This window comes from Macaca fascicularis, chromosome 13, assembly GCF_037993035.2.
Source record: "Macaca fascicularis isolate 582-1 chromosome 13, T2T-MFA8v1.1".
NCBI classification, from domain to species: domain Eukaryota; kingdom Metazoa; phylum Chordata; class Mammalia; order Primates; family Cercopithecidae; genus Macaca; species Macaca fascicularis.
This window is the reverse complement of record NC_088387.1, coordinates 16,601,816-17,178,531: the sequence shown is the minus strand read 5'-3', so window position 1 is coordinate 17,178,531 and position 576,716 is coordinate 16,601,816. Positions and strand designations below refer to the sequence as shown.

At 47.7% G+C, this 576,716-nt stretch overlaps 3 protein-coding genes, 1 long non-coding RNA gene and 2 pseudogenes across 20 annotated transcripts; 3 read left to right on the top strand and 3 right to left on the bottom strand.

The window, feature by feature from the left end:
• Positions 1-62,352: 62,352 nt before the first annotated feature.
• SOWAHC (sosondowah ankyrin repeat domain family member C) lies at positions 62,353-66,945 on the bottom strand. Its single transcript, XM_005575237.4, has one exon. It carries the CDS (start codon positions 66,850-66,852, stop codon positions 65,257-65,259), a length of 1,596 nt encoding a protein of 531 aa, XP_005575294.2. The 5' UTR covers positions 66,853-66,945; the 3' UTR covers positions 62,353-65,256.
• A 513-nt stretch (positions 66,946-67,458) lies between these two features.
• On the top strand, positions 67,459-137,492 carry SEPTIN10 (septin 10). 14 transcript variants are annotated; one of them, XM_065526790.2, is made up of 14 exons: positions 67,459-67,557; positions 80,043-80,162; positions 81,743-81,860; positions 91,616-91,684; positions 98,939-99,056; positions 99,456-99,651; positions 105,114-105,300; positions 112,710-112,871; positions 114,966-115,062; positions 116,274-116,442; positions 127,303-127,435; positions 134,240-134,427; positions 134,935-135,017; positions 136,144-137,492. In XM_065526790.2, the coding sequence occupies exons 3-14, from the start codon at positions 81,819-81,821 to the stop codon at positions 136,347-136,349; spliced, it is 1,650 nt and encodes a 549-aa protein (XP_065382862.1). In that variant the 5' UTR covers positions 67,459-67,557; positions 80,043-80,162; positions 81,743-81,818; the 3' UTR covers positions 136,350-137,492. The 14 variants fall into 14 exon arrangements, with proteins under 14 accessions (XP_065382862.1, XP_065382863.1, XP_005575296.1 ...); XM_065526791.2 differs by lacking the exon at positions 80,043-80,162; XM_005575239.5 differs by lacking the exon at positions 81,743-81,860.
• A 38,818-nt stretch (positions 137,493-176,310) lies between these two features.
• Positions 176,311-550,240, bottom strand: SH3RF3 (SH3 domain containing ring finger 3). 4 transcript variants are annotated; one of them, XM_045368867.2, is made up of 10 exons: positions 548,372-550,240; positions 334,302-334,577; positions 310,039-310,134; positions 282,843-283,196; positions 262,308-262,411; positions 249,445-249,615; positions 244,963-245,216; positions 233,103-233,422; positions 190,784-191,115; positions 176,311-179,446 (listed from the first exon to the last, which is right to left on the bottom strand). In XM_045368867.2, the coding sequence occupies exons 1-10, from the start codon at positions 548,942-548,944 to the stop codon at positions 179,278-179,280; spliced, it is 2,649 nt and encodes an 882-aa protein (XP_045224802.2). In that variant the 5' UTR covers positions 548,945-550,240; the 3' UTR covers positions 176,311-179,277. The 4 variants fall into 4 exon arrangements, with proteins under 4 accessions (XP_045224802.2, XP_065382860.1, XP_045224804.2 ...); XM_065526788.1 differs by lacking the exon at positions 233,103-233,422; XM_045368869.2 differs by lacking the exon at positions 282,843-283,196.
• LOC135966926 (uncharacterized) lies at positions 335,093-338,112 on the top strand (annotated as a pseudogene).
• On the top strand, positions 383,101-390,187 carry LOC141408320 (uncharacterized). The gene is made up of 2 exons (XR_012422037.1): positions 383,101-383,210; positions 388,742-390,187. It is a non-coding gene; the product is annotated as an uncharacterized lncRNA (long non-coding RNA).
• On the bottom strand, positions 427,577-427,963 carry LOC107127045 (small nuclear ribonucleoprotein G pseudogene; annotated as a pseudogene).
• Positions 550,241-576,716: the final 26,476 nt, after the last annotated feature.

The window sequence follows — 576,716 nt, the reverse complement described above, 5'->3', positions numbered from 1 at the left end:
CCTGACCTCGTGAATCCACCCGCCTCAGCCTCCCAAAGTGCTGGGATTACAGGCATGAGCCACCATGCCCAGCCCTATTTTATTTTATTTTATTTTATTTTATTTTCCTCTCTAGGTTACCCAGCTTTAAACGAAACTGCCCACGGTCTTTCACGAAGCATACAACACTTTTGACTGATTTCATCTGCTCACAAGAGGGGCAGGGTGGTCCACACTGGTGATTTGCCTCTTGTCCCAGGTTCAAACAGTGTCAGCCGCTGATTTCTCCAGCTGGCTGGGAACTTATTCACAGTGATTCTCAAACTTGAACTGTGAGCTTTGTAAACCGTGTTAAGTACACATTCACATTCCAAGGCTCCAGCCTTTCCTCCCTTAGATTCTGCTTGAGTAGGTCAGGAATGGAGTTAGGACCCATTTGTAACAAGGTCCCCTGGGAATTGCTGTATAAGCAAGGATGGTCTGATTGAGGCAGGTGGGGTTTGGAAATGTCTACTCCAAGGAGCCTTGAAGCCAAGTGACCAGAGATTGCTGCAGGCAGCTGGAAAAGGCAGCACTGAGGGGAGGCTTAGGGTCGTGCCTCCTCATCCATCCTGGAGCAGGTGGGTGTAAATGCATTTAAGTTTTACTTTTTAAATACATACATATGCACAGAAATGTATGTGTGTACATGTTCAACTTTCATAGACAATGCCATATATGTACACACATACATATGTACATACATATAGTCTATCCACATTAGTCATGGATTCCACATTTGCAAAGTCACCTACTCTCTAAAACGCATTTGTAACCTCAAAACTGAGTACTCATGGTGCTTCTGTGGTCATTTGCAGACATGTGCAAAGCTGTGAAAAACGTGAGTTGCCTGACACGCAGTTCCCTGCCGAGGTCAAACAAGGCAAGGCTCTGCCTCTTGTTCTTTTCTTGGTCCATTTAGTGCCACATCTTTTGCATTTTGTGCTTTCGGGTGGTGATTGTGCTGTTTAACGTGGTCCCCAGGCATAGTGCTGAAGCGTTGTCTAATTGTTCCTAAGTGCAGGAAGGCTGTGATGTGCCTTCCGGAGGAAACACACTTGTTAGAGATCCCTCATTCAAGCATGAGCTACAGTGTTATCCAGTGTTCAAGGTGCATTTATAGGACACAGCTACTGCCAGCTTCCCAGCCAGACTGAGAGCTCAGGGTGTGGGCAGCGCCTCCTTCCTGCATTTGTACCTCCAGTGCTGTTCAGCTTCAGTGGAACCTGGGGAGCACCGCCCTCGGCGGGCTGAGCTTCCAAAGGCTCTACAGCCACATGGGGCCTTCCCTGTACCCACAGAGACTAGCAGGGAGCTCTTCTTCAGCCACTCGTGCAGCCTGGACTCCCCACCGCCTGCGAACCCTCTCCCGTGTAAAAGCTAGTAGGAACCAGAAGGGAAGGAAAAACAGTCACGGAGCTTAAATTCACGTGTGCCTTTTTCAGTGCAAATATTTCAAGGAACTTATGTTCATACGAAGGTTTTCTGCGTTATAGATGGGCAATGAATCCAAATGTTCTTTCTGGGCTAAGCTGGTTAGAGAAACATCAGCCACATTGAGAGAGCACCTCTGTCCTTGGTGACCAGCTGGGCTTTGTGATCCCCGGTAGGGCCAAGCCAGCATGCAGGAGGGATGCAGGGAGCACCCCAGGCCCAGTGGATAGCCGGCTACAGCTAAGTGAAGGGTCCCTGCAGGGAGCAGAAGGCAGGCTGTGAACTCTTGGCAATTCTCCCAGTGTCCCTCTGATACACAGTTAACCTGCTAACAACAAAGTAGGTCTTGGGTGTGAATATCGGGGATCCTCCATGTTTTTTTCCCTTGTGATCCTTTAAAAAATTATGTAATCTGAGCTGAGACAGAAAGATATTTCCTGCTTTTAGCTGAAATAGGTCAAAAGACTCTTGCTGTAAGAATTGTTTGGCGCTGTCCATTCTGAGTGATGGAACAGTGGGGAGGTGTTGCTAAGCAACACTGCACATCCTTCCGAAGCCATCATCTCCTAGCAACAGGCAGCAGGGTGCGACCCCCCTGCTGTGCGAGCCACAGCGGGTGTGCTGCCTGAGGCCCGTTTCACTCCCCTCTGATCACGGGCATTCACTCTTGCGACAGCTGGACTTCTTGAGCGCCTACAAATCCCCTTACCAGGAACCGGGGATACAGAAATTCCAAGTTGAGGTCTCTGCCTTCAGCGGGAGTCCAGCGGGGAAACAAACAAAAAACGGTATCATCTCAACAGTTGACCTCAGAATTCTTCATCAGGAAGGCACTGGCTTTATTTAGGAAAGATCTTGATAAACTTCTGCAGCACGGCAATTTGGTTCACGAGGGCATGGATGTTGTCAGAGACAGGGATTGGTGGTTGGAGTTCCTGAAAGAGAGGGGAAGAGAAGGCAGGACATGCACAGGTGGCCCAGCTGCGAGAAAGCCTGGCTGGAGGGCCGCTTTGAACAGTGATACGGATTTTTAAGTGCTTTGCTTTTAAAAGTACCTCCAGTGACCCATAAAGCTTCAGTAAACATTCTGTGGCTCCCAGCAGAATTCTGTTCACTGTTACCACGGAAGCAATGATCAAAGAGAAGGGGCTCTGTTGGGTGCATGCCGTGGCAGAGGTCAAGGAAAAGCCATGGATAGAGACAAAGAACAGCTTGACCCAGGCTGAAAATTGGCACAAAGGCGACCTTGAGAACACAAGCCTCATACCCCCAAAATTCAGAGAAACGTCGGGCAGGACACTGACTCCAGTCTGAGAAGCTGGGTGGTGGGATCTGAATTGGTCCTATCCAGGTCTGAAGGGTGGGGAGCCCCCACAGACTCCTGGCTGTCTGGTGACAAAAATGGGGGGAGGAGCTTCCAGTTCTGCCTGGGAGGCAGGGAAAGGTGCTCAGAAGAAGCGATGCCAAGCAAACTCCCACAGGATGAGACAGGAGGAGGTGCTGATGAGAGGGCTCCAGCCAAGCAAAGGCAGCAAAGGCCCATCTGCCCATCAGGTGTCAAACCTCTGAACATGGAGAAGTTGTCATTTAGGGAGGTGTGGGGCAAAGGTGGAAAACCTCAGACATGACACCCCAGCTTCGGAAAAAGACTACATTTTTTTCTCAAATTCAAATCTCACACCAGGATGGCCCTGTCTACCTCCAAAAGTGGTGCCGTATCCAGAAATAGATGATGGCTGGATGGATAGACAGACACCAAAGAGAAACCCATTACCCTCTCTCAAGAAGATTGCCTAAGAGCGTGTTCCAGAGCAGCCTCCGATGCTGGGCGTGGCAGAGCTCACAAAGGACTCAACTTTTCAAAATTCACACCGTGCTATCTGGCCTGCTGCGTCAGTTTGCAAAGCACTTGCGTTGTCAGTATCTATCTGGCTTGCCTCCTATTTCAGGGTGACAAAAACCTACTTCTTGTCCCTGGCAGTGCACAACCCCTCCTTCAGTAAGTTTCCTGTCCTGTGGTGGTTGCCCTGTGGTGGTCTGCCAGCTTCCCTGTGTCTGCTCTGCCTCAGTCATCTCAGGGTGCAGGCAAAGCCGACCCTTCTACCTGGCAGTGCTGAACTAGGACAAAGTTTGCTTAACAACACTGAGCAGCCCGCCCCACGGATGGGTGCGTTCAATGTGTCTGCACTTGCCAGGTACATCCGGCTTCTGCTTCAGGACAATTACAGGGCACTCTGCAAAATTACTTACTGAGTTGGAGTGCCTGAGAGCACTTCCATTGTGACAGTGGAGGAGGGCGCTGGGAAAGCGCCTTTAAAGGGCGATGGAGGTGCTAACGGAGAGCCTGGCTCCCAGGCTCTCCCACACCCTCCAGGGCATGTGGGTGGATGTGGAAGTCAGCAAAAAGCAAGAACTTCTCCCAGCGCATGGGTATGGCGCTGGAAGAGGGAAGGGCATGGGGGCCGTCTGGCTCTGGTCCCACCAGCTGGTTGGGAAAGGCTTCTCATGAGCACTTCACACACAAAGCAAGACTGATGGATGCTACGAGGAGCCACCTTGCATGCCGGTGTCTGTTGAAGGAATGGACAGGGCAGGTGCATAGATCCAGTCTTCCTCACTGGCTATGGTGTTCTTGCTGATCCACATGCTCCCTCTGTTCTTACAGGAACCAAACAGTCCATTTCGAGGTGGAACCTCACAACAGCTCTCTGGGCCCTCCCAGACACACCCCGGGGTGGGGACGGGAGTGTGCTCTGGGACCGGGACTGCCTGGGGTTGTTCTGTTCCACAGTTGTCAAACAGACCCACCCTCAGCAGAGAGGCAGGGCGAGGAAGGCAAAGGAAGGAAGGAGGCCTGGGCTACCACTGAGGTTGCCACAGTTTCTTTTTTTCTTTTTCTTTTTTCTTTTTTTTTGAGACAGAGTTTTGCTCTTATTGCCCAGGTTGGAGTGCAATGGTGCGATCGATCTCAGCTCACTGCAACCTCCGCCTCCTGGGTTCAAGCGATTCTCCTGCCTCAGCCTCCCAAGTAGCTGGGATTACAGGCGCCTGCCACCACACCCAGCTAATTTTTGTACTTTTAGTAGAGACGGGGTTTCACTCTGTTGGCCAGGCTGGTCTCCAACTCCTGACCTCAGACAATCCACTTGCCTCAGCCTCCCAAAGTGCTGGGATTACAGGCATGAGCCACCACGCCCGGCCAGTTGCCACAGTTTCCATCTCTGCTAAGGGTTTGGCCTCTGCCTTTGTGGATTTGCTTCAGAAAGTGGTGCTGTTAGTATACCAGGACGGAAGGTGTCTGTGGGAAATTAATTCGCACTCACAGGACTTGTAAGCCAGAAGGCTGGTTTCCTTGTTGACGGTGGGAGGCATAAAGATGACCTCGCCTGTGAGCCCGGTCCGAGAACTTTGCACTTTGCCAAGCTGTCCTTCGAGTATAACGGTGACAGACAAACATTCTCCAAGATCAGAGGGAGACAGCACCCAGGGCCCTTTCAAAATGTAGCTGAACATAGTGAGATCCTGTCTCTACAAAAAGTAAAAATACAAACTTAGCTGGGCATGGTGGCACATGCCTGTGGTCCCAGCTTACCACGAGGCTGAGGTGGGAGGATCCTGTAAATCCAGGAGTTCAAAGCTACGGTGAGCTATGATTGCACCATTGCACTCCAGCCTCGGTGACAGAGACAGACCCCGTCTCTAAAAGAAAAAAAGTAGCTGAAAATGAAGTCTGGCCAACTAAGAGATGAAGCAAAATAAGAAATGAAGTGAGGGAAAGGCCATGGGGAAAAGACTGGTAAGAGAGATGACTCCATGTAAGCAAATAGTTAAATCTAGACTATGGAAGAAATTGTGGTTTCAGAATAAAATGTAAATCTTGACAGTAGAAAGCTAGCAAACTCAGGGGGCTGAGGAGAGGAGGGAAGAGGAAATGTAAGAATGCCAATTTCCTTATTCATAACAAGGAGTTAGTAGCTACTGCCTATAATTAAAACATATAAAATAATTGCTACTTATTAATATTTTTCATAAACCCTTTCCTTAATTTTAGCAAGTTATTTTATAAACTAGTATTTTTTTTCTTTTTTCTTACTTTTGTTGTTTTGACATGGGGTCTCATTCTGTCACCAAGGCTGGAGTGCAGCAGTGCAGTCACAGCTTACTGCAGCCTCACAACCTTCTGGGCTCAAGCAATCCTGCCTCAGCCTCCCAAGTAGCTGAGACTACAGGTACATGCCATCATGCTCGGTTAATTTTTTTTTTCTTTTTTTTGTAGAGACAAGGTCTTGCCATGTTGCCCAGGCCAGTCTTGAACTACTGAGCTCAAGCGATCCTCATGCCTCACCCTCCCAAGTACCTGGGACCACTAGTATATTTTGTGATGAGGAAATAATTTCTTTGAAATTCAGCAATTTCTACCATTTTACTTCATTTGGCAGGGGGGATTGTTAAATTCAAGTACAATTATCCTCAACATTTTTTGTTTAAAGTAGGACATAGACACTAATCATAAAATAAGAAGCTGTCATCAAGAAACAGTTGTCATCAAGAAACAACCATTAAAGGAGTTCAGGGGGAGGCCAATAGGATGTGAAAGGTATTTGCAACATAATACTAACAAAGCAATGAGAAAAAAGGTAAACCTACCCAGTAGAAACAAATTGGGTGAAAGATTTGAACAGGCACTTCACAAAACAGGTAGTATCTTAATTGGCCAATAAATACACGGAAAGGTGCTCAACCTCATTAGTCTTCAGAAAAATGCAAATGAAAACCACAAGAAACTATGGTAGCGCACTCAGAATAGCTAAAATGAAGAGGGGGAAAACCTGACAATATCAAGTGTAGACAATGGAGATCCTTGGAGCTCTCATGCATTGTTGATAACAGGGTAAATGGGTATAGCTAGCTGGGAACACTGTTTGTTCCCCTCCCCACCTCTCCTCCCTCTCTCTTTCTCCTTCTTCCACCCACCACCAGGCCCAGCTAATTTTTGTATTTTTAGAAGAGACAGAGTTTCACCATGTTGGCCAGGCTGGTATTGAACTCCTGACCTCAGGTGATCCACCTGCTTCAGCCTCCCAAAGTGCTGGGACTACAGGCATGAGCCATCACACGCAGCCCCCATCCACAACTTTCTTTAGCTCTCTTTCCCCTACTAATTTCTGATGCTGCCCAAATCAAAAAGGTCAGGTAAAGCAAGGCAAAACAGAACAGAGCCTTAGATTTTGAGAGGGACCTGTCTGCTTACAGCTCTTGGGGTTCCATGAGGAAAACAGAGGTTTCTCCCAAAATGGGGTCTGTGGCACCTTCTGTTTTTCCCAAAGCACCCCAGGTTGTCAGAAATTACCTTAGGTCCTCTCATGTAGGCAGTAAGAGTGGCAACAAGACACACTATGGAAATAATTCAGTCTACTGGGAAGAAAAAGAAACACTTAGTACTGTGCCCATTGTAAAGATGGATAAACTGAGACACCATGCAGTTTAAAAATTCATGTTCACATAGAGTTAGGCTCCACAGCTCACTCTTCACCATCCTGTCATTCTGCTGACTCTATGCCAGGTCACCGAGGCACCTGTATGGTAGCTAATGGCCCCCTTAGAGCTTAGAACCTGGGTTTCATTCTGCTCTACAGCTATGTAATTTAACAATTTTCCTCTGAATTTGTTGGATTCTAACTCTATATATCTCAAATTTTATTATTTCTGAATCTCAAGAGGGGCTGTGATGTCTTTAGTAATATCAAACAACCTATAAACAAAGGACTAAATGAGGTTTAATAGTATTCAAATTTCTATATGCTTTAAAACATTGAGGCAATGTATTGAGAAACACACCTAAGAAACTGCAACCAATCTACCCTGGACAAAAATTTAGACACTATGTCTTCAAAATAAGCTAGCTATTGATACTTATGCATATTTGTATATATATCAACAGTATTTTACATATCATAACCTTAAAATAATTTAAAAGTGTCAAAATTACAGCCCATATACATTTTTGTGGTCTTGAAAGAAATGATACAATATACCTGTTTCTTTAAAGTAGTCAATAAAATGCATAAACTTCTAGAGTAATCACTTAAAAAAAGAGTTCATACCGAAGGTAGTAATACGTAACACTAGGAATAAAAGAGGGCCCAACGCTGCAGGTTCTTAAAGACAAAAGTTACTAAAGTCTTGTTTTTGGTTATTAACTTTGGCCTTAAAACAATTATATACATAATCCTCCCCTTCCTGTTCTTGTTGCAAAGATGTGGTGATGAACCAGGTTTGCTCATGCAGATGACAATACTCTTGAAAATGGTGGCAGAGAAATAAAATGAAGGGGATATGGTTCACTTAATGATCTCATAAAGTGGAACTTATTACCCACTCTGCCTCTTGTGTATCTCCAGACCAATATGTGAGAGAGATGAAATGGCTGTTTGCTACCAATATTTTAGTTGATGCTTCATTTTTTGATTCCTTGAATAACAACTTACAATGCATTAACAGAATCAGGAAAGCATAGCTATTCAAGGAACTAAATAATTCTGCAACTAATTTTTTTCCTCTTCTCTAAAACATGGTAATGGACCGATTATTTTTAAAATGCAACACACTGACAAGTAGTTTATTTTTAACTCAGTTTTGGTTTGTTGTTTGTTAAGGCCATTGCTTGGGGAAAAGAAAACAAAAGAGGAGGAGGAGGAGGAGGAGGAGGAGAAGGCGAAAGTATAGAAACAAGAAATAGAAGCACCAGCATAAGCAAATGAAGAGGAACTAGATGATGGTGATGAGAAAAAGAAAAAACAGACTGGAAGAAAGGAGAAAAAACAGGTGAGGAAATCAGATGGCCTATAAGATTCCATTTTTCCCCTTCCCAATTCATGAAATGTGAAAAAGTCCAAGACCACCAACAAAAAACAAGCAAAAAGATACACCCCCTAAAGAGTCACCCCTTAAATTTTGTTAAGAATGAGATAATGCTCCACTCATGCCTGGTTTGGGTGCCAGCAGGAGGAGGGCACCCTCCAGATTCTCTAGGAGAAGGGGGAGGACTCCTCCTTGTCCTGGCTGCACCTCCACCAAGGCCCATGGTACAACACCCACAGCTTCCTACCTACCCCAGGCCAGCCGGACCCTGAAGTTCCCACTCCCCTTTCCCGGCCCCCAGACTTGCTGTTGCTGCCACCACTGGCAGCGATGCCAATACAACCACCGCTGCTGTCGCCCTCAATGCACTGGCCCTCCCTACAAAGCTCCTACTACATGGCTGCTGCCACAGCCCTGTGGCCACAGCCGGCCACCTCCTACTGCTCCGGCACGCTGCAGTCTCTGTCACCACCACCAACCCATAGCGAGGCAAGCCACGGGGCCATAGGCTCCAGCCTCCAGCCTCCAACATCCGGCAGGTGGATCCTCCTTCTCCTGGCAGAAAGCAGCAGGGCAGGCAAAGCCAGAAAAACCTGGAACAGGATGCAGAAAGTGGTAGCATTAGAGCATCACCCTATCATGCTGTCCACTGGGTGGCAGGAGCCGGTTTCAGTGAAGGCACTCACATTGACCCTCCAAAGTCCGACGTCTCCTTTTGGCCCAAGCTGGCCAGGTACTGGGGCCTGGGGTGGGGACTAGAGACACTATAATGCCCAGCTCCCCACTCTACAGGAACCACTGGGCCCACTGGGGTTGCACTGCTTGGGGAGCAGGAGCAGAAGAAACTCAGACCCAGCCACCCCCAAACTGAAGTGCGGTTGCCATTCCTGATGCCTCAACCCACAGGGCCCCGTCCCCTTATAATCCCCCTGACTCCAGGCCCAGAGCCCCCAGGTGGTCTCTGCAAAACAGAGGAAGAGGGTGTAAGCCCTGGGCCCACAGCAGGTGTGGGGACCCTGTCATGCTCAGGATTCCTGTGGAAACACTGTGCACCCCACTGGCTTCCAGCAGCAGCAGCAGGAGGAGGTCAGCCTCTAGAGTTTGGAGACTGGGGAGAGGACAACAGCTACTGCCTTGGAGGCCACTGCTGTCACTGCTGCCTCTGCCACCCGCCGCCGGCAGGGCAGTCCCCGATAGCGCCCTTAATCCTCATAGCCTCCGATACCGCCCCCAGCCCAACCTCTGCCTTGGGCAGTTATGCCCCAGTTAACACACCCAACCCACTCCCCCATGAGCTGCTGTGGGTACTGCAACCTAGATAGTACTCCCAACTGGCCCCCCCCCAGGGCAGTCCAGTCCCCAATAGCACCCCCAACCAATCCCCACCCCCACCCCGCCACAGGCAGTATAGCCTCCAATAGTGCCCCTAACCTGTCCCCCACCATGGAGCATAGGCCTAGAGGTTTTTGTCTCATCCAATCACAACATGTAGTCCAGGATGCTCATTTGCACATTTTCAGAATGTGAAGGATGCTAAGGGGGCGTCACCCCATTCCAGGCTCTTCTGCGGCTGTAGACCAGCTACTCTGTGCCTGGCTTAGAGGACGAAGAGAAGGAACCATCTGCCACACCCTGGAGGCTGGAGCCTGTGGCATCGCAGCTCGCCTCACTGCAGTTGCTGTCTGCGACAGAGACTGGAGTGTGACCAGAGTGGTAGAAAGGGGGTGGGGTAGGTGCAGGGGGTGGGGTAGGTGCACTATCGGAGGCTGCACTGCCTGTGGTAGGGGGCAACTTGGGGTCGCCTGATGCCTGCAGTGTGGAGCAGGTTGGGGGTGCTATCCAGGGCATGGGAGATGGGGCGGCTCGTTGGGGGTGCTATCTGTGGATGTACTGCCCATGGCAGGGAGCAGGTTAGGTACGCTATCCTGGGTCTCACCTCCCATGGCCCTGAGGGAGGGGTCCAGGCCTAGGCCACCGGCCAGGGAGCCAGAGAGCCAGAGGCGGTGAGGGATGTCAGAACCTTGGAGGTTATCTTGAGGCCTTCTCTGGTTTAGATGTATTTTCTCATTCATGAATGTAGGAACATTGCCTAACAGGCATTCATAGTGGCCGTTCGGAATTCTAGTTGTAGCAGGGGTTAAGAGAGTTCTAGTAGTTCCATGTGTCTTCTTTCAAAAAATGTTTATTCAGATCTTCTGTTCATGTTTAAACCGGATTATTTTTGGTTTTCTGGAGGTTTTCTGGTATTGAGTTGTTTGAGCTTATTATATATTCGGGTTTTGAATCCCTTCAGGGGTGGAGAGTTTGCAAATATTGTTTCCCCTTCTGTGTGTCATCTCCTTTCTTTGTTGTTTCTTTTGCTGTGCTAAAAGATTTTTAGGATGACAGAATTCCATTTGTTTATTTTTGCTTTGGTCTCCTGTGCTTTTGAAAACCAAAAACTTTTGCCTAGACCAGCATCCTGGAGTGTTTCCACAATGTTTTTTTCTAATAGTTTCATGGTTTCTGGTCTTCAGCATAACTGTTTAATCCATTTGATTTTATTTTCATGTATGATGAGAGATAGGGGTCTAGTCTCATTCTTGTGCATGACGTTTCCCCATTGTATGTATTTTGTTGGTGTCTTTGTCAAAGATGAGTTAGCTGTAAGTCTGTGCATGTATATCTGGGTCCTCTATTCCCTTCCACTGATCTCTTTGTCTGTTTTCAGGACATGGCCATGCAGATTTGGTTACTACAGCTTCCCAGTACATTTTGAAGTCAAGTAGTGTGATAACTCCAGCTTTATCCTTCCCATTCATGAATGCAAGATCATTGGCTAAGAAGTGTTTATAATGGCCCTTTCTGATTTCTAGTCCTAGCAATGGACTGGGAGGGTTCCAGTGGTTCCATGTGCCTGCTCTCATTTTGTATCTCCCAGTATCAAATACTTATTTGGTTTCATTTGCGTTGACATTTATTTTCTATATTGTTTGTAACGTTAATAAGCAAAACTGGCCTATAGTCATCAAATTATCTTTAAATTGGATCATTGCCTTCATTTTGCTTTCTGTATGTAAATTGTTGCTTTCTTCTCTTTCCTTAGATTGCATTAGAACGTGACACATCCATTCCGTCTTCATTTCTCATATGTGCACACTGAATGCACAGCCTAGCATCCCACTTTCTCTGGTAGCCCCTCAGCAGCGCTGTACAGTGTTGCCTGCGAGATTTTCATTGCTGTTTCTTTTTTTTTTTTTTTTTTTTTTGAGACGGAGTCTCGCTCTGTCACCCAGGCTGGAGTGCAGTGGCCGGATCTCAGCTCACTGCAAGCTCCGCCTCCCGGGTTCCCGCCATTCTCCTGCCTCAGCCTCCCGAGTAGCTGGGACTACAGGCGCCTGCCACCTCGCCCGGCTAAGTTTTTGTATTTTTAGTAGAGACGGGGTTTCACTGTGTTACCCAGGATGGTCTGGATCTCCTGACCTCGTGATCCGCCCGTCTCGGCCTCCCAAAGTGCTGGGATTACAGGCTTGAGCCACCGCGCCCGGCCTGCTGTTTCTTTACATAGGTGTCATGCCTTCTGTGATGTATTGACTTGAGAATACTTTGTAGTTTTCAATTTTGGAAGCATATATGCTTTGAGGTGATGATTTTACTGCATTTTTCTAGGATAAACAATTATCCACAATCCACTGTCAGGCATTCACCCCTGATGAAACCCACTAAGCTAAAACTAACAGGAAAATGTTTTAATTATATTTTCATAGTACAAAATAATTAAACTGAGGCAGGCAGAAAAAAGTAAGAGAATCCACATAACCATAGTTTACATCACTTTAAATGTTGGCAGCTCCACATGCTGAAAATGAACCCGGGTCCTGCAACTGCAGGCTTCATTTCTCCTCCCAAACACACAGTCTGTATGATGTGTCCAACAAGAACATCTCTTGGGCTCTCGCCCCCTGATTTGTTAGTCACAAACACCGTGATGTTTGAAATCGCCCATTTCTGTAGATCTACGGCCAGTCCTCCCATTCCAAAGGCTCACTGCAATTGTTCCTCAGCCCTCTTCAGACTGGATTTCTGGCTTCTTCTTTCCCTCTGACCCTGAATTCAGAAGAGTTTCTTCTGAGGTCCTCTTACTCCTTCAGCTTCTCCTCCTCCTGCTTGAGGAGTGCTTTGAAGTGCTCTTTATTTTCCAGGTGCCACTGTTTCTTGGCCTTCTTCACCCTCTGACTGTGAACTATACTCAGAGCGTCCAGCAGTGCAAGGACCTGACAGGGACAAAACCTGGTAAGCATCAGAATACTCTCACAGACACCGCACACTCCCATCCAGGCACCTCAGCTGACGGAATCCAAGATAGAGGCAACCAGGGATCCAAATGAATGTTAATGACTTAAAAATGCATCCTGAGCTAGGAAATCATTGTTGGCGTGGAAATACAGGTGTGAGCGTATTTACTTTTACCACAAAACCACTTCTGTTCATCATCACTCTATGGGCTCTGTGTGCCACTAACCAGGACACAAGAGTTCCCCAGCTGTGCCTATGACTCCACATTAAAATGCACAGGGCAGAACAGGGCCAAGCAAAGGACTGGAAGTAGACTCCAGCTCTGCCTCTAACCTATAGTTCTAGTGCCATGAATAACTCTGGCCTTATCCCCTCCTGATCAAAACTGAGTTACAGTAGAAACACAAAGTGTACTGCCAAGAGTGTTATTTTCCTATCTAAATGGCCACAGGACCTTCCTTTCACAAGGCTTGTGTGTGAATGGCTGGTCTCTGCCTGTCCTTCGGCACCTTGCCTGCCTTTGCTTGGGTCTCGGGCTTGTTCTTAATGGTAAGGCTTTCTGCAAGGCTTTTGGAATGTGCAGTGAATTAAAATGTTTCTTATGCCTCAGGATTGGCTGAAAAGTAAAACAAAACAAAAACTGGGACCTATTTAGATTATGATCTATGTGTATTTGAAACCCACAAAACCTTCTCACTGAACTGACTTTTCCATAAGATCATTAACACTTGAGTCAGCTGACTCTCAGAAATCAGGACTGAATCATCCATCAAATATGGACTGCCTCAGTGGACACTCACAATTCTAGGCAGACAGAGGAACAAATACAAATAGCTTATACTTACAACTCTTCCAGAAAACCAACTGTGCCCATTTCTATAGTATAAAACTATGAGGTCTCTACACAGCAGGTGCATAAATCCAGTTTCCTCTAATGGAAAATTCAGACCTTGTCTTTGGGCCAGTGAGGTGATTATTTTTTTTCAGCCTAATGAGTATAATAATCTGGCTTTTCATCTTGACTGTCAACCTCTCTGGATTTAAGGACATAGTTTTTCCTCCAATTAGCAGCCAACGTGTCTTCATCCCTGGTTCTAATTAAGAGCTTTAACTTTATTCTGTTTCTGATGGGAGCCTGGCTTTAAAAAGTGAGATTTGAACAACGGACAAAGGCAAACACTGTACATTGAATTTTCAGATTAATTTAAGTTTTATGTTTCATTAATTAAGATGATCAAAATTCTTAACTGCCTCAGAAACATTATTAATAAGTTGAAAGTTGTGCCCTAGTCATTTCACCAAGGTCAACTATATAGATAATATTTCTCCTACGCCCTTAAATTTATCATTAAGGACATCATCCACAATAATATTCCATATTAACTGTTTAGGAACATATATTGCTTTAGAATTAAAGAATTCAGATAAATTTCCTTCTCACAAAAAAGAAGTGGCACCACAAGCTGGACAATGGGCACCACATCCTAAGTATGTTTTAATAAAAATTCATGTAAGGTGTTCCAAAATTTCATTAACTATTTTATGGAAAGAGTAATGTCTGTGAGGCTTCTGTTTCTAGCAGAAACAGATGTATTTATTTTGCAGTAATTTTTTTTTTAGTTTCTTTTGTTTTGTTTTTTGTGACAGAGTCTGTCTCTTTCGCCAGGCTGGAGTACAATGGCATGATCTTGGCTCACTGCAACCTCCGTTTCCCAGGTTCAAGCAATTCTCCTGCCTCAGCTTCCTGAGTAGCTGGGATTACAGGCACCCACCACCATGCCAGGCCAGTTTTTTTATTTTTAGTAGAGACAGGGTTTCACCATGTTGGCCAGGCTGGTCTCGAACTCCTGACTTCAGGTGATCCACCCGCCTCGGCCTTCCAAAGTACTGGGATTACAGGCATGAGCCACTGTGCCTGGCCTTTCTTAGGTTTTTACTATTTATTTATGACAAATATTTGACATCCGTGATTCTTTCCAGTCAAAAGTTCTTTAATACAGTCTTTTGGGCTTGGCCAATTGGAAAATAGAGTCGTGTGACTCACCCATCCTGCGAATGGCCCCACAGGTAGCATACATTTTAAACTGGCGTTAAACCTGCCTGCGATCAGGCCAGGAGCGGTGGCTCACGCCTGCTATCCCAGCACTTTGGGAGGCTGAGGCGGGAGGATCACCTGAGGTCAGGAGTTCAAGACAAGCCTGACCAACATGGAGAAACCCTGTCTCTACTAAAAATACAAAATTAGCTGGTCATAGTGGTGTGTGCCTGTAATCCCAGCTACTTGGGAGGCTGAGGCAGGAGAATCATTTGAACCCGAAAGCAGAGGTTGCAGTGAGCCAAGATTCCACCATTGCTCTCCAGCCTCGGCAACAAGAGCGAAACTCTGTTTCAAAGAAAAAAAAAAAAACTTGCTTGTGACGTTATCAACCTTGGTCTGGTTGGATTTGTGGTCCTTGGCATCAATGATGCAGCTGCTATCGGACCATTTCCATGGCACATACAGGCACATGAACTCACCACTGTCATTCTGCATCTCAAAGCCACACCTGCTGCCACCACATCGCACACGAGCAGAGAAAGCCATTTTCTGATAATTATTGCATTTGCAATTTCAATTTGTTCCCAAGCTGGTAGTATGTATGTATGCTGTACTTACGTAAAGGTTTTTTGATAAGGTTAAAATTAAAATTTAAAAGTAGAATTGTGATATCTCATTTTGGTATAATTATTTTTTTCTATGTGCAGGTATGCATTGAGTTTTGTTGTTGTTGTTGTTTTGTTTTTGTTTTTGTTTTTGTTTTTAAGACAGAATTTCACTCTTGTTGCCCAGTCTGGAGTGGAATAGCGTGATCTTTGCTCACTGAAACCTCTACCTCCCAGGTTCAAGCAGTTCTCCTGCCTCAGCCTCCCAAGTAGCTGAGATTACAGGTGTCTGCCACCACAACCAGCTAATTTTTGTGTTTTTAGTAGAGGTGGGGTTTCACCAGGTTAGCCAGGCTGGTCTTGAACTCCTGACCTAAGGTGATCTGCCTGCCTTGACCTTCCAAAGTGCTGAGATTAAAGGTGTGAGCCACTGCGCCTGGCCTACATTGAGAGATTTATTTATTTATTTATTTATTTATTTATTTATTTATTTTAATAATAATTAAAATTCTGTCACCCAGGGTGGAGTGCAATGGTGCAGTCTGTGTTCACTGCAAACTCCTTCTCCCTGGTTCAAGTGATTCTCCCACCTCAGCCTCCTGAGTAGCTGGGATTACAGGCGCCTGTCACCATGCCAGGCTAATTTTTTTATTTTTAGTAGAGATGGGGTTTCACTATGTTGGTCAGGCTGGTCTCGAACTCCTGATCTCATGATCCGCCTGCCTCGGCCTCCCAAAATGCTAGGTTTACAGGTATGAGTCACCATTCCTGGTCGAGAGACTTTTATAAGAATCTTTGCTAAATATTCATAAAGGTTCTTTCTGGATGGTAACATTTAAGGTGAGTTTAAATTCATATTGTTGTTTGATTTTCTATAATGTATGCATCTTTTCTACGGAAGTCAGTAGAAATTTTGCTGCAAAGTAAAAAGACCTTTTTCAATGGGAAGGATGGGTGAAAACCATTAGAGATATTAGAAGAGGAGTAAAAGTAATTGGGGCCTGCCCAGCAACAGAACAGAGCAGCCTGCTTCACAGAGGAGTGATCCACTAGCTTTGGAAGTACCCCGGCAGAAGAGGATGAAGGGCTGTCTGCAAAGATTTCACCCCGTGCCTCCAGCCCTGAGTTCATGCGTCTGAAGCTATGACTGTGCTGCAGTTGGCTACTGTCCAGCGACATTTGGGAGGCACTGGTCTCATTACAGCTTTTCACTCAAAGCCAACTGGAGGAGGGGTTATTTCAGGCAATGATTCCTAGACACGTCTGTTCTCTTTGCTGACGTGTGGATTCTTGTTAGCTTCAAACACAGAGGCTGTTCCCTTTAATTTGGTTGTTCTATCAACCTTCCCACCTTTTGCCTCAAGTGTTCCTGGCCTTAATTTAGGCTAAATTCACTTCTGTTTATATGGTTCTTCTGCAGTTTCTGCCAACATTCCAGCTATAATTCCATTTTATCTTCCTAATATAGTTGTGAGTTTCAGCATTGCCATGAACTCTGTATGTGATCAATAGGGGCATTTAAAATGATGATCTCCTTTTCAGTTATTTAGCAAACTGTGAGACACTTGCTCTATGCAAGAGCACAACTCAACATTGGGTATACACTAGAAAGGAGCCAATAGGAGTAGGAATGTTTATCTGTTTTATTAATCTACTTCCAGCACCCAGGACAAGAAGCAGGGCACAGTAGGTGCTCGACAATGGATTGCTGAAATGAATGCACAAATGAATGAAACACCTTCCTTGCCTTCAAATATCCCCAGCTGGCCGGGCGCGGTGGCTCAAGCCTGTAATCCCAGCACTTTGGGAGGCCGAGGCGGGCGGATCACAAGGTCAGGAGATCGAGACCACAGTGAAACCCCGTCTCTACTAAAAATACAAAAAATTAGCCGGGCGCGGTTGTGGGCGCCTGTAGTCCCAGCTACTCAGGAGGCTGAGGCAGGAGAATGGCGGGAACCCGGGAGGCGGAGCTTGCAGTGAGCCGAGATCGCGCCACTGCACTCCAGCCTGGGCAACAGCGTGAGACTCCATCTCAAAAAAAAAAAAAAAAAAAAACAAATATCCCCAGCTAATGGAGGAGATAGACATGCTCTTAAATAGAGATATACAAGGTACAGAGTATGTGCAAAGTGCTGTAAGAGCCCACAAGAGGGAGGAAAAAGGTCTTTGAGGATTAAGGAGGATTTTGAGCTGAGCTCTAATGAATGAATATGAATAGGATATTGATAGAATGAGAAATCATCGGAGCATTTCAGGTAGAGGGAGTAGCCCAAAGTACCTTCAGGCAAAAGCTGGTTGTCCAAGTATGGGAGAGGGAAGGATGCTGGGTGGAGGCAAGGCCAAGGAAAGATTGTGAAGGTTAAATCGAATGATGTTTCAAGCAACTTAGGTGGGGTCCATAGATGGCAGGTGGGAGCAATGGAAGTCTTTTGATCAGCTGAGTGTTAATATCTACTTTGGAAGTGGAGCACTGTGGCAGTACAGATGCTCTGCTTGAGAAGAACCAGATTGGAGGCCAGGGGATCATTAGGGAGCCATGGCAATCACACAAGAGAGAAGGCGGTGGGAATAGAAAAGAGGACAACTTTGAAAACTGCTTTAGTTCACATCCTCTGAGAAGCAGATACCAATGAGGAGTTAGGTTTATTTGCAAGAGATTTATTGAGGGAAACACCTACGAAATACAGAGGGTGAGGCCGGGCATGGTGGCTCACGCCTATAATCCCAGCACTTTGGGCGGCTGAGGTAGGCGGATCACCTGAGGTCGGCGGATCACCTGAGGTCAGGAGTTCAAGACCAGCATAGCCAACATGATGAAACCCTGTCTCTACTAAAAATACAAAAATTAGCCAGGCATGCTTACAGGTGCCTATAGTCCCAGCTACTTGGGAGGCTGAGGCAGGAGAATCCCTTGAACCCAGGAGGCAGAGATTGCAGTGAGCCAAGATCGCCCCATTGTACTCCAGCCTCAGTGACAAGAATGAAACTCCATTTAAGAAAAAAAAAAAGAAAGAAGGAAAGAAAGAAAGAAACATATAGGGTGAACCAGAGAAGGTGGGAGATCTTTTAGACTGCAAGGCAGGTCTGACCTTGGTGAAGGAGAGAAAAGGAAGGAGGACAAAGCAAAAGCTCAGACTCAATACAGACCTAAGAAAGTTCTGCCAGGCGATGGGGCGTTCTTGAGCCAAAGTCTCCCTCGGAAAGAGTCCTGCCTGTGGCAGAAATGGGTGTTTGTGCTCAGTCATGGTCCAGAAAGGGTGGTCTGCAAGCAGATACAGAGACGGACCCTGAAGGGCAGTAGCTGGGGCCTTCAACCAATTACGATCCCTGCAGTGGGAGACATGAACTGTGCATCTTTATGGCCACCACCAAGAGCTTACTGGAAGGTAGATCTAGGGAAGTGGGAGAAGTCAAGCTTACTCAAAGGTTTGTAGCTGGGAATCTGGGTGGATGGTAATACTATTATCAGAGGAAGAAATTGAGTAGGAGGAGCAGGCTTTACTGAGGACATTAATGAGTTAGACTTTGAATAGGTTTAGTTTGAGGTACCTGTAGGGCATCCAAGGCATATATCCTGAAGACAGCTGAAAGTCAAAGATAAATGCAGCAGACTTCCAGCTACTCACTGTGCCCCATGTCTTGCACTTTCTAGGCTCACCCCTGTCTACCTTTTCCAGTATTCCTTGCAGGTAGGTGTGGCCATATGACGGATCTCCATAGTGGAATATAAGCAAAAGCGTGTGACACTCCCATTCCGGCCCATAAAACCTTCTACTTGGCCAGGCATAGTGGCTCATGCCTGTAATCCCAGCACTTTGGGAGGCCAAGGCAAGCAGACCACGAGGTCAGGAGTTTGAGACCAGCCTGGCCAACATAGTGAAGCCCTGTCTCTACTAAAGATACAAAAAATTAGTCGGGCGTGGTGGCATGTGCCTGTAATCCCAGCTATTCTGGAGGCTGAGGCAGGAGAATCACTTGAACCCAGGAGGCAGAGGTTGCAGTGAGCCGAGACCGTGCCATTGCACTCCAGCCTGGGCAACAGGGTGAAACTCTGTCTCAGGAAAAAAAAAAAAAAAAAAAAGCCCTTCTACTAATGTTCCCTCATGCCGCTTCACCTTCCATTAGTCTGCATTGACAGGGCAAACAGGAAGCTTCATGTTGAAGGTGGCAGAGCTTCCATAAACCTGGGTCCCTGAGTGACTTCATGGAAGAGAGTCCCTCTGCCTATAGCCTTGGGCTTTTCAACTGAGCAGGAAATATATTGCCTTTGTGTTCAGGCCATATCTATTTTATCATTTATCTGTTTTAGCAGATAAGCCAACCCTAACTAACCTAAGGATGCCTAATTAGTACATTGAGGTCTGAAACAGAGGCCAAGGCTAGAGCTGTAATGTAACTATAGGAGTAGAGATAATTCAGGAGAAAGCACAAAATGAGAGAAGAGTGCTTAAGACAGACACTCAGCTAGCACCTTCTCTACACCCAAGGGCCAGATGGATCACCAGGAGCTGGGGAAGGAAACCGACACCTTAACCCAGACTGTTAGGAGGAGTTGAAGTTATTATCACTGTTTTTCAGAAAAGGAAAATGAGGTTCCAGGAGATTTGGCTAAGGTCTTGCGTTGGCATAACCAGCACTCTGCAGCTCAGGCTCCTGGCAGCCGTCAGCCCCTCCCTGGGCCACACCAGGCCAACTGGCTACTTACTACTCATCCAGCAATCCCCCATCTGCCTGGGGCATGGGGACTACTTGACCCCTCCCTGTAGGCTCAGCTTTTCCTCCCTTTGGTTTTCTGGTGTTACTGGTAGAGGGTCTTGACTATGAGTCATCCAGGTTCTTGGTGTTTTGAGCAAATTGGACAAAACACACAAAGCAATGAAAGGAAAGTTCATTGAACTTTCCTGAAAAGTTCATTGAACTATTGAAAAGAAAGTACACTCCACAGAGTGGGATCAGGATGCAGCAAGTGGCTCAAGAGAGCTGGTTACAGAGTTTTCTGGGGTTTAAACACCCTCTAGACGTGTCCCATTGGTTACTTGGTTATATCCTATGTAAATGAAGACTTGGCCTGCAATCAGCCTGATTGGTTGCAGGAGGTGACCAATCAGAGGCCGAAGTGAAGTTACAAAGTTACACATGAAGACTTGACCCAACTAGTCTGATTGGTTGCAGGAAGGGAACAATCAGAGGTACGTTCCATTTTTCATCTGTGACACAGTACAAAGGGAGTAGCTTCTGATCCTTTCCTTCCTTGGTGTGGAGAAGTGGGGTTTTCCTTTTGATTCAGTTCTAGGAAATCAGCACAAATTGGCCTTAGTTCTCCGCCTCCAGGCCCTCTTCTCCTGCCTCACCAGGACCAATCCCAGCCTGAGACAACAGCTTAGCACCTGCTGCTCAGCGTGGGCCCCTATCTTGTGCCCCAACTATGCAATCTGGGCATCTGCTTGTGCCTGAGACTGAGCCATAGTTGGTGCCCAACTCTCATACCTGGCCGGGGCCTGGCTGCCTGGACCATCAGCCCTCCCAGATTGGAGATTTGCTTTACTGCTGTTCCCCTTCTAGGAATCGTAGACTGGGGGCCTAGAGACAGCACACTCATTCAGGGCTCCTGGCCCCACGGCCCCCTCAGTTAGAGTCCATACCTCATCCAGAGCCCCCTACTGATTTATGTTTATTTGTTTTATTTTCTAACGTAGGAATTGTTTTTGCTCTGGCCCTGGGCTTTCAGATTTGTCTGCCAGACAAAACCTTCCTTCTGCTGCTGCAGGGGCTGTCCAGCCCCCAGCCTAGCCCACCATCTGTCCCACCCACAGCTGCTCTCACCGTCCTTGCGAACCGCTGACCACCTGCACTGCAGCCCTGGATAAATCACAGTACATCCCCCCTCCAGGAAGACAGGGCTCCAATTGAGATGGAAAGGAGCCTGGGACCACAGGGGTGCTGTTATTTGAGTTAATTTTTTTTTCTGAGATGAAGTCTCTCTGTCGCCCAGGCTGGAGTGCAATGGCATGACCTTGGCTCACTGCAACCTCCGCCTCCCAGGTTCAAGCAAGTCTCCTGCCTCAGCCTCCCGAGTAATTGGGACTACAGGCACGCACCACCATGCCCAGCTAGTTTTTGTACTTTCAGTAGGGATGGGGTTTCGCCATGTTCGCCATGCCAGTCTCGAACTCCTGACCTCATGTAATTCAACCACCTTGGCCTCCCAAAGTGCTGGTATTACAGGCGTGAGCTACCACGCCTGGCTGTGAGTTTATTTGATTTTTTTATTTTATTTTTTTTTGGGGGGGACGGAGTCTCGCCCTGTCACCCAGGCTGGAGTGCAATGGCTCGATCCTGGCTTACTACAATCTCTGCCTCCCAAGTTCAAGCAATTCTCATGCCTCAGACTCCCAAGCAGCTGGGTTTACAGGTACACACCACCATGCCCAGCTAGTTTTTGTATTTTTAGCAGAGACAGGGTTTCACCATGTTGGCCAGGCTGGTCTCTAACTCCTGACCTTGTGATCCACCCATCTCAGTCTCCCAAAGTTCTGGGATTACAGGTGTGAGCCACCACACCCGGCCAATTTTTTGTTTCTTTAGTAGAGACGGGGTTTCCCAATGTTGGCCAGGCTGCTCTGTTCTGAAACTGATTGGTTGCAAGAGGTGACAAATCAGAGGCTCATGATCTGCCCCTCTCAGCCTCCCAAAGTGCTGGGATTACAGACATGAGCTACTGTGCCTGGCCAGAGTTTATTTGATTTTCTTAACTAATTTCCTTCTTGGAATATCACCAATGTCATTTGCCAATCTCTGAATGGTTTTAATAAGATCCTTTCCCACGAGTCAACCTCATTCTGAAAGGATCTTATCGCTAGATATTGCGGTGTCTGTTTATCTGTTTAAATAAAAAGAGAATATTGTGGTTCTGATTTATATCTTTTTTTTTTTTTTTTTTTTGAGATGGAGTCTTGCTCTGTCGCCCAGGCTAGAGTGCAGTGGTATGATCTCAGCTCACTACAACCTCTGCCGCCCGAGTTCAAGCAATTTTCTGCCTCAACCTCTCAAGTAGCTGGGATTACAGGCGCCTGCCACCATGCCCGGCTAATTTTTTGTATTTTTAGTAGACACGGGGTTTCACTATCTTGGCCAGGCTGGTCTCGAACTCCTGATCTCGTGATCTGCTTGCCTTGGCCTCCCAAAGTGCTGGGATTACAGGCGTGAGCCACCGTGCCTGGCCGGTTTATACCTATTAAGAATGAAATCATTATATCGAGGAAAAAAGTGAGAATCAGTTTCTCTACATGAACTCTGATGTAGGCTAATTTCAAAGTTATGAACTTGGGGTGAGACCTCCACATCAAATAACTATTATAATAACAAACTCAGGCCGGGCACAGTGGCTCATGCCTGTAATACCAGCACTTTGGGATGCTGAGGCAGGCGGATCACTTGAAGTCAGAAGTTCAACACCAGCTTGGCCAATATCGTTAAACCCCTTCTCTACTAAAAATACAAAAGTTAGCCAGGCGCGGTGGTGCGTGCCTGTAATAACAGACTGAGAAAGCTGAGGCACAAGAATCACTTGAGCCCGGGAGGAGGTTGCAGTGAGCCGAGGTTGTGCCATCGCACTCCAGCCTGGGCAACAAAGTGAGACTTCGTCTAAAAAAAAAGGAAAAAAACTTCAGCTAATTCATGCCTTTGGAGCTTTCCATCAATTCAGTTCCCTCTGGGAATGTATTGCCTCCTCCCCCTTAAAAGATATCAATCTTATTCCTAGTTAAATGCAACTGAGGAATTTATAGCCAATTTAAACTTCACTCCAACTTAAAATAAATATTACACTTCTATAATTTTCTCTCTATGAGAATATAGAAAACATGGTTGGGAGCATCCTAATTCTGCTTCACAAACAGCCATCTGCCATGTTTTTGCTTTTGTTTGTTTTTTGAGACAGGGTCTCGCTCCGTTGCCCAGGCTGGAGGTTAGTGGCACAATCATGGTTCACTGTAGCCTCAACCTCCTGGGCTCAGGTGATCCACCCACCTCAGCCTCCTGGGTACCTGGACTACAGGCACGCACCACAACATCTGGCTAGTTTTTTACATTTTTTTTTGTAGAAACCAGGTTTCTCCACGTTGTCTGGGCTGGTCTCAAACTCCTGAGCTCAAGCAATCCGTCTGCCTTAGCCACCCAAAGTGTGTCTGGCATGTTGAAATGCTAGGATGTTGGCCTGTCCCCAACAGAGCAGAGTCACAAACCGCTGGGCACTCAGGTGATACCTAGGGCTGGGCCATTCATGAAATTAGGGAATCCAGAGATTGTTTCTAATGGACTGAAATGACTTCATATTTCCAATCATATCATGGATTTTCTTGGCCCAATTGTTGATACGGGCCAGAATATTATCCCCATTCTATAGTTAATTTTTACCATCTGCATTTTTCCCTTTTCCACTGGGGGCTGTTGATTTCTTCTATGAACAGCCCTACTTTTTCTAAGTTATTTTCGTCATCTTAGCAGAATCACAGTAGACCAGGCTTCATCTACTCTCCAGTTATCTCTTTCCATTCTCGAGGCCTTATTCTGCATTCACTGATGTTTTAGTTGAAGAGAACTCAGAATACTCACATGACATTCATTAACGCCAAAGGGCAAATTAATTTTATAATTGCTAACTATCATGTGGGATACATTTCAGAAATAATCATATATGATAAAGCACCTGAGCAAATCAGTCTGCGCTTCCTTTAGAATTTTTAAGAAAAAGGCCAGGTGCGGTGGATCACGCCTATAATCCCAGCACTCTGGGAGGCCGTGGAGGGTGGATCACCTGAAGTCGGAAGTTCAAGACCAGTCTGGCCAACGTGGTGAAACCGTCTCTACTAAAAATACAAAAAAAAATTAAAAACTTAGCTGGACATGGTGGCACATGCCTGTGATCCCAGCTACTCTGGAGGCTGAAGCAGGAGAATTGCTTGAACCTGGAAGGCGGAGGCTGCAGTGAGCCAAGATAGTGCCACTTCACTCCAGCCTGGGTGACAAAGCAAGACCTTGGCTCAAAAAACAAAACAAAACAAACAAAAAAAAACTCACAGAATTTTAAGAAAAGGAGTTGCAAATTAAAAAGAAAGAATGTGGTTCCATTGGATGGTATACGCTTTACTCATTCAGGAAATGTTTATCCAGCACCTCATCTCTGAGAGGCTCTCTGCCGTGCCTGATTGGGATAAGGGGGATTGGCATGGCCCCTGCTGTGGGTCATGGTGCAGTAGCAAAGATACTGCAGATGTGTAAATTCGTGTTCTGTGGGCAGAATAGGATCATCCTGCTGAGGCAGGGAAGAGAGGGGACTCCCCTTAGGGACTTAGGATTTGTGGAGATGTCACTTGAACTAGATTTAGAAGAATGGTTAGCAGTTTACAAATCAAAGCTGACAGGTCTAGAAGGGCATTCCAAATCGAATTATTTTCATTTTACAGTTGAGGAAACTGAGGCAAGGGGAGGTGAAGCTGCCCAAGGCCAGGTTGATAATAAGTGGTAGACCAAGAATTTGAACCCTAACCTGTCTGACTCTGAAAATGAGTTGCTTATTTTGTTACACTTGGGCTTTCCCACAAGCTTCCTCATTTAATGCAATGATGTAGGAGACATGATCTTTTTGTTCCCAGGCCAGAATCTTTTGGCTTTAAGGAAAAGAGACCACACAAACAGTTCAAGTGGAAGGGAGGGTTTTTTGTTGTTACTGTTTCTGCTTTAAAATAAAGATACAGGGGACTCTCAGGGACCCAAGTGAAGGAACAGGGCAGAACCGAATGCACACTGGGTGGGTGCTGACCCTCGATGGAGGTCTCACTGTCTCTGCAGTCACCCCAGTTTCTGCCCCTCCAAGTTTTCTCCCCTCCCATCCTCTTCCTGTGCATGAGTCACCTCTGTTCTTCATCAGCTCATCCATGGTCCCCAAACTTTCCCAAAACCAAGGAGCTTCCAGACCTTGCCCATTTTATTTCTTGTGTGAGAGACTTGATTGGACCAGGTTTTCTATCGGGACACAGCCCTTCAAGGCCAGTCACCTGTCAACTGTGTTCTGACATCCTCCCAGTTCCAAAGAACCGTGGTTGAAAGCAGTGGGAATGGAGACACATGATTCATGGCCACCTGGCAGGACATATCTGGTAAGACAGAGAAATAAGATCACCAGCCGGGTACAGTGGCTCATGCCTGTAATCCCAGCACTTTGGGAGGCTGAGGTGGGTGGATCACAAGGTCAGGAGTTCAATATCAGTCTGGCCAAGATGGTGAAACTCCATCTCTACTAAAAATATAAAAATTAGCCGGGCATGGTGGTGGGTGCCTGTAATCCCAGCTACTCGGGAGGCTGAGGCAGGAGAATAGCTTGAAACCAGGAGGCAGAGGTTGCAATGAGCCGAGACCACACCACTGTGCTCTAGCCTGGGTGACTGAGCAAGACCTATCTCAAAAAAAAAAAAAGAAAAGAAAAGAAAAGAAAAGAAAAAAGAAAAGAAAAATCAGATCACCTCTCTTTACAAATTAGAACACTCTTAAGAGGTCACACCACATTCCAAGGGTTACCCAGCTGGTAAGTCGTCAAGTGCAAACTGTGTGCCCCATTGCTATGCCAGATGTGTCTGTTCAGCCTCAGGTGTATTCCCTGCCCTGATTGATTCCTAACTGGCATAACTCATGATCCCAGAAGCAGTCTGAGGAATTCTGGGATTGCTTAGCTATTTGAGCTTGAAAGCGGTGATGAGCTCTATCAATTCCATGATATCACAATGACTTAAATTGTCATCTTTGCTTTCATTGAAGGGCTAGTAAAAAGCAAGGCTTTGGGACATAAGCAGCTGCTGCACTAGATGGGTGTGGTAGTAATGAGGTGTGTGGTAGTAATGATGGATATGGTAGTAATGAAGAAGGGCTGGCTTCTTCATGTACTAGAGAGCTCATAATGAAAAGGGAAAAAAATGCTAAGCTCAGGGTCTTGAACTCTTAGCTCAAGTGAAGGCATGACCAAAGAAATTGAGAATTTCCATGGTGACCCTAACAACATTTTTTATTTCCATAGCACAAACCTGGTTTTGTAGACTTCCAAATTACAAGATGAGTTCAGCCTTCGGCCTTCTTATGTCTCTTATTTAAGGTTAGGTAGGGGGAGTAGAACCTTGTTAGTGGGGGTAGTGGGACCTGGAGATTGAGATGGGGGCATTTGGATGGATTTGTATGAATCTGAGAGCCTTGAACTCCAAATCCGCCCAGGCTTCCCAACCAGCGGAAATAACCCCTCCCACACTGTCTGAGGACACCATTCGTTGCTCAGGGACCTCACCTGGAGTAATTGCCTTGCAAGGGAATTCCTGTTTTCCTAAAGACTTATTCATCACCTCTGCTCATTACTTCCAGACCCATAGAGTCAGATCCAGGCCTCCCGGGTGTGTTCCTGGAGAACACAGCTTACTACCAAAGCAACTGCAAGACTTTGCTATTGGACTGGACTACATTTATCAATAAGATTCTGGAGATGAGTGCTATCTGAAGAGCTGGAAAAGGCCCTAGCATTCTGTCTGTTTGACTGAAACCTAGGCCTAACAGTGTACAGCATTACACAAAATAGGGAGGCCAGGACTTCCCTGGCATATTGTCAAGGAAGGAATTCAAAGATTTAGGAATATGAGAAAATTGAAAGGAAAGTATTTTGCGTGACCACTTACCCACCACCTATGTCACCCAGGAGGACTCAGAGACACCCTTTACAAAGGCTTTGAGAAATGCTTTGTTGAGGGGAGAGCCAGCAGCCTTGGTCGGCCCTGCAAGAATGACAGTGAGAGATTCCCATAAAATGGGCTCTCTGATCCAGTGGGAAGGATGAGAAGCTACAGCAGTGGCTAGCAGCCAACAGCACTGCCAGCAGACAAGGGCTGCAGCGCCTGTCATGCATGACAAGGGTGAACGACACCCTGTCATGCATGACAAGGGTGAATCACAGTCACCTTTGGGTTTTTTTTAGACAAAATCTAGTTCTGTCACCCAGGCTGGAGTGCAGTGCCGTGATCTCAGCTCACTCCAACCTCCACCTCCCAGGTTCAAGTGATTCTCCTGCCTCAGCCTCTCAAGTAACTGGGATTACAGGTGCCCACCACCACAATCAGCTAATTTTTGTATTTTTAGTAGAGACAGGATTTCACTGTGCTGACCAGGCTGATCTCGAACTCCTGACCTCATGATCTGCCTGCCTTGGCCTCCCAAAGTCTTGGGATTATAAGCATGAGCCACCACACCCAGCCACAGTCATCTTTGAAATGGAACAAATTGGCACCTTCCTAAAGCATTACTTCATTTATAGAAGCAGAGAAATTCTAGGCTGATCAGCAGAAGCTGCCTTGAGTAACCACAAAAGGCAATTATTTCTCTTTCAATTGCCAGACCTTTGCTGGCTCACAGGGGCACTGATCCCATGTTGAAAAGGAGCCCAGGAGCCTTAGGAAGGAAACTTGAGTTCTATCTGAAATAACATCATCTAGAAATCTTCCTCCAAGTCCTCCCCTAAAGGAGGAGGAGCCTCCTTACCAGGTTGACTGTGCATCTAGGAAAGGGAAGCACTAAGACACTGGGGACTTATTGAACACTAAATATATATTGATGCTAATTTCTAGAATGTGAAACATCTCTGTGTTCTGCCAGGGAGAGCAAATCCATAGCTTCTACAGGGAACTATAATTTATGCTTTTGAGAAACTTCTCTGGCTTCCTCCTGGCCTCTGGTAGAGACTGAAGGGTTGGCCATGGGACACTGGATTGGTAGGTAACTCAAGTTGCCATCATGAACTGGGTGCTGTCTGACCCACCCAGTCACATGGCTGTGCACGTGTAGGAGGAATCCATCATCGTGTGAAACGTGCCTTCCTTCTTTTATTGTGTAGGGGTCCCTTGGTTATCGGGGGAACCCACCCCCAATATTTCAGCATAGGTTCTTTTTATTTTCCATAAGTGTTGGCCAGCTGAGAAATAAAGAGAAAGGGTGCAAAGAGAGGAATTTTACAGCTGGGCCTCCAGGGGTGACATCACGTATCGGTAGGACCGTGATGCCCACCTGAGCCTTAAAGCCAGCAAGTTTTATTAAGGATTTCAAAAGGGGAGGGGGTGCAAGAACAGGGAATAGGTCACAAGATCACATGCTTCAAAGGGCAAAAAGGGGAACAAAGATCACACGCTTCTGAGGAAACAGGAAGAGGACAAAACAGAACTACTGATAAAGGTCTGTGTTCAGTTGTGCACATATTGTCTTGATAAACATCTTAAACAAAAGAAAACAGGGTTTGAGAGCAGAGAACCGGTCTGACCTCAAATTTACCAGGGTAGGGTTTCCCAATCTTAGTAAGCCTGAGGGTACTGCAGGAGACCAGGGCATATTTCAGTCCTTATCTCAACCACATAAGACAGATCCTCCCAGAGTGGCCATTTATAGACCTCCCCCCAGGAATGCATTCCTTTCTCAGGGTCTTAATTATTAATATTCCTTGCTAGGAAAAGAATTTAGTGATATCTTCCCTACTTGCACATCTGTTTATAGGCTCTCTGAAAGAAGAAAAATATGGCTCTATTCTACCCGACCCTGCAGGCAGGCAGACATTATGGTTGTCTTCCCTTGTTCCCTGAAATTGCTGTTATTCTGTTTTTTTCAATGTGCACTGATTTCATATTGTTCAAACACACATGTTTTACAATCAATTTGTTCAGTTAACACAATGGTGGTCCTGAGCTGACATACGTCCTCAGCATATGAAGATAACAGGATTAAGAGATTAAAGTAAGACAGGTGTAAGAAATTATAAAAGTATTAATTTTGGGAACTGATAAATGTCCATATTAAAATGAAATCTTCACAGTTTATGTTCAGAGATTGCAGTAGTAAAGACAGGCATAAGAAAATAAAAGTATTAATTTTTGGAACTGATATATGTCCATATTAAAATGAAATCTTCAGAATTTATGTTCCTCTGCCGCGGTTCCAGCCGGTCCCTCTGTTTGGGGTCCCTGACTTCCCACAACACTTGGTCAGCGTGAGGTTTCTCAGGATATGGTGATGAGAGACAAAACCTTTTTTAAGTCCATGGATAGTGGAGTGGGGTTAGCAGAAGCACAGCAGGCAGGAGAAGCAAACCCACAGACAGCGTAGTTGTCTAATGTAGTAAGGACAAACGCTACCGATGATGGAATGGTCTCATGTAAGCAACCCACTACCATGGAGCCGCCACACACCACCTGCTCTCAGGAATGGTACTGTGCTGGGGAGGAAGCACTGGCCCCTGTCACTGCAGGTTGGGCTATCAGCAGGGCTAATAGCTGGGTCAGCCCTGGTGAGAGTGGGGCTGCACTGCTGACACATGTGCAACATTCATCTCATTGCTAGGGCCATTTTGTACGTGGACCATGAAGCAAGCTAGGGCATGGAGCTAGTAGGAATCATCATCGCCATCATCTTGTTCACCCGACTTCTGAAAGCCTCTGTGGTGGATGCATTTGGGAAACAATCATGCAGGACACAAACATTATCATGCTCTACCCATTCTGAAAGTTCTGGCTTCTTCCCAGGCCTCCTTGTCATAAATCTTCCAATTTTGTTCTAAGTCCCCAGCCAGCCACACAAATCATTAGCCAAGGTGTATGAGTCAGCACAGATCCTCACCTCTGGTGACTGCTCCTTTTAGGGAAAGGGCTCAAAGTTTTGTCCATTGGAAATATTTTTCTTCACCACTGTCCTTCAGGGCCACCCTTGAGAAGTGCTTGGTGCAACAGCAGTCTCTTTCTTGTTGGTGCCAATATATCATGTAGACCTAATTGTAAACCAGACCAAGCTTTCATTCTCCTCTTGTATGGTCATAAAGAGCTTCCACTTGTTTGGGAGAGCAATGCAGCAGGAGTAGATGTCATGGAACACTGGGTCACCTGCTCAACACTTGTACCTTCTGAACTTGCTTGAGCCCAGTCTTATATATATTCAGTTATGGAACCATCTGGGAGCCAAGCCCTACAGAATGCCATGAGCCAGGGAGTAATATGTGGTACTGTTTCTTCCACAGAAGACATTTACAGGCCCAGGAATCAAGGGGTGGAAGTGGTAGTGAACCCTCTCATTATTACCTTGCAACTCATTTTGAGATGAGTACAGGGGTTGCTGGGACTTTGCCTCTCCATTTGTGGGGAGAGGATGTATGAAGAAGAAGTTGGTGTATGAAGGAGAAGGTGGTCCTGGCAGGAGTTAAATATGGGTAGAACCACGAGAATCGAAACTGGGCAGCAAGGGCATGCTTGTGCCAGCCATTTACCTCCACTCTTTGCCCTGCACCACTGGGGACTGTCCCTCAAAACCACATTTCCCAGACTCCCCCGCCAGCTTTTTGCTAGGTTGTTGTATTAGTCCGTTTTCACACTGCTGATAAAGACATACTCGAGACTGGGTAATTTATAAAGAAAAAGAGGTTTAATGGACTCACAGGTCCACATGGCTGGGCAGCCTCACAATCATGGCAGAAGGCAAAAGGCACATCTAACATGGTGGCAGACAAGAGAGAATGAAAGCCAAGAGAAAGGGGAAAGCCCTTATAAAATCATCAGATTTCTTGAGACTTCTTCACTACCATGAGAACAGTACGGGGGAAGCTCCGCCCATGATTAAATGATCTCCCACTGGGTCCCTCCCACAACACATGGGAATTATGGGAGCTACAATTCAAGATGAGATTCGGGTGGGGACACAGCCAAACCACATCAGTGGTCCTGTGGGAGGCACTGGTGAAAGATTGGCAAGGAGGGAAGTGGGACCCCTGCCTGGTCTCCCCACTCAAGTAGCATCTCCAGCTGTCTCTTCTCAGTGCTAGAGCTCTGCCTGGGAAGGCCCTCCCCCAGAGTCCTGGCTCACATAGGTGGTCCTGGCTTTTGGACACCTGGCTTCACCTCCGCTTTTTGTCTTTCTGCCTTGGGAGACTAGTGGCTTCTTGCAATGACTAACCTCTGGGATGCCTTACCTTCCATTGTTTGCTCTGCCAGCTGCTAATTTTGTTCCTAATTCCCCAGATTAAATTCCTATCTGTGTGGCATAGGCTCCATTCTCCAAACCTGATTCATGCTGTGTGTGCTGTAGCCTCACCAGAAGGTATGATGATGAGCCTTATGAATTTCCATCATCTCAACGACTTTTGCTTCCCACAAAATACAAAGGAGCACAAATATCTGCGAGTCAATTGAGAAAACAAAGTCACCCATATTACTGTCCCACGAGGGATATCCAAAACTGAGACTGTTCTAAGAAACTTTAGGATCATTGCAGCCTTGCCCTCAGACAAGGTCACAATTGTTTTGCAACAAGCGGTTGCAGCCTAGAATTATCATTTCATTATGTCTAGTAAAACGTGCCAGTAAGGGTGGGGCCGTGGCCTCCAATGAGCTAACGTATTGTTACAATGGCTTTCCAAGATTCATTTGTGCAGAAGTAGCCAACGTTTTTCTTTAAACATATCAGAGGGAATTTTTCTTAAAGAAAATTTGTGTTCTAGAAATCAGGTCTTAAGAAAATGAGATACCAAAAACTTGACACTTTCTCAACAGATAATCAAGGAAGTAATCACATGCTTTACAAAAAAATCTTCACTTTAGGAAGGTATGAAATTCATAATACTGGCTGGGCATGGGGGCACATGCCTGTAACCCCAGCACTTTGGGAGGCCGAGGCAGACAGATCACCTGAGGTCAGGAGTTTGAGACCCATCTGGCCAACATGGTGAAACCCCATCTCTACTAAAAATACAAAAATTAGCCAGGCATGGTGGTGGGTGCCTGTAATCCCAGCTACTTGGGAGGCTGAGGGAGGAGAATCGCTTGAACCCGGGAGGCGGAGGTTGCAGTGAGCTGAGATCACACCACTGCACTCCAGCCTGGGCGACCGAGTGAGACTCTGTCTCAAAAAAAAAAACCCAAAAAAACAAAAATAAAATTAATAATGCCTTTAAATATTAAATCCCTACAATAGATTTAAAGTACCGTTTTCAGGAACACATACCTCACATTAGAAAGCTTCAACTTAAGCTTCCTTCATTTAGTCTCCAGGACTTCAGTCATGGAGCCAATCAAACTACTGTAGTTTTGCAAGCAATTTTTCAGTTCTGCTGTTACCAGCTTTGATGAATCTTGCTTTTTCTCATTCTTTAAATGGTTTGGTAATCAGGTGTTTATTTCCTAGTTCTCAATGAATACTGTAAAATTACGGTTTTTAGTGAGCATTATTTATTACCTTTGTGTCTTTTTAGGGTGAAAATAGTTAGGGAGCACCAGGCCATCAACTGGTCCAGGTGGCCGTTGTTATGCCTGTAGCCACCTACCTGGCTGTCCTACCTTTACATCCAGCCCTCTCACCCGCAACCAGTCCATTCTCCACACAGCAGACACTCCCAGCACTCCACACTCCCAGCACTTTGGGAGGCCAAGACGGGTGGATCACAAGGTCAAGAGTTCAAGACCAGTCTGGCCAAGATGCTGAAACCCCATCTCTACTAAAACTACAAAAATTAGCTAGGTGTGGTGGCACGTGCCTGTAATCCCAGCTAGTCGGGAGACTAAGGCAGGAGAATTGCTTGAACCCAGGCGGCAGAAGTTGAAGTGAGCCGAGATCACACTACCACACTCTAGCCTGGGCAACAGAGCAAGAAGACTCCATCTCAAAAAAAAAAAAAAAAAAAAAAAAAAAAAAGATGTAAATGAGCCAGGCATGGTGGTTCACACCTGTAATCCCAATACTTTGGGAGGCCAAGGCGAGTGGATCACCTGAGGTCAGGAATTCAAGACCAGCCTGGCCAACATAGTGAAATCCCATCTCTACTGAAAATACAAAATTAGCCGGGCATCATGACATATGCCTGTAATCCCAGCTACTTGGGAGGCTGAGGCAGGATAACTGCTTGAACCTGGGAGGCAGAGGTTGCAGTAAGCAGAGATTGTGCCATGAATTCCAGCCTGGGCAACAAGAGTGAAACTCTGTCTCAAAAAAAAAAAAAAAAAAAAAGAAAGAAAAAGAAAAAGAAAAAGATGTAAATCAGATGGTGTCATTCTGCTGCTTAAAATCTTCCAGGGACTCCCACTGCACAGAGAATGTTGTCCACAGATCCCTGCCAGGCTGCGGCCAGCCAAGCCTCCTTCCTGCCTTTGAGTCCTCTGCTGTTGGTTCAGTGGTTCAGTGTTCGCATTCTTCTCCCTTCAGCTCCCAGCCCACGCCAAGCATTGCCACCCCAGGACCCAAGTGGTCACCGTCCCTTCTGTGGGGCTGTGCCTCTCATGCTCTCAGTGAGGCCAGCCTTGGCCACTTGGTTCTTGCACCCTCTCTGTTTCCATCCTGTAACCCCTCCTAATGTGTGATTACTGCTAATTTGCCCACTTGTTTATTTTCTGCCTCCTCCAACATACTTAAGCAGCTCAAGGAAGGGTTAGGGTATGTGATGCATCACCCCAGGGCCAGGCCTCAGTGGGCGCCGAGTGAGGCAGCTAATGAGCATTTGTGGAATGATGCTTGTTCTCAAATTCTTGGTCAGACCAGATTGCCAAAGGCTTTCAAGAAGGAAGGACATACAAGCAAGCCTAGTTTTGCTTCTCTGGCTCTAATGTTGTGGATCTGGGGAGTAGCAAATGTCCTTTTCTCTATGCAAGTGGCTTCAATTTACATGACTACACCCACTGCACAGGCCAGCGCGTGGGAAGCCTCTTCTGTTCTCCCTATTTGGAATTTCTCAGGCGCTCCATTCACAATAAGGTGTAAATGATGATTGACACTGGACCTTAATGATTTCTGTTTCAGCATTCATGCATTCAATTCATCCAGTTAGAGATGTGATATAGGCCAGGTGCAGTGGCTCATGCCTGTAATCCCAGCACTTTGGGAGTCTGAGGTGGATGGATCATTTGAGGTCAGGAGTTTGAGACCAGCCTGGCCAACATGGTGAAACCCCACCTCTACTAAAAATATAAAAATTAGCCTGGCATGGTCATGAGTACCTGTAGTCCCAGCTACTACTCAGGAGGCTGAGGCAGGAGAATCGCTTGAACCTGGAAGGCGGAGGTTGTGGTGAGCCGAGATTGCACCACTGCACTCTATTCTGGGCAACGGAGCGAGACTCCGTCTCAAAAAAAAAAAAAAGAGAGAGAGGTGATGTAGTCTCTGAAGCTGGAGGAGCTGATCCAAACCCTGGCCCTGCTCGGCTCTCCAGTAGAGCTGTTGTAAGGATTAAAATGCTAACTTTGTAAGTGCTTTTAATAGTACTGGCACAGAAAAAGTACTCCTTAAGCACTAGCTGTTTCTATTCAATCTAAAAACAAATATTTATTTGTAATAAATGAGACTCTCTTATAACATGGATTTGTAACTTATAGGATTGCTTTGGGGGTCATGATATTACAGTAAGATACTGTCTTACCCAAAGTATTTGTTAACCTATATTATTAGTAAACTAGTATTTATTAAGCACCTGACATGCCCCCTCTCCCCACTGTCCAGGTCCTGGGGATGGTAAAATTACAAGCAAACAGACACAGATGCCCACCCTCAGGGAGCTTCCATTCTAGCAGAGAAGACAGAAGTTAAAACATTCTTACACTTTTTTTTTTTTTTATTTAAACGGAGGCTGGAGTGCAATGGCACAATCTTGGCTCACTGCAACCTTTGCCTCCTGGGTTCAAGCGATTCTCCTGCCTCAGCCTCCCAAGTACCTGGGATTACAGGCACATGCCACCATGCCTGGCTAAATTTTTGTATTTTTGGTAGAGATGGGGTTTCACCATGTTAGCCAGGCTGGTCTCAAACTCCTGACCTCAGGTGATCCATTCCCTTCAGCCTCTCAAAGTGGATTACAGGCAGGAGCCATCCCTCCCAGCCTTATACATATTTACCTAATTTGGGGGGAACTCACTTCTGTCTGGGGGTCAAGGAAGGATCCCCTGAAGAAGTAGTGTTTAAATTGCAACCTAAGGGTTAGTCCATCAGGCTTTTTGCAGTTGCTTGGAATGGCCACCTCGATACAGCCCTCGTTACTTTATACCTGCAAATCAGTCTATTAGCATCTGCCTTCTCTGACCTTTTGCATACATTGTTGCATACATTGATTCATGTAGAATCTGGTCATTGTCAGTGACAGGCCTACAAGTTGTAGCCCTGCTATTAGGCCACGACTATCCTATTTGACTCACCAAATTTGCCTCAAGGATTTTTTACTCTAAGTAATAGCCGGTGTAAGAAATCTACCCACGCCAGCTGTGCAGCCACCTCGTGAGAAAACAAACAGGACCTAGGAAGTTGTCTCCAGGTTCTGCTCCCGATCCCATGGCCTCATCTCCATTCTCCTCTGCACATCTGCCCCTGTTGTCCTTGAGACTGTTCACACAAGTGGTTACAGCTGTGCCCTTGCTTCCAAGCCAACATGTCTCCAATATGGACTGGCTTCTCTGGTCCCAGTTCCCAATTCTCAAACAAGATCTACTCTGCTTGGAACATCAGAGTTAGAAGTTCAGTCAGATGTCCTCAGTAGGGTTACATCTGCAGATGGGACCTCCAGGGCCACACTGGGATGAAGGAAGGGTGTTTAAGTGAGGAGAGCCGAGCCGGGCGTGGTGGCTTATGCCAGTAATCCCAGCACTTTGGGAGGCTGAGGCGAGTGGATTGCCTGAGGTCAGGAGTTTGAGAACAGCCCGGCCAACATAGTGAAATCCCGTCTCTACCAAATATACAAAAAAATTAGCTGGGTGTGGTGGTGGGCACCTGTAATCCCGGTTACTAGGGAGGCTGGGACAGGAGAATCACTTAAACCTGGGAGGCGGATGTTGCAATGAGCCGAGATCGTGCCATCGCACTATAGCCTGGGTGACACAGCAAGACTCCATCTCAAAAAAAAAATAAAATAAAAAAAAGTGAGGAGAGCCATTGACTGCCTGACACTTCCCGAACGAGTCACGCACAGGAAGGTCTGGGCTGGGAAACTGAGCCCAGCACCCTGCCCTATGGGTCAGGCAAAGCGAAAAACTTCATCTCATCTACAGGTATTTTATGTATTTCTTCCACGATTTTAAAAACTTCCATAGAATGTTGAAGTAGTGAAAAAATACTGAAAATTTGAAAAGCAAGTTTATTAAAACTCCCAGTATTGTTTTCAATGTAAACATTTTGCTTACACCCACAATAGAATTACCATTTTACCTTCCTGGCTTTGACGGAAGCAAATCCTTCACAACAATATTTTCTTAAAATTATTAGCCATTTATGGCCGGGCGCAGTGGCTCACACTTGTAATCCCAGCACTTTTGGAGGCCGAGGCGGGTGGATCATTTGAGGTCAGAAGTTCAAGACCAGCCTGGCCAACATGGTGAAACCTTATCTCTACAAAAAATACAAAAAAAAAAAAAAAAAATTAGCCAGGCATGATGGCAGGCACCTGTAATCCCAGCTACTTGGGAGGCTGAGGCAGGAGAATCACTTGAACCCAGAAGACAGAGGTTGCAGTGAGCCGAGATTGTGCCATTGCACTCCAACCTGGGCAACAGAGTGAGACTCCATCTAAAAAAAAAACATTATTAGCTGTTTACAAATACATGCAAACATGAATACAGGGGAGAGCATTACTCCTTTTGCCTCAGGCTCCAATGTGGTTGGGCATGACGCAGTCAGAGACTGTCTGTATTTAAAATAGTAATATTTTATTTGTGATGGTTTTTAAAAAATTCATTTAATTTTTAAAAATATTGCATCAAAATATCATTTATCTGGATGACTTTTTGCCCCTTTACATTTTGCACCCGAGGTGAGCATCTCACACACCTGACCCTGGTCCTGGTCTGAAGCCACAGCCACTTTCTGGGTGAAGTAGGTCAGCTCTCGCCTTCCAGATAAGGGCCAGTCACCTGGGAAAAGACCAGAAATAAAACCAGCTAACAGAACATAGCCTAGGGTGAGAGTGTGCTAGGTTGCCTCAGAAGGACCAAATGCCAGAGGAGGGAAGGTTGGGGACAGCATTCCAGCCCTAGCTAGTAGAGTTTAGCTGGTGTCAGGCTTCACATTTCCTTTGACTTTATCTCCCTTGAGTTCTCCCTGGTGTCTGTGAAGTTTTCATGAGCATTTCAGCCTTTTTTGGCTGTGTTGAGAGTTCTGTCCACACTCTGAGCATAGAGTTGGAAATGGAAATGGCGCACCTCTGAGAGCCAGTATGTGGGTGGCAGCCATAATCAAAAAACGAACACTCATGCTGGACTTACTGAATATAGACACAGGTCTAGGAGCTTCATCTATGTTCACAAATTCTAACCTCCAAGCAGCTCTAGGAGGTAGGCACTAGTAATAATTATTTTTGACGGATGAGGAAATTGAGGCAGAAAGAGGTTTGTCCACATATTTAAGTGATGGGTCGGGAATTCCAATCTAGACAGGCTGACTCTTGAGTCCAGGCAGGGAACCCTGAGCCTGTCCCACCTCTCAGGAATCCAAGCTTCAGACCCTGTGGCAGCCTGAGCTTGCGGGAACAGCCAGGCTTAGTTTAGCACACCTTCCCCTCCTGCAAAGCCTTCTTTCAGATGCAAACTTAGGAGGACCCGCATTTACTTTTGTAAAGCGTAGTTTCGCTTATTAATGACAGCAACGATTGGCTTTACACAGAGAACAAAATCTCAGGCTGAAAGGGTGAATTTCAGGCATCTCTCGTCAGGGATTTGGCCAGAAGGGGCTGGGTGCCCACTCTGTGCCAATTCTAATACTCCTTGCTGTTCTAGACCAAGGTTGCTGAATTTACATACTAAATGGATGGGTATTTACAACCTCCCTTCACTCTGTAAGCTAATTTACATTTTAACCTTGGTTGCCACTCGCTGGCAACAACAGCCGTCAAGGAATTAAGTTCTGGGGTCCATGAAGGCGTGGCTGAGAAATAAAAGCGCTGCGGAAGAATTTTGCCAACAGACTGAAGAGCAACCTTGCTGCCATGCACACAGACATTTAGGATCCCGCTGGCTTGTGAATCCTGGCATAGTTGCTGGGGGCCACAGTCGGGAGGCAAACAAAGCTGCTCAGTTAGCACTGCAGTGCTTTTCCTAGGAGTGGGAACTGGCAGGAGCAAACCAACTAGGGAAACGTCCCTAAAGTAGACAGCTTCACCAGAGTGGTTATTGCTGACTTCCTCTTCTGTTTGTTTAAAGCGATGGGCCTTGGGGCTTAGGATCTTGTGATCTAGAAAGCAAATATTGACAAGCAGCTGGGGGAGGCAGGGCAGAAAACAAGGTCCAGGTTTAGATGACAGCTCGGCTAAGAAAAGCGGAGGGCAAGCCGCAGGCTGAAATTCCAGTCCCAGTGGCCGCATCCAGGCAGCCTTGCTGTGACTGCCTGGGAAACAGTGTTTCACATGCCCTTGGGGATAAAAGGAACACAGGAACCAGTTCACAGTTCACAGCGGTTACTACAAAAGCCCACTTTCTTTTCTTTTCTTTTCTTTTCTTTTCTTTTCTTTTCTTTTCTCTTTTTGCCTTGGAGCTATTTTGCAGACAGTTTTTAAGCAATTTTTCCTTAGATTCTGAAAAACCCCAACTCTAACACAAACTACTTTTCTTTAACCAAATTCTCTCCCTTAGTGATCTGATAAGAGGTTTCCAATACCATTGTAACTGCCCAAGGCGTTCACCTCGCAAGCTGCCTAGACAGAGTAGATTCATCAACACAGGGAAATTGCAATAGTGAAAGAAAAATTCATGCAGAGTCAGCTGTGCAGGAGACTGGAGTTCTTTTTTTTTTTTTTTGAAGCAGAGTCTCGCTCCGTTGCCCAGGCTGGAGTGCAATGGTGCGATCTCAGCTCACTGCAACCTCCACCTCCTGGGTTCAAGTGATTCTCCTGCCTCAGCCTCCTGAGTAGCTGGGACCACAGGCACGTGCCACCACGCCTGGCTAATTTTTTTGGTATGTTTAGTAGAGACAGGGTTTCACCACATTGGCCAGGCTGGTCTGAAACTCCTGTCCTCAGGTGATCCACCCACCTTGGCCTCCCAAAGTGCTGGGATTACAGGTGTGAGCCACCATGCCCGGCCTTTGGTGGGCTTCTTTACTGCAACCTGCTTTATCAGCAAGGTCTTTAAGACCTGTATCTTGTGCTGATCTCCTATGTCATCCTGTGACTTATAATGCTTAACTGTCTGGGAAAATAGCCTAGTAGGTTTCAGCCTCATTTTACCCAGCCCCTCTTCAAGATGGAGTTGCTCTGATTCAAATGCCTCTGACAATTGAACTAGAGTTTATGTTACGTTTATGGAACATTTATATACTAGTATAGGCTTTTCTAGCCAAGTTAGGAGACGATCTTTTTTTTTCTTTCTTTTGAAAAAAAGTTTTGCTCTGTCGCCCAGGCTAAAATGCTGGAATGCAGTGGCACGATCACAGCTCACTGCAGCCTCAAATTCCTGAGTTCAAGCAATCCTCCCACCTCAGCCTCCTGAGTAGCTGGGACTATAGGTGTGAGCCATCACACCCAATTAATTAAAAAAAAAAAATTTTAGTAGAGACAGGGTCTCACCGTGTTGCCCAGGCTTATCTCAAACTCCTGGGCTCAAGCAGTTCACCTGCCTCAGCCTCCCGGAGTGTTGGGATTATAGGCGTGAGCCACCACACCTGGCCAAGACTATTCTTTATCTTCCAATATGAGATGCAGATTCCAGACTTTGAGTACATACATCGTACTGTCCTATGCTGGAACCAAGCGTTCAGTCATCACATGATTTAGCCTAAGTCTAAGTCATCACATGACTTAGCCTAAGGCGTGAGCCACTGCTCCTGGCCTTGTTCATTACCTTTCTATGTGCATATGACTTTCCTATCCATCTAGGTTATAAATTACCGAGACCAAGAACTTTGGCACTTTTTGGCACACATAGCACTACAGTCCAGAGTAAGTGGTCAATGAATCTGGTTGACTTAAATGTTAATAATCAGTTAAATGCTAGTGGTAGAACTTTGAAAGCATGGAAGGAAAAAGATGATGACACCTGAAAGTAAAGTTAGGAAAAATAAAGCTGAAAGTGGCCAGGCACAGTGGCTCACACTTATAATCCCAGCACTTTGGGAGACCAAGGCAGGTGGATCACATGGTTAGGAGTTCGAGACCAGCCTGGTCAACATGGTCAAACCCTGTCTTTATTAAAATACAAAAAAAAAAAAAAAAAAAAAACGCTCACACCTGCAATCCCAGCACTTTGGGAGGCTTTGGCGGGCAGATCATGAGGTGAGGAGTTCAAGACCAGCCTGGTCAACATAGTGAAACCCCGTCTCTACTAAAAATACAAAAATTAGCCAGACGTAGTGGTGGGCGCCTGTAATCCCAGCTACTCGGGAGGCTGAGGCAGGAGAATCGCTTGAACCTGGGAGGCGGAGGTTGCAGTGAGCTGAGATTGCACCACCGCACTCTAGCCTGGGCGACAGAGTGAGACTCCATCTCAAAAAAAAAAAAAAAACTAAAAACTCAGCGAGGCGTGATGGTGCACGCCTATAGTCCCAGCTACTCTGGAGGCTGAGGCAGGGGAATCACTTGAACCCAGGAGGCAGAGGTTGCAGTGAGCCGAGATCGTTCCACTGCACTCTAGCCTGGGCAGGGCGACAGAGCAAGACTCCATCTCAAACAAACAAACAAACAAACAAACAAACAAAACCAGTTAGCTGGGCGTGGTGGTGTGTACCTGTAGTCCCAGCTACTCGGGAGGCTGAGGCAGGGGAATCACTTGAACCTGGGAGGTGGAGGTTGCAGTGAGCCGAGATCATGACACTGCACTCCAGCCTTGCGACAGCCAGACTCCGTCTCAACAACAACAACAAAAAAAAAAAGAAAAAAAAAAAAAAAGAAGGAAAACTGAAAGCTTAGAAGAATGAAGCATTACCTGGTGACAGCTTTCTGAATACTTTGGGCTTAGCGTGGGAAGATTCTGCCTTATGACCCTAAAGCAGAATCTAACAGATATGAGCAGATTTCCTCCTGGACTCTAAACCAACTGTCATTTCCTGCATATGGAAGGGGCTTTTATTTCCTGCCTGCAGCAGGCATTCTGCGGCCAGTGGTCAGTGGCCCAGCACACCATCTGCTGAAATACCTGAACTGCTTCACTCAGCGGCTTTCTTTTCCTAATCCTAATTCCTGTAATGCGTTTCGAATAGCCAAAGGAGAAAAGGGAACGATTACTGGAGACATGAAGAGCCTATCTCTGCCATTTCCATGACTGGCTAGAATACTGTCCCTTTATTCTCCAATCCACATGGCTTTTTCCAAATGTGATAAAGTATATTTAGCATAACATTTACCCATTTAAACCATTTTTTTTCTTTTCTTTTTTTTTTTTTTTAAATGGAGTTTCACTCCACCAGGCTGGAGAGTATTGGCACGATTTTGGCTCACTGCAACCTCTGCTTCCCAGGTTCAAGTGATTCTCCTGCCTCAGCCTCCTGGGTAGCTGGGATTACAGGAACCTGCCACCACACCCGGCTAATTTTTTTGTATTTTAGTAGAGATGGGGTTTCACTATCTATGTCAGGCTGGTCTAGAACTCCTGATCTCAGGTGATCCACCCGCCTCCGCCTCCCGGGTTCAAGCTATTTTTCTACCTCAGCCTCCTGAGTAGCTGGGATTACAGGTGTGCCACTTCACCTGGCTAATTTTTGTAGCGATAGAGTTTCACCATGTTGGCCAGGCTGGTCTTGAACTCCTGACCTCAGGTAATCTGCCGTCTGCCCACCTCGGCCTCCCAAAGTGCTGAGAATACAGGTGTGAGACACCGCGCCCAGTCTCTTTAACCAGTTTTTTTCTTTTTTTTCCCTTTGAGATGGAGTCTTGCTCCGTCACCCAGGCTAGAGTGCAGTGCCGTGATCTCGGCTCACTGCAACCTCCGCCTCCCAGGTTCAGGAGATTCTCCTACCCCAGCCTCCCAAGTAGCTGGGATTACAGGTGCCCACCACTGCGCTCAGCTAATTTTTGTATTTTTAGTAGAGACGGAGTTTTACCATCTTGGCCAAGCCGGTCTCAAACTCCTGACCTCGTGATCCACCCACTTCGGCCTCCCAAAGTTCTGGGATTACAGGCATGAGCCACCACGCCCAGCCCTCTTTAACCATTTTTAAGTGCACAGTTCAGTGATATAAAATACATTCATGGCCAGGCACAGTGGCTCACGCCTGTAATCTCAGCACTCTGGGAGGCCGAGGAGGGTGGATCACCTGAGGTCAGGAGTTTGAGACCAGCCTGGCCAACATGGTGAAAACCCATTTCTACTAAAAACCCAAAACTTAGCCAGGTGTGGTGGCGGGCACCTGTAATCCCAGCTACTGGGGAGGGTGAGGCAGGAGAGTGGCTTGAACCTGGCAGGCATAAATTGCAGTGAATGGAGATCACGCCATTGTACTCCAGCCTGGGCAACAAGAGCTAAACTTCATATCAAAATAAAATAAAATAAAATACACTCACATTGTGCAACTGTCACAGTACAATGCAAGGTATTAAAAAAAGATGGTGATGGGGTGGAGCAAGAACTATAAATTAAAAGTGATTTAAGAGATACATCAGCCAGATGCAATACAGGAACCTAATTTGGATTCATACATCTGGAGAACTTTTCCACCCTTCCAAATTGAAACTCTTCACTCATTAAAAATAACTCCTTTTGCCCCTTCCTCCCAGCCCCTGGCAACCATCATTGTACTTTCTGTCTCTATGAATTTGACTACTCTAGGCTCCTCGTATAAGTGCAATCAAGCAGTGCTTGCCTTTTTGTGACTGACTTATTCACTCAGCATCATGCCTTCAAGGGTCACTCGTGTTGTGGCATGTGACAGGATTTCCTTCTCTTTTAGGCTGAATAACATTCCATTGTGTGTATGGACCACATTTTGCTTATCCATTCATCCATCCATCTGGGTTGTTTCCATCATTTAGTTACCATGACTAATGCTGCTATGAATGGGCACGCTGGTGCGTGCCTGTAATCCCAGCTACTTGGGAGGCTGAGACAGGAGAATCGTTTGAACCCAGGAGGCAGAGGTTGCAGTGAGCCAAGATCGCACCACTGCACTCCAGCCTGGGCAACAGAGCGATACTCCATCTCAAACAAACAAACAAACAAACAAATAAATAAAACCATTCCTTCTGTTTTCAAAACCCAAGTCTCTGCTTTCAATTATTTTGGTATATACTCAGCCCAGTCTATGTTTGGAGGCCATTATTTGTAGTTATGTACTTTTTAGACATCCCACATATCTCGCTTTTTCCCCACTTTGATTCTCGAAGATCTACCCTCCATTTCTATCCTTTGGTAAGCCCCACCTAAAAGCCACAGCCTCTGAGTGTCAGGAGGTTTTAAGAGTTGATTTGGGAGGAAGGGCTGGGGTTGTGGACAGGCACTCAGTCATAGGATTCAGTCCTTCCTGCTACACCTGGGTCTGACTGAGAACAGCAGATGCTCAGTCTCCAGGCTTAGGGACTTGATATGACTGTTTAGTCAACAGCAGTCAGACAGGAGGAAGACAGAGCCCAAGAATCTGAGCCTTCTACTTTATGACTGAGTGTGGCCAGGACTCCTAAGAGCAGTTGGAAGGCACTGTCCGGAGCTGAGAACAGTGAACCCTGCTGCCATGCTACAGTCCCACAAGGCCCTCGGAGAATGAGCTTCTCCGCCAGGCTTACGTCTGTTCAGAAAAGGGATCCTGAAACACATGCTTACTGGTCAAACTGATTGCGAGGAAAGATGAAATATTAAAGGAGACTTGGGTTTTGAAAACAAAAGGAATGGTTTTATTTATTTATTTAAGATGGAGTATCGCTCTGTTGCTCAGGCTGGAGTGCAGTGGCGCGATCTTGGCTCACTGCAACCTCTGCCTCCTGGGTTCAAACGATTCTCCTGTCTCAGCCTCCCAAGTAGCTGGGATTACAGGCACACACTAGCATGCCTGGCTACTTTTTGTATTTTTAGTAGGGGCGGGGTTTTACCATGTAGGCCCGACTGGTCTCAAACTCCTGACCTCAGGTGATCCGCCTGCCTTGGCCTCCCACAGTGCTGGGATTACAGGCGTGAGCCACCGTGCTGGGCTGGAATCATATAATTTCAAAGCATTCGTGGGACTCCTCTATTCTGCTTAGTGCGTGCTTTCAGAAATAAAAAAATAGAAAGCAGAAGAAGGAAAGAGATATTCACAGCTTCGCAGAGAAGGAAGTTACTTGGGTTCTTTTCTGACCTTAATCTAGTATCGTAGCCAGGTGCGGTGGCTCACGCCTGTAATCCCAACACTCTGGGAGGCCGAGGTGGGTGGATCACCTGAAGTCAGGAGTTCGAGACCAGCCTGACCAGTAGTAGAAGGTGAAACCCCATCTCTACTAAAATTACAAAAATTAGCCAGGCATGGTGGCACGCGCCTGTAATCCCACCTACTCAGGATGCTGAGGCAGGAGACTCGCTTGAACCCAGGAGGTGGAGGTTGCCATGAGCCAAGATCACTACTGCACTCCAGCCTGGGTGACAGAGCAAGACTCCGTCTCAAAAAAAAAAAAAAAATCTAGTATTGTTAGAAAACATAAATGACCTGTTAACAAGCTTTTATAAAAAGCCTTGAGAGTACAGCCAATTTTTTTTTTTTTTAAATGGAGTCTCAGTCTGTTGCCAGGCTAGAGCACGGTGGCACAATCTCGGCTCACTGCAACCAGCGCCTCCTGGGTTCAAGCAATTCTCCTGCCTCAGCCTCCCGAGTAGCTGAGATTACAGGTGTGTGCCACCACACCCAGCTGATTTTTGTATTTTAAGTAGAGACGGGGTTTCACCATATTGGCCAGGATGGTCTAGATCTCTTGACCTCGTGATGTGCCCGCCTCGGCCTCCCAAAATGCTAGGATTACAGGCATGAACCACTGTGCCCGGCTGAGCCAATATTTCTTATATGATTTCTGGGGTCCAATAAACACTTATTAAAGCCTGTAGAAGATTTTAGAGGAATTCTTTTTTCCACACGATCCACTGAGGTACAGAAACACCTGCTTGTTATCTTAGGGTAGATTTGGCCTAATGCTAAATCCATCGCTGATTACTATCAATTTCTCAGTTCAGAAGGAAAAATATGAGTGAATATCTGCAAATGAGTAGGTGCTGGAGATCAAACTACCTTGACATGTGAAAGGAATATACAATGACAAAAATCATTCTAAGTGTTAGTCAACTAGCCCCTTCTGTCAAAGAATATTGGGTAGGAATTCCAGGCGACGTCTCTTAGCAGCAACATCTACTGGGTGCAGGCTTTGTTTTGGAGTAAGGCCAGACCTCTACTGGAGGTAGGAAAAAAGTCTCCAGTCTCTATGTATGCCAAGAAGCATCATCTCAGGGGGTTGGCAAAAGAACCAGAGAGTGTTACAAGAGAGTCACTTCAGCAATGCAATTTCCTAGGCATTTAGAACTATGGGGTTCTTTTTTTCAGTGTTTGCTGCTGAGATCAAGCCCCCATGAATGAGCCATTAAAAGAATCTAAAAGAGAATTGAAAAACAGGCTCCCTATTACTGAAACAATTTTTGTTTTTGTACTACTGTGCAAACCTACTCTTTGGAAATATATTACCTGGGAAATCTGGAATTTATTTTATTGACACATGCTTGAAAGCTAAATCTAACTGATTTTTAAGCTAGTCAATGGGAAGAGGTCATGCAGGAGACCAGCAATTAGATTACTGCTATCTTTTTGTAGATGGCTCAGCTCCACTTTGGAACTCACCTTTAGGAAAAACAAAGAAACCCCACACCCATCCAAACATATAACATGCACACCTGGTGGGGAATTTGGAACTTGAGCTTGCTTTGATGGAACATGAAAACGAAAGTTTCAGGGAGTAGTTATGCCTCATTTGAAACTATTTTCAGAGAGCAAACGTAGTGTTTATCCCTTTCTTTAAATGAACCTCATTTTGCTTCTAATGAGTGCTAGGAATCCTTGAAAAGCCTAACTCTTAACTCTTGTTCTTTTACTTTTTTAAATAGAAGTTCTAATAAGCATACAAAGACCTCCCGTGTTATCTTTCATCTTGCTTCCAAATGTTAACATTTTGCCACATTTACATTATCCTCCTCTATCTCTTGCTTGTATTTTGAAAGTACAGTCATGTATAGTCATGATGCTCTTTAGCCGAGATAGTTAGCATGCATTTCCAGCAGCAAGGACATCCTCTTACACAATCACAGAACAATGATCAGAATAAGGAAACTAGCATCGTCGCAACACTATTTTTTGTTTGTTTGTTTGTTTGTTTGTTTGTTTGTTTTTGAGATGGAGTCTTGCTCTGTCACCCAGACTGGAGTGCAGTGGTGCGATCTCAGCTCACTGCAACCTCCACCTCCCGGGTTCAAGCGATTCTCCCACCTCAGCCTCTTGAGTAGCTGGGATTATAGGTGCGCACCAACACGCTCGGCTAATTTTTATATTTTTAGTAGAGATGGGGTTTCGTCATGTTGGCCAGGCTGGTCTTGAACTTCTGACCTCTGGTGAACTGCCCACCTCAACCTCCCAAAGTGCTGGGATTGCAGGTGTGAGCCACTGTGCCCGGCCAACACTGTTTTAATCTTCAGATCTTATTCAGATTTTGCCATTATCTTAACAATGTCCTTCATAGCAGAAGTCTGAGTCACATGTTGCATTCTGTTGTCATATTTATTGGGTCTCCTTTAATCTGGAAGAGCTCCACAGTCTCTCTGTCCTCTACAATGTTGGCATTTTGAAGACTACATTAGGAATGTCCCTCCATCTGGGTTTGTCAAGTGTTCCTCATTGTCTCCTTTGGGTTATGCACTTTTGGCAAAGATTTCATAGAAGTAGCGTGTTCTTCTTTTCATAGAAGTAATAAGTATCCTATCAGAAGGCATATTATTTTTAATAGAAAAAATATATCCTGGTATGCTCTTCTCAGTGAAAAAAACCATGAGAGTTCTAAACCATCATCAGATTCTTAATGTCCTAGTCCATTTGGGCTGCTAGAACAAATTGTCACAGACTTGGTGGCTTATAGACAACAGACATTTATTTCTCACAGTTTTGAAGGCTGGAAGTCCAAGATCAAGGTGCCAGCAGGTTCAGTGTCTGGTCAGGGCTCACTTCCTGGTTCACAGATGGTGCCTTCTCTCTGTGTCCTCACGTGGAGGAATGGGAGAGGGAGTTCTCGGGGCCTCTTCTGTAGGGGCACTAATTCTAGTCATGAGGGCTCGCTTGTGACCTGATCACCTCCTAAAGCCCCCACCTCCTAACACCATCACGTTAGGGTGAAGATTTCAACATAGGAATTCTGGGGGTACACCAACATTCATGCTATAGCACTTAATAACCATAATACAATTCTGTGTTTACTTACCACTTTCCAGTAGTGAGAAAAGTTAGACAGCATATCTTTTTCATGTTTACAACTTAGCACCCAGCAAAGTGCATGGCATCTAATTGGTATCCAATAATATTTTTCGAGTGAATTCTTTTTGAGGGAGAGAGTACTCTAACTTCATCTGCACAATTCAGCTTTCTGACTTCTGCTCTGTGTCCCCCACCGACCATCTGAGACGAGGTAGGGTCAGACAACCCACTTAGGGCTCAGCTCCCTTTTTGGATGTAGCATCTGGCTCTCCTCATGAATTAGGAAAACGCTCTCACAGTGAGGATCTGCCACTCACTCCAGTACTTGATAGGTGTTGAATTATTGAACAAATGCCTGCTTAAAATACAATATGCTAGGTGCAGTGGCTCACACCTGTAATCCCAGCACTTTGGAGGGCTGAGGCGGGCAGATTACCTGAGGTCAGGAGTTCGAGGCCAGCCTGGCCAACATTGTGAAACCCCGTCTCTACTAAAAATACAATAATTAGTTGGGCATGGTGGCATGCACCTGTAATTCCAGCTACTCATGAGGCTGAGGCAGGAGAATTACTTGAACCTGGGAGGCCGAGGTTGCAGTGAGCCAAGATGGCACCACTGTACTCCAGCCTGGGCAACAGAGTGAGACTCTGTCTCTAAATAAATAAATAAATAATAAATAAAATAAAATAAAATAAAACAAAATAACATATGCCAAGGAATTCTTTCACTTCTGCTGAACACTGGAGTTTCCTTTTTTTTTTTTTTAAACACTGGAGTTTTACAGAGTAGATTAAACACCTAGGTCAGTGACAAAACATTATTTTTGCAATTTACAGAAAATGTTAGAGTATCATTAGTTTCAAGTTTCTCCATGAATGTGTGTTATCACTTAGATTTTTGCCACAGCCTATTTGTGAATGATTGTTGGTAGATGACAAAATAAGTCAACATGCCAGCAAAGGAATATTTAATCATAAAGGGACAATCATAAACAATTGTTTACTTATTCTTTTATTTCTTCATGAATATGCATTTGTGGTTGTGACTTTGTATTATGTGCAAATAATTAGTGTTATAGTGAATACTGGTTATAATCTTTATGCTAATTTAAGCCTCCTTCCCATGTTAGTTCTCTCTTACTTTTTAACATTATGAGTCATTGTTATTATTGTATTACACAGTCAATATTCTTTTGATTTTTCTACATATATGCACCAATATACACATCACCATTTGAATCTCAGGATTTCCATCTGGGATTACTTTAGCTCAGCCCCAGTATAGTTCTTTAATGAGTAACTGTGTTGGAGACAAACTCTCTCCATTTTTATTTGTTTGAAAAATATCTTTATTTTGCCCTCCATCTAGAAAGTCCTGGAAACTCCACCTTCTGCAACAGTTGAGAGCTACTTCTGTGCCTGCTCTGAAGCTCTCATTCCCTGGCCTCCTGGCCCTCAGTGATGTGATTCAGATACTAATTCAGCCTAATCACCCTTTTTTGGAGATAATCTTTTTCTTAATGGCTTATTTTAATGTCTTCTCTTTGTAAATGGCATTTTAACATTTTATTATAATGTGTGTAGGTGTGGGTTTCTATTAGTTTCTATTTATTTATTCTGCTTGCAATTTGTTGGACTTCCTGAACGGTGACTGGTGTTTTTCATCAACTGGGAAACATTCCTGGATATTATATCTTTGAATACATTCAATCAAAGCTACTTTTTTTTTTTTTTTTTTTTTGAGACAGTCTCACTCTGTCACTCAGGCTGGAATGCAGTGGCGCGATCTCAGCTCACTGCAACCTCCGCTTCCTGGGTTCAAGTGATTCTCCTGCCTCAGCCTCCTGAGTAGCTGGGACTACAGGCGCCCGCCACCACACCAGGCTAATTTTTTTATGTTTAGCAGAGATGGGGTTTCACCATATTGACCAGGCTGGTCTCGAACTCCTGACCTCGTGATCCACCCGCCTCGGCCTCCTAAAGTGCTGGGATTACAGGCGTGAGCCACCGCGCCAGGCTGACTTTTTGAACATCAACCCATCTGTGACAGTCCTGGAATCTAGCAGTCTCTTACAGTGACCTATGCTCATTTCAACACTAAATCATTCATTTCCCCCCAGCTTCATCCTCCACCTGGGAGGTGAGTCATCTGGGTTTCCGTTTTATCTTGGCTTTATTTTGGGAGAGGAGAGAAGAGAGGTTGGGGTTGTCCCTTCCCACTTGGCGGTGGCTCTGCAGGGCTGTGTCATTCTGCAATGGCAGGTCCTGCTGGATGGCCCCTTCTTGAGGTCCTCTGCCACCCAGGCACTGATGATACCTCAGGCTTGAGGGTAGTAGCTGCTTCCCTGGGTGCCTCAGCATCATTTCCCGCCTGTTCCCTTCATTCTGTCTGTTGTTTTGTTTTGTTTTGTTTTTTGAGACAGAGCCTCGTTCTGTCACCCAGGCTGGAGGGCAGTGGCACGATCTCAGCTCACTGCAACCTCCGCCTCCTGGGTTCAAGTGATTCTCCTGCCTCAGCCTCCCGAGTAACTGGGACTACGGGTGAGTGCCACCACGCCTGGCTAATCTGTGTATTTTTAGTAGAGATGAGGTTTCACCGTGTCGGCAGGCTAGTCTTGAACTCCTGACCTCAGGTGATTCCACCCGCCTTGGCCTCCCAAAGTGCTGGGATTACAGGTGTGAGCCACCACGACCGTCCCTGTCTGTTCTTTTTAAAATCATGTCTTCATGCAAAACTTAAAAAAAAAAGAAATTCCAGTGGATGTGCATTCTATTTCCCATCAAAACCCTGCCTAACGCAGTTCCCCTTCCCCAAGCCGTGCTGTTCTCCACAGAGCATGAGTACAATACAAAGAAGGCATCACATTTGTGGTAACTCGTAAGAGTTGGGAACTGAAAGAATTTGAAGGGAAACAAATCTAAAATGATTATTGTGTATTTCATCTTAGACATCAAGTTTTTTTTTTTTTTTTTTTTTTTTTTGAGACAGTCTCGCTCTGTTGCCCAGTCTGGGGTGCAGTGGTGTGATCTCGGTTCACTGCAACCTCTGCCTCCCATGTTCAAGCGATTCTCCTGCTTCAGCCTCCTGAGTACTGGGACCACAGGCACCCACCACCACACTCGGATAATTTTTGTATTTTTAGTAGAAACGGGGTTTCACCATATTGGCCAGGCTGGCCTCGAACTTCTGACCTTATGATCCACCTGCCTCGGCTTCCCAAAGTCCTGAGATTATAGGCATGAGCCACCGCGCCCGGCTGGATGTCAAGTTTTAAATGGATAATATGACATTTTGTTTCCACCCAAACTGACCTAACCAGCTGGGTATACAGCAATTCAATTCTGACACTAACTTCCTGGAGCTGGTGCAGATGCCACAGATGAAGGGCAAAGTTCACCACAGATCACCAGTCCCCTTCAGACACCAGCCACAAGTCTCAGAGGGTCATCAGGGCAATTATACTCTGACTGGCTGCAAATTTGGGAGTTCCCATGACCCCCTTAGGTTTGATCATTTGCTAGCACAACTGGCAGACCTAGAAAAGCATGATGCTTATGATTAGTTTCACTGTAAAGCACACGAATATGGGAGGGTCCCAAATGCAGAGCTTCAGTGGCCTTTCCTCGTGGAATCAGGGCACATCACTGTCCTGGCACATCAACATGTTCACCAACCAGGAGGCCCTGGAAGCCTCCGGTTCCAGAGCTTTTACTGGAGTTTTATTTTGTAGGCACAAGTAATTAAACCACCGAACCTGTGATTAATCTCAACCTCCAGACCCCTCCTCTCTTCAAGGTCAGGTGACTCAAATTCCCCAACCCTCTAATCACCAAGCTGGGCTGCTCTTTTGGTAACCAGCACCCATCTTGAGGCTGTCTAGGGGTCCACCATTGCCTCAGTAGCATAACAAAGCACTACCACTCAGAAAACCCCAAGGGTTTTTAGAACTCCATACCAGGAATTTAGGAATTATATCTTTGTTATACAAAAATATAAATTCTTTGTTATGCAAAAATATAAATTCTTTGTTATACAACAGAGATAATGATATTTCTTTTTCTTTCTTTCTTTTTTTTTAAACCTAGTTTCACTCGTTACCCAGGCTGGAGTGCAGAGGCACAATCTCGGTTCACTGCAAACCCCACCCCTTGGGTTCAAGTGATTCTCCTGCCTCAGCCTCCTGAGTAGCTGGGATTACAGGTGCCCGCCATCGTGCCCCACTAATTTTTGTATTTTTCGTAGAGATGGGGTTTCACCATGTTGGCCAGGTTGGTCTCGAACTCCTGACCTCAGTTGATCTGCCCACCTTGGCCTCCCAAAATGCTGGGATTACAGGTGTGAGCCACTGCACCCAGCCAGAATTTGACAAATTATTATAGATGTCATAATTCAACCTGTTAATTGATTTCTATATACTTAACTCACTATCCAAAAAGACTTGGGATTACAAATAAGACTTCTTTTCAAAATATTCCATATGACAAGGAAGTATAATTTGTCCAGTTCATAGGAAATAGTCTACATGGAGGCAGGAATGTAGGGCCGAGCATCCGCAGTTGTAGGTTCAAGTCCTGGCTCTGCCACAAGGTGACTTATCCCTTATCTCGGAGGTGAATGAGATGACGTCTGCAATCCTGTGACTGGCACAGTCAGCATCCAGGTCACATACCAATGATGTCATGTCTGTTTAATCATCAACAGCTAGCCCTTTTTGCTTTTCAAGTTATTAATGTTGGATAGTTTCTTTTTGTTTTCTGTTTGTTCATTGTTTTTGGTTTTTGAGACAGAGTCTCGCTGTCACCCAGGCTGGAGTTCAGTGCTGTGACCTCGGCTCACTGCAACCTCCGCCTCCTGGGTTCAAGTGGTTCTCCTGCCTCAGCCTCCCGAGTAGCTGGGATTACAGGTGCCTGTCTCCATGCCTGGTTAATTTTTGTATTTTCAGTACAGGTGGGATTTCACCATGTTGGCCAGGCTGGTCTCGAACTCCTGACCTCAGGTGATCCGCTTGTCTTGGCCTACCAAACTGATGGGATTGCAGGCATGAGCCACTGCGCCCAGCCTCAATCTTGAAAACTCGTACTATACATCCCTCAAGGTTACCTCCACAGAGCCTTTCCTGATCCTTGTTTTGTACTCTTTTAGGCAACAAAGGAGTGACTAGGGAGAGCAAAGTGCATTATACTCATCGGTCCTAGAGGAAGGACGCATGCCTCGCTACACAGACCACACAGCAGACACCAGGGTGGCCAGGAGGCGGAAGACGGGAGTCAGGGAAGGGTCAGGCCACGGCCTTTATGGTGGTTTCCACAGGAACGGCAAGGCAGGGCAGAGTGGACAGTATAGGATTGGCTAGTGCGGAGATTTCTGGTGGGCTCTGGACTCTAGGGATGGTCCCTGGCTGCCTGGGGTACTACCTGGCCTTGGGATGATTGAGGTAGAGGAGCTGTCTGCTAGGGTTTGCAGGCCAGCTAGAGGAGTGCTGGCTCTGGGTCGTTTGTTTGCGTATCAAAGGCATGCTCCAACCTGAGCCTGTTTCTTATCTCCAAGAATTGGCTGCCCCAGGGAGGGTTTTTTTTTTTTTAAAGATGTCAAAACATCATAATATACATAAATATATATATATATATGCACATATATGTATTCCAGCTAGAGGATTGTAATTATACACACATGCACACACATAATATATGCAGTCCTCCAGCTGGAATTTCTCCTGTCTCCTAAACCTTAGTGTCGCCTTGTCTGTCTAGCCCACATGGATTTTCTTCTCATTCTTTCTTGCACTTCAGTGATGTGTGGGCGTGTTGTGTTTCACTTCTGACTGTGAGTCCCTTCGGGGCAGAGCCTGGGACATCTAGCTCACTGTGTTCTCCACAGCGGAGGCACTGCTGCGCCCAGTATGAGCTCTAGAATTGCTTTCTAATGAATAAATATCAGCAGGATACATAACGTATATGTCTCTTTACCAAGCCATACTCATACACATATTTTCTTTTTTTTATTTTAAACAGAGTCTCGCTCTATTGCCCAGGCTGGAGTGCAGTGGTGTGATCATGGCTCACTGCAACCTCTGCCTCCCAGGTTCAAGCAATTCTTCTGCCTCAGCCTCCTGAGTAGCTGGGACTACAGGCATGCACCACCATGCCTGGCTAAGTTTTGTATTTTTAGTAGAGATGGGGTTTCACCATATTAGCCAGACTGGTCTCGAACTCCTGACCTCATGATCCACCTGCCTCGGCCTCCCAAAGTGCTGGGATTACAGGTGTGAGCCACTGTGCCTGACCTCAGACACACATTTTCATACTTACTATTCAAATTAGTACAGCATGGTGTTGAGATTTAAAAATCAATTCTCAACTTAGTAAATATTTGTAAGTTAATTGTTATATTAAGGTGGAGATTTACCATTTTTCAAGCTTGTGAAAATGAGGCCCAGGAAAATGAAAAAAATATATGTGTATATATATATGTATCTTTAGGCCAAGTGACATTTGTACTTGCTGGCAGCCCTTCAGTATTTAAATGTTAAACATTTTATTTATCTATTTATGAGGCAGAGTCTTGCTCTGTCGCCCAGGCTGGAGTGCAGTGGCAGGATCTCGGCTCACTGCAACCTCTGCCTCCCGGGTTCAAGCGATTCTCCTGCCTCAGCTTGCTGAGTAGCTGGGACTACAGGCATCCGCCACTAAACCCAGCAAATTTTGTAATTTTAGTAGAGACAAGTTTTCACCATATTGGTCAGCTGGTCTCAAACTCCTGAACTCAGGTGATCCACCCACTTCAGCCTCCCAAAGAGCTGGGATTACAGGCGTAAGCCACTGCACCCAGCCTAGTTAGACATTTTAAATGATTACCAACCTGCCTGCCAAGAGCCCGAAATTCCTCAAAAGGGAAGAGAAAAATAACTCTCACTCACTTAAGTATTTTTTGGTGAGGTTAAAAAAAAATCTACTCTATTAAAGTGGATAAACACGCTACCTGGGATGTGCTTTGAAAAACTACCATGTCGTCTTATTGGCGAAGTGCCTTAAAGCACAATCTGGATGGCTTGGAATATATATAGGCAAGCAGAGAACTTTGAGAAAAAGAGGACAAGGTTAGCAGAAAAAAATGTATCCACCTGAGAAAGTATTAGAACATAAATGAGGATATAAATGATGGAGGCTTAAATTCGTATAAACTGAATGTGGCCATACTGGGAATAATGGGAATTTAATTAATTAATTATTTACTTACTTATTTATTGAGACAGTGTCTCACTTTGTCATCCAGGCTGGAGTTCAGTGGCACAATCTCCGCTCACTGCAACCTCCGCCACCTGGGTTCAAGCGATTCTCATGCCTTAGCCTCCGGAGTAGCTGGGACTATAGGCACATGGCTAATTTTTTGTATTTTTAGAAGATACGGGGTTTCACCATGTCTGTCAGGCTGGTCTCTAACTCCAGACCTCAAATGATCCACCCACCTCGACCTCTCAAAGTGCAGAGATTACAGGTGTGAGCCACTGCACCTGGCCCTTCTCAGGGGCATTTGGATGTTATCATCTAGATGTTACTGTCAATGAGTTCAAGAAACAACAAAATAAGGAAGAACAGGAAGGTTATGGCAAGGGAGACCAAGGTCCACCTGTCATTTTAATTCTTTTTTCCCCTTATACCATATTTCTAACACAGAAAAATGTAGTAGACAAATATATACCCTAGGTTTATCATATTTAAACATCTTGCTATGTTTCATTCTAATTTTTTTCTTAAAGGGAACACTGCAGATCTAGTTCAGTTTTCCACTTCACTCCCCTTCTCCCGGAGGTAACCATGTCTTTAATTTGGTCTTTGTGGTCAATACTCTGACTAAGCGTGCTCATATCCCCAGATAAAACAGAATATTGTTTTGTTTTTACATTTTGTATACAGTGTATCCTACCCTACATTTCAGTCTGCAATTTGCTTTTCTTTCCCTTCGTGTTATGATTTTGGATGCAGCCCATGCTGGCATATATGGCTCTACTTCATTTATGTGTATTTTTATTTTATTTTATTTGAGCAACAACTTGCTCTGTTGCCCAGGCTGGAGTGCAGTGGCACGATCTCGGCTCACTGCAACCTCTACCTCCTGAGTTCGAGCGATTCTCCTTCCTCAACCTTCCGAGTAGCTGGAACTACAGGCACGTGCCACCATGCCCAGCTAATTTTTTTTTTTTTGTATTTTTAGTAGAGACGGGGTTTCACCATCTTAGTCAGGGTGGTCTTGATCTCCTGACCTCACGATCCACCTGCCTCGGCCTCCCAAAGTGCTGGGATTACAGGCATGAGCCACTGCGCCCGGCCTACTTCATTTATTTTTAACTGTTTTATGCATGTCATTGTATGACAGCATCACAGTTTATCTGTTCTCCAAATGTTGGCTATTCGGGTTGTTCCCCTTTCCACTGTTATTACAAACAATGCTGCAACAAAGACATATGCACACATATTTGAGATCTCCAGGCCAGTGCCTGGGAGTTCCCAGGGTCTAAAATGCAGATTCCAATTTAGTAGGACTGGGAGGGGCCTGAGATTCTGCCTTGCCTTCCCCTTCCCCTTCCCCTTCCCTCCCCTTCCCCCCCTCCCTCCCCTCCCCTCCCCTTCCCCCCCTCCCTCCCCTCCCCTCCCCTCCCCTTCCCTTCCCCCTTTTTTTTTCGTGTCACCAGAGCTGAAGTGCAGTGGTGCCATCTCCACTCACTACAAGCTCTGCCTCCTGAGTTCAGGCAATTCTCCTGCCTCAGCCTCCCAAGTAGCTGGGATTACAGGCACCCACCACCACTCCAGGCTAATTTTTGTATCTTTAGTAGAGAAGGGGTTTCACCAGGTTGGCAAGGCTGGTCTCGAACTCCTGACCTCAGGTGATCTGCCCGCCTTGGCCTCCCGAAGTGCTGGGATTACAGGCGTGAGCCACCACGCCTGGCTGGATTCTGCATGTCTAAGAAGAGGATGCTGCTGGTCCCAAGGGCACCACTGGTGCAGCATATGTGATGAGAAGTGAAATAGTTGAGTTAAAGGGTATGTGTGTCTTCAACTGCGTTTCCAAGTAGTTTTTCCACATTACTCTCCATGGTGGCACTAATTACACCCTTTCTGCGTATGAGAATTCTCGTTGCACCACATTTTTAGCAGCACTTGGTATGATCAGACCACAATCACAAGATTCTCAGATATCTAGACTATTCATTACCTTTGTACAAGGAAAGAAAAAGCAGAGCAGACCTCCAGCAACATTCCCCAGACAATTCACAGATGGCTGTAGATGGAAACCTGAAGAACAGTCTAGGAGTGAAATCATGTTTGTGAGATGGGCAAGTTCCGTTGAAAGCATGTGTCATGGTTCACAATAATGGTCAGAAAAGTAAAAGCAGTTGATTCTTCTAGATGAATTTCTTAAAATATAATATGCATCATGTTACCTTCCTGCTCAAAAAGCTTCCCAGAGCCTCTTTCTGAATGAATTTCTCAGGCTAGCTTTCAAAGTACTCTTCCAGATGGTCCCTACCTGCTCCACTGTGCTTGCCTCCTGCTACCCCTCCCTGGAGCACCACCTGAGTGAAGGTTATCTCAAAACAATTTTGTAAGATGGGCTGAACTTTGGTGTTTATTTTTGTCTTAGCCTCAGGCCACCCTCCATGCTCCGTTGGCCTCTTTTGAAGAAGTGGGCTTGCAAAGCTCTGAGTCAACAGCAGACCCAGCTCCTTCCCGAGCTGTGCAGTGCACAGAAGGCACCCATCACATTGTTTTAAAATTAAATGGGCACAAAGACGACATAGGGGAAGACCCCTGTGGTTTGCCAAAGACTCCCATGAGCACCTCTTGGCTGTCCAGACCCCATCCTAGACTCTCCTGGGTCCTCTCCCTTCTCCTTTCCTCTCCCCACCCCAAACCTACCAACCTTGTTTTTGGAGTTCTTTTAGGAGACTGACTTTGCTTCCATGAGGGTATCCACCTTCTTGATAAAGGCATCATGGTTTTCTAGAAGTTGATTATGGACCAGAGCATTCTCTTTCCTGGACAGAATTCTCTCACAGCACCCACCTGGGTGTACACCTTAAGCCATGTGCCATTTCAAGGTGTCAGACATTGGGAAGAATAATCAGGGTGGGATAGCTTTTAGGCAAATTCCATCTGACCACACAGAAACTGGAGTTGCCTGCCCACAGCCGTCCATGAGAGTCACTCTGGGTTTTGGTTAGGGGAAGCTCCAGATAGGTCACCCTCTTAGAGATCCAAGAACTGTGGGGCAGAGTCCGGACCGCAGGAGGCCAGCTGGCAAGAAGAGCCATTCATTCTATTAACCCATAAACAGCCCCCTAGTACAAGCCTGCTCAGGATGGCCATGTGGCTGAGACATCCACTCTGGAGAGCAGTTGCACAGTGGACAAGAAAACTGGTGGTGCACCGGAGAGGGACATGCAGGGCCACAGACGAGGACAATGACGAGTGGCTGGGTGTGGGTATGGGCTCAAGGAAGAGGCCACCAGGGATTTACACGCAGGGAAAATACCCTTTGTAATAGATTCCGATAGAACAAACATAACACTCCTGCCTGTGCCAAAATGAACTTTTTTTTTTTTTTTCTTTTTTGAGACAGAGTTTCATCATGCCCAGGCTGGAGTGCAATGGCATCATCTCGGCTCACTGCAAGCTCTGCCTCCCGGGTTCAAGTGATTCTCCTGCCTCAGCCTCCCGAGTAGCTGGGATTACAGGCATGTGCCACCACACCCGGCTAATTTTTGTAGTTTCAGTAGAGACAGGGTTTTACCATGTTGGCCAGCTGGTCTCAAACTCCTGACCTCAGGTGATCTGCCCATCTCAGCCTCCCAAAGTGCTGGGATGACAGGCATGAGCCACCGCGCCCGGTCTCAAAATGAACTATCAAAATTCTTTTAGTGGGCTGCAAATTTATAAATGTATAGAACAGAAACCAGATGCCGTGTTGCTGGTTTTCTTCTACACTGGCCTTTAATCTCATGATTATGTGGAAGTGGGTTAAGCTCTTCCGTTAATGCTTAAGTACTCAGATAAGTGAAAGGGGGCTGAACAGAGGGGAGGTGAGCCTAAAGAAAGAAGTATAACTACACCTCAAATATTTTAGCGGCTCCACCATTCTGAGCTAAAGAAATATTCTTTCCTGACCCAAATATTCTTTCCTGATCCTAGGTGACACCAGAAAATGCAAACTCCTAAAAATCCAGTTCTAACCCTACTGCTGTGCAGTAATAACAGAGTGTTAAAGTCATTATCTGTCTCAATCATTAGTGCTTGTTTCTGGTTCTTAGTTGGCTCTCTTCTGCAATAGTATGAATTTCCTGTATCATTTGTACTTCATTAGGTGCTAGCCCCATAAACTTCAGGCCATTTGACTGTCTCCTATGTTCCCAAAGAAGTGGTATTTCCTATACCACTAGCGTTTCCCACAAACCTTAGAGCCAATCTGCCTGAGCGCAAAGCTGAACTGCTAAGAACTAGCTTTGTGATCTTGGGCAAGTAGCAGTTACTTGGGTTTTTGTACTTCAGTTCTCCATCAATAGAAGTGAGGCTACTAGAATCAGGGAAGGGGTATTATGAGGGCTAAACAGCTTGCTTTTTATAAAGTACTTGAAACCTCATCGGGTATATACAGTAAGCTTCCTGAAAGTCCTTAGCCATCTTAGTCTTGCTGCCAAGTCAGCACTTAGGTGATTCTAAACCTGACTAAGCCAAAGGTGATTCTTTGCTCAATAGTACTGAACTGACTACAACCAAATAATTCCCTATTTATTTGTTTATCTATTTATTTTTTGAGACGGAGTCTCACTCTGTTGACCAGGCTGGAGTGCAGTGGCACGATCTCAGCTCACTGCAACCTCTGCCTCCTGGGTTCAAGCCATTCTCCTGCCTCAGCCTCCCAAGTAGCTGGGATTACACGTGCCCACCACTATGCCTAGCTAATATTTTGTATTTTTAGTAGAGACAGGGTTTCACCATGTTGGCAAGGCTGGTCTCGAACTCCTAACCTTGTGATTTGCCTGCCTTGGCCTCCCAAAGTGCTGGGATTACAGGTGTGGGCCACTGCCCCCTCCATAATTGCCTCTTAAATGCACATTTCAGAGATCCCACATCAATATCAGAAATTTCTGGACAAATCTCCCGAATGCTCATTTACGTTTCTGAACGTATTCAAAGTTTCTTAGAGACCCAGAAGACTATTCTAATGGAGGGCCCCCAGGTTCTTTGATCAGAATAGCGTAAAGTTGAGTTAAAAAAAAAGTGGCTTACGCATGTAATCCCAGCACTTTTAGGAAGCCAAGGCAGGCAGATCACGAGGTCAGGAGATCGAGACCATCCTGGCCAACATGGTGAAACCTGTCCCTATTAAAATACAAAAAATTATCTGGGCATAGTGGCGCGCAACTGTAGTCCCAGCTACTCGGGAGGCTGAGGCAGGGGAATCACTTGACTCCGGGAGGCAGAGGTTTGCAGTGAGCCAAGATCACGCCACTGCACTCCAGCCTGGCAACAGAGCAAGACTCCATCTCAAACAGAAAACAACAACAACAAACCAACAACTTATATGATTATACTTTACACCACTGGCAAAGTACTGGTTAACTTTATCCTAAGTCAGGCTGCTTTTGGCCAAAGTTTTGGTCAGAATGAATATGGTTTAGAGCAGTGTTTCTTGAGACAGAACTAGTCACAAGTGTGCTTTAAAATGATCTATTTTAAATTTTCAGGTGCTCATGCAACCTCTGACACATTATCTCCAAAGGCTGAATGTTCTATCTCACAAGGCAGTCCATGGTATGTTTAAAATGATTATTAGAAAGTTCTCTATGCTAAACTAAACTTCATTTCCCTATTCATTTGCTCTTTGGGATTTCACAGAATAAGTAGTCATTTGTGTAACTGACAGTACTTAGACGATTTAAGGCCAGTTAGAATAGATTCTCCTACAGGTCATGGACCTGAGTCAGCTTGTAAGGAAACTTTTTTTTTTTTTTTTTTTGAGACAGAGTCGCTATGACCCCCAGGCTGGAGGGCAGTGGCGCAATCTCGGCTCACTGCAACCTCTGCCTCCCTGGTACAAGTGATTCTCCTGCCTCAGCCTCCCAAGTAGCTGGGATTACAGGTATGTACCACCATGCTCGGCTAATTTTTGTATTTTTAGTAGAGACGGGGTTTTGCCATGTTGGCCAGGCTGGTCTTGAACTCCTGACCTCAGGCGATGCTCCCACCTCGGCCTCCCAAAGTGCTGAGATTACATGCATGAGCCACCATGTACAGCAAAACTTTCTTATAAGCAAATTTACTCCTGAAAATCTGTTAAGTCGCTCATGAAGTACAATTCTAATACAGTTGATTTTATCTTCAGGATTGGAATAACTTGCTGTTCTTTTGGCTGAGCTGCAGATGAACTGGTAGGCTGGCATTTAAGAGCCATGTTACATAAAAAATAACTTTATTTGCATAGCATGAACGCATGTTATTGAATCATCCATATTATGTAACATTATAAAATATTTAATGTTTTCCATTAAAAGACCCTTACTGAGTACCTTCAACTTTGCCAGGTACTGTGCAAGGGTGGGAACATTTGTCACACATTCCTTACCAATGCATCGATGTGGAAAAATAGGCTATTAGTTAACAGAATAGGAAAGCTACTTACTGAGGTGAAACTGACATTTAAAGAGATCGAGAAAAAAAGTATAGTGCTCTTCAGGGAAAAAGCAGGTAGTTATGTGAACCATATGACTTCCCTATCTTGAGAAACAAGTTCCTGTAGAGTCATCTTCCAACCCTCTAATATTCAGTGATTTATGAAGACTTGGGTCATCATTGAAGGAATGCTGGTTTACAGCAAATTCCAAGTATTTACTACTGGAATTAATCATGTAAGAAACTCCAAATAATGCTACTTACTTAGCAAAATAAAAATAATTTTTACTAGGAAAATTTCAAAAATATCTCTAAGTCAACTGGTTAATACTTTTCAGACACGTACTTCTAAGGAAAGAAGTTATTCAAGAAAAAGAAACTACTTATCTAGTCTTTCACTTATCCTGAAAAATATTTTATGGGTTGTCATAAAACAACAAAAACTCCAGCAGCCATAATAGTGGGATCTCCTGGAGAGAGCAATAGTGGGCGATTACACCAAGGAGTACCACATCCCTTTGCCATTCAACAGAGTTGAATTTTGCTAAAAATACAGATCACAGGCAGCCTTGATGAGGAAATTAACTCTCAATGCTTGACAGAGGTTGAAAAATGAAAAACAGTATTCCTACACCTGTCTTGAAGTCAGCCCTGGGTAGGGAGGGTTTATGGCGGATGGTGTGTGCAAAACCTATACAGCTTTTTTTTAGGTAGTGGTGGAGGTATTACCTTCTCTCCTAGTTGATTCCTCCATCACTGGTGCCAAACTACAGCTGTTTTGCTAAAAATGTGGCAATTCAACGTGCAGAAAAGGTAACGTTGTGGGAAAGCACTGACTCTTAAGATCTTACTTACAGCTTTTTACTGTGTGACCCTGAACAACCATTAACCTTTATTTTCTTATCTGTAAGTCAAGAACATATGGCCCACAATCTTAAGGGATAGGAAAAGGGTCAAATAAATTGAAACTTCAAAAAGCATTTTGTGAACTGTAAAACACAGTATATGTAAAAAGTCTAAAGGACGACAGAAACTTAAACAATTCAGAGAAAAATTCTACTGTGAACATTTTATTTTGACAAAACAAACTTTACAGATTTTACAATCTCCCAAATTTCACTTATTTAAAAAAAGGAGAGACAAGGCAACCTAGACTCCAAGATTTCAGGCATGAAAAAACTAGTACCAGATATTCAAGTTATATATGCGAACTGCATTTTACATACCATGAAAGTGAAATGTGACAAATACTCACTAGTTTCAAGTGTACCTTATAAGAAACACATGGACATACTTGGGTTTTTTAACCACATGGTCTCATATCAATAAACATCTAAGTATCTGACATACATTTTTCCATTAAAGGTAGGCGCAACTCTATGAATGTCAAATTATAATCTTGCTTTTTATAATCTTGACTGGAAACTGAAAAATAAGAGGAATGTAGAGTTAAGTAGCCAAAAATGCTACTTACTGCACAAACAAGCACATCATGAAAAGAAATGCTAGTAGTTCCCCTCAGGAATGGGTTTTTGAAAATTTAAAATATTATTTTATCAGAAAAGTTAAAGCCTTTGGGGGAAAACCACAGTAAATGACATATTGACTCAATCTCTAAAGCCCTAGCAAATTATAGATTTTGTGCAATTAGTGACCAACATATACATTTAAGAGATAATACTGACTGTTCACCAGAACCTTCTGATGGTTCTGAAACATCTACTCTTTAGAGTTATTTCAGCTTTACATGTCTATGAAATTTAAGATTCCTCAATGGGACGTCATCGCTTATTCCGCACTAGATACAGGCAATATGTATAGATTTAGCACAACTGACTACTTCTCACCTTCCAGGAGCCTATTTTTATTTATACAAAATTAGATTGGTTTTTCACCCACGTGTATGCATAAGTGCTTCTCAAATTTACACAGTTCATATCTAAAATCCCACAACAAAAGGCAAACGAATGGATAATAGTTTAGATATTTCATATTTTCATTCATCTTTTTTTTTTTTTTTTTTTGAGACAGAGTCTCCGCTGCCCAGGCTGGAGTGCAGTGGCATGATCTTGGCTCACTGCAACCTTCGCCTCTCAGGTTTAAGTGATTCTCATGCCTCAGCCTCCTAAGTAGCTAGGACTATAGGAACGCACCACCACACCCAGCTAATTTTTGTATTTTTAGAAGAGACACGTTTTTACCATGTTGGCCAGGCTGGTTTCAAACTCCTGGCCTCAAGTGATCCACCTACCTCGGCCTTCCAAAATGCTGGGATCACAGGCGTGAGCCACTATGCCCGGCCTTTCATCCATCTTTAAACAAATTCAATGAGCATCTAGAGACAGACGTGACAAAAGTGTTACAAATTTCTGTGCATTTTCTATGAATTGCTTTGTGCAGTTCACACATGGGTTCATTCACCCTGCAGGCTGTGAACTTCCTTATCCTGTAGTCTGTAGGTACTTAGGTTTCAGCAATTACGTGACCCAAAAGACTAAAGGAGAAGGACTTGTTTAAATTAGTCCCTCTCAAAAATTGTTTCCAATTTTATGACAAACAGATTTCATATGCTTGTGGGTTAAATTTTAAAGTAATTATGAAGCCATTTACTCTAACATAAACGAATGAAATGTAATTAAGAACCACACTTAAGTCCTTAATTTTAATGAATGGTATTTTTCATTTATATACAAAGGAATTTAATAGCCAGCAGCATTTAAATATAGAAATAGTCCCATCTCTTCTCTATTCCCTTTTATAAAGTGCCATTTTAACTGGGTAGATTTACTACCCAGATTTTCAGTAACTACAGGATAGGTATCTAATTGTCAAGAAAAGGTTGGAAAATTAAGTTTAGCATTTTAAACATTTATAAAACATTGCTACAAGTCATAGAGACTACCAATGTAGTAAAATAAAAAGTGTACCTTACGTGAGGATCATTACGTTGGTTTAATAATTACTTCACAGAAACATGGGCTCATGAGCCAATTTGTGCTAATTATTTAAACCAGAAACAGTTTCTGTAGGTAATTCAGCTCTAAGCACCATTAAACAGGGTTATGCCAAGTAGAACAATGGTTATATGATCCTCAGAATAAACACCCCAGCAAATGCAAACTTTTAGAATAGTAACACAAGTTAGTGAGAATCCGAAGGAGAGGCAACATTTTATTTAAAACTATCATAGGCTGCTAAGTGCCCTCTTTAAATAAAATTTTGTGTAGTTATTAATGTACCTTAACACTGGTGTACCTTAATAGTGGTGTTAGAGATAGCTGGAAACCATACTACAGAAGTGAATGTTGCCTGTTTCTTTTGTTCAGTGATTAAAACTGAAATTGCTTTTACAAAAATAATTTAACTGCTACTTACAATACACATAAAATACCAAGAGGATTCCCATTTATTCACATTATTACCTAATTAGTATTTTTGCATTTCAACTTTGATCTGACCTTCAGTAGTACCTTAAAATGCAAATGCAATTAGTAAAAAATGGGGCAGCCTGTCGTTTTCACACTCAGAAATACTACCAGTTTCATTACAATTTGCATTTTTTTGTTGCTCTTGAAAGAGTAACCCCTTATAAAATCAGATACATAAAAAGTGCACTATTCCTTACTTTGCAGACATCCAGGAATGGTTAAAGCAAAGGAACTCTCATTCATTCATTCTGTTCCCCCAATTTAGATACATTTCTAGTCTCCAGAAATGGGCTCCAGGGCAGGGAAGTGGAGGGCAGAAAAGAGGCACAGGTCAAGGTATGATGAATCTCTTAAAAAGAAATCCACTTTCCCCAGAAGGCTAACCTGAAGGGAACTCCGCCCCATCCATTCCAGTCCCTCAAGTAAGAATGCATAATTTAGCTTGTCCTTCTGGTCTCATTTCCTTACAACACCTAGTATTCAATTTCCTAAGACAAATAACCCTTAGCATTTTCTAAAAGAAATAATTTTTACCCAAATACATTGGACTTTGGTCTCAATCTGAAGGAAGACGAGTGGCCTTTAACAGACCGTTCCTCCTCCACTTCCTCCTCCCCGCCACCCTCCAGTGGCTGTTCTGGGTCCCTGAAAGAGGGTGTGGTGTGGACAATCTGGGTTCTGAAGCGGATTTTGTTGAGTCTGGGTTTTATACGTCCACTAGAGCTGCCAGAGGCTTTGCGCCCTGGATCCTTGGCTTTGCCTCCGACCCACCCCTCAGCCAAGTGGTGATGTTGGTGATGGTGATGGTAGTGATGGTCTCCTCCATCATCTAGGACGTGTGAGAGTTTGTAGGTGATGAGATGCGAGGGAAGCACCTTTGAAAGCCTCCAGCGCCCACCGCTGCTACCCGCGGCGCTTTCCCCGTCACCCTCGTCCAGGGCTCCCACCAGGTTCTTGATCTCCTCAGCGATGCTCTGACTCAGGTACTGGGAGGCCTTTTTCCCACTGTAGTCCCTGATGTCCACATCGGCGTCGTAGGCCCCTACCAGCAGCTTCACGACCTCCACGTGCCCGTGCATGGCCGCCAAGTGCAGGGCGGTGTAACCCCCGCTCGTCCTGGCGTTGATGTTCACCGGCAGCTGGTGTTTGTTGGCGAAGTTGACTAGCATGGCCAGAAGCTCCTGCCTTCCGTGCTTGGCGGCCCAATGCAGGCAAGTGAAGCCGGTAATGAAGTCCCGCTTGACCAGCAGGCCGGGCTCGCAGGTGAGCAAGCCCTCCAGGCTGTCCCACTTGCCATCGGAGGCAGAGAGCATCCAGGCGTGCTCCAGGGGGTCTAGCGTCACTGAGCCTCCGCCGCTGCTCTCCTCCTCCGCGGACGACGAGGCCACCGATGCGCTGTCTGAGTCGCCACCGCCTCTGCCGCGTCCTCCCCCGGAGGAGCTGCCCGGGCTGCTGCCTCCGGGACACACGCTCCTCTTCAGCTGCGGGGAACTGCCCATCACCAGGTCGCGGAAGTTCTGGCGGGCCGGCCTCTGTGCGGTGGCCCCCCCAAGGGAGCTGCTCCTGTCCGCCTCCTCGCAGCCATGGGGCGGGGGTTCCAGGTCCTCACTGGGTCCCGGGGCCGGAGTCCGGGGCAGGGGCTGCACTTCGCGCCGCGAGTTCTTCCTGCGAGCCCCGGCGCTCAGGGGCGGCCCGTGAGCGGCGGCGTGGGGCTCTCCCTCGCCCAGCTCGCGGCCCTGTCCAGGGAGCGCCTCCGGGGCCGCTGCGTCGGGGAGCCGATCGCGCACCCCGGGCCCGGCCGGGCAGTCGGGGGCCTCGGGCTCGGCGGTCACCTGGATTCGCGGCGGGTCCCCGGAGGGCTCGGACGGCCCCTCACAGAACCTCTTCTTGAGGTGCACGTACTTGGCGCCGTCGGCGGGATCGACGCGCACCGTGGCCACGGCGTTCACCAGCTCCTTGAAGTGCGCGCGGGCGCGGGCGCGCTGCTCGGGTTCGCCGCCCAGTGCGCCCCTGAAGTGCTGCACCAGCTCGGCATGGAGGGCCCGGCCCCCGCGCTCCGCCAGGAAGCGCAGCACCGCCTCGGGGCCCAGCACCGCCTCGGGGCCCCACTCTGCCGACCCCTCCATCCTAGACCGCGCTGCTCCCCCGCCAGCGGGCGGCTCAGCGCGGTCCCATCGCGGCGGGCTCCCAGCGGCCGTCTCCCGACGACGGCGGAGTCTGGCGGGCTCAGCGTGCTGCCAGCCTAGGCGTCACAGGCCGGAGAACTCGGCCACCGCCTCACTGGGCCGCGCCCGGGGGGACACGCCCCCCGCATCCCCGCCCCGCGCCCACGACAACAGGCCACGCCCACTTCCGCTCCCCGCTGTATCAGCCACACCCACCTAGGGCGGCCTTGCCTCAGGGCCCGCCCACTTCCGGCCTCGCGTGGGCCGCAATCACTGTTCCGCAGTTCCCGCCTGCATTCTTCGCGCCCTCTTCCTGGAGTCCCGGCTCTCCTTCAGCCCGCCCCAACACTGACACTCAGTCCTCAGTCGTCGAGGGCAGCTCCCGCGAGGGGCTCGTTTGGCGAACTCAAAACGCTCAGCGCGCACCACAGGGCGTCCGCCCCGACCCCGCCCCCCGTCCACCGTCCCCGGAGGCCTCCAGCTCGGCCCCGCCCCTGTCCCTTCCCTGTGGCGGAGCCGCTTCGCCTCGCGCCCCGCCCGTTACTGCAGCGCTCCCGCCTTCCCGCCGCCGTTGTCGGGACCAGCCGCTCGGGGCCGGGCTGATACAGCCGCTTCACCGCGCCCCTCCCCGCGACCATGGCCTCCTCCGAGGTGGCGCGGCACCTGGTGAGTCCCGCCGACGCCGGGGCCCCAGCCCCGAGCTCCTCGGCCCCCGCGGGACTTCCCGGACCGCGACCCCGGCCCGCTGGCCCCCTGGTCCGGCCCGGGATTGTGACCCGCGCCCCCTCGGGCCCCGCCCGCCCAGTCCTTCCCGGCTTCCGCGGCGGCCGGGCGCCTGGGGCGGGACAGGAGCCTGGGCGCGGCCGGACCCCGGCTTGCGGGGCACGGGGCGCGGTGCCAGCGTCGGGACGGTGGGGGAGTTCTTCTTGAACGACTTCCCGGTCTTTGCCAAAAGTTAAACCCACAGCGGTGATTGTGGGTCTCTCATGGCTGTAACGGTGTTGAGGGCGGTGTGCGGACTGGTTGAATAGCGGTCATCTTTCACAGCCGTGAGCACTTCCCAGCCTCCCTGCCCCCGGGAGAAAGCCCGGCTTCCCTGGCTTTTCAAAAGCTTTCGCGTTTTACCCAATGGTGTGGTCGTCCAAGTTTTCCTCCGAACCGTTTTTTTTCCCGCCTTGACTCTTTTGTACTCTAAAAGAACGCGTTTGTTCATTGTTTTGAACCTTTCCAGTTACTTTTGTATATTTATTTCGCTTACTAGTAAGCCAGCGGTTTTCAAAGTGTCGTTACAACTATTTTCATGATAGTACCAAGGACCTGTACATCGAGTTTTCCAAAGGCTACATGATATGGAATGATACCACCGTTTGGAGGGCCGATGTCTGTGTATTCTTTTTTTTTTTGAGACGGAGTCTCGCTCTGTCGCCCAGGCTGGAGTGCAGTGGCTGGATCTCAGCTCACTGCAAGCTCCGGTCTGTGTATTCTTAAAAACAAATTCTCCCTTTTAATTTCTGATAGTAAACATTAGTGGTTTTAATCTATGTAAACAAAAGCTCTTTGGAGGCTGGAGACCAAAAAGTTTGAGAACTACTCTCCTAAGCAGCCTCCTACATGAGAAGTTTAAATTGTAGAAAGAGTTCAGATTGTAGGCTGAGAGATTAGAGGATCCGTCCAAAGTGACACCGTTGGTTTGTTTTATAGAACCTGGACAAAGATTTTTCTCCCCGATTCAGCCCAGGTCTCTTTTCATTCTATCGCGTATTTTTAAAAATCTCAAATTTTCTGTTTGGACCCCCCTTGTCTCAGTTGCTGTGTTTGTGCGCATGTGTGAGTGAGGGAGAATTGAGGGGTCCTGGTGAGGAAAATGTGTTTTATAAACTCTTTGATTCGTAGAGTACGTATCCAGACACGCTTGAGCAGAAGGGAGCACTTCATTTAGCTGATGTTAGATTTCTTTTTAATTGTACTTAATTTGCTTTGAGACTAACTTATTTTCGAATTAAACTTTATTTTGCATTAATTGTAGATTCGTATGCAGTTGTAAGAAATAATGCAGTATAGAGAGAACCCTTTACCCAGCTTTCCACAGTAATATCTGGCAAACCCATAGTATGATGTCACAACCAAGATATTGTCATTGATTGCTACGGTGAAGATAAAGGATGTTCCCAGGACCAGGAGGATCCCATAGTGCCTTTTTATAACCACACTCACTTCTTTCCTGCCCTGCCTCCTCCTTAACCCCAGACAATCAGTGTGATTCGTTTTTGTTCCTATAGTTTTGTCATTCCAAGACTTATATAATGGAATCACCCAGTTAGTAACCTTTTGAGGTTGGATTTTTTTTACTCAGCAAAGTTCTGGAGATTCATCCAGGTTGTTGCATGTGTCTGTAGTTTGCTGACGTCGTATTCCATGGTATGATTGTGCCACAGTTTGAAGGACATCTAGGTTGTTTTCAGTTTTTGGCTCTTGGGAATAAAGCTGCTATAAACATTCATGTACAGTAACTCATAATGTAAGCATAAGTCTTCAGTTCTCTGGGATAGATGCCCAGGAATACAATTGTTGGGTCATATGGTAATTGCATGCTTAGTTTTATAAGGAACTGCCAAACTTTCTCAGAATGGCTGTATTATTTTCCATCCCCACCAGAAGAGTAGGAGAGGTCCAGTTTCTGCACATCCTCACCAGCATTTGGTGTTGTCCCTATTTTTAATTTAGCCATTCTTATAGGTGTATGGTGACACCTCATGGTGATTTTAACTTGCATTTCTCACATTGTCACCCAGGCTAGAGTGCTGTGGTGCCAACATGGCTCACTTCAACCTCAGCCTCGACCTCCTGGGCTCAAGCGATCCTCCTGCCTCAGCCACCCCAAGTAGCTAGGACTATAGGTGTGCACCACCACACCCGGCTAATTTTTGTATTTTTTGTAGAGGCAGGGGTGTGACCATGTTGCCCTGGCTGGTCTCAAACTCCTGGGCTCAAGTGATTGTCCCATCTCAGCCTCCCAACATGTTGCCTATTTTCTAGTTTTTTTTTTTTCTGTTGGGTTTAAAGTTTTTCAGGCATACTAAATTCCAGTCCTTTCTCAGATATGTCATCTGCAAATGTTTTCTCTCAGTCTGTAGTTTATCTTTTCATCTTCTAATAGGGTATTTTGCAAAGCAAAATTTTTAAATGTTGTTGAAATTTGTCATTTTTTCCTTTTATGGACTGTGCTTTTGGTGTCAAGTTTAAGAACTCTTTGCCTAACCTTAGATCCCAAAGATTTTCTCGTATTTTTTTCCTAAAAGTTTTATAGTTTATATTTCATATTTATGTTATGACCCATTTTGAGTTAATTTTTCTGTTAGGTGTCAGACTTAAGTTGAGGGCCATTTTTTGGCCTATGGATGTCCAGTTGCTCCAGCACCATTTGTTGAATAGACTCGCTTTCAATTACTGAATTGTTGATGCACTTTTGTCAAAAGTGAGTTGAGCATATTTGTGTGGGTCTATTTCAGTCTGTTTCTGGGTTCTCCATTAGCACACAGTCTTGATTCCTGTAGCTGTGTACATCTGAAATAAGGTAGACTGATTTCTCCCACTTGATTCCCCTCTCCCCCAGATTTTTAGGTACTCTAGTTCTGTGCCTTTTTGTGTAAGTTTTAGAATCATCTTATCTATATTTACAAATAATTTTGCTGGGATTTTGAGAGGAATTACATTAAATGTTTATATCAATTTAGGGAGAATTGATAGCTTTACTGTGTTGAATTTTCTAAATCATGTACACAGTATTTCTCTTCATTTCTCGCTCTCGTTTTTTTGGAGACGGAGTGTTGCTCTGTCACCCAGGCTGGAGTTCAATAGCGTGATCTCAGCTTACTGCAACCTCCACCTCCTGGTTCAAACGATTCTCATACCCCAGCCTCCCGAGTAGCTGGGATTACAGGCATGCGCCACCACACCTGGCTAATTTTTTGTAATTTTAGTAGACACGGGGTTTCTCCATGTTGATCAAGCTGGTCTTGAACTCCCAACCTCAGGTGATCCACCTGTCTCAATCTCCCAAAGTGTTGGGGTTACAGGCATGAGCCACCGTGCCCAGCCCAGACCTTTTATTAGTAGAAGAGGATATTACAACTCAGGGAAGTAGCTGGGCACAGTCGCTCACACCTGTAATCCCAGCACTTTGGGAGACCCAAACAGACGGATCATGAGGTCAAGAGATCAAGACCTCGTGACCTCATGGTGAAACCCCGTCTCTACTAAAAATACAGCAATTAGCTGGGCATGGTTGCGTGCACCTGTAGTCCCAGCTACTCAGGAGGCTGAGGCAGGAGGATCGCTTGAACCTGGGAGGTGGAGGTTGTGGTAAGCCGAGATCGTACTACTGCACTGCAGTCTGGCGACAGAGCGAGACTCTTTCTTAAAAAAAAAAAAAAAAAAAAAAAAAAAAACACCACTTCAGGTAAGTTTAGTGTCTCGCTCAAGGAACCACAGCTAGTGATTGTGAGATTGCTCTGTGTCATATTGTCCCTGCCATTATCTCCACCATGCCCCTTATTAGGGAATTGCATCATTTTATGATTCAGGAGATCCTGACTGTATAATTAGTTATTGCTGACTGAGATAGTGGATCTTGAAACAGTGTTGAGTACAGTCCACTGGCTGCCTTTTCCTCTCTTGAGAAACAGCTGTAATTTTCCACTTCTTCAGTTATCCTTACCTTTTAAGTGGTGTCTAAATCTTTGCAATTCCTGTCCACATTTGTCATTTTCTGTTTTAGCTACAATGCTTCTGAACTTTTTTTCTCATTCCTTCTCAGTTATTCTTCAGTGAGGATAATTTTTGTATCTAAGAGGCTTCTCTCATTTGTTTTACTTTCTGTCTTGAAGTTGTGATTCTTAATTCTTTCCTTTCATGTCTTGTTAATTACCATCTCCGCGCCTTCGGATATTCCCATCTCTTCATCTGGAGATCCTATAATCATTGTAGTATAATGAAAGACTCAGTTCCCATGCTACTTCCTCTGAAGCTTTCCCAGAGAACCCCAGCCCCTGACAGCCAGACTACTTCTCATTTGGCATTTGGTCATATGCTACCTTGCAGTACCTCCTAATTTATGTTTTTGTGTTGTTAACCTTTTGCATCAAGTAAGCTCTGCATTTTTTCGTCCTTAATTAAATGATCTGCCTTCAGGAAGAGCAACCTGTGTTATTCTTTGTATCCTCCATAGCCATACTCATATATCTTTGAGGACAGGTGTTGATTTTTTTTATATGGAAAGTATGTTATCTTGGACAATTTTACTCTTGCTGGATGTTAAATGAATAAATTATAAATGCTTGCAGGCAGCCAGGAGCTGTTTGTTCATCTACATGTATGTTCTAATGAAGCCCCACCTTCCCTAGGCTGTAACACTGATAGTCTCATACTTTTCAGATATTCCCAGACTGATTTTCATTATAACGTCCCAGACTCTGTTTGGATTAATTGATTGATTGATTGATTATATTTTGGTGTGTGGGAAAGAAGGAGAAGGATGCTCTTAAATTTTTATAATCTACTGCAGGATAGATTCCCTCTCTTCAAGAATATGTACAGGACCCTTGTTTTCAACCATATTAATGTAATTTGTCTCTGCTTTAGATTTTGGGCATTCCTAGTATAAAATGCCTGATGCGCAAAGCTTTTGTAATGAGAACTTTAATTCTTACACTTTCTTCTGATTACATCTGGAAGGTTGATTTAGATAATGCTTTATTTAGAAAATTTAATATTTTTCAGGATTTGTATCTACTACTGATTTAAGGATTATGGAGGAGGAATCACGTATCTCATAGTCATAATGACAAAAGTAAAATGTTAAATTCTAATGTTAAACACCGTAAAACAAATAAGATTTAATAGCTTGGGATATAGCACTTATACTTTGTTGGTATTATTTTTAGTAAATAGGCTGCCTGGTCTGTGCCAGGTAGGATGGGGTTCCCAGCTCCTTCATACTAGTTTCAGCCTAACTTCACATAACCAAGGAGCTTATCAAAGATAAGGTGGAAATGTGGCTATTCTCTGATTTCCTTTACGTTCCTCCCTTAAGAATCAGGTCAAGTTTATCCTGCCCTCTGTGTGGTCTGTATTTATGGGGATAGCAAGAAAGTCCTATTGTCTTAGAGTGTCTGTTGCATAGAAAGAGTTCACAAATTGTGAAATATTAGGTAGGGAGTATATTGATGGATACCTTTAATGTTTAGTGAGTGTCCATGAGAAAACTATCCCAGTTTTCTCATAGACAAATAGAAGCTGTGCATGGTGACATTTTCCCTTAGCTGCATATATACTATTTGGCAGGAACATTACCTTGAGCTCTAAGTTAGGCCAGAACTAACTCAAATGATTTTTGAAAATTAAAATGAAAAACTGCTTTTGTTATAAAGGACCTTTAAGAGGAATAGTTGACTAAGGTAATTCTATGTGAATAGATGAGAAATGTTCTCGTTGACAAATTAGTAGCTAGTTCTGCTCACTCTGAATGAGTCACGGCTTCAGAAACAGACATTGAACTTTTCCCCATCTCCAGCATAATCTTCAGTTTTTTTTCCCATTTGCCCTGCATGAAATCTACTTTATAGAAAGTCCTTTTGTCGTCTTATAAAAGTATAGATACCTCCAGGCAGGTTAGTCAGTGGGTGACTTTCCTAATGCCTAGGGAGATCCTGGGAATCAAGGAAGTCAGAGTTTCCCTAGGGGTGAACACAGGTAGGTGGTTTTGATTTAGGGCAAGTTGGGTGAGGAGTCAGGGGAGGGGAGGGCTGCAAAAAGGAAGGTGGGAAAAGACTAAATCTAAACTTTGCCTTTTTCAAGGTTTGTCTAGAACAGTGTTTCTCACCATTTTTTTCATTATTGTCCCCTCAGGAGAAAAATTAAATTTAAATAAAATGTAATTAATAACATTTGATTTTTGTTAAATTAATTCAAGTAATTAAGTTCTCCCTAATGGGAGGAATCCAGTACTAAAGAATATACATTTTTCAGATAAGGTTGAGCTTTGCTGAAGGCCACAGACCATTTATTTATTTATTTATTTTTGTCCTCCCAAGAACCAATTTCTCCTCTCTTTAGGGGGAGAGATAATACAGGTACTGCCCGCATTGAGAATGCATGATCTATAGTTAGCCATCCTAGCAATAGGGCAACATATGTTTTTTCTTCTTAGTCTGCTACTAGATTTGAAAACAGTCTAAGACTAAATACTCTGTACATTATAAGTTAAATGAGGCATTCGAGAACCTACTCAGGACCTTAGAGATGTATTCTTACTCCAAGCAGCTTACTAATATGAATTTTTGGAAAATACAAATTATTTGTGTGATTATGATTTATACTACCTTTAAATAAAGCTTTTTACAAAAGCTCAATATTGAGCTAAATAGTAAAAGAAGAGATGGGCACGTTAGTGGAGAAAATCAGGCTAGACATTTTAGACAGGAAGAATATTCACTGTCTGACACTGTTTATATGCTCAGCCTTAAAATAACATGAGAAGCCTTTCAATTCTTTACTATTCCTGAAAGAAGTAGCTTTGCTGGGCGCAGTGGCTCATGCCTGTAATCCCAGCACTTTGGGAGGCTGAGGTGGGTGGATCACCTCGGGTCAGGAGTTCGAGACCAGCCTGGCCAACATGGTGACACCCTGTCTCTACTAAAAATGCAAAAATTAGCCTGTCGTGGTGGTGCGTGCCTGTTGTCCCAGCTACTCGGGAGGCTGAGGCAGGAGAATCGCTTGAACCTGTGAGACAGAGGTTGCAGTGAGCTGACATCGTGCCACTGCACTCCAGCTTGCGTGACAGAGTGAGACTCCATCTCAAAAAAAAAAAAAAAAAAAGAAATAGCTTTAAAATTTTTAGTGCAATTTTTTTTTTTTTTAATAGAAGGGAACTTTTTAGCTATTTTCAACTTTTAGTGGCCCAGTAATCTCTGAAGATCTTTGCAGGTAATAAAGTAGTTAAGATATATTTTTCTGTGGACTTTGTGGCTATAACTATGTCCATTATGGTAATTGAATGCTACCAGATGCTGAAGTGCATTCACCATGGCAAGTACTTCCCTTGTGTTATCACATTTTATTTTTTATTTTTTGTTTTTTGAGACAGAGTCTCACTTTGTCGCCAGACTGGAGTGCGGTGGTGCAACGTCGGCTTACTGCAACCTCTGCCTCCTGGGTTCAAACGATTCTCCTGCCTCAGCCTCCTGAGTAGCTGGGATTACAGGCATGTGCCACCACACCCAGCTAATTTTTGTAGTTTTAGTAGAGACGGGGTTTCACCATGTTGGCCAGGATAGTCTCAATCTCTTGACTTTGTAATCCACCCTGTTTGGTCTCCTAAAGTGCTGGGATTGCAGGCGTGAGACAGCGCGCCCATCCTGTGTTATCACATTTTATTCTCCCAGCCCATGAGCTGAGTACTGTTATCTCCAGTTTTTTGGATGAGATGCAACTTTCACACATCCTTGCACAAAATGTCTCTTGTTCCTCCATGTTGTCTTTGTACCTCCTTGCCCCAGACCTCATTCCAGGCTTTGGCAGTTCTTAATGATGCAGCATTTTGCATTTGTTGCTACTATAAACAGTTAATTCTAACAGCCTTCTTAACATACATTTATACTGATGTCATGTTAACTCTTCTCCTTTGTGACATGGGTCATTGAGAGAATTTCTAGGGGCTCTCTGTTTTGGTAGAAGATAGGCTGCTTGTCATATAGTAACAGAAATTCTGTTGTATAGAAAAGAATTATAATTTACAGTTTCTATGTAACTCTGAGGACCAAAGAACCTAAGCCAGCATTATAATTTGAACAGTTGGAGAAAATATTTTAATTTTGCTTTGTATTTTCGTATTTTGCTATATATTTTCTTTTTTGTTGATTATGAAATTATACAGATATTATTTAGTTTATCCTCAGATATTCTGATTATTTTAGCTACACTTTGCCATTTACCTACCTTTTAGTCAGAAAATTGTTATACTTTTATGAATTAACTTTGTTATTCAAGTACAATTTATTTATTTATTTATTATTTTTTGAGATGGAGTTTCACTCTTGTGGCTCAGACTAGAGTGCCGTGGTGCGATCTCGGCTCACTTCAACCTCCGTTTCCCAGGTTCAAGCGATTCTCCTGCCTCAGCCTCCTGAGTAGCTGGGATTACAGGCACCCACCACCATGCCCGGCTAATTTTTGTATTTTTAGTAGAGAGAGAGTTTTGCCATGTTGGGCAGGCTGGTCTCAAACTCCTGACCTCAGGTGATCCGCCCGTCTTGGCCTCCCAAAGTGCTGGGATTATAGGCATGAGCCACTGCGCCCGGCCTCAAGTACAATTTATGTACAGTAAATTTACCCTTTTTAGTATAAGGTTCAATGAGTTTTGGTGAAGGCATACAGTTGTGTAACCACCAGCTATTTAAGCTAGTTCCATAACCCCCAAAAATGTCCTTGTGCTGTTGGTAGTCAACCTCTTATCCCACCCTCCTCTGACAACCACTGACCAGTTTTCTGCCTCTATTGTTTTGCCTTCCGCAGTGTCAGTTGTATGGAATTTTCATAGCCTTTGCACTGGCTTCTTTCACTCAATGCCATGCCTTTGAGATTCATGCATGTTTATCACTGAGTCATATTCCATTATATTGATGTGCCGCAATTTAGTCTATTCATCCTTTCTCCATTTAAAGAGCATATGGGCTGTTTCCAGTTTTTGGCAATTATGAATGAGGATACTGTATACCTTTACTTACAGGTTTTTGTGTGAATGTGTTTTTTGTTTTTTTGAGATGGAGTCTCACTCTGTCGCCCAGGCTGGAGTGCAGTGGCATGATTTCAGCTCACTGCAACTTCCGCCTCCTGGGTTCAAGTGATTCTCCTGCCTCAGCCTCCCGAGTAGCTGGGATTAGAGGTGTGGGCCACCATGCCCGGCTGATTTATGTGTTTTTAGTAGAGACAGGGTTTCACCATGTTGGCCAGGCTGGTCTCGAACTCCTGACCTCCAGTTGATGCACCTGCCTTGGCCTCCCAAAGTGCTGAGATTATAGGCATGAGCCACCACACCCAGCTGAATGTAAATTTTCATTTCACTTTGGTCAGTGTCTAGGAGTAGGATTGCTGAGTGGTATAGTAAGTATGAGTTTAACTTAATAAGAAACTGTCATACTGTTTACAAGTTGTTTGTACCATTTTGTATTCCTACTAGTGATGAATGAGAGTGTGTTGCTCTGCATCCTTGCCAGTACTTTATATTGTCAGTTTTTTGGGGTTTTTTTGTTTGTTTGTCAGTCATTCTGATAGGTATGTAGTGATATCTCACTGTGGTTTTAGTTTGCATTTCCCTAATGACTGTCATGTGCTTATTGGCCATCTGTACATCCTTGGTCAAGTGTTCCGTCTTTTCCCAATTTTCAATTGGGTTAGTGTCTAAATATTGAGTTGTACAAGTTTAAAAATATATATACATATATATATTTATTGTATAAGTCCTTTATGAGACAGATGAGTTACAGCTGTTTTATCTCAGTCTGTATCTTGTCTTTCTTGTTTTTTCAGTCCCTTTTTTCTTTTGAGACAGGGTCTCCCTCTATCTCCCAGGCTGAAGTGAGGGCAGGGGGGCATGATCATGGCTCACTGTAGCCTCGACTGTCTCAACTTGGCTGATCCCCTTGCCTCAGTCTTTTGAATAGCTGGGACTATAGGTATGCGTCACCACACCTAGGTAATTTTTTAAATTTTTTGTAGAGACGGGGTTTCACCATGTTGCCCAGCTGGTCTTGAACTCCTGAACTCAAGCCATCCACCTGTTTGGGCCTCCCAAAGTGCTGGGATGACAGTTGTGAGCCACCGTGCCCAGCTCAGTCTCTTTAACTACATCTTTTGAAGAGCAGAATTTTTTTATTTAAGTCCAGTTCATCATTTTTTCTTTTATAGATTGTGCTTCTTGTGTTGTAGCTAAAAAGTATTTGCTTAACCCAAAGTCACAAAGATTTTATACCTTTTCTTCTAGAAGTTTTTAGGTCAGCGCTCCATTTTGCATAAATTTTTATATGTGGTACCAGATATGAATCGAGGTTCTTTTTTCTCATTTTAGCATATGGGTGTCCAATTGTTCCAGCACTGTTTTTTTTGTTGTTGTTGTTTTTGTTTTTTGTTTTTTTTTTAAACTCTACTTTCTCCATTGAGTTGCATTTGGGCCTTTGTGAAAATCTCCTCCCTACTACCACCTCAGTTACACTCTTACCACATTACTTCTTTCTTTCACAGCACTTACACGGTTTGTTTTCTTGTTTAACTCTGTCTCCTCACTATAATATAAGCCCCTTGAGGGGAAGAACCTTTGTGTGGGACAAAGGATGGGAAGGGCATCCAGGTAGAGGGAATGGCATTGCAAAGGGCTGGTGGTGAGTGGAGCTTTGGTGTGTCTGAAACATGCCAGAGGAGGACATCAGGAGCAAGATGAAGCTGGAGACTAGGTGGGGCCAGATCCCGCAGGGCCTGGGTGCAGCCGGAGTAACCAGAGGCTATGACTGGGTTCAAAAGGATTGCCTCTGAGCAGGAACAGGAATCACGTGTTTGTCAGCATAGCTGAAAGAGGGATAATCAGTGACAGTTTTCAATTCGTTATGACCTGTGTCTTGTTCCACAGCTTCCTAGGAAGGTTTGCCCACTGCTATTCTTGGTTAAGGTGGGCCATGCCTTCCTTTATGTATTCGTGATTTTAGTCAGAATACAGAAATATTTGACTAATTTTACGTTGACTGAACTTTTTCCCAGAGGGAATGTCTGGGAACTTTCTGTCATTTATGGATTCACCTTGTACCCTAGAATCTGTAGATGGAATAGTTGATTACCACATTCCTCACATCAATTTCCAGATCCTCCTTCTCCCGGCTGACAGTTCTGACCTCACTCAGCTGTCATACTGTCTGCTAACCACATGCCTTTGTTGCGCTCATATCTGAAACACCACCTCTCCTGGTGCCTGATGGTTTAGCTACTGACTGCCTATAATTCTCTAACATTAGACCTGTCAGAATTCTGGATGATTTCAGCATCTGCATAGATTATCCTTTCAGTCCCCACCTTTTCAGTTTTCTGCCCTTGTCCTTGTGCCCCCCTAAGCGGGTAAACACACAGGGTAGAGGTGCCCATCCCTTGCTCATGCCACCTCCACATTTCCTATCTGCTTTCCCTGCCTTATTTTTCTTTATTTCATTTATCATCCTCTAGCAAAGTGTATGCTTTACTTAGATTTTTGTCTGTCTTTCCCTAACTGGAATAGGAGCCGTGTAAGAGCAGAGATTTTTCTGTTTTTTAACTTATGCATCCCCAGTACTTAAGACAGTTTCTGTAACATAGTAGGCACTCAATACATAGCTGCTGATTAAATGCATTTTTTTTAGATATTTGAGGAAGACCTGTAGTCTTTTTTCTGTATTAGTCTTTGTTAAATTCACCTAAGTAATAATATTAATAGATATCAAAAAGAAAGGGAAATATTTATTCCCCCTCCAAGAATCAGACTTCATAATATTTGTTCATATGCAGAAATCATTTTTACTTTTAACCATGGTGTTAATACAGCACAAACCTGTATTCTTCTACTGCTTAATGTCACATATCCATTTCTCTCAATTTTTTTATTTCTTCTAATCTTTGTAGTAGTAATTGCCCATTGTAGTAATAATTCCCCCATTTCAATATATGCAACTTTTTTCTTCCTTTTGACGATTTTTTTTCTGACTATAAAAATGAGATAATATTTTATAAACTGCTGCCTGATACTAGTAATATGGTATAATTATATTCAGCCTAAAAACTAAGCCTAACTGGCTTGATGAATTAAGCTGAATCTTTAGTGCTCTTATCAGTATAGAACAATTCCAGTCTCAAGGAATCAGTGGAAACTTCAAGAGAAGTGAGAATTACCACTGGGCCACGTATATTTGTTTTGGATAATGTAAAATTTACCCTAATTATATGCTTGACTAAAGATTTGGGTGATTACATAAAAGTTATTTGAGGGATCCAGGGTGCTCATAGGAACCATAAACTCAGTAGTTCCAAAATTGCATCAAACCTGTGCTGATTCCTCTCCTATTCTCTTTCCTGCTTCACAGTGACGTCTCTCCAGTGACCTTAGTTTGAGTCACTTGGACTCAGAATCATGAAGTCACTAAGTCATAAGGGACTCCTGGCCTCTTGCAGCCTCACCTTTTCTGCTGTCCTTGCATTTACATGTAAGCCTCTTTGGATTTCAATGATGAGCTCACTGTGCTTTTCCAACCATACTGGTTATATTTGTACCTTTGGCATATGCTGATTCCACTACTGTCTTGTTCCTCCCCTTCCCTCCCTTCCCCACCCCTCCCCTCCCCTTCCCCATCCCTCCCCTTCCCTCCCCTTCCCCACCCCTTCCCATCCCTCCCCTCCCCTTCCCCACCCCTTCCCATCCCTCCCCTACCCTTCCCCACCCCTTCCCATCCCTCCCCTACCCTTCCCCACCCTTCCCATCCCTCCCCTCCCCACCCCTCCCCTTCTCTTTTATTTTATTTCACAGAGTCTTGCTCTGTTGCCCAAGCTTGGAGAGGCGCAATCTTGGCTCACTGCAAGCTCCGCCTCCTGGGTTCACGCCATTCTGCTGCCTCAGCCTCTCAAGTAGTTGGAACTACAGGTGCCTGCCACCGTGCCTGGCTAATTTTTTATATTTTTAGTAGATTCAGGGTTTCACCATGTTAGCCAGGATGGTCTCGATCTCCTTGACCTCGTGATCCACCTGCCTCGACCTCCCAAAGTGCTGGGATTACAGGCGTGAGCCACTGCGCCCAGCCTCTTTGTTTCTTTCTTTTCTTTCTTTCTTCCTTTTTTTTTTTTTTTAGATGGAGTCCTGCTCTGTCACCCAGGGTGGAGTGCAGTGGCACAATCTCAACCACTGCAACCTCCGCCTCCTAGGTTCAAGCAATTCTTCTGTGTCAGCCTCCCAAGTTGCTGGGATTACAGGCACCCGCCACCACACCCGGCTAACTATTTAAAAAAAATTTTAGCAGAGATGGGGTTTCACCATATTGGCCAGACTGGTCTCGAACTCCTGACCTCAGGACCCACCATGCCCAGCCAGTCTTTATTTGCTAGGAAATTTCCTGTTTCTTCAAGTCTCTGTTCAAGCCTTTTCTTGCCAGTGCCTTCTCTGACTATGCAGATTTCATTATACCCTGAGTGTCTTTTCCATATTTTTAGTTGTATGTATGTCTCCCAATTGTACTAAGATTTAAATTGCAAGAATATTGATTAATACAGCTTTGATCCACAATGCCTGGGGTCTGTTACTCTGTCCTTAAAATGTAAGGCTTTAGAAATAATATTGTGAGGCACTGCGTGGTGACTCACGCCTGTAATCCCAGCACATTGGGAGGCCGAGGTGGGCGGATCACGAGGTCAGGAGATTGAGACCATCTGGGCTAACACGGTGAAACCCCGTCTCTACTAAAAATACACACAAAAAAATTAGCCAGGCGTGGCGGTGTGTGCCTGTAGTCCCAGCTGCTGGGAAGACTGAGGCTGGAGAATGGTGTGAACCCAGGAGGTGGGGCTTGCAGTGAGCCGAGATTGCACCACTGTACTCCAGCCTAGGTGACGGAGTAAGACTCCGTCTCAAAATAATAATAATAATGATAATATTGTATACATTTGTGGAATAAGTGAAAAGCATTGATAGACTTCTCACTGATTCCTAAGTATTCTTTTTTTCCTCAAATGTTCTTTTCCTTTTAATGCTTTTAATGCTTTTTTGTTTTGTTTTTTGTTTTTGTTTTTGAAACAGGGCCGTGGTCTGTTGCCCAGGCCAGAGTATAGTGGCACAGTAACAGCTTACTGCAGCCTTGACCTCCCAGGCTCAGATGATCCTCCTGCCTCAGCCTCCCAAGTATCTGTTTCTACAGGTACGCACCACTGTGCCTGGCTAAATTTTTTTTTTGAGACAGGATCTGCCCGTGTTGTTCAGGCTTTAAGTCCTTTTAATATGTATCTATTTCTCTTCCTTTCCCTTTTCTTCAACTCCTCTCTCATTTGCTTTTCCTGGGCCAAATTAATGCCTTCTCAAATTTCATTGGCTTTTCTGTCACTTAGCCTACATGGAACATGCTCTCTTTTGAAGGAATTCAAGCCATCTAGTAATCCTTTTTTTTTTTTTTATTAATTTGAGACGGAGTTTCGCTTTTGTTGCCCAGACTGGAGTGCAATGGTGTGATCTCGGCTCACTGCAACCTCTGCCTCCCAGGTTCAAGCGATTCTCCTGCCTCAGCCTCCTGAGTAGCTGGGATTATAGACATGCACCACCACACTCGGCTAATTTTGTACTTTTAGTAGAGACGGGGTTTCACCATTTTGGTCAGGCTGGTCTCGAACTCCTAACGTTAGGTGATCCACCGCCTTGGCCTCCCAAAGTGCTGGTATTACAGGCATGAGCTACCGTGCCCGGCCTACTTTTTATTTAAATAAGCCTTGAGATTTAGTTCCACAGGGTCTTTTCACATCAATAAGATGCAATTTTATTGTCTTAATCTTAATTTTATTGTCCAGAATCTCCCTTTCTGTTCATGCAGTTTCTGTAAGTTATTTTCATTCTTCACATCACATACTTTCTCTCATTGCTTGTTCCAAGTTATAGTTATAAAATCTGAGCTGAAAGGGATCTTAGAAAATTGTTACCTTTGTTACCCGCATAGTACAGAAATCAGCTCTGTAGTATTGATAGGGGTTACTGTGCCGCTGTTGGAACCCTTCCAGGGCCTGAGCTCAGTGCTTCCTTGGCAGCTCATTTCTGTTAGACAGCTTGAGTCCTTCAGTCATTTCCCTTCCTTATGTCAAAATCTGCCTCACTAGTCTATTCATGGGTCCTGGTTTTTCCCTTGGGAAGCTCATTTCCATACGACAGACTTTGCTGTCCCTTAATCCTCTTATGCTGCAGTAGGCTAACAATATTGGGAAAAAGTCATGTTTCCTTGACTCATACAGTACTAGAAAGTAACTCGTAGAGTATTATAAAACTTAATCTGTAAGACATCATAAAATAAAATTTAGTTACTTTTTTTAACTTCAGGGTGTAGAAAGATATTTTAAGTTTTATATTTAAGGAAGAAGCCATAAAGAAAAGATTTATAGATTAGACTTTATGAAAACTGGAAAGATCAGTAATAAATCAGGAAAAGATATTTATGATACACATGACAAGCAAAGAGTTACACTACTCATTAGCTCTTACTAGTAAGAGAAACAAAGGAGTACCCTGATAGGCAAGTGGGAAAACATGAATTGGTGATTTATGGAAATATAGTAGAAATGGCCAGTAAGCCAAAAAATGTTTAAAATACCAGAAGTCAAATTAAGATGTCAGTTTTGCCTGTCAAATTTACAAAAATTTAAAAATTAATACCCTGTACTGATTAATATATAATGAAATGGACCCTTTTATACATTTGTGATTATTGTGAAATATGTATTTGGTCTTTGACCCCCTGACATACAACTCCTGAAATCCTTAAAACTTCCAAAGTTACGTCTTTTGTATGCTAATGAGATGACTGATGGCTGGCAGTCCCTAGGTAGCTTCAGGATGGGGCTGGTCACCAGAAAGAACAAGGCAAGATTAGAGTATTGGGACTTTCAGCTTCATCCCCCAGGCTCTAGGAAAGGGAGAGAGGCTGAGAGTTAATTGATCACCAGTGGCCAGTGGTTAATCAACTATGCCTGTATAATGGAGGCTCCTTAAGAACAAAGGACTGGGTTCAGAGAGCTTGCAGATAGCCAAACACGTGGAGGCTTACACACATCGATGTGTTGGGAGGGTAGCACACCCCCCTCCATGGGGACAGAAGCCCCTGGGCTTGGGACTCTTCCAGATCTTGAGCTTTGTATCTCTTTCTCTTTATCTGGCTGTTTATTTGTATCCTTTAAAATATTCTTTGTAATAAACTGGTAAATGGAGCAAATGAGCAAATTAATTGAACCTGAGATGGGGGTTGTGGGAATCCTGATTTCTAACCATTTGTTACTTGTGATGAGCAGAAGTCGAGTGGGGATGGGGCAGAGTCTTGGGGACTAGCCCTCAGTCTGTGGGATCTGACTCTATTGCCAAGTGGACAGTGTCAGAATTAAATCAGAGGGCACCCAGCTAGTGTCCACTACAGAACTGATTCTTGCTTGGTGGGTGGGAAAAACTTCCCACATTTGGTCACAAAATTATCCTGTGTTGTGTGAGGGTAGAGGAAAAACAGTTTGTGTGTTTTTTTTTTTTTTCAACTCATTGCTAGTATTAGAAATATAAGCAGGTCCAGTCTTTTTGAGGGGCAGCTTGGCAGTTTGCTTGGAACAGGAATGATATTCTAGGAATTTATCACGAAGATATTGTCAGATGCACAGAATAATTGATGGTTATACTGGTGAGTTGGGTGGAATTCTGGAAGCAGACATGTAGGAGGAGCTAGCAGTGTAGGAGATTTCTTGGAGATGAGGGGCAGGGGGAATATTGCCTGTGAAAGTTGAAGAGGGAAGAAAGCAGGACATGTGGGTGTTGGGGAGGAAGCCTTCAGACCCTGATCCAGATCTTGATAGCCATGCAAGGAAAGAAGGGAGGAAGCCCAGTTGGGCAGTGAGAGCTGCAGAACGGTGTGGATCTGACAAAGTCTGGGCCAGGCAGCCCTGACATCCTTACTGTGCCCAGTCTTCACCTACCAGCTGCCTAGGGAGAAGGTGGTCTTGGGTCTATACTGCAGCAGATTCCGAAAGCTCTGCAGGTAGACGGTCAGCGAGCTGCAATCTTTGTAGGCACAGGACTAGGTATTGCTTGAAGGGGGAATCGGAAGGGCACACCTCTTTGGCTGCCATGAGAGGAAGTTTGTTGTAGTGTTAGTAAAATAGCACAAATTGGAACATTCATTGCAATGTTACTAATTAGTAACAGCACAAATTAGAAATGATATTTTTTCTATAATAATTTTCTAATTAGGAGGAGTAATTTTAAAATAAAATTGCATTTGTATTTTCAACTGTTATTGTTGTAGTGCAAGCTTTTGTTAAGCTTGAGACTGTTAACTTTTATATGAACTACTTCAAGAATTTCCCCATCCTGATGATCTTTTGAGATTAAAAAGTAGAATTTGCAGTTATCCTTTAACTTTTGATGTATTTGTTGGAGTTTGATGGTATAATGGAGGTGCTATTTTGATGGGATTGGACAACTGTAAGCCTTGCTATACTGACACCCTCCCGGGGATATGCAAACAGGCCACGCACACTGGAGGCCAACTTGCTGCTATCTTATGTTGCTCACTCTTGGTAATTTCACTTGAGTTCTTTTATTTTATTTATTTATTTGTTTATTTTGAGACTGAGTCTTGCTCTGTTGCCTAGGCTGGAGTGCAGTGGCGCAATCTCGGCTCACTGCAACCTCTGCCTCCTGGGTTCAAGCAGTTCTCTTGCCTCAGCCTCCCAAGTAATTGGGATTACAGGCACACACCACCAAGCCTGGCTAATTTTTGTATTTTTAGTAGAGAGAGGGTTTCACCACGTTGGCCAGGCTGGTCTCAAACTCCTGACCTCAAGTGATCTGCCAGTCTTGGCCTCCCAGAGTGCTGGGATTACAGGTGTGAGCCACCGCGCCCGGCCTCCACTTGAGTTCTTTTTTTTTCTGGGCTGTAATTAGCATCCCCTTCTAGCAGTATGGTCTGCATTAACTTGAATAACTTAATGTTACTACTTGTTTTAGGAAAATTTTGGATCACTGTTAATCTGTAACTTTATTTTAACTTGAATTTTCCCGTAACCTGAAGATTTTATAAAATGATTTTAAATAATGAGTCTGTGGAATCTTTCAAAGTATTGTTTCAAGCCAAATACCCCACCCTCCTGAAACTCATAAAATAGGCCCCGATAATAATTTTTCTTTTAATTTTTATTTTTTTTTGAGACCAAGTCTCTCTGTGTTGCCCAGGCTGGAGTGCAGTGGTGTGATCTTGACTCACTGCAACCTCAGCCTTCCGGGTTCAAGCAGTTCTCCTGCCTCCTGGTAAATGGAGCAAATGAGCAAATTAATTGAACCCAGCCTCCTCAGTAGCTGGGATTACAGGCATGCACTGCCACGCCTGGCTAGTTTTTGTATTTTTAGTAGAGATGGGGTTTCACCATGTTGGCCAGGCTGGTCTTGAACTCCTGACCTCAAGTGATCTACCCGCCTCAGCCTCCCAAAGTGCTGAGATTACAAGCGTGAGCCACCACTCCCGGCCTCCAGATGATAATTATTTAGGCCACTTTTTGCTTTTTGTTCTCTCTCTCACTCTTGCTCGTATTGTCCTAAAGAATGCCAAGAAACATCTCATAGAATCCCAAGGGGCGGTTTAAAAACTTTGGTTCTATGTTTTGGACTAACTTTATAATAATAAAACATTTTGGAAAAGTGAAGTTAAAGGGAAGCGATTATAAGGCCAGGCGCGGTGGCTCACGCCTGTAATCACAGCACTTTGGGAGGCTGCGGTGGGCAGATCACCTGAGGTCAGGAGTTCGAGATTAGCCTGACCAACATGGAGAAACCCTGTCTCTAGTAAAAATACAAAAATTAGCTGGGTGTGGTGGTGCATGCCTGTAATCCCAGCTTCTCTACTTGGGAGGCTGAGGCAGACAAATAGCTTGAACCCGGGAGGCAGAGGTTGCAGTGAGCTGAGATCATGCCATTGCACTCCAGCCTGGGCAACAAGAATGAGATTCCATCTCAAAAAAACAAAACAAAACAAAACAAAAACACAGTGAAGCGATTATAAAGCTAAGTTAGGATTCTGTTGCCTGAGCCTCATTGTTCTGCTTAAGGGGCGGCTGTAAGGTATTTTCAGAAATGTTTCCCAGCAGGGTAAGGAAAATTGTTATCTGAGGCCTGTTGTGAAAGAACCATCATAAGTTTATCTGTAATTGGCAGATAGGAAAAGGCCATGTCTCCCAAGGGCCCCAGGATGAATTGTGTGTCTCTCACATTGCCTGTATCCCACAAACTGAGATTTTAAAGAAGGTGGAGCACCTGACCTTCCTCCAGCTGTCTCACGTCTGACACTTCTTTCTAGGACTCATAGATAATACAACTTTTTAAAAAGTATATGGTTGACTTTGCTAGGAGTTAAGTTACTGTATGGGATTTTTCCTTTTGGAAAGTAGGTGTGTAGATTTATATATGGTTTTGTGTGTGTGTGTGATATATGTATCTTTGAAATAGAAGCAAATTGACTATGTAGTCAAAGGTGGGTTGAGATGGTTAGTCTCCTTACCCCCTTGTACGTTGAAACGAGATTGTGGTTGCCTGTTGTGCATTCATGTTTCTCTTGAGACACAGTCACAAGGTCAAGGGCCATATCTTAGTATTGTTGAGACTGCAGAGCCTAGCTGAGTGGTTTACACATACTAAGTAGTGGTCAACGGTAGAGCAGGCCAGAATTCTTCTTGGCAGATTTTTAATTTTTTTCTAATTTAGTGTTTCTTAGCCCTACACAGAGCTCTGTTTGCCATTAGAGGGATTCAGCCAACACTTGTCCTATTGTTATTTTTCCTGCTAATTTATTAAAAACCTTTTCCAGCCGGGCACGGTGGCTCATGCCTATAATCCTAGCACTTTGGGAGGCTGAGGCAGACAAGTTGCTTGAGCTCAGGAGTTCGAGACCAGCCTGGGCAACAGAGTGAGTCCTCGTCTCTACAAAAAATTTAGCCAGGCATACTGGGATGTGCTGGTGGTTCCATCTACTCAGGAGGCTGAGGCAGGAGGATAGCTTGAGCCTGGGAGGTGGAGGATCTCAGCAGTGAGCCAAGATCGTGCCTCTGCACTCCAGCTTGGGTGACAGAGCCAGAACTTGTTTCAAAAATAACTAAGTTAATAAATTAAAAAAAAATTCAAACCTTTTCCAGTATTAAACTTGTTTTGGAAATTTAACTGACCAAGTAGTACTAGTGGAAAATATTTGAAATAATTATTCATATTACTTTAATGTGACTCATTTAAACTTCCTGATCAAAACATTCATCCACTGAGATTTTATGTAGGCTTTTTGGCAGATGTTCAGAAACACAGTAAATCAATAAACAAAAGCAGATATTTGATATGAACTTACATAAATGACAGAAATTTAACCTGTATTTTATTTAAATTTAATGGTAAATGAGTATAAAACCTCTAATTTTTTTCTTTTTTCTTTTTTCTCTTTTTTGTTTTGAGACGGAGTCTCGCTATCTGCCAGGCTGGAGTGCAATGGCGTGATCTCAGCTCACTGCAAGCTCCGCCTCCTGGGTTCACACCATTCTCCTGCGTCAGCCTCCCAAGTAGCTGGGACTACAGGCGCCCACCAGCACACCTGGCTAATTTTTTTGTATTTTTAGTAGAGATGGGGTTTCACATGTTAGCCAGGATGGTCTCAATCTCCTGATCTCGTGATCCATCTGCCTCAGCCTCCCAAAGTGCTGGGATTACGGGCGTGAGCCACAGCGCCCAGCCTAAAGCCTCTAATTTTTTTCTAAGCAAATTTTACTTATCAACACTAAGCAGCATTTTACCAAAACTCATCATATGCTGATCATATAGCATCACTATATTAAAAACTAAAAACCACTTTTTTATCAGTAATTTTTAAAGTTTGATTTTCAGCCGCGTGTGGTGGTGCGTGCCTGTAGTTGCAGCTATTTGGGAGACTGATGTGGAAGGATCCCCTTAGCCCAGGAGGTTGAGGCTGCAGCGAGCTGTGATCGCACCACTGCACTCCAGCTTAAGCAATAGAGGGAGATCTTGTCTCTAAAATAAAATTAAAATTAAACTTTTCCTTAAAGTTCTATACTTGACAAGTCAAAATAATACAGCCTCGGTGAATTATATGTGTAGTACATCACTTATAGTAGAGACAGATGCTGAGAGGCAAGCAGGTAGTATGTTAGGTCCGGAATTAACGACAAGCATGGAATGTTCTACCCTACTCCTCATTGTGTCTAGTGCAGGGCTCTGAACAGGGCCCCTAGCCAAATATTATCTGTGGCACTTCTTAGCCTTTAGCAGAAAGTCAGACTCTAAATGGACACTTCTGGTTTACTCAGTCTGCCATTCAGGTATTGTCCCTAATCTGTTCCTTTTTTCCATCAAATTCTTGCACTTACTGTGTTTTCTTCTAGTACGAAATTCTGCCTTGTGGTATTTAGGGATTTTTTTTTCTACCTTAAATGTCTCATCTAGATCTGTACCTCTTTCCTGACTCACTTCAAAGTCATTTTCTTCTTTGACTCCTGCCTTCAGTGGTCTCTAATTTCTCCAAATTTCTGTAACCACCACTGTTTGTTTCCAGGGGCTCTCACTTTGCTTGTATTCTACAGACTAGAGGGATGTGATACTGCTTAGGTACCACATGGTGACTGGGATTGGGGGGCCTTTCAGAATGGCAGGGTGTAAGTGAAGTATATGTGTAGTTAAAAGCTAAAGCCTGAGGCCAGGTATTAAAATCAGGCTAGTCTCTGATGTGCTTTGTATCATTACATACTTTTCACTTTTCAGATTGTGAAAACACAACCAGGACCATTGTGTCCCTCACTGAGCTTTTGCATGCTTTTCTATAGGAGCATCTTCCAACTGACAAACATCATTTTGTGTTAGAAAAACTTAGTATTTGAAAACACTGTTGGCTGGGTGCGGGGGCTCAGGCCTATAATCCCAACACTTTGGGAGGCCAAGGCGGTAGGATCACTTGGGTCAGGAGTTTGAGACCACCCTGGCCAACGTGGTGAAAACCCCATCTCTACTAAAAATACAAACATAAGCCACGTGTGGTGGCGCTTGCTGGTAATTCCAGCTGCTTGGGAGTCTGAGGCAGGAGGATTGCTTGAACCCGGGAGGCAGAGGTTGCAGTGGCTGAGATTGCGCCACTGCACTCCAGCCTGGGTGACAGAGCGAGACTCTGTCTCAAAACAAAACAAAACAAAACAAAAAAAACACTGTTATTCGGAGTGTTCAGTTACAAGGTCAGCCTATTTTATCAAAATGTACCAGCAAAAGATTGTTGTCAGTCACGATGTGCACTATTTTGTCTGTGTAGGATTCATTCACTGTGTGTGTGCACGCAGAGGATCAGGGTGAGGTGGTGGGAGCACCCAAGTTCTGTCTTTCATTGCAGTGCCATTTGTTGCAGCATGGTTCATTGTAAGTACAGAGGAAAGGACAGTCTCAATGAAGAGCGTCTGTATATATACCACACTGTAGTACACAGAGGAGAACACTATGCTGTAGAAAGAATGAGGTAGATCTAAATAGTACGGCGAAACAGTCTCAGAAAGATTCAGCAAAAAAAACCACAGCACAGAGCAGTAGACAGCTACCATTTATATAAACAAAGGAGGCCTGCTTAGACATGCACAGCCTCTCTCTGGAAGGATGCGTAAGGGTCTGGTGCCTCTCGGGAAGAGCGCTGAGCTACTAGAGAATCAAGAGTGGGAAGGGAGTAATGTGCACTGTATTCTCATTGGTACCATTTGCAATTTTTTTACCAATATTAATACTACTTTTTAAATAATGTGACGTTTCCTCAGTATCTTGTGCTGTATTCAGAAGTAGGATAGCAGTACCTTGGAATTAGTACAGTTTTTCTTGTACCTCTCTTCCCTCATTCTCTACTGTTGGGAACAGTGAATATCCATTTGGTTTACAACTTGGGGCAGCAGAAGGAACACCAGTTTGGCAGTCAAATCAGACCTATGTCTACACCCTACTGGCTTGTATGATTTCGGGTAAATTACTCAACCTTTCAGAATCCGAATTTTTTCATCTAGGCTGTGGGAATAATACTACGTGTAGCTCAGATGTATTGTAAAGATTAAATAAGAAAATGAACTTAACGAGCTAGCATAGTGATATGGATGTGTAATATGAGTTCTATAAATGATTATGTTAGTGACAAAGGTAGTTGTTAAAATTATAAAATCCCTGCTTTCCCCACCACACTGCAATTGTAGCATTCTTGACATTTATGTTTCCTCTGACACGCTACAGTGGAACATACCTAATTTTGAGGGACTTCATGGCTCTTAGAGTATCTTTAAAAATGAAAAGGCAGGGTGTGGTGGCTCACGCCTGTAATCCGAGCAGGGAGTGCTCGGGAGGCCGAGGCGGGCAGATCGTGAAGTCAGAAGTTAGGGACCAGCCTGACCAACATGGTGAAACCCCGTCTCTACTAAAAATACAAAAATTAGCCAGGCATGGTGGCGCATGCATGTAATCCAGCTACTCAGGAGGCTGAGGCAGGAGAATCACTTACACCCAGGAGATGGAGGTTGCAGTGATCTGAGATCACACCACTGCACTCCAGCCTGGGTGACACAGCAAGACACCATCTCAAAAAAAAAAAAAAAGTTGTCTCCCTACTTGTAAATGGAAGTTTACTAATTTCTTACAATTTTTTTGTGTGTAAGTATATTACCATATGTGTTGAATATTATATGTAATTTACTTATGTAGATACCTATCCAGCAAGAAAGCCACAATTTCAAACATGATTCAATAATGTAGACTACACTTCAAAACTTGGTGATAACAACAGTATTATAACACCTTATTCATGTAAATATATTATTTAGATACTGGGTTTTGGGGAGTAATGTTTCTGTTTCCTTTTAAGCCTTTGTATTCCTTTTTTAGCTCTTTCAGTCTCACATGGCAACGAAAACAACTTGTATGTCTTCACAAGGATCTGATGATGAACAGAGAGTGAGTATGTCTTTTAAATAGATACCATATTGTACTGTAAATGCTTCTATGATTTTAAAATAACTACTTGGAGTGCTCATAGACTCTTGTGATAGAGACTTCTGTTTGTACTCACCTCCAACATGAATTAATTTTTCTGTTGATTCAAGTGAAAAGTCGATGATGGATTGAATAATTGAGTATACACAATATTCTGACATTAAGGACATTTTTTTTTCTGTTTTTTTTTAGACGGAGTCTTGCTCTGTCGCCCAGGCTGGAGTGGGGTGGTGTGATCTCGGCTCACTGCAACCTCTGCCTCCTGGGTTCAAGCAATTCTCCTGCCTCAGCCTCCCGAGTAGCTGGGATCACAGGTGACTGCCACCACGTATAGCTAATTTTTTTTGTATTTTAGTAGAGATGGGGTTTACCATGTTGGTAGACTAGTTTTGAACTCCTGACCTTAAGTGATCTGCCCACCTCAGCCTCCCAAAGGGCTAGGATTATAGGCATGAGCCACCACGCCCAGCCCTGTTTCTTTTTTTCATTCATTGTTTGTTTTTCTTTTTTGAGACAGAGCCTTGCTCTCTTGCCCAGGCTGGAATGTGATGGTGCAATCTCAGATTACTGCAACCTCTGCCTCCTGGGTTCAAGAAGTTCTCATGCCTCAGCCTTTCAAGTAGCTGGGATTACAGGTGTGTGCCACCACACCTGGCTGATTTTTGTATTTTTAGTACAGATGGGGTTTTGCCAGTTTGCCCAGTCTGGTCTCGAACTCCTGGCGTCAAGTGATTTGCCTACCTCAGCCTCCCAAAGTGCTGGGATTACAGGCGTAAGCCACCACGCCCAGCTGTTGTTGTTGTTGTTGTTTTTTTGAGCACACTGCAGAATGTGGTGGGTGCATAGAACTCCTGTGAATGGCAGAGTTTAGGGAGCCCTTGGGTGGTCCTGCCAGATGCCTCCCTGATACAAGATTAGACCTGATTCTTCTAAGGATCTCCAGGGAGGGGTTTGATAGAACTCCTGTGAATGGCAGAGTTTAGGGAGCCCTTGGGTGGTCCTGCCAGATGCCTCCCTGATACAAGATTAGACCTGATTCTTCTAAGGATCTCCAGGGAGGGGTTTGGTAATTTATATTGAAATTTGTATTTAAAAATAGGAAGTAAATTTAATTTGGTGAAAGAGGAACATTTTAAACTTTAGCTAGAAAGAAAATTGCAAATACAAACATGGGTAATTCAGTAAGTTGTTTTTTATTTTGTTTGTTTTTGAGACAGAGTCTCGCTCGCTCTGTTGCCCAGTCTGGAGTGCAGTAGTGCAATCTCGGCTCACTCAACCTCCACCTCCCAGGTTCAAGCAATTCTCATGCCTCAGCCCCCCAAATAGCTATAGTTATAGGCATATGCCACCACACTCGGCCAATTTTTGTATTGTTATTAGAGGCGGGGTTTTGCTCACGTTGGCTAGGCTGGTCTCGAATTCCTGGCCTCAAGTGATCCATCTGCCTCTGCCTCCCAAAGCACTTGGATTACAGGCATGAGCCACCACACCTGGCCAGTAATTCAATAAGATTAAATAATTTTCTTTAGTTCTGTGTTCCAATAACTGTAGTCTCTTCTTGTTTTTCCCTCTTTCTCCATATATCAATGGTACTAACAGTCTGTTCCATCTTCCTCACAGACTTTTTGAATGATGTTTAATCCTCCAGAGATTACTGTCAGAGTCACTAGTAATCTTTAGTGACTAGTCCATCCGGTGACTGTTAGCTTAGTTTCTTTTTCCCTGGCCCCTCTTCTGTGTTACATCGTGGGGCATTTTTGAAATACTTCTTTTTTCTGGTGGCATTAAAATCCTGTCATTGTAGAACTAGAAGGAATCCTAGAGGCCATTTAGTTCAACTTGTATGTAATAAGCATATGCCTATCAGATAGCAACTTTAACAAGTTATGAAGTTCTTATCATCTTGAACACTTTCACGAGGAAGAAGCCTAGTGCTTCTTCAGTGCTCTTTAAAAATATATGAGGATAACATGCTTACATGACTAAAAATGATTCAAACGGCACGAAAGAGAATATAGTATACTAGTTTTCTGTTGCTGCATAACAAATTGTCACAAATTTAGCTGCTTAAAACAGCATCTGTTTGTTAGCTCACAGTTCTGTAGGTCAAAGGCCAGATGTGACCCATCTGCCTTCTCTGCTCTGGGTTTCATGCTCACGAGGTCAGCTGCTGGGTTCTTATCTGGAGGCTTTCCTTCCATACTCTTTCCGGTTGTTGGCAGAATTCAGTTCCCTACTGGCTGGGGGTTGTTGTCAGCTCCTAGAGACCATTCCATTCTGAAAGCCAGCAAGGGAGAACTGGCAGGTGGAGTTCCCTTCATGCTTCAAGTCTTTGGCCAGGAAGTGTCCAGGCCCTGTTAAGGATTTACCTCATGGCCGGGCACAGTGGCTCACACATGTAATCCTAACACTTTGGGAGGCCCAGGTGAGTGGATCACCTGAGGTCAAGAGTTCGAGACCTGTCTGACCAACATGGTGAAACCTTGTCTCTACTAAAAATACGAAAATTAGGTGGGCATGGTGGCAAGGACCTATAATCCCAGCTGCTTGAGAGGCTGAGGCAGGAGAATTATTTGAACCCAGGAGGCAGAGGTTGCAGTGAGCTGAGACCACATCATTGTACTCCAGCCTGAGCAACAGAGCAAAAACTCTGTCTCAAAAGAAAAAAAAAACAAAACAAAAAATGATTTACCTCATTAGGTCTGGCCCCCACCCAGGATAATCTCCCTTTCGAAGGCTGACTGACTGGTTTGGGAACTTAATCATTCTGTAAAATCTCTTCTCTGTGACACCTAGATTAGCATTTGATTTAATAACTGGGAGAAAGTTTGTGTGCACCAGGGGCATCAGTGTTAGCGACCATCTCAGAATTTTGCCCACTATGTACAATAAACAGCGATTTCTTCTCACCGCAGTCTGTTAGTCTACTGCTGACTGGTAACCACTCTCAATAGTCTGTCATCACCCTTTGAGACATTTACATCTCTCTGTGTGTGTGTGTGTGTGTGTGTGTGTGTGTGTGTATGTGTATGAATATATGATTATGTGAAAAATGCACATAATGCGTATTTTTAAAAACTCAAACCTCAGTAAATAAATCACTGTCGGGATACCTAGCTCGTCATCCATGTTGTGACATATATCAGTAGTTTAGTATACTACAATTTATCTATTCACCACTTGTTTGATATTTGGGATGTTTCCAGTTTTTGACCATTGGGAATAAAACTGCTGTGAACATTGATGCATAAGTTCTTGTGTGGACATATATTTTCATTATTTTGGATGCCTCCAAGCGGGTTTTTTTTGGCTATATAATAGCATGTTTTTAACTTCATAAGAAACTGCCAAGCTAGTTTCCAAAGCAACTGTACCATTTTGCATTCAGACTAGCAAATTTACCAGCATTCCAGTTCTTCATTATCTCTATCACTTGACATGTTCAGCCTTTTTATTTTAGCTGTTTTGTTGGATATTCAATTTTACTTTTTATTTATTTTTATTTTTATGAATTTTTTTGAGACAGAGTCTTGCTCTGTTGCACAGGCTGGAGCTCAATGGCAGGATCTTGGCTCACTGCAGCCTCCGCCTCAGGTTCAAGCGGTTCTCATGCTGTAGCCTCCTGAGTAGCTGGACTACAGGCATGCACCACCATGCCCAGCTAATTTTTGTATTTTTAGTAGAGATGGGGTTTTGCCATGCTGGTCCGGTTGGTCTCAAACTCCTGACCTCAAGTAACCTGCCTGCCTTGGCCTCCCAAAGTGCTGAGATTATAGGCGTGAGCCACCGCGCCTGACCTGACTGCTTGAACCTGGGAGGTGGAGGTTGCAGTGAGCCGAGATCACACCACTGCACTCTAGCCTGGGTGACAGAGCAAGACTCCATCTCAAAAACAAAAAACAAAAAACAAAACAAACAAACAACAAAAACAAACAAACAAAAAAAACCACGAAAATTACCCAGGCGTGGTGGCACCTATAATCCCAACTACTCGGGAGGCTGAGGTGGGAGGATCACTTAAACTCGGGAGGTGGACATTGTACATTTTCTTGATAACTAGTTTTCTATATGTGCCCTTGTCCTTTCGTTTTCTTCTTTCCTACCTTCTTTTGGATTAATAGAGAATTTTTATGACTCCATTTCATTTCTGCTTTTGGCTTATTAGCTATGCCTCTTTGGCTTTTTTTTTTTTTTTTTTTTTTTTTTTTTTTTTTATAGTAATTGACCTAGGCTCTAACTTACCACACCCAACCTTCAGACAATATAAAATTTTAGCCCAGCACGGTGGTTCAACGCCTGTAATCCTAGCACTTTGAGAAGCTGAAGTGAATGGATCACCTGAGGTCAGGAGTTTTAGACCAGCCTGGCCAACATGGTGAAACCCCATTTCTACTAAAAATACAAAGATTACCCAGGCATGGTGGTGGGCGCCTGTTATTCCAGCTACTCGGGAGGCTGAGGTAGGAGAATCCCTTGAACCTGGTGGTCGGAGGTTGTAGTGAGCCAAGATGACACCACTTCACTCCAGCCTGGGCAAAAGAACAAAACTCCATCTCAAAAAAAAAAATTTATATATGTAACACTTTATGTATACTGTAGAAACCTTATAACAATATTCCTTCAGTCCTCCTCCTGTATTTTGTGTTTCTTATACATTTTACTTGTGCATGTAACCTGTAACACATTGTTTTTGTTATTGCTTTAAACATTTCTATTTTCAAGAAGTAAAAAAAACCTCTCTTACATTTACCCACATATTTACCTTTCTGATGATCTTCATTCCTTTTTGTAGATCTGTTGTCATTTTCCTTTCTCTTGAAGAACTTTTATCATTTCTTATACCGTGGGCCAACTGTCAGTGGATTTTCTCAGATTTTATTTATCTGAAGTTGTCTTCATTTTGCCTTCATTTTTGAAGGATGTTTTTGTTGGCTATAGAATTCTACATTGTCTTTTTTTTTTTTTTCTGGCATTTTATAGGGGTTATTGTTTTGTCTTCTGGTTTGCATTGTTTCTTAAGCAACATCTGTAGCTTACTGCAATGTCTGCCTCCCGAGTTTAAGTGATCCTCCCACCTCAGCATCCCGAGTAGCTGGGATTATAGGCACCACCACGCCTGGGTAATTTTCGTGTTGTTGTTGTTGTTGTTGTTGTTGTTGTTGTTGTTTGAGATGGAGTCTCGCTCTGTCACCCAGGCTGGAGTGCAGTGGTGCAATCTCAGCTCACTGCAACCTCCACCTCTCAGGTTCAAGCGCTTCTCCTGCCTCAGCCTTCTGAGTAGCTGGGACTACAGGTGTGCGCCACCACACCTGGCTAATTTTTTGTATTTTTAGTAGAGACAGGGTTTCACCATGTTAGCCAGGATGGTCTCAATCTCCTGACCTCATGATCCACCTGCCTCGGCCTCCCAAAGTGATGGAATTACAGGCATGAGCCACCGTGCCGGGCCTAAAGTTTTCATTATCTTTGTTTTTTAGCAGTTTGCTGTGATGTCCCTAGATGTGGGTTCCTTTGGATATTTCCTCTTTGTAGTTTGCTAAAATTCTTGTTCTGAGTTCAAGTTTAGAAAATTAGAAAGTTTTCAGTCACTATTACTTAGATTTTTTTTTCCTCCCTCCTACCCCACACTTTCACCTTCTCTCCTCTTTCTCTAACTTTTCTCCTTGTATTCCAATTACTGGTGTGTTAGACCATTTGATACTCTCATGCAAGTTTTTAAGACTGGCATAGTTTTATCTTTTTTCTTTCTGTGAGATTTTTAGCTTGGATAACTATTGAACAAATGTCTCTTCCATTATTTGTTCTGCTGTTAGTACTAAATATATTTTTTACTTCAGATGTTGCATTTTTACATTCTAGAAATTGTCTGCTGCTTTTTGCTGTTGCGAGCTCTTTCATATCTTTCTGTAATTCCCTGTCATGCCACCCATGATAGCCGTCTTTTTTCTGTAGATTCTTTAGCATATTTGTTGTCATTATTTGAAGTTCTTACCTGCTAATTAAACATCTGGTTCATTGTGGATCTCTTTCTGTTGACTTTCTTTCTTGACCATGAATCACATTTTTCTGTTTTTTTCCCCTGTCATAATATTTTTTATTATATAGTAGATACTATGGAGATGCTAGATTCTGTTTTCTTCTGCAGAATGTTGAACTTTGTTCTGACAGATAATTAAATTGCTGACTGATCACATCGATCATGTTGAGCCTTGTTAAAGGCTTTGTTAAGGCACGTCTGCTTCAGCTATGCTTTCTGATTGCTGAGTTATGGACCTTACTCCTAGGGTTTCAGTAGAAGGCTAGGGTGTTTACAGGAGACCGTTTAATTTACAGGCTTAAAATTTAAGCTCTGTTCATCTCCTCAAGATGGCACTTGAAAACTCTGCATAACTCCTCCCAATTCCCATTTTCCCCTTTCTGGGATCTTTGTATTCCCTCTATATGTGTGCAGTTTGGCCATCAGCCATGGATTTGAGTGGAGTGTGTTTGTAGATTTTGGATTCCCTTCTTTCTGGAATTTTCTCCCTGAATTCCCAACCAATCTGCCTGCCCCAATCTCCAATGGACATCTTAACCCATGAAGACTATAACTTCCCTCCTGAACTCTATCTTCCTTTTGCCATAATGACTAGGGAGTGTCTTCAGGGGAAAAGCTAGATAAACTCATCTCACCTGATAAGTTTTCTTCCCTCTAGTCTTATTCTGTCCAGTGTCTATCTGCCTTTGGTTGCACTCTAGTGACTTAAAAAGGTTGCTTGTAATAGTTATCAGTAGGCGGATAAGTTTGACCTAAGTTACTCTGTCATTACCGGGAGCTGAACCTGTATCTGTACTTTTGTTGTGTATTTTTTTTTTCACTTGGCATTTTAATGTAAGAATTTTCTAAGTTGTTAAAAATTTATAAACAAATGGACTTTAACTTTTTATTTTGTAAGTGAATATGCCATAGTTGGATATTTTCCTATTTTGGAAATGTTACACATAGTGCTAGACTCTCGTTGTATGAAAGGGATAAGAAATGTGTGTTTTGAGGATTTGGACACAGGTTTCTTTTCCTGAAAATTTACTTAATCACTTGTATCTTAGGTATAATGATTATAAAATTTTTCATTTATTTGATATATTTATCCTTTCAAGTACACCTACATCCTATTTAAGTCAAAGTTTTTTATTACTGTTATTATTGCTGTTGTTTTTGTTCTTATTTTCCTTCAGAAAAGAGAAAACGTTCGTTCCTTGACTATGTCTGGCCATGTTGGTTTTGAGAGTTTGCCTGATCAGCTGGTGAACAGATCCATTCAGCAAGGTTTCTGTTTTAATATTCTCTGTGTGGGTACGTGCCACCTTATCTTCCTCTAAGTTGTTCCTTCATATTCCTTGTACTCACTTCATTCTTGTCATGGGCAGAACGATGCTTATGTTATCAATTTGAAATCATGATCCCAGGGATTCTCTTCAGTTGTTTAGATTCTGTTAGTTTTGTTTTTGTTAGCTTTAAACTTTTGGCTTGTTCTATAAACATTTCAGTGTTGTTGTCAGAGTCCTGAGTAGCTTAGCACACTTACTCTGTGCTCTGCTAATGACCTGGGGGACCAGCCATAGTGTGTATTTCTTTCATGTGCACCCTGGCCTTTGAAATACTTGGGATCTTTGAAACCACTCTAGGCATTTACAGTTGTATTTCTTTTCAGCCATTCGTACAACCATAAAGATGTACCTTTGTGTGTTTCAGGGGAAACTGGAATTGGAAAATCAACACTGATTGACACATTGTTTAATACTAATTTTGAAGACTATGAATCCTCACATTTTTGCCCAAATGTTAAACTTAAAGCTCAGACATATGAACTCCAGGAAAGTAATGTTCGATTGAAATTGACCATTGTGAATACAGTGGGATTTGGTGACCAAATAAATAAAGAAGAGAGGTACGTGTTTTCTTCTTGTAATAAAACAAGTTTTTCTTATTTCAAGACATTTGCCTTATAGCCCTATGAACTATGATTTGATTTTCTCCTATGGTAATCCATACCTTTCCTTCCATACATTAATTTTTAACAATAAAATAATTAAGCAATATTTTGTTCTTATTAGCACATTGACATTTTTCTATCCATTTGTCTAATTTCTTTAGAATAATTTGAATCACCTTATTAAAATGTGCATTTCAGCAAAAGTAGCTTTAATTATTTCCTGACATGCAAATTAAATGTATATTAATTATACTAATTTTCAGGCAGGGCTTATCTCCTTGAAGAAAAAAAAAATAAGACATGTAAGAACAATTATAGACAATGGCCAAATACCTGATGCGTGAATTTTTTGTAAAATTCTAATCAAATTAGCCAGTTAAATTAATAATCATTGCAGGAAAGTTTTGATAGTGAAATTTTAATTTATATTTTACCTGATGTCTCTATTTCTTTTCATATTTCTCCTAAGCTCATATAAAGATTGAGTAGAGATTCTGTATCAAATTTAAACTATAAAAGGGGGAAAAGGATTGTTAAAGCAATAACTTTTTGTTTCATTTTCTTTTTTGAAATGAATTTCAATTTTTTTTTTTTTTTTTTTTGAGGAGTCTCGCTCTGTCACCCAGTCTGGAGTACAGTGGCGTGATTTCAACTCACTGCAATTTCCACCTCCCCAGTTCAAGCGATTATCCTGCCTCAGCCTTCCAAGTACCTGGGATTACAGGCACCTGGCACCACACCTAATTTTTTTGTGTTTTTAGTAGAGACGGGGGTTTCACCACGTTGACCAGGCTGGTCTCGAACTCCTGACCTCAGGCGATCCACCGGCCTCGGCCTCCCAAAGTGCTGGGATTACAGGCGTGAGCAACTGCTCCCAGTCTTATTTCCATTTTTATAAGTATTTTTTTTTCCTTTTAAAAAACAATTTCAAATTTTCGTTTAGATTTGGGGTACAATTGCAGGTTTGTCACATGGGTATATTGTGTGATGCTGAGGTTTGGGGTACAAGTGATCCAGTTACCCAGGTAGTGAGCATAGTACCAGTAGTTAATTTTTCAGCCTTTACCCCCTTCTCCCTTCCCACTCTAGTAGTCACCAGTGTCTGTTGTTGCCATCTTTATATCCATGTGTACTCAATGTTTAGATCCCACTTTAACCCAATGTTTAGATCCCACTTACTTATAAGTGAGAACATATGGTATTTGGTTTTTTGTTCCTGAGTTAATTTGCTTAGGATAACGGCCTCCAGCTTCATCCATGTTGCTACAAAAGACTTGATTTTGTTCTTTTTTATGGCTGTGTAGGAGTCCATGGTATGTGTGTACCACATTTGCTTTATCCAGTCCACGTTAATGGGCAGCTAGGTTGATTCCATGTCTTTGCTATTGTGAACAGAGCTATGATGAACATACAAGTACATGTGTCTTTTTGGTAGAACGATGTATTTTCTTTTGGATATATTCTAAGTTGGAATAGCGGGGTCGAATCGTAGTTCTGTTTTAAGTTCTTCGAGAAATCTCCAAACTGCTTTCCACAGTGGCTGCATTAATTTACATTCCCACCAACAGGGTACAAGCATTTCCTTTTCTCTACAGTCTCGCCAGTATCTGCTGTGTTTTGACTTTTTAATAATAGCCATTCTGACTGTTGTAAGATGGTATGTCATTGTGGTTTTGATTTGCATTTCTCTGATGAGTTATGTTGAGCATTTTTTCATGTTTGTTGCTGCTTGTATGTCCATGTCTTTTGGCCACTTTTTAATGGGGTTGTTTTTTCCTTGTTTAATTGTTAGTTTCTTACAGATTCTGGCTGCTAGACTATAGTTGGATGTATAGTTTGTAAAAATTTTCTCCCATTGTGTAGGTTGTGTGTTTACTCTGATGATGGTTTGTTTTGCTATGTAGAAGCTCTTTAGTGTAATTAGGTCCCACCCGACAATTTTTGTTTTTGTTGCCTTTGCTTTTGAGGACTTAATCGTAAATTCTTTTCCAAGGCCAGTGTCCAGCATGGTGTTTTCTAGGGTTTCTCCCAGGATTCTTATTGTTTGAGGTCTTACATTTAAGTCTTTAATCCATCTTGAGTTAATTTTTGTTTATGGTAAAACGTAGGGGTCCTGTTCTCTTACACATTATCACATATAATCTTTCACTTAAGGTTGAAGATGAATGTTTATACTTCTCCTTGATAATACAAATAGACAATGAAATTAAATTTAGAACAGTTAAATTTTGTTAATCCCTTCTCCTGATTGCTATTATATACTAACTCTCTCTCTCTCTTTTTATTTTATTTTATTTTTTTGAGACAAAGTCTCACTCCATTACCCAGGCTGAAGTGCAGTGGTGCGATCTCGGCTTACTGTAGCCTCCCCCTCCTGGGTTCAAGTGATTCTTAAGCCTCAGCCTCCTGTGTAGCTGGGACTGCAGGCACACGCCACCCCACCAGCTAATTTTTGTATTTTCAGTGGAGATGGGATTTTGCCATGTTGGCCAGGCTGATTTCAAACTCCTGGCCTCAAGCAATCTTCTTGCCTTGGCCTCCCAAAGTGCTGGGATTGCAGGCATGAGCCACTATCTGACCAAGTTCTCTCTCTCTTTTTCTTTTTTTTTTTTTTTTTTTTAATTTTTGAGGTGGAGTCTCACTCTGTCACCCAGGCTAGAGTACAATGAAGTGATCTTGGCTCACTGCAACTTCTACCTCCTGCACTCCAGCAGTTCTCCTGCCTCAGCCTCCTGAGTACCTGGGATTACAGGCACCCGCCATCATGCTTGGCTAATTTTTGTATTTTTGTAGTGACAGGGTTTCACCATGTTGGCCAGGCTGGTCTTGAACTCCTGACCTCAGGTAATCCTCCAACTTTGGCCTCCCAAAGTGCTAGAGTTACAGTGAGCAACCATGCCTGGCCGAGTTCTCTATTTTTTAACTACACAAGGTATTATTATATGACCAGTATATGTTTATTACCATTTATTAACCAAAAATTTCTGTTTTACTCACATACTTGAAATTTTAGTTGGATATACAATTCTGGGTTGCCAGTTATTTTCTTTCTTGCATTGGAAATATCATTCCACTCTCTCCTGGCTTCCATCTTTGCTATTAAGGAGTCACCCTTAAGGGTTCTCTCCTTTTTTTCCTCCAGTGCTTTTAAGATCTTTGTTTTTATTGTTCTCCAATTTTGCTATGCTGTATCTGGGTTTTTATTATTTCTAATTTACGCTGCTTGTGATATGTTTGAGTTCTTGATTCTGAATAGTGTCCATCAGTTCTTTTTAAAAAATCTCAGACATTTCTTCTGTAAATATTGCCTCTGCCCCTTTTTCTTTGAAAACTTTGATGAAATGTGTGTTAGATCTTCTCATTATATCTTGTGTCTTTTAATCTCTCTGATTCATATTTTTTATCTTTTTGTCCAGATTATGAAAGAATGGCATATTATTTATTTAGCAGAAAATCTTTACAGTTTTCATTCTTGAATAGCATAAGACAAAACATTCAGATAGAGGTACATTTATGGTTATTTATTTAGGTCATATAATAGGTCCTCTTACTGACCTATTTCAGGTCATTAATAAAAGCTTCTTTGGAATGTTTATTTGAAATATATACTTAACAGATTAATTTTTCCCATTTTATTGTTTTGAGAAGTGAATCCTATTGGGTCACATTTAGACCACTTTCTGAAGGATCACTTACTGTTGTTTTAATAATCACTCTGATGATGAATTGAATTCTTGTAATGTTCAAGGTTTTATGCTATTTATTTAATTTATTTACTTGTTAAAAAAATATCATTTTTTGAGGCTGGATGTGGTGGCTCATGCCTGTCATCCCAGTGCTTTAGGAGGCCAAGGCAGGTTGATTGCTTCAGGCTAGGAGTTCAAGACCAGCCCGGGCAACACAGCAAGACCCTGTGTTTAAATGAATTTTTTTAAGAATCTTGCTTTGTCACCTAGGCTGGTGTGCAGTGGCACAATCACAGCTCACTGCAGCTTTGAATTTCTGGGCTTAAGGGATCTCCCGTCTCAGCCTCCCAAGTAGCTAGGACTATAGGCACCTCACAATGCCTGGCTGATTTTTAAAATTTTTTAGGGGGTCTTGCTGTGTTGTTGCCCAGGCTGTTCTTGAACTCCTGGCCTCAAGTGATCCTCCTGCCTTGGTCTCCCAAACCATTGGGATTACAGATGTGAGCCACTGAGCCTAGCCTATGCTAGTTGTAGTGGAAAACACAGATGTATAAGATACTGTCTCAGTCCTCACATTGTTTACCATTTGCATAGGGAGAACAATGTGTATTCTATAATTTTAAAAGAAGTGATGATCCTCAAGGACTAGAAGGTCAGGCAACTTTATAGAAGAATTTAATTCTGTACACATTTATTAAGTACCTCAGCTGCTCAAGGTACTGGTTCATTATAGGGCTAGAAGGATATTACAGAGGTTTCCAGGGAATTTGACATGGGAACTGTTTGCTGTTATTTTCACTTGGAAACCCAGATTTGTTTAATGAGAATAGTTAAGAGTAGAAAAGTAAGTTGCAAAGGCAGTGGTTTAACATATCAGAACTTGGAATGCTCACAGACTCTTCTTGGAACAGCATTAGCACACTGCTCTGCACATGCACTGTGATTTGATTTGCATCTTGAAGGCTGAATAACATGAGACAGCCAGAAGGAAGACTGCATTTCCAGGGAGGAGTTATCTGAGCAGAGGATATAATTGGCCTTTCCTTTATTTATAATCAAATGAAAATAAAAACATGCCAGCATTGCTAGTTAGATACTTTCAGCTGATGTATGCCTTTCTTCTTTACTTATGCTTTTCGTGCCTTATAAATCTAAGAGGCAAAGAGTCATGGACTTTGACTTAAATATCTTTTGAGTATTGATACCTATGCATTTTCTCAATTAGTTAAATAATAAGCCATGTACCAGTTTGATTACAAATTAGACTGCTGCCAGCCTCTTTCAGCAGTCTGGTAAGTGTGGGAAGCTATGTCAGAAAGGGACCCAGCGTGTGAATGACTGTGAGAATGAATCAATGTAAATTCAATACCGTTTCAAGCACAGATTGCCCTAACGGTTTTGGAAGTACAAATGATACTGAATTTAGGAGAGTTTGACTTAATGATTTCTCAACTTTATGATAGGTTTATTCAGATATTAAATGCATTTCAGCTAATATTTTCAGCTTATGTGATGGATTTATCATGATGTAACATCATTGTAAGTTGAGAAGCATTTGTATAGCTTTTGTGCATGTTCTGCACATTTTTTTATCACTACAGTTATCTGTTCAGCATAGATATTAACTGTTTATTAATCAATGAAAATATAGACCTCAAACTTCCAAGAGTTGCACAGATATCTTAAGGTAGCACAAATAATGTTGTATTAAACATTTAAATAATTTTTCAGCTACCAACCAATAGTTGACTACATAGATGCTCAGTTTGAGGCCTATCTCCAAGAAGAGCTGAAGATTAAGCGTTCTCTCTTTACCTACCATGATTCTCGCATCCATGTGTGCCTCTACTTCATTTCACCGACAGGCCACTCTCTGAAGACACTTGATCTCTTAACCATGAAGAACCTTGACAGCAAGGTGGGTTGGGGAAAGGAATCAACTTACCATACTTTCATATTTATTTTGAACTATTAAAATATTTTTACAATATGGGTATGTATTGTAACTTTTATCCTGTGCATCTTTTTTTAATTATTATTTTTTTTAGAGATAGAGTCACTCTGTCACCCAGGCTGGAAGTAGTTGTGAGATCGTGGCTCACTGCAGCCTCAAACTGGTGGGCTCAAATGATCCTCCTGCCTCTGCCTCCCAGGTAGCTGGGACTGTAGGCATGTACTACCACACCAGCTAACTTTTTAATTTTTTTTTTTTATAGAGTTGGGTGTCTTGCTATGTTGCCCAGTTGGTCTCAAACTCCTGGACTTAAGTGATTTTCCTTCCTTGGTCTCTTCAAATGCTAGAACTACAGGCATGAGCCACCATGCCCAGTGCCTGGAAATCTTTAAAACATTTTATATTTCCATCTAGCTTATTTTTTCAGAGAAATTCAATTTGGAAGATGAGATGCAAAGAAGGAATATTGCAATAAAATTGTAGTTCCGTTTTTAGTGATTAAATTGCATGCCAGAACATGGGTATTTTCTACATTTTTATTGCAGAATTTACTTTATGAAACTATTAAGTGAGAAGAACTTCATTAACAAGGATGAAGGTCTAATGTTTCATTAGATATTGTCGTAAAATAGATTTTAATTTGGACCATACAGAGAAAACCTATTTTTGAATTTCCGAGTCAAGGAGCTATATATAAATTTGGGGGAGCTATAGAAAAATTCATAAACTAACTCACTTCAGATTTTTATATTTGTTTAAAAGATGGCTAAAGACAGTAATCTTATATTAAAGAAACATTAGAATTTTCCATAATCTCAAATGGTATGCGAAATGAAGCTTTCATGATCCAGTTACTAACTGTGTAAGTTGAATTCAAAATCCAAGGTTCTGGATGCTGCTGCTTTCTCTGCAGAAACCTGTATGGAAAGCCTGAAGGCCTGCCTAGTGAAGCTTTGGCACATCGGTCGATTTACTTTTGACTAGTCACTTGGTCCCCTGGTTTTAGCAAAAATTGATGTAGCTTATATGACAGTCTGTTCACCTGATCACATGTGATCAGATGTTCTAACCATTTAACCAGTTGTTTTCATAGTTGAGTCTGATTATGTGGAAATTCATATTTGTTAAAGGAACATAAAAACAAGAGTGTGCAGTTTTGTCTTAGCTAGAGTGGAGCAACATGAGGTAGTTTGTATAAAGAGTTGTAGAAGCTGGTGTCAGTGGAGGATGGCTCTAAATATTGGCTCTGTCATTTACTAGCTGTCTGATCTTGCACGTTTCTTTAGCCCTCTGAGCCTCAGTGAACTTAAGTGATTTTCAGTGTCCTCCACTTTTAAATAAAAACTAGGGAGAAGAACTACCTCAAGAGGCAGATATGAAAATTAATTAAATTGATCCATGTAAATAGAGGGTTTAGCAAATAGGCATGCTCAGTAAGAGCCTATCTGCCATAGAAGTTTGCTTTAGTATACTGTGTAAGTATATATTATCTAATCTTTTCCAACTTTGGTGACTTAAATATATTCTTTATTTTTTATGATAAAAGTGTAAACTACCCTGTAAACTATCTGCCTCTTATTTTACATAAGAAGGTTGTTGGGCCGGACATGGTGGCTCATGCCTGTAATCCCAGCACTTTGGGAGGCCAAGGTGGGTGGATCACAAGGTCAGGAGTTCGAGACCAGCCTGGCCAACATAGTGAAACCCTGTCTCTACTAAAAACACAAAAATTAGCCGGGCATGATGGCACACGCCTGTAGCCCTAGCTACTCGGGAGACTGAGGCAGGAGAATCGCTTGAACCTGGGAGGTGGAGGTTGTAGTAAGCCGAGATTACACCACTGCACTCCAGCCTGGGCAACAGAGCAAAACTCCATCTGAAAAAAAAAAAAAAAAGAAGGTTGTCTTAAAAGTTAGCTGAGGTCTCCCCGTCCGGGTATAAAACAGGCAGTCAAGAGGGGTTAGGACATGGCCGTCATGCTGAACTGCCTGGATTCTGCTTCAGCCCCGCCACTTAGCAGCTGTGTGGCCCTGGATGAACTCGGATTCAATTTTTCATGTGTAAAATAGTGCCAGAGGCCAGGCGCGGTGGCTCATGCTTGTAATCCCAGCACTTTGGGAGGCTGAGGCGGGCGAATCACGAGGTTAGGATATCGAGACCATCCTGGCTAACATGGTGAAACCCTGTCTCGCTAAAAATACAAAAAAAAAAATCAGCAGGGTGTGGTGGCGTGCACCTGTAGTTCCAGCTACTCGGGCGGCTGAGGCAGAAGAATGGGGTGAACTCGGAAGGTGGAACTTGCAATGAGCTGAATTCACGCCACTGCACTCCAGCCTGGGCAACAGAGTGAAACTCCATCTCAAAAAAAAAAAAAAGCGCTAGAGAGAGCTCACTCTAAGACTTTTGGGGAGATTAGCTGAGATGAACATTACAAAGCATTTAGCACAATGCCTGGCATATATGAAGGACCTCTGTTATTTATTGTTATTTAAAACTTATTTAAAAATTAACAGGCACAGTTTATTGAGGATATTTACGTATTGGTATTCGAGGTACTGGCCAACCCACCCACCTTTGAGTCATCAGAAGTCTTTAAGAAGTGTTAGCCAGGAGCAATTTATATTGATGTATTCCCTTAGTGGATTTTCAGGAATAAATGGAAGAGCTAATGAGCACTTGTTCAGAGGCAGTGCACCTTGAACCAGCAGTTCAACCTGCAAACTCTTGTAATAACTAATTCTAGATGCTTCCTAGTCATCCCTCGGTATCCAAGGGGGATTGGTTTCAATACCCTGAGGATGCTGAAATTCCTTATATAAAATAGTGTAGGACAGTCTTGCAGTGCAAAACTATATTTTAGTCAGCAAGAGACCAAATATAGAATAATGGTCCCATAAGATTATACCTTATTTTTACTGTACTGTATTATATGTTTCTGTATTTAGATATGTTTAGATATACACATACCATTGTATTATAGTTGCCTACATATACACATACTTACCATTGTATTATAGTTAGTCTACAGTATCCAGTGTAGTTACGTGCTATACAGGCTTCTAGTCTAGAAACAGTGAGCCATACCATACAGCCTAGGTGTGTTATAGGCTATAACATCAAGGTTTGTGTGAGTATACTCTGTGATGTTCACACAGCATCAAAATCACCTAAGGTCATATTCACATTCCTATCAACATGTGTATTAGTCCGTTCTTGCATTGCTATAAAGAACTATCTGAGACTGGGTAATTTATGAAGAAAAGAGGTTTAATTAACTTACAGTTCCTTAGGCTGTACAAGAAGCCTGGCTGGGGAGGCCTCAGGAAACTTAAAACCATGGCGGAAGGTGAAGGGAAAGCAGGTGTATCTTATGTGACCTGAGAAGGAGGAATAGAGAGCAGGGGGAGGTGCTACACACTTTTGAACAACCAGATCTCGTGAGAACTTGCTCACTACCACAAGAACAGCAAGGGGAAACTCTGTCCCCATGATCCAGTCCCCTCTCACCAGACCCCTCCAACACTGGGGGTTACAATTTTACATGAGATTTTGGGCGAAGACACAAATCCAAACCATGTCACCATGGTTAAGTAGCACGTGACTGTATATAACCTACTTGTATCCTTGCATATAGTTTAAATAATCTCTAGATTACTCATTATAATACCTACTACAGGCCAGGTGTGGTGGCCCATGCTTGTAATCCCAGCACTTTGGGAGGCCGAGGCGGGCGGATCATGAGGTCAGGAGATGAGACCATCCTGGCTAACACGGTGAAACCCGGTCTCTACTAAAAATACAGAAAATTAGCCGGGCAAGGTGGCGGGCACCTGTAGTCCCAGCTACTGGGAAGGCTGAGGCAGGAGAATGGCGTGAACCCGGGAGGCGGAGCTTGCAGTGAGCCGGGATCGCGCCACTGCACTCCAGCCTGGGCGACAGAGCGAGACTCCGTCTCAAAAAATAAATAAATAAAAATACAAAAAGTTAGCTGGGCATGGTAGCAGGCACCTGTAATCCCAGCTACTCGGGAGGCTGAGGCAGGAGAATCATTTGAACCTGGGAGGCGGAGGTTGCAGTGAGCCGAGATCACGCGACAGCACTCCAGCCTAGGCTACAGCTAGACTCCATCTTGAAAAAAAAAAAAAAAATCTAATACAATGTAAATGCTATGTGAATAGTTGCTATACTGTATTTTTAAATTTGTATAATTTTTATTGTATTGTCATTTAAAAAAAAATTTCCCCTAATATTTTTGATCCTCGGTTGAATCTGTGGATGCAGAACCCACAGATGATGAGGGGGGCAGCTGTAAAGACATTGATGAGCATTACAATATTACCTTTTGACCAATACCTTATTTCATTCAAACCAAAATGAAATCTTTTATGGTAACAGTAAAGGTCACGGGTATCATGCACTCATTTAAAGATTGTCACTACTCACTTCTGCCTTATTCAGTTGATGAGAGACGAATTCTAAAATTGGGACTCCCTTATCAAAATCCTGTGTTTATCTTTCTATTGTACAAACTAGACAGGAAGTTAACACCTAAGTTTTGTTATAAGTTTAAAGGAAAAACCAGGATATGCTTAAATTACTTGATTTGGCCCATTTTAAATAGCAATACCCAGATTTTTTGTAGGGGCAGCTGGCGGGTGTAGGGAAATTCTAACTTACACAAGGGCACTGCATAAAGATGAGAGGTGTGCTTGCTGACCTCATCTCTCCAACTCCCCAGGCTGCCTCCGGATAGTTGTCTTCTGTTCCTCAAAATCAGAACACTCAACCGCTTGATATGGAAAGTTATCTTCTCTTATGCCATTGGTGGCAAGTGACCCTCTTTGGGCAATATCTGTTACTTTCCCTCCCTCTAATAGTCATGTAAACATTGATGTTTAGTATTCAGTCTACTGCAGTTTATTGTGCAAGCAATTCTAAGTTATTAACTTGGCATAATTCGTTGAATACCTAAGTATATAATATTGAAACTAAGGACCTGGCATCAAAATGTTTATGTACTTTGACTAATTTAACAGGAAAGTTGTTTACTTAGGATTGCTAGAAAGTTTTCTGCCATTAATTTCATAGATAGATAGAAAAAATTTCTCTCCTTTGGAGCATATGGAAGACTGATACATTCAGATATATACTTGGCATCAATGTGAAATTTGAGAAGAGAAAAAATTAAGAATAGAATAGGAATTATAATTTTTTCCTCTTTTTAATTTATTTTTTATTATACTTTAAGTTCTAGGGTACATGTACACAATGTGCAGGTTTGTTACATATGTATACATGTGCCATGTTGGTGTGCTGCACCCATTAACTCGTCATTTGCATTAGATATATCTCCTAATGCTATCCCTCCCCGCTCCCCCACCCCACAACAGGCCCCAGTGTGTGATGTTCCCCTTCCTGTGTCCAAGTGTTCTCATTGATCGATTCCCACCTATAAGTGAGAACATGCGATGTTTGGTTTTCCGTTCTTGTGATAGTTTGCTGAGAATGATGGTTTCCAGCTGCATCTGTGTCCCTACAAAGGACATGAACTCATCCTTTTTTATGGTTGCATAGTATTCCATGGTGTATATGTGCCACATTTTCTTCACTCTTGTTGCCCAGGCTGAAGTGTGGAATGCAATGACGTGATCTCGGCTCACTGCAGCCTCTGCCTCCTGGGTTCAAGCGATTCTCCTGCTGCAGCCTACCAAGTAGCTGGGATTACAGGCATGCACCACCATGCCCACCTACTTTTTTTGGGTTTTTAGTAGAGATGGAGTTTCTCCATGTTGGTCAGGCTGGTCTCGAACTCCCGACCTCAGGTGATCCACCTGCCTCAGTCTCCCAAAGTGCTGGAATTACAGGTGTGAGCCACCATGCCCAGCCAATTTTTTACTTTTAATCTGAAAATTACATTGTGGTTTTACTCTCTTGATACATATGACTGATTAGCCTGAGGTTTTTGATGAAAACCAAACTAAAAAACTTAAGAACCACCAGTCACAAATTTGTGGAGCTATCAGTCTTTTGTGGGGATATTAAATTTACAAGTTATTCGGTCTTCACAGCCCCATATCTCTTCCCCTCTGTCAGTGATAGGACTTTAAATAATATTGAGAAAGTTATTCCTTTGCATCATGAACACTTTTAATTGGTATTAGTACGTACGGTTTCCTTCCTCTGCTGTCTAAGTAAGTCTGTGACAATGGGGCATAGGTAGGCTTGGAGTCAGTCCTGAAACAAGAGGCAGAAAGAGAAGCTTCACCTGTCTTTTAGTTTTGCTGAGGGATCAATCACCCTGGTTACTTAGTGCTTAGATTACTAAAAAATAAAAATTCTTGGCCGGGCGCGGTGGCTCAAGCCTGTAATCCCAGCACTTTGGGAGGCTGAGACGGGCGGATCACGAGGTCAGGAGATCGAGACCATCCTGGCTGACACGGTGAAACCCCGTCTCTACTTTAAAAATACAAAAAACTAGCCGGGCGAGGAGGCGGCGCCTGTAGTCCCAGCTACTTGGGAGGCTGAGGCAGGAGAATGGCGTGAACCCGGGAGGCGGAGCTTGCAGTGAGCTGAGATCCGGCCACTGCACTCCAGCCTGGGCGGCAGAGCAAGACTCTGTCTCAAAAAAAATAAATAAATAAAATAAAAAAATAAATAAAAAAAAAATAAAAATTCTTAGTGAATTAAGGAGCCAGTTCAGTTTACCTTTTATCACATTTTACTTTTTAAGTGTTTGATGAAATTGCAAGATTTTGAGAGAAAAGAAAATGTGAGATTTCTAAACCTAAACTCAAATGAAAGATTAATCTTACAAGAGTTCTGCTTTCTGAAAGCATTGATTGAGGTGCCTGTAATCCCAGCTACTTGGGAGGTTGAGGGAAGAGCATCGCTTGAACCCGGAACGCAGTGGTTGCAGTGAGTTGAGATTGCATCACTGCACACCAGCCTGGATTAGAGCGAGACTCCATCTCAAAAAAAAAAAAAAAAGATTGTGTGGCCAGCATCTGTAGGAATGAGCGTGTAAGGGGTGTATATATACAGGAGAGTGGCCATCTAGGTCCGGGTTGGCATACCTTTTCTGCAGAGGGCCAGGCTGTGAATACGCCGGGCTTCACAGGCCCTATGGTTTCTGGCAGCAGTAACTCATCTCTGCTGTTGTAGTGTGAATGCAACTGTAGACAGTACACAAGTAAATGGATATGGCAGTGTTCCTGTAAATCTTTATGTATAAAAATCAACAGCGAGATGGACCGTAGTTTGCCAGCCCTCCAATCTAGGTTTAGGGAAAAGAATGAATGGTTTTGAGTGAAAAAACAGCTGCAGGATTAAAAAAAAATCCTCAATAAGATTTTGTTTTTCTTTATTCTTAATAGGTAAACATTATACCAGTGATTGCCAAAGCAGATACGGTTTCTAAAACTGAATTACAGAAGTTTAAGATCAAGCTCATGAGTGAATTGGTCAGCAATGGTGTCCAGATATACCAGTTCCCAACGGATGATGACACTATCGCTAAGGTCAATGCTGCGATGAATGTGAGCTCCTGATTGAATGTTAATTGTTTTCCATGTGAAAATAAAACTAATTTGTGAGTAATATTGCTACTAATATACTTTCACTTGTGTCTTCCAAAAAGACTTCAAACAAGGTGAATTTTCAAAAAGTCCAGTATGAGAAATTGTTTTATTTTTTAAATTGGAAAAAGTATAAGGAGAATTTATTTTTAAGCATATTTTTCTTTCACCCTGCTTTCACCAAAATAAAGTGATACATTTGTGAGACTGGGATATACCTTTTGTGGAACCGTATGTAATTGCCTTAGAAAGATGACACCTTCCTACCCTGTCTTTATAAACATGAGAAGACTTTACAGCCTCTCTTTGCATGCTGTAGAATCTAACCCCATCTCTACTAAAAACACACAAAAAAAACTAGCCGGGCGAGGTGGCGGGCGCCTGTAGTCCCAGCTACTCGGGAGGCTGAGGCAGGAGAATGGCGTAAACCCGGGAGGCGGAGCTTGCAGTGAGCCGAGATTGCGCCACTGCACTCCAGCCTGGGGGACAGAGCAAGACTCCGTCTCAAAAAAAAAAAAAAAAAAAAAATCTTTAAGGAGGCCTCTTAAAGCTAGTATTTACGCTCCTTCTCTCTTATGGTGCCAAGTTACATTCACGTAACTTTTAGTTTAATACAATGGAAGGTTACTAAGTTCTTTATTTTACTTTCTTGAAGCTAACACATTTTTAAAACACCTGCTTATATTTTGTAGGATCATGGGTTTTGAAATCCGACAGGCTTGGCCATATGTTCATTGGAGTTACTAACCTCCCTGAGACTTAACATATCTACAAAGTTAGGTTAATACTGCCCATCTTAAGGATGGTTGTGAGGGATGAATGATGTCACCTTTGTTAAGCGCCTACCAGTGACTTTGAATAATTGTTCATTCCATTTCTTCTATTTTCCTTTTCTGATTTTTCATACCACTTTTATATTAATGTACCTAAACTAAGTCTATAAAAAAACTAATGTAAATGAGGTGATCTTAATTCCTGTATGTTAAATTGTCTTTACATCTAATTTTATTTCTTGTGCTCACCTAGAATATTCAGAAAGCCACCATTAAGAAACTAAATATGTCAATTTAAAAATATTAAACATAGTAATTAATACTTTTTACATTAGACTTTTCCCCTGTATTAATCCTCAACTTCAGACAGACCAGTCTGCTCCCTGCCCCTGAACCTAGCTATTATGTTTTGTTCAGAATCTTTTCCTTTTCTAAGCCATTTCTTGCCAATTTGCTCATCCATCTAAATCTTGTTCTTCTTGATCTGGCTTAGCTTGTATCTTCCTGCTCCCAGTGATCTCTCACTCCTCTCAATTTCTAGGACATTTACTATATTGACATTAATTTGGGACTTTGTATACTACTTTATATTAGTATCATATCTATACACACACACTGTACACACAGAATAGGAATACACTATTGTATAGTTACATACACAATATGTATACTGTGGGTGTGTGTATGTGTAATTTCCTCAACATTATCTTTGTCTTTTAGGGGAAAATTGTTTTTTCGGCCAGGTGTGGTGGCTGACACCTATAATCCCAAGACAGGTGGATCACCTGAGGTCAGGAGTTTGAGACAAGCCTGGCCAACATGGTGAAACCCCGTCTCTACTAAAAATACAAAAATTAGCTGGGTGTGGTGGCGAGCAACTGTAATCCCAGCTACTCGGGAGGCTGAGGAAGGAGAATCACTGAAACCCAGGAGGTGGAGGCTGCAGTGAGCTGAGATCATGTCACTGCACTTCAGCTTGGGCGACAGAGCAAGACTGTCTCAAAAAAATAAAAATAAAAATAAATAAGATTTTTTTTTGTTTGTGTGTATTCCCAATAGCATAATGCCTTGCATGTAAATACTTTTCTTTATGGGGCTCAAAGATGACTCTTGTAGAACAGTTAGCACATATTCACTGGCAGGTTTTAAAATCTGAGGCATAGCTGACCATTTGATTTTAATAGGTTTATTTAATAAATTATTCTCTTCTCTCTTACATAAAATGTCTTTTATCTAGTCAGTTATCACACTGGTATGAGATGTGTTTGATATTCTTTTTCAGGGACAGTTGCCATTTGCTGTTGTGGGAAGTATGGATGAGGTGAAAGTTGGAAACAAGATGGTCAAAGCTCGCCAGTACCCTTGGGGTGTTGTACAAGGTACATGAGACAAAGGATGACTAGAAATATGTATCTAGTAATCTCAAAGCTGCCTTTCATGCCACCTTTGGGGTGATGCTTAGTTTGGATGTGATTGGTTGTCAGAGGAGTTGGCTGTGTACTATTTTAGCCAAAGTCTGGAGGCCATGTAGGGCCTCCCCCTTCTCATTATGCCACACACACATTACCTCCCCGCGGTACCCTGTCAGTAGGTGGGAAACAACAGTGGGGCACTCTGATCCAAATGTGAATGTAGAAACTAGTGTTCAGACATAAAACATCACTAATTACCACTTAACTTGAGGACGGTCAACCATCTTATAAATTTATTTATTTTTACTGATCAAAGTATTGCCAGCTATTTCCAGAATAAACCAGTCAGCCAACTTAAAAAGTTAAATCCACTTGACATTTAGATTATTTATCTGACATTATAATGAGTAAGTAAGTAGTACTGTATGGTTCATTAATTAGCACTTATAGTGCTAATTAATGGTGAATAGATTACCCTTACTAGTATAGATTTCCAAATGCTGATTTTTTTTCTTAATTGATAAATTTTATAATTAGTGAAAAATATTGAGAAAATGTAACATTTTTAATTTTATAAAAAATATAAAAGTAATAATTATACCAAAGAGTGTTGGTCACAATAACACATATTTATTTGTAGTCCTCTAGTCACCGTAAACATAGAAGAAGGATCATGTGTGTTCACTAATTTTGAATAGTGTCTAACACAGGATCATAAATGTGTTGTATAAAATGAATTTGATAATTATAGCGTGGATGGATAGTATTCTTGAGTTTGTAGAATTTACTACTTTGAAGTTTTAGTGAACTAATATTATATACTCTTTTTAAACATTATGTGAAATGTCTTCAGGATAGTTTGTAAACTGCTAACAAAATATTCGTGTGAAATAACTAGAACAGTTGGTTAACAATAAGTTGTGTCTTTTTTGCTATTTCCTGGTGGTCCATTGGCTACTAAATTTAAAGTAAATCTCCTGGTCTGTTAATTCACCTTGCCTATGATACAGTGTTTACACTGCAAGAGTTTCTTCCTTAGTTACCTGTATAAAATAATCGTAGCAATTAAACAAACTGATCATTTTGCTATTTGTTATTTCACATTCAGCAAACACTTAATTGTGTGCCAGGAATTAAAATCCAGTGTTGCTCTTTTCTTTTTTTTTTTTTTTGGCTAGTGGAAAATGAAAACCACTGTGACTTTGTAAAGCTGCGGGAAATGCTCATTTGTACAAACATGGAGGACCTGCGAGAGCAGACCCATACCAGGCACTATGAGCTTTACAGGCGCTGCAAACTGGAGGAAATGGGCTTTACAGATGTGGGCCCAGAAAACAAGCCGGTCAGGTAGGGTTGGGTTCTTGGGAAGCCAACCAAAGAGGAAGTTAGAGAGGATTGCATATTTTTATATATCCAGGCTGATGGGGCATGTGTTGTTTAGAATCTCCCAAAACCACGATATAGAATCATTTGGTAATGACTAATTATTGTGCTTCTTGAATCACTTGACTCCTTCTTGCTTTTGAAGAGTCTTGCTTTTTAAGTCCTTGTCTGACTCAGAAAGAGTTAAACATGATGAAGAATGTATGACAGAGGCCCCCTGTTTCAGTTCATGCTGACATGAGTAACTGAAGGAAAGTACCCTCATTATTTGATTTATTTTTGTATTTATCTGAGACAGATGATATATTTAACTGTTTTCATAAAGGTAAGTTGGAACACAAATCATTTTCTTCTTTTTATTTGTTTATTTTTTGTAGAGACAGGGTCTTACTATGCTGCCCAGGCTGGTCTCAAACTCCTGGCCTCAAGTGATCCTCCTACCTCAGCCTCCCAAAGCTTTGGGATTACAAATGTGAGCCTCCATACCAGTCCTCAGGAATCATTTAAAATAAAGTAAAACACTTTCTGTTGGTTTTTCTTCTGTAAAAGTTTTGGAATGAGTGAAGCTTAGCGAAACATATTATAGAGGAAGAATGAGAGTGCTTGTAGGGAGTCGGAGATTAGATTGTTTCTTGCCATATTACAGCGTAGTTATAAGAATTTTAGAATCTGAATACCTCCTTTCTCAGTAATATAAAGCATTAAAAGTTGTAGAAACTTCCTTGGTAATTTCATATGGTGCTGTATCCCAGACTTTATGAAACTCAAATCCTTAGTGTACGGAATCAAATCGATTTGATGTAGCATTCCAGAACAGTGTTTGCATGGAGGAAAGCATGAGATCCTTGGGACAAATGCTATTGTAAACTCTCTTATGAGACTGAGGATTCCTTTTCCATTGCATTGTTTGCATTTGTTATTTCCCTGGTTCTTAGCACCTGCACCAGAGTAAACACAAAAGAAAGAGGGAGGAGTGCATCAAATCAGTGCTGCTGTTGCATATAAGCTTTTGGAAGACTTAATCTTAGATGAAGTTAAAATTTTAAATTTCTTCAGTCTATGGAGTTAATTAATGTTTTCGCTTCTGGTAGCACAGTGAATTAAGAATTGTGTATACTTACGGCCAGGTGTGGTGATTTATGCCTGTAATCCTAGCACTTTGGGAGGCCAAGGCGGGCAGACCACTTGAGGTCAGGAGTTCGAGACCAGCCTGGCCAACATGGTGAAACCCTGTCTCTACTAAAATTACACAAATTAGCTGGGTGTGGTGGCGCACTCCTGTAAAACCAGCTACTCAGGAGGCTGAGGTGGGAGAATCTCTTGAACCTGGGAGGCAGAGTTTACAGTGAACTGAGATCATGCCACTGCACTCCAACCTGGGCGACAGAGCAAGACTCCATCTCAAAGAAAAAAAAAAAGCATTGTATGTACTTAACCCACCCTCACCAAATTCAGGCATAGGATGCTTCTGGTTGTGGGCCATTCTGGTAAACTGACAATTTTCTCATGATACTGTCTTCACTAAAGATTAATCATCTTGAGTTAGCTTCCCTAGTGTTTCTCAGAGGAGGCTCTCTTCTCATTTCTTCCAAGTGTCAGGGTCACTTCAGAGGCCTCTGTGCACTGAGGTGGAAGGGGTCCTGAGTAAGAGCATGCAGGGACAGCTTTGAAGTCCTCTGTGAGGAGATGGGCCTGGGTGTCTGGTGGAGTTATCATCAGTCACCTGTGGATGATTAAGAAATTCAGGGTCAGAATTTCCAAGGATGAAGCCTAGAAATCTGCAGTCAGAATTCTTAGTCATTCAGCAAATAATTAGTTTGTCTGCTGTCTGCTCAGCCAAATGCTAGTCATTGGGTATATGTGCACTGTGGGATCAAACAAGAGACCCTGTCTGTGTAGAGTCTGTATTGTGGGGTGGGAGGAGGACCCCTATGTGAAGAAGAGAGTTGGGGGGAGGCAGGCAGAAGTGGGGAGACCAAGTTAGGAGGTTGCCATGAGAAGATGGAGGCATGAAAGAGAGTGGTAGTGACAGAGGGGTGAGAAGTATGCTTAGGACATGTAATTTTTTTAAATTTAATTTTATTATTATTATTTTTTTTGAGATGGAGTCTCGCTGTGTTGCCTAGGCTGGAGTTCAGTGGTGTGATCTCGGCTCACTGCAACCTCTGCCTCCCAGGTTCAAGCAATTCCCATGCCTCAGCCTCCTGAGTAGCTGGGACTACAGGCATGCACCACCACCCCCGGCTAATTTTTGTGTTTTTAGAAGAGACAGGGTTTCACCATGTTGGCCAGGCTGGTCTTGAATTCGTGGCCTCAGGTGATCTGCCTGCCTTGGGTTCCTGAACTGATGGGATTACAGACGTGAACCACCACACCTGGCTGAGGATATGTAATTTGAAGTTAAAGTCTGTAGGACCCACTGATAAATTATTTTTGGATATGGGATTTGAAGGAAAGAGAGGAGGACCCACTGATAAATTATTTTTGGATGGAAAGAGAGGAGGACCCACTGATAAATTATTTTTGGATATGGGATTTGAAGGAAAGAGAGGAATCAAGGATAACTCAGTCACCATTTTGACCTAGAAAGTGGGGTGACTGGTAGTGATCTTTATTGACCTGAGCAGGATGGAAATCGGAGAGTTTAGGGGTGTAATTGGTAATTCAGAGGTTTTAGAAATGTTACATTTAAGCTGCTTGTTAAATATTCAGTTGAAGAGTTTGAGTAGGTTATTACAAACATGAATCTGGAGCTAGGGAGAAGTTAGGGCTGCCATAGTAATTTGGGAGTCAACAGTGAATAATACTGGGTAAAATCTTAAGTGTTTTTTAAAAGGTTGTGCTAAATGCTAGAGATTACTATTATTTCTCATGGAGTTTACGTTCTCATAGGGGAGTTCAAAAATTAAACACCTAATTGCACAGTACATTGTAGCTGTGATATAAGCACTAAAGGAGAGGTAGACAGTGTAAAATGGGTGGTGTGGGTGGGGGGGGTCCCAAATTTAAGCTGGAAAATTCGGGAAGACTTTCTTGAGGCAGTGACTATTTTGAGCTGTAATAGCTTGGGGAAAACAGAGCAAGACATAGACAAAGGGCTGAAGATGGAGAGAGAATGGCATCTGTAAGACTCTGGAAGAAGATCAGTGCACCGCAGTACAGCAGGACAGATGAGGCAGGCCTGGGCTCGCATGAGATGAGAGAAGAGAACAGGCAGGCAGCAGCTGTGGAGGCCCTGGGGAGGATTTTGATCTTTGTGCTAAGGGGAAGGCAACGTTATTTTAGGAATAGTATTTGCATTTTAAAAATTATTCTTTGCTCTAATGTGAAGGAGGTATTGAAGGGGTGTGCAGAGATGCTTAGGAGAGGCCAGTTAGGAGAGCATTTCTTTGACCAAAGTGAGATCAATGACAATAAAGAGCTGGACATATTTGAGAGACGACTAGAAGGTAAAATTGGAAGAACTTAGTGGTTGTTTGGATACAATAAACTGAGAAAGCAGGAGGCTAGAAGGAGACTCCTAGTCTCCTGAATTTGTGGTTTCATGGTTAGGTGGATGGTTACTGCAATCATCTAGATAGGTATGGCTGAAGGAGGACTAGCTTTTTTGTGTGTGTGAGGCAGCAGTGGTAGGCACAATGGAGGTCACAGTTTTGGACCTGTTGACTTTGAGTTTCCTCTGAACCAGCAAAGTGACAATTACAAGTAAACACTTTGGGGTATCTTTCTGGAGGTCAGAGAAGGGCTGGGCCAAAGAAATACGCTTAAGAGTCATGGGCATTTCAATGATTAATTCTGAGTGTGACCAGGGATAAGACTGCCTGTAGAGAGAAGTACATCTAGAAAGAAAGTTGACTCGGAAACAGCCTTGAGTCACTTTAGTATTTGTCAGCTGGAGGAGCAGATAGGAGAGCATGAGAAGGGAGGAGGAGGAAAACCACCAGTGTCACGTCTTGAAACTTGACAGAGGGGATCAAGAAAGAGAGAGTGTGCTGCTGTGTCAAAGTTGATGGCCAAGTTTATGCTGCACAAGTACAGAGGTACTTCCTTGACAATTCTTGGAGAATAATGAAGACCACTTTGCGTTCAGTTTAAAAAGGCAGTGGTTGGGGCCGGGCGCAGTGGCTCACGCCTGTAATCTCAGCACTTTGGGAGGCTGAGGCAGGCAGATCACAAGGTCAGGAGATCGAGACCATCCTGGCTAACACGGTGAAACCCCATCTCTACTAAAAATACAAAAAATTAGCCGGCATGGTGGCGGGCACATGTAGTCCCAGCTACTCGGGAGGCTGAGGCAGGAGAATGGCGTGAACCCAGAAGGTGGAACTTGCAGTGAGCCGAGATCATGCCACTGCACTCCAGCCTGGGTAACAGCAAGATTCCGTCTCAAAAAAACAAAAAAAGAAAACCGGCAGTGGTTGGAAGGCTCCATAGGTCTGGACTTGCAGATTTGAAGGGAATGCCTACAACACGAAGAAACCATTTTCGTTCTAGCTCTGGGAGTGGAATGAATGAACTGAAACCATGGCCAGCCTTTTTTGTTCACTGCTCACAATTCGTATCCAGGGAAAGAAAGTCCAGTCGGCCCAATGTAGTTCATGTTCCCATCTCTTGTTTAGGAGTGAGTATGAACCTGATTAATTGTCCCACAAGACTGTATCCCATGGGGGACAGGTAACCCCCGAAAAGGTAATGAGGATAATGGTACCAAGAGGAAAGGGCTCAATGATAGGCAGTCAGGAATCATAGATTGCCCATCACATCCATTTACTGAGCATTTCTTCAGATTGGGAAGCATCTGCTCACTGATCACACAAAGAAGGGGAAATTAGAAAGGGAGGTTCTTCTGCTTAGGTCAGGCTATGGACTGGGTGGGAGCAGCGGCTGGAAGAAACTCAGTAAGTTTAGGTCAGGCTACAGAGCTAGTGGGAGCAGTGGCTCAGTATTTTCTTCTGAGAGAGCAGGCCTTTCTATGGTATTTCTGGATCACTTGGGTAAAGTTGAGGCAAAATGTCTCTTCTGGTGCTTTGTCGTATGTGATTAAATGATTTGATAAGGCTTTTATAGCTCATTATAGTCTGATGTATTAGGAAACTTTTATTTTTTATAGTTTCAAGAAGTTATATCTGGCCAGGCGCAGTAGCTTATGCCTGTAATCTCAGTACTTTGGGAGGCCGAGGCAGGTGGATCACCTGAGGTCAGGAGTTCAAGACCAGCCTGGCCAACATGGTGAAACCCTGTCTGTACTAAAAATACAAAAATTAGCTGGGTGTGGTGGCGGACACCTGTAATCCCAGCTATGTGGGATGCTGAGGCAGGAGAATTGCTTGAACCTGGGAGGTGGAGGCTGCAGTGAGCTGAGATCACACCACTGCACTCTAGCCTGGGCAGCAGAGTGAGACTGTATCTCAAAAAAAAAAAAAAAATAAAAGAGAATTTATATCTGTTTTCTGGGGAGTCTTTTCCCATTTAATTTGGTAGTTGTTGTAATTTGGTTGGCATGTAAAATCTGTCCCTCAGTATTACATCTATCTAGCAATAAAGACAAGTGATGCGAACCTGTTGGGTGACCTTTATGTCACTGTACTTCCTGGCCCTCTTTGTTGCCAGAACTTCCGTTTGTTTTTCCACTTACGTTTTATTGAGTGGGTATGCTGAGTCATAGTGGGTATCCTAATCTGCCAGCACCAATTGTAGGCTTGTCACGAGCCCCACGTGAATAGCATTATAGTCTTATAGTTTAATTTACTGATCTTAACATTTTATATTAATTATTTCAACCATTGGAAACATGCCTTTATAAAACTCTTTAAATCCCCAAGTTTAATAAAGATTAACCTAACTAATCTCTTTCCCACAGTTAATCACCTTTAACTTTTTAGCACAAAATCACTGTCATTGAAGTACTGTGGGACCTATAGCTTTGAAAGGAAGATTTATGCGTAGTAGTTTAGAGTTGCTTAAGTGTTTGATGTAATTTTAGTAAAACTTAATGTCTTTGGAACTCTCAAGAACTAAATAGTTCTTCAAGTAGTCCATAGTAGACTTGGAAAAAGTTCACTAGGCTTATTGGAACTGTACTTGAAACACAAACATGTCCCAATTGAAAGAAAGGACTTTTCTTGATGACATGAGCATCTGAGATTTTTTCTTTCTTTCTCTTTGGTTTTCAACTTTAAATCAGTGAGATTTGCAACAATAGTAGTATGTTGGCATTAAATATTCATGACAGGCCAGACGCAGTGGTTTACACCTATAATCCCAACACTTTGGGAGGCCAGACAGGTGCATCACTTAATCTTTGGAGTTTGAGACCAGCCTAGGTAACATGACAAAACTCCATCTCTACAAAGAATACAGAAATTAACCAGCTGTGGTGGCATGCTTATACAGCCCCAGCTACTTGCGTGATAGAGGCAGGATGATTGCCTGAGCCCAGGAGGTAGAGGCTACAGTAAGCTATAATTGCACTGCTGCTCTCCAGCCTGGATGACAGAGTGAGAGCCCATCTCAAAAAAAAAAAAAAAAAAAAGAAAAGAAAAAAATTATGACAGCAAGCTACTTTTATGCTAGAAAAGGGAATAGTATAGCAAGAAAAATGTTTTTATTTTTATTTAATAAATCTATCAGAAACAATGATTGCATTAGTTTTAGAATACTAACTTTATAGACCATTCTCTTCTAGATCTTTCGTTACCACCTTTTGAAAAATAGTACAAGTTTCTTTACTTGAAATTGGCCTTGTAAATTTACATTGTCAGAAGTTGGAAAGCAGCACAATAAGATGCAAAATATGCAGAAGCCGCCCGTCCCTTTCTTCCGCTGAGACATCACGTTGGGACAGTCCGATTTGTGGTAGTTGGGAATAGGAACTTTGGAACAAGTCTAATCTGCTTCAGATCCCAGCCTTTTACTTTTCAGTTGTGTTTCTTTGGGCGGATTACTCTCTGTGCTTTAGTTTTCTTATTTAGAATGTGAGGGCTTGTTCTTCAGGGTTGCTGTGGGAATTAAATAGTCAACATAAAGGAGTCCAGAAGAGTATCCTGCCAGTAGCAGATACTCAGCACATGTTAGATCTCTTCTCTTCACCGGGTAGGTGTATTTTCCTTGTGAACAACTCAAGTGCTTGTATAGATTAATGAAGCCATTGTTTTAAAAAATCTTATGTTTGTTATGAATTCAAGATATTTTTACATCAAGCTTGTCTATAAAGACTATCAGTCATGTTGGACTAGTGAAATGTAGTGAAGTTTCTAAAGATGATGAAAGTAGCTGATAAATATAGGGGCTTCTTTAAAAAAAAGATCAAAACAAACAAGCAAAAAGCCTGGTACTAAGTAAAATGCCTCCTTGGGGTATGAGACATATGATGTCTAGGGTATTTTGCACATTGGTAATCTCTTCTTTTAAAGAGCATGTTTCTGCAAGTGTTTAGGATCTGTTTCTTCTTGGAACCCCTCCTGTGCATGCCTCACACTCACCTCTCAGCCATGGTAGCTGTTGTGTAGTATTTCTTACTCTGTGTTTCTTTGAACTTACAGAATTCTATACTTAAAAGCTTGATGTCTCCAGTTATAAAATTTAAGATTAATAAGATTTCTTAATTCATCATATTTTGAAATTGATTTATTTTTATAAGCAATAGAAATTTCTCACTAATGCAGCTGGAAAGTGAATTTGTGTTCTCTGTCAAACCTTTGGGATATTCTGATAGCAAGCCCAAATGGAAGGGCTCAGCATTTCTGACATATAGGAAGGTTTATTATACTTCCAAAATGCTACACATAGGAAAGGGCAGCTACCGGTAGAGTTCCAGGATAGTCCTTTCTTTGCTGGTTATGCTGGTTCAGTCTGCCTCCCCTCTCCCAGAAATTTGTCATGGAATGAACATTGATAAAGAAACTGAAATGTCTAGAGAGTTCTGCTGGATAGTCAGTCAGAGATGAATAAGGATTCATTTTCTGTTCTCAAGGTTTGTGACCTATGAGAAGGGAGAGGTAGGCAGGATATAAATGCCATGGCAGTGCTTGGAAGGAACAGTTAATTCTAACTGGGGAGTGTGGCAGTCACTACAGGACTGAACGAAGGAGGACAAATGCAGAAATGAAAACTTAAACTGTTTTAAAGGAAGGGGCCAGGGGAAGAAGAGAGCACCCTGCTTCTAGTGGGCAAAGGCAGCCACCCCAATCTTCTTCAGCCCTTCATATTTATTGGGTAGAAAGAACAGGGAGGAAGAGGTAATGATTTGTCAGCTGCCTAATTGATCACAGGTTCATATTATTGCTAACAGGCTTCAGATGTGCCCTGTAGATGGTCACAAGAAACACTTGTGCCTGGGTTGTGACTGCCCTCAGCATTTCTTGTGGATGGCAGACGCAGTTTGTCAGTTTGCTAACATTCTGCATTTGTGAGAACAGTTTGCTCTTTACTTATAAAGCCTCCAGTGGTATACTGAGTTGATCATGACCCTCATTCTTTCAGCCTTCAACAGGGGAGAATGGGGAAGACTTTACAGAGGAAGTTGTATGTGAATTTGCCCTCGAGGGGCAGAGGATTAGCAGGGCAGCATGGGGGTAGAAAGTGGACAGTGGCCACAAATTGAAGCCTGAAATGCCAGGTACATTCTAGGAACAGTGAACTGGTGTGGCTGTTCATTGGTGTGACTGAAACCTGAGGGTGTCAGAATTGTTTGGTGAGAAATCAATCTGGAAAGGTAAAATTAGGCCAGATACAAAGTTTCTTGAGTGCAATTTAAAGGAGGTGGGACCTTATTCTATAGATAACATAACTTTAATGTGGTGAGAAAAGATAATGAGATCTGTGCTTTTGGTGGAAAATCTAGAGAGTGACAAGAAAAAAGTGAAAGAGGAACTAGAAGCTCAGAGATGAATTAGGAGATTGTTGCAGTAGTGAAGGCAGAAAATCACAAAGATCAGGTTCGGCTGTAATCAGATAATCTGTAGAAATGGAAAGAAGGTTATATTAAGAGGCTTAGCTTCAGAAGCTGAACTAATGGACCTTGGTGATAAGATAGGGAGATAGGGTAAGGGAAGAGTGAAAGTTGACTCAGGATTTCCAAGTTTCTACACATAGTGATTCCAGTTCTACTCATAGTGAGATTGAAAGAGGGATGTGTTTAGGCTGAAACGAGGGTATTTCTTGTAAAGGAGTTGCTTAAGCAGAGACTTCAGGACTCTAGGACTCCATATCAGCACTAACACAGGTGACTTCATATTTCATGCTATAGGAAATTTCATGTTTTGGGTTACCATGTGTAAAAAGATATTGGTACCTGTTACATATATGAGGCCGAACATGGGATGTATGGCAGGTTCTTGAATAACAATGTTTTGTTCAATGTCATTTTGTTATAACATTGATAAGAAAAAAAATTGATTCCTGGTGATGGCCACTGTCTGTGTAGAGTTGGCACATTCTCCCTGTATCTACAGGTTTTCTCTGGGTTCTTCATCCCAAAGCTGTCAGCGTTAAGTTCATGGCATGTCTAAATTGTCCCAGTCTGAGTTGGGTGTGGGTGGTGTGAGTGTGCCCTGCAGTGGAATGGCGTGCTGTCCAGGGCTGCTTTCCATTTAGCTTCCAGGATAGGCTCCAGCCATCCATGACCCTGAACTGGAGTAAGCAGGTTGGAGAATGAATGAATGAATACGTATTATTGTAACATAAAAATTTATTAAGTATACAGTACACAAATGTAGGACAGTAAGCAATGTGGTGTGAAAGAACTCAGTGAGCCTGCCATATTTGTTGTTATTTGTTTTTGAATTACATTGTGGTAGGAGATGATCTTTACAGTTTTCCCTTTGCAAACACTTATTCCCTGATTTCGCCTCCACTACGATGACTGCCATCACTCACTGATGCACCAAAAATTGGGTAATTAATTGTCCTACTTGTTTTTAATTTTTCTTAAATGTGTATATAGCTAACATTTATTTCTATGTTTAATATTAGGAAGGTTTTGAGTTTTTACTTACAAGTTTGATAGTGTTTTTGTGACCAGAAATATGCCATAGGAACTTAATTCTTATTTCTATCAATTACCCTACAGTAAAAATTGGTTTAATTATATGTTGCTTCACTTAAAGTTATAGTTTTCAAGAACCTGTTAATGTCATTAGGTGAGCACTTGTATTTTTTAAAGTTTATTATATCACTTTTTTTTTTTGGGGGGGGAGACAGAGTCTCGCTCTGTCGCCCAGGCTGGAATGCAGTGGCAGGATCTTGGCTCACTGCAGCCTCCACCTCCTGGGCTCAAGCAATTCTCCTGCCTCAGCCTCCCATGTAGCTGGGACTACAGGTGCACACCACCATGCCTGACTAATTTTTTGTATTTTTAATAGAGACAGGGTTTCACGATATTGGCCAGGCTGGTCTTGAACTCCTTACCTCAGGTGATCCTCCCACCTCAGCCTCCCAAAGTGCTAGGATTACAGGCATGAGTCACCAGGCACGGCCAATTATATAACTTTTTTTATTTTTGAGACAGAGTCTTGCTCTGTCACCCAGGCTGGAGTGCAATGGCGTGATCTCGGCTCACTGCAGTCTCTGCCTCCTGGGTTCAAGCAATTCTTTCATCTCAGCCTCCCAAGTAGCTGGGATTACAGGCACCTGCCATCATGCCCAGCAAATTTTTGTATTTTTGTAGAGACAGGGTTTCACCGTGTTGGCCAGGCTGGTCTTGAACTCCTGACATTAGGTGATCCACCTGCCTTGGCCTCCCAGAGTATTAGGATTACAGGCGTGAGCCACCATACCCGGCCTATATCACTTTTTAACAGGAGAGTAACACAAATAACTTTTTAGTCTTCAAGAGACCTATGAAGCCAAAAGACATGAGTTCCATGGTGAACGTCAGAGGAAGGAAGAAGAAATGAAGCAGATGTTTGTGCAACGAGTAAAGGAGAAAGAAGCCATATTGAAAGAAGCTGAGAGAGAGGCAAGTATGCTGGTTTGATGTGGTTTGCATTTATTTTTTAGATGTCCTATTAATTTGGAGAATTTATTCCAAGAATTTGCTTGAGATGCTTTTGTAGGCTACTTGTTCTTTAAAGAGTAGTTTTTCCAACACATAGTATTTGAATATTGACTTAAAATCATAGCCTGAAATTAAATGAAAACTTTGGCCTTCTTTTTTTTTTTTTTAAAGTAGTGCATTTATGGAGTGACTAATCGTTGAAATTCTTATAATGAACTGGAAGCTGCAGCAGCTACCCTCTTGGGTGCAAACATTTTTCTTTCATGAGATCCACCATGCCTTGAATCCACAGTATACAATTTTTAGGTGCCTCATTTAACCAGTCTCAGTGGTGGTTTGTCTTTGTTAGTGCCAAGGCTAAAGGAAGAAACACCACTGGATGTTTTCTTGTGCCTGGCAGGGTAAGCCACATTTGCCACAGGCCAACTCCTGAAGGTGGTGGGCCTCACAGCCACAGTGGCAACACAGTGTATGCGTCTTACTGTGATGCTTTCCAAACGATGACCTTCCCTTTGTCATCTCACTCCTTTAACTGAGACCAAAGAGAATTTTGGCCTTTTGAGCAAATATTTTTCCATTTGAAATGGTTTACCAAGGGCTCGTAATGGACTAGGTTACTGAGAAGTGTCTTAACCATGAGCCATAAACATTTTTACTATGGCTTAATAAAGCCTTTTTTGAGTGTTGCTGGGGTGGTTGTTTGCCCTGAAATGGGGATTTGTAAAGGCTGTGAAGTAGCTTTACTTCCCATTTGAACCCAGTCTCTCAGTCTGTCAGGGTGTAGTTAGGTGGTCTAGATCAGTGGTCCCCAACCTTTTTGGCACCAGGGACCAGTTTCCTAAAGACAATTTTTCCACGGACCAGGGGCGATGGTTTCAGGACGAAACTGTTCCACCTCACATCCTCAGGCATTAGATTCTCATACGGAGCGCACAACCTACATCCCTCACATGCGCAGTTTGCAATAGGGTTTGCTCTCCTGTGGGAATCAAATGCCACCACAGATCTAACAGGAGGCAGAGTTCAGGCAATACTGCTTGTTTGCCCGCCACTCACCCCATACTGTGCAGTGGTTCCTAACAGGCCATGGACCAGTACTGGTCCGTGGCCTGGGGACTGGGGACCCCTGGTCTAGATGACCTTGGGGTAGTCCTGGCACCAAAAAAAATCACCAGTGAACTTCCATAGTTTTGTTTGCTTCTAGTTCTCAAGCAGCAGTTTAGGTTTTGAGTAAAGCTATTTTCTTGAAAATACATGATTTCTTGAAGAGTTAATCTGTAATCCAGTTGTGCTAGTTTATTATTTCAAATACACTTATAGTACTTGCTGCGTAAGTGAACTGTGCAGGAAATGGTTTTGTAAAAGTAATAGTTTACTAATTTATTTATAATTCAAATTTTGATGTTGTATTTGGAAAAAGTTCAAACACCAGAAAAGTGAAAGTATAGGATACCTATGTCCTTCCCCTTACCTAGGAAAATAGGAATACCATAATCTCACCCAATCTTCAGTCCTTATTCAGATTTCCCCAGTTGTCCCAAGATTGGCTTTCAAAATCGTTCCTTTTTATTTGGTGATTTTTCTGTTTTTGTTTTTGAACCAGGATGCAATCACAGATTACATATTGTACATGGGTATTATGTTTGTTTAGTTTCTTTTATTCAAGAGTTTCTTATATAGCATGACTCTTAGTTTTACCAATTCACTAATAAAAAGATACCACTCAGAACATTATTTAATTCTATAATAAAGGACTGTTACTTAAATATGTCCTTGCCAATATTGTTGTGAAACAAATATCCCTTATCTTTTGTATAAATCTAGATTTTTATATGTAGGTTAGTAAAATGATGTATGCTTAGATAATAGTGTGTGAACATTAGATGAGTAGAGTGGGGAGATGCACAGAACAAATGATGTCTCCAAATATCGTTGACCTTCTGTCTTCCCTATTCCTTTATTGACAACATTCTAGAAGAACTCATGAGACATGTGTGTGTGACACATCGATTTCTTATATACCCTCTCCACTTTAAGAAAAAGTACCATTTATATTTATCCCTCAGGTTACATGACCATCATTAAGTTATTATTACTACCCAATTTGATATGTCAGTCTATATCTTGGGATAATTTTTTCATTTAACATTTATGCCCCTCATATTTCCAAAAAGTATGCTCAGTAATTTGCAATTTAAAAATGCAGCTACATTACAACCATGAACATGAAGAGAACAGGAGACTTATAATACAGGGTGTGAAGAAGGGGTTTGCACAGAGGGCAGCCGAGAACCCTGGTCGAGGGAATTTTTAAGTGAACACAAAGACTGGGCTCTAAGGCTCTAACTTCTAGGCAGGCGGGGCAGAAGGGACCACACAGAATTTAGATGGAAGTCATCTGCTAGCTCAGCAGAGTGAAATATTTTCCCTAGTATTTATTTCTAATTTCTAAAAATGGGGCCGGGCGTGGTGGCTCATGCCTGTAATCCTAGCACTTTGGGAGGCCAAGGCGGGTGGATCACTTGAGATCAGGAGTTCAAGACCAGCCTGGCCAATATGGTGAAACCCCATCTCTACTAAAAATACAAAAATTAGCCGGGCATGGCGGCGCATGCCTATAGTCCCAGCTACTCGGGAGGCTGAGGCAGGAGAATCGCCTGAACACAAGAGGCAGAGGTTGCGGTGAGCCGAGATTATGCCACTGCTCTCCAGCCTGGGCAACAGAGTGAGACTCTGTCTCAAAAAAAAAAAAGTTACTTTTTTTTTTTTGCAGTGGCGCAACCTCGGCCCACCGCAACCTCTGCCTCTTGTGTTCAGGCGATCCTCCTGCCTCAGCCTCCCGAGTAGCTGGGATTATAGGCATGCGCCGTCATGCCCGGCTAATTTTGTATTTTTAGTAGAGACGGGGTTTCTCCATGTTGGTCAGGCTGGTCTCGAACTCCTGACCTCACATGATCCGCCCACCTTGGCCTCCCAAAGAAAAAAGGTACTTTTAAAAGGATCTTTGAGTGACAGAATGTGTAGTATCCTTAAAAGTAGTGTTTACAAAAGGTATAGCATTGTACAGTAGTCCCCCTTTATCCTCAGTTTGGCTTTCTCAGGTTTCAGTTACCCGTGGTCAACCACGGTCTGAAAATATTACTATAAGATATTTTGAGAGAGAGAGAGAAAGAAACCACATTCGCATAACTTTTATTACATATATTGTTATAATTGTTCTATTGTATTATTAATTGTTATTGTTAGTCTCTTACACTGTGCCTTAACTTTACCATAGGTGTCTATATATAGGAAAAAACATAGGGTATGGTACTACCTGTGGTTTCAGGCATCCTCCTGGAGTCTTGGAACGTATCCCCCATGGAAAAGGGGAGACTGTCGTACCATATTGATGACTTAATCTTAAGAGAATTGGTGACTGTTGGTAGCACAAAAGATCCCTTGTTTTTAATTTTTTGAGAATTTGAAAATGTGTTTGAATTAACTGCCTGTCATAGTGAATAATGGAACCATGCATGCATGCTTCATGTATATGAAATAGTTGTTGATAGCCAGAGCTGGAAATGCCACACAGTGTGAATAATAGTCACATTCACACCTCCCCACCATCTTGTTTAATGTTTCCCTCTTTATAGTTTTCCTAGAAATTTTTAGTCAACCTCATGAATGATGTATGAAGGGCTCTGTGACCTTTCAAGATATTTAGTATGCATATGAGGTACGCAACCTCCATCTGAGTAACCAGAGAGCTATCTCTAGTCACGTGATAGAAACCTGCCCTTGCTGCTTCCTTTCCAGACTTTGCCCCACTACTGCTCCTCTCCCACATCACCGGTGCACACGTGTGCAGAAAACTGTCACTCTCTGTTTGTGCCACCGATTTGAATGACATCTGGGTAGCGTGCCCTTTAAACACACACACATACCTAGCATGTAACTTTTTTAAAAGCAGGAACCATTTAAATAAACAAATACTAAGGAACTGATGCTTCTCTGAAAAGACATCCTCTGGAATAAAAGCATCTTAGGTTAGAAGGGCCTTATTCGATTATCTGTTTTAACCTTGTTTCCCTTGGAATACTTCTCCTGTCAGGTGCTCGCTGGCTCACAGGACAACCTGTTCTGTATTTGGAACATAACACTTTTATTAGACCAGAGTTTAGCTCTCTGGTTTCTTCCCTCAGTCTCTGATTTTCAGTGAAATATTTCCTCAAATGTTATATGTCATCTTTTTTTTTTTTTGAGATGGAGCCTCACTCTGTTGGAGTATAATGGCGCCAGGCTGGAGTATAATGGCGCCATCTTGGCTCACTGCAACCTCAGCCTCCCGGGTTCAAGCATTTCTCCTATCTCAGCCTTCCGAGCAGCTGGGAGTACAGGCGCACACCACCACACCTGGTTAATTTTTTGTATTAGTAGAAACGGGGTTTCACCGTGTTGCCCAGCCTGGTCTTGACCTCTTGAGCTCAGGCAATCCACCCGCCTTGGCCTCCCAAAGGTCTCCCCCTTTCTAGACAACTAGGTGTCTTAGAAAAAGATGACATAGCCAGGTGCGGTGGCTCATGCCTGTAAACCTCCATGAGCCACCACGCCCAGCTATGTCATCTTTTTCTAGACACCAAGTCCTGCTTTGTTTGCATGAATGCTAGGTTTCTACCCAGAACTAAAACGTTAATGTTAGATTTACCTAACCAGATCAGAGGACCAAAAATACGGTTATCTTTTAAAATGTAGATTCTAGACACTGTCTTTGTGTTGTTAGAGGGCACAGCACACAGCTGATTCGTATGGAGCTGGCTTAAGACCCTAGATTTTTTTTTTTTGAGGTAAGCCACAATTAAACCAGGACCACCTACATTCTTCCTTGGACCTTGTCTCTTTGAACTTGCATGCAGAACTTGACATAACTTCCATCTGTATTTCTTCTCATTACTAGTTCTTCTACATCATTTAGAATTCTTTTATGAGCAGCGTTGTGTGCTGTGCTGGGGGTATAAAAATAAAAAAGACATAGCTCCTAAGTAATCCTCAGGGAGACGCTGCTCCACAGTTAGCCCAGCACGTGTGTGCTAAGGGTTTCTCTTTTGCACCTATAACAGAGCACAGGGCACAGAAAGAACTACCCGGGGTGGCAGTTGGAGCAAGATAAGTTTCCTATTTTTTGTTATTAACAATGGGTAATATTTATTGAGTGCTTACTCAGTGCCAGCCATCATGGTAAAAACATTAGATAGAATTTTTCTTTTGGTATATCCCAGTTGTTTTAAAGCTTCCTTTTTATTTGTAAGTTTCCAGAGTTTTATACCCTTCATAGCTTTGAGAAATATAGGGCATTCCTTAAATTGTGGAAAAATATAAAGTAAAAGACAGACCTGCCCCTAAGTTGACATCCAAGGTGACATTGCTCCCTTTATATGGTTTATCAAGTGATTTTCAGCCCCAAGGAGATGCAAAACTACTGAATTTTATTCTTTAAATAATTTTTTCTTCTGCTTTTTTCACTTAAGAGAAATCTCTTGTGGTAATGTTATAAACTTTTGTGAAACTCATTTAACAGTTGTATAGGGGAAGAATAACCCCTATAGGTTCTTAATTGGAATGACCCCTTATTCTCAGATTAACAAAAGAAAAACAAGTTTATTAGCATGTGTATTTCACATATACATGGGTGATACAGTCAATGAGTAGTTCTCAAAGAAGTGACTGCATTCTACCTTCTATAGCATCTTCAACAAAGAACAGTTAATTTTTACAAAAATGACAAGACAAAGGAAAAGGACTTGGAGTCTCTAGGGGCAGCAATTTGGAGGAAGGCACATAGCTGGCAGATGAAGGCTAGCCAGTAAAGCTAGTTAATGTAGAGCTGTCTGGTACCAGTCTCTAGGCCCAAAAGGGTCTGAAGTTGTCTTTGCTGGTTAACCTTTGTTCTCCCTGGTTGGGGAAGGGAGCTGGATACCTTTTGTCTTTGTACATCTATATCCTGCCTTTAGGCACCTAAAGGGAGGTCAGAGAGCTTTCCTGTATCTGCTGCTGCTTAGTTGCCCTCAGCTCAACTGTCCTGCACATTCTGCTCTCCTGCGGCTGCATCAGATGTGTTTAGCATTTATTCTTTGACTTTATCTTTATTGGATAGTGTAAATTCTAACACGATAAATATTTTTATATGTAAAACTTTCTCTGAGTTTAGGATTTTTTAAAGCCTAGATCTCAAGACATTGAAAGACTGGAAAAATAGAATACAGTTTTGACATTCTTGACATAGTTGACAGTTGACACTTGCTTTCCAGTGATGTTTACCAGTACAGTTTTCAATAACTGTTTACTGCACATATTTTACTTAGAAAATAGTGTTGTTGTTTTTTTCCTTTCTGGTGATTTCTTTCTATACTTTGCATCTCTTATTTTTATTGAGCATGGACTTAAGAGACTTTAAGAAGTTTTATGGGGAAAATATACACTGAGAAAATAAAAACTCTAGGAAAAGGTCACAGTGTTTTAAAAACAGTTTTGTTCATAAAGCTGTGATTTTTATTATATTTAGTTTAAGCATTTTTTGCATGGGAACTCATTTAAAATTAAAGTTACCAAGGGAATTCCATATGTAAACTTTTCCTTGAACTGTGAACTTCTGAGACTTCAGGAAGATTTTGACTGTGTAGGTTATTCTGTGTTGTGCTATGGGGTCCGCCTTTGTGTTGCTGAGCTGGAGAGCGTGCCTCTGCTGCCGTGCTGTGTCAGTAGTGGGGATTGCACTTTTGTTTCCAGCTACAGGCCAAATTTGAGCACCTTAAGAGACTTCACCAAGAAGAGAGAATGAAACTTGAAGAAAAGAGAAGACTTTTGGAAGAAGAAATAATTGCTTTCTCTAAAAAGAAAGCTACCTCCGAGATATTTCACGGCCAGTCCTTTCTGGCAACAGGCAGCAACCTGAGGAAGGACAAGGACCGTAAGAAGTAAGAGACCCAGCCACCCTCCTTGGCAGCCCTGCCCGCACTTGTCACATTGCCCTGTCGGATCTTCCTTGCGCTTCTTACTTCTGCTTCCTTATGCTTTGTCTGCCTCCTCCAACTAAATGTCAGCTCTTGGAGAGGAGAGACCTTGTCCCTCTTGTCCACTGCGGTTTCCCCAGCATCCAGAACAGCACCTGGCACATGTTATGTGTTCAGTATTTGCCAAAATGAATGAATGAACAAAATAAAAATACATCACAGTGTAGAAAGGATCAGTTAGCTGGGGGAAAAATGGCTGCTCTTATTTCATAGCCCAGTCGTGACCCTAGTACACAGCTAATGGCTACTGACCTACCATGAGTTATTTTGAATTTCATGTCTAAATGAAGCTGTACCCTTTGTTGGGGAATTATAGACATAGATAGTATTTCATTAAACTAATTCTTAGGTTCATTTTTTTAGAACAAATTCTACTGATACTGATTTTGTGAGAATTTTTATTTTAATAAGGGAACCAAGCTGTGGATTCGAACTCCTGTGCGTTGATGTCAGAACTTGTGAAAACAGTGGTGGACGTAAAGATGCAGAGAAAGGTAGAGAGGGCCACAGTGCAAGGGGGCGGCCATGAGTAGCATGTGGATGATAATCACAAGGCGTGTAGGTTTGGGGTATGTGTTAAAATCAGTTACCCAAGTTTTAGAAAATAAGTTTATTTTTCCTTTTTGATAATTTCCTTCTGTACTTTGTGTCCCTTGTTTTATTTCTCCCACTAAAGATGTCCCTGTTGGTTTAACTATTTGGCTGCTGAGGAAATTCATCACGCCTTGTTCTGTTCAGAATGCTCATTTGGTGGACTCTGCCTCAGTTTACTCTAGCTGCCTCTGTGCTAGCAGCTTTGCATGCTCCCATGTTCCCCACAGAGCAACACATCTGGTTTAATGCTCTCACTGCATCTATGTCAGACCCATTTTCAGAATATTGCAACTCAACTTTAAAATAGTAAAACATAACCTTGGCCCATTGGTGGCTTTCAATTTTTTAAACATGGAGAAGTAAACCACAGGACTTTGGCAGGTTTTATTGGCTTATATATTTTACAGGGTTTTTTTTGGGAAAAGAAGAAGGAATTCGCATGTATGATCTTTTAATGTAAGCTCTGCAAGGGCATGGATCATTATCTTGTTCATTGATATAGCCATCCCCAGAGCCTAGAGCAGTTGTCTGGTACATAGTAGGCATGCAATTACTTTTTAAAGAATAAGTAGTATAAAAGCTGTATTTTATTCAAGCATTGAATTTCAAAAGATAAACTATAAATTTATCACTGCTTTTCAACCTGCTTTGAATTTTAAAGCTTATAGCTCTTTTATTAATACCTTTTTTCCTTTCATCTTAACCCAGTGTTACTAAAATTAGATTTCCCATTTTTTCGCCTATATGAAAGATAATTTACATTTACCTTGTAAAAATTATTTCCCTGCTCCACTTGAGAACCCTGCTGTTGTTTGCAAAATCAGGGCCAAACCCGTATTTTTTGAGAGCTCTCTAGAAGAATTTATCTTCAAGAAAATATGGTTTGGTGTTTTTGGTTTTTTCTTTGCTTTTTCAAAGTCCCATAGCCAGATATCCTATAATATACTAGGTGCATATTTACTAATTTTTACTTCTTGAATGTTTTCTTTCAAAGTGTACCAATCAAAAGGTTCTTTTTCTTTCCAGCTCCAATTTTTTGTAAAACAGAAGTTCCAGAGCACAGAAGGTCATCATCACAAGCAAACTTTATTAAAAAAAAACTAGAAGTGTGCTTTGATTTTGCTGTTTTTATTTGTTTTATCACTTCTATATTTGGTGAACGGCCACAGTTACTGATATTTATGGAAAAGTACTTTCAAGTACAAGGTCAATACATAAGCCAGAGTGAATGATTCTACAAGTTGAGCATCTCTAATTCAAAAATCTGAAATCCAGAAGCTTCAAAATCTGAATCTTTCTGAGCACTGACTTGACCCCACAAGTGGAAAATTCCCCACCTGACACCTTTGCTTTCTGATGGTTCAGTTTAAACGGATTTTGTTTCTTGCACAAAATTATTAAAAATGTTATATAAATTACTTTCAGGCTATATGTATAAGGTGGATGTGAAACCTGAATTATGTAATTAGTCAGGTCCCATTGTATATATGCAGATATTCCAGAATCTGAAATCCAAAACACTTCTGGTCCCTAGCATTTTGGATAAGGGATACTCAGCTTGTACCTACATATTCATATATATTCACTGTTGTTAGAAATTTTTAAGTTGCTGTTTTGTGATGAATCCAAATCTTTTGTCTTGCTACCAAGCTATTGTCACTGCAGTGCATTATACCAAAGAGCAAAGTGTCAGTGCCATTGAAAATACAGAACCCATTAATATCGTGACTATATGATTGCATTTATATTCCAAGGTGAACCTTTTTTATACTAAAAATTTTGGGGAATATGTTTTGGGATGTATTATAGAGCTGAAACTCTAACCTCTTAATAGTTTTATAGAATTTAAAAATTTTTGATACAGTTACCCAATTGGTGATACGATCTTAAGCTTTTATGTCAAATTATTTAATATGACTTCATGCTTTATTATGCCTTATTATGGCTGATGTATTACTGTGGTGGAACAAAATCTCTTTAAAAGTTAAAACATCCAAATATATAAACTCTTTTTTCCTAATGATAAAGTACCTTTGAGTATGAGTGTATCACAGCTTTTATTAGGAAAACTTTTCATTACATGCTTGTTTAAACTCTGTCTTCCAGGGGAAAAATAATAAGGTTGAATCATTTTATTAAAAATACATTTTGAGAAAATAACTAGGAACATCTGAATATTAAAGATATGAAAATGCACATAATTCATATTTCAGGTGGTATTTGCACTCAGTGCCTTACTAGTATTCTCAGAACATTTTAATGATTTCTAACATTTCTTAACAGTCATAGATATATAAATTTTCATTTTTTGTACTTGAGTATTCTAAATAAAACTGACATTTACTCTTGACAAATAAAACATATATTTACTAAAATGTGTTTAATTTTCCTTTTTGAAAACTGTCATTTTCAAAACATTCATTTAATTACTCATTTGAATTATTTTGGAGATGAGGTATTTTATGAGTATTTTCAGACAATAAAACTTATTAGTCTGTGTCAGATTCTGAGCAATCATAAAGTCATCCAAGTTGTAAATAAAACCTTGCATAACACAATTTATCTGGACACTTTAAATTTTATTTTTGCGTTTGAAATTCACAGATATCTCTCAGTCTTAAAAAATTCAGTAAATTATATGTGTCACAGAACAAGCTCAGAAGTTTCTTCGCAAGATCAGTGACACCTGGGTTCTGGTAGGCAGGGAGTCCTGGAGGGTAGGTGACCTGAAGTACAGAGCCAGGCCAGCGCGCCACAGTACTTAGTGCCAGCTGAGCAGACTGTTCACAGAGGGACTCAATGACTCTGCGGGAGTGTTTGTTACATACGTGGCTATATCTGACCACACTGTTTATAAAGCAGCTCTCCTTAACTCTGAAGAAGGTACGTCGAAATGTGAGATGGGTTGTTGGAATGGTAAACAGTTATTCAAGTTTCTAGTTGAAAAGAACGTAATAAACCTGCCTAAGACTCTCTGGACTTAACAGCAGGGCGGTGGTTTTGTACTGCTGATGACTGCTGTGAGAAAGCCTCACTCCTGCTTCAACCACAATGTGAATTTTAAATTTATTTCATATATTTGGGTCTCATGTAAGATTTTATTTTAAAAGAGTTCAACAACAAAGAAAAAAATTTTTAACAATGACTTCTTATTACAAAGCTAATTTATTATCAGGCACATGATTAGAAAATGAATTATCCACTGATGCTTAAATTAATCTCCTGGGAATAAAATAAAGCTACTCATGTTTTGTTAAAAATTTTTCCCATTAAGCTTATGAAACAGCCATTAATCCTGGTACATACTCCCTCCAACTTTTAAAGCTGTTTCACATAGACTAGGATTTGAACTTCAAAGCAACACAAGGAAAAAGCATTACAGGGGTTATTATCACTATATTGTGGATAACCTCAGTGTAGGCCCTATGTTCCTATTGGGCCAGGAAATGGGGACACACACATGATTCAGGCCATCTATGCATCATGGAGCAGCTGGAGCAGGCTGGACAACCAAGTGGGTTTGGAGCAGGGCACTCTCAAAAGGGTGTCTGCCTCTCCTCACAGATCACGAGGAGCCGTCCAAGGAAGTGACTGGTCCTGAAGGACTGGAGCAGTTTGTCCAGAGTATGAAAGAATCAGAGTACCAGCGAGCAGCGGGACTCTGGTAAGGGCCAGGTTTCAGAAGCAGGTAAGGAATGGGTCAGGAAAGAGTTTATAAATCCTGTCCAGCAGGCAGTGGGAGCCATTGAAAGGCTTGGCCTCACAAGGTTAGGTGTTCTCCAGGGTTTATGGGAAGGAGATATTGGCAGGCAGGGGCAGCTGGGCCAGGGGCAGGCCAACCCTTTAGGGAGATACAATAGACTCACGTAAGGTATGTTTAAACAATACTGATGTAGAAAGGAATGTATAGTCATGAAAATGGTAGCTGTATGGATAAATCCAAATGAATAGCCTGTATAAAACAATTACAACGTTTTATGGACTTGAAAATACATAGTGAATTAAAATATGAGAAAATAGTGGCAAGAAAGGAATGGGGTAAATCGAGGGATCTCAGGTTCTTGCATTAACTGGGAAGTGGTTAAGAGTCCCAGTCACACAGGTAAATCAGAATTGCTTCTCGCCATCTCTAAGGTAACCATGAAACATGGTGATGTGTGTAACTTCCAGGCTAATAGGAGGAAAACTGGTTTTAAAATGCTAATACAGGAAAAAAAAAAAAACTACAGGAAATAGCACAGGTGTGACAACCAGAACACATGTAGTAATATGGTAGATTTAGACCCAAATGTATCAGTAAGTACTTGGATTACATGCTCAATTTTTTAAAATAAGTTTCCTAAAAAAGCAGCTATATGTAGTTTACAAGAGAACAGTCTAGAACTTTGTCTTTATAGACAACAGAAAGGTTAAAAGAAGATGGGAAAAGGTACATCATGCAAATTTTAACCAAAAGCTAATGTGTAGCTTTTTTTTTTTTTCTTGACAGGGTCTTGCTCTGTTGCTCAACCTGTTGTGCAGTGGCACAGTCATAGCTCACTGCAGCCTCAAACTCCTGGTCTCCAACAGTCCTCCTGCCTTAGGCACATCACCATGCTTGACTAATTTTTTTTTTTTTTTTCCTTTTTTGGTAGAGACAGAGTCTCACCCAGGCTGGTCTCAAACTCCTGGCCGCAAGTGATCCTCCCACCTCAGCCTCCCAAAGTGTTAGAAATACAGGCATGAGCCATTGTGCCTGGCCATATTTTCAATATATTAAGATAACTTTAAGGCCAAAAGCATTGCCAGAGATGAGAGAAAACTTGTAAAATAAATAGCAGTTCTCAGCTATACATCCCTATGTACAAAATAATAGCTTCAGCATATTTAGAGCAAAGATTGATGGGAATATAGGAAAATACAGATCCCCACTTAGCGATTTAAACATACCGCTTGTGAATGATAGGACAAGCAGACTGAAAATTAGTGCAGATATGGGAGACTTGAAGAAACTATGCAACAGCCTTGCCTTGTGAGCGCAGATAAAACAATGCACCCGGGGAATGCTTCAGGCACACGTGGAACATAGAGTTGACTATGTTTTACTGTAAAGCAAGCCTCAATACCTTTATATTCTTGATCATAATACAGTTAAGGTAGAAATCAATAATAAAAAGTGAAAAAATGTCTCTAAGGGAACTTGTTTTGCTCAGCACCATACAACCCAGCAATCCCAGTCCTAGATGTGTACTCAAGAGGAATGAAGATACCTGTCCCACCAGGACCTGTCTAAAAGTTTGTGGCAGCCTTCATAATCTGCCAAAACCCAAAACAGCCCAAGTGTCCATCAACTGGTGAACACACAAACAAGTTGTGGTTCATCCATACAATGAAAAGGAACAAGCTACTGGTGCGTGGAAAACCACAGATGAATCCCAATCATATTACGCTCTCAAGCCAGACACAGAAGGCTACGTACAGCATGACTTCATTTATGTGACATTTTTTCCAAAGCACAACTACAGGGACAAAACTGGTTGTGCTGGGCGCGGTGGCTCACGCCTGTAATCCCAGCACTTTGGGAGGCAAGGTGGGCGATCACCTGAGGTCGGGTATTCAAGACCAGCCTGGCCAGCGTGATGAAACCCCGTCTCTAGTAAAAATACAAAAATTAGCCCGGCATGGTGGCATGTACTTGTAGTCTTAGCTACCTGGGAGGCTGAGGCCGAAGAATTGCTTGAACCTGGGAGACCAAGGTTGCAGTTAGCCAAGATTGTGCCACTGCACCCCAGCATGGGTGACAGTGAGAATCCGCCTCAAAAAACAAAAAGCTGTGGTTGCCAGTCTTCACAGGTTGATTTCAAAGTGCACATGAAACCTTTTGGGGTGGTAGAACGTTCCATCCCATGTGTTTATTGTGGTGGTCACATGGCTACATATATTTGTAAAGACTCAGAACTGTGCACTCATCTTTTTTTTTTTTTTTTTTTTTTGGACAGAGACCTGCTCTGTCGCCCAGGCTGGAGTGCAGTAGCATCATCTCGGTTCACTGCAACCTCCACCTCCTGGATTCAAGCGATTCTCCTGCCTCAGCCTCCTGAATAGTTGGGGCTACAGGTGCATGCCACCACACCCAGCTGATTTTTGTATTTTTAGTAGAGACGGGGTTTCACCATATTGGACAGGCTGGTCTTGAACTCCTGACCTCGTGATCCGCCTGCCTCGGCCTCCCAAAGTTTTGGGACTACAGGCGTGAGCCACTGCGCCCAGCCAAAATATTGTTTATGCTATGTAAATACCTCAGCAAACCTGTTTTTTTCTTCAAAAGTAAAAAAATGGAGTAAAAAAGAGGATGTCACTACAAATGTGGTAGACATTAAAACCTTGTCAATACATTTGAAAATATAGAGGAAATGACAAATTTGTGTAGAAAATTAATGTGTGAATGTAAGAATTAATAGAAAATCTCACAACAAAGATAATGCAGGCCAGCTGTGGTGGCTCATGCCTGTAATCCCAGCACTTTGGGAGGCTGAGAGGGGTGGTTCACTTCACGCCAGGAATTCGAGACCAGCCTGGCCAACATGGCGAAACCCCATCTCTACTAAAAATATAAAAAATTAACCGGGTGTAATGGTGCATGCCTGTAATCTCAGCTACTCAGAGGCTGAGGTACGAGAATTGCTTGAACCTGGGAGGCAGAGGCCACTGTGGTGAGCCGAGATCATGCCACTGCACTCCAGCCCGGATAACAGAGTGAGACTCTGTCTGAAAAATAAAAGACAAGGTATAATTAAAGTTTCCATGAAGGTCAGGCTGAGATAACTTTAATTACAAATCATTTGAGACATTTAAAGACAGCCCGTCTTTCACAAACTCTCCCTGTGGTCGGCAAATAACGACCCCGAGAGACATCCACAGCCTTATTCTTGGACCTGTGAATATGTTCCCCTTCCTGGCAAACGGAACTTCACAGATGTGGTTAAGGCTGCAGACCTTGAGATAGAAAAATGATCCTGGACTGTCTAGGTGTGGTTGGGTCCTTGAAAGCTCAGAACCTTTTCTGGTTGTGAGCTGGAGGGAGATGTGACAGCTGAAGCCAGGTCAGAGAGTTACAATGCTGCTGGCTTTGAGAGTGGAGGAAGGGCTCCTTCCACAAGCCAAGTAGTGGAGGTTGCCTCTGGAGCTGGGAGGACCAAAGAAAAGGATGCCCCCAGAGCCTCCAGAAAGAGCACAGCCCTGCTGACAACTGGAGCCCAGTGAGGCGTGAGTCAGATTTCTAAATTCCAAAACCGTAAGATAAATATGTGTGTGTGTGTTTTGAGACAGGATCTTGCTCTGTTGCCTGAGCTAGAGTGCAATGGCACAATCATGGCTCACTGCAACCTCTGCCTCCTGGGCTCAAGCAGTCCTCTCACCTCAGCTTCACAAGTAGCTGGAGTCCCAGGTGGAAACCCACACCTAACTGGCTAATTTTTACATATTTTGTAGAGACAGGGTTTCGCCATGTTGCCCAGGCTTGTCTTGAACTCCTGAGTTCAAGCGATCCGCCCGCCCTGGCCTCCCAAAGTGCTGAGATTACAGATGTGAGCCACCATGCCTGGCTGTTCCTAAACATTTGTATTACTTTAAGCCACCAAGTTTATGGTAATTTGTTATGGCAGCAATAGAAAACTAATGCATCCCCAAGAACACGTTAAAAAAAATTCCCAAACTCATAAGGCCAGTATGACTTTTCATTTCAAAGCCTGGTAAGGACATTTGAGAAAGGATATTTATAGTCTGGTCTCACTCATCAGAAATGCAAAAATCCTAAACAAAATGCTAACGAACGGAACCCAAGAATATATAAAAAGGACAGTACCTCATGTCCATGTTGGTTTATTCCAGACATGCTAGGTGGTTTTAATTAACATTAGGAAGTTAATGTAATTCATAGTACGAACTAATGGGGAAAATAATCGTCATCCCCATAGATACAGAAAATATTAATAAAAACTAGCATATTTTTAAGACTTAAAAAATTGGCAAGAAAAATCTCTTAGAACACTGGCTAGAAGGAGACTTTCTGATTTTGATAAAGGATATCTACCCCCAAACACAGTAGCAAGCACCATACTTAATGCTGAAATATTGAAAACCTTTGGGAACAAGGTAAGAATGGCCAGAGTTATGCCCTTACATTCAGCATTTTACTAGAAGTTGTAGCCAGTGCAGGTGTATTAGTCCATTTTTACACTGCTGATAAAGACATACCCGAGACTGGGCAATTTACAAAAGAAAGAGCTTTAATTGGGCTTATAGTTCCATGTGGCTGGGGAAACCTCACACTCATGGTGGAAGGCAAGGAAGAGCAAGTCATGTCTTACATGGATGGCAGCAGGCAGAGAGAGCTTGTGCAGGGGAACTCCTCTTTTTAAAACCATCAGATCTCATGAAACTTATTTACTATCATGAGAACAGCACAGGAAAGACTTGGCCTCGTGATTCAATTACCTCCCACTGGTTCCTCCAACAATATATAGGAATTCAAGATGAGCTTCCAACGGGAACACAGCCAAACCATATCATTCCACCCCTGGCCCCAAATCTCACATCCTCACATTTCAAAACCAATCATGCCTTCCCAACAGCCCCGAAGTCTTAACTCATTTCAGCGTCAACTCAGAAGTCCACAGTCCAAAGTCTCATCCGAGACAAGGCAAGTCTCTTCCACCTATGAGCCTATCAAATCAAAAGCAGGTTACTTACTTCCTAGATATAGTGAGGGTACAGGCATTGGGTAAATAAGCCACTCCAAATGGGAGAAATTGGCCAAAACAAAGGGGCTACAGACCCCCATGCAAGTCTAAAATCCAGTAGGGCAGTCAAATCTTAAAGCTCCAAAATGATGTCCTTTGACTTCACGTCTCACATCCAGGTCATGCGATGCAAGAGGTGGGTTCCCATGGTCTTGGGTAGCTCCACCTCTGTGGTTTTGCAGGGTACATCCTCCCTCCTGGATGCTTTCATGGGCTGGCATTGAGTGTCTGCAGCTTTTCCAGGCACATGGTGCAAGTTGTCAGTGGATCTACCATTCTGGGGTCTGAAGGATGGTGGCCGTCTTCTCACAGCTCCACTAGGCAGTGCCCCAGTAGGGATTCTGTGTGGGGCTCCGACCCCAAATTTCTCTTTCACATTGCCCTAGTAGAGCTTCTCTATGAGAGATACCCCCTACTGCCCCACCTGCAGCAAACTTCCACCTGGACATCCAGGCACTTCCATACATTTTCTGAAATCTAGGCAGACGTTTCCAAACCTCAATTCTTGAGACTTCTGTGCACTTGCAGGTTCAACACCACGTGGAAGCTGCCAGGTTTAAAAGCCCCAAATTCTGTTCTACTCCCAGTGCAAAGACTCTCTTCTCTCTAAATTGTGTCCTTGACTCTTGGCTCCGTCGCACCCACTGCCTTCTGCCTTGATAGCTGCACTGACATTTACTTGTGTGTACTCAGGCTCCTGCTGCCACATGCCTATGCTAATTGTGGTTCAAGGTCAAGGTCTACTTTCAAGGTCCACTCTCTCTTGGGCTCATGCAAATGCCCTTTTGCCTTTGCTGAGGCCCAAGCAGCATCACATAAGGCCCAAACTTTTCTTACATTCCTGGCTGTGCAGAAACCCACCTGTGGACACAGCCCCTACAAGTAGCATCACCCACAAAGTTAAAGCAGCTTGTGCCCTGAACCCTAAGTTTTCTAGCCCAAGTCTAGAAGTTGGAAGCCAACTACACAACTCAAAACAGCCCACTTGGCCTAGTACATTCACAGGACACCAAGCTACAACCCTATCCATGTCAAATGTGTGAAGCCAGAAGTCTGAGGAATGTGCATTCCATGGGAGGCATAGTGACTGGGAGGGAGTTGGGAGGGCTCCGGGGACTGGTGCATTTTTAGGTCTTGGTGTTGGTGACGGTTCTGTGAAGATTCATCAAGCTGGCCATGTACATGTGCACTTTTCTGCCATGTTATACTTCAACAAAATGTTTAGAAATAAGGGAGGGATAAAGGGAGAAGAAAATGCCTGCATACTGAGGTCCACACATGGGGTAGTTCCCTTGGGTCTGCATCGTCCATTCTCTGCGTTCTCTCTCCATGCTTCTGACCAGTGCTCTAAGTGGTAGAATTTTCCAGGGGCCTAATAGCCTCCATCTTCCTCGTCTGGGTTCTGAAAGAAATTAAACAGTGCACCTGGAGGTGAAGTGTCAGCTCAATCACTGATAGAGGCTGAGCAAGTTGAGAGCCAGATGGGCTTACTGAGTGAGTCCACAGTCCTGCAGACACCCGGCACTCACAAGCAGTGCCGGAGGGGAGGGGGCCTTCTCAGGGGTATGTCCACCACCACTCTCCCAAATTACCCAGCTCGAGTCAGGTGAGAAACAAACCATGATGTGATAGCAATACTTAAAACAAAACTTTCATTCCCAGACTTTTTTTCTTTTTTTTTGAGATGGTGTCTCATTCTTGCCTAGGCTAGAGTGCAGTGGCACAATCTTGGCTCACTATAATCTCCACCTCCCAGGTTCAAGCGATTCTCCTGCCTCAGCCTCCTGAATAGCTGGGATTAAAGGCCCGTGCCACCACGCCCAGTTCATTTTTGTGTTTTCAGTAGAGACGGGGTTTCTGTATGTTGGCCAGGCTGGTCTCCAACTCCTAACCTCAAGGGATCCACTCACCTCGGCTTCCCAAAATGCTGGGATTACAGGCATGAGCCACTGTGTCCAGCTGTTCCTAAACATTTCAATAGCATTGGCTGAAATATAAACATTGCTTATTCTGGTATCTTCCCAGCTCTTAGTTGCTTATAAAGAGTTTTGTAATTTTCAGATTGCTCTAATGCCTGTGATCCTACTAGAACCTCAGGATGCAGGTGGATGGGTTAGGGAACTGAGGCCGAGCACCCTAAGGACTTGAGATGGCAGTGGCAGAGCTGGATGGGAATTGCACCTCACCTGTCTCCACACCAGGCTGACAAAACCAGGCATTTCTAGGTCTTTCTGAGGAAACAGGGAAGGTGTTTATCCACATAGCTTGACTCTGACAGTCTTACACACTAGCAGAGGCTCGTCCACAGAAATGAGGTCTCCAAGCAGAAGTGAGCTGAGGGGAATGCCTTTTGGACATCTGGAAGCAGCTAGTACTGTCCCTGAGGCTGGGCGACAGAACGAGAGGGCATGGGGCCGCTCACCTGCTTCTGGCACTGTGCAGCGCTGCCCTGGGCTCCTCCTGACCCGGCCTCACTGACTCTGCCCATTCCCAGTTTCTCCTCCAGGCAGTGTGAGTTTCAGTGCTAGGGGCCACTCCGCATGGCGGGAGACAGTAGCTTTACAAAGACAGGCTTAAAGAGTGAAAAATCTTCAAGACAAATAAATTTGAACTGTGGGAGTTCAGGAATATCAGGAGCTGGAGAAATCTTGAAAGCACCCCACCGGGACCTTTTCAATTATCCCACTCGATCATAGTAAAGGCTGCTTTTCTAACTGTTAGAAATTACACTTGACATGGGTAAGTGGGTTCACAGGCTGTCACTCTCATCCTTAGCTGTTTGTATTCGCTAAGAGCTAATTTTGTCTTTTAAAGCTTTTAAGTTTATTCTGTTAAAAGTTGGCATGACATTGAGTGGATAATATTGTTAGAATATTATGGGAATAGCACCCACGATACTGAACCTTTCCCCATCTGCAGCCTCCTCCTCGGGCCCGTGGTTCTGTCAATATGGCCCGGGGCATTCCGCACCAACGTTTCTGCCAGAAGATAGATGTTCTTTTGTTCTTGACTAGCAGAGAGAAATGAAACGTAACCATGTTTTCTAACAGAAACAAAATGTGTCTGGTACTTCTTTTAAAGATACATAGAAGAGCACACTAACAAAAAAGATAAGCAGATGTCCTGCTGTTCCTCATGGGGTCCCCAGGTCAGCAGTGAGGGCAGCCTGCCCCTCCGTCCGGCAGCAGGGCAAGTGCCCTCCAAGGTCTGTGTTGGCAGTAGCTCATGTGTGGGCATACATTGGTATAAGGATTTTTCAAATGCTTGCTTACCCTCCCTCCCTACTTCCTCCTTCCCTTCCTCTCTTCCTCCCTTCCTCCCTTCCTGCTCTTCCTTCCTTTCTTTCTGTTTCAGAGCTCCTTTGTGCTATCCTGGCCTCCCTCTCAGGTCAGCTCTGTGTCCTGAGGCCTTTGCTCATCACCTGACCTGTCTATTTGTGTCTGTGAGGGTGGTCTCTAGAGTGTGAGCCCCAGGACAGCAGGACCTCCTCTGCCTCGTTCGCTGCTGTATCGCAGGGCCAAGCGCGCACCTGATCAGTGAGTGTTTATTGAATGAATTAACAGAACGAAACAGAAGGAAGCAGGAGATTTTAGGCAGTTGGGGCCAAAGGTGTTGAGAGCGCCTGTGTGAGGTGACCACTGCCCACAGGGTAGAGGGGGCGTCACGGGGCGGAATGACAGCAATTCTGCATCATATATTTAAGTCTAAACTTCCTTACAAGATCCGTCAGGAGCTTATTAGAGCATCGTGGGCTCTCCCCAGGGCTTGGTAAGAGCTCCTTTGTGCTATCCTGGTCTCCTCCCAGGTCGGCTCTCTCTCCCAAGGCCTTTGGGTGTCATCTGATGTGTCCCATCATGCACAGCAGCTTTAGATTATAGACACATTGAGTTCACCTGAGAGAAATAAGGAGCAAGCCCACACCGGGATCAGGGCCCTTCTGTCACAGTGGCTTTCAGGCTGTGCTCCCCATGAGGCCTTAGGGAAGTCACAGGTGGGGGCACCCACGCACTGGGCTTCTAGGCCCCCACTGCTGTTTCAAGAAGAATAACTCCACTCTTACCTGGTTTATAAACCTTACCTGGCTTCTAGATATGATTTAATTTGAACAAAAAGTTCTAGGGCTTTGGAAATATAAAGCCTAAAACGCAGCTCTTTTGCAATTTACTTGGTTGATGCAATGTGAATGTTTTTACTGATGGATAATTCCCAAGTCTGGTAGTGACCAAGTCTGTAATTGAAGAGAGCCCTTCCTCCCTTGCAGGGGATGCTTCTGCCCACATCTCCTGGGAGGGCCCAGAAGCAATTCTAGCCCCTGAGTCCCAAGAGTGTGCTACGTCCTCCCAAGCCTTCTCCAGGATTCATGGCTCTGTGTCCTTTGGTGGCTCCCACATGCTCCCAAGATGTGCCAGCCACCTCATCTGGACTCTCTCTGGGCTGGTGCTGTGGGGTCCCGTGTGTCCACCCATGTAGGCAACTGTGTATTCATTTTTGTCACAGCCACGCCATACTTCTGGAAGAACCCGTCACCTTGAAAATGATCTTTGGCCAAGTGCAATCGATTTCTGGTTTCTATACATGAGGTTTTACAGTTACTTGGGTTGAGCCAGAGCTCACTGATGTTGGTGCACTAATCCCTCCCCTTGAGGTGACCATGACCTCAATTCTGCCACCTGTTGTATCTACCTGTTCTGCTCAGCTTTGGGTAATCAGTAGATGCGATATTTATGCATTGATGTCTTTATCTAAATTATAGAAATATTTGACATGACAGAGCCCTATGGTATGCCACTGGAGACTTCCCTCCAGGCTGGCAATGATTTAACTTGGCCCCATAGAAGATCCTGAAGTCTTTGATTAAAACCTAAGGTCCTTTGATGAGTTATTGAAAAAATATAATCAATCATGATTCCAATGAGCAGCCAAAAAGTCATGCCCAGACTGATTTACATTGATTAGGGCCATGATGCATATCCAAGAGACAGATGAAAGGGCTGAGTTCAGGGTAGAGGATGGATTCACCATGATTTCAGTAACTCAGGAGCCTTGTGGGTCAGCCCCGTCCTTCCCTTTGTAAGTGCGCAGTGCCAGATGGCTGTCATCAGAGAAGAGAGAAGTGGCCAAGGGTGAGACTTTACAGCTGGCACCTCTGCAGTCGCACAGACCACGTCGTGACCCCTGCAAGGGCTGACATCAAATGCAGAGCCGGTCTGTAGAGTGGGATATTTTCACATCAGAAACCAAGTGTCAGAATTGTGCCTTTGAACTTCAAGAAAGAGATGCTCTGATATTCAGGGACAGGCTCTGAGACCAAAGAGAGGGGCGCTTGTGCTAAATTCTCAAAGATCCTGGGTGAAGGGCTAGCCTGGCTCTGTGCTCTACTCTCCTGCTCTGTCCACACCTCCCTGCTGGATGGGAGACAGGGACCCACAAGGCCTGGGTATGGGCTAGAGAGATGCGGGAAGGACATCAAGCCCAACCTCCTCGGGAGCCTCTGATGCTCTTTCCCTCTTTCCCTCTTCCAGAGTCTCTATTTCATTTCCCAAGAAGCTCCTTGTCTTGAGGGTCGGTTCTCCCTTCCCTGTCCCCCTCTCCGTAGATGTGCAGTGGCCACTCCAGGAGCTGCCCAGGAACTGCCCTGGCCTGACCCTTCCTCTTGAATGTCTGGGGTGGGGCAAGACAAATACTCGGTTTAGTGATCCTCAGTAAATACCAAAGAGAGAGAGAGAGCGGGCTATCAGTGGTCAGCTTTGACTTCCAAAATAATTCCATTGTGAGTGTGTAAGATATTAGATGGTTAGAAAGTGAACTGACTAGGACATGGAGACACTGGAACCCTTGTGCATTCCTGGTTGGAATGTAAAATGGTGCAGCTGCTTTGGAGAAAGTTTGGCATTTCCTCAAAAGTTAAACATAGAGTTCCATATGACCCAGAAATTCCACTCCTAGGTGTATATACTCAAGAGTATTGAAAACATATACCCAGGTGAAAACTTGCACACAAATGTTCATAACAGTATCATTCATAACTGCCAAAAAGTAGACACCACTCAGATGTCCATCAACTGATAAATGAATAAGCAAATACGGCATAGCCATACCATGGGTTCAGGTGTAAAAAGCAATGAAGTGATGCAACATGGATGAGTCATACACAAAAGGCCACATATTATATGATTCTATTTATATGAAATGTCCAGAATAGGCAAATCCATACAGACAAAAAATAAATTAGTGGTTGTCAAGAGTTTATGGGGAGGAGTAATGGGGAGTAACTACTACTGGGTATGGGGCTTCTTTTGGGATGCTGAAAATGATCTAAAATTAAATAGTGGTGATGGTTGCACAACTCTGTGAACACACTAAAAACCAGTGAATTGTACACTTTAAGAGGATGAATTCTATGTTGTGTGAATTTAGTCTCAATAAAGTAGTTATTTTTAAAAAGTCAAAAAAAAAAAAAAGTGAACAGCACTTGGAAAGGTACACCCAGAGACAGCACATGTCCCCTTGGCTCTCTCAGCTGGTTTCTTCCTATCCCTTAGCCATTTTTATTAGAACCTTGCATATCATTCCGGTATTTCTTATGCAAAGCCAATGCCAAGATAGATAGATATAGACACACGTTTTCTTATTGCACTACTTTCTTACAAAAGAGCGTACACTATTTTATTGTTCTGTGCCTTGCTTTCTTCATTTAGTAATCTACACAGTGAACTTGGCAAATCCGTCCTCACTTCTGTATTTGTTTGCAGCTGCTTGGACTCCATGGAGTGGAAGCGCCACAGCCTGCTCACATGGCCCCGATCAGTGGACACGTGGCTGTCAGTTGCTTGATGTCACAGCAGTGTTGCCGTGACAGCCTGGCCACATGAATGCTCCTTTGTGCACAGGCAATCTGTGGCTCAGCTCCCCTCCCTGGGCCATGCTTTCTGGGTTCCCACCACGTTGCCACATCCACGGGTTCTGGCCACTCTGAGGGCGAACGCAGTGTCTGGTGTTGTGTGAACTGCATCTGCTGATGAGTGAGGCTGAGCATCTTCTATGAGGGAGAGGGACATTCGTATTTCCTTTTTTAAGAACTGTCTGTTCATTAGACTTATCAGACCCAAAGCAGAAACATCCATCTTAAAAGTCAGGCAACAGCTGTTTATTTTTCTTTTTTTTAAAAGAAAACAGTTGTTATGATTGCTAAGCGGCTTTTGGCCCAAGGGACCTAGCACATGAGACTCATTCTAGAAACAGCAGTGTGGGGAGAACGTGGGATGATTTCAGACAAGTTTCCATGCCTCAAAGGGCAAGAAGGCTCAGCCCAGTGGGGAAGTGAGGGCTAGAGGCAGGGCCCTGGGAAGGGGCTCCACACCCATCATCCCCCTCAGGTTGAGCCCCAGGGTTATGACAGGTGAGGTGACTTCTTATGACCTTCAGAGTCTGTCCCTCCTTCTGAGATTCCCTTCCTGCCCAGCCACCCCTCAACGCCTTCCATAGCTCCCCCTTCCTGGTGACCTGTAGACACGCACAGCTTTCCTTTGCCCTAAGCAAAGCAAAGCAAATGAAACCCAAACACCACTGCTCTCTGCAGCTCTTACCACATGTCCTTGGCACCTCGGGACCTCCTCAGCACCCTATTGCTCTGCTCTCCTGAAACACCTCCCTCTGTGGCCCGGGCTCTGCTACCTGCTTCCCCATGCAGGGGCTGGGCTCCCAGCTTCTCCCCTGCCCCCACCCTCCGGCCTCTCAGGCTCTCCCTCGAGGTCCCATCTGGTCCCGCAGCTTCCATCACCTTTTCAGGACACCACCCGTCACTCCACACTGTAGCCCTTCCTCCTCCTCCGCACTCCTGGCTGGCTGTCCACATTAGCCTGGCTACCCCCACCTTGTCTACGTTCAAACAAACCCACCCACTCCCTTCAGAGGCCCAGGACCAGACTGGGTGCCCCATGTGCCAGGCCCTGCAGGAATCTCCAATCCCTGAGCCCATCCAGGACCCACCACCATCAAGGAAGTGGCGGGGCTCACCTGCAGGGTCCCAGCAGCCTATAGCCACCGGGGCCCTGGATGGAGCCGCAGCCGTGGCCTCTGGGCTTGTTTCCTGTGGCTGCTGTGAAAAATCTCCACCAACTCAGTGCCCGTGACACAGGCTTATCCTCTAGTGGAGGAAGTCGGAGGCCCAGAATGGGTCTGAGCGCCGAGGTCAAGGCATGGGCAGGCCACAGCAGTCATCAGCTCAGCCCCTCCTTGGGGAGTCCTCCTCAGGTCGCGTCAGCCTACACCGACCCTTCTGCACCCATGGTCACTTCCAAGGACCCTGTGACCACATCACCCACCTCCAATAATCCAGGATGGTGTCTCCATCTCAAGATGGGCTGGTTGGCAACCTTAACCCCCTTCGTCATGTGGTGTGACCACAGGGTCTGGGGAGGGAGTAGGACGCTTTGGGGACTGTGGTTCTGTCTGCAAGACGCCTTTGTGCCTATCCCTCCTGTCCCACAGCCCCGCTGCTTTCCCTCCTGTTCTCTGGGCTCTGCCCGTAGCTGCAGCACCACAGCCTCCTGGGCCTGATTCCTTCCCTTTCTTTTCCCACCTCCTCAGAGTTGTCAGAATTACTCTTCTAAGCCGCAGACCCCTCCCATCCCTTCCGGCCGGGTCCTGGGACTGGCCATGGTGGGCATCCTGGTCTTGCGCCATTTGGCTTCAGCCTTCCCAGGAGGGCAGGGCACGGAAGGATTGGGCTCTGATACTTTCCCAGGGGCCATGTTGGCATAGCTTTAAAATGGCAAACCTGTAGACTTGGCACTCATGTTTATTGCGGGCAATTGGAAGAGCAGACCCCCTTGCTCTGCTGGGCCTTGCCCTGGGCTGGGGTCTGTGGGGTGGTCAGGATGGAGCGTGTGCTCAGGGCAGGGCATGGGGGTGGGGGGCACAGGGTATCCCTCCTGCATGCCACTTAGCTGAAACTTTACCTGGTGACATGGGGCATCGAATCTGCCCTGGTTGAAGCCCTGCTGGGCCCAGTCCTCCTCCCAGGATGCTGTGATTCATCTGGGCCTCGAGCTGACCCTGATGACCTCCCTTCAGCTGCTGGGATGCCTCAGCTGCATTCCTGGAAGAGCCCACGCTCAGTCACTCTGGAAACTGCTCATGGGCACAGCCCACAGACCGCCCACCCGTCCTGCCGCCTGGCTGCAGGGGTCTCCACTGGCACATCCTCCTCACCCTCCAGCCCTTGCCTGGCTTCTCCTGCTCTGCCCTGCCTGGCTCCTCGGTCATTATTTCCTTCTTTCCCTGGTGACTCTGACGACGGCTCGAGGGCCTTCAAAGGGAATCAGCTGCAAAGCAAACTTGCTAAGACTGGCGACCTGTCGGCCACATCTATTTATTTTTAACAATCTTTTACTTTGAAATAATTTTAGACCTACAAAACAGTTGCAAAGTTAGTACAGAAATCTCATATGCCTTCCCCACCACTCCCCGTGACATTAACGCCTGACTGATGAAATGATCTACCCTAGAAAATTCACATGATTTGATACTATCGACTCACCTATGGGATTCATCCTAATGTTGCTGTGGGTCCAGTGACATCCGTTCTCATGCCCCGGGTCCCACAGGGCCTGCGTTGTGCCTCTTGGGGCTCCTCCAGTCCATGGCGGCCCCCCAGTCTCTGGAGTGTAGGACCTGTGGGACACGTCACAGGTGTGGGGAAGTGCCTCCAGCACGTCTGTTTCTTTATCTTACTCAAACTCCTTTCCCACTGCAGGGGAAGGAAGCAAACACCATCCTTGTCCAAACATACCATGTTCTGCCTGTGTCAGCTTCCTAGGCAAGCAACTGGTTTTCTAGAGATGGGCTGCCTGGGGCCCAGGCCTCTCTGCTTAGTCTCCAGGACTAGCACAGCAAAGGCGTGCGGCAGCTGATGGATGAACTTCGGCTGAGCTGGGTTCAGGCACACACGTCGGCTTTGTGTGGGTTTGTGCGAGGTGTTGCACATGTAAACATTTGTAGGTATGTGTGTTTGTGCACACGTGTGTGTAGGGTCATCTGGTAGCTGTTATAAAAATCCATTATTTCTATAAGCTAAATTAAGACATTTAATTGTTCAAGCACAATTTGTCAAGCATCAGCTTTGTGGCAAGCACTATCCTGATTAGACACTACACCAAGTCCTGGTGCAGACACAGCCCCCACCCCGGGAAGGCTCGGGCCTCATGCTGGAGCTGAACACGTGCTGGCTGAGGCAGACACCACGTCTCTGAGAGCACATGTGTAGGCCATCAGAGAGGGCCTCCTAGAGGAAGCAGCCCACCAGAGGGTTGAATAGGAATTCACCAGGCTGAGGTGGTCCCAGGCAAGGGTAGAGAGAGGGTGCATCTGGGGACCCGAGAACCAGGGAGAATACCAATTGCAGTTGTCATTGGTGAGACCCCATGCCAGGGTGCGTGGCAGATGCATCCACGCACTTCCTTCCACCCTGTGCCTCCAGAAAGTCGGCTTTCTGATGTCATTTAAAGAGGAGGTGAGCCAGGCATGGTGGTTCACACCTGTAATCCCAGCACTTTGGGAGACCAAGGCAGGTGGATCACCTGAGGTCAGGAGTTCGACACCAGCCTGGCCAACATGGCAAAACCCGGCCTCTACTAAAATCACAAAAATTAGCAAGGCATAGTGGTGCACGCCTGTAGTCCCAGCTAACTACTCGGGAGGCTGAGGCACAAGAATCACTTGAACCCCAGAGGTGGAGGTTGCAGTGACCTGATTCCTGGTCACCTGTGGGTATGTGTCAGGGGCCCTGATGGTGACTGGTTGTGGTGGCTCTGGCACTCGGGATCGTGAGCAGCTCCAGAACCTGAGTGACACCACCTATCTTCCCACTCACCAGGCCACAGTGGGCTGCAGAGACTGTTAACACTGAGGCTTCTGAGCTGAGGAAATTGGCAATAGCAGCACAAAGGAAATTACGCTCCATCTGCTTCCAATGACAATGGTAGGACCAGCGAGATCCCAAAACCCGAACAGAGGAGGGAACTCGGAGCCACATCCAGGACGGGCCTCCAGCAGGTGGGAAGTGCAAGTAGGACACACATCGATGATTTAGAGAGGAGGTTGCTTTTCCTAGTAAGGACAGTGGCCAGACGGCCACCGAGAGCCTCCTCTCTGGCATCTTATGACAGATGGGCACCGAGCAGGTTGTCCTGAGCTACCTGATGGTGACCAAGGTGTTGTCCAGGAACGTTTCCATCCTGTCCTGAGTGCCGGGTGCTGGACCTCCTCATGGCTGCAGCTCCCTGGGGTTCACGTCACCAACCCATCACTTTGTGGCTGGCGTCAGCTCGGGGAGTGCAGGCCTGTGGGGCTGTGGCTGGTAAGGGTGCAAGTAACTAGCACTTTCAGCCCTCAGACATGGTGGCTCATGCCTGTAATCCCAGCACTTTGGGAGGCCAAGGTGGGCAGATCATTTAAGGTCAGGAGTTCGAGACCAGCCTGGCCAAGATGGTGAAACCCTGTCTCTATTTCTCATAAAAATTCAAAAAAATTAGCTGGGCGTGGTGGTGCATGCCTGTAGTCCCAGCTACTCAGGAGGCTGAGGCAGGCGAATCTCTTGAACCCGGGAGGCAGAGGTTGCAGTGAGCCGAGACCGCGTCACTGCACTCCATCCTGGGCAACAGAGGGAGACTCTGTCTCAAAAACCAAACAAACAAAAAAACAAAAACAAAAATGATGTCAAGGGATATTTGCTGAAGCCTCATCCATAACCACAAAAAATGGTAAAAATGGTAAGGAGCCTGAATGCCCACCATGGGGAAGTGTCGAACTAGTCTGTGATGTGGGGACACCAGGTAGCTGCAGAAGCACTGGGTGAAGATGCAGAGGGCAGGGTGAATCCTGACCCGGCAGAGAGGAACATAACCGAAGATCTGCGCCGAGGAGGAACCCGGGGCTTGGGGATTCCATGTGCCAGTCGTTTCCTTCTTGATTCTTTTCCCTTCTTTTCTATATATTCTACAATTAGGACCTTCTCATTTAGAAACCCTTAAAAATTTTAAAAGTAGAAGGCCTTTTTAAATTGTTGTGTTTTTATTTTTATTAATTAATTAATTTTTTTGAGACAGAGTCTTGCTTTGTCACCCAGGCTGGAGTGCAGTGGTGCGATCTCAGCTCACTGCAACCTCCACCTCCCAGGTTCAAGAGATTCTCCTTGCCTCAGCTGGGATTACAGGCGTGCACCACCACGCCTGGATAATTTCTGTATTTTTAGTAGAGACAGGGTTTCACCATGTTGGCCAGGCTGGTCTCGAACTCCTAGCCTCAAGTAATCTGCCTTCCTTGGCCTCCCAAAGTGCTGGGATTGCAGGCGTGACCCATTGCGCCCAGGCTTTTTTTTTTTTTTTTTTGAGACAGGGTCCCACTCTGTCCAAAACAAGATCCCTAGCAAGAGCTGATATTCATAGAGCGTGTCATGGCTGCTGTGCTCCGGCTTTCACACACATGATCTCATTCAAATCCCCATGTCATGAGAAGGTGACAGTGGGCAGCGTGTGACCACTGAGCCGTCCTTATGGTGGATGGAGAACTGCCCTCTGAGCCCCAGGTCCTCCCTACCAGCTAGAGCCTTTGGACAAGCTGTGTGGCTTCTCTGAGCCTCAGTTTTTGTTTGTGCAGTGGAGGGAGTGTCCTACTCTTGGGTCACCAGGCCCTGACCTGATGCATGATGTGCGAAACGGAGGCCCACAGAGTCCTAGCGAGTCTGTGGAGGCGAGACCAGGCAGGCGTGCATGGAACAGCCCCTGCTCCTGTCCCTCGGGGAAAGCAGGAGCTGGCTCAGGACTCCGAAGGATGCAGGTGGGCGGCTGTGATGCAGACAGCTACATGGGGCAAGGCTGTGTACCACAGCCCCTTACAGACGCTGGCTCAATAGGAACCATGCGTCAGAGCAGACAAGCATGGCCCTGAGATGCAAATAGGAAAATCTGAGAGGGGGACCATCCCAGGCTGCATGGTGGTCCATGTCCCAGTCTCTGAGGCATTAGCTGCAATGGATGTCAGGGATGCTCCCCAGCTTTGCTGGGACTGTACCCAGGCAGTTCAGGGAGATGGGGGACAGGGGTGGGCTGGGGCTGGGGGTGGGCAGATAGGGCTTGGGTATGAGGGCTGGGCGAGGTGCCAGCAGCTACTTCTCAGCGGCTCATGTGTCCAGTGGGAATTCCACCTCTCAGGTCCTTCTAAAGAGCTAATGAGTCATGGTTGAAAGGGGTGTGGCTGGAGCAGGGGCACCTACCCATTCTACACATGAGATCAATCAGTGAAAGAGCGCGTGTATCACAGCACACCTTGGGTGACCACCTGTGCACAGCCCAAGTCCCTGTGGGACCGGGGAAAGCAGGTGCAGCATCACCTAGTTACCTGGGCGACCTGACATTTCCATGCAGACCCTGAGCATCCTCGCCAAGTGAGGATGGCACAGCATGGCCACTGGGGTCTTCTAGCCTGGACAGCTCTCCAAGGCCTTCCAGCAACCCATGAGCGGGTCGCTTTCCCTAGGTGTGGCCTCAGCCACTGGCGGCATCTGCAGCCTCTCCGCCACATGATATGCAAAAACTGTGACATGGTGGTCCTGGAGGAAGAGCAGCCCCCAGAGATTGAAGGGCACTGTGAGTCTTGGGGCCCTGCAGGAAGAGCCTGTCGTCAGCCACATCTGCTCTGACTAACCCCAGGCGACCTCTCCAGGACCACAGAGCGCTGCCTGTCAATGGAGCAAGCGAAGACTCCGAGGGGTAGACCGATCACAGCAGGAAATGGAGTGACAGTGCCTGACACGGACTCACAGATTTGTGCCTTTTAGCACTTACTCTTAATGGGGCCATCTGCAATTCATAAGTGGAACTTGAATCTGCACAGCTGTGTCTAAACACACGAGTATTTTGAAGCACTGCTTCTCTCTCCCGGTCATCCTCACTAGTTAAGTCTGGCCGCCACGTGCTTCCACCCTGGGTAGGCACTGCTGACTGCGTGCTGCGTTTTCTTGAAATGAAGATAGTGATGGTTCCGAATCCCAGGAGCATATTAGTGTCACTGGGAAGCTTGTGGGAGATGCTGATGCCAGGGCCTGATCCTGGGCCCGATGCACTGATCCTTCGCGATGGGACTGAACACTTTGGGAGGCCAAGGCGGGAGGATTGCTTGAGCTCAGGAGTTTGAGACCATCTTAGAAAAAAAAAAAAGGCCAGGCACAGTGGCTCATGCCTGTTATCCCAGCACTTAGCACTTTGGGAGGCCGAGGTGGGTGGATCACCTGAGGTCAGGAGGAGTTCTAGACCAGCCTGGCCAACATGGTGAAACCCCGTCTCTACTAAAAGTACAAAAATTAGCCGGGCGTGGTGGCAGGCGCCTATAATCCCAGATACTCGGGAGCGGGGAGGTGCTGAGGCAGGAGAATCGCTTGAAACTGGGAGGCAGAGGTTGCAGTGAGCCAAGATTGCACTATTGCACTCCAGGCTGGGGAACAAGAGCAAGACTTGGTCTCCAAAAAAAAAAAAAAAAAAAAAAAAAAAAAAAAAAAAAAAGAAAAGAGAACCTTTGGGGTGGGGCAGGACACTGGTATTTTCTTCTCAGATGCTAACGTGCAGCTGGGATTGACACAGATCACCGGAAAAACAAAATACCCCACTCAAAGTCCGAAGTTTGAAACTTTGGACTGATCTCAACTGGTAGGAGGCTCAATGTGCATATGTTCATTCAGCAGGTTTTTTTTTTTAATTAAAATTTGAAAAACTGTTTTATCAAAACTTAAAACATTGCAAAGTAAAATGCTGCCATTGTGGAGTGACAGCTGTCCCATGTAAGCCGTGGCTGTCCTGGACCCTCGGTGGGTCTGGGAGCCTGGCTGATCAGCGGGCAGGGCAGCAGCTGCGACCCCTCCCTCCTCATCCCTGCAGAAAACTCATCTTCAAAGACTCAGCTTCAATTAACACCGACTGTAACAGGTCCTAATGAGAGGTACTTAGGTAATGAGCTGATTAAATCTGTAATTAAAGTGTCAAAAGCACAACTCCCAAGGAGATCAGCTGCTGCCAGGGTCTGCTCAGGGGACTCCACCCCGCTTTCTTGGATACACGCCATCTTTCTGTTGGAAAGCAGGCTTCCAGGTGACACGTCCAGCTAGCAATTTCTTTTGATCATCAAAAACATCAAGTGTCAAATAAAAGGGGTGGAAATAAATAGAACAGCGTAGAACAGAATAGACTTCAGTGAAAAGAGTGAAATCTCGGGACAGCGAGCACGCACTGAGTGCCAGCTCCATGTGATCATCCGTTCTGGCACGTGGCTGTCCTAGCTCCACTCGGACACTTCCAAGGGTGTGGGTTTCCTGCCCTACAAGGCAGCCCACGCCCCGGCTCGGCGGTTCTACTGAAGTGGTGAGGGAATCCTGGATTCCAGACTGTGTCTCAGCACCCTGGGGAGCCTGATCATCACTCATGGTGACTTGGCCACCATGCCCTGCACAGCCTGGGACACTGTTGCCAGCCCTGCTGTCCCTGCCCCTCTTGGCTTCATCCGAAGGTCATTCTCCTCCACCTGTCTTCTCTTCAGCATTTTCACCATCATAATTCTTTTTTTTTTTTTTTTTTGTAGATGGAGTCTCGCTCTGTCACCTAGACTAGAATGCAGTGGCGCGATCTCGGCTCACTGTGATGTCTGCCTTCCGGGTTCAAGTGATTCTCCTGCCTCAGCCTCCTTGAGTAGCTGGGATTACAGGCACCCACCACCACGCCTGGCTAATTTTTGTATTTTTAGTAGAAACAGGGTTTCACCATATTGGCCAGGCTGGTCTTGAACTTCTGACTTCAGGTGATCCACCCGCCTTGGCCTCCCAAAGTGCTGGGATTATAGGTGTGAGCCACCGTTCCTGGCCTCAACATCATAACTCTTTTTTTTTTTTTTTTTGAGATGGAGTCTTGCTCTGTCCACAGGCTGGAGTACAGTGGCGCCATCTTGGCTCACTGCAAGATCCGTCTCCCGAGTTCCAGCGATTCTTCTGCCTCAACCTCCCGAGTAGCTGGGACTACAGGCACATGCCACCACGCCCGGCTAATTTTTGTATTTTTAGTAGAGACGGAGTTTCACCATGTTGGCCAGGATGGTCTCGATCTCCTGACCTCATGATCTGCCCACCTTGGCTTCCCAAAGTGCTGGGATTACAGGCATGAGCTACCGTGCCTGGCCAACATCATAATTCTTAAGCAGAGCTCTTATTCCCACCCACCTTTATTATCTTTCTGCTCTGAATTCAGCTCCAACTCCTCCTTCCTTTTAGAAACAATTGTGGATTCACATGCGGTTTTTTTGTGTTTTTTGTTTTTTTTTTTTTGAGACAGAGTCTCGCTCTATCGCCCAGGCTGGAGTGCAGTGGCACAATCTCGACTCACTGCAAGCTCTGCCTCCTGGGTTCACACCATTCTCCTGCCTCAGCCTCCTGAGTAGCTGGGACTACAGGCTCCTGCCACCACGCCCAGCTAATTTTTTGTATTTCTAGTAGAGACGGGGTTTCACTGTGTTAGCCAGGAAGATCTCGATCTCCTGACCTCATGATTCACCTGCCTCAGCCTCCCAAAGTGCTGGGATTATAAGCATGAGCCACAGCCCCTGGCCCACATGCAGTTTTAAGAAATAAATTCAGAGATCCCACATACCCTTCACTAAGTTTTCCCCAATGGCAACATCTAGCAAAACTACACGTAGTACCGTATCACAGGAAATTAGCCTTGTACGATCCATTGACCTTGCTCAGATATGTTAACAAGCATGTGTGTGCATGCACACCAGTATTTAATTCCAGGTAATTTCATCTCATGTATAGATGCATGCAGCCACCTCCTCAGTCAGGACAAAGAATAGCCCGTCCTCACACAGACGCCTCGCTCCACCCTTTTGCAGCCACAGCTATCATTTTCACTTCCATTCTTACTCCACCCCCAGCTCCTGGCAATCACTCATCTGTTCCCCATCTCTATCATTTTGTAATTTCAGGGATGCTACATACATGGAACAGCAACAAGAGCAGGCAATAGAAAGCAATGCCCTCACATGCCCTTGACAAAAGTGTGCTGGATGTCCTGTGTCTTTATTTTTACCCAGGGTCTGGGCATCTCAGTGAAATGCTAACTAGCTGAGTGACATATGTGGTTATCTTTATTTTTAATGACTGTCTGCTCTTCTTTTAAAAGGGTGTAAACAGAATTTTCAAGTCACAACTGACCCTGGAGACCAGTGTGATCTCCCCAGCAACTGTAGGGACACAGTTGGTGCCCGGCCGGGGCTCAGCTTGTGAGACTTCTCTCTCGAGGTGCAGTTCTTTTAACAGTAGGATGACATACAGGTCAATGTTCCTAGAAATACAAGTTTGGGTAAATCGCACAGTAGCAAATATGCATTAAACTTGATAGGGTTTGGATCTGTGTCCCCACCCAAATCTCATGTTGAAATGTAATCCGCAATGCTGGAGGTGGGGCCTGGTGGGAGGTGATTGGATCATGGGGGCAGTTTCTAACAGTTTAGCACCACCCCCCTAGTGCTGTTCTTGTGATAAAGTTCTCAGGAAAGATCTGGTTGTTTAAAAGTGGGTAGCACCAGGCTGGGTTTGGTGGCTCATGCCTGTAATCCCAGCACTTCGGGAGGCTGAGGCAGGCAGATCACCTGAGGTCAGGAGTTCAAGACCAGCCTGACCATCATGGTGAAACCCCATCTCTACTAAAAATACAAAAATTAGCCAGGCATGGTTGCAGGCACCTGTAATCCCAGCTACTTGGGAGGCTGAGGCAGGAGAATCACTTGAACCCAGGAGGCTGAGGATGCAGTGAGCCAAGATTGCATCACTGCACTCCAGACTGGGCAACAGAGCAAGACTCCCTCAAAAAAATAAAAATACAAATAAGGTATGTAGCACCTTCCCCATCTCTCTCTTCCTCCTGCTGGGGCCATGTAAGATATGCCTGCTTCTGCCATGGTTGTAAGTTTCTTGAGGCCTCCCCAGAAGTTGAGCAGATGCTTCCTGTACAGCCTGTGGAACTGTGAGCCAAATAAACCTCTTTTCTTTATAAATTACCCAGTCTTGGGTATTTCTTTACAGGAGTGCAAGAATGGACTCATGCATTAAAAAAAATTACAACAAAGTTCAGTTAGAAATTTTGATTCAGTACTCACATATTTGCTTTACATACAATCTACTGCTGCTAATGGCGGGGATGTCCATCAGAGGCAACAAGGCGATGGTTCTTAGAGCAGACGCCCCCTGTTGGAGTTAGAGACTTGAAGCCGCGGGTATTTGTGGAACTGGGCCATAGGCTCTGGGGTCTGCAGGCGCTGAGTTAAGCTGTAGCTGGCTGTAAGCCCTGGGGGAAGCTACCTAACCTCCCTGAGCCCCTGCTATCCCATTTGTAAAATGACCATGATGAGAGTCCTCATAGGGTGCTTGTAAAGTGAGATGATGGAGTCAAGGGCCCAGCACCCTGCTCAGTTAACACAGCTAATGCCCTCTCTCTGGAGTGCCAGCCTGTGTAGGAGGAGAAACAAGAGGTATGTAGGTACAGCCCTTTTGGAAGGCTTAGAAACAGATTCATGCTGAATAGAAGGAAACCGGAAAAGAAACAATTGCCCACACTTATTTATATTTTACCCTGTGAGTTACTGTTGCAAGATGTGCGCAAGGATTCAAATGCCGCCAATTAGAGAAGCGGACCGTGTAGCTTGTGGCTTCACGGCTGCACACCAGGTAAGCGAGTTGCGGCTCGTGCCTGCAGGGCCTCAGTCCCTTGGCTTAGCCCACTTATTTTCATCCCAGTCTGCTCCTCTGAAGTTCTCAAATGGGACTCGAGCTCCCCTTGGGGGTTATATCCTTTGCAGCTGCACTTTCTGGGACCCTGCGGGCCACACGAAGCTGTAAAGACGTTGGGCGTCGTTATGTAGGCTTCCCAGTCACCTGGGGATGGCATTGTCCTTGTGGAACGCCGGGTCCCATGTTTGTGGGTGTGCTCCAGGCTCTCGACAGCATTGGGTGTCAGCCTGCACTGCACACTGGGCACTTGGGAGACGCAACCAGCCCCGTGGGATCAGAACCTCCAGCCAGAACCCAGCCCAGGACGGAGCAGTAAAGAACCCAGGCAGAGTCGGACAGGCGTGGTGTCCGCAGGCGTGGAGCTCACACCTCTGCTGAGCTGCGGAGGGGCCATGGGAGGAGGGCCTGGGCAGGATCCCGGATGTCAGAGCGCAGCCATTGCTCTAGTGCCATTCCCTGCACGGGGCTGAAGCAAGCACACGGCCAGGCGGGGTTAGCAGGTCTGAACCTGCGGTGTTTGGACTCTGTCCACTCACCCGACCTTCCTTGCTGCAGTGGTTCTGCAGCTTCCAGAAGATTCCAGCAGAGACTCCTGTAAGCCTTAGGTTGACACATGAATGATCAATGAACCTGTCAGGCTTTATTGAGCATGGACCAAGTCCCAGGCACCGCACAGTCCGGGGATAAAGAGGGTGGCTGGTGTGGAGATAAAGGGGCACTGAAGGCACGGGCGGTGGCACGGGAGGAGGTGGGCAATGCTGGCGGCAGGGGAGGACAGCAGCTTCCAGAGGCGGGGCAGGGCCTCTGTGTCCCTTTGCACATTCCGGGTGACCCTTTTTAAGGCTCGGACAGGGACACCAGTCCCCCAGAACTCAGTGTTTCTGGCCGGGTCTAGGCCTGTGGGGTGAGGGGTGGCCAGTGTTCCTGGAAGGCAGTTTGCAGGGGAGAAAAACTCAGTCGTATGTTCCCAGTGGGTACTGCGATCACCCTTACCCGAACTGCACACTTGAGGGCTGGGCTCTGGCTCATTTTGCTAAGGAATTCTGGGGGCCATGCTGCCCACCCTACCTCTGGCATCGAGATCCATTGAGACTGATGAGGAGCAGTGTTTAACCATTTTTCGCATTAAAAACATTGTGGGACAGTAACTGATCTATCAGTTTTGGAAAATGCAGTCATTGTTTAGCAGATTTCATCTGAAGGCAAGAGATAGGAAGTTGCCCTTAATTTGAATTGTTCTGTCGAGGGGATCCCGCTTGCACTGCAGTTACCTGTGCCTCACACGCCAACCCTGCTTGGGGGCTGGGGGCTCCTGTGAGAGACCAGACACGGGCTCACCTCCTTCCCACTTCTTCAGTAAGGAAAGCCTGCCTTGCAGAGCTATCTGTGGCCAGGCCTTGGGGTGGCTGGAGTGGGACCAGCACGCCCTCCAGTGGCGGCCCTCACAGCTGCCTTGCCTGTGCCCTGCCTGCGGAGGGGCGGGCTCTTTGTGAGCCGGTGGCCACAGCCTGGGAGACTGAGTGTCCACATATCAGGCCAGGCCTAAGTGCTCAGCCCCAGCTGTGGGCCCGTGCTGTCTGTGCCGGTGGAACCTCTCCTGCACCAGGCATTTACAAACCCTTAAGCCTCAGAACATGTCCGGTCATGGCCACATTTTCCAGGTGAGGAGACTCTGGCCTAAGACGGCACCATCAGTGACGCTGGTGTTGGAACTTAGGTCCTTCAGGCCCAGCAGGGTCCACACATTAACTGCTCGGGCCCATGTGTTGTAGAGCGCCAGGAGGCCTGGTGGGCTCAGCAGCCCACCTCAGGGTGACTGGGGGCTCCAGGACTCATAGGCTGCTGCCATGCCCCTTGGCCCAGGGAAGAGCCCTGAATCATAACCATTCCACTCAGCTTCCAGCTTAGAGCTGAGCTTGGAGCTGAGTGCTAAGCATTAAGCAGGTGGTTAGCACAGAGAATCCCCGCTGATATTGTCTGGATATTTGCTTGTTTGACCCTTCCAAATCCCCGGTGGAAATGTGATCCCTCGTGCTGGAGGTGGGGCCTGGCAGGCAGTGTTTGGGTCGTGGGGTGGATCCCTCAGGAATGGCTTGGTGCGCTCCTGGCGGTAATGAGTGAGCTCTTGCTCTGTTAGTTCACACAAGATCTGATTGCTTGAAAGAGTCCGCCATGGCCCCCACCCCTCCTATTCCCCCTTCGCCTCCCGAGGCCTCACCAGATGCAAATGCTGGTGTCATGCTTCCTGTACAGCCTGCAGAATCGTGAGCCAAATAAACCTTTTTTCTTGATAAATTATCCAGCCTCAGGTATTCCTTGATAGCAACGCAAAACAGACTAATCCTCCTACCCTGGGAAGAAGCGTCTCTGCAGCCATGGCCGAGTTTGGGGTGCTGGAGATCTGGCTGATGGGATGAGGCGCTCTCCTGAGGTCCTCAGTGGGGAGGTAGGTTTGAGATCTGGGGCCTGGGAAGGGCAGGAAGGGCCTGCACTGCCAATGGCTCTTGTCCTCCGCTCCATCAGGGCTTCGTCCTAGAGCCTGGCCACCCCCAAGATTAAGCGAGTTAGCAACAGGCAGGACATTCCACATCCCCCACGTGGCCGCTCTGCCCCAGCCCGCAGGCCCCCGTCTCTCAGCCACTGCCTGTAGGCCCTCCCTCCTCAACTTCCATTGAATCATCTGGGGCACACTGTTTGGAGTCACGGGGTGTGCCAAGCTTGCCATCGTGGAGTTCTGGGTGCCGCTGAGTTTCCATTTAGTCTGTTCCCGATGCCTGGAGAACCCTCCTGGCCCTGGCCGCCATTGGTCATCCAGGCTGAGTGCGGACCTGGACCCACATCCAGCATGTGCAGTGAACCCTGTGCCCAGCGGGCAGAGGCCACGAGTGATTTCCAAGGCAAAGGCCGTCCCTGGACTTGCATTCAGGCCCCAGGGCAGGGCTCTGGGCGTGAGCATTGGCAGGGGTGGTTGGCTCCCCATCCCGGGCATCTCTGGCTAATGGAAGTCAGGGGCTTGAGGAGAGGGGAGTGTGTGAGGGGCACGGGGAAAGATAAGAGGCAGGGAGGGTGGGAAGTACCACCAGACCAGGGGAAGGAGGAGGCAGTGAGAAAGTGACCACCGTGCCCAGGGCCTGGGGGTAACCCTCTCCCCTGGTGCCCAAACCCCCAAGGGAGTCAAGCTGTGGACCTCAAACCATGGAATAAAGCTGCAAGAAGAGTCCAGAGACCAGTCGGTCCCACAGCAACTGAAAGTGAAACATGAAGGGAAGGAATACTCCAGTCCAGGCTGTGGCCACACCCGAGGCCACTCTGGCAGAGCGCTGCAGGCTCGAGGCCCCTGCGTGACGGTCTGTACACAGGGGAAATAGCCCAACTCTAGGGACAGCCCTGGTCCCACAGCAGGGCTCCCCTGCAGCATCCCGCCTGGCCTGCACACAGGCTGGTTCCAACACGCAGCCGAGTGCCCCACACTGAACTCGTACAGGGCCTGCGAGTCTGCCTTTCATCCATGGAGGTCTGAGCTGTGCACAGTCGTAATTCACTAGCCCTGGGGGAGGCGGGCGGATGGGCCGCAGCTGTGGGCACTCACACACCTGGGGCTGAGTTTTCCTAACAGCCCTGGTCTGTGTTTTATAACGCGGTTTTCTGAGTCCATAGCAGAAACTCCTTATTTACCAGCTCAGAGCCATAACCAAGTTATGAATCATAAGATTCCAGAAACAGCCAGTCCAGCACATGGGAGTTTCCAGGGCGTTACATAAGCTCGGAATCTGGCCCGGCTAGCTGGTTGCTGAGTTTAAGTTTCAACCAAATCTCAGTGCTGCAAGAGCACTTGATGGAGCGACACAAACCAGGCTTACCGCCTTTCTAAGGGCCGTGGGAACATGCTCACATTAAGGCCCTTCTCCGTTCTAGCTTTGAGTGGTGAGGAGAACTCTGACATGGGGCCGCAGACTCGCTGGGGACCAGAAGGCCCCAGGCCCCGGAGGCTGCCCGGGCTCCACAGCGGCTGCTTCCTCTTCTAGGATGTGCTCATGGGCCACCATCACGGTGGGCCCCCTGGGGTGGCTGAGGTGCTTTGTTGGATGCTGAGGTTAGAACGTGGCTGTGGGTGAGGGTTTGGTTTGCTGGTGATACCCAATCCCCTACATCCCTGGCCACGTCCTCCGTGGCCACAGGCTGGCTCTGGAGAGGTGAGGCGGCACAGACTACAGTCTCCATGGGTGCCCTCCTCCCTCCCTCCCTTGTGGCGCTCCTCCTGCAAAGCCTCATCTATGCAGGTGTCCTAGAACTGGGAGAAGGGTGTGTGTACAAATGTGCAAGTGGTGTGTGTGCATGTGTGGTGTGTGCTGGTGGTGTGTGTGCATGTGCATATAGTGTGTGCATGTGTGTTTGCACATGCATATGGCTTGTGTGGTATGTGCATGCAGTGTGTATGTGCATATAGTGTGTGCATGTGTGTATGGTGTGTGTACACGTGGTGTGTGTGTGTGGAGCGTCTATATATGCACATGTGTGTGATGTGTGTGGTGTGCATATAGTGTGTATGCATGTGGAGTATGTGCATGCATGTGTACATGTGTGGGGTGTGTGCATGTGGGATGTGTGCATGTGGGATGTGTGTGCATGCATGTGTACATGTGTGGGGTGTGTGCATGTGGGATGTGTGTGCATGCATGTGTACATGTGTGGGGTGTGTGCATGTGGGATGTGTGTGCATGCACATGAGGTGTGTGTGGTGCGTCAGGTGTGAATCCATGGGGCCTGGGTGCTGAGACAGGTCTACTGTGCAGATGCTTTCTTTTGGGAAGAAATCCCAGGGCATGGGAGTGGAAGGTCAGGGCATTGTGCCAGGGAAGGAGCTGGGGCAGCACAGCATGGGGTGCCTCAGAACTGCCCCAGGAAGGACAGCACATCGGTCCACTGGCTCCTTTGGGCCTTGCACCTTCAGCGCTGTGCAGGGGAAAGGGCTGTGTGGGCTCCTGCAGGCTTCCCTCCCTCAGGTGACTGAGAAGCCACCCCAGGACAGGAAGAGGCTGCCAGGCCCCTCATGTGGAAGATGGTTACCATGGCAATGGCCAAGGTCATGGTGGACCTGAAGAACTGGAGGTGAACAGCAGGCAGCTGCTCCCCTGTTGGCCCAGGAGGGGGTGGGGAAGGGTCAGGGTCAGAGTCACGTGAGGGGTCTTGGGTCTTGGGGCACCCATGGTGAGGCCCTGGGAGACACAGGAGCACCTGGGAGGGGAAAGTCAAAGATGATACCCAAGGACTCTCCAGGGTGCCCAGCCTCCCGGCTTCTCTTTCTTGCTCAGCCTCTGCGGCTGACTTGCCTCCCACGAGGCCCAGCAAGCCGGCTCTAGTCAAGAATGTCCCAGGAAAACCTGGAGTGTAGAAAGAGAGACACAGTGAAGACCAGGAGACCAGGGGGCAGCTGCAGTAGCTCAGGGAGGGTAGTGGGGAGGACTTGTGATGTTAAAATCCCTGGGTGCCCAGTGCGGTATTCAGACCCCAGGCAGCCGGGGACCATCCCTGGGCATACTTGGAGCCTGACTCAGGACGGGGCAGGAGGGTGCGGAGGCCACAGTGAGAGGTGAAATCAGCTGCAGCACATCAGGCAGTTTGCTGGGCATCAGAAGGAGGAAGGACATGCTGAGGGCACCCTGGGAGCAGCAGGGATGCAGGGCAGGGGGGCGGGCTGCGCACAGGGGCTGGCGGAGGAGCCGGGGCACATGGGCCCACACGTCAGTCACTGAGGCACGCACGCAGCAAAGGACAGTGGGGCCAGGGCCCAGCAGGAGGAGGGCCAGGGTCCCAGGCCAGAGCCAGGAGGAAAGTTTCCAGCAGGCTGAGGAGGGCGGAGAAGTCCCCTAAAAGTGTTTGGATGTTGAGACAGATATCACAGCCTCCACTAGAGTTGTAGTGAAAGTTTATAATCACACATGATGGGACTCCTATGTGCCCTGGAGATGCGTCTGGCACCCAGCTCAACTCCCATCTGGGAGGCCCAGAGACTTCTGGGTAGAACGCCACCTAGGGCAACTCTGCAGCACTGTGCATCGGCACCTGCTGTGGGCAGCACCACACTGGGGGCCACCCCCACCTCCTGGCTGTGCCCTCCCAGGACGCAGGACCTCACCTCTCTCTTTGGCCACCCCAATTCCTTATTTGGGGGTGTGAGGCAGCAGCCATGAAAATGGAGGGAGGATGTGGACGAAGACCTTGTGGGGCAATTCCAATTCCATAGAAAAGACTTACAGTAGATGAGACAGCCCTGGCCCTGATCTCACCTTGGGTCACAGAAGCAGGGCTAGAACCTGCCCCTGACCCCAGGGCTTGTGCCCCTCCCTATCCCTCCCTGCAGGCTCCCACCCTCTGCAGGTGATCTGAGCCTTGCCCAGCAGTGGTTGGCCTTAGCTGATTGCCATGTGGTCCAGGCACCTTCAGGTGGGCAGGTTCTCCCAGTCTGACTGCAAGGACACCACCCCTCAGGCCACCAATCACCAGCCTGCAGGCCCAAGCAGAGGCACACTGGATCGGGGGAGGGGGGAACGTTTTGTTCTTTTTGATCAAAGAGTATGTTGTCACCAGGTGGGGGCATGTGGTATACTGGGCCTCCTGGTGCCATCATCAGAGGCCACAGACTACAACTGAGAACTTATTGTGGCTGTGGGACCTCATTCTCCAGTCCTGAGTCAGGCTTCAGGGAGCACTGTCACAGCAAGTCAGACAGGGACAAGTGTCAATGGCCCTGGCATCCACCAGGCCTCCCGAGGCCAAGAACAGGCTGAGGGGTTAGGAGGGTGGCCCTTGGCGCCGGACTGCCTGTGTTGGAATCCCAGCTGCCACACCTCTTTGCCCCTTCCTGAGGCAAGTTGGTTAACTGCTCTCTGCCTCACTTTCCCCATCTGTGAAATTGCATGGTTGTAATTCCTACTTCATAAGCCTGATGTGAGGGCAAAAACGAGGCAATGGATGTAGAGTGCTAAACACGGGGCAGACACAGAGCATGGGCTTAGTACATGCTTAACATGCACTTGCCATCCTCAGTGCCCACGAGGAGGCCAGGAGCTCCTGGGGGTCCCACTCCCCATGGCTCCGGTCACCCGTCCCACCTTTGCTCTCTGCCGCTTCCCCTGCGGGAGAGCCTCTCTCGCTTTGGCTGCAGCCACCCAGCATGGCCCCCACTCTGCTCACCCTGGCTTTAGCTGGAGGAGGCCGGTTCCTTGTCAGACGGGGCCCTTCCCCAGCCCAGGCTGGGCGTGGAGGAGGGGTCACCCCATGGCACACACAAGTGGCTGTTTTGTTGAGAAGGGACTGTGGCTGCTTGGAGCCCCTGGTCCCAGCTAGGAACAGAAATGAAGCCCTGGACCCCGCCAGCCCTCTGGCCTGCAGAGGGTGAGGATGGAACTGGGGTTCCTTAATTCTTGTAGTCACTGCACAAATGTGAGAAGACCTACTTCGGGGTTTCCCTCTAGGACATGTGGAAGGCTTCCCCTTGGCCTCCACATTGGCCCGGCTCGTCGGAGGACCCTCAGGGCTGTTTGCTCCCCCACATGCCTTCGCCGCCCCCTTGGCAGAGATGCCTTGCCTTCTGCCTGGCATCTGCCGTGCCAGCTTCCCACATTCATATGAGTCATTCCCTGTGCCACCAACAGAGGGAGCTCTCAACACAGTTTGCTTCTAAACACCCGCTGAGAGCCCAGGAAACGCTGCCTCCTGCTTCTGGCCTGGAAGGCTCGGAGACCACTCCTGGCCATTCTCACCTCAGACCTCTCCTCCACACCTGCTTCTGGCTCCCTCAGTTTCTTGATCCTTCCAAGCTCTCCCCAGCCTCAGGTATGTGCATGCACACTGTTCCCTCCAACCGAATATTCTTTCCCCTCTCCCTTCCTTGTGAATTTCTACACAAGACTGCAGTGTGAAGGTCCAGATAAGACCGGGACACCCTCTAAGTGGCCCTCCATGCCCCCCACCTCTCCAACTAGATGAGAGTTTCCTGTGATTCCTTAGTACTTTGCCCTAGAGTATTTGCCTAGTAGCCATTGCCTAGTTATTTTGATTAATTTAACTTCCGACTTCATTATGACCTGGTCTCCACAAGCACAGGCACTGTTACGGGCTGAATTATGTTCCCTGAAAATTCATAGGTTGAAGTCCTAGTCCCCAGTGCCTCAGCGTGTGTCTCTGCTTGGAGATTAAGTTAAAAGTTAAAATGAGGCCATTGGGTGGGCCTAATCCGGCCTGACTGGTGTCCTTGTGAGAAGGGTGAGGGTGGAGGGGGTGGACGATGAGAAATTGCTTAAAGGGGACAATGTACGTTATTCGGGTGATGAATACACTACAGGTCTTGACTTGACCACTATGGCATGTAACAAAATTGCACCCCATAAATTTAAACAAATTCATTTTAAAAAGAAGAGGAACATTGGATACAGACACACAGAGATGAATCCAGGTAAGACGACCCGCCACAGCTGCTTGACAGAGTGAGGAGACTGCGGTGTGTGAGTTGAGGAGAGAGGCCTCAGAGGAAACCAACCCTGCTGCAACTTCAACCTTGGACTTCCAGCCTCCAGCACTGCGAGAGAATATATTTCTGTTGTTTCAGCCACCCAGTGCATGGTATTTTGATATGGCAGCCCAAGCGACTGATACAGGCACTGTGGGTTTGCACACTTCTTTCCATAGCACCAAACACAGCATAATCTGACAGGCAGCTGGGCCCCACCAGGCAGACCTCCAGGAAGGCCTGAATACCTGGAGTGGATCCTCTTGCCTGGATTCATCTCCGTGACGCTGGTGCTGGGCCCAGAGTGGAAGTAGCTGTTGAATGAATGAGTACAGGCAAGTCCTGTATGACCCTGGTGGATGGGCACTTCCTTCCATTTCTCCTGGCAGGAATGGGTGAGCTGGTAGTGAGCTCCTTGCCTCATGTGCTGGTGTTGTGCATTCTTGCCGAGAACATCCAGGCAGGAAGCACTCTGGGATCCATCATGGAGTGGACTGCATTCCCCTGTCTCAGGCTTATAGAACCTTTGCTCCTCAGGCACAGACCACCGAGTCCATGACTACCCATGCAGCTTGCCTTCCTCTCCAGATGTGAACTCTGGCTGAGATGGGCAGCTGTGTCTGTCCTTTCATGCCTTGTCTGGGGTGCCCTGTCTGAGCACTTACATTCATCTGTGACTGCTCACTGATCTGATGAGTGACTGGGTGGAGCCAGGCCATCGAGGGGTGTGGTAAGTGGGTGTCCCATGTGACACTTCCTGGCTGTCTCCAGGCTTTCATCTGGTTCCATTTTTTTTAGAACATTACAGAACGTGAGTTCTTCCAAATAAAGAGTTCTTTTTTCACATTTGTAATGATGTCCACGTCTGTTGATGTTTCCTCTGGGACTTCTTTTAGATCCAGTTTTTATATCTCATTTTCCTAAATATGGTATGGTGGCCCTCGGATGCTCTTGCACACTGCCGTGGGGTTCTGGGGCAGTGTCCTAGGGCAGCGGCCCTGGGGAGTGTGCATCTGTAGTTTTTGTCTGCCCAGTCACAAGCTCCTTTTATTTTTGCCAATAGCTCTACATGCATCTTCTCACCCCCACTCCCAATCCATGAAGTCTGGGCAGCACTGACACCTCACGTGCTGTCAATCAGCATATACTTATCCCCTGTCCAAAATGACTGAGTCAGGGAGGGCAGCACGGGCCCAAATGGAGCCAGTGAGAGTCAATGCCAGGGTTTTGGCTGGGCCCATGGAGAAGGAGCAGGCCTGTTTCTGCGGGGATGGGGAAGGTGTCAGATGGCATCCTGAACCTGCTGGTCCTCATTGTGCTGTAAGGTGGGGAAATCCTGCTGAGGAAGGAGTCACAGGGTGGGCAGCAGAGCCCAGCAATACCCTCGAACGTCATGTGAGCACCTGGACCCAGCTATGCCTGAAGCAAACTCACCTAAACCGGTGTCTCTTAGTGAACCCACTCTTGGCATTTGGGACAGGACAGGCTTTGCCATGTGGGACTATTGTACACATTGCAAGATGTCCCACATCCCCAGGTCCAGCAGAATGCCAAGTGTCCTCATGGAACACCAGCCCCATCATTTGCACACGTCTGATTGACTGCCCTTGGCTTTCAGTTGAGTCAAGAAGTCCCCTTTTGATTTATTCCGGTTGGTTTTTGGGGCATGTTCAAATGATGGGCCCCGGACACACACGCTGCTGCCACTTTCTTGGGTGTCTGGGATTTAACCCTTGTTACCATGTGAAACACCAGCCGGCCCTGGTGAGGGATTGGGCCAAGCCCAGGATTTTCACTGAGGGAGGGGTCAAGGTCTGGAACCACAAGGTGGGCAGCACAGGCTCCTATCACTGTGGGAAGATGGAGACCACTGCTTCTGTGCTGGACGAGAGCACAGACAGGACAGTCAGCAGAACACAGCCAGCCTCAGATTCGGGGGCCACAGGTAGACCAGAAGCAGGGTTTCAACAGCTCACAGGCCCCGGATGTGTCCCATGTGGTCAGTTGAATGTGATCTTCTTTGAGAAGTGAAGGGAACCCCCTGGAAGGGTGACATGAAACAGAAGGGAGAAAAGAACTCTGACAGGTTGCTCAACGCTAGAAGGGTCCTGACCGATTGGCTGTGAGGCCCGGCCAGGGGTGGGGCCGGCTCGGGAGTGGGGTGCATCTCGAGCCTCAGCTGGAGTCTTGGGGCAGCACAGGCTTCATGGCGGTGGGCGGGCGCTGTGCTCTGCCTTGGCATTTAGGGCCTCAACACTGGCAAAGGCATTTAGACCTTCCTCCCTGCTCACGTTTTGCACAGGCCATTCTCCCCTAGGTAGAGCTCAGAGCCGACCACTCCTGGCCAGTCTCCACCTGCAGCCTCCAGCCCCCGAGACTGTGGGACTGGCATGGACTCCGCCCAGCTGTCAAGGCCTGCCCGAGCCTGTTCCTCTTCTCCCACTGCTCTGTGTGGGGCGACTGAGCACTGGGGCTGAACCACAGCTTGACCTGGCACGTGGCCTCATACCAAGCATTGGACTGTGGTGCCTCAGTTTCCCCATCTTTGGAATAATACGATAGCAGCCCCACCTTATTAGGTGGTTAGTGCTACCAGCAGAGCCCCTTGTCAGAACCATCATTTTAGTATTTCTGCTGCATTCAAGAAAAGCCAGAGATTGGAAGTCAGAAGTCCTGGCTCTGCCTCTGATTTAATTCAGAGCTAACAACAGAACTTGGAATCAAGTTTCTTTACCTGTAAAACAGGGATGATACGAACCACACTTTGGGGGCTGTTGTAAGGACCCAGTGACATAACATATGTGACAACTCTATGCAGATAAAAGGCTGTGAATGGTCTCCCTTCCCTCCATCTGAGAAGCCCCCACCCAGTCCTGTCCCACCCTCTGCAAGGCCCCAGGGGAGGTCTCCAGGAGCGTGGCTCCCTCTCCCCAGGGTCCTCACAAGGTTGTTTAGGTGCCTCTTCAAGATTAAATGTCTCGTGCCATGGCCACCTGTGTGTTGTCTTCGCAGCTCTGCCGAGAGCTAGTGGTGCTCACTCTCCTGGCTCACCCTGCAGCTCCTGGCATAGGCCTGGCCATGGAGCCTTTCTCCCGGGAAAGGAGACCCAACATCCCTCTGCAGTTCAGGCACACCACTTGTCAGTGTCAGTTACAGGCATGGATACCAACTCCCATAACAAAACCCACAGAGACTGAGGCCTCAACTGAAGGCCCAGTTCACTGGCAGCTAATGAAAAACATCTCAGCTACACAGGCCAAGTGGTAGACTACTGTTCAGATAGCACCCTGACTCCCACTGTTCTCCCTGTGGTTGCTAAATCAGTAAAGGCAAATTACTTGTTTGCTTAGGAGCATGGATTTGGAACACGGGCAGTGGGGTATGTGATTTGAATGTAAAATGGCATCAGACCCTGATGGGTTGCTGTGTAATTTCTATAGGCAGGATACCTCCACCCGGCAAGCTGGCTGGGATGGTCTGCCAGACACCCTCTCCAGACAGACTGTGATGGGCACTGCCTACATTTCCTCTGGCTCTCCTCTTCCTACACTCTTGTGCTTGAGATATCAATTCTACTAAGGAGTACAGGTTTGGCACCCAGCTTTTGAGTTGTGAGGGTAGACTTGACATTGGATAAGTAGACTTGAGTTTGAGTCATGGCTGTCCACTGAGCTATGTGACCTGGGGCAATTCATTTAACCTTTTACAAACTTGATTGCTCACGTAGCAAATGGAGGCAAGAGTGGTGTCCGCACAGCCTTGTCTGGAGAGTGAGTGAGCACACAGCAGATCTCCTTCCCACAGTGCCAGGCCTGCACCAACCTCCCAATGACTGTCCATGCTGTGTTCATTTAAAGTGAACTTGTACAAACAAGTTCAAAAAATTATTTTATTTGCTCATACAAGGATCTCTCTCTATTGCCCAGGCTGGACTTGAACTCCTGGGCTCAAGCAATCCTCCTGCCTTAGCCTCCGGAGTAGCTAGGACTACAGGCATGCACCACTGTGCCTGGCAAGCTCACTTTTTTTTTTTTGAGATGGAGTCTTGCTCTGTTGCCCAGGCTGGAGTGCAGTGGCGTGATCTCGGCTCACTGCAAGCTCTGCCTCCTGAGTTCTCACCATTCTCCTGCCTCAGCCTCCTGAGTAGCTGGGACTACAGGCACCTGCCACAATGCCTGGCTAATATTTTTTGTATTTTTAGTAGACAGGGTTTCACCGTGTTACCCAGGATGGTCTTGATCTCCTGACCTCGTGATCCACCCGCCTTGGCCTCCCAAAGTGCTGGGATTATAGGTGTGAGCCGCCATGCCCGGCCCATTTAATTTTTACAGTAGAGTAAAATGGCTGTTTGCTAAGTGTTCTTCCAGCTTAAATGTATACATGGATGTGTGTCTCAGCTAAGAGAACAGTGAAAGCCTGTTTCAAGAAACATGTGGTTCCAGGCATGGATCAGGCTGGTGGGCCAGCTCTCTGCCAGGTGTCAGGCTGGCTGACTGGAGACAGACGCACCTTTCTAGAGATCAGTGGCCTTCTGGGCCCTTCTGTTGGTGGGATTCCCTGCACCCCCATCCTGTGCTCCAGAGAATGGCTGCCATGGCTCAGGCACCCCAAGGACCACAGAGACAAGGGTAGGACCAGGAGAGTGCTGCTCTCAGAGGTCAATACCAGGCACTTCTGGTTGAGTGGGACTTGAATAATGACAAGAAAAGGAGGCGAGTCATCTACAGCAAGCCACATTGCCTTTCCAGGCACACGAGCCAGTAAAGGGGAACTGGAGACCCTTCCTGCCCAGCCCACTGATGGCTTCTGTGGCTTGGCTCTTACTGCCCAGCTCCTGGGTCTCTGGCGTGTGCTGGGTACAGACAGCTGATGTCACGACTTTCTCATCTCCTTGACCAACACCATCCTGATACAGACTCGCTGCCCGCCCCCGCCCCACCAAGAGCACTGAGGGGCAGGTGCATGAGCCAGCTGGGCTGGTCAGCAGGCATGTGGGCCATGCCTTCAGGTTCTGCTCCTACCCAGGTCCCTCTCGGCCTCTGCTGGACGCTGCTGCTCCCAACATGCAGACACAAGGCTTCTCCATGTTCATTTTTATTTAAAGACTCAGAAACACAGGCATCATGGTTTGTCATCACTGACAAGTCTTCCAAGATCACACGCTGACATTTGTGTCTAACAAAAACACTTGGGGTGGGGTGTGTGTGTGAACTGTGCAAAGTACAAAGGATCTCCCAGTCAGCTGAGCTTGTTTTGAGGTGCCTGGCCTGGCATCACCCCATGAGAATGCCAGGAGAGCGCATGCGGCCACCATCCTCTCTGCCTCCCTCTGGGCAGAGGCCCCTGGTGGCCTGCAGTCCTGTCCCCTCGGTGTCCACTGACTTCAGTCATGGCTGTGGACTCTACCAAGCTCCTCAAAGCCAATCTCTGTGGCCACCCAAGGCCACTGCATGGCTAAGATGTGTACATCATGGGACTAGGATGAAACATAAGGGTTAGTTTCATCTTAACCGCCAAAACATGTGTGCCCTTTGAGGCAAGACGGCCTGAAGAAAGGGCTAATTCTGCTCCTGCTCTTGTCTGCAAGCTACATCATCACGAAGGCTGCAGGGGCTGGACGAGTTTAAAATACTCAGAAATGCACATGGGCCATGCATTCCTCTGCCCTCAGGCAGCCTGGCATTGGCTCCAGAGCCCTGGCCAGACCCACGCATCACTCTCCTTCCTAAGGTGGCACCAATGCCCACCCGACTCTGCCCTGGAAGGGGCCAGCTGACATCTTCCAAGGACATGGCGACACTCGCCCCAGCTCTCTACCGTGTTGCATGTAGTGGGCTGTGGCCTCGCCCCCCATCAGGAGGGCGAAACACATTTCAACCGGAAGCACCATGTGAGCCATGCCTGGGAGAGAAAGAACGTTCAGGTTACTCTATTCTGTTGCTTGGTAGCTGCATGCCTTAAAAAAAAGACTTAAAAAAATTAACCTGGAGACTTGACTTCATCTGGTTTCCCTGGAGAACATCTGCGTCATCCAGGTTGTTGGATCTGTGCACCTCTTTGGTGACAACATGAATCTAAACACGCACAGGATTTTGGTGCTGGATGGGCAACTGATAGTTTGGCAATAATGGTAAATAGACAGCTTTTGGTTGTCATCAAACTGGCACACAGAAGTTCCTATGTTTAAGCCAGACTTTTTCTTCTTTGATTCTAAACAACCTTCCTAAGTCTATTAAATCCATTATCATCTGGAGGGAGGGAAAGGCATGACCCCTGTCGTGTGGCAGCCACCTGGAAGTAACAAGTAGCCAAGACACGTCCCAAAACAGGAACTCTGAAAATAAGCAGCCCGTGTTTCAAAGGCTTCATGCCAGGCAAGAGAATGTATTTCTGGAGTTGGTTACATCCCTGAAAACCAGTGTCACCCTATGTTACCAAAGGCTAGTTTATTCAGCTTAATTTAAGTCTGAATGGTTTTTGTAAAAATATAGGTGGAGAGAGGGGTGATGGATCAAAATTCGGAGGTGATAAAAATGTGTTCCTAAGGTATGAATCTTGAGAACAAAACTGTCTCCCAAAGGACTCCTCATCAGTCTTCCTAGGAGGTGAGCCGTGGTGCTAATGAATGTACATTCATCAGCCCCACTCAGGGAGTTCCCAGCCTCAAAGCTGCACCTCCTCCTCTCTCGCCCTCCCAGCTCCCCGATCTTGCAAGCCTCCAATGGTGCCGCAATCCCCTGATCTCCTCATACCTCTGGTCTCCAGCAGATGAAGGTTTGCACTGCCTGAAACGGGAGCAGTTATTTATTTTTTAAAAAGAAAAATGGTGGTGGTGATCTGAACTGTTGTAGAAACTGCACATTTTGATACCAAGAAATCATCTTCTGAGAATGCTAATGGCAGTTCTCTCTGAGGCAGTAAAGGAAAGATGTTGCCTTCCCGGCTGGGGTTGACCTGCGTGCTCCTTCTACCGCCACACAAAAGGACAATTATAGTGGTCCTTCCTCGAAATGTTTCCAGGTCTTGAATAATAATCATCACCGTCTAGACAGAGCACGGGGTTTTGGTAAGAGTTTAAAGAAACCGGCTGCTTCCAAGCTCCCTCCAACCCCCTCAATGGATCCACCCCGCCAGCTCCCGGAGTACTGGCCGGCACTGAGGTGCGGGATGGGGGCTTCTCGGCGCTCTCCCAAACCCATATGGGAAATATAAAAATTCTGCCCCTTTGATGTCGCCTCAGACATCCTTTCTTTCAAGCTCAACCAAGTCATTACTAGTTTTACAAAAAGGCAGCACCAGATGTATGAAAAATAGGCAATGTCTGACCTATTAGAAATATATAAAGTCTAACAGCTTTACGTTAAAAATATGCCGTAAGAAAGAAGTAACGCAAGGGACAGTGGTGGTGAACAGAAAGTGTTGCTTATACTACTGGCAGGAGACAAGCCCACAGATTCTGCTCCGGTTCCCACAGGGGCGGTGGGGTGGCTTTCCGGGGGATCCCCAGGGCCTCACGTGAGGCCCCCCAGGACCACGAACACCCCTGCTGAGCAGCCGGGCGGCAGGTGACTGAGGTATATAGAATGGTGACAGAGCAACCTAAGCCCCGCGGGAAGCCCAGGGCAGCGCAGAAAGATGATCTCCAGCGCTCTTGGCCCCCATGCCACCCACCTCGCCTGCAGACCTCCTGCAACCTCCAACCCTGCTTAGGTGGTAAATATGAACGCTGCCGTGGCTGCAAACCACAGCCACAGGCCTGCCTGCGCCGGCACCTGCCTCTCTTCCTCAAAGTGCTTTCTTTGCAGTTTCCACAGAGGGAGTGGACATTTCCTTGAAGAACATCCCAGGTGTGCTCTCCGTTGGGGGTTTTGGGAGAAGGCACGACCTCCACAGTCCCTGGCCCCCACCCTGGGCCAGGGCGGCCCCCGCCAGGTGCCTTGGAGACGACCTGGAACCCTTGGAGCGCCGTGGCTCCCTCTCTGTGTGCCGTGGGACTTCCCAGGCAGCCTCCCGCTCTGTGAGCCGGGTGCAGGGAGCACCAGTCCTCAGAAGCTCTCGACGAAGCTGCCCGGGAAGAGGCCCGTGCGGCCGTTCCGCTGCAGGGTTCCCTTGTACCAGCCGTCCTCACGCTTCTTGTGCACGAAGACGATGTCGCCTTCCTTCAGCTCGATCTCCGCCTCGCTCTGGGGTGGGTATGAGACCACCACGCGGTACCTGGGGAAACAGCACAGAGGGTGAGCCCTGCCCAGAGAGTCTCCGTCTGCCGGGTCGTGCTTTCTCTTTCTCTTTCCTCGGTGTGAATTATTGTCGTTTGCTGCTATTTTCCCACTTTATACAATTTATCTTTAAGTTTTTCAAAACTCTTTTGAAATTTTTCATTTTTTTGTAAAAAAAGTTTAAAAGACATTTCCCCCTGCTGTCCTTTTAGACATTGATCTATGCAGAAGCTGGACTGTTCCACCCCCCCCTGAAGATTCTCCACCCAAGCATAGCCCCCCATCTTACATCTGTGCTCCTGCCCTGGTCCACCCACCCAGACTGCAGCCTGCCAGGGGCAGGGGCCGGGGAGGGTCAGGACAAACTGTGTTCCGATATGCCCCATCCCAACGTCAAGACTCTGGGCTCCGGTCCTCATCTGTCCCTCTGTCGGTTCCTCTGAGAAGCGGAGCCCCTCAGCTGTAGCACCGCCCCACAGGCTGGTGCACCATGTGATGTGTGAAAGGTTCTTGGAACATTGTTTTGGTAAGTGGTCCTTGTTTTTTCCAGACAGGGTCTTGCTCTTCCACCCAGGCTGGAGTGCCGTGGTATGATCCTAGCTCACTGCAGCCTTGAGCTCCCAGGTTCAAGTGACCCTCCCACCTCAGCCTCCTGAGTAGCTGGGACCAAGGCACACACCACCATGCCCAGCCAATTTTTAAATTTTTTTTGTAGAGATGGGGTCTTGCTATGTTGCCCAGGCTGGTCTTGAACTCCTAAGTGCAAGTGATCCACTGGCCTCAGGCTCTCCAAGGGCTGGGATTACAAGCATGGGCCACCGTGCCCAACCTGTCCTTATTTTTAGATGTGCTCCAAAAATCGTAAGATTTTTTCCCAGTGCCTTAGCATTGGAACTGGCTGAGGCCACATTATCATCAATAAGGCCCAACTTTCCCCGCGTCTCATTTCCACAACACTCGTGCCCCCTGCAGCCTCTGAGGCCTCACTGGAGTCCCTGTTTTCAGACCAATACGCCATAGTGTAGAAGCAGAGACAGGAGCCTTCCCTGGGGCCTTCCCTGCATGGCCTCCGCTTGCAGGGGCCCAGGGGCATGAGGTGTGCTGCATGGCAGGTGCTGGAGCTCTGAGTGCACTCCAGGGGCTCTCTGGGCTGTGGCAGGTGCTCCTGACAACACTTAGCTGTGACACTGACCAAGAGTTCTCTCCTGGACCACACTCCAGCCTGGCTCCTCTGAACCCTCTTCTTGGCTGGGCCTCACCTCTGCCTATAACAACTTGAACAACCACTAACATAGCTTCCAACAGCTCAAGGTGACATCCCTAGGCTGACCCCAGCCCCCCTTAAAATGCCTGCCTGAGAAACCTCACGGCAGCCAAAAGAATCGACTGTGAGTTCCAGCCACACCTGAGGACAGGGCCTGTCTCCTGACTTCAGTCAGCACGTCAGCGTGTCCAGATGTGTTCGCACAGACCACCCGCTTCCACCATCTGTAACTTTTCACTTCCCTCACTCTCCTGAGCCCCCACTCACTGCCTCCCTGCTCCTCATTCTCTCTTGGAAACCCCCAGTCATTTGTGAGCCAATTGAACCCAAGCTCAGCTCACCCTGGACCCTATTCCTCATTGCAAATGTCCATCATGTTGCTGATTAAAACCTGTCTGACCACTTTCACTAGTGTCCGGCTGTGTTTGTGTTTGACAGGACACACACACACACACACACACACACACACACACACACACACACAGCCCTGCTCTGTCCCACACTCATCCTGCAAGCTGCAGAGGAGGAGGAACAAGGCTGAGAAGCAGCTGTGGTGGCCCCAGGAGAGCCTTCCTCTGAAACACTGCCAAGGACAAACCCGCTGGGCCTTGTGCCCTCGGCCCTCATGCTTGCGGCCCGACAGGCAGGGCCCCGTACTCACTCCCACCAGCTGGGTCTCCCTCTGCCCTGGGGAAACTCCATAGCGGCATGCTTGCCCGATGCCTGGCTGGGCCTCTGCATGCCCCCAGCCCTTGTGTGGGTGAGGAATGTGCAGTAAGGCCTGAGAGGAGACGCCCCTGGGGCACCAGGGTATTGGGCCTCCGGTCTAAAGCCCAGATCCCACATGTGGTGGATTTTGCGGGAGGCAGGGTGCAGCTGTTCTCTCTGCCTAAAAACTCCCCGGCTGACGGTTCCTCCGACACCCACTTTGCTGAGTAGCACTGAGATGGGCCTGGCAGGGCAAAGACACTCAATAACCAGCACTGGACTGCCCGGGTACCCATCTCCACAGACGCTGAGGCTGTCTAGGAGATAGGAGACATGGCCCCTGTGGCTCTGGATGCCTTCCCTGGTGGCCTCTGTGCAGCGCTTCTGTGGGTGGCTCCTGGTCCTGGCAGCTGCCCGCTCTGGGCCTCCTGCTTTCACCCTGCTCGGACTCAGTTGCCTCACAGCTGAGGCTCCTTTTGGGCAGAGGCCCAGAAGGCTCCAGCAGTCCCCATCCCTCTTAGAGGAGGGGCCACAGTCTAAACATCCCAGCATTTCCAGGCCCTCCATGCTGCGCCCCTCCCACTCCTCCAGCTCTGCTCCGCCGTGCCCTGGTGGCCCCAGGTGCACCCACCTCAGGGCTCCTGCGTATGCTGCTCTCTCTGCCCAGAACGCCCTTCCCTGTGTGGCCATGCGGGGCCTGCCCTTTCCCAGCTCTCACCTTCTACCGCCCGACCACTAACCTGTTTACCCAACTCATCCTGCCTCCTGCACCAGCCTGCAAGCCCCATCGCCACAGGGATTACTGCACACGTGCTCCAAGTGTGGCACACATACTTCAGGACCCCCTACAGTTCCCTGGGCCCATCCTGGACCTACTTGATATGACTTACGGGGAATGGACTAGGGAATGCGGATTTTCAGCAACTCTGGGAGGGAATGCGCGCACACTGGTGTCTGAAAATCGAGCTGAGTGCATGCTCAGGGAGGAAGCCTTTGCCCTCCCCCACCCCACATACTCATAGAGACTGGGGCGCAGAAGCCATGGCTTTGGGGCAGTTTGGCTTGGTGCCAGGCGCAGGAAAGATGTGCAGACAGGAGACAAAGGTCCAGCCCTATGGAGCGCACAGCCCATGGGCACATGGGTCCAGCTTGTGTCAGGCTGGTGAGAGGAGGTGGCATGGAGGAGGGGTTCCTGAGGCTGACTTAGGGGTGCAGTGTTCCTAATCCTGGGGAAGAAGAACAGACCAGGTTCTGGGTCCCAGCCCCGAGTACCAGCCAACTCTAAGTGTCTCGGAGTGTCTGCAGGTGCACGAGGGTTGGACTGGTTCCCATGGGCTGTCTGCTGGTGAACCAGACGCTGCTCTCAGGGACGTGCAGGCCGGGAGGAAGGAGGGCAGGCGGAGGCACCTCCTTCCTCCCAGCCCAGTGTCTCCGTGAGGGCTTCCTGCTGGCCCTCCTTGAAGGAGGACAGATGGCTGCTGAGATGCAGCCAGCAGTCTGTGAAATCAGACAGCATTCACACAAACCGAGGCTGCGAGGACCCACAGGACCAGCGCCATCCTACCTGTGGCCTTCTGCTATCTTCTACCTCTTCCGAACACCTGTTCCTCCTCTCTCTTCCCCAAGGAAAGAAAGGAAGGCAAAGGGCGAGATGATTTCTCAGACTCTGAATGCAAGTTTTGGCTTTTGCCTCAACTTCCAGATGTGAAATAAACAAGCAGCTTTAAAAATATAATTTGTTAGAAAGATGTAATTTGGTGCTTCTGAGCAATTCAATGATTTAATGAGCCCAGATGGATGTGGGCTGAATCTATACGAGACAAGCGTTTAACGTTTCTGTCCAGATCATTCCAAGACTCTGAGCTGTTCTTCCTGCTGCAGGAAAGTAATTGATACTCCCCGTTATAGACACAGAGGGCCGTTGTCGTGTCCGTGTGAGCAGCTGAGGATGACAGCTACTCCCAGGTCACAACTGTGCGTCATAAATCAGCAAGCAACTCTGCCCTGCTGAGTATAATTACGGTTATGGCAACCACAGCTAATTTTCAGACACGGGGCTCATGGAATCCAAATGGGCAAAATCAGAATGAATTCTCATTCCATTATTATTACCATTAGCTCTGTGTGTGAGGTTTGGATGTTCTACTTTCCTTGGGGGTCGTCTGTTTCCCTCCCTGACAAGGGGGACTGCAAAGCAGCCCTCCACGTGGTAGCCTTTTCAGAGCACCTGCTTCAACACACGAAGACGAATGAGCCCCTGAGTCCATGGAATGTGCTGGTAACAGAGTGGTGTCTGCTAGGAACTTGGGGATAAGAATACTTCTATACCCTGGACACTAAACTGTAATATCAACACACATATTAGTTGTTTATGGCTGTAACAAATGACCATAAATGTAGAGGCATCACACTCTACAAATTTATTATAGTTCTGTCTGTCAGAACTCCAACACGGTCTACTGGGCCAAAATCAAGGTGTCTGCAAGGCTGGTTCCTCCTGCAGGCTCTAGGGTAGAAGCTGTTTCCTTGCTTTTTCCAGTGGCTAGAAGCTGCCTTCATCTCTTCTCTGGAGGCTTCTTCCTGCATCTTCAAAGGGGAGTGCTCACATTATGCCACTCCGACCTTCTCCTCTGCCTCTCTCTTCTACTCATAAGGACCCTTTGTGATTACACAGGGCCCACCTGGATAATCCCAGGTAAGTTCTTTATTTTAAAGTTAGCTGGTTACCAACTTTATTTCCATCTGCAACCTGACTTCCTCTTTCCCATGTATGGTAACATAGTCATGAGTTTTTAGGGTTCAGGGCACAGACATCTTTGGGGGTCATTATTCCGCTCACCACACACATAATGGATCAGAGCAAGGAACGTTGAAATCCTAACAAAGCCAAATAACTCACAGGCCATCAAGAGCTGAGGATGAGCTGATCCGACGTGAACATCTGGGGAGAAGCCTGTGCAGGTCAAAGGGGTGGCAGTGGGCCAGGCCGTGCTGCAGGTGCCCTCACCATCACCATCTTACTATTATCATAGATGTCACAGCATATATTATTATTAGAGAGGTCATAGTGAAAGGTGAAGCCAGCTGGACTTCCTGGGTCGAGTGGGGACTTGGAGAACTTTTCTTTCTTACAAGAGGATTGTAAAACGGACCAATCAGCACTCAGTAGCTAGGAGAGTAAAATGCACCAATCAGCACTCTGTAGCTAGCAAGGGGATTGTAAAATGCACCAATCAGTACTCTGTAAAATGCACCAATCAGCACTCTGTAGCTAGCAAGAGGACTATAAAATGCACCAATCAGTGCTCTGTAAAATGCACCAGTCAGCAGGATCCTAAAAGTAGCCAATCACAAGGATGACAGAAAAAAGGGCATTCTGATAGGACAAAAACGGAACACGGGAGGGGACAAATAAGGGAATAAAAGCTGGCCACCCCAGGGCAACCTGCTGGGTCCCCTTCCATGCCGTGGAAGCTTTGTCCTTTCGTTCTTCACCACGAAGGTCCATAGCTCCATTCTTGAAGTCAGCGAGACCATGAACCCACCAGGAACCAACTCTGGACACAATAGCATATATTATTATTGTTGTGTTGTTTAGTGTGCACTCATACTTGTTCTGGTGTTAATCTAGGTGATTTACAAGTATTATACCCAGACATGTATTATTATCCCCATTTTATGTATGTGGAAACTAGGACTATAAAAATGAAGAAAGGGGGCCAGGTGCAGTGGCTCATGCTTGTAATCCTAGCACTCTGGGAGGCCGAGGTGGGCGGATCACTTGTGGCCATGAGTTTGAGACCAGCCTGGCTAACATGGCAAAACCCTGTTTCTACTAAAAACACAAAAATCAGCCAGGCACGTTGGTGGATGCCTGTATTCCCAGCTACCTGGGAAGCTGAGGCACAAGAATTGCTTGAATCTGGGAGGTGGAGGTTGCAGTGGGCCGAGACTGCACCACTGCACTCCAGCCTCGGCGACAGAGTGAGACTTTGTCTTAAAAAAAAAAAAGAAAGAAAGAAAGAAAGAAAGAAAGAAAGAAAGAAATGAAAGAACAAAAGATGGATGGAATGGCTGGTAGGTGGCCGGTGTGTTTGTCTACTCAAAGTCTCTCTACGATGCTTGATACTGCCAAGGTTCAGAAGAGCCAGCAGGCAGGCATCCAGTGGGCAGGAGGGGCTGGTCCCAGAACTCAGCTTGCCTGGCCCTGCACCAGAACAGCCTAGGGTTAGTGTAGCCCTGCTGGGAACCGGGGCATTAGACAGTTCTAACCTGATGCCATGTGCATTTGCTGCCTGCATTTCCCATGACCACACCCGTATTATGAGTTCCACAAGCAACTTCTGGAAATTCGGCTCCCTCTGCACATAGTCCGCAGGACAAGAATATACCAGACACGTAAAGATGAGGTCCCCTTGGAAGGAATGGGGCATGGCCTTCTGATTTACTTATACCCCAGGCTTGTGGGTTTGGCTCATAAGTCTACTTGTGAGACTGGCCTGCTGCCTGCCAGCTGCTGGGGCTGGGCTGCTGAGCCTGCAGGCCTGGCTGACTCGGCCCCAGGGAACTGCCCACAGTACACTCCCCTAGTCCTTTCTCAGAGGAGCTCCCTTTGCAGCACCTTCTACCTGAATGTCCTTCCTCTGAGATTGGAGAGGGGAGCAGTGCCCGCTCTCTTTCCAGAGTCTCAAGAGAGAAATGGTTGAGATCTGAAGGAGTCTGGGCATTGGAGAGGCCCAAGAAATGCAGGCAGCAACACTGCCCGTTCCTCCTTGGCATTTCAGGGTGGAAACCTTGACTCTGACAGCCCATACTGCCCTGCTGCCTGCATTCCCACTTTCATGACCACAGGTGAGCCTTGCACACCTCAGGCCCTCCAGGAGTGCTTGGCAGCCGAGGGTCCTGGCCCCATTGCAGGGACTCTCACTTCTGCACATGGCGCAACCCAGCTGCTCCTCCTCCCAAGTAAGCCTGGAAGTAAGTTTTACTCACAAGTCTGCAGGGCCCAAGTCCAAGTGCTCTCTGCTGCTGTCCCAGCCTGAGGAGTCAGCATTTTCCCAGTCATGCCCTCAGCTCTGCCCTGCCAGGGCTCCCCAGGAAACCAGCCAGTCTGTGGCTACCATGTTGAGGGGAGGGGGCATTTCTGGGGCTCATGAGCAGTTTGGTTTCAGGCTCTATGTTGGAAACACTTCTCTTTAACGAGTGCTACAGAGCGCTTTGGTGCAAGGAGGCCACCAAGAGTCTCCGGGTACAATGACCCCTGATTAGATGGAACACTCGGAGAACTGGAGAAAACTCCAGTTTTCTAATTCATCAGAGATGCCCACGGCTTTGTAGAACAGAGACTTTCAAGACCTTTTATGGAGGAGTCGGGAAGTCATGTCTTTGAAGATAAAGTTGAGGGTCTGGGGAAGAAGAATCCTAGGGCAGACATGAGAACAGCTTTGACATATCCCAAAGTCTGTCATTCTCACGGGCTGGCAGACCAACTCCGTGACTCCAGACAAGGGCCGGGACCCATTCGGAAAACACAGGCAGCAGGTGTTGGTCCCATGAAGGGAGGTTCTGATGCGGAGGAGACTCCTTAGGAGGGGATGGGAGGTGGACGAAGTGGGGGAGGAGGAGGTGAGAAGGAAAGAGAAGATGGGTGTGTGTTGTGTGTCTGAATGTGTGTTTGTGTGAGTGTTTGCTTGATGTGCAATTTGTGTATAGTATGTGTATCTGTGTGTTATGTGTGTTTGCCTGGTGTGGTGTGTGCAGTGCATGTTTGTGTGGTGTGCAGTGTGTGTGTCTGCACAATTTACATGGTGTGTGTATGTGGTGTGTATGTATGGTGTGTGATGTGTTTGCACAGTGTGTATGTGTATGGTGTATGTTTGCAGCATGTGTGGTGTGTGTGTGTTTGCAGTGTGTGCGGGGTGAGTGCAGTGTGTGGTGTGTGTATGGTGTATGTGGGGTGTGTGTTTACAGTGTGTGTGGTGTTTGTATGGTGTATGTGTGGGGTGTATGATGTATGTGTGGTGTGTGTGTTTGTATGGTGTATGTGTGGGGTGTGTTTGTATGGTGTATGTCTGGTGTGTGTATGTTTGTATGGTGTATGTGTGGGGTGTGTTTGTATGATGTATGTGGGGTGTGTGTGTTTGTATGGTGTATGTGTGGGGTGTGTTTGTATGATGTATGTGGGGTGTGTGTGTTTGTATGGTGTATGTCTGGTGTGTGTATGTTTGTGTAGTGTGGTGTGTGTGTTTGTATGATGTATGTGGGGTGTGTGTGTTTGTATGGTGTATGTGTGGTGGTGTTTGTATGATGTATGTGGGGTGTGTGTGTTTGTATGGTGTATGTGTGGTGTTTGTATGATGTATGTGGGGTGTGTGTGTTTGTATGGTGTATGTGTGGTGTGTGTATGTTTGTATAGTGTGGTGTGTGTGTTTGTATGATGTATGTGGGGTGTGTGTGTTTGTATGGTGTATGTGTGGGGTGTGTTTGTATGATGTATGTGGGGTGTGTGTGTTTGTATGGTGTATGTCTGGTGTGTGTATGTTTGTATAGTGTGGTGTGTGTTTGTATGGTGTATGTGTGGTGTGTGTATGTTTGTATAGTGTGGTGTGTGTGTTTGTATGGTGTATGTGTGGTGTGTGTATGTTTGTATAGTGTGGTGTGTGTGTTTGTATGGTGTATGTCTGGTGTGTGTATGTTTGTATAGTGTGGTGTGTGTGTTTGTATGGTGTATGTGTGGGGTGTGTTTGTATGATGTATGTGTGGTGTGTGTGTTTGTATGGTGTATGCCTGGTGTGTGTATGTTTGTATAGTGTGGTGTGTGTGTTTGTATGGTGTATGTCTGGTGTGTGTATGTTTGTATAGTGTGGTGTGTGTGTTTGTATGGTGTATGTGTGGGGTGTGTATGTTTGTATAGTGTGGTGTGTGTGTTTGTATGGTGTATGTGTGGTGTGTGTATGTTTGTATAGTGTGGTGTGTGTGTTTGTATGGTGTATGTCTGGTGTGTGTATGTTTGTATAGTGTGGTGTGTGTGTTTGTATGGTGTATGTGTGGGGTGTGTTTGTATGATGTATGTGGGGTGTGTGTGTTTGTATGGTGTATGTGTGGTGTGTGTATGTTTGTATAGTGTGGTGTGTGTGTTTGTATGATGTATGTGTGGTGTGTGAGTTTGTATGGTGTATGTGTGGTGTGTGTATGTTTGTATAGTGTGGTGTGTGTGTTTGTATGGTGTATGTGTGGTGTGTGTTTGTATGATGTATGTGTGGTGTGTGTGTTTGTATGGTGTATGTGTGGTGTGTGTATGTTTGTATAGTGTGGTGTGCAGTGTGAACCCGGTCCCCCAAGGGCCTGGGGCTCCGTGGAGGGGAAGGCAGTTCTCCCTGTGAGTGTGGCTGTTGGGTTGGGACTGGCATGGCAGTGCTGATGGATCTGCAGGACCCAACACTGGTGCTGACCCCTGGCAGGGCTGTGACATGTCCCACACTGTCCACAAGCTGATGATAGGCCCTGTGACTACACAGGACTGGGGGTGCTGCTGACTGCACACCCTACAGTCAGGTAGCTCAGGGCCTGGGCTCTGAGGTCAGAAAGCCCTCAGCTGAATCTCTGGCTTGGCTACTAACTAGCTATGTGATCTTGGGCCAGTTACCTAGCCTGTCACAAAACCTTGGTCTCCTCATCAGTAAAACGAGGATAACTGATTTCGTAGGGTTCTTGGGAGTGTTCACTGAGACCACACACATGTAGCGCTTGGGGAACACTGCAGGCAGCGCCTGGCTGTCCTGGGCACGCATAGCCGGAAATAATGCCCACTGCTGAGTGTTCTGAACGTTGCCCGTGTGCAGAACACCCAGCTCTTGTGAAACGAACAGCAGGTGTACATGTGACTTCCATTGTAACTGGTTAGCAGAAGTCAGTAGCTGTGGGTCCTGTAGACAGCCCTGTCCATTCTGGAGCCCTAGCCCCATAGGCTTGGCACTGGGCATCATCTCTGTCACGGCTGGCAAACTGTGCCTGCGGCTAATATGTGTAGTCTTAGAGCTATGAATGTTGTCACATTTTGAAATGGTTGAAAGAGAAATCAGAAGACTAGTTCATGCCCTACGGAAATTACATGAAACTTAAATTTCAGTGTTCACAAGTAGGGGTTTACTGGGACACCGGCCCATTCATCTACATAAGGTGCGTGGCCATTCTCCCACCGTGAAGGCAGAGGGAGTGGTCACCACAGACCCAGCAGGACTGCAACATCTGCAGTATTTACCATCTGGCTCTTGACGAAGAACTGGAGAAGCTAGAAAACGATACAGAAGAACTTGTGAGGCTAGAAAACTAGACCCTGATCTAGATAGGCCCCGTCTCATTCCCCACGTGGCACTCGGAATGGTGTCTGGGAGGGCAGCAGGTGTTCAGGGCAGAGGCTGCCTTCTCAGGTTGCAGGCACCCGAACAGCCAAGGGAGGAAAGGTTCTGGTGGAAACACCAGGACTGTCTTTTTGGGAGGTTGTTTGTGTTTTATTATTTCAGCAATGTGACAATGTGTAGGCACTCAGTAAGGATCACATCTTCCTGCCATCCTAACCTGACAGCCATTGTATTTCTCCGTGATGCCTTCAGCTTTTATCTGAGAGCCCTTTTAGGATGGATAACTCACACAGGGGGATCCAAGCCAGGTACGCCTCTAGCCCCAGGTGAAACCCAAGAACCTGCAGCCCCACGGCCCACAGCCTTAGTGGGCCATGTTGCCTCAACCAGACTCAGTTTCCAGATCGGTAGAAGCCTAGGCAGAACCATGTGAAGTTGCCATTAAGCATAGAAATGAATGAATATGGGCAATTTCAAAGGGTTCAAACTGACGGACTCTATACCCCCAAAGCCATCATAATTCAAGGGTATCTATAGACTTGAAGCCGTCTTGAGTAACATCATAATTCTAAGATGCCCAGTGGATTGAGGCTCACAAGGGAAGAGCTGCTCCCTGAGCGGGACACATAGGCCCACAGGGGACTCAGCCCAGGGGCCCGCTCCAGGGTCCCCCAGGGTTGAGGGGGCACAGACCACTCACTGCCTAGTCTCCCATTATTTACACTCAGAACCACTCGGTCCTGACGCATTTCCTGGTGGCGCCTTTGCAATCCCAAACTCAGGAACCAGACGGATGCAGAACATGAAATAACACTCCAGGTCCCAGACTCGTTTCATCCAGCGCTCACCACCGAAGCTCAGGACCACGTGGATCTGGGTGTTGAGGGACATCTGGTAAACCTAATCCCAGCAAGGCCACAGTGTCCCTGCTCCCTGAAGGCGGCTCCAGACCTCAGAGGCCAAACCACAGCATGCCACAGAGCAGGCAAGCCTCTCCACTTACCTCTCTCTGGGCAACGGCTTGGGCTCGGGGCGGATGGCAGCCATGGACAGAGGTGCTTGCCGGGAAGGAGATGCGAAGTTCAGATCCAAGGAGCCCGCCTTCCTGTGCAGAGGCTCCATCCCCATGGCACCCTGCATCTCGCTCTCTATGGGGCAGGACCCTGCCCTGCCGTGGGTAGACAGTGAGGACACTTCGGGGCCCACTGCACCTTGGAGCAGGGCGTCCATGGCCACCTGGGGGTCGTGGGTTGGAGACACAGATGGCGGGGAGCGTGACTTCTTCTTGGTGGATGCTCCGGCTAGAAGCTTCAGGAGCCCACTCTTCTTCTCTTTCTGGGGAGACACACAAGATGGAAACCAAACAGGTAAATGTTTCCCAATGCCCTTGCTGTCAGAGAGAGGGAAATGCATCTTCCTATGTGGAATTTTATTTTTTTATTTATTTTTTCAGAGACAAAAGACTTTACCATTCACAGCAACAGCAGTAGCCAGAGTACCAGCATTTTCTTCCACCAGTTCCCTGAACTCCAGTTCCCACATGGTGAACCAGTGAGGGCCAGGTGACGCTCGCAGGCACACCGGGCTGTGTTAAAGCAGAGGGCCCGGAGCTTCGGGAGACCAAATCCTCTCTACTGGACTGTGAGGATGCTGGCCCTCTGCGCTGGAGTCAGGCAGTAAGCATGCCTGCTCTTTGCTTTGACATTATTTCTATTTTCCAAAGCTGGTGCCTACACAGATATCTTGAAAAGACAGGCCAGCAGATGGCATCTCAGTTGTAAGATGGGCAGAAGGGTGAGAGACCCGTGGAGAATGGTTCCATTGGGAAACTTTAAAGATAACCTTGTAAAGTGGCTCAGAGGAGGAAAACAAAACTAAGCCCAAAAGCTCATCCAGGCTGGGAACGGAGGCTCATGCCTGTAATCTCAGCACTTTGGGAGGCCAAGGCGGGCAGATCACTTGAGGTCAGGAGTTCGAGACCAGCCTGGCCAACATGGTGAAACCCCGTCTCTACTAAAAATACAAAAATTAGCTGAGCATGGTGGCACTTGCCTGTAATCCTAGCTACTCAGGAGCCTGAGGTGGGAGAATCACTTGAACCCAGGAGCAGGCTGGGTGATAGTCCGAGACTCTGTGCCCCACACCCTGCCCCCCCAAAAAAACTCGTCCAACGCTTGTTTTCCTTTCTCTTCCAAAATCTAGCAGAAATGTCCAAAATAGGTCCCAAGGCCCCTGGGGCAGGCTGGCGATGCCATTCTCAGAGGAGGAAGCTGCTGACAGGCCATCCCCGACAACACAGCCCTCTCTGTCACGGGACCCTGGCCAAGCCTGGCAACGTCATTGTCTGTGTAGAGGAACCAGCAGTCAACGTCACCTGTTTTTTCCTCCCCCAACCCTTCTAAGTGGACTTTGTAGGACAGGTGACATGGTTCCTGATGGGACCTCCGGTGAGGCCCAAGTCACGCTGGGGTATGGGTCTGGGTCTGGTTGTCTAAGAGCACAACTGCTCCCGCCCCAGCCAAGTCCCCCCAAGCCACACGCCTGGACTATTGTTGCAGCGGCGCCAGAGTCTGGGGGCTGTGGCTGTGGGATACTGCTTAGTGCCTGGTGAAGGGTCTCCACCGGGTAAGGTGTCTAAAGGGACCGTCCCTATCATCCTTGGTGACCAGCATCTGTTCCACCGTATTCATTAATCCCGTTGCATTTAGAGCCTGTGCCCCAGGCCACTGCTGCTTATGCAATAGGGAGGGAAGGAGATATAACAAGGGTGTGCCCTGGGCAAGTGTGGATGGATCTCCTCTCATAGGTTTCAGAGTGAAAACCCAGGCCCGGACTCCACTGCCTGAGTCTCGGCCTTCGCTCCCCGCTTTTCTCAATGTGTTTCCTCCAAGGCTGGATTCATTTTGGAGGTCAGCTGTTTCTGCTTTCAGGCTCTGTCCTGACAGTCCATGGGGGGTTCTGGGCGATTTCAGGAGGAAGAGGCAGCCCAGCTCCGAGCCATGCAGCATGGGGATCCAGATACCTGACTCTGCTACTGGGCTTGCAGCCCCCTGGCCTATCTCCCCCTGCCTCACTCTCCCTCCAATAACTTCCTGAAGGTCTTGTGCATCGTGCCAGGCCCTGGAGGTTGTGGGCAATAGGAAACGGCCTGGTGCAATCAGTTAGACATAGATTTCGTTGCAGCCCTTCACGTGCTGGCATCTCAAAGGGCAGTGTTTCCCTAGTCTAGTTCTCAGAGAACCCTTGTTGGCGGCACAGCTTGAGAGAGTGTTCCCAGGAACACACATTGGGAACTGCTTGGGTAGAACTAGAAAGGAAAAGAAGAAACAGTGAGGCGTTGGGGGCAGAACCCTGGGATCTGACTGGGGTGCCTGGGGGCAGGGAGTGAGGAAGCTTGTTCAGGCCACGATGCAGGCAGGGCATACGGCCTGGGGATGGCAGACCCAGCAGCTGGGCCCGTCAGCCCCTCCGCAGGCCAGGATGGAAAGAACTGCAGTGCCTGGGGTGGGAACTGGCTTCCCAGGGGGCCTGCACCCACAGCAAGAGTTCTTGATGGGAGGGTGACCTTGCCCCCAGGGGACAGGTGGCAATGTCTGAAGACATCTGGGCTGTCACAACTCAGGGGCGCCACTGGCATCTGGTGGGCAGAGCCCAGGGATGTTGGTAAACACTCTCCAATGTGAGGGAAACCCCCACGGCAGGGTTATCCGGCCTCAAATGTCATCAGTGCTAAGGCTGGGATCCCTAGGTCACAAGGACAGCAGTCCAGGATGCAGGGACAGAAGCCAGGCCTGCCCCATGTGTTCCGTTGGGGCCCACTCTGCAGGCTCTGGGGCTGCTGGCCGCTCCTCCCCTCCTGGCACGCAGGAGACCTGGGTGGCCTTGCGTTGCCCAAAGGAAAAGGAATTAGCCTTTCTCTGCCCACCTCTGTTTCCTCTCCCCCGTGAAGGGGCCTGGTGGCTGTTCATCCCCTCCCAGGCTCCCCTCTAGAATCAAAGCTTTGGAAGTACAGGGGTCGTGTTCCTTTTGGTCACTGCAGTATCCCCACCAGCGCCTAGCACAGTGCTGAGGACACAAGAGGCATTCAACTCTTGTTTGCTGAATGGACTGAGTCCAGCTGAGGGCTCACGGGCCCCTCGGGGAGAGCCCTTCTGGCCACTGAGAGGGACTCGGTGGACAGATCCTTGCTCCCAGGGCACCGTGGGCCCTGTGGGCCTCGACATGGGGCACGGTGGAGCTGGAGAGGCTGAGGCCCTGCTGCCTCACCACCCAGCCCCTGAGAGTATCTGCAGTCAGGCCCAGCCTTAGCTGTCTGCTTTGGAAAGGGTGGGGTGCGTAAATGTGATGGATAATTTTCCTGTCTCAATTCTCCAGGATTAAACAAACTGAACACTTAATTAACTTGGAAAAACGCTGATGTCATGGCTAGAAAACCCTCTCCAAAATGTCCGCCTTCCAGGACAGAATTCTGCTAATGCCTTAAGCATCAGCTATTACCAATCACTGTGGAATTCCCCAGCACTAACAATCGTCATGCTCACGGAATCCATGGAATATGGAGGTAGACGATCCAGGCACTTCCCTGGTGGTCGTCTCGTGTGCGGCAAGAAAGAATAGCCAATGGATAGTTTGCACGTGGTGGGGAGAGGCTCATAGATTGACTTTGGGGACAACACTGTGGGAGGAGATGAGGTTTTAGAGGACACAATTTAGGACTGATCTGGGCTGAAAGATTATGTTAAGGAAAGAGGGATTTGCTGGGTTTCTCCTGGGACTGGGAGTAAGTGAGCAAAGTTCATGAGCCCAGTGGGATGGGGATTTGGCATCCCTGTTACGTTTTCCTGACTGCTTTCTTCTGCAGACGTTCCCTCTAGCACTCTGCTGTTTCCATCTGTGGCCTACACTCCTCTCCGTTGGGAGGATCACTTTCCATTCCAATGACCCTTCTGGATGGTCAGGCTCTAATCAGTTCAGCCTCTCAGGGAGAAAACCAAACAGACTGATCTGTTAGGAACAAAATGCCTCGTTTGCTCTGAAACGTCCTGGCCTGGGTGGGAGACAGATCTGCTGAGAAACGTGCACTGGTCTTTCCTCCACGGAAGTGATGGGCTGCTGTCACCCTGCTGGGATGTCCCTCTTCTGGAAGGCTCTCCCCACCACCCAGTGCCCTCAGTCTGCCCACCTTCCCCCTCCCCTTCCTCTATCACATCCTGTGCCAACCACACTGCTGGGTGCAGACTCTGCGGGTGTGGCAAAGGCCCGGCTCCGCGTCCTCTCCACTTGCGTTTTGTTTCTGCACCTTTGGAAGGGTACCAGCTGCCTTGCTGAGCTGCTGAGATGACAGATATAGGAGCACTTTTAAAGGATTAATGCATCTCATCAATATCTGGTGATTAGGTTGCTGTTTTTATGTGTTTACTCATCTCTGAATATTAAATAGTTTACGAAATACCTAGGACCTAGTTAGTTCCCAATATATTTTTGTCAAATAAATAAAATGAGATTCCTATCCAAGACCTCCACATGCCTCGCCTTGGGAGAGCACCCGAACCACTGGGGGTCTCTCAGCTCTCTAACTCTGTATACAAAGATTATCAGGGAGTTCCACAAAATGCAAAATGTGGGCCCCACCCCCAAAGATTCTGCTTCCGTGGGTCTGAAATGAGGACCAAAAAATGATTCTGATACAGAACATAGGAAGTGATCAATTAGAAGCCAGTGGTCGTCGTGCAACTCGGTAAGTGATTTCCAGATGACAAAGAGTAATGTCAAGACACAGAGAAGGGGCCAGCTCCTTGGGAAAGAGATGAAAGAAGGTTACTGAGGGTTTCTGACACCTACTCAGTGCCCCAGCCAGGTACGCACATGGGTTGAAAGCAGGGCCCCACGGTGCTGGACTTCCAGCTGGAGCACACACACTGATTCTGTGGACCTGAACTGTCTGTCTGGCTCCAGGTGAGCCCCCCTTCCCAGACACAAGGTGAGAAGCCAGGAGCTGGTAGGTGTGTAGGAGATCAAGGGCCAGGGAGGGCCAAGGACTGGAGGCCTGCCACGAGGCTGTGCTGCAGCCCTGGCTCTCAAGATCTAGGTGTGAAAGCATCCTTGTGTCCAGGCACAGAATACTGTCATGTTAGACAAGGGAGAGCTTGTGAGTTATATCCAGAAAAAGCCGTATGTGTGTGTGTGCTTACACACTCACACACACAGCCTAAAATCCAGTTGTACTTCACTTTAAAGAATCATCTAGGCCGGGCGCAGTGGCTCAAGCCTGTAATCCCAGCACTTTGGGAGGCCGAGACGGGCGGATCACGAGGTCGGGAGATCGAGACCATCCTGGCTAACACGGTGAAACCCCGTCTCTACTAAAAAGTACAAAAAACTAGCCGGGCGAGGTGACGGGCGCCTGTAGTCCCAGCTACTCGGGAGGCTGAGGCAGGAAAATGGCGTGAACCCGGGAGGCGGAGCTTGCAGTGAGCTGAGATCCGGCCACTGCACTCCAGCCTGGGCGACAGAGTGAGACTCCGTCTCAAAAAAAAAAAAAAAAAAAAAAAAAAAAAAAAAAAAAAAAAGAATCATCTAGAAATCTGATATTTAAAAAGGAGAATTTTGAAGGCATTTATTCATACTACACTCTATACAGGAAAACTATAAAACATTATACAAATGGTAAAGTAATAGATTTTTTTGTTATGATTAAGATGGGGGCTCCTCTAGGGACCTTAACTGTTTAACAGAACATTAGTATAAAATCTTGGCAAAAGCAATTGAAAGCCTAAATTAAGATTCAGTGCCAGTTAAAGGTCAATTACAAGTTATGAAAATTGTCTCTGAAATGTTAAGGAGCCAAAGGGAATCCAATTTGATTTGCAAAAAGCAACATTAAACAGAGATACAAGTCGTTGCATTAAAATGAAGTAAACCTGTACACGTGACCCGTAAGTGCACATTTATCCAGCTGCCTTCTTGATTAAGCCATGTGGAGAGAGAGGTGGCTGTCCCACCACTTCCTTCAAACAGATTCTCACCGTCAATCTCTTTGCCTCAGGCAATATTTAAAATCAGTTTGCGTTGGTTGGGCACACACCAAACGCTGGGTCAGGTACCATGGGAAGCGGGTAGAAAGGGGCTTAATTTGCAAAGTTAGCCATGATAACCCACGAGAACCTCAATCTGCAGAACCTTGCACACACTGCACTGCACACGCTGACGGGTTACGTACTATTTTCAGCACCAGAAGGGGAGCTAAAAACTCGCCAGCTTTGGGGATAAAGAATTGAACACAATCACACACTTTAACTCCACCAGGTGCACTCAAAGATGCTTTTGTGAGCTGAGACTTGGGAGATAGTGGTCACTGGGTAGGGATGTTCAGACACAACTGGATCCGCTGTGTCCTGGGAGCACCTGCAGACAGTCCCAGGAAAGCACAGAAATAAACAGGGCCTGGACTGTTGATACCGGGTCCCAGGGCAGGCAGGGTCAGGGGAGACAGGGCCGTCTTCAGGTTTGTTATACCCTTTTCCGTTACTTGACTGATTGCATCACATGTGAGTTTCTTTTTAAGAGGGGAAAAATAAAAAGGAGAAAGTTGCACCGTTGTTCTGAAACAATGGTACTAGGTAGGATGGACCAGGGAAGCTTTGCTGTTGATTAGCTGATAGGGCAGGAGGCAAGTCCACAGGAGGGGCGGGCCTCAAGAGCTGGGCTGATACAGGGATAATGAAAAGGCTGGGGCTGGTGGGTGGTGTGGCCCAAGGGAGTGGTCAGAGGGTGGAACAGGCAGATCTAGCAAAAAGCAGGTGCAGGCCAGAGTGTGGATGGGCCGAGAGTCGAGGTGCCTGGTGAGGTAAGAAAGGCCGGAGAATGGCCAGGTGCGGTGGCCCACGCCTGTAATCTCAGCACTTTGGGAGGCCAAGGTGGACGGATCACCTGAGGTCAGCAGTTCGAGACCAGCCTGGCCAACATAGTGAAACCCTGTCTCTACTAAAAATACGACAATTAGCTGGGCGTGGTGGCAGGCGCCTGTAATCCCCAGCTACTCAGGAGGCTGCGGCAGGAGAATCGCTTGAACCCAGAAGGCAGAGGTTGCAGTGAGCCAAGATCACGCCACTGCACTCCAGCCTGGGAGACAAGAGCAAGACTCCATCTCAAAAAAAAAAAAAAAAAAAAAAAAGGCCAGAGGATGGCACACCTTGGTGCCTCTAGGGCCAACTGAGGAGCCTGGGGTTGTCTGGTGGATGCTGGGAGCATCCAAGGAGCTGAGATGGAGGTGGAGGCACGGGGATGGCGGGGGTTGGAGGGGACTTAAAGGCCATGCAGTCAGCAGGATGTGGCCCTGGCTGCAGAGGTGCTTCTGAGGAGCTGAGCCAGCTGAGCAGGGGATGGCGGGGCTGCTGATGGGGACAGTCACAGGAGGAGTTTACAGGGAAGGCAACCCCAGTGCCTGCAGCCTGGGGAGGGGACAGGCATGGAGACAGCAAGTTGCGGGACTGTGACCTCATGTGGCACAGCTGGGTGACAGCCACAAAAAAGTGCTCTGTGCCTGCATGGGCGGGGACTCCTTTGTGTGTCCAGCCTTGACTTTGTACCAAACTCTATGCGAATTCCCACCCTCCAGCAATCTGTTGAATAACACCAGTATTTTGGCCGACACAGCAGTTAGGAAGTCAAAGGAAGCAAAGTGAGTTTTAAAAGATGGTCAAATGGTTCTCATATGCACCTCAACCCATAGGCAGTCAGGAAAACAGGCGTCAGGTGCCAAGGTCCTGCAGGGAGGCCTGGCCCACAGAAGGGAGCACCTTTTCTTCCTGGGCACCGGTAGCATAAGCTCCAGCGGGACATCTAACGAGCAGTGGGCGAGGCTGGAACCTGGCCAGAGGCCTGGGACATGTGAGAGGCACTGCTGGGGCTTGCAGGAAACTTTAGACATTCAGAAGAAAGAAACAGGGACTTATCTTTGTTGAGTCTGGCTCTCGGGCTGCAAGTTATACTTGGAAGCTTTTTGATTATTATTTTATGTTTGGAAATTTTCCTGTCAGAGACAGGGAAAAGGTAACTAAAAGCTGTGCTCTGTTAACATTTTAGTGGGGAAAGGGCACCTCTCTGGTTATGCTGAAAACAGTTACTGGAAGAGCACAGGAGGGTTTATAACAGTATAAACATGCAACACATTTTTAGAGAGGGCAGAGGAATAGAAGATCTACAATGAATAAAGAGGAAGAGGTGAACGAGTTAATTAAAAGAAACGGAAAAATTGTGCACCAGCTATTGGGTATTTTAAACATTAACATGTATCTTCAAAAATGCTGCCCTCGCCAAAGACGGAAGATAAAGAAAATTGGTTCATGAAAATAGCAGGGAACGGGAGGCAGCAGTCAGTGAAGTGCTGAGCTATTGTGCTTCTCTAGCTTGTTTTTGCAGGAAGACGTGACCGCCGCATCGTGTTGCTCTCTTGCTGTTATCAGTGGTGAAGCAGTTGTTCCCTGCCCTTCCTCCTGCAGGGGAGGAAGGAGCCGGGGGACCAGCAGGGACAGGGAGCTGAGGGCATCCTTGTTCCTGGAAGCTGAGCCCTGGGCATCAGGATTATTAAAATTTACAGCACTCAAAACCATGGCGAAGAGCAGAACAAACACTCCTCTCCCGCTCTTCAGGATCATGGCCCTGGGCTGGGCACGGGAGTGGGTTTGGATGACCAGCCAAGTTCACCACGGTGCGAAGGAGCTCCTGAAACAAAAGAGACTGACTCCCTGAGGAACTTCAAGAAGAACAGTCATGGCACGGTGTTCTGAGGGAAGTGCGTGAGCGTGACGCGGCGACAGCTTTGGCGACAGATGGAGCTAGGTGTCCCTGGCATTTATTAGTTGGCTGATCTTGAACAAGTTCCTGAACGGCTCTTAGCCCCACTTCCCTCATGTGTAAAATGGACTACATAATTATCTAAATATAATGATAATTATTACTATGCTGGGATCTATTTCTTGACAGCTCACTATGAGCCAGGCACTGTCTAAGTCTTGTCCATACATTCGTTCACTGAATTCTCAAAGCAGCCCTGAAGAAAAAACAAGCTCTGAGATGCTAAACAAGAGACACAGGATAATCAACTCAAAAGCTGCACAAGCCGCCTTCGAACCTGGGACTTGCTGAGGCCAAATGTTAACTGTGGCTCTACTGCCTCATCATGAAAATTAAGCAAGGCACAAAACCCTGGTATGCCATTCAGTAACTGGAAGGCATCCCTAGAATGCACTGTTGAGATCTGCATCTGTTTCAGTCATTTTGTAGGTGAGCACAGAGGCATTTACATTACAATGGCCATTACCAAACTCCAGCAGTGATTCTGTGATGATGAAACAGTGACTTGGCCAATTGCTCATCAACCTTGTGACCTGGGCAGGCACCTTGCTTCTCTGGGTTTCCTCAAGACAGAATTCTCATGGTAGCAGTCATCTCAGTCCGGAGGGGAGGCTGAGGAGTGACATCTGCAGAGCACACAGCAGAGTGTCTGCACTTACTGTGCTCTCTGTAAGTGGCAACTGTTTTGGAGGTGCTGCGAGGCAGGGCCCGCCATCCACGTGTCCAGCCCCTTGGCCGCTTTGGTTTCCTATTAGCACAGCCTGAGTGGAGGGATGAGCGCACGTTTAGCTATCTGCTCAAGAGGGAAGACGCAATGGGACTGGACAGCCAGCTACACATCTACAGCCTTCTGGAAACTTCCCGAGCAATAACAGGCCGAGGAGGTTCTCCAAGTCCTGAAACAGCCTAGCCTTGACCAGTCACTGAGAACATCTCAGAAGCTCTAAACTGGAGGAAACACACCAGTCTCTGGCCTGTGGGCAGGAAAGCCAGAAGCATAGCCGCAATACACGTGTTTTTCCGTATTTTGCTCAAACTCAGTTTGCTGAGTGGAAAGCACAGGTGCACCCTCCAGCTGCCAGCAGACACAGCAGCTGTGGTGAGAGCATGGCGACTGGAGCTTGAGCACAGAGAGACCTGCCTGGGAGGCTCCTCGCCACCCAACCTGACATCTGCAGGGCCCTGGCCTTCCCCTCACCTCCCCATCGAGACGTTCCCCTCTCACGGGTTTCTTGACACGTCTTAGGGTTTCTTCTCCTGCCTTTCTCAACAGCTGTCGGATTTTTTGGCAGCGGCAGGTGAGAAATGCCCCTCAGGCTGCCTGTCCCTGTTTCCCTATCAGTGTCCTCTTGCCTGAAGCGATGACACAGCTTGCCTCTTCAGTTCTCCCTTCTGTGGCTGAAGTATCTCTAACCCAACTGTCCAGTGAGCTCCAGGCCTTTTACCTGCCGCTTCTTCTAGACATTCTTTTAAGACAGAAACCACACAAATCAAACCATCCACAGATGCCCCAAGCTCCAAGCTAGAGAACAGGGAACCACCCTCCACGAGGTCCCACCTAGAGAGAGCCGGAGGTCATAATGTCCCAGGTCAATGTGCCCAGGCAAGCAGCCAGGTGAGCTCAGGAATCGAGGAGGAGAGGAGGGGAGTGAGACCAAGACAGCGGCTAGGAGCCTGTGCCCAGTGTGCTCCACCCCTCCACATGCCAGTACAGCGCTGTTCATCTCCATCCTCCTCCTCCTCCTCCTCCCAGAGGGCAGCAGAGAGCACCCCACGGCTGCTTGGGATGACCTTTGCCCTGCGAGACTTCCTGAGTGACAAGTGTTGGCTGCCCCCTGAGATGCTAATTCAGCTGGTCTGATGTCACCTCCCCATGACCTTGGCACCCTCAGGACTAACAGGGGCTAGCATCTGGACTCCTCTCCTTGTTACTCTCTTTTTCTCAGCCTCCTGGCCATCTTAGCTGGCTTCACTACTCACCAGCTGTGTACCCTCGAACAAATGCCTTACGTCTTCTGTTCAGTGCCCCCATCTGTAAACTGGGGAGAGTGGCAGCACCTGCCACAGAGGGTGGCTATGGGGATCAAATGTGGGGCTCAAGTGCCAGGCACCTGGGAGATGCCGCCTTGCCTGCTCTGGTCATCAACAAGGCTACAGTACAGACGTTTGGTGCCAGGCAGATGTTGGACACAATACCTTCTTTTCTGAAAGCAGATGTCTTAATGTGGGTGATAAGAAAGTATTACTTTCTCACTATGTTGGAAAAGAAAGTATCACCTCTCAGCTAAAGGAGAGTGCCAGGGATAGGGTCTTTTCCTCTAGACAACTGTCCTCAACCCACAGCAGTGCTGAAACCACTGCTTCCCTCAGGCTGAGATGACACGTGGCCTCCGGGGCTGTGTCACCTGCATACCACTGGGCTGCAGAGGGGCTGTCAGCAAAACGGGGCTGGGCTGGAGCAACAGCTCCAGGGAGATCCTCGTGTCTCACGGCTGCAGGTGGGTTAGGTGCTGCCGCATGAAGGCTCTGAGGCAGTGAGTCCCAGGGTCTTCATCAGTGGCCTGTGGATGGTTTTGGGGGTCTGCGAAACCTGTAGAATTGCGAAGTTGAGAGCAGTGTGGATAATTGGCTTTTAGTAGGTTCACAAGGGGGTTCATTCCCTCCTTCCTAACACTAAGAAAATGATCATTTAATTAATTTTGAAAAATGAGGAGACAAGGGTGCCTGTGGGAGCAGAGCCCTGAACCCCGGCCTTGGGCTGCAGAGTCTTGTATGGGCACACCTGGCCCTGCCCCGACCGCTGCTTCCTCTGCCCATGAGGCCAGTGGGAGCTGGACATCCTGACTCCCCAGGGAGAACGGACATGGTGGAACTTATTTTCGCACTTAACTAAAAAGTACCAAACCGAGGCAGCTGTGCCAGACAAGAAATGTTCCTACTGAACTCAAGGAAAGAATGACAGGTCACAGCGCTAAAAGGGAATCTTAGATCTTGTGGCAAATTGTATTTTCTAAATACAGTCACAACACTCTCTCCACTCACCAGCCCCCCTCTACAAAAAGACTTTGGCATTTCCCTAACTAAGTCACAGGACCATGTCGCCATCCTGTGTGCTCAGACCTCTTGTGACATCCTCCACAAGCAGGGGCTCAGGGGAGATGCCACTGCGTGACCGCGAGGCAAGGTCAAGGGCAGGCCATGCACTCACTCTCGGAACCCAGTCGCCATGTTGTGAGGAAGCTCATGCGGTCCACGCGAGAAGCGTGTGCCTGGTGCTCTGACCTGCAGCCCAGCCAAGGTTCCAGCCGGCAGCCAACACCACCCGCCAGACACACAAGCCAGCCCACCTCCAGGAGGCTGCAGCTCCCGCCAGCAAACCTCGAAGCCTGCAGGTCCTCTCAGCTAAGGCCTAAACGAGGTGAAGAGACAGCCTTCTTGTCACGTCCCACCCCAATTCCCAACCCACAGGATCCCTGAGTTTCACAAAGAAACTGTTGTCTTAAGCCACTGAGTTTTGAGATGATTTGTTATGCAGCAAAAGTAACTGGAGTGGGTTTCATTCTGACCCGTCATGAGCTTCCCAGGGCTAGACCCAACCTGTATTTATCATACGGGATAAGCCCGTCACATGGCCTCTGAGTATGACGATCTCACCTACTAGCTCAGACTCTCCCCCTCTCTCCCTTCTCCACCACACTGTATTTTTGATAAACAAGTGTGGGATGGAAAAATGAAAGCACATTCCAACAAACTTCTTAGGAAAAGTTGACAGAAATATTGAAGCATGTATAATTGTAGGGATACCAGACATCCAAATAACAGAGGGGAAGAATTCTGCAAGGAGAAATGCCAAGGACTGAACCTCAGTCTATTTTCACGGAAAGCATGAAGACATCTAGATAACCGAATACAATCAAACCAAATCACAGGGTCTTAAAAGCCAACAAGGTACCATCTCACACTGATGGGGCGTTTAGAAACTGGAATGCCCATCTTGATTTAAAGGCGTAACTGGGGATTGAGGGAGAAGGATTTTACTCAGAGGACACATTTTCAGACAGCCCGGGGAATCCAAACTGTGCATGTTTGAATGTATCATAGAGACAGCTAGACGGCTTTATGGGAACTGAGAGAGAGAAGGAATGAAAAATACAGTGGGAGCCAAAGCTGATGTGTGAAACTTAACAAGGCTGTCAGGTCATAAAACACGCTAGAATCGCCTGCCCCAAAGGCTGCCTCCAATCAGGCAGCTCCTCTCCCACTGCAGAGCTCAAAGCCCTTGGCAGGGCCCCTTCTTCTCTGCGGTGGATGGGACACTCAGGGACCTCCTCCCCAGGGACTCTCTCAGCTTTCTAATCATTCCAGTAATACTTCATGAGCAGAGGGGAGAGGTGAGGAGGAGGCCCTTGCAGGAACCCTCCAGCAAAGGCAGGGCAGGCTCTTTCCTGCAGGTCCACGCCAAGGGTGTGGGGCTGGTGCACTTGAATGCACGTGTTCCCCAAAGTCATGCCAACCCCAACCCCCGGTGTGATAGCCTTAGGAGGTGGGGTCTCTGGCAGACGATTGGGTTATTAGAGCTCCCTTGCCCTACTGACCATGTGAGGACACGGTGAGAAGGCGCTGTCTATGAACCAGGAAGCCAGTCCTCACCAGACACCGAATCTGCGGTGTCTGGATCTCAGACTTCCAGCCCGCAAAACTGTGGGAAATGACTTCCTGTTGCTGACATCCCTCACCAACACACACGCACACAGACACACACACACACACACCCATCTGTGGCATTTGGTTACAGCAGCTCAATGGACTACCACAGGCGCTGTGACCCCAGTCCCTTTAACTGCCCTCTTCCTGTCGGGAGACTCTCCTGGTCTCACCCCAGCATGTGTCTGGCTAGAGGGGGCCTCTCAGCCCACAGCTGGGAGAACTCTATGCCCTTTTCCAGACTTGGAGGTTGGGTTGGGGAGATAAGAATGGAGGAGCCTCCAAAGACAGTGGCTGCGGGGAATGAATGAGTATGGTGGGCCCATATGCCTGTCACTTCTTTCATGGAGGGGAGAGAGCGGCATGGTCTTTGGGCGTGAACGTTACGCCTGTGCAGGAATGGGGAGTGATTTCCCCCGGCTCTGGGCCAGTTCCTGACAGTCACCATATGAGGGTGTGCAACCCGGGGGGGTGCAGTAAGCTTCAAGGATTTCCAGTTCTAGGCCCACAGTCATTCAGGCCAATTGTCAGAGGCGTCTGAACCATAGCAACTCCATCTTGAGTAGGGGCTAGGTAAAATGAGGCTGAGACCTACTGGGCTGCATTCCCAGACAGTTGAGGCATTCTAAGTCACAGAAAGTCAGCACAAGGTACAGGTCATAAAGACCCTGCTGATAAAACAGTTTGGAGTAAAGAAGCTGGCTAAGTCCCACCAAAACCAAGGTGGTGATGAGGGTGACCTCTGGTTGTTCTCACTGCTACACTCCCATTAGCGCCATGACAGTCTACTGATGCCATGGCAATGTCACGAAGTTACCCGATATGATTTAATAAGGGGAGGCGTGAATAATCCACCCCCTGTTTAGCTTATCATCAAGAAACAACCATAAAAATGGGCAACCAGTAGCCCTCAGGGCTGCTGTCTATGGAACAGCCATTCTTTTATTCCTTTACTTTCCTAACAAATCTGCTTTCAGTTTACAGACTCGCCCTGAATTATTTCTTGTGGGAGATCCAAAACCCTCTCTTGGGATCTGGATCAGGACCCCTTTCCTGTAACACAATCACTTCATAACCATGAGCTTGAGGCTCATGGAGAGCCCGAGAGTTTTAGAGGAAAGTCCAGTATCCTTTAGCCTTTGACATGGTAGAGCCAGGCTTCACCTGAAGGTCCAAATATCTTGTGTTCTAGACCTCATCGTATGAACATTGTCCGAAGAGTCTGATGGGATTTGAGTACTACCACCTCCCCTAGGGGCCACCCAGTACCTCACCCAGGGGCTACCCAGTGCCTCACCTTGGGTTAGGCACTGTTATCAAAGGACTGACACATACGTGATCTCATCTGGTCTTCACTTGAGCCCCATGGGCACTGCGCCCACAACCCCACTATGTCTGGAGAACGCTGTGCTGCAGGGTGCTAGCAGGCCTGGTGGGGGCAGGGCTGAGTGGAGGACTCAGGTAATGGCTTATCTCTTGTACAGCCTTCTCCAGCCTTTGCTATGCTAATAAGCAAATTTTAAATAATCTCATCTTATTTTGATAAGAACACTTAACCTGAGATCTGCCCTCTTACAAGTTTCTAAGCATACAGTACCGTATCGCTAACTCTGGGCACAGCCAATCTCCAGGACTTACTGATCCGCAGACACACAGTTGCAGCTAAGCAAGAAGAGCCAGCTCCAATAAGCTTAATTTCACCGCAGAAAGTGCGGCCTTGGCCCTTTTGTTGATGAAGGTGAAGCTTCTGAAGATTTGGAAAGAGAAATGAGTTGCTTAAGGTAATCGATACCAGCATAGCCCAGGGGAGAGCCAGCCGGGCCCCAGGGTGCTGACACTCAGTCACTGTTTCAGAGGAACCAGGAATTCAACCAGGGAGATTCTGCCCCCGAGGAACCATCTGGCAACATTTGGAGATATTTTCAGCTGTCATAGCTGGGGTGCAGCAGCCTGCTACTGGCATCCACAAGGTAGAAATCGGGGTGCTGCTCGACATCCTACAATGCAGAGCACAGTCTTCAAAACAGAGGATTATCTGGCTCTGACAGTGCCAAGGTTGAGAAGCCCTGGCTACAGGGCAGGTGTCAGGCACTGTGGCATGTGTCCCTGTCCCTGCCCACAGCCAAGTGTATGATGCAGAAGTAGGCGGGTGGCTTCAACGCCCCAGGCTGCCTCTAGGCCCATTCCTCTCCCAGCTTTTGCTTTAAGACCCAAGAAGCTGCAGGTACCAAATTCTGAACAGTTCCTGGGAGGCAGGCGGACTGGTAGCCACTTTGCGTGGGTTTGCTTTGGAGCATGAGGTGGTGGAGAAACGAAGAGTCAATCTGGCAGACACAATGGTCCTATAGCCCTTGGAGATTTAAAATAACACTGAGGCCAGGCTCGGTGGCTCACGCCTGTAATCCCAGCACTTTGGGAGACCGAGGCGGGTGGATCACGAGGTCAAGAGATCGAGACCAGCCTGGCCAACATGGTGAAATCCCATCTCTACTAAAAACACAAAAAATTAGCTGGGCGTGGTGGTGTGCACCTGTAGTCCTAGCTACTGGAGAGGCTGAGGCAGAAGGATCGCTCGAACCTGGGAGGTAGCAGATGCAGTGAGCAGAGATTGCACCACTGCACTCCAGCCTGGTGACAGAGCAAGACTCCGTCTCAAAAAAAACACAAAACAAAAAACAAAGTAACACCGAAAGGTGCTATTTTAATGTCTGTGATTCAGGGAGGGGTGCTGCCCTTCCCTGCCGGCTCTGGAGGGTTGCTGGACTATGAGTGAGTGTAGAGTTTGGCGCACTCAGGGTGCTGGCCCTGGGCACTTGTTGTCAGTCCTGCTGTGCTTCCTGTCCCAGGGTGTGCAGGGCCTTGGGTCACTGGAGCCATCCAGCCCTGCCCCACTGTTTCCTGTGACGGTGGTGAAGTATCTGTGATGCTTTGAAGAAAAGCTAGGGGCTGGCCCGATGCTGACCAGGGCAGGCCAGCGGGAAGCTTCTGGAATTTCACCTGTGTTCTCCTCCCCTGCCCGAGCCGGGTAGGTCTGAAGCAGGGACACTGTGCCCATGGCTATAAGCCCCGTTCGGTTTGGACTGTAATCCCAGCCTCAGGCCAACCGAGGGCCTCGCACTGCTGCCACCTGTCCCCAGGGATCATGGCCTGCTCTGGACCGCCTAGGTTCCCATCAGTAGCGAGCTGCATCCATAGTGGAAACAGCTCCTCCCTCTGTTAGAGGAAGAGCACTGTTAGACGCGGCTAGCTCACACTTACAGCCCAAATGGCTCACAGAAACCCACAGGGGTTTCTCTTCTCAAACAGCCTGACACACAACTAACTGTCTGGCTCAAAACTTCAGCTCTTTCTCCCACTGCAAAAGCACTGCCACAGACAAATGTGCCCTCACCCACCTCCCCAGAGAGCCACGGCATGGCTTACACCTGCTCACACACAGGTGTGTGCTCTTGTGCAGGTGCAGCCGAGCTTCCCTGGCCACCTGCGTCTTCCGAACACCTGCCACCTCCCTCAGCCCGGCCCAGTCTGTGCATCAGATGGAAGCTACGAACCCCAAAACCAAAGGTGAGGAGGCCACACAGAGGCACAGAAAGTCTCCAGCACCGAGGCCCATGTCATTACCTCACTGGCCTCCAGCACCTTCCAGGACAGAGCCTGTGAAGCCTTTCTGCCCCTGTGGGAGGGCAGCATTACCCTAGCGGTAACCACAGCACTGCTGATGATCGAGCGGCACAAGGAGAGCGGTTCAGGGACACCCCAAGGAAGACACAGCCCACGGCTAAGGTGGTGGCTGTGCATGGGGGGCTCAGAGGCCTCTCAGGCTCAGTGTTACAGGGAAGGAGGTACCCTGGGGCAGGCAGGAGCAGGTGGGGTGTGTGGCTGAGTGAGCCAGGCAGGGCAGCAGGACATGGCACGCTGCCTCCTCCCTCCACCCGGGACACATGTCCTCCCTCATCCCTCCCCCTTGAACCTTGTTTGTGCTTTAGGTCCCATTCAGAAAGCACCTTCTCTGAATCCTGGATGAGCAGTTAGGGAGGGTTTATTTCTCTCTCCTCTCTGTCGCTCTAACCCTGGCATGGCTCTGTTGCTCAGGCCTTCTTTATCGCCATATCTGCTATTTTACTTCTCCCACAGCCTCCCCAAATACAACAGGGGCTCAGACCTCATTGTATTTGTCCCGATTTGGTGTCAAGTGCTGATGGGGGCCCCCAGAGCACGCCCTATGCTGAACGTGATGTCAACATGTGCTTGGTAAATGGCCACAAGCCCGGGCACAGTTGCCCATGGCCAAGAGGCTCTCGCTCCTCAGGGCCCAGCCCCAGCTCCAGGCTCCCAGTGGTGCCCAGGCATAGAATGGGGCCAGCCCAGGCCTGTGTGAGGCGCTTGTATGTCCAGGCAGGAAGCCGCTTCCCTGGGAAAACCCATCACAGAGCTTTGCAGGAGTTAACTTGGGTTAATGCTGTTAAATGAGGAAGGATTAAATGCTAGGCTCTCAGTTCTCTTCAGATTCTTTGGGACTCAGCATCTGAGAGGCTGCAACACCATGTGACCCTGTCTCCTGGCCATCTCAGCCAACACATTATCTTTTCACTCAGGTAGGAAAGGCCCCACGAGTCGGGTAGAATTTATAGCATCACGTTCATTCATTTAAAATTGCCTTAAAGGAGATTAGGCCAAAGGTAGGACGGACAGAAATAAGAGGCTGGAGCAGCGCTGCCTGCCCTGGGATATGTCTGGGTGTGTCACGGCCCTGTCCATTAGGATAAGTTTGCCTTGTGCTGGATTTCCAACAGGCCTCTGGCTGGCTTTCTGCAGGACAAATACAACACAGCCATAAATTATTAGATCAAATGGAATGCATTCAGATGAAATCTCTGTAAAATCTGGCCTCCTTCTGAAGGATGCCTGGAATGAAACAGGAAAAATTAAACACACTATTATTTAGTCAGGTATGGCAAGCTCACATACTTCCTGAATTTTTTTTTAAAATGAAACAGATGGATGGAAATCGCTTCGTCCAACCAGAAGGCAGCTGCAGGCCGGTTCATCCATTGGATCGGGGTTTCTGAGGCAGCAGCCATAAATCAAAGCTCTTCTTTCCACAAGCCCTTCCTGCTGGCTGCTGGCTGACCAGGCCCTGTTGGGAAGCCCTGCAAGCTCTGCGGCACGGTTTGGATTTCCTCTTTCTGTGCTTCTTAAGGATGACTGCTTCCAGGACACCCTGCGTGCACACTGGCCCGAGACCACCGACAGTGCAGGTGAGGGGGGCCCGGGAGGCCCCTGGCCGGGTCCTCTTCTGCCACCGTCTTGCTGGAGCAGCCCAGACCCTGGCCAGGTGGCACCTCCCTGAATAAGTGTCCTGATTTGGGCTTTCATCCCTATCTGATTTTTAACTGGGGACTGCTCCTACATTTCTCTAGGGAGCTGCCACCATGAGGTCACGGATGGTTGTTAATCACATTAACAACTAATTAATAATAATTAACAATCCAATTAATAATAATTAGAAAAGGATGGGAATTTAAAAGAAGCTGAGATGTCAGAATCCAGGTGCACACTCTGCTACAGGACCACAGAGTACAGGGGGCCCAGGACTCTGCTTCTCCTTGAATTGCCGATATAACCATGGAGGAAAATGGCCTGCTTCAGACCAAGTTACATGAACTGCTGTCCACACAGCCCCTGCCTTCTAGAGAACTGCCAGGTGTCTGCTCTCCCTGTGCCTGCACAGTCTCAGCAAAGAGAGTGTGGAAGAAGTTTAACAAGACGTGCTCCATGCTAAAAGGCAGGACAAGCTATCCAGGGCTGTGCATTAGTCTATCTCCTATGGCTAAGCTCTTGGGACCGTCTTACTGGGTGTGTGAGGCTGAGACAGCAAGGGGGTGAGTGGAAAAGAAAGAGCATGTGTTCTGGAGCAGGTGGCTTGTCAACCTCCTCACCCATGAAATACAACAGTGTCTGGGCCTGCATGAGCTGTTCCAATGATGAATTTTGCCACTGACTGATACGGTTTGGCTCTGTGTTCCCACCCAAATCTCATCTAGAATTGTAATCCCCATGTGTCAAGGAGGGACCTGGAGGGAGGGGACTGGATCATGGGGTCAGTTTCTCCCATGCTGTTCCTGTGATAATGAGTGAGTTCTCATGAGATCCGATGGTTTTATGAGGGGTTCTTCCCCCTTCACTTTCTCTTCTCTCTCCTGCCGCCTTGTGAAGAAGGTGCTTGCTTCCCCTTTGCGTTCCACCATGATTGTAAGTTTCCTGTGGCACCCCCAGCTGAAACTGAGAGTCTATCAAACTTCTTTCCTTTATACATTACCCAGTCTCAGGTATTTCTTTCTTCCTTTTTTTTTTTTTTTCTGAGACAGAGACTGTTGCCTAGGCTGGAGTGCAATGGCACAATCTCAGCTCACTGCAAACTCCACCCCCTGGGTTCAAGCGATTCTCCTGCCTTAGCCTCCCGAATACCTGGGATTAGAGGCACCCACCACCATACCCAACTAATTTTTGTGTTTTTAGTGGAGATGGGGTTTCACCATGTTGGCTAGGCTGGTCTCGAACTCCTGACCTCAAGTGATCTGCCCTCCTTGGCCTCTCAAAGTGCTGGGATTACAGGCATGAGCCACCGCACTCAGCCTAGTCTCTGGTATTTCTTTACAGCAGTGTGAAAATTGACTAGTACACTGACTCTGCCTCAGGCAACAGAAGAGATTTCTTATCAAGAGGAAGAAGGAATGAAATGTCAGCACCCTTTCTTTGCTGTGAGCTGACTTCCCTGTAAAAGGTCTCTCCAAGTTGTGGCCTATGGAACAGGGGTGGCTGAGTCGAGGCCTCTACTTCCTACACATCTGCACCTCTGGCTCTGCTACTTCTGTGATGACCCATCCTCCACTAGCCCGGGATGCAGCAGTTTCCAGGCACCCCATGCATGGCACTGTCAGAGCCAGTCCAGGGAGCGTGGTGTAACTGCCTGTTCTCCTCCAGACCGCCTTGTTCAGCTCTGGACCCAGAGAACTGAGCCAGGGCGTGTCCCAAAGTGGGTGCTCCACAAATATTTTAAGTCAATAGATGAAAAATAAATGAATGACCAGAGGGCAACTATACTCAAGTGGGTGGTGTCTCCCCAGATGCGCAATAAGGAAGGGCAAATTCTGAGAACCAAAGATCGACAAGGTGCTTCCAGGGTCTTGTTGAGATCCAGCAAAACTCTGGAAAAGATGATCTTACAGATGGCACGGGAGTCTACCCGAAAGGCAAGCATGGATTCACATGTGGCTAGAGCTGCAGGGTGCTGTGGGTCATCCTTCTAACTCCTGTGACTTATTGATGAGGAAACAAATCATTCCAAAGTAATCTCATCTCTGTGGTGAGGTCGCGGAGCCTTTGGTGAGGAGACAGGGCCCTGCCACCCCAGAGGGGACAAGGAATCCTCGTGGTTGAGAAGGTGGATTTGTTTTCATTAGCCAGAAGACCGCTCTGTGCTTGCCCACCACCAGAACGGGCTCAGCTAACCCTCAAACAGGATGCACGAAGAATGAAATGATCAACACTAAGTAACTCCAGCTTGCAGGACCAAGCATATCTGCTCATGGGTTTATCTTACAGCGCGCATGTCCTGGAAAGTGCTCTGAGACCCCCACAGAAGAAAGTCTGAGGTTGTGGTTACAGTGGACAAACACCTGGCCCCAAACTGCACACATAGCCAGTGGCTGAAAAAATTCAGATCTACCTTCTGAGGAAAAGCACAGTTTTCTGGCTTTTCTTCATGAGATCTGGGGGATTCTTTTGCTCAGCAAAAACATAATAGTTAAGCTTTTCAGAGTTCCGCCAACCTTATTACTATTTGCTTGTTGGGTTTCTGGAGCTTATGGATTTGTCCTCAATCAGAAGTACACAAGACCAGTGCGGCGATGTCACTCTGAGCGACTGGGGCCCAGCTCCCACTGCCAGCCCTCCTAGGAGAAGTCACACACAGAGGACACATTAACTGTTATTTTCTAGGCAGCCTAAGTTTTGTGCTTTGATGAAATTAGGCCACAGAAGACCATCCCACTGCACACATTAGTGTGGCCCCTGCACAACAGGCGTTATTGTCAAACCCTTCCTCAACAGAGCAGCAGATCCATGCCTGGAAAAGCAGCAGACCAGGCGGGCAGTTCCAGCCCCAAAGCAAAGCACTGGGGCTAGTAAAGGGCCGCAGGGGCCCACCCCTATGCCACACACCCCAGGATGCAGAGTGGAGGACACAGTAAGGTGGTGTCTTTAGGGATTAGTTAGATCTAGGCCCTTCTCTCCTGATAAATTCTCACTCATCCAGGAATATTCTGGGATAATGCCCAATGCACAGAAGGAATATGCTGTGTAAGCACGTGCTGTGGAATGCTGCAGGGGCCTGGATTCTTGGGGTGGAAAAGAAAGGCATGGCTTGGGCTGCAAGGTGCAAAGCCACACTTCAGGCCCTGCACGGCCTGTATTCTCAGCTTACACGCCTGGCCCTGCTCCCATAGCCTCCTGAGCCAAGACCAGTGGCTGGGGCCCTTTAAAAGACCTTGAGGTTGACATGCATCTGGTAGCCCCAGGAGACCACCACTAACTGGGAAGGCAGTTCCAGTATCAAAGCCATAGAGGATTTAAAACGTCACCATGAGAAGTAGCTCTGAATTTAACTTTTTTTTTTTTTTTTTTGAGATAGTCTTGCTTTGTTGCCCAGGCTGGAGTGCATTGGCGCGATCTTGGCTCACTGCAAACTCCGCCTCCCAGGCTCAAGCGATTAACCTGCCTCAGCCTCTTGAGTAGCTGGGATTACAGGTGCCCGCCACCACGCCTGGCTAATTTTTTTATTTTTAGTAGAGATAGCGTTTCACCATGTTGGCCAGGCTGGTTTTGAACTCCTGACCTCAAATGATCCACCCGCCTTGGCCTCCCAAAGTGCTAGGATTACAGGCATGAGCCACCACGCCAGGCCTAACCTCTTTCTTATCCTGACTGGTCATTGTTTGTGCTCGTTTCTTGCCAGGCACATGTAAACATTTTGCTTCCGGACCCCTCTGAGATCCAGTGGGACCAAGTAACATGATGTGTTACATAAGGACGTTTTGGTCAATGACAGACCACAATGGGGGTCTCATAAGATGACAGTGAAACTGAAAAATTCCTGTTGCCTGTTGATGTCGCAGCTGTCGTAACATCACAGTGCAACACATTCCCAGTCCTATGTTTAGCTATGTTTAGACACATGGTACTTGCCGCTGTGTTTAGACACATAGTACTTGCCGCTGTGTTTAGACACACGGTACTTGCCGCTGTGTTACAGTTGCCTATGGTATTCAACACAGTCACATGCTGTGCAGGTTTTAGCCCAGGAGCCAGAAGCTCCACCACACAGCTAGGTGTGTCGTAGGCTGTGCCACCTAGGTTTGCATGAGTCCACTCTGTGATGTTCACAAGACAAAATCACCAAACGACGCATTTCTCAGAACATATCCCCTTTGTTAAACGACACACGACTGTACCTAGCTAGTTTTGATGAATGAGTTGTGGGAACCTTTGTGGGCAAATGTGATGTATGTCACTTCTGGGCTGAAATGTTTCCTGCTCTGAGAGGGTCCTCCAGGGTCTCTCTGCCTCTGCCCCAGCAGCACGCACAAAGGTGAAGCATGTGCGCCCTGGGGCGCTGGTGTGGCTGGCTATGGGCACTGAGGTCTGCGAGGGATGTGAATGAGGGCAGAGGGTGCTCAGCCTGGCTCCGTTCCTCCGTGTGTGCAGCCTGTGCTGACTGCTGCCAGGGGACTGTAGAACGGTCAGATCAGGAGAAAGGTGCCCAGTGGGATTAAATCAGAGGGGAGCTGCTTCAAATGCGTATTCTCAAATAGATATGGAAATCATGCTCGTCCTTTCTTCTGGCTCTAAAATCTATATACTCACAAAAATACATTATGTTCTTTTTAAAAATAAAGTGCTGTCTTAACTTTTAAAAATATGTATTTGACAAGTTTTGACATAGCAGACCCCCCTGCAGCAGCCCCACTATCTGGGCGATGTGCATTCCCGCCGCTCTCACCGTGGGCCCAGGCCCCTCAGTCCTGCCATCCTTCCAGGGCCTCTTCCAGCCCCCAGGAAACCCCTGAGCTGCTTTCTGTCACTAAACATGGGTGTGCATTTTCCAAAGTTTTATAGACATGGGGCCCTCCAGTGGCTATTCTGCTTTCTGTCTGGTTCTTGAATGATTTTGCGCCTCCCTTCCATTGCTGTGTGTATCAGCAGCTGGTTTCTTTTTCTTGCTGGGTGGTGCCCCTTTGCAGGGTTGAGCCACTGTCTGTGCATGCATTCATCGGCTGATTGACATCTGGGCCATTTCCAGTCTGAGGTTGTCACAAATAAAGCTGCTACGGATCCCTCATGCAGGAGCCTTTGTGTAGGCCTGTGTGTCTGCTTCTCCTAAGAGTGGAATGGCTAAGTGATAGGTGGCATGTTTAACTTCTTAAAAAATTGCTGAACTATTTTCTCAAATAGTTGTGCCATTTTACATTTCCACCAGCAGAGCAGGAGGGTTCTCAGCCTAATCCTTTAAATATGCAGCCTTTTCCTCTCTTTCACAGAGTATGGAGACATACACACACACACACACTCACACATATAGACACACACACATGCATATATACACATATAGACATGCATACACACATAGATACACATGTACAGACATGCACACACATATAGATACACACACATATAGACATACATACATATAGATACACACATGCATAAGTATAGACATGCACATATACAGATACACACATACATATATACACAGATATAGACATAAATACATAAACACACATGCACACGTATAGACATGCACACACATATACACACACACACACTCAAAATGAATTGTGGACCTAAACGTAAAATGCAAAACTACAGAACTCCTAGAAGATAACATACGGGAAAATCTAGAGGACCTTAGGCTTAGTGGTGCCTTTTAAGATAAAATGCCAAAGACACAATCGTGAAATAGTTAATAAACTGGACTCCATGAAAATTACTAACTTGTGCTCTGAAAAAGATACTGTCAAGAGAATGAGAAAACAAGTCACAGACTGAGAGAAAATATTTGCAAAGGAAAACTATGGTATATCTAAAATATACAAAGAATTCTTAAAACTTCATAAGAAAAGAAACAACCCAATTACAAACTCAGCAAAGATCTAAACAGACATCTCATTAAAAAAGATGTACAGGCCGGGCGCAGGACTCATGCCTGTAATCCCAGCACTTTGGGAGGCCGAGGCAGGCAGATCACGAGGTCAGGAGATCAAGACCATTCTGGTGAAGATGGTGAAACTCCGTCTCTACTAAATATACAAAAAATTAGCTGGGCATGGTGGTGGGGGCCTGTAGTCCCAGCTACTTGGGAGGCTGAGGCAGGAGAATTGCTTGAACCTCGGAGGTAGAGGTGGCAGTCAGCCAAGATCATGACACTGCACGCCAGCCTCAGCGACAGAGCGAGACTCTGTCTCAAAAAAAAAAAAAAAAAGTACAGGTAGCAAATATGTATATGAGAAGATGCTCAGCATTATATATTGATATGGTTCAGATCTATGTCCCCACCATATCTCATGTTGAATTGTAATCCCCAGTGTTGGAGGTGGGGTCTGGTGGGAGGTGATTGGATCATGGAAGTAGATTTCTCACCAATGATTTAGCACCATCCCCTTGGTGCTCTCCTCGTGACAGTGAGTGAGTTCTCATGAGATCTGATTGTTTAAAGGTGTATGGCACCTCCTCCCTCTCTCTTGCTCCTGCTCCTGCCATGTGAGACTCCTTGCTCCCCCTTTGTCTTCTGCCATGGTTGGAAGCTTCCTGAGGTCTCCCCAGAAGCAAAAGCTGCTATGCTTCCTGTACAGCCTGCAGAACCATAGCCAATTAAACCTCTTTTCTTTATAAACTACCCGGTCTCAGGTATTTCTTTATAGTGGTACAAGAATGGCCTAATACAGATGTCATTAGGGAATTGCAAAGTATAATAACAATGAGAGACCACTACATAACTATTAGGATGGCAAAAATCCAAAACATTGACAACACTGAATGCTGGTGAGGACATGAAGCAATGAGAACTCTCATTCACTGCGGGTAGGAAAGCAAAATGGTGCAGCCACTTTGGAAGACAGTTGGCAGTTTCTTTCAAAACTAAACGTACTTTTACCAATCTCAGCACATACTCTTACATACTTTTAGCAATCTCCCTTCTTGGTATTTATCCAAATTTATGTCTACATAAAAATCCACACAAGATGTTTACAGCGGCTGGATTCATAACTGCCAAAACTGGGAAGCAACTAAGATGTCCTTTGGTAGGTAAATTGATAAATAAACTGTGGTACATCTGGACAATGGAGTATTATTCAGTGCTAAAAAGAATTGAGCTACTAATCTATGAGAAGACACGGAGGAAACGTAAATGCTTATCACTAAATAAAATAAGCCAACGCAAAAAGGCTACAACATTGTGTATGATTCCAGTTGTATAACAATCTGTAAAAGGCCAATCTCTGAAGACAGTAAAAAGGTCAGTGGCTGCCAGGAGTTAGATGGGAAAGAGTGATCAACAGGCACAGCACAGAGGATTTTTAGGGCAGTCAAACTATTCTGTATGATACTATAATGGGGGACACATGTCATTATACATTTGTCAAAACCCATAGATTGAATAACACCAAGAGTGAACCGTAATGTAAACTATGGACATTGGGTAATGATGTGTCAAGGTAGGTTCATTAATCCTGACACACGGACCACTTTGGTGCAGGCCACTGATAGTGGAAGAGGTTGTGTGTGTGTGGGAGCAGGGAGTATACGAGGACTTTCTGCATTTTTTGCTCAATTTTTCTGTGAACCTAAATTTGCTCTAAAAATAAAGTCTCTTCAAAAAAAGTCTTGGAAGGATGACTTCCAATATCAGAAGGGCTATTTTTAGAAGAGGAAATTGATTGTGAGGGAGTAGAGCTGGCAGAAGTGGATCAACTCTGCAGGATGTGTATATATGTGAGGCTATGCATGCATGCATGTTTGTGTATGCATCTGTATATGTGTACACGTTTACATGTGTGCACATGTATTTTACATGCAGGTGAATATGTCTGTGCACATGTAGACATGTTTGTATGTGTATGTATGTTGTGTATTCATGTAGAGGTATGTACATGAATATGCTTATTGCACGTGAATGTTATTTGTATGTGTTCACGTGTATATGTGTATATGTATGTAGGCATGTGTGTGTATCTGTGTGTGGATGTGTATCTATGTGTGTAGACTCTGTAGATTTTGCCCAACAAGAGGATGAATCTTTCAATAGGTCAGTCCAGCCATAAAACAAACCCCCTCATTAAGTGGTGAGCTCTTGTCCCTGGAGGTATTTTAGAAGAACCTGAATGATCCCCTGTAAAAATGCTGCAGCCTGGCCTGCCGGCAGGGTGGGGACTGGCGGGTCTACCAGCACAGATGCCATCTGCTCTCCTTTCTAGAGCTATGTTCTGTGAACTGGGGACCCTCCTGAGCGAGGGTCTCTCCTTCCTCTTCTGGTGACCTCTTGCCAGGCACACTTTGTACAGGTGCCTCTTCCTAAGAGAAGACTCTGGATGTTCACCCCCGCCCTGTCTACACCACCCTCTGGCAATCAAGAGTCCTGAAAGCCCAGCTCAGGGAATCCGTTGTGACAGGGAGAATGGGGCCTCCACTGAGGGACAATTCCCTTGCAACTCTCCATGTCACAGGGGCATCCTTCTCCATGATCTTAGCATGTTCCTAATACAAACATTTGCAGCCAGGTCTCTTCAAGGTGTTAAAAGCTTCAGGTAGCTTGACTGCAGTGGAAACGAACATGAACATCTCCTCTTTTGTGAGCCTGGGGGACTGATGGCTTCTTCCGCATTGCTTCCAGAGTCTCTGTTTGTTACCAAGTTGCACAATACTCAGAAATTGGAAGTAACTATTATTTCCTCCCATCCCAGGAGGGTCCAGAGGACACGCCTTTCACCATGACCATGAGAAACAGATGTGTAAGGGGAGTCCTCACGCCCTTGAAAAGTTCTGGGGTCACACTTCTCCATAAGCCAGACCTTGCAGTGGGAACTACGGCCATGGAGCTGGGAAACCTGGAAGTGACCGGGCCCCAGAGGGAGGGGGCAGGGCCCACATAGAGGCACATAATTACCAAAGACAAGGCCGACCAGGCGGTAATACCACAAGACAAGTTACCAAAACAGACAGCACGGTCAAGGCAGTAATCAGCTGGCAACTGGCAGTCCATTATTTTCCTGGAAGAGAAATAGATGGGCTGTCTACTACATTCTTACTTGAGCTGTATAAACAGAAGAGTTCTAGGTCTAGTGAACAGAAGTATAACTTGAATCACAAAACAGAGTTGCAGCCCTTCAATCAATCCCCAGACTTCAGCTACTTTTCAGACCCAGAATCCCTTGAATTTACAGGTTAGGTCTCTTTGAGGAGAGACCCTAGCGCCATACCAAAAACTTACACTGTTAATCTTTCTCCCAGGCTTCCCCAAAGGGATCTACCCTAACAGGGTGACTGCGCATGAGGGAAAAGAAAATAATCAGACTTTTCAGGGACTGCTGGACACTGGATGTGAATTGACCCTAAGTTCATGTGAGCCAAACGTCACTATGGTCTGCCAGTCAGGGATGGGCTTATGGAGCACAGGTGATCAGTGGAGTTTTATCTCATGTCCTTCTCACAATGGTTCAAGTGTGGCCCTGAACCCATCCTGCGGGTTTTCTCCAGTTCTGAAATGCATCATCAGCCTATACGTACTCAGCAGCAGGCAGAATCCTCACATTGGTTTCCTGACCTGTGGAGCGAGGGCTGTTATGCAAGAAAGGCCAGTGGAAACCACTAACCTGTCTCTATTTCAGAAAACGGTAAAACAAAAGCAATACGCATTCCTAGAGGTACTGCAGAGAATAGTGCCACCATCAAAGACTTGAAGGATACAGGGGTGGTGATTCTCATCACATCCCTGTTCAGCTCTCCTGTTTGGCCTGTGCAAAAGACAGACGGATCATGGAGAATGACAGGATTATCATAAACTTAACCAGGTGGTGACTCCAATTGCAGATGCCAAACAATATTTCATTGTTTAAGCAAATGAACCCACCACACCTCTTGGTATCTGGTATGCAGTGATTAATCTGGCAAATGCTTTTTTTTGTTAGTAAAGACTGAAGCAGTTTGCTTTCAGCAGGCAAGGCCAGCAAAGCACCACAGGGGTAGATCAATTCTCCAACTCTGTGTCACAAAATAGTGTGCAGGGATGGTGATCACCTTTGCCTTCCTCAAGATGTCATAATGGCCCATGACATTGATGGCCTTGTGCTGACTGGACCTAGTGAGCAAGAAGTAGCAACTACTCTAGATTTGCTGGTAAGACGCCTGCATGTCAGAGGATGGGAAATCGATCGAATTAAAATTCAATGGCCTTCTACCTCAGTGAAGTTTGTAGGGGTTTGGTGGTGTGGGGGCACACTGAGACATCCCTTGTAAGGGATGAGAAAAAGTGGTTGCATCTAACCCTTCCTGTAGCCAGAGTAAAAAAACTGAGTGGGGCTCTTGGAATTTTTAGAGACAATATCCTCCTCAGATGGGTATACTAATTTGGCCCATTTATTAAATGACTCCCAAAATTCATAGTTTTGAGTGGAACCCAGAACAAAAAAAAGGCTCTGAAACAGGTCCAGGCTGCTGTGCAAGATGCTCTACCCCTTGGGCCACATGACCCAGCAGCCCCAATGGTGCCTGAGGCACTACTGTGGCAGACAGGGATGCTATGTGAGGCCTTTGGCAGGTGAATCACAGCGCAGGTCTTTAGGATTTTGGAGCAAGCCTTTCTTGTCTTCCAAGGACAACTACGCTCTTTCTGAGAGATAGTTCTTGGTCCGCCACTGGGCCTTGGTGGAGACTAAATGCTTGACCATGAGCCACCAATTACCATGCAACCAGAGCTGCCCACTGTGAACTGGTGTTATCTGACCCACCAAGCATACAGCTGGGTGTGCGCAGCAGCATTCCATGGCCAAATGGCAGGGTGGATACATGATTGGGCTAGAGCAGGTCCTGAAGGCACCAGTAAGTTACATGAGGAAGCAGCCTAAAATGCCCATGGTCCCCACTCCGGCTATGCTGCCTTCCCTCATCCAGCCTGCACCTGTGGCCTCCAGGGCAGTTCCATTGGATCACACAGGAAGATAAGACTTGAGCCTGGTTCACAGATGTTTCTGCACCATAGGCAGGCACCACCTGAAAGTGGACAGCTGCAGCACTGCAGTCCCTCTCTGGGACATCCCTGAGGGACAGCGGTGAAGGGAAAGCCTCTCAGTGGGCAGAACTTTGAGGAGTGCACCTGGTTGTGCACTTTGCTTGGAAGGAGAAGTGGCTAAAAGTGTGATTGTTTAATGATTCGCAGGCTGTGGCCGATGGTTTGGCTGGTTGTTCAGGGATTTGCAAGAAACGTAATTGGAAAACTGGTGACAAGGAAATTAGAAAAGTGCATGTGAAAAGACCTCTCTGAATGGGAAAACATGTGGTGAAATTTGTGTCCCATTTAAATGCTCACCAAAGGGTGACCTCAGCAGAAGAGGACTTTAGTAATTCCGCAGATGGGATTCTGGGGAGTGCAGTCAATGACTGAGCTTCTTTCCTCAGTCATTCCTGTCATTGCCCAGTGGACCCATGAATAGAGTGGCCACTGTGGATGGAGGTGACACATGGGCTCAGCATCATGGATTTCCTCTCACCAAGGCCAACCTGGCTACGGCCACCACTGGATCCAATCCACCAGCAGCAGAGAGCAAGTGAGTCCTCAGCATGGCACCATTTCCTGGGATGGTCAGCATCCACCTGGGGGCAAGGTGACTACCTTGGACCACCTCCATCAAGGAAGGGGTAGTGGTGTTTTGTCCTCACTGGAATAGACACTATTCACTCTAGATATGGATTTGTCTTCTCCTATGGAAGTGAATATCCATGAACTTCAGAATGCCTTAGCCACCATCACGGTATTCTGCACAGCACTGCTTCTGACTGAGGAGCTCACTCCATAGCAAATGAAGTGCAGCGATGGACTCGTGCGCATGGAACTCACTGGCTCTACCATGCTCCCCATCGTGCTGGCAGCTGGCTTGACAGAATGGTGGAATGACCTTTTGAAGACTCAGTTACAGCACCAGCTGGGTGACAGTCCCTTGCAGGGCTGGGGCAATATTCTCCAGAAGGCTCTGTATGCTCTGAATCAGCATCCAATATATGGTGCTATTTCTCCTACAGCCAGGACTCATGGGCCCAGGAATCATGGGGCAGAAAGGGGAGTGGCACCACTCACTATGATCCCCAGGGACCCACTAGCAAAATGTCTGCTTCTTGTTCTCACAACATTATGCTCTACTAGTCTAGAGGTCTTGGTTCCAGGGGGATGAATGCTGCCACCAGGAAACACCACAATGATTCCACTGAGCTGGAAGTCAAGACTGCCACCCAGCCGCTTTGGGATCCATGTGCTTTAGAATCAAAGGCAAAAACGGGAACTGCTGTGCTGGCTGGGGTGACTGATCCTGACCACTGCGGGAAACTGGACGGCCTTCCATAGTGGATGTGGGCAAGAGCACGTCTGGGATACAGGGGATCCCTTGGGGTGTCTCCTAGTGCGCTCTCAATCACAATGCCCCGTGACTGAGGTCAATGGAAAACTGTAACCACCCAATCCAGACAGGATTACAAATGGCCCAGACCCTTCGGGAGTGAAGGTTTGGGTCACCCCATCAGGTAAGGGTCCATGCCTAGCTGAGGCGCTTTCTGAAGGGAAGGGGAATACAGATTGGATAGGAGACAAAGTAATTATAAATACCAGCCATGACCATGTGAACAGTTACAGAAATGAGGATTGTAATTGTTGTAAGTGTTTCCTCCTATTTTGTTATGAATATGTCTGTGTGAATGTGTACATGAAACAGTACCTTTGTTTTCTTCTATCTCACCATGTAATATAAGTTGCACTGACTTTTATATGATATGATTATTATATGATAGTATTTAAGTTACAGGGTATCAAGGAGAAGAGGAAGCATCATTCAAAGACTCTGAATCCTCTTCTGGGAAGGGCGTGTGCAATCTTGGGGTACTCAGGCTTGTTGTATTATCATGTTAGGCAGAAGTAAGACTTTGCTTTTGTCTTTATGTAGAAACTAAGTATAGTTTAGGGAGATGTCAAGTTGACAAAGGGTGGACAGTGATGGTGAGTTTTATGTCAGTGTAGCTAGGCAGGTACCCAGTTGTTTGAGCAAACACTAATCTAGATGTTGCTATGAAGGCATTTTGCAAATGTGTTAATATCTACAGTCAGTTTACCTTAAGTAAAGGAGATTACTGAAAGTACATACCTTGATAATGTGGGTGGGCCTCACCCAATCAGCTGAATGCCTTAAAAGCAATCAGAGGCATCCTGTGGACAATGATTTTCTGCCTCAAGACTGCACAGCAACTCCTGACTGAGGGTCCAGCCTGCTGGGCTGCCCCACAGATTTCAGACTTGCCAGCCTCCACAATCACATAATTCCTTAAAATAAATACATTATCTCTCTCTTAATATCTCTCTCTCTCTCTCTTTCTCTCTCTCTCTCCTGCTGGTTCTGTTTCTCTGGAGACCCCTGACTGATACAAACCAATAACTAATTTTCATAGTATTTCCATTAGTAGAAAAAGACATTATTCCCATCTTAACACTACACAAACTGAAGTCTAGGGGAGTTGTAAGGTGACTTTAAAGTGAAGGAGAGAATAAATAAGAGTTAGAAGACAGATGATGTGTATGTTTATTGCAGCACTATTCACAATAGCAAAGACTTGGAACCAACCCAAATGTCCATCAATGACAGACTCTATTAAGCAAATGTGGCACATATACACCATGGAATACTATGCAGCCATAAAAAAGGATGAGTTCATGTCCTTTGTAGAGACATGGATGCAGCTGGAAACCATCATTCTCAGCAAACTATCGCAAGAACAGAAAACCAAACACCGCATGTTCTCATTCATAGGTGGAAATTGAACAATGAGAACACTTGGACACAGGAAGGGGAACATCACACACCGGGGCTTGTTGTGGGGAGGGGGAGGGAGGAGGGATAGCATTAGGAGATATACCTAATGTAAATGACGAGTTAATGGGTGCAGCACACCAACATGGCACATGTACACATATGTAACAAACCTGCACATTGTGCACATGTACCCTAGAACTTAAGGTATAATAAGAAAGAAAGAAAGAAAGAAAGAGAGAAAGAAAGAAAGAAAGAAAGAAAGAAAGAAAGAAAGAAAGAAAGAAAGAAAGAAAGAAAGAAAGAAAAAGAAAGAAAGAAGGAAGGAAGGAAAGAAAGAAAGAAAGGAAGGAAGGAAGGAAAGAAAGAAAGAAAGAAAGGAAAGAAAGAAAGAAAGAAAGAAAAAGAAAGAAAGAAAGAAAGAAAGAAAGAAAGAAAGAAAAGAAAGCAAGCAAGCAGTTGATGAAGCCATAAATGTAGCCATTTCTGCTGGTCTTACAAAGAAATCCTATAGGAATAACACTTTCATGAAGTTGACCTATTGGTTCTATCTGAGATCCAGATAGAGTGTGAATCCTCTGAAAAGATTAATGAGTTTCATTCTTACGCTATATACAAATGTGTCTCGTAATTTATTAAGATGCGGCCTGGAAGGAATTACCAAGCAAGCACATAACTTATCAGGTGAATAAAAACCAAACTGTCCCAGGAGTGACTTCTTCTAGAAGGAGATGATGGTATGAAGCTGTCTTATTCCCATGAGGTGACAGAGTGCCCTCCCCAGCTCCCTACCACATGGCCTGAGTGCCTGAAAAAAATAAAATAAAATAAAACCACAGTAAACAGAACGCCAAACGCAGCACTCTGTGTTCTTTCTCGGCATTGCCCTCAGTTATGGGACCAAAATGGAGAGCACTGGCAAGTGCTGTGGAATGTTCAGAGATGCCCTGCCTTGCTGACTTTGTTGCCTTCTGGGAGGGACAGATGGCTGGGTCCGATGTGTGGGCATGACCTTCTGATGTAGTTTATGGGACGTGTGCTTGTTTTTCTTTTGAACTGATGCCATCACTGAGTTTTTCTGGGCACGGATGGCTGGAAAAAAATCCTATGTCTTTGAAAGCACTGTGAGAATATATCAGTTGAAAAAGAAGGCAGTCACAGCAGTAGACTTTTGCAGAACAGAATCTAGACTTGACATGGGAATCGAGTTGTGCCAGGGGCTCCTGGCCATGAAGTGTGTGCATTGCCTGCCCCAGCCACATTGTCACACGCATCGCTTGCTTGTCCAGCTCATGTGGCACTAGAGTGTAGGATTTCACAGTAATCCTGATCAGTGATTCGTTACTAGTCGGTGCCCTTTGGGGAGGGTGGCAGAACCCTCACGATTACACGTGACTCACAAATCCTTTTCTTTTTCTAAAGTGTATTACTATTTTAAAGATGGATTTTGATTTAATGCTTTGCAGTTGAAACCCTACTTCTGAATAATAGTTTTCTTGAGTTCCCTTCATTGTTCAGGCTATAGGTCAGGTACAAAACTGCAATCTTAAACATCTTTTTCTATTTGTGTTTCTTGGCGGACATAGGATAAGTGAACCAGGAAATGGAATCTCCAGGGATTGAGGAGATAAATAAATGACATTTCACACACAGCTTGCACCAACCAATTAGGGCTCCCTTCTGAGTAGTCTACATCTCTCCATTTGTTGATGGATAGGAGTGTGTGTATGTGTGTGTATGTATATATGTATATACATATATACACACACACAAGTATATATATTTTTATATGTATATACATCCTTATAAGTATATATATTTATATATACACATACTTATAAGTATATATATTTATGTATACACCTACTTATAAGTATATATATTTTTATATATATATGTAAAAAAAATTAAACCCCCCTTTGATCTTTTAGAGAAGCCTCAGGGATATAAGTTTTATATCTGCATGGATCATATAATTCTTCTGGGATCCAGACTTCGATTAACTATCAAATTCTTAATAATAATTTCTAATATTTTTGTCTGGAATACTATGCTATGCATTCATCAGACTAACTAAATTTACTCTTCCCAACAACTCACGGTGGTAGGTGTTATCATCCCCATTTCACAGATGTGGAAACTGAGGCATGGAAGGTGGAGGAGCTTGCTTGAAGTCACACAGTTAGTAATCAGGAGACCTGATTCACACTAGGCAGCTGACCCCAGGTCCACCCTCCGTGCTGATTAATCCACTGTGTCTTCCTTCTCCAAATTCAAGCTTCACTGGCTGTTGAGATGACTGTGGCTCCTGCTCCTTCCCTCGTCCCTGCCACTTCCTCAAGGCTCAGCAGCAGGACCAGAGGAGAAGCTAACCAGCAGAAGCAGAGAATGGGGAGTGGGCACTTGTGGGTACTATGGAGCCTGGTTTCATTCCCAGTGCCCTACTTGTCATGTGGCCTTGGGCAGGTCACCTTGCCTCTCTGGACCTCATGTCCACATTTGTACCCTGAAAGGGTCACCGGCACTCACAACCACGCTGAGATCCAGAAGCCTCATCCCAATGCAGAGGCCATGGAGTTTCTACAGGAGAACTGGGGACAGCCAGCTTCACTTGCTGTCCTGGGAGGGCGCAGATAACAAGAGAAGCCTCCAGGCCACCACTGACCTCTGCTCAGACCAGGTTGGGCCACTGCCCTGCCCCACTCAGGGCCTATGCTCTGACAGGACATTCCTAACTTAGAGAAAGAGATTGCCACTCTTGTCATCAGGTAAGTGATGCTCCAGCAGTTTACACCTTCCAAAAAAGGCTGTCTGGAAAACTTCAGAATGTTCTTTGGCGGCTGGGATTAATGCTTTCAGGATGGGTTCATTTTCAGCTGCGCACGCTGGCTCCCCTTATCCCTCGGAAGACAGGCTGACAATGGGGGAACAGGAAGAGGACCTGGAGTCACCGGCGCTCCCAGCCACATGGGGCTGACTCTGTGAGCCCTTCTGCCCAGCCAACGCCAGTGCCACTGGCCGGCAGAGCTGCCGGGCATGAGTGGCCAGGGCGGAGGTGGTTTCCATGGCCCATGGCTGACCGTCAGACTCCTCAGTGACTTTGCTGTGGGGCAGACCCAAGGTTCCCAAGCCCCCCATGGACCTGGGAGCCCAGGGATGCATCAGGCTGTAGCTGCACCTGACGCCAGAGCATGGGCTGAGGGGCTCCGTGAGCAAGCTGGGGGGCAGGTCTCCCCTAAGATCCACATGATGGTTCCCACGTGGGTGAGCTCAGTTCTGGGTGAGGTCAGATCCAGCCCCTTCTATCTCTGATGCCAGTGTCTGCAGGTGACAGCAGGTCCCTCCCCACTCTGGCTGGTGGGAGCGTGTGGCCAGCCTGTGCCGGCAGAGTGTCGCTGTCACTTTGGAAGTGAATAGGGCTAGTAACTCTGGAGAAGCTGGCATGAAAGCTGGCGGTGGCTGGCTTCCCATGCTGCCTGTCAGCAGAAGTAGGATAGACGAGTAAGCGTCTACCTATTGCAGGGTGCCTCTACTCGAGAGGAAATACATTTATAAGCCAGCGCTTCTTCACTTTAGGGAGAGCTGCCTGGCTACTCAAAAGAGCTTCATCCTCAAGATTTCTTTGGATTGGATGTTCCTTGGTTTTCATTAAAAATATAATCACATTCCTATGTAATATCATAAGTGTATATGACATATGAAAGACATATATATATGAGATTATACATATATTGAATGGGTGGATGCACATATGTGTCCCACAGCTTCCATGCTCCAGACCAGGCCTTGCTGCCACCATTATGGGTCACTCTGTCAGGTCCTCTGTTCCTTTCACACCAAATTGGGTTTGCAGAGTCTTGATGACATAGATCATGCCGTCCACACGGACTTGGTCAGTGATTCATTGTTGCACGGGTTCTGGCTGTGGTTGGGTCCAATGTGGACCCAGAAGGCAGACACCTAGGGCCCATTCTCCCCCCAAGGCCAATCTCATGGTCTCCTGCCAGCCGCTACCCTGGACAGACGTGGGACTGTCCAGGCCCACTGTCTCACTGTGGGACTCCTGGACAGGCCATGGTCTCCCAGGGACTGGGAGGTCACCACAGTCAGCACTTGGACCCAAACACAGGAGGCGAGAGGCCAGCATTCCTGTGCCAGCTCCCCTGCCGATGCTGTGTGGCCCCAGGCAAGTCTCTCAAGGTCTCTGAGCCTCAGGAACACATGGAAAATGGGGAATTTAATAGAAAACATCTTTAGAGGCCCTTTCAAGTTTCAATATTCTATTACTCACTGAAACTAAAACTACCACACCCATAAAAGGAAAGTTACCTTTTTTTTTTTTTTCTGGCCCACAAAGAATTTCCCATAAGTTGTGAGAGTGAAAACTTAACTGGCAGCAGTTTTTCCAATTCTCTTTAGTCTACAGTCATCACCAGGTGCCTTCTATGGGCAGAGGCTGTCGGCCCAAGGCTTCGAGATGTTTTTGAATTAAGTTTTATGTCAGGACTCGCACACAACAACACAGAAGCTCCCCAGTGTACCGTCCCTACTGTACGCTCAGCATGAAGATCTATGCTACCCTGTTTCATTCTGTTTATCCCGTCCAATCTAAATAAAAATGTGGTCCCAATCCACTGGACTGATCATTTGAAGAATGCTGCTGTGGAGTCCATGGCCGGGCCAGAGCCTCGGGGAACCTCAGCACCAAGGAGAGGGCTCCACAGAAGTCAGGCGGCTGGCAGGAGCGCTCTCACCGTGTGGACTTGGTCAACTGCACAAGGACAGCAAGGGGCTCAGAACCCCGAGGAAGCAAGGGGCACCACTCATGGCCTCATGGCACCCATGGCACCCTCCTGCCCAGTGCCTGGCAGATTTTGCAGTGCTGAGAGGCTGGCAATGAGTCGTCTTAGGGCCACCTGCTACCTCTCCCATCCCTGGCCCTCACCTTTGGGCCGTGTCCTCTGGCTTCTGCTCGGGGTGACCCTCAACCGAGGATCCTCCCACCTGTGCCCCAGGAAGCCTCCCCTGACCTGGGCTGGCCAGGCGCCTTTTTCGGTGACGCTCTGTTCCCACACGCAGGTCCGTCACCCGCCCTCTCCTGCAATCAATCACCTGTGTACCTGTACAGCGACCTGTACTACACTCTGGCTCCTCCAGGCCAGGGTTGATCTTTCCATCACTATGAACCACGTGCCTGCGCTCTGCCAGGTACATCCTCATGCTCCTTGCAATACACAGATTAGTCAGGGATTGGGGCACAAATAAGAGAATGAGTGATGGCCGGCCGGGTGGTTAGGGATGCCGACCGCACGCAGCCCATTGGCAGGCACTGGCACCCTTCTCCTCTGGCTGACTCTCCCCTGGACTTAGGTAACCTGAGGGTTCATATCACCTGGTGCTGATGTGCTCACACAGTTTCAAAACCAGAAAACTGTCACGGATGGATACAATAGGCAGTGTTCCATGGTTGTTTCAAGCATAAAATTCATTTTTAAGTGCAAAAGGATAACTTAAATCCTGAAGATCACCTTTTAAAACCAGATTTGAGCTCTACTGTGTAATTTGTGGGTGTTGGGGACCTGGCCACAGGGCAGCCCCTGCAGGGAGCAATATGATCAGGCAGGTGGGCGGGAAGAGACCTGGGCGGGTAGGCTGGAGAGGTCCCTGCATAGGTTGGCAGATGCCTGGGCCCAGAGAGGAGCTCTGGTTCAGGACTGGGTCTGTAGAAAGAACTGCCACTCTGTCTGCACTTGTATTATCCCTAGAGGCCTCCACACCACATTGGGCCATGCAGGGAGCAGAGTTCAAAGGCCGAATCCCCCTGGATATAGCAGCAGAGCACCAGCCTCCTGGGGACCAGTTTCCCGGGGACCAGCCTCCTGGGATCAGCCTCCTGGCACCAGCCTCCTGTCATTGGCCTCCCGGGACCAGCCTCCCGGCACCAGTCTCCCAAGGACCAGCCTCCTGGGACCAGCCTCCTGTCACCAGCCTCGCGGGACCAGCCTCCTGTCAACAGCCTCCGGGGACCAGCCTTCCGGGGACCAGCCTCCCAGCACCAGCCTCCTGGGACCTCAACCATAGCCACTGACACCATACAACAAAGAGCTGGTTTTGGGGCCTCTTCCTTCTCCACACTCAGGGATATGGTGCATAAATCTCCCATGCTCCTAGGAGAAAATTACTCCCTACTCTACGGTGCCCAGGAGCTGCATCAACCCTGACTTCTCTGTGGTATATGCGTGGAAGGGCCTGGGTGGAATTTAGCAGCACTGGTGCTAGGAAACTGTGCCACACTGAGGTGTGTGTCTCAGTGGACATGGGAGTGAGGAGCTCACTGTCTTTTCCCAAAGAAAATTTAACAGAAACAGACTGGAGAATACCGCCGAATGCTTTAAAAAAACCTTTGCCATAATTAGACATGTGTACATCTATGATCAAGTTGTCCAAAGTTAGGAAGCCTGTTCAGCGTAGTCATGGCGGGCTGGGGCGCAGGAAGCGGCCTGCAGGGAGCGTGCTGGCCCCAGCCCCCTAGCCCAGCCCAGCCTGCTGGTGCAGGTCACACAGGCTCACTTGCTTCTGAGCAGTGGACTAAAATGACCATCATCTCTGCTCTTCTGCTACAAACGGCAGCTGTAGATGCCTTGGGCGTTGCTGCAAATTGGGAGAAATTCAAGTGGGAACACAGACGGGAAAAATGTTCACAGGTGGTTTTATAGACAGTGCTTGTCTTTGTTGGTTACGAGAGGTGGGAATGAAAAGCACACACAATGTGTGCGAGGGCGATGCGCTTCTCCGCTGGGGTTTACTGAACCTCTGGGCACGAGCTCACACGGCCTCACAAAAACCAAAAACCACTTCGCCTCCTGCCTGGAGTGCAGCGTGGACTGCTCCCTGTGTGCCCACAGCATGTGCCCAGCCCCAAGCGTGGCCTGCGCACTTCTGCTGCCCACAGAGGCTCAGGAGCTGCCAGGGGAGGAGGAGGCTGAGCCACTGTATGTGCAGCTTTCCCTGCACGGCAGGGCGTCCCTGCATGGTGCCTTTCATCAAGAGGGATGTTGGGGTGTCCTCTGGACTCAACTGCTCTTTGCTGATATAGGACAACTGTTAGAGGGCGTAAACCGTACGTGAAAGCGAAATAGTTGCAAAGTGTCTAATAGGCAGGCTAGGAACAGACCCAGCTGGTGTTCACTAGCTTCACACTTAGGTGGGTGACGGGGAAGAGCATTATCCTCATGTAGATTCCTACAGGACTCAATGTCATAGAAACCCACTCAGCAATGGTCGTATTGAAGCCGGTCCCATTTGCTTCACAAACTAGAGAGAGGGAATTCTTGTGCAAAGAACCAGAAATGCTGAAGGAACTATTACGGCCCCCACTTTCCAAGTCTGCCCCGGTTGTTCCTGAGCAGCTGGGAAGAAGGAAGAATGTTTAAGTGAGAGGGTAGGACTGTGAATCCCACCTCTCCCTCCTGATGAGACCCAGCCACATAACAAGAGCTGCAGGGCAGAAGTAAACAGATTCAAGACTGAACTGTTCTTCAAATAGACAGACACAAAACACAGAGCAGCTGTGGCCCTTCAAGTCAGGTGCCCTGTCAGGCTGGAGCAGACCTGAGCTTTGCTAGCTGCATGCCTCTGCCACACCAGTCAGCACAGGAACAACCATCGCTCTGGACTGAATAACACAGGAGGTGCTAAGGCCCTGCGGAACTTGGTATGGCCCACGTCTGCTGTGTTCCCGGCTCATGCAGAGGACAGGGGAGCAGGGCCTGCCTCCAGAGTGATGGGCAGAGAGCCCGTCAAGTCAGTGCTGTGTTTGGCAATGGCCTCGAGAAAGAGAGAGAGGCTGTCCCTGCATGGAACTCAATATCTAGTGTCCAGGATGCCCATCTAAGCCCTGGCTAAGACATCCTGATCCAAAGACTGATTTTACATGGAAAGATGTCAAAAGACCCACAGAATCAGTCAAGCCAAGAGAGAACAATCCCTAAACCGTTCAGGCAGCAAGGCCAATACACAGAGTGGCTCCCTGCCCAGGACCCAGTCCAACGCCCTAGGGATACAGTCTCAGGCAGCGCGTGGGCCCTGAGCCCTGGAGAATTGCTTACTGGATCTCACATGGGCGTCCAAAAACTTCATGTAAAAAAAACAGCAAAATATCTCATCAACAATTTTAAAATACAGGTTACATGTTGAAACAGTAATATTGTGGATATTGGGTTTAACGGAATAGGCTATTAAAATGAATTTCACCTTTTAAATTTATTTTTATTTATTTATTTTTTTTTGAGATGGAGTCTCGCTCTGTCACCCAGGCTGGAGTGCAGTGGCCGGATCTCAGCTCACTGCAAGCTCCGCCTCCTGGGTTTATGCCATTCTCCTGCCTCAGCCTCCCGAGTAGCTGGGACTACAGGCGCCTGCCACCTCGCCCGGCTAAGTTTTTTTTGTATTTTTAGTAGAGACGGGGTTTCACTGTGTTAGCCAGGATGGTCTCGATCTCCTGACCTCGTGATCCGCCCGTCTCGGCCTCCCAAAGTGCTGGGATTACAGGCTTGAGCCACCGCGCCCGGCCCTTAAATTTATTTTTAAATTAATTTTACTTTTTAAAAATGTGGCTACTTGAACATTTAAAATTCAATTTGTGGCTTGCATTATGTTTCTGCTGGACAGCACTGATTTGGAAGTCTGGATTCTCATCCTGGTTAATCTAATGTCTAGGTCGGTGGCAACTGGAACAAGTTTCTTGGACTCAGATTTTCTTTCTTTTTCTTTCTTTTTTCTTTTTTTTGAGATGCAGTCTTGCTCTGTTGTCCAGGTTGGAGTGCAGTGGCACAATCTCAGCTCACTGCAGTCTCTGTCCCCCAGTTTCCAGTGATTCTCCTGCCTCAGCCTCCTGGGTAGCTGGGATTACAGGCACATGCCACCATGCCTGGTTAATTTTTATATTTTTAGTAGAGATGGGGTTTTGCCATGTTGGCCAGGCTGGTCTCAAACTCCTGACCTCAGGTGATCCGCCTGCCTCAGCCTCTCAAAGTGCTGGGATTAAAGGCTTGAGCCACCGTGCCTGGCCCAGATTTTCTTTTATGAAATCAGCACTTCATGGCTAAAACAATAGCTAAAAAACACACCAGCTATCAGGTCAGCATTCTCTTGTTCCTTCTCATTGCTACTCAGGAAATAGGCCTGTCCCATATGGTTTAACAGGTTGTGGACTGCACAAGGATGACATATTAAAGGGAGTGGGTGCTGTTCACACTGCACATGTAGATTTATATATTTATCATTACAATATCCCAGCACGTGGCAATAAGTATCTCGTTCTAACAAAATGAGTATATTACAATGATTTTACAACAGATGGAACTAAGGCATTTTCAAGAGGGGACACCTTTTTCCAATTTGCATGAGAAATGTAGCTGGACTTGCACTGGCCCTGCCAGCACCCAAGGCCTGCCTGATTCCTCTCCAACCAGCTGCTGTGGTGGTTCGGCTCCCTCTCTGTCACACGCCTGGTTCATCTAGGGGCAGGCATTTGGTGCCCACATTCAAGCTTCCATTGCACAAATGCCACTGCCATCTAGTGCCAAAGAGTTACAGTAAGCAGCTGGCCTCGAGCTCAGGGCTCGTCCAGGACGGGCCTCTTACCTTTTCACTTTTCTTCTCGTCTAGTTTGCATCCTGTGTTGGTGGGGCTGGATGTGGACAGAACACCGATGGGCCCCCCTCCAGCCTCCCCGTTGAGGTTGGCGGCACTGACGTTGGGAGGTGTGATGGCTGATGCTGCTGATGTGAGGGGGATGGCCGGCCGTGGGCACATCTGCACTGGGGGCTGGTGGCTGTGCTGCGGGGACACCACCGAGTGGGGCCTGAGGCTGGTGGCAGGCAGGCGGGATGGAGAGTTCTGAGTGCGCAGGGGTGACACGGTGGCAGTTGGCCGGTCCTGAGCCTGGGCTGCAGAGTGGGCAGCTGGAGACGTGGTTGGAGAGAGAGCAGGATGAAAGGTTAGTTTGCAACCTGCCAGGCCTGCCAGGCAGCTGCAGTGCACACTCTTCTCAGGCTCCCTCCTCGAGCCCTCACAGCCTCTCTCTCACGTTTCTCCAGACCTGGCCACTTCACAGATGGAAAAATACGCCAAGAAACCCTGAAAATTCATTCCTATCTTCCAAAGCCCAAGGGATCAGGGGGCCCTGCCATGGCTCAAAACACCCCTTTCCTCAGGTGGAGCTAAAACAGCTTTGCCAAGGTTGCCATGAATATGGGCACGTGCCCAGTTCTATGAAGTCCTTTAACTCAGCGATCCCCAACCATTTTGGCACCAAGGACCCGTTTCGTGGAAGTCAATTTTTCCACAGACTGGGGCAGGAGAGGGTTTCGGGATGATTCAAGTGCATTACATTTATTATGTACTTTATTTCTATTATTACTACATTGTAATACATAGTGAAATAATTATACAGCTCACCATAATATAGAATCAGTGGGACCCCTGCGCTTGTTTTCCTGCAACTAGACAGCCTCATCTAGAGATGATGGGAGACAGTGACAGATCATCAGGCATTAGATTCTCATAAGGAGCGTGCAACCTAGATACCGCATATGTGCAGCAGGGTTTGCACTCCTGTGAGCATCTAATGCTGCTGCTAATCTGACAGGTGGTGGAGCTCAGGTGGTAATGCAAGCATTGAGGAGGGGCTGTAAATACAGATGAAGCTTTACTTGCTCACCCACCACTCACAACCTGCTGTGCGGCCCAGTTCCTAACAGGCCATGGACCGGAACTGGTCTGTGGCTTGGAGGTTGCGGACTCCTGCTCTAACTAATTTTCTCTGCTGTGATGAGCTAAAGCACTCAGAAAAATTTTGAAAATACGGTTTTGAAATATGCTTGTAAAAATGCTCATAAAAGTAAAGCCTGTGAAAGCATCTCAGTGAGGCCTCAAGATGTCCCCTGAATTATTAAGCACCACTGCATGTAAACCGATCAAGCTTGACTCCAGTTACTCTTGACCCCTGAACCGGCCCGGCTGGTCCTTGGTTTCCACACTGGGTATGTGATCTTGCTGAGTGAGGGCTGAGCCTACGAGAGCTGCCTTGGCCGGAGACAACCGCAGGAAGAAAGCAGCGGACATTTCTCCCAGCAGCAGCCTGGAGGAGAAGCCGCCCACCACCCTGCTGCCATCTGTCTGTATCTGCTGCTGTGCCTGCATGTCGAAGTCCCGGGCTTCCAGGTTTACAAAACTGGAACCTTACAACTGTGGATCCACCACCTTGCTGCCAGCAAAAACAATTCTTAAAGATGTTAGGGATTGAAAGTGGTAACATTTGTAAAAACCTCCCATATGAAAAGATACAGCTCCCTTTACACACAGCACCACCTTCATAGTAATTCTGCTACTATGTGTGTTAGTAATTTCAGGGAATCGTCTCCTTAATAAATATGGATGAAACAAATGTTGGGAGAGAATGAACGTCCCCGGGGGAATGGTGACTTTTGTCCTGGGTTGTTCTGGCCCAAGTGGAGACCTGGGCTGAGCATCAGACACTGCTTTATACCAAGTGGCCCAGGCAGCACCACGCAGCTCACATCCAGCTGCTGTGCATTCTTAAGGCAGAGAAAAATTATGTCATACTGTAATCATTTTCTACCAGCAGACTTTGTGGCATTCATGGCTTCAGAGCATGAAAGAAAATCCATGCAATAAAAACAATCTTCTCAGCCCCCAACTATGCACTCGTTAATCCTAACAGCGTTTGGAGGCCACGGGAAGTAGCACTGCGAGGCGTACAAAGCTCTCCATCTGGGAGTCGGGCCTTCTTCTGACACAGCCGTGTGTGAAGCGCTGGTGAGATCTAATTATGTGATCCCGGATTCTCCGGGACTTGGGCAGCTTGCTGCTTCTACGAGATGAAATACAGAAGGGCTGATTTATGCGTGGTTTTTTTTTCCCTTTTTTTTCTTTTCTTTTTTTCTTTTTTTTTTTTTTTTTTTAATATTCAGGGCTTCAGCTGGGTTGGAAACTTGAAATATTTGATCCTCACCCAACACAGCTCCATATTTACAAGGAAAGCAGGTCAGGCAATCACACAGATCCAGGGGCCTCAGGTCATTTAATCACCCTGAAAACACTGACTCGGAGGCTACTCCTGGAGATTTATTCATCTCTCCCCTCAACTGGCTGACTCCCCTTCCCTCGGCCCAGAGTCCCTGGAATGGGGTGACAGCCTGCCAGGGAAGCGCTGTGGCCCTTGGCCTTGGGACTGCACCAGGGTCTGCGCCCCTGGGCTGTGCATGGCTGGCCTCTACCTCCTGGCTGGCTTCCCCTTGCCTGCCACACTACTTTGCTCATCCAGGCACCAAAGAAGAGACAGAGTGTGTTCCAGCAACCTCCAACCTCACCTCCTAATACCCTCCCCTCAGCCACACTGGCCTCCTGGCCACTGCCAGTACGACTGGCTCCTGGTCACTTCAGAGGCACAGTGCCAGCACCCCTGCCCACAGACCTCACCTCCCTCAGAGCTGCAAGGCGGGACCCTCAGGTGCCTCAGAGGGTACCTTCTAGAGACCTGCCTACTGCCTTCACGGTGCTGCCTGCCCTCTGCAGCCTCAGCCTCCCCTGCTCCTGCTCTAGCTCCAGCTTTCTTTTGCCCGCAAGGTGCTTAGCTCCTCACAGTTGTGTAATTTACATGTTCACTGGAGGCTGATTGTTCATTGCCTGTCCCCACTGCAATGGAGCTCCATGAGGTAGGGACATGGCTGCTTAATTCACGGATAACCCCCGCAATGGTGCCTGGCATGTAGAAGGTGCTCTGTACATTTTTTGAATAAAAGAGTGAGTCTCTGAGAAAAAAGAACCCCAGCCACGTCACTTCCGATTTCACAGAATGGAACCACTGGAGAAGAAAAACTGTAGTGTGAGAAAGCAAGGCAAAGCTCAGGTCATGATACTGGCTGGTGAAGAGTGTGCTCATCTCTGGTAGGATTTACCCTTATTTTCACCCACCCCGGGTGCTCCCACCCTGAGCTGGCTGGGACTACTCGTTAGTGATGCCAAAGTAGCCCACACCTTCTTTGAAGTCAGGCTGACAGATGAAGGCTGTTTATGAAAGCACCAACCATGCTCCCTGCTTTTCCCTTTCCTCTCCTCTTTAAACCTTTGGTGTGTTTCAGTCCCATTACAGCTGCCCCAAGGACTGAGTCCTCACTCAGTTCACTGTATGTCCCTAGTATCTGTAGGTGCTTTATAAATGATAGGGGAATGAATAAATGACCTACTGCATCACCAGCTTTGTCCTTTCCTTATTTTCAGGGGTATTGCTTCCCACTTCAGGGATGAAATGGAACTCCCACAACTCCAGGCCAACCCCCCTCTCCACTTCCCCACACCCCTCCCTTCCAGTCACAAGGACTCTGGGTCCCACCAGGTCAACACCTTCACCCACATCCTTGATACCTTCGCTGGCTCATCCCTTCTCTCCTATATTTAGCCTCTTTATTAGCTTTTCCCCCATAATTTATTAACCAGTTGTCTCTCCCATTTAATAAATAATATTCCTTCTATACTTTGTCCTCTTTTAGCTAGTACCTCCTTTTCCCATTTTTCTTTACATTTAATATTTTTGAAATAGTGCGTACACTGGCTCTTTCTTATATTTTTATTCATTTCTATGTAAGTAATCTGTATCTGCCCTCTGGCAGCTTTTATAGTATTTTCTTTATCCTTTGATGCCTGAAGTTTAAGTTCAGCATGTTTAGACTTGGATTTTTGGTTATTTTTCCTACTCAGCACTCTTTGTGCTTTCTGTGTGAGAACCTGAGCCCCTCTTCAATTTTGGAGAATTCTCAGGGACTACTCCTTTAAATCTTCTCTTTGTCGCACCTCTTCTGTTTTCTAGTTATGAAAATCCTGTTAGAAGTAGTTTGGAGCTCCTCAATATATCCTCGATGTTTATACATCTCTTTCATATTTTTCGTCTCTGCTCTGTATTCTGGATAAATTCCTTTGTATGGTTTTTCAATTTCACTAATTCTACTTTCAATTGTGTCTACAGTTTATGCTACCTACAGAGGTTTTGTATTTAAACATATATTTTTCCTCTCCAAAATTTCAAATTGGTTCTTTTTCACATCCAGTTGTTTCTGATTCATAGCCATCCACCTATTTTTTCATAGCTTCCTGTTTTTATTTTTTTGTGTATGTTATTCCTTCTTTTCCTCTTAGATCTTAAACATACTGATTGCAAAGATGCTCTCAGATTTCTCCCGTATTTTCCTCCCATCTCTTGAGTTTATTGGCTAACTTATGTGTGAGTTTCCCTTTTGTGCTTTGAAATCTTAGTGTGCCAGCTCACCCTGAGCTTGCAGCTTTTTGTCTACTTTTCTGGGCCTGGCAGTTCTGTTGTTAGTGCTGCTTGGCCTCTGGGACCCTCCCTCAGAACTAGGTTTAATGGGCTTCTGGGAGTTCTGGTCCTGCAGGGAGGGTGCTGAGCTAGTCCTAGTCCTCAGGCCAGAGCCATCTTCAGCACCATGACCAGTGTTGGGGCTCTCTCTTCTCTCTTTCACACCCCAGGTGGAGGCTTAGTATGGCCCATCCCCTGGAAAATGATGGAGCTGTTAGAACTGGCACACCTGGCTCTGGTCCCCTGATTCTCACAGGACCTTCCTGTCCATATTCTCCTGCAGGAGTTGAAAATCAGCCAACAAGGCCTGCTTTTTATCCTAGAGCCAGTAGGTCAGTGCTTCAACACTTGGCTATTGTGTGTTCCATTTTACATAGATCATAGAGTTGACTTTTTCAATATTAAAAACAAACATCTTTACAATAAAATCACATAAACTTAATTATAGTAGTTTTATAAGAAGTCTCTAAATCAGTGTTAGCCCTCCCACGTTCACTGTTCTTTTTCATTTCATTCAGCTCAAAATGCTTTATAACACCCCTTTTGATTTGTTCTTTAATATATGGGTTATTTTGAAGTATGTTATTTAGTTTTCAAATATTTGAGCATATCAAATATGTTATTATTTGTATTACTGATTTCTAATTCAATGCCACTGTGGTCAGGGAATGTAGTTTCCATGACTTGAATCCCTTTAAATGTGCTGAAACTTAAAAATATCATGGCCCAGTATATAATCTATCTCAGTAAATGTTCCTTGTGCACTTGAAAAGAAGATGCATTTTGCTGTTGTTGGGTAGAATGTTCCACAAATGTCAACTAAGTCAAGTTGATTATACTGTTGTTCTAATGTTTTAAATTTTTACCATTTTATGTCTAACTGTTCTATCAAATATTGAGAGAGAGATGAAAGTCTCTGACCATAATTGTAGATTTGTTTATTTCTCCTTGTACCTTTATCCATAATTGCTTATGTATTTTGAGGTTCTGTTACTTGGTGTATAAATATTTAGAACTGTTATGTCCTTTTAATGAACTGACCCCTTTATTGTTACGAAATTGCCTTTTTATCTCTAATAATATAATTGTTATAAATTCTGCTCTGATTAAGATAACCACTCCAGCTTTCTTTTGATTAATATTAGTGTGGTATAATCTATTCTCATTATTGGCAGATTCTGTATTTGCAAATTCTTCTACTAGTGAAAAATGATTTATAACCCCCAAGTCATTATCTGTGGTGCTTTCAGTTATTTTCAGACATTCATGGAATGGTAAAAAATTTGAGTTGCCTGACACCCATATTCCCAGCTGAGGTTGAACAAGGCGACATTCTGTCTTTTTGTTTCAGCATCACACAGAGGTGACAGGAGGATAGATCCGATAGGTGGCAACACAGTACAGTGCAGGAAGTTTTGGCTCTGAGGCCAGTTGGACAGTATTTGAATCCCAGCTCTGGCACCTGTTAATAGAGCAGCCGCAGGTCAGCCACTTAATCCTTCTGAACCTCATTTTCTCTTTTGTCAAATAAATAAAATAGAATCTACTAGAACAAGATGATAATTTATGTGAGATATGTGTACACACCCATGCACGCACGCCACACACAATTTCACCTAGAAACAATAGTTAAGTATTCACAAATTCAGTGTTCATGATAATTTTATAGAATGTAACTACTATGAATAATGTGTATAACTTGTTCCATCCCTTCACTTTTAGCTTATTTGTGTCTTTAGACTTGAAGTATTAAAGTATGTTTCCTATTCACAGCATACCATTGGTTTTTTGTTTCTTTCTAGTAATATGTGAAAATCTCTGCATTTAGGGTTATTTAGACCATTTACATTTAGTGTGATTACTTACATGATTTATGTTTAAACCTACCATCCTACTATGTTTTCTCTTTGACCCATGTATTCATTGTTTCTTTTCCCTTCTGTTAATGCTTTCTTTTGGATTGATAGGATGTTTTCATGATTCCTTTTTATTCCCTTTTAGCTTATTTGCTGTAACTCTTTGTTTCATATTTAGTGACTGCTTACATCTTTACTTTATTATAGACATTTACAAATAATTTTATAACATAAAGATTCTTACAGTAGTATACCAAACTTCCACTTCTCCCTTCCTAAACTTTGTTTTTGTTTATTGTACATTTTACTTTTGAGTTTTAAATCCCAAACTAGATTGTTTTGACTTTTGTTTAAACAGTCAATTATATTTTAACGATATTCAAATAATAAGAAAACATCTCATATATTTATCTATGTAGTTACCATTTCCAATGCTTTTCATTCCTTTGTATAGATCTTCATTTTTACCTAGTATCATTTGCCTTCTTTCTAAATAATTTTATTTTTACATTTCTAATAGTGTGGATTTATTAGTGACAAAATCTTATAGTTCTACTATTTCTGAATAATTTTTTATTTTGCTTTTTTTGAAAGATATTTTTGCTTGGAGTAGATTGACAGGTATATTATTTTCAGTACTTTTTTTGGTTATTCTGTCGTCTCACTTGAACTGTTCTTGACATCATCCTTATCCTTATCATTTTTTCTATTTCATGTAATGTATCTTTTTTCTTCCAGCTATTTTCAGTGTTTTGTCAGAGATTTTGAACAATTTGGTTGTGATTTGCTTTGTTATAATTTTCTTCATGTTTCTTGTGCTTGGTGTTCACCAACTGTCTTTGAACTGTGTTTGTGGTTTTCATCAAATTTGGAACAATTTTGGTCATTATTTCTTCAAATCATTTTTCTGTCCTACCTCTCTCCTTTACATTGGAGGCTCCAATTACACATATATTAGGCCACTTAAAGTTGTCCCATTGCTCACTGATTCTGTTCATTTTTCAAAATTGTCTTTTATCTCTGTGTTTCACTTTCCATGGCTTCTATTATTATGTCTTCAAGTTTACTAATATTTTTTCTTCAGCAATGTTTAATTTGCCATTAATTCCATCTAGTATATTCTTGATCTCACATACTGTAGTTTTTACTTCTAGAAGTTTGATTTGGGTGTCTTATGTCTCTACTTAACTTTCTGAGTATGTGAAAGGCAACTGTAATATCATTTTTAAATGTCTTTGCAACATCTACGTCAATTTGAGGTCAGTTTTGATTGATTGACGGATCCCTTCATTATAAGTCATATTTTCTTGCTCCTTTGCATGCCTCATAATTTTTTATTGAACATGACACATTGTGATTTTTATGTTGTTGAGAGCTGGATTTTTTTTTTTTTTTTTTGTATCCCTATAAATATTCTTAAGCTTTGTTCTGGGACAAAGTTAAATTAATCAGAAATAGCTTGACTCTTGAGTGTTGCTTTTGAGCTGTTGGGTGAAACTGGAACAGTGCTCAGTCTGAAGAGAACATTCCCCACTACAGAGGCAAGGTCCTGTGTAGATTACTCAATGCTTGGTGATTTCTGCAATTTTTCCAGTCTGGCTGGTGGGAACAGGCACTATTTCCAGCTGGTGTGTATTCTGGGCACTGTGAGCACTAATCCTTTCTTTCTTTGATTCTTTTCCTGGCTTTGGGCATGTTTCTCATGTTCATATGCAGATTAGTTGTCGGCTGAAGATCTGAGGGCATGCTCTGCAGCCTCTCTGTGCTGCTCTCTCCTCTCTGATCACTGCCCTGGAAGCTCCAGACCTCTCTGTCACAGACTCTAATCTCCAGGTCCTCACTGCAGAGAGCCTGTGGGGCTCCTCCACCTGGTTACCTGCTCCCCTTTGCCAGTGCCTACAACGTCTCTCGTGAATCAGTCCTTGGTTGTCTGGTATCTTGAAAACTGTTGTTTTATATATTTGGCTTTTTAAATTTGTTTCATGTGGGAGGGTAACTCCCATCCTCATCACTTCAGATTGGCCATAAGCAGAAGTCTAGCTCAATCTTTTAAACACAAAAATATGACTATGTCTATTATTCAACACCCTTTAATGGGCCCCACTGCCCTTAGGATAAACATCTAAATTCCTGACATGGTCTAGAAGAACCTCCATGCTCTGTCCTGCTTAGCTTTTCAGCTTCACTGCGGGTCTTTCTTTGCTCCTGCACCCTACCCATATTCCAGTGTCCAGGGGCCCCTGGCTTCGGCAGGCCAGGAGCTCCCCATGCTTCCCCTTCCTGAGTGCTTCCCACACTCTCCTACTGTTGCATGCTGAGCTCTACCCACCTTTCAGATTTAAAGGACAGTGTGCCTCTGCAGGGAACTGTCATCTACACACTGGACTTCTCCTTCTTCCATACCTTTGCTTTAGTCATGTCACAGCTAAATAAAGTTTCCCAAAACAAAGAGTTATGCTCTTCCTCATTGCCAGGCCGTTGCTCATGCTGGTTCCTCTGCTCAGAATCTCTTTTCTGTTTTGTCTCAGACACTTCCTATTTGTCCTTTAAGATTCAAGTCATTATCACCTCCTCTTGAAAACTTTCCATATGCCTTACCCCTAATCCTCCTCCTATTTTCCTCCCCAGTTGGAATGAATTCCCTCCTTCATGCTCTCCTAATACCTAAGCAGGCCTCCTTTGCTGCGCTTTACCAAACCCACCACAGAACTTTGTTTTCCAGTCATTCTCTCTAACTGGGGTGGAAATGGGGCTTGTCCGGTTCTCCTCCATTTCCAGACCCCTGCAGGGTGCCTTGCCTGTATCTAGCTCCTTCTCAGTGCTTCTTTGCTGATGAATTCATGGCTCTGCTGGGCTCTTGCTCCTACTAAGCATAGACAGGAGTGTGCAAGGAACACTGGCACTTTACAGGGGGTGCTCTGCCCTTGGGAAAGGAGTTACATTAATCAAGGAGAACAAATCATATTGGATGCTATGGCCAGTGCAATTAAGCCTTTGTCAAACTGCCTGACTTTGGCTCGAGATGAGAACATTGATGAAATGCCTCCCACCCGCCAGGGTTGGGGTCTGCTGAAATGGGCAATTACTGCGGGGAACAATCCATTACTTGGACTGTCAACAGTGTTTTTTCTCTCTCTAAATGCAGAATGAAGTGGAAAATGCCGCGGGAACTCAGTGGCATTTAATTTACTGATATGGCTCGGTAGGAGCCATTCTTTAACCTGGCTGTGACAGCAATAGCGCGTGGGGACAAGTGCTGGGCTGGGATGCATGGGGGAGCCGTTTAACCATCCCGTGCCTTGCTCTCCCCGTGTGTAACATTAAACTGATGGAAGAGAATGCTCATGGCACCCTCGTGGTTACTATGGTGATGGAGGACTGAGACACAATGTTGCACGGCCCCACAGCCTTGCCAATTTCTTTTGATACTGCTTGTTATTCCACAGAGGGAGAAGTGACTGGCAGGGCTCCATTTCTTCTTTGAATTGGGAACGTTTCTAGCAAGGCTTGGTGTGGAAAGACCATTATACTGGCTATTCTGGGCAGACAACTCAGGGTCACTGCACTGGGATGCTGACTCACCGTGATGAGTAAGGCCACTCACCCTTTCTAGTGCTGGTGCATGTGGAAACATTTGTACAGCACGCCCGGCTGATTGGATGAGATGTTTAAAACCAGAAGGGACCTGGCCTGGGACTTTTGCTCCCCTGGTCCTGCCTGGGTGCTCCAGGGGCCAAACAGATAAGCATATTGGCTGCCTCTGACCAGTCAGGGAGCACGACTTCAGATCACCAGATCACTTGCCAACTGCAATGACTGTATCCCCAGCTACAGGCTACCAGAAAACACAGATCCCCGTAACCCATGCTGAAGGATGGCTGATCAGAAGGTCACGGGTTGCAGGGTGCGCTCGGGCACCTGGTAATATTGCTGCAGATTCTTTCCCAGGGCCCTGGAGCCAGGGTTGCGAAAACAAAGCATCATTCTTGGCTAATTTAAGTAAAAAAGATACTAGTAGAGACTTACAGATTCTCTGCGATGGCAGAGTAGGTCTTGAAGGCTCTGACACCAGGGTAGTGCTCAGGCCACCCATGAATCTTTCCTGGTGCTAAATTACCCACTGCTTGACAGGTACACCACCAGCACTGGGCACCTGAAGTCTCCCTGCACCCACTGATGGTGCCAGACACCAGGCATCCAAAGTCCACCTGAACCCAGTGATGACGCTGGGCACTGGGTACCTGAAGTCCGCCCTGCACCCACTTGGGTGGGCAAGTAGATGACAGACATTTACCCCTTGTCCCATCAGCTAAGCCAAAGAAGGAAATATGGCCTCTGCTGTGCTAAGTGTTGTCTCCTCTTTCCACACTTGAGAAGCTGCTTCTTCCTGGACACTTCGAATGGGTCATTGTGTTGGTTGGTTGAAGAAATAGTACATTTTATTGCTTCCATGAATTTACATTATTTTTGCCCTTTAAGCCTCACTGTGAGAAAAAGAGATGATTTCTGAGGACAGAGTTGGGGTGGGAAGAGAGATTCTGGGTTACGCCCTCCTGTCCCAGGGTAGTCGGCATCATGCCAGCGTCACTGGCTCCACCGTGGTGGAAAATGCCGTGGCATGGGCTCCCAGATCAGCCTGCGAATCCGGCATCAGCTGTTCTTACTAGCTCAACACTAAGCCACCAACCAAGATGTGCTTACCTTCTTTATGCCCTTAAGGTCCACCCCGTAATTTCTTTTCATCTCACAACATCCCGGGGCCAAACTGGTTTTCCTTAACTTTCTCCAGCTGCCATGAAGGCGAAGGATCAACAGCTGTCATTCCTCCTGCCTCAGAGCACTTCAGAAAGGGAAGAGTCTGGACCCGAGTGTACCCCAGCCCTGTCCTGTGAGATGCCGCCTAGCTGGGAAGCCCTGCAGGGCGGCAGATGGAAGACCCATGTGGCTGGCTCGCAGTCATTCACGGGGGAGGCATCTGAAAGTGCCGGTGTTAAATCTTATTAGCCCACGAGGCCCTCTTGCCACAGTGAAATGTGTAAATATTTGTAAATTAACTTCAGCTGCCAGGATGGGTAACATGATAAGGCAAGTGAACTTCCCAGAGATCAGACGTTCACGAGCATGACAAGCACATACCACCAGCCGCACACGCACTGCTGGAGCCTTGGGCCATGATGTGTCTCACAAGCATGTCCCAGGAAGCCCCACTGTTGATGCCCTGCAGGGTGAGGCCCCTGTGAGTCTGGGAACGTACCTGTTGAAATGGTGCTCCGGGCTTGGCTGGCCACTGGCTGGGCTGAGTGCCGCAGACAGCTGCCTGTTGGAGGCGAGGCTGTGGGGTGCTGGGCATGGGCCTGGGGAGTGGTGATGGGCAGGGAAGGCCTGGTGGCGGTGGCCAGGCTGCTCAGACTCCCACTGCCTGGGTGCATGGTTGTGGTTATTCCTTTGGCCAGTGGAGACCCTCCGACCACATTATTCCGGGGCGGCCCTGCCCCTCCTGCAGGCACCCTGTGGAGAGAAAGCAGAAGGAATTCTGATGAGAGGCTCAGAGGTAATGGCGCCACGTGGGCCTCTGGCAGAGCCTCGCTCTGACCTGCTGGCTCTGAGAGATGAAGGCCAACTCTTCTGGGGACAAAGTCCTAAAACAGTGCTCATCACTGGCACAAGGGCCCCCTTTACAAGAACTTCATGGGCTGCAAACTGTCAGTGTGAAATATTTAACAAACAGCAACGCCACCCTGAGAAACAGAGGAATGAGCCGAATCAAATCTTTTATACCAGAGCTACTGCCTCAGTTTGTTCTTACAAACAGCTGTGTGTCTCCAGATACACCCAGAAAGAACAGATGACTCAGTCATGTCCCGCGAGGCCTTGACGCATCCAGCACGTTGGGGAAAGGATGGCAAGGATGCTGGCCCCCTCTGGGCACGACTGCCACCTCACACCTGCTGGCTGCTGGGAAAGGGCACACACAGCACGACGTCCTTCTGAATGTCTGGGAGCTTGCAGTTCCATACCAGAAATAGATGGCCTTTCACTCCGAAGTTTCCAGATGAAATCAGCTTCCACAAGACGAACACAGCCACTCTGGAAATTGGGCTTTTCACGCTTTCCCTCTGTGTATTTGTACTTAACCCATGTCCTGGAGGTAGCGATGTGAAATATGGCAGAGTTAGGGGCTTGGAAGCTTCTGTGGATTCAGTTTCAGGGGACTTAAATGTCTTCCATTTGTCCAAGAGCTGGGTAAATTCCCGTTTCCGTCCCTTCAGGATCTTATTCCAAGACACACCAAAAGCCACAGGTGGGAGAACAGGCTGCCTGCCCCTGTCTACTGGGCCTGGTCCAGCCATCTCCCTGTGGCTGGTACCACTGGGCATGACCTCTAGCAGGGAAGCTCCCGGCAACACAGAGGGCTTTCCGCACAGCAGCTGACAGGAGAGGGGCCTCTTGGAAAAGGACTCACCTGCTAAGAGAACCTGGTGGTGTCCTCCTTCCCCAGCCCTCAGAGCTGTGCTGAACTTCACCCCAGCAATCAAGCTTGTTAGCAGGTCAGCCAAAACCATGAATTTAAAAATCCCATTTGCTATCCGTTGAGCTCACTTTTCCCCGAGGAAATCATTTTTAAAAACTAAATAAAGTGAGCTCACAAATGAGTCACTAATTTGCAAGGTGATATTGACAAGTCTGAACACAACAGACACAGACACGCATCTGCCTCTCATGACAGCAGAAAACCCTCTCCCTCTGCCCTCATGGCAGGATGGCAGGGATACCCTGGGCTAGTCCTACTTCCTTAGTGCGTGCCGTCACGGAAAGAGCCACACACCGGCTCCCGCACCAGGTTTTTAAATGAACTCAGAATGCTCAACTCTGGGCACTATACTCGCAGCCCTGAGAGCCCACCAGCACTCCAGGGCCTCCCAGCACGATGAGGGCAAGCACAGCTGGTGAATCCAGGTCTATGCAGGAAGGGGTAGGCCTTCGCCCGCCCTCCAATCACTGCCAGATAAGGCATCGCCTTCTGCTGGGTGGCTTTGGCAATTGTCCTGAACCCAGTAGGGATCATGAAAGTTTTAAGTCCTGGGGGCACAGCCTTGGAGGGGGACAGCTGTCTTCCATTTCCGGGGATAAAGACCAAGGCCAGATTTCCTGTTTTGTGCTGAGCTATGGATTGCAGTGAGGGACCCATGGCCTCTAACATACTGACCTGGGGGCAGCCCACCCGGGGGCGGTTCGTTCTGTAAGGAACCAGAGAGGACACTCAATGACCTCCCAACACTGCTGTTACCGGGGCTCGATCTGGAGTGGCTTTTGCTTAATGTTTATTCCTGGCTCTGCCATTCTTTGGAAAACACACACCAAGAGGGCTTGAGGAGAGTGAGCAACCATGAGGTGCACAGCAGAGGTGGAGGGAGGGGCCCGGGCCCCGATACGAGTTCCAGTGTCAGGAGATGGAGGATCTTCCCATAACAAACTCCCTGGCAGCAGGAGAAGACAGTTCTTGAGGAGACATTTTGATCAGAACAACTAGATTTCATGTATTGATTCGATCAGCATTTATTGAGCACCTCGTATATGAACATGGTATGCAAGAAGCCAGGGAAACAAAGCTGGAGATGGCTACTGTGGCGCAGGGGCTGGCCTGTGAGGGGGGATCCTGCATGCCTGTAGATGACCCTAACAGGCAGAACTTGTCAGTGGGCTGCTTGGGATGACAAGGTGGGTAGAGCTGTCCATCCTGACTATGGCACAGGCAAGGATGAAGGCCTCCAGGCAAGGCTTCATATAGCAAGTGGACTTAGGACCCAGCTCTTGAAGGATATTCAGTGATTTAATTCAGAAGCAGGAAGAGGGTGGAAGGCATTCCAGTATTGTGGGGGTGAGGGCCGCCTAAGAGAGCTCCCCGTGGTGACGCTGACTGATGCACGTCAGGAGTTGCCCGGCCAGGTGGTGGAGGGCCCCAGTGCCACGCAAAGAAGCTGGAGTTAAACCGCAGGCTTTACATCTCTGAAGGTCTGTGGAAGTTCTCAGGTAAAGATAAAGGAAGAATCAGAGGAGAGAAACTGGAAACTGGGAAGCCGATGGCCTCCCTCAGAAGCTGCCGCTGTAACCTGCTGCGTGGAGGAAGAACCGCCTCCTCATACAAGAGTAGGGCGTGTGACAGAGTGATGCCCCCCAGCAGGGCGGGCGAGCCCGGAGGTGTGGACACGTACCATCTCAGGCTGTGCCTTCCTGGAGGGTGCCAGCTGGTCAGTGAGTCCCCTAATCTAGAGGGGTGACCTGTGCTTTCCTGCAAGGGCTATCTGATGACACGACAGGTGAGCCCAACTCCAGGTCAAGCGCTTCAAGCACAGGCCGGTTGCCAGCTGAGAGACACAACCCGTAGCTACTGGTGTGGGAAATCCAGACCAGAGACCTTCGGGGTTGCGCACGCTGGGCAAGTCGCCCCACACCACTGATGAAGCCCCAGAAGGCTGTGGGCAGCTCACCCCCTAAGCAGCCACCCCTCTGACCAGGTGGCTGGGTTTGAGGGGGTGCATTTCCTGAAGCCTCGCTGCAGTTTGCTTCTCAAGCTTTTCCCTGCTGAGCATCACCTGAGCAAAGGATTTCTAACTGCCCCTTTAGCCCTGTGCCTGCAGACCTTTCAGGCTTTGGGCAACTCCATCAATCCCTAGGCCCTTTCTGGGCACCTCGAGAGAGGCCCTGGCTGAAGATTGCCTTAGGAACTAGAGCTGCTCATATCAACACCACATGTGTCCCGAGAACACTCTGCAAGTAGGAATCAGCCCAGCAATCAATGCAGGGTCTACGGGTTATTTAATTGTTTCCACTGTAGCCCTGTTCCAAAGACAGGAGAAACCCAAGGCCACGTCTTTCACTTGTGTGTGTGTGCTGCAGTGTCAACACAGGGCCATGCCCAGTGAGGCTGACCGATGTCACCAAGCTGTGGACCCTCATCTCAGTGAAAAATTCCCAGACAACCCCCTTGTCTCTTCAGTGACGCTAAAATTACATATTCTATTTTATAAAAGCAGTAGAACAAAGAACTTATTAAACACTGACAACACAAAGAAAAAACAATCTATTACCACGATGCGACCACTCAACAACTGTTAACCTTTGGGAATATATCATTTTTCCTTTGCATATATGTATATAGTGTTTTACATATCACACATCTGTATGTGATGACACACAAGCATACATACTGCACACACAAGCATACATACTGCGTACACACATGCTGTACCTACATTATGCACACGTGCACATAAATTGTGCTTACAGTATGCATACGCACAGGCATGCACACTGCACATACACTGCACACATGTACAAATACCATACACGCAAGCACACAGAAGCGTGCACACACTCTGCACATGCATACACACTGAATATTACTGTATATATGTGCACACACTGTCCTCACATAAACACACACTCACACTTGAGACCTCACTCTGGTGACTTTCCTGTTCCTGCTCCTCCTGTTCCCGTTCTTCTCCCCTTGGTGGCCAATGTCTGCTGAGGACAGTCAAGGAGTTGAGTGCCAACCCAGCTCAGAAGGTGAAATGCGGGTCTGGGGACACCAGCGGGGGCTGAACCCTGGGCACTGGAGGCCTTGCTGCCTTCTGGGCCCGGCTCACAGAGTGGCCTCCGTCAGTAACAACAGCGGTAAGGCACGTAGGTCCTTGCCCTCTCCTTGCCCAGGCTGCCACCACCATGCCCTCACCTGGAAACGGGTGTCACGTAGTTTCCGGGGAACACCCCAGAGACCCCGGTCCTCAGGGACGCCCCCTTGAACCAGCCATCCTGACACTTCTCGAGGACCCGGTACATCTCTCCCTTGTGCAGCTCCAGCTCGTCACTCTTCTGGGGCTTGTAGGCATAGAGCGCCAGGTACCTGCGGGCAAAGCATGGGGCCAGTGTCAGTGGCAGCCCTCCTGGGGAACAGGGGACTGGCCGGCATTCCCGGGGGGAGGTTGTCTTTGGAGGAACCCAACCTAAAAAGACCCACAAGTCTCTATGGGGGCTCTGCAGTTTACAGAGGCCCCACACACCCTCCCCGGCTCACTCCTCACAACGAACCCACGAGGCAGGGGAGGGAGGGGGCCTGCAGGGAGCTGCCTGCAGGGGAGGGCTGTGCCTGTCACCCACAGCCTTAGGAGGATTCCACCTGTCCATCTGACAAGGTGGGAAGGCAGCTCAGTAAGGCACAGTGACCCCAAAGCCCTCGAGGACCTCCGAACTGCATCCCAGGGCCAGGTCTTTGGACTTTCCGGTGGTTTCCTCTTCTTCACACTGTCTCAAGTCTGATGCTCTGAGCAAGGGAAACCTTAGGGAAAACTGAGGGTGAGCTAAGCTAGTCTTGGGCTGGGTTTTCCTCACTTGATCTAACCTGGACTGGTTTTCCCGCCTGGCTTATCCAATCAAGCAGAGCTGGAAGAGACCCCAGAGGTCCTTATTAAGGGAAAGGTGGTTAAGTTAGAAAACTGTGGTTGCACACTTCTTTGCAGTAATTGTGCCATGATTAATTATTTGACCTTTTTTTATTTTCGAGACAGCATCTCACCCTGTCACCTAGGCTGGAGTGCAGTGGTGCAAACATGGCTCACTGCAGCCTCAACCGCCTGGGCTCCAGTGATCCTCCCACCTCAGCCTCCCAAGTAGCTGGGACCACAGGTGTGTGCCACCGTGCTGGCTAAGTTTTTTATTTTTTGTAAAGATGGGGTCCCCCTATGTTGCCCAGACTGGTCTTGAGCTCCTAGTCTCAAGCAATCCTCCCATTTCAGCCTCCCCAAAACGCTGGGATTACCCCGGCCTTAATTTTAAGTCTTATTTGCAAACAAGAAAAGATTAAATTTAGTGGTGAAAATCCTAGTTTAGGGTTTAGATGCTGTGCCTCCAACTCAGCCCACGGGCCAAGCTACTCTCATAAAATACTTAACTATACCCTCTATCTTTTCCTTACAAGGACTGGATAATACTTACAAAAGTGCTCTGCTACTTTTGGGATTTGGGGAAGGTTGGTTTTGAATGGATGGAGAGAATCAATCAGATTATTTTTATTTGCTCACAAGATTCAGCCACGGAAGCTGGTGGAGGCCTCAGTTCAATAAGAGACCAAAGATGAATGTTAATGAAGAGTCATCTGGTGGATCTCACACCAGTGTAGGCTGCTGGGTGGGGATGTTGACCCTCTCCAGTGGCTTGTGTACACAGTATGTCTCTGGGGATGTGAGGGAAGCTCACAGATCCCCCACTGCACCCTCCTGATGCTGGAGGAAGCTTCTACAGTGAAAACAGAAACAGAATGCAGCTCACGAGGGCTCAAGAAGGAAAAAAGGAGGACCAGTGTGGAATATTCTGGAACAGCATGAGAACCTTGTAGAGATTAAAAGTTTCTTGGCCTTAACATGAAATCTGCCACCCTTTTTGAACATCCTAATCCTACATAGCAAGTCCCTCTGCCCTCATTCAATGACCTTGGCTATTTCCTTTGTTTACAGGTGTCCCTCATGCCCTCCCCCTAGGGACATCCTGTGGGCTTCAACTGTGGCTGGCATCTTTGCTTCTTTCCCTGTTTGAAATGGTGAACACTGACAGTGAAGTCAGGACCAACTCTCGGCTTCAGGAGGATACACAAAGCCATCAGGAGAGGAACTCCACCTGCCCCCCAACTGTGTTCACAGTTTCAATGCTATGTCCAGGTGACAAATGGAGAGAACCCAGGGTGTGATTCTGTTTTGATCACCATAGAGGAAATACACTAAGGGAAAAGTGCAGTGAAAATGATAAACAACTGCAGCCAACATGTGCCTATGTACTGTGCAGAGAAGCTGGAGGGGAGGAGAGGAGAACTGGGAGGGATGGAGAAGGAGAGGGGATGAGAGAGATGGAGTGAGGGGGAGGTAGGAGGAGGGGGAGGAAGGAGGAGGAGATGGGGAGGGGATGGGAGAGGATGGGGAGAGGATAGAGGAGGAAAGAGAAGGGGAGGGGGGAGGAGGAAAGAGAAGGGGAGGGGGGAGGAGGAAAGAGAAGGGGAGCGGAGGGGACAGTGGCTTCCACACAGCCTGGGCTGAGGCAAAGGAAGGCAGACGAGGAGAGGAAGAGTGCAGAGACGGCTTGGATCCCTGGAAGGCTTGTGAATCAGTAACAATGATGCACAAAGTGATGTGCCTGCTCTCAAAGAAATACAGTTGAGTGTAAATCCTGCTTAAGTTAGCCTCATCTGTTGCTTTATGATGTCAGAACAGTTTGCTTCAGTGGCCACACGCAGAATATGCAGCCGGGCTGGCTCCTGGCCAGGGGCAGGTGGTATGCGACTCAGGCCGCACCAACAACTCCTTTTAGTTGGTTCTGGGGTCCGGGGCTGCCTTTGCTCTGGAGTGTGGACTTCATCAGCTGCCAAGGCAGGCTCAGAACACGCCCAAGCTGCTGACCACAGCTTATGGACTCCTCTCCCTCCTGCTCCTGGGCTGGGCTGGTAGGCAAGGTGCAGAGCTGGGGGCTCAGTGGCCTGTGCTCCGTGGAGGCCTCATTCCACGGATTGGCTGTGGCTACACGCCGACTGGGGCTGGGCCACTTCTCCCTCCAGACCACTGCTCCCGCACAACATGGAGCTCGGTGACCTGGGAGCATGGAACCCCTCGCAGGGCTATCCCTGCTCAGGAGGCCCCGTGCAACATGCTTCCTCCCCAGGGCTGTCTGTGGCCTTCTTGCAGAGGTTTCACGGCTGCGGACACAAAAGTTCGAGGGGATGGAGCTTCTGTCCATGGTCACGCATGTTCAGGGGTAGGGCCAGGGCTGGGCTGCTGGAGCTGTCGGTGCGGCCTGGGGCACAGCTGGGGCAGGGCTTGGGCAAGGTGAGAGCGGCAGTCGCACTGAGGTGTGACTCGGGGAGGCTGGGGTCCTGAATGGGGTATGCCGACCCCTCGCTCCAAGCACAGGCCCGGTGTGGCCCACCCATAGGGAGATGCTGCCCTGACGTGCACCACGGCACTAGTGCACTGGGCCTCTTTGTCTTATTTTAAGTTTGTTCTGTCGATGAGTAATCCTTCACTCTGGTCTCTATTTAAAGTTCGGCCTCTAGGTGCAGGTTGCTGGGGGAAGCGGAATGTAAATAAGCCTGGCTTCACTTTGGAAAATCTCTTCTCGGCCTACTTTTTTTTCCCTCTGGGCACCTCGTAGGGGACACCAAAAGCAGATGGATGTGCTGGCTCCGTTTTCTGGCATGCGGCTCGTGTTGGGGGGGCCCTGGCCCAGGCGGGGGTCACCTGCATCTGCTGTCCTCCCTGAGGTACTCAAGAGGAGGCCTTGGAAGGGCCACACTGAAGAGCAATTTGTGCTGAGAAGGGCCCTTCCCAACCTGCCTCCCTCCCACCTCTCAGGGTCTCTGCCGCTGTCCCCTGCAGCCACAGTGGCATCGCCTGTTACCCTGTTTCCCACCAACGTCTGTGAGTTGTGTCCTGTCAGGACTGCCAGTCCAGAGTCTCCTGGCTGAGCTGGACAGCGTCCCCTGCACTCAGTGGCGAGCCAGTCCTCACAGACACAAGCACCTGCGCCTGGCATGCAGGGAGAACCGGGCGGCACCTGTAGGTAGCAGGGCTCACATCATCCTAGCTCCTGGGCCCAACTCTCACCTTCCATTTGCTTCAAAACACCTTGGCAGCTCAACACAGGCCCTGCGGAGTGCTCAGGGCATCTCATTAACACTCAAGACCACCCCGCATGCTCAGACATCACCTCTGCAGATTCTCACAGGTTGGTACTTCAAGTACTTATTTAAGGCAATCATGGGATTTTAGGATCAGAGAGCCTTCCTCACCACTGCCTGGTAGCGTATATAGGGCTTTCACGCCAATTAGAAAAAGCACCTCTTGAGGGCAGGTTGCTGAGGACAAGTACAGCCTCCTCCAGGCATGGTGTGCAGTCAGGCACGGGGACTAGGGGCTCACTGCACCTGGGACAGTGCACAGACAGGATAGGCTGGCGGCTGGGCCGACTCGGCTGACCCAGCTGGGCATGGCATGTGTCTGCTTTCACGTGCAGCCTGTTGAAACTAACAGCACAGCCTTCGCTTACCCATACCACTTCCTTATTTCTATAGCAAGATCTTCACTTGCTGCTAATTGTCTGCAGATTTCTCTTCTGCTCTAATCAGAGTAAACCGAAGTATTTTAGTGCCTCCGCTAATTTCATCCCCTTTCTCCTCTAGATGGTGGCTTGCTCATGCTTCTTCTAAAATAAGTAAACAATTCCCAGTTCTCCTACCAGAAGTCCCACTTCTGCTCTTCTCCCAGGGCCATGCTGGCTCGAGTTAGGGAGGTGTGTGCTTCCTCCTCACCTCTTCCATCCAGGTGCAGCACCCACTCTGCAGGGAAGACCCACAGCAGGAGTGCTGTCAGGGGCTGCACTGGAGGCCAGGAGGCTGGGGAGGGCTGGGTAAGTCCTGCGGAAGGGCTGAAGCAGGCTCAGGAGCTCAGAGACGACCAGGAGCTGCAGGCAGGGCGAGGATGAGTGCAGATGCTCAGAGGAGCGTGCGGGACACCTATTTGTATACAATAGGCTACTGTATAGTATAAACATACTATGCGATAGCATTATGTCTAAAAAAATGTAAATACCTTAATTAACAAATATTTTATTTGGCCGGGCGCGGTGGCTCATGCCTGTAATCCCAGCACTTTGGGAGGCCGAGGTGGGCAGATCATGAAGTCAGGAGATCAAGACCATCCTGGCTAACACAGTGAAACCGCGTCTCTACTAAAAATACAAAAACGTAGCCAGGCGTGGTGGCAGGTGCCTGTAGTCCCAGCTACTCGGGAGGCTGAGGCAGGAGAATGGCATGAACCGGGTGAAGCTTGCAGTGAGCTGAGATTGTGCCACTGCGCTCCAGCCTGGGTGACAGAGCGAGACTCCATCTCAAAAAAAAAAAAAAATTTATTTGTCCAGCACAGTGACTCACGCCTGTAATCCCAGCACTTTGGTAGCCTGAGGCAGGTGGTTCACCTGAGGTCACGAGTTTGAGAGCAGCCAGGCCAAAATGGTGAAACCCTGTCTCTACTAAAAAGACGAAAATTAGCCTAGTGTGGTGGCGAGTACCTGCAATCCCAGCTACTAGGGAGGCTGGGGCTGGAGAATCACTTGAACCCAGGAGGCAGAGGTTCCAGTGAGCTGAGATCAAGCCACTGCACTCCAGCCTAGGCGACAGAGCGAGACTCGTAAAAAATAAAAAGAAAAAAAAGAGAAAGAAAGACTTTATTGCCCCAAAATGTTAATGATCATCTGAGCCTTCAGGGAGTTATAATTTATTTGCTGGTGGAGGGTCTTGTCTTGATGTGAACAGCTGCTGACTAATCAGGATGGTGGTGGCTGAAGGCAGGGATGGCTGTGGCAATTTCTTAAAATAAGACAGCAATGAGGTTTGCTACATTGACTCTTCCTTTCATGATAGATTTCTCTATAGCATTTGATGCTGTCTGACAGCATTTTACCCACAGTAGAATTTCTTTCAAAATTGGAGTCAATCCTCTTAAACCCTACTACTGCTTTATCAACTGTTTATGAGCTATTCTAAACCCTTTGTTGTCATTTCAATGATGTGCCCGCCATTTTCACCAGGAGTAGATTTTATCTCAAGAAACCACTTTCTTGCCCATCCATGAGGAGCAACTCCTCCTCTGTTCAGGTTTTCTCATGAGATTGCAGCAATTCAGTTATGTCTTCAGGTTCAATTTCTAATTCTAGTTCTCTTGCTGTTTCTCCACATCTGCAGTGACCTCCTCCACTGAAGTCTTGAACCAACCACTCAAAGTCATCCATGAGGATTGGAAGAACCTTCTTCAAAACTCCTATTAATGTTGATATTTTGACCTCCCCATGAATCACAAATGTTGTGATTTGTGAATGCTGAATCCTTTCCAAAAGGTTTTCAATTTACTTTGCCCAGATCCATGAGAGAAATCACCATCTATGGCAGCTATAGCCTATGAAAGGTACTTCTTGGCCGGGCACGCTGGCTCACGATTGTAATCCCAGCACTTTGGGAGGCCAAGGCAGGCGGATCACTTGAGGCCAGGAGTTAGAGACCAGCCTGTCCAACATGGCGAAAACCTGTCTCTAGTAAAAAAGAAAAAAAAAAAAAAAAATTGGCCAGCCGTGGTGGCACGCGCCTGTAATTCCAGCTACTTGGAAGGCTGAGGCAGGAGAATGGCTTGAACCTAGGAGGCGGAGGTTGCAGTGAGCTGAGATCATGCCACTGCACTCCAGCCTGGACAACAGAGTGAAACTCCATCTCAAAAAAAAACAATTAAAAAAATGTACTTTTTAAATAAGAACACTTGACAATCTAAACTATTCCTTGATGCATGAGCTGAGGAATGAATGCTGTGTCAGCAGACATGAAAACAACATTCATCTCCTTGTACATCTCCATCAGAGCTCTCGGATAACCAAGTACACTGTCAATGAGCAGTAATATTTTAAAAGGAATCATTTTTCTGAGCAGTAGGTCTTGACAATGGACTTAAAATATTCAGGAAACCATGCTGTAAACACGTGTGCTATCATCCAGGCTTGGTTGTCCCATTTACAGAGTACAGGCAGAGTAGATTTAGCATAATTCTTAAGAGCCCTAGGGTTCTCGGAATGGTAAATGAACACTGGCTTCACTTAAAGTCACCAGCTGCATTAGCCCCTAAAAAGAGAGTCAGCCTGTCCTCTAAAGCTTTGAAGCCAGGCCTTGGTGTCTCCTCTCTAGCTATGAAAGTCCTAGATGACATCATTGTCCAATATACGGCTGTTTTGTCTACACTGAAAATCTGTTGTTTAGTGTCACCACCTTCATCAGTGATTTTAGCTACATCCTCTGGATAACTTGCTTCAGCTTTTCCATCAGCACTTGCTGCTTTACCTTGTACTTTTATGTTACAGAGATGGCTTCTTTCTTTAAACCTCATGAACCAACCTCTGCTAGCTTCAAACTTTTCTCCTTTAGCTTCCTCACCTCTCTCAGGATTCATGGAGTTGAAGAGAGTTAGGGCTTCAACTCCATGGGCTTGTTAGGGCTTGCTCTGGATTAGGCTTTGACTCAAGGGAATGTTGCAGTTGGTCTGATCTTCTATCCAGGTCACTCAAACATTCTCCATATCAGCAATCAGGCTGTTTCACTTTCTTATAATTCATGTGTTCCCTGGAGCAGCACTTATAATTTCCTTCAATAACTTCTCTTTTCATTGACAACTTAGATAACTGTTTGGCACAAGTTTCAGCCTATCTCAGCTTTTAACATGACTTCCTCGCCAAGCTTAATCATTTCTAACTTTTGACCGAAAGTGAGAGATGTTCAACTCTAGCTTTTGCTTGACCACTTAGAGGTCATGTAGGGTTACTAAATGGCCTGATTTCAATGTCGTTGTATCTCAGGGAAAAGGTAGGCCTGAGGAGAGAAAGAGAGATGGGGGAACGGTGGGTCCGTGCAGCCGTCAGAACACACACATCACTTATTGAGCAAGTTTGCTGTCTTATATGGGCATGGTCCATGGTGTCCCAAACAATTCCAACAGTAACACCAAAAATCACTGATCATGTCACCATAAAGATATAATGAAAAAGTCTGAAATATTATGAGAATTAGCAAAATGGGACACAGAGCCTCGAAGTGAGCACATGCTGTTGGAAAAATGGCACCACTAGACTTGGTGGATGTTGGGTTGCCCCAACGCTTACATTTGTAAAAAAAAAAAAAAATGTAGTCTCTGTGAGGCACAACAAAATGAAGTGCAATGAAATGAGGTTTGCCTGTGTTTCAGATGCATTCTGAGGCTGAAGCCCCACCACTGGACAGGGCCCAGGGATGCCCAGCCTCGGGCCTCTGAAGGGCGATGAGTGGCTGATCACTCACTGTGGTGGCTGTGCTGGGAATTTCCCTCAGAGTGCATCATCACCCATGACTACCTCTTCAAAGGGCAGCCTGAAGCCAGCACTGGCTCACTTCCAATGGGGAAACTCCGCAGGGCTGTCTCGGCTCCAGAGCCCTGAGGATCAACGAGGCTTCCCTTCAGCCACAGCTCAGGTGTGTCCTGAGAGCACTCCCCAAAAACCTCCCCATCTCAGGGTCTGCCTCCAGGAAACCCAACCTGGAGGTAGACAATGCTGGTATCGCTGGGGATGTGCTGCTACCACCTGGGCCTGCATCTCCTTCCTTCCACTGCAACTGGCCCTGCAGCAGCCCCAGACATCTCTGACCTTTGCTCGCCAGGCTCTATGTCATCCAGAGACTCTCTCAATAAAAATCTCTGCTCTTCCCACTTGCATCTCCTCCACTTCTCCACCTGCTTGGGGTCCCAGCTCTGCCCTCTCTCTAGAGGTGCAGGCGGCAGGGGTGTGGATGAAGAGCACTCACCCCTCCAGTGGTTCTCAGGCTCACTCTCATATTCTTGGTCGCATCTATCTGTAATATCCTGAGGATGGTGCCGCCAATGCCTGGAAGGGCTGACCATGGGGCCAGGCTGACCACAAGGCTGGGCACTGTCAGAGGAGGCTAGATGGCTGACCTCTAAGACACCTCTTGGGAGCAGTACCCAGTGATTTTGCTGCTCCAGGCCTTCGTTCCAAGCCTGGCAGGGACTTATTTTACCGAGTCTGTTGTCTTGAACTCACGCTGATCCAGTCCATTGCAGGCTGAGTGCAGCACCAGCCTGTTCTCTGAACTGGCAGTGGAAGGTGCCCCTGTCTTGTGTTGGCATGGTTTGGTCAGCAGTCCTTTTCCTGTGTCCTAGAATGTGGGGACTGTTGTTATTGAGGCTGGTTTGGTGGCCTTTTGACCACATGCACAAATGGCAGTGGGAGGTCATGAGGAGGCCACTCCGGATCACATCAAGGCCTGCGAGGTCATCCCTGCCATGACAGAGAGCATGTCTCACATGACCAATGTCAACCACCAGATCCAGGGACCCTGGTCTGCACCCTAGCAGGGGAGGATGAAAACTGCTGGCCGCCATTCCCCTGGGCTTCCCTTTCCCTCTTGCAGGCCAACCCCCTCCTCTCCCTAAATCTTCCTCTGGGCTCCTGGATAGGACTCCCAGGCCCCTCAGGTGCCATCTGGGTGGTCATGCACCTCACAGGGCACCTGGTTTTCCCTGCAGGTGATGAACTGCACCCATCGACTGTGGAAGTTTCCTTCTCTGATGGCAGGCTGACATGCAGTCCTAGACCAAGGCTCTGTGCCAAGAGTTACGTTGCTCTCGGATTGCAGGCACGCAGATCAAGCCAGACCCAGGCATGTCTGTCTGATGCATGTTTCTTCCTCCTCCTCCACCTCCTCCATTGCTGTAGGTGATGACGGGACATCTTGGATGGCTCCTGCAGGGTAGCCCTATGCCCTCTCCCTGCCTCCTCTGGTTCTTCACATCAGGCAGTGGCTCTAAGATGCCCATGAAGAAGTGGAGGTGAGAATCAACCCTTCCGAATCAGGGGCAACTTACTCACAGCGTTTCATCAACCTTGAGACCCTCTGGGTGGGTTGGCCGTGCCCAGGAGCATGGCCTCTAGGAGCAGACACTCAGATTTCTGCTTCCCCAAATCACAGCAGGTCTGTCAGAGGAATAGCGGACAAGCCCCAGGGCCAGACAGTGGAATTCTCAACACAGTAGGGGGTGGAAAGGGGGTGCAGGAATGGGAGATGTCTCTGCAGACTCACAGTCGCCTCCATGCACTGGGTGAGCAAACTGAGACCCTTCTTGTGTTTCCAGGCAACTGAGCCCTTAGGGAATCCATGCCGTGGAAGCCTTTCACATGCTGGAAGAAGGGGCAAGAACATCATCCAGCCATCGACATGCTAACCGTGCGGGATCAGGCCTCTTAATCTCAAGGGCTCATGTTTCAGCGCACATGATGTGGCCTGGAGAGGTCAAAGCTATGCAATTACGAAGATCAGGAACGAGGTCTCCTGAAGTCACTGCATGGCTGACTTTCACATCAGCCCCATCTGGGCCCTGGCTGGAGTCCCCAAGCCATCATTCTCCGGGCAGCAGCGCACTGTTGTTTGCTGTGGTTGTTTTTGCAACGACAGCACATCTCATGTTCAATTTCAGACTTCTGAACGTGACTTACAGATACTATTTTGGGAACAATGGTTAGATCAGACCCCCACCCCAGGTACCTGCCACAGGTAAGGTACGTGTGGGAATACCAACGTCTTACAGCGGAAGAGGACAGGTGAGCAGTCAGGCTAATTCCCCTCCCTCATAAACTGATGTGGTCAGTCTGATCTTTTCCTCTCTGGGGATAAAATAAAGGATGTCATGTTTGCAGAACGCATCATGCATGCTGCTGTAACATATGTAATGTTACCCGGCGTGTGACTGCTACTCAGTATCTCAGTATAACAGCCACGAACACACATGGAACGGACCATCACCAGTCACAGGTCATGCTGCCCATGATCCAGCTGCTGCATGGAGGGCCGCTGTGTCACCTGCAGACACATTCCTACCTAAATCCTTGTCATCCTTAGAAGGATGTTGTCCGACACGTAAGTTTCCCTTCCCTCTTACCCAAATCTCAAGTTGAGTGGAAGGTACCCTTCCCTGGGGGAGAAGCCCAGAGGGAGACGGTGGAGGGCTAGAGGTCACAGCAACCTTGTCCCCCAGGGCAGGGGAACTGGGTGAAGAGGTCCCTCCACACCTGCACCAAATTCAGAAGCCATCCGGGACCTGGAGGTTTGTCCACGGTTGAGGCCTCCAGAATATTCACAACTCTTGAGGGGCGACATGCCTGGAACTGTTACCTTTTGGGTCTCCGGGACAGAGCAGCCTTCTCGGATGGCTAATCCTTGAGCTCGCCTCACGCTGGGGAGCCCTCTGCACCCAGGAAGGGGAGGCCTTTGCTCTCATAGAACAAGTGGCAGCTGCTGAGAGCCTGTGTACAGGCATTCAGCTGGTCATGGGGACTCCAAAACAAACCCATCTGGGCTTTGCCCTTGAAGCACTCATGGCCTCAGCAACCTGACGTGTGTCTTGCCTCTTGTTTGGGAAACTCCATCAGGGCCATCCCCTGTGGGCACAGGTTTCTTTCCTCAGATAGCATTCTGCATCCAATTCTTCAAGAGGAGCGAACCCATCACCCCCCACCCTCCCATGTGCCTCCTTGGCACCAGCTTTGCCTGAAGCTGCCAGGACTGAGCTAGGAGCATGGCAGGAGATGGAGGGAGTGTTTTATTTTGTCCAGTGCTGGTGAAAACTTGAATATCAGTCTCAAGGCATCCGGAAGTAGCCTGCTCAGGAAGCTAGGTAAAAAATAGGCACCTTTCAAATTCCTTTCATTACATTGCTTAATCACAGTGGGAGGATACTGGAAGCTTTCTTGCCGACCACTGGAGAAAGGCTGGCGTTTCCACTGGGCTTAGAGGTGGCTGAGCGTGTGCCAGCAGCTGAGCTACTTCTAGACCTTTTGAAGCTTGGCAAGTTGCTCTTCAAAATACTTTTTTGCTTGAAATACATCCTGTTCGGCCGGGCGCAGTGCCTCACGCCGGTAATCCCAGAATTTTGGGAGGCCGAGTCAGGCAGATCACGAGATCAGGAGATCGAGACCATCCTGGCTAATATGGTGAAACCCTGTCTCTACTAAAAATACAAAAAATTAGCCAGGCATGGTGGCAGGCGCCTGTAGTCCCAGCTACTTGGGAGGCTAAGGGAGGACAATGGTGTGAACCTGGGGTACGGAGCTTGCAGTGAGCCGAGATTGCACCACTGCACTCCAGCCTGGGAGACAGAGCAAGACTCCATCTCAAAAAAAAAAAAAAAAAAAAAGAAATACATCCTGTTCTGCAACAACACAGGTTCTGAGTGTCCCTCTGACCTCTGACCCAGCCTGCATTGACAGAGCTTTCTGTATTTGTCATATTGTTTGCCAAGTTCATAGACTTCACCTTAACATAGTCATTCCAGTGACTGAGCTCTGCCAAACACAAGAGCAAAAGGGAGTCTAATTCTTCAGAGCATGATTTAAATGGGGAATTTTAAAATTGCACTTATCTGTTAAGAGCTGTAATTTAACTGGGCAGATGTTCTAAACAAGATAAGTATCTCACTTCCTAGCACTGATTCATCTGGTTCTATTTGGGGATGAGATGCAGCTGGCATGCGCTGGTGTGGCCCTGGGATGGAGGCTGAAACACAGAACCACTTCCAAGCAGTTGGTGACTACTGGCTGCCCAAGCTCCTAGACTACCCGCTGCTCTGCGCACCTGCTTCCCTCCTGCCTCTCCCCGCCAATCTCGGACTTTCCATGCTATGGAGAGCCTGCTCCACGCTACGGCTGGCTCCTCTCCTGTTGACTGGGACCTGCATTGTGAATACTCTGAATATCCTCCCTGCTTAGAAGAAATGTCCTAGAAACATCAACATCAAAAGGAACTGCTAGACTTTTGTCTTCCACACTCTTCTTTCAGTGGTGTTATTAGATGCACATAACTATACTGGTCAACCAGTAACACATGGGAAAACCCCGCGGAAACCACACGTGGACAGGCCAGCCCAGGCAGGAGGGAGGGCTGCAGGCACGGGACCCCGACAGACACAAAGGGCAGCTCACACGTTGAGGGGCAGCTGGACCTTGGGAGGCGTGCCCTGCTCTCCAGACACCGAGGCAGCTCGCGGGACAGCTGTGGGGGTAGATCCTGCCGAGGAGGAGGCATCCTGGAAACAGACAAGAGGGGACAGGAGTGAGGAGACAGAGACCCCATCCAAGGGAAAGAGAAATGCAAGGTGAGGCTGCATCGACAGGTGCCTGTGCTTCCCCAGCTGCCGGGCTGTTTGGCCTCCAAAGTGCCGTGCCTACCTGGACTGTCAAAATGGTTCTCCAATCATGGGAGGGAGCCTGGCAGCCCAGGACCCCTGCCCTGAGGTGGTTTTCGAGAGCCCCTTCCCAGCAGCTCAGGGAGCCTTCTACGGCCTGCGTCCAGGCTGGTCAGCGTCACGCTATAGTCAGGACGCGGAGAGGCCGTGTTCCAGACCTCGCTTTGTTCTTAGACCTTGAATTAATTATTATTGTGTTTGTTTAAAAAAATCCACACGAAATCTTTCATGCTAGGAAACAGAGCTTATTTAAAAAGAGCATCCCCAGGAACTGGAGATTAATCCTTAAAGAAAATTAGTCCCATGACATTAGACAGAGCAGCAGGCCAAGAGGACCGGGAGTCACAGGGCGCCCCCCTCCCCCCAAGACCCCAAAGTGTTCCAAGCTTCAAGGGTTTTTTAAGCGAGGAGATGACCCGAGGAATGGTCAGCATCAGTGGTGCGCTGTGCTCTCCAGGGGCAGTGGAGGGGCTGAGGGAGGAATCTGGGTGGCACCATGGTCTTGCCAAGGGAATTCCTACATGGAGAATCCTCAGCCCCAGCCCGGGTAGGGCAGAGCTGCCCCCAGGTCCCCCTACCACCCAGCTTGCTCGCCCTGCCCCGGCCTTCCCTAGGACAGTGTCCTGTCTTCCTGTTCAGAGGCATTTGATGGCAGAGGGGTCTGACCTGTGTCCCTCTCAAACATCTGTCCGAGTCCCAGCCCTGGCACCAGTGCTTGTGGTCTTATCTGGAATAGGGGTCTTTGCAGATATGAGGTAAGGAGCCTGAGAATAGATCATCCTTGATTAGAGTGGGCCCCAAATCCAGTGATGAGTATCCTTACAAGACAGAGGAGGAGGAGCGGGATGTGGAGGGGAAGGAAGCCCATACGAGGACGGAGCAGAGATGGGAGTGATGCATCCACAAGCCAAGGGGTGCTGAGGATGCCAGCAGCCACCAAAGCCAGGAGGGAGCCCCGGAACAGACTCCCCTCAGCCTCGGGAGGAACTAGACCTGCCCACACCTTGACTTGGGGCTTCCGACCTCCAGAGCTGTGAGAGAACAACTTTCTGTTGCTTTTAGCCACCTAAGTTTGTGGTACTGCTCTGGAAGCCCCAGGATACCCCATCAGAGGGGCTGTCGGGGAGCCTGGAGGAGGAAGGGGTCCATCTCCCTTCAAGGAGAGAGCCATAGGTCTCCTCCCTTCCTCGAGGATCCCATTTAGGCCTGACAAGGGGCAGAATAGCAGTCCCGGCAGAAACTGGAGCAGAGGATGTGGCCAGGTTGCAGGTACCTTGGACAAAGACAGGTTTGGCGGGGTGCGGGGGCTGCCTGGCTCTGAATGGGGAAGGTGCCTGTGTCCCCAGTGTGTGTCCTCAGGTGAGTGAAAGGCACTAGAAGCAGAGACCATACAGATGGAGGGAGAGCCACCTGGAAGTTGCCCCAGGCAGGCAGCCAGCCCTGTACCCTGACTGGCCTCACACCACCTTCCTAGCTTAGGAGCAAGAAGCTTCTCAGCTTTCTCATCACTCACTGACCAGGTCTGGCCTTGCTTAATTGATAACCTCTGCATGCTGCCGGCCACCTACCTGCCCCTCCCTGGCTGGTCACAGCCCTCCCTGACCAGTGATCATGAGCAGAGCCTAAAACCATGCTACGCGGGCAGCGTCTACAAAGTCAGAAACGATTTCTTCCTCCTGTTTAAACCCAGTGCGCCTGGCAGAATGAGCAGGTGCAACTGAGAGACTCCCCTTGTGTCTCTAGGGTAACTCCAAGTCTCAAATGACTTCCATTGCAATGCAGACACTGTGAGAGAAACCTTTGATTTTCAAAGGCTCCTGAGAGAGCCAGGTGTCCAGAGGGCAGCCCCTCACGGACCTCATCCCTCGGCTACATGAAGAAGCAGGAAAGGCTGAGCACCATGTGGGAACAGGGCTGGAAGGGGGCATTCCTTCCCATGGATGGATTCCAGGGTCTTCTGTCTGCCCGGGACACCTGCCCTCTCCATGAAGGGAGACAGGGACCAGGAGGTCCCAACGATGCCAGGATCACTTTCCTTCTAGAAAACTCCCCAGAGCCGGTCCAGATCATGGGTCACCATCCATGGAGGTATAGGTGGGGGCTGGAGAGCGAGTATGAGGGCAGAGACACCCCAAGGGAGGGAGAAGGAGAAGCTGCCACCTCACTCTCCACCAGGCCCTCCCTGCCACAGGCATCTGTGCAGAGGAGAGGGTGTCCCCGTGCTGCTTTCTCCAGTGTCCACTGAAGAAACGTGTGGGAAGGATCTTAGGGTCATTCACTCACCCACTCAAATAGTTACCAAGCAGGTCCAGCACAGGGACAACAGGCTACACACGGACACTCGAGAAACCTGGTGTTCCCTCCCCCATGGGGAACACCATGGCCTGTGACTGTGTGGGACTTGCAATCCAGGTGGCCAAACACTGGACATATTTTTTTTTGAGATGAAGTCTCACTCTGTCGCCCAGGCTGGAGTGCAGTGGCGAGATCTCGCCTCACTGGAACCTCTGCTTCCGGGCTCAAGCGATTCTCCTGCCTCAGCCTCCTGAGTAGCTGGGATTACAGGTGCACACTAGCACGCCCGGCTATTATTTTGTTTGCTGTTGTTGTTTTGAGACAAGAGTCTTGCTCTGTCACCCAGGCTGGAGTGCAATGGCACAATATCGAGTGCAGTGGCTCAGACCTGTAATCACAGCATTTTGGGAGGCTGAGGCGGGAAGATCATGAGGTCAGGAGTTCGAGACCAGCCTGGCCAATATGGTGAAACCCCCATCTCTACTAAAAATACAACAATTAGCCAGGCGTGATGGCGCATGCCTGTAATCCCAGCTACTGGGGAGGCTGAGGCAGGAAAATTGCTTGAACCCAGGAGACGGAGGTTGCAGTGAGCTGAGCTATTTTGTATTTTTAATAGAAAAAGGGTTTCACCATTTTGGCCAGGCTAGTCTTGAACTCCTGACCTCAGGTGATCTGCCCTCATTAGCCTCCCAAAGTGCTGGGATTACAGGCGTGAGCCACTGTGCCTGGATTGGACATGTAATTCTAAGCATGCAGGAGCCCCGGGAAGTTCAGCGTGCACAGGCCCCTTACACAGGTACCCAACCTGGGCTGGGCGTGGCTGGGAGGGCTTCGAAAGGCATGAGGCAGGCTTGTCAGGGAATGTCTTAGTCTGTTTAGTGTTGCTCACGATAGAATACTTAAAACTGGGTAATTTATAACGAAAAGGAATTTATTTCTTATAGTTCTGGAGACTTGAAAAGTGCAGTGCCGCACGGCCACTTCTGGTGACAGCCTTCTTGCTGGTGGGGACTCCGCAGAGCATTGCATGACGAGGGAGCTGAGCGTGCTGGCTCAGGTCCTGCTCCTTCTTCTTAGAAAGCCACCAGCCCCGCTCCCATGAGTCTAGGGATCCACGAGTGATGATTCAGCCTTGCCCTCATGACCTAACTGCCTTTTAAAGGCTCCACCTCTCAGCGCTGCGTCTGGGGGATTAAATTTCAACATGAATTTCAGAGGGGACACTCAAGCCACGGCAGGGAGGTGGTGAGGGTGGGTGGTGGGCCTAGAGGAGCCCAGGCCAGCTCATGTGGGAGGCCAGATGAAGTGAGGGTTTGGAGGCAAAGGGGGCAGTATCCCCATGGGATGAGGACAGGCTGTGCGGGGCCTCCGGAGAGGGCCTTCACTCTGAGGGCACGGAATCCCTGCAAGACGGGCAGGGAGAAGGCAGCCACACGCCAGGACCTGCCAGCTTTGCAGGGAACCCATCAGGAAGTGCGAGGGAGCCCAGCCTGCACCGGCAGACGGCAAGGGAGCCAGGAGGGGACCTGGACGCGCTCAGGGGGCTGTTAGTAGGAATAGCAGCCGCGACTGTAGCACCTGTGACTGAAGCACTCGCCCTGTGCAGAGCCTACCATGGCTGGGCCCAGCTCTGGGCACTTCCCCGGAACAATGCTTTCAACCTTCGCAAGCCTGCGATGGGTATTTCGAACTCAGCCCATGCAGAGGCCACGTGCTCAGCCACCACACCGTGGTGTAAGTTCCTCACAGCTGCTGAAACCAACAGAGACTCAGGGGCTTACAATCACACAGAAGGTCTTTAAGTCAGAAGTTCTAAAATCAAGGTGTGGCATGGCTGTGTTCCCTCTGCGAGTCTAGAGGAGACTCCACTCCCTGCCCTTGTAGCTTCTAGAGGCTTCCAACGTTCCTTGGCCCCCTCCACGTTAAGGCCAGCAGTGGCGCGTCTTCCTCTCTCTCGCCTCTGCTTCCACCACCCCATCCCCTTCCCTGACTCTGGCCTCTGCTTCCCTCTCGGGAGGGCCTTTGTGGCTGAGGTGGCCCAGGTGATCCAGGAGCATCTCCATCTCAGGGTCTTTTCCCGTCTGCCACGTCAGATGACACATTCTCAGGTTCCGGGATCAGCACTTGGATATGTGTGGGGGCCATCATTCCCTTCTCCACCAACAAGATTAGGTCTGAGGGACGTTGAGGGAGGAGCATGGGCTGAGTTTCCAGCCTTGGCCAGATGGAGATGCTGTTGGAGAGACAGGAGCAAGAGACCAGAGAGGCCATGAGCTCGCTGCTGGACACGCAGTATTTGGTGTGCCTGGAAATGTCTCAGTGTGGATGATGAGGGTGCTGGTGCCGCCAACCAGGAACTCAGAGGGGATTGGCCTGGGCAGCAGATCTGGGGTCATGTATGTATAGCTGATCTACGAGGCAATGCAGTCTCGTGGCAAAGCCCTTAGCTCCCAGGTGCGTGACCTGTGTTTGTGACCATAGCCAAGATGGCACCTGTGAGCCTCCGATCTATCATCGTGTCCATTGAGGGTCATGAACTTCTGCTCTGACCGTAATGGTAACGGGCCAGGTTTACCCTCCTGCCTAAAAAACTGAAAAACCAGATGAAACCTGAATCAAAGCTCCCAAGACTATAGAAATGAAGCAGTGGAGGACAGAGCCCCCAAGACATGAGAAGATGGGGTGGTGGAGGCTCGTATGGTCTACAGAGCTGTGGTACCAAGTAAGACAATCCATAGTCTATAAAGCAGTCACTCTAAGTCCACAGAATAGGCCCTCAACAAAGCTCGTGATAATGGTCCTGAAGCCAACAGGGTAGATGGTGCAGTGGCCTGGGAGACAGTGAGGAGGGAGGACGCCCTGGCCCCGCCTGCGGGACGCCACCCAGAAGAGGGCCCTGACGGAGGCCACGATGGGGCAGCCTGAGAAACAGCAGGAGACCCGCAGTCCAGGGGAGACGGTGCTTCAGAGGGGATGTCATTGTTCATTGAGCTGCACGCTGTGGAATGGCCAAGGAAGCCGAGGACCTAGACGGACCCAGCCGTCTTGGCTTTGCTGACATGCACGGGTGATTCCTGGGGCAGGTGACTACCCCTACGGGACCACTGGAGGGGAGTTACACCTCTTGATCCCACTCACAGGACACGGAGGACCCCAGTGTGCTTCGTGCAGGGAAAGCCCTCACTCCTGGCTTGGGCTAGTGGACCCACAGTCCCCTGGTTTCTGTCCCGTTCTGCCATAGTTAGTACCAGAGAAGCCTGAAAACTCAGGTCCCGCAGGGCATGGCCCTCGTGACATGCCCGTGCTGTGTGGAGGGCTGGTGGGGGCAGGGCCCCAGTGCACAGAATAGGGAGGCGAATGGGGGGCCGGAGAAGTTCTCACACAGTCGGCCCCACGTCTTGGTGATTTGGGCTTGTAGACAAAGCTGTTCTCCATTCTAGAGGGGGAGAGACAGACAGACAGAGACAGAGACCCAGAGAGAGACAGAGGTAGACAGACAGAAATAGAAAGAGACAGACAGACAGACAGAGAAGGAAAAAAAGCCTGTAGCCCCAGCAGTTTCCTGTTAAGAATGAATCCTAAAATAATCAGACAGGCCAGGCATGGTGGCTCACGCCTGTAATCCCGGCACTTTGGGAGGCCAAGGCAGGCAGATCACTTGAGGGCTGGAGTTTGAGACCAGCCTAGCCAACATGGTGAAACCTTGTCTCTACTAAAAATACAAAATGTAGCTGGGCATGATGGTGGGCACCTGTAATCCCAGTTATTGGGAGGCTGAGGCAGGAGAATTGCTTGAACCTAGGAGGTGGAGGTTGCAGTGAGCCGAGATCATGCCACTGCACTCCAGCCTGGGCGACAGAGCAAGACTCTGTCTCAAAAGTACATATATATATATATATACACACACATACATACATACATACATACATAAAATAATGATAATCAGACAAGTCAGAATGGAGGTACAAGTAAGGATTTCGCAGCAGCACTGTTTATGATATGAAAAACCTGCACTCCTGATGCAAGCTAAAATGTCCCATGGTGTTGGGCTGGCAGGCTGATGAGGAAAGAGAATGTCCCACTGCCGCCTGTGCCGTGGTCTCCATGGCCAGGCCTGAAGGGCCATGTAAGGTATGCAGAGTGGAAATGGAGGTGAGAGCCTTGCATATGAAGGCTTATCTAATTTTTGACAGTGATACATGTATTTTCATGGCAAAAAGTCAGGAAACTTACATACCAAACCACAACTTTGCTCCCCTGGGGAGCTGCCTTTTGGGATAATTGCATTGTTTTTTAATCTACACTTTAATATCAAGTGACAATGGTTTCCTGAAACATTTCCACAGTGGTATGAGAAGAATAACAGAGTTAACACTTGAGGTCTGGCTGATGGTAAACCTGTGTCTGTCTCAATCCCCCATGTGCCATCTTTGTCAGGGGATCCTGGGAGCTGACAAAGGGCAGGGGTGACCCTGTAGCACCAGCAGGGGCTGGGCCGGCAGTTCTGTGCTCCCAGGCACTGGGCACTCAGCTCTGTAGCAGCGGGAAGAGTGGGTATGTAAGATGATAGGCACGCACTGGTCCTGCTCTTGTTACCATGCCTGCTGTCCTGTTCCGATAAATGCTCCACAAGCAGCCAAGCTGTCCCAAACCAGCACAGCACAAGCAAAGTGCAGCCAGAGCCACGGTGGGGCCACACTGGGAGGGTGGCCTGCCTGGAGCCTGCCCCAGCACATAGATCTCCACCTCCCAATGTCCTGGAGCTGCTCAAGCCATACTCCAGTGAAAGGGGGGCAATGTGTCTGGCCAGGAGAGACCGAGGAGAATGTGTTTTGTCTGCTGGGCAGAGGCTGAAGGCTGGGCTGAGAGTGCACACCGTGCAGAGCACATGCACGTGCACCACGGCGGCCGAAGGCTCACCATCCCATCTGTGCCGGCCTCCACCGACTGCCCTGTGTGAGTCCAGCGTAAAGCAACCCACAGGGCTGGGTGTCAGGAGGCTCGGGAGGGCTCAGCCAAGGAGCCTGGGGCATGGACAGTGGGAGCTGCCACAGGGCCCATTCGGGGGGCTGGGGCCTTGGCTACCCTGACACAGGCTGTCCCTAAAGACAGCAGGAGGGAGACATTCCGGCGGCTTCACTGGAATCCTGGCCTTCAGCTGACACTTGATACAGCGAAAGCTCCTAGCAAATATGTGGGATTTAACAACAAGCTATTACTTAGAGCTGGAACGAGGAGCGGAGAGAGAGGTCAGATGTGTGGAAATGCTTTTTCCCAAAGGTCAAGATGAAGAATGCCTAAAACTGACATGGCTGAGCGTGGCTTTCGTGTGGCCGGCCCTCCTAGCATGGATGTCTGGTGTGGTGCCCAGAGCGAGAGGTGCCATAGGACATCCTGTTGTGTAGGAGGCAACGCTGGGTTGGGCTCTGCCCTCAGGGATATAGAAACTAAAAGTACAAAGAAGTGGCGGGCACACTGGTCGTGGCTTCCTGATGCTGACGGGGTCAGTCTGTCCTCTGAATCTGGTCTCTGTTGCTACGGATGCAAACAAGCAGCAGCTTCCTGGTGGCCACAGCGGGAGGGGGTCAGCGGTCCTCCCACTGACGGGCTCAGCAGCACCACACTGGGGGCCACAGGCCCAGCTGTACACAATGTGACTCCCAAGAACACGAGGCCTGCTGAGGGGCAGAGATGAGCAGCCACTGCTAACCCTGGCAGGAACCAACTGCAGGGCAAGGCACCTCTCCTTTAAATGACTGTAACCAGGAACTCCTGAGTAAAGGCACGGGCTTCCCCATGGCCAGCACCCTGCAAGGCCTGCGCTGGATGCGTTTCCAGCCCCCAACCAATGGCTCCTCTCCCCTGAAGTACTCACAACGAGGCTGAGAGTTGCTGACTGTGACACTGGGGACTTGAGGGCTCCTTGCCTCCAGCTCCAACCGTGGCACTTGGCCCTGGACGCAGGCCTGGCTTCCTCCTAACCATGAGCCACCTTTCTGATGCTGCTTTGATTTTTAATGGCTTGATTTTAAACGATTCCAGGCCTTAAGGGATAAGTAAAGACTTGGCAGGAGTGAGGGAGTCAGCCCGTGATAAAAACAAGAAAAGAGAAGGAGTTCCAGGTGCCTTTGAGTAAAAAGAACTGGGGACACGGCCCTCAGACAGATGTTCATCCTATCTCCAAGATCACCCGATGGAAATCTCTGCTCCGACTTCAAAGCTAAGTGCAGCCCTGTCTGCCACGAAGTCGCGCCCAGCAGCCCATGCCCAGGAAAAGGCTCTGACTAGAATAAAGTAGGTTTGCACCATGCTTTTTTTAAATGGCTCCATAATGGACATCCGCCAGGATTTGGCCTGGGCAAGTGGACACACGTGTTCCGAAGGAGCTGGCCGACCATGCAGCGGCCCAGTTCTCTGACGCACTGACCCTACAGAACACTCCAGCATTCCCTCCCCTGGGCAGGATGCTCAACAACACAGCCTGTGAGCATTTCACACGAGCGCAGTAGTGCAGGGTCAGCTGACAGGGCTATAGGTAGGAGAGGTTGGCCTCGTCTGATGGAAGTTAGCACAAGCAAACGGTAAAGTGACAGCGTGTGCGCTGATGGTGCGTGGAGCTGTGGGGGCCCTCCGCACCGAGGTCAGTGCTGGAGCTTAGCCTGACTGTGCAGTGCCCTGGATCCAGGCAAGCTCCACTGCTCCTGCATCTCTCTCCCTATCACAGAGCTCACAGGTGAATGGCACACAGCCCTGGAGCTGCTAGTCAGTAAAGACTGGGCTGTCATTTGTGACGGCAATATGTTTCATCAAATTCCAGCCTCCCCTGGTTGGAAGCCTGGTGTCAGCTCTGGCGGAAGTGCTGTGGCCACGGTTCCCCGATTCTAAACCGCCCGGTTGTAACCAGACACTAGAGACTCCTCCGCTGCGTTGTAATGGGGCCCCTAAGCAGTGGCTGGGAACCAGGCCATAGTAGTTTCCTACTGGGATTACTAAAAGGGAAAAAAGGGGGTCTGGGGGTTGGCAGGCTGTACGGGGGCTCTGAGTCTCTTTCAGTGACACTATGGAACAGACGAAGACCCCGAGAAGAAACATCTCGTTTAAACTTTTAATATGACTCCAGAAAACACTGTTATCACCCCCAAGGAGCAGTGAAACGGGCATGCATTATTCATCACTTGCTCCCACTCCATTACACGGGGTGTAAATCAGACCCTCATGAACTTGCTTCCCAAAGAAAACTCTAGAATAAAACATTTATGGCCTGATTCTTCTGCCTGGTTCTGCAAAGAGGAGCAAGCAGCTTGTGCAGCCAGAGGCCCCGCGTGCCTCTCGATCTCCCTCTCGGGGAGGGCAGCGGCCAGGAAGCCCCAGCGAGGGGGGTCTGTCCTGGGAGAGGCAGCGGCCATGCCTTCTGCCCACATAACTTCAGCACTCTCAGCTGGTGAGGGGAACTGCTTGCTCGCCGCTGAAGATGGAGGCCAGAACTCACCTCCGCTGCTGCCCACAGGCCACCTGCCCCCGCAGGAGTTCCAAATTTGCTGCTGGATATTTGATCCTCACCCACAGGTTGGATCTGGCCCAGCATTCTGCTTTTGTGAATAAAGTTTTATTGGCAGCCAGCCACGCCCACCATTCACTGCGGTCTCCAGCTGCTCTGACACTGCAGGGTGGAGCTGAGTCACTGCGGCAGACACCACCTGGCTGCAAAGTCTAGATTATTCACTATCTGGCTGTTTCCTTTAGAAAGTTTGTGCCCCTGCTCCAGGTGTCTATGATGAGAAGATGAACCTCCTCCCCTTTCTGCCCTTGTCTTACTGGGCCAATAACTGGAACCAAAAAGTGAAAGTTGTGATCAAAAGGTTAACAAGAAATTCCCACAATATCACTAAGGAGAATGGATTAAAACAGTGGAATACAGGAGGAGCACATCCACAACCCGACTCCAGTTTGGGGAATGAAAATCTCAAAACACTAAGAGGAAAGGGGAGGTCTGTCAAGGAAGTTATAGGACCCCTTTCTCACCTACCCGGGGCTTCCCAAGCCTCAGCTAAGAAGCAACCTATCTTGCCCTAGAGCCTTTCTTCTATCAGGAAGAGACGTGGATGGCCTCCGCTCATGGCCTTCCTCACAGATCTCGCTTGCCTGTTGCCTCTGATGGTAGCAAGGCCCTGGACCCTCCTCCCTGTGCACACCCATCAGGCCAGAGGCATCTCCGTCCTGCTTTGCATAAAAGGCACAATATTCATCCACATCCAACTGTGCATCCGTTCTGCCTTCAAACAGAAAGTGCCTCCTTTACAGGCAGTGGCTGCAGGAGGGGTGGACTTTGAAATATCCTTTTGTTCAACTCTAATTCACTGTGTCTGTCTATCCGTCCTTCTGTCTGAGAGTGCCAGTGCCAGGCACTGCCTATACAGAGAGGGAAAGCACTGTCTACCACAGCAAAGCTCACGGGCTGGTAGAGGGGACAGTGATGGGGGGACGAGGTCCTGAGAGCAAACCCTGCCTGGGCGTGAGGGCATGTGGGACCCCGTTTTTCTCGCCCCCCAAACCCACACTGCATCCAGATAATGCCTGTGGATAGGCAGGCGGTTTAGCCTGGAGCGAGAGGGCAGATGAGCTCTGGCAGAGGGAGGCCGAGGCAGTCAGGAGAACTGGGTGGAGAAGGTTCTTAGCTCCTCACAGTCCTCCCGTCTAGGGCCATCATGGGCCTTCACATTATAGCCCTGAGGACACGGACCTCAGTGGCCTGGTTTCCTCCTGCTTTACCTGTGCTGATCGAGGCCCTTCCTTCTTTCCACCCTCTGAGGCATGGACTGTATGCTAGTCTCCTGGTGGGCTCCATGGGGCCTACAGGTGGCCATTCATGAAAAACCTTCTGTAGATCCCTGCAGGATATGGCTTCAACAGCTGCTAGGACAAGGGAGTGGCTCTCCTATGCTGCCAGCCGATAAGTGCCCACCCAGAGCTCCCGGATGCTCTCCAAATGCCAAGAAGACCCAAGGATCTTTCCTGACACTGTCCAAGGATGGCCTGGAGGCACAGGCAGAAACCCGTGGATCCGGTTCCTAGCTTGTCATAGCAGCAAAAGAAACGCTGCCGGCACCCTGCACCGTGTTTGGCAAGCTTTGCAATTGACAAAAATCATCAGGACGCCAGGTCGCAGGCAGCCACGGTGTCCTCTGTTCCCACTTAAAGACCAGGATTGGTAAGTCACGGAGGTACAGCTATTTCCAGATTTGTAGAAGAAAGTTTTCTTGTGTAAGATTCTCACAATGGGATTTTTAAAAAATTCATCCCAGGCTCCCTTACTTTTTGTTTTGCCTCCTTATAAGGCACGTAATTAAATTCATAACTTTCTGAAAATGCTAAAAATAAGCCCAGGTGCTCCGCTATGCAGGCAGTTCGTGCTCTGCAGGTGAGAGCCAGAGCCGGAGCCAGAGGCTGCATAGGTTATAAGCAGTAAGTCTGGGGGCTGCCAGGCCTGAGGCAGGAAGGTCCTGCTTCAGCTCCTTCAGCTTTTCCCCAGCACTTCCTCCTGCTTGAAGCATCTGTCTGTCTGTCCTGTGGCAAAGATAAGACCCAGCCAACACAGGAAGCTGCATAGGAGACAAATAGCAGCTGGTGATGCATTTTAAAGTTGCCCAGAAGCTTCCATAAGGAACTCTCCTCATTTACTTCTCAGACACGAAGAGACTTGACAAATGTTCTCTTTTGATGTTCTCCCGGCTGAATTTCAAACACTTCCCCTTCCATTGATTTTAAAGGGTATGTTCCTAATCTCCAAGGGTTGCTTATTTGGAGGTAATTTGTAAGTCATGATGCTCTCTAGAGCAGGGAAGTTGGCAAGAGCCAGTGAAGGTGCTGGTCCTGGCTGGATGGCGAGTCAGCCTGCGTCTGACCACACTCTGGAGCCACCAAGAGCCCCTGCCCAGAGGCAGGACACTCATGGGCAGTATTAGTGGGTGCCACGGCAGTGCAAGCATAACGTCAGAGCCACACCAGCCTTACTTTGGAAAGGTGTCGGCTCTTCCTTTGAAGCTTCCCAACCTCTGTGCTCAGAAATGCAAACTTGCTGAGTTGCAGGGAAGTGACACCTGGAGACGGTTCTCCTCAAGGCCCTGCTGGACTCCATGTGCCCACCCCCTCAACAGGGCGGGGCTGTAGGATTGGTTTTGGCCACTGAAAAGAGCATGAGCAGAGGCTTCCTTGTGGAAACCTCATTTCTAGTTGCCTCATTTCTGCCCCTGCTACGGTCCTGGAGACATTCTACACCAGGAGTCAGCAGGCGTTTTCTGTAATGGGCTCCGTAATAAACATCTCAGGCTGTGTGGGTCTTACGAATCTCTGCCACAACTCCTCAATATCTCTGTTATGGCCTAAAAACAGCTGCGGATGATACACAAATGGGCGTGTGTGACCCTGTTCCAGCAAAGCTTTCATTTACCAAAAGAAGCAGTGGCTGGACTCAGCCTGTGGCTGTTTGCTGGTGTCCCAGGTGAGGATGGTAGAGCCAAGCCCTCTTCTGCCGGTGACTCACAGTATGAGTGAGAAGCAAGCGTCCGCAGCTTGGTGCCCTGGAGAACGTGGGCTGCTTATCACGTGATGTGGCCACTCTCAGTGATGGACGCAGGCACTCCAGAGCTGACTGCCCATAGAGGGTCCTCGGGCACCTGCTTGATTTCATACTTGGTTTATGAGGAAATTTTTCTAAAATGTAATCAATCATTTCCCAATTTGATCCAATAACTTAAAAGCAAATGTGTCATAGTAGAGGTGGCCTGAATGGCTTCTTTCCCCCTCCTCTGATTATCCTTCCTCCTCCACCAGAGCGCTGACATGTGAATGATACTCCATTACGCCTGAAGCACCAGCTGAGCCTCTGACCTCTCCCAATCGCAAAGGAAGAATCCCTAGGGGTGCAAACATGAGCAGGACGGGCCAGCTGAGGCTCAGCCAGCTGTATGCCCTGGACACCTTCAGCCAGGGCCCCACAGCTGTGTCCTCTCCCCAGCCATCGACGTGCAGCCAGGCCTGTGAGGGTTGGGGAAGGTCACACAGCCTCTTAGCTACCACGCTGCTTTACGTACAAGACCATCCAATGAGGAATGCTGCTGGTGCTGTTTTGTGGCCCACCCAAGAAGGAAGCTAGCGTGTGAGAGCCCCACCTGTGGGCCACTGGCACCTAGCTCCTGCCTTCAAGGACCTAAAAGCCCAGGGAGGAAGCGGGGACAGCCATACACACAAATAATGTTCCATCATGGGCACATGGGAAGTCCTGCAGGCAAAGAGATAGTGGGGGAACTGATTTGGCGGTGGAAAGGTGACATGGGGCCACAGAAAGCTGCCAAAGGAGGTGAACATGTCAGATGGCCTGAAGAGTGGGCAGGCGCCTTTCTGCACAGGTATGTGTCTGTGGTTGCCTGGTGGGTAGAATGCCATGCTGAGGGGCAGCAAAAGGGACATGGGCAGGTGGGAAGGGATTAGCTGCGGCAGTCTGGGGGAGAAACGAGCCAAGGCCAGAGCAGTGTGGGTCGCAGGCCGCAGATTGGCACGGGCTCTCGGGAGTGGAGAGTGCTGCCGGGAGCTGGAGAGGCAACCAAGGGCCAGTCTGAAGGCTCCCCAGAACCTTCCAAGGGACTCAGCAGGGAACTCAGGGGCAGGGAGTCAGCGTTGGGGAAGACGAAGAGTGTTAGCTCAGGGCACCTAAGGACGGTGGTGACTCCTTGAAGAGCAGATGGAACACAGAAGGGGAAGCAGGTTTGCGGAAAGAGGGGTGTCATCGGTTGCTCCTGGCATGCACTGAAGTCGAGGCGTCTCTCCAGGAAGCCAGCAGGTAGTTGGAGAAGAGAATCTGTAGTTTGAAAGAGGTGCCGGCAGGCAGAGTTTAGGGACGTTGGCTGGGGTTCTGGAAAGGGTGAGCCCCCATGGGTGAGTGTGCCCAGGATGGGAAGAGAAGGCGGGGGGCACTGGTATCTGTGTAGATGTAGGAGCTAGAAAGAAGGTCTGGCAGGAGGGGCCGGGACAGGGCTGCACTGGAAAGAAGAGTCACAGATCAAAGGGGACAGGCTCAGGAAGGGGTGCTGTCCACAGCGCCGACTGCTGTCAAGAGGTCAAGATGGTGGATGAGGAAGGAGGACACTGGGCAGGGCACTGGTAACTGTGGCTGGGTCAGCTTCAGCAGCAGGGGTGGTGGACAAGATCAGACTGCAGAGAGTCGAGCACATCCAGGGGAAAGAGGAAGCAGTAGGTCAGTGAGAGAAGAATGGGACTGGGCCTTCCACAGAGGTGCTGGGAGGGCACCCAGTGGGAGAAAGGTCAGCTCTGCTTGGCCGCCAGCCTGGGCCGCACCCCACCTGCGCAGGCCCCGTGTTCCCGTGGCAGCTTCTGGGAGGCGCCCAGCGGCAGCCCCAGCAGCTCCTTGGCCACCGTGACTGTGCCTGTGGCCGGCCTAGGCCTGGCAAAGCTTCCTTCTAGGCCCCACTCCCGCATCCTTCTGTCCCCCGTCCCTGCCCCTGCAGAGTAGCCGCTGAGACTCCCAGTCTCCAGCCTGTAGCATTTCCCACATGGCTACTCCGAACCCAGGCGCTGGCCTGTTCTGCATCGGCACCTCCCTCCCCGCCGGGTCTCGAGCTCACCTTACACAGCTCCCAGCTCTCTCCTCTGTTTCACAGCTCTTCTTTTTCAGCATTCTCATCAACAAAGCCTCAGCCTAAAGCCCTTTCCGGCAAAGAGCTGGACAGTGGATATTTCAGGCTGTGTGGGTGTCAGAGTCTCTGACGCTTTTTCTTCTCCTTCCTTTACTTCTTCCCCTCCTTCCCATCCTGCAGTGGTCTCGGCCACACCCACTCCTTACCCACCGCCAGCCTTCCAAAACCTCCAAGACCCAGCACAGCACCAAGCCAGAGACGGGCTCTTGGAGCAGACAACAGTGACTAGAGATGATGTGTCTGGTGTCTGGCGTCTTGGGCTGGTGATTCATTCCCCGATTCCCTGAGCAGCAGAAACAGCCACCACAGCCAACGCTCAAGGTACACCTACCGAGGAGGGCGGCCCGCACGCACCCCCTCACTCCACCCTCGCAACGACCATGAGGGTGTGGGGGGGCACAGCTTGGCTCTATTTAACAGACAGGAAGCGGAGTTTCTGGGAAGTCAGGCAGCTTTCCCACGGTTGCAGGTACAAGGATAAGTGCTCAACCTGGCCGTCTGGCTCTGGAGGCTGGCTCTTAACTGCAGGGCTCCAAGAGGTTCAGCAACTCTCCTGGGGTGACACAGTTAGAGAGAGGGAGCCCACACCTCCACCCCAGCACCCTGTCCTGTGCGCTGCACTGAGCCTGGCCTCAGCCTAAAAGAAAAGCAAAGCAGGGGCACTTTACGGAACACTGCAGGGACCTGCTGGCATTCTCCTGCGCGTCTCCTTTGGCTTGAGGTCAGCCCTGTGCATTTTACAGAGCAAACTGGAAAGTTAAGTGATATCCGTGTCCTGACAGCACTCCTAACAGCCAGGGTGGGGCCCTGGAAGGCCAGGGAGGGCTGGCACGGAAGCACGGCCCTGAGGCGTCACCTCCACCCGGGGGGGCCTCAGCTTCCTCATCTCTGAAGTAGAAATAATGAACGACTGGCTCACTGTGGGGTGAGGTGGGCCATACAACCGGGGAAGCTGAGAAGTGATGCAAGCCAGGACAGAGAAAGTGAGATCAGCAGAGGAAGCCAAAGGAGAGATGGGGACAGGCAAACCACAGATGCATCCCCGACAGCCGCAGGGAGGAAGCCAGCCTCGGCCAGCACGGGGCTCTCAGGCTGTGCGCCCAGGCTTCACGGTGCTCAGGCACTTTGAGAAGCAGGGAAGTGTCCTCTATGCTTCAGACTCATTTCTGAAGCATTCTTCCTTTCTATTTTAAGACAACACCAAAGAAAGAGCAAAACCAGTCCATTACAGCGAGAGCCCCTTAATTCGGCCAGCTGAGGGGCTTCCTCATCCACATCCCCCCACCAACCCTGACTGTGGATCAACTGCAGTCGATGCATTGGACAGCACAGTGCCCAGCAAATGGCTCATCTCTACTCCAGCTGGCTGCGTTTCCAGGGCAGACACCTGCTGTTTGGACCTTTCTACAGAACCCAGTGCAGTGTTCAATGAGGATTCAATAACTGTCGGGGACCATACCATGCTCACCCCAAAAGTAAACGCACTGGGACACACAACGCACGATCTGAAATCCTCTGCTCCCCATGGCCCAAAAGTCCTGGTCCAGATGACCAGCCTCGCACACTTCACCAGCCGGTCTTCCCCTACGGCCCCAGTCGCCAGGTGCCAAGAATTCATCCTGTCAGTCAAGATATTCTTTATCACAGCCTGAATGGACACGCTGGGTCCTGAGGGGACTATGAGAGGCAGGGGACTGGCTGCTGCAGTGGCCCTTGCTGGGGCCAGCATTGCCCCATGCTGTGGGCACCAAGGAGCCTGGGGTTGCAGGCCTTCCTGCTCTGTCCGCTCCACGTTTCCCAAGATGGCAGTGCTGGCACGCGAGAGGCCTCCGTTTGTGGATGAGCGCATGCACATAGCAATGCTGAATTTCTCCAGGCCAATGATCAAAGCCGACGTGCCATGCCACCCACTAACCACAGAATCCTGGGTCTGGGCTCCCTCTCCCGGGGTGTGGCCAGCATGGTGGGGAAGAGAGTCCCTGCAGCACTGTGGTCACAGAAGGACCTGAGTCTGGCTCGCCTTGGCTGCCACGGGCCAGTCCTCAGGCCAGGCACTTCCCGGTCAGACACACATGGCCAGCAAGGTGGTAGGAACCAGGAAGGCAGTGCAGAGCAGCGGCAGACCGGGAGGGCTTGGTCTCTGGGCACATCCAGACCATAGCAGGACACTGGAGCCCGCAAGGGCAGCACGCACAGCTCACACCTGCACCAGGTGCCCCTTCTGTCTCCCAGCAGCTCAATTAAATCAGGACAAGGAGACAGGCGGCATCTGCTTTATTTGACCTCCTGCCCTTTGAGGTGACCCAAACTAAAGTCAGGAGCCTGGCCATGACTTTCACTTCAAGTCGAACTGCTGGTAAATGGATCCCAGGATCCCAGTCCCACTAATCCCTAATTCCAATCCCTGTGGAGCCAGGTAGTATGCAAATTAATAGAAACATCTGTTCCCTTCCTGCCCCAGTAGACATCAGACTGCAGACGGCTTAGAAAGGTTCCCTCTGCTTGTTTTAACACAGAGGCCATGGCAACATGAGACGCTGGTGCAGGTGAGGATGCGGGAAGGAGAGGAAACCAGATCCTGCACCTGCGTGTGCTGAGCCCACATCTCAGGGGCCTGCGGGAAAGTGGTGGAGAAGATGCCCCAGGCCCTCTTGGGACACAGCAGCAGCTTTGCAAAGCTCATGGGCCCTGTGGGCTCCTTTTTTTAGAACTCCAAGGAACACCAAGGGCAGCTTTGGACATATTACCCACAAACTACAGGACACAGGCCGACCCTTGTGGGGGTAGGTGCTGGCCTGGCAGTTCCAGGGCCACCTCTGGCTGGTGATCAGGAAGAAGGGCCCTCCCTCTGGTTGATGGGGGTCCCCGACTACAGTGAGAGTGGCCTTTGCTCTTCTAGGAGGAAGGAGACAAAAGACCTACCCAAGTGGTACACAAGGGCCAGGCCGCTGCTCAGTCCTCTCCTTAGGGGCACCCCTCAAACCTGCCGCAACTTCCCTTTGAGCCAAATTTGTTTCACAACACAACTTTCGACTGTTCACATCGCCAGTAGCTGCTCAGGTTGCCAAGGAGGGACTCCAGCTCTGGGCCAGAGTTACCACAATTTGTCGTTGGTGACAAACACGGTGAGCTCCCCGAGTCTTAGCACCACCATGACAACCTGCCTGGTGTCCAGGATGTTTGAGCAAAGAATAAGCAAGACTCTTCCAAGAGCCACTGCTTGTGGCTTTACCCCCAAGATGTGCACACACGCACGGAGCACAGCCATGCTGGCCCGACACTGAGTTACCATGCCCCTCCCAGGCATTTCCAAATAGGAGGTGCTCAAGAAGAATTTAGCCCAGGTCAGGAGTGGAGTTAGGGTTGAGACCAAGGTTGTGCTTTTCCCCATAAGGAAAATGCACCAGCAGCCCCAGCTGGCTGTTCCTTGGGGAACGTTCCCAGGCACAGGCTGTGGAAGCTTCCAGGCAGTGGGGTAACCATGGGGGCAGATGACTGCACGGTTACGGCTCCAGATACTACAGCACCCATTTCAGACCACAGTCTCAGCCGCCGATGAGAGCTAGCATTTGTGTGTGTGTGCACACCTATGCGTGCAGGTGAGTGTGTATCCACCAATATGTGTGTGCATGTATAAATGTCTACATGTGTGCACGGGTGTTATGTGTGGGTGTTTATGTGGAAGGGAAGCATATAAGTTCACAAGTGTGTGCATGTGTGCACAGGTGCATATGTGTATATGTATGTGTGTGTGCATGTGTATGTGCGGGTGTGCACCTGGAGCGGTGTGTGTGTAAATGCACGTGTATGCATGTGTATGCATGTGGAGGGGGTGCATATAAGTGCACATGTGTGCACAGGTGTATATGTGTATACGTGTGTGTATGTGTAGGTGTGCATGTGGATGGTGGTGTATGTAAGTGCACGTGTGTGTGTGTGCAGGTATACGTGTGTGCCATGTGTATGTGTGAGTGCACATGTGCATGGGAGTGCATATGTGCGCACATGTGTGCATGTGTGTGTAGGCTGATGTGGCACATCTAGATCACACGGCTCTTCTCCAGAAGCTCAGCAATTTTTAAGACAATTCTCTGTGTGAAGTTGTCTGAGTTATCTGTGATTTTGAACAAGACAGTTCTTCTCAACCAGTTGCTTATGGGTGTCTGCCCCAGGATTCCCCGCACATCAGTGCCCTTGCTCTGAGGCGTGTCCAGGGCAGCCAGAGGGACTCTGGAGGGAATGTGGAGTGTGGCGGTGGGTGGGCCACTGGGTGGGAAGCAGCAGCGCAGGGAGAAATGGCGTGGGTACCATCGTGTGGGCACCTTGGGCTCACCCATGCACACCTGCCACAGTCCAGAGGAGGTCTGAGGACAATGGCACAGGAGTGTGACTGCAGGGTCGCCCTGTCGGGCACTTGGAGAGCCCCTTCCATCTCCGGCTGCAGTCTCTGCATTCATAAAAGGGAAACTTGCCCAATTCCTGCCCTGTGCATGGCACTGTGAAGGGTCTTGTCAGAGTTACAGGCAAGTACTTACTAAATATTGTTCATTATTTTTAAATTTTTAAAATCAATTTATTTTATTTTATTGACTGGTTGATTGTAGAGACAGAGTCTTGCCCAAGCTGATCTTGAACTCTTGGCCTCAAGCAATCCTCCTGCCTTGGCCTCCCAAAGCACCAGGATTACAGGCATGAGCCACTGTGCCCAGCCTTTAAATGCTTTGCTTTGGTTACTTCAATTTACAAAAAAAAACTAGTGGAAATGGAGTCTAGAAATAGAAGGTATCTGTAGAAACAATAGTAATGAAAGTACTCAACAATAGTTTATTCTGGTTCTGAGCTCTGGCTCTTTCTTTCTCTTGAAAGGGAAATTAGCAAACATTGCAGAGATGCTAAAAATATGCTAGCACTAAGCTAGCACTCTTCCAGGACATAATCAGACATTCAGAAGCCAAATGACATGGGAAAGAAAAACCTTGTCATGAGGTGGGTGGGTATTACTCAGACATTCCCTGGACCACTGAGAATCAGCTCACACACCACTAGGCCATCTTCTGAACCAGGTAGGGCACACTCACCATTCTCTACGCTTCTGATGGAGGGCGGGACCCAGTGCCAGGTAGCAAGGGGCAAACCCCGCTCAACCCCAAAGGGCAGTTCTGGCTGGCCTTCATGCTAGTTGAGGAACAGGGAGCACTGAACGTGGAGCTGAGGATAGAACCCCAGAGAACCCAGGGATGCCTGCCCTGGCCCGCGGATGTTACCTGGGTGGGAGCAGCGCATGACAGATGAGCAAGGTCTCCAATCCTGGCCGCGGCTCGGGGATCGCTGGAGCTGATCAACACTGGAGCGCTAATTTCCATGGAATGCCTGTGGCTGGCAGCCTGGGAGGATCTGTGTGTCACACTGAGCGCGGTGAAGGAGTGGCGTTTCTTGGTGTTCTTCTTGCCATCGACACGCCGCTGAAAGGCACTGACCGCCCCTGAGCTGCTTAAAGTGGGACTTGGGGCCATGCTGGCCACAGCGCCGGAGTCAGAGGGCAGGGAGGCATTGCAGCTGGATGCAGCGGCTGGGCACGGCTTGTCCATCTCAATGAGCTGCTTGGCGGAGTCGTTGAGCTGAGTGAGAAAGGGGAGAGCGGGGGCTTCATTAAATCATGGTCACGTGCCACACCAGCCCTCTGCACTCTCCAGGCCACGTTCCCATTCACAACCTGGCAATGTGTTCAAATCGGTCAGACGGCAGGGAAAACACAGCAGAGGCTGGTGGGGTGGCATAGGTTTTATTGACAAGGTTTTTGGAGCAGCTCAAAAACCCCAGGAGCCATGACGGAGAGAGGGGACTCAGAGAGAGGGAAGTGTTTTCCAAGGGCCACTACCTTGTCTCCCCAATCTTTTCAACTGTTGGCCATTTCTGGCATGCACGGTGCAGCCCTGTAGACAGTCAGGGACCAGGGACAAGACGGGAAGGAAGCCCCGCATGAGAAGACATGGGCTGGCCCTGCATGCTCCACAACAGCAGGTTCCCGGCCTGCCCTGAGCACTGCAGATCCCCGGAGGAGATTTCAAAGCATGTGACTGGAATGTACTTTCTAATGGCTGGTGACCAGCTGTGGCAGGGGAGTCTGCTCTGGTCAGCATGAACCAGGGAAGCTCTTTTCAGTAACCGCCTCCCCTCAGGCAGTCAAGCCCCAGAAGCTGGCCTTGAGTGCACCCCAGAAGTGTCAATCATCTGTCATCTTGAGTGATTTGGCGAGTCTCAGGACATGAATCCTTCCCACATCTCCCACCTGTTCTACAAGACAGCAGGCATTTTGTGCAGCGAAGAGTTTGACGAAACTCTGATCCTGGGTGGTGCTTATCAGGAAAGGTGACATGAAGATTCAAGTCCATGAGCAACTGGGGAAGAAACCCTCCTGGCCGGCTAAGCCACATCCTTCCTCTCAGGGCTGCAGCATCGCCTGGAGGGGCTGGGAGGGGCAGCCCAGGCACACCCACTGGGGGAAGGTCGGTGAATTACACAGCCTGGGGAGGTACCAGCTGTGAGAAAAGGCTCCCTGGGCTGGTGCTTGGGGCCTGGTAGGTCAGTTCACCACCTGTGAGTGACAGCGTCCCCTGGCCCTACACCTGGAGGAAGTTTCCCACTCGGTTGCCCAATGGAGCACCTTCCTCCTTAGGCTGTACTCGGCTCAACCTAAGTGCATACCTATATGGGGAGCTGGCAGTGATTTGAAAGAATAAAGCAGAGGGAACTCTTTACTGTGTACACAGAGGTGGCTGAGAAGAAAATATGATACTAGAATCAGCATGGGATGATTGCTACAAGCTGGGTTAAGCAAATGCCATCAGGCTGGGTAAATGCCTGTGAGCTTCCACTCTTTCTCCCTCACCTTTCCAGAAGTAGCAGAAGGAACTGAGTAAATGCCAGCTGCCCTCTGGGCAGAGCTCCCTGGAGGAGCACAGAGCTCGGGGCAGGAGGAAGCGGGAGCCGTCTCTGAGTTTTCTCCTCACCAAGCAGAAACTGTGCAGGGGCTGGCACATTCTGTCTGCCAGGGTACTGTTTTGGGTTTGGGGCCCACAGGGTCTCTGCAGCAGCATGACTGGGCTGTGTGCTGTAGGGCACCACAGAGGCACCTAGGCCAGTGGCCAGAGGGCTTTCCAAAAGCTGCAGGTAGGCCACTGCAGGTGGGGGGCAGTTTGAAGCCTTCATGGGAAAAACGGGACTCGGCAGTTGTCGGAAAGTAGTTACAGGATTCAGAAAGGAAGAGGAGAGAGGCAGTGAGTCAGTGAAATCCATGAAGGTGGGAAGACCATAGCAGGCAAGTGAAGGACCACGTGAGCCGCTGTGGACGTGCAGGCTACCTGGGGCAGTCACGTCCGCTCTGTGGCCAGCCATGGGTGTACACTTGGCATAGGCTAAGGATATAGGCTAAGCCCTGGCATGGGAGGCCAGCAGGTGCCAGGAGGGGCCTGTCCCCTACACCTACCAGGAGTTGAGTCTGACGTCAGCCTCGTCTAGGAGACTCCCCTCAATGCTGTGAACCAGTGAAGGGAGACGCCAGGTCTCACCCAGATACAGAGCTAGCATTTGCAGCTGGTAGCACCTTGATGAGTTAAAAAAACAAAAACAAAAAACCCAGAAGCCCTGCTGAGTTTAAGTGGCATGAGAAAGGGCGGCTCCATCACAGGGCTGCTCTGGGCAGGCCGAGCAGATCACAGGAGCAGATCACAGGAGCAGGGGAGCAGGGTAGCAGGACGGCTGCAAGTTCCAGCTGCCTTCAGACCCAGCCCAGGCACATGGCTGTCAGCGTTTCCACTACAAATATCTGCCTTTCAGAGGAAGGTTACGAAAAACCTCACTCCGGGCTCCAACATGTGTGATCTAAATCCAGGATTATTTCCTTTGAAATGTTTCCTCCAACCAGGCTCAGCTGTTTTGCTCAATTTTATGGCTGTATTCATTTGCTTCCTCCTAAGCGCTACTCAGAGAACAAACCAGTGCCTGTTCCCTCCCACAGCCCTCCGTGGGGCTCTCCAAATACCTGAGAGCCAGCTTCCTGGACCCCAGTGTTCTCTGCCCACTTGACAGGGTCTAGAGGAAGACAGAACAGCAGGGCACAGTGAGCTCGGTCCTCCATTCATCTCACTCACTGGCATGGGAGCACGTTCTAAACACACCTGCCACGCGCCTGCATTTGGGACATCATTACACAGCAATCATGGCAGCAATAATGCTGAGGCCAGGCTCAAATGATTCCCTTTTCCCCAAAGGAACAGGCCTGGAGTGTTTCACTTAGTCCCCCTGTGACTGTTGAGTTGGTACTGAAAACTGTTTTCAAAATCAGGAAATCCAAGCACCAACAGGTTGTTGTACACACGTCCAGAAGAGATGGGGCCCTGATCTGAATGTCAGCGTAGATTTCCAGGATCCCTATTCTCATCAGGGGCCACAGCAGCCAGGAGCATGGTGCCTGGCCCCTCAGCAGTGCCACATGTCACTGAGCACTGGGCGGCCACCAGCACGTGTCCCTGAGAGGCTGCTCACAAGTGACCGCACCATGCCCCCTTCACGGCCGAGACGGAGACTGAGGGTGGGGAGGCAGCATGCATCCCTCATGCCTTAGCAACCCCAGCCCAAGGCCGGTGCTGAAAGTGAAGGCAAAAAGCTTCCATCAAGATAGGCAGCTTCAACAGATGGCAAGAGAAGTAAGAACTCCTGACTCAAAGAAGAAAGTCCTCAATGCTTCATCCAAAGCTTCAGCATCCCCAGCAACCCTGCAGCCGCCAGGCAGGCAAACCGCTGCCAAGGGGTCTCCGAGGAAGAGGAGTGGTTAGGCTGTATCCTGTTGACTCATCTCTGCTTCTGAGCCAAGGGGCTTCTCCATGGGCCTGTTTCCTCCTGCCCTGTGCAGTCTTCGTTCTGGAAGTACAGAGTGGACTAACCCGGAGGGCCTCAACACGCTGATGCATCTCTACATGCATGGGACTGAGGTGTCATTTTCCACCCACCACTGGGGACCAGGTTTGCCAGACTCACACAGGCCATGGAGTCCCAGGCACTGCTACAGATCTGTGACTTGATCCTGGGACAAAACTCACCATCTGGGGAAGTTTTCATTGTCTGCACAACAAGCTCCAATTAGTCACGTCATAAAGCTGGGCCTAGATTTGGCACCAGTGCCATCCCAATCAGAAGGCCCCTCACCAGCCACACACATCCTTGTGGGCCCATGGTCACAGGACACCCTCGCCTGCCTGTACCTGTGCGGGACGGCAGCTCTCGTGCACCCATTAGGAGCAGCCGCGCTTTCCCAGCTCCTCACTATGCAAGTTGGTGCAGACTTGTCTCGCACACAGGCCTCCATGCTGCAGGGAAGCCCGGCGGCTCTGCCCTCCCGTGTGGTATGGATTCGGCCCGAGGGTGCACCCCCTTCCCAGCAAGGTGCCATCTGGAAAGGAAAGGACTCCAGTGGCTCTATCTGCATGTGGGGTCACCTTGTTTGTTCATCAGGTGGACACCGCCCTCCTACATGGATGTGCACACACATAACCAATGCACCCAATAACTACACTTTTCACGTTTTTTAATGGAAAGAGAACACATTTTCATCTTCCATACAAAATGGAAACAAAATGATAACTCAATATTTTAAACGTCTTGGCAACTTTATCCATTCATCACGAGGACTGCTGCTGGTACCTGGGCAGGAGTTTGCCCATCCCAGGGCCTGCCCCCGTTCTGGGGCCCCTCTGCAGGGGCTGATACTCCTGGGAACATGAAACTGGATGGGGTGGGAGATTAGCTCAAGTGAGCGGTGCAGTCTTGTCCATGGGACAGTGAAGACTGGGCCAGGGATCACCATCCCACAGGGGACCCCGCTCATCACCCTATGGCCTCTGTGACATCGAGTGGCTGCCTCCTGGCTCAGCAAAGCCCCTCCGAACACTTTGTCTCCCCAGCTTTCTTAGGTTAGATGTGATTTTCTTCCACAACCACTTTCTAACCACAGAACTGTCTAGAAAGGTAAGAAAAGCTGAAGAGTTTCTTCCATCCATCCTTTAAACAGTTCTACAGAATGGGCTCTTGGTTTAGAGTGTGCTGTAGCCTTGTGGCTGCATCCGAGGGTGGGGCTGGGTTGAATGAGAAGACTCTCTCCCCGCAGCTCCTGGAGCCATGGGTCTCCTAACTCTGGTGGGGAGGTGTGGCCAACCCGCGGATTTCAGCACTGGGTCCATGACAGCGCCAGAGTATAGTAACCCCAAATCCCTGGGTCTGGTTGAGGAGACTTTAAACTGAATGTATGCAGGGGGATTTTTTTTTTTTCTTATAAAGGAGTAAGATTGGCAAGCCAGTCATGAGGGAGGGCAGCAGCTGTAACATCAAAAGAAGAGCGGTGGTGTGGGAGGCGCCCAGCTACATAAGAAAACCGGCGCAAAATAGCTGTGTCCCCTCGGGCCCCTGCCCTGACCCAGAGTGGAGGAAGAGCAACCTTAGCACCGAGCGACGGGGCTTGTGAGCGCAATACAAGGGAGGGAACGTGTCCTGAAACCCATGTCTTGGTGGAAATCCAGGAAGCCAAGGGTGCAAGCAGGAGGGCAAGTGCTCACAGTTTAACAAGAAGGCAACACATGACTCTTTTCATGGATGTGCTATTCAGAAAACAAAACGGACTGAGCACTCACCATGTCCTGGGCTCTGCTCAAAGGCCTGCTCTAAAAGAGTTTCTATTTCAGTGCACACTGAACAACCTGGGGATCCTTCGCAGAGGCCAACTCTGGCTCAATAGGTGTGGGCTCGTGCCAAGTTTGTGCATTTCTTCTAGCTCCCAAGAGACGACGCTGCTGTTCTTTGCAGATGCCATCGCAGTAGCAAGCTTCTAGAACGCTGTTTGCAAGCTCAGGTTCCCAATGGCAGCACCCTCCCTGAGAACTCTCTATGGATCAGACTCTCGTGTTTGAGAGACTCCTGTGGGGCATTTGCCTTCCTCTGAAGCTTCCACTCTCATGGCTGAGTGTGGCAGAGGCCACCACGGCTGGCTGCTGGCCTGAGAGCTTCACAAACTCAGCAGCAGATGAAGAATGGCCTTTGCCTGCCTGACGCTTTTGTTGGGAGACATCTCGGGAGCTTCCCCTCACTGAGACGGGCAGGCAAGATGGTTGGGCTGGGCTTCGATCAGCACTTGCCAGTTGTAAAACACGTCATTCTTCAGGAGACTAAGCAGGAGCGGTGGAGAGGGAAGGATTCCCTTTAACACTAGGTTCCTTCACCCTCCTCATAGGCACCCCTCATCCTGAAGGGTTGTGTGTGGAACACTCCCAGAGCCTTTAAGGAGAAAGGCTGCCAAAACTGGGGACTCTTGGCCAGTGACTAAGCTGGTAAGAAGCTAGGGAGCCGGGTGCAGTGGCTCACGCCTGTAATCCCAGCACTTTGAGAGGCCGAGTGGGCGGATTGTGAGGTCAGGAGATCGAGACCATCCTGGTTAACATGGTGAAACCTCATCTCTACTAAAAAAACAAAAAACAAAACAAAACAAAACAAAAAAAATTAGCCAGGCATGGTGGCGGGCACCTGTAGTCCCAGCTACTTGGGAGGCTGAGGCAGGAGAATAGCTGGCGTGAACCCGGGAGGCAGAGCTTGCAGGGAGCCGAGATCACGCCACCGCACTCAGCCTGGGCGACAGAGCGAGAGTCCATCTCAAAAAAAAAAAAAAAAAAAAGGAAGAATCAAGGGGCCTGGTGACCACCCCTGGCCAAACCGACTTGACCTTCATCCCCACATGTGCCCATCAGACCCTCATATCAACCATCTGAGGTGCAGCAATGTGGCCATTTCACAGATGAGGAAACTGAGGCTCAGAGAGGTTAAGTGACCTGTTCCAAGTCACACGGTGAACAAGCAGCACCATTGCCACTGCTCACTCCTTTTCTGAGATGTCTCATTGACTCTGCTGCCATCCCCTCGTCACTGCATAGCATGAGGAGGCCCCTTCCCTCTCACTACATCTTGATGTAAAAAACAGAATATATTCACTGAGGTATACCTATGCCCTTGACTATTGGAATGGGTTGGGTACGTTTTAGAGATTCAAATGTGGGTCTTTAAAAATCAGGCCCTTTTGGGCTGGGTACAGTGGCTCATGTTTGTAAACTCAGCACTTTGGGAGCCCGAGGCAGGCAGACTGCTTGAGTCCAGGAGATTGAGACCAGACTGGGTAACATAGTCAGACCCAGTCTCTGTAAAAAATAAAAATTAGCTGGGCATGGTAGCATGCGCCTGTGGTCCTGGCGACTCAGGAGGCTGAGGTGGGAGGATCGCTTGAGCCTGAGAGATCATGCCACTGCACTTCAGCCTGGGTGACAGAGCAAGACCCTGTCTTAATTAAAACAAAAATCAGACCATTTTTTGGGAGGTTAAAGATGACATGAGAAGTAGGTCAGGCCAATTCTCATATGGGACAGATGCCAGCTATAGTTACCAAGGGTGGGTAGCTGTTCTGTTCCTTTCCCTTTGTTCACAGAAGTAGTGGCCTCAGAGGCCTGTGGACAATGCCAAACTCTTATTTCCTGGGGACATTGAACCCCAGGCATCTGTAGAATGCTGGTGCCAGCACTCTGGACTGATGCTCCCTGCCCAGCCACAAGCCATGGCCACGCACCTGCTATGGGAGAAGCTTCTACCCTGGAGGAGATTCCCTCCTTGGAATTACAGTTGGACGGAGGCTGAGCAACACTAGAGCACTGCAGGAGTGTGCTGGAGGCCTGCGTGAGGCCGCCGGTCCCGTCAGAGCGAGGCCCCGAGCCCGTGGGTGACCCGCATCTCTCCAGCACACGGCAGATGTGCCTTTCCCATCCTGTCCTCTTAGTGTTTGCATTTTAGCCCTGGTCCTCGTCCTGTGATGGCTGAAGCATACAGGTCAGGCTGCTGTCAGGCTGCCCAATGGGCCGGCAAGTTGAGGTGACTATTTGGATAACTGAAGTTTAAAACGCAGGTGCAGGCAGACCTGCACTGCACAAATGGCTGCCTAGTTTTACATGTAAAGCCTGAGTACAGGCAAGGCTTTTGGAAGAGCTGATGTCTAAAAAGCTTGAGGAGGGAGTCGGAGCGAATGATTTTCATTTCAGCCCCCTCTTATCATGGACTGGACAAAGCCCTGTCCCTGTCAGAGTGGTCCCATGAGAGGCAGGTGGCACCCATCCACCTCATCTGCCTTGGGGTGCTAGCTACTTGGGGGGTAGTTGGCCAAGCTGCAGACCGGTTTGTGGAGCCTGTCCGCCTACCCCAGCTGTCACGCAGCCCACAGTGGCATTCATGTCGGGACCCTCCAGAGAATTCAGCGGCCGCCCTCTGCCAGCACCCTATGACATGGCACGTGAATCTGCATACCCTGGGCCAGGCTCATCTCATAATGGGGCGCCCAGGAAGCAACCACCCCTGTGGTCCCCCAAGCAGGCCCTCAAAACCAAGGTCTGCCAAAGAATCTTCAGCGGCCCTGCGGCTAACAGTCAGTGCCTCCTTCCTCATCCGAGAGTCCATGGGTCTCTCCAGCACAACCAGAAATGCTGACCGCACCCCTACTTGCACCTCTGTCATAGTTACGTCACCCTCCCTGGATTCCCCCCCTAGTCCTCACAGGGAAATGAGGCTCCACCTGCTTTGAGTCTAACCTCTTGATATTGGGTGATGTATCCCTCCTGCACTGGCAACCACACTGTCATTTCAGTATTAAGACCTGCCAGAAGGAAGATTCCAGGACTAAGTAAGAAAACAGAAAACTTTATGCATTTGCTAGGAATGTGTGAAAGTCCATAAGAGGCCCAGGAGCAGCAGAACAACCTGATGAGCCCCTCAGCAGGGGTGCCCTGTGAGCAGAGGGACCGCTGATTAGAAGTTTCCAGACTGGGATAAGGACCCTGTGATAATTTTACCTCAAGATGAACTTAAAAGGAGATAAACTGGTAGTTTATGGGCAAAGAAGTGTGTGAAGGGCACCATTTATTCTCCACTTTCTCCAAGAACTGCTGCAATGAAAGTCTCTCTGTTGGGACAGTGAAGAGACCTAGACCCCTAGCAGCATGTGGCGACCCACATGGCCTCCGGTAGACACTTAAATCCTGGGTGAGCACCTCCATGGGGTGTGTGCTACACATGGATTTCTGGCCATTTTTAACCTGAGGACCAAAGTGATTAATTTTCCAGGGCCCTTCTGCCTTAGAAGTCACAGATCTCAGGTGGGTGAGGAGGAACAAGGGGAGCAAGAGGTGTGGCTGGCACAGATTCAGGAGAAGGCAGATGGCTGCTCCACCCAAAGGGCTCCTAGGGCTGGGCCAGCCACAGCCCAGGCAGGTGGGCTCTGACCTGTTCTCTGACAGTGCACCCCCATCAGGGAAGCTTTTCTGCACATTTATATTCTAATGCACCAAGACTCGTTCGCATTATACGTATGTAATGTGTATCTTTTGGTGTCTTTATCTAGTGGACCAAATAATATATTTGATTACCAAAAATATATAAAATAAGCATATACACAATAGAAATTAAAGCTAACAAGTTAAAGTTTGCAACAAGTTTGAATAGTAGTTCTCACATTTTCTTTGCACAGAGTGGCGCGCACCCCACCTTGGAGATCTTTGGCTTAGAGCAGTGGTTTTCAAACGATCCACTGATTGGGTCCTGACCAGCCTTTTTAAGAAACGGAACAGAATACATATTGGCATGTGTCCATGTGGTATGGAAGTAGCTTCACAGACCATTTTTCTAGGCTCACACACTCATGCAGTGTGCCCTCAGTCAAGATGTCAAATGCAGTGTCACTGTGGGTCACACCCACAAAGACAGAAAGCCGTTGGCACCCAGGGGAGATGACGGACATTTCCTCCAGCAGACATAAAAGGCCCTCTTCTCTCTGTTGGCACAGGGTGTGAACCTGATGCTCAAGGAGGGGGGCCTGGCCCGTGCTTGGCGCTCTTGCTGAGGACCAGGAGGGGCCCAGCAGCTGACTGAAAACCCGCAGGCACCTGAGGCTGGGACCGGATGTCCGTGTGTCTGCAGGTGCGCCCACCTGTGTTCTATGTGCAGCTTCTCTGGGACAGGAAACCAGCTTCCAAGGTTGGTGAGTGACACCTGAACTTATCCCGGCCTGTGTGGCCTTGGACCTATGATGCTGCATGCGGTGGGCTCCTGGTGTAGCTGGAGGGATGGTGCACTGGGCTGTGGTTTACAGGACACCAGCCAGACTATCATGGTGGCTGTGCACTGCAGCCCTCATGTTCTCACCTGCTACCTCCTCAACACTAATCTCTATTGCCTAGAGAGCCTCCAGGTGGCAAGCATTTCCTCCTTCCCTCCCCCTGTCTCTATACCCCCTTCTCTCCTCTAGTCTCTCTCTGACATCCCAGAGCAACCCCAGGAGCAACAAAGCCAAAGCGATCAGATCAAGATGTCACAGCTGATCCTGGGAGTTCTGAGGATCAGAGCCTACTTCATCCTCTTGCAGGAGTCTCATTTCACAGATGCTTCAAATTTTAGCGCTAGAGGCAAAGTACATGCTTGATAAACACCTATTCCATGCATAGGTGTTTGAATGACTGCAGCTAGCATTTGCATGTGCATGCAGCAATGTCTGTTTGTTGAGTATACTCTAAGCACTGCTCAGCACTTCTCACCCATCTACAGAGCTGTAACTCACATCGCACTTCACACACAGGGTCAGCAGTTGAGAGCACTTGGGGGACCTGGCTGGGGAGGGTGGTGGATCTTGCATGAGTCTGAGCCTCACTCAGCTCTCACTGAGTACCTGCTGCTGGTTGTGAGCTCTGCCAGGCAATCTGTGGCAGGTGGAGCTTTTTCACAGCAAGAACTTTTCTTTAGGATGTGTTCCACGTTCACAAAGGAGCTTAAGAATATGGCATGCTGCAACTAACTCATCAATGATAAATGGGATGAAAGCGCTACTAGAGAAAGGCTGGTCTGAGGGGGGAAGGCAACTCAGTTTCTATGGTTACAAACAGGACATAACCATAGAAAGTGACAAAGTATTTCAACCAAAAGTGACATAAGTGACCTAAGTATTTCAAGGTCGTGGACAGGCGTGGGCAGGAGTAGGACGGTGCATGTGTGTGCGCATGCATGTGCACAGGGGTCTACAGCTGTCTAAAGGGGCTCAGGTTGTGAGGGCTGAACAGGAGTCAGGATGGACACAAAGCCTCTGTCGACTCCTGAACAGGGATCGAGGAGTCCCCAGAATTGGTGTGGGGAGCCCCAGGGTGGTTGGAAGTCTGGGCCGGCGTGGGAGCAGTGGAATGAGTCAGGAAGTGCCGTGTGCAGGTAGATGGGCCACGGGGAGGAGACCCCCCAACCATCTGGGGCTGGTGGTTTGGAAGGAGAAGGTGGAATTGGGCACCTACTGCAGGCCAGGGGCTCGGCTTGGTACTGTGAAATGAATACAGACAAAACCCCCACTCTCACAGATACCCAGACAAGGAATAAGTGAATATTTCATTACATAGAGGACGTTGAATGGAAACTGACCTGTGAGCCAAGACGTTGAGATGTGGGAAGGAGCTGGCCCCATCGCATCTGGGGAAGGGTGTTGGGCAGGTGGGAATAGCATGTGCAAAGGCTCTGTGGCAGCAGCTGGCTGGAGTGTCTGAGGAAGAGCAAGAAGGCCAGTGTGGCTGGAGCAGACATGTGGGCAGAAATGAGGTGGGGTGATGGGGCCAACTAGTGCTGGAGCTTCTGGGCCCCGGGGAGGTCCTGGCTCTCCCCTGAGTGAGATGGGGGACTGGAGGGCTCTACAGCAGCACAGGGACACAACAGGATCCCCTGGCCGTGGCGCTGAGAAAAGGCTGCAGAGATGAGGCGCCTGGAAGCTACTACAATAATGTTATGAGAATATTCTCACAATTTAATGAGAAAAGCCAGGCAGAAATACTGATACAACACAATCTCAAATTTGTCCAAAATATATGTAAATTTATACATAGAAAAGAATAAAGGAAACAGAATACTATGCTAACACTTCGTTCTTTCCCTAAACGTATATTCATATTTGCTGGTAGGATTACGGGTGATTTTAATTTTCTTCTTTACACTTTTCTGAATTTTCCTATTTTGAGCAATAGCCAGGAATGATTTTTATAATCAGAAAAAGTCATTAAAAACAAAAGAGCAGATTAGGCTGGAGTCTCCATCGACCTGTGGGGAGACCTCCTGAGCTGTGGCAGTGACAGATTTTCTTTGATTTTGTACAAAGTGCGAGGTGCCCTAAAGAGCCTTTGGTGTCTTCGGTTTTGTGAGAACGCGGTCATTTTTTAAGAGCATGACGTTTCAGGCAAAGTGTAGCAAAAGTTTCCTCTTCCTTGGGCAGTTTGGTTTCCAGCCCTAGGTGACAGCCACCAGCTGAGGGGGACACAGACCTGGACTGACTCCTGAGGGAGATGCCAGGATCCTGGGGCTGCCCCTAGGAGAAGCTCTAAGAGCTCAGGAAGTGGTAGGGATTAGCCAGGCCCACACGGAAGGGAAGCAGAAAGCCAAAGAGGTGGGCAGAGGACTCACACTCAAGGGCCGCAAACCAAGGCCCAAGATCCAGCTGATGCCGGTTTTTGTAAATAACGTTGTTTGAGGCACAGCCCGTCTGCTGAGCTACTGTTTTTGACTGCACTCGCCACACAAGTCGCCACAGTTTTGTTTTGTTTTTTTAAACTTCTTGTAACAGTCATAGCGGCCCCCTGGTGTTTGGTCCTTTTGGCTTCATGTGTGGCCTGCCCTTCCCTGCTGCTTCCAGCAAATTGCAGACGACACACAATGTCACCTGTACATGCTCATATTAGGTGTACCTGTACACCTAATATGCGTCTCCAATGGATAGGGAGATCCACAGGGGCTAGGCCATCCTCAGGGACTGGGGAGAAGGCTGGAAGCCTGGGTCACTTCCTCCTTCCATCCCTAGCTCTGTTCAAAGGAGCAATTCTAGGCAAGGCGGTCGGCTTTGCAGCCTTGATCCTCTCTTCCGAGGTCTATGCACGTTCCTTAGTTTCCAGATCCAATCTACATTCTTCTGAGATTTTCCAGTCCTAAAGCTAGCACTTCCATTCCAGCTCACCCTCAGCTGGATCCAAGAACAGGGTATGCAAAATTGCCACAACTAAAACCCCAACTCAACCCAAAGGAACATGTTTAATAACAGGTGAACAGATGAACCGTGTTGCAAATTTACCAGTAACAAATATGAAGAAGAGCAGAGTTTCAAGCAAACGTTCATCAAAAGACTTTACGGAGGTGTAAATTTGGCCTCCTGTGTTTATTTTTCTGTTTCTGGTGCCAGGCCCTACCTCAGTCCAGTGGCTTCAGGATAAATCTGCAGCCATAACACAGTCCTCCCTGGCTGGCTGGGACACAGGGGCTTCGGCCTGGCCAGCCCCTTGAGGTCTGAGTGCTTGTGTGGGCTGCTCCCTGCCTCTGATGCTCAAGCAGCTGACCTCAGGCTCTGCCTACAATACACTGGCTGTCCCTTTCCCAAAAGCACTGATTATTTCAGACAGGTTCCTTTGCCCCCGATGGTTCAAGGAAACTCATTCTCTAAGTGATTGTTTCCTTTCATTGAATGAAACCTAAGACTATTCCAAACTGTATTTTCAAGAGGACTGGATATTCATATTGCAGCCTCAAAAACAACAAATGCAATTTTGCAACAGGACATGGGGGCTTCTTCCTGCTCTCTGCAGTGACATGGGAGGTGACACTGGGGTTGTGCAGGGCCCCCAAACTACAATTAAGGTAACAATCATTTCTAACACATAGTTCTCCCTTTGTGTACTGTTTTGTGCACTTCACTATGTCTCTAATTTAATCCTCCTAAGAACCTTTGGAGGTAGGTGAAGTTATTACCCCCATTACACAGATGAGGAACCTGAGGCACAGGGAGTGACAGAGCTGTGCCAGAGCCTCTTCTTGACTGTCTGATGCCAATGTGGGCAGGGGCCTGGCCTGTCAGAGGGACAGAAGGGACAGAGGAAGGCCAGCATGCCGGGACCGTGATCAAGGCCAGGCATGCAGGGAGGGTGTGAGGTTGGGTGGACCCACAGGGTGGACTGCAATGAGGAGTCTGGATTTATTCTAAGAGCAATGGGCCCCACTGGTGGCTTTAAGCAACAGTGAAGTACCCTCCTTAACTTTGCAGAAATGGTGCCTGGTTCCACTGCTGTGTGAGAATGAACTGTGGGGTAGGTGGGACTCTCAGAAGCCACATAGGAACCATGGGCCTGGAGTTGTCCTGAGGCCTTCTGCCCACATCCCCAGGGGCCCAAGACCCTGTGGGTTCCCTACGACCAGAGCTCAAAACCTTTAGTCTAGAAGGCTCTCTCCACATGCATTTTACACTATCAAAGTTCACCTCAGCAAAGCAGGAGTGGGCTTAGGAATGAAAAGGACGTGGTCAGGAGGAGTCTATGGACACAGGCACAAGGTCTCGAGCACTGGGCAGAGAAGGGGCCTTGAAGAGAGACCCCAGACTCAAACGCTGAGCAGATGCCAATGTCCTCAGAGTGACCTGCGGAACCCCCGAAGCCCGTTTCCCACTCCCGCGCTGGCCCCAACCCCTCTCCTCCCACCTGCCTGCTTGGTCACCCTGGCTTAGAGTCCCTCGGCCAGCTCAGGCCACCCCTGGACCTGCTCTTTCCCTGCCCCTCCCCGAAGGCTGCTTCCCCAGCCACGTTCCAGAACGCTGACATGAAGACTGCAGTTCCCTCCTCCCAGGCCCTTCCTCCTCTCCTGGTGTTACTTTCTCCGTGGAGAGTAGAAACCCCTCCAGACTTGCTTTTCTTCACTGTTGTGTCCTCCCTGGTGGATGTGGTCGCCAGGGTTCTCTTCTGCTTCATTCAGGCTTCATCCCCAGGGCCTGGCCCACAGCTGGTGCTTAAGGACTGGATGAACGTGGGACCCCAGGTGGCCTGGAAGGAACTGTGGGGAGGGCACTGCCCAGCAGTGGGACCTGCTCTTTCCACCAAAGGCTAAGCCACCAACAGAAACCTAAGGTGGAAGGAACAAGTGGCTGCTCACATCTGGCAGGTGACGATGGCCCTGATGTATCTCTGATTTATGATGAAGTCCAGAGCACAAATATCCCAGAACGCTGATCCCTCTGATGGAGGCAGAGTTGGAAAGGACGGGCTGCCTTCATTTGTAAGGGCCCTGAAGGAACTGTTTGTGGCAGCCAGGAAGCCTCTCGACTCTCATCAGAACCTTCTCCCTAACAAACACTGGAGACTCAGCAGGGTGGTAGGATGGAAGGGGCTGAGGGATGAGAAATTACTTAAAGGGTACAAGGACACACTGATCACTGAAAGCAGGACACCTGGAAAATGCGGCTGATGTCCCAAGAGCTTCAAACTAAGACTCTTAATTGCTCTCACTTTCAAGGATTTGGGAGGTGTTTGTAAAATCAACAGAGTAGCTCCGAGCTCCTCTGAGGCGGCTGAGCAGAAACGAGATGAAGCTGGAGTCACTGCTGTTTCTCATTCTGCATCACAGGTGGAATTCAGGTGGTTACAGAAAGTCCCCCCCATAGGGCACACACACAGTTCGAGCATTTCCCTGGACCTGAATCTTAAATATGCCTCAGTCCGCAGCACCCTGCACCCTCTCCATTGGAAACAGAAAGTATTGACAAAAGGTACCATGGAGGAGAAGCATGAAGACAAGAGAAGAACGTTTCCAACTGGCCCGAAGTGTCAAGCTTGGTCATAATTCATTGCCAAGTCCTAGAACTAAGGGTGAGGCAACAACCGAGACCTGCAGGCTAGAGCTCCCTGCAAAGATGGGCTGGTCTGGAATAGAGATGTTTGGGGTCCCCCAGGACCTCCCAGTGACTCCACACGGGTGTGCTTGGTTCCAGCTGAAAAATCAGACGTGGTTTCTTCTGCACCAAACATAGCCCTGGATCTCAGCCAAGAAGTGCTGCTGTCATCCTATAGGCACCCAGTGCCAAATCTCTCCACAGCTAAGTATGCTGTCACCTGAAAAACTGCAACCACTCACAAGGTCTGCCTAGGGACAAGTGCCTCGGAGCCAGGGCCCAACCTCAGGACTGCATGGAATCTGACACCGTTTTCCTCCCAACTTCTTTAAATGTGGGTGGTACTTCATGAGGCCCATCTCCAGGTTCAGGCACACTCTCCAGTCCTGAGTGTTGTGATCAGAACACTCAGGAAAGAAGTGAGCATGGGCCTGGAAGAGTGTGGTCCACACATTAATCCACAGAACGAGATGGTGGGAGGAGAAGCTGCAGGTCAGACTGGGGCAGGGTTCATAACCCAACAGCCAACTGTTTCTGCACTAGCAATCCTGAGAGCAGAGAACGTTGGGGGTGCTAACTTCAAATTCTGGCATGGAACTGCTCATCGGCTGCAGGCCCTGGATGGGGCTTGGCTGGTCCATCTCGCCAGGAGAATGCAGCCTTCCTCTTCCCCTAAGGCTGTTCTGAAGATTCAACGGCAGATGGATGTTAGAATGCACCAAAAGGATGTGAGGATGTGACAGGGCTGGGTGTTCCAAAGGAAGGTCCTGGAGACGACTGGGGTGCTGTGTGTGGGGTGACAGAGCGGCTGTTTTAAGATTGCTGAGGCCTGGGGACACAGCTGCAAGACGGAAGGGCATGTGCTGAGTGTAGAGAGTTCATGCAGATGAGGACTGAGGAAAGGCCAACCATGTTGGGGGTCAGGAGGTGGGCTGCTGAGGAAGGTGGGCTGCTGAGGGAGGTGGGCTGGCCAGTGGGCTGGGCGCAGGTGGGCCTGGTGCAGGCAGCCTCCGCCCCAGGCTCTGAGTCAGTCCCACTGCAGCAGGCTCTCCCCGGGGCTGGGCCTGCAGCTTTCCCAATGACTTGTGTGATCGGCAACCAAAACAGATGTCCCTTTAGCAACCAAGATAGACCCTATGGTTAAGGAAACAAAGTTACCTATGGGTTGGCATGGCAACTTCCTAAATTCCTGGGCTACAAGGAAAGCCACACTCTTGCTAAACTCCCTAACAATAGGTACTACCCAGACCACTGCAGCTCTGATGGGACAGAGGACAGACCTTACAAACACCCTTTCTGATAAACAACTGCAGACCTCAAGCCAGTTTCAGCAGCTTATGGAGGCTGTGCACAGGCTGTGTGTGTCCTATAGTTCACCTGTTGATGGAAAGAGCCAAATTCCACCTCATTTCAATGCTGAAACCCTACCCTAAAGTGATGTGAGATGTGTGTTACGTACATGTTTGCCCATTCCACACACGCTCAGCTCCCCTTATAAATATGCATAGCTTTCCCACAAACCTGCTAAATATGTATGATTCTACTGTGTAACACAGACCCTGCAAGCCATGAAACCCAACTGCCCTTCCCTTCTGTGAAGGGAGAGCAGCTTCGTTCCATGTCAGAGACTATCTATTCCTGGTTTGCAAACTGATGTCACCAGTTAAGCTGTCCTTTCTACTATTTAGCCATCCTGGGGGCCTTTCTGACAACACTCGAATGCTCACTGAAGTTTGCGAGCCACAGCCTAACTTACTCAGGCGGGAAAGGTAGACATGAAAGGGAAGACAAGAACATGGAAGCCTGGGAGGTGGGGGAAGCTGAGTCAGGGCACCGTGATGGCCACGCTGAAGGGAGGGCAGGTGGATGTGGACAGCCCAAGATGCCCTGCAGAGGGCAAGTGTGAGAACTCCGTCTCCTTAGGATTGGGTGGGTGCGCATGCTGAGGCCAGCAGGGCCCGGCAAGGAGCTAAAGTTAAGTGTAAAAGTAACCCTGCCATTGACCTGCTCAGTGGGAAGTGTACTGCCCACATGAGTGACAGGAGAAGCAGAAAGACAGCTGGAGCCTGAGGGAGAAGCAGTCTGGACACAAGGTTGGAGCTCGGTTACTTCCACCGGCCGCAGGCCAGACGCTCCAGCAGCTGCCCCAGGGCCACCTGGGTGTTCAGCTGCCCCTAAGCTGACACACTTCCAGTCCTGAGCAGTCCCTTGAGAAGGTGACTCACTTAAGCCTTCTATCATCGCTTCCAGATCAGGACAAGGCTCTGAACTCAGCAAGTGGTAGACCACTTGGTAGACTCATGGAGGAAGCCCTCTTCCTAACACACAATTTCACAACTACTGCTTAAAGCCAACACAGGTAGTCCACTTTAGTGACCAAAACAGTCAGCAATCAGCAACGACTCCTGCTGGTCAACATGCATGCAGCTTCTTTCCGGCAAGGCTGAGTGCACAGGTGCTGAGGACCACTGCATGCCCTGCTGGGGCCTCCAAAGGCCCTGAATTAGTGTCTGGCTCTCCAGCATCAACGTCTTGGGAGAAACCTAAAAGGTATGATGTCTGCCTATGCAGGTGGTGGGGAGCATCCAGTGGGCAGGGATTGCCTGGCTAAGGTGGGTAGCGTGAGATCAAACCTCAGGAACTATGGCACGAGGCTCCATTTGCCCCTTGGCCAGGCCGTGACAACATTTAAGGTGGGCTGCGGTCCCAGTGGTGACTGAGCCACTCAGGCTGCAGTCAGGGCTACTCACTGTCCCCAAAGAAGCTCCCAGGGAGGCTGGCAGTGAGGACAAGGGGCTTCACGAAAACTTACTAAGCTGTCTTGCCATGGATGTACAAGAATTGCTGCAAGCTTCCCAGCTTAGACCCGTTTAGAGATGGTCAGTGGGGCATTCCTCATGTTTCATGAGCTCTGTAAAACACTGAACCACAACCCAACAACACTGCACAGGTGCACAGGGTAGCACCTGGGCTCCACACTGTGCTAGGACCTAGAAGGGAAACAATTGTGCGTTACAGGTCTGGCCTCAAAGGGGCTTAGGGAGACAAAACAAACACAGCAACAAGACTCCCAGCAGCTATGGAATAGCTATGGAATGTGAGATATTCTAAGATGTTAATTTCACAAAAAGCTCAAAAAGACTTAAGAAGAGAGAAATCAGGGCAAGCTGGTACCTAGGCACCCACCTATTTTTGCTGGAGATAAACAAAGCCAAACTACAATTAACAGCCATGTATGTGTGGATCACACCTTGGGGGTCAGATAACAGCAAGAAAATGTACAGACCCCAACCATGAATGCAAGTGGAGTCTCCCTCTTATGTAGTCTTGTCTCATTTCTTTACACTCTTTTACTTCTTTATGTCGTTAATCCGATTGAAGGGTAAGGGGAACCAGTGGGTTGTTGGTGAAGGCAAGACCACTGCTTATTCTCCCTGATAGGTCTAAGGATTTGCCTCCTGGACCACTCTGTTCAGACACAGACACAACATCACCCTCCAGCAGACACCCAACTTGGTGCTTGCCTAGTCCCTGCCTTCTGGTCCCCGCCTCTGGCTTTCCTGCCCAGTGTTCTTGGCAGTGACTGGGCTTCACCTGCGGGAGGTCTTTACAAAGTATTCCTGGAGGCACAGTCCACACTGACACAGAAATGCAAGCAGGACTGGCATCCACACTAAGGCTGGGGGATCCCTTCCACAGGCTGTCGCTGCTGCAGGAGCTTGTAAAAACAGAGGATGACAAAAAGCAAGAAAAATAAAATGAAACTTCAAACAAAATTGCACCTTCCCCAACCTTCTTCGGAAGACATTCCTGAGTATTTTTCCTTCATACTTTCACATCCCTTCTGATGTGACATCATCAGGGTGTCCTGACTGTTAGAAGCAGCGGCCACATCTGTCAGAAGAAGTGTAGGGAACACCAGCAGTGAGAAAACATGCAAGGGGCTCGCCTGGAGAGTGGGACCATGGGATGGGCTTTGGAGCTTGGCTGTAACCCATCTCCATGGTAAACAACGACTTCAAAGGCATTTGCCAGTTCCTCATCTAAGGAAAAGTCCTGGATTATTACTTTCGCACTGAAACTGGGGAGATTCAGCCCTGGGGAACCTCTGACCCTTATTTCAAAATTCCTAAAGCATCACTGGCTAACATCTGCTTAGCCAAGATGAAATGATGGGAATCATTTTTACCCTCCTGCTCCAGACACTGAAACAAATCTATGAAACAAGATTTGCAGACATGGGACAGCAGAACGCACAGGACAGCAATCGCCAAGAGTGGAGGAGCCCATGACATGGGCTCTGTTACTGTCTCTGGGTTCTCCAGCCTCTCCCTGCATTGAGAAGACAGAGTTCTGGGTCTGGGGAGCCACAGTGGCTACAGGATGCAGGCTAGAGTTCTGGAGAGGAGGGAGCGGCAGAGAGAGACAGTCCTGGAGATCTGTAGAAAGTCCCCCGGAGTCTTCAGCTGACAGCTGATCAGGGCATTCATTTGAGGGAACTATCCAGCACTGGGGAAAGAACCGCCCATGAGGAAAAGGCAGAGCAATCTCTGGGCTCATATAAAGCCAGGAATAGTTTTCATTCCCAGCTTCCAGAGTGGAAGCCTCATAAATCACGGGGCATGGAGTAGAGAAGGTTATAGCCTCAGAAGTAGAGAAATTAGCCCCATATGAAAGGCTTTCCTGGCCCTGCCTAACAAAGCCTCAAAGCGAGCCTCAAAAGCACCAAACTGAATCTAAGCAACTCAACAAAAAACAAAGCTCAAGAACATTTGTAGGAATGCCAGGATGTCCAGTACACCAAACAGTAAAATTCACAAAGTCAGTAACCAGCTGAAAATTACCAGGCATGCAAAGAACCAGGAGGGTGCCTCAGAAGCATCACACAGCTCCATAAGCCTACGCGGCCTCCAGTTCACAGGCAAGACCAAGAGTCGGAGGCGTTCCAATCCCATCTCAGGTGGGGATGCATAAGGTCAACTGGGAGCTGAGAACTAGAGCCCCCATCCCTCCATCCCTCTCCCACTGCCTGTGTGGTTCTTGGCATGCTGGGTTTCTCTTTGAGAAGCTGAGGGGGTCTTTGAAAGGGGTGGGGAAGGCAGAGACCAGGACAGTGAATATGAGCCAGCTCCCTGACCCAGAGTGCAAGCTGGTGGGTGAACCCACCCAGACCACAGGATCAGATAGGTCTGGAGGCGCTGAGGAGGAGAGAGGAGACTCAGTTCAGCACCTGAAATACTTCCCTCGCGGCTCTCATTAGAAGTCACATCCTTCCTCTCTTTCTCTCTGAACACATCCCGCCTGGCCCAGGCAAGGGCTGAAAACCTTCAAGACCAAGGTGAAATGGCAAATCCAACCACGGCAGAGCTGCTCACTACTTTGAGGTGGTGCAGAACGCAGAGTGTGCACAATTAACAACAATGCCAGAGCTATCCACTCCCAATGAGAGCTGTGGTGCCTTTGAGTCATCACCACACGTCTCAACAGCATACTTAAGAGGCAGAGGTTCAAAATAGCCTCTCTTTGTAAAAGATAAAGTGACAAGGAGGCACCTGTGCTACAGGAGCAGGAGGAACTGAGGAGCTTGATGTTGCTGCATCCACCGAGGCTTAGAACCCAGTGGTCTGATGATGCATGCTATCATCATTGTGCTGAAGATAAGCACTCTCAAATGGGAAACGGCCATCAGCGGGAACTCCTGCTGTTTTTCTGGGTATTATATTATTTCGCTAAATAAGGATTTTCATTTTGGCTGCCATTATTTTTTCCAGGATCTATAAATAGCATTCCATCCACAATTTTCTCGAACACCACACCATATTCATTCAACACCCAACTAAGGCACAAGCATGCTGACATCAGACCAAGGCATGGGTCTGGCGTCACAGAATCTGAACCTTCTGCCCCCTGCAGCTCTGCTTCTTCCCCAGATCCTGGGGTTATCTTACCACAGCCACTGCTGCCATGGCCTTTATCTGAGTTAGCAGACACTGGGACGACCAGGAGGCTCATCATCATCAGCTGGGCCCCACCGCCACCTCTCATCTGTGACCCATTGCTCACCACGTGCTCCAGCATCTCCCGACATAGACCAACTCCCTGCTGGTCCACAGAGGTCCAACACCCTCAGGCTTCACACTTCTTATTAGCCAAGTGGAGAGGAGTATGCACCCATCACATGCTCCTGAAAATCTGCTCAAATAGAAGCAGACAATCAATGGAAAATGCCAAGAATAAACAGTTACAGCTCTAATCAAATTCTAGACCTTCCCCCGGGGAAAGGCACCTACTTTTTCATCCTAAGCCAAATCCAAAGGCCGTAAAATAGCCGGGACACTGAGCGGTTCTCTGTTCCTTCCGGAGCAGACCTGTCTGGGATGTGTGCCGGCTGCTGGGACAGGTGCTCCGCACCCACCCTGTGTCTGTCCTCACGTTGCAGACTCGGGTCTGTCTAGGCACAGGATGGTCACTGTTCACCACGGAAACTTGGAGGAACATAGGAAGGGGTCCCTCCTCCCCCGTTTACTGTCAGAAATGCCGAGATGCTGGCTGTCTCTAAGGATCCTTGGGATGCCACCATGTGCGTGTGTGGGGTGGGGGCATGAAGGTCTATCTAGGTGACCACTCACACATACACCAGCAACGCTTGGAGCAGCCAATTTCTGAATATCGTATTCAGGATAAATAAAGCACTACTTCTGGGGGGTCTTTTTCAGTTGGTTCCTTGAGATCCGGGTCTCCCCATTACTCTACCTGGACAACTGATGTTGTCAACGTGGAGGCAGAGCTTGACACTTGTGTCTGCTGCCTTTCATCATTTTTTGAACTACCTTTGGATCAGGATTCTGGCCCCATGGGGAGGTTTTCCCTGCAGACACGAGTCACTGGTGTATTTGCTAACATGCCTTCTAAGTCTCCACGCAAGCCGCCCACCCAGGCTCTGTGTGAGCAGCCAGAGGCAGCCTATGTCCCGCCCCCAAGTCTCTCCAACCCAAGCTGATTTCTGACAACGCTCCTTAACGACAGCTTCCAAGAGGGCTGCCTCTCCTAAGCGTCCACACCCTGGACCTGTGTCCTGGTTTTGTTGACATTATCCAGCTGCAAACCTCACTCAGGCAGGAAACTGCCCTGCCTTCAAACCCATTCAGCTACATCAGGCCAAATGTGTTCAGTGCTCAGGAATGACACGGAGATCTTCAACGAATACAGGAATGGACTGAGGAGCAGCTTTCACTCCACAAACATTTATACCACCACCACCACCGGCACACAACAGTGCTCTCCGCCTGCCCCGGCCAGCCCGGCCTATGTGTTCTTATCTTCTCTACGCCTCATGGCTAGCCCAAGACGTCTGCCACTGCCCTTGTTTGAGGGGGGAAACTGAGGCTCAGGAGGTTAAGGGGCTGACCACAGGCTATGCCCCCAATGTGCAGGTGATGTAGGACAAGCTGGGCCTAGTCAGGTCTGCTCTGAAGCCTACATCACCCTGAACTGCTCATGGTCCTGTCATCAGGGCCTATGAGGAATGGGCCCTGTTCTCAGGGAACAGCCGGGGGCTGGGCTGAGGCCTGACCCCAGGCAGGTCGGCTTGGACCCTGTGCAAAAAGAGAGGGGGGCTGTAAGGGTACTCAGCCCCGGCACTCATGCTACAGAGAGGGCAGAACTCTGGACGACAGAGTCCCTCACCTGCCATCCTCCTGCGAGTTCACCCCACTCTGGCCCACTGGGGAGGAGGAATTCCTTGGGTTGGCTCATCCTCACTCCCCTTAGAACAAGCGCCTTCTGAAATTCTGAAAAACCTCAAGGACTAAAGACCCAGAAGAAAGGCCCTGTGGAGTGTCTGGATTTAATTCTTGTCCCCATCCGCTGGACTAGAGTTCCAGAGGGTGAGAGGCCCGGCCCGCTCCTCTCTGTGCCCGAGTGGACACCGGGGCAGGGTCAGCCTAGGCTCCTGGCAAGGGGTGCTGCCCAGCTGGCATCTGATGAACAGGTGTCAGGGAGATGTGTCCTGGATCATGGCGTGGGGACGGCCACAGGAGAGTTTCTCACATCCTTTTGCAAAACAATGGGAGAAAAAGGACAAGAAGGCAGGTTCCAGGGCATGGGACGGTGGCTGCAGCCGTGGGCAGAAGAGCTGGGCAGGGAGTGAGGCATCTCTGGTGAGCACAGCACAAATGGGGTCAGTGCCCAGGGGCAGCAGGCCCAGTTCATGGGTGAATGAATGCCGGTGGCAGGTGGGCGCCAGGGGATGTGGAGACAGGATTATTTCTACAGAACAGCAGAGGGAAATGTAGGTATGTCCAGGGCGGGGTCCACCTCCTCCAAAAGCAGCCGCAGCAGTGCAAGGCCAGGCTGGCTCCAGGCCAGGTGTGTGCCCTTCAGCTCACGGTGCCACTGGCAGGTCCAGGCGGAGACACAGCCACGGAGGGAGAGCACTGTGCAGGGCACACTCACATTTACTTTGTAAGATCCACCATGGGCTTAGCATCATGGCCTGCACCGCGCTGACGGCAGGCTGAGGCCAGGTGAGGCCAGGCGAGGTGGGAGTCCCTCGGTGAAGCCCACAGGGCAGCTGTGTGCTGGGCAGAACCCTGCCGGGTGCCCGCGGATCCCAGCTGGAGCGGCTGTGGAGGGGACCTTCGTGCAATCCAAGCTTAGTGAGCATGAAAGAAGATACCCTCTAGTGTGAGGCGACGGGTCTGCTGCATTCCTTCATGCACCAGGGGACAAGCATCACTCGGACGGTGCCAGCTGCCTGCGCAGTAGCCCAGAACAGAGGCTCCAGGCTCCCTCCTGGCAGGTGGGTCTGACTCTCTCAGGAACCCTGTCAAACCCCCAAGCTCCCACCTCAAATGCCTGTGCGGCCTCCCAGAGGGAAGCAGTTTGGGCCGAACCAGGACTTTCTGATCCATCAGGATCCATGCGGTGTGTGGGGTGCATGCAGTAACTACAAAAGGAATGAAAAGTCCCAGGAAACAGCTGTTCAGGCTGGTCTTCAGTGGCTGCTGAGAGCCCCAGGGCCTGTGTCAGAGCCGAGGCCGCCAGGTTATGGGTGTGTGACGTGGGGCCAGCACTGCATGGGCAGCCATCTCAGGAAGGGGCAGGAGGGGCAGTGGGGCCCCTGCCCACGGATGCTCAGGGAGAGGTCTGCATCTCTGATCCTCAAGGACAGTCCAGGGCTTCCTATCCAGGTGGGTGGAACGGGCTGTGCTCAAGAGTGGAGGCAGAAGCTGTGAGTGGGTGCGGGCACAGGTGGGGCTGTGGAGCCCTCCTCACGGCCCTGAGGGAGGAGGGCTTTAAGGTGGCTTTCAGACCCACAGGCAGTCATGCCTCAGGCAGGCACAGATGCAACTGACTCCTCCGTTTGTCTCTGAGTGTGCCTGTGGAACCAGGAAGAGATGACAGCCTGCTGGACTGAGTCTCAGGCCTGAACCCGCTTGTGGACTCCCAGTGGCGCCTGACAGCTTCTTCCAGAGGAGGGGCTGAGGGGCCCAACGCAGGCTTCAGCCACCTCTGCTGCTGTCAGCTGCCTTGGCAAGATCTTACCTGCCCTGTAAGATTTGCTGTTAGCTTTTGAAATTGCAGTTAGAAGTGCACAAACCTTAACGGGACACCATTTCACAGCTGCATAATCTGTGCAGCCGTCCCGAGATCGGGACATGAAACCCTTCTGCAGCCCAGAACCTCCTTACCTCTTCCGGTCAGAATCCTCAAGGTCACCACTGCTCTGACTTCTGTCACAACAGAGGAGCTCTGCCTGCTTTTGAACCTCCTGAAAAACCCATACGGCATATACTTTTATGTCTAACTTCTTTCAAAAATTTGTCTTGGAGATTTGTTTATGCCCTTAAATGCTCTTTCATTCACACCCACGGTGGGCTAGCATTGCATTGTATGGATATACTGCATTTTCCTCAGCCATCCCACTGTTGATGGACACTTGAGTGGTGTGCTGTTTGGGGCCATCGTAATGAAGTTTCTGTGAACATTCATGTATATGATGGGCATCCCAGTAAGATTTTGCCTGGAGAAAATTCGCCAGATAAAAAATGCCCAAGAACTCAAATTTCTGACTTCTGGACAGCACTGTAAGTGGTATTCAGGCATTAAGTTCTTTGGTCTTAAGCACCAGGACAGAAAAGCTGAAGCAAATGTGCAAATACATGGAAACTCACAAAGTGTTGAGGGCAGATGTGAATCTTACAGGACAGCGTGTGTGTGTGAATCATCTGCCATGGCTGTGGGAGGGCCTCAGATGGCTTGGGCAGCACATTCAAACTAAATGTGCAAGAACTACTGGTCCCGAATATTTGGGGAAGAGGGTAAGAAATGAGAGAGACAAGGCTGCAAAATAGACTACGGCCTAACTGCAAAGGGCTTTGAATGCCACCCTAAAGCACTTGGACTTTATCCTGCAGGCAACGGGGAATTGACAGATGTTTTAAACGAACATCTTTAAGTATCTGCACACTGCTTGGTAGGTATGGCAAAGTTGGCCGTGTCACCTGTGGGCTTTCGGTGCCAACTCTGAAGCCCTTAAGTGTGTTAGGCAGGGGGGACACATGGAGCCCAGCACTGAGCTGAGTAAACTGCAGTTCATCAGCCAGAGACAGTGGAGAGGCAGGAGATGGTGTGAGGGCAGGAGAGCGAAGGGCCGGCTGAGTCTAGGGCCAAGAAGCCTACGGTCCAACCCTGGTTCTGCCACTCCTCGGCTGTAGGACCTTGAGAATGCTACATAAACTTCCTGCACCTCTGCTCATCTGTAAAGCAGGGCCATTCACAGTTTTCATATGCCATTGTCGCTGAGAAGGTTAAATGACCTAGTACTTACAAGTGTCTGGCACACAACAAGCACTCAGGAAGCATCCACTGAAGCCCCTCTTATGGGATGACACTGGTGGTTACAGGAATGAAAGCATGCGGTCAGCTCACCAATGTGCACGTGTGGCCTTGCACTGACAAATGGCAGGCATACACGCCATAGGCAAATACTCCTACACACACACACACACACACAGACCGACGCTAGCAGGTGTTTTAAAGACACATGTGCTAAGATGCTCCCCGCGCAGCAGCTACTCTAAACATACTCACTAGAAACCTGGTGCTTTAGTTACAGAAAAGGGAAAAGAAATTAGTAGGTCTGGAATTAGCCTCAAAGCACCTTTGCTGTGGTGCCTCTTAGGCAGGGAAGTTACCCAATAACCCAGAGTCCAAGGAGGACTTTGCAGACGGCCAGCAACGGTTCCTTCCAATCCGTGTGCAGTGGGAAGGGAAAATGCTGCCTTGGGACAGGTTCTTCCCCTCTGGAGCTCATGAGAAAAGAGCAGCTGCACTTGTGGGGGTTTCAGAAACATGGGTGCCAGGCGCATGGGTCCCTTGAGAAAACGGGGAAGGCGCACAAGGGGGCCCTGCTGTCACTGCCCACATGGCGAGACGATTTGCAGCCGGTCCTGGGACAGAACACTGAAAACTGGCCAAGGCAGTGCTCACAGCACCGACCCCGTGAGGTGAATCAAAGCCCACACCCAGCAGCTCTCTGGCTACAGGCTATTGTGGAGGATCCTCTTTCTCTCTCAGAAAACGGGTTTCAACGTCAGGTGACCCCACTGTAGTGAAACAAGGGTGGGCAAGAAGGAGCCAAACGCAGGGGGGCGGCACAGTCTTACCTCCACGTACAGGAGCGGGAAGATCCCGACCTTGTCTCCCAGCATGCCTTCCGCCCAGTTCTCATCCACTCTCCTGAGCACCGTCAGAATCTCGTCCTGCAGTTCCGGGTCCAACGTGGACACAAGCACATGGACATACACACAATGCGAAAGGAAACAAGACACTGGTTAGTACTGTGGAGGCTCGGAAGAGATTCTGAGGAATGTGTCCAAGAAGAGTGCATCATCCATGCAGGTATCTGACATCTTCACCCAGCAGCACCCTCTCTTTCTTTCTTTTTTTTTTGGAGGGAGGGGCGGAGTCTCGCTCTGCTACCCAGGCTGGAGTGCACTGGCACAATCTCAGCTCACTGAAGCCTCCGCCTCCCGGGTTCAAGCAATTCTCCTGTCTCAGCCTCCCGATTAGCTGGGATTACAGGCATGTGCCACCAAACCCAGCTAATTTTTGTATTTTTTGGTGGAAACGATGTTTCGCCATGTTGCCCAGGCTGATTTTGAACTCCTGAGCTCAGGCAATCTGCCCGCCTTGGCCTCCCAAAGTGCTGGGATTACAGGTGTGAGCCATTGCACCCGGCCAGAACCCTCTCTTTCTGACACTACTGATAATAGCTGCAAAAAGCCCCAAATGGGAAAGCCTGGCAATGTACCATACAGTTAGGACTTTAAAATGGAACTTCTATTATTTATTTAATGAAAAAAAATATTTGGAATAAAAATAAATTCAGCTAAACAGAAAAGGCTTTAAGATTCTGGCTCCATCCAAGAACAAAAAAAAACCCCAATCCAACTACATTTATTTAGAGTCGTGGGCACATAAAGCTTTCAATAACCCTCTTAAATTCTTTGGAATATTGAACAATACCAAGTACAAATGCACAAAGTGGAAACAGATGGAAGGAGAAAGGAAGAGGCAGGGAGCAAGGAGGAAAGGCAGGCTTTCCGGGGAGTTGAGACTGGGAGATGGGAAGCCATCGAGGAAGGAAATACTCAGGACATTGTCACAGGTGCCAGGAGACACAGAGACAAAGGGCAGGGCAGTGTGGGAAGGAGGGAGGGAGGGAGAGGAAAAGGACAGAGGAGAGATGGGGACTCACAGGGGGATGTGACCAGAGAGGAGCCCTGGGGGAGGGAGATAACAGCTGCAGCAAGTGTCATGAGAGACAGACGGGCAGGTGTGGTGGCTCACACCTGTAATCACAGCACTTTGGGAGGCCACGGGCACGGTGGCTCACGCCTGTAATCACAGCACTTTGGGAGGCCAAGGTGGGTGGATCACCTGAGATCAGCAGTTTGAGACCAGCCTGACCAATATGGTGAAACTCAGTCTCTACTAAAAACACAAAAATTAGCCGGGCATGGTGGTGCGCGCCTATAGTCCCAGCTACTTGCGAGGCTGAGGCAGGAGAATCTCTTGAACCCCGGAGGCAGAGGTTGCAGTGAGCCAAGATCGCACCTTTGCACTCCAGCCAGGGTGACAGAGCGAGACTCCATCTTAAAAAAAAAAAAAAAAAAAGAGAAAGAGAGAGAGACCACCACAGCAATGGCCTGGGCAAGATGGGTGTCACTCCAAGAGCCTTTGGTAAACCTCTGTTCCCTCCTCCAGAACCATCCTTCCTTCGGCAGCCAGGTGCATCATGGAACGCCCCAAGGCCTGTCAGCTACACTGCCCCCGTTATTTGTTCTCTGCTAGACCAGCTGGCCCATGTGTGACTTTAACAGGCTAAGGAGGAGATGGCCAAGAGTGGCCTCATGGAGAAGCCCGTCAGAGCTGAGTGTGCCACCTGCCTTTTCAAGGAGCCTCTAATGCTCTAATGCAAAGCAGCAATTCGGGACTTACAGGCCTCTTTTGGGGTCAGAGGAAGAGATGTTTTAGGCTGGTGGGGTCCATGAAATCATCAGAGAAAACTGCTTCACCGGGAGCCGAGGGGGCCATAGGGTTTGGTGTCCATTCGAGGTGAGGCAGCATTGATCTAACAGAGCTGGACAGCCCATCTGGGATCACACAGAAAGAGGGCAGGCCTGGCTCTGTGCTGGGAAGCTCCTCCCACGCCTCTTCCAAACCGCTCTCTCCCAGGAGAACAAGTAGAGCATGGGGGCCACCAGAGGCAGTCACCGCCTTCACTTTCCCCATCCTCTCCCCCAAACCCCAGCTTCAAAAACACCCAGACCAAAAAGATTTATGGCTTTACAATGCCACTTTTTCCAACTGACATTATAGGCCAGAAAACGTAAAAAGCATTCTAAGAGCATCATATCACTTCACATGGCCCAAAAGTCAGCCTCACGTCTGGGGGCATTTAGCAGAGCATCCCTCCAGCAACGCTCAGCTGTGAGTGTGGGGGCGCTTTTCTTTGTTTTCTTTTCTTTTCTTTTTTTTTTTTTTGTTTTTTAGATGGAGTCTCGCTCTGTCGCCAGACTGGAGTGCAATGGCCCAATCTCGGCTCACTGCAACCTCCGCCTCCTGAGTTCAAGCGATCCCCCTGTCTCAGCCTCCCGAGTAGCTGGGACTACAGGTGTGCACCAACACGCCCGGCTAATTTTTTTTTTTTTGTATTATAGTAGAGACGGGGTTTCACCATGTTGGCCAGGATGGTCTCGATCTCCTGACCTCATGATCTGCCTACCTCGGCCTCCCAAAGTGCTGGGATTATAGGCGTGAGCCACCGCGCCCGGCAGAGTGTGGCGGGGGGGCTTTTCTAATCACCACGAGGGCACTAGAATGGAGCCCTGGCTTGGGGGAGGCACTCACAGAATGCTCCAGAACTCTTGTGACTGACCTGCCTCTCAAGTTCACCACCAGCAGAGGCCCAAGACATGATTGGCCCAGCTCAGATCAGCCTAAGAGCCTGAGGCTTCGCTGATCACATAAAGGGAGAGGTAACCAAAGGCTTCCCACATGTCAGAGCAGTCAGAACAGCAAAATATCATGAGATAGAAATTTAATTTTATAGAAGTTAAAAACAAAAAGAAGAAAATACCAGATTAATTTTGTTTCTTTCTTTCTTTCTTTCTTTTTTTTTTTTTTAAAGAAAATACCATGCTATCCACACTGGTATCTAACACTGGTCTAGAAATTAGAGCCAAATAAATAGAAAAATAAGACAAGAAGTATACATATTAGAAAGAAGGGTATATAATTCGACCTAGAAAAATACAGAAGCAAGTGAATATTAGAATAAGAATTTAAGAAAGGCTGCCAATTTTAGGATAAATACATAAAAACCATTGACTTTTTCATATACCGGTAATAATCAGTTAGAAAATGTGACTACAATTGGCTAATCATTAAAAAAATACAATTAGTTCTCTAATCCACTGTATATGCCAAAATTCATTCCATAAGATTTAAACTTGAATGTCCAAGAAGAAAATATGAATAGATGTTTAATCTTGAACGGGGGAATGTATTTCAAGGTATGATAACAAAGATTTGGCTATAGCAAAACTAAATACTTGATGTTAAAAATAGCAGAAACAAAGCAAAAAGGCAAATAAACTAGAAAAGTACTTGCAGGATACATGAGAGACAAAGGCTTAACGTCTTTACTATATAAAGACTTTAACAAACAGTGGAAAGGCAGACAAATACCTCAGGAGAAAAACAGGCCAAGGCCAAAAATCAGGGAACTCTTGAAAAAAGAAAAACAAATTTCCATTCAACATATTTTAAAATGGCATACCTGGCCATTAATCAAAGAAACACAGTTTTAAACACAGGAAGAGTCCCCTTTTGTTCCTTTTGCCTGTCAAATTAGCAATGAGAAACATAAAGCCAACTCACAGTGTTGGCCAGTATGCACGGAACAGGCATTTTCCCATTTCTGGTGGGGATATAAATGTAGGGCAGGCACTTTGGTGATTCCTATCAAATATCAAAGCCTTGGAAGCCTGTGCAACCTCTGAGCTAACAATACCACTTCTAGGAACTGTATTCTAAGAAAAATCAAGTGTGCAGAAAGATTTGTCACTGAAGACATTCATTATAGTGTTTGTTAAACTAGAGAAAAACTAAAGACAAATGCAAAGCAAAAAGGGACGGGTTAAATAAATTACAGTATTGTGCATTTGATGGAATACACTCAGTCATTAAAAATGATATAGGAGAGAAATAATGGAAATTAAAAGAGAAATGTTAATATTAAATTCAAAAAACAGGCCAGGCACGGTGGCTCATGCCTGTAATCCCAGTACTTCGGGAGGCCGAGGTGGGTGGATCACCTGAGGTCAGGAGTTCAAGACCAGCCTGGCCGATATGGTGAAACCCCGTTTCTACTAAAAATACAAAAATTAGCCAGGCATGGTGCCACGTGCCTGTAGTCCCAGCTACTTGGGAGGCTGAGACAAGAGAATTGCTTGAATCCGGGAGGCAGAGGTTGCAGTGAGCTGAGATTTTACCACTGTACTCCAGCTTGGGTGACAAGAGCAAGACTCCATCTCAAAAAAAAAAAATAATAATAATAAATAAAAAATCCAAAAAGCAGGATGGGCACAGTAGCTCAGACCTGTAATTCCAGTACTTTGGTAGGCCAGGTTAGGCAGATCACTTGGGGCCAGGAGTTCGAGATCAGTCTGGCCAACATGGCAAAACCCTGTCTCTATTAAAAAAAAAAAAAAATAGCAGGGCACAGTGGCATGTGCCTGTAATCCCAGCTGCTCTAGAGGGTGAGGCATGAGAATCTCTTGAACCGGGAGACGAAGGTTGCAGTGAACCAAGATCGTGCCACTCCACTCCAGCTTGGGTGAGAGTGAGACACTGTCCCAAAAAATAAAATAAAATAAAATAAAATAAAATAAAATAAATTTTAAAAACGAATCCCAGTCCTGATCTCTGGTATTTAAGCTTACCTTCCACAAAGCAATCATTAATAAGTTTCTTTTTGTTTACTTATTTATATATTTTTGAGATGAGGTCTTGCTCTGTTGCCCAGGCTGGAGTGCAGTGGAACGATCACAGCTCACTGCAGCTTTGACCTTCCAGGCTCAAGTGATCCTTGCCACTCAGCCTCCTGAGTAGCTGGGACCACAGGCGTGTGCCACCACACACAGCTAATTTTGTTTATTATTATTTGTAGAGACAAGGTCTCACTATGCTGCTCAAGCTGGTCTCAAACTCCTGGGCTCAAGTGATCCTCCCACCTCAGCCTCCTAAAGTGCTGGGATTACAGGCATGAACCACCATGCCCAGCCAGAAAGTTTCTTGTAGAGCCTTCCAGAAGTACAGAGATATTCTCCTCAAGTACGTATATATATACATGCACAAACATACATATCTTTTAGAAAGATATAAATGGTAGCGAACTCACCACACTTTTCTGTATCTTGCCTTTTTCCACTTAATTTAGTCTAAAGGTCATTTAGTGACAGTACATACAGATCTCCCTCACTAACTACACAGTGAAATTCCATTATATGAATGTACTGTAATTTACTTAGCGGACTTAATAGTTATTTTTAAATGAAAAAAGCAAAGTAAGATACAAACCCATTTGCACGGTGTCCATAAAGTGGAATGTCATCATTAATTTTACTATTTTTGGTTAAAATATTTTAAATATATATATATATATATACATACACTTAGAAAAAGTCTGAAAATATATATGCCAAAATTTAAAGAATGGATAATTCTAGGAGATAGAAGAGGTAGAATACTTTTATATTTATTTTTTTCTTTCCTATTTTTCAAATAATCTCAGTGAATACCAAGTATTTAACAGTTTCATAAGAGAACTGTCTTATGAGCATGCAATTTTCTTGTGCTTCTAAACGACACGTATATTTCCACTCTGAAATTTTTTTAAATGTTGAAAAACCAAATATCAAAAAAACCAAATATCAATATACTTTTCTTTTGTAAAGAAAGTTGATTTCCAGGCAATGCAACAGTGAAAGGGACGGATACCTGCGATGGCAGGATCATAGTTTACAAGTACAGTCGACAGCCGGGACCATGGATACATGCAAATTGTAAATTTCTACATTTAGGCTAAAAAAATTAAATAACATAAATGTTCCTTGATACGAAGACGAATGAAATAAAACAGTGTCTGGGGCTCTTTAGTTAAATACAACCACCACAGTAACTGTCATTTAGTCCAGCTCCCAGTCTAGAATGTAAGAAGCTGAAAGTCACCACTCCATCTTAACGAGTAAAAAAGCTGAACAAACTGAAAAAGCAACTCCTCTTCTTCGATCTGTAAGAGAGAACTGAGGTCACAGGGCAAACTGCTGCCCCCCAAATTGAAGAGATCAATAGGGAAATACCAGAAATCCCCGAGCAGCAGCCTCCGTGGGAAGCAGTGCTGGGTTAGGAGAGCCTGAACTGTAAATGATGCGTGCTGGAGGTTCAGTGTGGACAGCCTGACAGGTAAGAACTGCAGGGGCCCAGTCACTGGGGGGCCCCACACCTTTGTGAATTGTGCCTCAAGGAGCAGCTCCACTAAGTCTTCATAGTGAGTATCAGAGAAAAATCCACTCATGCTTCTGGCAGGGGGAGGGGAAGAGGAACCACTGTGAAACATGCCAGAGCATTCTGTGCTCAATAAGCTCCACATACAGGATAAACCAGTTAACCAGAGCCTCACCCATTGGGGTGTTGTGCGTGTGTGTGTGTGTGTGTGTTTTGAGACAGAGTCTCACGATCCTTCTGCCTCAGCCTCCTAAGTAGCTGAGATTACAAGTGTGTGCCACTACACCCAGTTCATTTTTGCATTTTTAGCAGAGACAAGGTTTCACCATGTTGGCCAGGCTGGTCTTGAGTTCCTGACCTCAAGTCATCTGCCTGCCTTGGCCTCCCAAAATGCTGAGATTACAGGCATGAGCCACCACATCTGGCCCCCATTGGGGTTTTATGAGAGCCTTACCTACTGGGGCAAGGGAAATACCCAACTTCAGCCCACTGTAGCCATCCTGTCTCACCTACAGAGGAGTGGGTGAAACTGAGAAGCACTGGGGAACTTCACAGGCCAGGGGCACAGCCTAGATGAAAGACTGAGACCTGATCCCAGGACTATAGAATATTTGTGGCCGCATGGCCCCCACAGCATCAAAGGCCCCCACAGCACCAAAGGCCTATTTACAGCAGTTCTGTTTACCAGTCCATCAGTCCTTCATGTCTGAAAATATCACAGGACATACTGAAAGTCAAAAAAACGCCACACTTTGAAGAGACAGAGCAAGCATCAGAACCAGATTGAGATGTGGCAACTGATGTTAGATTTGTAAGACCAGGGATACAAAACAACCATGATCCACATGCTAAGGGCTTCAATGTATGAACTAGACAGCATGTAAGAACAGATGGGCGATATAAGCAAAGATAAAGAGCCAGAAGAGAAATGTTAGCAATCAAAAACACTGTAGCAGAAATGAAGAATGCCTTTGATGTTCTTACTAGGAGACTGGCCACAGCTGAGGAAAGACAGTCTCTGAGCTTGAGGATGTCTCAATAGAAACCTCCACCACGGAAAAGCAAACAGGAAAAAAAAAAAAAAAAAAAAAACCATAATGGAACATCCATGAACTGTAGGACAACTTCAAAGCAAGAATTGTGGGGCGATGATACATATGTAATAGGAATACTAGAAGGAGAAGAAAGAAAGGAACAGAAGGAATATTTGAAACAATAATAACTGAGAATTTCTCCAAATTATTCTCAGACACCAAACCACAGATGCAGGAAGCTCAGAAAACAACAAGCAGGATAGATGCCAGAAAAATGACACTGAGGTATAGCACTTTCAAACTACATAAAATAAAAGATAAAGAAAAAATCCTGAAAGAAGCCAAAGGGGAAAAAACACGTTACCTATAAAGGAGCAAAGGAAAAGAGTTACATTTGAATTTTCAAAAGAAAACGCAAGCAAGAGAGTGAAGTGAAATATTTAAGGTGTTGACAGAAGAAAAAATCTAACAACCTAGAATTCTGTACCCTGTGAAATTATCCTTCGAAAGTGAAGCATAAATAAAGATTTCTAAAACAAACAAGAATTGAGTGAATGTGTTGCCAGTAGATGTGCCTTGCAAGAAATGTTTTTAAAAAGTTCTTTGGAGAGAAGGAAAATAATATAGATCAGAAATTCAGTCTACAGAAAGAAAGGCAATGCATCAGAGAAGGAATGGCAGTAAACTTAAAACTATTATTTTTGCTATTCTTAATTGATTTAACAAATAACTATTTAAAATAAAAACAACGTATTTGATCATTTTATGCTTTTGTGTGTGTGTGTGTGTTACATATACTTACAATGCTCATGTACAACAGAAATGAATGACAGCAATGATACAAGGAACAGGAGAGAGAAATAAATATTATTTTGTTATTACAAGTACTCATACTGCTTGCGAAGCAGCACAGAGTTATTTGAAAGTGGGCTTGAATTCATTGCAAATGAATATTGCAGACTCCAATGCAACCATTTAAAAAAGTAAAAAAAAAGGTACAACTGATAGGCTAAGAAAAGAGAGAAAATAGAAAATTAAAAATGCTCAATAAAAACCACAAAAGACAGAAAAAGAGTGAAAGATAGGAAATGTAACAAAAAACAAGGGCAACAAATATAATAAAATAATGCAAATATGGTAGAATTTAACCTGACTCTATCACACATCACTTTGAAAATACACAAATTAAATATACAAATTAAAAATTGTAAGTTGATAGACACAACTATAAGTTGTTTAAGAAACCCACTTTAAATATACACACACAAGTAGATTAATAGCAAATGAAGAAAGAGGTAACATGCTAACACTAATCAAAATATATTCATATTAATTTCAGACAAAACAGACTTCAGAGTGAGAAAAGTTATCAGAATAAATAGGGGCATTACATAATGACAAAGGGGTCAATTCTCCAAGAAGACATAATAATCCTTACATTACATGCACCTAACAACAGTGTCAAAATACATGATGCAAAAACTGACAAAAGGAGAAGTAGTTGAATCCAATACTACAGCTGGAGACTTTAACAATCAGAAATGGACAGAGACAGCAAGCAGAAAATCAGTAAGGATATAACTGAACTTAATAGCACTTAATGGCACCATCAACCTACTGGATACAATTGACATCCACAGACTATTTCATCCAACAACAGGAGATTACACATTCTTCTCAAGCCCACAGGGAACATCCACCAAGATAGACCATATTCTGGTCCACAAAACACACCTTAACAAATTTAAACAAATAGAAATCATACAATGTCTACTCTCAGACCACAATGGCTTTAAATTAGAAATCCATAATAGAGAGCAGCTGTAAATCCCAAAATACTTGGAGATTTAACAACATACTTCCAAATAACACTTGGGTCTTAGAAAAACTCTCAAGAGAAATTTAAAAAAATATTTTGAACTGAATAAAAATGAAGATGTAATTTACCAACATTTGTGAGATGCTGCAAAAGTAGTGCTTAGAGGGAAATTTATAGCACTGAATGCACTGATTAGAAAAGAAGGAAGATCTAAAATAAATAATCTAAATCTCCACTTTAGGATACTAGGAAAAAAAAGAGCAAATTAAATAAAAAGAAGAAATAAAAGAAGAAATCAATGAAATTAAAAACAGATAAGCAATAGAGAAAAATCAATGAAACAAAAAAGATCAATAAAAATCATATGCTTCTAGCCAGCAAACTACAAAACACAGAGGACACAAATTACTAATATCAGAAATAAAAGAGGGGGCATCCCTCTATGTCCCATGGATGTTAAAAAAAAAAAAAAAAAAGGAATATTATGAATAATGCTATGCCCACAGATTTGATAACCCAGATTGTTGGGAGCAGGTCCCCCCAAATCTGGCCATAAACTGGCCCCAAGACTGGATATAAACAAAATCTCTGCAGCACTGTGACATGTTCATAATGGCCCTAACGCCCGCACTGGAAAGTTGTCGGTTTACGGGAATGAGGGCAAGGAACATCTGGCCCGCCCAGGGCGGAAAACCACTTAAAGGCATTCCTAAGCCACAAACAATGGCACGAGCGATCCGTGCCTAAGCATGTTCCTGCTGCAGTTAACTAGCCCAACCTATTCCTTTAATTTGGCCCATCCCTTCATTTCCCATAAGGGATACTTTTAGTTAATCTAATATCTATAGAAACAATGCTAATGACGGGTTTGCTGTTAAAAAATATGTGGGTAAATGTCTGATCAGAGTTCTCAGCTCTGAAGGCTGTGAGACCTCTGATTTCCCACTTCACATCTCTATATTTCTGTGTGTGTGTCTTTAAATCCTCTAGCGCTGCTGGGTTAAGGTCTCCCCGACCAAGCTGGTCTCAGCACCAGATGAAATGGAACAATTCCTTAAACGACAATCTGCTAAAATTCATACAAGAAGAAACAGATAATTCAATAGGCTTTTATCTATTAAAGAAACTGAGTAACACTTTGGGAAGCTTAGGTGGGCGGATCATTTGAAGTCAGGAGATCAAGACCAGCCTGACCAACATGGTGAAACCCCATCTCTGCTAAAAATAAAAAAAAATTAGCCAGGCATGGTGGTGCATGCCTGCAGACCCAGCGACTTGGGAGGCTGAGGCAGGAGAATCACTTGAACCAGGCAGGCAGAGGTTGCAGTGAGCTGAGATCATGGCACTGCACTCCCGCCTGGGCAACAGAGCGAGACTCTATTTTAAAAAAAGAAACTGAATAAATAACTAATAAACTTTCAAAACAGAAAGCACCAGGCCCAGATAAGTTCACTAGTGAGTTCTACCAAACATATAAATGAAGAAATTATACAAATTCTCTACAATCTCTTTCACTTCTGAAAGAAATGAAAAGAATACCTCACAGAAAGAATACTTCCTAACTTCTATGAGATTAACGTTACCCTAATACCAAAGCAGACAAAGCCATTGCAAGAAAATAAAATTACAAACCTATATATCTCATAAACATAAATGCAAATATCCTCAACAAAATATTAGAAAATTTAATCCAACAAGGTATAAGACAAATTACATACCACAGCCAAGTAGAATTTATCCCCGGTATGCAAGGCTGGCTCAACATTTTTTTTTTTTTTGAGACGGAGTCTTGCTTTATTGCCTAGGCTGGAGTGCAGTGGCACAATCTCAGCTCACTGCAACCTCCGCCTCCTGGGTTCACGCCATTCTCCTGCCTCAGCCTCCCGAGTATCTGGGACTATAGGCGCTCGCCACTACACCCAGCTAATTTTTTGTATTCTTTAGTAGAGACGGGGATTCACTGTATTAGCCAGGATGGTCTCGATCTCCTGACCTCGTGATCCACCCACCTTGGCCTCCCAAAGTGCTGGGATTACAGGTGTGAGCCACTGCGCCCGGCCGCTGGCTCAACATTTAAAAATCAATAAATGTAATCTATCATATCCACAGGCTAAAGAAGAAAAATCACATGCTCATATTAATAAATAAAGAAAAAGCTTTTAACAAAATCCAATACACTTTCATAATAAAAACTCTCAGTAAACTAGAAATAGGAACTTCTTCAATTTGATAAGGAATATCTACAAATAACCTACAGTTCACCTTAATTATGAGAAGCTTAATGGTGAGAAACTTTAAACTTTCCCACTAAGATCAAGAACGAGGTAAGAATGTACTCTCTGCCCCTGCTTTTTAACATCATACTAAAAATACTTGATAATACAATAAGACAAGAAAAGGAAATAAAAAGTGTACAGATTGGAGGGGAAGAAATAAAACTGCCTTTGTTTACAGATGACCATCTATTTAGAAAATCTGGAAGAACCAACTGAAGAACTTCTAGAACTAATACTTGATTATAGCAAGGTTGCAGGATACAAGGTTAATATGCAAAAGTCAATTGCTTTCCTATATACAGGCTGAGTATCTTTTATTTGAAATGCTTGAGATACAAATGTGTTTTGGACTTCAGATGTTTTCAGATTTTGGAATATTTGCATATATATAATGAGATATCTTGGGTATGGGACCCAAGTCTAAACACAAAATTCATTTGTGTTTTATATATACCTTATACACATAACCTGAAGGTAATTTTATATAACATTTTAATAATTTTGTGCATGAAACAAAGTTTGTGTACATTGAGCCTACAGAAAGCAAAGGGTGTCACCCATGTGGACCATCTGTGGTGGTTGTGGCATCAGCCTCACTTCTGACTCTGGATTTATATGCTACCAATAAGCAATCACATTCTTACAATTATTCACACATACATATTTAGCAGTAAAAAAATATGACATATTAATACAGTAAAAAAATTACATGTTCAGAATAACTAAGCAGCACAGTAGCCCCTCCAGAATACCTGTATCAGCTGTTAAACAATGGAACAACAAACAATGGCAGGCTTTCATCTCTACCTATGATGCTGTACTTTGATTAAAAGGTAAGTGTATACTTTATTTTATTTTATTTATTTATTTTTTTTGGTGCAAGGAAACATCAGAAGTGGTTAAGGGACCAGGAAGTGGGTCCTCTGTGGATGGGGAGACATTCTGCTGGATGGCTTTTAAAAATATTTTTTTCCAGAATCATCTGCCTCATCAACAATGGTCATAGAAATCTCTCCTTGCACGTGGAGAACCTGCCATTGGCATATGTAGCTACACATGTGTCATTTTATGACCCTTGATGGTTGTGCTTGCATGGGGGAATCCGGGCATGTGTGGAAAATAAATATCACAGCTGAAGGGGCCTGGGAGGGTCTTTTTTCCCTTGAGGATGCTGAAGAAACTGTGTGTTGTGTGCCTTCATTTTGACTACAACCCATTACATAAGGTCAGGTGTGGAATATTTCACTTGCAGCATCATGTTGGTGCTCAAAAAATTTTGGATTGTGGAGCATCCTGGATTTCAAATTTCCAGATTAGTGATGCTCAACCTGTACCACGAATGGACAAATGAAATTTAAAAGTTAAAACATGATACAATTTACATTAGACACAAATGTAAACGGTATCATGAAATACTTAGGTACAAATGAAATACTTAAGTATAAATGTAACAAAACATGTGCAAGATGTATATAGGGAAAACTAAAAGTCTCAGACGGAAGAAATCAAAGGAGAACTAAACAAATAGCTATTTCATGTTCATGGATTGGAAGTCTCAATATTGTCAAGATGTCAGTTCTTTTCAACTTGTTGTATAGATTTAACACAATCTCAATCAAAATACCAGCAAGTTCTTTTGTGAATATTGACAAACTGATTCTAAAGTTTATATGGAGAGGCAAGAGACCTAGAATAGCCAACAAATACTGAAGGAAAAGAACGAGGGCCAACATTACATGACTTCAAGATTGAAAATAAAGTTACAGTAATGAAGACGGTTATTGGCAATACAATAGACAACTAGATCAATGGAATGGAAGAGAGCACCCCATAAACAGACCCACATAAATACAGTCAGCTGATCTTTGACAAGGGAACAAAGACAATACAATGGAGAAAAGATAGTTTTTAAAATAAACCGTGGCAGGAAAACTAGACAACCACATGCAAAAAAATCTAGAAATAAACATTCCACCCCTCATAAAAATGAACTCAAAATAGATCACAGACCTAAATGTAAAATATAAAACTACAAAACTCCTAGAATATAATGTAGGAGAAAATCTAGATGACCTTGGGTTTGGCAATGACTTTTTGGATATACCACCAAAAGCATGATCCACAAAAGAAATAATTGGTAAGTTATACTTCATTAAAATTAGTAATTTGAACTCTGCAAAAGATATTGTCAAGATTATGAGAAGACAAGCTACAGACTGGGAGAAAATATTATCAAAAGACAACTACGATAAAGGATTATTATGTAAAATACACAAAAAACTCTTAAAGCTCAACAATAAGAAAACAGTCTGATTGAATGGTGAGTCAAAGACTTTCACCAAAGAAGATACACAAGTAGTAAACAGGAATGTGAAAATATGCTGCACATCATATGTCATCAGGGAAACGCAAATTAAAACTACAATGAGATACACAGTGAGATATACAGAGAGTATAGTGTGTAGTGTGTTGATGAGGATGTGGAGCAACAGGAACGCTCATTCACGGCTGGCAGAAATGCAAAATGGCACAGCAATTTTGGAACACGGTTTGGAAATTTCTTACAAAACTAGGCATGCTTTTACTATGCAAACTAGTAATCACACTCCTTGGTATTTATCCAAAGGAGCTGAAAGCTTATGTCCACACAAAAACCTGCATATGGATGTTTAGAGTGGCTTTATTAGTAATTACCCAAACATGGAAGTAACCAAGATGTCGTTTAGTAGGTGAAGGGATAAACCAACTGTGGTACATCCAGATAATGACATATTACTCAATGATAAAAAAGGAAATGAGCTATTAAGCTATGAAAAGACATGGAAGGACCTTAAATGCAAATTGCTAAGTGAAGGCAACCGTTATGAAAAGGCTATGTATTGTATGATTTCAACCGTATGACATTCTGGGAAAGGAACAAATATGAAGGCAGTACAAAGGTCAGTGGTTGCCAGGGGTGGTGGAGGAGGGAGGGATGGATAGGCAGGTCAGAGGATTTTCAGGGCAGTGAACCTACTTTGAGCCTATAACGGCAGATACATGACATTGTGCATTTGTCCACATCAGTAGACCCTGCACCAAGAGTGATTATAGGCTTAGAGTAATAACGATGTGTCAATATAGGCTCATTGATTGTAATAAATGCACCACTCTGGTGGGTGATGTTGACAATGGGGGAGGCTGTGCATGTGGGGGCAGGGGTTTATGGGAAATCTCTGTATCTTCTGCTCAATTTTGCTGTGAACTTAAAACTGCTCTAAAAATGTAACACCTATTTTTTAAAAAACCTAAAATAGCACCATACAGCAATGAAAATGAGCAAACTACAGTGCCCTACAACAACATGGGTATAGCTCACAAATATAAAACTGAGAGAAAGCAAAGTTGGACACAAAAATAAATCCTGCATGATTCCTTGATCTGAAGTTCAAGAGCAAACACAACTCATCTGCAATGTTGGTAGACATGTGGTGAGGGTGGGCTGGTAACTGTCAGAGGCACAGGAGCCCCAGTATCCATCATTTCATCACTAGGTAAGAATATATTCTGTTTGTGACAATCATCAAGCTGCATAATTATGATTAGTGAACTTTCTGGTATGTTATATATAATTATTAAATATATATTTTATATAACATAATTTAAAAAAAATTTTTTTAAAGGTAACAGTCTATCCGGTATGGACAAGTAACAGCATGCCTTGAATGTTGCATCCAGTGCTAGCATGTCTCTACAGGACATCTGTGCTGCAGAAGTGGACCATCGCGGGAACAGTCCAGAACCGAGTCATGGCAAGCCAGGGAAGGAGGTGGGATGGCTCAGCCTGGGAAGCGACAGTGCTGTGGGGGCCATGATCAGTCTTTAAGCTCTGACATCATTACCATGCTGAAGAACCAGGCTTATTTTCAGTCACCCAGGAGGGTGGGATTTGCACCAAGGACCCCATGTTACTGCGATGTGGGCAGGCTCCCTGTGAGGCAGGGCTGTCCAAAGATGGGTGTGCGTCACAGGCCAGGAGATGGCCATCACTCCTAGTGTTCAGCAGGGTCAGGTTGCTCCTCATCACGCCACCAATATATTCGAGCATCTCCTAAGTGCCAAGCCCTGGGAGGGGTCTTTGGCTGAGGAAGAAACTATCCTCTCCCAAGGAGGAGGAGGGGTCCTGCTGGTAAAGAGAAGGTCAGCATCTGGTATTGCGAAAGCACATGAAAACCCCACCAGGCTGTAACATGTGGCGTCTAAAACCCAAGCATGTCAAGTGTTGTGCTACTGTGAGATTAGTGAATGAGCAATGGCCCCTGCCACGGCTTCATCTGGCTAGAGAGACAAGTCCAACATAGACCTAGCTGCAGTATGGTGGCACCTGGCAGCAGGTGTCTGTTCTGGCTCAAATATCAATGGGGGAAATTCTGGTTTCTGTGGCTGTCTGGGACCTCAGGAGGGCGATGGGATCCAGAATGTCCCTATTTAGTTGGCACTCATTACGGTGTAGAGGCTGGGCTGGGAGAATACTGGGGTGCAGGGAGTCAGCCACTCCCTGTACCTAAAAATCCTTAATTAACAATGTCAAGGAAGGTTTCCCCAGCTTTGCCTCTAACCCAAACTTCCACAATAATTACAACCCCCAAAGAGGAATGGTTGAGTGCCGGGCAATGAAAACATTCACTGTAGCATGTTAGGGCTACCAGCATAAATCTGGTGTGTTCTGGAAACAATAATGATTCTCCACCCCCAATGCAGGACCAGGGAACCAATGGCAACTTTTCATGGCTAGATCACAACAGCTCTCTGATTTGTCCTCATGTTACAAAAACCTGGAGCCATTGCTTTCGGAAGGACAAGGAAGGAGGAAATACCTGCTTCACAGACTCATTAGTATAAGGAGAAATATCCCTCCTCAAAACACCAAATGGGCTTTGTATATGAAGATGGCAAGACTGATCCGCATGGGCTGGACCTGAGTGTTAAGTTGCTGCTTCACAGAGGATGGTGTCCCCAGGCTCTCCACTCACTGTCTCCCAACAGATGCACACTGAATACCAGAGGCTCCCAATGTCCGAAGAGGAAAGCCACGCTGAAGGGAGCACACAGGGACAACACCTGTGTCCTTGGCCCTGATAGTACTGTGCTCTGTCACAGGTCAGGAACATTTTCTACAAAGAGCCAGAGACTATTTCAGGAGTTGTAGGTCAATTACTCAACCCTCCTTTGTAGCATGACAGCAGTTACAGACAACACATACATGAATTATGGCTGTGTAGCAATAAAACTTTATTTACAAAAACAGTTGGCAGGCAGGATTTGGCCAGAGAGTCCTAGTCCACCAACCCTTGCTTGATGCAGATGAGTGAACTAAACCAAACCGGAAACCACGGGCATCACCGAGAGTCAGATGAGGCAGACAAGTTTCTGGGCCAATATGGCAGCATTCAAGAATTTTATGAATGAAACTTGTTTCCACGACATGGTTTCTCTTTCAGATACAAAGCTCAATTTCATTTACAGGTTTCATGCCAAGTGCTCATTACTCACTGTGGGCCCGTAGACTTCCATATGCTGTTTTCCCTATTCCCTGGTATTTCCAACTTTTGAAAATACACCAAATGCTGTTACCATACAGCAGTGGCTCTCCTTTGTATCCAGGTGGTCTCAGGGTGGTCCTAAATGATTGTAAGTCTGAGCTATGAACATAAAGTGGTTATTAAAAACCGGTATTGCCTTTCTTCCTAAGGCTTGGTAAATAATACATTCGCAAAGGATTCAGGTGACATGGTAGGACCTGCCATCTACAAGGGGTCTTTAAAGTGCATTTTAAACTCATTTACCAGCCTCTTCCAAAGTCTGTTTTCACTTCCACCTGGGGAGAAGGAAAGCCACGGACACAGATGGGCCTTTGTGAAGAACAGAGGCCGCGGGGCAGGGTGCCAGCGCTCGCCTTCCCTGTCCCTCGAGGATGCCACTGGAGGTGGCTGGCGGAGCACACTGCCCTTTGACACCACTTTAAAGGCACATCTTGGCAAATATCGCAGCTCACATATCAGGCATTTGGGAGCTCAGCATGAAATACCATGATCACTGAAAACCTTGGAGAGTTCCCTCAGCAGCTCTGGATAAACCCACATCCAGCACCTAAGATTTCCCTCTCCTAAGTAAACTGTGTGAAATAATCACATGTAAATGCCAGAAGCAATCCCTGAATGGCCATGAGTGGCCACAGCCCTGCTCTCCTGGAGGCCACAGGAACGCCCCCACTTTTCCCGCTCACGTGCAGTTGAGTGGTTTCCTAGAAGCAGTAACAAGCTGGAGCCCAGAGAAGCCCCCTGACCCTGTCGGGCCCCCCTCAGCCTCTGGGCCTGCAGGGGCGTGGGCTGCCTGCTCCACAAGGCCACCCCACGGCAGTGACCCAGCCTGACGCAGACAGAGTCCATTGGCAGCACACAGGCCAGCCACACACAGAGGGCCCAACCCGCTCTGTGTCACAGGGAGAAGGGCAAATTAAAAACGGAATAGTTCAGAAACTCCCTCAGCCTTTTGGTGCAGAAATAACCCACAACTGTGCCTCCGACAGCTGACTGCCATCTATGGTGGGGCACTTATGGAACTGTGAGCCACCATCAGCTCCCCCACCTAGCAGGCTGGCCCTGCATCCTTGTCCTGCTGTCACTGAGACTTCAGGGGGTTCTGACTTTCCAGAGCATCTAGGGTCTTCCTCTGGTGTTCCCATCGTGTTCATGTATCTGAACTCCAGAGGGAGGTAGGGGCAGACCCCTCACGGGGTCTCAGGGCTGCGGGTAACCTGCAGCCACAGGTGGAAGAGGAGACGTCAGAGGTCACACCCTCTCACTGCTGGCAGCCCCCACTGTGCACGGACACATGCATGCACACACTGGCAGGGGACACTCTCTCGTCTTGTCTCCACGTCTTTGGGTTGTAAGTGCCTAAGGGTAGTGCCCTCCTCAGTATCCCTGGCATTGGGCACACAGTCCAGGGTTGATAAACGTCTGAAAAGTGAAGACATGGACCAAGCAGGCTGGGCGAGGAGACAGAGGCACTCTCACCAGTAGGCCTGCCAGCCCTGGCCAGGGGACACAGGGCACCCCACTCCACTGTTAGGGCTTCCTTCCACGTCCCTCCAGGTGCCCCTTGCTGCTCTATGTTGGGGCCAGGCAGTGGAGGGGTCTCAACCCACCCTCAGGCAGGTGGTGTCACGTGACTATGAACACCTGCCTCACAGGAGAAGGCGTGTGGACAGGGAGTCTGGGTGTGGGGTGCTCCCTCCCACAGTGGGAGAGGGTAGCCCCCATCTCCAGCAGAAATTTGCTGAGGAGGGTCGAGCTATAAATGAGTGGGGGCACCCAGGCTAGGGGAGGCAACCACACAGGATGAGGGAGGTGGTGGGCTTGGCTACAGGGAGAACCCGCCAGGAGGCCAGTGCAGCTGGGCAGGCAATGAGCCAGGGGCCGGAAGTGGATCAGGCCCTTGAGGGAGCAAGGACTGGGTAAGGTGGGGTCTTGTGGGCAGCACCAACTTTTCCATGACTCCGGGACAGGTGGGTAGCCATTGAGGACTCTGAGCAGAGGCTCCATGTGGCGCAGATACGAGGGGTGGGTCTGGCACCCAGTGGACAGCAGGCGAGGCAGCTGCAGTGGCCAGGGCCAGGACCGCTCCCAGGAGCCAGGCGTGTCCATGGAGAGGAGCCCACATTCTGTGTAGGTTCTGAAAATTTCTGGCAAAGCTTCAGATACAGCCCAAGCTTTGCCTGCAAATCAAAACTGTTATCTGTGCAGTTCCTCCAAACTCCCTTTGCTGTCAGAAGACGCTGGGTGCGGGTGGTCTGCAGGGGCTGCGAGGGTGCTCTGCTCCCCTCTGCCCCATGCCCTGAGAGTTGAGCCTCCTTCATAGGAGTTATCATTGTGCACAGAGGTGGCTGCAGGTGCACTGAGCCTGGGAGGAGAAATCCATGAAGCAAGGAGTCAAAAGGAGAACTGGTTCCCTGAGTTTCCTGGATGACTTCAGGGTAAAGTAGCCCAAGAGGGTGCCCAGGAAGGCAGAGAATGACGTGGAGCCCCCAGCTCTGCACCAGCTTATCTCATGATATGAAAAGATGTAAAGCTAAAGTTTCCTCATCTTCTCAACCCCCAAAGCAATGTCAATTCTCAGTCAGGAAGAAGCAGAGATGACACTGCAAATTTGGAAGCTTGCCCATCGCCTGGCTCTGCTGGGAATATGGCCTCGACACAAAAGGGCTGAGCCCCACTAACCCCAGGCAATCCGCTCTGAAATTCAGCCACCAGGAAAGTAAAAGCATAGCAGACCAGTCCTGCAAGTTCTCATTCTCCATGCAGTCTGTCTTTAGGAGGGAGGCTTACTTTCCTGCAAATATTCTGGGCGAACATAAAAAGTGATACGTACCATCTGACAGAAGTGCAACTTTTCCTGAGACAGGAAGAAAGCAGAGGGCAGACAGCAAATATTTATTGGAATGCCTATTTTGAGCTCGGGTTTTAAAATGCCTTTGCTCATGTAATCCTAATATCAACTCCATTTGTAGTTAAAAAAAGCAACTCAAAGACTAAGTAAATGTTCGAGTCACCATGCATTACTCAAGAAAAGTGCCATGATCTGCATCTGTGTCTACTTCATGTTAGAGCCCGAACTCTCTCTATATTTGATTTTTATCCATCTACGTCTGTCCCTAGGATCAGAAGAGCAGAGTTTGGAATTAATGCTAGGTTAATTCACAAAGGTAAGACTTCCCATACTTTTGAGAAATGATTAAATGTTCAGTAGCATATGAAGGTCACATGGAAGAGTCTTAAGGTCTGACCAGATCAGGACAAATTGAGGGTGAGATGAGGGTCAGGACAGCGCAGTGGCTGCAGCCACCAAGCCCTGTGGCTCCTTCACATGGCACACCTGGTGGGGATTAGGGCAGACATGGCAAGCCTGGGGGCCCCGCTGCAGTCATGCGCAAAAGTGATTCCATGATCAGCGGGCACTCTCTAAGAAAACGCACGGCCTCTGAGGATGCCTGAGCATCCCAGCTGGAACTCACGAAAATCAGCACAGGCCCCGCACAGCAAACGCAGCTGCTTGGCAAGGCGACCACAATGTTCCCATTAACTGAAAGCTACAGAGTAGAGGCTCAATAAACCCTTGCCAAATCTGGCAGGTGAACTGAGTAAGACAATATAGAATTAGCCACTCAAAGAAAAGAGTAGTTCACATTCCCCTCCTGTGCTCCAAGCCCTAGGCTCAGCAATTTATTCGTATCACCCCAGAGTGCACACTGGCATCCTGACTGGGAAGACAAGGTGCTCCTGGCCCAGCAAGGTTATATGTCACCCTAAGTCACAGAGCTGGCATGGGGCCCTCACTGCAAGGCCCTGCCAAGGCCAGCCCCTCCCGGGTGACTGGCCCAGCACGTGTGGAGGCTCCTCAGAAACCAGCTGGCAGAGCTGGGCCCACAGCTCTTCCTACCTGTCATCTTTTTATTTGCATATGCCCAGCTTTCTGGAGTGGGACTACTAAGAAGTAATAAAATGTCATTTTTTAAAGCTGCTTTACAAAAACTGATTATTCATTCTCTTCTGAAATAAAGCAAAGACTAGATTTTAGAAGGACTTTAATTAATGCCCCTTTAACAGGACTATTCAAAAGCACACACCAAAGGTAAAAATCTTGCTTTGATCCACCTACTTTAAACTCCATCAGTCTGCCACAGTGATGCTGTATAAAGGCAGGTTACACCATCGTAGCTTTCAGAGACCCTTCTTTCCTCCCTGACTCTGGGACAGAACATATCCAAAGAATAAAAACATTTCCCAGAGGGGAGACCAAGCTGGCTTGAACCAGCACCTACGCTGCAGCACAGGAACCATTTGGTTCCTGGAGGTCTGATTCACAGGGAGACTGTCAGAGCCAGTGTGTCACCTCGGCCGCATGCCAGGCACGGGGGAAGTGAGGTGGGTCAGACCCACCGCGGGGGAAAACAGGAACTGAGCAGAGAGTCATGTGGAGTTGCCCATGTCTCTTGGAGCCTTTATTTGCGGACACTGGGGAGTGAGAGATGCAACAGGACAGGACAGGTAGCAGGGGTGGCCATTTGCTACCCGACCTCGCCCCGTGGAGGTCAGAGGGTGAAAGTGGGCACAGGGGCGTGGCAGGAAGGTTGTGTCACAGCACAGGTCCCTCTGGGGATCACACCCAAAGGCCTCTAATTCTCCCCATTAACCCACAGGATTCAAGTAAAGAAAGTCCTTGAACAAAGAATCTGTGATCTGACACTTTCCCCTCGCCTCCTGTGGGAGCCGTCACAGATCCTGTAACAGGAGACGCTGGGCCTCCCGTGGCTGGTGCCTCTGCCCTCAGTTCAACCCAGAGGTCACCTTCCAGAGAGCCTGGGCAGCCACGCCCACCTTGATGGTGACATTGGCCACCTGGGAACACACGGACCCCTGCTCGGCTACCCCCACTCCACATGCCAACCACAGAATGAGTCTAAGCCTGACGGCTCTAATTTCACTGTTTCTTGCGAATTATGGAACATGGAATTCCATCACTGACTACTCAGGAGCCCACACTAAATGCCTGGCCTACCCCTGGTGATCCGATGCAGCTCATGAGCCTCTGGCCTGTCTTCTGCACATTCTCCACTGGCCTGTCTCCCGCACCTGACTCTGGGCCCCAGAGGGCAGCACAGCAGCTCTAGTACCCGACACGGAGTCAGGGCCCAGTATGTTTCTGTGGAATAATGGGCAGGTGCCCTTTGTCCTCTTGTCCAGTGGGCTCTAGCCTTCAGCCTGGGGTTGCACATCCGGGGCAGAGGCCCGTGGAATGCAGCACGTTATATGGTGATGACAGGAAAGGCAGGCAGTTGCTCCCGCCCAGAGAAGCTGGGCCTGCCCACAGGCTCCAGGGCCCTGCGACAGCCCCTTCACAGCGGGCTCTCCTGTGAGGCCCCTGGAGGAGGGCCTGGGCTCTGCAGCTGGAGCCTGCCAAGCCTGGAGGAGCCTGGAGCCATTACGGGGTCTGTCTCCTTAGCAAGGCCGTGACCGGACCCTGAGAGTTCAGAGGTCCCTGCTCTTGATCATGAGTGACCATCTGGGCCACCAGTGGCCCCAGGTCTTCTCTTGGGGAAGAAGAGTCCACTGGGCAGAGAAGCAAGGTGGGTTTCTGTGTGCCTAAAAATAGCCCAAGGAGGCTGCTCCTCTCGCCCTCCGACTGAGCTGGGAGGGAGGGAGGCACCGGTGCAGTTTCCTGGGAAGCTGTGCAGCCAGATGACAATCGGAATTAGCATCAGAACACCTTGATAAAAGGAAGGGAGAAGGAGTTGAATCCCTGAATGAAAAATAGATTATTCACTGTCAGGCTGAACAATAGAACAAGACATAAATAGCAGCCACGCGCAGGACATGCCAATTTTGCTCAAAAACAGCGTGCATGGCTCTCCTACCGCCCTCCAGAGCGTGCCACCGCCGAGCTCTGCACTCAGCAGATGGGGGAGAGAGCAGTGGCCTCTCGGAGGCAGGAAGGACGTGGGCTTTAGAAGCAGAGATTTGAGTTAGAATTCTAGTTCTGTTATTTACAACTCTGTGTGTGTGTGTGTGTGTGTGTGTGTGTGTCAGAGAGAAAAGAGAGAGAGAGAGAAAGAGAAACACTGACACAGAGAGACACAGGCAAGACAGAACGAGTGAGGAGAGAGAACACAATGACTTCTTGGCATCTAAAATACCGTGAGGCTGACATAAGGGAAGAATTGCCTGTGTAGGGAGGTGGGAAGAATGTTGAGTGTTAACATTAGAGATCTGCATTAGGATTCTGGCTTTGTCATTTACATCTGGGGGCCGCAGGGAGCAGGTGTAGGAGGGGCAGGGGATGGAGGAGACACAGGAGACAGGACATGAAGATGAAAAGGAGGAAGGGGAAGCAGGAGGGAGAGAGGACCTAGCAACCAGCCTGGATAAGTTACAAAGCCTCTCAGAGCTTTGGTTTGCACATGGAGAAAACAAGGTTCCAACTATTTCCCCTGGAACCTGGGACAGCTGTAAAGACCAAGTGTGAGCTTGTTGGTTGAGCACTTGGTGCAGATAATTATTCAACAGCAACTGCCAGGACAGCCAGAACCAGTCTCCTCTGCACCTCACCCAGCCCTCGTACTCAACTTCACCTGTCAGTACTATTTCATTTGCTCCCAAATGTTTGCTTCACAGGGCTCCCTATGCACCTGGTTGGCCCTGCCTCAGGTGCCCTACAGGACAGGGCTGTGATGCACGGATGTGAGGCCCCAGCTGTCACCCCCCGTGAGCTGACCAGGGTCTCTGTAGCAGCTTCCCCTGATAAGCCCCTCTCGCGGGACCTCAAGAGTCCTGGAGAGGCGTCATTCCGCCACACCTGCGTCAGCGCTTAGACCCATGACTCAGGTTAACTGCGGGTTCTGCTCTTGGTGCTGATGGAGGCTCATATTATCTCAAGTTCTCATGTAGCTCTGAGCTGGAGCTGTGTGTCAGGCTGCTGCCCTCCATAGCATTCAACCAAAAAAACTACCACCCCATTCACGGAGGCACAGGGAGGGAGGCTGGGTCATTTGCTCAGGGTTCTGGGAGGAGCCAGGATTCAGAATCTGAGGAAAGGCACTGTCTGGCTGCAGGCCTGTGGCTGGGAAGAGCCCTGAGTGGCACAGAGGCTGCACGGGCTGGCGGGGCCCACCCCAGAGCCCACCTTACCTTGGTGAAGGTCAGACAGTCCTTGTCTTGGTCTTTGTCCTTCATCTCGAAATCATAAAGTGCTTTTCCCTGGGGCGGGGCGTGTGGCAAGGGCTGGATGCACTGGATATAGCTGGCTGGGAGGAAGCCCTGTGTGCCGTGCAGCTCGCCATGGTACCACTGTTCATCCACTTTGCGCCGCAGGACGATGATGTCCCCCTTATTGAACTTGAGGTCGCCGGGTTCCTTCCCCTCGTAGCTGTAGAGGGCCTTGCCATAGGGAAGCAGGCAGGGATTCTGCAAGCAAGAGACAGCGTGTGGTCAACGGGCAGGCTCCTTCCCAGTGCCCAGAGTGGATCTGCCGGGGCAGGCCGGGGCTTCCCGGGGGCTTTCTGTGTCCTGGGGGTGCGTACAAAGTGCCCCACAAGTGGAAAATATTTTAAAGAAACAGCCTGTCACAGGAACACGCACATACCGAGGCCCCACCGAGATAAGAGGGTCCCCATCATAGCCATTTCTCCTAAATAGGATACTGTCTGGGGCCTTCCACACAGACCACCTCATTCTGTGCAGAAAGGACTCTGAAGTAGGTGCTGGCTGATCTTCATGTACAGATGGGGACACTGAGGCACACAGAGGGAAGGTGACTTTCCCAAGGCGCACACCTAGGAGCAGTAGGTGGAATCTGAACCCAGGGGGTCTGGGCTCAGAATTTCTTACCCAATACTCCGCTGAATCACTTTCCATTGGTTCCTATTTCTCAGGCATTTTAGTCTAAGAAGCTGCCAGATTTCTAGCAAGTATCCAACAATTTTTTTTTTCTTTACTTCTTCTACGTAATAGTCACAGCAACTCAGAGCATGCTCCAGGGGTTGAAGCTGAGCAGCAGGCATGCATGGCATCCGTCGTGCTAAGCGTCCCACTCAGCAGACTCATGGCCAGCAGCACACACACGAGGACGATGACAAACAGCCTGTGTAGAGCACAAGAGCTGTGCCCAGGCACAGGGGTCCTAACAAGCAGTCCCCGGCCATCACAGACCCTCAACCATGACACACAACTTTCTGCTGCGTGTACCTGTAGCAGTCTGTTCCAGAAGTACATTTTCAAGGGCATAAGACTGTATCCTCCTAACACGAGCGACGTTCTTGTATCCGTTGGAGGAAAACCAATCTGTCTGCACCTGTTCTGTCATCCTCGGTCTCAAACCATGACTAGCTCTGAAATCCAAACAAGATTCTCGGCTGCTTCTGCTTGTCAGCGATAAGGAGCCTGTCAAAGAATCCCGAAACTGATGTGATGTCTTCGTCCACTTCCTGGGCTTCTCTTAACTGGCCCTGTCTCATCATGACCATCTGGCCACACGGGCCTCTCTCCCTTTCCTTTATGGGTGGCCAATACCCGCTCAACTGTGGGAGCTTTGTCAGAGGTCAATCCTGTGCCAGAGGAAAACCAAAGGAAAGCCTTGCATTGTCCGAGTGTCAATACCCAACGATTTTCCTACCAGAAGCCGCATTTTCTCACCAGGGCTGCCTATGCCAAGGAGTTCTTCAGTATTCGAATCAATCAATAGAAGCACAAAAGCCTGAAGCAGTAGTACATCGAAAAACTCTTTGTGGAGGACTTAATAGCATGTTGGCAACTCAATCATTCTACATTTATGTTTCAGCAACGTCAAACGACAGCAGTTAAGAGAGAGCCTGCTGGCAAATTGACAAACAGCCACCACTGACCAATTAAACAGTAACACCAGAGGATTTTTCATTGCAGAACTCGAAGAGAAAAAAAAATCCGTTTGCTTCCAATAATACTCATTCTGGATAGCTTTGTAGTGCGAGCACAATAGTGTGTAACGAGCCCCAATTTTAGAGAGTGGAGGCAAGGGGTAATTTGCAAGACAAGCACTGTGATCAGAAAAAAACTGGAAGGGGCAGTTGGCTGCAAGCCATCAGAATAATTCCACTGCCACACAGGGGCCACTCAGCCGCCAGCCAGGGAATCTCAATTTGGGACAATTCTGTCTGAAGATATTTTTGGCTATCACAACCAGAAGGTGGGGTGCTACCAACATGTAACAAGTAAAAGCCAGGGACATTGCCAAACATCCCACAATGCCCAGGACAGTCCCTGCTACAAAGAAAGACCCGGCCCAGAGCATCAGCAGGTTAAGAAACCCTGGTCCAGCCTGTTTGGTTAAGTTTACAAAAAAAGACAGAGTAAGGTTCCTTGTTCTAATAGAACTTAGTCTACGAACACTTTAAAAGTTAAATATAACATGTATTTTCATGATGGGAGTATTTTCACTATTGGCTACATGGAGACACTTAGATATCCATCAAGGTAAGCGGTTTTAAAGGGATGGTAAGAAAAAAAAACATGCTGTGAAGTTGAAAAACCAGCCTCAACAAGATGCACACAAAAAAAGCTTTGCTTTGTCAGGGAATGACTCCATTTCCTTTCATTCTCAAATCACAGGGGTAAGGCTTAAAAGCCGTGTTATAAGAGCTATAGACTTGGTGGCTGTTTGGTGACTTTTGCTACCATTGGTAACAACTGCGGGCAGGAAGGGCCAGCTTTGCACCTGCCTCCATGCGGCACTCCCTTCTGCAGCCAGCTCGTGCTATCTGAGCACACACACCTCCCTGCAATGCCCCTGTGAGAAGGGGACACTGTGTTTCCTCCCCGGCCTCCCCACCATCGGCCTTCTCTAGACTGGTTGACATAAAGGCCCCCTGAAGACACCACTCACACCCACACTGTGTAACTGCGGCCCCGACTTAGGTAGTGTGGCAGGGAAAGCTGGGGTGTAGGGCCAGAGAAACTGAGGCACCTTCCACCAGGCAGCCTGGGGCTGTAGGCCACCGCCCAGGACAGAGGCACTCTGTGAGGCACACACTCCTGAATCACAGGGGGATTCTGCCTTTCATGAATTCTCCAGAGGGACCATGGCCTCACTGGCATCAGCACTGTGGCCTGCAGGTCTCCTTGATGCCCCCCCTTCACTGTCGCAGACCCCAGCTTGACCTGCCTCTGTGCCAGTGGCCCTCAAATCAACCTGTGCCTGTGACGTCCCTTCTGATTAGCGGACTTGATGTGAACCCAGATGCCTGCCTGACGGCTCTGCTGGACATCCACAAGCTCCTAGAGGCCGTCGTCTGTCCCTCCAGCCCTGCCTCCTGTGGCCATGGAATCCCCACTCAGCTGCTGGGCAGGGACCTTCAGTCACCCCTGTGCCCACCCTTTCCCTTGGCCTGGGCACTCCTCCTGCCAACTCCACTTCAGAGCTCTCACCCAGAGGGCCGTGCACCCTCCCCCTCCCGCTGCCTTGCCTGCCATCTATCCTGCGCCCAGTGCAAACCTCCTCCAGTGGTCTCCTGGCTCATCAGCTTGTCATGGGCTGGATGCCCAAATGCAGGGCCAAGCTCACACAACTGCTACTTATGAGCTTCAATGGCTGCCTGCTGACCTCAGGGGATCCGAGCTCCTCGGCACAGCAGCCGAGGTCCCCTAAGCTGGCCTCAGCACACCTGCCCAGCCACAGCAGACAGCGTCCTCAGTCACAAGAAGTCTGTGCTTCTGGAACCTAGAACCTGCAGGGTTTTGCAGACAGAGCTCCATGCTACTTCCTCTGCCCTTCTCACTCCCTCTGAAACCCATACTGCTCCCCCGTTACCAACTGTGCCCTCCTAATTCCATCAGCCACTCACCAGCCATCCTAACTCTATCAGCCACCTTCCTAATTCCTTCGCTTCTATGCCACCAAGGCCCCCAGGACGAGGCTGTGCTGTTCACCCTGATGACCTCAGGCCCCAGGAGTGTTCTCCCTGCATAGCAGGTCCCCTCTATGTGCTGTTAATTCAAAGGCACTCAGGTTAGTCCTGAGTCAGGCCTGGATGGGGATGCAGAAGGTAAAGTTAGAAAAGAAGTATCTGGGACCGGGTATGGTGGCTCACGCCTATCATCTTAGCACTCTGGAAGGCTGAGGATGGAAAATCACTTGAGGCCAGGGGTTTAAGGCTAGCCTGGGCAACATACTGAGACCCTATCGCTAAAAAAAAAAAAGAAAGAATTTTTTTTTTTTAAAATAGCCAGACATTGTGGCAAGTACTTGTAGTCTCAGCTATTGGGAGGTTGAGGCAAGATGACTGAGTGAGCCTGGGAGTTCGAGGCTGCAGTGAGCAACGATCGAACCACTGCACTCCAGCCCGGGTGACAGAGCAAGACCCTGTGTCTAAGGAAAAAAAAGGAAACCAGGGCAGGAGTAGGGCAGAAGCAGGGACAGACTAGAGACTGTACTCCTGGCCACCACTCCACAGGCGGTGACCCACCTGCTGGCCCCAACCCGCCTGCTGGCCTCGAGGCTGGGACTGAGAGCATGACTCTCGGAGCAAGCAAGCTGTGAGAGCATGCGGGCTGCAGGTGGGGCCTGTTTGCCTTGCTGGCTGGTGAGCCAGGAGAAGTGGAGAAGCGTAGGGGAGAGAGAAGGCAGGAGAGAGAAGGCAAGAGAGCCCCCTGTATCCCCATCTCAGACTGCCAGACTCAGATTTGACAGAGCAAAACCAAGAGGGGGAATGAATCTTTTTAAGATGCAGGACACATTTCTGAGGGAAAGAAAAAAAAAAGAGTTAAGGAAGGTGCCGAGAGGCAGTTTACTTGGAGGAGCAGCAGCAGCCAGAAACTGGATCTCATCAGGAAATACTCATATGGGTGACACCCGGCACCTCCAGAGTCTTTCATCTTCAAAGCTCTTTATAAGATTAACTAATTAGTGCATGGAAGGGGCCTAGGGCAGGCAGTGCTATTATAGGGGAGAAAAGATTTCTGCAGATTTCGCAGCAGCAACCCGGAGGCCTCTATGTCCCAGCCTCCACACCCACCCAGGAGGGTGGCCAGCTGCTCCAGAGCCTGTTTGCTTTCTGCCCACAGACGCGTTTGCAAGAACTTCTCACACTGTGGCGTGCTCCCCTTTAGAGGAATTTCATTCAAACATTGTCACTAAGCCGCCATTATTTGGGCTCAAGACATTAAGAAAAAGAAACAAAAGGAAAAGGGAAAACCCATCTGGGATGCCTACAGGACAATTAACACCAGCCACCCCTGCAAGGCATTAATAATAATTAAAACTTATAATGTCAATTTCATGGCTCATTACTCAGATGTGGCACACACATCTTCCTCTGGGCTTAATGTCCTACCCGTGGAGACGGCGCTCACGTGGGCACAATGGCGCCATCTCTGGCTTCTACTGGAATCAGGCACGTGGCAGCAGGCTCTAATGAATGTGCTCCTGACAGCCCTGGGTGGGACTCTCAGGCAAGCCATACCCCTGAGCAAGGGCGGGTGCCAAAGCCGGCCTGCAGCGTGGGGAGGGCACGACCCCGACTGGCCTATTCCAGACCTCCCGGCAAGCTGAGGTGGAGAGCGTGGAGCACCGGCTCCCTGTGTTTAAGACCCTAAGGATGCAATCTTTCCAGGAGAGCACTTGCCACGGCTCTCGCTACCTGCTTTCAATGGAGGGCCCCCTCCACGGTTAGCCCATCGGGACAGATTCCCGCCTGTTTTGCTCACTGGTGGATCCCCCGCTGCTGGCCTGACACAGATCACACGCTCGATATATCTTCGGAACGAATTAACACACAGACTAGCAAACCAGTCCCCTGGGACGGGGGCCTTGGCTCACACCTTCTATCTGGCCCATTATTTTTCCCAAAATATGAGATTCACGGTCCAGGTGACCCAAGATCCTGTTGCTAACAGCAGCTGGGCCTGGAGGAATGGGGAAAATCCCAGGGATGGCTGATGGGGAGTGGGGCATTCCAGCCAGAGGTTCAGCCCATGCAAAGGCCCGGAGTTCCAGATGGACACAGGGCCTGCCCACGGGCAGTCTCCAGACCTGTATAGCACAGCATGTGGCCAGCCGAAAAGTGTCAGGAAGATGAACACGTTCGTCCACAGGCCCTGAAGGGTGAGACCCTAATCGTACACACACCAAGCACTGCAAGATCGGATAATGCGGCAGAGACAGTTAATGACCCCCTGATACCCACTCTCTGCTTCTTTTGTCTGGGAGAATACTCCAAATTTCAACTGAGGTCAAGCTTCCAGCAGAAGCCTTCATTTTCCAGCCTTGCCTGCAGGCAGCCGTGGGTAGGTGTCCACGTCTCTGTCCACAGAATGCAAGTCAAAGTGATTCCTGCACATTCTGGAGCATGTTTTATAATGACTCGCATAAGGAAATCTGTCTTCCCACGGGCTGCATGGTAGATATGGTAGGGTGGGCCAGTTTTTCCATCAAACATTATGCTCAGAGCAAAGGGGGAAGAAACCTGGGTCTTGGGGTGACCTTGCAGAACATACCCCCGGACCATGAAGTAAGAAAAAGGAAACTCGATCTTATCTGAGCCATCACGTTTTGGGATCTTATTCACAGCTTAGCCTATATTCTGACTCATTCAGGAAGTCTCAGGTGTATTTACAATTTCTTCAGCTCGTAAGCATTTTTCAAGCCAAGGCATTGACTTTCATAGCACTGCTGAGGGTTATCATTTATGTGCTGTCATCTTTAAATAGCACTTTCAACTCAGAGACTCTCAGATTTAGAAAAGGCACGACTCTTGGCCTTACCTTATTTTAAATAATGTATTTACCAGAGTGTACCCCATCTTTCAGTTCATAGATTTAATCTGCGATGAAGAAGTTTGTTACTGTATCACACTGCAACCAGAGGTTCCCAGGTTTTCGTTTTACAGATAATTAGATTTCGAGTTCCTTTGTCCCTTTTTCTCATTCAAAGCTGCTTGTTGGGTCCTTTTTCTTTCGTCCTCTCTTTTCTTCTGACAGTTTCTTCTTTTCCCGTATTTGCACACTCATTCGTCCAAGAATTGATGAAGAATTGATGAAATAAGACAAAGGAGGAAAACACAACTTGCCCTTCACATACAGGGTGACGAGGCCACTGCTAAGCTGCTGTGTGGGATGCAACTGTGAAGACATAAATTGTCTACAGCCAAGAGCTAGCTGCCTGTAGCAGTTTCATGTTGCAGCCAGATTAGAGACGATTTAAAAGCAAATTTACTTTTCTTTTTTTCTTCCTTTTTTTACTTTTCCCAGACTTTGTTGTGGCCTGTTTCCCTGTTGCATCAAAGCAGCGGTTAGGTCATCTGCGGTGGCCTTAGGCAGCACCTTTTGACAAAGTACCTTGGGCTTAGTTTTCCCATAAACCGGAGATACTCAAATCTGCCCTTCCATGCTTCTTAGTATGTCGAGAACAAAACTGATGATACGTAAAGAACTTTGTGTCTCCTAATGAAGAAGGAGTTATAAAGAAAAATGATCACTGACTACTTGCTGAGGGAAACAGATGTTCCAGGACATGGGTGCCCGGGCCAGGAAAGGCAGATGCTTCAAAGTGTAGAAAGCGGCCAGTGGTGATCCCTCCTCGTGCACTGCAGCAGAAGTCAGATGGGAGAACTGAGGACCACCCCTCCAGCATCTGCACACATTTGTTGAATAAGTGAATTCAGCAAAGAACCGATGCACAGTCCTTGGGTGTAGACCCTCTCTTGCCCTCAGGGTTGAGGTATGTGCTTCTCTGGGTTCCAGCAGTACTGGGGCTCTCATCCCGACCTCGCCCCTTCCTGTCCTGAGCACCTCCTGTGTGCCCGCTGCTCCTACCTCTACCTGTGAGACCCACAGGATCCTTACAGCAACCCTGTGAGCTTGGCCTTATATTATCTGCACTTTACAGATAGGAAATTGGGACACAGTGAGGTCCAGTAACTTGCCCAAGGTCCAAGAGGCAGGACTGGACCCAGGTGGTCTGACCTCTCAGCCTGTGCACTGCTGGCTACACACATCACCTCCTCAAAGTAACACAGCCATTATTTAGCTGCTGCTCCCCACCAGACACCCCTGATAGCTGATTACTGCTCACAGGACTCCTGTGAAATAGGAATTATGGTCCTTTTATAAGTGAGAAAAAATGCAGCAAGGTGGGCAAATTCCTTAGCATCACAGAGCATGTAATCGGGCAACCAGCTTCCAACCACCTGCCTCCTCCTCCCTCCCCCAGAAGGCGAGGGAGGCCTCTGTGGAGCCCTGATAATTGTTTAATTATGGAAGGAAAAGGGCAGCTGTGGGTCGGTCATCCATTAGGCCAGGAGGGTCCAGATCTGTTTACATTTACCCAGTTCGGAGATGCACTGCTCACTTCCTCACTTTCTGGGAAGACAGCTCCCATGCTGTGAGCTGGTATTTGCAGCGTTCTAGGCATGTTCTGATAATGTGTACTTACAGGAGCACTTGAGCAAGTCCCCAGCAACCACCAGGCACCTTGAAAAGTGCTCCTGTGATCCCTCCCAGGGAACAAAGGCCTCGCTACCTGCAACCCCTGCAGCCCCACCCAGGCCCTCCAGGACCTGCATCCAGCTGATTCCTGGCCGGCCCCATCTCTCACCTTTCAACTGGCCCTTTGGGCAGCACACTCACCAGGGCCTCCTTCATGGGTGGCCTCGGGTCAGCGGGGCCTTGCACTGGGGACCTGGATCTCCAGCCACCTCAGAAGACCAAGAGGACAGGAGGGAAACAAAAGAGGGGACTAAAGGCAGAGGATTCCTTGTAGGTCCTTATTTCAACCCAAACCAACCACCACATCATCTTAATATATACACATTTTTCACATCATTATTTTCATGTTACCCCTCACCCCCCCCCAAAAAAAGTTGACCCTTGAACCAACATGGGTTTAAACTGCAAGGGTCTACTGATATGTGGATTTTTTTCAATAAGTTATACTGAGTGTGCCCCCGTCCTCTGCCTCCCCGTCCACCTCCTCTACCTTTTCTCTGCCTGAGACAGCAAAGCCAACCCCTCCTCCTCCTCAGCCTACACAACGTGAAGATGATGAAAATGAAGACCTTTATGATGATTCACTTCCACTTAATGAATAGTAAATATATTTTCTCTTCCTTACAGTTTTTTAAATAACAATTTCTTTTCTCTAGCTCGCTTTATTATAAGAACACAGTATATAATGTATAGTTCTTCCAAGATATGTGTCTATCAACTGTGTGTGTTATCAGTAAGGCTTCTGGTCAACAGTAAACTCTTAGGGGTTGAGTTTGGGGGAGTCAAAAGTTACATGCAAGACTGGGCGCGGAGGCTCAGGCACTTTGGGCCTGAGGCGGGTGGATCACGTGAGGTCAGGAGTTCGAGACCAGCCTGGCCAACATGGTGAAACTCCATCTCTACTAAAAATACAAAAATTAGTTGGGCATGATGGCACATGCCCATAATCCCAGCTACTTTCGAGGCTGAAGCAGGAGAATTGCCTGAACCCGGGAGACAGAGGATGCAGTGAGCCAAGATTGTACCACTGCACTCCAGCCTGGGCGACAGAGTGAGGCTGTCTCAAAAAAAAAAAAAAAAAAAAGTTATACACAGGTTTTTGACTGTGCTGGGGGTTGTTGCCCTAACTCCCACATTGTTCAAGGGTCAAGTGTAATACAAAAAGGTAAGAAAAAATAAAGTATCTGTGAGCATCTGTGTAAAAAAATAAGTTTCCCTAAGAATCTGGCTCGAATGACAAAGGAAGGAGACCTGTGTTAGAACTGGGTCCCCAGCGCTCGAGGAGTTTTGAGGGTGGCCATGAAGCTTCTTGCTGAAGAGCTCAATTCTGCCACATCCTGCCTGCTCTGTGGGTCAGTTTTCGTACCTCCAAAAAGAGCGTGCTAATTATCTGTCTCACAGGTATCCTAAATGTGAGATCAAATGAGTTAATACAGATGAGTTACTCGTAACAGAGACTGGCACACCGTAAGTACCAAAGGATGGTCTCCTGTTAGTAGCAAATAACTTGCAACTGGGGAAGCCACGAGACGGCAGCACACAGCGTGTTTACTGAAGTTCTCCACATCACATGACACACAGACTGGCAAGCTCCATCAAAAACAGAAGGAGGCCAGGTACGGTCGGTCGCTCATGCCCATAATCCCAACACTTTGGGAGGCCACAGCAGGCAGATCACTTGAACTCAGGAGTTCCAGACCAGCCAGGGTAACATGGCGAAATCCCATCGCTACAAAAAAAAAAAAAAAAAATAGACAGGCGTGGTGGTGCATGCCGGTAGTCCCAGCTACTCAGGAGGCTGAGGTGGGAGGATCACTTGAGCCCAGCAGGTTGAAGCTGCAGTGAGCAAGCTATGATTATGCCACTGCACTCCAGTTTGGGTGACAGAGTGAGACCCTGTCCCCCCCCCCCAAAAAAAAAAAAAAAAAAAAAAAAAGGAGGCCTTAGCAAAACAAACTTGACCACCAAGATAACCCAGCTGGTAGCATACGGCATATGCTGATAGCATATGGCACAGCCATTCAAGAAGGTCCTAGGAAAGACGGTTCTTCCACCAACAGATGACGGACTTTCCTAGCAAACGTGCTAAAGGCTCAGGGAAGCTCCACAGACCTCTTGGGCAGGGTGGAAACGCTGAGGGTGATCCCGTGACCAGGGGTGCCTCCAGGACACCCGCCCTCGCCTGTACAGTCCCTTATCACCATCTGAGGAAAACATTTTGCCATATGTGAGGGGATGGCCACGGTGCAAGGCGCTGGGGACACCACATACAGGAGGACCTAGCCTTGGGTGCAGAGAAGTTATATGACAGATGGGAGCAGGGCCACAATGGGGCCAGCAGCCCCAAGCGCCCTGCACCCAGGGCTCCTGGAAGCCCTGCTGTGGGGAGAGAGGAGAGGGTCCCAGGACCAAGGGAGCCCAAGCTCTTACCTCTCAATACAGATAGGTCCAGAGGCTTTTACAAATCTTTAAATCATGTGGCCAATCTCAGGAAAAAAATCACCCAATGAGTCAGTTCGTACCTCCCTCTCTAGGAAGGCATTTAAGATACATAACATAAAAATGTGAAAACTATAAGTCCTGAATTTACATTTAGGATACTCAATAGGATTTGCTATCATGTTAAAAAATGTTAAGCCTGAATCAAAGCATACCTAATGGTTTGGGCTTATTTCACATAGATACTGCATTTGCCTGCTTTACACTGATTCTGTAATTTGCTGCCCACAGAGGATGAGGTCCGGCTGTCAGGGATGCAGACTGTCCTTGGCCCTGGGACAGGAGGAACTCAGCAGAATTCTTCACTGCACCAGGCGCTGATGGATACAGTTGGAGCAGGAGAGGGTCCCTTAGCATCCCATTTCCATGTTGATTTATAGAAATCCTTAACTCCAGATATTTAGTTACAAAACGCTTTGTCAACTTTGTAATGGAAATCTCCACAAAATTGGATGTTGCAGTTGCTTTTATAGACTTAAGGTGAACTTCATAAATAAGTTATTAATGCAAATAGTCTTAATGCAGAGAAACAAACAAACGCTCTCCCAAGTTGCTGCAAAGAGCATGTGCCTCAACGTGCTTAAATCATCATCCTCCCTTGGAAATTGGTTCCTTCGAGAGCAGCCTGCAGGGTACACGAGGCCTCACAGTGAGCTCTCAGCACGTGCTAGCCGTGGGCACGCCAGGACATTTGTTTGTACTCAAGGGAGAATCTTACTGGTAGCAGCATCCCTTCCAAATGTATTTTGCATGCTAGTGAGTCAATCTGGTCATTTTCTGTTCTATCTGTGAGAAATTTGTTCTTGAAGACTTCACACTTTAATGTGACTTTGTAAACTCATTTTAAAGTAAAAATGGGTCTTTGGTTGTTGTTTTACCTAGTCTAGAGAACAAGACGGCCTTCCCAGCATGGCACTTCTTCCCCAGTGAGGGAGAATCCTTCTCCTGCAGGCCAGCTTCTGGGCAAGTGGTGATTTTTGAACTTCCTAAAGTAGTAAGTATTTTTGACCTTCTTAAGATATTAAATATTTTTGAACTTCCTAAAATATTAAAGAGCTTACTAGGCCTGCCTGAATTTTCAAAACGTAGGGAGAGGAATATCTTCTACGCTAAAGCTTTTCCTGATGGGTTCCAGATGTTGCCAGTCACTTAAATCAACCCGAATGTCTTAACAACATTGTGCTCTGAGTCTCACCCACATATCCCACTCCCAGCCCCCAAGTGCCTTTTTATGTTGAGTTGCTTCATTCATAAATACATCTTTCACATTCCTTTTATGCTTTCAGGTTTTCTAAGCATTTTCATAGGCTTTATTTAACTTTCACTCTTATCCTCTCTACAGCCGCGTAAGGTGGGAAGTGGTTTTGGGACATTTATGCAGTTAGTCAGCAAATCGGAATGAGTGCCCGTTACTTGCGGGGTGTGGTTCTGGCATGGGGTTTGGGAGTGAACAAAACGCTCAGAGGTCCCCACCCGGGTGGAGTTTATGTTCCAGTCAGGGGGCAGCAACAAAACATAGAAATAAGTAAAATCTAGAGAATATCAGAAAGTGGTTAAGTGTTAAGGGGACACATAAACCAGAGGAGGGGACATGAACGCTGGGATGGGGATAGGGTGAAATCTTAGAACGTCGTCACCAAGAAGGTAACTCAGCGACACGTGGACGAGCGAGGGCTAGTGGATGAGCATGTCCCAGCCCTGAAGGGCACGGGGGGCACTAGAGGAGCAGAGAGGAGGCGGCGTGTGGAGGAGGCACGGGCTTCCCAGGGTTGGCGCTGTGGAAGGGCTGGAACAGCCCAGCAGAGACTCAGAAGGAAATAATTGTCATTGAGAGTTTTCAATGTGGAAACTGAGGCATGGGGAGAGGATAAAGAAACACCTGAGAAAACATGCTAAAAAGAGCCGTCCTCGTGTGGGACGGGTGATCGGCTGTGCCCCACAGTCCCCACAGCTGCTCCTCTGAGGTGTGTAGGCCTGAGAACTCCAGATCAGGAGCAAGGAATGGGTAACACCCAAGGATGCTGCAAAACGTCCTGACGAATCTGCTCCAAGAACAGGAAATGTTTGGTTTTGAAGCAGGGAGTGGTATTACCACGATGATCCTAGGCAGAAACCAAACCGTGTCTTCAGTGATCAGGGAGGACGTGTGAGTCACCAACACGGTGATGTAAATGGCGTTCTCAGAGCCTCGCACCAGGACGCATGGCCTGGGAAGGCACGCAAAGAGTTAAAAGCAGAACCTTTCCAGGAAGGTCAGCCTAAAAAGCAAAGAGAAAGGGACTCAGGGGCTTCTCAACAAAAATGCTGGGTTCCGCAAATATGCAGTCCACCTGTCTCAGAAGTGCTATTGAGGGGAGCAAGTGGCACCTAACATTCTAGTTGGAGAAGGAGAGAGAAACAGAGGCAGGAACAAACTCTTTCAGCAGCCTCCGCGACCCGTCACCTCCTGTTCTCACGAGTTGAAGAGGCACATTTTGCAGCTTTTTCTCCGCATCTACGTGTCACTTTCCCCTCACATCTGCATTATTACGAAGTGTGACTTCCTGTCACCATGCCGCCATCCCCCATTGGAATCAGCGCAGGGGACACCGTGGCTGCCTCACTGCATCCCTGGCATCCCCAGAGTGGGTGGGGGTTCCCCTGCTGGCTGGCACCACTGGCACCCTTCCTTTAGCCAGCCCACTCTGTGCGCTTATTGCCAGAAAAGTCAGCAGGGCTCTGGACCAACAGGAAGCCAAGGCACCCACACGGCTTTGTTTCCTATGGGAGGTACCCTGATGATGAGGCGGTCTTTATTTTTTTTAAATATATATATATTTTTTGAGGCAAGGTCCCACTCTGTCACCCAGGCTGAAGTGCAGTGGTATGATCATGGCTCACTCAGCCTCGACTTCCTGGGCTCAAGCAATCCTCCCACCTCAGCCCCTCAGCTGAGACTGCAGGTGCATGCCACCACACCTGGCTAATTTTTTTCTATTTTTTTGTAGGGATGGGATCTCACTATGTTATAGCCCAGGCTGAACTTCTGGGCTCAAGCAATCCTCCCACCTTGGCCTCCCAAAATGCTGGAATTATAGGCGTGAGCCACTGAACCTGGTTTTGAGGTGGTCTTTAAATGCAGAATTGTCTGTGATTTGAGGAAGCAACTGGACTTTCCTAAAGTCTTGGAAACTCGCCTGCCACCTTAAAAATTTAACACATTACTACTTGTCAGCAAGTACTCTGAACATGTCCCCATTATTAATTCTTATGAACTTCATAGCAACCTTAGGAGACAAGTATTATTTTTGGTGATATCATTGTTATATCATCATAATTATAATTATTAACATTATTATAATGGAGACATTATCTCCATATTATCTCCATTTTACAGTGGAGGAAACTAAGTCACAGAGCGGTTAATTAACGTGCTCAAAGTCATGCTGCCAATACGTGGCAGAGCTGGGATTTAAACCCTAGCAGTTTGGTTTCAGAGTTTGTGCCCTTATCTTCTATGCCAGCAGTCGGCAAACTTTGTCTCTAGTGGAGCGAGGCAGCTTTGCACGCCGTCACTGTTAGCTGTAACTATTCAGCTCTGCCACTGTAGCAGCCAGAGCTCCATAGATTCCATGTAAATTAGTGGGTGCGATTGTGTTCCAATAGAACTTTACTTACAAAAACAGGTGAGGGGATGCTATGTGTGAAACCTCACTTTGTATACTGTAAAATGTGATCTCAAGTCCAGGATGACTGACCAAGGTTAGGCTTGTTCTATTGTGTGTTTTTAAAAGCAAGAATCTCAATAGATTCACTTTCTTAACATCTGATGCTGAAACCAATACATCACATTGATCACATTCAGTTTCTCGTGCATTGCAGCAATGAATGTATCCAGCAAGGATAGGCTAGGGCTTTTTTAAAAGGTGAAACTCATCACCCTGAACTTGAATTCTCAACCGCAGGCAGGAGAATGCCTGAACCTGACAGATACAGATAAGTCCATCATTCCTTTCCAAGGTGCAGGCCTGGTGCTGTCACGAGCAATATCAACCCTGGGACTTGAACTAGGGCTGGAAACTGAGGTCTCTCCTGGAACGCACTGAGGCAGCACTGGAGCTGCAGGGCACCAGGCAGTGAGCAGCTCTGCACTCACGCACATTCTCCATCCCAGGCTGCTGGAGAGGAATGCATGACCCAGCAGGCTAGGCTGTCTTCTGCATCCTGCTGATGTCGGGACCACCAAGGTCTCACTGTCACAGTTTATTTCCTCCCGTCAAAACAGCTCAAAGGAATCCATTGGTTTCTGATCATTCATTCTATAAGGCAATAAACACTTCAACACTTTGGTGAGGACACAATTGACATGCCGTGCACATTAAAAAGGGTGATTCCAAGTCTTATTTCTTACCACCCACACTAGCACCTGTGCCTCTCTACACACTAACCCTGGAGGTGGGGTGGCTGCTCCTGGATATGCTCTGTAGGAATCGCTCAGAAGGGTGACTCATCGCCCCATCCTTTCCCGCCTGGCAAATTAGAGGATGTTCCACCCACGGGGCAGCCCCGGCTTCCTTAGCACAGCACGGTGAGCTAAGAAAGGCAGAACTGTCTAGTCCAGGGAAGGCTGAACCGCGGGGAGCTCGGGACAGGAGTAAGCTCTGTTCCTTACACATCCTGGGACCCCTTAGGGGCACAGGCAGAAAAGGAGCCTTGTGCTGCTCCTGCTGCACTCAGCCTCAAGCTCATCCAGGAAGACCTGCGCCCAGCTCGGGGTGCTGGAGGAGTCGCGGGAGCGTCAGAGCTGAGCTACAGGTTGAGAAGGAAGGAGCAAGTGCAGCACCCCTGGGTGCAATTCTCAGAACACAGAATCAGGAGGAGGAGCTCTCCCAGGAGAGTTGGGGTGCCAGAGGGAAACAGGCGGATCAGCAGGTTGCTTCTACCCTGAACTCAGAGAGGCAAGACGGTCTGTTAGGGGTCCCACGGGGCAGCTTGCAGAGGGCTCCAGGCCGCAGACGCTTCCCTCTCATGGGTAAAGCACCTCTCTGCTGCTGTTTACCAGTAGCCTTGGCCAGTGTCTATGCTAAAGAGAAGCACCCAAAAGACTGGCAAATACATGCAGTCTTTTCTCTTTAGCTAAAGCAGAAAGGCACAGATTTCCGGTAACCGCTGCTCCCGGGCTCAGCGGGCATCCACGACTAGTCACAGTCACAGCACCAGGAAGATGCACCAGAGGATCCGCCAGGAGCTGAGGGTGCAGGCAAACTCCTCCAGAGAGGCAGGGGTCTCTCCTCAGGGGAGACCCCAGGGGCATTACACGGTGCCCCCGGCAAAGATCTGAACACGAGCCTTTTAAAAAATGATATTCATATTATATTCATTCAATCAGTCACCAAGTATTTATTGGCCACCTAATATGTGCCAGACATGGTTCTAGGAACTAATAAAATAGATAAAGAAAACAGAAACAAAATAGATAAAAACATCTCCACCTTAAGGGAGCATACACTTTAGAAGGGGACAGAGACATACACAAACTATTAAAAATACGCAGTATAGTGAAGACCGTAAGTACTCCAGAGAAAATACATCCAGAAGGGGACTGGAAGTGGGGTGGTGGTTGCAACTTTAAATTCAGGAGGGTGAGAAAGAGCCTGAAGGAGGAGAATGGGGAGCCCTGAGGTTTTGGGAGAAAGTGCTCCTGGCATAGAGAAGTTGCAAACCTGGTTAAGGCCCCAGTTCTCACACTCCAATCAGTTCATGATGCAGAACAAGGGGAGGGAGAGAAGCGGAGAGGAGGGAGACAGGAAAACAGGCCAGGTGGCTGTTAATTGATTGCAAATGAGGAACTCATTTGATGGCCAATTCCTGAATCTTGCTCTGGCACCCAGCCCTGCGGGACAGGCGGGTGGGGGTCTGTACACAATAATCAGGAAATTTCAGCTTCAAGAAATAAGACACCCAGCATTCCCCATGCTCCAGGAAACAGATCCAAAAGTGAAGGATGGGGAAGAATGAAACTGCCTTTGGGTTTATCTCCTGGCCATCTTGGAAAGAACTTCTGCTATGCCGGAAGGAAAAGCTGAGAAGTCCTTTTTAGATTTTGGGTGAAAGTCAACAGATACTACAATAACTCCAAACACCTGGCTTTTCATATGGACTAAGACCATGAACTAATGCATGACACAACCTTTATTCAACACACACTTCCTGGGGACCTCCACTGCACACACTGTGCAAGGTGCCAGACACAGATGAGTGACTCGTAGACCCTTACCAGAGGAATCAGTCCCTTAAGAGGGATCCTGCTTATTGAAGAAACCCAGGGTGAGAGGACACGCGCCTCTTTAGGACAGCGTGGGGAATGATGGTGTCCAGTTGTGTATCTGTGTATGTATCTGAAGAATATTTATCTACCCATCTCTCCATTTATTTGTTTATTCATCCATCCATCCATCCACCCATCACCCCTCAATCTATCATGTCTCCCTTCCGACTCTCCCTCCATCCATCCACCACACCTCTATTGATCCACTATGCATCCATCCATCCACTCATGCAAACAGTGACCATCTTGTCTGTGCCAGGCCTGTGTGAGGTACCAGAGATCTAACAATACAAGAAGGGACAACACCTTCCTCACAAAGTTCGTAAGGAAGATGGGATGTTTATTTAGAGTCATAATATATAGAATATACATGACTAAAGAATAATCAACAGGATAAAAGTCTTGGATAATTCTGAGATATGCCAAGAAGAGAAAAAAAAGAAGAAGAAGTAAGAGACAGAGACAGATAGGCACAAGAGAATTTTGCCATTTTTCTTTAGTTTCGCAATAATATCTGAAATGCAAACCAAAATTCAGGAAAAGGCAACATTCTTCTTTCTGCAACCCACAGAGTTGGGGAGACTTACCACACATTCCAGTGGGACAGACACTGGGCAGAAGACATTCCTTCCAGCACGTTCCCTCCGAGTATCTCCCAGCTGCCCCAGAGTGGGAGCAAACGGAATGTATGCCTGTACTACATATATTTCATTACACGTTTCAAACTTTTAAACCATTTGCTCCACTTAGATGAAATTCAGTGTTTTTTAAGGGCCAGGAACGTTGACTTTTTCTGCTCAACATTCTCTCAACGCTAGTCAAACTGTCACCATGACTAGTGGTCCAAGAACCCACTGAAGAAAGTTGCAGTTTCTGCACCTAAAGTTAAGAGGTTCTGCAGAGAGACTTTTGGAAACCATTCACATTCACATAACTTTTATTTCTCTCCTGTGCAGTTCCAAACCTTACAAAACTGGCTGTAGCTGGGTTGAAGGTGGGCTGAAGGTGAGGCTGGGCCTCTGTAAGAAAAGGCATCTCCAGCCTCGTTTGTGTCACACTCCTGCAATTCATTTCACCTTCCGCCTGCTTTCTTACTTCTTGGCTCTAAATCAGGCTGAGCACTGCCCTCTTGCAGCCTCTGAAACTGTGCAAATCTCTCTGCTAAAGTGTCCTCCCCTGAGGGAGGCCTGTCTGCTCCAGACTTATCATCAGCCTTCCACCTCTGAAACTTGCTGCAGGAAGGCTGCACCCCAAGGCAGGGAAGGGAGAACAGGGGGATGTGTTCAATTGTTCTCCAGCCAGCACAGAGGGAAAGGCACCGCTCCAGCCATGGCCTCTGGAACCATTTGAAGCCACTGATTTACATCTCATTGAAAAAGTCTTGGTGAATAACCCCACCTGCAGGTCCATTTGATTCTTTGGGGCCTGACGTATTCCTCATGAGGATTTGCTCTCAATGCAAAAGTCCTTTCCTCTCATGAGTTGTGTTTTTTTCCAAATCTCCAGGACGTTTCTCAGATGGAGAGATTTAGAAGCAATCAACCAGGCCTCATGGGGTCTGGTCAGAGACCAGGCCTGGTAACTGGGAAAACCAGGAGAAGACTGAGCGTAGAGGGAACACCAAACAAATGCACAGAGAAACCACGTTAGAGAAACCACTGTAGGAGACAGGAGGACATATAGACATGAAAGAGTAAGAAAAGGAAGAGATAGGTATTCTGAGAAGAAATGTGAGAGGATTCCAGGCCACTGGACTAAGATGACTGCCTCTGTGGACACATGGCCAATTCCTCAAGAAGACCACAGAGCAGCCACCAGGATGTGGGAGGAAGGACGTGGCCAAGCTTGTCATGACTACCCCGTTAACAACCCCAGGGAAGCCTCAGCTCTCAGCCCTGCTCAGAGCCTGGAGAAGGGAACCAGGAGTCCAGGGACACATTTGACACTCAGTCATTCCACCTCTGGATAACACTGTGTTCAGGTGAAATATTGTCATGTCCCTGCCACCAAAGTGGTCATGAACTGCTATGGTTCACACACACATATTTGGGGGTGAGGAGGACCATACTGACAGATCACAGGTCATGGTGATGACCAGGAGCCTACAATGGTGAATGGCATCATCCCACACTGCTTCTGGAATTCCCTTCCTATATCAGTACCATGACCTAGGCATCCTGGATCACCCGAAACGCTAGATTACAAAGTACAAAGATGATTCTGAATGCACTGCTGAAATCAGAGGCTCACAGCCCCACCTAGAAAGTGTTCTTGGAAAAACAAACATACGTGTAAACGAATGAATCTAGCCAAGTCCTCAGAGGTAACTACCAGTCTACAGGAAATACAGGGAATGGAGGAACAGGTGAGACAGCACCACGAGAATGCAGCCCACACAGTCCAGGGCGGGGCAGCTCTGCAGGGCAAGGGACTAGGTTCTTCAACAAATTAATGGAATGAAGAAAATAGGTGGAAAAGAGTAGGAACTACCAGAAATAGAAAGAAGTAAGAGAGATGGAATCCTATGCCATGGGTGGACCTTATTTGAATCCAGGTTTGAACAAAACCACCATAAAAAGACATTTTAGAGACTATGAAATCCACACATGGACTAATATTAGGTAACTACTGTTAATTCTGACAATGTGACAATGGTTTGGATGGGTTTTTTTTGTTTTAAGACTACATCTGTTGGTAATACATACTGAAATATTTAAGGATAAAATAATATGATGTATGGGATTTTCTTTGAAAGAGTCCCCAAAAAACAAAAAAAGTGGAGGGACACATGGAATAAGCTTGGCACCATGTTGACAGCTGCTGATGCTGGCTATCGCCCAACACAGGGTCATTGTCCTAGACCCTCCATGATTGTGTAAGTTTGAAGGTATCCATAATAACAAGAAAAAGAAATGAATTGCTAAACTGACACCAAAGGAAGGTTTATGCAAAGGGCAAACATGAAAACAGGAACACTGAGAAATGGTATATGTAAAAGTCAACTGCTTTTCTATCTACCATGCACAAGTAGTTAAAATATATAATTAAAAATACTTTATATTTTTGTTGCTATTTTAAGTGGTACTAGATAGAAATTTAACCAAACATGTACATTCCCTTTATGGAGGATATTATGCAATTTTACTAAGAGACATTAAAGATGGCCTAAATACATTGCAAGAAGTATGATGTTCTTGAGTAAGAGGATTCAGAAAAGCTGTAATTTTCTCCCAACTTGATGTATAGTTCAAATGCATTTCCAATTTAAATCTCGACGGGATTTTGAAGTACTTGACAAAGTACCTGACAAATTGATTTAAAATGTATGTGGAAGAGTGAAAGTCCTTGCCCTGCTAGATATCAAGGCTTTAAATAAAGTACAGTAATTACAAAAGTATAGCTGAATCAAGAATAGACAAATAGACCGACGGAACTGAAGGGAGGATCCAGACACAAAAACACGTGCAGACGATGTGATTCACCAGCAGCAGGGAAAGGCTGGCTGTTGAATCAATGGTGTTGGCAAGTTACGTTATCTACCTGGAAAAAGAAATTGTCCTCCACCTCATCCTATATACAATATTATTTCTAGCTGAATTAATGTCTTAAATGTGAAAAGCAAAACTGTAAAACTTTTAGAAGTTAATAAAAAGCTCCAGGGCAGGAAATGATTTTTAAATAAGACACAAAACACTGACCATAAAAGAAAATTTGTTCAGTTGAACAACATTTAAATGTTTTTTAAACCTTCTATTTATCATAGGACATTAAATACAAAGGAAAAAGACAATCCATAAACAGAAGATATTAACAACACATTTCAGAAACAAGGTATTAGCATCCAAAATAGGTCAATAACCCAGCAGTTGAATTGGAACCGAATGGTAGAGCCAGCGTGCTCAGGTGTGAGCCCCTGCTCTGCCCTCACCTGCTGGGGAACACGGGGCCAGTGGCTGCGTGCACTTACGGATACTCACCCGTGAGACAGGCATCCGCATCCCCCTAAGAAAACCTACTTTATTGGGAAGGACTGAAACAGTTACTATATCCAGAACCACTTAGAACAGTGACAGTAAACACCAGGTAAGTACTACCCATCTATCTTCAAGAACACATAGATCTTTCAAGAAAAAGATAAGTTAACTCAAACAGGCATTATAGAAAAGGCTATGAACACAAATGGTCCCCAAAGACCTGAAAAGTGACTCAACAGCATTGGTAATCAGAGAACTGCAAATTAAACCACAATGAGATGCCATTTCACACCCACCAGATTGGCAAAATTTTAAAAGTCTGGCAAGAGCAAGTGTCGGCAAGGGTGCAGAAGGAAACGTCTCTCACCACTGCTGGTAGGAGTGCAAAGTGCTGCCTGATCGCCAAGCTATCCTGTTCCAAAGAACATAGTATTCTCCAGGGTAAGGATGTACTTCTACATGAACATTAAAAAAAAAGAAGAACTGAAATACCCATTAACTGTGAAGTAGATAGTGTGTGATATACTCAGATCATGAAAAACTGTACGTTATATAAAAAAACAAATGAGTGACATCTATGGACATCAACATGGCTGATTCCTTGTTGGGTGGAAGAAGCAAGTTACAGAAAGACACATTCTGAGGCTAAATCTGTAATATTCAGCACCAAGCACAGGTAGGTAAAATCAAATAAACAATGTAGAGACACATTATGTATGTGTCCTTAAATGTTTTACCACTGTGGAGAAAAGGTGGCGTACGCTCAAGATACCACCTGGAGGGCCTCTAGGTCTCCATATGTGTTAGGCTGATGGTAGATATACTAATGTTTGTTGTATTTGTTCTTCTTTAAACATGGCATACACTTTACGGTTCACAGTGAAAATATCATTAAAAATGAAGCAGAAAGACTATTCATTTTTAATGGAAACACCAGGTATACTTTCAACCCTCTCTGAACTTTTTCCCAGGAGTGATTTGGAACAAAGGGAGGTGTAGTCCCTACACTGGCCAGCATCTTTGCCCTGCAGTAAAACAAGGAGGGTGCAGCAGGCACCTGAACCCCTACACACTACTCCAGGCTGGCAGAGTCTGCAGGACATTCCAAGAAACATGTAGGGATGCCTGGTTTGGAAACCAAGAGATGAGTGGGCATATAGAAAAGAACCTTCTAGTGATCAGTGCTGAGAATGGAACAGGCTGCTTTGGGAAGGTGGTGAGTTCTGTAACTGTTTTGGATTAAAGTAGACTCAGAGAAGCCATATTGAGGAATGCTGTAAAGGGGCTGATTGCACTGAGGGAAGTGGAAAACCAAGAAATGAAATGATATGCTGCGCATGGTGGCACATGCCTGTAGTCCCAGCTACTCAGGAGGCTGAAGTGGGAGGACTGCTAGAGCCCAGGAGTTTGAGGTTACAGTAAGCCATGATCACACCACTGAACTCCAGCCTGAGTGACAGAGCAAGACTTGGTCTCAAAAAAAAAAAGAAGAAAAAGAAAAAAGAAATTAAATGGCAGTCTCTGAAATCCACTGCACTCCTGGGATTCTATGATTTCTTGGCTTGCTCTGTGTAAACCGACTCACCTTGACTCCAGCCATGCCAGCTGGAGGGATGAAGTAAGACACTGATCTTCCTAGAAAATTAAAGACCAGTGAGTTGTTTCCGAGCACTGCAGAGGAAATGTGGCCAAGGGACCCCTCCCTGACCTCTTGGGCCTTGTCAGAGCCATGGCATCCTCCCTTCTAGCCTCTAGGAAAAACAAGACACAAAAACCACACACATTTTAAAAACATCTCTTATGCAAGCCAAAGGCCTGTCCCAGAACAGACCTTTCCTTGCCAAAACTGTGTGATTACATTTGTTGATACTAGTCATTACTGTATAGGAATGGGAAGAGGAGAGGGTTTGGGGAAGCGACAGCTCCCCTGTTCCTTCCAGGAGACAGTGTGCCAATGTGCGTGCTTGCACACACCTCAAGGAGACTCAAATGCTCTGCACAGTGAGGGGCAGAGAGTACTGTCCTTGGAGACTGAGGCAGATTTATAGTTGGTCTCTATCCCCGTTTGGACATTTACACTCTCCTTCAAGTCATTTAGTGCTTATGCAGCAATTCTAATTTCATCTACTTTACTACCAGCAGGGATCCACAGCTTCTGGATCCAGGAGAAAGGAGTTCCAGGAGAAAGTATCAACTTTGCCTTCTTCAAACACTGTCTTCAAAGGGCTTATTAGCACTTTGCAAATATTAGTCAACAGATCATCAACCTGGTTTTCCTCCCATTGAGATGACAACTGTAACTTTCATTATTATTTTAAAATCTAAAAGATTAATCAAAATCACTTCACATCCACTAGGACGGCTACAATCACAAAGACTGGCAATAATAAGTGTTGACAAAGATGTGGAGAAACTGGAACATCATACATTGCTGGTGGGAATGGAAAATGGTGCAGCCACTTGGAACAACTGCCTGGCAGCCCCTCAGAAGGTTAAAGAGTACCATGTGACCCAGTACCCCCACTCCTGGAGCAATGGAAACCTGTCCACAAAAAATCTTGTACGTGAATAGTCACAGGGCACTACCTGTGATGGTGAAAAAGTGAGAACACCCCAGATGTCCATCCACTGATTCATGGTATAAGCAAAACGTGGTCTAGCCACACAATGGATTATTATTCAGCTGTAAAAACACGAAGCAGTGATACATGCTACAACCAAGACGAACCTTGAAAATATGCTAAGTGAAAGAAGTAAGACACAAAAGGCCACATACTATCTGCTTCCATTCATAGAAATGTCCAGAAAGAAAGATCCACAGGGACAGAAATTACATTAGTGTTTTCCAGGGGCTAGGGGAAGGGGCACAGAGAGTGACTACTGATGGGTATGGTGTTTCTTTTTACGGTGATGGAAAGTTTGTGAAATTAGACAGTGGTGGTGGTTGCACAGCTGTCAGTATACTACAAATCACTTTTAAAAAGATAAAAACACAACAAAAGCTAAAAGATTAGCACTCTGAGATATATGGAGACCTAAAATAACAAAAATAATTAACATCTATAAAACATGTCGACAGCTTAGAGCAGCATCTTCATGCCCACTCTTGCAGGAGGGTGGAAGAGCAGGCCACCTTCACCTTATCTCCTCTGGGCACAGGCTCAGGGAGCTTGGAGGACACACAGCTCAACCTCACCAAAACCCCATGCACACCAGGAGTCTCCAGCCCTAGCATAGATGTACATTCAGTTCAGGTCAAGCTTCGCTGGGGGCTTAGACTTATGCCCTATCTACCACCACCTACAGTGTTCTTCCTGGAGACGGACAGCACGTTACCAATCACTAATAGAGAATACACTTGGGTTGGTTGTTTTTTATAATCTCACTGAATATTCTTTGGGATAGTATGTGCGTATGTGTGTTTGGGATACTTCATTTACACAAATACCCACTGTGGTGAAAATGTGGATCCTATAGCTGGAGTCATACAGGTCTCTTCTTCAGCTGGTCTTCCTCTGTGTCACCTGCTTCACAGACACCTGCCCCTGTGCCAGTCAGTGCCTGCTATACACCCGATGACTCCCAGCCCAAGACCTGATGAGCCAGAGGGTCCGGATGGCCCCAGCCCTCCTTCCCACTCCAGAAATACACACCTCCCCTTCCAACCCATTGCATTGTCCCTGGAAGCCAAGGCCTCTCTCTGGAGCATATGCTGGGAGCCCAGGCACAGTGGCAAAAGCAGAAGCCCCACAAAGTCTGCGAGCTCCCCCCTGTCTCTGATATAACATTTCAGTGAGACCACCTAGGGGTATAAGAACATCCCTCTGCAACAAGGCTGTGAGCAGCCTTGCCCACAGCCAGACTTGGCCTCTTTATATTGTCCGCCCACTCTCATTAAATTCCAATCTAGCCAGGGAAAAGCCACCTCTTGGCCTCATCTTAACATTACAAGGTTTGTGCATGGAACTTTAATTGATAGCAATAAAGCTGTCTGCCCATATCCTGACGTGGGGAGATTTGCAGGCACCAGAAGCCTGATTTCTGAGTTGGAGAAGGGTTCTTATTTGAATTCTTATCTGCTGGAAAAGCAAAATATGAGCCGATCACCTACCTCTTAATGAATTAGAAATCACTTATATGGATGCCCTGTGTGCTCAGCTAATGAGTCCTTTTTAAAAGGTTATTTCTGCTGGAGACCAGCCTTTGACATTTGACTGGTGACTATTGCAGATTTATTCACTCAGCAAATTCATTCTTGCAGTAACTCTCAAAATCAGTGCGCACTATTACACAGCACAGGCCCTATTTGTGAAATTATTTATAGGCTTATTTAGAAATTTCAGCTTCCTTAAGACTGACAATTTTATTGACTGATTTAAGCTCAACTCTCAGGCAAAGACAACTCACCCGCCTCCTGGTTCAGGATCCTGGATTCCTGCCACCCCAACTGCCTAGTCTGCCTGTGGGAACATTTCGGCACATGTTGAAATGTTCTGCCTCTGCCGGCCCTGGCTGCCCTCAGACTCCATGGGTTTACAGAGCAGGATCTGGATTTATGACTTCAACAGGAAATGCAAAATACACAAAGTTCCAGCAAAAAGGGAGAAGGAGTGGTGATTATTTGGGGGATTCCAGGATGTTTGAAGGGACGCTGAGTCTCCTGTCTGTCCGTCTCTTGTCTCTCTCTTCCTCCCCCTTACTCCTTACCCTTCTATTTCCCTTTCCTCATTCTTTCCTCTCCCCGCTTCTCTCCCTTACCCTTTCTCATTCCTTGCTGTGCCTTCCAGTTGTCAAGGTGACTTATTTTAAAAAGAGCCATCCACTTCTTGAAATGTGGTATTTGCTTTTGTACTGAATTACCAGGACCAATCATCTTCAGAGCTCTGATCCTCCACAAAAGGGCTCCATCTCCCCTTCAGAGAAGTCCTGAAGTCCTGACCACACTGGGACTTGAAGCAAACAGTGGGAATCCACTGGAATTTGGCAGAACCTTGGGATTTTCATGGCCAGCCTCTGATGTCCATATGTGACCAATCCCTTGTGAACACATCTCTCCAGCAGAATGACAGTAGTTGGAAGTAGATCTCCCCTCCAAAAATCAGTCTATCCTTGAGTTGCACGGGAGGGGGCCAGGGTTGACACCTATTACAATTTTATTGATATTTGCCAGATCCCTTCTGCCACAAGAGGGTTTTATCTAGACAAGGCTCCTAAATTGGCTTTATAAAATGTAATCCCCTATGGATTGTCTCATCTGTAATCCATGCAGTTATTGGAGAATGTTTGTTAAATTTCTATTTTAATAAAAACATCGACTACAACATTTATCTTCTTTGTTAAATGGAAACAAAGCATAATCTAATTTTAAAAATACTATAAGCTGATAATCAAAATTCAACAGCTGTACGCCCTGAACTCAACTAATTTCCACTTCAAATGCTCCTAATCCACACAGGCTTTGGCAATGAATGATGACGTGCCGGTATGGAAGAGGCAATTTGCATGCCACATTTGCTCTACCAATTTACTAAATTAAGTGGTGAGATAATAAAGGAATGGCGTTTTGATGAGAACAATCTAATTAAAAGTGAATCCGAGGATATAAGGTTTGAGTTCTATTACTGCCTACACACCTCAAAGAATGTGAAGAGCTGCAAAGAAGTGTTTGAGAGATGCATCCATGCACATGGCGTCTTGTGCGTCCGTGAGTCTTTCTTCCATGAATACTACTTATCACTAATCATTATCAGTAGTAATCATTACTTACATGTCTGTAAGTTATCAGTAAGAGCAGCCATTTTTGAGCTTCCATGGAATAATCTTAGATGCCTTACATACACTCTAATCCATATCCTAAAACCCTGCAAGGTGGCGATATTACCATTACTTTACAGATGAAGTGTTTGTGGTTCAGAAGGTTAACCCAGGTGATGAGTATTGTAGGGCAGGGATTTGAATCTTGGTCTGGTGCCCGAGTCCACGGCCATTCCCTCTGTTCCATCTGACTACTCTGCCTGTCCATGTACAGCAAGCAAAGCAATGTGTCTCGAGTTTTATTTTCTCCCAGCAAGAAGAAGTTCATCTGCCTGACATTGTTTACTGGTCTGTTCATCTGCTGGGCTGATATCTTTACAGAAGACGAATGCCAGTAATTTTACAAGAACAACAGTGGTGCATATTGAGTGTTATAGAGCTGGAATCCAGCACCGATTTTGGTGACCCAGTAAGCAGAGGATTTAGACATTCTGATTAGGTGGGGGAGAAGCTTAAACTTCTCCCAGATAACAAACATGTATCCAGCAGGTAGGACAGCCTCCCTTTGAGCATGAAAGGGTATAACTGGCCTTGGATAAGACGCGAGGAGGAAGTCGTGGTTCACTGCTGAGGACGTGCGCCTGCAGTGGTTCCAGCAGGAAAGATGGCTTTGCGCTCACTGTGGTGAGAACAAACGTTGTACCTGCTGCTCAGGTGGGCTTGGGAAAGGGTGAGAGCCTGTACTTCCCTCTCTAGTCCAGGTGGCCACTGGCCACTGTGCGGAGAACAGGAAGGAAACCTCTGCTCTCATTCCCACCACCCTCCTCTGCCTGGAAAGCAGCCCTTGAAAATGGAATTAGAGTCAACGAGCCAAGCAGAGGCAAGCCCAGGGCTGTGGTGGCCATGAGAACTGGGCTGAGGGAAGAGTTGTGTTGCTTCTACAGGCTTTACAGGAGCACTAGTAGGACTTGGCTCCAGACCTAAGGAAGGGACCATAAAAGGCCACTCCCAGCTTCAAGGAAGAAGCTCCGTGAAGACCTAGAATGGAAACAGCTCCAGCTGGGAACCTCCAGAATAGCACCCCCAACTCCCCATCATCCACTCTGACCTCTCCTACTTCTCACAGCAAGTCGTTCACCTTGCCCCTGCAAGGAGGGACTCCAGATGTAACCATGAGGGGATTTCTAGATCCCAAATGAAGGGCAAACGGGATGATATTCCTATTGGCTCTCTCTCCTGTAAGCAGACACAGGTGCCTTTGGCTGGAAAAAAGCTCCAGATTGGACTGGGCAGTGAAGGGAAACAGCCACACATGGCCTGGACAGGCTGGGGGCACCTGCCCACACCATTTGGCTCCAGCACGGCACTCTTCAAGATCGCACACTTTAAAAAGAGAGAAGGAGATGATAAGGGGAATGTTTAAAAACAACAGGGGTGATAAGAGAAGATGGGGGAGTGTGGGCCTTTCTGCTCTGGAACGAGCCCTCCTGGGCTTGTTTTCTGCCCTGTGAGCCCTGTCTCACTCAGAATACACATCTGTACTAATATGTGTTTCTCTTGACCATCACCACCCCAGCAAAAGTGCAAGAGTGAGAAAACAAATCACTTATAAATCCAAACTTTCAGCCCAGAGGCTGAAAAGGATACCCTGGGTGATCCCCGGGACCCCACTGAGCCCACAGGCAGACATAGTGTGCACAGGACATTGTCTCTTTGCAGCCAACTGACCTGCACTGGCTTAGGAAGAGGGGAAATCAATGTAGAGTTCATATCACAATGCCAGGAACCGACTCTTTCTCAACTCCAAAAAATGCAGCAAGCTCAACACTTGGTCCTGCAAAACCATGCCATTGTCACTATCTAGCATATATAGGGTGACAGCCAAAAACTGGATACTGGAGAGGTACCAAGCCATGCCCACATCTAGGCAGAGATGGGAGTGCCTCTTCTGCAGACACCTACAAGCAGTTGCAGTCCCTAAAGTGAGCTGTTCCAGTCAGGATACAAACACCAGGATCGATGGAGAGACACTCCTTTCCCATCTGTAATCCCAGTTAGCAGAGGGCTTTGATCTGTTCCGGGACAGACACTTGAAATACGGATGTTCTCAGGGAAGTTATGAAGTAGTTTCATTGCATATTGAATCCACTTGGCTCACCTACCAGAGGCAAGGAATTCCAGTTGGCTTTGGATCCAGAAGTTCATCCCTCTTTTCTTCTCCAAGCCAATGTCTGCCTCTGAGTGGAGGGGTGGCCTCAGGCCAGAGCTCATCAGGGCTGGGCTTTCATGCTTTGTCTTTAGATTGGATACCAACAGAAGGGTCAGTGTCTGGCAGCTGGCCAGGGCAGCCCTAGCTTCTGGCCAGAGCGTGACCTGAGAGACCATTCTGGCTTCCCTAGGACCCTGATCTCACAGCCGACAAGTCACAAATCCTGCCCCCAGTGGGAGCATGAGACAATCCCCTCAGGAGTTGGCTCTACTCACATGACTTTGAACCAACACACCCACAAGGGCAAACCACAGTTCTCTCACACAGTTTATCCCATGGTTGCCAAAATGATTGTGCTATGATTCAGTCACTGAGATAAATGCGTATTCTGAGAGCCATCCTGGCTTTGAGAGCAGGCCTCACACAATTCCCTCCTAATCTTCTGGCACTCGGCGGCGTTTCTTCCTCACCCCAGGCCCTTGCAGCGAGTGGGCAGAGGACAAGCACTGGGGACCGGGCTGGGGGCCGGGAGGCACCAGCCAGTCACGCTAGGAGGAGCAGCCGCATGGAAACGCTCCCGAACATCTGGGGCTATGCTTCGGATTTCAAAGTGATTCTTCTGCTTGCACAACTTTACAATCTCGGCATCTGCCAAATGCTTATGTTTTGCTTAATCTGAAATTAGGCAAGGATTTCTAGTCTCTCAATATCTCTAGAATGGTTTTTCTGCTTAAAGGGGGCTTTTTCCGCCTACTGAAATTCAGCCTGCTCACGGCTTAGAAAATCAGAGGAGAGAAAGGATCACGATGATTCTCCACGCCCTCTGCTTTTTCATGCCTGGCCTTCCGTTCAGATGCAGGCTGTCCCCGGCCTTTGCCACAGAATCCATCAGGACAGACGGCAGAGTTGTCTGAGTCCCCTCAGTGGTGCAGCCAGCGAGCTGCTCCTGACCACATACATCTTTCCTCTTGGCTGGGACTCCAGTTATGCGCCTTCCTGAGAAACCTGACCCAAGACGGATGCGCTAGTTCTTAAAGTCCTAGGATACACCCCCAGTGAGCACCAGGATACCACAAAGGCACTCACGAGCAGAAGCCTGTTCACAGGGAGGCACCCTCGCACTCTGCACCGACCTCACTGTGATACCGTGGTAGAGAAACCACAGCAACTGATATTTATGTACCTGAAGTCATTTTAAACTCAAGCCAGTTCTCTTTTTCCAGACCCAGCAAGTCACAGAAACCAAGGTGGATTTTGACTGTTCTGTACCTCAGAAGGAGCAAGGAGAGAGATGAGACAGGCCTGGCAGAACGAGACCTAGAACCAAGTCCCTGCTATGAGCGGGGCTGCTACCAAAACTATGCCTCCCAGACCCAGGGGAAGGGCAGGGTAGGGGGTTGGGCCTCCCCGGCATGGAGTAGACAGTGTCCCTTCTGAGGGCTAACAGGGGAAAAAGAGTCCCACACCTCTGGACTCTCCTCCACTCCCCGGGGCTGGGGCGGCACCTGCCCACCTGCCCACAGACGCCCCCTCAGGGACAGGAATTGCTGTCGCCCTGTCGCCATGGGCAAGACTTGACACTGTCTGTGCACAAGCAGGAAATGCTACACTAGGAGACTCCATCTGGGTGGGAGGTGAGCTGGGGTCCCGAAAACCCCAACACCATGAAAACAGAGGATGAAAACTTACATCCACACGGAAACCCACTCGTGAAAGTTTAGAGCAGCTTTATTCGTAACTGCCTGAATGCGGAAGCCACCAAGATAGCCTCAGGAGGTGAGTGGATGACCAAACGGGTCCACCCAGACAACGGAGTGTTATTCAGCGATAAAAAGAAATCAACTATGAAGCCATGAAAAGACATGGAGGAAGCTCAAACATGAATTACTAAGTGAGAGAAGCCAGTCTGAAAAGGCTACACACTGTGTGCTTCCAACTGTAAGATGTTCTGGAGAACGCAGAACTATGGAGACACTACAAAGACCCACGGCAGCCAGAGGGTGGGGCAGGGAGGGATGACCAGGTAGAGCACGTGGATTGTTCAGGGCAGGGAAAGTACTGAGTGTGAAACTCTAATGGTGGATACATGGCATTATAGATGTGTCCAAACCCATGGAATGTCCAACACCAAGAGTAAACCCTAATGTGACACCACTCTGGTGGCGGATGCTGATGGAAAGGCTGCACATGGGCGGGCAGGAGGTCTATGGGAATTCTCTGTACGTTCTGCTCCACCTTACTGGGAACCTAAAACTGCTCTAAAACAGAAAGTCTATTTAAGACAGAAAAGTAGAGGAAATCTCTAAGAGGAGTGACAAGTTATCTTCATGTCATGGGCCACCTTGTTAAAGGCTGTGTGTAGTGAGGATCACACTGACATCACACCTGTGTTCCTCCTGTGATAGACAGGAAGCCAGAGCCAGGGAGAAACATGACACCCGGGGCCTCTCTAGGGACAGGGGTATGCAGAGCCAGCCACCATCACCTGGCAACATGCCTTCCCTCCATCCCCTTCCCAGCAACCACCCAGCCTCCTGGACCAAGGCCCACAGCACTGATAGCCCAGTTGGAGCTATGCAGATCTGTGCAGATGAAGCCGAAGAGCCAGGACACCGGTGGAACCCTCCCCAGGCCCAAAAGTTCAACAAAACCAGCTCTGAACACTTCCTCCAGCCTGCCTTGCCCTCTCTTTTTGAAAGCTTTAAGTTTTTCCTGCTTTACAATTGCATACTGGAAATTCACTTTCCTAACCACATCAAATCCCTAAATACTAGGAATCTTTGCAATTTGGGTGAAAAAAGCCCCTGATACGTACATACGTAATCTCACACAGTCAGACCACAAAGACTTCTGCTAATACATCTCAAAAGGCTCCCTATTCTCCAAAGTAACACAGAGACAGAGACCTACTCTGGTCACAGGTGATGTTCTGGGAACTGGTGGCTTTGATGCCTAGATCACGTCCTGACAGGTAAGATCACAGGTCATTCCAGGGTGGAAAAGTGACAATGTCCCTTCCACACCAAGGCAGCAACCAGCAATCACCTGAATGCTCTAAATGTCACAAGAACCAGACCTAATGAGATGAAAGAGCCCCAGAGGAACTCTGGTTGGGAAAGTCTGGACTGAGACAGAGCTCACCCCTTTACAGGCTGCCAGGAAAGCCTGCACAGGCCTCTCTTCTCTGGACACACACGTCCTGGTGCATCACCGACAGTTTCTGACAGTTCTGCACAGACAGTGCACAACAGGTACACATGGTCCCCTTTGCTAACACCAAAAACCGATGGTCATTCTGTATATGCACATTTTCATACTGAGATAGTTCCTTACTGCCTCTTAGTAAAAGCAAGTGCATTCTACAGACATAAACTATTGTTTCCCTGCAACTATCCTACAGAAAAAGGGACAGAGGTTTACTTTGCTTTGTTTTGAATCATTAATGGAGTTGCAAGACTCAATGAACAAAGCATTTTGCCTGGCTTGGTATTAGTTAAGAGCCCCAAGTTGGTGTTGGACCCAGGGCCCTATTAAATTGCTGGGTGTTGCCCAGTAGGCACTTCATTCTGCCTTATTATGGACAGACTATCGCCCTCTCCACTCAGAGGACTCACACGTGACAAGGGGGCCCCAGAGAAAAGTCAACAAATAAGACCTTCTGCTAATTATACTTAGTAAAGTAAAACAGGTCTCCTTTTTCTTCCTTATTCTGGAGCAGTGCTATCCAGTGGAACTTTCTGCACTGACGGAAACGTGTCGTATTTGGGCTCTTCAATGTGGTAGCTGTTCACTGAGTGTGGTCAGTGGCTACCTTATGGGACAGTGCAGCTCTGGAATGCCTACTAGGGGTTCTCAAACTGCGGGCTTCGCCAAGAATGAGATTCACATGGGGAGACTAAGTTTCTTATGGTCATCAGCGAGGGCTTAGCTCTGCTTCAATCTCTACCAACTCAGAGGGTCTCCTCTAATATTTTGGTGGTCTGATTCTCCTATCCACTAGACAGAAATTTGATGCCAGTACTGTCACACCCCAAATTAAACAAAATCAAAATGGCAAAATAATTTATAGAATAAGAAACTGGCTGGTGGATATTATGCACTTGTAAAAAGATTCATCAACAAGGGTTTCATCAAGGAGCTGGTTTGCCTTATGCATGTAAAGGAGGACTAATTTACAGATTTATACAAACCTTTAAAGACCATGGAGAGTGACAGACACATGCAAATTAAGATGGAGACACTATTTATGAAGTGGCAGGAATAATAAAAATGTATTAGTTGATGGTGTTACTCATATGGTAAAGAAATTCATTCCCGCAGGGAGGTGACATCAAAGGTCATGCCGTTTCAGGCTGACCCGCTTTCCCCAGGGGAATCTGGTTCCTACCCTCCATCTCTGCTCCCTGGCTATACCAAGGCAGGGTTACAATCACTCTTCTAAGATCTACGCGATTTACTCTTCAACTGAGCCATTTTCTGGAATCCTGAGCCTTTGGGATAACTGAGGATTTATGAGTTCAACCATTTCAAGAAATAAAACTTTCTTCAAAAACATATGCCAAGCCCCTGCTTTCTCAAACCGGCAGCATTAAATACACAGGACCCACATGGCTGTGGTGCCCGTATCTCTGGACACCCACCCCCTGGTCTCCTGGGACACAGACCACTATCTTGGCACTAGCAGTTAGGTGACTGCCCATGCCTGCTGCTTTTCACTACTGTGCCCCCCAAGTCCACACTTGCCCCAGGTCTCATGGCCCCTCTTTTCCCCCATAGCCTCTTCCCTTTCTCAATGTCCAGTGTCCCATGGCCTGGCACTCCTTCTTGTCACTTTCCTCCCAGTTCCAAAGCCTTCAACTGTCTTGTGCCCTACAAAACAAAGTCCAAACATGGCACCCTGCATACAGGTCCCAACACACCTTTCCAAATATCTCCTCCACTGTCACTCTTCAAACCCCTCTGCTCTGGCTGAGCCCACCTCTCTCCTCTCCCCCACATGCACTGGAATAAGCTCCTCTGCCTCACTCATGATGCCACAGGTGCCTGGAGCAGCTGACCCCACTGCTACAAAGAAACCGGAAGCACCTTTCAGCTCAAGGCACACGCCATCACCTACAGAGAATCAGTCTCTCTCCAATCATCTCCCAGAATGTTTTCTTCCCATCCCCCCGGGGATGTTCAACCTGAGAGGCAGTGAGCCCCACTACTGGCCACAACCCCTACTCAAGGCTAGGAGGCCTTGGCCAAGGACAGTCCCTATCTGGGCCTCAATGTCCTCCTCTACCACAGGGTGATGACAGTGATGCTTCAGACCATTGCGATGACCAACTGGTACAGCACCCACCCAGCAAGGACGGCAGGGCCTGGCGCATGGCAAGTACCCAAATGTCAGCCACGGAGGCCTGGCCTTGTATCCATGCCTCTTATGAGCACATCTTAAAATCTGACACTTCGCCTGCAGTCTCATCCCGGGCTGTGCATTAGGGCTGAACTACATTTAAATAAAAGCAGCAAGAAACACAGATGCCAGCCTCTGCCCTTGGGATGGATGTGCAGCAGGTTTGGGGTAAGGCCTGGGCCTCATGAAGAAGAATAAGGATCCTGATATCATGCCAGTGATGCTGGCATGGACAAGATCCCTAACCCCTTTCCAGGTCCCCTGGTTCTTTCCAGCTCAGCCCATGCACACGGATGAGGCTGACAGGCACAGGGCAAACATTACCTACAGTGTGAGCCAGGAGCACCACCTGCCTCTGAAGGTGTGTGGATTGCATGGCGTTCCTTGCCTCCTGCCTCTTCTTAACACTGCAGATTTGCCCACCTGTCACAAATTGACCCCCTTCTTCCACTTTACTGTCAATAAAAGTGCAATCCAAGGGCTGCTGTGGAAAACATCGGGCAGCTCTTCAGTAACATACACCGAGCATGGCCACGTGACCCAGCAAGTCCATTCCTAGGTATATACCCAAAATCTAAGACAGGTGTTCAAACAAATGCTTGTACCCAAATGTTAAGTGCAGTTCTACCCACAAGAGTCAAAAGGTGGAAACAGCCCAGTCCATCAGCAGATGAATGGATAAACAAAATGTGGAAACACCATACAGTGGGATATTCTTCAGCTAGAAAGGGGAATGGAATTCTGATACACGCTATGATCCTGGATGAACTTCAAAAATACGAAGTCAAAGAAGCTAGACCAAAGGGCCATGTATTGGATGATTCCATTTATATCATATCTCCAGAGTAGGCAAATTCATAGAGAAAGAAAGCAGGTTGTGGTGGCCTGGGGCCAGGAAGAAGGGGCCCAGGGGGGTGGCTGCTGACGGGGTAGAGTTTCCCTTTGGGGAGATGAAAACTTCAGACAGTGCTGATGGTCACAACACACCATGAATGAGATAAATGCCACTGGTACACTTTATAATGACTTTCAGGTTATGGGCACTGCACCACAATAAAGAACCCACTAAACTTGTTAGAATTATTAGAAAGAGGCGCAAGCCAACCTCGCGTGGGAAACTCATTCACAAGAAAAGTGGGCAGGACTCAGAGCTCCAGTTCTGAGGTACATTTGTCCCTCTGGCCTTTTGTGTTTTGCTTACTAAACTGTGTAAGATTGTGTAAGATTTTTATTAGACTTTGTAAGATTTGGAGTTCCGAAATAACCAAATAACCAGTTCTGAATGGGTGACATATATTTGAACTAACAATGCTAAAAGAAACCATAAAAACACATATACCAAGGTTCCCCTAGTCTACGTCTGACAGCTGGACCAGCCACCACAATGCTCAAGTCAGTTCAAAACTGGACAGCACCAGTAGCAGCCGACCTCACCACCAAACAGCTGCGACTCATAGAAGACACCAGCTCCAAAACCTGTGTGACCCCATCCCATCCACTGGCAGGGCACGGAAGAAAATGTGGGCCTGAGAAAATGAGAAAACAACTTCAAAGCTGTAATTAAAAAAATAACAAGAAAGAAAGGGACAAATCACCATTTTAGTAAAGTCTGCTGACTGTGCCACGTAGGTAGCCTCGATATGACTCGCCCATCGCTTGAAATTACTGCCGTTTTCAGAGTGAAGTCAGACAAGGGAAAACAAAACCACCTCCAGGATACATCAGTCAGAAGGGCATGTCCACAGACTGGGTCTCCTCTCAAGTGCTCAGCAGTCCTTTAGTCTTGCCATCAAGGGCCACTGCTTTTAGGAAGCTGGAATAAAAGCGCATCTTATCTGTTCCAAGCTGCAGCCCAGAGCATGGACACAGCTTCCTGCTTGCCCACAAACTGTCCCCTTCCTAACTCTGGCCGAGTGCTCCTGCAAGCACCCTATCAGAACATCTTCAATATCATATATTACAACGCAAATTTCAGAATTAAATCAATGTGGCTACCCACAAGTCCAATCTGCAAAAAGGTAATTATGAATATTCAATTTTCAAATGTGCACCTCCCAGCAATGGAAACTCAATGTGAATGTTACCTGATGAAGAGTACAAGAGGCACATTTTCTCTTTTAAATTTCAAGCCACTGTAAGAGAGAAATAAAGAATGTCTGTTGATTACACAAAGAATCAACAAAGACACAAAAGCCTCACATTTATAAGCTGAAACTGCACTGCAATAACAGCACGTGCCCTCAATTATGTTACCTGTGTTGTTCATGCCAAGTGGCAAGCAACTGAGCAAAAAGACCTCCACAGCACACCGTCAGCCATCCACACGGGCCTGCATGCCGCGGCCCTGCCGTGCACCGCACACCTGCTGAACCAAGCTTCGGCTCTCCTGTGGCTTACTCAACATATACATCAACCACAGCAACCTAGAAAATACGTAATCAACCAGTCTATCAAACGGCCCTGTAGTTTTTTTTTTCTTTGTTTGTTTGTTTTGTTTTTTGTTTTTTTTGAGACGGAGTTTCACTCTGTCGCCCAGGCTGGAGTGCGGTGGCACGATCTGAGCTCACTGCAAGCTCCACCTCCCAGGTTCATGCCTCAGCCTCCCGAGTAGCTGGGACCACAGGCGCCCACCACCACACCCGGCTAATTTTTTGAATTTTTTAGTAGAGACGGGGTTTCACTGTGTTAGCCAGGATGGTCTCTATCTCCTGACCTCGTGATCTGCCCGTCTCGGCCTCCCAAAGTGCTGGGATTACAGGCTTGAGCCACCGCGCCCGGCCGGGGCCCTGTAGTTTTTAGTTTCTTCCTGCACCATGCCCTAGTGGAATCACCAAGCAACAGGAAATGTGATTCTGCCATCCAGGTTGGAGTTGTATTAAGTAACATGCTAGGTCACAGGGCATTTAGAGTCCACCAACAGCTAACAGCATTAAATCATTCTGATACTTGCATAACAGTGGGTTGCAGTCATGGCATGTCGCTTCCTGCCTGGAGAACACCACCAGCCACTATACAGTCAGAGAAACAGCATCCACAAGGGCAGGTTGGAGATGTAGGGACAGAGAGGCCCTGCCCTGCCCCTCCATGGCACCTGCTCAGCTCTCATACCTTCTGTGATATGTGCAGCCTGCCTGCAAGGGCAGCAGCAGGATGGAATCGGAAGCCCTGGGAAGCCTCCAGGAAGAATCTCCAAGCACTTGGCAGGTGCTGCTGGAGTACGTGCAGGGTTTGGAGGCCGGGTCAGAACAACGTTGCAGGGTGGACTGCAAATGCACACGTGGCACCCCTCTATCTGCCCCTCGTCCAGGCCCCACCACTGACACTTCCTGGGGTCTGCATCTGGCAGACTCTGCATCTCTCCTGAAAGACGGTCTGCTCTGATCATTTTAGTGGATTTTCTCTATAAGCGATGTGTTGACAATATGGTATCTGTTTCCTGCTGATTTTGAATGAAGCAACCATGGCGTGAGGTAGGACAAAAGCAGTATCCCAAGCGCATCCAACTGTCGCTGCCAGTAAGAGCCTAGCAGAAGGCAGCAAACCACTCCGGAAGTCACCTTTAACTCTGTAATGCCCAGATCTACTGACCTCACTAAATACTGGGCTGAATGAGCAAGGAACAGGCAGCCGGAGGAGCAGCCCGAAGGGCAGAGCTCAAGGGAACTCCCAGTGTGGGAAAGGGCTCTGCGTGGATTGCTTTCTTCTCTGTCACCTGCTCTTTCTCAGTGAGAGATGCCGAGTAGCCCCAGCCTCTGAGACGACCTCCAGCAAGTTTTGTGGCATCCGTCCGTCTTAGGGAGCCGCAGACAGTGCTGCCTGGAACGTGCGTCCTCCCACATTGTGGCCACACACCGCACATGAAGGAGTGTACAGTGACAGGCATGCACTGGGACTGAGCGAATGCTGCATGCAGATGAGGCCCACAGTCAAGAGGACCTGCCAGAGCTTTGCATTCTCGTCTCCCTTAGCTTAGCTGAGACTGTCTACTGCTTGTACGGAGCTCCCTGGTGCATAATTTTCACACAATACTTCGGTACCCAGAGTGCGAAATAAGGTGGGGAGACCAGAGGGAAACTAGCAGGTGCTCCTTGAGCCTCCAGGGGCCAGAACCGGGCTGGGGACAGGGAAAATAGGAAGCACAATGATCCCCTAAGAAGGGGCCTTGGATTGCCCCGAGACACCTGTACGGGTCTCCATGGCCACACCTGCCATTAAAGGTAACCACAGAAGAGGTACTTTATCCTCTCAGGGGAGTTCATGACAGTCCTCAGTCAAAAAGCCTCCAGTCTGGAATGAATCACTGAGTTTCCCAGGAGGAAACCGTCAGCAGGTTAAAGCCAGCTGAGAAAAAGATATATTAGAACATCACAACCCTGGCAACTAATCCAGAAGATCAACATACCTCCCCCCGCTGTGGACCCCTTTCTAAGAGATTAATATTATCAGAATAATCAGAAGTCTCTTACAAGGCAATCTTACAGCATGGACCCAAATAACATTCGGGGAACCGCACCAAACCCAGGCTGGGGAAGTACCAGTGAAACCAGATATCCAGACAAATCAGGCACTCAACACATATTAAACACTCCTACTCAAAGCTGACACTGATTTTACAGACAGGACAGAAACCAGCTGAGCGGTTTTCACTCTGGTTCTTGACCTCAGCAGTGTCACCCCATGTCTTCTAAGGTGGTTCTCTGAACTCCTACTTCCCCCTGAAGTGGCTCTCACGAGATCTAATCTAGCAATTCACAGCTGTCCCCAGCAGGGCTGAGCCTGGCCCCTGCTCCTTTCCTCCATGGGCCATACCTCTCCTTAGCTTAGCTCCCATATGCTATGGTCACTAGCACCAAGCACTGAGCAGTGGCTAGTGAGACTGAGAAACCAAATGTTTATTTTTCTCTAATTTTAATTCATTTAAATTCAAACTCCAATATATCTAAATAATCTGAACTCAAAGATAGAGGGTGAGGGCAGTGCCAGTGGGTACAGCGGAGTTAATCACTCTTATGCAGTCAGAACCAACATCACACTGACACCCTGGGGTTGGAGACAGGAGACTCAGGAAGCAGGTCCAGAGACAGGGAACAAGGAACACCTAGCAGACAACATGGGGCAATTCAGCCTTAGAAAAGAAGGAAGTCCTGTCACTTGTGACAACATGGGTGAACTTGGAGGACAGTATGTTAAATGAAATAAGCCAGTCACAGAAAAATAAGCATCACATGATCTCACTTATATGTTGGAGCTAAACAGTCAAACTCCTAGAAGCAGGGAGTAGAATGGTGGTTACCAGGGGCTGGAGTTGGAATGGGGAGGTGTTGGTCCAAGACTATAGTTTAGTTCTGCAAGATGAGTAAGTTCTGGAGATCTATTGTACAGCAGTGTGACTCCAGCTAACAATACTGTACTGTCTCCTTAAAACTGCTAGCAGGGTAGATCTTTTTTTTTTTTTTTTTTTTTTTGAAACGGAATTTCACTCTTGGTGCCCAGGCTGGAGTGCAATGGCACAATCTCGGCTCACTGCAACTTCTGCTTTCCAAGTTCAAGCAATTCTCCTGCCTCAGCCTCCCAAGTGTAGCTGGGATTACAGGCATGTGCCACCATGCCTGGCTAATTTTGTATTTTTAGTAGAGACAGGGTTAGATCTTATAGTAAGGATTCTTTCCAAAAATAATAACAATGTTAATAACTAAGGGGGCAGGAGGTGACGTACAACTCAGAGGTGACGAACTTGTTCATGGTCTTGATGGTGGTGATGGCTTCACAGATTCACCCCCAGACTCATTGAGACATAGAAATTAAATATGTAAAATATGCCCAGCTTTTTATATGCCAACCAGGCCTCAATAAAGTGGTTTTTAAAAAACTAAAAAACCAAGCAAAACAAAACCTGAACATGGGCAGTCTCCTGCACCTGCCAGCTGGCTCTGTCGCCTCCCTGACTTTGTCTCGCCAGCCTGTGTAGCGGCCCTCTCCTGTCCCTCGGGCATCATTGGGCGGGTTTCTTTCCTCAAGGCCCAGAAGGAAACAGACCACTGAAGGGTCACCACCCTTACTGGCTACCTAGGCCTGGAAATATTTTCACTTAAAAAAGTCTCATCTTCTCAGTGTTCTGCCATCTACCACTCTACACAAAGATCATCCTATATTAAAAATACAGTGTGGGCCGGGCGCGGTGGCTCACGCCTGTAATCCCAGCACTTTGGGAGGCCGAGGCGGGCGGATCACAAGGTCAGGAGATCGAGACCACGGTGAAACCCCGTCTCTACTAAAAATACAAAAAATTAGCCGGGCGCGGTTGTGGGCGCCTGTAGTCCCAGCTACTCGGGAGGCTGAGGCAGGAGAATGGCGTGAACCCGGGAGGCGGAGCTTGCAGTGAGCCGAGATCGCGCCACTGCACTCCAGCCTGGGCGACAGAGCGAGACTCCGTCTCAAAAAAAAAAAAAAAAAAATACAGTGTGACAGAAGGAGAAGAGTCTGGTCCTCAAAGTGGGGAGTGCCCACCCTCATTCATCTGAGTACACGCCTTGTCTTAACCCTGCCAGAGGCAAACTCTTTCCTCACACGGATGGACGTTCCAAATTCACTGGGAAGCACATGTGAGGGAGATGGTTCTCAGACCCTGTTGGGGCCAAGTCAATCTTTCCCAAAGTTCCTTGGCTACGATGGAGTTTAAAAACTAAGGAAATGGCCGGGCGCGGTGGCTCAAGCCTGTAATCCCAGCACTTTGGGAGGCCGAGACGGGCGGATCACGAGGTCAGGAGATCGAGACCATCCTGGCTAACATGGTGAAACCCCGTCTCTACTGAAAATACGAAAAAACTAGCCGGGCGAGGTGGCGGGCGCCTGTAGTCCCAGCTACTCGGGAGGCTGAGGCAGGAGAATGGCGTGAACCCGGGAGGTGGAGCTTGCAGTGAGCTGCGATCCGGTCACTGCACTGCAGCCTGGGCGACAGAGCGAGACTCAGTCTCAAAAAAAAAAAAAAAAAAAAAACAACAACAACAACAACAAAAAAAAAAAACTAAGGAAATCGGCTGGGCACAGTGGCTCATGCCTGTAATCCCGGCACTTTGGGAGGCTGAGGCGAATGGATCACCTGAGGTTGGGAGTTGGAGACCAGCCTGGCCAACATGATGAAACCCAGCCTAAAAATATGAAATTTTGAATGAAATATGAAACCCTACTAAAAATACAAAATTAGCTGGGCATGATGGTACGCGCCTGGATTCCCAGCTACTAGGGAAGCTGAAGCAGGAGAATGTTAATAACAATGTTAATAACAAAACGGGGCAGGAGATGAATCCAGGAGGCGAGGTTGCAGTGAGCTAAGATCGTGCCACTGCACTCCAGCCTGGGCGACAGAGCAACACTCTGCCTCAACAAACAAACAAACAAACAAACAAACAAACAAAGAAAATCTAAGGAGATCAGATAATCTGGTTTCATGTTCAGATGCAGAGATCACGCTTTCCTCCAGCACACCCCTATTTAACTGATTTCAGCCTCTGAGGGGCAAGTGAAATGTCATGTCTGAAAATAGGAAGAACGTAGGAGCACTGTGGTGCCTTGTCTCCCGGGACCACTTCTAACGGCAGGAATGTGGGGAACTCCAGAGGCCACGCCATCCTGAGCCAGCCGTGGCACGCCACACTGGCTGATCCCCTACGCAGCAATGACATTTAGCACTGTCAAGATTTAATACCGTCAGCAGCACAGCACAGGGTCTCTGGCCTGGTCTCCAAGCTCCTAGACGGTCGTGGAGCATCTTTGCCCCCACTGTGGGGGCCCTAAGAGGAGGCACACGCTGTCTCTGGTTATTCCTGGCTCTCTGCCTCCACGGCATGGCAGGATTGCCCCCAGTTTTGTGTTTGGGTATAGTCAGCATGAACAGAAGCGGCAAGCATTTCTCCTCGCTGTTCCTGCAGCCAAACCTTTCCCACCCTGACTGAGCCATCACAGATAAACTGTTATTGATGATTACAGTCACAAAAAAATGCCCCAGGGTTCAGGTATGTCAAACGGACACTTAGAGCAACCCAAAAGCGTCACACACCATCAATTGCATGCGTCCCAGCACTGGCTGTAGGAGCACCAAGGCCAACTTTGCAGAAACGTGCTCAAGGGAGCCGTCTGAAAAAATGACCAGCCACTCCATTCTCTGGTATTGATTGGGGTGGGAGGAGAGAAGACACAGTGGGCGGAATTCTTCAAATGCTGAAAGCTCTAGAAAGAAAAACACACGATGCCGCACCTCCATGGCTTCCTGAGGAGCACTGAGTCACACAACGAAGATGGTGAAATCAGTGCAGCTCCAGGAAGACATGCAGAAGAGGCTGCGGGAAGGAGGGCAGGAAATGGACCCCGTCCCGCACAGGGGGAGCTACTTAGGCCAACGCCCTTGAGAGCAGACTTCTCTCCATTTGTCCGAACTTCTCAAACATTCTAAAGAGGCAAGACAGGGCCAGGATCAAGACAAGAAGGATGGTACTTGTGGGTCACCCACCTGAAATGGATGGGTAGCAAAGTGCAAGGCCAGCTTAGCAAATACATGTAAATCAAAGGCCTTTGAGATATCACTTGTCTCCTCAAAACAACAAAATACAGCTCAAATTTCTATGCAGAGGAGCCTAGTGGTCTTGGCATGGCCTGAGGTGGGGAGAATGCTCTGAGCCCACACGGGCCCTGAGGATGGTGGTAGCATAGACACTAGGCTGTGGTTTACGGGCTCTGGGCACCCCAGTGTCCTGGCATGCCCTGTGCTGTCACTCTGCGACACTGCCCTCTCCATCCTCAGACACCTGCTATCAAAGAGCGAAGGGGCCAGCAACCCCCAGAAGAAAGGAATGCAGGGGAGACTACACGAGCTCATACCCAGAGACACAAGGTCCCCCGCACCACACACAAAACACACACACACGCACGTATCACACAGATACACTGCCCGCCCCCCGCCACACACACACAGACAGACACCACACACAGCAAGTGTGGTCACGTGGGAGAAAGTCTGAGTCCTGGTGCACAGAGATCAGCAAACCCCTGACATCAGCCTGCACTGAGCAACCAGGGCAATTCCCCTCTCGTCTCTGCTGTATTTGGACAAATCTAAAGCTTGCAGCAAGTGAGCTGGCCTTCTATTCCCACAGTATTAAAATAGTAATGATTATTTATTGAGAATTTACTGTACTGGGCACTTCATACACAACTGGATTGAAGTCTCCCAACTTTAACGTGAGACACCCTGCCCCTCTGCAGATGAGGAAGCCAGACTCAGGCAAGGCTAGTTGGCACCAGATTCTGCAGCTGGTAGCCAACGGCAGTGCTGTGGCCCTCACCCTCTAACCAGGGTCCAGCTGCCTCCAAGGCAGCACAGAGGGCACTCTGTTTGCTTTGTAAGTTGTTCTGATTTAGCAGGAGCCTTGGGAGCCAAGGACTATCGTAATGACGCTCTAGGTGATGACACTCACTTCTGAGAAAGGAGCTGGAGCCCAGCCCACATGAAGTCTGTTCCAGCTGGTGGGCGCTGAAGAGTGTGCTCAGTCTGATGTTGGAAGGTGGTGACGGAGGAAGAGGAAGGTGGATTGATGGAGGAGGAAGAAGAAGATGGATGGAGGAGGAGTGGTTTTTTACCACCAGGAAGAACTTGAAGTCCCAGTACATATTTGCTAATCATACCCCTAACTATCCCCTGTGGAAAAGGATGACTGTTATCTCTGGAGCATGGATTCATGTCTTTTCCTCACTCAAAGGCTTACCTGGTATAAAAACTCAAGGTGCGGTAGGCACGGTGGCTCACACCTATAATCCCAGCACTTTGGGATGCCGAGATGGGTGGATCACTTGAAGTCAGGAGTTGGAGACCAGCCTGACCAACATGGTGAAACCCTGTCTCTACTAAAAATACAATAATTAGCCAGACATGGTGGCGTGTGACTATATATAGTCCCAGCTACTCAGGAGGCTGAGACAGGAGAACTGCTTGAACCCTGGAGGTGAAGGTTCACGGCACTGTAGCCTGGGCGACACAGTGAGACTCCATCTCAAAAAAAAAAAAACAAAAAAAAAACATCTCAGGATGCCCTCTCGAGAGCATATCTCGGGGCCATTATTCTCCCCATCCCTCTGTGGGCAGCGACACATGCACCTAGCTATCACCAAATGTCCACCTCTCTTATCCTTGCTGCTCACCCAACACTGTGCAAGCTTCGTTCATTCACTCACCCACACAATGACTGCGCACTGTGGAGTGCAGTGCCTTCCAGTTTCCAAATTCTAGAAGAAAGAGCGAAATAAATAAATAGAACAAATCCTTCCCTGCTTAAAGCTTTATCATCTTATTCCTTTGCTGAGAGCTGGCTCTGCACATCCTACTTGTCATTCAGGAGTTCTGAATTTTCATTTTGGGCTTTTTAATTGAATGTTCAGCCTGGCTGTACATGCTGGGTTTTGTAAGCATTTTAATCAATAAATAAATGAGCCCACACCACGGCCACATCCACCATCTGGTGCTGCCAACTGAGCAGAGAGTGAAAGAAAAGCCTTGCTTGTGGATTCTCTTTCTTTATCCCCCTGATTATTTCGAATATTCTGGGCAGAACCGGCTTTTAGGTTCAGCAAATATAGGGCAAAAGAACGGCCTTACAATTCAAGGTTTCCTGTGAGCTCGTGCGAGGAAACTTTAGGAAATGGAAGGAAATGTCACCCCATGATGATGCTTGGCGACTCCCCTCGGAGTGCAGTCCCCGTCCTGGGGCTCAAGGATAAAGCCTGGGGGTACATCATGGGAGGTCTCCCTGCTTCAAAAGGCCCTGGTGGCTGGCAGACTGTCCTAAGGGTGATCTTAAGGATGGCCACTCAAGGATGTGTCAAGGACTCTGACGTGCCAAGCACTCTCTGGAATATGTGGTCACCGCAGTGACCCAAATGGGAAAATATCCCTGCCCCCGTGAGCTTCAAATTCTCATCTGAAATAACAAAATAAAATCTATAAACAAAATCCCAAGAAGGCTAAAGAGTGAGAAGTCCTTTGGAGAAAGCAGCAGGCAGTCCTTGGGGAGGCAGGGTTGCAGTTTTAAGTGGAGTGGTCAGAAAAGGCCCCGCGAGCAGGTGGCATGGAGGCAACACCCAAGGGGGAGTGCAAATGCCCTGGGGGAGCCTGCCCAGTGGCTTGTGGGGAAGGCAGGGCTGGTGTGGCTGGAGCAGGTGACCCAGAGGGCACTGCAGGGACACATCACCAGGGAGGCAGTGGGTGGGGGTTGGTGCAGGCCCACATGGGCCGTGTCATAGCGCCTGGCTTTTTCTCTGACAGTGATGGGAGGCACTGGGGGATTCTGAGCTGAGGACTGGCATGATCTGCCTTCCCTTTCAACAGGATCACTCTGGCCGCTGTTTGACAATAGATGCCAGGACAAGGGCAGAAACAGGACCCTCTGGTGGCAGCTCCGTCATCCTGGGGCGAGACACAGAGGGACCAGACCAGGGGTGGGAGGTTAAATCAGGGATATTTCGCAGGGTGAGCTGAGGGGGTATGTGAATGGGGGGCAAGGGACCCACAGGAACCAGGGAAGGCCTGGCCAGAGGGAGCACGGAATGGGTGTGCTCCAAGGAGCATTTGACTGACACCCCTTTTAGCTGGGACTCCTTGAGGACCCTGGGGCTGGTCCTCCCGCAGGGCTGGCAGAGCACAGTTGGCCAAAGTCAAGGTCAGGGTGGGGCTCACCACCTGGAGAAAAGTGACCTAAATCATCCCCCACCCAGCCTGGGCTCAGAAATGGTTTTTCCCTGAGCTGTGGGAGACCCTCCTTCAACGACTCACAGACCATGGGAACTAGGGCAGCCATCGCTCTGCTCTGAGGTACTTCTACCCTGGCAGAAACTGAACCAGGTTCCAGAACTGCATGGACAAGGATGACAGACACAGACGCGCTTCCCTTCCCGCCTGTCTAGCCAGCCACGGAGTTCTCTCTGCTCCTCGGGGACATAGCTGAGATTGTGTCCTGCCTGCTTTCCGTGCCTCTCCTTCTCTTCTCTCCATCTATTTGGTGACTTCTCTACCCCCAGCTACTTCCACCAGCTGGGCCGTCCACCCGCCCTTGGCTGCTGCCCCAAAGCCCTGTCCACCTCTGCATCCCCCTGAGAAGCAGGTCTGGGTGAGACAGATCCCCACCTCCAGTGCACAACATCCCACAGGGTACATTCCCACACCGTACCACACACCACTCTCAGCTGGCACCAGCTCAGGCGCAAACCCAAGGCTGCCTGGGGTACTGGTCTGGTTGAGGGGCACTAGTCTGGTGGGCGGGGAGCAGTGACATGACTGTGGGCACTGACCCATGTGGGGAGTATTGGCTTGGGTGGGAGGAACTGGCCCACGACCGGGGCCCTGTCCTGGTGAGGAGCACTGACCTAGTGGGGACAGCTGACCTAGTTGGGAGCAATGACTGGGTGGGAGGCACTGACTGGATAGGGGACACTGTCCTGGTGGGAGGCACGGACCCAGGAGGGGGGCACTGGCAGAATGGGGGGCATTGGCCCAGTGGAAGGCACTGACCAGAGTGGGGGACACTGACCTGGTGGGGTGGGGCTGGCCTGGGTAGAGGGTACTGACCCAGGTTGGTTGGAGGCACTGGCGTGGGTGGAAGGCATTGACTTGGGTTGGGGGCATGGTCTGGTGGGGAGCACTGACCCACACCAGGCACCCCTCTGGCTCTGGAGGAGGTATGCCCGGGGTGGGTACACAGGCCTCTCACAGGCGGCTATGTGGGCTGCTCCCCTGGGGGGCAGAACCTCTCCTCCTTCCCTTCCCCTCTTTAGTGCGTTTTCTCTCAACTGGGCAAACGGTCTCATGAAAGATGGAAGCAGAAGTCAGTCTTCTCTGTTACGTACAGCATTTGTATTAACAGTGATGATGATGATGATGTCAATGAAAAACAGATGACTGAATCGCAGGGTCTTCCTGGGGAACTCGCCCCCGTGCAGAGGCCCCGCTCCCTCTGCTGTCCTTCCTGGCTCACTGCCGCCCCCTACCCCCCCGCAGCTTTCTTACTCTCTGCGGAGCTGTATTGGACTTCCCATTCTGATCACCTCCCACCTGGACCAACAGCTGCGGTCTATTTGGCCCCACCAACTATCCAGGGCCAGGCACACAGCAGGTTCTCAGTAAGAGAATGCTACAGGAATGGAGGAAATAGGTAAATCACGAGCTCCTCGGGGTAGGTCCCAAGCCTAGTTAATCCACACTGTAGCCCAATCCACACTCCTGGGTTTAAAACTCAAAATAAGATCTGGCAATGCTATAGCAGTGCTGTCAGGAGGTGAGATGCCTTGGGGCCATTGGCAGCAGCTCTGCTGGTGTGGCCAGTGTCCCCAGCTGACCCTTGCCTGTTCCCACATGCCATGGCAAGTCCTGGGCCACGCGAACCCTCGGCACTCCCCCCACCTCAAAGGGGACTCTGCAGAACCTCTGCTACCCATGACACCTGCCTCCACCCACAGGAGCAAAGGCAGCAAGAGCGGATGGTGCAGGGCCCAGCTCACTTACCCTGAGTCCCTGAGAAGCCACAGGTGGGTGTTAAGGAGGGGCAGGAATCGTGCCCTGATGACCTTTAAAAGGTCATTCTGAAGGCCGGGAGCAGAGGCTCACACCTGTAATCCCAGCACTTTGGGAAACTGAGGCGGGTGGATCAGTTGAGATCAGGAGTTTGAGACCAGCCTGACCAACATGGTGAAACCCTGTCCCTACCAGCAATACAAAAAAAAAAAAAAGCTGGGCGTGGTGGTGCACACCTGTAATCCCAACTACTTGGGAGGCTGAGGCAGGAGAATCACTTGAACCTGGGAGGCAGGGGTTGCAGTGAGCCAAGATCATGCCACTGCACTCCAGCCTGGGCAACAAGAGTGAAACTCCATCTCAAATAATAATAATAATAATAATAATAATAATAATAATAATAATAAAAGGTCATTCTGTTTAGAGTGGAAACCAGGAGATGGGAGGAGGCTCTGGGCCCTGGGGGATAATGCTGACATGGGCGGGGTTGGGGGCTGTGCACGGATATAGAGAACAGTGAATGGACCCGGCAGCCTCCCAGGGGGCCAACCTGGCTGGGGCAGGAAAGGGATCTTGGGGAGGAAACTTCATTACAGCACCTTCAGAGCCTCCCATCAACCCTTTACCGATGTGTCAGTCTCCAGCCAAGCTACAGTGAAGGGCTGCAGTGTCTCTCACAGTCACGGAGGGAGCAGTGTTGGGACAGGCAGGAGGCTGGGTTCTATCCCCAAGCCCCACCTCTAAGGAGCTCCCACTTACACCTGAGAGAGAGTCCAGCTTCAAGCTACACAGAGATGCCTGTGCAGGGAGCGCCGATTGCAGCCATCCGTAAAGCCGGCCAGAGTCCACCACAGACATGCCCACAAGATCTCACGACCACGGGAGATTCAGGTGAGCCTCCCCAGGTAAACCTCCCCTTCCCTGATCTTCATGTCCCCAAATGCCGGCCTCCCGACACCAACCAGGCAGCAGGCCCCTGTCCTGGGGGGCTGCAGTGATTCTCCAGCGTGCCTGGGCACCTGCAGGTGGCTGCCAGCGTGTGGCTGGGATCACAACCTGGCCTTCTACAGTGAGACTTTCTCTCAATATGAAGCTCCCTTCTTCAAAAGAAGGACAAAGCTGTTAGGGTCCAGCCCTGCTTCCCTTCCCAGCCTCACCTGCCTGGGTCCTCTCCTTGCCCTGCATGCCCCTTGGCTTCCGCCCTGGGTTCTTTAGACTCGAAGGACTTCAGAGCCAGGCGGCCTGGGGTACAGCCTGGCTGGTGCTCACCAGCTGTGTGACTTGGGCAATTGTTTAACCTCTCTGAGCTGTGGTTTCATCTACAAATCGGGGATGACAAGAGCACCTGCTTCCTGGAGCCACTGCAGGCTTGAGCGAGGGAGTGTGTGCAGAGGAGCCCAGGGTGCCTGCATGCCAGCCATGAGCTCGTTCATCACTGGACAGGGGTGGGGAAGGACAGGCACCTGCAGGCCAGGCGTGGAAGACGCTCCGTACCACACCACTTGCGTGCCACTGGGCAAGATACTCTAAGTCTGCATCTTAATTTTCTCATCTGTGACATGGACAACAGTGGTATTTCTCGCAGGGATCCTGAGAATTCATAGGGATGGCTAATCCATGGAATAGCTTGGAAAAGGCCTGGCTGCCATGAGTCCTGAATGAACAATGGCTGAAAGAACAACTGGGAAAGTGCTCTTTCCACTGCCACACACTTCCTTCCCTCCCTGCTTCTCTTCTCACTAAGTCTTTCTCACTCATGCAGCGCCTCCTCTGCACCTCAAGGTGCCTGGCTCTGGGGCAGAGGCTTGGCTAAGCCTGGGCTGAGTTGGTGCCTCCTCGCTTGGAACCATCCTCCCACTCGGGTCGTGACTGCCCCGTTCTTGGGTGTGGTCCTAGCCCCCGCTCTGGGGCTGTGTCTGTCTTCCTCCAAGCTGAGCCTGGCCCCGTCACCACATCACGCAGCAGGGTGCTCAAGCTTGTGATGATCAGATGGAAGAATGCAAGGATGGCTCTCACAGAATTTTTTTTTTTTTTTTTTTTTTTGAGATTGAGTCTCCCTCTATCACACAAGCTGGAGTGCAGTGGTGTGATCTTGGCTCACTGCAACCTCCACCTCCTGGGTTCAGGTGATTCTTGTGCCTCAGCCTCCCGAGTAGCTGGGACTATAGGCACCCACAACCATGCCCAGCTAATTTTTGTATTTTTAGTAGAGACGAGGTTTCACCATGTTGACCAAGCTGGTCTCAAGCTCCTGGCCTCAAGCAATCCACCCACCTTGGCCGCCCAAAGTGCTGGAATTACAGGCATGAGCCACCACACCCGGCAAAATGATTCTTTATACCGCCAGGACACTATCTTCAGAGTAGCTCCCCATGCCTTGAGCAAAATCCCCCACCAAGGAGCTGTATGTGACACACAGATTCCTCCTTTGAAACAGTGGAAGAAAGACTTCTGGGCAAAGTAAACTGATCACATGGAGCGGCCCAAGGAGCAATGAGAAACCACAACAGAGCTCCGTCCCACAAGTCAGAAGGAAGAATCCAGGTCACTTTTCAGGCAGAGAAAAGACCATTCCAGGAAGGGATGCAACACAACCAGCTGCCTGGCCAAGCACTGCCCCCCGGATGCTAGACCCCCCACCCAGGGAAGCTCGTGGAGAACATAGAGGAGGGCGCCGGCCGTTGGTAAAGAGTCAGGGCTACTCGGCAACAAGCCTCAGGCTGTTTCACAGGAGGGAAATGTGAGGTAGAGGAGCAAGGCGCCTAGGCTGTGGCTTCCAGCACTCCTGACTCCTGATCTGTAACAAAGCTCTAGCGTTCACCCACAGCTGGGAGAGGGTGTACCCTGTTCACACGGCTTTGAGCAGGTGATTCAGGGAAGGCTGACAGCCAACACGGACGTTGCTAGGACAGGACACTCACTTTCTGATATAACTCATCCCCGCTTTGAGAGGGCCCTGCCCAAAGACAAATGAAGGAGTCGGAAACTTGACTTACTTTCAGGAAGCGGCTTCTCAGGTTGGTGTGGGCTTCGCACCCTTTGTTTTCTAGTGGTCAGTGCACGCAGGGGACAGAGGATGACTGCCTGACACGGGGGCGGACCCACCACTGGCAGTGGAAAGAGAGGGGGGCAGGATACGGCAGGCAGCCCGGTTACCTTTGGGGTAGCCTGGGCCATCAGGGGCTCAGGGTCCAGATCAGTCCAGACAAGAGAACAGGCAGCCCCCTTTCTCAGATTTTGCTGGCCTGTGATGACGCACAAATGGATACTTCTATGTCCTACAAGTTGTAACCCAAACCCCACGGGAAGGAGGAGACCCCCGGTTAGCTGTGTGGCCCTGCTTGTTTGCAGTGCAGTGCTGGGTATTTTTAGCAGAAGGCTTTCCCTCCACTGTTCCTGTGTCCTCCCTCCTGCGGTTGCCCTAAGACAGGTGAGTCTGTCTGCAGGGCCCCACAGGGCACCATCCGAGACCCAGGGCACTGCCTGTGGAGCTCTGCCCCGGCGTCCCATTCCTCCTAGTGTGTCCCCTGCAGTGTCATGATGAGACAGTCCTTTCTGCTTGTGCAGGGACCCTCCCTGAACTGCAGACGACAGCTGCCACTTAAATGTCAAATTGGGGTGTGGTGCCTCACACCTGTAATCCCAGAACTTTGGGAGGCTGAAATGGGTGGATCACCTGAGGTTAGGAGTTTGAGACAAGTCTGACCAACATGGTGAAACCCTGTCTCTACTAAAAATACAAAATTAGCCGGGCATGGTGGCGCATGCCTGTAATCTCAGCTACTGGGGAGGCTGAGGCAAGAGAATCGCTTTAACCTGGGAGGCAGAGGTTGCAGTGAGCCAAGATCATGCCACTGCACTCCAGCCTGGGCAACAAGAGTGAAACTCCATCTCAATAAAAAATGAATAAATAAATGTCAAATTGCTGTTACATGGACCAGGCAGGTTCGTGCTCCTCTCAGCACCATCCCGACAAGACGCTTTTCCAGGAAGAGTCTATAGATAGAAAACTGGCAAAAGAGGAAAGAAAAATGCCCAAAATAGAAATCAGGGAATGCAATGTGAAACTAGGGGATGACGTCATTTAAAGTAGAGAAAAACTGGAACAAGCTAAACATCGGATAGGTGAACAGTTACAGAAATTATGGGAAATATGTGCAATGATTTCTTCCACAGCTATGAAATATGCTATTTTGAGAACATTTTAGTGTAGTAAAAATATTCCAATTAAATATAGCATTAAGTGAAAAGACCAGGATACAAAACTTCATGTTTACATGATCCCAGTCATGTTTGGAAAACAAACACATATGTGGAACCCCAATACACCAACAAGGCGACTCTCTGGCTTCTGAAAAGGGCAAGTCTTCTTTCCTGTTTAAAAATATTATGTTTATACATTTATACGTTACAATTTTTCTGTAGAGAACATAAATGATGCTTTTAATTAGAAGGAAACATTTAAAAATACATATTGGGGCCAGGCGTGGTAGCTCACGCCTATAATCCCAGCACTTTGGGAGGCTGAGGCAGGCAGATCACAAAGTCTGGAGATGGAGACCATCCTGGCCAACACGGTGAAACCCCGTCTCTACTAAAAATATAAAAAATTAGCCAGGTGTGGTGGCGGGCACCTGTAGTCCCAGCTACTCGAGAGGCTGAGGCAGGAGAATGGCGTGAACCCGGGAGGCGGAGCTTGCAGTGAGCCGAGATTGTGCCACTGCACTCCAGCCTGGCAACAGAGTGAGACTCCGTCTCAAAAAAAAAAAAAAAAAGTGTATATATATAATCTTTCACTGAGGAGGCATGAAATATGGCTCAGTTTGGAGCTGTTCCCTGACAGAGCTGAGACACAACAGTCACCTGAAACTGGAGACCTTACTAAGTTCAGGTTCCCCACTTTGAAACCTGCGAATAAGCCCGGCCTGGGAGACAACGAGGAGCAAAGAGGAGCAATTTAAGGCCAGAGGACCTCACATCCCACTGGAACAATATCCAGTCTTCCAAAATTCCTCCACACATTTCCCCACCACGAGGGGCTGCCTGGGCTCAGCAGATCACAGGGACAGTAGCAGGAGCTTCTTCCAAGGGCATCACCGGGTACAGACATGGCGTGTGCATCTCACAAGCGCCTCTCCACAGCACGTGCCCGAAGGCCCCTGGCCCCGAGCCCGGTCCTCCCGGCCCTACCATCTGACTCCTGCACGGCAGCCAGGCGAGACTGCAGGAACTGAGACACATAATCCCCACTCACTTTTTGGGCAGATGGGCCTGGTCCAACCAAAAGCAATAGAGGCAGCTGCATCTAGAACACTGAAGCGCAAACAACCTCCCTCCCCTTCAAGCATAACGCAAAAAAAAAAAAAAAAAAAAAAAAAAAAAAGAGATTACTCTGTTTCTTTTTCTCCCAACAGCCTTCTGTTGTTGCTTTCTGGCATTTCTCCATAATATCCTGACAGCATTTTCAAAGGAATCATGTGAGATGGTGCCCTCCCACTCTCCCCACGTTCGTGAGACAAGTGCCCCAAATCAGGGTCCATTTGAGCTGTTCAGTGACTGGTTCTGGACACCTCTGGGGTCAAGGAAGCTATGGGATTATTTGTCGTGATAGGCATTACCCCAGCACATGAGAATGTATGACTCAGTGCTGCTCCAAGCAGTCAGCTCATCATTTAATGTGCACCTACTATGCACACCCGGCATATTGCCGGGCACCCCAGGAAAACAGTAAAAAGTAGCTATTGTCAACGAATTTACCATCTGGCAAAACAGGAAGAGAATATATACATGAAGAATAAAATCGTATTTAAGCCTTAAATTAGGGATGGAAAAGATGTTTCAGGCAGTTGTTAGAAGCCATCAAGAGTACTGTGTTGTAAAGAATCTGAAACAGACCTAAGCCCAGGAAAGGTATGTGTGCAACAGCAGTGCCTCCCTTGAGTGCAGCTGGGCAGGTGCAGCGGTCAGGTCTGGGTCTGCATCCTTGCTCTGGAAGACCATGGATACAACAGGGAGGGAGGGCATTCAGGTTGGAGGAATCCAGAGGCTTCAAGGAACACTTAGGACTTGCACTGATCTAAAAGATGACAGGCATTGGGTGCGCCAAAGGATAGTCAGAGGACATAGTGTATCTAGGCATAATATGTGTAGGAGACAGTGAGGAAAATAGAAGTTGGGTGCTATAGAATACGAACATGAGGATTCCAGGTAATGAAATCTAGTGCATGCATATATGTGTGTGTTCGTGTGTGGCAGGTTGGAGGGACTCTGACTATGTATGGTACAGTCCCTGATCACACTAATTTCTCTTATCACTCATTTACTGTAATAGGTATGTACTGTGTGCCTGGGAGCAATGTGTTATACTACTGGAATGAGAAGTTCTCACTTCATTCTCCTTGTCTGTCTTTATTGACAAACAGATGGAATGATGTGATGTGTCTGAAGATGTGAAGGAGCCACCCAGACCTAAGCCACCTGGACAAAGAAGGGATCTGGCTCATCCAGGACCATGCAACTTGGGCCATCTATATCTGTGGTAATCAAAGTGTGGTCCCTGGACCAGCAGCACTGGCAGCACAAGAGAGTTTCCTTAGTTAGTCCTGAATTCCAGGCATCCCCCTGTACCCATAGAATCAGAATCTGCATTTTAACAAGGTCCCCCCAGTGGTCTGTTTGAAACTTAAAGATTAGAAGCCTTGAGCTACTCCAAGAGCCCTATAGGCTTTGGATTTAAGAACTAGAAGCAGAGCTGGGAGGAACCTCAGCAATCCTCTGGTTCAAGCCCACGATGCGATACACAATATGAGGAAACCAAGATCTGAGAAAGTTAGCTGATTTCCCAATTTCCCCAGTTTTTAAGATTTCACCCAGTTTCCGGCCAAAAAAAAAAAAGTGTATTTTCATGACCACACATCTTCCCTCAGCACGCATTCCTGAAGTCATATCATGTTTCATCTTCCATGCTATGAAGTGCAGCCTCCCAACACCAGAGAGCCGTGGAACAGGATGAAAACCAACATAGCTTTCCACGTGATGTCTCAAAACCAAAAGCAGAGACATCTAAGTGCAAAGTAAGACATCCCAGCGCTATACCACGGTCCCCATAATTACTGAGATCCTTACACAGATTTCCATCACACATAATGTCTGACCAAGAGTGCACAGCTGTTCAGTGACTGGTTCTGGACACCTCTGGGGTCAAGGAAGCTATGGGATTATTTGTTGTGATAGGCATTACCCCAGCACATGAGAATGTATGACTCAGTGCTGCTCCAGGCAGTCAGCTCATCATTTAATGTGCACCTACTGTGCACCCGGCAGCACCACCCAGATCATTTCTTGCCAATCTGTGACATGTAGCATCAAGAAATCCAAGCTCATGTTCCAACAACAGGTTGTCTGCAGAAGAGTACCTAAAACTCTGATGCAAGGAATTATCTGAAATGGTTGTTTCTAAGATTCCTTTGTATGGGAGCATGGGAGGTGAAATCCTGTTCCCGTTGGAAATAAAAAACAAGAAGGCTCACCCCAGCCAGTGGGTGATAATGTGGCATTCATTACACCGTGTGCACATAGAGCGTGCAGTCCAAGTCATATGACAGCAGAGAAAGGGGCCTTTTTCTGTAGAGAGAGAGAGGGGGGATGGAGGAGGAGATAGTTAATAATTTTCTTTTCATATGACAGCTTGGAAAATCCCAGTTCAGCTTTATAACGCCAGCTCCTCAGTTATAATTTAACACCTATTCCAAGAACAGTTGACAAACGAATGTTAGTGAGCAACACAATGCCATTTTCATTTGCCAGCCAGAATGATTTTTTTATGTCCTTGATAAGCCCACAAATAAATTTGTCAATTTATTCATAGCTATGGGTTGGAGTCAAGATGCAATCTCTCATGCTCTGCAGACACTGGTACCGCTTTCTTTACGGAACGCCCATCTGTTTTTCTACCACATGGGCATAAAGATTTCCAGAAGCTACTAAATAAGAAAGTGATTTGAGTCCTCCTGTAGTAGCTTTCTAGCCATCTGCTGTCCCAGCCATGTGTCCTCCACCATGACAACTTTCACCCATGTTCCAAAGGCGGGGGTCAGGTATAGCAATCTCCCAGGCTCCTGGCAAGGAGAAAAAAACGTAATGGAGTGAAAAGAAGTCAGTCTCCTTGGGTGACGATGCCTTGCCTTGCAAAAATCCCAGTGTGCTGTCAGGAAACAGAACAATCCTCAACAGAAAGGGAATGGAGGTGACTCCAGACCGACATGACAAAAATTCTGTTTTGGGAGGTCACCTGGGGTGCCTCTATTTTGGGAGGAAATAATTTCCTTAATGACATCTCTGCGGGCTCTCATACTTTCTGGCTTTATCCGGTTTTAAAGCTGGCATATTCACATTCAAATGCCTCCTTTGTGAACTGGTCTTTAGATTAGAATACCTCTGAGTGTTCCTGTTCCCTAATACATTAAAAACTATGGGCAACTCCCCGGACTCCATGCCTGCAATAACTCTGAAAGGAGTTATGCAAAAGCAATTACAGTTAATGACAGTCATCCTGATTTTTAACTTTCTTTGTTCATGAGGCCCAGGGATTTGGATCCTTGCACCTATTCTGAATGACTGCAAGCACAATGCATCTAGGTTTCTGAGTTCTTCTTGGAAACCAAGGTTCACAGCATTTTCCTGGTAGCCTCATCTTTTGGGCAAACAAGACAACTTCAGGGCATGAGACTGGTGTGACTATATTAAGGCCAGTGATGTGACAATGGGACAGCTCAACCATGCTGGTGGCAGTCATGCCAGGGCTCAATCTGCCTTTCAAATAAGAACTTGAACCTTTCTCTGGCTTGCTGATTTGAACAGGCAGGTCCTGGATGTAGAGAGGTGGCACACTTAATCCGGTCACTAAGGGTAGGAGTTAGCAAAAGAAAAACGATGGGACTATGAGTGAGATTAAGAAATTGCACACAGGAGAGTGAAGCACCCTACAACTGGCAACAGGGCGCAGCTTTAATATCTGAGGCCTGAAAGGGAAGGGCCTCAGATGGGAAGGGCCTGCAGAGGCTACAGAGAAAAGCTCTGTGCAGAGGGCCTCTGATGGGAGGATCTGAGGCCTCTGATAGGACCCGAGGGAGGGCCCAGAAGGGGAACACCCTGATCTCACAGTTCCCCTCTTGCCTCGCATTGGACAAAACCAACCACCTGCGCCTGAGTATATGGTGGAGATGGTGCAGCCCGCAGCACGAACAGGGTCAAGGGGGAGGGTGACTCTGCAGGGTGCATGGAAGTCACCTGAGCATGGTGTCCCAACCTGGTGCTCTCAGAAGACAGGTATCTCTCTTAGGTCTCTTGGGCAGCCTGGAGATAACCTAAAGCACCTCCAGAAAAGATTTTTTATGTCTCTGTAAGCCCACAAATAAACATGTCAATTTATTTACAGCTGTGGTTCGGAGTCAAGATGCAGTTTCTCATGGTCTGCGGACAGTGGTATCACCTCTCCACCAGGGCGTCGGGAATCCAGGGTGACTGTGATCACGAACCACCACACAGGAGAGACCAAGGGGCCATTCGCTGGACGCAAGCAGGAAAAAGTCCCTTGGAATAATTTAAAATGCAAATTTTAGATCAAAATTCTGTGGCATGTAATCACTGGGTCTTTTTTATCTCTGGACAACCCCCCATGAGGCCAATACCATGGCTGTCATCTGCACGTCACAGATGAGATCACAGAAACACGGAGAGCAAGCACGGATGCAAAATCAGGAGGCTGCTGAGCAGCGCAGAGCTGAGCACGGGGACAGTTGCACGTCCCATTTCAGTGCTGCCAGTCTGTGGAAGATGGCGGAACCACCTGGGCAGGGTCCACAAATGCTCACTGTCTTTTCAGATGCAGACTCACAGCACTGACCGCTACCCCTGGGGATGGACCAGCTGAGTAATTTGGAGTTGGAGAAGTTTGGATTTGGGAAAGGTAGAATGGCTATGGGCCCTGTGAGATGTCACTCCTCCCAGGATGTATGGGGCAGCGTCTGCTCTGCACCGCGTCTCTGCAGGGAAACCCAACCCTCCCAAAGGCACTGGGGCTCCTGGTAGCTCAAAGCAGGTTTTGCTATCAGATGAGCTGTGCCAAACAGGGGAAAAGATTCTTGCTTCAGAGCTCCTGGGATTTAGAATCATGGGCGTGGAAGCTCCCCTCACCATGTGCCAATCCAGAATGGGCCTTGGTCACAGCAGTGGGCCAGCCATCAGCTCAGCATGGTGCCTTGATGGCCTGTTGGGGGCTGAGCTGAGAGTCCAGGCCCACCTGGAGCAAACCCCTGACTCTGGGGTTTTAGTGACTTGGTCTTCTGCACCCAGGTGATAAGCATAGATGGCCTTGTGCGGGACTGTGGTGCAGCTGAGAGAACACGTGCTGAGTGACCACAGGACCTGAGCCCTGCACTCTTTGCCCCTCTGGGCCTCCAGGTTCCTGTTTGCCTTCGAATTGCAACCAAGGGCCCCCTGGAGTGACCACTGCACGGGCAGCACGCCTTCATGTTTCTTACAGGAGGGTCAAACACATCCCTCGACCACACTTTTCCATCATCACAAGGAAATCTGCGGACGGCAGAGCATCACCTCCCTCAGAGAAACACAGAATGCTGCCTATCCCTTTGCCAGGCCCTTACTTAAAGAACTGGAAGTGAAATGAAATCCTTGAATAAAGTGACTTGGAAAACCCACAGGTACAAAGCACCAGGACCCTGTAGGGTCCAAGCACCTTCCTACTGCCATGTAACGACAGGCGCCTGAATGGCCACCTCTCCATGTCAGAAATACTATTTGATACTAAGCAGGAGATCAGGCTTCCACCAGCCCCTGATGTGTAATGGCTTATCCTAGGCAAACTGTCCTGCAGGCCATGGACCCTCAGAACCCAGGGCAGCAAAGAGGAAAACTGGGTGAGTGGACAAAAATCTGAATGCAGTAGAAGGAGGCACTCTGGGGGCACGGGGGGAAGGAAGCGGTCAGGCTTGGCGCCACGCAGAGGCAGTGAAGCCAACAAGGCCAGGACTGGAAGGAGGATGCTCTCCAAGGCGCAGACTCACACCCTGCCGGGTCCGGATCCAGGCTCCACAAGGCGTCAGCTTGCTCACACTGGACCAGGCTTATGGACAGATGCAAAAGCAAGCTTTCATGAGCCCCAAGTGAACCTTTTCCCCACAGGACTCTCAGAGAGGACTGACACAGATGATAGATTAGGCTCCCCTCAGAGCGCACACACACTCCGTGGCTTGACCGTGGCCAGAACAGGATGCACCCCCCCAGCCTCTGGGCTCCCACCGCGAGGCAAGCGATTGCCCTGCAGTCCAAGTGCCCCAGCATGCACTGTTAATATATGATTACCACGTCCAGACACGCTAACAAAAAAGCACTGCACAGCAGGCACACTGCACTGGAGAATCAGCGGTTTGCGCCTCAAGTCTAATTAAGACAAAAGTTTTAGTGCGTTGGCTGTGGAAAGGCATGCTAATGATTCACAAGCTGGCTTAACGCCGCCATGAACACCTGTATTTCAGCAGCTTCCCAGGAGGTGATGGGGTGATGTGGAAAGGGGAACCTGTCCTTCCCTTCACACTGAGTGGATCTGCAAGCACAGGGCAGGGCAACTCAGTCTCCAAAACCAACAGGGCCAGTGCCAGGCTCAATTTGTTCTTTCTTTAAAGTAGCTTCCATAGAAAGCGTCACTGTCACCCCTACTCCAGACCCTGGGCTCTTTCCAAACCGGGTGAAGGGGTGACAGCTGCCTGGGACTCTTCCAGGACAGGGCTGTGTGGCCGGCCATGGAGCAGAGGCCCCGTGGCACAGTGCACAGACAGCGTCCTCCCAGAGGCAGCTGTTCCCCACACTGACTTCAATTCTGATGGCACAAGGCCAGAATGTCTTTCATTAGTTCCCCAAACTCTGTCATCAGGGAAGCAGACGAGCCCAGTGTGGATTTTTTAAAGTCAGCACATTCAAAAGCATCACCCGACATGAGGCCACACATCCTAAAACACACACACTCCACACACATGTGCTTAGCCATGCAGGGACTTCACCCTCAGAGGTGTGCCCAGAAGATGATCTGCCTGGCCTAGACTGGGAAGGGTCTCAAAAAAATCACCAAAGCCTCAAAAACATGGTTTCCCATGACATTGGCAGTGGCCTCCCACTCATTTCTAGATACCACTCTATGCCCTTCGTCCAGCCAAAGCCACCCTGTGACTGCTTCTCACATCACTCAAACACAGGATTTCCTGCAGCAGATGTGACTCCAGTGGCTTCCAAGGCTGGATGAGAGGAGAGTGATGGGAGCGGTATGTCCCCTTCCTCATGCCCACCTCCCGGTCCACACGCCCTAGACCAGCCGCCTTCGAGAATAAGGTCCTGTCCCACAATCCCCAAATTCCACTGATTTCATCTCCTGCAGCTTCTCTTATAATTTTGGTTGCTATCAGTCCCTGAATGCTTTAAGAATAAAAATGCCTTTCAGTAATACTCATGGCTACTAATATAAGGACGATGTTCAAGGAAACTAACACCCACCAAAATGACAAGATCACCAAAAAGAAATCCCTGAGGGGCACACCACACGTGAGAAAACTGCAGGCCCCAACCCCCTTCCCCTGGGGCCGCCCCTCGGTAAGACCCTGGGCTCAGCGCCTGAGGGATCGTGTTCTTTCAAGGTCCTTCATTACAGTGGATCTGGGAAGGCCCAGGGAGCAGGACAAGGGAGGTGACAGCAAGTAAGAAGGCAGCCCAATACCACCCTCCCCCGCTGGCTTTCCTACCCAGGGAAAGTTCTCCTGGAAAAGCACCCACAGGCAGAGGTGTGGGGACAGGAGGGAGCCGGAAACACGGCCTCCCCAGGTGAGATGGAAACGGGGGTTATTTGACAAGCGCTTCACCAGCTGATGCACACGGAATGCTCGCTCCCCAGCGCCCCCGGTGGCTTAGCAGCAAGGCTGGCTGATCCTCCCAAGGAGCGGAGAGAACAAACACAAGCTTAGGAGCCAGGCATGGCCAAGTTCAAGTCCCAAATCCACCACGTAGCACCTCTGTGGCTCAGGCCAGCCATTTAGCATCCCCACTTCTCAAATTTCCTGACCACAAAAGGGGGCTACTGTCCCCTGCTTCCAGGTCCCCACGCACACTGGATCACAGTGCAGCACAGCTCCCTGCAGCGCACTCCCTCAGCCCCAGCTTTTAGGAAGGGCGGAAGTGTGCCCCCATCCTCCTCACCAGGGTTCTGCCTCAGCTCTGGATGGCCCACCCCTCCCCTACTCTCTTCTGGAGACCTCTGTGGACAACACCAGGGGTCTCTGGTTACCAGCATTTCTGAGTGCTCCTCCACAGGGGAGCAAAGCTCCACTCCCTCTGTGAACTCAATGCTGGCCACCAGAACACTCCATTTCAACGCACTGAGGTGAGGCCTGGCGGAGACTGGCAATGGGGCGGCAAGGAAGGAGCAGGGGAGCAGGTGTCCAGCAGGCCCACAAGCAGGGAGGGGGAACAGAGGCCTTCAGTAGAAGGAAGGCTGTGGCCACGGCCCAAGCACCCAGGCATGGAGACCGCCAGGCTGGGGCCTGGAGGCAGCGAACAGAGGCATGCTCCAGGCACGTTTGGGACTGTCACAGCCATTTCTGGGCTGTACCCTGGGCATTTTTATTATCTTTCAGGACTTATCATCTGCCATCATCACCGCTGCAGCCCACGACTCTGGCCCTGGCCAAGCCCGGACTTACCTTCTGTCTGCATACACAGTTCATGCAGTCCTCGTCCACCCACGCCAAGCAGTCACCCGTTCCTCCACGTGAGGGAGGAGGACCCCGGGAGAGTAATGAGCCAGCCCCAATGCCACCATTGCTACACTGAGTTTCTCCTCCTCACTGTCACCTGAGTCCACAGGGGCCACCAGACTCCCCAGCCATGGCTCCTCTCCTCACAGGAGGACCATTACCCCTCTGCCTCCTCCTGCCTGCCAGCCCTGGAGGATGCAGACACGGTTCTACCTCCTGGTGAGCTCTTCCGCGGCTTTCTCCTTTGGCCGTTCCGAGGACTAAACTATGAAACAAAGACACAAAGCTGGGAAGTACAAGAAGATGACCAGCCAGACCCACTTTAAGTGAAGTACTCCAAGCAAATGAAGGTGCCCAGACGTCTCCCACCATGGAGGCGAGAGGTGGAGTGCGTGCAGTGGCTCCCTGCACCGTTCTCCTGGCCAGTGTCCCCAGGCCCTGCAGCCAGCTGAGGCCCAGGGCAGTACCACCCCTCCCCTGTCCTCCCACCGCAGGGCAGGCCAGCATCTCGGTGACCCTCGGGACTTCCTGCCATGCTCATGACTTGGCAGGTGGCAGAGCAGGACCGGAAGATTCCTAGAGCTCTCCTACGTACTTCACACCCATGTTTTGGTATCTCAGCAAAACCGGAGTCCACTTTTTCCCTGGGGTACATTCTTTTGGTTAAGAAAATGCAGACAACTTGTACCAATTATGAACATGTTAGACTAAATAATCAATCTAATCTACACCCATTTGTCAAAGCCAATATCTCCCTACATTAATGTGTAAAGGAAAGATGCAGGTTTAACCCCAATAAACACTCATGGCAATAAGATAAAAAGAAAAATAGCTGCTATTCATCACCAATCAGAAACTGCTCCTTAGGAAGGAAGCAAGCCCACCTTCCCTGAGCCAGAATGCAACTAGAGACAGGCTCCGCCATGCAGCCCCCACTCATTTCCCACCAGCATCCCCTCTGACACCAAGCAGAGATGTAGCATCTTGAACCTGCGCCCTGAAGCATCCCGAAGGCCTGGCCCAGGGCTCGGCCATGGGGCTCCTAGTCCACAAACCACAGAGCCAGGCAGGCCTTTCAGCCCTGCCACGTGGCCATCTCTACATTCTGCCTCCCTCCCAGTGGGAACCGTCAGCTCTAGACCCCGGGGGTCTGTGTGCTCCCCAGCACCCTCCCGTGGTCAGTGTGCCCCCTACAGTCAGTGTGCCCATTGGCACAGAACTTCTGCACAGGCTTGCTCTTGCTCTCTGGGCCGGCACTCACTCCACCATCATGGAAATCAGAGACGGACTCTTCTGATTTCCTCTACCCTGAATCTAAAGAGCTGTGGGAAATTCGGAAGCTGCTCACTCTAAACGCTTACACTCAAATTAAGTAAAGCACTTTCCCAGCCAGCAGACCTGGAGCTTGATCTCAGAGGCTCCCGTCTTTAACTCCCCCACAATGAATCACCCTCCCTCATCCCCTTGCATGCTCTGCTGAGGCCCAGCAGGTAAAAGGCACCCCCAGAGTCAGAACCAGAAGAGCTGCCTCCAGTCTAAGTGCTGTACGTGTGCTGGATGCAGGACACCAGAGGGACGTCCTGTTCTGAGACTGTCACATCAGGAGAGCTAGTCCTTCCCTCTCCTCACTTTCCAAGTCCCAGGGTAGAATTCCTGATGGAGAATGGAGGGGGCCAGGGCAAGGAAAAGGCAAGAGGGGTCTGAGGGTGCTCCACCCCAACAAAATTCACAACCTGTTGTCAGGTGTGTTCATGCCCCAAAGTGTGCCCTCCAGCAGCCCAGGCAGCAGCCCAGGGCAGAAGCTGGGGTTGCAGGAGGAACAGGGAGAACCATGACTCACTGCATTGTGCAGGTGGCACTCCATTTCCTATGGCATAGGTGACAACTGTGCCCATTCCTGTCTCTTAGGGTGTGCAGTAAGTAACCAGTCCTCTCTCTAGCCCTGTCATGACATACAAGGACGGCTCTGGGGACAGCACGGCTCAGTTGTCAGGAGTCTGAGGCTTTGAGGTCTGCAGATTTGTGTGTGTTCTACATCACCATTGCCACCTGGGGAACCCGATGCAAGTTCCTAGCACAGAGCTTTAGTTTCCACACTTGCAGTGAGGATAATGCACCCACTTCTACAGGCTTATTAGACACGGTATGCAATAATGTGCAATGGACATAAAACAGCTGACCACTGTTATCCAACAGGTGCTCGATACATGGAGAGAGAAATGAAATGAACCCTGCAGCACCCTCGAGGCTCACGCTCACGGCCCTCATCGGGTGAGCGCAATTTCCAACTTCTCCAGATTCTCACTGCTGGGTGCTACGATGCAGGAGGGTTGTTTACATCACCTGAATGGTCTCAAAATAATCTTTTGATGAGCAGAGCTATCAGTGTAGATTGCTTTTAGCTTAGAGACTCCTTACGCAGGGTTTTTAAGGATTGGGAGACTGAAGCCCCCTATTTCGATGACTGCTAGGACTGGATTGGACCATGGCTGCAGTGGAGCCCCAGTCTGGTAGACCAGCACCCGGGAACAGGAAGAGATTCGCCACTGCTCCCCTTCCTATTGCTGAGCATCCACCAGACTGGGCCCCCATCAGCCTGCCCAACCAAGAGCGTACTCAGGTGGGGTGCTGCTGTCCAGAGCCCACTGTCACTGGCTGGCTGTGGGGCCCCCTCTCTGGGCCTCAGTTTCCTTGCATGTAAAATGAGGAGATTAAACCAAGGGGCCTCTGTGTTTCCTTCCAGTGCCAACACGCTAGGTCCTGCTGCTGCTTCTCCACAGCCAGGTATTCTGTGTGCCACAGGCACGCACGAGTGCAGACCACTGAAATTAATTATAGATGTCAGCTCTTTATGATTCTGATAGCATTGCAGCAAGAAAGGAGGAGTCCCCAAAAAACACGCAGAAAAAAGAACTCTGTTGTTTCTGGGATAGAAAAAAAATAAGAGGGGAGCCTGGCTGGCATTCTGAAGTCCAGAATCTTCTCTATTCCCACCCTGGGGCAGTGCAGCCTAAGATAAACCATGGCCAAGGGGGTGTGTTTTGGGGGCCCTCTCACCCCTCACCCTCCACCTCTTACCGCCCCCCCATTACCTCCCAACTCTCATCCCTTGTCTTCCCTCACCCCCCAGGGGCCCGCACCCTAAGTCTTGCTACAGGGCAGGCACCACCAGCACCCCACACGCCTGATAGATCCTCCCGGACTTCTTCTTGCCCGGCCTGGCTCTGTCAGCAAGGTCAGCGTCTGTGACAGTTTCGCGTCACTGCTCCCAAGGGTACTGAATTTCAAAAGAAACGCAAGCTGACAAGAGCTGCAAAAGCAGGAAATTCCAGCGACAGAATTCCAAAAGGAAACAGTGATGAGAGCATTTCTGGGAAAAGGTGAAGGGGTGGGGAAGGAAGGTATCCCGTTTCCTTGAAATCCCATCCACTAGGCAACCACAAGTGCTCCTCGTTCCAGCTTGACCTGCAGGACATGGGTGATGGAGGAGGCAGTGGCGACTTTCCCAGTTAAAGCCTGAGTTCACATTAGCAGCACAGCAGCATTAAAGAGAGGTGGAGGAAGACCCCGTAGACAGGAGGAGATCAAGGGACAGTCACTCCAGCAGGTTGATGCAACTTCCATGCAAGAACCTACCACTGCCGATTTAGCCTAATTGTCAGTGTGCTTGAATCTTCACTAGCCCTCCAATGGCCACTGAAATCCCTTTGCAGTGGTTAGCCTTGGAAGAACAAAGGACATGGCTGGAGCTAAGCCACATTCAGAAGTGAGCAGGGCTCTCAACAAGCTAACAGCACACTTCAGGTCAGCCTCTTCCCAAAATGTATGCATGGAATCCGGACCACAGCTCTTGGTCCGCTACTCAATACCCCATGGATGGTTTTCCAGGTGATACATGGATTTGCCATAAAATTAATGGGCACAGCAGTTCTCAAGATCCTCTTACTTTCATGCTCTCCCCTCACCCTGGAAGAAAGATCACTTCAAAGTCAAGCACAAGCACACCAACTTTGGAATGAGGAAACCTGCAAGCCTAAAATCTGTGTCTTCTCTTGACTACCAAAAGTAGACATTCTCACGGAGCCTCGGGTATACTACTGCCCAGCAAACACTCATCCCCACCCTCCACTTCTGCAGAGTGCACATCCCCACCCTCGACCCTGGGCTCAGTCACAAGATTTGCCTTGGCCGATGCAATACCCACCAACAAGATACAGGAGAAGGATAACATGGGTTTCAGTTGGGTACAGATGGGCTTGCATCCCTGGGGACCTGCCTTTCACCATGAAAACACGGCTCTGGAAGCTGCTGGTCCAAAGAAGGTAAAATGCAACAGACCTGGACCTAATCAAAGCTTGAAGCCAAGCCAAGCAGATGTTCACAAGTGACTGTGAACAGTAGGTGCTTATCCTATATGCCGCTGACTCCTGGGATATATCGCTATGCAGTGACATTGGGGCCCTGGCTGCCACACAGAGTGCCTGACATTCCAGTAACCCCAGGGTTGGCCGTCCCTTCTATTGAATCCTTGTGCCTCATCATCAGCCATGAGTCTTTGTTCATCAGGCACGTTTATTTTAGTTGAACAGAGAGCACTGAACACCAAGTTAGATGAAATTCTCCCATTCCTTCAGAAGTGTCATCACCACTGAAGACTAGCAAGCCCCACTGGGACGCCCCTGGGCCCACCCCCATTACGGGCACCAGCCTGCTGCTACGTGTGCACCTGGGTGGCTGAAGCACAGGGCCCTGCCAATAAAGTGCCCACCGTGGGCTCCGGGAAACATCCTCCACAGAGGAGTGCAGAGAAAACAGTCCCAGTGAATTTACTGAAATGGATTTTTTTTAAAGACAGGGTCTTGCTCTATTAGTCAAGCTGAACTGCAGTGGCATGATTATGGCTCACTGCAGCCTTGACCTCCTGGGCTCAAGCCATCCTCCCACCTCAGCCTTCTGAGTAGCTGGGACTATAGGTGCATGCCGCTATGCCTGGCCTTTTTTTTTTTTTTTCAGAGACAGGGTCTCCTTGTTGCCCAGGCTGGTCTCTAACTCCTGGCCTCAACTGATCCTCTCGCCTCAGCCTCCCAACATGTTGGGATTACAGGAATGAACCACCACACCTGGCCTGAAATTTTTTCAGCAGAAGAAATGCCCTTATAATTCACAGCAAGGTCTACCTGGCCACTGTTTCTCCACTTTTAAGAGGTGAGACTGCCAGGTATAAGAATGTAATTTTCCAAGTGATCATTTCCCAAAACCTACACATTCACCCACAGCCACGCTTGTGGTAATGATCTTGTTGTCACACAATACACTTGGGGCTCCTCATGAATGGGAGGCACGCTGAGTGGGAGAGGCCATCCAAACCCAAGCACTGCCTGTTTAATTCAGAGTCAGTTCTGAGCTACGCACGCGGAGGAGTGCAGGGTGATGCATAATGACAATGTACACGTCGGTCTCAGGGAGGCACTTTCAACAGACCCGCGCCTGTCACTTGGTATTCCACCGACTGCTCGGAGATGCGGCAGCTGCCTGATGTCCTAGCAGAAGTAGGACTCTTCACAGGAGATACTAAATCTTATGAAATTATACAGTCGTAGTAATTGAGAACACCAAGTAGATTTCCATCACCAAGGCCACGGTCACGTAAAGAGCCGTAAATGAAATGACACTGTAATCATTTCAAAATCCAGTCAAACCATCATCTGCAAACCTCAGTGATCCTGATTCCAGAGTCACATCCAGGTTCCTGTACAGTGAGGGAGGGGCCGAGCGTGACACACCCGAAATGCAGGGCACACCTGGCACAGATGTGGCTGAAATTCTAGGAACTGTTTCTAACTACATACTGAAGACACAGAAGGTTGACCTGCCACCCTATGCCCCCTCCTCCAGCCCTGCGGGCTCTGGACAGTTGCGGGACCACCAGCGTTCTTCAGCTTTATCCTAGCACAGAGCACGGTGCCCACCATTTGACAGGTGCTCAAGGGAAGTCTGTTGACTTCTGTCCATTTGCCCACCACTCCTTTCAGGGAGAAGCTGAGTCCTCCAGCTCAGGACTCCCCCTCTTACATCCTCCCCCAAGCATGAACCTTGGTCATCTCTACTCTCTTCACCTCACTTTTTTCCATGTGAATTTAGGTTATTTTATCTTGCTTAACTATATTGTTTGTATAAGGCCCCTTAGATCCTTTTAGGAAAAAGGTAGTATATATGTATGTAAATCAAAACTGATTTCTCTAGAAGCGAACAACAGAGAAGGCTGAGGTATCACAAAAGCTGGAATAATGTGATTTAAAACAAGCCAAAAAAGGTCTCCATCCAACTTAGAATATTTGTCTGGTAAGAGTTCAGATTTCTCCAGTGCCTCAGCCCAAAGCACCATGGCAAAACAATAACAACCATGCCATTTAGTTTCACAATATACAACTGAAACACAAGTTTTCTCCAGTTACTATTACGTCTACTTTCCAGGTGAGAAAATACATCACTAAGTGGCTTGAACAAGGCCTTCCATGCAGCAACACCTGGGCTAAGGCTTCTTGCCCTCCCTAGGTCCTGGAGGACAGTCACAGCCTTCAGATGGGCCTGGACTCTGACAGTCAGTCTCAGACCATCACCCAGTGACAGCTGCTACATCTACTACAGGACACGTATTTGCCATCAATGGCATTCCTAGCTCAAAGGACAAATCCCATATCCATCTAATCATGATCCTTTTCTAGAGCAAATAACTTTTTCTTCTTCTAAGACATGAGCGTATGCCACCTCCAGGGATGTTCAAACTCACACATATGGTGATGTGGGAGAACGCTGGTGTTTTCTCAGGTCTTAAGTCGAATGCCTGCTCCTAACTCGAACCCTTGTGGGTTCAGCCAAAGAATGCCTTCTACCATCTCTGGGTCTGAATCCCCCTTCCTGGGAAGAGCACTGCCCCCTGAATGAAGGGTTGCTGGGTTCCTCTCTGCCAACTAAACCATGAAATCCTCTCTGGGATGGGAGGCCAAATGGGGGCATGTTCATCTCCCCTCACCCCGTTAAACATGATGTCAGCTATAAATCCATTCCATGTTCATAGCCAAATAATGTCAGATTATAATGAATTTTCCTCTCCATAAACTTAGAGCGGACTCAAAAAACCAACCGACCTTGAAGGAAAAAGCCTAGATCCTATTACCAGCTCCCCGCGAACCCTTCAGATCCTTCTCACTGTGCCTCGCTTCATAAACTGTCATTAGCACAGGGAAGCAGGTGTGGCTGTCCGGGAGAGGAAGGGTACGCCGGCAAACAGCGAGATGGGGAATGAACCTTTTAAAAGGACGCGCTAATCAAGCATCCAGACAACCTCGGCTAATCCTTGAACTTGAAAGTGCAACCGTCCCCCAGGCAGGGCAGGAAAAGCAGGAAAAAGGCAGAAGCACGGTGGGTGCAGGGCGCTCTTTGAGTGCTCGTCAACCGACTTGCACATTTCCTGTGATGCTTTCTAGTCAGCTAGGTCATCGGGAACAGCCTACAACCCAGAATAAACAAATAAGGCCCTGATTCAGCTGCTGCCTTGGCCTACAGCAGACTTCCAGTGTCTGTCCTACTGAATGGAGGGTCACGGGACCCTGCTCAGGCCACATCGCACTCACCAACAGGCATGGCTCTGAGCAACTTACCAACATTATCACAAACGTAAAGTGAAGCCTGGTGATCTGATTTCCCCTGGCGTGCCTCTAGGCTCTCCTACTTCTCTGGATCACGAGAGAGGGTAGGGTGAATATCAGTCTCACGTGGCAGCCTCTGTGGGCCTCACCGTATGCAGCAAAGTACGAGAAACCACTTTTCACGATGATTGTGCAAAGCTTCGTGAAAGGTCAATCTCAGGCTCTTGCTGTGGTGGTGATAAGGCAGACAAGCATGGAACACATTTTCTTTTTTTAAAGGTGGAAGCTGTTCTAAGTCAGATGTTCTAAGGGGACAATTTTACATTATGGTAATCTACAAATATTACAGTATAAATGGTGCTTACAACTAGCTTTTTTATTGATGCAAAATTCATATAACATGAAATTAACCATTTTAAAGTGAACAATTCAGTGGCATTTACTACATTCACAATGTTGTGCAGCCACCACATCTATCGGAACATTTTTATCACCCCAAAATAAAGCCCTACCCCTGTGAGGCAATTCTACTCCATAGCCGCCTCCTCTCAGCCCATGGCAACCACCAATCTGCTTTCTGTTTCCATGGATTTACCTATTCTGGATACTTCATACCAATGAAATCATACAATATGTGACCTTTTGTGGCTGGCTTTTTTTTGAGCATAATGTTTTCCAGGTTCACACAAGTTGCAGCATATATGACAATTTCATTTCCTTTGATGGCTGAATAAAAGTCCACTGTAGGCACAGGCCACATTTTGTTTATCCACTCATCCATTGATAGACACTTGGGCTGGTTCCACCTTTTGGCTACTGTGTAAATAGGGCTACTATGAACATTTGTATACTTGTTTGACCACCTGTTTTTCAATTGTTTTGGGCACACACCTGGGAGTGAAATTACTATAATTCACTTTTGATATACAAAAAAGAAATGGTAATATATTTAGGACCAATGAACTTGAAATCTCAAATCTCCATAATGTGTGTTCCAAGGAATAATGACTTTTTAACTTTCTAAGAAATCCAGATCCTGGAAGATTTCCAAAACTACAAGTTGCCTTTGACATATTACCACAAATGATTTTCCTTGCCATGACAATAAAGATAATAAAATGGCAGTAATGTTAATAATAATCACACAGAGAAGGTAATATGACTGACATTCTCTTATAAGCCCAGAACTATGGTATTATCCTTGCCAGCATAATTAATATTCCATTTTCCATGGAGAAAATCACATAGCCCTAAAGCAAGCACCAAACCCAGTCCTATCACACCAGAGCCCACATTCTTCATCTGCTAGCCTACTTGTTTCCCTTCACATCAAGCAGCCCGTTTATAAGCAACCAGTATTTACGCTGAGCCTGGTCTCAAGCAGCGTATCTGGACTTCAGTCACAACTTGCATACCCTGTCACCATATAAAAGGGACATCTATGACCTTCTAAATGTGATTCCTACCCTGCAATGTGATAGATCTCATGCGTCCCTGACAACCTGTGTCCCCATCAGCAGTTGCGCATGTTTAACGCCTGTCGTCAGATGAAGCCATAACATAAGCTCTAGCAGAGGAGGGCTCTGAGTCTGTCCCACCACAAAACTCCCCACCTGTGCATGACACCTGGCACTTTACATGCATTCACTAAACACGTGCCCAGTGAGTGGGGTCTGCATTCACCTGGTCCTCCACTGGCACATCCTTCAGGCTCTCAGTTCTCCCTTCTCCCCATCTCCATCCATCCCTGTATACCTCCTGGGGGTAGGAATGGGTCTCAGGGTCCCCTTGGAGACCTGCCTCCCCTCATCCATGGGTTAAGGCTCAGTGGAGCTTGGGATGCCCAAGGGAAGCACTCCTCCCAGACAGGTTCAGGAATACTCTGCCTCCAGGGCCCTCAGCGCCCCACAGATACATCCACAGAAACACATGTGCCTTCCCAGCCTGGCAGGCAGCACTGAACAGACGACTGTGCAATCATTCTCAGGACAGGCCTAGGATCTTCCTAGTTAATGAGCACTGCCTTAATTTCTTATACAGCAGATTTTAAAATGCATCCTAAATCATCCAGATGGTCATCAAGAACCAGTATCTCTTCAACCCAAAATACTCAGTAAACAACTTCTATTTGACTCCTGGTCTCTCTCCCACTGGTAACATTAAAGCCAACTTTTAAAGGTAACCATTTTCTTTCCCTGTTTTAATTTCTTACAGTAGCTTAACAGGGAAAAAATATGGGTCCTTTGTGATTCCTTTCATGATTAAGGCTGCTAGGAAACTGTCTTGGCATTACTAGGGAGACGAGTCGGGATGTTAGAGAGTTTGCCGACAGAACCCCAGGCCAGGCACCCAGACACACCAAGCCTGACGTCCTGTGTGCGCGGCAGCACTGGGGGCTGTTTAACTGAGATGCATTGATGCTGGTTCATAATCCTCTCGCACACCCATCCAGCTGGGCCAGTGCCCCTCTGCTGACCACACACAGCCCAGCCTGTATCGTCTCCATGACAGCTCAGCGCTGGTCTGGAGGAGGACTGTTGGCAGCTGTGTCTGTGCAAAGCACGTGCTCACCATTCGCCCGCTGAGGGGTGTCCAAAGGAACGAGCACTCTGAGCCTTCAGCCCAAGTAGACATCCTCACCAAAAGAAACAGGCACTACTCGGCCCCTGTGAGTGCAGCATAGTTAGAGGCGAAGGGGGCTCCCTGCGTCCCGCACACCAGGAAAGCGGTGTGGAGCTGCGGGATGCTGATGCGTCTGTGCAGATGGCTGGCTTCATGCTTGCCCTCATGGTGCCTGCACGGTTCTGCTTCCACACCGGCTCTTCAGGGTTCCAGCCTTGAAAAGGTCTTGCTTTTCAGAGGTACCCTCAGGGGATGCGTAGCCATCAGCTCTAAGTCCCAGTTTTTGGTTGAGCAATTGCTAGAGATTTCACCTAGACAAGCAGGCAGCAGCTTACTAGGAAAAAGGCTGTCAGACAGTCATTGCAGAGGGCTGTGGGAGATTCTGACCCAAGGGTACATCTTATTCTTCAGACCAGGGAGAGGTAAGTCCAGCCCCGACAGCTGGCCAAAGACAGAGGGGCTGCGCTGAGTGGTGGGGGCAGGAGGCCCGGTGATGACACAGGGATGGGACAGGGCAGCACCCCAATGTCACTCAGTGTCAAGACAGGGCTTACCCATGCCAGATGCACCCAAAGACCCCATGATCTGAAAATTATCCATCACCATGCTGAAAGAACACACACAAAGGAGGATCCAGGGCTGTGAATGTGTGTGCGTAGTGGTTAGAATCTCAATTCCGCCTCGGGATGATCTGGCCACAGTCAATACTCAAGTTACAGGATACTCATATTCAATTCAGATTTGTACAGCACTTTAAAGGTGGTCAGATACATTGTGGGCCTCAATACTGATACCACAGAAGTCCAATATTGAGGACACATGACTTGCTGTGCAAACAGGCAGTGAATTGGCAGAGGGAGGCTCTTGGTCCTAAACGACAATGCAGCACCCACCACGTATCTCGACACGGGGCTTCCGGCATTCTGGGAACCACGCGTGGCCTCACGCCATTGTTGGTCCCCACTCCAGAAGGTCCTGGCTGGGATGCCATAGTTACAACTTGACGATCTTGAGTCTGAGGGTCCCCTGGGCTCTGTTCACTGCTGTCATGTTGGCTGACAGCAAAGTCTCACGTTGATTTATGGGAAAGTGAATAGCAATATGGTCTGCATCCACTGTTTAAAACTCTTACTCCAAAAGTCAAATGCTAAATGTTTTTACTCTACATGTATTTTGAGCTTTTGAGTTAAGATTTTCTTTGCACATCCCTCTAGGTTCCTCCCGGGAGGAGCTGTGTCTCTGAGGAAGGAGATGTCTACAGATTTCACACCAAACAAGGTAGGAGACTCCTGGGTGCAGAGCCAGGGCTTTTCTGGAGCAGTTCATTCCTGGTTTCCTGTTGCTTTTCCATTTCGAGCTGGCAAACCTTGTTTTGCTCATTAGCAAACGCTCCAGGAAGCCGAGCGCATGCCCTCATTGCTTCTGGCTCTCTGCCTGCACTTCGCCCCGTTCGCTGGCTGGGTGCTTGAGCTGGGGAGGAATGGATCAACATTGACTCTGCCTTAGATTAATGTATACTCAGGACATCGCCAGGCACAAAGTAAATGTTCAATGAGGCGTGACCCAGGAAATGGAATAAACATATAAAAGAAATTGCAATCCAGAAGCAGAAGCCACTTAGCCACAGAGGGCCCAGCCGGTGTCTCCCTCCTGATGCTGTGCGAGGTGGGCAGTGTCAGTACAGGCTCCTCTCACAGGTTCCCTGACCACTCCGTCCTACCAACGCTCTGTCTCTGTGACTTCTGTCTGTAATGGTTTTGGTTTTCCATGGGCAGGTATGCCTGGCCCAGCATCCCCAGCTAGAGAAAGGTCAATCTATGTAAGAGGAGTAACAGTCCAGGAATGGTCTCCGAAGGATGCTCCAGACACCACCTGCGTGGTCCAGATACGGGGCCGAGACACCTACGTCGTACCTCTGCTTAGCACCCAGTATCTCTGGGTCATGCCCTGCACCCATGGCCTCCTGGGATGATGTCCGCTTTGACTGCTTTTCACTGCCCCAGGCTGTCACTGCTGATCACAGAGGAATGGATGGATTCTACTCACCCTCCTGTCCAGCTAAGTCCAGTGGCTCAGAGCCCCGGCTCAGGCAGTGGAAACAAGAAGAAACGCGTCCTTCCCTGTGGCAGCTGCAGGCACCCTCCGCCGGTCCTACAGCAGGATTTACGACCACTCTGTGAGCTTGCCTGTCCCGCTAGGCAGCTTTCTGCCTCTGAATGGCAATCCTCCCCATGCCCGGCATTCCAACAGGGCCGCTTGTCACCTCAGGCGACCACAGGCTTGCCTCAAGGAGGTTATGCTTCAGGTTTCCCAGCCTAACCAGCACCTCCGCTCCCCAGATCTTCCTTGTGACAGGCCACATGCTGCCCCAATTTGCTGATCATCAATCCAAACCCTCCTCCAACACCCCCAGGTGAGGGCTGAGACTGCTGGGAGGAGGGTGGTAGGGTAGAGAAGAGGGACTGGTGCCCCTGCCCCGTGGCAGCCGAGCTCCTTCCTCCTTCAGCTTCAGACAGTGGCTTCAATCCGTAATCTATTAAGTATTTCATCACATTCTCTTTCCTAGGGCTTCATTAATTTCTGTACAGCCAGGAATTCTCTGTACAACCAGCTTATTAGTAGTAGTTACATTTTGCTTTCCTGGGAGGGGATGAGGGGATGCTGGGACTGAGGCTGATGTAATTAACAAATGCCTAAGCACATGAGCATTCTGCAGTCTTGGTCCCAATTCCTAAAATGCACAGTATCTTGGCAACTATCTTCAGTACCCCTCACCCCTCCCCGCCGCTGTCACCCAGGCTGGAGTGCAGTGGCACGATCTCACCTCACTGCAATCCCCACCACCTCCTTGGTTCAAGTGAATCTCCTGCCTCAGCCTCCTGAGTAGCTGGGACTACAGGCACATGCCACCATGCCCAGCTAATTTATTTATTTTTAATAGAGATGGGGTTTCACCGTGTTGGCCAGGCTGGTCTCCAACTCCTGCGCTCAAGTGATCCACCAGCCTTGGCCTCCCAAAGTGCTGGGATTACAGGCGTGAGCCACCACGCCTGGCTTGGCAACTATCTTTTAAGCACGACCTGGTGCTTAAAGTCAGAAGAAAGAGGGGCTGGATTCTTAAAGGGTTAGGAGGACGTGGTCGGCCGGCAGAGCCATGGAGAAGCACCGGTGTTTTCCAGAAATTACACGGTGTATGGGGAGGCTTCCTCTGTTCTCCGGGGGGGAAGGCGAGGCTTTCCCATCTTGGCTGCGGCTATCCTGCCTTGTTTGGTGTCAGTCTCTTTATGTCATTTCAAAATACCATGAACGAGAACTTGGGAATCTGGCTCTATCACAGTAGCCACTCCCAGGGCGAAGGTTGGAGAGGAACCTCAGCCTCTGGTCCCTCTCCCAAGGAGCCTGCCTATGATGCCATGCTTCTAACGCCACTCAGCACAAAATCCACATGCGGCCCTTGTGCCTCGTGGCTCCATGCACAGTGTGGGCCAAGAGAAAGGGCTGTGCCTGGGAGGAGCTGTCCTCAAGTCTCATCACCTGGGCATGTCTTAGGGCTCGGAAAGTCCTCCTCAGACATTTGTGTCGCCCAGAAAAGGGAAAAAGATACTGATGCTTCCTGACTTATAATGGGGTTACATTTTGATAAATCCAATATAAATTGGAAATATCATTAGGTCTAAAATTCATTGAATACACCCAACCTGCCAAACCTCACAGCATAGCCTGGCTCACTGTAAACATGCTCAGAACACACACATTAGCCTACAGTAGGCGACATCATCGGACTCAAAGCCTTATTTTATAATAAAGTATTAAATAACTTATGCAGTTTATTGAACACTGCCCTGAAAGTGAAAAACAGAGTGGTTGTGTGGGAACTCAAAAGTACAGATTCTATTGAATGTGTATCACTTCTGCACCATCTTGAAGTTAAAAATCGTTAAGTGGAACCACGGTAAGTGGGGGACCACCTGCACCTCACTTCAGCAGGCAGGGCTCAGGGTTTTCAATTCCACACAGAAACCACTGGGGGAGATAAACCTATTCCAGCCTGCCCGTCTCCTCCCATCTCTTTTAACATCATAAACATCAGCAAAAGTGACAACCAAAGGAGGTGAGTGGAGCCACCCAGCCCCTTCCTCCTCATCGGCCCTTTCTCTGGGCTCCAGGTGGGATTGCGGGACAGGCCGGAAGACCCCCTCACCCACAAGGACTGGAGACAGAGCCCAAGGACCCTTAGTGGGGATGTCCGGTTCCCCCACACAACTGCAGCAGGGCTGAGAGCTGGGGCGCTCTGTTCTCTCCCATCTCGTCCTGTCCAGGGGCCCAGGAGTGTGGCTGCAGCAGCTCTGTTCTCCCCTCAGTGGCCTCCCAAGCAACCTCTGTCCAGCAGGAGCCTGGCCCCATTGCCTGACCACAGGGCCTGACTCTCCCCCCAACAGAGCCTGACTCGGTCTCGCTCCAGGGACTGTGTTCCGTCTGATGCTTCCCTGACATGCACTGAGAAACAGGGAAGGGAGAGTAAAAGAAGGGAAAGGGGATTATGCATGGGGCTCCTGCCTCCCAGACCTCAGGGGTGGCAGCTGGGAGAGGCTCCCCTGGCTCCTGGCCCTCCCTCAGCCTGGTCCACCCATCACAGCCGGCACTCAGGGGCCCTCATTAGGATAGGCTCTGTTGGAAGGGAGCAGGTCTGATCAAAGAAGTAAGCACAAAGACTTTCCACCTGTGTCTCAGAAACACTGCCTCTGTCTTTATGAAAAGCAGCCCAGGAGCCAGGCTTCCTCGGTGTTGCTTCTCTTTTGCGTTTCTTTCTTTCTTTGGGCAAGCTCAGCACTTGTACAGAGCACACAGGGATCATCTTCAGGGTCTGTTTGGGTTTTCTTCCCCTGGTCGTGCTTGTGTTTGGATCCTGCCCTTTTGCCAGCCATGACCTCCCACAGACCTAACAGGAAGCTCTGTCTGGTTCCATTGTTTGCCTTGACATGTACTTCCTATTCAGAGGAAGGGAGATTCCTAAAAAATATTACGCAACCTAAGCACACATGGGGAAATCACCGATCGGAAGCAACTCCCATCCTGTTTGACCACCTCCCCGGCTGATTACTGAGCGATCCCCAACAGAGACCAGAGGCATTCAGGGTGCCTTCACTGATAATATATCTCAGTACTGAGCAATGCTTTTATCCACCTCTGTCTGCAGATATTATTGTTTCTTCTTCAAGTCTTATAAAGACGTAGATTTGCAAATTAAGAACTGCCACTTACACGAATTTGTGAATAAGCCAGCTCGCTGACATCCTCTCCTGCTCAGGGACATACGTCAGCTTGTCCTTAGTGGGAGGCGGTCTGCAGCAGTGGTCTCCAGCTCTGAATAGTTGGAGGGTGATTAAATAACATGAGGTGACTTTCTCCCTGACTCTCACATGCACGTGCGAGTGGGCACACGCTCACCCCTGTCTCGTTAGACTGTTAATGAAGAAGCGTGGGCCATGTCACTGCCCACTGACCATGGCTTGGAAGCCTTCCCAATCCGTGGCTGAGCACTGGCTCCTGAGCTGCCCTTTGTGCTGAGGACTCTGCTGAGCTGAGCCCTGAGGGGAGCCCTGCTCTGCACTCCGAGTCTTAGTGATAGGTGTCAGGCACAAAACATCCCTGGTGTCCCCAGTGGTTTAAGGATTTCGCTGTATTTGAACAGTGAGAGTTGAAGGCATTGAAGAGGCAGATGAAGGATGCCGTTGGGACACTCCCAAACGTAGGTGTCCCTCGTCAAGTCCTCAGACTTACTCCTGCGAGTCTTGTTGTATCGGAGGATGCTCCTGCTTGGGGCAGCCTCTTGTCAGATGCAGAGTGGATCCTGTGTATATACACACATACAACACACACACCATACAACACACACACAACACATACAACACAAACATGCAAACACCACGCATGCACACAACAGACACGTGCACAACACACACATGCACGCACAACACACATACCACACAACACACAGCATATGTGCACACAAAACACACTGAATACATGCAAATACACACATGTGTGAAACATACAACACACATATGCATGCACAACACACATACCATACACAACACACACAGCACACATGCACATACAACACACTGAATACACATACACACAACACACACGTGCACAACACACACACCACACACAAAGCAAACACATATACCATACACAACACACACAGCACACATGCACACACAACACACTGGATACACATACACACAACACACACATGCACACAACACACACATGCATGCACACATACCATACACAAAGCAAACACATACCATACACAGCACACACATGCACACACAACACACTGAATACACATACACACAACACACACATGCACACAACACACACATGCACAACACATACCATACACAACACACAGCACACATGCACATACAACACACCAAATACACATATACACATAATACACACACATGCACATATGACACACATGCACACATAAGCAAACATCTGGGCTCTTAAGGATTTCTCCAGGATTTGGTGGGTAATTTGAAGTTTCCTTCAATCTCTGAAACTTCAGACTGGGCACAGCTGGTGCTGGCAGGGTCTCAACGCCCCAGGTCAGTGGTGTGCACCCCTTGACCCACCCGGGACCTCTCATTATTTCTCTCTGTCCTTGCAACCCTGCATACTAAAAGCTTTTATGTGCCAATCACTTTTTTTACATTAAACATTTTTTATTGCTAAAAACCCTGTAACTTCCCTTCAGAGCTTCTGACTATAATCAGATGACCTGTGGCTGTAACTTCAACCCAAATCAAAGACACATTCTGTTTCAGCATTGGCCACCTGGCAGGACCCATGCAGGCCCCTGGGGGGCTTTCTGAGTCATCGGGGAGAGGAAGAGCCACACCTGCCCTGAAGGAGACCTGGGCTTGCAGGGACCCCAGCCTACACTGGCCTACAGCAGCCTAAGTGTGGGCAGCAGGGTGCCACTGCCCTGAGTGGCTTATTTCCACACTGGGAGGTGGGGGCTCACTGTCAGGATGGGGCTTATTTCTAGAATTATAGTGTTTCCTTCCACCATCTGATAAACTGTGAGGAGAAAGGGTAACAGGAAAGGTCAGTTTTTCTTCCATTTTGCAGTATGTTGCTTGTTTTCCGCATCTCACCCATCTCCAGCATTGGCGAACACAGCCCACGAGCTGCCCTCCAAGCTCCCTTGGCCTTGTCCTGCCTTGGCCCTTTAATCCTAATGGGTAGCTGTTCTTCTCCCTGCCTTCCTTTCCACTAGGAACCCTCCTGGCTCTCTTCAATGTTCCTTCTTAAGTAACAAGGAAAAAAACAACAACAAAATAAAACACCATCCAATCTGGCAAAGCCTCAGGGGGCAGAGTCTAAGCAGCCCACTCACTCTGCAGGGAGCAGGTCAATTAGACTGCGGTCCACAAGAGCCTGCCAGGTTCCCCAGGCAGATGATGCCTCTAAGACAGAGCATGGGGCTATCCCTGATGCATGTTCTCTAGTCCCCCCACCACCACAAAATCCTACATTTCTTACAAGAACAATTGTGCTAGGAAGGCAGACTGAGATGTCTGGAAAACATGAGGATGTTTAAGATGTCTGTCCAACAGCAAGTGGAAAATAGCACACTCCAGAATGCCTCAGGAGGGTCCGGCATGCACGATATGTGATGCCCAGGCTCTGCGGCCCTCAGGAGAATGAGATGCCCACCTGGTGGGCCTGGGAATGGCACTGGCTAAGGATACAGAGAAAGCCTTTACGGAAACATCTGGCATCTACTGGGCTCAGTGGGAGGGGCTGTTATTATCTCTGTTGTAAAATTCACTTCCACCTAGACTCCTTACCTCCCGACTTCCAACTGTCAGCTCATGCACATGGTTTTAAATCGTGCCTTGAGATCTTACAAAAAGTGTGGTTTTGGCCCTGAGACTTGATTCATTCTGCCACCTTCTATCTACCGAGCACCTCTAAGGGTAAGAAACCTAGCAGGACATACAGGGAGGTGGACAGGGGGCACACACAGACTCGGGGTGGATCCTGTGGACGTGGATGGGGGGCACCCCCAGACTCGAGGTGGATCCTGTGGACGTGGATGGGGGGCACCCACAGACTCGAGGTGGATCCTGGGGAGGTGGACAGGTAACACCCACAGACTGAGATCTGCAGCTTAAAGACAGGGAGGAGCTGAAACATCCCAGATGGCTTTGCAAACCATGTAGGGCTTCTGGAGTGTCCTGACCAGGGACTGACATGTCCAGCTCACATTCCTTTCTATTAATAGCACAGTCTCTCCACTGATGGGCTGTCCTGGCAGAATACGCTAAGTTCATCTATTGGCTTTGCTCAAGGAATGAAAATCCACCTCCTAGAAGCAAATTCTCTACCTGGCTCCCTAGGAATAAAACTGAGAGAATCAATCTTGCTATGCATCAGCCCCCTAATCCACAGAGGGCATTTTAAAGTCTCCATATTCTAGCTACTACTTCATGACTTATTTGGTTCAAGGCTGTCAACCAAGAATTTTACAACCAGGAAAGCTAGCTATCAAAAACAAAGACAAAATAAACACATTCCAGATATACAAAAACTGGGAAAATTTGATGCTACTGATCTATCCACCTTATAGAAAGTATCAAGGAAAGCTTTTTTGGGCTGAAATCAAGTGAACACAGATAATAATTTAAATCAACATAAAATGACAAAGAGCACTGGTAAAGGTAACTGGGTCATTATAAAAGATAGTACGAATGCACATGTCTCTGACCCCCTCTTTTTTTTTTGGAGACGAGTCTCTGTCGCCCAGGCTGGAGTGCAGTGGTGCAATCTCGGCTCACTGCAAGCTCCGCCTCCCGGGTTCACGTCAGTCTCCTGCCTCAGCCTCCCGTGTAGCTGGGACTACAGGCACCCGCCACCACGCTCGGCTAATTTTTTTGTATTTTTAGTAGAGACGGGGTTTCACCGTGTTAGCCAGGTGTTAGCCAGGATTGTCTCGATCTTCTGATCTCATGATCTGCCCACCTCGGCCTCCCAAAGGGCTGGGGTTATAGGTGTGAGCCACCACACCCGGCCGTCTCTGCGTCTCTTAACTCATTTAACAAAGTGATTGCGGCTGGGCACTGTGGCTCACGCCTACAACCCCAGCCCTTTGGGAGGCCGAAGTGGGTGAATTACCTAAGATCAGGAGTTCAAGACCAGCCTGGCCAACATGGTGAAACCCCGTCTCCACTAAAAATACAAAAAACGAGCCGGATGTGGTGGTGGGCACCTGTAATCCCAGCTACATGGGAGGCTGAGACAGAAGAATTGCTGGAACCCGGGAGGCGGAGGTTGCAGTGAGCCAAGATGATGCTACTGCACTCCAGCCTGGGCGACTGAGTGAGACTCTGTCTCACAAAAATAAATAAATAAATAAGAAAGTACTGTATACAAATGTAAATATAATTGTATCATTGGGCCCAATACATACATAAATGTAATATATTTTCAAATAATGGAACCAAGGAGGTGAGTGAGAACAAAGCTGTTTGGAGGTAAAGAATTATCTCTTGATAATGACTTGAATACACCAACACAAATGAGGAAAACCAGAAATTCAAAATAAGGTTAATATCACAAAAACTGAAGACATATAATTGCTCTTTCATTTCTCAGCTTCTTTAAAGGAAACACAGTTACACAAAATAATAAAACAAGAAAACCTTTGAAGGATGAGGCCGCAAGGAAAGGGTCTGGGTAGGTTTACCTGGCTGTAGAGAGTGGGGCCTCCAGACACTGTCCTATGGGCTCTCGGGTACCCCACAGGTGCCATGAGAGGCTCCCAGGGCATCAAAAGCAGGGTTTGAAGGCAGTAACCCCAAAGCTCCTGCAGTCAGCATGGCCGCCCCCGGGTACAGTGAAAGCACCACCCTTCTGGTGTTTTCCATTGTGGTTACTCGAAACATTTCTCTCTCCCATTTACAAAACCACTTAGACAACTGGTTTCTCTCTGAGCTTTCAAGCCTCAGATGGCTATATGCAGAATCATGATGCTGGTCTTCTTTAAATAAGACTGTTAGACAAACACAACTGTAACCATAACAGGAAAGACCCCAGCAGTGTCATAATAAGCATTTCCCAGGGCTTTCCTGCCCCGAGGCCGAGGGGCACCTGTGGGCTTGCTCATGCTTGCTGGCACCGTCGGGGCTCATGCATCAGCAGCTGGGCCACCGACCTGTCTCCTGCTCTGGCCACTCTTGGGCACCTGGTTTTAAAGAGCTCTGTGGCCCTTCCTCTGATGTAATGAAGTGGAATGCTACACATCCAGTAAAGATCTTAATACACACCACACTTAATGCATCAAAATGTCTCGTATCAGCAGACAGCCCAATTAATAAAATACAAAGGCAAGCCTCAGTTTCCCTACTGTAAGTGAAGGGGTGGGGAGGCTGACCAGTAGGGTGACCCACCTCCCAAACACTGTATAAATCCATGATAAAGGCCTGAAATGCCCGCCGATGACACTGATTCTCAATGAGCCAAATTTTAAATACACACCCAATTCAACAAGAGCCAATTCAACAAGAGTCCTAAGCTTTACCTGTCATCACGGGGGGCCTGGCCAGCACACAGCCATCAGAGTCTCAATGAACCCTGAACACCACCTGCAGCCCCATGCCACTTCTTTCTGGGCACACCCTTCCCTTCAAATGCACTTGTTTGTGTTTGTCCCTGGGAGATGGGAGGTGCCTGGCTGCTGCACACACAGGTGGGAGGCATGCACATATGTGTGCATGGGTCAGCTGAGCATATTTCACACACGCCTGACACCTCCAAAGCCAAGACGCAAACATTCTTGACCTCTGCCTGTCCAGCTTCACAGACTGCACATTTTACTGCTCTGCTGTAATTACAATGAAAACAAACAAAATGCAGTCTTCGTGATTAACTAGAGCTCCTGCTGTGTGCCATTCAGCACAGTGTGAGGATCAAGGCTTCCTGGAGCCCTGGGGAGAGGACAATCACCTCCACATCATTGCTTTGTTCTGCATGACAGGAAGAGCCATCAACCAGGGCTCTCGCTTTACACCTATGCAACTACAAAGGGCCCTGACCATATATGTGTGACAGAGCCAGAAATGTTGATGTGTCCACACAACAGAAGGCTAGCTCACGGCCCCCGCTGTTGGGCCCCCACTGGGCGTCTTGGTAGAAAGGGACCCATGTAAGCCACTTCAGGTCAAGTCTTCATGCTACTGACCTCCTTCCTGCAGACACAGCCTCCTCTAAAGGGAGGGAAAGGCTCTCCATCCAGAGAAGGGCACACGGGGCTGAGAACACCTCAAACAGACCAGCCTCACTGGCTTGTAAACAGAGTGGCCTTCCTCTCACAGCAGAGGCAGGATGGGGTTCCGAAGTCACCTGCCTGCCTGGCTTGGTCCATTTACCTTCCATTCCTCTCTATAGGGGAGGAAGAAGTCCCTCCCCTGGAAACATGCACTTAGGAACTTGGTTCAGACACACGCTAGGGTCACCGGAAGCTTCGGTGCGTTCTGTCCCTGGATTGCCCGTGCACAGTATCAGGCCATAAGCTTGCAAGTCTTCTCTTCACCCTCTGCAGGCCGCTTCTCCCATGGGCATCTGTTGGCCCTGGACAGCCTCTCAGTTCTCAGCCATGGGCCACCTGCCCAGTCAGATCCTGCATCAGGCACTCCACATACAAGATCGGGAGCCCTCTTGCCTATGACCAAGGTGTCCCTGTGGCCACCCTATAAGCAAAAGTGCCAAGTTCCACAGAGGGTAAGTATGGAGCTGGAATTAAAACCCAGATACAGCCACTGGGAGGCAGATGCTTTCTAGATGCTTTCTCCACCTTTCTCTGGCCCAGAACCCACTCAAGCCAACTGCAGCTACTCTCCCGCTTTGGTGGTTCCGGGTAGGGCACATGCAGCTCCCTGACCCTGGGTCACAGGTACCCCTCACTCACCTCACCTGGGCCTTGCCTAGCACTTGAGGTCAGCAGTGACTGTGCATGGCACCTTGGGTTTAGGCGTCAGTTTGCATGGTTTCCCACTAGGGAGAGGAAAGTAAATCACAGGGCTGCCAAATGTCACTAGCACACTGCAGGCTTATCAACAACCGCCAGGAAAGTCTCAGGAATGCATTTATTCCCTAAATGCACTGAGAATTTAGAAAATGAAAAGATCCCAGAGAGCCTCTCTGCTCTCAAAAAGGTATTCCCAGGGTTGAGATAAATATCACAAATAGCCCTCCACCAAGAAAAATTACAATTACTACTTGGAAAAGATCTCTCTGGCCAGGGGAGAAAAGAGAACCTAAGCAGAGAAAGCCCCTGGGCACCTGAGGACATGGACGTCGTCTGCAGAGCCCCTGTTGTGCACGGCGTAGCACACGCATGACTGACAGTTTCTAGAGCCATCCCCACAGTGCCTGGCCCAGAGGCTGTCCAAACACCAGACGCTCTTGAAGCCGGGCAAACAGAGAGCTCCCAGAGACGTCAAGGAAACTTGTCTGAATAAAGCTCCCTCCACATGCATCTATGTTAAGCCTCCATGAAGCAAAAGTAGTGAAAGGAACCAAATCAAGAAAAACAAATTCTTCCTCCGTAGGACGTGAGAGCAAGTATAGACATTATCACAATTCAAGTTACATCGCGGTCTCCCTGTCACCAACGTCTCCATAAATAACACACCACCCAAACATGGTAACTGCAGGACATTGTGGAAGAAAATAACAAAACAAGCTCCTTGGGATGTTAAGGCATGAAGGGCCCCGGAGAGCCCTGACTTTGCACAGAAGGAAAATCAAGGACTCTAGTCCACCAATAGGCCCACAACAGCCCATGCCTCACTGTCACACAACCCAGGAGAAATCACAACAGAGTAGCCTGGAGTTCCAGCCTCCCCTTGCAGGCAGGTATGTAGGATGCCCCAGCTCTGGATGTTAGTCTCAGGGGGGCCTTGGGTAGGCTCAGCTGTCAGAGCCAGCCCTCTGCACACTTAAGAGCCAGCTGCTCAGGAGCCAGCAGCAGCTGCAGGTCTGGGTGCTCCTCACGGCCAGGAAACCCCTTCATCAGACCCATGAAGGCCAGAGAAGCCTACACTTTATGGATTCCCCAACCTGGCTTTTGTAAGGAACTTCAGCCGCAAGCCGCGCAGCGTGTTACGGCTATTACACAGGATCTGGCAGTAGGTACGTGTCAGAAAGTCTCTGATGAAGCCAAATGGAAACGAGTGCCCCGCCAGCACAAGGCTCTCCCTCCTTCCCCAGGCAGCCTACATGGTGAGCTGACCCCACACAGCTCACCCAGGTAGAGAGCACATGGGGATGCCCTGTGGGCAGAATCTGGGGAAACAGCAGGACAGAGAGGGTCTCTCTGCAGCTCGAGCTGAAAGGCAAAACCCCTGACCGCAGAGCGTTCTGGTCAAATCCAGCACAGCCAAGGAGCTCGGCACAGGTCACTGCCCCTGGATGGGTCCTGCTCTGACCTTTCACTATTAGAAAGGACAACAGCAGTGCAGCCCACTGTCCTCAAAGCAGCACGTCTTGCATGTCTGAATTACAAACCAGAACTTTCTGGCAGTCAGGCTCCCAGAGGTACTGGTGCAGGGATGTTAGGAGCACAGCCAGCTGTGGCCTAGCCTGGGGAATTGCGGAATGACCGATTGGATTCCTGGTGAGGACAAGGACTGGTGGCACCACCCACACATTGTTCAGAGGCTCACCGCCCTGGCCAGCCTACATGGTTGGATTGGCCCTGGCAGGTGTGGGCTGTGCTGAGGGCCCAAGGAAGGCTCCAATACACAGGAGGTGATAAGGCCTAGAGGCTCTGAGCTACAGAGACCCCTGCAGAAACCCCGGCTGCACAAGGGTTTGTGGTCCTCTCAGCTCTGCAGTTTATTGCTCTTTAAAATGGGGACAAGACCCCCTGACTGGCTGTCACAGTGGCCACTGCATCAGGATCCCCTCAGTAAACATTTCCTTCAGCCCCTACAAACAGCCCCAGGCTGTCCCCCACTCCTGGAAACCTTGCCACTAGGCATTATTAAGGTAAGTCTATTATTTCGTAAGCCTCGGTTGATGGGGTAAGTCTTACCGGCCGCCAGTTGCTTGGTGTTTCCAATGTCTGGGCCGGATAAGCTCCAGATCAGAAAATCTGCCTGGCAGCCCAGGGATGGCAGGGCTGCCAGGGTCAGCAAATAAGAAAGTGTACATGTGTGCAAAGGCATGTGGATATGTGTGTGCACATGTGGTGCCAACCAAGCAGGGAAAGAAACGCTAGAATGGCGAACACAAAAGCCAAGCTGGTCTAATTCACTCTGAGCCCAGGACAGCCCTGGCCCTGGTGACAGGGAAGCAGTGTGCTGTCTGTGTTTACTGTGACTCACTGGGAAAGTGGGATTTCCAAAAAAGCCTCCACTCAAACAGGCTGGCTGTCTCCTGTCTGTAAAACACACATTCTTAGCCCTGGTTTCTGCATTTGGGGACCCTTGGTTTTCTCGGACACTGAGACAGGGAGCTCTAGCTGTGTAATTCAGGAAAACAGGCAATGAAGGTGTCAGTGGCTTCCCTGAAGCGCAAACCAAGGCACTGAGAAGGAAAGTCTTCTTCCTGGGACGCGTGGCAGGCAGAGTCCGTCCTGCTCCAGTGGTCAAGGAGAGAAAGTAACTCCTCACTCACCACGAACTTGGGCCACAGTTTCCGGGCTGACAACTTTCCAGCCAGACTCTTGGTGTGCCCTTCACAGACATCAGGGCAGCTGCCATTTACAGGAAAGCCATGGGGCTTCCTCCTCCCTCCCTCCCCTTCCTCTCCCTCCTTCCCTTCCTCCCTTCCTCCCTTCCTCTCCCTTCTTCCCTTCCTCTCCCTTCTTCCCTTTCTCTCCCTCTCTTTCTCCCTCCTCCCTTCCCTTCCTCTCCCTTCTTCCCTTTCTCTCCCTCTCTTCCTCCCTCCTTCCCTTCCTCTCCCTCCTTCCCTTCCTCTCCCTTCTTCCCTTTCTCTCCCTCTCTTCCTCCCTCCTTCCCTTCCTCTCCCTCCTTCCCTTCCTCTCCCTTCTTCCCTTTCTCTCCCTCTCTTCCTCTCTCCTTCCCTTCCTCTCCCTCCTTCCCTTCCTCTCCCTTCTTCCCTTTCTCTCCCTCTCTTCCTCCCTCCTTCCCTTCCTCTCCCTCCTTCCCTTCCTCTCCCTCTTTCCCTTCCTCTCCCGCCTTCCCTTCCTCTCCCTTCTTCCCTTCCTCTCCCTCTTTCCCTTCCTCTCCCGCCTTCCCTTCCTCTCCCTTCTTCCCTTTCTCTCCCTCTCTTCCTCCCTCCTTCCCTTCCTCTCCCTCCTTCCCTTCCTCTCCCTTCCTTTTCTCTCCCTCTCTTCCTCCCTCCTTCCCTTCCTCTCCCTCTTTCCCTTTCTCTCCCTCTTTCCCTTCCTCTCCCTCCTTCCCTTCCTCTCCCTTCTTCCATTTCTCTCCCTCCCTTCTCCCTCCCTCTCCTTCTTTCATTCCCTCCTCACTTCCTTTCTTTCCATCATTCCTCCCTCCCTCTTCCTTAAGCCCACATCATTTAAAAGCAGGAACAGCTGACTCAATACCTCCTGGCCACAGAACGAACAGCATGATTTGATGCTGCCTGTCCAAGAAGGACTTACCTTCATGTCCACATGAGCAAGAGAAGCTCCTGCCCCAATGGGCACTTTTCCAGGATGCTGAGTGAATGTCGGCTGCAGAGTGGACAAGAGGGATTCGGTGGCTTTTGGGCTGCCTAGACACAGCCACTGAAATACACAGCGCTGCTACATGACATTCAAATACCATAGAGGGCAAGTCCTGGGCAGCAATGTGACCCGTGCCTGGTCATAGGCTGTCTGAGGGCAGAGGTGGAATAACTCCCTCCAGCATGAAGAGCTGCTAGTCCCCCACCCATCTCCATCCACCACTGTTCATGAAAAACACATAAAAATGCTGTTTGATTAGGCAGAGGCTGATGTCAGTCTCTGGGACAATGGAAGACAAGGGACACCCCCACCTGTTGCCCACCCGGCACTGCCACCTAAGACACCCTGAAATAAAAATCCCACTTCACTGTTTTCTCCAGTGATTCATTCATCAATAGCTTGATGTATTCCCTTTCCCTGATTAAAAGTTAACTCCACACAAAGATGAGAAAAGAAAGATGAAAACAAAACTTAGACCATGAGGACTAGGGAAAAAGTAATAAAGATTGTGGCCCAATCCCATTGGCAAATCCCCTTGAAGCTCTCAGGCCAGTGCACCTAGCAAAGGGGCTCCTGTACCCTTTACACACTAGACCCTCAAAGGTCCAGGAGTGGACTGAACCTGGGCCTTGGTGTTAGTGACTGATCCCGAATCTGCCCTGTTTCCAGGAGAGAGCACTTGTCTCCCTGTTTCAGTCAACGGTAAGTCTGAAACATCTCCTTCCTTGCAAGCAGGACATCGCATTGCCGCCCATATCCCTAAGGACACACTGTCAACTGACAAGCCCAGAGCACCTTCCAAGCTTGCCCCAGGACTACGTCACAGCATCAGCTTCCCCCACCTCCCAGGAAAACGCTGAACCAGACCCAGGTGAAACAATGGGCGACCTGTCCATGGCAGGCTCTCCAACTGTGGGGTCTTCCTTGTCTACCACCTTTCACCTCCACTCAGGGGACAGGGCTCAGTGAGGGGCCTCCACCAGGTCCTCAGTCACAGCGGCCAGGAGCACGGGCCTGGCCTCTCCCTCCAGACTTCGCAGTCTCATGGAAAGGCCAGGTATTAATACGAAGCACACACAGGTTTACATTTGTGAGGAGGAAAAAGAGGACAGTAAGAGAGTATGTACATTTACATACAAGCACACACAGGGAATCTTCCTCAGGGGAAAGGTGCGTCCTACTCACTAAGCAAGGAAACATTTCCTCTTCCCCTTCCTTTCAAAGGCCTCAATCTGCAGGACGGAAGCAGCAAAAATGAAAGGGGCAAAAACGAAAGCCAATTTAACTGTCTTCTCTTTCTGAAAACTCTGCCTATTAAAAGCACAAACAGTCGGCAGGATGGTTTCATTTCCTTGTCTTCATTAAATCAGGAAGCTGAGATTCAGCAGAGATTCTGGCCCCAGAAGTAGCTTATCGGAAATGACCATGAGTTATCACCCCAGTGTCCTCCACATGTTTTCTGGTAAGTAGTTTCTTTACTTAACTGAGAAGGTTGTTCCAACAGTTCTTAAAAGGTGTCCAGATTCCCAAGCCTACCTCATACCACATTTTCATAATTATAGAGGTGATAGCAACCTTGGTGAGAACAACTGTCAGGATGATTTTGATGGGGTTATTTGCTAATTTGGCCTCTTCTGTGAATAAACATACCCAGTTGGCTCACTAATATGAACCCCCGTCCAACCCTGAATGTGTCCACAACCCCACAAACCTTCATACTGATCCTTAAAATGAGAACAACTCAGACATTCACTGGTGGTGGTGAAGTTAACTGAATAAAGCACTGCTCCTACGCTCTGTATTCTTAGAGCTTTGCTCAAGTTTCACCAGTGGGTGGTATGGGGTCTGCTGCAAGCCCAGTGTGACCCACTCCCTGTGAGATACTCCCAACCTAGATACACTATTCTGAAGCCCCAACAGGTTGCCTAAATTTGATTAGGAAAGAGAAATGCCACACACACAAAGCAAGCGTTGCACACCTGCACATGTACACACAGACACACACACACAAACACTAATCTTTAGACTGCCACCACCATGACACGGGTACCACCTTGTGTCTTTTAGCCTTAGGAGGACTGCAGGCTTGTACAGTGTTGGAGCCATCTCTGCTCTTTCCAGAGAGAAATGACCTAAAGGAGTAACCTAACCTGAACCACAGAGCCCCACACAGGTGTTCAATATCCTTCCAGAGCATTTCTCTAGCTTTTGAGACCAGAGCGGGGCACGTGGAGAGCACTGCCTCACTGAGCCCACCCGCAAGAATTCGGACATCCACAGAGGGCAGATACTGCCCTGGAGAGGCAGTGCCTCCAGCCTCGAAGTACCCATCTGTTGGCTTAACTGGAGCGCTCATGGGGCACCGCCCTGAGCCACTAAAGTCCCGGCAATGAGGGGCTCCTCTCATGGGAGCGGCTGGCACAGAAAGAGACAACCGCACACCAACGTTAAGGGGTGCAGTTGAGACAGCAGGAAGTGAAACCCGGCAGAAGACAATGAAATTATCTGCCCAGTCTTCTCACAGGGTCATGGGAATAGTCATGGTTTCTTCATGTGTCTCAAGTTTTAATCAGCATCTCCGATGCCGTGTTGCCAGACCCAAGGGAGCATCAGCCCAGTGTCAGAGGCAAAGCTGAACGAGGCTGGTAACATTTACATACAATGCGTCAGGCCCCATTCTAAGTACTTTACAGTATTAACCCATTTAACCTCCCCAACAGCCCAATGAGGAAGGTGCTGCCCCCACTTTACAGATGGGGAAACTGAGGCACAGAGCGGCAACTCGCCCAGGATTATACAGCTAGAAAATTATAGTACTGACTCCTCAGTCTGCACTCTAAGCCACTATGCTGCTGCGTGTTAAAAACTCTAGAAAAACGTATCGATTGTCCTCAGGTCAGACATCCAAAGGTCTGATGTGAAGAAGTCTAGAAAATGTTAGGAGAAGAAAAATGTGATTTCCTTCATGTTTTCCTCTAAGTGTCCTTGCTAGAGGGGTTGGCGAGGCAGTCATGCTGGCTGCCACTAGCCCGGGGAAATTCTCATGTGGGTTAGGAAAAGCACCCCTTCAAGACAAATCTAGGATAAATGTGACGTGAATGGTGCCTGGCCCCTGAGTTGTATGGTGTATAACCTACGCATCTCAGGGCCCAGGCACCATTCCCACTACATCTGACAGCCTTAAGAGCTGTGGGAGGGGAATTAAAGAGTTCCATGCTTTTAGAAAGAAGAAAATGCAGTTCAAGACAAAATACTCATATATTACTTTCTGGTTTCTGCTCCCTGAACAATTATTTTCTTAAATTACAAATTACAAATCTTTGTGTGTCAACCTCTATAGTAGTCTTTGCATCTAAATCAAAGAGAAGTCATGGTCTCCACTTGGCCTGGTGGTTTAATAACCACCTGTTCTATTATATGGTCTATTTTCCAGACAGCCTAATTCCTTTCCAAATGACCCAGATACAACCATTTTTATCAAAATTCTAAGCACAGCCCCAAGCACAGGCTAAACCGAAAGACTGTTAAATTAGTCAGAATAAGAATTTGCTGCCTCAACATCTTAGATCCAGCATGAAAATCATGGACACAAGTGGTGTTTCTGCTGCCTGGATTAGAAAACAAGTAGCAAGCCTGGGAAACCTGAGAGCTGGGCAGCAAAAAAATGCCCTCGCCAGCCCACCCAGAGAGCGGTGCCCACGTCCTGAAACCACATGGACACAGCCTATCCTGGGGCCCCTTTCTTTGTAAACACTTCTGCCTCCCAAGGAAATGAACTAATCAAAGCACCTTAATCAAATTTAAAGGGTAGGCCGGGCAAGGTGGCTCATGCCTGCAATCCCAGCACTTTGGAAGGCTGAGGCAGGCGGATCACTTCAGGTCAGCAGTTCCAGACCAGCCTTGTGAAACCCCACCTCTACTAAAAATACAAAAACTAGCCAGACGTGGTGGCGCAAGGCTGTAGTCCCAACTACTCGGAAGCCTGAGGCAGGAGAATCACTTGAACCCGGGAGGTGGAGGTTGCAGTGAGCTGAGATTGCACCACTGCACTCCAGCCTGGGCAACAGAGCAAGACTTCAGCTCCAAAAAAAAAAAAAAGAAAGAAAAGAAAGAAAGAAAAGAAATTAAAGGCTAGACATGTGGGTCTAAATTCAAACTGATGGATTTTGCTTTTTGAGGTTCAAGAAGACTAGGGTGATTGACTACAGTCAGTCTTCTACTTCAGTCCCCTACTTACGATGGGCTGACTTAGGACTTTTCCACTTTATTATGGTACAATACAATACACAAACCATACTTCACATAGCTACATAGCCACTGTTTTTCACTTTCAAGACAGTATTTGGTAAATGACACAGATATTCAACACTTCATTATACAACAGGCTTTGTGTTAGATGATTCAGCCCAACTGTAGGCTGATTACATTAGCCAGCCTAATGTATATTGTTCTGAGTACATTTCAAGTAGGCTAGGCTGAGCGATGAGGTTCTGTAGGTTTGGTGTATTACATGCATTTTCAACTTATGATACTTCCAACGACTGATGGGTTTATCGGGACATGACCCATCTTAACTCATTCTTTCATTCTAGTTTGCCTGAAATATCCCTAGTTTTAGCACTGAGAGTCCCACATCCCAAGAAACTCCTCAGTCCCAGGAACACCAGGACAGCTGATCAACCCATGACAAAGCTAAAACTGAAGGCCTGTAAAAAGACAAAGCTTATAAAACGAACCTGAGGAAGCAGTTTCAGAAGTAAACATTAAGTTCAGAAAATTTTGACAGTTTGCACCCAAATATTCCTCTGAAAATAAACTCTGCTTCTGTTGAACGATGTAAACTTCTAAATTAAGCCTAAAACATCTTTTTAAATTATAATGTTGAAAGTTTGGGGTTTTTTTTTCCTCCTCTGAGACAGGGTCTGTCTCACTCTGTCACCCGGGCTGAAGTGCAGTGGTGCAATCTTGGTTCACTGCAACCTCTGCCTCCCAGGCTTAAGCAATCCATCCTCCAACCTCAGCCTCCTGAATAGCTCAGAATACAGGCCTGTGACACCTCACCCAGCTAATTTTTGTATTTTTTGTAGAGATGGCATCTCACTATGTTGCCCAGGCTGATCTCTAACTCTTTGGCTCAAGTGATCCTCCTGCCTTGGCCTCCCAAAGTGGTGGGACTATAGGCAAGATCCATTGTGTTCGGTCAAAGTTTTATCTTGTTTTATTTGGGGGGTACTTTTGCCAATTTAAGAACATAAGGTTGAGAACTCAAAGTCTAGAACCCTGGAACCCATTCTCTTAAAACTCACTATGTATTTTAAAGGGATTAGAAAACTGGTATTAAAAATATTAAATATTTGGTATTTTTTAGTATATCTAATTTTTTTTGACTATTACAAAAGTTTAACAAAAAGTATAATATGAAAATGTACACGACCTAATTTTTACATCATAGTAAAATAGACCCTATGAAGAGACGACATGGGTTTCTCTGCAAAACAGCCATTATTTATACTCGTTCCAATGCTTCTAACATGATGATACTATTTCCTCATATTACCACCATTCCAATATTGTTCTGTTGCTCACCAGTCGCCATCTCCATGCATTCATCCACCACAAGACTCATAAAGGGATCAAATGCCTGCAATATTCCTTGGACATGCCTGCCACCATTTAATTTCAATGACAACTTCTTGTCCATAAACTTTTTCAACTCGGGAGGGTGAGCTTTGCTCATGGTGTCTACTCCATGGGTTCACAGATGCCTTGGAACATAATGCACGGCCTCCCTCATGCTCCCGCAGTAGGCCCGGTGTCTTGTGTCTCTCTAATTCTTTATTAAAGATAATTTGGGCAGGGCATGGTGGCTCACGCCTGTAATTAATCCCAGCACTTTGGGAGGCTGAGGCGGGTGGATAACCCAAGGTAAGGAGTTCGAGACCAGCCTGGCCAACATGGTGAAACCCCGTCTCTACTAAAAATAAAAAAATTAGCCAGGCATGGTGGCAGATGCCCGTAATCCCAGCTACTTGGGAGGCTGAGGCAGGGGAATCACGTGAACTTGGGAGGCAGAGGTTGCCATGAGCCAAGATCACGCCACTGCACTCCAGTCTGGGCGACAGAGTGAGACTCAATCTCAAAAAAAAAACAAAAATAATAATAATTTGAAAAAAAAAAGCTATGCAGAATACAATGTATATGCCTAAATAACGTTAATTTAGAAATTTTAAAAAGGTAATTTTTAAAATGGTTTCACTTTTTTGGATTTACTCCAGGTAAGTGATTTGACTTTTTTGTTCTACCTAAATAGCATTGGATGTAATTATTTCCCAGGGCTTCAAAATCCTGAAAATCTTAATTCCCTATTGAAGCACTTTTTTTTTTTTTTCTAAAATAGCTAATTACTAAACTACAACAAACATAGAAGTTGAATTTGGCAAGTTTTAGTAGTGTGCTTCTAGGTCCTCCTTTGATATAAATATGTTTTCCATATTTGCTCATACTCAAAAGTTTTCTAAATTTAGCCCAGGAAACATACCATCATCATTATTATTATTATTATTACTACTGTTATTATTTTGTTAAAGGTTTTTCTGTATTTATCATGTTTTGAAAAACAAATTCTAGATCCTTTAAAATCCAGTCCATTATTACTCCATTCATTTTATTAATATTAATAAATATTTAAGCCTGCTAAGTTTTCCGAGTACATCAAAATTACAATGATCGTTTCATGAAGAAACGAAGTCGTATATAATACAAGCTTACATTGCTAAGCTCAGAGGTGAATTCAGAGCTGATGGAGACTGTTAGTTCATGCATGTTTAGAAGCCCCCACGTTGGCTCTGTCCGACCGGCAATGGGTGAGACGTCTTCCCCAGGGCTTCCAATGTTCTAAAAATTCTTATAACTTGGTTCAGGTGCCTTTCCCTAAATACAAATTCCTGAATTATATCAAAACCTTAGGGAACATTCCTAGGAGTGGAGAAAAACCTTAAGGACAGAAAAAAACAAGAATTCTAATTAGACAAAAAAGAAAAAAAAGAAACACTGTTTTACCCTCAAAAACACTGATGTCAGTCATGGTAAATATACTAAGTTTTCATTTATATTTCACTGACTTAAAATTTTGTAGAAAGAGATCTGGTGCAGGCCGGGCACGGTGGTTCACACCTGTATCCCAGCACTTTGGGAGGCCGAAGCGGGTGGATGACAAGGTCAGGAGATCAAGACCATCCTGGCTAACACGGTGAAACCCCATCTCTACTTTAAAAAAAAAAAAAAAAAATACAAAAAATTAGCCAGGCATGGTGGCAGGTGCCTGTAGTCCCAGCTACTCCGGAGGCTGAGGCAGGAGAATAGCGTGAACCTGGGAGGTGGAGCTTGCAGTGAGCCGAGATGGCGCCACTGCACTGTAGCCCGGGCAACAGAGCAAACTTCTGTCAGACAGAAAGACAGAAAGAAAGACAGGAAAGAAGGAAAGAGAAAGGAAAGAGAAAGGAAAGAGGAAAGAGAAAGGGAAAGGGAAAGGGAAAGGGAAAGGGAAAGGAAAGGAAAGGGAAAAGAAGGAATAAAGGAAGAAAGATCTCATGCAGGAGGGAACGGTTCCTTACTCAACGATTCTCCAGATACCCAACGAAAACAGGCGGATACCACAGAAGCTCAGTCTGATCTGGCTGGAACACCAACCACCCAATCCCCTCGGACAAGTCTCTGGCAGCCTCCTGTGAGCTCTGGTTTTCTTATGGAGCCATGGCAATAATACCAACTTGCTCGGGGATTTTTGCGAAGATTATGTATTAGGTTTCCTTCCCTCTATCTTAAAAATCACTGCTCAGGCCCTCTTCTTTTACCAAGTAACTTTTCAACAGAAACCTGAAGAAAGTACCGGATAGGAGTGGGGGGTTTGCTTAGCTGAAGTTAACGAATGTAGTTCTTGGCCAGGCGCCATGGCCCACACCTGTAATCAATCCTTTTGAGAGGCCAAGACAGGGAAATTGCTTGAAGCCAGGAGTTTAAGACCAGGCTAGGCAACATAGTGAGCTGTGGTCTCCACAAAAAATTAAAAATTAGCCAGGCATGGTGGCATGCACCTATAGTCCCAGCTACTCAGGAGGCTGAGCTGGGAGGATCACTTAAGCCCAGGAGTTAGAGGCTGCATCTCAGCCTGGGTGACACAGCAAGACAAGGAAGGAAGGAAAGAAGGAACGAAGGAAGGAACGAAGGAAGGGAGGGAGGGAGGGAGGGAGGGGAGAGAAAGAGAAAAAGGAAAAGAAAGGAAAGAGAAAGAGAGAGAAAGAGAGAAAGAAGGAAAGAGAAAGAGAGAAAGAAGGAAAGAGAGAAGGAAGGAAAGAAGGAAAAGAAGGAAAGGAAGAAAGAAAGGAAAGAAGTGCAGTACTTCATTTTTCTCTTCACTCACAAAATGTACTAATTATTTGCTTGCACTTGAATATTCAAACCTATTTAAAATACATGTTTGGTCGATTAATGTCTCAAGGTTTCTGTCTGCATTGCAATTGTCTTAGACTGGAATTAACTACAGGGTAGTAACATCCATTTAATTCCACGTGGAAAATGCCACTTGCAGAGCAGGCCTGCATAAACGACTTGGATGCGGTGAGAAAATGGAGCTTACCTAATAAAAACACTTCTCAATTATCCTACCAAAAGGAAAAGAATGAGAGAGAGAACACATCACCACAAGAGGCAAAACCATAAAACTTTCAGGAAACAATATAGAAGAATATCTGTATGGCTTTAAGGTTGGGGAAGATTTTTAAAACAATAACCAAAATGAGCACATCAGAAAAGAAAAAGATTGAGAGAAGTGACCTTGTTTATTAAAATTAAGAACTCCTATTCATCTGAAACCAACATATATAGCAATGAAATAATTAGTATCCAGAATATATAAAAAACTCCTCCTAATATAAAAGATTAACAATCAAAAGAAAACAGGCAATGGACGTTGTGGTGGATCGTACAGTAACAGCCTCCAATTGATTCATGTTCCCCGGATCCAGGCCCTTGGAATATTCCATCCAAGGTTGCCTCTAGATTTGACAGCCCTGTGACTTCCTTTGGCTAATGAGACAACAACAATTACGATGCAGATGGAGGTTTAAAAAGTGCTTGCACATTGGAGTCTGCCTTTTCTTGTTGCTTACTGGGACCCTCAGTCCACCACATGAAGACGCCCAGGCTAGCCTTTGGGGGATAAGAGACCATGTGGAAAGGAACCCAGGCCATCCTTGCTGCCCCAGTAATCCCAGCCAACACACAGAACTGTGAGCTACATAAACGGGTATTGTTTTAAGCCTCTAAGTTTTGGGTTGTCTGTTATACAGCAAATCCTGATTGATATAGGATTCTCCTTCACTGGCCATCAGAAACTAACAAAGGAAGAGCTAACGCAGCCAAAGGTATTAAGGACACTCACACCTTTGTTTATAAAGAGAAGCTACCAAGTGTAACCAGGCAAGAGTTTCTGCACAGAAAGAGCACAGCGGGCTGGACTGACACGTGGCCACCCATGCCTGTCTAAGGTGGGAAGAAGAATGGTTTTGCACAAAAACTCCCAGGAAGTGTCCTCAGAGGAAGGGTCAGGAGCTGTGATGTGCGGGCCTCATCTGGGAAGCTCAGCTGGTCTTGCAAGTTTGCTAAGTTACTTAGGAAGTAAACTGATCTGGAGACTAACGGGAGTTCAGGGAGGAGACTGCGGAGATTTGGAGAAATGGCTCAAGAAAGCTCTTGAAAGCCATCCTTGATGTGTCACTGATTGCAGGACATTAAGAACTCACTGCAGCACAAAATCTGTGGGCATCTGTGTGGGGTGTGACTTCATTCTGCTCTCCCATATCTCATAGCTTCCTTGTCCTCTGCAAATCCAAACTCCATGTTTCATGTCTCTGGACAATATCCATACACCCATGGGATTATAGTCCCCCAAACATGGGAAAATGAAAAATTAAAATGGTTTTACAGTTGAATGTAGTTGTGATTACAGGAAAGATGCCACATCAACTCAAAAAGTGAAGGTCTGACCAGAAAGAAACTAACCAGCATCCTCCAACATGAGTCCTCCTCATGCTCTGGGAACTCTTCCTCAAGGCTGAGCTGCAGCACTGGCCTGGAGCCCTAAGTCAGAGGGACCCTGGCATTCAGTCTGTGTCAAATACACTCACGGAATGGAAGGAAGACACCCCCAGCATCGCTGTCAGATCAGAAGCACATGGACGAGCCAGGGCGTGTGACTGCAGTTCAACTCAGAGCAAGCGAGGCTCTCCAGGCTCAGGTATCATCTCTACCCCTGCATCCCCACTGCCTCCCAGTCCATCTGAGCTGAGACATCCAGCCTTAGGATGAGCCAGGGCAATTCCACCAGGCACGTTAACTCCACAGGTCAAATGAGACACTTGCAGGGAGATACTCTGGCTGTGTGTGGAAGGGAAGGCTGGAGGGGACTACAGTGGTGGAACATCTACACTTTCCAGCCATCCTGTTAGGCATGATATTCCTTGGAGTATGCAATGGACTGAATGTATGTGTCATCCCAAAAGTCATATGTTAAATCCTAACCTCCAAGGCAATGCTATCAGGAGCTGAGGCCTTTGGGGAGGTGACTGGGTCCTGAGGATGGAGCCCTCGTGAATGGGATTATTGTCTCACTACAGAGGCCTCGGAGAGTTGCCTTGCCCCCTCTACCACAGGAGGACACAGTGAGAAGGCACCATCTGTGAACCAGGAGGCCAGTCTCCACCAGACATCGAATCTGCCAGTGCCTTGATCTTGGACTTCCAGCCTCTAGAACTGTGGGAAATAAATTACTGCTGCTCATAAGTCACTGCGTTTATGGCATTTTGTTACAGTAGCCTGAAGAGCCTAAGACAGCCTCTGTCAACCTCACAACCACCCTGCCAAGCAGGCATCCTCCCACTTCACAAATGAAGAAACGGAAGTCAAAGAAGCTAAGTAATTTGCCCAATGTTACCACAGTCCTAGGTGTAAAACTGAAGTATGAATCCAGGTGTCCTGATTTCAAAAATTCACGCTCTTTTTTGCTTCACCACACTGGATTTTTGTGAATAAGCCAGCTTAGAGACTTTCATTATAGCAGTAATATTTTTGTTCCCTCAAAGGATTTCCTGAGACCAGTAAATGATGCCCAGGATTGTGTTAAGTACTCTTGATTTCAAATGTTAAGTACTCTAGATTCAATCTCTCATAATGGATTTACAAACTCTATAAGAGATCTGAGGGTCCCCTGAGGCAACTTTAAGCAGAAAAACTTGAAGGTCCAGGAATTATAGCAAAAATGATGACTTAGAATGAATTTCCTGAATTTGTTAAGATATTTATTGTGGCCAACGTCAGAGAGAAATCTTAACAAATATGGTCTCAGTTCAAGGGATAGGAAGCAAATATGAAAATTCATAAAGTTATTTTATATACAGATTTAAATTTGTCTCCTCAAAGCCCAAGTTCCTACAATAATATGTCAGGCTAGAGATGCAGTTTGTCCAATGAAAATAAAAAATTAATTTACTTTTTATTTCTAGTTGACTCTTAGAAAGGAAAATAATCACCCTGCATAGGAAGAACTAATGTGCAAATTATTCTGCCAGACTCTGAGGGTCTGAATATCCAGAGGAAAACCACAAAGAAACAAAAATTACATGAAAGCACCAAGAGGGAAGTCCAGTTACAGCAGAGGTTGACACTGTCCCCAGGTTGGGGACCGAAGGAATAACCACAGGCATCGGCCTCACCTTGACCATGGCAGTAGACAGCTTTTCTCCTGTCTCAGTGGTCTGAAAACCTCAGAGCAGCCAGTAAGATGACCCTAGAGAGACAGAAGCTATACATTCACCAGGAGCATGGAGGCCACATGGCAAGAACCCACTGGGCCCCGGCAGGGGAGCTTCCCATGAGATGGTGCAGGGGCTCTCATTCCATCTGCTGAGAGCTGGGCAGACTGTGCTCAGCAATGGGTCCCTCAGCACGAGGTTGCCCAGACAACAGGACTGAACATTTAAAGACAGCAAGAACTGTACTCACAGCCCTCCATAGAGATACTGGCACCGGATCAGGTCTGAAACCCAAGGGCAAGCTCAGGGCCAGCCACTTTTGTCTTGCTTCTAACTTGTGTCCACACCCTGCAGAATACGACGATGGTGCAGGCTGCAGTGGGAAAGGTGTGTAAAATCTCCCCTGGTGTAGGCAGGGAGGGCTGTTCTCAGGCCACCCCTCCAAGGCCAGCAGCAGAAGGGGCACCTGCCCTGGGCCACAGGCTGCCTGAAGGGCCTGGGTATTGAGGTTTTGAGTGACTCTGACTCCTGTCTCTGGAGGCTGTGATTCTCAGTGCCGCAGACAATACAATCTCCGTATTTCCTCCCTGTGTTTGCCTAACAGAAACTCCGGTATCTTCTCCTGCTAACTGGCATTCTTGGGTTTTCCTCATCCTGCCAGCTTATTCCTATAGCAACTATTAGGTGGAACAGCTCTCATCTTAAAAACAGTTCCAAACAGCTTAGGGCCCTGTACATTTAATTTTCAATCTCACATTTGGCATTTGTTTGGGGGCAGTTCCAACATATCAGCAAGACAGAATTGCATTCATGGGTGGAAACCAGCACTGATGGCTGTGCCTAAAGACTGAATATAGTATTTACTTTCATAATACTACCTGAGGTTTATATATTAGGACAATTCTGCTCTGTGTCACTTTTCTCAGCTGCTCCCAGATGCAAAATGTGCACATTTTCCTGAAGAAGCTGTTGCATAATGCTTTGTTGTGCCTCATGTGTGCTTCTTAAATGTTTTATGCCCCCGTCATGTTTTATCTCCAACTCAGATTAGAATCTATTGTTTTGCAGTCCATAAATAGTACATCCTTCAAACAGTACAAAAAAATAGCTACAGAGGATTTGCTGAATTTTAAGTTCAAGGAAAACTATTCTTTCTATCAGGATTCTAGGCAGTCTAGGACCAACAAAAAAATACCCTCGCTACAATTACCCATCTCACTGTTTAATGATCACTGCTGACAGCAAAAACTTCACCTATGAGCACATGAGCTGGGCGGGGCAAACAGAACCACCAAGTGCCCGTGACTGTCGTGCTGCATGTGGGGTGGCACCAGCTGTTCTGGTGTCTAAGCCTCTCTCACTCACCACTCACTCATTTATTTACTCACTCAAGATCTTTCTAAAGCAAACCAGATCCCGTATTGTCCTGATTACAGCCTTTCAATGGCTTCCCAATGCACAGAGAACAGGTACCAAACTCCTTTCCTGGATTGCAAAACCATTTGGGCCACGCCAGGGTTCTCTGAAAACACCACGCTCAATCTTTCCTTAGTCTCCCTGCACCAGGCGGTCCTCCCCGACCTTTGCCTCCCCGGCCCCATCTCACTACTCACATCTCAGCTCTCAACTTAGACAACATCTCTTTAAAAATGTTCTCCAGCCACCAAACATAAAAGTCATTCTCTGTCATTCTCCATTATACGATCCCATGGTGTTAATTACCTGTATGTCACCTGCCCCATCTGACTTTTTTCATGAGCATTTCCTGTTCATTGGCCTCCCTGGCTGGAACGCACACTAGGAGAATATGAAAATCCCTTCCTCATTTGCCACCACACATTCGATGTAAGAAGAAAGGACAGGCACCCCAGCATGTGTCCTGGGAATATCTGGTAAGGGGTGAACAGAAGGAGACTAAGCACACGGAGTCTCAGGGCTGTGAAAGCACACAGGGGTCTCAGGATTCATGCGGCGTACAGCTGACACCATGTCTGGCCCAGGAATGGCAGCTGCTGATGGGTCCCTCTCCCAATGGGGGTGTGCAGGCCTCTCGACTACTGCCCAGACCTCAAGAAGCTTTCCTCAGCCCTTACAAGACATCTGTGCAAGGCAATATGCAAAATGCTCCCAATTGTCTGCCCGAAAGACAACACCTCCCATCTCATCCGCTGCTGATGCTACAGGAATATGAATGGCCTATTTCATTGTTCTCACAAATCACGACCCTCTAAATTCAATTTCCTTAATAGTCTCAAACTCTCAGAATAACAGAACCATGAGTCATGGAAGTCCGACTTAGCCTCACACAGAGGACAAGAGTCCCTTTGGCTGCAATCCCTGATTTCCTAATGCTACTCTGTGAGGTTTTTGGATGCTTGTTCCCTTTGTGAGAATAGATATTCTGAAGCAGAAGAAAAAGGCCCTGTTGCTCTATTTGGGACACACAGTAAGGGTCCCCATCCTCTCCGAGCTTGTCACACCCCAGCCTGAGGATGCCACTGGGGAAAGAAGATCAAGGTCCAGCTGCGGCCTCCAAACCTCTGATCCCAGACCAGGACTCGGGAAACATGTCCAAACTGTCTGGCCAAGCAGCCACTGGATTAATTTTACTGGGGTTTTCACAAGGTAGGCATAGTCGAGTACAGAAAGTCAAAGCAGGAGGTCTCTTTGGACTAGACCGGCCTGGGGCACGGTGGTCAGCGCAGACACAGGCTTCTCACTTGGCCTTGTTGCCATTCACTCCCGCTTCTCCAGAGGCCAATCAGTGCCTGTGGCACTGGGGTCGCTCAGCAGGTAGGCCTGGCCCCATTCCTGAGCCCCAAGGCCCAGGACTCTAGGCACGGGCTGCTGTATGTGTGTGACCATCTACAACGAGGCATGACACAGACAGGAGACAAGGTCCTCAGTGTGGCTGCCGGCAGACTCAGCAGGGAGCTTCCAGACTCCCAGGCCTGGCTTCCACCCAATCGATGACCTTAAAACTGCTAGGGGCAACCCATGCCTCAGGACTACGAAGCTCCCCAGATGGTGCCAAGGTGCTACCAAAGTTGAGAACAGCAGGAAAAGGGGCCACCTAAGCTAGGACACCAACACAGACGAGAGGAGAAGTGATTCCTCAGGGACCCTGCCATGACCAGGGAAAACAGGAGGGGAACGGAGAAGGAGCCAACCTGTGTGGCAGGCTACCTATGACAGCCCCGTCTACACCAGAGCCAGTCACTTGCAGGAGGAAGGACAGGGAAATGGAATCCTCTTTCCCAGTCTGATACTCACAGGTGTCAGGCCAGGAAAAGCACCACAAGCGCAGCACTCTGGGGAACATCGTGTCTCAGGTCCAAGCAGAGTAAAAAAATTCTTCAAGAGACTAGGGAAACACGAAGGGTGGGAACAGAAAACTGGCCGATACAGAAGCCAGAGAAGAGGGACTGCAGGGGCTGGGGGAGAGAACTGCCGAACCCTCACCGTGGCGAGGCCAGGAGACAGAGGGTCCCAGAGGCCCTCCCAGCAGACCTGACCGAACAAAGCCAAAGGTCAATGCCTGAGGCCAAGTGGGAGGGAAGAAGGTTGCGTGGGAGGGAAGAAGGATGGTTATAAATCTTATTTTCTGCCAACAAAATGTAATACGAGCTCATGTAGGAAATTGCAAAAGATACAAAGAAAAAAAAAAGGATATTCCTAAAGTATTCCTTCCAGGCATTTTTTTCCCCAATGCATCTATACCCATATGACCCTGGAAAAGGAAAGAGGGTCCCACCACAAGATGAATTTCGTATCCCTTTTTTTCCACTTCAAATGCTCCAATATCCTTCCATCTTTTATAATGGCCATTATTACAAATGCATTTGTCTTTTCTGTTGTTGTTGTTGTTGTTGTTGTTGTTGTTGTTGTTGTTATATGCTTAGGCTGAAAGTGTTAGTTCAAGAGACAAACTGCTTTTTCAGAGTTTTTGTTTTGAGGTATAGAAGTACAAACTTGTCTCACACTCTCTTCTTGTCACATTGACTTCAACTAATTTGTATTAACTTATTAGACAGCGAGTCTTCTCATTCTCAGAGCTTACTACTAAGGCCACTTATTTTAAACATATATTTTTAGTAATTATTCTTCTGATGCTCTATAGAGTTCTTTTTGGCCAAAAGGGAGGCATGGGGTTTTTGGGGAGACGTGGACTTGTCTGGATGTGGATTATAAGGAGGTGAGGGAGAAAGAAGATGGAACATGAGAAAAGAAGCGGGGAGCAAGACAGAGAGAGAGAGAGAAATAGAGAGAAAAAGAGAGAGAGAGAGGTGGAATCAAGTTCCCAAGGGTAGGGGTGGGGGTGGGGGTGTCAGGAGTCCAGTAGGAAGAAGTAGTCTTAGAAGAGAAGAGAAACCCTTCAGGGTCTAGAGAGGAGAAGGACGACAGGAGGAAATAGGAAGAAGCTCAGAAGGAAACAAAAGGGCGCTCAGAAGTGGGAGGGAGGGAAGATGAAGGCATTCTCACCTAATGGCCTCTCTGGTTCGTGTGAAATAATCGTCAGTGGCAGGGGATATAGAGAAGCTGAAGGTTTGAAACTGCAGCAATGAAAAACCTATTTATCCACAAGTCAAAGTGCCACACCAGGGGACTCTGCTACTGATAGGGACCATCAAGCTCAACCCTGACTCTGGTTTTAGTTGTTGTTTGTTTGTTTTGAGACGGAGTCTCACTCTGTCGCCCAGGCTGGAGTGCAGTGGTGCGATCTGGGTCTCTGCAAGCTCCGCCTCCCAGTTTAAGCAATTCTCCTGCCTCAGCCTCCCAAGTAGCTGGGATTACAGGCATGAGCCACCACACCTGACTAATTTTTTTGTATTTTTAGTAGAGATGAAGTTTCAACCATGTTGGATTCCTGACCTCAAGTGATCTGCACTCCTGGGCCTCCCAAAGGGCTGAAATTACAGGCATGAGCCACCGTGCCTGGCTTCAATCCTGATTTTGCATGTGAGAAAACTGAGGCCCGGAGATGGTAAATGGGTGACCCATGGTTCCACAAGAAGAGAGGGCAGGGCCAAGTCTAGAATCCCCAGGTGTGGTTCACCCACTATGCAATGCAACAGCCTTCACTCACATAAGAAAACAGAGAAGGATCTGGGCCACAGCCCTGGCCACCACTACAGACAAGTGACTCATCTATCATGAGCCAGCAAGCCCTCCACAGAGGATACCCGCCTGCAAGCCCCACTGCAACTAGAGCACATTTTGCCCATCAGTCACCTCCGCCTGGCTGCCAGTGATTGAGTGACTCCTCACCTTCAGCACACATTTCTCCAAGTCTCCAAGGAGAGCGTCGGAAATTCGGTAAGTTGCTGTGAGCTGTGGGGATGAAAGGCAGGTGGCCGTGAAACACCCCCTCCCGAAGACAAGGGACTCCCAGAGCAGTGCCGCCAGCTCCTCTCCACAGTTGGCTCCATTTAAGCTGAAGCACTTGGCAGAGCAGCCCCCTCCTAAAATCTATTACTCCAGCAAGAAAGCTCTTAAAAATCAGTGCCTTCATCGGCCTCTATTTCCTCCTTGTTTTCCAGGATGATCATGCCTGGCTCCGTACCCAGTCTCGTGTGTGCAAACAAGGGTGTCTGCCCACGAACCCTGTTTTCCCTCATCAGACTACAGAGTCAAATACAAGGCCAAATTCAAAATTACTTCAGAATAGTGTAGTCCATTTGTTCTAAAACTTTTACTTGATTGGAGGCTGGGAGCAGGGAAGGCCACAATTTCCACTAGAAAACTGTATCCTTATTCGTTCATTTTTGTGTGAGGAGAAAGAAATGACTACTTTGGAAATGACCCATTGAATCTTAACAACAATACTCTTATAGACCCCTAGGAGTGGGTAAAAGCTTCCTTACAGAGGCCCCCAAGGAAAGAAATCCACGTGAGAAACCCAGGTGAGCTGTTTGCCATCCGTATTTACGGACCCCAGCTCTCTGCGGAGCACTGTGCAGGGCTCACACCCAGGGAAGAAAGAGGTCTGGGAGAACCTCAAAGTGCTCACACAGTTCTGAGCTCTGGGACACTTGGAGGAGACGTGTCTTGGACATCTTCTCCTGTATACAACCATCATGACATCTGGCACTGCATAAACCCAGGGAACTTGCTTATTTTTATTACATTTAGCATTGTTCTATCTACCACTAGCTTTTCCTCTCATGAATAGAAAGAACTGGAGGCAGAAAAGTCAACTGAAGGGCCCTCTCATCTGTTGTCTCTCGATGGATGCACCTACTCGCATAGAGCCAGTGACCACCGTGGAGCTGTGTCCTCCCTTGGGACAGAGAGAAGGGACTGCCCCCCACACTGGCTGCTGTCCTCCAGGACAGACCACCCCTTGCTGGGTTTCATCTGGGGCCTCCCCTCTGTATCGCAAGAGCCACGGAGGACGCAAGCACGTAGCAGCTGCCTGGGGGAAGGAAGGCTTGAGCAACAAGGGCATCTTCTGTGGAGTGAGGCCATCCTGTGAGCGCTCTCCTCCTCCATCCATCACACTCTGGGTTTAAGAAACTCTGAAACAGTAGCATCCATAACGCTAAAAAGAATTCCTGAAAAAATATCCCCTCCAAAGTTTCCAGTTTCCAGCCGAGATCGCGCCACTGCACTCCAGCCTGGGCAACAGGGTGAGGCTCTGTCTCACACACACACACAAAAGTATACATAACAAACAAGAAATGTATAAATTAAAGAGAAAGAGAAAATTTTTTTCAAGCACTCACAATCTAGCTGTCATGCTCTGGTAGTTGTCTTCCAGCCTCGTCTCCGTGCATAGATTTACAAGGTTTTTAAAAATACAGTGATATTAGTGTTCACGCCATCTGGTATCCTGCTTCATTTTAAGAGCCAACACTTTTCTATTAAATTAAGTCTTCATAAAAACCTTTTTATTTTACTTTTTTTTTAAGAGGCAGGCTTCACTCTGTCACCCAAGCTAGAGTGCACCCGCATGATCATGGTTCACTGCAGCCTCCAACTCTGAGGCTCAAGCAATGCTCCTGCTTCAGCCTCACCTGGGATTACAGGCAGATACACCATGCTTGGCTAATTTTTTAATATTTTGTAGAGATGGGGCCTCATCATGTTTCCCAGGCTGGTCTTGAACTCCTGACCTCAAGCACTCCTCCCTCCTTGGTCTCCCAAAGTGCTAGGATTACAAGCATGAGCCACCACATGATCATAAAAACCATTTTAATTTGGCTGCATAACCCTAAGCTAATTTATACACCATAGCTTATTTAGCAATCTCCACACTATTAATATATCCAAGTCGTTCTTCATTTTTTGCTTTATTTAAAATGAAAACTTTGTATAGAAAGTATTTGTTTTTTGTGTTTGTTTTGAGGATGATTTTCTTTTGGAAGATCCCCAGATGTCATCGCTAAATCAAAGACATGGGCATTTTAAGGCAGGAGTGTCCAATCTTTTGGCTTCCCTGGGCCACACTGGAAAAATTGTCTTGAGCCTCACATACAATACACTAACACTAACAACAGCTGATGAGCTTTAAAAAAATTCACACAAAAAAAATCTCATAATGTTTTAAGAACGTTTGCAAATTTGTGTTGGGTCACATTCAAAGACATGCCCTGGGCCACATGCAGCCTGCAGACCGTGGGCTGGACAAGCTTGTCTTAAAGACTTCTAATCCATCATGCTGGTTCCCAAAAGCATTATCTGACCAGCCTTCCACCAACTTTCTCCATAGACTTGTTAAGACTGTGCACTTTTTTATACTCTTTGTTAATTTGAAAGCTGAGAACTAACATTTTTATTCAATGTGTACCTCTTTGATTACCAAGATCAAACATTTCTCCATGTTTTCAGATAAAGATAATGTCTTCCAACATTAATTACTGTCAGTTCCTTTATTATGACTTCTTTCTTTACGTTCTTTGCTGGTGGTCTGGTTTTAGAACTTTTAAACAAACACTTTTAACAGAGTGTTCATATATTACAAATATTAACTCTTTAAAATCTATTCCGTGAATATCTTTCCTCCATGTGTATTTTGTCTTTGGGCCTGACAGTATTGTTTATTTCTTATTTTAACATTGTTTGCAGTGAGATGATGTCACTGCTTTCATTTGTGTTGGCTTCTCTACCTCCTAAGTTTAGCTTCCCCTGATCCTTCTGTGTCCGGGGTATTTAATATTAAACCCTTAGGGCAGTTGAAATTTCTCTAGGGACTGCCTCTCCCTGTCCTATATTTATGCCTTGTCCCCTGAGCTGTAAGCACAGGTCACCTCAGCGTTTCACGGCCTGGGACTGTACCTGCAATTCTGATCTCTGAGGAGAGTCCTCTTAAATGTACAGACTGTTTCCTGGCTAAGGAGGCTCACCCCTCATTTCAGGACAGCTCCAGTTTGCAAACAGGAAACAGTCCATGCATGTCAGGCTGTAAGAATAAAGCAAGGGGCAGTGTCACCTGGGATTTCCTTTCTTCGACCTTGGTCATTAATAAGAGGTCCAAAGGCAAGTATATTACACTGTTGTTGGTAGGCAGTTTTCACTTCCGGAAAGTTTTCTTTCTTTTGGCAGTGATTAAGAGCTCTAAAAATGTCCCCCAGAAATAAACTATTTATCTTGGAGAGGTTCCAAGTGTGAATAACTTAATGCATATTACAATAGGTCAAGGTGAAACCAACCCCACAGCCTCTTACAGTAAGGGCAGTGAGCTTAGAAGACCCTCTCCTGTGCAATCTGGCTTAGCAGGGTTAAGCGGTTTTATCGGTCAAGCACATAGGACAGGAGGCCCACTCGGTGCCGAGTGCATGTGAAGATGAAACAACAACAGGCAGAGAGGGGCTCAGTAGAGAGTCTAACAAGTGTTGTCATCAGAGCTCACACTTCCCTCAGGGATGCCTCGACTGCACACCTTCAGTCTTTATGTTGGTAGACATGTACACTCTCCCACTCTCCCTCTCTCCCTCTAATGACACCAAAAAACAGCAAAAGCAAAACAAACGAACAACAGCCTTCAAGGCCCATGCCATGGCATCTCTCAAACCCAGCAGGGCCATCTTACCAGTCACTTCTAGCAGCACCTGCTTCTTGCTGTCCAGGTGACCAGATGGCCCCATGTGCCACCACACCTGTTGTCCTGGTATGAGGGTTAATAGGGCCACTTGCTCTCAAAAGTAACCTGATTTGTATGGTACCTAGTCACCCTCCTCTGCTAACACACACAAAGGCTTTGAAAAGATTAGGGTCTCTCAAACTGGTCTCTTTGGTGGCCCTCAGAGATCCCTGGGGTGGATGAGGAGGAGGCAGGAAGGGAGAGAGGGAGAAGAAAGACCCTGCAGTGAGAATTCTTGACCTACCAACCAGTTCTCTCAGAACCATTCAGAGTTATCTATTTTATATGCTCACTGTCCTTGTAAACCTTCATTAGAAGACAGGTTCCTCCCGCTCTGAAGTGTTTAGAAACCATGGGCCAGACAGTCTCCCAGGGCCCCCCTCCTAACTCTAAAACCATATTGCTTATTGCTCTGTGGTCTGGTTCTAAAGCTCTGCCTCACCATAAACGAGAACATGATGGCCTACTGGGCTGAAGGGACCAGAGCAGCTTTTAAAGACGTCAGATAAAGATATGTGATAGTCAAACTTTGGGATCTGGTGACAACAGGTGCTGAGGTTAGGACACTCATATAACAAGTCAGATACACAGAAACACAAAATGGAACAAACTACTTTGCCCTGAATCCTTTAGAATCTGAGGTGGTAACTAGAACTGTTCAACATTCCATTTCTCTTTTTCTCAGGAACGTATCATGGTTGAATTTCCCCAGGAAGTCAGGTGTGAAGATGCAACTTGTTTCAGCAAATAAACATGGAGTGTGCTGCTCCCACACAGAAGACTCCAAGAGCCTATGTGCTATCAGCCTCATTCTCACTTCATCAGCCCGCACCCCTGTGAGATCAACAAGAAGCAGAGCTCTTTGCCTGCTGAGATAATCTAACAGCGCGAATGAGAAACAAACATTTATTGTTTTAAACAGCTGTCAATGAGGGCAGCCTGTTACTGCAGCACAACAGAGCCTATCCTGACCAATACAGAGATGTTTCAGATAAAATACAAGCTACTTGCTGAGAAGAATGTGTGTTCTCTAGCCCAATGTCCTCCAAAATTGGTTCCAAAGAACACTAGCTCCATGAGACATTCATGGTCAAAAAAATTTAGAGAAATTGCCTGTTTCATTTTTCCCCTTAAGGGTTGTATATTTTAGGCATGAAGTATCCTGCAATAAAGAAATCGTTTCACTTTGTCTTACCTAAAGTTTTCCTACATGAACTGTCCATGGAAGGTGCATTTACTGGCATCCTTACTAACAGTTGCAGAATCTAGTCCATTCAGAAAAGTATACATGAATATCAAGATACAGGCATATTCTTAACTAAGTGATTAATAACAAATTCAGAGATTCCGATGGCCTATTATTGGTTAAAATATTATTAATTTCATGGTATAGCTCTTTTGAAAAACAATCTGGCAATTTCTTATAAGGAAATTAAATGCACATTCACCATATGATCCAGCAATTCTACTCCTAAATGTTAATATTTATCCAAGAGAAATGGAAACATATTAACACAAAAACCTTCAAGTGAATGTTTAGTATGGCTTTATCAATGACTGCCAAAAACTGGAAACAATCCAAATATCCTTCAGTGTTAAATGGATATGCAAACTGTGGTACCTCCATATGATGGAATATTATGCAGCAATAAAAAGGAACACACTACTGATAGACAAAACAATGCAGACCAATCACAAATGTGCTACATAAGTGAGAGAAGCCAGACTCAAGAGCTACATACTCCATGATCCTATTTATATGGCATTCTTGAAATGCAAAACTGCAGGAACAGAAAGCTGATGTGGGACTGCAAGGGTGGCCACAGCTGATGAATGTTCTGAGCCAAAAGGATGGAGCTCTGCATCTTGACTGTGGTGGTGATATGAACAGGAGGCAGGGAAGTACTGGGTAGAAGAGGGTGGTTCCCCGGCAAAGGCCCCACCCTCAAACCTGGACACCGTGGCCCTAAATGATAACAGTTATCCCCGTTTTCCCAATCAAATGTTGCTTTTTCCAAAACCACCCTGGCCCACCACACCCTCATCTTGTACCTATAAAAACCCCAAACTCTACTGGCAGAGAAGTAGTAGAGCAGTAGAGCAGAGGAGGGAAGAGAGGAGGTGTCTGAACATTCAGAGGAATTCAGCTGGGGATGGTCAGAGAGGAGTTCAACTGGCGACAGCTGAACTCCAGGGGAAGATTATCTTCCCACTCTCTCCCCTTTCCAGCTCCCCATCCCACTGGGAGCCACCTCCATCACTCAATACAACCTCTGCATTCACCATTCTTCAAGTCCCTGAGACCTGATTCTTCCAGGATGCTGGACAAGAACCTGGGTACCAAGAGGATAAGGTGTAAAAAGCTGTCACCCTGACTCTCCACTGAGCCAGTTAACAGTTAGCCATCCATGGACAGCACCTGCTAAAGGAGCATTAATTGCAACACACCCCTAAACACTGCCATCCGTGGATGGCAACTGCTAATGGAGCACTAATTGTAACACACCCCTAGACACTGCTGTGGGGATGGAGCCCAAAAGCACTAGCTCCAGCCCTAGCACCCGGTCGCCTGCATGCTTCCCATCCTGCAAGGAGTTTGAGCACCGTGGTGGCCAAGTAAGCAAGCCACACCCCTACTGCAAGTCTTGCAAAGGGGTAAGGGAACTCTCCTGTCTCAGTGGCACTCACTCAACTGCAGCTGTTTGTCAAAATGCACAGAACTGTAAACCAAAAAGTATGAATTCTACTGTATATAAATTGAACCTCAATAAAATTTTGCATTAAAATTTAGTTTTCAAGTATAAAATGGAAGTCTCAGCTGTGTTTAGGGGACCCTTTAAGTATCATCAGGGAATATCCAGAAACAGCTCATAGAACTCCTGGTTCCGTCACCATGATGCTTCCTATCCACTCATCTTTGCTTTGGATGATCCCACACTTCTCTAAAACATATTGTTAGTTAATCACCCCTTTCCAGAAAAGGGATGGACAGGGTAGAAGGAGGGGCAGAGACTCACAGTTGGTCTCCTCTCAGGCATGATGAGAAAGGTCCACACTTACTGAACATTATGGATGGGAGATGCTGTGCTGTTTCATTTCGCCCACAGTCAGTGCTCACAAGCACCCTACGGGACAGGTGTAACCATCTCCTGTTTACAGATAGATAGGCAGACCAGGGCTCAGAGAAATTAAGCAACTCAGCCAGGTAACACAGTTAGTAAGTGATAAGTACTAACCTGAACCACATTTATACTTTCAGCAACTACTCTCTCCCATTTTCCAACTCTGAAAAAATGATCCTTCTAGGATGGCTACAGTCAACAAGACAGTTCATAAACATGTGTTGACAAGGATATGGAGAACTGTAATTCTCCTATGTTGTTGGGTGGTAGTGATGCAGCCACTTTAGTAAATAGTCTGGAAGTTCCTTAAATGGTTAAACAGAGTTACCACATGATCCGGCCATTCCACTACCAGAGAAATGTAAACGTAAGTCCAAACAGACACTTACACATAAATACTTGTAGCGGCATTGTTCATAATAGCCCCAAAGTGAAAACTACCCAAATGTCCATCATCTAATGAATGGGTAAATAAAATATGGCAGATTCATACACATCAGTACTAAAAAGGATAAAATATTCTACAACGTATTGTGGTGATGGATACAACTCTGTGAATACACTGCAAGCCACTAGATTGAACACTTTAAAAGGGCAAATTATATGGCATGTGAATTACATCTCAATAAAGCTGGTTTTTTTAATGGCAAATACCTAATCCAGCTAGAGTAAATTCTACATTACTAAAAATGAATAAGAGGAGAACAAGGAATAGAAGATTCAACACAACAAATAAATCCCAAATGCTCTGTAGCCGCCTTTAGCATGCACGGTAAGATTTAATTTGGAAGCAGACTAAAAATACTAATTATATTTTTACTTAGGCTAATGTTAGAATTAGTATGAAGTTCTCAGCCACATGTCATCTGAGAGCAGAGGGAAGCAGCCTACTTAACTAGTAGGTGGAAAGAAGTAGCTTATCATGCAGTAAAGAAATATAGGAAAAGCCCAAGTGGAAAAATCTATGAGCAGAGCACAATCTTCGCTCTTCATAGATGTTTCTGGAAAAAAAAAATTTAAGCACTATCCATTAGAATGTGGGTAAGACTTGGTCTGCACAAGAAAAGCAAAGCATCCTGCCCCAACCAGGCACAGATCTAAGGCTGCCAACATGAACGTGGTAATAACTGCATTAACCTTCTCCCAGGGGAGTTATTTTTTATTGTAACACACTTGTCAAAATGTCATCACATTAGCTCGCCTCTCCCACATCCGCCCACCAATTCCTCTCAGCTGTAGAAGAAAGAGCAGTAATTAGAGCAGGAAACAGCCCCTGGATGAAGAACTGCTCCAGCCTGACAGTTCATCCGAGACTTCGGCAAAGCCACTCTGGCCTGGCTCCGGGAGGGGAGGAGGTGGGGTCACTAAGCCCACGCTAGGCAAGCCACCTAAGCCTCCTTCCAGGCAGGGACAGCAGATGGAAATTGTGTCCCAGAAGCCAACTCTGCTGCTCTATCCATGCTGACATTCGGGAACTGTGACAATTAATCACACTTAACAAAGTACACTTTTGTCTTACACAATCCACCCAACTCCTACTGCAAACGAGTTTGACCTATCCTGCCTTCCTGTTTCAGCTGTCCCTTAGCCGAGATGGGAGAAGCCCCCAAAGCCCCCAAAAGGAGTTCTATTGGCCAGTGAACTCCTAGGGGATTTAGAAATGAAGTGGAATTTTTTGTCTTCTCTAGAAACAAATACAGATGCTCCAGCACTTATGATGGGGTCATGTCCAGACAAACCCATTGTAAGTCAACCATATCCTAAGTCAAAATATGTACTTAATGCTGGTGACATAGCAGATAATCCCTGACTTACGAATTTCTGACATTACAATGGGTTTATCAGGACATAACCCCACCATAAGTGGAAGACTGACTTACAATGGGGTTACAGTTTCTTTTCTTTCCTTTTTTTTTTTTTTAATTTTTTATTTTTTAGATGGTCTGTCTCTGTTGCCCAGGCTGGAATGCAGTGGTACTATCTCAGCTCACTTCAACTTCCACCTACAAGGTTCAAGCAATTCTCCTGCCTCAGCACCCCCGCCACCCTCCCCGAATAGCTGGGATTACAGGCATGCACCACCATGCCCAGCTAAGTTTTGTATTTTTTTAGTAAAGATGGGGTTTCACCATGTTGGCCAGGCTGGTCTCAAACTCCTGGCCTCAAGAGAGTCCCCCACCTTGGCCTCCCAAAGTGCTGGGTTTACAGGCGTGAGGCACTATGCCTGGCCAGGGTTACGGATTTCTACTAGAAGTACATGGCTTTTGCACCATCATAAAGTCAAAAACTCTTAAGTCAAACCATCCCAAGTTGAGGAATGTCCGTATTTGAACGGATAAATAACATATAGTATATCCATACAATGGAATATTAGTCAGCCTTAAAAAGAAAAAAAATCGGCTGGGCGCAGTGGCTCACGCCTGTAATCCCAGCACTTTGGGAGGCTGAGGCAGGAAGATCACAAAGTCCGGAGATGGAGACCATCCTGGCTAACATGGTGAAACCCCGTCTCTACTAAATATACAAAAAATTAGACGGACGTGGTGGCAGGTGCCTGTAGTCCCAACTACTCAGGAGGCTGAGGCAGGAGAATGGTGTGAACCTGGGAGGTGGAGCTTGCAGTGAGCCGAGACTGTGCCACTGCACTCCAGCCTGAGCAACAGAGCGAGACTCCATCTCAAAAAAAAAAAATCTAAACACATACCAAAACATGGATGAGCCTGGATGATGTTAAGTGAAATATGCCAGACACAAAGGACAAATATTCTATGATTCCAGTTATACGAGGTACCTAGATGTAGTCACCGTGTCTTATTTTCTGTATGCTGATGCTTTCACATCTGGGGCCTTCCTGACCCTGGAGGGCTGCCAATTCCTAGAGACAGCGAGCAGCTTGCCCATGAGTGTGCCTTTTTAATGCAAACCAACCAATTCAGAGCCCACATCCCAAAGAGCTCCCATATCGGGCTCTCAAGCTCCAGGTCACTATCCACCTGCCATGGCACCCCCAGGGCCAGTCTGAGAAGCTGTCATAGCCAGAGGAGCCCATGGAGACATGACAACTGTGATGCAGTGTGGGATCCTGGGACAAAGGACGGTAGGGAAAAAGTACAGCTTTCCAAATGGAGAATTGTCACTGTTAACGTATGAAAAGTACCATGCTAATGACAGATGTTAACAACAGAGGAAGTGGGATGTGTGAATGTGAGAATTCCTCATACTCTATTCACCACTGCTCTAAATAACAAGTATACTAAAAGGAGGGAAGGGAACGGCTGTGTGACATAATAAAAATACATATTTGGTCTCTGTCCCTAGTTCCTGGCATGGAGCTCCTAAACCCCTGGTAATTTTCTTAGTGATAGTGGGGCTAGGAGTATCTTTTGTTCTGATATTTGGTCTTTGACTGGGGTTCCTAACATAGAGCTCCTAATCCCTTGGAATTTGCTGGGTGATGAAAGCCTTTTTTGTGGGCTGATGAGGTGACTCTGGTGGCTCCTGGATGAAGGCTGGTCACCAGAAAGACCTAGCCATGACGAGAAATTGGAGTTTTCAGCCCCATACCCCATCCTCCAAAGAAGGTAGAGGAGCTGGAGACTGTGTCGATAACCAATCATGCCCATGTGACGAAGCCTCCATAAAAATCCCTACAAGTTGGGGTTTGGGGAGATTCTGGTTGGTGAATGCATCCACGCACCTGGAGAGGGTACACCTAACTCCACAGAGACAGAAGCCCCTGTGTTCAGGATCCTTCCAGACCTCGCCCCATGTACTTCTCCATCTGGCTGCTTGCCTGTATCTTTTATCATGCCCTCCATTAATATAATAAATCAGATTTGCAGCCACGCCACACAGCAGTTCCAGGTAACCTGGAGACACCTCTTGCTACTGGCCTCTGAAGTGAGGGCAGCCTAGTGAGACTCAGCCCGTAACCTGCAGGGTCCATACTAGCTCCACGTGGAAGGGGTCAGAACTGAACCGAATACCCAGTTGGCATCTGCAAACAACTGGAAAATTGCTTGGTGTGGGAGAACCCCACACACACATCTGGTATCAGAAGTGTTCTGGGCACAGTGTGAGTATTGAGGAAAACAGTTGCTTTTCCTGTACAGGGTGACATGTGGAGATAGAACACACATCCCAAACATCTTCAGACTAACAAAGATGCTATCTACAACACATTTATTGCACCTGCTCATTAATGAGACAATAAAAGGCTTTGGGGGATAGACACGCACAGCTAACACCTGCCACCAAGCACATTCCTGGGGACTAGGAGGGCCGCTGATTGAATTTCTGACAATATTATAAGCAAGTGGCGCAATGTTTGCCAAACATTGCAAGTACATCATTTGTAGCATGAAAACGCAGCCATTAGAGACCACCTATGTGTCAGGAGAGAGCAAAAGTATCAAACCAGACACTCGTACCTGTGTCTGGGCATCACTTTCTTACAAATAAAGGAAAACACTGAGCTGTTCCCCACTCTTTCCTACCCACAGCAAATGTAAATCCCACGCCCTTGAGCCAGAAAAGCACCAATGCACGTTCATTTGGGAAACATCAGGAATGACGGTCACCATCATGGAGCCTACAGGGAACTGGGGTTGCAGACAAACCGATGAAAGACAGAGCGACCGAAGGGCCAAGGGAGATTGCCAGAGCGAGCGGGAATTCAGGGAAGGAAGTGTTGACTCCAGCTGGCTAGGGGGTTACCTACCCAGAAAAAGAACTTGCGTTGGACCTGAAAGGACTGTGCAAGACTCTGGCACGCGCAGAGAAGTGGACCCTGTGACCTGGAGGGGAGCTGCCGTGTATCCCATGAAGCCAGTGGGCATGGCCAGGCCAGATCCAGGGGAATCTCCCATACACAGACAATCCCAAGAGCCAGGGATCCCCCATAGAAGCAGACAGGGATGAAGGGCAGGGCCCAGGCAGACCCAGGAGCCCATACAAAGAACCCAACATGAAGCAGTCCCCAATAGCTCCAATGTCGCCATCCTCAGAACTCCAATCACATTTAGTTTTTACTTGCCTGTGACTCTCGTGAAGTCCTTTAGTATTGCGACTTTCTGGCATGGATGTATAGCACTGTGTACCTGACATTCACAGATCTTCTTCTAGCTACAGGCATCAGTTTTCTCTTAGCCCCCTCCCCCAGCTTTCAGCCCCTAGGGCCTGGGTGGGATCCTTTCAATTTCAGGAGAAAACACACACCCTAGGTCTGAGTCAACTGCTGCCATTGCCATCAGTTCACTCAGCCAGAGTGAATCTCGTGAGTTCTGCAGATGTTCCAGCAAAGACCCCAGAAACATGACAAAGACCCCTACAGCCCTCTTGCACCTGTCAAGAGGACAGTGGAGCTGCTAGGCCACCACGGAAAGTCTTGGTGGGACTCAAAGCTAGAAAGAGGCCAAGTCCTGATGGCATCATCTGAGTCATGAACCCAGCCATGGTGGATGCATCTACCTCAGGATCCTTGGTTATCTGGGCCACCACACAGCTTTCCTTCTCTCTGTGTTTTGGCTGACTCCGGTTAGTTCCTCTCCTGCAGCTAAAGGGGTCCTGGTTCATTTCTGTAACCAGCTGTTCTTGCTAAGCCACAAGCTCCTTAATGGCACAAAGCATGTCTACATCTGAATGTCCCCCAAAGATCCAGCACCACGCCTTCTGCATGGAGGTCCTGCAAAAACCTAGGAGCGAACCGAGCCACAAAGGGAGCAGATACATGGCCCCGGGAGGAGTCAAGATGGCCGACCAAGAAACACTCAGGAAAGGGGAGTGATTCAAGAAGCAATGAGAAAAAGCTAAGAGTCACCCTAAGAACAGTAAAAATCTAAAACTTTAAAGGGACTTAAAAAGAGGTGGTTGCTACAGTTTGTTTTTGGTTTACATCTTAAGAGGTCAGTAGGGTACTTACTTAATGATGGGGACTGCACATGGGCCACATGTGTCATTCGACCTCACATGACTCCAGTTCCTCCATGGACCACAGACACTGCAGATGAAACAGCTGATGTTCCTGAGTCAATGTGACTTTAGCTTTGAAACAGTTGGCAGGGTCATGTTCAAAATGAGCTTAATGATCTGTTTACGCAACTGCTCTTACATTAACTATTATAACAAAAAAAATGTACAAGGAGCTAGGCTTTCTCTAAGTTCCTTCTTCAGATGTTGACAAGCAGAGCTGTGTATTGCGTTCATAAACCTGGGAAACAGAAAATAACTGCTATTTGGGAACAACCTCCTCTGACATTTCCTCCTAAAATTAACAAGTGATTTAGCCTGAGTTAAAAATGACAATATTACAGCTATGCAGATAAGTTGTTCAGGGTCAGGCCTATTTTTTCCTGACAAAATACTACTCTAATATTAAAATGGTATTTTGGTAATTCATTGTGGAGAGCTCCAACAACAGATTAGAATAGGGACTCTTTGAAAGCAAACTTTTAACTGGCATGGTGGCACGCGACTATAGAGTTCCAGCCACTTGGGAGGCTGAGGGGGGAGGATCACTTGATCCCTGGAGGTCAAGGCTACAGTGAGCCGGGATCGCACCTCTGCACTGCAGCCTGGGCAACACAGCGAGACCCTATCTCAATTTTAAGAACGAAAGAAAGCAAACTTGAAACTAACTTATAAAAATAAATATTAAAATTAAGTCTAGGACAAATACCCACCTGCTCTTCTCTCTGTTCATGATATTTACAGGAAAGAAGAGGGTCATCTTTCGATTTTCTAAATTCAAACATGAAAGTGACTTAAGCCATTGCAACTGGCAAGCCCCAGAGGAGAACGTGGAGCACCCCGCATTAGAAATCATTCCCTGGCCTAACTCCACATGGTGAGTGTGAGCGGGCCAGGTGGGTCAGCCCACCCAGTCCCCAGTGGGGAGTCGGCCTGGCCTATATCTTTAAAGGGAGATGTTGGTGTAAGAATCGCTGTGAAACCTGTTGACATGCAGATTTCCAGTCCCTGCAATGGGTCTAAGTGGAGCACAGAAACCCACATTTTGAAACTGTCCTTGGTTACTTTCAGGTCTCTCCACTCAGCTGAGTACAATGGTTTGAGGACTATTCAGCCGGACCCCCACTGTTTAATAAGCCTTCTTTATTATTATTATTATTAAAACAGTTCTTCAAAACCCAATTGCCCAGAATGGGGCAAGACAGAATCTCAGAACTAGCAGAAACCACAGAACCTCATTTTACATGAGAGGAAACTGAGGCTAGGGAATTTAAGGGACTATGCTGGTGTAATCCAGCTTAGTCGGTTGGTCTAAAGGAAAACGCTCCAGGCCAGGTGTCAAAAAGTCATGTCTCAGTCACTTCCTTCTTCCAGATAATCTTTCCTTCGAACCCACAAAATTATTTTTAAAATAAGATTTTTAAAAAGATAAGGTTATGCTGCAGTTCTCTAGCTGTCCATTAGAGTAGCCAGTAGCCACAGGTAATTATTTAAATTTCAGCTTTAATTGACTAGAATTAAATGAAAAAAAAAATTTTGAGACAGTCTTGCTCTGTCACCCAGGCTGGAGTGCAGTGGCATGATCTCAGCCCACTGCAACCTCCCTCTCCTGGTTTCAAGCAATTCTCCTGCCTCAGTCTCCCAAGTAGCTGAGATTACAGGTGCCCACCACCATGCCTGGCTAATTTTTGTATTTTAGTAGAGACAGAGTTTCACCATGTTAGCCAGGTTGGTCACGAACTCCTGATCTCAAGTGATCTGCCCACCTCGGCCTCCCAAAGTGCCGCAATTACAGGTGTGAGCCACTGCACCCGGCAAAATGAAATTTAAAAAGCCGGTTCCTGAGCCACGCTGGCCACATTCATGAGCTCAGTAGTCACCTGTGGCTGGTCACTACCGTACTGAACAGAGCAGACACAGGACATATCCACCACTTTTGCTATGCACATGACCTCAAAAACTGCTTCAAGTCCCTTTTACATCAGAACAAAATGCAGATTTAATCTTGGACTAAACCCAGCATGCAATCAAAATCCCACATGCGTATCTGAATATGTGCTTATTTGTCCAATATGTGACATATAGTTTTAGCATCACTAATAATACCAAACAAGTCTTATTTTGCTATGCTTGGTAAAAACCTAATTTTGATAGATTTGATTAGCTATTCAAGCCAAGTTTAAACTCCCAATGCCCACACCCCCTCCATTTGCACATGCACCCACACTTTCTAGGTCTGCCAAGCAGGCACAGAAGTGGGAGACCAGGCCTCAGTTTCTTTTTGTGTAAAACTAGGGGTTAGGCTAGGTAAACTCTGAGGCTATTCCAGCTCTAACATTCTATCTGTTTATGAGCCATGTGGACAGATTTTATTGACTGAATTTTTTTTTTTTGAGACAGAGTCTTACTCTGTCACCTAGGCTGGAGTGCAGTGGCACAATCATGGCTCACTGCAACCCACACCTCCCAGGCTCCAGTGATCTGATCCTCCTACCTCAGCCTCCTGAGTAGCTGGAACAACAGATGTGTGCCACCACATTCAGCTACCAAGTGGACAGATTTTCATTTCACTTTCTGCACAAACATGTATTGAACACTTTCATGTGCCAGGAGCAGAGACTAGCAGGGGCGGCTCAGACGCTGTCCTCCAGGGCTCTGCCAGGAGAGACAATGACACATCCCGGATCTCCACGTCAGGGCAGCATCACGCGGGGGGCAGAGATCAGGGCAGAGCCATGGAAAGGTGTGGGGCCGCCCAGGGGGCACTGAGGAGCTCCAGGTGTCTGCATGATGCTACTGCCCGCCACTGACGCTTGAATGGAGCCCGCAGCTGAAGCACGTGCTCACACCCCTCAGCCCTTCCTGCGGCTCCATTCTGCTCATTTCCAGCCACTGACCTAGGACTGACGTGGGCAGGTCATGCCTACTCCCAAAGGGAGACAACGCCTGAAACAACTGAGGAATTAAAGCACTTCAGCAACTCCATCACAGCGAGTCCACGGCAGCTCCAGTGGCCACTCTTGCTTCTCCAGGCTTCAGAGCGTCCCTCTCAGCTCTGTCAGCTCTGGGAAACACACCAGGTAGGCTGATCACGCGGCCCTTGAGGGATCTGGATCTGGAGACAGGCAGGTCCTGGTTATAAGGGCACCTGACTGCATGGGATGGCAGCAAAGGGGGACAAAGCGTTCATGATCTGTGGCAGCAGCACCCACACTGGTTTTAGGAGAAGGTGGCAACCTCATCTTCCCACCTCTCTCCAACCACCTGCTTCCCCGTCTGGGATGGAGAAGCATCAGGGTGTGGTGCCAGCCTCTGCCAAGAGGTGGGATCATGCCATCTGATGGCCACAGGGGAGGACAGTGCCCGCCCTCTTCACACTGAGGGGTGCAGTGAGCGCAGACCTGTTGACAGAAGAGCATGGGGACCCCAGCCCCAGGCAAGGGCAGGTCCATCCCTCTCACAGCTGGCCAAGTCCCCATGTGGGATACACACAGATGCCTGTGGGGATGCCATGTGGTCACAGAGGACCTGAGCTGCTGGCTGACAACTAGAAAATGTGCTTTATTTCCTGTGTTTAGTTTTGTCTTTTAGCAAACCAAAAAGTCCTTAGGCAGACCACCTAATTTAACAGAAACACTGGATGTCAGTGGTAGAAGAAAGGAACCCACGCCATCTCAGGGTTTTAGGGAGGAGGTGCAGGGAGGCCCTGGCCAGGTTCCGCAGGGCTAGCATAGGCCACCAGGGCACCCCCCTTCCCAGGCCCAGTCCAGGGCACATGTGTGCTGTGGATGCTGGAGGCCAAGCCCAGGGCCTGCTCTCCCGACTCTCACCCTTGCCTTCCAACAATGCACTCCCTCTTGTTGGACTCTTTTTTTTTTTTTTGGAGGAACTTTTATTGATAGATAATAATTGTACATATGTATGGGGTACATATAATATTTTGATACAATGAGTAATGATCAAATCAGGATAATTAGCATATCCATCACCTCAAATCTTTATAATTTGTGTTGGGAACATATTCAAATCTCTTTTAGTTATTCTAAAATATACAATAAATTATTGTTAACTAGTCACCCTGCTGTACTATGGAACATGAGAATTCATTCCTTCTGACTGTATGTTTATACCCTTAACCAAACTTTTTTCATCTCCCTACCTCCAACGCATCCTTCCCAGACAGTGGGATCTGGCACTCTACTCTCTACCTTCATGCGAGCACCTTTTTCAGACTCCACATATGAGTTAGATTGTGCAATATTTGCCTTTCTGTGCCTGGCTTGTTTCACTTACCATAACAACCTGCAGTTTCATCCATGTTGCTGCAAATGACATGATTTCATTCTTTTGAAAGGCTGAATAGTATCCCCTGTTTTTTTTTAATACACTCATCAGTTGATGGACACATTGGCTGATTCACATCTTTGCTATTGTGACCACTGCTGCAATAAATGCAGGGGTGCAGGTATCCCTTTGATATAGTGATTTCTTTTCCTTTGGATAAATACCCAGCAGTGGGACTATTGGATCATATGGTAGTTCTAGTTTTAGTTTTCTGAGAAACCTTCCTACCGGTTTCCATAGTGGCTGCCTTACTTATGTTCCCACCAATAGTCTATACGCGAGTTTCCTTTTCTCCACATCCTTAATCCCATTAAATAATGGGGAAGGACAAGAAGAGACATTTCTCAAAAGACACAGGAATGGCCAACAGATTTATGAAAAAATGCTCAACATTACTAACCATCAGGAAGATGTATACTTTTTTTTTTTTTTTTGAGATCAAGTCTCACCCTGTCACCCAGGCTGGAGTGCACTGGCACGATTGCAGCTCACTGCAGTCTCTGCTTCCCAGGTTTAAGCAATTCTCTGCCTCAGCCTCCCGAGTAGCTGGGATTACAGGCATGCACCACCACACTTGGCTAATTTTTGTATTTGTAGTAGAGACAGGGTTTTGCCATGTTGGCTAGGCTGGTCTCGAACTCCCGAGCTCAAGTGATCTGCCTGTCTCAGCCTCCCAAACTGCTGGGATTACAGCCATGAGTCACCTCACTCAGCCAGGAAGATGCACATTAAAACCACAATAAAATATCACCTCCACCCAGTTAGAATGGCTGTTGTTGAAAAGAAAAAAATTAAGAGAGGCTGACTAGGATGTGGAAGACTGACTTTTTATTCCAGGTCCATGGTTCCTCTGTGCCTGACTTGTGTGCACCTCACTTATTTCACTTAGCATAATGACTTCAAAGTTCATCTATGCAGCATGTGCCAGAACTTCGTTTCTTTCTACGGCTGAATACTCCTCCACTGTGTGTACATACCACCTTTTGTTCATCCCATCATCTGTCAGTGGACATTTGGCTATTATGAATAATGCAATTATGAACATTGGTGTACACATGTCTGTTTCAGTCCCGGTTTACAATTCATCTGGGTGTAAGCCTAGGAATAGAACTGCTGGATTATATAGTAATTCTGTGTTCAAATTATACAGTAATTGTATGTTCAAATTCCTTTCACGCTGTTTTGCACGGCAGCTGCACCATTTTATATGCCCACTGGCAATGCACTAGGATTACAATTTCTCCACATCCTAACCCTTGTTATTTTCTACTTTTTGGAAAATGCCCCTTCTAACAGGTGGGAATGGTTTCTCATTGTGGTTCTGATTTGCATTCCTCTAGTAACTAATGACGTGGAGCATCTTTCCATGTGCTTACTGGCCACTTGCATATCTTTGGGAAAGTGTTTACTCAAAACCTTGACCCATTTTTGAATTGGGTTTTTTTATTATTGAGTTATAGAAATTCTTTATACATTCCAGATATTGATCATTTACCAAACAATGATTTGCAAATATTTTCTCCCATTCTTTAGGTTATCTTTTCACTCTCTTGATAGTATCCTTTGAAGCACAAAACTTCTGAATTCTGATGAAATCCAAATTATCTATTTTTTTCTTGTATTGCCTGTGCTTTTGGTGTCACACTCAAGAAATCACTGCCTAATTCCAGGCCATGAAGGTTTTAACCTGTGTATTGTTATAATAGTTTTATAATTTTAGCTCTTATGTTGGGATCTTTAACTCATTTTGAGTTAATTTTCTAGGCCGTGTTAAAGGTTTGACTTCATTGTTTTGCATAGGAATATCCAGTTTTCCCAGCACCATTTGTTAAAAAGGCTGCCCATTCCTCATTGACTGATCTTGGCTTCTTTGTTGAAAAATCAGTGGACCATACATGTGACAGTTCGTTTACGGGATCTCTGTTCTATTCCATTGGTTTATAGATCTCCCCCTTACGCTAATAACATACTGTTTTGATTTAATATTGCTTACAGTACATTTTGAAATCAGGAAGTGTGAGTCTTCCAATTTTGCTCCTCCTTTTCAAGATTGTTTTGGTTATTTGGGGTCCCTTGAGATTCCATGTAAATTTTAGAGTGCTTTTTTTCTATTTCTCTAAAAAACGCCACTGGGGTTCTGATGGAGACTGCGCTGAATCTGTAGATCACTTCGAGTAGCAGTGTCATCTCAACAATATTAAGTCTTCCAATCCATGAACAAAAGATGCACTTCCATTTATTCGTATCAAAAACACTTTGTAGTTTTCAGTGTACTGATCTTTCGCCTCTTTGGTTAAGTTTATTCCCAAGTCTTTTATTCTTTTTGATGAGAATGTAAATTGAATTTTTTATTTCCTTTTCAGATTGTTCATTTCGAGTCTATAGAAATACAACTGAACTGTGAGCTTTAATTTTATATTTTGCAACTTTGCCTAATTCATTTGTTAGCTCTGAAAACTTTGAGAACTCCTTAGAGTTTTCTATGCATAAGATCGTGTCAGCCAATAATTTCTTTTCCTTGCCTAATTTCTCTGTCCAGAGCTTCCAATTCTATGTTGGATAAAAATAGCTGTCCTTCCTACTTCTGCAATACTAAAATGTTCCTTATTTTATCAACTGATGGTGAAAAAACTGTAACGTTTTACTTGGCAAATTAAAGAAGTAAAAACCTTATGTAGTTACACAAAATGTTCTGGAAACAATACTAAGCCCCCCAAAAAAGTGTTGAGCAAAAACAGCAGTCTGAGAACAACTCAAATACATGCCCTCATGGAAGCTCCCAAGTTCAGGATCCTCTCATGCTCCAGGCGGTGGCCCCTCTATCCCCATTGTGAATGGGGTGTGAGCGAGAGAGGTGGAACTCCACGAAGTCAGTTATGTGCAATGCCAGTTGAGGGAAAGTTGGGAACAATCCAAATTAAGGTCAGCTAAATGAGGACGGAGCCCCAAACGGCACTGCAGCCAAGAAAGAGAGGTCAGTGCCCAAAACAGGCATTATCCCAGAACAGAAACAGTGAGGAAGAGAGACACACCACTCTACAAGCCTGGTCCCTGCAGGGAAGGCAGGGCTCTCACTTGGTTCTTGTTTTTCTCCACCTATATATTTTTAATCGCATTGACTGTGTGTTTGTGTGTGTGCCTGATTTATCACCTCGAATTTATTTTTATCAAGGAAGAGAAGCAGTAAATAAATAGCAAATATAGCCAGAGCCCAAGTCAGCGGCTATTTTTGTTTTCACTTAGAGAACAAAGTGCCAAAGTCCAGCCATGATGAAAGGGCAAGAAAACACCAGCCCCCTCACTCCCGCTGGCCGGCAGGACCTGCTCCTATGCCCAAACTGTGCATTTCTGTGTTGCTTTTTGGCTGAGAGGAGCGGTGATGAGGCTGTATTTTGACCGAGAGATGAAAAGGTCTATTGTTTGATTTTGTGGTCAGAAGGCGTCCGTACCACACACCCTTCCATCTGCTCTTCTATTTCTGCCTAATAAGCAGCACCACATAGGTTTGTAGAGCAGAAAGGAAGTGGAAACTGAAGCTCGTTTTGTTAAGCATAACATTTTCACTCAAAGACTGTTTCTAGAACATTTTATCCAGCAACTCAGAAGCCCATATTTTGAATTAAAAGGACAATTCTGGTGAAGGAGAAGAAATCCACACCTTCCTGTAAGCCACAAAAACGAGGGCAAGAGAGCCAAGAAAGTTTCAAATAAATACTGAAATGTCCTTTTTTGTGCCATGCCACATGAAGGACCCTGATGAAAACTAAACTTTGTCACATGCCTCAGAAACTGGTGAGGCCAGCCAGGATTTGTTTTTAATAGAACAGAAAAGGAGAGGAAAATGGTTTTCTGTCTCTACTCAGTTTCCAAAAACCTCTATTGACTACTCTCACCACCACACAGCAGCCCTCCCCGCAGCTGTCTGCAGCCCGCTTCACTTGTGGCACCTGGTTCCATCCAAGCACGCTCAAGAGTCTGCACAACTGTGGGAAGGCAACCAGAAGCAGCAAGGCAGAGCCCTCGAGGGAAAGGTCCTGGCTGAGGTGTCTTGCAAGGCATCCCACAGCCAGGCCGGCTCCTTTGTGCCAGGCCACAACAGAGATCCCCCTGTATGGGGGAGACAGGGGCTCCCCTGCCTGGGGGAAGCTGGTGGTGTGCAGCCTGCCCAGCACCACAGCCAGGCCAGCAATCAGACGCAGGCGGGAGAAGAATGATCTGTTAGTTGAGTGACCATAGTTATTTGGTGTTAGGCAACACGCCACTTCCCCCAAAAAGGTCTTGGGACATCTGGTCTCCTAGTCAGTAAGACAGCTTCCTCATCTCATTCCCATCACTGGCAGGTTGTTCTCATTCTGGTGGACTGATTTTGTTTATAACACATGCAGGATGTGGTAGGTCCTGGTAGAGAAAAATCTGCCGGACGCTCAACATTCTAAAGATACTTGAGGTCTGGGGAAGCCCGGGATGACTTCTTCCTATTACTAAGATGTGGGGTGAGTCTATTTACCAATTGTGGCCATAAACCTGGAGCTGGGAGAAACAATCTGGTGAGCAGACTAAGGTCAAGACCGGGGTGACGGCTGCAACTAGGCCCAGGGGACGTGGGGGACCCCAGAAGAGGAAACTAAGAGACATCAACAGGTAATGTTCAGGTGGGAATTTGACCTGTAGCCTCATTCACGATATGGTAACTGCAGTTCCAACTATGTATCTGCAAAGAGAACCACCAAGGTTCTCCAAGGACTCTGTATTTCAAAAACCGTAATAAAAGATACCCGAAAGGTTCAATGGAAGACAGAATTGTATTAAAAGAGTGATTGTTCCCAAATATTGTCTACAGAAAACAACCCCAAGTGTCCATGAGCAGATGAATGGACAAACAAGATGTGGATGACCGTTCGATGGAAAAGGATTCAACCTTAAAGAGGAACGAGATTTTGACACACACTGCAGCATGGATGAGCCTGGAGGACACTGTGCTGAGTGAAAGAAGCCAACACAGAAAGATAAATACTGTGTGACTCCACTTAAATCCAGCCAAATTCATAGCAACAAAGTAGAAGAGTGGGTGCCAGGGTCTGGAGGGTGGAGGAATGGGGAGTTAGTGTTTATGGGGACAGAGTTTCAGTTTGGGACGGCGGAAAGAGTTCTGAAGATGGATGGTGGTGATGGTTTCACAACAATGAGAATGTGCTTAACGCCACTGAACTGTTCGCTTACAAATGGCTAAAATGGTAAATTTTAATGTTATGTATATTTTTCCACAATTTAAAAAATATATTTGTATGCCAATTTAAATCAGGTCCTAGCAGATGATCAGACAAGCATGTGACCCCACAGTTTCACCCTGCCTTGGGCACTGGCTAGAGCGGGCAGGAGGTCCCAGCGAGCATGCAGGGTGGGTTTTGGTGGCATGGTGCCAGCCCCAGGGCACCCATCAGCCTACAGAGCACGGCTGGCCATCTCTCCTTCAGGAAACGCTCTGCCCTACCTCCAGCTTCAGGCTGTGTGTTCTCTGATGACTTTCTGTATCACAGAAGCGAGGCACTTAAGCTTTGCATCCAGGTGGGCGTGCACTGCCACTTCTCCACGGACAAGCCCTGCACCACCCTCAAGTGACCAACTCCCCCAGACTCAGGTTCCTCCTCTACAAAGTGGAACTCACCATTTTAACACAGAAGGTGGTTTTGGAGCTAAATAAATGATATGCTGTGAGGTGTGGAAACACCGTCCTCAAGTTGGGATCACTAAGCTGGGAATGCTATTTCCTTAAATTCCCCTCCCTTTAAGTCAGGGCTAGAGCTGGCCAGAGAGAAAGTAGTCAGGACCTGGAAGCAGGCAGGGAGCCAGCAGTGGATGCAATGATGGGCAGGTGCCTAGTGAATCCCAGTTCACTCTCTCTCCCAACTCACTCCCCACTGATGCTGAGCTGGGAACCAGACCCCACGATGCCCTCCGGGTTCCCTCCTCCAGCAGCTGACAGACTCCGTTCTTCAGATTCACTGCTTGGTTTCTTACCTGTTCCTGCCCCAGCTCCCCCACGAATGGGTGTAGTCATGGCCAAGGGAAAATTCGAGACTCGGAAGTTAGTAAGCCATGGGACGTGGGCACCAAGCTCACGTGGCTGCTGGCACGGTAGAAGCCCAGTTCCACATTCGCAGCTCTGTGTGGACCCCTCTGTGCGCTGGTTCCTCGGCACTCCTAACATCTGCTTCCACGTCAGAAGAAAGAAAAGGAACAAACTCGTGCGACCTGAACACAGGGCAAATCCCAGCTCACCCCTCCATCCTTAGATGCACAACTGTGCAGCGATGTCCCCTGTTAGATGTCCTAGCAGCTTCTCAGTAAAATCATAGGTGAGAGCCCAGCACCCTTCCTGGCATCCGGAATCACTGAGGAAGAATTCTACCCAGAGAGGCACATCACAGGCAAAGAACTACATTAGACAGGGTCTCTCCCGAGAGGAAACCACACAGAAGCAGGAGTGCACTCCGAGTACACACTGCTGAAATCGGGGCCCGGCTGCCTCCCACCGCTGTTCTGATGGTGGAAAGTGGCTTGAGGAGGGGTCAGCTGAGTATTTTACAAAGCATCTGGGTTCACTGATCTTTATCTACATACCTTCTCCAGATTGCAACCTCCCTTCTCGGGTGTTAAATCGACTCTCCTAATTTTAATCACAAAACAATTGTATAATGAAGACTCATTCTCTCTTTGCCCATGGCCCAACGTGGCCTTCTCCCCTACCCTCCAGCTTCCTCTGCTCCTGACATTATCAAGGGGGCAGAGACCATGAGGGAAGGTTACAGACGTCTTATTCTAGAATCGAGCAATGCTCAGAGAGAGAGACAGAAACACAGAAAGACACATAGATGCTTAACATGGTCAATTGTGATGTGTGTGGAGGTTAATTGTCCCACTGAAGGTTTAACACTGCTCATTTTTTCCAAGGACAGCTTTACTGGTTAGAAGTACAAAAGCTGTTTTCCCAGATTATTTGAGATCTCACTCTGCCTCCACCAAGATGTGCGAGCTCAGTGACGTGCCCCTTCTCTCCTCAGCTCACTGCATCTGGTACAGAGCTCCTGGGCAGTGGTGTCAGTGCCTACCGCCCTCCAAGTATCAGATCTCCCAAAACACTGTTGTCCGCGTCACCCCCAGCAGTGCTTGGAGCTCAGTCTCTGATGTGCATAGATCTTGCTCCCTTTTAGGGGTGAGGACACAAGCCCAGAGGGGTGAAGCCATGGGCTCAAGGCCACACAGCTAATCATCACCAGAGCTGCAGCTGGAGCAGAGCCCGTCCGTCTTCTGACTGTCCTCTCCATGGGACGGAGAGAGCCCGCAGATGCCAGCAAGAGTATCCGGCAGAGACGTTCTTCCAGGGCTGTTCAGATGTCCTCCTCAAAAAGGATTCCTGTTTGGCTGTCTTTCAATTAGCCCCGTTTTGTTTCATGTCAATGAAATTTATTAGTCCTTGTCTCACAGATCTTCTCTGCGGGGCCTGGCTGGCCTGGGCTTCACTCCTTTCTAGAAGTCTCTACTCAGCACACGTGGCCCTGGCCCACTGCTGCCCCCACAGCCCCAAGGCCCCTCCTCGGCCAGGGCAGCAATGCTCCTGGGAGAATGAGGCAAGTCCTTCTGCCCCAGCTCCTGGAGCCACTCCCTTTGGGTGATCTTATCTCTTGTGGTTTTACCCATAAACCGCATGCTGACAGCTTTATTTCCAGTCATTTCCAGTCTGCGTCATAGCCTCACCTCCAACAGCCTGCTGAGGCCCCAACCTAGACACAGCATGGAGGCACCTGGCACAGCCAAGACAACTGGCAGAAATACCCCTCCTCGCTGTCCAATGACCACTGCCTGCCCTCCACTTCCTCCAACCAGAACTCTTCCTCCTCGCTGTCCAATGACCACTGCCTGCCCTCCACTTCCTCCAACCAGAACTCTTCCTCCTCGCTGTCCAATGACCACTGCCTGCCCTCCACATCCTCCAACCAGAACTCTTCCTCCTCGCTGTCCAATGACCACTGCCTGCCCTCCACTTCCTCCAACCAGAACTCTTCCTCCTCGCTGTCCAATGACCACTGCCTGCCCTCCACTTCCTCCAACCAGAACTCTTCCTCCTCGCTGTCCAATGACCACTGCCTGCCCTCCACTTCCTCCAACCAGAACTCTTCCTCCTCGCTGTCCAATGACCACTGCCTGCCCTCCACTTCCTCCAACCAGAACTGCAGGGCTGCTCTCAGAGCTTCTCCCTCCCCTGCTCTCCATGGCGCCCCAGTCCACAGGTCCTTTGCAGAGACTGCTCCAGGCCTCTAAGGGCAGTCACTGAGTCAGCTTCCTCCACACTCTGCCACCAGGGTCCTGGGAGGCTTTGCCTCACGGGCCTGGGTTACTTCAGTGACCTCAGAACAACCCACGGGCTATACCCTGCCCTTCCAGCCCATCCACTACACCACACCACAGACAGACCATGTCACGTTCCTATTTAAAACCATCCCCATGTTCCCCACTCAAGGTAAAGGATAAAGGCTAGGCTCTGACACGTGACAGATGAAGCCACCTTGACCTGACCTTAGCATGCCTATGTAGACACACAGTCTGCCACCCTGACATGGCTCAAAGGTGCCTGCTGTGTTGGACACAGCTGATGTCCACGCAATGCCCCCCATCTTCCTTGCTCTAAGAGGCCAGCCCCCTGTTAGGTGATGGAGGCTGCAGATGGCAGATACGCCCTTCTCCAGGCTCCCTGCAGATCCTGCGGCCACGTCCTCACCAATGAGATATTAGGGGAAGTGTCCTGGCTGCTTTTGGGAACACTTTCTTCCCTAATAAAATGAGGGAGGTATAAGGAGCCCTGGCCCGTCCCTCCTGTCACCCAGCCATTATCACTGGAGGACAAGATGCCCGGGCTGCGTGTGGCATACACATAGCCCTATGCTATGAACACGCCAGGGTGTGGAAGGGCAGAAAGAGAGGAAGAGCCGTGTCCTGAATACATCACTGAGCTCAGAAGCAGCCCTGAGACCACCTACTCCCAGAGTTCTTGCCAAGGAAGATAATGAGCAACCGCGCCCGTGTGGTTTAAACCACTTTCAGCTGGGTGTTCATGACTTGCAGCCAAGAGCACCCAAAGTGACACATCTGCTTGACAGTGCTTTCAGATTCCTCCAACCCTTCCCAGGACTGCATCCTCCACCTGCTCAGAGTGCACTCCTACCCCGCTGCTGACACCTGCATACCACTCAGCACGGGGCTTCCCCGCGATGTGTGGGCAGAGTCTGTCTTCTCATCATCCATTATATTCCAATCATCTTTCTCCTAGACCCAACAGAAGCTCCCTAAAGGCCAAGACTGTGTCTGATCCACCCTTGTTCTTCCAGTGCCCAGCCTGGTATGGCACCTACCTCACACCAGCTCACCAGCAGGTCTAACTCCTCCAGCGGGGAGACAGTAGGGGCAGAGGGAACTGACGGGTGGGGGAGAAGGCCGCTTTGGGCCATGGGCAAAGAGAGAATGGGTCTTTATTATATACAACAATTGGTTTGTGATTAAAATCAGGTGAGTCGATTTAAGACAAGAAAAGGGAGGTTGCTATCTGGAGAAGAAACATTGACAAAGATCAATGAACCCAAAAGATCTGTAAAATGTGCGGTCAGCCGACTTCTCCTCAAGCCACTCCACCTGATCTCATTTCTCCGGCCACCTGGGCAAAGCTACCTCAAGCCAACCTCCCTGGAGCTGTCGGGAAGCCTCACAGTGCAGTCCGGATGGCTACTAACCATTTCATTTTGAGACTTTTGTATTGTTTTTCCTTGTCAGGATTCTAAATGAAATACTGTCCAAGTTGGGATTTGTCATCACATATAACCAGCCAAAGCAGTCCCCTACTTTTCCAACAACGTGATCAGACTCTAATTGAAAACTGCCCCTCCTCCATAGCGAGCCAACTGACTTCCTTCAGCCTTGTCTGGGCAGCCTCATTTCATGAAGTTGGAGGGAAGTGAGGAGTCGACAAAAAGAGGAAGAAAATCCCAGACCAGACACCAGTGGCTGGTACCCTGACAAGTCATCCAGAAGCCAAACAAAACCACAGCCAGCCACCCAGAGGCTCGATTCGGACCATTGCCTGGCAAGCCGCACCAACCACCCATTCACCAGCTCTTGCTCCAAGTTTCAGTATCTCCCTGGAATTCCGCAAAGCCCACCCGCTGCACCAACGCAGGTGCTCGGTCATTGATTGAATTCAGTGGCATTCACATTCAGGTTTCTAGAAAGAGGTAACAGAAATGTGGGAAGGGGCCAGGCGCGGTGACTCACACCTGTAATCCCAGCACTTTGGGAGGCTGAGGAGGGCGGATCGCCAGTGGTCCAGAGTTTGAAACTAGCCTGGCCAACATGGCAAAACTCCGTCTCTCCTAAAAAGACAAAAATTAGCTGGGCATGGTGAACGCCTGTAATCCCAGCTACTCAGGAGGCTGAGGCAGGAGAACTGCTTAAACCCAGGAGACGGAGGTTGAAGTGAGCCAAGATCGTGTTACTGCACTCCAGCTTGGGCAACAGAGCGAGACTCCATCTCAAAAAAAAAAAAGAAAAGAAAAGAAAAGAAATGCGGGAAGGGCCAAAGGGCTCATGTGCATCAGTTGGTCTAACACTCCCCAGTGCTGTGCTTTTCAGCGTGTAGCCGCCTGTTCTGTGACAGCCCTGGAGCTTGCTGATCCGCTCCTCCCAGATACCTGGCAGACTGGGCTCCCCCTCCACCCACAGCTGCGCCCATCTACATTCTTCTCAGACAAGGCCCATCCTCCTTCCTCTCCATGCTTCCCACCTCCCCAGGGCGTCCCTGCTGTTTATAACACCTTCTGATTTAGCATCTTCTGTGAATTTCATTACATTGCTGTTTACTGTTGCCTCCAGCATTATTAATAAAGATGTTAAACAGAACCCAGGCTTGTAACCAATGCCTTGCTGCAAATGGCAGGACATCACCTCCCCACCTAGCCAGCTGCCATTTATCAGGGTCGTCTCCTTGCCTTTTATCCCAGCTAAGGAGCAGCCCCCACCTGCTTTCAGGTCAGCAGGGTTCACCTCTCCTTTAATTGAGGTTATTCTGCAAGTAACGTTTTCTCCAGAGGCCCCACAGACATGCATAAACGGGTGTATTAACCAAATAGGTGCGCTCCCTACCAGACAGAGCAAAACAGACTCAACTCAAGGGCTGTCATCAACCCCTGTGTGCCAGCAGGAAGGAGGAACTGAGCAGCGCGGGCACGCACCCCACTCCTTCCCAAACCCAGCCCACTGGGAGGCTCTGACGGGAAAGGACAGCAGCAATTCCACCGTGTGTCAAGTGGGGTTGTATTTTCCTTCACAATTAAAATAAAGATTTCTCACCTAGGTTGTCAACAGATTTTTAAATTTAAAAAGCTACATTTTGTAGTGACTCATGCTTTAGAAACAGGTCGTGCTTGCCAGAGAAGCAGTTGACTAATTCACAGTGTTTCTCCCTTTCCTCCCTGCCTACACCCGGAGAGAACCCCGGGAGGAAAACCCAGCGTCCTTCCTTGGCCTCCCACCTGCAGTAAGCTCCTCAGACCCCACCGCTCCCCTTTCTCCAGGCCCTGCCAGGCCCGGACACTTCCCTGAGCTGGGCACAACCCACACCTGCAGGGCCACCTGCTTAGGCCATTTGCCCTGAACTCTTTAAAGCCCCAGATGTCCCATCTGATGGTCTGGTTGGTGTCTCCCCGGCATGCAGCTCCAGCAGTCCCCAGCCACCCACTAGCTGGGCAACTCTGAACACACCACATAGCCTCACTGTGCTCCATGCCTACAGACAGAACGAGGGGGTGCAGAAAAGACCAGCTTTTCCCGCTTTGGACTTCACAGACTGTCTACATTAAAAATCCTGAAATATCACTGCTAGGTCTATACTCAAAAAAACGCAAAGCAAGGACTCAAACAGATGTTTGTACACCTACGTGCATAGTGACGTTATTCACAATAGTCAAAAGACAGAAACACCCAAATGTCTGTGAACAGATAAATGAATACACAAAATGTGATCTATCCATACAATGGAATATTATTCAGCATGAAAGAGGAAGAAGATTGTGACGCATGCAGCTATGTGGAGGAACCTTGAGGATCCTGCGCTCAGTGAAATAAGCCAGACACAAAAGGACAAATACTGTTTGACTCCACTTATATAAGGTCCCTAGAACAGTCATTCACAGAGACAGAACATAGAACAGAGGTTACTGGGGGGCTGAGGGTGGAGAAGTTCGTGTTTAATGGGGACACAGTTTGGAAAGGTGTTGCTCGGAAATAGTGACAGTGGGTACAAAACAGTGTGGATGTACTTAATGCCACTGAACTATAGACTTAAAAATGGTAAAATTTATGTGATGTATGTTTTGTCACAATAATAAATCTTGGAATACCGCAGTGTCCAATTTGTCATTCTACCAAGTAAGCACAGGAGCTGAACAAACCATCTACTCTCACCTAGGGTTTGTAAATAGATTTTTCCATTTAAAAAGCCACATTTTGCAGTGACTCATGCTTTAGAAATGGGTCCTGCTTGCCAGAGGAGCAGCCGACTGATTCACAGCGTTTCTCCCTTTCCTCCCCACCTACACAGCAGGAAGTGGATAGAAAACTCAAAAGGAAGGAAAATCTTCCCCATGAGAGCTGGGAACTTTCCTCAGATAACACACTGCACAGTTCTCGCCTCCCTTGCTATACCCGGGGCCTGCTCTCCCAGCTCAGGAGTGTTTGCAGCTCTCCCAACCCATGGCATCACATAAGCAGCTTGGAATTGGCCAGGGGGGAGTGTTTACACCCTGGAAATGGACGAACACTATCATTCGGAGCATCTTCCCAGAAATCCAACTGTTAAACGTTTGCCAGCACACCGCTGGAGCCAAGAAAACTCAGTCATGGTCACTAAAATCACCCGCACAGGACCTGGCACAGGGGGATCTCTGAATCTGATGACCTCTCGGTTTTCCTACTGCCCAGAAACAGGTGATGACGCTGCAGCATATGAGACCACCAGCCTCAGGTACACAACTATGATGCCCAGGCAGACCACAGCACAGAGGGTTTGGACCCACTCCCCAGCTGCAGCAGTAGAAAAAGTTGGGCGATATTTGTGGGATTTATTGAAGGTACCGACTGCCATGGAAAGCTGGTGTTGATCTACAGGTGCTGGGGCCAGGACTGCTCACTCTGGGTCCGTATGTCCCTGTTATGTTGGGCTTCTGTGTGAACATGAACCCTGCCTGCCCATGGTCAAAGGCACCTCTGTCTGATGGCCTGGATCCTACAGCCCTTCTCCAGACGCCCACACTGTCCCTTTTTAAGGATCTTCTCTAGCAGGCCTGTAAGACAAAACGATCCTGAATTTGCCTTTTCCTGGAGATGCTTATGTATCTCATGCTTGAGATACCTGCTCAACATATGCATTTCTAGGGCAGGATTCCCTTGACCTCACTTCCTCTGACAAGGAAATTAGACACTGGCATATTCCCACTGCAACAGTACAGGATTACAGAAAAAAAACTGAGTATTCTGGTTATCTATTGCTACATAACAAACTTGCTCCAAACTTAGTGTATTAAAACAGTAACAGTCAAGTGACTGCTTACAAACATGCAACCTGAACAGAGCTTGGTGGGAACAGCTCATCTCTGCTGCAGGTGGGTCGGCTGGTGTTGGTGGTTCTACTTCCAAGAAAGTTCAATCACATAGAGCTTAGCTGTAAATGTTACTGGGAGCCTTTGCCCTTCTCCACAGGGCTGCTTGGGCTTCCTCGCATGATGGCTGGGCTCCTAGAGAGCGAGTGTTCCCAGATACAGAAGGCATAAGCTGCCCATCCCTGAAGACCCAGCGTGGGAAACTTCTGCTGTATTTGATTGGTCAAAGCAGCCATGGAGCCCAGGTTTAAGGAAAGGGATATGCCCCACCTGCAGGTGGCAGGAGTGTCTGTGGATCCGCAATTTTGCAACCATATCGAATCCATCACATGAAGATGTGAACTAAAACCTCAGCTCTGCTCTGCCAGCAGAGCCACGTAGGTGCCACAGAGCAGTTGCATGCTGTCTCCACAGAGCTCGAGCTCAGACTCGGAGCCCATGGGGACAGGAGCATGTGTGTCTGAGGGCTCAGCACTGCCCAGCACAGGCATTCCATAAATATTTGCAGAATTGTTAAATTTAACAAGTCGCATGCTAAAGTTTCTTCTTTTAAATCTCACCAGAATTTAAAAATGGGGGAGAGGGAATGCTCAACTGCATAACAGTAAAAGAAAGAATTCCAGATTAGAGCAAAATTAAGCCAAGATCCCTGGGAAAATGATGATACAGGGAAACTGCCATAGGCCAATTTGTTAAATTGGTCCCCAAACAATATGAGGTATAGTTTAATTTTTTTAAAAAAAAAGAAAACGGTGCCACTTAAACTGATCAAAATCAGTTATTAACCTGAATGCAGTTGATTTTAGCAATTTACAACATAAAATAATTCAGTCTCAGCTAAGTCTTCCTATACAAATGTTTTGTTTCCATGTGAAAATAGCTTTCCAAATTCTATAGGTGGCGCATTACATCATACAGCAATTGCACCCCTGGAAACAATCTTAGGGCTCCATCGCATCTTTATTGTCCACAATTTAAATATCTTAATAGCACACAAAGAACATTTTGTTCCTAAGAGAAACACTGTTTTACCGTGAAATTCCAGGACACACATCTCTCCAAAGGTAGACGGTTCTGCAGCATAACATTATTACATATATAATTACCTACATCACAAAATATTTTCAAAATCGAAACTGCTAAGCCTTCTTGCCTGTCACTTTTTCTTATGTTGTCTCCATAGCAACCTGCTTCCCTCCCCCAGAGACAAACAGAATACAGAAGACATCTTTAAATTGGCATAAATTAGAGACAAATTCTTTATTGAATCAGACACATGGTTTACTCTAATGATTACCATACACCAAAATTATCCAGAAATAATCATTGTAACTCATAAAAATGAACTGCTGTAAACAGACCTGTTTGCACACGATGACAGCACAGTTCTAAAATGTGGCACTGTGTCATCATTGCACACTCACCCTCAGTTTATCATCCTCGATAGCACACAGGGCCCTATCTGCCTTCTTCTTGAGTCCACTCAGTTCCCCAGGCCCTCTCCCCCAAATAAGCATAGTCCGGTTCTGCCTCAGGCCCTGAGTGGTCATTCACAGTTCTCACCTCCGGCAAACACAGCACTCAGCCAAACAGAGGTGCTAAGTTCATTCCAGGCAACCGTAACAAGCCACACATGACACAGGGACATGCTAACCCAAACACAAGCTTGTGGCCCATGACTGGGCAGAAGGGGCACTGAGAATGCTGAGTTAACTTTGACAACTAGTACAGAAATAGCAAATGCCAGAGTTGAGTAACTAATAGTGTCTCTCTCTGTCACCCAGGCTGGAGTGCAGTGGCACAATCATAGCGTTGAACCCCTGGGCTTAAGCAATTCTTTGGCCTCAGTCTCCTGTGTAGCTGGAATTATAAGCATACGCTAACATGCCCAGCTAATTTTTAGAAATTATTTTTTGGTAGAGACAGGGTCTTGCTTACATTTCCCAGGCTGGTCTTGAACTCCAGCCTCAAGCTATCCTCCCTCCTTGACCTCCCAAAGTGCTGGGATTACAGGTGTGAGCTACCACACCCAGCCTCCTCTAATTCTTTGTTTGTTTGTTTTGAGACGGAGTCTTGCTCTGTCGCCCAGGATGGAGTGTGGTTCACTGCAAGCTCCACCTCCCAGGTTCACGCCATTCTTCTGCCTCAGCCTCCCGAGTAGCTGGGACTACAGGCACCCGCCAACATGCCCGGCTAATTTTTGGTATTTTTTAGTAGAGACGGGGTTTCACCGCGTTAGCCAGGATGGTCTCAGTCTCCTGACCATATTCCATCCACTTCGGCCTCTCAAAGTGCTGGGATTACAGGCATGAGCCACCATGCCTGGCCCAGCCTCCTCTAATCTTGACCATAGTTAAACATACGGTGCCATGTCCCCAGAATAACATTCTACACCAAGCAAAACCTCCAGGGAGAGAGGGCTGGCTTGGGTCACCCATCCATGCACGTTCAGGTCATACAATGCCCAGCACAGTGGCTGGAATGGCATCTCAGGGTACAAGTGACAGTTCACCAAGTTAGTCTCCAACTACTACTTGGCCTTGAAACATTTTTGGAGTAAACATGGTACATCTCAATGTGACACGGAGCTCAGAAAAACACACACCTACTTTTTTCAGCCAACAAATAACTCATAACCCTTCAGTTGGTTTCTTTTTTTTTTTTTTTTTTTTTTTTTTTTTGAGACGGAGTCTCGCTCTGTCGCCCAGGCTGGAGTGCAGTGGCCGGATCTCAGCTCACTGCAAGTTCCGCCTTCTGGGTTCATGCCATTCTCCTGCCTCAGCCTCCCGAGTAGCTGGGACTACAGGCGCCCGCCACCTCGCCCAGCTAGTTTTTTTTGTATTTTTTTAGTAGAGACGGGGTTTCACCGTGTTAGCCAGGATGGTCTCGATCTCCTGACCTCGTGATCCACCCGTCTCGGCCCCTTCAGTTGGTTTCTATGAAAAAACAGGAAGCGGAAAGGAGAAAACTCCAACTTTAGGCTCAGGAGTGTTTTACACACACAGCGTGCTTCCCTGTCTCTGATCCCCCCGCTGCTTCAGGGAGGCTGCTGAGGAAGGCTACACAGAGCGGGGCTGCCTTCCTGCTAGCGAGCGAGGTGCACCGCCCCGAAACAATACCTTCGCCCAGAGCTCTGGGGCAGACAGGGTGGAGGGGCCTGACACCAGCAGACTGAGGCATGTGATTCTCACCGAGGCCTTCTCCCATCTGATGAATATACCCTTCTCCACCCCTAGAATGTACTTTCTGTGTGAGCATAAAGAGTCCCATAAGTTAGGTGGAGCACAGTGGCTCACACCTGTCATCCCAGCACTTTGGGAGGCAGAGGCAGGTGGATCACTTGAGGTCAGGAGTTCGAGACCAGCCTGGCCAACATGGTGAAACCCTGTCTCTACTAGAAATACAAAAAACAAAAACAAAAAATTATCCGGGCATGGTGGCGCATGCCTGTAGTCCCAGCTACTCAGGAGGCTGAGGCAGGAGAATCACTTGAGCTGAGATTGAGCCACTGCACTCCAACCTGGACGACAGAGCAAGACTCAGTCTCAAAAAAAAAAAAAAAAAAAAAGTCACATAAGTAGCCGTAATTTTTTTTATCTTATTTTATTATTTATTTATTTTTAGAGACAAAGTCTCTTTCTGTTGCCCAGGCTGGAGTGCGGTGGCATAAACACAGCTCACTGCAGCCTCAATCTCTTGTACTCAAGCCATCCTCCTGCCTCGGCCTCCCAAGTAGCTGAGACTACAGGCATGTACTTCTACGCCCAGTTAATATTTTTAGTTTTGTAGAGACAGGGTATCACTATATTGACCAGGCTGGGCTCAGCCTCGTGGCCTCAAGTGATCCTCCTGCCTCAGCCTCCTGGAGCACAAGGATTACGGGTAAGCCACCCTGCCCACGCAGCTGCTCTACTTTAAAAGTCAGACTTCTGAAATTATTTCCCTGGAACATAAGAAAGCCTTTAGTTTAGCCCCCACTTCCACGCTACAGAAAATAACAGGGAATCAAGCAACAAGTTCAATGGCACCACCCAGAAATGACCCAATAAATCCACAATGCAGGACATTTGACAAAATAATCGGCTTGGTCTCTTCAAAGGGTCAATACCTTGAAAAGCAAAGTAGGAGACTGCTAGAACAGTTCTCCAATGGGGCATCCAGCAGGGCCCTGGCAATGTGTGGGTTGTTACACCTGGTGGTGGGGTAGGTGGTGCTGCTGGCACCTGGAGGATGGAGGCCGGGGACGCTGCTGAACATACACATTTATATGTACATTGTACATTATACACAAATGTATGTACAATGTTGAGAAACTGATCTAGAATAAGGGAGACTGAAGGGGCATAACAAAAGCCGCAAGTGAACCCAGTTTTAACAAAAACGACAGAAGATTTTTTAGGGACAATCAGGAAACCTGAATGTGAACTGGTATTGACATTGATTTAAGAGATAAGATAAGGAAATTCCTGCTAACTCTCTTAGGTGAGTCAACAGGATCACAGAAGAGTGCCCTTATTCTGCAGAGGTGTCTGCTAAATTATCTAGGAATGAAGCAACAGGGCATAAGCAAAGTAAGTTTCATGGTTCGCCCCAGACAGACAGACAGACATATAGACAGATAAAAGGAAAGACCAGATGTGGCAGAGTTACTGGCTGAATCTAAATGGAGAAGAGACAGGCCTTCGCTGGATCCTCCTTCCCCTCTTCGTCTTGTCTGAGACTGTTCATGACGGCCAGTGGGCAGGAGGTGCAAATCCAGGCACTTTTCGAATGGCCTCCTGACGTTTCACAGGTGTAGACTGCTCGGGTTTTTGCACTCAGAGCCCCTTCAAGCCTGCGAACACGTCACACTGGAGCCCCGTGCGGAAGCTCTGCTGGGAGGCCTTGGGGCCACAACAGCACACACCCCAGCCCTGCCATCGAGCGCTGACAGGACGCACAGGGAACAAGAAGGGCCCCGGGGTAGGTAGCGAGGCACCCACACAAGAGAGCGAACACTTCAGAGTCGAGGCGTGCACGAGACCAAGGGCAGGAATGGATGGACCGAGGGTGTGGCGGGTATGTGGGTTCTGTGGGCTGGGCAGAGCACACCCATGGAGAGAAGATGGGGCTCCAGGCCCAGGGGTGGAAGTGCAGGGTGCACAGAGACACGGGGCCAGGATACTTGTCATGCAAAGGGAAAGTGGGGAACAGTGTTCCAGAGGGCTGGGTGAACCACACAGAGCAGTCCCAGAGGGCTCCAAATGTAGGCCCTGGGACCACAGTAACTGCATTCAGGAGGCAATGGGGAGCTGTGGGACTTCGGAACCAAGATGCGACTTAAAGAACATGTCATGGCCGGGGATACAGAGATCACCTGACCACAGCTGATGCGCTCGCAGGGACGCGGAAACACCCTCCCAAGGCCATCCGTCTCACAACAGGGCAGTATAAGGACTAGCAAGCTCCTCTGCATCTGCACCACTGTCTGCTGCATCCACCCGAGAGAGCCACTTGTAGCCTCTTAATGACAGCCACACAGCCTGCCTCATCCCATTGCTGCCCTGGGGCTCTCTGAAGGGGCTCCCGGCTCTCTGCGGGGTCCTTCTTGTGGGCAAGGCATCCTCAATGAGTGGGCAGTGCTCCTTGACTACTGAGGACGAGGATAGGCCCAGGGCACCATGCAGGGCCACCACAGTGTTCCAGGCTCGACAGAGCTTCTGCAGCCCTGGGAGCCTCTTCCCCTCCAATCACTGCAGGACCATGGCCAGGCCACTATCCTCAGGGACAAGTGTTAGCACAAGACCAGCTCCCATTGTGTTTGCATTCCTTCCATGACACCTACACTCTGAAACGTTACTATCAGGATACAACTGCGCTCATCAGCGAAGCAGTTGCTCAGTTCATAAATTCTGCAACACTTAAAGTTGGGCCCATTCCCGGGAATGGTGCTCTCAACCCCCTTCACTTAAATGTGTGTATGATCCCAAGAGCTCCATAGTATGGGAAGGGCTGTCGACGGCCCCAGGGGAAGGGCCGTGGCGTTTCCAGATAGGGAAACTGAGGCTCAGGGACAGAAGATGCTCACCCAAGGCTGTGCGCTGGCTGTTTGCCCAGGAACCAGGTTCCTGGGGCCAGGCCGATGCTTCACCCTCTATGCTCTGAAAAAGGAATTCTCCATTTTTAAAGAAGAATCACTGCTGACTGCTGGGAGGGGGAGGGGAAAGCAGCCATGCTGACCAGCCACCAGCTACCCAGACATGTGAGGAACAGGAATGCACCCCAGGGACAAAGAAAAAAAGTACCGTGCAATTGTAATTGTACTACATTTAGTAATTGTGCTACAAAGTATAATTAAGTTCAGGCAATTAAGATGTCCCTTTACAAAATCTCAAACAGAGAGTGGAAAGCCCAGAGCAGCTGAGACACACTCCTAGGGAGTTTCATCATCCATCGCTCCCTCCGAAGGGGTCCGGACGCTGCCGAGATGGACCTGGGAGGCAGCACCGGAGGCAAGGTGGGGGCCACGTCCTCGCTCTGCAGTCTGCAGGCGGCTCGGAAAACGAGGGAGGGAGGAGGAGGGCTGTTTTTTTCCCTGTGTTCATCTACAAGCTGTTTAAGTGCGTCCATTTGCTGATCTGTCAAGGTGAGAAAGTGGCCGAGATCGCCTCGAGGGGAGGCTGTGTGCCTCCTCCCTGCTGTGCTGTCACCAGACCCAGCCAGGCTCCAAGGCAAATACAATGTGGCCTGCGTTCTGTACCTGTGTCCCGTTTCCTTTGAACATATTATAGGTCACTTTAATTAAAACATCTGCTTCTCAACCAGTTTTTTTATGTTGCCACGGGTCCTTGTATTGATTTCAGATGTGTCAGACACATTGGTAGGAGGCTGAGCAACAGAGGATGTAATTCTCCCTGGAGGGAGGGCACTATGTCCCACTTAAAGAACCCAAGAGATCAGCTGAGCAGTATTTACTCCCATGTCCCATGTTCCTACCAATGCTCCTTTCACTGCTTGGCTGTGTCCCTGGGCTGTGCACGGCTCCCTGTGCAAGGTGCAGCGCTTCCCATGCTGCTGGACGGGCTGGAGACCTCAAAACTGAAAGAGGAGGAAAGCAACTTCCAAACCAGGGAGGGGAGACTCTAGCAGGAGACAGCAAGGGTGGCCTGGGGTGGCCAGGGGGAGAGAGAGATAAGAGAGAGAGAGGTGGGACTGCTGGCCTGTGGCGGTTGAGATACCTGGATGCGTGCCTGGAGGCAGAGAGAGCCGAGAAACAGCTTGCACACAGGCAAGGGGTCGAGGCCCAAAGCCCAGGCCATGTCCCTGTGGGTTCCAGGTCGCAGATCAGAGAGGCCTGTGGGAGAGCAGGGCTGGGGTCTGCCTGTGAAAGGCTTCAAACCCAAGGCCAGCAAAATTTTCATTTTGCAAAATGAGTTTTTAAATGCAGAAGAGGCAAAACTAAAGCATCATTTCAGGACCGTGCATCTTGCAGCCACGCAGAGGACGGGCTGGAAGGAAGACGTGTGAAGCCAGCGCCGTATCTGGTATAAAATAAGGGCTGCGCTGAGGGACAGGGGAGAGAACTGAGAGTCCCTGAGCATGGCTGCTTCGGTCTGGAGCTCCAGCTCACAGGTTCCCACCCAGGTCCCCACAGCCACTTAGCTGCTGCTGCCGCCCCACTGTCCCCAGCAGCATCCCGGATGCCAGTGTGGGTGGGTCCGAGGCCACTGTGAGGTCTGCACTCTCCCAACAGCACCCAGAGCCCAAGGAGGAGTGACATGAAACAGCACACAGGAAACCCCATTACAGGCTGAGAGGCCGCACCTAGGGGAAAGGCTTTTCTCTTGTCCTGTGAACTCAGGGCCCTGTGTTCTCCTTCTGTGCTCGGCCGGCCCTAAAGGACCTGGTCATGGAGTGGGCATGAGGGGTGAGGAGGGGCAGCAAGAAATAGAACCTGTGAACCGGTGAACCAACCGGAGTGTGGGGACACCAGGAGAAAAGAGGCCTCCAGCTTGGCCAGGTGGGGGTCGGGCAGGCACCTGGGACAAGCTCCCTTGAAGAGGCTGTGGCAGCTCCAGGTGGAAAAGGTCGGGGGTGCCTAGAAGAGCAAGGCTGGAGGCTGGGAGCCTGGAGGCTCTGCACACAGGGCAGAGTGGGAGGCTTGGATCCCCCAACTGAGCAGGACACAGGGGACTACAAAGGAAATGAAGGTCACAGCCACACTCGGGGACCAGGCAGGACACAGGAGACATCAGAGATGGAGGGAAGAAAGAAAGGCAAGTTGGGAAAACTACAGGCAACCCCACGAAGGAGCCTATGGAAAGGAGGACGCTGGGGAGTTCTGCGGCAGGGTCTGGGAAGGGTCTGGGTCTGGGAAGGCCTCTGAGCAGACAGACACCCACTGAGAACACCTTGCTGAAAGCCCCAACTACAGGTGCAGGATAGGGTCCCTCTGGCAACTCTGCGGATGGGGCGTTCTGGAGTTTCTTACTATGTTCTCTTGTAAACTAGAAATGTTCCGTACCAACAGAGTCACCCTAGGAGCACGTGGGGCACATCTGCAACATTTCCTCCACATCACGAGGGCTTGGAAGGAAAATGTCGGTTTCTTGTCCTGGCCACTGGTGACATTTCTCTGTGGGAGGCTGTCCCATGCATCACGGCATGCTCAGCAGCATCCACCCCACCTTAGTTGTGACAACCAAAACTGTCCCCAGACACTGCAAACGTCCCTGGGGACACGTGCTGTACGGCTGGTGCTATGGACTGAAGGTTCTGTACGCTTCAGCTTTCTACATCTAAGCCCCAATCCCCAAGACAATTTTGTTTTATTTTATTTTTATTTTTATTTTTTGAGATGGAGTGTCACTCTGTTACCTAGGCTGGAGTGCAGTGGCGCCATCTCGGCTCACTGCAAGCTCTGTCTGCCGGGTTCATGCCATTCTCCTGCCTCAGCCTCCCATAGCTGGGACTACAGACTCCTGCCACCGCGCCCAGCTGGGTTTTTTTTTTTGTATTTTTAGTAGAGACAGGGTTTCACCGTGTTAGCCAGGATGGTCCCGATCTCCTGACCTCGTGATCCACCCGCCTCAGCCTCCCAAAGTGCCGAGATTACAGGTATCAACCACCACGCCTGGTCCCCCAAGACAATTTTTAAAATGGCACTGTGTAGAAAAACTCAAGACAGTACTTAAGGCCACCATGTAAATACAGTCACACACCATGTGAAGACCTGTGGTCCATGATGACTGCATACACCATGGGGCCCCATAAGATTGTATTTTTACTGTACCTTTTCTGCATTTAGCTACACAAACATTTGCCACTATGTCTCAACGGCCTACGGTGTTCAGCACAGTCACATACTGCACTGGTCTGTAGCCAGGGAACACAGGCTGTGCCAGGTAGCCTAGGAGTGTCAAAGGCTGTACTTCCTAGGTTTGGTGTCAGGAGGCGAGGCCTCTGGAAGGCGATTAGGTCATGAGGGTGGAGCCTTCATGAATAGGATTAGTCCCCTTTTAAGAGACACGAAAAATTTTCTGTCTCCACCATGTGAGGAGCAAGACACTGGCTGTCTACAAACCAGGGTGAGAGCCTGCACTGGGAATGAGGCCTGCTGGCAGCTTGACCTTGAACTTCCCACCTCCAGGACTGTGAGAAACAAACATCTCACAGAAATCGATGTCTGTTGTTTAAGCCATGCAGTGTATGGTATTTTGTTATAGCAGCCTGAGAAACTCAGACAGCTGGCATCCTCCAGTCTGCGCTGGGCAGGGTACCCGAGAGGTAGCCCACTGTGCCCCTCCGCCTCTTGCACACACCCCTTGCTCACTGAGTTTTATGTTTAAGTTGCCACAGGGGTGTCTGAAGTGATCCTGTCTTGCACTGTTGATAATTTATTCCTCAGGGTCATAAATTGCTGCCATTTAGAGACGACACTGCAGCTGTGATCTCACAGGGCTTAGATCACAGGCTGGTTGGCTGGTTTGCTTCCATTTACAACCTACGCAGGCCATGTCTTGCGGGGTCCAGAAGGTCCCTGCTGTGGCCATCCCTGCACTGGGCAGGACTAGGACTTCTATGTGTTCTGCACAGGGCACTGAGAGACTTCGAGCATCACAGCAGGCTCCACACTCCCAAGCACCCCCGACTGACACACGGCATGGGGACTGCGCTTAGCCACAACTCTGCTGGAAACCTGCCCATTACTTAACTACAGGTCCAACTCCGTGAAAAACCTCAACCCCTCCGACCTCTTGGGCCTCACCCAGATGACAAATAACCAAGGCTGCCCATGGGGCAGGCTACATACTCTGTGGGATTTGATGCAAAAGGCAAGTGGGGAGTCTTCTGTGCAAAAAGTAAGAGTAAGGCTGTTTCCTTTCTCCTAGAGTCCCTCCCCGACCCACCATAGCGTTTTTTAATTTGCTATTTCATGCCAGGCTTCCTCAGGCAGGGCCAGCACACAGCCTCATAGGGGCCAGGGCCACCCTTCTACTCCAGCAGGGCACACACCCAGCCCTACTGGGCCCCGGCAGGCTTACTGTCCCAACACACCTCACAAAACACAAATGCAAAGGTAAATAACCAAGAATCTCAAGATAGCAACTGCAGAGCATTAAACCCCAAGCACAGGTCCCCCTAAAAGGGCCTTCCACCCCTCCCCGGCCACCAGCATCAAGGATGCCTGTGGGAATATGGGCATCCGAGTCCTGAGTAGCCTTCACAAACAGGGTCTCGTTTGCTGGGGCTGGGGAGAGCCTCATCCCCATTTACTGATGAAGAAACAAGACGAGAGAAATCAAGCCACCCGTCCGAGGACAAACAGCTTACAAGTGGCAGAGGAAAGACTGAAGTCCAAGTGGGTCTGGCTCTTCCCTTCCCTTCTTAACCCCTCCTGTGTCAGGCAGAACAGCAGCCCTCCCGGAATGAGGCCAAGTGCATCCCGGCATCCCTAACGACCAATGAGTTACCCTGGCAGCCCCTCGACCTGGTGGTCCCTGAGATTCTGCAGTGGGCTGGCAGGAAGGGCAACAAGACTACTGCCTTCCTGGGCTGCAGGGCTGCAGCAGGAGCTCAGGAGCCATCTGCATAGGTTCAAACCCAACCTCTGCCTCTACTAGCTGTGTGGCCTTGGGCCAGTTCTTCCACCTCTCTGTGCCTCAGTGTACTCTCGTGCAGAAAAGGGAAAACAGTGGCACCCACTCACAGGGCTATGGTGAGGGCTAAGGGAAATCAAACTAAGCACCTGTTCCCAGTGCCCAGCACAGGGGAGCACTGTGTAGGGGGAGCCTTCGCACTACTCAGCAAGTAGTGCCAGCCTCTATGATGTGCCGGGGTCCTCAAAGGAAGTCCATCGAGGCCCACCTCTGCCTCTCGACAGCATCTCCCCGTGAGTTGTGTGCCAAAGATCAGCAGTCACACTGTATGCTGTTGGCGCCTGATCTCATTTGGCCACAAGTAGACCCAGAAAGCCGCAGGGCATGTGGTGCAGCTCCCTCCTACTGGAGGAGGCACACTTCATACCAGGATTCACACGGCCAGCCCCTCACTGCAAGCAGACCTCAGCCAGCCAGGCCAGGTACAGCTGCAACCACAGCGCAGCAGCATTCGGAGTTTCAAGGCCAACTCCACATCCAGCCACACGATGTGGGGCCACTCTTGCAGGAGGATAAACCACAGACTTCTCAGCGTAGGTGCTAAGTAGCTGGTCCCAGACACTCTACAAACAGACTGGAGGGGAGTCACCTGTGTCTTTCTCCCTTGCAGGGCTGCCCAGGATGGAGGAAGGGCTGTGGGAGCCATGTCACAGCAGAAGGCTGCCCGCCACGGGATTAAATGATAGTAAGGACCAGTGGCAGGACCGAGCCAGGCCTGAAAGCCACAGCCTAAGGCCAGGCCTTGGGGCCAGGAGAGCTGCACTGATCCAGGGCTACTGGCCTCGAGCAGCCCAGGGACCCAGGAGAGCAGCGGGTACAGGAGAGTGCAAAGTCTCTGCCACCCCAAACACCCCCGACATGGCCTCAAGGGTGGACAAGGCCTCCAGGCTGCAGCTCTGCCATGGCGAACCAGCCATGTGACCCTGCGTGGGACGTATGCCTGTCGGCCTCTGTCCCTCGTCCCATCAAAGGCGGCTTAGAGCCAGGTGGTCTGCGTTCCCTCTGGGGCCCTTCAACATCACCTGGGTTCCCACTTTGGAAAAACAGGTGTGCGTACAGATTTGCTACAGCAAATGGGAGTTTCTGGTGGTGTCTCCAGAAGGCCCGCAAGATGGACAAGGTACCCGGCCCTTCTCACCGCAGGGCGGGGTGCTCAGTAATGAGGCAATGCAACCCTGAGAGGTGGAAGGGAAATTCGAGAGACCTTCTAAACGCACAGCCAGACTCCATGCCGGGATCAGGCGACACAAATCAGCAGGTATTTAAAAGTAGAGGGGAGATTTTCAGAAGTCCAATTACCCACAGGAAGTCCAAAGGCTATTTTTAAACGCCTTATCGGAAGCCCAGGTCAAATGAGTACCAAAAAAATAAAAATAGCAAGTGCTCAGAAAAATAAGATGCAAACGCGGAGCTCTCTGGCACACGGTCAGAGGCTGCCTGCGGGGAAAAAGGCATCCTTCCAGAAAGCGATGCAAAAATAGCTCCAACAAGGGAAGCCCATCAAGCATGCCAGGGTTAGGTGCAAATGGGAAACTTAATTAAGCAGGCCTCTAAAGAACGTGGGTTTCCAAAATAAAGCACACAGCTCTTTATGTGGCAAAGCCAAGAAGGGGTGGGGATACTTGACAGCTGACACTCAGGCCTGAGTGGCAGGTGCTGGTGTCCGCAGGCCAGGGCCTGCCTGCTCCCGGAGGGCAGGGAAGCTTGGCAGCAGCTCCTCACTTGCCCCTTGTCCTGGCCGTCACCCCTCCTTCCTCCCAGGAATTGCCTGCCACATGACCCCAGCTATGGGACCCTCCTGTCACCTCCCTGTTCCCATGGACTGCAGTCCTCGTGTGGGCAGTCCTAGTCCTCGTCCTATCACTCTCCTAGCCCCGTCTCCCATGAGCTTTTTACTTCAGAGAGAACCAAATTGTCCTTTTTTTTCCTATTAGTTTTTATCCATCTGCCAGCTACAAATATATTTGCAAAATGCTCTTCTTTTCAAAGAACCAAGGTATTAGGATTCCTTTTAAAAACCATCTTCCCTTTCCATTTTTGTTTCCCTCGCTTCAAAAAAGGAGTGTGTTCTCAAAATCCACAAACGAGGATCCTAGAGTTGAGGTTCCCTTCCCAGCTCTTCTACTTTCTCCCTTCCTTGGATTTTTTCTTTTTCTTTTTTCTTTTTCAAGGAGCATTTTTAAAAAACTGAGTTTGTAGCAAGCTAGGGGTTCTCTATGTGGCATGTCAAGCACTGTAAGCTTCTGGATCTTTTCGTCCTGTGAATTTTGGTTGCCCTGACAACCACATTCTGGGCAGAGCTGGAGCATTCAGGATTGGAAGCATCCCCGGCCTGCAGGGCAGTGTTTAGGGCGGAGGAAATGAAGCTCAGCACCTGCCCTGATGAAACCTAAGTTCTGATGATCACCAAACCCGTCTCTTCCTGTATATGCAGAAGATACAGAGTGCTCGTCGTGTGTGCATGTGTGCCTGCCCTCCCTACCCAGCCCACCTGCCGGGCCCTGAAAGTGGGGGTGCTCCTCGCCCTTCAGTGCTGCTGGAGTAAATGCCCCTCCTCCTCAGATGTGCACCACCCACCTGTCAGAGGACTTCTCCACTCTACAGAGCCCCAACACGGCTGCCATCAGCCAGCTGAGAGCGTGGCTAAAGACTGGGACGGCAGGGGTTGAGGCCCAGCCCACTGGGAAGCAGCGGTGGTAGCAGAGACACACAGATCAGGGAAACAGGGCACAGCTGGGGACATCGCAGCACAAGCTTCTGAAAGTCTCCCGCAGGTGAGAAACACAAGACCGGCATCTGTGTTATGAATCCACCTGTGTTACGAGGCTGACGGATGCTAAGTTCCTGAAACGTGGTCTGCAGGGGAAGTGCCTGCGCCTGTTTCAGGGATTCCTACCAGTGCTGGGAAGGGTGTGGACACATGTGAGGCAGTGAGTCCATCAACAGCCAACTGCCCATGCATCCAGCGTCTTGGGGAGTTTTTATCAGAATATCCTGACCTGGAGATTTGGCACACTGTGTACACACACAGGCAGAACAGACTGTTCTAAAACTTTCAAAAGTTTATTTTCAGCAGTCAGTCGCTCACTCTGGTGCCCCAGAAGGAGCATGGCAGCTGGACTCCAACTGATCTCACTCTTTCCCTGCCAGGAGACCTGGGGCAAGGTTCGCAGACTGCCAAACCCTGTAAACTGAGATTATCAGAAAACCCATCCCCGGGGCTAGATGAGGACTTAAATCAGGTGCTGGGTAGGAAACACCTTTCTAAGGCACTAAGCGCTACACAAATGTTCTTTTCCCTTTAATTGCAAGAAAAATAATGCTTTGGGTCAGAATGTTTACTATATACTGATCTTTCTAGACCATCATTAAACATAGAGGTAGAAACAACTCAAATGTCCATCAGCTGACGAACGGAGAAAGAAATGTGGTGCATCCATACAACAGAATATTACGCAGCATTAAAAAAACGAATGGCACATACTACGCAGGTGAGCTTCGGAAACATCATGGCGTATGAAAGAAGCCAGATATAAAAAGGCCACAAACTGTATGATTCCATTCATACGAAAAGTCCAGAATAGGGAGACCCACAGAGTTGCCCAGGGCTCAGGTAACAGTAAGGAGGACAGTTTCTTTAGAGGTGATAAAAATGTTCTATGATTGACTGTGGCAATGGCTACACATATCTGTTGAATGTACTAAAACAACCACTGAACTGTACACTTTGAATGGATGAATTCACAGTATGTGAATTCTGTCTCAAAAAGCCTTAAAAGAAAAAAATGTAAATGGTGGCTAAATGACAGGAACCTATTTCTCTCTCACTCACTCAGCTCATCTTCCCAGGAAGGGCAGACAATCTGCCCTGATTCCAGTTCTCTTAAAATGTGAGACCTCTGGCATTTCCTCTGGGATCCAAAATCCAACTGCTATGAGTTAAGAATGTTCCTTCACAATTTTGACTTCTATGTACTCACCTTTGAACCACACTAAGTGATTTCTTTGCACGTTGACATCTGTTGATGGATCTGTATTATAACTTTTCCAACCTGCAGGTTTCCAAGTCACAAAAGGTTCATCACAATACCTCTCCTTTTTGCAAAACGCCCTTAATTTAACCACAGCTATGATGATAGCAACTGGCATCTTACTGGAATGTCATAAATTGAAAACTCATAAAATCAGGGCACAGAAACGGGTGCTGGAGAACTATACGGTGAATCAAAGCCATCCCAGTGACCATTCATATTTGTCAAAGTCTGAACTTGTCTGTCATTGCTGTGACCTCCATGGGTGGCTGCACTGGAGGCTCCAGGGACTGAAATAAGTTTCCAGATTTTAAAATTAAAGTCCTTGAAAAACGCAGTCCTCTATAAGAGTCTTCCTCTGCAGGTGGAAGGCCTATTGTCATTACCTTCTGTATATTTACTTCCAGCTTCTGTCTTCATCTCACAGACTATTCCATGCCGTTTCAAGACAGAAATTCCACACGAGGACCATGCTGGCACAGGCATATAAATTACCAAATCTTTATATGAAAGGCTTACTCTGATCCAACACAAATGTATACTAGGCTAATACAAGTTAAATTTCTAATAATAAAAGTGCATTTCTTCTTAATAATTGGGAAGTTAATGTCTCCTATGAGTAACATATGCTATAAATACTCTACATTTTCAGAATGAGGCCTGCTCAAAGAAGAGATTTTTTAAAACTCATTTTCTGCTTTTCGTATCGAAGCATCTCAAATCACTTTCCAATAAGCCATGATTTCTCCAAACATCCCATGAGATGCAGTGCCAGGGACAGGCTCCCTCTTTAGATACAGACAGAACCATAAAGAGGTGAAGTAGCCTGTGGAGTGGACGAGTCAGTGCCATGTGTCGAGTCACTCTCAAAGAACCAATATTGGGCACCGTGAAGAACTCTGAGTCCAAAATTAACCAGTGTTGACTTCTGTCGCTCAGTTTGCAAAGTGAAGGCGCAGGTAGACAAACTCAATGCTTTTCAAACTGTGTCTGCCAAAATGACTGTGGGGGTTGAGGGGGAGGGGGAGGGTTTGTAGGGGCTGGAGTATGAGGCCCTTTTTATCAATCCGAGAAGTACCACTTTCAACTGTTTTTGTTAAGCAGAAGGGTCTTTTGTTGAAAATAATAATAGTAAAGGTTTCAAAAACGCTGGTCTCAGTGACCTTAACGGGTTATTGTTTTTATAACCACAGAGAAGAGGAATCCTCGGTCCCAACCTGGGGACTTTGCCTAACAGGTGACTGTGACTGCGATCCCTGTGACTTCTGGAGCCTGGCTCAGGGCTTCCCCTCGCATCAGTACCTCGAGGAGAAACGCGCTGGTCCTCACTGTCACACCACCCAGCTACACGACCACAGGCAAGTGGCTCCAATTATTGGGACTGCCCTTGCCGTAACTCCACTTTCTTCATGTGAAAGGGTGGGAAATGCCTGCCCAAGTCACATAATGCGGGAGGCAGCGTCAAGCCTGAGCAGACCCTCAGGAGGGGCACCCTACCCCTCTCCCAGGCTGTGAGAATGAGGATGGGAGATGAATCACTCAACAATACGGCCTGGCCACATCCAAACACATTGATTTGTAACTCACCCCACTTTCTGCTAAATAGCATTCATAATAGGTATGCAAGAGAGTAAGCTGACCAGCACTTCCGCTGGGACTGCAAGGCCCCTCCAGCGTCCTCACGGAGACCCCAGTGATTCTCCAGGGCATTGCACACTTCCTTTCCATTTGCAACAGCTCCCTTTCCTCTCGGTGTCAGAAACAAGCTTCCTGTCCACTTTTTTAAGCATGTGTCCTACACAACACCCATCCCATTGGCATCACTGCATCCTTCCTCCTACCCGGTTGATAGCACGTGGGAACCCTCTACTCTCATTGGCAATCTCTCCCTCTGGATCTCTCTCCATTCATTTATATGTTGTCTACAGCTACTCTCCCAATACAACTGAAGAGGTTAGACTCTATGTGGCCCAAGAAGCCTGAAATATTTACTCTCTGGCCCTTTACAGAAAGGATGTGCTAACTCCTCGCCTGACGCAATTATTAAAATGAATTAGAATTATCTCCCCCGGCCGGGCGCGGTGGCTCAAGCCTGTAATCCCAGCACTTTGGGAGGCCAAGACGGGTGGATCATGAGGTCAGGAGATCGAGACCATCCTGGCTAACACAGTGAAACCCCGTCTCTACTAAAAAATACAAAAAACTAGCCGGGTGAGTTGGCGGGCGCCTGTAATCCCAGCTACTCGGGAGGCTGAGGCAGGAGAATGGCGTAAACCCGGGAGGCGGAGCTTGCAGTGAGCTGAGATCCGGCCACTGCACTCCAGCCTGGGCGACAGAGCGAGACTCCGTCTCAAAAAAAAAAAAAGAATTATCTCCCCCACAAAAATATTGGCATCTAGCGGGCAAAGTATCACAATACTCTTCATATTTTCTGATTAGGTACAGCATAGTGCTTTACATACAGTAAGTGCTTAACCAGATGTTTTCTGAATTGAACAGTCCCTTAAGATGATTAATTTGAGCCTAGGTCTATGCAACACCTACGGGTGATCCCATTCTAAGGGTGTGAGTCACATGACTGGAAAAAGAAGGGAGACACCCAACACCTAGCGAATTTTTTAAAAGACAATTTGCAGGTGATTTTAAATGCACATAGACGTAGAAATGAAACAATAAGAAAGATTTTCACCAAGTCGCTGCAACATAATTAGGTGAAATGGGAGTTTGGTAATTTACCCATCTCCATTAACAATCTGTTCACTCAGGTGTTACACAATTCCACAGGAAACACAATCAACATTTTGGAAGATTACAACGCATCAGAAACAATCTACAAAAATAGGATGTCGACCAGGTGCGGTGGCTCACGCCTATAATCCCAGCACTTTGGGAGGCCAACGCGGGTGGATCACCAGAGGTCAGGAGTTCGAGACCAGGCTGGCCAACATGGCGACACTCCACATCTACTACAAGTACAAAACTTAGCCAGGCATGGTAGTGGGCGCCTGTAATCCCAGCTACTCAGGAGGCTGAGGCAGGAGAATCACTTGAACCCACGAGGCGGAGGTTGCAGTGGGCCAAGATGACGCCACTGCACTCCAGCCTGGGCAACAAGAGCGAGACTCCGTCTCAAAAAAAAAAATAGGATGTCAAGGTGATTGTAATAGAGGGAAAGATTCTTATCACAGTGTTTATTAAAATTCACCTACACAGAATCATCCCACACGATTACAGGCAAAGTTGAAAGCAACGACAATTACAACATCAAAGAGCACCTGGAAGTTTCCTCTTCTTTTTAGTTCTGTCGACTTCTTCCATGATAAACCACGAACAGATCTGTTAGAGAAACACCAAGGGAACATCCCACACAAACAGAGTTTGCATCCAACCTCCTGGAGGCATCCATTATGCAATCAAGTGCAGAAAGTAACATCGCTCCAACCTTACGCCAACCACTAGATGTGCCTAAGACCATGATCTCTGACCACTGTCAGCTTGAGAACTCTGACCAGTGTTGAGAAGTGGGTCTCACTGTTGCGGAATTTCTAAAAGATCTGCTTGAAGCTCCAGACAGTGCAGATAATGATGCAAACCTAAAAGCTATCTTTACTGGGCTTTTACATTCAACTTTGATTATTACACAATTGATTAAATTGATAGGGAGTAAATTTTTAAAGTAGAGAATATGGACTCACTTTGGGAGGCCAAGGTGGGCAGATCATGAGGTCAGGAGTTCGAGACCAGCCTTTCCAACACAGTGAAACCCTGTCTCTACTAAAAATACAAAAATTAGCTGGGTGTGGTGGTGTGTGCCTGTAGTCCCAGCTACTCGGGAGGCTGAGGCAGAAGAATTGCTTGAACCCGGGAGGCAGAGGTTGCAGCGAGCCGAGATAGCGCCACTGCACTCCAGCCTGGGTGACAGAGGGAGACTCCGTCTCAAAAAAAAAAAAAAAAGTCAAAGGACTGAACACATAAATACCCTTCCTGTCTGCCTGGTAGATGGAGGGGTGTCAGGTGGAGCCTGACGATCAGAATGCCAAGGCTGGGTAACTCCAGATCAAGCTTGGCCAGACCTCACGCCACCTCCTTCTTAACACACCAGAGCCTCCTCTATCTCGGGGGTATCAGAAGCAGCATTTTCCATCCCCGAAGAAACACGACACTGTCAGCGAGGTCACAGCCTGGGGACGCCTCTGCTAGCAGGGCAGTGGAGGCATCTCTCTCAGAGAGTGGCTTCAGGGGGGATGAGCGGGTTTCCACTGGAGGGACTCCTATGGGAGGGTGGAAGGGGCTGGTGAAGACAGACGCTGCCTGCTTCCCTCAGAAGCAGCTTCCATTTCACAAGATGAAAAGAGCACTTCACAAACATTTTCAGTTTTTTTTTTTTAATTAAACAAAGAAAAAGGTGTGAGACTAAATGCCAGCTGCTACACAATGCCCCAGCAAAGTGAACACGTTCCCCCTGGCAACTGCACAGAGAGAAGCACCCTAGAAAGCAGGAACAGTTTTTAATCTGTTCATGGATGTCAATAACCAAACTGTAATGCTTGCCTTCTGCAATGGTGTCTCTCAGAGTCTCAAAGCACACACTGACAGCAAGCACCATGTGGTGGGAGGTGGTCTTGCAAAGTCAGGAGCAAACCCAAGCACTTTGCATTCCAGACCTCAGCACCCGGCCCAGGTGGATGACTGCACCCTCACCATAGGCAAACTGCTGCCAGAGAGGGGACGGGACCCCTGCCCCTCCATAGGGATGCAGTCACATTGACTGGGGATGTCGCTTCTCTGCACGTGGTCTCTTTCATTCAGACCAAGAGCCAAACCCAGGGACAGCACAAACCCCAGGGGGAACCAATGTGCATGCTTCATCCACACCTGCTGTGTGGATGGCTGGGCCCACGGGGTCCCAGCCCCCGCTGAGCAGCAGCACCCCCCACATGGAACCCTGGAGGTGGTGATCACTGTGAGGAAGACAGGACCAAGAGACCAGGCTCCAGGCCAGACAGCTTCCATTTTCTGTATCCCAGATCCCACAGAAAGATTGGCACAGTTGTCTGCTGGGGTGGCAGTGGGGTGTTCAGAGGCACCCCTGCTACATGGCAAAGCTGCAGCAGGGAAGCCCTTCGGGCCCAGGGAGCAAGGTCTGGTTCTCGGGAAGTTAATACACCGCTGTCAGTCATGTCCTGTTTCCCAGGCTCATTAGATGTCCGAGAGCACCGCACAGAGCACACATCTGCAGTTGGGAACCACTCACTGCACTCACGGGGTGGGCCGCAAGCCGGTGCAGACTCCACCCAAGCAGGTGAGATGGTGCAGAGGCAACCCCTGCTGTGCACCCCTTCCTTACAATCCCTACTGCCCTCCAAAGACAGGCTGCTCTGAGAGGGTCCTGAGAGTCCTGACAGGCACAACACAGGCAGGCTTAACACCCACGGTGAGAGCAGCAGGAAAAGAGCACCCAGTCCGTGCTGATGAGCTGAGAATGGGGTCCTGGTCACAATGGCAGAAGATGGTGTCAGAGGGAAGTCTGAAGCAAGGCCACCTGTGTGCGTGTGTGGACATACAGACGTATATACACGGTCATGTACCACTTAACAATGGGAATACATTCTGAAACGTGAGTCCTTAGGTGACATCATTGTGTGAACATCAGAGTGTACACACACAACTCCAGATGGCACAGCCTAAGACATACCTAGGCTATGTGGCCCAGCCTATGCTCCTAGCCTACAAGGCTGTGCAGCATGGACTGTACTGAACACCTCAGGCATTGGAACACAATGGTAAATGTTTGTATCTAAACACATGAAAGGTACAGTAAAGATATAATCTTATCACACGGTATATGCAGCTGTCAACAACAGCAACGTCTTCATGCAGTACATGACCGTATTTACGTGTGTGTGGCCTTAAGCACCATCTTAGCTTTTTCTAAACAATGCCTTAAAAAAAAAAAGAAGAAGAAGTCGTCGTCGTCTTTGGTTGTCTTTTGTACTCTGGAGAAAACAGCTTTCCTAATTCAGACTAAACAGAAAAGACTAAACAGGTCATGTCAGATCAAAGGTTTTTTAAATTGCACAATTACAGGAATTCAAGTAGATTTTAAAACTCAACCTAAGATAACAAGTAAACTGATGCCTTTGGGAATAATTTCTTGTAATGACAAATAAGTGGTCGGCACCTTGGGGAGAGAGTCCTTGTCCCTCACCTTGTGGCTCCGGAGGCAGCACAGAGTGTGGCCATGATGCTAGAGAAATATGCTTAAATGATCCGTGACAGGTGGGGCCAGCACTTACGGGGTCAGGTGCCAGGGCTGGGCCCAGCTCTGCCTCTGGGAGACAAGCAAACTTCCTAGGGGCACAGGCTGGGGAGGCAGCATTGTGGCTTCTACGTCTCCAGTTAGTTCCACCACGCTTTTTTGCTATAAACTGGGTGAATATGTGGACCCACAGAATCACACATTTACTGAAAATGAAACTGAACTCTGACCCCACAGCTGGGGAGGTGAGACCGGTGCTGGCGCTGTAGGTGGAACCTATGGCAGCGATATTCACTGAAGCCTCTGCATTCCCACATGCTGCCCAGTCTTCAGAGTACCCCAAGAAAAATGATCACCTCAAAGCTGTGTGTGTGGCTCCTTTGAGAAAAGCTAGTAAGACGCATTTCCGGCAGAGTCTTCCTAGGATGCTCTATCCCAACCTCAAACCCCATTCCAATAGGATCTGTCTTTTAATAAACTGGGGGCAGGAGGGTATTTGTTTGCTTTACTGGTTGCTGGAAATGTCAAAAACAGAAGTAACTTTCTAAATCAAGGTCTGGGTAATTGGCCCTACATGCTTTTATTTTACACACACCTTACTGGACTCCCACGGGAGGTCCAGCACGGCGGTGAAGTGTTTGCACTCGAAAGCCTCACTCCCCAGGTTCATATCCAGGCTCTGCCTCTTAATGCTATGTGACCTCACACAAGATACTCAACTTCTCTGTGCCTCAGCATTCTCATCTGCAGGATGGGGATAATCGCAGCACCTGCCGCTAGGGCTGCAGTCAGCATTATAGGAATTCATCTGGGCAAATGCGAAGGCGAGCATCTCGTACACGGGAAGCACTTCAGTTCTCTTCATCTTCTTTTCAGTGAGGCAAAAACAGAAGTCTCAGTAATGACGTTTTCAAACGCTGGGAAAATTAATAAAAGGAGCATTTCAAGGACGCAGAGACAGGGCCTGCCCTCTCCTGAAGTTAAAATCACCCTGGGAATGTACAACACAAGTGAAGACACTAGGTTAGGTACAAAACAGGATCCCAGTGACTAAGGGAATAAAAACGGTTCAGAGAACGGTATGAAATGGGCTCGTGACAGCCAAAGCCAGGCCTGTGCTGGCCAAGCATGGGGCACGGGGCACGGGCCACAGGGCCAGCCGTCTCAGGAGCCAGGGGAAGATGCATCCACACCACCCGACTTGGCCCCTTTGACAGGCACAAGAATGTCCCTAATTACAAGACACTGTCGCCTCACTTCTCCTACCATGCTATAGAAGATTAATAACTGAAGTATTAGTGTGCCAAGTTAATTTGAAATCACAATATAAAATCCTGGGTAAGTTTTGTCTGTCTCAAGTCTCCCACTTCCTCTCCAGAAATCGTCTTTTCCACCAAGAGCCATGTGCCTAGTGAACTAAGGTGAACCAGCGGTGTCTGAGGGCTGTCCTGTCCAGGGACTTGGCTCCGGCTTCTCTGCCATCCTCAGGGGCAGGAAAACCAACGCCTGGCCAAAGACACAGAGACTCCACCCCCAGCATTCTGTGAAATCCTTTGATGCCTTGTGATGTCTGCACCTTTCAACATGCTCTGTGACTCAAGTAAATGTGATGTGTCCGGAGTTTACTTTGTTAAATTAATTCGCCTCTTTGGATCAAGGATTTAAAGTAAGAATTTTTCTTTAGGCTTCCTGCAATAAAAAGCACAGCTGTCTTCACTCTTCTCAGACGTTCTAACAATCCAATCTTTTATTGTTTAAAAAAATATGCAAACACACTGAGCTTCTCTTACATGGGATTTTATTCACAACAATTAGGAAAGATGCCTTATCTGATAATATGTCCCTGTCAAATTATTCTTCCACCTGATCAATATATGAGAAAATGACCACCCTTTAAATCCCAATGGGAGAGAAATTCTAACAATCAGGAAAATATCTCAGATGCAATTCGAACTGTCTACGAATGAATATATCCCACTCTAATCACATTTTACTATCTCCATGGTATAACAGCCCCAACAAAAGAAATCGAAATACACAAACAGATAAGCAGGTTCCATATTTTAATCAGGTGGGTGGTGCTACAATATGGGCACATTCACAGACACCTACAATTCTTTTCCTATTTTTCAGGTGGAAATAAATGGAAAATGTATGTATTTTCTTACACTCTTTGTTGTTTGAAGAGGCCTTTGTCGCTGAGGGACCAGCTTCAATGACCATCATTGCCCAGTTTTCTGGACAACCACGTAACTGCCTCATTGGGCTTGGCAAATACTTTCTTGAACGTGGCACAACTCTCTGAACTCTGCAAACCCAACCAGAAAGTTCTGGTAGAACAGGAGGCTGCACATTCACAGGAGGAACCTGGAGAGGCTGCTTCCTGGTGGCAGGGGAAGCAGGCAGCCCAGTGTGGGGTGGGGCCTCTGGGGGGATCAGCTCACTCTCTCTGGGAAGCCCATACAGGCACAGGAGCACCCCAGCACTGGATGGGGGAAGCCAACAACCTGGATCAAAGGGACTCAAAGCTGAGCAACAGTTCAGCCTCCAAGCGCAGCTCTATCCCCACAGGACTCTGAGCAGACCCATGGCTAGGACAGGAGGGGGACCAGAGCTCTCCCAGGGCCCCGCCATAACAGTAGCAAAGACCACATCTGATATATCTGCTTTCATCACCTGAAAAGCTGCCTTTATTTCATCCTGCTAGGAAACTCCTGGCCTTTGTGCGATAAACATCTTATTTTTATCAACGAGGATATGAACTTGATCATTTGAAGTAAGGCAGAAGGAACAGAGTTGAACACTGCTTTAACCAGTCACCTATACAAGCCCCTAGAACTCCCAGTGGAGAGTGTAGAAATTCAGACCACCTGGAAGGAGAGATGGATCTACCCAAACATCACAGGGCCAGCCAAGGCAACTGGGACAGCACCTTGAAGCACATGCAGGAGACTTGCAAGCACATGGAACCATTGCGTGGGCTCAACACCCCACATCCACAGAGAGATCGTGATACGCTGGACAGCACCCAGCACTCAACACACACCATGTCACTCAACCCCACTGAGGACCACAGGGCTCCACTCTACAGAAGAGAACAACTGAGGCTTTGAGGAGCAACTGGTAGGTGCAGGGGCACCAGTGTCTGGGATTCCAGAGCCCACTTTCCTTGGGACAATGCCCTAGAGAGAATGGCCCAGGGACAACACAGTGGCCTGGTATGGGCCCCTGGACAGGTAACTTAACCCTCTTGGCCTTACCTCCTTATATGTAAATAGTATAAATAATTCCTGACCCGACCGAGTTGCTGGTAGGATCAAATGCTCCAAGTAGGAAAGTGCTGAGAGACTCATTAGTTTTGTTTTTGCTTTCAGGAACGAACTGTACATTTTCAGAATCAAAGAGTGAGTGGACAGGCAGGATAAAAGAAGTTAATTTCTCATTTTTTGATTTAAAAAATAAAAGTTAAGGCTGAATTGTGAAGAGCTGGGGTAAGACTCAAATGTTCCAGTCCTGGTTTATACACAAAAGGCACTACTTTCAAAAGGCCACTGAAACCTCTCCCTCTCCAGGCTTCAATTTCCAGATCTTTACTGTGTGGGAGTTGAACTACTATATGCATCTAGATATAAGGTAGAGCTTTGTTTCCAAAATCCCCAGCAGCAAGGGAGAGGTCACCATCTCTTTGGTTCCCTGTGTAGACTCTCACCTTGCAAAGCACTCTACCAGATACTTTATTAAGAACACAAAAGTAGTATACGGAGAAAATACACAAGCCTGAAACTGACTCAACTGGTAGTCATCTCAGGACGTGCTTTTTGAGAATCAGTATACAAGAAGGCAAGTTAACACAGACTCCGTAATTAACCCAAAAGGAGTGACTCACAATTCGGGGTCAGTTTTGGACAGTGCTGGACAGTTTTGTACACAATCTTCTAAAGATTACTTTTAAAAAGTTAATTTTTAGTGCTGAATAAATTAGTCATTGTGGCTTGGGATAAAAATGACTAGAAAATACATCTCACAACACAGTCATGTGGAAGCACGATGAGCTCTGAAGCCTGTTAGGAGACCCCAAATGGGGTCCTGTGATGAGGAAGACACCAATGTCAAACATTCGTGGGAAATTTTTAAATTACTTTATGAAATATGAGAGTGAAAACCAATATAATTTTATATGGAAATATGCATATGGAAATAAACTAAATATTAGAAACAGGCAGTTAAGCATTCTATTTCCTAGAAATTCAAATATTTGAGTTGGCCTGACACATTAATTTTAAAATGAAAATTAAAAACAAGAAATCATTTAAATTGAGAATTACTTTATATGTAGACCACTGCGACAGCTGACACCAAGGAAATACCAGCCTAGCCTCAAAGCATTACAATGTAACTGGAGCCATTACCTATCCACTCGTTCATTCCTTTAGTCACCAATTCACGCAACATCAATTCATTCTTGCAATTAATGCAAAATATCTCTTCTGCAAGTTCCACATGGCTTCTATGTCCCAAGCACATCCAGGAAGAAAAACACCTGACTATGCGAGATTATCCTATGCAGACACCTTTCTGGGACACTATGGCTTGAGTGTGTACCCCAAAGTTTATGTGTTGGAAATTTGATCCCGGATGCAGAGGATTTGGACCTTTAAGAGGTGATCAGGTCATGAGGGCTTCACCCTCATAAATGGATTAATGCCGTTGACATGGGAGTGGGCTAGTTACAAGAGCAGGGAGTTCAGCCCCATTCTCTCACGTGCACACATACTCTCTCGCCATGCGATGCCTTCTGCCGTGGGATGACTCTCACCAAATGGGATGACTTCTGCCATGGGATGACTCTCACCATGGGATGACTCTCACCATGCATGACTCTCACCATGCTCTCAGACTTCCCAGCCTTCAAAATCATGAGTCCAATACACTTCTATTGTTTATAAGTTACCCAGTTTGTGTTATTCTTTTATAGCAGCAGAAAACTAAGACAAACCTCTTCATGCTTCAACAGGTGAAGCAATTACCCACTTTTAAAAAATTATTCAGGTTTACAACATACATGTTTATCACACAATTTTTTTAAAGTTCAAAATCAGGCTCCTCCTCCCCTGAGCAATGGGCAAACATCGTTAAACTGGCCTTTGGTTGCTCATTCAAGGTCCTTACAGCCATGACAACATAATTACAGTAAAACCTAAAAGGAAAACCAGAGAATATACTAACAACATAAACCCAATTCCCGCCAGGATGGAAAAAAAAGGTGTAGGTCATGGAAAAATGGCATGGATGAAGCATGCTTAGAGATGTCAACAAAAAGTCAGAGAGACAGATGGAACCCAGCATCCACTGCCATGGCTGGAGAAGAAAGAGGAGGCAGGAGAGCGGACTCAGAGAATAGGAGTGCCCTGTGGCTGGGAGGGAAATTTGGATTTTGGTGTGTTCAGCAACACACATCTACTGTAGGTCCTTAGGCCAGAGGGGAAGGTAAAAACCTAACTTTTAATAGAGAGGAATCTGGTGAAAGTAGTAGTGTGGTATGGACTGGAGGATAAAGAAACTTTTAGGGACTTTTCTGCTGTGGTTGTTAGTATGTGTGTGTATGTATGTGTGTTAACCAGTGGAATCCTTTCTTCACACAAACCCTTACACAGCTAGATGAAATGTGCCATTCTCTACTGGATCCTGGAACAGAAAAAGGACATGAGTAGCAAGACTGCTGAAACCCTTGTGAAGTCTGTAATTTAGTGAACAGTAATGTGCCCACGTTAATTTCTTAGTTTTGACAAATGTACCATTGTAGCATAAGATGTCAACATTAGTGGAGACTGCGCAAAGGGTATATAGGAATCCTTTGTGCTGTTTTTTCAACTTTTCCATAAATCTAAAATCATTCCCAAATAACAGGTTTATTTGAAAACCTGTGACACAGAAGTCCAACACTGAACACAGACTAGCTGGAAGAGCCTGGCTGCACCATCACTTCTCCTCACCACCTCCACATGCTCATGCTGACAAGCGGCCCTGAGTTCAGTGTGCGCACAGCAGGCTGGCCCCTCAGAAGGCTTTGTCAAGAAGGGGAAAATTGGTAAGCAGGATTGGAACGTTACCAATCTGAGGAAGCTTGCTCAGGGTAAACATATTGCATGGAGAAATCTGCTGACAAATCCCACTGTAGAGCTCTCTACATGGGGTGGTCCCTTCCAACTAAACTTGCCCTGGACTCAGCCCCAGAAGCCCCTGTGACCACACTCTTAGCCGATTGGGTATATTAGTCTGTTTCCACACTGCTGATAAAGACATACCCAAGACTAGCCAATTTACAAAATAAAGAGGTTTAATGGACTTACAGTTCCACATGGCTGGGGAAGCCTCACAATCATGGCAGAAAGCAAGGAGGAGCAAGTCACATCTTACATAGAGGGCAGAAGGCAAAGAGAGCCAAGCAAAAAGGGTTTCTCCCTTATAAAACCATCAGACCTCATGAGACTTATTTACTACCACAAGAACAGTATGGGAGAAACCGCCCCCATGATTCAATTATCTCCCACCAGGTCCCTCCCACAACACGTGGGAATAATGAGAGTACAATTCAAGATGAAATTTGGATGGGGACACAAACCATATCACTGAGCCAGGGGAAGTCACCTGACCCCTGAGGAGCCAAATCATTGGCTCTGTGGACCTGCTGTGAAATAATTCCCTGAGCCAATGAGATGGTCCCTTTTGGGGAATGGAATCAGGAAACAGACAAGAAGTCATCAATAGCATCTGCCAAATCAGAAAGGCAGCAGAGCTGGAGTCAGAGAGAAGCAGAGATCGTGGGCAAAGGAAGGAGTCCGAAGCTCTGACTGGTGGGGAACACTGGTGGAGGGCAGTGGTTCAGCAGCAGCACAGGTAGAGAGGGAAGCAGACAGAGAACAGGGCACAGCTGTGTGGCTGGCAGACTAGAAAAAAAATGACTTCTCCTGTGGTTCCTAACCCCACTGAGGCCCAGTTGTTCAGCTGTGCCCGGGTCCCCACAGAAGGGAAACCTTACAGGAAGATCCCACTACTTGAGGTAATTTGAGTGGGTCTGATTCTTGCAAATACCTTTGGGCCCAAATGATCCAGCCTCTGTCTTGTTTAATAGCTCTAGTTCTTTCATCAGTGACTTTTCTGGTCCCTGTATTTTCCTGCGATAAGGAACACTTTGAGGTGTAACAGACAGCGTGGTTTAGCCAAGAGGGCTATGGTTTGAATGTGTCCCCCAGATCTCATGTGTTGAAAACACAATCTCCAAATTCCTATGTTGATGGCATCTGGAGGTAGGGTCTTTGGAGGTAATTAGGATTACACAAAGTCATCAGGGTAGAGCCCTCATGATGAGACTTGTGGCTTTAGAAGAACAGGAAGAGAGACCTTAGCTAGCACATTCTTGCCCTCTCACCACGTGATGCCCTCCACGATATTACAACACAGCAGAAAGGATCTCGTCAGACACCAGTACCATGCTCTTGGACTTCCCAGTCTCCAGAACTGTGAGCTCATGAAACTTGTTTTCTTTATAAGTTACCCAGTCTTTGGTATTACATTAGAGCAACAGAAAACACACTAAGACAAGGACACCAGGCTGGGCAGCAGTTAGGAGATCTCTGGGCTACCCCCCAGCTCCGAGCCACAACTGTGAGCAAGTCATGTCCTCTCACATTCTGCTTTTTCATCTAACACAAGAAGAGTCTGGACTCACTGTCAGCAGCTCCAAAAATCTACAGACTGCCTTTCTTTATATCATTCTCTTATCCTCTTACTCCTTAGCCATCACCTCCAGAATCAGAGGATAAAAAGGACCACATGTCAGAACAGGAAGTAGAACCTAATTTTGATTATCTCCATTTCCACGCAGCTGCAAGATATGTGTTTCTCTGGTCAGGGACATTGCACATCCTACTCGCTTCCTTTCAGCTGCCATGACATTTCACAGACTCTTATGAGGCTCCATTAAAGAATGTGAATCTCAGTTTACTTACAGACTCTCATTCTGGTTTAAAAATACACACACACACACACACACACATTATTATACTTTAAAAGAAAAAAAAGTATTTCCCCCAACACCTTCACACAAACACAAAAAGTCAATTTGAATATCTTACATGGGGAAGATTGTCCCTAACTACTTTCTCAGGAGGTTTCCATGAAGTCATCACTTAATTCATTTATTAATTCAGTGAATATGTCCATATTCATTTCACTGTAACACAATTATTTTGCGCATTAAACATTTTGTGCTGCCAGAGACACCTGTGAAATTTAATAAGCAGTTTCCAGAACTACATGACACACCAATCAAAAATGTTAATTAGATCTAAGTGGACAACACAAGAACTTTAACAAAGTGAATTCCTGGGAGGACAGGAAGAGGAGCATGATCCGTAAATAAGCCAACTGCCCTGCCTTGCTGTCTCACTACAGACTCTTTTGGTTCTGAAAAACACCGCATTTGAGTCCAAAGGCTTTGGGTTAAAGAGTTGACATAAATAATACATAGCAATGTTGGGAATAATCTCTGACAAATACAGTTAGAGAATATAAACTACCCAAGTATAACATCTCTGGAGGACCTGCTACAGGAGACCCTCTAGAGCTCACAAAACAATAAAAAAAAGCAAATTAAAGCAGACCACCAATATTCCTCCACCACATTGAGCATATATCTTTTCCAGCAGAAGCAGTATTATTCATGGGGGCTCAATGAATTGCAATAGAGAACATTCAAAAAAGAGCTCTAAAAATTAAAGCAAAGAGGCAGATAAAAAAGTGACAACTATGTTCCCAAAATGTATAGAAGATGACTCTGCAATGCATGAAATACACAGGAAAATATTCTGCTGGGTACATTGGCGCCTCATATTTTTTCCTTACTCAAAGAAGGGGTAGATTTGTTGTATAGCAGCACAGATTGATATGGATATAGAAAGAGAAAGTACTTTTAGTTTTAGGGTAGGCTTGTTTGTTTGCTTATACCTTAGCACAGAAACATACTTGAACTATTGGGAGAAAAGATTTAGGCCTTTTGTTTAGGTCTAATTTTCTGATTATGTTAGATGATTTGGGAGATGTGTTGGCAAATCAAATGAGACTCCTGCTAAAAACTTCCAATTTAATAGAGAAATCCTACCTCAAAGGAGAAGGGTGAATTAAACAAACAACTAACTTTACTTGCTCTTGACCTACAAGCCATCTGGCAGTTGGCCAGAATAAATTAAACAAATTGCCCTGTCTAACAGGCTTTAATATTTCTTACATCTGAAAATCTACTAGATGATCAAGTTGAAGGGGGTTCTTAGTATTTTCCTGGGGAGTCTACATGTCCTAAGTTACTCAAAGAGTTTTTAGATTACTACACATGCAGGATCTCCGCGTGGTCTAGACACTATCATTTCTCCCCTCACCCTCACCCTCACCTCAACACCCTGTGTGGCCTTGTTCTTTCTCTGGACCACTGATGCTAACTTTGTGGGAATGGTGCACCCCAGGGCAGGTGACAGTCACACTCCCCAGAGAGATTAAACAGCGGCTTCACATACAGTTCCAAGGAGTCATGGAGCTGCCAAGTCCATGCATGAACGCTCTGGTAGATCACAGGCCCCAAATCTAAAAAATCTCTGCCCCAGACTACTTCATGTCCAACTTATTCATGCTATGATGGCAAAGCCTGGTTAGTTACAGTCCCTTGTACCACTCTAAGTATCTTTCGTAGTAGATATAAAAGAAAATCACCATGCATTGGGCTCCTTCTCTACACCAGCCCCAGGTTTGGCATTTAATATTCCTGCTTCACGATCCTGCACAGGAGCTATCATCGTCCCTGGTTTTGCATCTGAAAACACAGTCCCCCTTATCCTGACTCTGGGCTGAGTGTGTCTGTAAAGAAAAGATAAAGGCAGATGGCTAATCTTAGCACCACACAAGTGACTTTTCCAGTAAACAGAGCTTATTGTCTCAGATTCTGGAACATTTAAATGTAACTCCCACCAGGTCACACAGCAAGTGGCTGACAAAGCTGGGGAGAAGCCTGCTCACCCCAGTGCAGGGCTCTCCTGAGGCCATCATACCTCACCTAAAATATCAAATCTCCTAAGTGATCGATCTCTTTTCCACCAGTCTAACCCTGACAAATGCATCCTTATCCTTCAGCTACTGATCTTTCTCCCCTAAATACACATCATGGGCTGAAAAACGTTCAACAGTGCTGTGTCACCTGTAACATAAGGTTCATGGCTGAGCCTAACTTCTGCCAGTGGAACAGCCTCTATTCCTGTGACCACGCCCTTATGCCTTTTTTTTTATACAGGGTCTGTGACCCAGGCTAGAGTGTGGTGGTGCCATCATAGCTCACTGAAGTCTGAAACTCCCAGGTTCAAGTGATTCTCCTGCCTCAACCTTCTGGGTTGCTGGGACTACACGCATGCGCCACCATACCTGGCTAATTTTTTTTATTTTAATTTTTTGTAGAGATAGAATCTCATTATGTTGCCAAGGCTGATCTCGAACCCCTGGACTCAAGTGATCCTCCCGCCTTGGCCTCACAAAGTGTTAGCATTAGAGGCATGAGCCACCATGGCTGGCCCCTATGCCTTTGATCAAGAAATTGTGAGCAACTACTGGGCTCCTAAAAACAAAGCATTCCTTTGCACATGGTGATCTCTCAGAGTATCTCATTGCTGTTCAGCTGCCTTCTCTCAAAACACCTCCTTCCAGCCCTCAATGAAATAACCTTTCAATTAATTGGCTTCCCCCTCTGTACCCTTTTCTATTTTATGAAACTCCACAATTGCTACTTGACTCAAGAATCACAAAATAATCATTGCATAAGTCTGCTTTTCCCCCACGAGTTGTATGTTGGTTATCACCCTTTGAATGTTCAAGATTTAGCACTGTGCCAAGTAAAGAGCAGACACCCAGGAAATGGCAGGTGGACGGAATGAGGCTTTCCAGGGTGCTGACCAAAACCCAAAGGAGCTAGGCCCCAGTGAAGACAGAGTCTCAAGGATATAACATGCAGAATATCACTTAGACCACGTGGATCTTTTCTGCTTGCTCTCTGATTTGCTTCAACACAAGTGATCCAGAAAAATAAAGTATTACTATAAAATATTCAAAGAACTCCCTGGAAAAAAATTAATTAGTGCCTACCCAATAAATAATTAAGATGCAAAACTAAAAGACATGTTTAAAAATCTATTACTGGCATGGCAGCTTATAGCTGTTAAAAGATGAATTACTCCTTACTCTATCTAGACTGTCTTTGAAGCCAGTAGATTACACTGTTCAAAGTTACTCACTTCACTTTCATGTACACTCTACCTAGAAAAGTCCCTTAGTTGAGGCAACCCAAAATGTATCCTATTACTGATTCTGGAGATCCTTAAAAATAAGGTTTCCACTGAGACTGCACTTTTAAGCCAAAGCAATAACCTAAGATTTCAGATTTGCAGCTCCTGCACCTGAGCAGCCACAGTGCTGGTCTCATTCAGGGGAGCTACAAGCTCACCCTTGTTTGCTCTCAGTTAATACTTGTTGAGTAAAGGAACAAACAGATGCAAAACCACCTGCCAACTCATGAAGCTTCCTGGTTACACAGATGACTGCCAAACAGTCTGCATTTATTTCCAAGCGTGCCTGAATTCACCAGTGTTTGCTTTTCAATGAGCTAACCTTTGTTTCTGTGCTGCAGGATGAAATACAAACCCCTCAGACATCTCATCAAGATAAAACCATGCAAAGATTAGTGTGCCAACAGGGGAAAGGATGAAGTACAAGTGTCAGGCAAAGAAAACAGGAAGCACCACAGGCCATGGTACCAAACTGACCTCACCACTGACTCTGAAATGATGGACTCCGATTTCTAGTCTGGACCGGGACTAGGCCCCAGGCTTTAGTGAGACTGATGATGACGAGGACTACTAGCAGGCATGAATGCACTTCTTAGCAGCATCTCAAAATCATTTAAATATGGGATTTTGCTGTGCAACTCAAATAAAGACTACTCAAGGAAGCTGAAAGACAGCTGAGCAATATATTGTTTTGGAAAAAGGTATAAATCACTCTTTAAATATGCCCTATTTAAGGGAAATGCAAAGACTCTCCCCATTAGATGGCATCAGTGCTGGACAAGCCTAAAAGAGAATCTGAAATATGTTGACAGAAGGGCAGAAAGAAACTGCCTGTGCTCCTGCTATCCTATCTCTGAAACGTGTGCGCTAAGCCTCTGCCCTCGTGGGTTTGCCAACAGGGCTCCAGCAAGTGAGCCACACAAGGCATCATTTCCAACTTTTCCTCCAAAGACGCTGTTAAAATCTCCCACCTCAATGCATGTGCCCTATCCTGAAAAGATTATCTTCCAAATAAATTACATTTATTAACCACTTATCTTCCCATTCCTTATCAAACATAGCAAGGCTTCAGCCACCTAGAAATGAACACCATAGCCACCATGGAGGGAATTCCAGACACCACAGGTTGTTGTAGAAAGACCACAGGCTTTGATTCCAGGACTGCCTGTTACCCTGGCTGGGCCTGGCAGCAGCCGAGTGAGTGTGGCCTGGTGCCTACTCTGATCAGGGCACCACTCTGGCCCCACCCACACCTCAGCTGTGGAGTATTGGCTGCCAACTGCATGAGGTAGGGTAAAGAAAAAAAAACGAAAGGAGGCCAAAAACCCAGCACCCAGTCTGGTACACAGGAAGCATCCCCACACGTCTGTTCCCTCTCCCCTCTTTCCAAAACTAAAGCAACTTAGTTCTTCTCTCTGCCTGTGTTTCCCAGTCATAGATAACTATGATGTCCACCTTACTCTTTGAAACAGTAAAATGGCCAGGGACATCCATGGCTACCTTTGTGAACTCCACAGCATCCTGGAGCCTCTGGCTGGGAGGCTCTGCTCTATGGCACAGCCCCGCTGTCCTGAGGCCACTGCACAGGCAGGGAAGGCTGTGGGGACACTGTGGGAGCAGCCACCAGACCGCACTGCCGTGCGTTCTCTGAATCAAGGACTTGAGCCCAGTGCTGTCCGCCACCAATGTCAGTCTCAGGACTCAGTGCCCACAGCCTGAACCCGACATCTGCTTTAAAGGGCATAAGAACTGGCCCACACCGGATTTCACATTCCTAACAAGAACATTCCAGATGAAGCAACAGCAAAAGAGCTGAGTCTGAACATCCAATTCCAAGAACGACGGCAGTGTTCCAGCCCCATTGCATGCCTTTGGTCAGGGGCCGACGCTGAGCTCACGGCACACACCACAGGCAGGCTACCGCAGTCCCTGCTCCCCCTAGACATTGCCCCTCCAGACAGCGGATTTCCCATCTTACGTTCACCATCTTTGCCGTGGGTCTCCTGCTCACATCCCACTGTCTAATGAGTCTCAGGAGGGGTCCGTGAAAGGTCCAGAGGGGAACCACTGCAGGCCGCGGGGTCTGTGTGGTCTTCCCCGCAGCCACCAGCTCTGTTGTTAGAGTTCTGTTGTTAGGCAGCCACAGACAATACATAGCCTGCAGGCAGTGTGCCAACCTTGGTCTTAAATCTGCCTGTGGGTAAGGCACAGTTAACTGGAGAGGCAATGAAGAACTATGTCACTTATCCAAAGTCTTCCAAACCAAGACAACCCGCCTTTATCTGAAACAGTCACACGACAGACAACCCAGGCAGGGACGACTCGATTGATAACGGACAGAGCACAGGAAGGAGCCGAGGAGAATAGCCAAGTGCAGGCTCAGGCGGCTCTCATCTCAATCACAGGTTGTGAGCCAGACAATTCTTAAGGTTCTTTTCAACTTGATAATTACAGAATTCTAAGAACCGTGACTCAGTCTGTGTTCGATTTCCATGAAGAAAAAAAGATTTCAAAGCCCTAGAAGTTACAAATTTATAAAATTTGAGTTAACAAGATGTTCATTTATTGAAACTTAAATAGACCAGAAAATATGAAGAAGAAAGTAAAATTTTCCCTTAAATCCCACCACCCAGGGATGACTAACACAGGCTTTGGAAGTCTTGCTGACATCTGTGTGAAGACAAGCGCAAGGTCAAACATGACACTCACTATGTTCCCACAGCTACCAGTCACACAACAGTTATACCCACAGACAAGTAATCGCTTTGATCATGCACGTTTATTTTGGAAGAGAAATACTGGACTCAGCTAAGGCAGTGCTCTTCTACAATACTCACCAGTCGAGGCTTTGTGCTGGAACTGGGAAACTTAGACCACTTCCGTAACCCACATGCAGTTTGGTTTCTTAGCTAGGACAAAAAGTCCAGCATCCCTGCCAGAGCTCAACATGGGCAGACATGTGTCCCCATTTCCAAGACAAGGAAAATGAGGGCCCAGCAGTATCAGATTCCATACAATTGCTTCCTGCTATGGGCTCCGGAGAGGGGATGCTGCTGATTAAAAACACCAGCCTGGGAGGCCAGGTGCAGCCCAGTAATCCACACTGTTTGGAATAACAGAGCTAGGATGGGACAAGCGGAGGGAGGGAAGACGGGAAAATTACACCATTAAGGACTATTTTCACTCCAAAGACCATGAGAACAAAAGTTTGCTATCTCAATAAATGTATTTTAATGTTTTTAGGTTACAGTCACAGAAAAAGGAAGACCTCCAGGAGCAGGGAGAGGGCGGCTGAGCTCCGTGCATGGTGAAGAGGGGTTTGACCGCTGGCTCGCTCGTTTCCACGCCATTTGCGAGGTCCTTGTCAGGAAAGAAACGGCACAGGCCACACGCGGTTGTTGTCCGCAGATCCCTGTGGCAGCTGACACCTAGACGCTGTGCTCAGAGGCTTGGCTGCTAGAGGACCCTGGTCTGAGAGCTAATGCACAGCTCACTCATCGGCATATTCCAGATGGCTCTGAGACCCGCTCCCCACCCGCTCTGCCTCGGGTCATTGCCTGGAACTGGGAAATGACGTGCATATCAAGTTTTCCCTCGTGCTCCAAACCAAGCAACCAAGCAGGCCCTCGTGGAGCCCACAGCGCTGGGCGCTGCCTTTTATTGGGAAACAGGGGCGACTCAGCTGAGAATCACGCTGAAAATAAACAAGCTCACCGCAGCCAAAGGAGGGAGTCGGGGCTGGGCTCGGCACATGCATGCCCTTTATGGGAACACAGAATGATCATTTCAAAGTGAATCCATATAAAACACAATTAGAACGTCTTCATTCCTGGATGACAGGCCAGCTCGGGGCAGGCAGCCACTCTCCGCTGCAAGCGAGCGTGGCCCGGACGCGCGCAGGGAGCCAGCCGGGGCGGGCACCAGGAGGGCAGCGCCAGGCGCGGGGACTGGGCCTCTGGAAGGCATTAGCTGCACCGAACTCCCAAAGGCCCAGACTAAACAGCCCTGGAGCCCTGGATTCATTCCCACACAGGAAGTGTCTCAGAGGCAGCTCTGCACAGACCGCGGGTGGCGAGAAGGAAATAGCTCCGTGTGCTCCGTGTTCTAATGTGCTTCTCTGGCCCACCACGGGCGAAGCCAGGGCGCTGACCATGCCCGCGAGCCCAGCAGCAGCAAGGGGTCGGGGTAGGGGGACAAGCCTGGAGGAGGAGGGAAGCATTTTTGGTAGGAAGAGTATTTCAAGTCAATATGCAGATAATTTTCTCCGAATATTCATAGTAACTAACAGCAAATTGCCATCATTTTGTATGGAGATGACAAAAACTTTGAATTCTTAACAGGCTATAGATAAGAAATAAATATGAGGAAATAAAAGGACATTCAACTCTACGTATATAACCAAAACAACCAAAAACAATCTATGTAAGCAAATACAGCCATAATATGGTTATATTTGGTGATGCATTTATTTTATACACATAAATAAACCAAAAATGTACACATATATAAAAAACAAAACAAAACCTGAATGGTCTAGGTGCTGTAGATTACTGAGGAAGAGATAAGTCACACAGCAAATAGGCTACATAAAACCAGGATGCCCATGAACCAAACCAGGACACAGAGTCCCCCAGCCCACAGCACCTGGCACGCAGGTGTGCCTCCCAGGCTGGGTTCCTGGGAGGAGCGCCCCGTGTGCCTGTGTGCCTCAGCACCCAGCCTGGTGTGGGCCACCTGCAGGCAACAGCTGCTTAGTGAGGTGATTTATCAGTCCTCTTTGAACAGAGGAAGGTGACGCAAGGTAGCTTACTGAGGGGAGAAAAGTACCCTCTCTGTTCACAGGTAAACTATGCCCTGTGCACCCGGATGTCAGCTTCCTGAGACAAGCAGATGGGTCATCCGTACCCCTTGAGTCCCAGTGCTTGGCACATGGTCAATGCCCAACAAATATTTGTTTAATTAACAAATAACAAACTCAGACTGTGGAGCAGGATGAACCCTTAGGAAATATCCTGTTTGACTAGGCGCGGTGGCTCACGCCTATGATCCCAGCACTTTGGGAGGCCGAGGCGGGTGGATCAGGAGGTCGAGGTCAGGAGATCAAGATGATCCTGGCCAACATGGTGAAACCCCGTCTCTACTAAAAATACAAAAATTAGCCGGGCGTGGTGGCATGTGCCTGTAGTCCCAGCTACTCAGGAGGCTGAGGCAGGAGAATCACTTGAACCCAGGAGGCAGAGGTTGTGGTGAGCCGAGATTGCGCCATTGCACTCCAGCCTAGGTGACAGAGCGAGAGGACAGGAGAGGAGAGGGGCGAGGAGACCGGAAGAGATGGGAGGGGAGGGAAAGGGAGGGGAGGGGAGGGGAGGGGAAGAGAGGGAAGGGAGGGGAGGGCAGGGGAGGGGAGGGGAGGGGAGGGCAGGGGAAGGGAGGGGAAGGGAGGGGAAGGGAGGGGAGGGGAGGGGAGGGGAGGGGAAGGGAAGGGAGGGGAGGGGAGGGGAGGGGGAAAGAAAACATCCCGTTCATCTGCAGATAAGGAAACAAGAGTCAATGATGGTATTAGGTGTATGTAAAATTATGATCCTCTGAAACACCTTCATAGCCTAAGGAAACTTGTAAAGATGTGGGAATTATAGTTTCTGGCAAAGTGTTTTAGCCAAAATGCCATGATTATCAAAACTATAACAGTTATGGGCCATATGAAGATAAAAGACTATTCAGGAAAATAGGATGTGATGCTTCTTTTGTTATCCATTAAAACATTAAAGTCTCTTGAAGATTTAAAACTCATATACTTTTGCTCTTAAATATAAAGCACCTGCCAGGCATGCCAGGTGCCAGTGGGAGGGAGCATCTGCGTTCATGGAAGTTCTGGTTTTATATAGCCCACTTGCTATGTGACTTATCTTTTTCTGAGTAATCTACAAAATTTAACAGCCTATTTGATCTTGGGAGGTCATATATATATATGGTTTTTTTATACATATGTATTTTGGTTATATATATGTGTGTATAGATATATAAAATGAAACAATGAAAAGAATTAAACACATGCTATGTTCATATACATTGCCCAACCCTATTAAACTTATGGAGAGCTATCCTACTTGCTAAAGCTAGGTCAGTTTGTTCAGCATAAAGCAATTTTATGCCTTTAGCCTGGACCCCTTAGAAGCTACAGAAATGAAAATGGACTCATGCACAAGAGAGCACAGAGCAAGAGATAAGAAACTCCCTCCAGCTTCCTCCCTGACAATTCAACACCCTCCTCCACCACAGGAAGCTGAGCTGTGTTCTTCACCAGTACAGCATCATCATCCACATCATCACCATCATAGCACGGAGCAAGGGACCCTTCCTGAAACTTCGGTGGGCTCAGAAATTAATTTCATACCACCAATGGATGGTACTATGAACTTGGGAAAAATAATATACCCGCCTCTCAGCAAGTACGAACACATTCCAAATGATTTTAAATGCTTAGAGACAAACCAGCACTGTTCGTCCCACAGCTCGTTTTCTAACCACAAATAAAGTCACAATTCAGTATTATTAAATAGTACATGTGCCGAGATCTGGGCTTTACAACTAACAAATCGACCAGCAATCCTGCTCCAGAGAATTCTGGCTCCTCCACAGTCTGCCTCGGTGGTGGTTCCTAGTGCCACTTCTCAGCCCTCAGTGACCAATGGAGAGTCCTGTTAGGCAAACTCATGAGCTGCCTTTCATCCAGGCCACACACCACAGGTGACAGCTCAATGCGTACCGAGCCCTCGAGAAGACGATGAAATCAGGTTTGGCTCAGGAGTCCTGAAGATACAGCAAAGAACAGACCAGCGTGCAATGTTCCATTCGTTTCCAAAGACAACTCTCACTGAGGTCTTAAAAAAACACAGTTGCCCACTGGGAAGACAGAGATCTACCGTTCAGGCCTAATTCCTACTGTGAAGAAGGCAATGAGAAGGGCCAACAGTGCTGATGGCCTCTCACAAGCCAGTGCCAGAAGGCATCACAACAGACCTAAGAGACGGGAACTCCTGAACTGAAAGGTTTTCAGTTTGAGCAGCTGCCAGTTCATGGCATGGATTTGTAAGATCCTTACCACCTATGGCCAGATCAGTCAGTCTGGGCAACATCACAGTCTGAGGATTAGAAGTAGGGGGAGACTAAGGTCAAGTGTAAGGATCTGTTGCAAAAGGTCCCCGTCTGAACAGGGAAGCCCTCTCCCTCCTGCCAAGAGCCCATCTCGCCCTCTCCCTCCTGCCAAGAGCCCATCTCGCAAGCGCAGGCATCTAGCTAGTATTAGCAAGGCTTTTGAAGTCATCATATTTTTCCATTCATCTCACTCCTGATAGCCGGGTTCCAAATGAAGGCAGCACTGCACTCTGAGATCACTCAACAAATGACCAGAATTAATGCAAGAACAGGAATGTCATTTCCCAACAGTCACACCCAGACCCCCATCAGGTGGTGAAATGTATAGTTTTGATCTCTCCAGAAAAGCTCTCAATTTGTAACCCAATGATGAAATGTTTGCAAATCACAGTCTTCATTGCTGTTTTGGCTCCCTGAAAGCGCATAATTTAAGCCTAACAAGGAGGCACTCAACGCATCATAAAAGCCCTGTCTTAATTGGGTTTGTAGGATGATTTCATTTTTGAAAATGAAAGTCCCACAGAGACTTTGCACAGAACAGACTTCCCTCCCATGCCACATTTAGAGTGATCACCTTGTATCCTATGTTCAACATTTAATAAATGTTTCTCTGCTACATGTCTCCACTCTGAAAGGTGCCACAGCTCTCCAGTGAGGCTCACCAAGGTATGTATCTACAGAATGAGCAGCAAATTGGGGGAAAAGGAAAAAATGAATGAATAGTGCAAGAGCAGCAGGAAAAAGAGGAAAGGAAGACAGAGCTAAAGTCAGATACTAAAACATAAAACTAGTGACCATCCATGTCACAAACAACATGGTCTTGCACAGGCACCCGGCCTGGGCACACATGAGAGCACTGAATGTCTAGGGTGAGTCACAGATGCACTGAGATGTGCTAAAATAAACTCATTTAACTCACTCATGCTATATGATGATTTTTAAGTAACTAAAAAAAGAACGATCTGAGTGGGGAGGGTAGGGGCAGCAGAAAGCCTCCCCACCCGTCCATACCACCAGGCCATGGGGGACCCGCTATGTGGGCTCCAAGTATGGCCTTTTCACTCCTATAGTTAGTGCGGCATGCTGCTCTAAGGCAGAGTTGGCAATGTCTGTCAAGGGCCAAAATGTTCTGGGTTTTGCTGGCCACACAGTCCCCTGCAGACAAGGCATCTGTGAGCATGTGTAGCTGGGTCCCAACTACTGCTGGTCATCGTTTGCCAGCTCTTATCTTAAGGCTTTTCCCTATTCCCCTTCCATCCAAACATAATTTTCCTTCTAGGAGGAGTGGTGGGGTCTCTGAGCACGCCATTCTCATTTCTCCAGCCACTGTGTCAAGGGACAGCATCTGCCAACATCTCCTGTTTGCAGCAGGAAGGAGGAGGGAGGGAATGAGGAAACACAAGCAGTGGCCCTGCTGGTTGCACCAGCAGTTACTCCTTCCTCCAAAATGACTCTGAACCTTCTTGATACACCTAGTGAAGACTTCTTTGCAGGATTACCACAGTCTTCCCTCAGCTTTTGAGGGTGATGATTTAATGTGGCTTGGGGAGCAAGTGGATGACCTAAGTTCATTTGTCCTTACCAAAGGAGGGGGAAAGCCTGGAACAACTAACCCTGGGAATGAGAACACAGAATTCTGTCCAGGCCCACTGCTAACAGAGATGGAAAACGATTCCGCGAAGGAAACTGGCCTTCCTCATTCATGTTCCAAGGAAGACTGCCTGAGAAGAGGCTTTAAAAGGAAAAACAATTACAACCTCCCCACTGTCTTTTTTTTTTTTTTTTTTTTTTTTTTTTTGGTAGGGGGAACAGAATCTTGCTCTGTAGCCCAGGCTGGAGTGCAGTGGCACGATCTCGGCTCACTGCAAGCTCCACCTCCTGGGTTCACGCCATTCTCCTGCCTCAGCCTCCTGAGTAGCTGGGACTACAGGCACCCACCACCCACATCCAGCTAATTTTGTTTTTTGTTGTTGTTGTTTTGTATTTTTAGTAGAGATGGGGTTTCACCATGTTAGCCAGGATGGTCTCGATTTCCTGACCCTCGTGATCCACCGACCTTGGCCTCCCAAAGTGCTGGGATTATAGGCATGAGCCACTGCACCCGGTCCCCATTGTCATTTTTATTTGCAATGGTCCAGTTGTAGTGTCGTGACCATCATCCATAGGTGCCTTTGAAACCCTAAAGGAACCTGCAGCATTGATTAGAAACAGGAAGAAAAGGGGAAGTTAGAAACTCACTTCCTGGATCAATAGGGTGCCAGTGGCAGTTTTTGCCAGCTTGCCAGGGCTGACTATTACATTGCAGAGGTTCTGCAAGCCAGGTGATATCACATTGGTAGCTTGATTGATCATGATAGGAGTATTTACACCTCGGATATTGGCAGATAATACAAGTCAGTGCTCTTTTTTCCTCCTCCCAAAGATCCAATTTTTACACCTTTACCATCACATTGCTGCCTGGCTGAGTTCTAGAAAAGGTGAAAGTTTGAATGGGTAGAAGAGTAAATACTAGCTGCAAACTGGGAAACAGCCAGGCTAGGCCAAAGAGTCTACAGAAAAATAAAATTAAAAAGGGCAGCTGAGCGCGGTGGCTCACACCTGTAATCCCAGCACTTTGGGAGGCTGAGGCGGGCAGATCGCAAGGTCAGGAGATCGAGACCATCCTGGCTAACACGGTGAAACCCCGTCTCTACTAAAAATACAAAAAAATTAGCCAGGCCTGGTGGCGAGCACCTGTAGTCCCAGCTACTCAGGAGGCTGAGGCAGGAGAATGGCGTGAACCCAGGAGGCGGAGCTTGCAGTGAGCAGAGATCGTGCCACTGCACTCCAGCCTGGGCGACAGGGCGAGACTCCACCTCAAAAAAAGAAAAAGGAAGGAAGGAAGGAAGGAAGGAAGGAAGGAAGGAAGGAAGGAAGGAAGGAAGGAGGGAGGGAGGGAGGGAGGGAGGGAGGGAAGGACGGAAGGAAGGGAGAAAGAAAAAGGGGCCAAGTACTGTGGCTCACAGCTACAGCCCCAGCTACTCAGGAAGCTGAGGCAGGAGGAGTGCTTGAGGCCAAGAGTTTGGAACCAGCCTGAGCAACACAGCAAGACCCCATCTCTAACAAAATTTTTAAAAATTAGCCAGGGGTTGCAGCCTGTGCTGTAGTCCTAGCTACTCAAGGAGGCTGAGGTGGGAGGATCACTTGCGCCCAGGAGGTCGAGGCAGCAGTGAGTTATGATCAATTGTGTTACTGCACTTCAGCCTGGGCAACAGAGCAAGGCCATAACTCTTTTTAAAAAAAGTAAAAGAAAAAAAAAAACAGAGAGGCATGAGAGTTTTCCTGGACCAAAAATAATTCCTTAAGGATTTAACAGACATAAGAGAAGAGTAGGGCCCCCTCATCCCCCACAGCCAGTGGGGTTCACCTTAGAAGCAAATTTATAAATACAAAAGTCATGTAGCATCTCATTGTACCAAACAAACTAAAGCCCTGGAGAGGAGGTAGGGGGAAGGGAAGGACGTTAAGAAGCAAAAACATATCCAGATCACAAAACTGAAATCAGTCCTAGCCCATCTATCAAACTCTAAGTGCATTCTTTCATTCATACTTGGTCCAACCACAAATAGTTGGTAATAGACCAGAGAGATCATGGAAAACACATTGTTTGGAGAGAAAGCAGGGCCATTATTAAGAAGTTTCATTCTTATCCTGAGCTGCCGACTGCACACAGGATGGCGATTCCAGTTACTCACTGTGGAATCGTAAAGTCTCCAAGCGTAAGAATATTTCTCTTGGTGAATCTACTGAGAACTCCAGTCTGCCCTTTGATGGCCCTTAAACTTGCACTTGCAATTTCCTTTCTTTCAACACGGTAATCACCTGTTTCATTAGAGAGGAAATGAATGACAGAGCCCTACGGTCAACACACCACACACCAAAAATAGTTCTGGGCTTGTGCCAAAGCTGCCCACAAGTTCCTATTCCTGCCTCGGAGGTGAGCTCTGTTCTCAGATTCTGTGGGATCTCCTTGCTGGGTCCTGCAATTCCACTGTGGAAAAGCTGCCAAGGTCAACAAGGCTCTATTATTCTCAACTTCGGCCTCCTATTTGGCGGGATCCGTGCCCTAGCCATCACTATATAGACTTTGGGGGACTTTTCCCTCCAAATCAAAGGAGTCCCTCAGTCAAAGAGGGTGCAAATCCCTTGGAGAGGTGACAATTTCAGCTATCTTGAAAGGCATCAGCCAAGAGACTCTTACCACCAAGCCATGCTAAGGAAGAGGTGGCTTTTCTAGTAATCATCTGTACCTCTAACCCTGTGATATCAAGGTGAGAAAAGGACCCAGTCAAGGGGCTAAACATTCTTCTCATTGCTAAAAGGCTGAGGAGTCCTAAGAGGGAACAAATGAGAGAGGCCCGGCTCTCTGACGGCTTACGTGTCAGAGCAACTTCTCGCAGTAGCTGTATTTACGCCAGCGCCTAGCAAGAATTTTAACAGCTCCACTGAGATGTTCCACCATCACTTGTCTTCAGCAAGACTTTCTAAGGAGATCAAGTCTAGGCACACATAAAGTGAGGTCCATGGTATCTGTCCTGGCGTCCTTCGATCTTTCCAGGTCGATGTTAGAGCCAAAGCATTTGTAAAGGAAAGCAAGCAGGTATCCATCCTCAGCTCCTGTCTCTGCCAGCCAGCAGAATTCCCAAATCAGCATCCATAAACTCCCTCTAGATCCTGAGGACACATCCCAAGGAGGGGGCTGGAGGAGGGGAGGTGCTTTCTGACACCATCTACACTTTAGACACCTGCGACATATGAGATACACAGCCGCCAACCCTCCCCAGGAGGCACCACTGAGTGGTGACAGGCTATAGTTTGGATATTTGTGCCCCAAACCTTGTATTAAAATGTGATCTCCAGTGTTGGAGGGGGCCCGATGGGAGGTATTTGCATCCCCTATGAATAGACTAATGCCCTCCCAGGGGGTGGTGGTGAATGAGCTCTTGTTCTACTAGTTCCCCTGAGAGCTGGTTATTACAAAGAGCCTGGCACGCCCTGCCACCCACTTCCTCTCTCACTGTATGATCCCTGCACACCAGCTCCCCTTCGCCTTCCACAAGCGGAAGTAGCCTGAGACCCTCACCAGTTGTCCAATCTTCCAGCCAGCACAATTGTGACACAAATAAACCTTTTTTTCTTTATAACTTCCCCAGATTTAGGTAGGTGCTGGACTATAAGACACCTTCCCCTCCCCAGGAAACATCGCCTTTTGATATGCAATGCATGGCACCCAACCATGCCCCAGGGAGGGTGTCCAGAGGAAGAACAGACCATCAAGAAGCATCACACTTTCACTGGACAGAAAGGAAATGAAGGCTCAGGAGGCTTCCCCTCCTCCTGGAGTCACCCAGCTGGTGGGTGGGAGAGAGGAATCTGTGCACACCACACTTAGCCCCACCTTGTCTTCCTACACACTCCTAACTCTGCTGCACCCTGAACTAAACTCAACTCATCACTGCAGACTCGTGCCTCACTTACAAGGTGGGGATTCCCCACCTCTCACCTGCCCCCAGGATTTAACTATTGTTCCGGAAGAACCAGTCTCGCTGGCATTGCCCATGCTTTATGCCTAGTAACAAGGATACATCAGGAAGCCTCAAACCGCTTCTCTTCTAAATAAACAGTCGATTGCTTTGTGATCACAAGCACCCTCGCCTACTTCTGCCTATCCATCTCTCTCTAAGTTCACAGCCTTCACATCCAAGCTAGCACCAGGCTCAGTTCTCCCAGCGATCCCCCACCTCTCTGAGCCCCTGCCCCGCCCCCCCTCAGCCACAACCTTGGCTGAGGCTCTAATCCTGTAATCTCCAGACACTCAAACAACTCCTGCCACAGGGGCCCACCTGCAGCTATGACTGTCCCCAAATGAACCTCTTCTAGCATCACACCTCAACCCCGGGGGATGTTCACATTTCTCAGCCAGTCCTCAAACCCTTCCAGACCAGCTCCCAGAGTAGGAGCAGATACAGACTGAGAGCATAGCCTCTGCAGTCAGAGAGGCTTTGAACCCTAGCCCTATCGTTGTTGAGTTCTGGGACCTGGTGGGCCTCATGTAGCTTTTCCATTGGAAAACAGGACTCACAAATATCCTTGCATCTTGGCGTTACTGCTAGAATCAGACAAGATGAAGCCAGAGAGGCACGGCCCAGAGCCCATCACAGAGTCCTCAGATGTTCTCCCTGTCAGAGGGTCTTTCAGCTGTGTCCTCTTGGGACCAAGTGTCCACCCTGTTGCTTGAAAGCACAAGGCCGCATGACTACCTGCTCCTTTACTTCCGTTTCCAACTTTAGCCCTGCCCTGCTTTGGGCACACAAATGTGTTTCTTGCCTTCTCACCCAACAAAGTATGGGCTGCGCCCCACGAAAGCCCTCTCTGGCCTCCTCTGTCTTGGGCAGCAACCTCATGCCTGTGTGTCACTCCATGTCACACACATGGGTCACCCTGCTCAGCAGACACCAACTGACCTGGCTGTTCATCTCACAAGACCCTCAGCTTCCTGAGGGCAGAGATGTGACTTCCTGGTGACACCTGACCCACGCAGATCCTGTCCCACGTCTGACACTCTGGGTCCATAAATCGACTGATAATGTCATAAATCAATGGTCTCCAACCTTTTTGGCACCAAGGACTGGTTTCATGGAAGACGACTTTTCCACGGACCTGGTGGATGGTTTTGGGATGATTCAAGCACATCACATTTATTGTGCATTTTATTTCTATTATTATTACATTGTAATATAGAATGAAATAATTATACAACTCACCATAACGTAGAATCAGTTGGAGCCATTAGTTTGTTTTTCTGCAAGGAGACAGTCTCATCTGAAGGTGACGGGAGACAGTGACAGATCATCAGGCATTAGATTCTCATAAGGAGCGTGAAACCTAGATCCCCCACATGTGCAGTTCACAATAGGGTTCGTGCTCCTGTGAGAATCTGATCAGACAAAATGTGGAAATCAGCGGTAACGTGAGTGATGGGAGCTTCTGTAAATAGAGATATAGCTTTCCTTGCTCTCCCACCACTCACCTCCTGCTGTGCAACCCAGTTCCTAACAGGGCACAGACTGGTATCAGTCCATGGCCCAGGGGCTGGTGACCCCTGTCATAAATAACAGCCAGATTTCTCAATTGTACTCAGTACACGGGCAGTAAGCTGTGAGCAGGAGTCCTGTGTTAACAAGGAAACCTGACTTGTTAAAACAAGCCAATTCTTCCCCCACTAAAATCCACAGGAACGCAGGCGGCCTCCGTTACAGAAATGCCACCGTCTCATGCCCGCCCTGGTTCCCAAGTCCCTTCTGCATGCATACACCCTCGCCCTGGGGCTGGGCAGGGCAGGCAGCACCCTCTCGGCAGGATGAGGAAACCGAGGTACAGCAATGGTCCTAAGGGACTGGCAGCTGAGCCAGGATACAGCTCATGCAGGAAGGCCAGCAGCAGAGCACAGGGAGGGCAAGCTCAAAGCAGAGTCTGGCACCACAGCTCAAACCCTGCTCTGCACCTGAGTCCCCTTCTCATGGGTGAACAGTGTGTAAGGGCACCTTTTTGTTTGTTTCTTTGTTTTGAGACCAAGTCTCGCTCTGTCGCCCAGGCTGGAGTGCAGTGGTGCGATCTCGGTTCACTGCAACTTCTGCCTCCTGGGTTCAAGCAATTCCCCTGCCTCAGCCTCCCAAGTAGCTGGGATTACAGGCACATGCCACCACACCCAGCTAATTTTTTAGTATTTTTAGTAGAAACGGGGTTTCACCATGTTTGCCAAGCTGATCTTGAACTCCTGACCTCAGGTGATCCACCCGCCTTGACCTCACAGCTGACTGACTTGTCGTAAGGACACACTGAACTTTTCACACATAAAGCATGTAGAGCAGGGCTGGTCCAGAGTGCACACTCGGGAATCAGCCATTGCTACTTGCTTTGAAAGGAACACTTAGCAACTTCCAGAATATGTGTTAAAACATTCATCCATGATGTGGAATAATTACATCTGATTCTCAGAAGTCCTCAAACCTCTGATCAGAAGAAACAAGGATGCTCTCATGACTAAGATCCCTCAAGCCTCAAAGTCCTGAGCCACAAGCCTCATCATTCCAGGTGGTGAGGTGAACACCCTCTGTCTGCAAGTCAGACAGCCCTGGGCGCCTCCGGACATAACACCATTCAGGTCCCCCAGCCGAGGCATCTTTCAGTGTGAAGGATGAAGTGGCTGAGCCTTGGGGAATTGAACCTGCCCCCAGCTGAACCTGCCCCCAAGGTTGGTGCCCAATGACCCACGAAGGCAAGCCATGGAGACTCCTGCACATACACAGTGGATTCTCCTCGGGATGAGAGGAGAGGACGCCCAAGGGTTGAGGGAGTCCCCAAAGCCATCCTTGATTCACCTGTACCAGAAAGAGCCAAGTGGCAACCGGGAGCCTGGAGGTGGCCCTGGACTTCCTGTCAGTCATCCACAGGAGCCTGAGGACAGTGTCCTCCCCAGAGCGACCATTTTCCGGCACAGTGTGCAGTCGTGTGTTTTGAAGTCTGACACGCCTGGGTCACAGTCCTGTCTTGGCATCTCACTAGCTATGGGACCCTCTTGCCACTTCTGTTTGCTTGTCTGTAAAATGGGAGTCCAGTTCCAGGCTTGGGAGCCAAAGAGGCTCAGATGACACCATGCAATTGAAGCACACAGCCCAGAACTGGAGCATACCACGGGCTCAAGGAGGTTCACTTACTAGCAAGGCAAGTACTCCCTTGTCACTAAACAGTGGATTTGTATTAGCAGCCTATAAATCAAACACCAGCAGCTGCCACAGAGAAAAGCCATCCTGAGGGTCTCCTAGGAGAGCTGCGTGGCCTTGATCCTGGACATGCTTTGCAGTGCTCCTCCCGTACAATCCTCAGTCATGATAAAGGCGTCCTTTTACACTCCGGATGATGAGGGCAAAGTCCCTGTTGATGACATCAAGAACTTTGTATGTCACCCTAGGATGATTCATGCTATTAAATTCAATTGTAGGTGATAAAACAGGCAGCTCAGTAACCAACTGAATCACATCTTCACATTCCTTTCAGGTGGCTGTGAAGCACATTAGACTGGGATTCAGGAAGCCCAAGTTCCAATCTCCTTTTAACAGTCAGATGAGACCAAGGAAGTCTTTTTCCTCATTTGTTCTTGAAGACCCAATGAGATTGTCTGTAAGGCCTGCTTCAGATCCAGAGGATGTCCAGACAGTATGGAAATGTAGATATTTTATTTTTACAGACCGAAAATATCACTTATATTCAAGGCAACATTATATATATTCACCTTTTTAAATGATTTTTATGGATGGCACGTAAGAGTCTATAAAATAGAGTGAACGCAATATTTGTAATGCAGTGTTGAATTTTAAGTTTTTAAAAAGGTGCTGTGAAGGGTCATTGTGGAAGGAGATAGGAATGTGGGCTCTCTGCTGGCCTGATTGCAAGTTTAAAACTAGACCTACTGGCAGAGCCGAGGAGTAGAAGAGACAGTGAATATCCCCAGTCAATACTATGATCCCCTCTGATAACATTCTAACACTCTCGGACATCAAATTCAAGTGCTCTCATCCTAAAACCTAAGAAGGTCCTGGGGGTGCTATGAGCCTGGAGCCACCTGTGTTTACCAAAGAGAGCCCTTCCCAGGGTCAGATGATGCAAATCCTTTGATGGAAAAACGACCTGGAGTAATATGTAATCTATGTGTTATTTCAGAGGGAAATAAAAGCCTTTATTAACTTATTGGTAGTCTTTAAATAAGAGATAGTATTTGAACTGGAAAAAGAGCATTAACTGCCTCCATTAGCCATTAGCAATAAATCACAAGCTGCCTCCTCTACTCCTCAGCTCTGTGAGTAGGTCTAGTTTTAAACAGGGAATCAGGTCAGCAGAGAGCCTACATTTCTATCTCCTAAAGCAACACTTCCCATCCCTTTTTTAAAAACTTAAAAGTCAGGCCGGGCACAGTGGCTTATGCCTGTAATCCCAGCACTTTGGGAGGCAAAGGCGAGCAGATCACCTGAGGTCAGGTGTTCATGACCAGCCTGGCCAACATGGTAAAACCCCATACCTACTACAAATACAAAAATTAGCCGGGTATAGTGGTGGACACCTGTAATCTAAGCTACTCGGGAGGCTGAGGCAGAAGAATCGCTTGAACTCAGGAGGTGAAGGCTACAGTGAGTCAAGATTGAGCCATTGCACTCCAGCCTGGGCAACAAGAGCAAAACTCCATCTCAAAAAAAAAACACTTAAAATTCATCTCTTAGTGTATCCTCTCCCCTGAATCCCTCAAAAGTTCAGAAACGGCCAGGCGCAGTGGCTCACACCTGTAATCCCAGCACTTTGGGAGGCCGAGGCAGGCGGATCACCAGGTCAGGAGATCGAGACCATCCTGGCTAACACGGTGAAACCCTGTCTCTATTTAAAAACAAAAAATTAGCAGGGCGTGGTGGCAGGCACCTGTAGTCCCAGCTACTCGGGAGGCTGAGGCAGGAGAATGGCGTGAACGTGGGAGGCGGAGCTTGCAGTGAGCTGAGATCACACCACTGCACTCCAGCCTGGGCGACAGAGCGAGACTCCGTCTCAAAAAAAAAAAAAAGTTCAGAAACAAACACACGAGTGGATACTTCCTTCTCCTGCAAGATCAACATCTAGGAGAGAAAGCACAGTCCCAGCAGGGGAAGATGCAAGCGACAGAGAAAACACTGAAGATGAGATAGGAACTCGATCTCCGGTGGTCGGACTGCATGTGAGCCAAGGCAGCACTGCCAACACCCCCACCCACAACTCAACCCCCAGCGCTAATTTACTGAGTTAAGAAGCTGAGCTCCAAACTGCTAAGATGGACTGCAAATCAGACAGTGCAGAAACTGGGAGGATGACTAGCAAGCAGGCAGCATCCTGAAAGGCCAAAGAGGAGAGGACCCAGCTTCCCAAAGTAAGGGTGATTTCAGACAGGGACAAAATGACCCCAATGGAAATGTGGGGCTCTGGGGCCCCACATAATCCCTGCAGAGCTCAGTGACAGCATGCAGAATGATCCTGAGTTGCCAAGGAAACGTTAGCCCGATTCAATATAGTACTTGTTACAATACGCATGACCATCTTAGAAAGACAGCTACCAAAATAGTCATAACAAAGCTTCAGCAGTTTGAAGGGTGACCACCTAGTTCTGGAATATCTTCCTTTCTACGTTATTCACACACACCAGCACGTGTGCTATGATCCACATTGGCGGGGCTCCCTTTTTGTTCTCAAGTACTGCTAGAAACCCTATCGAAGTTCCCATGGGAACAATGTTATAATTCAGGATGGAGTTACAGGCCAGGCTCTGCTTGAAATAAATCATAAATAGCCAAAATTGTGTCATCAAAACAAAGATCCAGCCGGGTGCGGTGGCTCACGCCTGTAATCCCAGCACTTCGGGAGGCCCAGGCGGGCGGATCACGAGGGCAGGAGATCAAGGCCATCCTGGCTAACATGGTGAAACCCCATCTCTGCTAAAAATACAAAAATTTAGCCAGGCATCGTGGTGGGCGCCTGTAGTCCCAGCTACTCGAGAGGCTGAGGCAGGAGTATGGTGGGTGAACCCATGAGGCAGAGCTTGCAGTGAGCCGAGATCGCGCCACTGCACTCCAGCCTGGGTGACAGAGCAAGACTCCGTCTCTTTAAAAAAAAAAAAAAAATCCAACTTCAAAACTCTATAATCACTTGAAATAGGAAAATTATTCCACATATACTATAAAATAGGCATAGATGCAAGGTGCTCATGAATGAGAACACCACTGACCATCAGCATAGCAAGTTGCAGGTTGCAAAACGCCTTTAGATGGCTCATGGGACCCTTGCCCTGGCCCGGAGGGAGGCCAGAGCCCCAGCTTCCGTGAGCACACCAGAACACACTCGACTCTATTTTATGAACCCAACAGAAAAACGACTCCTACGAAGGCTGGTTATCAATCCAACATGCCCTGATATCTGGAAAGCCTCTTTTGACAAGTCGTGATTTGGAAAGCCAATGCTCTCCAAAGGCCACCTGAGGAAGCTGGAGCTCACTCTGCTCCCAAAGAATTTCCTTAGGGCAATCCAGGGCCACAGCAGAAAGTGGGGCTTCGGAAGGCTATATGCAGCAGGTTGGCGTCCCCACAGGTCTCCAAAAACACATACGCTCTGAGACTTCTAAGGGATGGCCCAAAGTCCCTACCACCACTCCCCACAGACCTTGTCCAAACCCTGGTACCACCTGACCTTGTCCAAACCCTGGCCAGCACTACAGCAAGGCCAAAAGTATTCGTTTGGAGGCCAGGAGGGCCAGGACAAAGAGAAAGACAGACCCCAGGGCATGGCGACCTTCAGTGGGCTTCTGGCCATTAGCTAGGGCCAATTCAAATTTAGGGAGCCTTGGTTTCTTGGCCAGTGAAGAATTCAAGCAAGTTAAGGAAGCCTCAAGGCCCGAACCCTCAAAAAGGCTGGTGGTCCCTTCCCAGGAGCCGTGCCCATGATGCCGCAGTTTCAACACTGGCAGGCAATGGCAGCAGGGCTGGGGGCCTTCTGTGTATCTGTACTCCCTACCCAGAAGCTTCCCCAAAACCACTCCACGATAACCCCAATCATCTTCCCAAGCTGGGAAACGGGGGCTCCCTTCCTTGGTCCCTCCATTTCCCAGCTTCCATCCAATGTGGTCACCCAAGTGAGGCCAGAAATGACAGAAAGCACCACACGGATGCTAGGCCTGATTAGACCCACCGGCCGAGCCCCATGCAGGGATGACATTTTCAACCCTAACCAAGACGAAGCTCTGGAAACCAGTTTTAAACACACGAGATAAAAGTCTGGTAACCACAGCATATTGACAGTGTTTATACTTTGACAGCATCAACACAGAAGGTTCTCGTCTGCAGTTCCATGTCCACCAACCAGAATCACTGACCAGGTCACTTGGCTACCGCCCAAATTTGGCTTAATGCTCTGTGGTCACATAATGAAATTCTTCATAATTTTATAATTGCACTTCATTTTGTCCCCGGCCCTGCAACTGGTGTAGCAAGTTCCGACTGCTAATGTCCCAGAGCAGTGGGAGACCGGGAGCCAGCCCTGAGGAAGCAGGTCTGCAGGAAATCCCAGCTCCATCAAGATGGTGGCGTCGGGGAGGGGGGTTAATGTGGCTTGAGCCAAAATGCACAAGAACCCAGCTCAGCACAAAATGCACAGCAGAGAAGTACACACCCTGCAGACTGGATCCAGATTCATTCCCAATGTGTCAGAAATAAAATACCTGGGGTGATCTCATGTTTTACTATGCCACACTCTTCCACAGCGGCACCTTCCACACACAGAGGGCGTCTGTCGCGCATGCCTCCTGGGGCAGATGACCCAGGGATCAGGCATTGCACACAGCCAAGCCCGTGCTTCCTCTGCTTTGGACCTTAATATTTCTCCTGGCAAGTCTCAGTTATTTTATGCCCTTTCATACCTTCGTTACTTCTTTCTCAGCAGAACTAATCTGTCCAAATTTTGGGCAAAAGCAGCATAATTGCCTTTCCAAGCCTCAGCAAAAATACAGACTTTTAAAAATCACTAAGAAGAAGCAAGACAAAAAAAAAAAACACACACACAATTTTAGCTTCTTCTCAGAAATGGGTTTCCAGTGACAGCTTAAACACCTACATTCCCTTCAAGAATAAATGTAATTTCTTTTATTAGAAATGAATGCACTCATTCAGCCTCACCCACAGCAGGGTTTAGTGGAACGCTGCAGTGTGTAAGTTTAGACACTAGTTCTGTTCCATTGAAATATTTGCCCCACTGCTTCCTTCCTCCCCATTGGGAATGGGTTTTCTGACAAAAGCTTCACAATGACTGTCTTGTCTTTGCAGATGGTCCCTTGTCTGCAGATTGGGTCCATTTCTGCCCATCAAAACGTGCTTCTAAGACAGGCTCAAGCTCAGCTGCATCATAACAGCGATGACTTCAGGCTAAAGTGCTGCCTTTCCCAGAAGTGTTCAACCCAGAGATTAAAGCTTTCAACTGGGTGACTCCATCGAGAATGAGGAGCAAGTACTAAGATTTACTCTTCGAGTCTGAAAGACAGGAGATATTCACTGTGAGAGTGCCCATGTGGGAGGCAATGATGGGCACCCCGCCATCAGTCCTGGGAGGGGACACTGGGTCCCCCCGCCCCTCTGCCCATGCCTACTGAACCCGTTAATTGAATTTCCAATGATGAGCTGGGTTCAGCAGTCTTGAAACCATGAAATCCTTACTCTTTATTAAATAATGCCGTTTAAAGAGAATGATAATCCCCACAGCTTTAAATATAAATCTGATAATACACAATGTAAATAATAAAAGGCAAAAATCCAATTTCCATGCAGTGAACTTTCAAACACTCGTTGTTTCCAGTAAATGAGCTTTCGCTCTGAATGCTGTAATACCACTGTAGGCCCATCAGGCACCCGGAACAAGACTATCATGCTCTCGTTCTCAACTTGAGATCGAAGCCCAGAATTATTTATTTGATTTGTTGTACACGTGAGCTAACAAAAGCACCGTACGAGGGATTTGCCAAATGCACCAGGGAAAGTGCAGGCCACCCACCCACATTACCCAGAACTATAAAGACACACCACAACGACAAGGGGAACATGCCCACACCCGTGATTATAGGTACTGCCTGTCACCTCGGAAAATGAACCACCTGACAGGTGACAGTTTCGCGATAATTTATTTTTAAGATGCTGAGCACTTTTCCTAGGAAGAAACGTAAATCCAGACACCAAATTTCATCCCCACCAAAAAGACGCTAGGAGAAAAACAAAATTAGACTCCGTGTCCATCAAGACCACTGAAAATAGACTGCTGATGAGACTTGTCAGAGAAGTAATAACTTCCCGTTGGGAAATTTAAATAATCAGCTGGGTATGAAAAATATGCTCATTCTGGATTTCAGACCAATTTCTCAGCATGTATTTTATAAGCCCTCCAGGCTGTTATTATATTAACTTCAAACCGAAAATTCCTGCAGTCCTCTGCAGATTCTATCATGATGACAATTCGGAAATCATGGGAAACGTCATACTGTTGCCTATAAACCACCACAATTTGCAGGTGCAAATCTATTAGAGTCATAAAAAGTGCATTGGCGCCACAACTTTATTATGATATCTGAAGTGGTCTGATCTGTCAGAGCTGAGCCTTTCTACACAGCCGCCACCCATGGGCACCACGTGCCTACTGGGCCCTGGAAACCAAGGAGTGTGACCTCAGAGGTGCTGCAGAGGTGAAAAACACATGGGCTTCAGGCTCGGCATGGATGAAAGGATGCAAAGTAGCTCATTAATAAGTTTTCATAGTAATTACATGCTGACATATTTTGGATACAGTGGGTTAAATATATTCTTAAAATTAATTTCACCAATTTCTTTTTACCATGTGTGATGTGGCTACTAGAAATTTTTAAATTACATATGTGGCTCAAATTCTATTTGTATTGGACGGTGCTGCTTTGGAGCATAAAATTAGGAATTTGAACCATCAAAGGATGGTTTATTTGAACACCTGTTAAACCATTAGCTTTTCATAAATGTTTCTGAGACGTGTAGGCACGGATTTCCAGGAAGGAAAAAATTCTGTATTCGGTCTGTTTCCATGGCCACAAACATGGAGCCCCACAAACACTGGGGCTGATTTTGACACTCGCTCCTGAGGAGAGCAGACCCGGATGGCAAGGAGAAGTACCTATGTGAAAAAGCCTCGGACAAAAAGATAGCATGGATACGTCAGTGTCCTGGGCCACTGGACACATATTTTCAATATATTCATTGCACTGTGGGAATCAAGAACACATCAAATATAAGCAAGAGCCCAAGGACCACCGCCCCTCACCAAATGCAGGGCAAATACATTGGTGTGGCTATTGGCTTTTGTGCAATGATGCAATATTATCCATAAAAGCCTCTCCATGGCACTCCATAAGCAGGGTCGACCTTCATCAGCGTTTCAGCAATGGGCAAGGTACCACCTGACTTTCCCCATCGGTACCTTGAAATAACTAGCTTCTTTATCTGTATGCTCCTTATGTTCTGCCATGAAGCTCTCCCACTGACTTACATGTCCATATTTTTTTTTCACATTTATAGAATGGTAAAAGACAGCACAAAATTTTTTTTAATCTCTCCCCAAGTCTGAACAGCCTGATAAGGAGGTAATAGTGTGAGATTTGAGGAGGTCAGAACAGAATTCTAACCTCAACCCACACCTCCACTTCCTGCTCTGTGAAATGAGGCTCATCGCGCCAATCCCACAGAAACGTAGAGCCAGACTGGAGCCAGAGGCAGCCTGAGCTCAGATCCCAGCTCCACGATTCACCAGCTGTGTGATAAGCTACTAAACTTCTCTCGGCCTCACTTTCCCCATCTGCACAATAGGGGTAATCATAGTACCTACCTGTACCTATCCCACTGTGTTGTGTTTAAAAGACTAAGTGAATTAATAAGTTGAATTCCTTGTTTTCGTAAAAAACTATTTTTCTAAGAAATTGTTTTTTAAGTGAAATAATGAGCAGAGCAGTGACAGGCTCATAAATAAAATGGCTTCAACTACGATCAGGTTATGGACAAAAATCCGTAGTGTGGTCTTGCACCACCTGCCTCGGCCATCCTCTCTATCCTCATGCTCCCTCCCCTGACCCTTCCTCTCCTTTCATTTGCTCCAAGCTCCTTAGGACCCTAGGCTTCCATGCTTGCCATTCCCTCCACTGAACACTCTTCCTCTCTCTTCACCTGGCCATGTCCAACTCATCTTGCAGGTGCAGATCTGGCAGAGTTCTCCAGGTGTTGACTCTCACAACCACTTCCTCTACACCACCTTTTGCTGGCCTTCCGCAGTTTAGATCAGTGCTGCTCACCCCAGCGCTGGCATCACCTGGGGACCTTTGAACCTGATGCCAGGCTGCACCCAGACCCATCACAGGGCCCCGGACTGAGACAGACTTCAGTGTTTGGGGAGGTTCCCCAGGGGACTTCAACATGCAGTCCAAGTCAAGAACCACTAGTTTAATAAAAGAACACAGCTGCAATTAAAAAGTGATTTCAACGTTCCACTGGGACAAAAAATATCCACGAGTAGAAAAAGAACCCCCGATACTTTAATCTTAATTAAGTCCAACTGGAGTACAAAAATACCTGCATTACAAAGCATCTCCATTGTAGTTAAGGTTTTCCAATTGTCTTTTACTCACAACATCTTGACAGAGCCCCCATGGCACCGACTAGAATGTAAGCACCACAAGGCCAGACTGTATCTTGCTCTCTGCAATGTTGCTGCTGCCACAGAGAGCCAAAGGACATGTGGGTGCTGAATGGACAGGTGCAGGGAGATGCTCAGCCGTCCTCCTGCTGGACCCTGCATGCCAGGTCACAGGCGCAGCGCGTCCTACAAGACCCAGGCACGGCTGCCTTAATGCACTTGCTCTGTCAAACAAGCAAATTCCCCCGGGTCCTCATGATAGAGAGCCCTGTGCCTTCCTTTGAAGCCATTCATCTGAGGTCCATGAAATGCTGTGGTAACCTCTGAGATGAAAGAGGTTTAGAAGTGCAAATGACTGTCAATGTGAATATTAATAGCTACGTTATTAACAACTGAAGTCTCTGCCAGACACTTGACTCTTGATTAAATGGAGTGGAGGAGCTCAAGTCAAGCCAGAGACTTCTCAGGTCTAAGCCAACGGATCTCCTAGAGAACCGGTCCCAGAGGGACCATAGAACCTTCTTAGTGTCTGCTAGAGAAGTCCGAATAAGAGTGGTGGGTGTGGACCAAGGACAGCAATGTGGTCCTTCCCTGAACCTGCCTGCTCCATCAATGTGAGGTCCCTCGGCCAGTCTCAGCTTGGCCCCCTGCTCCTTCCTAGAGCCCAGAACAGTGTCTGGCCTGCGTGAAGCACTCAATTGAAGCCTCTGAAGGCAGAAAAGAACAAATGAATACATGAGAAGAGGAAGAGGGATCTGCAGTTGAAAGCCAGAAGTACAAACAGGGAAACAAAAATTCCCAAAGCTTGCCTGGGCTCTGTCTGCTCCGCAAAGAATAAAGTCTAGAACTTGATTTTTTGGGTAAAACCACCAATCAGAATTGTTCCACAAGCCACGAATTCACCTAAAATACTTTAAAAAAAAAAAAAAAACAAACAAACACTGCCATGATTGCTGTCCCTACACATTTTTAAGACCTAAAAATAAAAGAACACCAGCTGCCCTGCTAAACAAGCATCTGTCTATGACCGAGCCCCAGTAACTTCAGAACTCAATGCACTACACATTATGCTCTGCTTCTTCAGCCATGAATGCACTTTTCAGCATTAGAAATTATCCCTTTCACATTTTTAAATGCTGTGGCTTCTGCCTGACTAATGCCATCTTTAATTATACATAATCGAGTATTTCACTGTGATCTAATGGGGTCTATTACTCATCAAAATGGCACCAGTCAGCAGTAATATTCCCCAGAGCCAATTACTCAACCCTTCTTTCATTCTTCCCAAGTATCAGCCCACACGTGCAAAAATTTGTACACAGTTTGAGCTACAGCATCTTACCAATTTGTCCATAAAGGAAAAAAAAGAACGCCTTTAAGAAGCCCTCCCTATGATGGCTGGCTCACGAGCTCTGCCACAGTGACAGGAAGAACCACGGATGGCGCTCTGGCCTGGGCTGGCTGCTGCACACCGTCCCGGTGGATCCCCTCCCATGCTCTGCTCATGTGGCATGATCAGGGCCCATCTCACAAGAGGAAACAGATATTGCAGAAGGTACCCAATTTGCCTAAGTCCTAGGGCAGGCAGGTGGGAGAAGCAGGTTTCCACTGTCGGTGAGAACACACTGCATACCGGTTGCATGAGACCAAAAGACCACATAAAGGGGGCTGTCTAGGACCCAGCTGGCAGCCCAGCCAGATGGGCCCTTCCCTGAACTTGAATTCCACAGTCACCATGCAGCAAACCACCCGACTGACCTTGTCCATGATACAATGGATTTTGAGGCGCCCACAGATCTTGAGCAAACCTGTGAAGATCAGACTAGAAATGAGCTAGTCCCCAAAACTCTTCATTCAAAGAGATGAACAGCCAATCAATTAATAATTACAAATGCAGAGTTCATAAAAGGTCTAACTGTATACATTATATATGGAAATACATATGCATACTCATCTGCATGAGTTATTGAATGAAAGATGAAAGGGCTAGGCTCCAATTCGGGACATTTTAGCTAAAGCAACTGCTTGTTAACTTCTTAATACTTACAAGAGAAATTAAAATTACAAAACCAAAGTGCCCTAAGACCCAGAAGCAGGAAAATATACTAGAAAGGTCACTTGATGGGCAATTGACAAATAAATCATTTTCAAGAGAACTGGGAATCAATAATGCACTATGAGACCTTGATATGCCCCTCTTGAATAATTGACTAGGCCTCTTTTTGGACCATTTACAGTACTATGTTTAGCATTCCATTTAGCACTAATTCCCTCAAGTGTGGGCTTCTTATCAGCTCTGTTGACCAAGCGGTAGATGGAAAATAATAAATACGCACAGATACGATGTTTCTCTAACATACAAACAGCACACTGAAGCTGCAACTCGACAACTACCTTTCCTCTGGCCCCAGCAACAGCAAGGTGCTCGTCAGCGCAGAGACAGTCTCGTCCACAAAAGCATTTGAGGTTCCCCGATGTGCCTCTGATAGGGAGAGAGGAGCACCACCTGCCCCCACCCCCGTATTTACGTCTGTCTTTTGAGCAAACCTCTCAGTAGCAGTGGACAGCTGTAATTCCAAGAAAGACCAGGCATCCTGGTCTTTTCTCCCAGGCACCTTGAGGAAGTGCCAGTCAACACCTCTGTATTTTGGACAAAAAGAAACCCATCCTCTGACTCACTCCAGGGTCACCAAGAGGGGGAAAACGAATACACACGAGACAGGGAAGAAGAGAACTTGTTTGGACAGTTGTTGGGGAGGGGAGAGCCTCTGCTTAGGAGAAAGCCTGAGAGGTCATCAGGTTGGGAGATGAGCCCCAGGGAAGGCCCCAGGAGGAAAGATGGGAACAGTTACTGCCAGAAGTGTTTTCTATCAGGACTCTTGAGGATTTCATAGGATATGGGGTGGGGGGGGTGTCGGGGAGGGAAAAAATAAGAGAAGAGGGGAAGAGAGGGAGGGGAGGGGAGTGGAGGGTAAGGAAGGGGAGGGCGGAGGAAAAACAGAAGGAAAGGGGACACTAAAGAAAGGAGAGAGACACAATTTTTCGAAGGAAGGATTGTAAAAAAGATACTCAGATGTAGACTCTATGGGGCCCCCCATCCAGGTCCTTTCTCAGGGTCCCAGCCTGACTTTGGGGACCAAAGCAGCCTCAAGCAGAGGGAGATGGTCAGTTGGCCACCCACGGTGCTGACCCATGGTGGAGGAAGGACTGGGCCTGAAGGTGACGGTGGGGAAAGTGTGCCTTCAGAGGTAGGCTTCTCGGCTCCTAAACAGAAACAAGAAAGTGCTAGGAAGTGTCCATCCTCCTGCCATTGGGCGTTCACGGGACCCATGAGCTTCTCCACCACACTGGAGGCCTCTTGGCATGGAATTAATGCAAGAAGACTCCACAGACTCCACAGAAACGGGCCAGCAATACAGAGGAGGGATTAGTCACTACTATTGTTTTGCACTTGAGGCCCTGGCCACCTTTGGCAATTTGTCCCAGTGACATTTCAGTGACCTTTACTGATGCCCTTTGCCTGGCCCTTAATCTGGCTGTAAGAGCAGCCAGCACTAAGTGACCAACAAGTGTGAGCTCCAATAATAATGGCCATTATTATTGTACCATGCATTCTAATATGTAGTCTAATGAAAATTTAAGACTCAAGAACAGTAATGGTGGTGACACCTCACCTTTACCAAAGCTAACGGTTCAGCTGGTACTTCTCTTGGCGCTTTTCCTGCATGGACTCCCTCAGCCCACACAGACAAGGACACTGCAGCCTGGAGGTCACACTGCCAAGGCCCTTGACTTGCTCAGGCGTACACAGCAAACATGTGTGGGGAGGGGGACGTGAACCCAGGCATTCGCGCTCCAGGGCTCCACGCACACCCACAGCCCTACGCAGCCTCCCCAGCTCTGCTGCTCCGTCCTGCCTTTCAGCCTAGTGATGTGGAAGCATTGCCACTGGCCACTACGCTCCTGAGCCCATGCCAATCAACAAACCAATATTGCTCTTGGGTTCCCGCCCTTTCACAGATGGGGAGGCTCAATGGATGGTGTGGTCCTGACCTGTGAGAACACCCAAGACCTGTAAAACAACCAGAAGACGAATTCTAGAACAGTGCTCCAAGAAGTCCATGAGAATCTAGAAACGCATGGCGAGAGCAGTGCCAAGGGTCACTCGACCATGCGTGGAGCAGTGAGGCCCCCAGGACAGCCTAGCGGTAGAGGATGTGTGAGGAAGCAGCCGCTTTCATGAGGGCTTCTCTGCAGCCTCCCACAGATGAGAAAGGAGGCGGCAGTCCCTCACGGACAGACAGACCAGTGGTGAAGGCGACCGGTCTTCCATAAGCAAACAGCCAACAGCAGGAATGGACGCACAGTGCAGGAATAAGAGAGGGGCAGGGCTCCCAGGGTCACGGGGAGCAGGGCCGTGGGACCTCGAGCCTGGCATGAAGTCAGGCCAAAAGGGGGCTGAGTGGGCTTGTAACCACCAAACAGCATTTTAAGACAATCACCAGGGCCATGGGCACAGATGGACCAGGGAGACCGTGGTCAGGAAGCACCCAGCCAGGACACGGCTCTGTCTCAGAAGCAGCAGAAAGGCAGGAGTGAACCGCCCTTTTCAAGAGAAAGAAAGAAATGACCAAACCTGGAGACACAGACAGAGCCAGTGAGGGAAGAAGACTCAAAGATGACTCTAGGTCCTATAAGAGGGCCCTTAATATTCTGCTTATGAGCTTCTCCAAAGGGCCCTTCCTGACACGGAGCCCTGAGTTTCTTATGCTACATCTGTTAGAGCCCAGGGGCCGGGTGTGAGCCTGCTGCCCTGAGACTGGCACTGAACATGCTCACCTCACAGTGTGCACTGTCCACACTGCCCCAGCACCCCAGCTCTGGGAACAAAGCTTGCTGAGCGAGGCCTACTCCCACCATGCCTTCTGCCCCCTGCCCATCTCTTGGTTCTCAACCCCGGGTCAGTGCTCTGCTGTGGCTCAGGCTCCAGCCTGGTGCCTGACTGATGCAGACAGGTGTGAGGCGGCTCCGTGCCAGGCATGCTTCACTGGCTGCAGGTGGGCCTGGGAGGGGCCCAACCTGGACCCAGTGCAGTGGCACAAGGATTTGGGGAACGCATGTCACACTTCTTGCCCCACTGATAGTTTCAGCCCAAAATAAATCCCAAAGGCTGGGTTTGCTATTTAGGTTTAAAAATCAAACAAAGCAGCCGGGCGCAGTGGTTCACGCCTGTAATCCTAGCACTTTGGGAGGCCAAGGCGGGTGGATCACGAAGTCAGGAGATCGAGACCATCCTGGATAACACGGTGAAACCCCATTTTTACTAAAAATACAAAAAATTAGCTGGGCGAGGTGGCGGGCGCCTGTAGTCCCAGCTACTTGGGAGGCTGAGGCAGGAGAATGGCATGAACCCGGGAGGCAGAGCTTGCAGTGAGCCAAGATCGTGCCACTGCACTCCAGCCTGGGCGACAGAGTGAGACTCCATCTCAAAAAAAAATAGAAATCAAACAAAGCAATTTTCCCAATGCTGCTTGTAAGCGTAAAATTGCCCTGTTCCTCATATTCACCTCGTTCAACCTCTCCCCTCATACAAACCCTTAGCACATCCATAGCTGGGCTCCAGCTTTCAGACACGCAGGAAACCAGGGCTGAAAGGACAAACCTGGAGACGCCGTGGCGAAAGCTAGGTCTGCTTGTTCTATTACTCGAGGCAGTTTTATGTATTTTTTTAAATACCTTTCATTATCATGTAAAATTTGTATTTCCCTAGCTTTACTGAGGTATAATAGACAAATAACAATGGTATATATTTAAGGTATACAAATGATAATTTGATATACGTATACATTCCAGTTAATGTATCTATCACCTCACATAGTTGCCTTTGTGGTGTCCTGAAAATACTTAAAATCTACTAGCAAATTTCAAGTATATAATCGAGTATTGTTAACCATGGTCACCATGCTGCACAGTAGAACTCCAGAATTCATTCATCTTATAACTGAAAGTGTTACCCTATTTTTTTTTATTTTTATTTTTTTTGAGACAGAGTCTCGCTTTGTCGCCCAGGCTGGAGTGCAGTGGCGCAATCTCAGCTCACTGCAAGCTCCGCCTCCCAGGTTCAAGCCATTCTCCTGCCTCACCCTCCCGAGTAGCTAGGACTACAGGCACCTGCCACCATGCCCGGCTAATTTTTGTAGTTTTTTGTTTTGTTTTGTTTTGTTTTGTTTTCAGTAGAGACAGGGTTTCACCACGTTAGCCAGGATGGTCTCGATCTCCCAACCTCGTGATCTGCCCGCCTCAGCCTCCCAAAGTGCTGGGATTGCAAGTGTGAGCCACCATGCCTGGCCCAAAAGTGTTACCCTTTGACCAGTATCTCCTCTTCCTACACCTCCAACGCCTCATAACCACCTTTCTACTCTCTGCTTCTATGAATTCAATGTTTTTAGATTCCAGATATGAATGAGATCACACAGTATTTGCCTTTCTGTGTCTGTGGCTTGTTTCACTTCGCATAATATCCTCTAGGCTCATCCACGTTGTCACAAATGGGAAGAGTTCCTTCTTTTTTAAGATTGAATAATATTCCATTATTTGTGTATATACGTGTGTGTGTGTGTGTGTGTGTGTGTGTGTATACAGCACAGGCTGCCTTTTTTTTTTTTTTTTTTTTTGAGACAGGGTGTCATTCTGTTGCCTAGGCTGGAGTGCAGTGGTGCGGTCATGGCTCACTGCAGTCTCAACCTCCTGGGCTTGAGAAATCCTCCCACCTCAGCCTCTTAAGTATTTAGGACTACAGGCATGTGCACCACCATGCCCAGCTAATTCTTTTTTATTCTTTGTAGAGACGGGGACTTGCTATGTTGCCCAGGCTGGTCTCGAGCTCAATTTCCTTTTTTTTTTTTTTTTTTGAGACAGAGTCTCGCTCTGCCACCCAGGCTGGAGTGCAGTGACACAATCTCGGCTCACTGCAAGTTCCGCCTCCCGGGTTCACGCCATTCTCCTGCCTCAACCTCCTGAGTAGCTGGGACTACAGGCACCTGCCACCATGCCTGGCTAATTTTTTACATTTTTTTTTAGTAGAGATGGGGTTTCACCTTGTTAGCCAGGATGGTCTCGATCTCCTGACCTCGTGATCCACAAGCCTCGGCCTCCCAAAGTGCTGGGATTACAGGCGTGAGCCACCGCTCCCGGCCTGCAATTTCTTTATCCATTCATCTGTTGATGGACATCTGGGATGCTTTCAGATCCTGGCTCTGTGAATAATGCTGCAATGAACGTGAGAGTGCACATCTCACGCTGAGGTTCTGATTTCGCTTCAGCTCAAGGCAGTTTTTATCCAAACTACTGTCCTCCAAGCCTCACTTTCACAAGACTAGCTTAATGACTTCCTTCAAATTGACTCATTTTTTCATTTAAATTTGTTTCCAAATGAAATTCCACGCAACTACCACAGTTTTTCTATATGCACCACTTGACATAAATAGAAAGGACTATTAAACGGAAACTTTAATATAAAACATGTTTCCCAGGTTCCTCCTGAGGTCACCTTGTGGCCACCATGGCAGGTCCCCCACACTGGGTTCCCTGGGCTCAGGGCCACCACCAGGAATGCCAGCATCCCAGGGGCGCTTTCCCTTTCCTCATCTCTAGTGTCAAATCACACTCCAGCAGCCAGGACGCCAGCCCCAAGCCCCCGGCACTCCATTACCACCCGCGTGCTGTATCTGTCAGCAGGACAATTGTCACCTTGAAAGTCGACATCCTTGACAATTCCTCAACCCGGCAGAAATTTCCCACTTAAGTTTATAGAGTGAAAGCGTCCCGCAATGACAGTCACCTTTCCCCACATTTGCTGACGAGCCTATAGCACTTCCGTCACTCAACAACAATCCTCCATGCCTTGGCAGGTGAAACCAGAGGACACCAACGATCAGAAAATAAACCCTGGCCCGACAGCCCATGCTCCGCTCAGCCGACCTCACAGATGACTCCAGGATGGAGGGCTCCGAGGTGCAGCCCAGCAGAGGTGTTCGGCCCCCAGAGAACCAAGAGAAGCTTCTGGTGACAAGATTAGAATCCTCCTCCCTCAGCCACTGGGAAGAGCAGAGTGCCCCGCTGTCCCTGGGGAGCCCGAGAGGCAGCCCCTCCCTCACTCTCAGCCACTGTGCCTGCAAGTTGGGTGTCTGTGTGGGTGCTGGGGGCCAGGGAATGGGAAGAAGTCACGGGACATATTTTTGATTCCAAGTTTGTGGAGCTAACCCCATAGGGTGCTTTAGGGGTTCTATTAAAATCAGAGGAAGCACATTTTGGAGTAGAATATAACATGCACGGGAATTTTTAAGAAAAAATTAAGACCATAAACACCTATTCCTAAGAACACCAGTGGAAGGAATGTGGGTAGGGAGGTGGGGCAGCTGGCAAAGAACTGGTAGCGCACAGCTCGCCCAGTCACAAAGGCACGAGAGTCTGCCCAGGGGGACTGGACCGTGGGAAGCATTCCCTTGCTGCTTTCCAGGGGCTCAGGGACCCCCTCCTGGCAGGTGGCTTGGGGTGGGGCCCAGGGGACAAGCCAGGTGCTGTGGCAAAAATTCTAGGCACATACCTGAGACCCCCACCCCCCCAAGAGACTCAAGGACCCCAGAAGAGGACTGGGGAGGTTGGGAAATGATGGCCACACACCAGAGGAGGTTTCCTTGAGACTTCTGTGAGTATAGAAAGGGCCCTGCCGCCTGCGGAGCTTGCAGGGGGTGGCAGAAGTGGGCAGCTGACAGCAGACTGGGCACACCTGGGGGGGTCCCATGCATGAAAGGAGGCGAGGACCTGGCTTTGCTGAGCTGGACACGACCATCACCCTGACCTCCTTCTCCAACCAGTACCCTCTCCCGTTGATACTGTCAGGAGACTTGTTCCCCGGGGTCTAGAAAATGAGTATTTTGCTTTCTCCTGGGAGATGCTGGCTTTGGGTCCTAACTCTTCTGTCAAGACGCAGGCGTCATCGTTCTTCCTGAGACCTGCACCCTAAATTCACATCCTATTTCATGATAGAGAAAGATGCAGTGGGTTGGAGCTTCAGCCTACACCTGTAAAGAACTGGTCAGCCTGGGGACTGGTGATCTCTGCAGCTGTGGGCTCAGCTCTGGGCTGGACCTGGTCACTGGGAAAGGCAGGCATGTGCCCAGGGACTGCAGAGGTCTCAAGCCCCTCCCATGAGCTTGGCATGGTGCCGAGGACAGCCTGTGATTGAGGATCTGAGCCCCACTCATCACTGAGCAAGTTGGAGGAAGAGGGACCCAGGCAGAGATGAGAGGCTGCCTCCGGAAAGCCAGCCGGTGGCAACAACACAGGCTGACAGAGCAGTGGTTGCCAGGAATGCGCACAGTCCACAGAAGGGAAGAGTGAGGAAGAGTCACTGAAAACAGCCTGAAGAAATAAAAACAGAGACAGAAACTGCGCAGAAGGGAGACAAAAGAGAGGAATCCGCAGAAACCTGGGCTCTGGGGGTGTGGTTACATCTGTCCACCTGGATAAAGTTGACTAAAATGGGGTCACCAAGGGTGGATCCCAGCATAGCACTGATCCCTTCAATACAGCTGATATAAATGGCTCACACCAGCCAGAGACCACCCAACAGGGGTCTGGTTGTCAGGGTGCTTCAGGGATGTCCAGTTCACAGCAGCCCCAGACGGAAGGTGGGGGGTGACGAAAGCAAGGGCTTCTCAGCCCATGAAGATGTTTACAGCAACGATAGCACCGAGTGGAAAATCGATACCCCTGGGGCCAGACTGTGTAGGTGTTGACACTCAAAGATGGGGCATTTAGTTTGGGAACGCAGAGGAGATGTTACCTTTAACATCAATCACATTGCACAGACTGGCTATTAACCGCGTGTAGAGCACACAGGCCTTTTGCAGAAGGGGAAAAAAAATTCTATTTCCTATAAATTTAAAAAGCAAGAAATTGCTGAAGTCTGGGAAAAATAGAAAAAGAACATCAGTATGTAAAGGCATTGTAAGCAGATTTATGATTTGCAAAGAACCAGCGAAAGAGAGGGTCCATGGCTGGATGCAGCTGATCTCAGGAACAGAGAGAGAGAAGTCCAAACACGTGCGTCAACCACACGCAACCACACGCATCAATCGACCACATGCACCAACCACGTGCATCAATGCAGCCTTCAGAAAAGAAGCAACAGTGATGGTGCTGGAGGGGACGGTGGATAGAGGAAAAAGGGGCCTCCCAGGACTAAGCGGAAAGCCTTCTGCAGACCTGTCCTCTTCACCCCAGCCTTGTCATGTGAGTTATGTAGGCACAGTTTCAGTATGTCATGAGTCACTACCTCTGATCAATAAACCATTCTGTTTCTTTAAAGCAGCTATATTTGAGACAAACAGCCTCCATCTGCCTAGGAACACAAATTTGAACAAATTAAGCCCCAGGGGCGCTGCCCTTCGGATGCAGACCCCTGTCCACACAACTCCAGATGTCAAACTGCCAAGCAATGGACACAATGGTCTTTGGCAAACAGGTGATTGAAAAGCTCAAAAACTGCAAGTTTTAAACTCCATTGTTCAATGGGCTGCTGACCCACAGCAGGCGCCCTTCTGCACTGTGAGGCCCAACCACAGAATCTGACATACGTCACCTCATTTGGTATGCTGGGGACAACGACTTTAAATCCAGGAAAACTCCTACTGTGCACAAGTGAGAGCTTAGTTTGTCAAACCGAGACAGCAGACACACTCCCAATTCCATAAAGATCACATTTTTAAAATTAATTTTTAAAACCCAGATTTCTAGCATTGGAAGTCTCCCCCCTGCTGTAGTCCACAACACAAATTCAGCCACAGAAGGCACAAGAGGGCTGCTGCTCAGGATACAAGAGGATTATCTTTCTATTAGGAGTGTGACTGTGTGAGAGCATTCACCTTTCACACTGCACATGTTTAGACTACAAACTTGGTCCGGACAATGACTGTTAGTGACAAAATTAACCCATCGGCATCATGTACGTAATTTAAAAAAAAGGTTAGTCTCATTGGCTATCTTTGTTGAGGTGACATTAATTTAGCACCATCTACATTCTTGATGCTCTGCACGCATTATCTCATGCAAACACATCTGGTTTTAATTACCTTTGGCTGTGCTTGGGAAGAGAAAATAGGATGCAATTTTTAAGTTATGCAGATTTGGGATATGATTATAAAGAGTTAAGGAATTCAGTGGCTTATCCATAAAAAAGTAAATACGTGGATACATTTTGATAAATAAAATAAGCTGCATAATTAAATCCACAGACACCACCCATGACTCCACGTTCCCTGCCATCACCAGGCTGTGCCCCTTGCCTTCACGTCTCTTATTACCACATGTCAAGAGATACCTATTGGCTATTTGTTTACAGTATCCTCTGAATGGTCAGTTGCAGAAAGGCCTGGATCACTTCTGGTTTTGTGACCAATGTATATCCCAGTGCCTAACACAGTGTTTGCAACAGGGTGGATAGTCAGTACATATGTGTGGACTGAATTAATTCCTAACATCACTCATTATGGGCCAGACTTCAAGAGCAGCACTCACAGAGGGCCATGGTGACAGCTCCACAGCCCCAGCACCTGGGCCACCATTCATTCTGTGTGTTCCCTACAGCTGCAGCCTTCTGGAAGGGTGTGCAGACCCAGAGGAAGAGTGACCCACTTCCCCGCTGCAGATGAAGGGGAAGACTAGAATGAACCACCAGCAGCGGGCTGCCCAGGGGCTGCCCTGACCCCTCTCTGAAAGACCCAGTTCAATACAATACATGAAGTCCAGAATATTACTCAAAATTTGCTTGCCACCTCGCCAGCAAATGCGGCACCAAGCTAATTTTTAAAACAGCCTCGAAGTCCCAGCAACAGCAGCAACTGTCCATTCTTTCACAGTTAAACTCCCAAGCCTTTTTTTCTCACAGCAAAACTGAAGCCCCATTACTTTCTCCCTACATATTTTTTAGAAATTTCTATCTGAGAGGCCGGCCACAGTGGCTCATACCTGTAATCCCAGCACTCTGGGAGGCCAAGGTGGGCGGATCACAAGGTCAGGAGTTCGAGACCAGCCTGGCCAATATGGTGAAAACCTGTCTCTACTAAAAACATAAAAAAATTAGCCGGGCATTAGCCGGGCGTGGTGGCGCTTGCCTGTAGTCCCAGCCACTTGGGAGGCTGAGGCAGAAAAATCGCTTGAACCCGGGAGGCAGAGGTAGCAGTGAGCCAAGATCGTGCCACTGCACTCCAGCTAGGGTAACAGAGCGAGACTCCATCTCAAAAAAAAAGAAAAGAAATTTCTATCTGAGAAATAAACGTACGTGTCTGCCATTGCATTTATGGGCAAAGGCACTCCACACAGGCAAGACGTCCAGAAGACGGCCTGGCCCGAGATTCAGCTGGCCCAGCCCCAGCAGTACTTTCCTCAACCCACATGGGTGAGCACTCCAAGTGTTCAGTAATCATCTGAAGGATTCCTTGACCCTTCAAATCAAACAGCAACACTGGCAGGCAAAGCTTGGAGGATTAACCGATTAGTCTTTGAACGCAAAAACAACGGCTGATCAGGACGGGTGGTGTCTGATGAGATTAGTTAACCTGCAACTATTTACTGAAACGTGCCTAAGCCTCCCTCATCTTTCTTCTTTCTCTCCAGTATCTCTGGGTCCATCCTGAAGCAACAAACGGCATGCAGTCGCCCATGAATGTGTCTTAGATCCTAAATGATAACTCCAAATAATTCTCACCTAAGGTGGTGTGCTTTGATGGCCAACAAAAATCAAAAGAAGCTTCAGAAAACGTGCTGGACACTCCTGACCTTCATCGTTCTAGCCACAGCAGTAAGTTCTCTTGTTTCCTGAGCATGTGGCACTTCCAGAGCATCTGCTCAAGAGCCAGCAACCGGGAGACACCTCTGAAAGGTGCTGCCCGCAACACCAAGCTGCTCTCAGAAAGCCTCCAGCTGTGGGATGGACCCACCTCACCATCGTCACTCCCCACCACAAAGTCAGCAAGATTCAGAAAGCGGAAGTGCAAAGTCCTCCTTTGGCAAATCTAGACTATGGAAGAAGAAACGAAAAGAGGTGAGAATCCACTGCAAACTCACAAAGCCCCAAATCGCACCGATGCCACTTTCCTCATTAGAAATTCCTGTCAGATAAACAGAGAATACAAAGATATAGACACATGTTTTCCTCTGCAGCATATCACCTAACTAAATGGGAAAAAAAATACATTTCATTATAAATAGAGACCAATGCAACTGCTGTCCCTGGAGCCCCCAGTGCCCACTGTGGTGCCTGGTACACAGCAGGTACTTAAATATGTGTGCAGTGAAGCCAGAGAGAAAAGCATCAGCGTCCCATTCCTTGAACCAGGGTAAACACAGTTCCCTGCGAACTCCCCGATTCTCTGGTGAGGTCTTGCTCTCAGTGAGCCCGGCCCCAGCACATTTACAGGTGCTCGGTGCAAGCAGGCTTCTAAATTCTCTCACGCCTCCTCCTGACCCGAATTCCTGTGGTCAATCCTAATTCATTTAAACTCACATAAATTCATGTGAGCCTTATGCACACATTCCATTAAGTGGAAATGCAAATACCATCCTATCTTCATTTTTGTTATCAGTTAAAAAATGTAAACACGTGCTACCCAAGAGAGCGGTGACTCTTCTCAGGCCTCCTTCAGGTCTCCCAAAGGACAGCTGCAGCTGTAAATGCCCTCCAAGGATGTGCAGAGCCATCAAGGGCCAGAGGAGCCTAAAGAAGGCAGAATCCAAATCGTGCTGCAACTTTATACACTTTTTCATCCCAATTTCACTCAATGGGAAAAGTGAGGCCCACATTACAGGGTGCCTGCATGATCTGTAAACCATTCACTGTTGCCAATACCTTTAGCTTGACACCCTGTTCTTTCAAAGTTAATTAAAATTCCCATAGGATACCCATCAAGCATGCATTTCACATTCATCAAATCTGAAGATCTCCCAAGCAAGGCAAATCTGATAAAAATTGACCTTGGCCTCTTCAACTGGTGCTATCAAGAGCATTTTCCTCAGCAAATGCTTGCTGATGTGTGTTTTTTTTAAATGCACCTCAAAAAAGATCATGTTAACTGTAAAAGATAGAGATTAAATACAGATTGAACTGAAATGCACACTAGAAACAATTGCGAAACTGAGCCCCGAATTTGTCATGCTCCAGCAAGCAGGCAGGCTCTCAAAAGCCAGGAGGAAGAAACAATTGGATAGAATTCTGCTCAGCTCAATCACAGCAAGCAGCCTGATTCTAGGCAGCTGTAGACAAGCTATTGTGTCCTGCGGATGACAGAGGTGGGCTCGTTTTCAGGACAGCCTGCCAACAGGCTGGATCAGCAACTGAGCAGGATTATTTTCCCCTGCTGTTTTTTTTAAAGCAGATTATGGCTTAGACATTTCTTCCCTTTTAATGAAGTTTGTAAGAATCAGAAACACTGCCTCTGATAATAAAGATAAACTTGGAGCAAATTAAAAAAGGAAACCAACAGATTCAAGCAACTACTCAGCATAGATGCCCAGTAATGCTTGACAATCCAGTTTGCACAACATGGGCTGACTGAATCTAGAGGCAAAGCGTGGTATCAGACTCACAACACACACACACACACACCCATGCACATCCACACATATACACACACACATCCTTAACTTAGAATACTAAATACCACAAATCCACCAGCAGCCAGGCAGGCACTCTGAGGTGTGCCTCACGCTTGATAAGAGACTTTAAGATTGTCGTATTAGGAATAGGCACTGAAACGACAGCCAATCATGTGTGCCAGGCACTGTATGTACGTCATCCTATTTATCCAAAGAAGCAGATAGGGCCAGGCGCAGTGGCTCCCACCTGTAATCCCAGCACTTTGGGAGGCCCAGGCGGGCGGATCACGAGGTCAGGAGATCGAGACCATCCTGGCTAACACGGTGACACCCCGTCTCTACTAAAAATACAAAATATTTAGCCGAGTGTGGTGGCGCATGCCTGTAGTCCCAGCTACTTGGGAGGCTGAGGCAGGAGAATGGCGTGAACCCGGGAGGCGGAGCTTGCAGTGAGCCAAGATCGCGCCACTGCACTCCAGCCTGGGCCACAGAGCAAGACTCCATCTCAAAAAAAAAAAAAAAAAAAAAAAATACGAAGCAGACAGTATTCCTAATTCACTGATAAGAAGTCTCAGGAAAGCTAGCCCAGGGCACATAGTGAGAAAGTGTGGAAGCCAGGATTAAAACCACTTTCAGTGGGATTCCCACCAGTCCTTCCCCTCCTTCCACGTGTCCTGGGGGAGGTGGCAGGATATTGCCTCAAGAGAAAAGGTAGTCCTGTGTGCAGGCTTCAGATACCAGCCTGGAAGGCAACATTGTCCCCAAGAGTGTGATGGGAAACATGGGGTTGGGGCTGGGTACCATTTGCTCACCGACTGGGAGACCAAGTACAAGGGGAAGAAACCCTACTGTCTCCACTACTGGGTGTTGTCATGGGACTGTGACACCTGAAGCCACGGCCTCTCTTTGAGACCTACGGGGTAGGGATGAAAGTGAAGCCAACACAAGAGCAGAGCAGAAGGACACACCAAGTATGGATCAGTGGGGAGAGGGCAGAGCTGCTGCGTTAGCCAGCTCGGCCACTCAGGCTAATGTCCTGTTCATGTCACTTACATATTAATAGAGCTGCCTGGCACCTGTGGCCAAAGCCACAACAGATTTGATGCTGTTTCCTGTGGGCCACGCCGCTCTGCACACTCTGTGGGTTTACAAGACAGCAGCCTTGCACAGAAGAGCATCTGCAGCCCTGAGGCGTGGTGAATGGAAGGGGTGGCCACTGCTTATGTTTAGAATCTTGCCACTAACAAGCTGAGCCTGTGGTAGAGTAAGAGGACTCCTCTAACCAAGGCCAAAGTTAATCTTCCAAGAAACACCCCTATTAACTGCGTGCCGCTCAGCAATGAAATTCTGGAGCCTTAATTTGCCTACCTATATAACTAGCAACCTCACCAAGTTGTAGTAAGGGCCAGATAAGCCACACTTCAACACCGCTCAACCCTTAGCCCACAGCAGAGGCTTCATCCACGCCTGGTCCCAGTGGGTCCTCAATGAATAATAATTTAGATTATCCACTCGCTGGCTACAAACTGCTGTTTCCACGCTCAGGCGCCTTCTGAAAAGGACTTTGCTGTAACTCAGCTGTCATATCAACCACTTGTCTACTCTCTTGTGAGCTGTCTGGTTTTCTGTGAGGCCCCCCAAGTGCTGGTCTTTTCCTCTGGAGTCCTTATGACATCCAAGACCAAACCACGACAACACCCCAACCATCCAGCCAAACTGGACAGAAGGGCAGAGGAACGGAATCCTAACTCAATCACCTCCTAGCTCTCTGACTTGCCCAAATATCTCTCTGGGCCTCAAAATAATAATTAGACCAGCCACTTGGCAGGATTATTGTCAACTTTCCATAAGGTGATATAAGTCAAAGTGCCCAGCATGCAGCAGGTACTTAGTAAACGTTCAACACAAAATCTCGGGTACATAAGCAGTTCAACTGTTGAGAGCCAAAGAACATGGTAACTAGCTTCCAGATACCATAGACACCCTCTCTATCCCGGCCTCCACTAGCCGACCAGCTGGACTAATCAACTTTCTACGTCCTCTGTAACACAGCCAAAGTCACCCACACCCACCGGAGACTACAGCCTGGCAAGGCTGGGCCAGCCACTCCTGCCTGGGGAGGCCTGTGCTTATCAGGGATCTGTTGTCCTTATTCCCAACTATGCTAATGCAACTTGTACTTATAATGCTAAATATGCACCATAATTCAATAGTTTGTAACAGGGGAAGAAGTTTGAATGCAAAAAAAAAAAAAAAAAAAAAAGGCCCCTTGGGAAATCAAGATGACCATGTAGGAAAGACTCAAACACTGATAAAATGGTCAAATCAGGTGTAAATGAGAACATCAAACATTATCAGGGAGGACCTATATAAAATCTAAAAGCTGCTCTACACAGAATCCTTTGAAAGTCTTAGTCTTCACTCTATTTGAAAGAAACAAATAGAAAATCATAAAAGGTGACTGTGGTTTCAGCTAAAAAGACAATCTGGAACTGAAAGAAAGGTCCTCAGCCCTGTACTCAAAAAATGGTGGAAGCATCACACATGTGTGTGCTTATAAAATATTTAACATATATAATTTTATGATTCTCCAACTTAAAATATTTTTTCCATTAAGTCCCAGTCACATTGTCAAAGAGACATGGAAGAGACTTTCAAACAGACCCAATGTGAACATATACCATTGTACCTCAAGATACAAAATGCAGATAAACTAATTAGGCTCTAATGCCTACCTTTGTATCATCAAACGCACTGCTTAAGCTTTCTAGAGTTCTTTAATTTGTGACAATGTCCTTCCTTATAACCCTCACAGAATTCTGGAGTGACACCAGCCACTCCTGTAATCCCAGCACTTTGGGAGGCCAAGATGGGCGGATCACGAGGTCAGGAGATGAGACCATCCTGGCTAACACGGTGAAACCCCGTCTCTACTAAAAATACAAAAATTAGCAGGGCGCGGTGGCGGGCGCCTGTAGTCCCAGCTACTTGGGAGGCTGAGGCAGGAGAATGGCGTGAACCTGGGAGGCGGAGCTTGCAGTGAGTGGAGATCGCGCCACTGCACTCCAGCCTGGGTGACAGAGCGAGACTCCATCTCAAAAAAAAAAAAAAAAAAAAGAAAGCCCAAGCCAGTCTTGTTCACCTATAATAGTGCCTAGTACAGTCCAGGTGAACTGCAGAAGATGTTCTGTATAGGCTCAAATATAAGTCAAGGATTTTTTTAAAAAATTCAAAAAAAAAAAAAAGGAATTGTCTTATATTCCAGTCCTTATTAAATCACTTACATTAAAAAGCATGCTTTGAATTAGTCAATGTGGAACCACAAAACCCTTTTAGCAAGATTCTCACTGCACTGAAACAATTTGATTGATGCTAGCTTGGGATGTTAAAGGGATTTTCTTGCAAAATAGTGAAAACAAAACAATAAACAAACAAGTTGGCCTGAGAAATTTAGCATACATTAGCAACTGCAAGGGTTGGATAGTACCATTAAAACAGGACTGTTTAAAGGTCATTTTAAGGAGTAACAAAGAAGCAACACACATACAGTATTTGCCAACAGGCATATAAAAACACCAACAAGTCCCGATCTAAGGCTATGGGTACTCGTCACTGGGTATATGATTTCCGGGGCAGCAGCGTTAACTGACTCCAAAAACGTGCTTTATCTCAAACGGCTCAGGTGAAAGCACAGCTGAGAGGTTCTGCTAACCACGTCAGGGGACTCCAAGTACTCTGGCGATCACCAAAGCCGATGAAAAAGACGCAGGTAAAGAGTTCAGGAAAACACTGTTTCGTGCCCTGCCAGTAAAAGCAAATAGAAACTAAAACTTTTTTGAAAATAATGTTGTCACAAGGTCTAACTGTAACAAAATTAATAAAATAAGCTACACAAATACTTACCTTCTTACCTAAAAAAGTATACATATCCTAATTGACATCTAAAAGAAGATGTGAGGAGCTTCTAATTGGGAAATGATGGGACTGTCATATTTATGGTTACCTATCATGGCACATTAGTTAAGTAAGTGTCCCTCTATTAAACAACATGCAGCAACACCCAGCATTCAACTTTCCTGGGAGGAGTCAAGCAATTCCAATGGACAGTAAAGTATCTAAAGTAATTTTCAGCTGAAATCTTTGTCAACCAAATGTATAGGGTTGCTCAATGCCCCATACGGTATTACAATCCTTCCCACCCCTGAAGCATGTGCTGGACCTAATGCTATTATCCCAACATGGTAGAACAGTGCTAGTGTAGTGTGAATACAGCATGCAGGACTCCTGGTTATTAGTTAAATAAGTGCTCGTCTATTAAACAACATCCAGAAACATCCCAAACACAAAAAGTCATGAACATGACTATGTACCCATAAGGAAAGTCAACCAAGGGTCTCAAAATATGGTAAGTAAAACATCAATTTCCTGCTACTACTAAATGTTACTACTAAAAAGTTCCAATCTTCAACCCCTTTGATAAGTTCTAAAAGGTACTACAAATGCCACAGAATTCCCAGAGTGGCATCAAAGCTTCAGCCTGTTTCATTTCAGAGGTTACCTCCTAACCTCCTGGTCAAACACAAGTCCCCCAAGATAAACTAGGAGGACATCTGTAAAGAGATGGTCATCAGAATGTCCCAGCGTTTTACCAGAAGCAGGGCTCCAAATACCATATATCAGAACAGAAGAAGGTAATCCGCCTATTCAGCAAATAAAGATATTTAATTATAAATACCTTAGAACAAAAACAGCAACAAGGCCAGGAAGGAAGAGTTTGAAAATTTCTAACGCAAGCATTTAGCTAGATTTAATCACAATTAAAACCAAAGAAAAAAAATTCCCCTTCGGCAGGCAGCGCCCCCAGGTGACCCCCAGTGACTACCCCTGACTGTCGCCATTATTCCTGATCCATAGGAAAAAAAGCCCATTGCAGCAAAGAATGGCATTTAACTCAAGGTCAACATCCAAAAGTTCTTTTTTTTTTTTTTTTACCTTTTTTTTTATTATTATACTTTTAAGTTCTAGGATACATGTGCACAACGTGCAGGTTTGTTACATACGTAGACACGTGCCATGTTGGTGTGCTGTACCCATTAATTCGTCATTTACATTAGGCATATCTCCTAATGCTATCCCTCGCCCCGGCCCCTCCCCAAAATAGGCCCGGGTGGGTGATGTTCCCCTTCCTGTGTCCAAGTGATCTCATTGTCCAATTCCCACCTTAACCTTAGAGATTGGCAGTACTGCCTAAACCAGGTGCTAGAATGTTCCCAGCATTTCAGGATTACACATGGTGGAAGGACTAGGCATCACCAACTCCTTAAATAGTCAAAAGTAGAGGAATAAAGTTGTGTTTCTAAAGCAAATGATTATTCCAATAGACGACATGTTTTGTTTTGTTTTGTTCTTTTAACATTTAAGAGCTTTTCTCCTTTTAAACAAATTAACAAAACCCGGGTCCTTTTGTTCCCACTTAAACCAGCATCCCATGCCCTCTTCCCTGATGACAGTTCACAAGGTGGCAAGGGTGTGTAAAGACAAGCTGTAAGACGCTTTTAAAACCAAATCACTGAAGCCATCCAGAGAAGGTCCTTCGTCTAAAACAGAAGCAGTGAAGGCCCTAAAATGCGGCTGTACCAAAAATAAAAATAATAATAAAAATAAATAACCCCCGTGGGAATGCAACCCTGCCTGGGAGCCCAGGAGACGACCTTGGCTTCTGGTCAGACACTGCCAAGTCCAAAAAGGGCTGGGTCAAAAGGCTCCTGGAGCCTCCAGATCAACTCCTTCTAGACTACAAGGAGTTTGCGATCAGCATTCTTCCAAACCCCAGTCCTACTCTGCCTTCTGCCCTCCCCTCCTTAGCCAGACCGCAGGCAGGAGGCCCGCCGGCTTCCCAATGCAGCCATCAGAGCCCGGTCACAAACGTTAAGCTCTAACTTTTCTCCCGGCAGGCCCAGAGTGTGCAGAGGGAGTGCCTGGGGATCCAGAGGAAGAAGGTCCCGTTTCTAGAGAGATGCAAGGATGATGCTAAGTTGAAGACGCAGGGTAACAAGTCCGGCCAAGGAATCGGGGGTGAGCGGCGGGACAGGAAGGCGTGCCCACACCGCAGAGGACGGGACGCACGTGAACAAGCGACGAGGTGCCCTGGGACCGGATGCCGCCACCGAGCAAGGGAAGTTGGAGGAAGAGCAACAGCGGAGTGGGCCAACACCAGGCCACGCTTGGTCTCTTCCACACCTCATCATTGCCCCCACGCTGAAGCACCCACACACTCCCACGTGCCGTGGCCACTTCCGCGGAGACAGATACCCACCTTTGCCACCGGTGCGCTCCTGCTGGTCGCCAGGTCCCGCAGACTGCCGGTAGCGCTGCCCGCGGCTGCGGAGAGGAAAATCGGGGAACCCGGGGCGCTGCCTGTCGCGCCGCCCCCGCCGCCCGCGAGCGTGGGGGCCGCACTCTGGCCGGGGACGGGACGCGCGGGCGGGCTGCCGCCGGGGCTGGTGCCCGCGCGGGGCCGCTGACGGATGCCGTCCAGCAGGCGCACCAGCAAGATGTTGGCGGGGAGCTCGTCCACGCCGCAGCCCACCAGGATGCGGCACTCGGGGCAGCGCAGCTCGTGGCGCGAGCACACGATGCTCTCCAGGCAGCGGCGGCAGAAAGTGTGTTGGCATGGCAGCACCTTGGCCGTGGTGTCCAGGCGCTCCAGGCACACGGAGCACTCCAGCAAGTCCAGCAGCGACGACTCGTCCATGTCCTCGCCCGCCCCCGCGGCGGTGGCCGCCGCCCGCCGCCGCCGCCGCTCGCCTGGCCTGTCCTCGTCGCCCTCGCTCTGCGCAGCAGCGGCGGCCGCCTTGGATGCGCACAGCCAGGACGCTCCGAGCAGCATGGGGGAGGCGCCCGCAGCGGTCTCGCGCGGCTGCCTAGGTCCCAGGGCCGGCGGGGAGCCCGCCACCGGCAGCCGGCATCAGAACCGGGGAGCCGGGCTCCGCCGTGACTTTCTTCACCCCGGCTGGTGGCCCGAGGCTAGGGCTGTGGCGGTGTGAAGTGGCTCGCCGACCGGCCTGCGTGGCGGGGACCTGAGTTCCGCGCGCAGCGAGCTAACTCCCTGCCAGCCGAGCCCGCCCAGTCCTGCGCGCAGCGCCAGCGGCTGCCGGCTACACCTGTCCCGCCGCGCGTCCGCCCCGCGCGGGGACCGGGGGTGCTGCCGGGCCCGAAGCTCAATGGGTTCTGTGCTGTAAGCGGTGGCTCGCGCCTGGGAGACCAGCGGCAGGAAGTGCGGGAAGCGGCCGGCCAGGTCCCCGGGGAGGCCGGGGCGCGGCGTGCGCGCTCCCCCGCGCAGCTGGCGAGCCGCACCGCCCCCGCGACACCTCCATGCGCCCCTGGCCTGCTCGCAAGTCGCTGTTCTCCAGAGGGTTTAGCCGGACCGTTCCTCTTCCTCGGCCGCGAGCACGTGCGCGGGGGTGCGCGCGGAGGTCACGGTCACTGCGGGGCGCAGGGAAGGAGGCGCCGCGCCTGCAGGACCTCCCTTCGCCTCGGCGCACGCCGCGCACGCAGGCGATTAGCCTCGTCCCCTAGGACATTGCCAGGGCTCTAGGGAACCCCTCCTGCGCAGGCTTGGCCCTGCCTCCTCCAGGCTTCCGAGTCTTTTTCGGCTTTTCGTGAGCCTCAGAGAGGGACGTTTCCTGCCAACGCTGCTGCGAAGGAAAGTTTGGGCGGCGTTATCCCGACTGCCTTCCTCGCCAGCGCCGGCGAGCAGCTTGGGGACACGGCCGACGCCCGGGCATCCTCCCCGACGACTCCCCGGAGCGCTCCCGGTGCTGACTCCTTTCCGAGCGGCGTGCAGAAGTGACAGCCCCGGAGCTTCGTTCGGGTGTAGGTGTGGGGATGTCCCTCAAGGCAGGAGGGGAAGGCGCTCCGGTTGAAGGGGGTACCCCAGGGCCCGCGCCGACTCCTCCCGGTGCAGCCTTGGCTCTCTGGAGTCACGGGTCGTAGGTTGGCGCCGCTGCCCGCCGACCAGCACCCTGGCGCCAGGCGCCCGGCCTCGCGCCGCACCCTTGGCGGTGCTGTACGAGGGGCTCCACCGCCCGCTGCGGCGCAGTCTCGTGAACCCCGCTCCAATTTTTTCCTACGGAGACGCAGAGGAGGGGAAATTCGCGCTCTCCTTCCCGACGCCCCGGCTTCTGGGAGCGTCAGAGCAACGGAAGTACGTACAGGAGAACCGAGAGCAGCAGGGAAGTTTGGCGGTGGGCTGGGGTCGGCGGCGAAGATTCCCTGCCGTGCGCTGCCCCCTCGTGGCCGCTTTGCGTTTCCGTCGGGAACGGCTGGGTTCCCGTCAGGGGCCCAGCACAAACCAGGACTGGCTGGACGCTCCACAGCGGGTTCAGCCACGGCTAACATCAGAAGAGTCGCGGAGGGCCCGCCTACCGGCCAGCCTGTCCTTGTGGTTTGTGAAGTTGTATGATCTTTCTGTTATTCGGGAAAAAAGTAGTATTTATTGAGGCTGAAAGACCAAAAGTGTGCTATATATATTATTTAATCCTCTAAACAGCTCTGCGAGATAATTATTTTATTTATTTATATTTACTTACATAGCTTTAGACAGGATCTCGTTCTATCAGGCAGGCTAGAGCGCAGGGTGCGATCACGGCTCACTGCAGCCTCGAACTCTTGGGCTCAAGCCATCCTTTCACCTCAGCCTCCTGAATAGTTGAAACTACAGGTGCGCCACTACGCCTGGCTGAATTTTAAATTTAAATTTTTTTTTAATTTAAATTTTCAGAGTCTCCTTTTGTTGCCTAGGCTAGTCTCAAACTCCTGGGCTCAAGAGATCCTCCAACCTCGTCCTCACAAAGTGCTGGGAGTACAGGGGCCAGCCACCATGCCCAACCTATGATAATTATTTTAAACTCATTTTACAGATGAGGAAAGTGATATTCATACTTGTAAAGCCATTGGGGCTGAATTTTCATTTTTGTATCCCCAGAACTAACACATAAAGCTGACATGCCATTACAGTGTAAGCTCTCTGTAAGCTACAGATCGTTTCCACTATAATACCCTTAGTGCCTAGGGCAGTGCCTAGCATATAGTAGGTGCTCAACAAATACTTGGAGAATGAATGAAAGGACACCTCTCTCTCTCTCTCTCTCTCTCTCTCTCTCTCTCTCTCTCTCTCTCTCTCTTTCTGTCTCTCTCTCCACCTTCTCGTGATTTGAAGGCAGATCTTAGTATCTCAATTACACATACCCTGTGCTTATATCAGGATGCTAGTCCCGGAAGCTTTGCTTCTGATAGCAGCAGGTGGCTTTCCTAACCCAGATGTCTCTCAGCAGTGTGGAGTTCCATCTGTATGATTTACATCAGCGCCAACAACAGGGTGAGATGGAAGGCATCCCAGAGCTGCCTGGCTTCCCTTGAGGGCTGAAGGAAGGGCACACACCTTGCAGTGCATGGAAACATATTCACATGAACCACCTTTCACGCTTACCCTTGCTCAGGAATAAGGGGAATTTTTGAGAGGACCCAGGATACTTGATCCAAGAGCAGATGGTAGACACAGCATCCAAGGGGGAGCATAAAGAGGGGACCCGTCAGGCACTGGGAGGGCTCACAGAGAGCAAGGACTGCCTGTAATGACATCCCCGGGTGATTTTGGTTGCAAGCAACAGAAACCAACTCTAGGTAGATTTTAAAGGAAGCAGAATATACACTAATAGTAAGAGGCATCTCATAGGATCCCAGGCTAAGAGCTGGGCCAGATTAACACAGATAGAGAGCCTGCATTGTGTGTTGCTGACCCTGTCTCTAGTTGATGACTCGACCCTTCACTTTCTTGCACCAGCTGCCTCTGCTTCCCAACCCACGTGACAGAAAACATGGTCAAAGCTCCATAAGCCTTTCTTGCAACCACATGAGCCACTCCTGGAAGTTCTAAAACTCTTATCACTAGCATGGACCAGTGGTCATTCTTTGGACCCGTGTGCCTTGGCCACAGGAGCAGGATCATCTGCAACCTGGCAGCACTCTCTGTAGTCACACAGGAGAAGCAAGAATTTCCAGAAGAATTGCTATGCTGGGCAGTCAGAACAACAGATGCCCGTGCCAGAAGCTCACCGCCACATCTCTGCCCTCAGTACATCTTTATCTTGCACAACCTAAGACAAGAGCAAGAGAGGGCTACTGAAGCCCACCTTTCCCAGCTTTCTTCTGCCTCCACTTTACCCCTTTTGCCCCTGCCATAACCAGCACCCACAGGACACACAGACTGTGCACCCAGATGTCCACAGTGACTGGGCAGGGCATGAAATTAATGAAGCAGGGTGAACCCCAGGCAGTAGGGCCTGGTGGGGACTGCAGTGAGCTTCGTCTGCACCTTTCAGAGGAAGTAGCTGCTGCCCAGCTCCAGCCCTGGGGAAATGATGACCAAATGTTGCTAGATCTTCATACCTTTCAAGAGAAGTTGGAAGTGCTGCTTTTTGCATGACATCTCCTGATGTTCAACAGTTGGCAACCGATTCAGTTCTCAAAAACCACCATATTAGCCAAACAAAATAAATGTGTGGTCAGATTGGCCCATAGACCGCCAGTTTCCAATTTCTGGTTGAAGTCGCCAAGTACACTACGCTACAGTGTGAGGGAATTTAAGGGTGTGAACTAAATAGTTGAAGTATTACAAATACGGTCTTATGTTACTCGGTTACATTTGCACATGTTCAATAAGCCAATTATATAAGTAAATAATTGAGAAGACCTGGCTTTACAGCCATTCCTAAAAAGATCTGGGGATTTCAGTTGACCACAAGCATCCCGTGAGCCAACATGAGTCATCTATGTAGTACGGCTGACTAGAGAAGTAATGAAATCTTCAGATGCCTTCATGAAAGTTAAGGTGAGGGGTGGTCAGGGTTTGGAAAAAAATAATCCCATTGTCCCTCAGACTTGTGAGATTACTTCCAATTCTGGGTACCAAAAATTAATGACAATGTGGTAAGGGATCCGGAGGCCTCATCCATGAGTTTTAGTTGAAGGAACACAGGGCGTCTGTCCAGAGGAGAAAAAGCTCAGAGGAAACAGGACTGGACGGCTATATGTCAGGTTTTTGGCTGCCCAAAATTTGAACTTCTTTTTAGATTTGGAAGATGCTCCACGTGGTGATAGTCAGATAATTCTAACTCCCACCCCACTCTGCTAAGGTGTGGGAATGTGACAGGCTCAGCCAGTCAAAAGCTTCCCCTCCCCAACAACACTCTGAGAAGTAGAGGGACCTGAGCAGAGGAAGCACCGAGAGTTCAGCCACTGTGGGGCAGGTGGCCAGCAGCAGCAGTGCCTGCAACCTGGTGCCCGCCTGGTGGGCAGAGTGGCCTGTAGCATCTCAGAGCGGGGTAACGCCTTGGCAACAGGCCAACCCTGGACGTGACCGTCTGGTAAGCCTGGGCTGTAGCCTTCACTGCTTTCCTGGTCTTGCTGTTGATCCTATGGATTTCCCAATTTCATTTCCTTAGTTTCTTTTTTGTTAAATCAACCAGAGTCCATTTTTGTTGTTTTCAACTGGGAAACCAAATTCATACACATTATTTACGACCAACGAAGCCCCTCTATATGAGACAGGCGTCACTGCACTGAGCAGCAGCTCCATTTGCAGAACCCTGGAGGATCTCTACCAGGCATTGCACCATGTGGGGTTGAAGCAGGTTTAGTCAGGCAACCCTAAATGTGCTCATTTGGGGCAAGAAAAAATCTGATGCAGGGAGACACAAAATTGGAAGTTACTGGTTAAAAACTAACACAGGATGACAACAAAGCAAATTCACTTAATGCCACTGAACTATACACTTTAAAATGGGTAAAATGGTCACTTTTATGTTATGTATTTTCCCACAATTTTAAAAATAAAACTGCAGCCGGGCAAGGTGGCTCATGCCTGTAATCCCAGCATTTTGGGCGGCTGAGACGGGCGGATCACCTGAGGTCAGGAGTTCGAGACCAACCTGGCCAACATAGTGAAACCCTGTCTTTACTAAAAATAAAAATAAAAAAAATTAGCCCGGGCACAGTGGCTCACGCCTGTAATCCCAGAACTTTGGGAGGCCGAGGCGGGCAGATCACATGAGGTCAGGAGTTCGAGACCATCCTGACTAACATGGTGAAACCCTGTCTCTACTAAAATACAAAAATTTGCCAGATGTGGTGGTGGGCACCTGTAACCTCAGCTATTTGGGAGGTTGAGGCAGGAGAATCGCTTGAACCCAGAAGGTAGAGGTTGCAATGAGCTGAGATCATGCCATTGCACTCCAGCCTGGGCAACAAGAGCGAGACTCTGTCTCCAAAAAAAAAAAAAAATTAACTAGATGTGGTGGCATGCACCTGTAATCCCAGTTACTCGGGAGACTAAGGCATGAGACTCACTTGAACCCGGGAGGTGGAGGCTGCAGCATGTTTAGAGTGCACCACCACACTCTAACCTGGGCGACACAGCTAGACCGTCTCAAAAATATAATAAATAAATGGCCAGGCGCGGTGGCTCACGCCTGTAATCCCACCACTTTGGGAGGCCAAGGCGGGTGGATCACAAGGTCAGGAGAATGAGACCATCCTGGCCAACACGGTGAAACCTCGTCTCTACTAAAAATAAAAAATACCAAAAATTAGCTGGACATGGTGGTGCGCGCCTGTAGTCCCAGCTGCTCGGGAGGCTGAGGCAGGAGAATGGCATGAACCCGGGAAGTGGAGCTTACAGTGAGCTGAGATCCCACCACTGCACTCCAGCCTGGGTGAGAGAGTGAGACTCTGTCTCAAAAAAAAAAAATACAGATATATATATATATGTGTGTGTGTGTGTGTGTGTGTGTGTGTGTGTGTGTGTGTATATATATATATATAAAAAAAATAAATAAAACTGAAAAGTAAAATAACAGAGGAGTAAAGAGTCCAGTGCTAAGAACCTTGGTTTCAGTTATGTCCATGGGAGTTCATTCAACAACCTATAAATTGAGCACCAACTGTATACCAGCAAGGTCTTAGACCTTCCCTTGAAACACTGGCATTCTAGAAGGGCAGGATGGAACTGTCAAAAACAGGTGCAGCCATGGGTGAGAACTGGCAGCCAGCCACAGCACCGTGCTCTCTGTCCTGGTGAACTCATTCTTCCTCCACACAGCCCTATGAGGCAAGTATTAATGTGGTACCTTCATTTCACAGGTGAGGAAACTGAGGCAAAAAGAGACTATGTAACCAACCCAATGTCACACTGCTGCTGAGTGGAATAGTCAAGACTTGCATCCAAAGTGGGGAACTTGAGTCTATATTTTACATCCACCCAGCCCCTGGAGCTCATGAATAAGACCAGAGCTAAAAATACAGACTTGAATTCATCCGCATATAGGCAGTAGGAAGACCCAGGGGAGCAAATGCTTTCACCCATGGAGAAGAGAGAAAGGCATGCTTGGGGCAGAGCCCCAGAGAGCACCGTGCTTCAGGGGAAGGAAGGAAGGAGGGAGGGAGGGAAGGAGGGAGGGAGGGGGAGAGAGAGAGAGAAGGAGAGAGGGAGGGAAAGCCTCAGTGAGGAAGCCTGAGTTGGGATGACACAGGGCTTGAGAAAGAGCAAAAGAGGGTGGTGAGAGCTCAGGGCACCTGTCTAGTTAACACCCAGAGGGAGATGGATATGAGGGTGTCACTAACTCTGAGCCATGGCTGATACCTGCACTCTGAGAATGGCCACACGCATTCACCACTCTTCTCTGATGCCTCCTCCTCCCTGCAGTCTTCCATGATCTCCCAGCTATGTGATGTCAGGCACAACTGTGGGCTACATAGTCCACCCGGCATGGGTTCAAGCCTGTTTCTCCTGTTAGGGTTCAAGCCTGTTAACTGTCACTGTGCAAGTTATCAAGGCTGCTTAAGACACAACTTGAGGTGAGAGGAATTAAACACCACAGTGTTAAATTACCTTGTTTATTGTTTGGTTTTGGCCTTGGGTTTTTTGTTTTGTTTTGTTTTTTTGTTTGTGTGTGTGTGTGTAGTAGCATAATCATGGTTCACTGTAGCCTGGAACTCCTGAGCTAAAGGGATCCTCCCACCTTTGCCTATTGAGTAGCTGGGACCACAGGCGCATGCCACCATGTCTGGCTAATTTTTTAAATTTTTGTAGAGACTAGGTCTCCCTATGTTGCCCAGGCTGGTCTCAAACTCCTGGGTTCAAGTGGTCCTCCCACCTTGGCCTCCCAAAGTACTAGGATTACAGGCATGAGCCCCCACACCTGGCCTAAATTACTGCGTTGATGGGGGCTTTAGTAAGACAAAACTCATACAGTGGAGGCTGTGAAATCACACTTGAATCCTCCTATCCCTGCTACCCAACATCTCTGGGCTTGTGCCCACATGCACAGGCTGCAAACACCAGGGGCAGTCCTCAGCAATGGCAGATGACAGCTATCCTGTCCTTCAGGAGGGATAGCTTTACACTGTCCCCTAGCAGGGTTAAGCCTCACACAAGCTAACTTGCCCACAGTGAACCTGCTGATTTGCTCGTGCTTCCTCTCTAAGTCCCTTTCCAATCCCTGTTGACGTTTCCTGGGGGTCCCCTCCCAAATAAACTACTTGGCCACAAATCCTTCTCTTAAGATCTGCTTCTGGGAAACGACAGCAGTGTGGAAAATACTAAGCAAACAATGGGCACTCACTACCTGTAAATTTCTTTCAACAAAAGCGTGTTCCCTCCTGAATCCCTTCTGAAACCACATCTGTTCTTCTCATCCTGACTTGATCCCTCTCTCTCACAGTTGCCTTATCTTGCTTTCTTGAACTTGAGCTCCTTGAGTAGCAGACTCAAGCTTGTATCCTCCCCACTAACAAGCACAGTGCTTTACACCAGCAGGTACTCAGTAGACACCTGCTGAATACACACATGAAAAAAGATAGCCTCCTCGGCCACTGATTAAATGCCAGAGGTAGCAGGAGGAGAAGTTTTATTTTAGACACATGAGTTAGAGGTGCTAGCAGGCAGGGAGGTACAGATATCTGGCAGTTAGGGATATGATTCAAACAGGGCTCCAGAGGGAGGTCAGGGCTGGGGGTGTGAATCTGGGAGTCATTTTCCTGGAGGTGATAGATGAAGCCTCCAAGGGGAAGAGTAACCCCTGGTTTTTACTCCGGAAACTGCAGGAGAGCCTTTCCCACTAGCTAAGCAGAGGACAGGGGATCAGGGGGAACTTGCAGCAGGGGGTCTCATCAGTCACTGAGCTGCTCAGAACACTCTCCATCTGCAGGTTGCAAAATGCTTTACAGATGTGATTTAGTGCTACACAAATGTTGCCGTTCCCATGACAGAGAGGGTGACAGAGGAAAGTTCTTAAGCTTGAGAAATAGATGCTGTGCACCTATTTAAGCTTTCAAAGCAGTTGCTCTAGGTAATTGCAATGTAAATATCATCAGTGCAAGTGACGGGTTTTTTTATTCCTGGAAAGGAATAAAAATTAAGACTTTGTTTTTTAATTTTTAGACACCTGGGTCCCTGGTTAGGTAGAACTTCACTTTTTTTTTTTTTTTTTTTTTTTTGAGACGGAGTCTCACTCTGTTGCCCAGGCTGGAATGCAGTGGTGCGATCTCAGCTCACTGCAAGCTCCGCCTCCTAAGTTCATGCAGTTCTCCTGCCTCAGCCTCCCGAGTAGCTGGGACTACAGGTACCCTGCCACCATGTCCAGCTAATTTTTTGTATTTTTAGTAGAGACGAAGTTTCACCATTTTAGCCAGGATGGTCTCGATCTCCTGACCTCATGAACCACCCGCCTCGGACTCCCAAAGTGCTGGGATTACAGGTGTGAGCCACCGCACCTGGCCCTATCTGCTTCTTTGGATAAATAGGATGACATACATACAGTGCCTGGCACACATGATCGGCTGTCGTTTCAGTGCCTATTCCTAATACAACAGTCTTAAAATCTCTTATCAAGCGTGAGGCACACCTCAGAGTGCCTCCTCTTACAAATGAGTTGGGCAGGGTGACTCCACCCTACAAGTAGCCTGCAGTGAGCAGGGATGCCATGAGGAGCCCTGTGGGTGGTCACATCCTCAAGTTCCCACTCTGCACAGCCTTGGAGCCAGCCCCTTCAGGCTGCATAGTTCTTGGACAATTCAGAGGGAGGACCAAAGACAAATATCTGAACTTCTCTTAATCTGATCAGGTGAAGGCCTGAATGATTACTTGGAACATTAAGAACATTTTGAATATGAAATTGTTTAAATTGATGGGATACATCATTCAATTACGTTTCTTTTGGTCCATAAAAATCTTAATAAACAATGGCAATTTTTTCAACTTTAAAGCAATGTACATTTTACTCTGATGAGGTATCTCCTTGTTACCAACTGCAGTTTCCATAGCACTGTGACGAAAATATTTCAAAATCTTTTTCAGTATTAAAAATAATCCTGCAGTTGTCTATGTTTTCTTTTGCAGTCTTCAAAAGAATTATAATAAATTTTCTTCTCCAATTTGGAGACATAATATACTTTATTTTAATTTGGCTCAAGATCTTAGAAAATACTTAAACTTGTATGCATGGTACAGTTATTAAGCTATAGCACTGCATTGATAATACATTTAATGCAATAAAGAAAATCCCTTATTTAAATTACAGTCATAAGCAGAATGAATGAAAATTGAATATAAAAAAAGCTTCCAGCATAATCACAGCATAATTGACATTGAATAATATTTAACATCTGAATTCTCGTCTTGGCAGAAGTATATCCTAAATCATCCAAGGGGAGATTGTCAATTATAAATAATACTCATGTGTATTTTAGAAAAATGTGAAATCCTTTATGAAAGATATAGGGCTAAAGTGGAATAACCAACCTCGGGGGAAGAGCAATGGGACCGTTTCACGGACCAGATAATGGCGGTCCCCTCCTTATGAGAGAGATATGGATTGCGAATGTGCCAAGAGTTGTGTCCATTCTGCTCTGTAAATACCTAGACCTTTCTAGAATAAAATGCATGTTGAACTTTGCAAGTGCCTCAGTGGCCATTCTATCCAGGAACTCCACACCTGAGAAAGTGTCTTAGCATTTCCCCAGAGCTCCTACCAAGCTCTCAGATATTTCTTCAGGTCAGAGCCTCATGGCACCTAGGATGATGCCTTCTAAGAAAAGCCTGGTGGACGTTGCAAAGGCAAGTCAGTTATAGAATCACAGAGTCAAATTTAAAACTTCCTCATTCAACCATCCTGGTTTCACACTACCACCCCTGCAGCCAGGTGGTCACCCCCTCTGCCTAGACATTGCCAGTGATGGAGAACTGCCAGCCTCACCCCCTCAAATGACGGTCTGGTTTATTATGGGATCCCACGACTTAGAAAGTCCTTCCACATACCAGGCCTGTGTCCATCTTTCAGGGACTTTTATCTGTTTTTCCTTCTATAAGCAACTGGGAATGAAATCTGGTCCCTTGTCCACATGGCCCTCCAAATATTTGAAATCATGACTTATTGAGGTATTGTGCACCTCAGAGAGGGCACCAGTTGAGGTATTGTTCCTCACAAGAGGGCATTAGCTTCAGGGGTCTGCCCGCAGACCCTGACTCAAACGACAGATGAATAAAACATACACTGACACACAGATATTCTGTTTTGCCAGTCCAGTTGAGTGGCCAGCCACAGCGACAAACCTCTCTTGGTGTGTAGGCGGTTGGACACTCAGCAGGACTGGCAAAACAGTGTATCTGTGTGTCAGTGGACGTTTCATTCATCTGTCATTTGGGTCAGGGTCTGCGGGCAGACTCCCACAGCTAATGCCCTCTTGTGACGAGCAATACCTCAACTTTTTGTTTGTTTGCTGTTTGCGAGAATATCATCTGGTGGGCCTGGGATAGCTGTGTTGTCGTGCCTGCTCTTACACACCGAAGAACAGGAGCAGCATTTGTATAGCTTTGTCACAGGATGTCAGAGTGAAATGTTGCAGTTGTCTTTTGTGGCGTAAAAAACTACCCCAAAAACATGGTAGTTGAAAACGATGGTGCTATTTATTTTGCTCATGCATCTACCATTTGGGCAGGACTCAGTAGGAACAGCTTATCTCTCCTCCCCTCAGCTCAAAGGCTGGATATGGGGGTCCACAGAAGGCCTGTGTGCCTGGCAGTCGGTGCTGGTTGATCTTCGCCAGACACCATTATGTGGCCTTTCCATGTTAACTGAGCACCAGGGTGGCACAACCTTGGAAAGTGAGCCAAGTCTCATTTTTACAATCTTGCCTCAGAGGGCAGGCAGTGGCACTTCCTCTGCATTCTGTTCCTCAAGGTGGTTACAAAAGCACACCCAGAGAAAGGATCAGAGAAATAGACTCCACTTTTTGATGAGAGTGGACAAGGTTTTAGAAGAATACACAGGATCGAAAATATTACTGTAGCTTTGCTTTTGGAAAAATGCCAGCTCCCAAATGCTGCGGGTTTGCAACGCCATTGTAGAGATGGGCTTCTGCTAAAATGCTGAAGGCGAGAAGGGACACTCAGAGTGTGTGTGGCAGGGTGTAGAGTTCAGATCTAAGCCTGTGCATTTCATCCTTAAGGGCTATGATTCATTCCTTACAGTTTCACCCATAAGCTTGATCTAGTCACATCCTGATATTCAAATGCTTAGTGGTGCAATGGGTGTATAACACCATTCCTAGTCCTTCAGTATTCCCACAATAAAGCTGTATTTCAACTATCAGTAAATATAAACCTTTGAAAATACAAGATCTGCTTCTAAAAAATGGAATTTGAATTGTGGCAGAGTTGAGGCCAGTGCATGGTAGGTAGTGGGAAGGGGAATTTTGATTCATGATAAAGAATGCTGCTCCATTAATCCAGAAATAGAGTGGGCTACCTTGTAAAGCAGTAAGTTTTTCAGCATGTGATATTCAAGAAGTAACTGGACGATCATCTGTGCACTAGCTAGGGTAATGCTAGTAACTGTAATACACCCAACCCCAAAATGTCCATGCCTTAACACAATGAAAGTTGGTTTCCAATCATGTCCAGCATGGACATGATCAGTATCATGGTCAGTAGATGTCTACCCTGCAAATGATGATGCAGAACTCACACCCCATCCTGCTGCCCTGCCACACTGTAGGGTCTTAGAGTCCTCTGCTTCCAGCCAGAGGACTGTGCACAGCAACAACTCAGGCCTGAGTGACACATGTCACTTCCACTCCACCCACCAGTGTGAACTAGCCACCTGATCTCACCTGCATCCAAGAAGGCATGGACAGTTGTCTCCCAGACAACTCCACACCAGAGAACAGAAACATGATGTGACTGGCCTGCCACCTCTGTCCTAGACAGAGTGCAGATGAAACTCTTGCATTGGCCGCGAGATTGGGCCAATTATCTTTAAGGTTTCTACAACTCTAAGATTCTATACTTATAGCAACTGTATATTTAAATTTTAAATCTTGCCAAGACAGTGGGTGGGAAGGATGTCTCCCTCAGTTCCAGGTGTTATTTTTATGGGTGATGCTACTGATCTACCTTATGGCTTGAAAGGGAGCTCGCAAATATTCCAGCCCTTTCTAAATGCCATGCCTAAGTGATCGCAAGATTAAAGACACGGATATGTTGGAAATCAGCCAAGTTCCAATGATGGTAGATGCCATCTGCCTGGGTTAGTGGTTCAGAGACGATCAGGCCTCATTGTAATTTCCAACATCCTAACTCTGCTGCCCCCAGAGCAGTCTCACCCACTCACAGCATAAGCGCTGCTTGCCAGGAAGGCGAACAATGACTCCTATTTACTAAAGACCCCAGCAGGATAGACACCAGGGCATTATTGGGCAACTAGGATTTCATTTACAATTTACTACATGCCATTGCACAAAAATGCCTGTGTGTACTAGACTGTAGCCTCCCTCCTCTATATTCCAGCATTTTGTCTCAAGCAAGATCTGGAGATTAAGTGAGGAGGTGAAGGGGTCTCAGATCTCCAGGATCTGAGAGGAGAGGTTCCATGTGGCTTGTCAGAAGTGATTGTCTCCTATTTTCAGGGTCTGTTCTAAACAACTCCCTGAGATTGTCTCCTATTTTCAGAGTCTGTTCTAAACAACTTTCAGCACAGAACCAAAGGAAAGGAGGGTTGTGGGGTGGGGGGTTGCATGCTCAATTTTCCATATTGGGGGTGGCAGAATTTGAAATCAAGCATTCTTTTTATAACGATGAGAACATAAGGGCCATAGAAAAGTGTGAGAATCATTCCAAGACTACTATCTTCATGAAAATAAAATTGGTTCAAAGTCCTTTTAAATTCACCTAATTGCATCAAGATTAGTGTAGTTGAATCTCTAATCTATTGGTACAAGTTAAATATAATTTGCATCCACATTTATGAAGTCTTATTTTGTCTGTAAAGTATGATGGGATAATAAGTATTCATATCACATAAATAGAAAACATATTTTTATTAATCAGCACTGTGTTGCATTTGAAGGAAGCAATTTAATTAAACTTGCAATACAATAAATAACTGGTCATTAAAAACCTATTAGTGTTCTTGGATTTCCTGTGTCTGCATGCCTTTAAGTAATCACTTGCCTATACTTACCTATGTTATCTATAATTAAATACAAAAGCCATTTTAAAATGCCATTAAGGTCCTGAATGAAATTCGTAGCTAGAACTCTCACTGTGTCCGAGTCTCCCCAGGTCGGCTGTGCCCTGCATTCCATGTGTGCCTGGATCACAAGTGACATAGGCCTGAATCGTGTGCCCTGGGGCAAGAGTTTCGGAACAGTTCTCCCCACTTTTTTTTTTTTTTTTGAGACGGAGTCTTGCTCTGTCATCCAGGCTGGAGTGCAGTGGCACGATCTCGGCTCACTGCAAGCTACGCCTCCCTGGTTCACGCCATTCTGCCACCTCAGCCTCCAGAGTACCTGGGACTACAGGCGCCCACCACCATGCCCAGCTAATTTTTTGTATTTTTTAGTAGAGACAGCGTCTCACCATGTTAGCCAGGATGGTCTCGATCCCCTGACCTCGTGATCTGCCCGCCTCGGTCTCCCAAAGTGCTGGGATTACAGGTGTGAGCCACCGCGCCAGGCCTCTCCCCATTTTTCATTGACAAAACAATGAACCTTCTTGGAAAGGTGCCCTGCTCTTCAATTGTGTTTATTGGTTCATTCATTCACTCACAGATTCATTCAGAAGACATATTGAACACAGCCAAGCACAGTGCTAAGACTCAGATCTCCAGGATCTGAGAGGAGAGGTTCCATGTGGCTCTGTCAGAAGTGATTGTCTCCTCAGTGGAAGACAGAGCTTCCACTGAGACAGAATCCCTCCTGTCTAGTGCAGGAAGCAGACAGTGCCTAGCACAGAGCATATGTATTAGGTAAATGGACCAAGTAATATAGGGGGAGTTGGAAAAGTGAAAGCATACAGTAAGAATTAGGCAGCACTTATACCCAGCAGCAGCCTGAATTGTCCAATCATATCCCAACACAGAGGGACTGAATTTGCTGACGTCTGAGTCTCCCAGAGTTCCAAGTCTGCCCCTCAGCACCCTCACAGACGAGGTTTTTCGGACCAGTTCTTTGGGCTTTGTAACCCAGACATGGAGGTGGCAAAAACTGAGAGAGGAATTCCTAGGAAGGCACCCCAGGAGCTTTGGGGGACCGGTGGGTGCAGCCATCCAGCTTGCCTGGGCACTCTTGCCCTATGTGCTCTGTTCTGGTGACTTTGCATCCTGTCGATTTTGCTAAGCGGGAGCTTTATTTCCCAGAATTCTTTTTCCTGTACGTTTCCAGGTTAGGGTGGGCACAAGAGAAACGTGAGCACACTTTGGAAGGCAGAAGTGTGTCAGCTGCATGCCCCGGTCCATGTGTGTAACAACCTTGTGAGGACTTGGTCATCAGCTCCCACAACTGCAGAGGTTGGCTCTACAATAAATTCTTTCCTCTGTATCATTCCTGGTAGGCTTGCTTCTCCAGTAGAGCCCTGAATGATATTATTATCACTAGTGCTTCCTCTTAAGTTTAAATGATAAACTATGTGTTCACCTAAATATAAATTGACAAGAAAAGGAGAGTTTTAAAAATGGTTCCTGGCCGGGCGTGGTGGCTCAAGCCTGTAATCCCAGCACTTTGGGATTGCTGAGGCTGAGGCAGGCAGGTCACGAGGTCAAGAGATCAAGACCATCCTAGCCAACATGGTGAAATCCCGTCTCTACTAAAAGTACAAAAATTAGCCAGGTATGGTGGCAGGCGCCTGTAATCCCAGCTACTGGGGAGGCTGGGGCAGGAGAACCATTGGAACCCAGCAGGTGGAAGTTGCAGTGAGCTGAGATTGCGCCACTGTACTCCAGCCTGGTGACAGAGAGAGACTCTGTCTCAAAAAAAAAAAAGAAAAGAAAAGAAAAAAAGAAAAGAAAGTTGCTGCAGATTAAATATCCTGTTTACAAAGCTAAAAACACAATAATGTATGTTGAAATTTCTTTTCTGTTACTGAGGCCGAGTTTCTTTGATCCAGTCTCCCTGAAACTGGGCCATGAGGACCGTGACTTCAAAAGCAAACCCTATGAAGAAGAACGAACCATGGCCAGTAATATCTGAATGAAGGTAGAGAGGAAAGTAGACTTGATTTATCCCAGCTGAAGCTACCCATATGGCAGAGACATGTCATCACTTCCAGAGATGCCGGAAGCAACAAGACCAGAGACTGGGTACTGCTCCTGGACCCTTTTGGAAACCCCTCAGGGGATACTCGGTCAGCATACTTCGCTGGCTCTACTTTGTTCTCTTTCCATCCACTCTGTCAACTCTCCTCAGTTTCAGACTCTAGATCTGGACGTGTGCTTATCCCTTGATGGTCTCCAGCATCCTTTTAAACTCCAGAAGTCTTTTGCAGCTGGAAAAAAAAGTGGGGGGGAGGGGAGGGCTGGGCACATTGGCTCACATCTGTAATCCCAGCACTTTCGGAGGCCGAGGCAGGTGGATCACTTGAGGTCAGGAGTTCAAGACCAGCCTGGCTGGTCGTGAAACCCCATCTCTACTAAAAACTTACAAAAACTAGCCGGGTATGGTGGCGGGTGCCTGTAATCCCAGCTACTTGGGAGGCTGAGGAAGGAGAAGCGCTTGAACCCAGGAAGCAGAGGTTGCAGTGAGCCAAGATTGTGGCATTGCACTCTAGGCTGGGCCACAGAGAGAGGCTCTGTCTTAAAAAAAAAAAAAAAAAAAAAAGGAGAAGGTCCGCAAAACCTTAGTTATAAGCAGGAACAGTGGAGGGGAAAACACTAAGGGATTAGAATTACTTTTTTCTTTTTTTCTTCCCTTTTTTTTTTTTCCTGAGACAGTGTCTTGCGCTGTCGCCCAGGCTTGAGTGCAGTGGCACGATCTCGATTCACTGCAAGCTCCGCCTCCTGGGTTCACACCATTTTCCTGCCTCATCCTCCCGAGTAGCTGGGACTACAGGTGCCCGCTACCACGCCCAGCTAATTTTTTGTATTTTTGGTAGAGACAGGGTTTCACCATGTTAGCCAGAATGGTCTGGATCTCCTGATCTCGTGATCCACCCGCCTCGGCCTCCCAAAGTGCTGGGATTACAGGTGTGAGCCACCAGCCCAGCCAGGATTACTTTTTACTTAAAAAGTGGCTAATTTTGGCTGGGTGCAGTGGCTCACGCCTGTAATCCCAGCACTTTGGGAGGCCCAGACAGGCGGATCAGAAGTTCAGATCATAGAGACCAACCTGGCTAACACGGTGAAACCCCATCTCTACTAAAACATACAAAAAAAATTAGCCGGGCGTGGTGGCGGGCGCCTGTAGTCCCAGCTATTCTGGAGGCTGAGGCAGGAGAATGGCGTGAACCTGGGAGGCGGAGCTCGCAGTGAGCCGAGATTGCACCACTGCACTCCAGCCTACGTGACAGACTGAGACTTAAAAAAAAAAAAAAAAAAAAAAAAAAATCTGCATTCATGTAACTAGATCTTTTCCCTTCCAGATTCTCCCAATCCTACAGAGATTAGCTGAGAGCCTAGCACCTTTTAAAGGTCTAAACAGGAAACATTTGCTATTTATTGCTTCTAAGAGTTCACCTAAAAATTTCACCTATGCAACAAGAACCTTGGCTTCCATAACCTCCCGCTTATCTTAACCCCAAGCATTTCTTTCTGCTGACTACAACTCTTTAGATAATATTGTGTCTGGAATTGGTGGGTTTTTGGTCTCACTGACTTCAACAATGAAGCCGCGGACCCTCGCGGTGAGTGTTACAGTTCTTAAAGATGGGGTGCCCGGAGTTTGTTCCTTCAGACGTTCAGATGTGTCTGGAGCTTCTTCCTTCTGGTGGGGTGGGTTAGTGCTCTCGCCGTCAGGAGTGAAGCTGCAGACCTTCGTGGTAAGTCTTACAGCCCTCAAAGGCAGCACGTCTGGAATTGTTCCTTCTTCCCGGTGGGTTTGTGGTCTCGCTGGCTTTAGGAGTGAAGCTGCAGACCTTCACAGTGAGTGTTACAGCTCATAAAGGCAATGTGAACCCAAAGACTGAGCAGCAGCAAGATTTATCGCAAAGAAGGAAATCACAAAGCTTCCACAGCGTGGAAGGGAACGCCAAGGGTTTCCGGCTGGGGCAACCTGCTTTTATTCCCTTATCTGGCCCCACCCACATCCTGCTGATTGGTCCATTTTATAGAGAGCTGATTGGTCCACTTTATAGAGAGCTGATTGGTCTGCTTTGACAGAGTGCTGATTGGTGCATTTACAATGCTTGAGCTAGACACAGTCACAGAGTGCTAGTTAGCTAGATACAGAGTACCAATTGGTGTATTTACAAACCCTGAGCTAGACACAGAGTGCTGACTGATGCGTTTACAATCCTTGAGCTAGACACAGAGTCACAGAGTGCTAGTCCTCCACATCTCCACTAGGTTAGCTAGATACAGAGTGCTGATTGGTGCACATAGGATTCTCTAGCTAGGTATAAAAGTTCTCCAAGTCCCCATCCAGTTCAGAAGCCCAGCTGGCTTCACCCAGTGGATCCTGCACCAGGGCTGCAGGCGGAGCTGCCCACCAGTCCCAAGTTGCACCTGCACTCCTCAGCCCTTGGGCTGTGGATGGGACAGGGGTCCATGGAGCAGGGGCGGTTGGAGGCTCAGGCCGTGTGGGAGCCCATCGCAGGGCAGGAGCTCAGACATCACAGGCTGCACGTCCCAAGCCTGCCCCGCCAGGAAGCAGCTAAGGCCCGGTGAGAATTTTGAGTGCCTCACTCGCGGGCCGGCACTGCTGGGGGACCCGTCGCAACCTCTGCAGCTGCTGGCCCGGGTGCTAAGCCCCTCACTGCTCTGGGAAGCAGCGCCGGCTGGCCGCTCCGTGTGCAGGGCCAGCTGAGCCCACACCGGCGCCAGCCAGAAGTCACACTGGTCTGTGAGCGCAGCTCTGGTTCCCACCCGCGCCTCTCCCTCCACACCTCCCCACAAGCAGAGGGAGGAGGCTCCAGCCTCAGCCAGCCCAGAGAGGGGCTCCCACGGTGCCATGGTGGGCTGAAGGGCTCCTCAAGCACCGCCAGAGTGGACTTCGAGGCCAGAGGCTGAGGAGGCACTGAGAGTGAGGGTTGCCAGCACATTGTCACCTCTCAATATCTTAACTCTTTCAACCAACTGCTGATCAGAAAATCTTTGAATCCATCTGTGAGCCCCAACTCCACCTGCCTTCCAGTTGTCCCACCTTTCAGGACCAAATGTATACCTCACATGGATTGACTGAAGTCTTACATCTCCATGGGTTATAGCTTGGCTTTATATATTTTAGGGAGACATAAGGCATCAATCAATACATGTGAGGTATACGTTGGGCACATGTTCTCACGACCTCCTTAGGCTGTGTCAGAAGTCATGGTCCTCATGTTTGGCTCAGAATAAATCTCCTTAAATATTTGACAGAGTTTGACTGCTTTTGTCAACACCATCATGGTTTTATAATGTTAGGGCAGAGCTGAGGCTGAACTCAAGCTGCCTGCCTTTCCTTCCACTTCAATGCTTTCTCCCACCAGGGCACTTGTCAGCCAGGGAGCAGACAGCTGAGAGCCACTTGCCTAAGTCAAGCACAGTGCTGCACACAGGTGGTGCTCAGTAAATGTTACTTTCCTTATTCTTTAGTCATGCAGCTTACTGTTTTCTGCCCCCTGCTTGCTCCCTCCCTTTACTAAGGCGACCTGAGGGTTTTATGAGACTCTCAGCTGCTTTGCAATCCGCTCCTCTCACCCATCAGCAGCGCCCCACTTCCCAAAGCGGTTTCTTAGAACAAAGCAATTCATTAAATAATTTACAGCAATACATTTGTTCTCTCAGCAGGTACTTAGTAGCTCCCATTATTCTCTGCTACTTGCCACCTCTTCTGAAATTTAAAGTTCTTAAACAGCAGAGAGTAGAACACCCTGCACTTAGGCTGCTGATGGGCTGGGGCTCTCCTTCCTCTCCCTTCCTCATCCTCCCTCTCCCGCAAGGCTCTGCCAGATGCGTTTTGACAGATGATGGGCTTTTGAGAAAAATAGCTCTAGATCGTTGGGATTATTATTCCTAACCACCAAAGAGTTGTGTCAAGGGAGAAAAATGTCTAAGTGCTATTCTCGCCTCATTAAATTATCTGAGTATTTTGAGATTAAAGGTTAAAGAGAACTTGGCAGAATTTTTCCTTTTAAGACACATTTTGCGATGCTTTTATTTTAGTTTTTTTCTTTTCTTTCTTCCCTTTTTTATTTTTTATTTTTTTTGAAACAGAGTCTCACTCTGTTCCCTAGGCTGGAGTGCACTGGCGCGATCTCAGCTCACTGTAAGCCCCCGGGTTCACGCCATTCTCCTGCCTCAGTCTCCCGAGTAGCTGGGACTATAGGCACCCACCACCTCGCCCGGCTAATTTTTTGTATTTTTAGTAAAGGTGGGGTTTCACCGTGTTAGCCAGGATGGTCTCGATCTCCTGACCTTGTGATCCACCCGCCTCAGCCTTCCAAAGTGCCAGGATTACAGGCGTGAGCCACCGCGCCCAGCCACGGAATTCTTTTAAAAATATACATTGTGCCACTCCTAATGTTTTGCAGGAGTGGGGGCAAGCTACTTTATACACCTTCTGGATTTTTGTTATGATCTTTAGAAACTGAGGATGGAGATTTCACCCTGATCCACCTGAGAGCTGTCAGGCATCCAGCCAGAGAATGGTTGGGCGTCCAGATTCCTCAGGCTTCCAGCGTCTGAAAGCACTTATCGAATCCACTTTCAGATGTAGAACTGGGCTCACCAGCACCTAAAACGCTCAAGCAACCAAGCGTTTCCCTGAATTAGAGGCAACTCCATCCTCTGCATCACCCCCTGCTTGGTGCTCTCGGGCAGTCTCCAGTAGAGCTTGTGTTACCTCCTGTTACTCTGTCCTTTTATCTTCTCAACCCTACTTCCACAACAAATCTCTCCTTCCTTCTCTTGTTTTCACTCTTTCTGCCTCTGGATCTTTATTTTTATCTTTGTATCGTTGTGTTACTCACAGTAACTATGTGAATACTTTTGATGGATTGCACATTATGGGGTTTCTCTACATTTTTATTTTTATGAAAGTAATATACGTCCAAGGCAATGCATGAACTACAAGAGGGCAGCTAGTATGGAAGTGGTAGCCTGCGCTTCCCTGTAGCCTCCCACCCCAGGCCACTCCCACTGTGTCTGTTTCCCTTTCTACTCACCTCTAGTTCTTGACTCTGAACCCAGGCAGTTATCTGAAAGTATAACAAGGATTTAGTACCCACCCTCCTCCCCACCACTCCTCACCTCCTCTTCTCCCATCGTGATATTGCACCATTGGATTTTAGTTCTTCCATTGGTTAGCTGGATAACATTGCATAATTGACTTAAATCTCTGCTTGCATTCCTAACTACCCTGGCAACACGGTTAAGTTTTGGGCTTGTGAGCTGGATGTTAGCAGCCTTACTTTGTTCTTACCTTTTCTTTAAACCATGAATTTCTGGGCTTTTTTTTTTTTTTTTTTTTTCCGGAAGTCCTTATTGTCTCCCTTTTTCTTGCATTATTTGCCTTTATTATAACTTTAATTCTTTTTTCAGCACTATATCATAAAATTTATTTGTGGCATCCTTCCTCTCCCCTAGAGACCTCCCTGGGGAGACCATCCATTCCTACTTCAGATTGCCCGACTTTCTCTCCAGGCTGGTCTGCTACTGTCATCTTTGGACTTCTTTTTTTTTTTCTGAGACAGAGTCTTGCTCTGTCGCCCAGGCTGGAGTGCAGTGGCACCATCTCGGCTCACTGCAAGCTCCGCCACCCGGGTTCAAGCCATTCTCCTGCCTCAGCCTCCGGAGTAGCTGGGACTACAGGCACCCACCACCACGCCTGGCTAGTTTTTTGTATTTTTAGTAGAGATGGGGTTTCACCGTGTTATCCAGGATGGTCTCGATCTCCTAACCTCGTGATCCACCTGCCTCAGCCTCCCAAAGTGCTGGGATTACAGGCATGAGCCACCATGCCCGGCCATCTTTGGACCTCTTAATGCTCTTCTGGGGTAGAGCCCCTCTTTCCTTCCTGTGTCTTGGTTTATTCCCTCATCTGGTTAGAGCAGTGGCCCCTAACCTTTCTGGCATCGGGGACTGATTTTGTGGAAGATAATTTTTCTACAGACTGAGATGGGGGTTGAGGAGTGGTTTCAGGATGAAACTGTTCCACCCCAGATCATCAGGCATTAGATTCTCATAAGGAGATCGCAACCTAGATCCCTCGCATGTGCAGTTCACAATAGGGTTCACACAGTCCTATGAGAATCTAATGCCCCGCTGAGCTAACAGGAGGCAGACCTCAGGCAGTAATTCTCACTTGCCCACCATTTACCTCCTGCTGTGTGGCCCAGTTCCTAACAGGCCACGGACTGGTACTTGTCCATGCCTCAGAAGTTGGGGACCCCTGGGTTAGAGAATAACCTCAAGAATTCCTAAGAAAGAATGCATGAGATGTAAACTAAGCTCAGGAAAATGTAATTAATCTCACCTCACACTTGACAGATTGAACACTATCTTCTGGGACTTATGGGTTCTGCAATACAATAGTCTATTTTACTGAAATATTGTCTCAGTATAAATTCTAGAAAATCTGGATACAATATCACAAGCTATCAGATTTGAAAAATAAAGTGGAAACTGAAAACCAAAGTGGTTATAGATGACCCGCCAGGAACACCAAGTGTTTTAGTGATCACGTGGAGACAGCAGGTTTAGAACCCCCAATAATTTAGATAAGAGGATGACAAACTGAAAAAGAATATAAAATAATAAATATGATTTTAAAAACAAAAATGATAGTTAAAACTCAAAGAAAAGAAAAACTATGCAAAAAGGATGTGGACTCCTGGTTCCACTAGGGATATAGAGGGCTGGAAAGAGCAGTTTCCCCACTCCCCATCCCCTCCCCTCCACCCCTTATAAGAGCACCAGCAGAAACAGTGAGAAATAAAAATAAAATCCTAAGCCTCTCAGCTAACTGAATGGACCCCCGCTTGTCAAGGGGACCTCAGAGAAATCTTAAAAACTGAGTTCTGAGCCAGGACAGGAGGGAAGGTCAGCACACTTCGCTATACCCCACCTTGCTAACTACGATCAGACTTCCCTTCCTAAGGGTTAAACCAAACCCAGCCCTTTGGAAAGACTTGCTCCACTGCTGATTTACACAACAACCCTCTGGTAAGAGACCACCGACCCGAAGTGGACTGGATTTGGCTGGTTTACAGAGACTGAGCATAGGATGCCTTTGTCCTCTCTGTTTTACCTGTTGACATATAGAGCCTAATTTTACTGCATTTAAACATTAAGTTAATGTTTACTGCATGAAGTGGTAAGTCTCCACCCAAAGTGAACATGGGATGTATGTAACAAGCACGTGTGCTTACTATGCACACACCCCACCTTGTGACTATTCATAGCTTCTGTTGTAACCTGTTAAATAAGTACACTTAGCCAACCCACTGGGTATACATTGCTGTTCCACTCGTTCCTTTCTCAAAGTGCCTGCTTATTATGGTCTCTGCTGGAGGCCACGCTTCCAAACCTACTGCACGGCCAGTCTGCAGGCTGCAATCCTTCGTGAGAAATAAAGCTCTCCTTTCCAGATTTATGAACCTCATGATTCTTCAGTTGACAACAACAAAACTAACACAGAGCAATTTACAACTTCACAACTTTTCCTGAACCCATCCGAGATTTGAGATTGGAGAGCAGCTAAATAACCTGGTATCACAGGAAAGACAGACACCTCCCAGAAAAGACAGACACAGGCACTTGCTTACCTGCAGCAGAGGTCCCAGGACACTGGTAAGGATTCTGCTAACATACATAATGCATTGCTAACAGTGGGCAAAGGAAAAAAATTACAGTACATTTAACTTCAAGGTCTCAATTGGCTTTATTATGACTATAAGATTGGGCAACACTCCATTCCATGAAACAGGATGTGTTCCAATGAGCTGAGTTTGGTTTTATAAACAGACAAAGGGTTGAAGAAAGCAGAAACAAAGAACAAAGAGTGTATCAGTCATTTTAAAGCTACTTTTCTTGTAAGAGGAGAACAGGGAGACAGAACAATAGGAAAATAACTAATCAGTGACCATCAGGTTCTGCTTCTTTTGTGTGAGGATTAATGCAAGGGAAACCTCATTGTCACACCCACTGGAGATTGAGACTGGCCTACTCAGAAAACAGGCTGTTATCTCGCTCTCCTGATTTCTTGGCAGGTCAGATAACAACTTAGTTTGGGTTTGGTGATGTGGAGCTTTAGCATGAGTGACTCCATGTTGATTTTCAGTCTGGACTGCTGGGGCCTAGTACATGAGCTTAGTTCAAAACAATGGCCTTCTATAATTTTTACCCAACAAGGCTGAATGTGGGCTAGCCAGAGCAGGCAGATTTAGGAAGGATTTGGACCTACTTGCAAGCTCTCTCCACCTCCTTCCACTGGGGTGCTCACACAACTGTGAGAGAGTCCTGAGGAAGGGATCCTGGTGATGCGGCCACCAAGGGAAATGCACAGAACCTACCCTACTCCCTCACCCTGTTCCTGCCACAGAGCAAAAGCTTTGACTTCCAGGGGAAGGGCAACACAGTCCGTGTCTTTATGGTACTGGCAAAGCCCTATTGCAGCCTGGTCAAGGGAATGGAAAAAGTCCTCCATCCGTGGTGGGACAGGAACACATGCTGGACTCAGAACCAGAGCAGGCAGGATCCCCAAGATCTCAATCAGAACAATGGAACATGCCCATCCCCCGACCACCTCAAGGCAAGCAGGCCTGCAGGCACAGGGTGGGAGTGTGAAGACAAACTGTCTCTGGGACTCAGCTGAGGAAAGACCTAAAGCTGAGGGAGTGGTCAACACCGAGAAAAACCCTCTGAGGAACCAGGCCTACCCTGAACATAAGGTAACCCTAGAGGAATTTAAAGCTTCAGTGCACTGAGTGTAACCACAGAACAAGAAACCCCAGGCCCAGCTCAGTTCCTGCCTAGATTGACTCCCACTCCCACACAAAGCCTCAGCAGAAGGAAAGATGGGCCCATTTCCAGGCGTAAAATCTATTTACCTGCATCTCTTCTGGCTCACACAAGATGTCAGGCTTTCAAGGGCATACTCCAAGGCATACATACAGAAAAGCAACAGAAAAGATCCACATTGCCAAGAGACAAAGCCATCAACATATATGACACAGATTTTGGAACTAACAGACAAATAATTACAATAACTATGATTAATATATTAAAGAATCTAGTGGAAAAGTTGGAATATGCAATCTCAGGTGGGTAATTTCAGCAGAGAGCTGGAAACTATTAGAATCAAATGGAAATGATAGAAACAAAAAGCCTTGGTAACAGATATGAAGAATACTGTCAACAGGTTCATCGACCAACTCAACTCAGCCAAGACGGGAATCGGTGAGCCTGGAGATGGACCAGTAGAAACTACCCCAAATAAAGCACAATGTGAAAAAAGTAGGGGGAAAAAACTAAGCATGTAAGAGCTGTGGAACAATATCAAATGGTCTAATAGACATATAGCTGAAATTCTAGAAAAAGAGGAGAGAGGGAATGGAGATGAATTATTTTGGAGAAAAGAAAAGGCTAAGCATCTTCTAAAATTAATGACAGATACCAAACCGCAAATCCAACAAGCTGAGAAACACCAAGTGGATAAATACCTGTTTGCATGCACACACACACACACACACACACACACACCCTAAGCATGTCATATTTAAACATATATTAAAATCAAAGACAAAGAGAAAACCTCCAAGGTAACCAAAGTAAAAAAACACATTACGCATAGGAAAAAAAAAAAAAGATTATAATGGACTTCTTGTCAAGAAACTATGGTAGCCAAAAGACAACACAATGACATATTTTCAACTGTCACACTATACACAAAATAAATTTCAGATGGATTGTAGTTCTAAATATGAAAGGCAAGCAATAAGGCCTCTTCTTATTGCTATCTTCTTGACCTTAGAATAAGCAGAATTTTTTTTTTTGTCTTGTTTGTTTGTTTGTTTGTAGGAGACTGGAGTTTTATTATTACTCAAGTTAGTCTCCCTGAACATTCAGGGATCAGAGGTTTCATTTTGTTTTGTTTTGTTTTTGAGATGGAGTCTCACTCTGTCACCAGGCTGGAGTGCAGTGGCGTGATCTCAGCTCACTGCAACCTCCACCTCCCAGGTTCAAGCGATTCTCCTGCCTCAGCCTCCCAAGTAGCTGGGACTACAGGCGCAAGCCACCATGCCTGGCTAATTTTTGTATTTTTAGTAGAGACAGGATTTCACCATGTTAGCCAGGATGGTCTCAATCTCTTGACCTCGTGATCCACCCACCTTGGCCTCCCAAAGTGCTAGGATTACAGGTATGAGCCACCGTGCCCAGCCGAGTTTTTATGTACAATTTGGTGGGTGGGGGGAAGCCAGTGAGCTGGGAGTGCTGATTGGGTTGAGACAGAATCATAGGGAGTCAAAGCTGTCTTCTTGTGCTGAGTCAGTTTCTGGATGGGGGCCACAAGATCATATGAACAAGTTTATCAATCTGGGTGGTGCCAGCTGATCCATCAACTGTAGGGTCTGCAAAATATCTTAGGAGCAGTTCAGAGGGGGTCAGAATCTTGTAGCCTTCAGTTGCATGACTCCTAAACCATAATTCCTAATATTATGGCTAATTTCTTAGTCTCATAAAGGCAGTGTAGTCCTCAGGCAAGAAGAAGGTTTGTTTTGGGAAAGGGCTGTTACTGTCATTGTTTTCAACTATAAACTAAATTCCTCCCAAAGTTAATTCAGTCTGTGCCCAGGAATGAACAAGGACAGCTTGGAGGTTAGAAACAAGATAAAGTTGGTTGGCTCAAATCTCTTTCACTGTCTCAGTTACAATTTCGCAATGGCAGTACCAATCCCTCCCTTTGGGTTTTATAACATCTTAACCTTAAGATTTTGGCTAATGAAGATGGAAAAAGGGCAAAGATCACTCTAACTTCTTCTTGCTGATCAGGGGTATGGTGGGGGTAGGTGTTGACCCCAAGGTAAGACGAGTGGACCTGCTTTGCAACTGTCTGAATATACTCATGCAGGTCCGGCTGGGGTTCCAAGGCTTGCATGGCAAAGGCATTAGTATTGTCATCTATAGTTTCATAGTTTTAGTACCTCATTTAAGTGACAGCATACTATAAAGTAAATAATGACTACTAGGATAAGGAGTGCAATTCCCAGTTTTAAAAGTAAACATTTGAAAGCATTAACTAACAATAGGTGTACTATAGTTTTTCTTTTGAAGCATATTTTTCTCTCTCCAGTCCCTATTTTTATTAAAAACAAATCATGATAGAACTGATTTGTTTACAAAGTAAACTTTAGTCTTATTGTATTTGGCCTGATTATTTGCATAAAGTGCAGCAGAAATAACTATTTTTCACATAGGCTTTTTAAATTGACTTTGATGGAACTCTGTTTCATAAAGAATCTCAGATGAGACTTTTTTAAAGCTGAGCCCAGCCATGAGTTTGTATCTCAAATACCTATGAGTTGGGTAAATTCTCCTCCTATTGAGGTAGAAAACTTGAGGCTCTGGAGCCTGTTAGAAAGTGACATTCTTTACTTACCACAGGTCAAGAACCTTGTAACGGGACTGTGTAAACAAGGTATGAGGCCAGGTTTCCCCAGGGGTTTTTATTGATTCTATAAGTCAAGTTTGATTCTTTAAAAGAAAGCATGCCGGCCGGGCGCGGTGGCTCAAGCCTGTAATCCCAGCACTTTGGGAGGCCGAGACGGGCAGATCACGAGGTCAGGAGATCGAGACCATCCTGGCTAACACGGTGAAACCCCGTCTCTACTAAAAATACAAAAAATTAGCCGGGCGAGGTGGCGGGCGCCTGTAGTCCCAGCTACACGGGAGGCTGAGGCAGGAGAATGGCGTAAACCCGGGAGGCGGAGCTTGCAGTGAGCTGAGATCCGGCCACTGCACTCCAGCCCGGGCGACAGAGCGAGACTCCGTCTCAACAAACAAACAAAAAAAAGACAGCATGCCATTCCAGCCTTGGTAAAATGACCCATTTTTCCAATTGTGCCCTATTAAAAAAGAAAACAGATTCTTACTGCATTTATGCAAATAACTATACTACCATAAGTTGAGAATATTCAC

Bases quoted from the DNA above. Each gene is read 5' to 3' on its own strand.
- SEPTIN10 (XM_065526791.2), top strand. From the start codon at position 81,819: ATGATCCTCCTGCCTCAGCCTCCCAAGTATCTGTTTCTACAG. The intron at 105,301-112,709 runs GTGGGTTGGGGA...TATTCTTAATAG, and splicing joins TGAAGAACCTTGACAGCAAG to GTAAACATTATACCAGTGAT. The intron at 115,063-116,273 runs GTACATGAGACA...TTTTTTGGCTAG, and splicing joins CCCTTGGGGTGTTGTACAAG to TGGAAAATGAAAACCACTGT.
- SOWAHC (XM_005575237.4), bottom strand. From the start codon at position 66,852: ATGGAGGGGTCGGCAGAGTGGGGCCCCGAGGCGGTGCTGGGCCCCGAG.
- SH3RF3 (XM_045368867.2), bottom strand. From the start codon at position 548,944: ATGCTGCTCGGAGCGTCCTGGCTGTGCGCATCCAAGGCGGCCGCCGCT. The intron at 262,412-282,842 runs GTAACATCCGCG...GTCTGTTTCCAG, and splicing joins CATGCGCTGCTCCCACCCAG to GATGCCTCCTCCTCGGCAGG. The intron at 179,447-190,783 runs GTAAGTGGAGAG...CTGTTTCCCCAG, and splicing joins AAGCCGTTGCCCAGAGAGAG to GTACCGCGTGGTGGTCTCAT.